This window comes from Nematostella vectensis, chromosome 1 (assembly GCF_932526225.1).
Source record: "Nematostella vectensis chromosome 1, jaNemVect1.1, whole genome shotgun sequence".
In the NCBI taxonomy this organism is placed as follows: Eukaryota; Metazoa; Cnidaria; class Anthozoa; order Actiniaria; family Edwardsiidae; genus Nematostella; species Nematostella vectensis.
In genome coordinates this window covers 8,299,969-8,759,864 of record NC_064034.1, presented here as the reverse complement: position 1 = coordinate 8,759,864, position 459,896 = coordinate 8,299,969, and the positions used below count along the sequence as shown (strand labels likewise).

Below are 459,896 nucleotides of genomic sequence, written 5' to 3'. Positions count from 1 at the left end.
TATATATATATATAAGCCTTCAACCATCATTTTATATATATATATATATATATATATATATATATATATATATATATATATATATATATATATATATATATATATATATATATATATAGAATGATGGTTGAAGGCTTTCATAGAAAGTGCTCAATACTCGAAAGTAGAGCGGTGTATAGTGCTGGTTTGAGAAAAATACAAACTACATAGGTTTCCCTACAGGTCTGTTTCGTGGTTGCCCACTCATCAGGGGATTTAATGAGAATATTCCTACCATCGTATATATACTATTAACATTGAAATTTACATAATAATAGACTGATAGTTTTAGCTAAAGCGGTAAGAGGAACAATAGCGAGTTACATTAAATATGCGGGGCGAAAACTAACAGTGCGGAACGTGTGAAAAATTGATAGCGCGAAAATTTAACGGTGACGGGATTAACAGTTCTAATTGTTTCGTAGCAGGGCTTTGTTTCTGTGGCGGCACGAGGACACGAGTTCATTGCGTTTATTTAGAGTTGATAGTTTGGGTTGGCAGATGATCGTCAGCTTTTCCTTGAGGCAGAGGTTGCAACGCTTAGTGGTACTGTTGTAGGCGGAGTGGGAAGAAAGAATGCGCCATGAAATAAAGTACTCAATCATGTTGTCCTTGAGAGTCCAGACGTGTTTGCTGAGTTCGGTGGAGTTTCTGTGTTTGGCGTGTCGGAATGATGCGGTGTGGTTTCTGTACCTGGTCTTGAAGCTGTTTTCAGTGAGTCCGACGTATGTTTCCGAGGTGTTGTTGTCTTTTCGAGTTACGGTAGCTTGGTAGATAACAGATGTCTGTAGGCAGTTTCCGTCTAGAGGGCAGGTGTCTTTCTGTCGGCAGTTGCATGTCTTGTTGTTGGTAGTGGTAGGGGCGGAGCTGGCGATCTCGGTAGCCGACGATGCGGTGATGATGCGCTTGTTGTGGTTGTCGATGATCTGTTTGGTGTTGTTCATGCAGCTGTAACTGATTTTGATGGTGTTTCTGTTGAAGATTTTACGGAGGTGGTTGTCTTTCGGGAAGTGCTTGTCTATCAGGGTGAGGAATCTGTGGCCGATGTTGGTGCTGGTGTTCTTGCTGAAGGGCGGGTTGTACCATAGGATGTTGTTGCGTTTGCGGGTTTTACGGTTGGTTACGGTGTTGGGTTCGTAGCGTAGCGTGTAGTTGTATCCGCTATCGTCGAGTGCTTTCTGGTAAGGTGGCGCGGTCTGGTCAAAGGAGGCTTGGTCTGAAGATAGGGCAGATAGGCGTTTGTTGATACCAGCAGGGATGTTCTTGGTGATGGAGGGCGGGTGGTTGCTCTCACGGTGGACATATTGTAGCGAGGAGTTCGGCTTTGTATAAGGCTGGTGTGCATTACGTTTTAGGTCGAGGGTGACGTCTAGGAAATTGACAACTTGTTTGTTTGCCTCAATGGTGATTCGGAGACCGTTGTTGTTGAAGATGCGGCATAGTTCCTTTTTTAGGTTTTCGGTGGCTCTGGGTGTGGCGTTGGTGATGGCTAGTCCGTCTTTGCGGTAGAGTCCTACGTTCATATTGAGGTCCTGAAGTTGGGAGAGGAGGAAGTTGCCTACAAGTTCACAGGTTTCTGCGCCATCGAAGCTCCCCATCGTAATATCAAATATCGTGTTGCCTTTCTTCTGCCAGGGTGTTTGGTTGTGGACCAGGAAGGAGCTCTTGGAGTGGGTTATGATCTCTTTTTCATCAGGGGTGATTTCGTCATAGTTGGAGGCGAAGTCGAGTGCTCTTGATAGTAGGTCTAACTAACTAACAGTCCGCACTGTTAGTTTTCGCCCCGCATATTTAATGTAACTCGCTATTGTTCCTCTTACCGCCTTAGCTAAAACTATCAGTCTATTATTATGTAAATTTCAATGTTAATAGTATATATACGATGGTAGGAATATTCTCATTAAATCCCCTGATGAGTGGGCAACCACGAAACAGACCTGTAGGGAAACCTATGTAGTTTGTATTTTTCTCAAACTAACACTATACACCGCTCTACTTTCGAGTATTGAGCACTTTCTATGAAAGCCTTCAACCATCATTTTATATATATATATATATCGTTACTTATTTAGAGCCACCTAGTGGATACACTGTGAATAAACCATTATTATTATTATTATTATCATTATTATCATTATTATTATCATTATTATTATTATTATTATTATTATTATTATTATTATTATTATTATTTTTTTTTTTTTTATTTTTTTTTTTTCTGGATTCGGTACATTCCAAGGGACGGGAATAACACATGGTGCTATTCGGGAGATTTTCGGCTCTACGGGACGGGAATGGCACATAATTTCGACGCGGTCACCCTTAAAAGTTCTTCCTCCTTCGAGCTCACGTATTCGGCATAAATGAAGTTGACCTCACATTGCTTTATCGCGTGTATGACTCATCTTCATCATCTACAATGATCATCATGATCACCATAACCATCATCTCCAATAATAATCATAAACATCATTATAATACTTTGGGCTCATTATGTCGATTCTGATTGGCTAAGAGCGCGCGCTTTTATTTTGATAATCACGCAATTTGAGGGTCTTCCCTAATCAGCTAGCTGATGATGACACAGAAAGGATCAAGGTTTTCAGGTGGAAGGGATTACTTAACCTTAGAGGGCCCTGGAGAAATCACGGCGCATCTCGGGCGAATAGCAATGCTAGCGAGGGTGTCACTGTGAAGGGGAGGATAGCAAATGTCAAGCGGACAAGATAAGGCAAAGGTATGTACTGGATACCCATTAGCGAAGGAAATCACTTCCTCGGCAGGTACCACTTCTGAGGTCATCCACAGGTATACCGACCGGTAGCTCATCCACAGGTATCCAAACCGGTCAAAAGGAGTTTCCTTCTAAACCAAGGAGCTTGCTGTTGCCAGGGCAAGTCCTAAATGGCGACCACTATTGCCGCACAGCTTATCAAGCAAAGCAACTCTAGTCACGTGGTTAAAGCAGACCAATCACAAGCTGTCCTGATAAAGAAAAGAAGAAGCGTGCGACAGGGCGCAAAGTGGCGCCTGTTGAAAAGGTCGCCTTTCAATGAGACCCTGCACTCTGTCGGGGCGGGGCATACGAGCTGAAGGACTGGGATTTATCGACTATTTATTTACATATGATTAGCGCACCGAATATAGGTGAATTTTACATGGTCAACTTATTATTTGCTGTGTTTATCGAGCTGCTGCATAACGCATCATTAGCATTAAGTGTCTGTCATAACAGGAATAGTGACGAGAAATTTAGACATTGTTGAGGGGGGAGGGGTGCGCTGTCATGGGCATCGTGTGGAAATAGTATTTATAGCAGGACAAGGAAAGGGGCGCGCGCAGCCTGTTCACTTCCCCCCCTGAATAAAAAAAAAAGAAGCAAGAGCTCCTCCTCATTTCACAACTTTATTAACGAGCCATAAAAAATAACCCAGAAGCAAAAAAATTCCCTAAATAATACCAAAACGCAGATTTACGTATCTCATTCAAGTTTTCGAATGAAAAATTGCCAAGTGTTTTGTTTAGATGTCGGAAGTATTTTAATACTTCTTATTATTTAAAAATAATCCAAAATGTTGGCTCGTAGTGGTTCTTTTTGCAAACCCCTAAAGATACCATTTTAATAGAAACACCCTAAAAATACGAGGCCCGACCAATTTTGAGCCCACAAAACGATGCTTAAAATTATCCCGGGCAAAGCGACCCCGCGCGCAAATTATAAATGTAATCTGAACTTCAAATACTACGACCTTCACAAGTACAGATGTCAGAGATGCTCGTATTGTAGAGGCACTTTAGCACTCATTTCCGATCGCTTCTAAGATTTTTCCTGTAAAAATATTTCTGGCATATCTATGATATGGCCCATCATCCCGGGTGAACACCACTGTGATTCAGGCAATACGCCATTGGTAAATATTCTTTCCACAAGTCAAGAATTAGACGTCATAGAGTCTCAAGTTTCGTGTTTGCCAACTCTTGGGAATTCCTGCCGATGATCTTTCATTCCTTGGCTCAGTAGCATCTCTGTTGGTAAATCATCCCAGGACGTGTACTGCTGGCTAAAAATACCCAATTCTCACTAGCTGTTCAGAAATATGACGAGTTGCTTCACTGCAATCTTGTTCCTTCTCCTCGGATGTGTCGCTGTTTCAGGTACGTCACCTAATAGTCGCGATGTCTGTCGCGATGTCGATAGCTGCTTGTATGCTTACAGATGATAAGAATGCGCATTTTGAAAAATGTACACTGCTCTGAGGGATGTAGAAGATTTCCTTTGAGTGACCCAAAGTGATCAAGTGATCCTATATCATGACACGGCATGATCATCGCTGACTAATTAATAATATTCGTATGGAAAAGTTAAAGTGCAAAACGTTTACGTGCAAAACGGGGGAACAGAACAACGTAACTCTCGAAATGCAAGCCCAATTGGCTTCAAACTTCACCCAGACCACATTTAAGACTCCACTGTCAGGTCAGAATATTTTTTAGAGTTTTACGATTTTGTTCCGTAGTAAAAGTGAACGGCTTATTTCAATCCCATATGTTTACTGTAAACGTGAACCACTATAATTTATTTATACACACAGTGAGCTTGGGGTACCTGTGATATCTGAAGGACATTAAAGATAATGACCCAAAAAAGGGGGGAGGGGGTGGTCCCCTGCGCAGCCGTCTCTAACTTTGGTCTCAAACTCTCTCAAACGTTCTTTGAAAGAGAGACCGGAAGGCTGTGCAGGGGGCATGAGGGATGCGACGTTACATGCATGTCGTAGCTTTTAGGATCTAAAATAAAGAAGCTATTATCTTACAGGATTCTGATCACAGTCATATTCGGTCAAATTATTTGAAACGTGGGGACACATTTGGTAAAACACTTATAGTTTTTCATTGCAAAACTAAAACTTTGTTTTATTGCTGTTTTTAGCCGATAACAGCAGGAAAAGCAATACAAATAAGAGCCAAAATTCTATGGTGTTGACATAGAACTGGTAAATATGAGATGGGTGGCCTTTGAAATACCTGAAGCAGAACGCGCCCTAGTTCTATGTATACCAAACATCCTGCTCAAGGTGTAATGTGTAAAAGCTACATCCTGTTTATTACAGTAACAGTGCATTTTTTTTCAAGTCACAGGACTCGACTGTTTCCAGTGTAAAAGCTACAAGTCATGGGAAGAATGCGAGTCTATCAGAAACAAGGTTTTCTGTCTAGGCGCTACCAAGGACTGTATCAAAGTTGAGGCAAAAGTACGGCAAAAAGACTCGGGCCGAATTGGTCAAGTTTTTCTCAAAGGATGCGCACGCACTTGTGATACCAAAGATGTGCCTATCTGCCGTGATGGGATAGATGTAGACGGGAACCCTGTGGTGTGTGATGCAGCGTGCTGCACGGGGGACTTTTGCAACGCGGGCTCAGGCGTTTTGATCAGTTGGATCAGTCTTTCAATGTGCGCTATTCTGGGCATTTTCACGTGCGCATAAACACGCAATTAAGAAGAATGTCAGTGGAAATTGTGACTGCTATGGTAACTCCTGTTAAATGATGTTTTTAAATGGTAGATAAAAACGCGGAAAAAAAGCACCGTTGTTGTAGGTTTGTTGTTGTCGAGAAAATCGAGCTAAAAAAGACTGAAAGTTCAAAACCTTGTATTCACCCTCTCTCAAAGAAACACACACTGTATATTACAAATAAGAGATTCTCCTCTACAGTAAGGCTGCAAGACTTGGAGTAACACTATGACCCTTTTGTAAAACACTAGTGCACTAAACGTTAAATAACTTAGCTCTATATTCAAGTAATTTTAAAGGGGTCCTGCTATCTGTAACCCTTATTTGCGCAAAGAATTTTACACGTAAAGAGTTGTGACTCTAGTATTATTTCAATATGCAATAATATGGTCTAATGGATTTGAATTGAGGCTACGGGTAGTCCCGCGGGCGAGCGGATTACAAAACATGCGCCCCATCGAGCATCCGACTCCCGTCCCGCTCCCGTCCCGAGCGCGGTATGCAGTATCTTCTTCATAAAGATCTACAGACACACTAAGAATAACCTTGTGAACACCATTTGTTGGGTCATCGTCAAATTATGTAGGGTACGATGTAGACATGCGCCCATCCTATGCGTGAGGCCCGAATTATCACAGCCCCTCTCTCTCCCAACAATTTCACGTTTACATGGCATAGCCGAAATGTAGGGGAGTCAGGGGGTGCTCCGTCGCAGTGTTACACATCGCAGTGTTACAGCTAGTTGACGCTAGTTCATTTTAGCTTCGGAAAGAATATCCCCGATTTTGTCTATCGCTTCTAACTGTTTACGTTTTCTCGAAAGCCCCCGAATCTCTGCGCAGTTTTTTCTGTTCCTCCAGTAGCTGCATCTGTGGAGCATGAAGTTTTGATTATTTTAGTTAAAAATATTTGCGAGCACTAAAAAGTACTCTGAAACATGCACGGGCAGTTTTTTATAAAAGAGGTAGCCAATGTTAGCTCAAAGAGGGTGTAATATTTTCTCCTCGGCTCTCAAAGGCACACATCTAAACGGTGCATAGATACTGGAATCGTCTGCAACAGATCGTAGTCTCGTGCAAACTTCCCTCGTGCTCGTACAAACAACCTCTCGTACAGACGAGAGGTACAGACGCAGCACATGCCTCGCATAGACCGTCTATTTTGTAAACTTCCCCCATCTGTCTGTTGTAAACAGCACATGTCTTATGCAGACATCCCCCTGTCTCGTGCAAACAGTGCAGACAGTGACAAGTGCTTACGCGATCACGTTGAAGCGCAGCTCTTTCCTCTTCTAGCTCCTCTTTCTTGGTTTGAATCCAATCCTCGTTTTCCGTTTTGTGTTTTTCTAAAAGTTCTTTTAATTCCTGAAAAAAGAATTAAAGAGGCCTATTTAACGAAAAAAAAAAGCGTTTCACAAGTAGGCCTCCCCTTCATAAATGCCTTTGCCTTGTTACCCAATCCTCCTCCGCTGCGTTTCCTTATTTTGCTATGACCGTCACCATGGCAATTTGATGCTCACCTTTTGTTGTTGCTCAAATTTCTGGATATTGATATTTTTCTCTTCTTCAAACGCCTCTACAGATTTCTTCAAAAGTTCTCGTTGTCTAGAAATGAAGTTATGCTGATAATTCAATGGCTAAGTAGCGAACGGTAATTCGCAAACATCATATGGGCTTGAACCAGTTGTTGCGTAACCAGCATTTCTAATATTGTGATTTCAGAAAGGATCCACAACCCCCCACCCCCCCCCCCCCCCCCACCCCTCAATACCCCGCCCCAAGTGATTTCCACTACCTGAAAGTGGCCAAAGTACAGTGTTTGTATGGAAATTAACGGCTTTTTTAAACCCGCAGATCGGCACTAAAAGACCCTACTCACTCCCTGGAATACCCAAATCCCTTTGTAGGGGATAGGGGATCTTTTATGGAATCACACGATACTGATAATAGAAATGCGACGAAATTCCGGGTCTCTTATTAAAGTTTCTTAGTACATACGTTTCTAGCTCTGTGTACTTGGCGGTCAAATCTCGGAATACATCCTCGATACGTTGTACGAATTCTGCCTTGGTATCGGATAAATCAGGGATCTGTATAGGCTGAAAAGAAAGAAAGAAAGGACCTTTACTTAATCCAATCCTCAGTCAGCTCTATCTTGATGACTGTCGATCCTAAGCACAGCCCCATAACACTAAAAGGGGTATGACCACGCCCTGAGATTGCAGGACGTCAAGGTGTGAGGATGTCTAAGTACAATCTGCTCTCGCTATTACAGACACACTTAGGACCGTAGCTTAGTGTCCGTAATAGCGAGGGTCCGAATAAAACGGCTATAAAACGAGATATCCTTTAAAGGATAAGGACTGTAAGGCAAGAATTAGTGTTTCACGCCGTTGGGTACCGTTTTACATGCTTTATCGCTTACAAAAGAGCCAGTTTACAGCTGACTGTGATTTATTCTCCCTGCTGACAATCAAAAAAAAAAAATGGTCAAATTCTCTTTTAAAAGTACCTTGTTGAGAGTTGGTGTTATCAGTTGGTATCGTGAGGGAATTGGAATATTTGTGTTGTAGCTATTTGACAGTGGCCCATCAATGCTATCAATGCTAAAAAAAAAACGAAACACCAAGGTTACAAAAACATCTTGAGTAGTTAACGTAAACGAATGGGGATACATTTATTTTCGTGCACAACCGTTAAAATCTTTGTTCATTTTACCTTTGTTCAGAAGAGGTCGACTCATTTAGGCCTGAGAAAAAAATACGGAATAATGTATCAATTCACAACGAATTACAGCTGCTATTGCATAGCACAGTTTTTTTTTAAATAGCTGATGCCATTGCAGCTGTTTTATTTCAGTAGAAGTGCCATAAGAAAAAGTGATAAAAACATTAGCTTTTGAGAAACAAGATCTAACATCTGAAAATACCCAACTATTTTGACTTATAAATTTCTTAATCATTTCTAATATCTTTTCTCATTCCCAATACAGGGGTCTAATCCGGCACATTTCTGATAGGGTTATCCTTGAAATATGACACATTTTGCACTTCACACTCCTTTGACCCACCTATGCGGAGCCCAAATTTGACGAGGGGGAGATGCAAAGTCATAAATAAGAAATTATAACTGTTTATATAATAATTATATGTTTGTTGGGGGGGGGGGGGGGGGTGGATACAACTACCCTGTCAACCCCCAGCTAAGCCCGAGTGTAAAATACTGAAAACTTACCTGTCATGGCTGGTGGTAACTGCTTAGCAGCAGCTCTGGTTTGTAGGATAACTACATCACTAAAATCCCTCTCGTCATTCATACCCCCAAATACAATCATCTGAAAAAAATCATGTTTACTTTTACAATCAAACACTGATTCTTAATCATAAAGACTTTTGTACTTTTTGTTTAACAGATTATAACGAAGTGTACATAATATAAGACAGTGTCACTAAAAAAAAGTGATAATAAAAGCTTATCTGAAAAGGCAAGTGTATAAAACAGCCATTGAAGAGGGTCCAGGATATCTGTTAATAAGCTAAAATCCAAACTAGCTGCAGCTCTCCTAGAGCATGATTAGCAAAGTGGAGGACTTACCTGGCCATAGATGATGATGGCACAATGCCCAAGGCGACTGTCTGGTGTAGGGCCTTCACAGTGAAGCTTTTTCCACTTTGACTTGGCTAAAAAAACCAGAAGTTACATAACTACACACAGGTGGATACTCAGCTACAAAGATGAATAAAACTTTTAAAAAAACCTTCCCAGAAGAATCATATAGCACATTATGACAAGACAGCACCTCATTATGAATCAAATAGACATGGTTCCAAACAAAATATCTTCTGCTTTTTGCAAATTTGTCTCTCTAATGCCGGGGAAATTGTCATGGCTGTATATACTTAGTGATCTTGGAAATTATTCTTGTGTTTGTGAGAGTTTAGCTCAGTAGCCCAAGTACTAATGGGGTTTTAAAGTATTTGTGCTCATTATCTGATTCCTAAGTGATTAATTATGGAAAGGAGTCTAATAGAGCTAATACTGTACTTACACAGGTTGAACTTGAAGACATCATTAAAAGGTGATCTTCCCTTAGCACTATCATTTGTACCTCCAAACAAATAAATGTCCTGTAATCAGAAAATAATAATGGTGAAAACCCTTACCCCTACATAACAAAGCTTTGCACACATTCTCAGTAAATCATCCTCAGCTATAACAAAATGGTTATGATACATTGTTGATGTATACATGCTACTTACTGTACCTTGTCATGGTAAGCACAAATGGTGTGAAGGCTTCGGGGAAATGGCAGATGTCCTTGGGCATTGATATAGTGCCAGATAAGAGTTACTACAAATAGAAACCATAAAGAAGTAAATTAACAAGGAAAAAACAGTGCCACCCTCCTTGCAGGTGAAATGTTGAATAACAAGGTTAGGGCACTGGTGCCTCAGGCAGCCACCGTATCACTCATCTGACTACATAACAGATATCATAAATGGGATGCAAAATAGTTTTAGTCAAAATGCTGTACCAGTATCAAAGCAGTACAGGTCATTAAACCAGGTCTTCTCTCCGCCACTTCCTCCGGATATGTAAAACTTTTCTCCTATCACTGTGCATGCATGGTCACATCTAGAATGGAGAATAGCAATTTCTTCATCCTTACAACAAGAAGGTTTCCAATTTGTATCACCGCAATATGCACAAAGCAAAGTAATTATACCATACCTTGGAGGTGGTATTTGTCCAGAAGTTACCAAAGGTGTCCATGTGAGGTTACCTGTTATCAGAAATGAAATAAATGGGCAAAGGATTCAAAGTGAACTTGCTTGGTATTTGCTCGTCACCTGTATTGAGCATGTATAGTTTATTGTTGGCTTCTCCACGATAAATACCACCAAACACATATAGTGTATCTCTGATAGCAACAGTCGTCTGTCCTAGCGTTTTTGGCTGCCGCCCTTGGGTGGGGCACAGTTCCCATGACAAAGTACCTGGAGAGACAGTGGACAGAATTAAAGAATGAAGAACAACAACAACTTTTCCTAAGAATTTGTTTGGGGCTTACAAGAAGCCTGCACACACAAATCTCTGTGTGTGCAGGTGTACTGTACCAAAAGAGGTGTTACTTTTTATTGAAGAATTATTGACAAAAGGTTGGAGTGCTATGTTATTAATGCCTCTGTAAAAACAAAGTAGTTGACATTTTGAGTTTTTGGTGACACAATGGACTGATGTTCAAAACTTCAGTGGAACTAAATAAAAGGTAAGACTCAAACATGTAACAATATACAATTCCTTAAAAAAATTGCACCCACTTTGGCCCCCAAAATGTCGGTCATTTTCTTATTGAAGGATCAGGAAAAAATATTGATACCTATGAATGTGCACCCCTTCAACCCTGGGTATGCGCCTGATCTCAATAGAGATTCCATGCACAGATTTTAACAATGTCATCCCTACAAGTAACAAAAGGTTAGTATTTACATACCTATATCATAAGCATACAGGTCATCAAGACAGTCTTCTGCTTCAGGGAAATTAGATCCTCCAAATAAGTACAACACTGATCCTACAGCACTAACAACAACAAGAATATTTAGTAATATATCTTAATAATGATATAATGATTGATGACAAAACAAAGAAATTACTTTAAGGAGTGACCATCTCTTCCACAAGGAACATCACCAAGTTGTCTCATGCGTTCCCAGGACACCTGAAGTCCAACTTAAAAAAAACAACAATAATAATAATCACAAGTTAATCGTAACACACAGTAAAATTGTTATCTGTCAGATTATCACCTTTTAGCAGGAATAAATCATTGAGGTAAACTGGATCAGAATTTTCAGTTTCTCCATATCCACTTCCACTGCTACCTCCAAAGACATAAGCATTCTTGCCAACAACAGCCACAGCATGTCCTTGCCTGTTAGAGATAATAGTAACACATTAGGCCTGATTCACATGTTGTGTTTCTGCTGTGCTGAATCTAATTGCCCAATTTGTAGTGACACGAATACATTGGTCTTTTGCACTAAAAGAGTTGCCCTTACTAGGCTGCGAGCAGTTTGACTTGGTGTGAAGTTTCTGTTGCACAAATAAAAAATAAATAAGGCATTTGATTTAGAACGACAAAAGCTCAACATATGAATCTGTGTCACTCTAACTAAAACTAAATTTTACCAAAATGAACTTAATTGATTCAGAAGCCAAACCATTCATGTGCCTAATCCAACAAAGTAGATTTGGCATGCCAGGAGCACAACATATGAATTGGTCCTTATCTTCCAGTGCAACAGCAGCTAGAATCCCAAGGCTCACCACAAAACTCTGAGCACCCCAACATAGAGTACAAACAGCTAGACTGAATAGGAAAATAGATAAAAATATTTAAAAAATAAAATAATAATGATAATAATAATAATAATTTAGAAATAAGAATTTAAATATGATAAACTGTGCACTCTGCATGACTTTTGAATTTTATTGAATTTTATTGTCATTGATATTGACAAGAAGCAGGCTATTTGGTGTTACTAAGTATACAGCTAGGAAACGCGCTCACCTCGACTGCTATCACCGTCAACAGACCACAATCAATACTAGCAATAATGAGTGCGTGCGGGCTTAATCATATTCTCCCGTGCACTTGCAAGATCAGATTTCAAAAGCATAATAAAAAGGAATTCTAGAACCGATAGTTCGGCCCCAAAATGTGTGATCTTTTCTAGAGACCTAGGCATTCATTTGCTTCACCTTGTGGCTGGAACTGGCCCGTGAACTTGACGTTTTACCCATGTACAAGACATCGTTCGATACACCTGTGACCACTGCACTTCACGCTACTGTTCCGCCATCTTTGTTTTGCTTCTCGTATCCTCACAACAGGACACCCGAAAAGCATGATGGTTAGGTTTTTAAGCGTGGGCTTCCTGTGGTAGTGTTATTGTTGCCATGTCGCATGTCTGATGCCTCCCACACTTATGCGTAGTGCACACTAGCAACATAACAACATAACGACATGGGCGCGCGCACTATGTTTAGCCCGACAACGACATGGACAAAAAAAAAAACTTTTTTTCTCTTATGTCGTTATTTCGAAGATAAGAGTTCGCGCTCACTAGTGTGCACTAGGCATTAAAGGGGATTTTTAGGCAATATGAGACTTGCGCTAAGAGATCACGATCCCTTTCTAAAATATTCGAACAAAAAAGCGGAGATGACTGCGCCCGTCACACCAGAGAACAACTTGAAAATAAAGTCTTAAAAGAAAAATAAACCTTTTCTGACAAAGAAAAATTCTTGCTGATTCGTAAGCGCTGAATTTTTGTTGCTGTTATTTTGCCGCTAGCCTGATCGCGCGCTAGTTTGCTACCCAAATAGTCACGTGATCTGTCACGTGATCTCCTAGCGCCCTTAGCGATTTAGACAGCACGGTTTAGTCTCACTACAACTTTCGTAGTCGAGCATCGTTAGCGGGGTCGTAAGCTGATTCACGTGTCGCATACCACTAAATCGTTCAGTCTAAATCAGTCTTTAGGCACAGCCACGCCTCTCCCTGCAGAGTCGTTAGTTAGTTTGTGGGAGTGTTGACCTTAAAAACGTCTGCGGGGAAAGCTAATTATGATTATGGAAGAACAACCTAATCCTTACAAAAAACTGTTCCCTTTCCAGGCTTTATGTCAATAGACGACTAGCCTATCGCTCACTTTCCGATTCATCACTTCTAGCCCGATTATCAAGTGATTTTATTTTTCTAAAGTGGGAGGAAAAATAGAACTTTATTTTTCATAGGGAACGAAAAAAGTGCCTGGCACGAGCCTTTAAGGCCTGATTCATACTAAAAAATGGATTCAACGCCTCAACTCTCAATACAAGCAAGTTCGAGAGAGTAATATAAACTAATTTCACCTATTGGATGGGGAGCGTGAGAACAAGCTGGGGAAAACCAGTAAAGAAGTAATACAACTCGACCAATGTATTGATGTTTATTTACAGTATGGCATATAGCACAACAAACACCGCCAAGATGTAGGACAAGCGATATCTAGAATCTACGCAATGGACCAAATCGCTTTGTCTAATTAATGACTTGCTTCTGTACGGTCAAATATTTTTAGCACTGTCACTCAAACCTCATTGACCAATCAACCGTTTCTCCTCTGCAGTAGAATTGGTTCCTGACTTGTTAGTGAGAACTCTTGGACAATTAATCATCTTGTTGCATGTATGCAGTATATTTCTAGTACAAGGAGTAAAACCATGCAGGTTAATTATTGGTCTAGACGGTGGTCAAGATTGGTTTGGACGGTGGTCTAGACCGTCAAGATATGTTTTGGACAATGGGTGACTACGCAAAATGAGGAAAGAATGCAGTTTGGGTATAAATTTATGGAAATAGGATGAACCCGGATTGAGTTGAACTGCATGGGATAGGAGGTTCAACGAAGGTCCCGTGTTGCCGCACATGGCTAAGCACAGTTATACCGCTGGCCAACCAGTTTGGGCCCTGCACTCAAAACACAGGAAGACCGATCAATCTGGACACGTGTTATTCGGGTGCTGGTTTGGGAGGAAGTTCCACTAAGGAGATACAAAATTTTACAGGAACAGGTTATTTTCCTTCTGTCAAGAGAGAAAAACGGAAAAGAAATGTCAATATCAAGTATTGTACAAGTTCTCTATCAAGAAGAAATCAAATTCAAATCACACTTACCTGGTCTGTTATATGTATAACTTCGCTTGTATCTAAATTTGTCGAACACGTCATCCTCTTCCACACCAATTCCCTTTAAAGGCAAGAGATAAAGTGGGTGGGATGGAATAAAGCAGTTTACTTCTACAAAAAGGTTGTAGTAGTTGAGAATGGAATCGTATTTTCTTCACACCCTCCTCTGTTGATAATGGTGATGATGATTGGTGGAGGAAGTGATGATGATGATGATGGCAGAGAAAGGAGATGATGGTGGACGATGAATAATGTTGGTGACGGAGGTGATATTGGTTATTGTATATAAAATTACTTGAATAACTGAATCGAGATGGAGATGGAGATGTACATAAAGGGCAATGGCATCATATTTTCCTCACACCTCCTCTTTTGCTAAAGGGTGATGATGATTGGTGGCATAGGTGTTGATGATGATGGTGGTGACGGAGGTTATGATGATTATAGCAGTGAAGGTGGAGGTGATGGTAAAGATGATGATGGTGGTGGTGGTGATGTGGAAGCGATGAAAATAATGATGCTGACAATGATGATAATGGATGATGGTAGTGGTGACAATTGGCATTTCAGTGGTTATGACGATGATGATGGTACCATACCTTGTACATGTTATGTCTCTCCCGTACTTCCCCAGCCTGGATAGGATTTTGAATTCCTCTCTCGTTCTTGCCAAGCCCAGCTCCCTCCCAGCCTGGGGTGAAAACAGGCACACACAAACAATAAACAAACGAAAGACAAATGTCCACGAGGGTTCTCTCAAATGGAAATGGCATGACAGGACCTTATGTCAACAATTCCACAAGACATGTGAGCTCGCATCCTTACCCATTTTCTTGAGCATTTGATGGCCAACGTTAGTCTCATCTAATCTTGTCTCTGTGGTTTTAGTGACAAACGGGCTGAAAAAAAAAACTAACATAAGCTTTCCAGTTCTTAACAAATGCTAATACCTGTGAACCAAGCTCTTTAAATGATGGAGACTTGACTTGAGGTGTCACTTTTTTTTTGAGCGTCAAGAGGGGCAATTCTGCTGTTGTCCTTGTTCAATTTGAAATTTATCAAGAGCCCAAGCTGTCATAGGTAGTTGCCAATGACATTAGTTGGATGCACATCTTCAAGAACATTTATCCTTAAGACTAATGCCTTATCTTGTTGAGTTAATTTTGTACTCATGAATATTTTGGTGTGTGGGAAGTTCTCATGGCCAGTACGGGCCGGTTGATGGGTCAACAGGATAATTAACCATCATCCTTATAACAACATCAACACTCTTACCTGAATGCAGGTGGACTTGGACTTTTTCTGTCAGATGAGCGAAACATGGGTGAAATGGAGCGAGACTTGGATCTAGACCGAGATCGGGAGCAGGACCTGAACCAAACACAGACACATATAGTCTAAAGTTATGTCTACATAGGTGACTTTTAGTTGGCAACTCCAATTTTGTATATACAAACACCAAACAGCTATTTGTATGTGGTGCACACACTTTATATATTTTTCTCCAAAAATAAAAAATAAAACTTTATATGAGGGAAACTATAGGGAAGCTCGGCCAATCAAGTGCAAGCCAGGAGAGAAGGACTATTTTCCCAAGAAATCTATACGTAACTGACTGTACCTTTGCCTCTGTGGTGAGCGGGACCGGGAGCGGCGCCTGTAGGGTGGGCTGACCGAGGGGGAATGTCGACGTCTTGGGGACCGGGATGTCGACCTATGTGACCGTGGAGACCTGGACCGAGACCTGTAAGATAAGGTGCTAGAGGTTCAAGTGGGAAAGTGTCGAATTGTTAGGAACCTTAAGCAACAACGATGGCAATATTTGTGACAAACAATTGAGCATAGTTTCATGTATAGATCACAACCCTCAATAAACTCATCTTTAATTGTAGAAAATGACTTTGTTTACCTGGATTGGTCAGGGGAAGTTTTCTTGGGAGGGGTACTTGGCGGCACAGGGCGGTCCTTCTTTGTAAGATCCCTCTGTTTTAAGAATGGCAACTTGGCCTTATAGAACTCAAACAGCCCACTCTGCTCCCATCCATCAGCGTTACGAGGGCTCTCATGGCTAGGGGGGCTATAGAAAGCCTCTACTGCTGCTAGCAGACGCTCACTGGGTGGCTGAGGTGCCGGTAAGCGGATATCAGCAGGGTTCAGTGGGACGTAGTCTACATCAGACAGCTAAAAAAAACATTAATGAATTAGGGAAGAACAATGCTGTTAAATAGTTAAGCTTGGTTGGCATTTCGAGGGAAGGATGTCACTCTGCTACAAAGTTATAAGGGGATCAAATGGCAAGAATAAATAGCTTCATGTGCTAAGATAATACTTATTTTCACTGTTCCCTTTATACCCTTGAAGCCAACCAAGCATGAAAGCAAGCTCACAATAGGATTTAAAAAAAAAAAAAAAGGATTAAAGATTTTAAGGTACATATAATAAACAGACACAATTTATAAGCACAAATTCTAAAGCTCACACAATATCACTCAACCCACCTTGACCATAGGTGCCATGAGGCCAGCAGGTAGCTCATAGTACATAGCCTCTGGTATAATAGGGCGTGGTGGCGGGGGCACAGGTGGGGGCCCAAACTCTTCTGGACCATAGCTGTCCGGTCCATAGTCATCTGGCCCATAGGCCTCATGACCAAAGTCATCATGTGGGGGTCGGCCATGGTTATAATCAATGGGCGGAGGTATATCCATGTTGGCACGGCCATGCTGGTAATCAAATTGCTGAGGCGGGGGCCTCACAAAGGGAGGTGGTCGGCCCTGGAAGGCTGGGTCATTGAAGTTTGGAGGGGGGCGGCTGAAGTCAGGGGGAGGAAAGTTTGGGGGTGGGAAGCCCCTGTAGTCTGGAGGCATGTGGGGTGGGGGACCCCATCGTGGAGGAAATCCTGGCAGCGCCTGATTGAAAGGTCCACCATGATAGGGATCACCCTGGTATCAAACAGAAAAAGTCAGTCACATTTAGATAAACATATGTAGTATTCTATCAAGTGTTTAATTTTGTTTATCTGAAGCTTACCAGCCTGGTAAAGTATAGCAGCAGGCATAAAAGATATATTTGGATTACAATAACAGCATATATCCTTTGTTTAAAAATGTTTAACAGACACCCATTGATAAAACAAACCAAAACACCCTAAACAATTTGTTCTGTGTAATGTTAGGTGCTCCATTACAACCAATCATTTTATTTGAATGAAATATGCTAATAGTACTAGAAATTCACTTATCATCTAAATCCCTAAGGCACAAAATTAAAAATTAAATTCTGAATAACTGATTTGATGTGATGTATTAATTAGTGAGAAACTTAGGAAACCTCACCTCGTGGTTACGCCTTTGGTCGGTTGGACCCCCTTTCTGGCCACACCCTTCGTTGGATGCCTGAGCATTCATACCATCACTTTGCTTTTGCTCATCTGGGGGTTCATCTGAAGCTTCACTGGACTCTTCTAATGAGGAATAAGTTTGATGAGTCAGAAATAACGTCATGGTGAATGTTTGCAATGGGATTAATTCAAGTACAGGAGGAGTAATTAAACCTAATGTAAATATATTTACTCAAATTATTATATGTACCAACTTTAAATTTGTTCAGAAATAGCTTTACTGTGGGTTTCAATATTCTGAGCTCTCAACAACAATTTCCGGCTTCTGTCATTCAAATTATGTAATTGGTTATACCAACAAGAAATATGTAGGGAGAAAAAAAAACATACAAAAAATGTTGAGAGCAAACTTTGTTTTCAACCATGTTCTTATGAAACAACTATTTTGTATATGTATTCTTATTACTTTTTATCGCTTTATGCTATAATTTTATCATTTTATGCTATAAGCAATGTAAAGTCATAACAAAAATCGGTACAAAAGAGTATTTCATGCATTTATCTTGTCATCCTCCAACCCAAATTTTAAAAGCACTAACCTGACAAGACCTGTTGTGGCCTTTCCTCCTTTGCCTGTGATTGTCCTTGCTGGTCATGTGATGCGTGGCCTACATTTTCCTCTTGTTGGTATCCTTGTGGCTGGCCAGGGACTGCCTGGCCTATACCAAAAGATGGAGGTGGCTGGTTAAACCCTGGTGGAGCAGTTGGGGGGAACTGTCCAGGGTTTTGCTGTTGGTACGGTGGATACTGGTGGTAGTATTGCTGGTACTGTTGTTGGTATTGCTGGTAATTTGGGTATTGCTGGAAAGCTTGTTTTGCTTGAAATTCATTTTGGATAGGGGAAGCTTGTTGTTGTTGGTAATTGGCGTTGCTGGAAAACTGACCTGAAAAGCAAAACCAACCAAGTGTCTATGACAGTGGTAGTAGAGCTGTCTCCTCACAGAAATAGGCACAAAAAAGGGGTGATTTTCTATTAACATTCTATTTTCTATTACATTCTATTAGCATATAAAAACATAGGGTTTTCAAGATCATGATGAATAGGTTGTTATAAATCTGGGTACCTTTTGACAACTCAGGCTGATATGGTTCTTAATTGGTTGTTATATTTTCAGTTACACCAGACAATAACAGTCTCTAGTCATAATGCTTGCTGACTATAACAGTCAATGCTGAATGCAACATATAAACCCATGCTGTATTTAATTAAAGTACTGAATGAAATGCACAAAACATTTATGAGAAGTATATTTTTGTTTTTGCTATCACCACACAGTCTTCACACCAGGGTTATGACAATCAATATTCAATCATTCCTATAAGAACCAATTCTTCATGGCCAGGATATTTATATGAGGTCACCGTATGCCATTTTAAGCAGAATTAGATATTTCAAATATTATTTATAACACATAATTAGGATTGACCACATATATATGAGGGAAAACAATGGAAAATAAATTAAATGAGATCAATCAACATGTGCTAGTGACATGATTTCAGAGCAAATAATTTTCCAGTGGAGAGGATTTCCTTAATTTTACTTACCTTGGCTTAACCTTTTCTGAACTTCTTCAACTTCTGCTTTAGCTGACTCTGGGTTTTTGAGTTTCTACAAAAGGTATATTTAACATGTTCATGAGTTAATCTTTATATACGGAACTACAAAAACAATTAAACTGACCAGCAAATCATTTACTGCACATCTGTTTCAAATAAGGATGCATTATGACTGGTGACTGGTGCACACAAGTGAAATAACATAGGCGTGCACGCCCTTATGTTCATATGTTCAATTGTGAATGGTTCGACATAATGACATGGACATAACCAAATATAACATGTTTTTCCCATTATGACATTATGTTGATGTCATTATGTATGTCAGGCTTAACATAAAAACACAAGAGTGTTCGTGCCTATGTTGTTACTGTATGTCACTAGTATGCACCAGGCATAAGAATCCAGATTGATCAACTCTTCCTCATGGTTATCAAATAAACAAGCAAACACTGTACAGCAATTAAATGGATTTATAGGTTTTCATAGCATGAAGCATATCACACCTGTAAAGTTGCTGCATCAAAGAAATCATTTGTTTCCCAGATTCCTAGTACTTTGGTGAGCTTCTGCATGCCTTCTCCAATGTCTCCTTGCCTCGCATAACAAAACACTGGTACAACAACCTCTTTGACTGCACTGTTAAGGTCAGTCAAGTTTTTTCGAGCAGCGTGATGCACAATGTCATTTATGATGTAGACCAGGTGCAGTTTGTTTGGGAAAGTAAGGCCTGGGGCAAAGCATCTGGCAGGGGAAACAGAACAGAAAAGCCTTTAAGAGAAAGTAATTTTATAGCATTCTTTTTATAGTGCAATGTGCCCTAACATAACCACCAAGAAAATGGTAAGAAAGTTAGGCAACTACTGCAGCATATACCGTATTGTAAGAATTGCAGTTTTAAATGGCACAAACTGCATAATGAGGATTCCATCATGTCTGATGTGCTTTGAGGTACTACTTTGCCACACTTGTTGGCTACTGAAGTTCATGTAAATCATGCAATTCTTTGAATGCTCAGCCTGTTTCATACTCTACAGATCAGAGTAACAATACCTCTAAAATATGGACCGTTTCTACACTGCAAACTAATTGCAGTTTGGCAATCAAAGATTGGCAATCAAATATTATTGACAGAAAGAAAAACGTGAAAAAAAAAGAACCAAAATTATTTATTTTATGTTTCTAATTTAGGATACCTCAAGAAGTAGGAGGCTGGGCTATGCTTTCAATGTATGCTTTAAGTCTTTTCTACTTTGATTGAGTTAGAGTTACATATCTGACGTCCAGGAACAGGTATAAGCTTTCATGAAAAAGCTACCGAATTTACTCATGTATAATGTGTACTTTTTACATTTTAAATGACCTTTACAATCGGGGTGCTTGTGAGGGTGATTGTTTGAGAGGTCGAAAATTTGCATAATCATAAAAACAATAGAAAGCCAATGATTTGCTGTTTTATGTTTAAAAAATGCTGCAATTTTGATCAGAATTTCAATCCTAATTTCAATCAACAATTCTCACAGAGTTGTTGAAGCAGTTCAAGCCATTTGATGGACGGTAATGGAATGAAAACCTGGAATGAAAAAGTATGGAGAGTGTGTTGTGGAGGACTCGGACAAGACAAAGCCTGCTTCTATACGGAGTCTTCGAGGCGCATTTTGAACAATCTAGACAGCAGGGAAGACGATCTTGTCTATCAGGTCATGGATCTCGATGACACTGTAGATAACGACGCATTTGCACAAGAACTTTTTGCCTCTGACTCTGATTCAGAGTTCGAGGGATTCAACATCTGAACACTAACGGTATGAACACTCGGAGAGAGAACATTAAAAAACATAACTTCAAACATTTTAGAGTTAGTTTTTTTCAAAGAAACATAAAAAAAAACATCAATGTAAATATGTCATTAGAAATGATGAATAGATGGAATGTTAATAGATTTTTATTATTGGTACTCTTGAAAAACTAAATTATGCTGTAACTTCATACTACGTAAACTTACGCAATGTAAATAAAAAACACATTCAGAGACCTTGTCCTTGTTTTTACTTCTAAAAATGCTTGCAGTGCTCGTGTTTTATTTGACTTTTTACATGTTTTTCGTGCCCCTTTCAACATATTTTTAACCTTAGATTTTTGTCAAAATTTAGGTAATTTTTATTTTTTTGGAAAATGACCTCGAAAATCAGGTTGTGCATTATACACAAGTGTTCCTTATACATGAGTAAATACAGTAAGCAAAACTTAATATCCATCTCACTTTTTTAGGATATACTCCATGATGTGGTGGCAGTGTTGAGGCGACTTGGCATTATTTAAGACCCAGCCACGCCCAGTCTGTTGATAGAACAAAAATATGTCTTGTTAGTATTGTTGAGAAGTGGAGGGTTGTTGATAAAACGAAAAACTATTCCAAAATCTTGAGACTAAGCTTGAAGCCTTGATCTTGATTATCAGAACTAGGACTTTACAGGCAAAGTTCTCATCATAAGGTTTACTTACAGAAATAGCATCTTTAGTACATGAATCCATTAGCTTCTGTAACATGCCATCAAACTCTTGAAAATCTAAGTCACTAGGGGGCTGAGGAGCATTCTGGTAAACAGTGGGTGGAGGAGCGGCATATTGAGCTGGTGGTGGCACAGCTGTCACAACCTGTCAATCAAAACAACCAAATTTATGTTGGTCATTATTGCTACACATACAGCCACTATGAATGTGTTATATTACATGTGCAGCCACAAGGTGTAATATTACATTGTACAGCCACTAGATGTCTTGTCTTAGCACTTCACCATACAGCACAGAAACTTTGATCATTTATATTGATCCCAATACCTGGAACCCCTATTACAGCACAGAAACTTTGATCATTTATATTGATCCCAATACCTGGAACCCCTATTACAGCACAGAAACTTTGATCATTTATATTGATCCCAATACCTGGAACCCCTATTACTATAAGTAAAATGATTGCTATAATGCTTAGTAGGGTTCTACTATTCTTCTACATCATGCATGACACAATAACCCTGATTCACCTCAAACTGGCTACAGCCTTCCAATACGTTACAACCAACAACAAATACATCAACAACAGTGGCGTAGCCAGGATTTTTAACAGGAGGGGGCCCAAAAGGCCTTTCAAGGCATTTTCTCCTGTATTTTGGATAATGTCTCAAACATTTACTGTAAATTTGGTTGCTAGGAGCCACCCTCCTGACTATGCCCCTGAACAACTCTAGTGAAAACAATACTCATACCTGTTGAGGGGGAGTTTGCTGTTGCTGTTGTTGCCAGGGTGCTGAGTTGATTGATTGTTGGACCAAAGCCTGCTGTACGAGGGCTGAGCTCTGAGGTTTGTTGTATTGACTGTTTGCTACCATTTGTGTTTGCTGCTGATGCTGCTGGGTTTGATTTGATGCTAGAAAATGCAATGTTCCTCACTATTGTGTATGATATACATTGGCCTATACAAAGACATGACTAAGAGGATGCCAAGACAGATTTTTGAACTAGAAAGCACAAAGTTACTTCTCATGGCATTATGCTTTATTTACCCCCCCCCCCCCCCTTCTATCCTTGGAAGAGTTCCTAGACTGAATATGATATTCTACTGGACACCTGCTTTTCTTATTCAACCAAGAAATAATCTGGAGTTACAAGGTACTCACCAATTTCCACAGAAACTCTCCATCTGTAATAGTTATGATAATTCTGACCACTATAAAGGAAACTGAACTTTGGGTTGTTCTTTTGTTTTTCCTTGGTCATGTCCTCAAACTTGCTGCCATTCCTCGCAACAAAGTTAGCTAACTTGTCAATGATGTTCTTAAGCTCTTGGTCTGATTAATAGAACATATTATTAGAGATCAACATGAGATTATTTGATTATAACAGCTTGTTGTGACATGCTTGTTGCCGTCGTCAAACTCTACTTGATCCCTTTAGAAAGGATCAAAACCTTCCAATTCTGTAGAGATTCAATGTGATATAACTGAGGTAGAATTTACTTTGTTGAGCTTGTCTGACTTTATCTAGTTAAGCAATAAATAAATGAAAAATAGCCTTTTAAACGTCTGAATTATGATCAAATGATGGCATTTAGAAAGAGTGACAAAATGGTCAATAGAAACTTTATAGTGGAAGTAAGAACTTTGTATAGTTTGATTTACTTCATATGTTAATCCAAGAAGTTACATTCAGAAGTGTGGTAATTAATTCATACCGTCAGGCGGAGGGAACGGTGGTTTCTGTTGAGCTACGCTCGCCATCTTGTATTTGTAGTCAGTTCGATCGCGTGTATTACATCAATCCAACATCGAAATCATAAATCCACAAGACAATTAATAGTTCTCAAAAAGATTTCCTCTCGGCATATTTCTATATTTTTACATCTTTGTCTTGACGATCTAACAGAGAATAACTTTTCCGATCTACATGAGAACAGAAGTTTGCACAATATTTTTTTTCGCAGAACTTGGACGAAGCAGAACGCATAGAACGCATGCACAAAATGGCGGCAATCAAGGTCGCGCGGGACTGGGGGTTTTTACATTAGTGTCTCGCTCACCAAAATTATTGCGAAATCGGGTAAAAAACATCTAAAAGGTAAGTCCAAAGAAAAGCAGTTTCTTCACTTTCATTTTGAATTATCTTTTTTCATCTTAGTATGTTTTCTATTCTATATTCATTTACAAAGTTGTCAATTTCCAGTATTATTGCATGGTATTCCTGTTACTATTTATGACCGCTGGTATCTTGCGGGCTCAAAATTTAAGTCGAATCGTAAAAAAGTGTCACATTTCTCAACGAAGATGGCGATCCGAATGTTCCGTGGGGTTATCCGCCCGCTGGTATCAGCGAAACCGTCTCCAGCGCTTCTGTATCGTGTGCAGTCGACTCAAGCATCCCAACAAGATTGTATCCATTAACAAAATGCATGGGAATTGCTATCTTCTTCGAAATCCATGCACCGTTTGGCTCTTGGTTGTTATGCAACGTTTTTCTTGTCACCACTCATAATAACACGAAACTCTTTTGTACGACAAATATAATTTCTTTAACCAGGGATGTTCGTTTGCAATGTTTTGTAGTAAATATTGGACACAATACTATATTTGTGAAACAGTCTTCACGTCTTGGAAAGCAAAATATAAGTTATAATGTAAGTACAGTACTTTGTAAACCTGTTTGTAGCCTTTGCTAGTACCTGCAACACGTACCTTACATTTGTAAAGTAGTTCTCGCTTCCTGCATGGGTTTATACTATAAATTTCCTGTATCTGACCGTTGTTAGGACTTTTTCACCTTAACGACTGTACAGCTGTTCAAGAGAAAAAAAGGTCAAGCTTTGGTGAGTATTCAAATGAACACTAGGTTTAACAAATAGTTAAACCTAAAGTTATATCTTATTTTTTGTGAATTGGTCCTCTAAAAATCCATGGTTTACATCACAGTGTGTCACATAAAATTAATAACCAGACCCTGATTGCATATTATTAATGAGACATATACTTTGCTTCTGTTTAAAGCAAAATTCAACTACCAGGACCCATTAAATCTTGACTGTCGGCTCACTGAGGAGGAAATCATGGTTAGGTGTGTATGAAGATTTTCTTCGTATTCTGGGAAAGAACTGACCATTTTGCATATTTGTTGCTGTTTTCTGAATCTTAAATATTTAGTGTATTGTAGGTAAAACTACATTTCAGTAAAAAATGGTTGTATTCCTTCTCAACCTGTGGCTACAGTAAGACCTGATCCCTTAAAAAAAAACAATGCACCTAGCTCACCAAGCGTCTTTTCTACTAGTGTCATGAATAATTTATTTCTTGGGTAGCAAAGATGGTCCACATTGGAGAGTATGAGGCCATTCACTAGAAAATCCCTTTCTCACTGGGTGAAGCCCAAACAAGGAATTATCCCATTGAATCAACCTCAGCCTGCAAATATCCATAAGCACAGCATTAATTATGCCCAAATAGACTTCATGATGTCCTAAGGCACTCTCCAGATGTGAAAAAGCTGTAATTTTTTAAGCAAATTACAAGCAAAACTGTTGTATGCAACAGGCTGTAGCAGTGCCATCGCTAGAAAGAAAAGGCACTGCAGTGCATTGTTGGAAACATTGGGGGGGGGGGGGGGGGGGGGGAAGAGGTTTTGGTTTTCAGTCTGTTTTACTCAAAAGTACCCAGGAGTAAAAGGGTTATACTGAACATTTTTTTTTATATTTCATTATCAAATGTGCTACTACTGAACATTTTGCACATTTTTCTCATTGTCTGTTATAATACTACTCTTATTCAAATTTTATTAAACATCAATTTTCTGAACATACTTCCAAGACTTGATTATCATGATCTATTTATAAAATTATTTAATAATTGTTTATTGTACAGGGACCAGTTTAGGGACTATTGCCAAGAGAAACTGATGCCCCGGATCTTGATGGGCAATAGGAATGAAGGTCTGTGCTCCTTGCTTGCAAACAGGGCTCAAAGATAGTGACCTGACAGTTTCATTTTAAACAACATACATTTTTTGATGTCTCAGATCCTGTTGGGAATATGAATGAAGGTCTGTGCCAAAGCAAGCAACCTACTGTTCACATTTGAACCCCAACTCAAATCAACCTCAAACTGACATTAAGCTACCCCTGTTCTGGTATTAGCATGTATTCTTGTACTATACCTTAAATTCGGATTGTGTTTTACATCTGTCTGTTCATTTTACATTAGATTATTTGCTATATTTTGGATTTCAGTCTTTGAGAGAGAAATTTTCCCAGAGATGGGTGAGCTTGGTGTTCTTGGAGCAACCATTGACGGTAAGAGTCTCTAATTTAGATGGGTGTACAGTTGTAACCAATACTAAATAATGGTATCTATTATATTTGTTCATTTTATGTTATTTTGGTTTATTACTGATTAGGTTATGGCTGTGTAACCAATACTAAATAATGGTATCTATTATATTTTTTTCATTTTATGCATTTTTGGTTTATTACTGATTAGGTTATGGCTGTGCTGGTGTCTCATCGGTTGCTTATGGCCTCATAGCTAGGGAGGTGGAAAGGTTGGTTGTGATCATGTTCATTTTACACATAATATGATGTGTACCTGAATTAAAAAAAAAGGGGAAAGCTTATTGATTCTTATCGTATAGTACCTAATAAAATATTTTGTTCATTATTATTTGTCAGGGTTGACAGTGCTTACCGTTCAGCCATGAGTGTCCAGTCCTCTCTTGTAATGCACCCTATTCATGTGTTTGGTACAGAGGAGCAGCGACAGAAGTATCTTCCTAGACTAGGTACTTTGCTTTAAGGGGGCAGGGTATGGAAACTACTTATCATGACAGAACAATGCTAAAAGACATCAAGTTTTGTCTTGCAAAATCCACCCAAGGCCTGGGTAGCCTTTAGCCAGCATTTCATGCTTCAATGTTTGTTTCAATTGGAGTAAAAAAATGACCCATTTGAAAAAGAAGAGTTTGTCTTCAGGATTTGAATACTGCCTCGTCTATCTTTACAAATTGAGTTTCCTTATAATATTCTCAAAAGCTGAGTAGGTTTAATACAAACAACTAAAGCATATCAGGTGCTAAAAGGGAATCATAAAATTGAAAATCCTTTTTTGCCATTGATAAGCTATGCCTTACCTTTTCTTAATTAATCAGCTCCTAGCAACAGAGCTGCTAACATACCAATGCAATATCATAATATCAGACATTGATATTCATACTATCGCAACAGGACGTGGTGAAATAGTTGGCTCATTTGGTCTGACTGAACCAAACCATGGTAGTGACCCAGGCAGTATGGAAACCAAGGCAAAGTACAACAAGTCAAGCAACACATACATACTGAATGGTGCCAAGACATGGTACGATCTTTTTTATTAAAAATATACAAATACAAATACTGTACATATGTAACATTTGGTTGGTGAAAAAAAAATATTCTTCTTGCTCAATACAGCTGCAGTAGATGTTTTTTGTGCCATTATGTTTGTAAAGATATGATGTCTCACATGCAGTGTACAGTATGTTCAGGTTTTAACAGCCTAAAGAAAGGAAGGTTATTGAGTTATTGAGATCCACCTAATGTCTCATGGTGTTATTTTTTTAGGATTACTAACTCTCCGATTGCTGATATATTTGTTGTTTGGGCCAAGTGTGAGGACAACATTATAAGAGGATTCATTCTAGAAAAGGTGAATTGAAATGTGTTCAGTATGTACTTGTCTGGTGTCACTACCTCAATCCAAGATAAAATGTATATCCAATGTGAGCAATAATTAAATAATTGAAGGCTAAATGTCTCTACTTTATGCAGACTGAGGTTTTTTGTCTTTCCCAACTCCCCAGAATTGTTTCCCATTTCAGAGATCCCCTTCCCTGCAGAATTGCATGCTCTACTAAATGATTGATATTAAACCAAAGTTGATGAGAGATGTGAATGTACTTTGTTACACTATTTTATGTGTTTTGTGCACCTGTAGGGCATGGCTGGTCTGTCAGCACCCAAGATCGATGGCAAATTCTCTCTACGTGCATCAGCCACAGGAATGATCGTAATGGAGGATGTGGAGGTACCAGCTGAGAACCTCCTTCCAAACGTTGAAGGGCTTAAGGTATGTTTCACATATTTTATATAAGCTTTGCCTATAAAGTACAGTACTTATACAGAAAAAAAGTATGCTTTACAAAAAATAATGACATAAATAATAATGAAGAAATAAGCCCTTTTTTTAGAATACCTGTATATCCAATATAATGATGATTTTGCCAATCAGGTGAACAGATTTGTTAGCAAGGATGGGCTTTTATACCATAGACACTACAGTGCACATAAGATTATTTGAGCAATAAGTCTGATTTTATTCATTTGTTCAGTTATTGAATGGTATATCAATGAATAAAATATAAATTTGTGAAGCTATTCACATTGGAATGATAAATTATGAGAGCCCAGATTCAGGTAGTCGAGTTGAAGGCAAAGGAAGGCTCCTCAGGCAACTATCATGCAACTCATGTCTGACAATGGATCACAGCTTAGGTAGAAATTGTTGGTTTTGTGAAAAAGGTTGAACCAGATAACCCGGAGAAAAACTATCTGAAAAAAGGCAAGACCAACTAAATCACCTCATGTCAAAACCAGGAATCCCATCCAAAACACAGCGGTGAGAGGCACAGCCAACTCCCCTATTGATTTATCAAACATATACATTAGTTCACCATTAAAATAAGACTGTTATGTTACAACAGCTGAGATACAGTATCTTCAATAATTTCATGGTTGCATATGTAATGTTGGCTATGAATGTTATTCACCAGGGTCCATTCAGTTGCCTTAATAGTGCACGATATGGAATAGCATGGGGTGCGCTTGGAGCTGCAGAATTCTGTTATGAGACAGCAAGGCAATATGTGCTGGATAGGTGAGCATTTTTGGCCCATTAAATACTCTGATAGTCCAATTTACATTCAGCTAGCTGCTTGATACAGTAGGTGTACTTAGGGTGCACAAATACATATGTAATTTCAACACAAATATTTCATGCATACCAAAAAGAGTGTTACTATTTTGCCCATTGCGGCATTATGAAGACTTATCAACTTGGATTTTGCATTGTTTTTAACATGCCCATTCCATAACATACATATAATATATAGTCAACTATAGAATACAGAAATGAGCATTAGTTACATATATCATATAAATTGAAATATGCGAAATACAATTAGTTTACTTTCAATCGTCTGCTGTTAGTCCTTTTTTGCACTGCTGATCTAACTCGATTTATTCGAACTAAGCTTTATCTAGCACTGCGGACGTTTGTTATTTTTGTATTTTATTGTAATTACGTAATCCTATCAATTACAAATTCTTTTTTTTTGTTTTGTTTACATTTCTTAGATAGTTCATTTACTTACTTAGATAGTGATTGTTTCTTGCCAAATATGCTTCAACATTGTTTTTGTGTTGGAATGTGCAGAACAGTAACATTCAAATTTTTGGATCTTCATGATGTTTCTGGTGTTCTATGGAAAAAGGTTCAAAACTGGAGTATTGTCTGCAAATTCTCAAGTACTTTACTCCTTTAGGGTACAGTTTGGGCGACCACTGGCATCCAACCAGCTTATCCAGAAGAAACTCGCAGACATGGCAACAGAGGTTAGAAGTACTTATGGTACTTTCTTATTTGAAATAACTAATGCCTGATTAGCAATGTCTTTATTTTAGATATCCATAGGACTGCAAGCTTGCCTGCAAGTCGGCCGTTTGAAAGACGAAGGAAGGTGTGGTAACATTGTGAACATGGTTCTCAACAAATGTTTGCCTGACAGGGCTTACAGAAGATTTTAATTCCTGAAGGGATTTGAATCACTATTCAAACAGCTTTTATGCTTTACAGCATTGAAAGGTGGCTTTGTATTAGTGGTCACGGTAACAGTATAAGGATTAAGGCTGATAGATTTTGGTAGGTATATATGTCATAAATTTATTGACCCAATGTAATTTTTTTTTTCAGACATTGTCCTGATATGGTATCGATGATCAAGAGGAACAGCTGTGGAAAAGCACTTGATATTGCTCGTCAATCAAGGGATATGCTGGGAGGTACATTACATTAATCAACATCACTTCTACCATCATCAACTTGGCATTTACCGTCACCACTAACATCCACATTATCATCATCAACATTACTTTTACCATCATCAACGTCATCATCATTAACACTACTTTTATCCACTCCACTATCATCATCACCATCTCCGACATCGTCAAATTGGCTTTTACCAGCATCAACGTCATTATCATTAACAGTAGTTTTACCCACTCCACGATTATCATCATCATCTCCAACATCGTTAAATTGGCTTTTACCATCACCACTAACATTTACACTATGATTATCATTACTTTTACCATCTCCACTATCATCATCACCATCTCCGACATCGTCAAATTGGCTTTTACCTTCACCGCTATCAACAGCATCATCATCATTAACATAATTTTAACCATCTCCACTATCACCATCTCCAACATCTTCAATTTGGCTTTTACCATCATCAACGTCATCATCATTAACAGTACTTTTATCCACTCCACTATCATCATCTTTATCTCCAACATCGTCAATCCGACTTTGCCAGCATCACTATCATCAAGATGTCGTCATTATCATTATTCTCATCTTAAAATACCTCCACCAACACCACTTATGTCAACATTATCTATTTATTGAAGCACTCGATTAAAATCCTTGTCATATTTCAGGTAATGGCATATGTGATGAGTATCACATCATTCGGCACGTCATGAACTTGGAGTCTGTAAATACTTATGAAGGTAAAAGAATTTAACACTTCGGTAACATTTCCAATCTCGGTATAAATTCTAACTTTCGCTTGTACCTGTTCCTAGGCACACACGACATTCACGGTCTAATCCTGGGCCGAGCTATTACTGGGATCCAGGCCTTCTCTAGATAATCGACTGAACGTCCCAGCGGTCTTTGCATCCCCAAAAGGTCTCTACCGCAGAAAAATAAGTTTTCCCTGCGCGGCGTTTTCGTTGACGAGGAAAGAAAGTGCTCGATCCCAAATTATTTTGCGCACGAGGATGAATACGTTTGTCAGGTCGCCCCCGTCAAAATTTTATAGAAAACTGTAAATATTCAGGTAACAAGGTTTTCTCGAAAAGGTAAAGTGCGTTGGACGTCGTTCTTGCTGTTAAGATGAAATAGGTTAGATAGTTGGGGCCCTAAATACCAAGGGTTTCGCTTGGGGGCTTGATACTGCATGGAGTTCTTTTTAAAGAGGTGACTAAACAGTAGGACTTATTGGTAAATAAGGGTGTAGAAAATAATGACGATATTTGCCAGGCCATGATGATTGGCAAACTTGAAATCTACCCCCAGATACCCTGCATATCGGAGTGCAGGCTTTGACACCGGCGTTGGGGATACCTTCAATTTAGAAAATACGGATTGTGTTCAATTTAGACAATACGGAATGTGTATTTATTGCGTGTACCTTAAATTAACAATTTTAACGTCACATGTAGTGGTCTCGGTATTGTATTGACCTATAAGGTAGATAATTAGTCAGGCCATTTCTTCTAAACATGTTTACAAAAGTTTATACCGTGTTAAACAACATTTTTCATAAGAATCCTTCGGAGCATAAGGGCTCTTGTATGTACAGGGTCGTAGCCAGGGGGGTGGCCCAGGGGCCCGGGCCCCCTCTTCTAGCAGCCAAAAATACAGTAAATGTATGAGACATTATCTAAAATACAGGAGAAAATGGCTTGAAAGGGCCTTTTGGGCCCCCTCCTGTTAAAAATCCTGGCTACGCCGTTGATGTACTCCATATAAGGCCCATGTTTGTTTTCATCAAAAATTCCAATTTTGTAGCTTTTAACAAAATAATGTAATAATGCATTGTTGTCTTTCTCGGCTGAAAGCTAAATTGTTTACATGGCCAGCCTGTCAGTACACTACCGATACCGTGGGTCTAGCATGTAAATTTTATAAACAGTAAAACCAAATGACCACAAACATGTTTATTCATCTCCCCTACTCACAGGATCTAGGGGGAGGGGGGTCAATACCGTTTTACCGGACGCTTTTGTTCACCAGTCCCGCCTTCCTGCTCGCTGTTTACCCCCAAATCCCGTTATTGGGAGCTAGAATGCCGTCCCTGGAAGTTTAAATCCCATGATCGCCAAAATCATCAACACCATCTCGAACATCATGTAATTGGCTTTTACCTTCGATTAATATCATCATTGTAAACATTACTTCCACCCTCCAATCATCAACACCATCTCCAACATCGTTAAATTGGCTTTTACCATCACCACTAACATCAACATCATCATCATTAACATAATTTTTACCATCTCCACTAACATCATCCCCAACATCGTTTCTCCGACTGACATCACTATCATCAAGACCACCATGTCGTCATTAAAATCATTCTCATCTTAAGGTAATTCCCTTGAATTGTACTGCGCACCCCATTAGCGCATAGTGGCGCGCGCTGTTCGAATTTTCCGGTATTAAATGCGCGAGCGCGCCACAGTTGTACAAGAAAACACAGCAAAAGGCGCGCGTTTTTTACTTAAAATCGCTTCGACAGAAAAACGGTTACCCCCATTTTTTATTTGCTCAAATAGTTAAATATATACGGAAAAATGATATACTGAAAGAAGAAAAAAAAGTTAGGTTGTAGAAGTTTTGTTATTTCTCTTAAAAGCCGTACAAATACTTCAAAATTGCGCTTTTTACCGTATGAATAGTGGCGAAAACAATGTCTTTTAGTGCGATCTCTTAAAATGTGATTTGTTTTGAACATTAGCTACTACGGGTTATTGTTTAGGAGATCGGATTTTGGCAGCTCGACAAACAAAACTTAATTTTCTAAAGACTATAGGCACTCTTTTTGAAAACTAAGAGTTGGAATTTTTCCTTGCGCGATCAGTTAAAACGCGGTAACTCTACTCCCCTCTGTTGTGAAAACGAGGTCGGTACCCCAATTTTTTTATTACATTTTTTGAAAGCCCTTAACTTCAATATTGTTTAATGCCAAGTTTTAAAAAATTCTGGGTTGTAGAACTATTTCAAGGGAATTACCTTAAATCAACTATTAAAATTCCGTTTCTGAGAGTTAAAGTGCATCTGAAGGAATAAAACCGATATCCTACAAAACGGCTCATTCATCGATATCTAATATCTCCTATATGCTAGAAGAATCTTTATTACCAAAAATCCCGATTTCCCATAATCCACGATTTGCCCTTTGAATATACCAGTCTGTAAAACACCTTTGTCGCTGACCGACAAACGTATTGCGGGCGCGTGGCGCGGAAATCAAACTTGTCAGCTCGCGCGCGCAGTCTGCATCTTCATTCACGAAAATGAGCGCTTCTCCATGTAAAACAACAAACTGCCGAGTGAGAAAGCGATGCCAGTGACATCGAGCCAGAGAAAGCGACTCAACAACGCTACAGAAACGTATTTTTGCCATACCAAGACGAGTCATTTGAAGACAAATGATATATGGCTGGCGAAATACCAAAAAATACAGGAAGCGAAAAGGGAACTGGAGAAGAAGCTTGTCAGCCGTCTAAATGGTTTGACAACAGTAGAATCGTGAGTGTGATATCTGTAGATACGAACAAAAGGAATTATATCTTACATCTTACAAGTTTATTGTTGTCTTACTTCATGGTTATATCACGCGAGTACAACTGCTCGCTACATATTTTGTTGTTTTTGAAAAATTTTTACTTTAAATTACTCCATCGCTTCTGTCTTCGATTCTACGCTACTTTTGTTTGAACACGCAAGTTTTACATTCAGACACTGTCTCTAAAACGGCTGGATATACGACCCTGAAATAAAATAAAATTAAACGATTTACCTGTTTGCCGTTTTCGTACTCATGTTGACATGAGTATTTTGAAATGCAAGCACTTATAAGATGTTTTCATGAGCACTTAATTACATAAAAAATAAAAAAATTAAAAGCAAATCGCATTTGTGCGAAAAAATGTTGGTTCTTTAGCTTTTCATCTAGGTTTTGAGGATCGTATATCATTGAAATTATCAGTGATCTATACAAATACATAAATGACCCCACTTTGAAAAAAAAACAGGCATTTTGTGCGAGTTGAAATTGCCGAAATCATCAACAAATTTGTGCCGACTTTTTGTGGGTAAAGCAAATGCTATGAGAATGGCAACAAAAATACTCAAACCATCCCGATTGAGAATATGGTACCCTTGGAAAGGCTACTATATCACATACATACTGTATATAACAAATGCTTTAATGCATTATTTAATCAAAAGGTGTACTCAAGAAAATTTATTTAGCAAATGTTTACATTTTAAAAGGCAGAGAGAGCACGTCTCACAAGATATACGATCCTACACGAGACGAAAATATGATAAAAAATAATGTTTGTGCGAAAAAATGTGGGTCCTTTAGCATTTCATCTAGGTTTTGAGGGTCGAGTATCATTGAAATTATGTGTGATCTATACGAAAACCTAAAGGACCACCCAACTTTGAGCAAGATATCAAGCATTTTGTGCGAGGTAGAATTGCTGTTACCCACACCAAAATGGCGCCGTGTTTTTTGTAACGCAGTACGATTAGATGAAATGGTTAAAAAAAATAAAACAGCTTAAAGGGTCTTCATTTTTATCTACGACTAGTCTAAAAGGTAGAGCACTGAGAAGACAAAGAAGACAAAAAGGATTTGACCTGTCGGCTGCGTTTGACACTATAGAACACTCGGCTCTGTTGTCGCGTATGCAACATCGTTATGGAATTAATGAGATAGCACTCCAGTGGTTCAAATCATATCTAACTGGCAGAACTCAACAAGTCCTTATAGACGGTGTTCTATCCTCCAGCCAACCACTGCGTTATGGCGTTCCTCAGAGTTCTGTACTCGGCCCGTTGTTGTTCTCTTTGTTTTTCGCGCCTATCGAAGATGTTGTTCGTGCACATGGTCTTGGTGCGATGATGTATGCTGATGACACGCAGTTATATGTGTCCATTTGCCCGTCTGAAGATCGGTCTTCAGTTCTATCAAGGCTTGAAGTCTGTGTCAAGGATATCCTCATCTGGTGTACGTCAAATGGCCTCGCTTGTAACCCCGATAAAACGGAAATTGTACATATCTCATCTCGATTCACGTCAACCAACATAATTCCTGAAATCGACGTTGATGGACATTTCATCAAACCAGCCCAGGCAGCACGCGACCTCGGAGTAATCATCGATTCGAGTTTATCTATGACAAAACATGTCAACAGCATCTGCAAATCAGCCTACCATTCTATAAGGAACATTGGCAGAATACGGAAATACCTTGACCGCAATAACTGTGAGCAGCTCATTCATGCTTTCATAACTTCAAAACTAGATGCCTGTAATAGTCTTCTGTCTGGACTCCAAGAAAAAGAAATAGCCAAACTACAGCGTGTTCAGAACTCTGCCGCAAGACTAATCGTTGGTGCTAAGAAGAGGGACGCCATTACACCCATTCTTAAGGAACTTCACTGGCTACCTGTTGCTTCTAGAATAGACTTTAAAATTCTTACAATCACACATAAAGCTCTCCACAACCAGGCTCCTGAATATATCACTGAACTCTTAACACCGTATACGCCATCTCGATCCCTTAGATCTGCTAACAAGAACCTTCTCGTCATTCCTAAATCACGAACAAAAACTTATGGGGACAGATCTTTTTCAAACTTTGCAGCTAAATTATGGAACTCCCTCCCCCTACACATTAGAAACACCGACTGTCTCAGCAAATTTAAATCGTCTTTAAAGACGTACTTATTTTGTAAGCACTACAACAATTGATTAGTTTTTAACCATTAGAAATATAAGTAGAATAGAGTAGGATGTTTGTAAAGCATTGAGATTTTTATAATGCTATATCAAATTATTATTATTATTATTATTATTACATCTCTAGTGAGACGGAACAAAATATGTTTACATACACAGCAAAAATGTGAAAGCAAATTATATCACTTTTTGTGCAAAAAAATGTGGGTCCTTTAGCATTTCATCCATGTTTTAGGGGTAATACATCATTTGAATTATATGTAAGCTATATCAATATCTAAAGGACCCATCTTTTAGCGAGATAATCAGCATTTCGTACTAACTACTTTGGTAAACTATGATAACTGCAATGGTACCATGTTGGGTCAGTAAAGCAAAGTAAATGCTTTCAAAATTGCAAAATCATTTGAATAATCAATAAGTGGCTACTTTAAGTGCAAGCAAGATATACGTTTTATATTTGTATAAGGTTATATTTACATTATAAGCCCTCTAACAAGAGGAAAAGCACTTTATTTCCACGTCGAATAAAGTTGCAAGGTAAAGACGCCGCATGCAGCCAAAATTGTTTACTCCTTATTTGGTGTTTATTTCGCGCCAACTGGCGCTTTACCCGTGAGGGGACTGGGCAAGAAGGTGTTTTACAGACTGGTATATTCAAAGGGCTGTAAAAAAAACTCGGGGTTTATGGGAAATCGGTGATTTTTGGAAATAAAGATTCTTCTAGTATTGATGATATTATATTTGATGAATCCTCCGTTTTGGAGGATATTGCTTTTATTCCTTCAGATGCACTTTAAAATCCCGTTCCTGGAAGTAAAAATCCCGTTACCGTTCCTAAAAGCTGAAATTCCGTCCTTTATAGCCTACTTGTAGGCGTCGGAGTTTTTTATTCGGTGAAAACCCGGATTTCGCAATTTGGGAAAATACGGACGTATGGGTGGCTCGCCTTTCGCCCCAAGCCTACGAAGTAAGCGTTTCCGTTTCTCTCAGGCAATGCCACGACCTGTAAACTTATTCCCTTCGCTCTTGCCCCGAGTGAAAGCGAGACGGTGAAAGTCTCTATTATCTTAGTTGTGGCACTCGCTCTAAATAAAAAAAAAACGCAACGAGAGAGCCTCTAGGTACCTAGGCTCGGTATCCAGCCGTGGTGGTTTCGGTGCGCCCGCGATCCTCCCCATTCCACGGTGGAGGAGAGCGCGACGAAACCACGGCTGGAAACCGAGCCTACTTGTTACCCAAGGCAACATGCCTGCAACGTTATCATGATCAAAAGCACCTCTAGTCTCGAGGTCGTCATTGTAGTGATATGTATCCTAAACAAGGCAAAAGACGAAATAGATAGAGCTTACCGGTCAATATCCTTGTCCTTTATCATTTACCTCCTCGAAATCACTCACCGGGACTTTCAGTGACGTCAGACCCTCATGCAAACATGGTATTTGTTTCTATTTTAATAATAATCAATCAGCACAACCGATGTCTTATACCGAAACGAAAAGAACTAGTACACTATATCGCACAGCACTTTCTTAAAAACGCCTATGAACAGAATATTTCGCAATCAAATGGAAAACGATGCGCTTTGACTAAGAGGTGGAAAGGGCGAAAAGAGGGAAAAGCCCCTTGGGGACAGTAAAAATGTGCTTGACAATTATCCAAAAGCTGAGCTGGCAGTTTCGATTTCGAAGCTGTGACTATTCATGTTCAGAAACCCGAGGTATCTGTCGCTTTACTGCTGTTTTTAATGCACGCTGGCTGCTGATCCTAAGATTAAAACCACCCTCTGGTGTTTGTATCTAATGTGTGATAGACTACCAGCAGAGTAAATTGGCAATAAGCTATTTTAGAGTTTATTTTAGGCGTCCATCTGTTAGCGAGGAAGCGCGTTAGCACAACGATTTGTATTTAATTGGCTTTGCAACGCGGAAACTTGATAAAATGGTTGGTGGGGAAAGTGGGAAAATATGCTAGCAGGAATAAAACTACGACTACTCGAAATTTAATTTTTTTCGCGCACATCGATACATTATAATGTTTTTATATCTTTAACGTGCGTCATATATAAAAACATGCCAAGGGAATGAATTGCCTTATTTCATTGATGTTCTTTCTGACATGGATTTATTGTTCTCAAGGAGCGTTCCTTTATTTCCTTTACTTGTAAAATTGCTTTTATTAGCCCTATCCAATTTGTTTTGAGTCTTATCGATAAGTTAAAGGCTGATGGCAATTCCCATTCGCGAAATAAAATTTACACTCGAGGGTCTCTCTTCGTTCTCTAATATGAATTTAAGACTAAACTTATAAATAATCTCTTCTTCGGTGCACTAAAAACAAAATAAATAACGTTTGCTAAACTGGGAAATATTTGGGCAATTTTGAATTTTAGAGTGCACACTATTGATCTTATGGTCTTGAAGACTTTTATCTAAAACATTTCTAGGATTGAGGAATGACCATCTCTTTGAAATATCTGTTCATTATTGAAAGTTCTCAATATGAGTATTGTCAAGGTTCTGGATTTCACCTTTCTATCATTCCACCGTGTTGAAAGCGGAATTAAAAAACGTTTCTTCTTTTATTTTATCAACTCAATGTGAACGTTATTCCTCTTTTTCTTTTAGAAAGCCATCGATTCTCATAGCTATTTTAATCGTCAGAAATTTTCTTTTCGAGAAAAGATAACCACATAGGCGCCATTTGGCGATCAGCGCCCCTCAGAAGCGCTCTTTGTCGGAATCTGGAATGGATTGCACCGCTCAAGTGGAAGCGATAGACAAGTCAATAAGTGTATGTCTCCAAGAAGGGTTGGCTGTAGTCGTGGAGCTTCGCCTTATTTCTTCGAACGTACAGCTACCGCGGTTGGAGCTAGAAAGTCTTCGTCGGCATTTTTGGAGGACCTCTTTCGCTGACGCTAACTTTTCGCTGTAAAAGCTACTGCTAACGCTATCCACAGATTTAGGTATTTCCGGGTCATTCCCTCCGATCCAAGAGCGGTCCATTACAAGTGACATAGCTTTGGCTTGTAGAATCTGAGCCAGCCATTCATTTCTTTCCTCCTCCGAGAAACAAGAAAGTAATAAAGACCGCGATGTTGAGCTAGAGCGCTTAACCAGTCTTAAACAGTATTTAGTTTTAGGTTGCTTTTCGGAGATTTCTTCGATGTAAAGAGACATATCGTTAAAGTATATGACCTCTCTTGGAGTCTCTATCTCTGAATCTTTTTCTGTTCTATAATAACACAGGCACTCTTTCGTGAGCACAAAGTATCGTAAGTGCCATTGTAGTTTTATCATATCCCCTTGCTTTAATAAGTAACCATTTTTGAGAACCGGTCCGTTGTTTTGCTTGATTATTCCCATCTCTGTCTGAATATGACGCTTCAGCGCTTTCTCCACAAAAAAACTTGCAAGCTGCAGTACGAGCGGCAGCAATGATTCGATCACCCAAAACAATTTTCTTCTCTGTGTGAACTTTATAGTTTGGACTCGAGCACAGCTTCAGAGTAATCCTTTGAAAACTAAACCTTTTGCTTGTAAAGCTTGACTGCCCTCCTTGATGCGCTAGTTTCGTGCTTTTACGGCCTAAACGAGTGCAATTTTCTCCGGAAATACAGTTTCAAGGAAATGATCTCAGCGCCCACTTCAGCGGTTTCTACAAAAGGCTTTCTCCGCAAACCAAAGTGAGTTATGCCTCATTTGACCGCCCGTCATCCCTATATTTATACGACAGTCACTTAGCTTTAGACCAATCAGAACACAGAAAAATGCTTAACTTGCGCATTAGGTTTTCATCACAAATGATGACATTCTTTATCGATTCGGTAATCCTATATTACGAGAGCTCACATTGAGTGAGAAGGTCATAAGTCTTACATGTGAATGAAGGCTCAATTTCTTGGTATTCGCTGATCAGGACATTTTGACTATGTACTCTGTATAGCTTTTATTATTTATCAAGCATATGGTATTTTTTATTACCCACGTAGGCATTAAAAACGGAAACAAACTAAAAGCACAAATCATAACAAAGTATTTTTCACTTTAATTACAAAGTTCGACAAAAAAAGACTTATCGAAAAGGAGATTGCTTGTGTGAATTGGCAGATGTTTCAATGTTTTTCAGGAGCCGTTATTTTTTTTCTGCATGTGGGCCTAGGCAGTTTTTGAGGATATCTAACCAAGAAATCGTCAGTCAGAAAATGGGCGTAGTCGAACTAATTTCTTTCGATGCCAGGGTCAAATCTTAAGAGCTTTTGGATTGACATGAAACACAAACTGAAAACGCCTTTTCCTCCGTCAGCCAATGCCGGAAAGAAGCTTTGAATCTTATATGTCGAATTATTTAAAAAAAGGTTATCACGAGAGAGCGTCGTGCTTGCAAATTGTACTGATAAACCATGCTGGTATTGCAAAGGTTTTTCTTCCAAAAATGGAAACACGCAAATGTTCCCTGTGCGCGGTTTGTTTACTATACTGTCTAACGTTTTACTGCATGTTAAAATTCATTGGTGGTTGGTTTCCTTGTCATATAATATACCCACTCAAATACGTAGATGGGGTATTTGTTACGTAACAAGACTTGAATTCTATATGTATATATATGTATATATATATATATATATATATATATATATATATATATATATATATATATATATATATATATATATATATATATATATATAAACAAAAGAAAGAAACAAGAAAATGAATCTAATAAAAAATGCAGTTCTCTCACATAGTTTAGGCTTTCAAGGCTTGAGGGGTTTGTTTTGGATTTTTGTCTCATGTTTATGTAGAGGGCATGACGTCTATCACGTTTCTTGTGGCGCCGACTGAACCACGAAACGGGCCAAACCACTCAATAACGACCCCTAAAAACCTCAACATACAAATGAGATAAAAGCATAATCCTAAGGGCCAAGGGTAGCTTGTCTAAAGCATTTGAATGCCCAATTGTCAGGATGGATTTTACCCTTTTTATTCTTCTCCAAGAATTCGTGTTACATGCCGACCTTCCCTAGCTACTCAAAACGGTCACAAATCACAGGAAATGTCGTAGTTTGTTACGCTGACGTGCATGATAAGCTTTTTTTTTTTTACTACAATAACGGTTTTAGACCTTTGCCTAAAGCATATGCTATCACACTGACTGTTTCGTGTGGTGCAATTAAAATAAAATATTTCATTTTTATTGTTTTTATCACAAGATTACACCTTTCGCCCTTAGTATAATTATTATGAAAATGCAAGAGAGATAAAAACTAAGTTCCGTTATTACGAAACAAGCTGAAAGGTCTTCGGTATCAATCTATGGTTGTTTTCTAACTGTTTCAGTGTTTTCACAGAATATAGTCGAGCCCGAATTTATCCTCGATAGTACGATGTGACATCACAGAAAAAATTGTATCGTTCTTTCGAAAAACGTTAATTTGGTATTATTTCCATTAAAGGTTGATAATCATACCAAGATGATCGTTATCGCCCACTAGCTTTCAAGCAAGGTCCCCAAGGTAAAGAACGATGGAAATAAAGTATATTGTTTTAAGTTATTCATAGATCAGGAAATTCCTTATTTAACGCCCCCTGTCTGGCAGAGAAGACTGGCCCAGACGAAGTCGCATGAGAAATGCGGTGGTGCCTGCATATGTCCAAGAGATTACAAGGCAGGAGCTTTTGTCACGAGATGCTATTTCTGCGCACGTTTTGCCAAGATCATGAGGGAAACAGAGGGCAAGACGTATCTACAGTAGAACGTGGAACGGTTCGATAGCGACACTATCGATACTGATTTCTGGTCCCAAAAACCATAAAATATTTGGAAAATCGTCTCGATGTAACGATATTGTCGATATGCCAATGCTATTTCTCGGTCCCTTGCCATACCTTTATATCGAGGATTCAATTTAGTGAAATTTGGAACACGCGGTGTAAATTATTTTCGGTGACCTTTACCGCCGAAGACCAGCAGGGAGGTTTTTAACTGCTTATGTACGTGATGTCTGTTTTCCATATGTTTGAAGACACGTTGTGAATACTAAAAATAGTTTATCATTTTATTGTAATACATATAGCGTCCTACCAAAAAGAACTCATACATTTTCAAAAGGACTGTGGGGAATGCTGTAAGAGCCCTCAGAACATGCACAAAACTACTTGTTCCTTTTTGGCTTAGAATACAGGGTGTCAAATACGGCATATCTGCATGCAGCCGCATTCTGGAATAAAGTCAGATCCGACTACGTTTTTTAACTGCAGCACTTATCTGTACAAAAAAAATATTTTGTACTATTTTAGAATCCATTCTGAAAATAAAACTGTGATATCCGGTAATATGTAATTCCTATGTGAGGCTGTAAAAACAAGTTTTTTGGGATCGATTAGAACTTCTTACAGAAAGTCAAAAGAAAACTAAAAAATATGCTAGTCTTCAGAGAAAACATAATCTCCCAAGATAGGTTGTCCTGCGCCGCATGACAAACTGCATGCTCAGCACGATGCACCATTGTCTGCAGCACAAAAGGATGTTTCACAAGTACTTTTTTTATAAAAGATCTTTCCATCGGGTCATGCCCTCAAACAAACACTCCTAACAAATGTCTAATGCATTTTACGGCAAGTATAGGCCGGCTCCTACATCGTTATAGACTGGTAATTATGTATTTAAGACGAAGAAGTTAAACCTAGATTTCCAGGGGAAATGGAAAAGGGAGGTGGAACTAAAACATTTGGCGATATGAATAATCCCCATTCCCTTCCTTGTTTAAATAAAAGATTGCCACGAAATGAGTTTCAAATCTAAATGCTTCTTCGCATCTTCTTCAATGCATTAATTAGTGATAGGTTCTAGCCAAATGGTATTCTGAAGTAATTTTATTACAATTAGTGAACTGATTAAATCAATACCATTCTTTATTCTTCGTGAGCTTTTAGGATGGAGTGATTCGGTTTTGTTCGGGGACGTCTCGGTACTGTTCGTGAGAGTCTCGGATCCGGTCTCTCGTGTAGGTGCCTTATTTCCTCTCATCAACGCTTTTGTAATTTTGTGATAGGTTAGGCGCTGTTACATTTTACCACCTTTCTTGATCAGCAAACTGTAGAGGGGGGGGGGGGGGGGGGGGTGAATAGGGGTATGTAAATCCGCCGATCCGCTACATTTTTGGGGCAAATCCGTGGATCCGCATAATTTTTTTAGATCAGCATGGTTTGGCAGATAAACAAATAGCATCGATTGAAATTTATTTAAAATCCGAAATTCGACCGTCGAAGCAGTCAAAATCCGAAATCCGCGCTCGAATCGTGAAGAGATCCGTGATCTGCCGTACTTCCAAAATCCCCCAAAATAATAATCAAAATCCGTAATCCGTGAGCATTTCGGGGCAGAATCCGCGAACCTATTTACCCCCCCCCCCCCCCCCCCCCACCCTAAAAGCATACACGAGAATGGAAATTGTTCTTATCCTTCGGAAAGCCGATTTAAAGGTCACGTGAGAAAACCACAAAGCTGAAGACTGTGGTCAACACCCTTCAGATCAGCGCTGTGATAGTAGCAGTACCAGTTGAAATCTTGAGACATATACAGGTAGATACTAGCATTTTAGCGGAAAGTGAGCATAAGCCTTGGAATGATTGCTTCAACATGTTGCGCAAAATGCATGTCTAGTTCACGTGACTACACACTTTGCAGTCTGCTCTAAGGACTTTACAAATCCCATCTAATCTCTTTCATTATCTCCACGACAGTGGTATGAGGAAAGGAGCAAAGTTCGGCTTGCCACGCGCTTTTCCATACACGGAAAACCACAAAGGGATTCAATCCATGGGAATAATTACGCGTGGTTATATAACAGCGGTAAGACAAAAGAGAAAGCCTCTTAAAATCCAAATATTTTTGGGAAACTTACTCCGGCCCACGTCTGTCGATTACCTTATTAAGCCACACAGACACCGCTCCAAAACGTGCCTGTACTAAACGAGAATACGTAAACGTTCACCAAAACGCGCCAGCGTGGAAATGGATTAGATATGTTTTGATATGTACATTGATTGGCTGAACTTGCTTGTGACTGACAGCTAACAGATCATACAGGATAATATAGTTATGTTGCAACAGAACAACATTCCGAAACATTTTTATGTTCTTTTTCTGGGATGAAATTTAAAATTATCACTCAAGAATGAAATTAAATAGCGATAAAAATTAAAGTTCTCGTATGTGGGAAACGTTCGAATGATTAGGATTTTGTCTTATCAGAGAAACAAGAAAACTCGGCCCATTGTTTAGACGTCATCGTCTTGTGACGTCATGCAAACAGACAAGTTTAGGAAATGCTCAAAGGCAAACCAATAAATTATTTCTAGAGTGCTTTAAATAAAACGTACACTTGGTACTAATGAAACTGATGAAAATTATTTGATGGGAAGTAAACTTTTTATTTTTGCGCTAAAGATAGTGTGCAATGAAAAAAATGAGAAACAATGCTTACTATCTATCGAAACACATATAAAAAATGAGACAAAAACACACAGTACTGGTGCCAAGAAGTGTTTGTCTCCATCAAGCCATTGTTTAAGCTACTGGTGCATAAAATCCATTCGTGAACTCTATTTTAGCTGTTGTTCTAGCTCTATAATAAATTGCTCTTCTTGTAAATAAGTACACCATAGGTGACAACCATTTTTTTTTTTGAAAGACCAGCTGGTAACGTTTGTGTATTTTGTTTGAGTGTGATTTATATAACAAGATCTGAGAACTGACATCTCTTTAATGGTAATGCACGAGCTACAGTAAAACCCTGTTAGGGCACCTTCAGGAACCTACAATACCATCCTCCATAACGAAATTCCTTATTAAGGGGTAAACATTTAAAGAAAATGTATTTAAAATGTCATTGGGACTTGAAAAATGAGGCGTCATCATTCAGTGGTTGTCCTAAGCCAGGATTCCACTGTATGACTTTGCAAACCATTTCAACAACAGGTAGAACACTACCTTTAGGCTGCAGAGTATGAATAAGCAACCAGAGGGAATTGTTGACTAGAAGAGCCCATTCTTGTAACCAGCCACCTGAAGTCATTACTACTTTTCTTTTACCTTGTGACAGGCACTTATAATAGCTTTACTGACTGTACTATCTGCACTTCACCTGACTCACCCCTCTATACCAGTACTGGGTCCGCAAGTGTCCTATAGATAGTACAAAGCCCAGTGGCAGTTCTAAGTGTATGATAAAAGACGTGTGATAGCCTTTAGGTAGTTATATTTAGGTACACTTGCTTTGGTGGTAGTTCTTTCTTGGTGATTAGCTGGATTTGGTATCTTCCAAAGGTGGACCAAACTCCTGGATAGTCTTTGTAACAAGAATCAAATGATCCATGAAGGAGTTAGCTGATACCCTAAGAGTTCTTGCTTCTTTAGCAGTCAAGGATCTGGCAAATTCAGTAAAAAAGTCCATGTTAACAAATATGAAAGAAATAAAAAGAGTGAATTCAATTACTGTTTCATTATTTATTGTCACAATTGATCATACATTAACAACAAATGTCTTAATGTAAAAACTTGAATCTGCTCAAACCCAAATTGGATAACTTGAATTCCTTGATAACTCATACTGAGTTTGTTTTTCCCTTGAATTTAAACCTAATTCATAGTCATTTACACTTGAATGACTCTAAACAAAAATAACTCGAAATATGTGCTTATTTGAACTATCCTTCATGACACATTCAATTATCTTGCACCTATCCATAGCTTTAAAAAAACATGAGAAAATACAGTGAATGTATCAGAAGTACCAGATAGCTATTACGGGAGAATACAGCAAATGTATGGATATTTTCAAGAAAATTAGATTGAGAAAAAGTTCAAAATCTTGTTTTAACATTGGCACATACGGATAGATACTTTTTTGTCCTGTTATACATGAAACAATGGTCAGATAATATATAATAAATTATATTTTTAAGTAGATTAGAATGGAAATAAGTTATTCCATTCACCCCTGCACTAGAACATGCTGGTTCTGCTTTCTTCAGCCTTCTTCTTGTAGCAATATTTCATTATTACTGATAAACACTTACACATTGAGGATGTTACCAGCGACAGATATCTCCTTCTTGACACATCCTCGTTTCGGTTCAGGATCCACAGAAAGCGACCTACACGCGATCAAAGCTTCTTCCGAACAGCCAAACGGCACAGAAAGATCTCTGGAGTCTCGTTCAGAATAAAACATGACAAGACAGAAATTATAACTAAACACGCTAGATCATTGCTAAAGAATTTGCAATCTCTATAAAAAATATAATAGAATAGAAATCAGGGTGCATTGGGCTCAAGCAAAGAAGAAAAAGGATACAATTTAAGGTCATCCGCCATGTTGGACGAGAAGAGAAATGAAGGGTTTGGTGAAGAATCAACCACAGGAGCCCCACATGTGGAGAAAGCCAGACACAAAGTCGGGAATGTAACTCTTTTTTTGTTCCCTGCAAACAAGCGTCGTATGTTTTCTTAGCTAAAGTCACTGATTGGAAGCTTGAACTTTTTAAGTATGTATGTTCTAACCCAAAGAAACCCATACCACTATCTCATGCTGTGTTATGCCTTTTTCAAGGTGTTATTTTCATATCAAAAAAGAAATCATAATCCGGGATCTGTTACAATCCCCGTTGATTCGATTGAATGGCTCTGGGTTCAGTGGCGGGTCTTGGGGAGGGAATGAGGGCTGGTTGTACGGCAAAGAATGTAGCCAAGAAAGGAAAGAGATATGCTTTATACCATAAGATAGACATACCTTGGAGTAGAAAGCTATTGGTTATAAGTACCAAACTTCCCGATACCTCAAATGCTGACAGCACCTTCTCACTCCCTTTCCTATGAGGGCCCCTGTTTCTGATAAGATGAAAAAAGACTCGGATCAAACCCTGCGTTATAGTAAAGTCTACAAGGTCTGCTATGAAACATTAACTTATACTATTTTTAATTCTTTATGGCGAACGTGCATGCCGTACCTTAACATCGGGAGTTCTAGATACCTTGCTAATTAGGGTCACACGTGCAAATAATTCTTAGATGGCAGTTACGTAACGAATGTATTGCTAGAAGCTTCACAGCCTAACCAATGTATTATCAGAATGAAGGCGCTGACCCTAGCACCACTAGAATCTATTTAGCATGGGTCACTTGCACGTGTACCACATACAACGCAAAAGCGGTTATGCAATAGGAGAAAGTCTGTTTTTTGGCGAAAGCGGAGAATACAGCCGAAAGGGTTTTACTACACCTGAAGGACGGGCAATCTGTAATAGTTTAATCCAGGCAAGCCACCAAGATTTACAGTGTATCAGCGCTTAAGTGTGTCAAATGGGTTTATAAAGCAGAGGAGCGTAGCCACAGCCCCCCCCCCCCCTTTCTAGCAGCCAAAAATACAGTAAATGTATGAAACATCTAAAATACAGAAGAAAATGCCTTGAAAGTCCCTTTTGTGCCCCCTCCTGTTAAAAAACCTGGCTACGCCGCTGTAAAGCCATCGTGTACTGTACATAAAAAGAGCGCATTGTACAACCTGGTGACCTTAAATCTCGCTCGGCCAATCTCTTGGAGGCCTGGGTCTAAGGGCTTTTCAAGACTTGTGTGATAAAGATTTGACCAAGCGATAAAGTTTTTCTTGACACATTTTTGCCTCGAGTCTCAAATTGAAAGGAATCAGCATTTTTCACCATGTTTTATGGAGATCAGGGAGCGGGTAAACTTTAGCTCTTCTAAATATGGGCATCAATGCCCATATAAGGCAATGCATACGAAGGACACTATCCGTGGGGAATATGTTTGATATGCTGTACATAAAAAGAGCGCATTGTACAACCGCAAACGCTACTTCAGGGGCTGATCCAGGAGTTGCAAAAAGGGGGGGGGGGGGGGCGAAGCAAGGGCTTCAGGAAAGGGGGCCGGATTCATTGTTCTTTCGTGGATTTCCTTGTATTTCTTGTTATTTCTAAGCCAAATGTCTGAAAATAGGGGGGGAGGGGGCGGCCCATCCTTAGGTTCCGCCCCTGCACCTGAGACTGCTCGTAAGAGCTGTACTGGACAAAAAAACGAAACAATCAAATATGTCATTTGTAATCGACTCTAAAGAGCTTTAATGAGACAATGGGAGGAATAGGGCTGGAGGGATTGTGGCTTCTTTTGGCAAAGAGTTCCGCTAAAATCAATACAAGCAGTATTAAAAATGTATAACATCGTATTTTATCAAGCAATCAATTTATACATGTACTACACATATTAAGGTACATAAACGCGCATTCATGTAAAATCCCATATCCGCTCAGAAAAGTGGTGTGTATGTGTGTGTGTGTGTGTGTGGGGGGGGGGGGATGGGGGGAGGGAGAGGGTAACTTTCATTACAAGATTAAAAGAAAGGGAAAGAACGTAATGGGCTGACGAAATCGAGGTCAAAATATGGCGCCCAATACACGACATTAATATAAAAGAATAATAATTTCTTTATTATCTCATTCCAATTCTAATGATACATAGGTTCAATTTTTCATCATCTGAAAAACAAGATTTGTCTGTCAATATTGTCCATATTTGAAGTCAGGAGCATAAAGAGTAGGGTAAAGTATGGCGGCTCGTGATCAGGCATTCTGATTTTCCTTTACAGTTCGGTACACACTTTTATGAGCTTGTAAGTCTATTTATAAACATCTTTACATATCACTATTTTGATAAGTTTATGATGACATCTTTACATTATATCATCTTTACATCTCTATTCCCATAAACTGATGACGAGCTACTAAGAGTTCAAAATCTGCTTATTAATATATTTGATTTTAATCTATTACTTAAATATCAAAAGTTCGATATACGATTGCGAGTATCATTGCCTTAATGTTCATCGGAATTGGCCTTCTTGCCCCAAGCCCCAGAACTTCGCATCTTTGATGCGTGTCATGCAAAAACTTTGATTAGCATAATACTGAGATTCCAGGCAGTGTTCGCGCATTGCGGGCTCGGTGTGTAGGCCAATCAGTCCAGCGGTCATCATCCCGAGCGACTCCGCTAGGCCTGCGATGGTCAGGATAAACTGCGCATGCTCCGCAAGGGTACGGTTAGCGATGGCATGGTAGGAGTTAGACGCTTGGATCCCAGAACACACCCCTTGCATGAAACATACAACGAACATAACCCAGATCCTTGAAATCCAAGAGAACCATACGGAGAGGATAAACAATACGGCCAAGAACACAGCAATGATTCCGAACACTGACGGAAGCTTGTAGTTAACCCCTGGGGTCTTGGAACGTAGGAGGGACAAGAAGGACCTTCCGAGGAACTCTCCAAGTATGGTGCTCAGAACGTAGTGCTGAAAGTCCTCCCTGGGCCCAAAGTCCTTGGCTTGAGAGAACACTTTTGTCGTGAGGACGCCACAGAGGGAGAGGTAGACTGCGAAGTAGACAAGGAACAGCATTATAAAATCATGTAGGGATTTCCACATTTGCATGAGGCGTTCCTGATAAAACGGGACCCAGATTTCCTGTGATTCGTACTGATAGATTTCCTGGCGAATGCGTGAGTCTCCTTTAAGTTCGGCAGTGAGTTTCTTAGTTTTCATCACGGCAAAGATGAGCAAGTGTAGAGACGGCCAGAAAACTGGTACTAATGCGGCGGTGCGAGGGTTTATGGAGCTCCAGCTGGTCATTCCTGGGAGAATATGCAGCAAAGTACATAAGTACATAAGCGAAATTTTTGGGCGAAATAAAGATATCAATTAAAAATGGGATTCTTGCGAAATGGATGGATATTTAAATGGTTATGACGTTAAGATTATATTTCTTATTATGATGATGATGACAAAACTTATAGTAAAATATGATAGTGGTGATTATATGATAACAAGTCATGGTGATAATGGTGACAAAAACGCGGTAAATGATGATAACAATATGATGATGAGAATATCAACGGCGACGATAGCACTGTGGTGACCATGATATGCCATGAAACTAACCCCAAGCAATACAATAGGGGCAAAAAAATACAAAATTATAGCAGAGAATAAGATAGTCTCAGATAACATCAATCGAAATATTAGGGCCGGAGGTGATCACTTCCACCACTAATAATGGTATGATATTGCTAGCAATATTAAAATTCTAGAGCCGATTATTTCGGGGTACTCATTGAAGCCACTTTATTAAAGAATTGAAGACATACCAGTTTGCTATTAACTTAACATACACGGAAGATGGACTTACCGACATAAGGTAGAACACTTAGCACGCCTCCTGTAGCTGTACCAGCAATGTACGCACTCAGAGCGACTTCTTGAAACTTGGTGGCAGCGTAAACCAGCAGCGTCATCTCCCCCAGTCCTGTCGCAGCGGATATAAAGCACACTCCTATAAGGCGAATATCAAGTCTTGTCACGGAGAAAGCCAAGAATAACAGTCCCGTTATCATAAATATGAACATCCCTAACGTCTTAGTGACGAGGGAGAGGTTTGTTAGACACGACGAGCAAAGGAATGTGATCTTCATAAGGCAAGATTGCGCTGCCGCTGCGACTAGCACCCAGCCAGTCGCGTAGACCGTGCCCGACAAGATATCTTCTGCGGCGCAGATTGTAAGCGCTAAAGGTGCAGTCAGTGTGGCACCGAGGAAGAAGAACGAACAGCCGTATTTAGACATATTCTGCATTTTTCTTTGAGTCTTCTCCTTGCGTTTTTGTTCGGGGCTGGAATGCAGCGGAGACCACTCATCCTCAGATTCCCTGAAATCGTCATTGCTGCTGGAGTACTCCAACATCTCCCGCATTTTATCGCGGTTGGACGGCGATTTTTCCATCTTTTTGCTCACTTCGACACTCTACTCTCTACATTTTTGTGGATGCCTTTTTCAGCTTTTGATCAAGTTTTCGTAGATTTGAATAAGACGCTTCATTGCGTTTTTTTTCTAAAGCCTTGTGTTGTTTCGCACTATTCGGGCGTGCAGAGTTGTGATGCGACTCCATTTTTACGCGTTGCTGGACACATTGTACTAACGCTTTGTTTGAATTTATTAGTTTTATAGATATGTTTTTTTTTTAAGCTGCTGCCCATTCCTTTCATTTATTGATGTACATTTTCTTAAGTAAGCCTAAATACTATTTAAGGTCAATTTGCACGTGGTCTCAAATCACGCTTTCTTTTTTGTATTTTGTCCAATCCAATCAACACTCGGGCCAAGCTTTTGACAAGATGAACCTTTACCTCACCCGCCACGCAGGTGCACCAGTCCAACCTTTCAAACTTTCTTCCCTAGAATCTCAATTTTTAAGTTTAGAGCAATATAAGTTTGTAGATCTTCTTTTGAGTCAATTATTATTATTGTCAATTATTATTAAGTCAAGTATATTTGAACATTAGAGAGATGAAATAAGAATTTAAAGATCATGTTTGAAAATGCGAATTTCCATCCAAAGTCAGTGTGTGATTTGAATGCCTTTTACCATTTTAATTATCATATGTGTGGATGAATAAAGAGGGTACAAGAACACATACTGGTGCATCAGAAAATGTCCACCAGCGCTCTTACTCACCAATAGTATTTGCCACATGATAATTACCCGTGGTTATATAACAGCGGTAAGACAAAAGAGAAAGCCTCTTGAAATCAAAATATTTTTGGGAACCTTACTCCGGCCCACGTCTGTCGATTACCTTATTAAGCCACACCCACACCGCTCCAAAACGTGCCTGTACTAAACGAGAATACGTAAACGTTCACCAAAACGCGTCAGCGTAGAAATGGATTAGATATGTTTTGATATGTACATTGATTGGCTGAACTTGCTTCTGACTGACAGCTAACAGATCATAAAGGATAATATAATTATGTTGCAACAGAACAACATTCAGAAACATATTTATGTCCCTTTCTGGGATGAAATTTAAAATTATCACTCAATAATGAAATTAAATAGCGATAAAAATTAAAGTTCTCGTATGTGGGAACTGTTCGAATGATTAGGATTTTGTCTTATCAGAGAAACAAGAAAACTCGGCCCATTGTTTAGACGTCATCGTCTTGTGACGTCATGCAAACAGACAAGTTTAGGAAATGCTCAAAGGCAAACCAATAAATTATTTCTAAAGTGCTTTAAATAACACGTACACTTGGTACTAATGAAACTGATGAAAATTATTTGATGGGTAGTAAACTTGTTATTTTTGCGCTAAAGATTTGTGCAATGAAAAAAATGAGAAACTATGCTTTCTATCTATCAAAACACATATAAAAAATGAGACAAAAACACACAGTACTGGTGCCAAGAAGTGTTTGTCTCCATCAAGCCATTGTTTGAGCTACTGGTGCATAAAATCCATTCGTGAACTCTATTTTAGCTGTTGTTCTAGCTCTATAATAAATTGCTCTTCTTGTAAATAAGTACACCATAGGTGACCACAACCATTTTTTTTTTTTGAAAGACCAGCTGGTAACGTTTGTGTATTTTGTTTGAGTGTGATTTATATAACAAGTGAACTGACATCTCTTTAATGGTAATGCACGAGCTACAGTAAAACCGTGTTAGGGCACCTTCAGGAACCTACAATACCATCCTCCATAACGAAATTCCTTATTAAGGGGTAAACATTTAAAGAAAATGTATTTAATGTCATTGGGACTTGAAAAATGAGGCGTCATCATTCAGTGGTTGTCCTAAGCCAGGATTCCGCTGTATGACTTTGCAAACCATTTCAACAACAGGTAGAACACTAACTTTAGGCTGCAGAGTATGAATAAGCAACCAGAGGGAATTGTTGACTAGAAGAGCCCATTCTTGTAACCAGCCACCTGAAGTCATTACTACTTTTCTTTTACCTTGTGACAGGCACTTATAATAGCTTTATTGACTGTACTATCTGCACTTCACCTGACTCACCCCTCTATCCAAGTACTGGGTCCGCAAGTGTCCTATAGATAGTACAAAGCCCAGTGGCAGTTCTAAGTGTATGATAAAAGACGTGTGATAGCCTTTAGGTAGTTATATTTAGGTACACTTGCTTTGGTGGTAGTTCTTTCTTGTGATTAGCTGGATTTGGTATCTTCCAAAGGTGGACCAAACTCCTGGATAGTCTTTGTAACAAGAATCAAATGATCCATGAAGGAGTTAGCTGATACCCTAAGAGTTCTTGCTTCTTTAGCAGTCAAGGATCTGGCAAATTCAGTAAAAAAGTCCACGTTAACAAATATGAAAGAAATAAATAGAGAGAATTCAATTACTGTTTCATTATTTATTGTCACAATTGATCATACATTAACAACAAATGTCTTAATGTAAAAACTTGAATCCGCTCAAACTCAAATTGGATAACTTGAATTCCTTGATAACTCATACTGAGTTTGTTTTTCCCTTGAATTTAAACCTAATTCATAGTCATTTACACTTGAATGACTCTAAACAAAAATAACTCGAAATATGTGCTTATTTGAACTATCCTTCATGACACATTCAAATATCTTGCACCTATCCATAGCTTTAAAAAAACATGAGAAAATACAGTGAATGTATCAGAAGTACCAGATAGCTAATACGGGAGAATACAGTAAATGTATTGGATATTTTCAAGAAAATTAGATTGAGAAAAAGTTCAAAATCTTGTTTTAACATTGGCACATACGGATAGATACTTTTTTGTTCTGTTATACATGAAACAATGGTCAGATAATATATAATAAATTATATTTTTAAGTAGATTAGAATGGAAATAAGTTATTCCATTCACCCCTGCACTAGAACATGCTGGTTCTGCTTTCTTCAGCCTTCTTCTTGTAGCAATATTTCATTATTACTGATAAACACTTAAACATTGAGGATGTTACCAGCGACAGATATCTCCTTCTTGACACATCCTCGTTTCGGTTCAGGATCCACAGAAAGCGACCTACACGCGATCAAAGCTTCTTCCGAACAGCCAAACGGCACAGAAAGATCTCTGGAGTCTCGTTCAGAATAAAACATGACAAGACAGAAATTATAACTAAACACGCTAGATCATTGCTAAAGAATTTGCAATCTCTATAAAAATATAATAGAATAGAAATCAGGGTGCATTGGGCTCAAGCAAAGAAGATAAAGGATACAATTTAAGGTCATCCGCCATGTTGGACGAGAAAAAAAATGAAGGGCTTGGTGAAGAATCAACCACAGGAGCCCCACATGTGGAGAAAGCCAGACACAAAGTCGGGAATGTAACTCTTTTTTTGTTCCCTGCTAACAAGCGTCGTATGTTTTCTTAGCTAAAGTCACTGATTGGAAGCTTGAGATTTTTAAGTATGTTTGTTCTAACCCAAAGAAACCCATACCACTATCTCATGCTGTGTTATGCCTTTTTCAAGGGGGGGGGGGGGGGGGGGGGACTGGATGGGGACTTTCAGTGAAACGAGTGGGAGGCGCGAATCGCCCCTCCGGGCCTCCCAGCCCCGTCTTAGGCCTGGGAGGGGCCCAGCGCCCCTCCGACCCCCCAACCCCATTCCAGGCTGGGGACTTTCAGTGACACCGAAACGCGTTTCGCGTAGATTAATCATCGCTGGTTATTAATCTACGTCGGGACCACTTCGCGTAGATGGATACTTAGCAGAGGTAAGTCTACGCAAAACACACTCCGCGTAGATGAGTGATTAGCAGTGATTAGCAATCATTAATCCGCTGTCTATCGACAGCAGCGGGACTGGGGCCTTTCATAGAAACGAGTGGGAACCTTGCAATTAGACCTCTGTCTGTCCTGTGGTATACCGAGCGTTCGAAGGATGAAGTGCGGAAAAGATTACTGCGGGTGGCTAAAGGTCGGCCATGCAAACACGTCCGGCCAGAGGTGCATGGACACATACTGCAAGGTGCACCTCCAAAGGCTCCGTAAGGGCAGCCCCCTCCCCATGCCGTGCAGGGTCTCCGACATAGGGACGCAGTCGGAGACGCGGTTGTGCCGCCCCTGCGGAGCGAATCGTGAAGGGCAGAGGATGCGCGGCATCGAGAGGCGCGCTCGGAAATGGTTCCCACTCGTCCTGTCTGACATCGCAGCCCGCGATACGGGCAAGAGACTGGGTGGCACAAGACGTACCCAAACACTCGTCCTGTCCGACATCGCAGCCCGCGATGCGGGCAATTAGAGACTGGGTGGCACAAGACATACCCAAACACTCGTCCTGTCTGGCATCGCAGCCCGCGATACGGGCAATTAGAGACTGGGTGGCACAAGGCATACCCAAACACTCGCCCCGCCGGCTGTGATACGGGCAATTAGAGGCTGGGTGGCACAAGGCGTACCCAAACACTCGTCCCACCGGCTGTGATACGGGCAATTAGAGACTGGGTGGCACAAGGCATACCCAAACACTCGTCCTGTCTGGCATCGCAGCCCGCGATACGGGCAATTAGAGACTGGGTGGCACAAGGTATACCCAAACATGGACGCTTATATAGAGGAGATTCTCAATAGCATGCCTGACAAAGAGGCGCCCGCCGTACTGGCAGGGCTGGTCCAGAACATCCTGGACGAGGGCATCCCCGAGGATGCCAAGCGCAAGCTGCTTAAGCCACTCATGCCGGCGAGCTCGCGACCAGAGGAAGTCTGGCGCGAGTTCGACCCATTGCTGCTGGAACGGCGGCAAAGCGGCCCAGAGGGCTTAGGCCCCGATGAGTACTATTCTCTCTTCGTCGGCGGCGCCCATCTTCGGTTCCCAAGCGTGGATGCCACTCTTCGGGGCCAAGACGTAAGCGCCGGTGTTTACCAGGTGATGCGAGATCTTGGTGGAGCAGGTGTCATTGCTCTAAAGCCGGTTATGCGGGGGCCTGATATTAATGACGACGGCTCGGTGTGGTGGGTCTCGCACGAGCGAGAGTCTCTGAGGGCGAACGCAGTGCTGCCGCTGGTGCTCGAGATGGTAGACCCCGACCGGCGTTACGGACTCTTCACGGTCGTTGGTAAGGCCTCCGCAGAGCCATTGGCGCCAATCACGGGGGAGGAAGGGCGCTCGGAGCACAAGATTGGTGGGTCGTTAGTCAAAAGGGGGGACCAAATCGCAGTCGGCGCCCTGGAAGGCATCGATGCGGGTATTTGGGGGAAAGGGCGAGAGTACCTCGTCTACGTGAGATACGAGCTTCGCCCTTTACCTGAGCAAAATGGGGAGCCTGGGCCAAGTTTGAGCGGGAGGGGAGTGACGCCTTCGCTAACTGTGTTGTGAGCTATGTTGCCGACTTCTTGAGGAACCGCGGCACCTCGCGCTCCCTTGGTCTAACCAAGACACGAGGCAAGATCCTCGAGCGATGTGACAAGAAGCTGGCCACTACGGGATGCACCAAAGAAGACCTCTTTGAGATGAAAAAGAAGCTCGAGATAAAGCTGGTAGCCGTGGACGCCCTGGGCAACGTTATGTGGGACTCGGGGAAGTACAAGAGGGGGTACACACAAATCCGCATCCCTTGCCACAATAACCACGCCTGGGCGGAGCTTCCGACTGAACCACCTGCGATCGCGAGCGTCCACGGCCTAGACTTCGAGGCTGAGAGGGAGCTTCGTTCGTTATGTCAGGAGAAGGCATCGCTTCGCGCTACCAGTGCCGCCACAAAAACGCGCGAGGCAAAGGTGCGAGAGATGCTCATTCGCTTTATAAACAGAGCGATCCCCAGAAGCACGAGGATCTGGCTGTGTGGGCGTGTTATAGTCACGCACGAAGGCAAACTGTACCGATCGGGACAGGACGGAGGAGCTATCGACAGGGCGTTTACAGACGAGACAGGATATGATCATCAATGGACCCAGCCTACCAAGAGTACACCGAAGCTACGCACTCGATGGGCGGTGCAATAGGGTATCGCTTCAAGAAGTGGACCCAAAGAGAGAACATCAGGCCAACGCCTCTTAAATACAGGGACGTCTGGCGAGCGGCGCAGGTTGAGTCCAAAGTGTGGAATAGCAAGGAAAACTTAGGGGCGCAGCCTCATGCGCACATCGACATGCGTGCAGCGTACCTAGGATGCGAGGACAGTGTCTTCGGCGGCGCCTCGGACGCCATCGATTTGGTACGGAAATACGGCTTCCCTACGAACGTGTATCGTATCGCGAATGTTGTGGGACGGCCATTGAGCGAGGTTCTTCAACTAACCGGGGCCATTCAGCTGACCGAGTGGGGGTTCTCTGAGGCCTGCCACCCCTTCACTTCTGGGAGGGTGGGGCAGAACTTGGAGCAAAACGAGGGCTGGATCACCACGCCAGAGCTGAAGGACCTGTTAGAGTCGGGTGACCTCGTCATGGCCATGGCGAGGGAGGTGTTGTATAGCGTCGGAAAAAAGGACTCCATTAAGTTCCCCCACTCCATCGCGTGCCGCCCCGGCGGCGGAGACTCGCAGTATCCTGAGGGTCGAGATCTCGCTGTCCGTTTCGTAGGCAAGTGCGCTTGCCATGGCGACGAGTCCTCGATCGTAGTCCGCGACCGTGAAGAAGCCGCGTATCTGACAAACCTCCTTGCGGGCACCGACCACTTACTCAACTTCGAGCATGCCGACGGGGCTCATCTGATCCATTACAAAGACGGTGTCCGGCGATCACAATGGTACCATATCAGGGCCTTCGTCTTGACGTACACAAACATAGCGTTGCGACGCATGTTGAGGCGGATCCCTCGCGAAGACGTCCTCCGAGTGTGCACAGATGCCATATACGCAAAGGCGGTGCCCAGTGGTGTAAAGCTCGTGGAGCGAAATCCGAGGATGAAGAGTGGCGCCACAAGAAGCCTGGGTACGAGTGGCGACCCGAAGCGGCTTGGGGTCCGAAAAAGTCGGGGAGCTTGGCTAGGGAGCCGAGCACTGCGCCGAGTCTGCCGTGCGATCTAGTGGCCGCAACCTCTGCAAAGATGTATCTAGCCGGCCAAGGAGGATCGGGGAAGACCGAGTGGGCGGTGAGCATGTTCCGCGGCCGCAACGTTGTGGTGCTCACCCCCGAGAACGACCTCGCCCACGACCATCGCAACAACCCGCACCTCGCGGTGAAGGCTCAAACCTACCACCACTACCTCTGCATACCAGCGGAGAAGCCGATAGAGGAGTGGAGACCTTCCGAGCTGGGGCACAAACTCGACCGTCTCGCAGAAGTAATCATCATTGACGAGTGCTGTAAGGTACAGACTAAAGTGCTACGCGCCATCCTAGGGTATCTCACCACGCGGCCGTGTCAGGTAGTGTGTTGTGGCGACTATGGGCAAGTCCCGCCCTGGGGAGATAAAGAGGGGCCTCACGATATGCTCAAGGAGTGGGCACAAGGGAACATCCGCTGGTTCGAGTCCGACTACCGCTGCCTGTGTGAAGACTGCGGAAAGCCGTACAGTACATGCGACTGCGGCTCTGCCGCGCCCTCCTCCAGGCTCCACGACATAAAGGGCCGGATTTGGTGTCAGCCAGATTCCCAACAGTTTGAGGTGTTTCGAGAGGAGTGGGATGGGGTGGCGTTCGACGCGGCGATCGAGCAGGCCCACCCAAGCGATATGTGGGTGTGCTCCACCAACAAGATGGGGGCTCTTGTTCAGCAGCGATTGGTAGAGCACCACAGGAAAAACTACCCCCGATTGCCAGCAACCATCCGCTTTGACCGCGATCCTAGCGTCGCGCATCGTTATCGCAAGCAAGGGCGGCCTGTGCCCATGCCAGGCAAAAGGGGTGGGAAGGTCGACGCGTACAAAGGCACGGTAGTCGAGGTTTCTCTCGACGCGGTCCTTAACGGGCTCCCCCTCGAGTGGAAATACGCGGGCTGGGGGACAGTCCACCGGGTGCAGGGCAAGACTATCCAGACTCCAAGACGTTTGTTTATCATAGACCACAGCTTAGAGGGCTGGATTACGAATGCTGTATACACCGGCATCTCCCGCGTGCGGCGAGCCGACAAGATAATCCGCGTGATCCCCCCCGATAACACCCCCGGTGCCTTGGTTCCCACAGGACTGCAGGCTACGCCCAGTGAAGAGCTTATTATAGCGCGAATCAAGCGATACGCTATAGACGACAGGCGAAAGGGTCGCACAAAGTACACGGGACCGCACCACGTTCTGACGGTAGACCACGTACTCGGCATGATTGCTAACGCGGAAAAGAAGTGCACGGTCTGTGGCACTCAGCTTCTGCTTCAGGGATAAACCAAGAGTCATCCCCAATGCTTCAGTATCGACCGGCTAGACGACAGTCAGGGTCACTACAAATGTCAGACTCACGTGCCTTAGCTGCAATAGAAGGCACAAGCGCTGATCACGCTAGCGTCACGCTACGCAAATGCGAACGCGTGAAGCCGTGCTTAGAGAACGCCGTGTAATACAACACTGGCTGTCCGGGCTCCATGACCCTCTTTAGTATTGGGTATGCCTTGCTTGTCCACCACGGGTCCGTCGCTCGCCGTCGGCCCTTGTCCTGAAGGTCTTCCTCGTTTACGGCGATGTACACCTCCGTTCGTACCTCTAAGGGGACCTCTTAGGGGGGCTTTTCGGCTTTGAGAGGCACGCGCCTCAGCTTTATGGCGTCTTTAGGCGCAAGGCCAGTCATGCGAGTCTTTGTTGCGTTTATGTCCGAGATGACGATTGGCAAAGCAGTAACCCACTCGCGGTTTGTCTCGCCGGATGCAAGCTCCTTCGAGTACTGCGCACGAAATAGGCGCTGTGCCAGCCAGCGATGGAAAGACTCGGCGAAAGCTTGGCTCCTGTGGTGCCCTGGCTCAGCCCGTCGGACCTCCACCCCGTGGTCTGTTAGGAGCTTTGTGGTAGCACCCTTCAACTCCGTGCCGTCATCAACCATGAGGACTTTAGGCCATGTGAGAGGTCCCTCTGCATAGATGCCAGCGAGTTCGCGGGAGACGACGGCCGCGCTCTTAGTCTTCAGTGGGCGGGCGGCTTTATATCGTGAAGCAACGTCAACGACAGTCAGGGCATACTTGTACCCGCGGTCGGTTGGCAAGAATAGCAGGTCCGACTGGTGGATACGGTTTGGTGTCTGCTCCGAAAAGTGGGCGTAGGTAGTCGGAGGAGGGGGTGTCTGTGTGTAGCCCCCGACGGGCTGCGAGCTTACCCACTTGCGCAGTCGATCTATGAAGGCTGAGCCCTTGGGAAGTTTGGCATGCAGAGCGGTCACTCCCTGGAAGCCACCTCTGGCGTAGTATATAGGACGAAGGAACGCATCGAGTCCTTCGTCGGACATGCGCTTCGCCGCCATTACGTGTCGGCAATAATGTATCGCGATACATTGCAACAGGTGTATCAGTCTCCAACAGGCGGTTGCCGTCTGCTCGGGTAGTGCCGAGGCGGTCTTTCTGAGGTCGGTAGGCCCCCGGAGAACGGCATTGGCGAACCTCTTAGCGCACTCCCTGTCTGCGCGCCACAGCTCGAGGCTTCGGTTAGCAATGTCACCAAAGCTACGACACTTTCGGTGTCACCCACCCATCGACCGCACTTTCGGTATCACTCGCTTAGCAGCGGCTGCTGCCTCGTGCATAGCACTCTACAGCTGGTCTGCAATCATCTTATACGTATACGCGCAGTATGGAAAAAAGGCCGCCTAGACGCAGCGCTGGAACGGCAGCTGCATCACAGCAAGCGGCTAGCTGTGTAGCCGATGGCGAGAGCGCCGGCGCCAATGTACGCCAACTCGGCGATTTTCTGCGTTTTGCTGGGGGTGTAGTAGTCGGACAGCTCAGGAGCCCGCATCGACTCCAGGGATTGTTTTGGCCGGGTCTGGTTGTAGAGTTTGAGCACGTAGTCAGTGTCGGTGAAGTTTTGCTTTGCGAGGGCCCCTCTCTCGCGACTTTGAGCTTGCCAATCGAGGATTTTCTGCCGCCGCTGTTGGTAGCGTCCATAGTCTTGTTGGTATTTCTCTAGGGCCTTGCCGTGCCTCTCCTTCTCAGCTAAGGAAGGGCTCTCATCGTTCGACAGGAACTTTGCGAGGTAGTTGCCACCAACGAATGCAGTCGCGTTTAGGACGGCGCCGCCAACCAAAATCGCGATGGAGGCAATCGAGTAGTGTGTGATGCTGTGTGTACGCGTTCTAACATGAACACGAGTCTAATACGTGGCCTACACATGTAGTAGTGTGCCACAGTACACTACTACATGGGCAGGATCTTCTGGTCTTCAAGGTAACCCTTCAAAGCGACAGCACCTGCAACGGCGGCAGTCATTTTTGCGTAGTTTATGGCGTTCGCGGAAAGGTCTTTGGTGAAGTCTTCTCCCAGCCGATACCGGCGACGAGGCCGGTTATGACTGCGGCGTCGGTGATAGTCTTTGTAATCTTGCTTTGCTGCGTCGTCGACATTGCGATGCACGGACGTGCGGATATGGGTGGGGCCCTTGTGTTTAAATATATGCTTACTCCATGGCTAACAGTCGAGATTTGCACTGTCCGGGAGCGCGAAGCGCTGTCGCCGGAACGGCAAGCGGTTGATCCTTGGTCTGCTGTGCGGCCGCCAGCGGCGGCCTTGCGGGCGGAGTCACGTCGTCGGTACCTTCGGTGGCAAGTGGATCGGTAGCTCGCTGGTTAACAGCTGGTGTACGAGTGAACGCGGCAGCTAGCTCCCGCCTGCGTGTGTAGAGGCCGATCGATGACACTAGAAGACCAGCGACCCCGATAACCGAGCTAGCCGACCAAGCAGAGTTGCTTTCCGGGACTGGTGTGTGTATGCCTTCAGCGCGCGCGCGCAAGCCCTCGCGTCCCTGCGGCTCGCTAGCGGCCGGCGACCCAACGTGTTGCACGACACGAAATGTCTCTTTCTTCGCTCTTTTAAGTCGGTTCCACTCTGCCAAGCGCCTACCAGCTTTGACTCGCCCAGGGTGTTTAGGTCGGGTCGCGGGTGGTTCGAGGCTCGTGATTCTCTCCGCCAACGCCAAAGGCGTACATGCAGGTCCATAAGCAGCTTGTTCCGCAGCTTGTTTGTCAGGTTCCGCGAGATGCTGGGCACTAGTACTTTCTTGAGGTTCCTCCATTTGTGATGCAACTACTTGGTTGCTGAAGAAGTGGCAAGCTTTCAAATGAACGTCTGCTCTGGGATGGCAGACTCGCCACTGTGCGTTTGCGGGCAAACCACTGGTGAGTCCGCGACTGCTAACTCGTGTTGACACCGCGTGTCAGCGCTTGCCGTTCCGGCGGTGTTCACATGACGTGCTACGTGTAACGCCCCGACGGCTAAAGACATCAAACGACCGCAGCGTAGAGACAGGCGGAGCTCGTTGTTGATGATGTAGTCGGACACTAGGTCATTGTGAAGACCGACCACACTGTCTATCGGCAGCGCCATGCCTACTAGCTTGGTCGTAAGCTTCAGAAAGCTGTCTGCCAGGGCGTCTGTAGTCCGGCTGGCTAGAGCGGTCTCGTATCGCTTCTCGTACTTCCTCACCTCCTCGGCGCTCATGCGTTTGACGTCGTCGTGAGTCAGGGCCTTGCCTACCATTTCTCTCGACTTCCCCGAGGCTACGAGAATCGCGAGTTTCTCCCTCGCGTCTGCTACCTCAGTTTGCTCACCTCCGGTTGCCGTCCCGGCAGGGTGCGTCGAGCAGTCCAACGATTCGACGGCCGGGAGGCCGGCGGCGCCCCCCTCAAGAAGACTCCCAAAGTATTCATCGCTCATCATGCACCCCCCTGCCGTGGCTAAGGTGCAACACGTGTGATCAATGCGTTATGCCCTAGGGCATACGTGGGCGGTGGTTTACTGCGCTTACCGTTCAACTAGGGCGATGGTATAAGGGTGACGCAAGCAAAACTCTAACTTCGAAAACTTTTTCGTCTTGAGGGCCTTCATGTACTCTTTCATCTTCTCTTTTGAGAGCTCCGCGCCGTAGTCATGCAGGATAGCTTTCATGTCCGCCTTGCTCGGGGTATAGAAGACCATCAAGGCCGCGATGTTCTCACGGAACGGCTTAGTGATGCTGGTGAGCTGCTGCGTGATCACCCACACGCTAATACCCACGTGGCGCGCGCTGAACGCCAAGTTGACGAGCTGGTCAGAGCGCCTCTTTACGTCTTTCGAGGCCGCACAGTCGTCGAGTATGATTAGCGTATTAGTGCCTTCGAAGAGAGCGGAGACAAACCTCAGCAGTATGTCGATCTGAGCCGCCTCAGGTGTGATGACAAACAGACGATTGTCGCCCTCGCCGAAGCCGTCGTATGTTTTGTTGTAGACAAAGGTAGGGCACATGAGTACGATGTAGTCAAACTTGCCCCGGAAAGGGCCGCGCAGCCGGTCCACTATGAATCGGGTCTTCACGCATGACGTCGGGCCCACGATGAGAGCGTTAAATGGGATGTTTTTCGGGTCCATACCGCGCTGCCGCAGCGCTTCGCGCACTTCGTGTCTGTGCTCAGTATTGTATGGACTCTAGCTGTCCGTTCATAAGGTTCATTTGGGCGTCGGCCACCACAAACACATGACAGTTTACGGTACCCTTGCCGCTTGCCGTGTGTTTTATCACGAGGTGCACACCGTCGCGGGTATTGACCAATCGGAGACCCCCATGGATAGCACTGTCGTCCGTCGTTCGAAGGTCGATCCACAGAGCAAACTTGTTATCGCCATAGAACGACTCGGGGCCGATTGCCGGGGCGGCAGGCGCTCCGCTGTACCCCCCCGGGAGGGGCGGACGAACCGCCTTTTCGCCTCCCTCCAGAAATCCGTGGGGCGCAGCCCCTGGCTGAAGACCTTGTTTGGCATGCCGTCGATTGTAACGCGAACGCTCTTGATGTCGGGGTACACAAACTTCTCAGAGTCGCGAGCCCCTGCCGTGTATGGCTCCACAAAGAGGAGCAACAGACCACTCATAGACCTTCGCGGCAGGTTGACACTCTCGTTGATTATGTTGTCCGTCCCTTTGCTAATCACGAAGGTCTTGTGAAGGTTCACTTGCTCTTAGAAGAACGTTGTGCCGTTTTGGTAGGCGGCGGCTGCAGACCGGGCGAGGTTGTCGTCCCTCAGGCTTTCGTTTTCCAGCTCTAGATTTTTGACGCCATAGGATGATTTGGTAGCATCGCTTCCGACTACTACCTGGTCAACCGTTGCGAGCGTGATCTCGAAGAGCAGCGCCTCGGAGAGAGCCCTTGGGTACAGTACGCCGTGGTCCGTCAGCAGAGAATGGTCTAGCGGGACGGTGTACCTCGCCCCGTGGGCGGCGTTTAGAGCGTTCTCCTTGGCGTTACTAGTCGCTTTATCACCAGCCTTTGAGCGAAGCTTGCGCATGTTTTCTGACTGTATGCGCTGCTCCAGGCGGTCCTCTCTCTCGACCTTGGACAGGTAAAGCTCCTCATACGTCTTGAAGACGTCGTAGCGGTTGGTGTCCTTAAGCGTTTCTCCTGAAAACGTGATTTTCAGGCGGCTTACGAGATTTTGGCCGACGTTGTTCACGACGGTATTATTTGCTTGGCCTGAGATGGAGAGATCGGAACCGACCCTAAAGGAGCCAGGCACAAGCTTTGGGACCACCACATATAGCGTCTCGCCTGGGGAGGCCGTCGACGGGTTGAGAGTGACCCGGGAAACAGTTCTCTCGGCTTTCAACCCCAGAGGAGTTCTGGGTGTTCGTTGGGGGTCAAGTTTATCGCTGACTGACATCCCTATTACGTATATTATATATCGTATACGTATATGTACATAAAGTACGAAGCCGCGTGGCTATGGTGCGGTCTGTTAGACATGTCTAATATAGCATAGCACGAGTTATGCGCACGCATCTTGGGTGATGTTGACGTTGACATTGACGATGCCTTGCCGGGTGCGTCCGACGATCGCGGAGCGGGGGACGACGAGGCGACGCCCCTTATCCCGTTTGACCCCGACGATGGGGAGTCGATCCCAATGACGAGCACGTCATCGCGTATGCATGCTGCGCATAGCATGGCTACGCTAAGCGCAACGCAAACGACCGCCGAAACCTCGTTTACCACAGAGGGTGCAGCGACAAGACTCGGTCTCCAGTCCCTCAGGGATGAATACCCTGACCTTAACGAGAGTCTGATACGGTTCCAGTCAGACAGGAGGGGAAAGACGCTAATACAGCTTCGCAACCTCTGCAAAGGAGGTTGGACTAAACCAAGACAGCTGTTCAATGAGGACGGGAGCGTTCGACAGGACGTTGCAAAGCTGAAAGGCTTCAAGCTGGCGATGGGGTCCGTGGCAGAGATAGACGCGGTCATTTAGGAGAACACAGAACCAGTCCAAGAGCTGCAAGGGGTGGTGGCCACAGACAGGGAGACCATCGACGACCCTAACACGTCAGAGAGTCGCCGCCAAGAGGCCCGTGAGCGCAACGAGGAGAGGCTATCCGAGATTGACGAACGAGAACGCGAAAACCGAGAGCTCGAGAACCAAAAGCCGCTAAGAGAGCGCATCAAAGCCATCTTCAAAAAGTACGGCTTTACCGTCACCGCTATCGGGTTGGCCGTAGCGACGACGATCGCGGCTATTGTGACGTCGCTCGGCAAGTCGCTCTCCTCCGTGGCCAGAGGGGTCGGTAACGGGCTTAAGGCTATCGGGAAAAAGCTAGGCGAGCTTCTCCCTGGGCTAGTAGGCAGCATCGCGAACTTCGTGTTTAAGGCTGCAGGAGAAGCGGTGAAATTCCTTGGCGAAAATGCGTGGCTGCTCATTCTAGCCGTAGCCGCGTTCTTGGTTCGTCGAATGCAAAGCAATGAGAAATAATAGTGCGCAAAGCTCGGCATTCAGGAACGCAACGCCATTGGGCATGAGCGCGATCTTCCCGGTGAGGCAAGCATCGGCAGCGACGTACAAAGCTTCCGACTCCAGAAAATATGACACTATTATGACAACGAGATAACGCATCATCGGCAGGTGCGGAAAAAGTATAAGCGCGCCCTTGCCGTTACCCATGCTGTGTCTGTGACATCCGGCATCGCTGCAGGGGCGCTTTCCAGCGCCGGGGTGGGGGTCTCTTTGAGTGGGATAGGGGTTCTGCGGTTCGGCGGTCCGCTGGCAGAGGTCGCTGGGCTGGTCGGTGTCGTGGGCGTGGGCGTGGTGGTAGCCTCTAGGGGTCTTACGAGCAAGGTGGCTAAACACGAAGACACGATGGTTTTAGCGGAGAGTAAGAAAAACTCGATTAGCGAGCTGGTCTTTAAGGCTCTGCAAGACGGGCATATCTCAGACGAAGAGTTTCGGCTAATACTTCAGGAACAAGAGAGATACTACGCGCTCAAGGCCGCTATCAGAGCTCGACACGACCTCGCATCGCGTGAGAAAAAAAAGCAAGAAAGGGCACCCCCCTGGAAACACGCGAAAAGATGAAAAAGAGGCTACGAGAAATTCGCGAGGAGTTCGGGAGCGATTTGTTCGAGTAAAGCTCAGGTTTAAACGCCACGCCAGCGGCTTTGAATTCACTCCCGAAAAACGGTCATTCCGCGGTCAGTAGGGTGGCGGCCCACCCCAACGCTATGCACATGCTATATACACATATACGTATACCACAGGACAGACGGAGGTCTAATTGCAAGGTTCCCACTCGTTTCTATGAAAGTCCCCAGTCCCGCTGCTGTCGATAGACAGCGGATTAATGATTGCTCACACTGCTAATCACTCATCTACGCGGAGTGTGTTTTGCGTAGACTTACCTCTGCTAAGTATCCATCTACGCGAAGTGTTCCCGACGTAGATTAATAACCAGCGATTATTAATCTACGCGAAACGCGTTTCGGTGTCACTGGAAGTCCCCAGCCTGGAATGGGGCTGGGGGGTCGGAGGGGCGCTGGGCCCCTCCAGGCCTAAGACGGGGCTGGGAGGCCCGGAGGGGCGATTCGCGCCTCCCACTCGTTTCACTGAAAGTCCCCAGTCCCCCCCTCAAGGTGTTATTTTCATATAAAGAGAGAAATCATAATCCGGGATCTGTTACAATCCCCGTTGATTCGATTGAATGGCTCTGGATAGATAGATAGACAGATCCATGCTCGTTACTAATTACGCCTCCAGTAATTACAGATCGAAAGGGTTCTAGCTCCTTATCGGAGGTCATGAGACTGATACACAGCTCGCGACTGCGGTCAGCAAGTCTTTGGAGCCCGCTGGCGTCCAAGGCCTCCTTGTATCGTAGATGGGGTAAAACGATACGGAGGGCCGTCTTTTGGATGCCCCCAACAATCCCGACAAGGAACCCTGGTATATTAGCCCATACTGGACATGCGTACTCCACAACAGATCTAATGAGTACACAATAGATGGCAACAAGGTAGGCCCTTTCATCAGTGGCGGGTCTTGGGGAGGGAATGAGGGCTGGTTGTACGGCAAAGAATGTAGCCAAGAAAGGAAAGAGATAAGCTTCATACCATAAGATAGACATACCTTGGAGTAGAAAGCTATTGGTTATAAGTACCAAACTTCCCGATACCTCAAATGCTGACAGCACCTTCTCACTCCCTTTCCTATGAGGGCCCCTGTTTCTGATAAGATGAAAAAGACCCGGATCAAACCCTGCGTTATAGTAAAGTCTACAAGGTCTGCTATGGAACATTAACTTATACTATTTTATGCTTTATGGCGAACGTGCATGCCGTACCTTAACATCGGGAGTTCTAGATACCTTGCTAATTAGGGTCACACGTGCAAATAATTATTAGATGGCAGTTACGTAACGAATGTATTGCTAGAAGCTTCACAGCCCAACCAATGTATTATCAGAATGAAGGCGCTGACCCTAGCACCACTATTTAGCATGGGTCACTTGCACATGTACCACATACAACGCAGAAGCGGTTATGCAATAGGAGAAAGTCTGTTTTTTATCGAAAGCGGAGAATTAAAGCAATACAGCCAGAAGTGTTTTCCTACACCTGAAGGACGGGCAATCTGTAATAGTTTAATCCAGGCAAGCCACCAAGATTCACAGTGTATCAGCTCTTAAGTGTGTCGAATGGGTTTATAAAGCAGAGGGGCGTAGCCGCAGCCCCCCCCCTCTTTCTAGCAGCCAAAAATACAGTAAATGTATGAAACATCTAAAATACAGAAGAAAATGCCTTGAAAGGGCCTTTTGTGCCCCCTCCTGTTAAAAAACCCTGGCCACGCCGCTGTAAAGCCATCGTGTACATATAAATATTTGGGTGACCTTAAATCTCGCTCGGCCAATCTCTTGGAGGCCTGGGTCTAAGGGCTTTTCAAGACTTGTGTGATAAAGATTTGACCAAGCGATAAAGTTTTTTTTGACACATTTTTGCCTCGAGTCTCAAATTGAAAGGAATCAGCATTTTTCACCATGTTTTATGGAGATCAGGGAGCGGGTAAACTTTAGCTCTTCTAAATATGGGCATCAATGCCCATATAAGGCAATGCATACGAAGGACACTATCCGTGGGGAATATGTTTGATATGCTGTACATAAAAAGAGCGCATTGTACAACCGCAAACGCTACTTCAGGGGCTGATCCAGGAGTTGCAAAAAGGGGGGGGGGGCGAAGCAAGGGCTTCAGGAAAAGGGGGCCGGATTCATTGTTCTTTCGTGGATTTCCTTGTATTTCTTGTTATTTCTAAGCCAAATGTCTGAAAATAGGGGGGGAGGGGGCGGCCCATCCTTAGGTTCCGCCCCTGCACCTGAGACTGCTCGTAAGAGCTGTACTGGACAAAAAAACGAAACAATCAAATATGTCATTTGTAATCGACTCTAAATAGCTTTAACGAGACAGTGAGAGGAATAGGGCTGGAGGGATTGTGGTTTCTTTTGGCAAAGAGTTCCGCTAAAATCAATACAAGCAGTATTAAAAATGTATAACATCGTATTTTATCAAGCAATCAATTTATACATGTAATACTGTATATACTGTCTATAATTTTTACATATCTTTTGTATATGACATATGATATTAATATTGGATTTTTTTTCTTATTATCTTGAAAACTCCTGGGCCAAGGACCAACCACAGGCTTGCCATCTATAAGTACCATTTTTCCCTCTCCTGCTCAAAGACAGTTAGTAGGCAGCTATATTGGACATAGACCAATGGCACCGGTTTGGATACCAGAATTTTTTTGTAGAGCAAGGTGTCCATGTACCACCTCCAACAAAATAAAACTTTTTTTGCCTTTATGATAGCATGTTTTTTTGTTCTTTTTGGGGTAATCAACTTTTCTGAAAATGCAGAAAATGGCATTTATAGAGCTTGAAATTTCAAATTTTCTTGGGGAGCATGCCCCCAAACACCCCTATTGTTGGTGTTTCGGTGGAAACTACTCACTCAAAAACCTGGATCCACCCCTGATACACATATTAAGGCACATAAACGCGCATTCATGTAAAAACGTAGGAAGAAACCACCAGACAGCCTCTATCTGCTGGTGTGCGTCGGACCTTGTGGACAGTTGATTAATTAATAAAACCTTTAAAAGAAAAAGTCGACAACAACGCAGATTTATGTTTTTTAGAACGATATTTCGGCAGGCCAAAAAAAAAAAAAAAAAGAAATAACCGCGACTCCATCCGCAAAGCAAGAGAAGCCACACTGATAGCTCGCGCTGGCACTCTTGAACCCGGTGGCCTCAACCGGCGTGAAGAAACCGTTTAGCTACTTAGTAATCCACACCACCCTATTTACCATCTTCCATAAGTCACTCAATTACTATTTTTACCTTTTGTTAGTTAATCATCAATGAACTTTGTACTTTGTCACTCAATTACTATTTTTACCTTTTGTTAGTTAATCATCAATGAACTTTGTATATATACTAGCTATAACATGCCATTGTAACTCATTTATAACCTGAAGAAGGCAGGTATTGGTCTGCCGAAATATCGTTTTGGAAAACATAAATCTGCGTTGTTGTCGACTTTTTCTTTTAAAGGTTTTATTCATGTAAAATCACATATCCGCTCAGAAAAGTGGTGTGTGTGTGGGGGGGGGGGGGGGGGGGGGGGGATGGGCGAGGGAGAGGGTAACTTTCATTACAAGATTAAAAGAAAGAGAAAGAACGTAATGGGCTGACGGAACCGAGGTCAAAATATGGCGCCCAATACACGACATTAATATAAAAGAATAATATTTTTTTTATTATCTCATTCTAATGATACATAGGTTCAATTTCTCATCATCTGAAAAACAAGATTTGCCTGTCAATATCGTCCATATTTGAAGTCAGGAGCATACAGAGTAGGGTAAAGTATGGTGGCTCGTGATCAGGCATTCTTATTTTCCTTTACAGTTCGGTACACACTTTTATGAGCTTGATAAGTTTATGATTACATCTTTACATTATACCATCTTTACGTTTATCTCTATTCCCATAAACTGATGACGAGCTACTAAGAGTTCTAAATCTGCTTATTAATATATTTGATTTTAATCTATTACTTAAATATCAAAAGTTCGATATACGATTGCGAGTATCATTGCCTTAATATTCATCGGAATTGGCCTTCTCGCCCCAAGCCCCAGAACTTCGCATCTTTGATGCGGGTCATGCAAAAATTTTGATTAGCATAATACTGAGATTCCAGGCAGTGTTCGCGCATTGCGGGCTCGGTGTGTAGGCCAATCAGTCCAGCGGTCATCATCCCGAGCGACTCCGCTAGGCCTGCGATGGTCAGGATAAACTGCGCATGCTCCGCATGGGTACGGTTAGCGATGGCATGGTAGGAGTTAGACGCTTGGATCCCAGAACACACCCCTTGCATGAAACATACAACGAACATAACCCAGATCCTTGAAATCCAAGAGAACCATACGGAGAGGATAAACAATACGGCCAAGAACACAGCAATGATTCCGAACACTGACGGAAGCTTGTAGTTAACCCCTGGGGTCTTGGAACGTAGGAGGGACATGAAGGACCTTCCGAGGAACTCTCCAAGTATGGTGCTCAGAACGTAGTGCTGAAAGTCCTCCCTGGGCCCAAAGTCCTTGGCTTGAGAGAACACTTTTGTCGTGAGGACGCCACAGAGGGAGAAGTAGACTGCGAAGTAGACAAGGAACAGCATTATAAAATCATGTAGTGATTTCCACATTTGCATGAGGCGTTCCTGATAAAACGGGACGCAGATTTCCTGTGATTCGTACTGATAGATTTCCTGGCGAATGCGTGAGTCTCCTTTAAGTTCGGCGGTGAGTTTCTTAGTTTTCATCACGGCAAAGATGAGCAAGTGTAGAGACCAGAAAACTGGTACTAATGCGGCGGTGCGAGGTTTTATGGAGCTCCAGCTGGTCATTCCTGGGAGAATATGCAGCAAAGTACATAAGTACATAAGCGAAATTTTTGAGCGAAATAAAGATATCAATTAAAAATGGGATTCTGGCGAAATGGGTGGATATTTAAATGGTTATGACGTTATGATTATATTTCTTATTATGATGATGATGACAAAACTTATAGTAAAATATGATAGTGGTTATTATATGATAACAAGTCATGGTGATAATGGTGACAAAAACGCGGTAAATGATGATAACAATATGATGATGAGAATATCAACGGCGACGATAGCACTGTGGTGACCATGATATGCCACGAAACTAACTCGCAGCAATACAATAGGGGCAAAAAAATACAAAATTATAGCAGAGAATAAGATAGTCTCAGAAAACATCAATCGAAATATTAGGGCCGGAGGTGATCCCTTCCACCACTAATAATGGTATGATATTGCTAGCAATATTAAAATTCTAGAGCCGATTATTTCGGGGTACTCATTGAAGCCACTTTATTAAAAAATTGAAGACATACCAGTTTGCTATTAACTTAACATACACGGAAGATGGACTTACCGACATAAGGTAGAACACTTAGCACGCCTCCTGTAGCTGTACCAGCAATGTACGCACTCAGAGCGACTTCTTGAAACTTGGTGGCAGCGTAAACCAGCAGCGTTATCTCCCCCAGTCCTGTCGCAGCGGATATAAAGCACACTCCTATAAGGCGAATATCAAGTCTTGTCACGGAGAAAGCCAAGAATAACAGTCCCGTTATCATAAATATGAACATCCCTAACGTCTTAGTGACGAGGGAGAGGTTTGTTAGACACGACGAGCAAAGGAATGTGATCTTCATAAGGCAAGATGGCGCTGCCGCTGCGACTAGCACCCAGCCAGTCGCGTAGACCGTGCCCGACAAGATATCTTCTGCGGCGCAGATTGTAAGCGCTAAAGAAGCAGTCAGTGTGGCACCGAGGAAGAAGAACGAACAGCCGTATTTAGACATATTCTGCATTTTTCTTTGAGTCTTCTCCTTGCGTTTTTGTTCGGGGCTGGAATGCAGCGGAGACCACTCATCCTCAGATTCCCTGAAATAGTCATCGCTGCTGGAGTACTCCAACATCTCCCGCATTTTATCGCGGTTGGACGGCGATTTTTCCATCTTTTTGCTCACTTCGACACTCTACTCTCTACATTTCTGTGGATGCCTTTTTCAGCTTTTGATCAAGTTTTCGTAGATTTGAATAAGACGCTTCATTGCGGTTTTTTTCTAAAGCCTTGTGTTGTTTCGCACTATTCGGGCGTGCAGAGTTGTGATGCGACTCCATTTTAACGCGTTGCTGGACACATTGTACTAACGCTTTGTTTGAATTCATTAGTTTTATAGATATGTTTTTTTAAAGCTGCTGCCCATTCCTTTCATTTATTGATGTACATTTTCTTAAGTAAGCGGTTTGCATTTTTATGAACAAGAAGTTAAAAAAGGATGATCAGTTTTGCATGTCTGATTCTTTGGAAAAAGCCTCAATACTATCTAAGATCAATTTGCACGTGGTCTCAAATCACGCTTTCTTTTTTGTATTTTGTCCAATCCAATCAACACTCGGGCCAAGCTTTTGACAAGATGAACCTTCACCTCACCCGCCACGCAGGTGCACCAGTCCAACCTTTCAAACTTTCTTCCCTAGAATCTCAATTTTTAAGTTTAGAGCAATATAAGTTTGTAGATTATTATTATTATTATTGTCAATTATTATTAAGTCAAGTATATTTGAACATTAGAGAGATGAAATAACAATTTAAAGATCATGTTTGAAAATGCGAATTTCCATCCAAAGTCAGTGAGCAAAAACCTAAAAATACTCTAGAATGAGCAATTCAAAGGAGTAAATTTGGTTACTTTTAGTATTGCCATTCAGGTCTTTTTTGCACCATGCATACCATATATTAGAGAAACAAAACAATCAAAATTTCAATATATTTTTAAGGAGTGTCTATAATTAAACTGTGATATGTTTGAATGAAGCAAGCTAACTTTTTATTTACACAAATATTCAAATTCATCCAAAGTTTTTTTGATATCCTTAATCTGTGCTGCCATTCTGTACAACTGCGTCATACTTGCGTCGAGCTGTTCACATTTAGCGATAAGAGTATACATACTCTTGACTGATGAGTCCACCGCCTCTCCCATGTGGTCCACAGTGGCACTATAAGCATCAACTGACCTAACGCCTGTCTCTGACATAGTCTTGAGGGTGTTTGCAAGTACTCCTAGCATGTGATCCAAGTTCCCGGCAACATCATTGGCTCTTCTTTCCAAGTCATGGACTGCTCCAGGATCAATTGGAGGAATTTCAGACAGGCATGATTTCTGAACACTCTCCCATTCTTCAAGGTGCTGCATTTCATGCTTTGAAATGACATCGTAGGCGTCAATCATCTTATTAGATGGTACCTCTTTAAGGACCTCATTTTTTGGTAAGGCTAGGGGATCCTCAGCAACTTCTACAGGCACATCATCAGTCTGGTCAGGAGGGCTATCTACATTGGGTTGCAAGGATGACCTTTCTTCTGTCACATGTGATGAGTTTTCTTGCTCTTTCTCAAGGTTTTCCATCTGAGACAGCAAATGCTTCTCAGAACTTACACTTTCTGGTTCATTCTTCTGATCATTTGAATGATTCCTGGAGGCTTCATTTCCTGAAATCTGAATATTAAAAGGTTAACTTTATAGTTTCTACAGTCAACTGGTGCCTTTAAGATACCCTGTGATTGCTGACACATGGATATTACCAACAAAAGTAAACCCCCCTGAGAAATTTCCCATATTTTCCCATGGTACATATTTACTCCTATATACCACAATATTCATCAACTCATGGTCAAAATGTTGTGAAGCCAGAGCATACTGGCAAAAATTGAAAATTTTACCTTCAAAACACTACAATTTCTAATTACTATACCTTCTATACTACACTATACCTAACTTACTATAGCACACACTGTTTGATTTCTCAATGACAATTTTTGTTCTTGTTTCTGTAGAGAATTGTCTCCAAACACTTTCCCGAATATGCCTGATAGTTCTTTAACAATTTATTGTACTTTGAAGTTGTCGTAGTTTGGTGTAAGGCTTTACTTTTTGCTATGTTTTCTTCTGGCTGTTTTAGAGGTCCGCACTTAATGAAGTTTAGTTGTGAGTGAGGACTTGCACGAGAGCTTGCAAAAAAGGGGGCGGAGCTATCCCTTTTATAGCGCGCGTTCGTGTTTAAAAAATAAAATTCAAAACAACAGAGTGCGCATGCTCATTTGAAATGGTTTCATTCAGGTGGGCGCACAAACAAACATCAAATTTCCAAAATTTATCACTTCAAAACCTATCTAATCCCTTGTTTTTTGTTTTGTTATAACAAAAGGCTAATAAATAGACTGTGTTTAATTCAATGGTGTGTTTTCGACCAATCTTGAGCTTTATTATAGCTTTCTGGCCTCTCTCTACGGACTCTCTCTGCACTGCAGTTAAATGACGAATGACAGCTTGCCTAAGACAAGTCCCTTTTATAGTGGGTATATCATGCTTACTTGGGATTCGTTAATGCAGTCTTGGTTCCAAGAGACTGTTTCTTCAGTTTGACAGGATTGAATACGATCGGTACGGACATCGGCTGACGAGTCTTCTTCGCTTGCCCTCTCAAAAGTTCCATCCATGCACCCCTCTGCCATACTTATCTTTTGAAGGTCAAAACATTTTCTTATATTATTATTACTTATAAACAGCTAATGGAAATGTTTCAGCTGACGTTTCAACTGACCGAGGGTTACAACATCGAAGGCTCAAGAATGGAATCTGGCGCGCGCGCATGGTAAAACTAGCGTTAGCCGCTGACTGGTGATGTGTCATAGCCACAAAACATTAAAAAGTCCCAACAAGACATTTTAGCCGGCTTTTCTTATTTTATCCAACAGTATATAATGTTATTGTGTTCATGGATATGAAGAACAATCTCGACGCTATGGGTTTAAAACCGCGCCGTGTTGTTTTATTCGTTGTCGCATTGGTTGTGCTGTTTGTTTGGTTTTTGAGTTCTCCGCGCGGATATTCGAGATCCAAACCTGACTTTGGCGGGACAGACGCTGTACATCGCTTCTCTGAATCCAGCGAACAGCGAATTGCAAAACAGACTACAAGCGAGAGGGCCATTCACATGAAAGCGTTCGATAACAAATTAGGTTTTTCCCAGGTAAGTCGCCGCCATGAGACGGGTTCAAATAGAGGCTTCCGTAAACACTTTTAATGACTCTCTTTTCTTTCCGTTGATGTCCATTTCCCGCGCTTTAATATTTTAGCGTTTAATAAGTGGTCCAAATCTTTAGTTGACTAGTCTTATATGTAGAATAACAGCTATAGCAAAACTCCTCCGAACTCCCCTGGAACCTAAGACCACAACCCCCACGCCATTTGGTAGCAAGTGCAAATGGTAGAGATGGATGCATATCCTGTTTTTACTGTGGCTTACATTATTGAAATGATCCAATAAATGCCCCCTATCTTAAGAACGCCTCTTATCTAATGAATGCCCCCCCCCCTAAGCTCTAATAATTGCCCCCCTCTATTTAAGCCCCCCCTACCTTCCCTCCCAGCTTAAAAACAAACAGCATAGTAGGTTGGCTTCTACTGGGTGAGACTTGCTTAATGTCAAGAAATGCTTGCTACGCAGGCTTAGTAATCTTGACTGCGACTAGAACTCCACTGCACTTATTATCATCGTTTGTAAAGAACTCCCCTCTCTAATTAACGCCTCCTATCTATTGAACGCCCCCCTCGGGCTGTCGAAATTGAATAAGCGCCCTTGGTGATCATTAGATCATTTACAGTACTGTATGCTGCGTCAAGGCAACGTTGGCAGGATATTTTGTATCACAATGAAGGGGGCTGAATTACAAGGAATGTAAACATCTGCGTGTGAGTGAGATTTGGTAAAAAGTCCCCAGCCATATGCACAGCCAATGGACAAGGAAAACCCTTTTTTAAATGTGAAAATTCAGCTTCATGAGTTACGATTATAAATTGGTTCATTTGAGAATGCAAGATAAATTCTAGCATCAGAATATGATTTCATTCGCATTTTTCTTCTTTTTTTGTGCATTTTTTCGACATTATTCACTATTATACTATTTTATTCTGAATGTCTTGTTCTTAGGTATGGTTTTCAAATCAATGTCTGAAAATGCCTACCAAATCCTTAAGAATCGACAACATAGCCTTGATAGCAGAAAAGTGGGGCAAAGCTGAGGAAAGTAATTGCAGGTAAGAGCAGTTTAGCCTCATGGCTGCGTACACTGTTTTGTGTCCTGATACCTTGGCGTAAACACCAAGAAAATGTTGCATTTGATTAAAAATTTATCCACTAAATTCAACTTTGGACTCTCCACGCATTGCTCAGTGACCCATAACATATGTTATATAGAGAAATATAGTATACTATATCACATGTTATCATATGGCATTGACAGTACGCATGCTCTGTACGCTGAGCAGACGAGATTTCCTTGTAATGCCCATGGGCTCTTTCTTCCAGACTGGATACTGTCAGTGCAAGCGACTACAAAAACATAGAACACAACATCTTTTCACAGTGTTTTTTAATTATTGGAAGCTCGGTTTTGTATTTACAACAGTTAAGAAATGATGAATAGCGACGAAGAAAGCGAAAGCAAGTTCTACTACCCAGAGGAAGAATTTTCCGGCGAAAGTGGAAGCAACAATAACAACAACAGTGAAATGTTTTAAACGAAGAGGAGATGCCTCACAGCCAGGAGGAACCGGGACAATTTATACAAAGGCAGAAAAGCAGAAACACAATTCCAAAGGCGTCAAGTGATTTGAATGCCTTTTACCATTTTAATTATCATATGTGTGGATGAAAAAACAGGGTACAAGAACACATACTGGTGCATCAGAAAATGTCCACCAGCACTCTTACTCACCAATAGTATTTGCCACATGCACCGAAAGATGTCCAGTTCATTTCTACGAGATATTCAAGTCACACAGGCCTAAAGAAATGAATCTAGGGGAGTCTCTGTTTTTCCTTGCTGTATGACAGCAGCACCGTGAAAATCCACATATATAGTATATGAAATCCCCTCTTGGAAAGAATGAAATCGGGAAGTTCTTAAGGAAGCTGCCACTCAAGCCCGTCTGCAGAGAAGGGTCTATAGTGTCTAACCACAGTGTAAAAAAAAAAAACAAGCATTGGAAGATTCCTAGATGGCCACACCTCAGAAACATTTGTGGCTCAGTGGAGCGGGCTTAAGAATCTCCAGAGGCTTTAGTCTTATAAATCGGCGAAAGACACCAGCGACAGATGTCCAATATTTTGAGCCGATCAGTCCCAGACCAGCCCCATCCGATAACAGCTCCTCTAGCTGGGCAGTTACTCAGTTACTTTCCGCCCTTCCAGTTCCAGTCAAGGGAGCACGGCAGAATGTGTTTCTAGTTAACGTGCGTTTGACATTATTACAAAAGTAAACCACTTTGTTATACAACACCTCATGTGTGTTTGTTTTGTGGGAGTCATCAATTGCGCTGTTGGATGTTTGTCAACAGGTCTTTGTTTGTATCATCAGCCCCAAGATAACTCTCTATCCTCGAAAAGGATTCGGGCAATATACGAACAAAGACCCTGTCGACAAACATAATCCACTTCATAATCCGAGGCCTTCACCGCCAACAGCACGACTGATATCTCTCCTTACAAAACAAACACATATATTGCGCGATAAATAGGAATACATTTTGCTGTGCTCCCTTGTTCCAGTGTGTCTACAACAGAAGATAAATTTCCTTGCAGTTAATAAAAAAAAGGAAAAAGTTGAGAACAGTTTCGTGTTTGTCGTTATAACACTTTCACCAAAAGTTGTGCGTGCAATCAAAAGTTTTTCCCATTTCATTTTTTAGTTGTTATTCGCTTTTTGTCTACTAAGATAAATGCCATAAAATGAATAACTTATTAACCTCTTCTGTTCAGTCATTACCAGGAAATCTCAGACCGAGGTCCGTACAAAAGACTGAGGTCTGAGATTTTCTGGTAAAAACCTCACTCTTATTTAATAAGTAGTATTTATTTACAGGCCAACAACCAGGGCTTTAAATGATTAGCTGAAATTTTAATGTTTTTTTTTTCTGTTTCAGAGATTTATATGATATTTTTAAAACCATTTATTCATTAAAAACAAGAACAAGTGAAGTGAAGATAGGCAATGAATTTTCTAAAAAGGTAAGATAATCCTTTACAGTTACAACTATTTTTCCTACAGTGTTTAGATAACTATTTTGATTTTTTTTAGGTTTTGAAATGGTTTAATAATAACAAAGACCTTTTGGAGGAGACAATGCATCAGGTACTCTTTGTTTCTACTTACAGTAACTTTCCTTCTTTGAATTGTCTTATGAGCATGAACATTTGCTCTTTTAGCAAGTGACGTCAGTCCAGAATCTCTATACACAAGAGAGCACAGTATTTAATCCATTGCGAGCCAAGAGACCGGGTGCTGGTGGGGGTGGGGGTCCTGAGGTCAAGATTGCGTAAGTTAATAAATATATACATATTTTATCCCTCAGCACAGGTAAAACTTGAGACAATTTTTTTTGTATACTTTTCAATGCAATTAAGTTCTTTCTTACACATAGATTGTGACTGAGCAAAGGGGTTCTGGAAACTCCCCCCCCCCCCCCATAGACATACAAAATGCATCACTCGTTACTCAAGTGTAACCAATAGCCAATCAGAGGTCTTCTTATATCCCAACTGTCAGCTGTCAAAATGAGCGTTGAACAGGCTAGTTTATAACAATGTCAAGAAACACAGTACAGTAGATCGACTCAATCTTTGCAAAAGCGAAATATAAAATTATGATTAGAAAACAGGAATCCCACAAGGATATGGAAAAATTTCAGGGGTTCCATGTTGGTTAAAATAAGTATGAAGCCAGGAAAGCGGTTGCTAAACTATGCGATGCTGAATTAAGGAAAAATATGGCAAAGCTTGGAAAAGTGTGAAAAATCAATGTTATAAAATTATTTGTCATTGGGAAGTTTGCATGGCAAACCCAGTGAACCAAGCATCTAAAATGCAAAACTATTGTTCCCTGACATAAAAGACTGATTTCAGTCGGTGATTTGTATTTGGGTTTGGTTGTTCTTTTTAATGTACGTGCATCCATAAACTAAAACTACATTAAAAAAACGCACGCAACGCTGTTAAGTTTCTTCCAGGCTGTACTGTACTGTTAGTAAAGTAGTAAAATTGATCCATGCTATCCACCACTTGTCAAGGGCCTTTCCTTTTTGTCTTATGAGAGCTCCTCACATCTCTGTATGGTTGTATATTAATTTAGTGATAAACAAGTGTGTGGGCCAAAGTAATTAACAGAGCTGTTGTGTATGGATGATGATGCATTCCTCCAAATCTCCTACTGAGGTAGTCTGTCCATCCTAAACATCGCTTTTAGGCCAGCTACACAACTTGCCAGCTCTACTTAAAATGTTTCTCATAATTTCCTTCCCATTTATTTAGAGTTGACAAAATGGTGAATGAGTCCAGTGCAGATTGTGATTTCTGCAATTACAAAAAGTAAGTGAAGCTGACCATGTGAATGTATAGTATAGTCTAAAAGATCGGGTAAAAAGTTTTGGTCGAGATAACATAAGTTGTATTCATCACCAAAATAATTTTTTTTAATAAACTTTTCATTCTCTTTGAATTTTTTCTACAAATACCAATTTGGTGTCCTTTAGGTAGTAAAGGTATTTTGTAAAATATTCCTTAAAAAAAAAATCCCAGCCAGATTTGTCTTGTGTCAGTGTTTGTCTTGTGCACATGCATATATTATTCAGGCTTGTTGTTTGCAAAAATTTTTGCTAAATAAAAGCAAAGCTCTTTACATGTTCTTGATAAAACTTACACTAAAATTACAACTTACCTTGGTGGCACCCACATTTCCCCAACAGCCACTACTTTATAATCAATGGTATATTGTGTTCCTGTAGAATGACAGCTCAGGACCCATTTGGTAGAGTTGAGTCCAAGTATGCTGTCTCAGGTAACAACAATCACTGTCCGTCACGGGAACTGAGTGATCACTAACAGGTGTTGTTCTCCAATGTAGCACTTTTTAGTGCTTATTTTAGAAATTCCATCATTTTAAATAGTGGGGTACAGTAGGTTTCCACCTATAAAGTTTTAATGTTACTGTACAATCACTATCAATCATAGTTTAACATTTTCTTTAATTATGGCACTAAAATGATAATCAAATTTCTTCTTATATTTAAGATTTGTTTTAACTTTTTTTTTCAGTGGCTAACACATTCAAGATTGAGCGATTTCATGGATTGATTCTTCTTCGACATCATGATCCGCTGAAGTTCACAGAGGAAGAGGTAGGCTTTGATATTCACTAAGTTTTAGTGTGCTTAGTATCCTCGTAATTTTTTTTGTAGGCAATCCTCATAATTTTTATAGGCAATGTTATTGTGTGCAATAACAATAATAATATTGATAAATGGACTTGTTGATAAAATGACTTGATAAATGGACTTGTTGATAAAATGACTTGATAATTTGACTTGACCATTGGTAATTTCACTTCGATATATTAAAATGACCAGGTGTACAATAGTCGAGGAATGCATATGGCTCAAATTGATACTGTAGGTTTGTAAACTTCAAAGTTCTATTAATGAAATAGTACCACTTTATTTGTGGCCATGACTGTGCATGTTAACATACATACAGTACATACACACATGCTTTATTTAGACACGGGAAGTCCAATCAATTTAAATTAGTTTGTATGGAATCTGTGTTACATAACATACATCTATAAAATAGACAGATATATTTTTAGACTTTTATAATAATATATAGGTATAAATAACTATAGATATTACTGTATGTACTAAAATGAAGAAGGGACAGAACCAGAGCATAACCGTTTCTTCAATTGACCAAGGTTGCTAATCCTCCTGATTTCTTCTGGAAGACTGCTCCATCCCATTACGCACCTAAAACTGAAACTACGCCTACTAAGTTCTGTTCAGGCTAGGGGAGGAGAACCCTTGTGTATCTGCCCCTGAGATTATAGCTATAGCTGTGTTTCATTGTGTATTGTGGGGCATGGGGGTGGGGCACTGGGAGCATGTCCCCCCCCCCCCCAATAGTGTAAACAAATGATCAGGTTGGGGCGTGGTTGTGCCTCTTCCTCGTATCCCTTCAAGCCTCTCCCTCATATCCCTACAAGCCTCTTCCTCGTATCCCTTCAAGCCTCTCCCTCGTATCCCTACAAGCCTCTCCCTCGTATCCCTACAAGCCCGTCCCTCGTATCCCTACAAGCCTCTCCCTCGTATCCCTACAAGCCTCTCCCTCGTATCCCTACAAGCCCGTCCCTCGTATCCCTACAAGCCTCTCCCTCATATCCCTACAAGCCTCTCCCTCATATCCCTACAAGCCTCTTCCTCGTATCCCTACAAGCCTCTCCCTCGTATTCCTACAAGCCTCTCCCTCGTATCCCTACAAGCCTCTCCCTCATATCCCTACAAGCCTCTCCCTCGTATCCCTACAAGCCTCTTTCTCGTATCCCTACAAGCCCCCCCTTGTATCCCTTCAAGCCTCTTCCTCGTATCCCTACAAGCCTCTTCCTCGTATCACTACAAGCCTCTTCCTCGTATTACTACAAGCCTCTTCCTCATATCACTACAAGCCTCTTCCTCGTATCCCTACAAGCCTCTCCCTTGTATCCCTACAACCCTCTTCCTCGTATCACTACAAGCCTCTTCCTCGTATCCCTGCAAGCCTCTTCCTTGTATCCCTACAAGCCTCTCCCTCCTATCCCTACAAGCCTCTTCCTCGTATCCCTACAAGCTTCTCCCTCGTATCCCTACAAGCCTCTCCCTCGTATCCCTACAAGCCTCTTCCTCGTATCCCTACAAGCCTCTCCCTCGTATCACTACAAGCCTCTTCCTCGTATTCCTACAAGCCCCCCCTTGCATCCCTACAAGCCTCTCCCTTGTATCCCAACAAGCCCCCCCTTGTATCCCTACAAGCCTCTCCCTCGTATCCCTACAAGCCTCTCCCTCGTATCCCTACAAGCCTCTCCCTCGAATCCCTACAAGCCTCTCCCTCGAATCCCAACAAGCCTTTCCCTCGTATCCCAACAAGCCTTTCCCTCGTATCCCTACAAGCCTCTCCCTCAAATCCCTACAAGCCCCTCCCTTGTACACCTACAAGCCTCTCCCTCGAATCCCTACAAGCCTCTCCCTCGAATCCCAACAAGCCTTTCCCTCGTATCCCGACAAGCCTTTCCCTCGTATCCCTACAAGCCTCTCCCTCGAATCCCTACAAGCCTTTCCCTCGTATCCCTACAAGCCCCTCCCTTGTACACCTACAAGCCTCTTCCTCGTATCCCTACAAGCCTCTTCCTCGTATCACTACAAGCCTCTTCCTCGTATCCCTACAAGCCTCTCCCTCGTATCCCTACAATCCCCTCCCTCGTATCCCTACAAGCCTCTCCCTCGTATCCCTACAAGCCCCTCCCTTGTACACCTACAAGCCTCTCCCTCGTATCTCTACAAGCCTCTCCCTCGTATCCCTACAAGCCTCTCCCTCGTATCCCTACAAGCCTCTCCCTCGTATCCCTTCTGACCTCTCCCTCGTATCCCTACAAGCCCCTCCCTCGTATCCTTACAAGCTTCTCCCTCGTATCCCTACAAGCCCCTCCCTAGTATCCCTACAAGCCTCTTCCTCATATCCCTTCAAGCCTACCGAACATAAAAACCTACTCAACTGAAACTCTTTGTAAAACTATGAGAGTATGATGTGAAATTATTTTTCCTACCATTTATGAAAAATATCGACAATTCAAGCGAAATAAGGTGTTATTATTCACTTTTCTTTAACTGGCTGTTTCGAAAGCATTCTGCAAATGGCGGCGGGTGCGACATGACTAAGGTCACTTCAAATTCGATTTTCTACATAAAAGCTACCATTCCACATGGCCGCCAAGATATTTTTGAAAACCTGAATAAACAAGCTTTTAATTGTGCCTAAGCCCGCTTGTTCTCGTAAAATGAGTACTCGGACACATTTTTGTGCTCTTAGGTGATGGACTAATATATCAGCAAAGTGTTTTTTATTACATAGTAATTTATTTATTTTTATTTGCTGTTTTCTCATCCCACGTAAGTTAAATATATATATATCCGCATTTTCAACTTCTTATTCATTATTAATGTGACATTAATCCCGATTACATTTGCTAGAAGTTTTGTGGGTAGATTGTAACACTATATTAACAGGGAGGCGAATACTAGCCGCATTATCTTGTCGACCTCCGTTCACTCTGTTCCTCGACACGGACGGCTGCGACGTCTGGATTTCCGTGATCTTATCTCACGATTAACGCCTCTTTATGCTTAACTCAGAAAATATCTAACGAAGATAGTCATTGACAGCTTTAGCGTTTTTTTTTTTTTCACGTATATCACGCGCATTATTCGTCTGACCGTTTAAGTTATCCTCATTTTAAGGCCCAAGCCTTTTAAGCTTTGTATTAATAGCTTGCCACAGGATTACTCTCAATCTGGGAGATAGACATCTTCTCAAAATGTACGTAAAAGAACTACGATACCCTAAAGGTCTTAATGTTTTCTAGACTCTTGTAGCATGCTAGCGCTTGCTGGGTTTGGGGGAGGTGGAAACCTTCATAAATCTCAAAAATATGTATTATTTTGTTAAGCTGTGTAAAATTTTGATTTTACCAACCAGACAAAATTGAAGCGTGTGTTATACGTTTGGCGCTGAGCGTTTCCGGGTTGACTTTGATGCCTATCGCGGGTGTTTTGCTATTTCGTAACGTAAAAAAAGTATTTATTAATCTTACTGAAAATCTCTTTATGCGACTTTTTGGCATAGGTTAAAAATTAAGACTTATCGTAGCAACATGAAAACTCGTGTCCATTTCGACTGTGACCTTCAAAAAAACTTTGTTTGTAAGCAAAGCGGCGATTAACATACATTAATCGTTCATTAGAATTCTCTTGATATTAGGCTGCAACTTTCCCATGAAAATATTTTACAATCGAACCAAGCATTTTCGACTTCGCATGCGAATTTATTATCATTTCACTTTGCTGTCTTTTTGGGGTATGGCTTATTTATCGCAATTTAAAGCTTCGTGGTCGCCTTCCCCTTTCCCATATAATTATAAGGGCCAAATAGACGGATCTCGCGCCGCTTAGACCTTGTTGTCTAAGCGGTCCATTAATGAGTAAAAAGTGTAAGTATAAGATCTTATCAGAAAGCAATTAATCGGAACGCAAAACGATTGTCTAAGCTGGAATTATTTTATGAGGATTTTCCCCCTTTTAAGCTTATATGGCCCGCTTTGGCGAGCAAAAGTGATATTAGTTTTTTGAATACCTTTTCTTGCTAACTGTAGTCTAGTCGTTATGGATAAAACTAACATTCTTTTCCTCCCTTATGGAATACCCTTTAAATTTTACTAGCCTAAAATTGTGCATATTATTTTTATAGTCAGACCCTGAAAGTTAAATAAGTCTCACTTTTCAGTAAAACTAAACAAAAGAGATTCTGTGTTCCAAATCTTGGTAAAGTGAACAGCTATTTTGAACATGATTTCTTTTAAGTACATATAAGAGGTGTTCCTGTCCAGCGTCTTTACCCGGTGACTCCTCGTGGCCGACCGAGCGTAGCGCGGGATGCCAGCGTCTTTACCCGGTGACTCCTCGTGGTCGACCGAGCGTAGCGCGCGATGCCAGCGTCTTTACCCGGTGACTCCTAGCGCGGGATGCCAGCGTCTTTACCCGGTGACTCCTCGTGGTCGACCGAGCGTAGCGCGCGATGCCAGCGTCTTTACCCGGTGACTCCTCGTGGTCGGCCGAGCGTAGCGCGCGATGCCAGCGTCTTTACCCGGTGACTCCTCGTGGTCGACCGAGCGTAGCGCGCGATGCCAGTTTCTTTACCCGGTGACACCTCGTGTTCGACCGAGCGTAGCGCGCGATGCCAGCGTCTTTACCCGGTGACTCCTCGTGGCCGACCGAGCGTAGCGCGGGATGCCAGCGTCTTTACCCGGTGACTCCTCGTGGTCGACCGAGCGTAGCGCGCGATGCCAGCGTCTTTACCCGGTGACTCCTAGCGCGGGATGCCAGCGTCGTTACCCGGTGACTCCTCGTGGTCGACCGAGCGTAGCGCGCGATGCCAGCGTCTTTACCCGGTGACTCCTCGTGGCCGACCGGGCGTAGCGCGGGATGCCAGCGTCTTTACCCTGTGACTCCTCGTGGTCGACTGAGCGTAGCGCGCGATGCCAGCGTCTTTACCCGGTGACTCGTAGCGCGGGATGCCAGCGTCTTTACTCGGTGACTTCTCGTGGTCGACCGAGCGTAGCGCACGATGCCATCGTCTTTACCCGGTAACTCCCCTTGGTCGACCGAGCGTAGCGCGCGATGCCAGCGTCTTTACCCGGTGACTCCTCGTGGCCGACCGAGCGTAGCGCGGGATGCCAGCGTCTTTACCCGGTGACTCCTCGTGGTCGACCGAGCGTAGCGCGCGATGCCAGCGTCTTTACCCGGTGATTCCTAGCGCGGGATGCCAGCGTCTTTACCCGGTGACTCTTCGTGGTCGACCGAGCGTAGCGCGCGATGCCAGCGTCTTTACCCGGTGACTCCTCGTGGTCGACCGAGCGTAGCGCGCGATGCCAGCGTCTTTACCCGGTGACACCTCGTGTTTGACCGAGCGTAGCGCGCGATGCCAGCGTCTTTACCCGGTGACTCCTCGTGGCCGACCGAGCGTAGCGCGGGATGCCAGCGTCTTTACCCGGTGACTCCTCGTGGTCGACCGAGCGTAGCGCGCGATGCCAGCGTCTTTACCCGGTGACTCCTAGCGCGGGATGCCAGCGTCTTTACCCGGTGGCTCCTCGTGGTCGACCGAGCGTAGCGCGCGATGCCAGCGTCTTTACCCGGTGACTCCTCGTGGTCGACCGAGCGTAGCGCGCGATGCCAGCGTCTTTACCCGGTGACACCTCGTGTTCGACCGAGCGTAGCGCGGGATGCCAGCGTCTTTACCTGGTGACTTCTCGTGGTCGACCGAGCGTAGCGCGGGATGCCAGCTTCTTTACCCGGTGACTCCTCGTGGTCGACCGAGCGTAGCGTGGGATGCCAGCGTCTTTACCCGGTGACTCCTCGTGGTCGACCGAGGTAGCGTGGGATGCCAGCGTCTTTACCCGGTGACTTGTCATTCTCAAGTCTTGTACATAATATACGTTTTTGTATTATATACAGGCTGCCATGGAAACGGATGGGGAAACTGTCTAACGGCTTTAGCTCAAGACATTGGTTTTACTTGCCCTGGCAGATATCTGTTGACTTATAATTCTATTTGTTTACGCCTCTTATTGATTTCCCTAAGTGCGGCTTTTTATAGCCAATGTTTTTATTGTTGATAGAATACACCCTTAGTCTAGAAGTCTAATTTTCATCCTGGACTGTTTTTGTTTTTATAGCTATCTCAGGCTAGAAAGTTGTCTTGTTATTATTTTTCCTTACCCCAAACAATGTATGTATGTATGTATTTGAGGTTAGTGTTGAGCCTTAGTTTCCGCTGCTTGGTAACTGGATTTACACTAAATGGTTCTTCTCTAAAAATGTGTCGTTTATTGTCATATCCAGTGTGTTGTTTTTAGTAAATCTTATCATAGTTAACTATGGACATATCCAGTTTTTTTTTAATAAGACGGGATATATGTTCTTGGAATGTTCTTAAACGTCAAGGAATTGCCAGGCTTGAAACGTTGCTATGAAAAATGATTCTTATAGGATAAAAGAGATTCTGTGGAAAAGACACCCTTGTTTATCGGGTGTTTTTTATTTTTTCGTACTCTTTTGTATCACTTGTCTTTTCGCTTTTCTTGTTTTGACTATTTTCAGCCCCCCTGGCTGGCTTTTAGCCTGCTGTGGAGTAAAATGAATAGATTTCAGATATATTTTTGGCATTCAAAATTCATGCTTATACATCTTTCCATTTATTAGAGAAAATAAAAAAACACGAGATATTTGGAATATTTTAGTTAAAAAGATTAAACATTTTCTTCCTTACCTAGTTTTTGTAAAATGTTTGAAAAAAAAAACAAACATATTTTTAAAGCAACCTGAAAAAACCTATCAGTTTATCTATGTTTTATTTTTCTTATTCTAGCAAGAAACCATTTATTTCATAGTTTCTGTTGTTGCTTTTTATTTTTAACCCAAATCCTTTTCTTAGCGACAGCTTAGCAACAACGATTTTATCTTTCATTGTTGAAAATGTTTTCTTTATTGATACTTTGGCGTTTTGTATATTTTACATGGTCAACACGTACGGCCGTTCGGAGAAAATAAATCTCAGTTTTTACAATCAATAATTTTCGATCCACAAACTTACGGTCCTCAGAGCAAATCACCTTTGTCTAGCAACACACGAGTAACTCTAGCCCAATTACATATGTTTCAAGTGGTGTCTTATAAATTGAATTTCCGTCAAACATTCTGCCATGGATATCACTAGTGACATATTATATGGCATTTAGGGCTCTGTGTGTGGACTGAAAGGCATGCTAATATATGCTGCTCTCTTCAGCCGCAGGGGCCGTGTTTATTCTTATTATGACATGTTTGTGGTCTGTGCTATTTATTTTGCCCCCATTTTGTACATCACTTTCTCACCTTTAAATCTCCCTAGAATCTCTGATAAATAACACAGTTTATGCAATTCGGATTAAAACTCATTTAATAATTAAATTTAAAGTGTTCCCCATTTTTGTAACAGAACCATTAAAAAATATCAATGTATTACTCACGTCTGAGTGATTTCTGGAATTCATTCATATTAACATTACATATTTTTCTCTGCTTTTGTGAAGCAACGAGCCCCAAAACCGCCAACTGTGATAACAACGAGGGTATACAATAGCTTTGACGGAGAAGAAGTCTTTTAAAAAGACTAAATGAATAGGGTTTTTTTTCTTGTGACTAAAAGGGTACTAATCGGCGCGATAACATTAGCTCCTAATAACTTCAATCACTATACAGTAATCCCCTGACATCTAGCATATTACTCTGCTTGAACCCATTCGCCAAATTTTTAATGTCCTCCTTTAGCTCTCCATGGGAAGTCTGCGAAAAAATTATCAGCACAATTTTGCCTCCACATTGCGAGAGTACTGTGAGTTTTGTAGTCTATGCTGATGCGTTTAAAATATTACCTCTACTTTACGCTGTTACTCTAGTAATGATATATTTATCAATTACTGTGCCGCAATTTATAGAAAGCATCTATAAAGGTAAAAGCTACGTTAAGCAGGAAAGAACTTGAGATAAGAAAAGTTTAACCCTAATGCGGATTATGAAAAAGTCACTGGATGTGCGTATAATCCGCGTTCTTTCTTTCCGTGACCTTCTGTGGAAACCTCTGAGGGACTCCAGTGTCCGTTTAATGTTATCGATTTTGTGGGTTTACGTGCGAAGCACACGTCCTGTTCTTTATCTGGCGATAATCGTTTGAACAGCGCTGTGAAGAGATCGTGCTGAAAATGCTTTCTCAGGATTTCTATCTCAGTGATGTCGTCGCCCGTCGCATTGGCGTGACCGGTGGTTTATCCCCTTCGAGGGCTGACTCGCAAACCAATGGGTCACCCTCGAATCACTTTCGCATCATACTCATCGAGCTTTTCAAGGCTTTACGATATTTCGGCAGTCTCCAAGCATAGACTACCGGGTCTAGCATGAACTTGAGCCACAGGGCGTTGTCGACGATAATTCGAACTAGGAACAGTTTAGGATGATTTCTGAGGTTCTCGTTGAATAGATATATGTACCATACAATAGTGTTAGGCACTGCGCAGAATAAAAGAAGAAGCACCAAGAGGAGGTTGATCCGCACAAAGCGTCTCTCCGTATCCAGGTGCTTACTCTGTCTGCGCGCACCCTCGGTATTTGCGTCGTGCTGCATACTGCTCTCGGCACGAAGTATGTACCCTCGCTTGCATTTCCGGCTAAAGGCGCGATGGAGAAGCATGTAGAAGACAACCATCATAACAAGCACGGTGGTTGAATGCAAGAACAAGTCTAGCAACTCTACCAGCTCCTTGCGCACTCCAATCTCCCTAAGCATCGCAAACAGCACTGTGTAAGCCCAGATGAGCACTATACAGAATACGCTGCGCTGTATAGTGATCACGCGCGACTTGAGAGGCCAAGACACCGCCAAGTACTGTACCACGGTGAACGCTAACACGATTAGAAACGAGGAATTGTTCACGGCGATGGAGAGTATGCCAATCTTCTGCCAAATCTCTGGGCACATTGACTGCCAGTGAGGATGCTTGTAGTAGCCGAAGAAATAGCAAGTTAACGCAAGGGGCTCCAATACGAGCCCTGTTAGCAGATCCGTAAGCGCTAAACCGACTAGAAACACAGCCGAAGGTGAATGGAATGTCTTGAAAGGGTCCCGGAATATTGTTAACAACAGTAAGCTGTTCAATACTATGGTCACTGGGGATATGATCGCCAGAGCGATCCCGCTCCCGAGAAAAGCCGGTCCGTAATCAAACTGTGGTCCAGGTGGGAAGGTTGAGTTTGTGAAATTGGAAATGTTCACGCTCGTCATGATGCGGCTGACTCTCTCCGCTCCACTAGAGGCTGTTGTAGTGTAATATCGATAGCGGAGTGCTAAGGTCAGCCTTATATACCGTGGTGGTGCTTTCATGTAATTGTCTCGCTATCTCGAACCCAAATAAACTGCCAATCAAAAGCCTCGTAAACCACCCTGGTGCGCGTGTCGTGATTAACTGTTCCACGCACTGATTGACAACATTGATTAATAGTTCGATGCAAACGAGAGAACTCTTTGAAAGGCAGCAAAAATTTGCGAGTCCATATCCCAACAATCAAGCTTGATTGACTCATCATTACGGCTTGCGTTGACGAGTATTATTTTTGCGCTCAAATGTCAACGAGTTCAGCAAGACAGGAAAACCGCTTTGTGGATGACGCGCCGTTGAGCGATCCATCGCAGCCTTATTAGCCTACGCGTTATTCCTGAGTGGAGGTTATCATCTCTTTAAGGCGTTATGTTATTTTTTCACCTTATTAGATCCTGAAAAGTGGTTCCTTTATTAAAATCACGTTATTCGCGCCGCCAGGCAGCGCTAATTATCCGCGAATTAAGAGGACAAATCGAGCGCGGAAGACATCCATGTCCCTCGGTTTCTCTGACGACCGCAGAGCACAGTCAAAAACTTCCCACGTTTATGTACGTTTACCTTTTTCAATATCTAATTGTGATTTGTTTGTTTATGCTCTGCGTAATGCCAACACTGCCGTTATTGGATTAGCTCAACGGGTTTCTGGACGTGCTACACGCACGCTCTTTACGGCCTTTCCTAATAACGACAGTTTGAGAGTAGCTCTTAGGGAAGTCGATTACCTTTATCCTTGGAGACTGTCATTAGTGTGGACCCGAGGTTTTCCCTTCAGCTTTGCTCTCTTAGAGGCTTTATAGGGCATGTGTAATAAGTGAGATCATATGCTAACTCTAGATGATCAATTAGCCCACGGCTAAGCGCAACACAACAACCATTGCTTTAAATTGGTACCTTGTTTTCATTAAAGGGTTTCTAAATGAAAAACAAGGAGGTCTTAAGATATGGTTACAATGTAACAATTTGTAACAACACGCAGGTTAAATTAGTGAAAAAATATCTTTTGTCTTTCATTTTTTTTTTTTTAATGCTGGTTGCTTCTTAAAATAGAGATGAGTGCTTCCTAAAATAGAGATGAGTGACTTTCGATTGAAACATTATTTTATGAATTGCCGTTTTTGTAACAACCTGATTTCTGCTTTGTTCTTTCATCGTATACGGTCTTATTTATGAGGAGCACATATGACTGATTTACAGTATCTTGTTTTTCCCATGTTCCCGTCTTCGTTCATTATATCTAAATCCGAAAAGCCGTTGCCTTAGGCAAGAAAGAGGGGAAGATGACGGTATATTAGTCTTGTGGGGATTTTATGTTCGCACGGCACCCGTTTAAAGATTATATCTGCGGTTGAAAGCCCTAAAAGCTCCTATCTAAATCACCTCTGTGATTCAGAATATAAAAAGTAATGAGTTCATTGGCCGCTCTTTTTATTACTACAAAAGAAAAAAATAGGAAATCTGTTATTTTATTCATAAAATGGTTAGCTTGCTAATATCTGCAACACCTTTTTGCCAATATTAATGTTATTAATCAAAACTTTTCTGCCGAAACTTGTATAACATAATCGTAAAGTAAACATTTTTAACAATTAAATCAATTTTCGTGGCATCGTGGCAAACACGGTAAATTAAGCACCCGTTTTGCATCTTTTTCTTCACTCCGAGGGACTCGAACCAGTTCGCCTTAAATATATTTCCTAAGAAAAAAAAACAATATTTCAATAAACTATATTTGCCACTTCATCCTCATTGACGGTTTAAGATAGAACGAAGGATGAGGAAAATGGTTTAGAGGATGGTTTGATTGATTAGAAACCATTACAATTTCCTCAGCAAACCATATATTCCACTTTTGTTGCTGTTAGCACAAATCAATTTCACGCTGAGAGTTTTGATAAGGAAGTCGTTATATTAAATTTTGCTCACTAGGGTTTGAATTTAGATCTTCGTTTAAATTTGGGACCGATAGAAGAGGCCTTTTATTTAGCCATGTTTCAAAAAGTTGTTGGCTTTGCGATAGATAAAAACATACAATATTCTCATTTCTGCCCTTCCTCTTTCGGCCATTATGAAAGCACCATGAAGCCGGTGACCAATATATATTTCTCGTCGTAAACCTGCCGTCTCTATCATATTACTCCACTTTTTAAGTTCGAAAGCCGAAATTGCTTTTTTGGAGCTATAAATACAGGAGACTCGATATTCATACTTGTTGAGTTGACCTTTCTGATCGCTTCCCAAAATGGTAAACATCTACTGTAGAGCATGTTTCACCACCCCTAGCCGGTAAATGATTAGAGTTGTATCACGTATCTACGTACTTGATGATAGGAGAACGAGTCTCGGTATCCTGCTAGAAGCCGGATAGACAGTCTGACGTCACGAAATACTCACTAAGCACGTAATATGGCCTTAGGAAGAACAGCTTTGGTAGCCAAAACACCTCGAACAAAAAATAAGATGGAAAAATACTGAAAAATAATGAACTTGGACATGAATTACTATAGACCATCAACGTATCACTGCTCAAACGCCCCATATTACTACCGTTGACCGTGTTGCCCCGCGTGTTGTATTAAATGTATATTAAGGTTAGGTAACCAGAAGGCTTTTGTTGTAACTTCATAAATTGCAATAAAGCAATGTTGCATAAAGGCAATATGAAATGTATGAAATAGAGTCAATCAAACGAGCTTATAATAGATTAAAATCATCAAATTGATGGATCTACCGAGACGTCCACTATTGGTTTAATTAACGTACATATATAGAAATATAGTTTATAAAATTGGATAGGAAATTTACGAGACAAGGCTTGAGGTATATCCATGCTTCTTCGCTATTTTTTTAATGGCTTGCTTTTTCCACTGCCCCGCCACAGTCAGCCAAGTCCAAATTAGAACAGCCAAATCCATTTTATCATTCCCACCTAACAACCCTTCCCTACTAACATTTATCTATGATTTACAGTAACCTTTTTACATACATGATTTTGTTTTGTTTCAGTTTCTTGATCTGATGGATGTTGCGCAAAAATGGTAAATATTTTATCAACTTTCTTTGGTTCCTTCATATCAGATTTGCATATTTTGTAAACGAAATTCACCCGCTTCCAAGAACGTTGTCCTTTAGTCCTACACAGGTTTCCATCGACCCACGCAAGTAACTGAGATATTATTTTTAATCAAATGTCGTCAATTAACCATCATTCTTGCAATTAAACGTTGTATTTCAAAATGTTAACAATAAGAAGAATGGTTGATCAACATTTTTTAATTTCGTTCCAATGCTAATTGTGCTGCATTTAAAGAAGGCCAATCACGCCGCCATTTTATGCTCCCGCTCAATGCGGAGCAACACAAAGCATCCATGTCTACCATTTCGGCTAATTCAAGGGAGTAATCAACATATTTTTCATCAAATATCGTCAATAACATGCCAGACTTAATTCGTAGATTGCTATTCTGGAGTTTCCTTGCAAATAAACTGTTACATTTACAATGATAAACAATAACTAAGGAGTGGTTGATCGACATTCTTTAATTTTCTCAGGTTCGCTAAAGCGCACATTGTGGATATTTCATACGCCAACCCGCATATCTACTGGGATGTGCTCCCTAAAGCAAGTGCCAGTCAGGTGCATCCTCACCTCCATGTGAACCTCGCGTCTGGACAGTACTATGGTGCGTATCACTTATGCCTGATTCACACTACAACAACATAAGCGCACGTGCACACATAGTGGACGTATAACCCCCACTTTGACAGTACTATGGTGCGCATCACTAATGCCTGATTCACACTACAACAACATAAGCGCATGTGCGCACGTAGTGGACGTATAACCCCCATTTCGACAGTACTATGGTGCGTATCACTTATGCCTGATTCACACTACAACAACATAAGCGCATGTGCGCACGAAGTGGACGTATAACCCCCATTTCGACAGTACTATGCTGCGTATCACTAGAGCCTGATATACACTAGAACCAAAATAACTGAAGCGCACGTGCACATGTAGTGGAGATATAATTCCCACCTTGACAGTACTATGCTGCGTATCACTAGAGCCTGATATACACTAGAACCAAAATAACTGAAGCGCACGTGCACATGTAGTGAAGGTATAATTCCCACCTTGACAGTACTATGGTGTGTATCACTAGAGCCTGATATACACTAGAACCAAAATAACTGAAGCGCACGTGCACATGTAGTGAAGGTATAATTCCCACCTTGACAGTACTATGGTGTGTATCACTAGAGCCTGATATACACTAGAACCAAAACAACTGAAGCGCACGTGCACATGTAGTGGAGGTATAATTCTCACCTTGACAGTACTATGGTGCGTATCACTAGAGCTTGATTCACACTAGAATCATAATAACATAATAGCCCGTGCACGCACCCCAAATGTAGAAGTAGTGGACGTGTTACACACACCTCCGTGTCAACATTTAGTCTGGACAACACTCAAACTGGTGCACAGAAGCAACCCACAGTAATTTTAATTAAAACAAATAGATCACTTTTGGGTACGTTTGTCCATCCAAGATGAACGCACAGCATGTGACAGGCTCTCAAAAGAATGAGATCTATATTTGTTTTATACAACAACAAAAGTGATTTTAGTAAACAGCGCGCGCAATTGCTTCAAACGTGCGTGGGTGCTTTACTGAAACCAATCAGAAGCGCTTTACTAGCGTTGATGTATGATATATTCTGGACGTATCCAAGATGAATGAAATGCCAATGAATGTAATAGTCACGTTACAGTACCCACTTTCTTTAACATGTCACGCTATCGTCACGTGTCACATTCCGTTGTATTGCAATGCGTGAAATACACTATTTAGGAATCCCTTAGTATTTGGTAGACTCGGGAGCGACCTGACGTGTTTTTTTATTGTTAGCAAAATGGGCGAGACTCCATGCTGCCTCTCTCCAATACTCTAAGGATCGAGAAGGAGAAAACTATTTTACTGACTTGGTCAAGGTACGTAGTAATCTAACTCCCTATAGGCCTTGATTAAACTCCGCTCTTCAAAACAAGTGTGGTAGTGTTTACCCTTTATGGACCCACAAATTCTCATGCCTTCAGAAATATCAATACCGACAATAGAAAGAACTCTTAAAACTTTGTCTCTCAAACTTTTAAACTTTCTAAACTTAACCCTTAACTTATAAATTATCCGCTTGGTTTTTTCAATCAATATTAGATATAATACTGCAACATTTTGCACTTTCACTTAAAAAAGCTGCGCTATTTATGGCGAAGTGTTGGCCAAAGGTTTTACGTCAATCAAACTCGCCAACGTGAGCCTCCCAAAATAGTGTTCAAACAGCGCCAACATTGCTGGGCCAACGCCTCACTGTTTGTAGGGGGCTTAATGCCCTCACAATACTTGCTTTTTTTTGTGGAGCTATTCTCCAAGTGACTTGTCTGTTTTCAGGTGCATAGCGCGTTGGGTCTAACCGCCAGTCTTGGAAAGGCAACCGTGATGGCATATCTTGTAAGTTCTCAGGTGAACGCCAAGAGACAGGTGACCATGAAGGGCCTCCACTAAGTCAGCCTTAGGACATATTGGAGAAATATGTGTCTGCCCACTCCCCCTAGCAAATACAAGTAATGACTTAGCCTTACCCCGTCCTCTACCCCACAACAAAATCGTATGCGGCTAAACAAGGGTCATGCCGACGTCAGAAAGTGTAAAATGATGTGGTATGCTTTTTATTTTAGACACCACAGGCTTCCCACGAGTTGGTGTTTATAAGTAGCTCTGTATGTGAAGACATCTTCAGACTGCTGTTTTTCGCAATGAGAGGTGAGTTTTGATGAGTTCTTCGAGGTGAAATCATATTGGACCGTATTTGGTTTGTCCCAAACCAATAAATGTAGAAGATTTGAATTTACGTAAATCTTGCTGAATTTATTACAATAAATGTAGAAGATTTGAATTTACGTAAATCTTGCTGCATTTGTTCCAATAAATGTAGAAGATTTGAATTTACGTAAATCTTGCGGCATTTGTTCCAATAAATGTAGAAGATTTGAATTTACGTAAATCTTGCGGCATTTGTTCCAATAAATGTAGAAGATTTGAATTTACGTAAATCTTGCTGCATTTGTTTCAATAAATGTAATATTTGAATTTACGTAAATCCTGCGGCATTTCTTCCAATAAATGTAGAAGATTTGAATTTACTTAAATGTATTGTGTATGTATTGTATTGTATGTATTGGTTTTGTCCCGACCCAGGCCTGACCCGGGTTTCTAAGACCGTTGTTCCTTTTTCAGCCTATATAGACGACATGGGATTGTACGCGTACAGCGCCGGCATGGTCTTCCCAAAACTGGTAGGAAATTAAATAAGTCACGTTTTATTTAAATAGATTAGTAGCGTGTTGTGTTATAGAGAATAGCGGTAAGACAGTCCTTTTGGCCGAGATAAGTGTCGCTTATTTAGAGGCTTTGAAAGTTTTGACTTTGAATTTGATTTTAGGATTTTTTGAAAGTATGTGTCATTGGGAGGTCCGTTTAATGGTGGTCAATATTGTGTTAGATATACGATAGCGAAGTTAGCCCTGAGATTCAGCATTCCTTTCATGAAAATCGACATTTTTTGATTGACCAATTATGTTTAAGCAGGGTTTAAGTGAAAAAATTGTGAAATTTTTGTAACATAAGGTGACTTTTCATATTATCTTTATTCTCAAGATGTTATCCTTATAATCAATTTTCTATTGTAGGTTGCACCACAGAGCGGGGACTTACCGATGATTATGCGGCTTGTATTCAGAGGAGCGGTCACCTCGTAAGTGTTACTACGATTGTGTGAGCTATTTATCATCCACGCGCGGGGCACCGATTCACCAAAGGTCTCTACCAAACAAAATGTGATTTGTTCGCGACTAAAGAAAGAGAGACTATGCTCATCATCAAGTTATTCGCAAAAAAGAGCACAGTTCTTGGTTCCAGTGTCCTAGGCTGGAAAGTAGATTTTTTTATCATATTAATGTGTAAATTTTTGTATTGTTGTTGTTTCGCACACTTGAACATTTTGTGTCAAAATTTAAATATTTTCTATCACTTTGCATGGGAATTTCCACTTTACAGTATGAATAGTTGAGATAACGAAGTCAGTCCCCCTATTGCATTGTCTTCACAATCACAAACATTGCGTGACTGACACTAAGAACTGCTGCTTAGCATACTGTCATGCAACGTTTTTTTTCCCCCACACTGAAACGTTACATGACAGACTCTAAGAGAGGCTGCTTAGCAGGCTGTCACACAACGTTTCCCTCCCATCAGTCTGAAACGCTGACCCCAAGAGCGGCTGCTAAGCGGACTAGCAAATGTGCGTTTTACGTCATATCTCGTAACTTGTAGTTGTCTTTTATTCTAGAACGCGTGCTGATATAAGTTCCATTGAGCTGTTTGGAGTAAGTAGCAAAACATGAGCCGTTAAAAATCAGGAAGATCTTTAAGGTTGGTTCTTATTAGGACGCAAGCGCAAGCGTAAGCGCAAACGGAAGCGCAACTCAAGTGAGAATCGGTCAAACACAAGCGCAAGCGCAAGAAAATCAAGCAGTTTCGTTCTATTACGCTTGCGTTCCAGTGAGAATCGGGAAATTACGTGAAATTGCGCTTGCGCTTACGTCCTTTCAATGGCCTTTGACGATCTTCCGTGGGCGACGACTGATCACCTACATTCTTGAAAAATTTGTCGGTGTATTGGTCAAACCCACCTTACTAGTTCATTACTCTGACAAATGTATGAATGGCATTGTTCTCTTACATTGTTTTACCTCACTAATACGCGCCCAGTGGCCTCGAATGTTTTAGAGAATGCCAAGCATAAAATTTGTCGGTGTATTGGACAACAAACACCTCCCCCATTTCTACGGGAAATGTTGCATTTGATTAGCAATGCTAAATAAAAAATAATTAACAACATTGTTGTCAGGCTCAAGTCTTCAAAATAAAAGTGCATTTGATTTGGTTCCAAAAGAAAACCTTAGTGAAACGTTACCCAGCAATGGGGAAAGGGAGGAGTACTTGGGAGCAGAATAAGGTCTGGAGAATTTGTTGCGCAGACGAAGAGAAGGGGCATTCAATACATAGCAATACATTGAAAGAGATTGATTTTTGTTTTTGTTTTATTCTTCAGACGCCGAACGTGAACGTAGATCCATACAAACTGATCAATTCCATACGAAAAACTATGTTCCATCACGGAGCAAAACCCGACACACTTGGCGACGCGTCATGACGTCACGGCACTCACAATCTTCTCTACAATTTGAGCGTAAGGAATGGCATGAAAGGTACATTTGTACATGCTGATGGTGTCCCCGGTCAGCAGTGACTTGGCCATTTCTGGGCGGGAACACATCGCATATCATACATGGAGCACCGCCGTAACACCTGCTAATATGCCTATGACCGATGCCTATCTGGGGACATAACTTTATGTATGCTTTTTTTACTGTCCCTGACTCATATTGGTGAATGGGGTTCATATATGGATATCTATACTGTCTTCACCCGTACGTTGTCTTGTATGCTATTAAGATGCTCAAGTAATATAGTAGTGGAGGTTTAGTGAATATAATTTTTTATTAGGCCTTCTTATTAGGGATTTACACATTAAATTTTATTTATATTCTAAAGACGCTTTAGAAGGGGGGGGGGACTTTCAGTCAGTAGGATTGATGGTTAATGGGGTTGTGAAAAAAATCCACTTTGCATCGCAATGCTTCTCAGACAAAGAACAGTGTCTGCAGCGTGGCAGTGATAAAACTTTAAATTAATCTGGCTATTCTTTCAAATTGATTCTTCGACAGATTCGACAATGAGACTTAATGAATACGCCAAAGCGTAACAATGAGCACCACTTTGGTGTCGGATATTTTGGTTTTTGAGTCTCAATTAACCCGCAATGTACATTGTTTATATTAACCTTGCCGCTGGCATTTATCTCTCATTTGTTTTAATGGTGGGAAGTATCCCGATAATGATTTTTTTTTAGTTCCCGCCATTATGGAAACTAGGCTCGCAAAGAAACGTGGGATAGGTCTTCTTGACGCACTATCAGGATTCTTATTTTGGTTGCTTTTTTTTTGCTATTTCACGTGTTCCGTTCATCACTAATACCCTTTACTTAAGTCTTCTCTTTTAAGAGCTATTATTGTTATATTGATATTTTGAAAATAATTTTGAATCAATAAATATCATTCATAATCTTATGGTGGATTTGGTGCCTTTGAGGTACCGGTATCTCTTATTCAAGCAAATATCAATCACATGGCATCACTATTGGATAGGTTAAATAAACATTAAGCATAAATATACCGCCTTTTCCGTAAAGACTTTATTCGTACTTTATTTAATTATTATGCGGCTCGAGCAATTCCCTTTTTAACATATTTTTACTAGAAATTTATTCACTTGTTTGGACATATTGTTACGACGCAAAATGTAATAACTAACGCAAAATGTAATCTTAACGCGAAATTTAATAATTTTCAACGCAAAATGTAATACATGTTTAACGCGAAATGTAATAATTTTAACGCAAAATGTTATAATTGATTTAACGCGTAATGTAATAACGCAAAATGTAATAACATCAAATGACTATAAACCAATAGATAAAAGCTGTACTAAGAAAATAGACAGGACGGCACCAGTTGTAGTAATCCATCTCGAATCGACGGTTGGTCTCGGTCTCTCCAAATACTTGGCAGTGGTTCTGTCAGCAACCTGAGATGGCGAATCCCCCCTAGATCATGGTCTATAAAGCTGCGATACTGTGAGATTTTAGTTATATTTAGTATATGAAATGGAAATTGCAGAGGAGGCCACTATCATTGAATCAGGCAAATTCTAGACACAACGCGCAACATGACTGCAAAACCATTATAACCTCAGTGGTAATTTTTATATCATGACTTTTTTTCATTGATTTCTTATATTTTTCATTAGACCTGTTCCGAATTTATATACACCCTGGACTTTGTCATAAAATCGGGAATAATGTCACACCATACCAACAATACCCCTGGAAGCCAAGGCAAAAACAATGCACGTTTATGTCGCACTGCCTTTCTCTGACTAAACGATTCCTTCCGTTTGTCTCTACGTGTTAACATTTCATTTTTTTCCTAATATTATTAGAACATTTAACTATTAGTCAATAGATAAAGTTATTACATTTTGAATTATTACATTTCGCGTTAAATATTTTATTACATTTCGCGTTAAGATTACATTTTGCGTTAGTTGTTACATTTTGCTTAAAACATATTCCTTGATCAACCATCTTTTTTATCCGTTTCTTTTGTTTGATTACATTTTGTACAAACGCCAACCATTCCCTGTTTCTGCAAATAAATAATGTAATTTCAGCGCCAAGTTTATTATATTTAGCACTATCTATTTCTTTTTCGTTTGGACAACGATATTTGCCTTGGCATTTGCTTTGAACAACTAGCTTTTTGAGATCCATTCCCGGGCTATTTTGGGGCTCTTCTATTCCCTCGGTTTAAATTAAGAGTCGTGTACTTGTCATAATGCATGACTTACCCTTCACCGAACATCTGTCTGTTTGAACATCCGGGCTCTTCCAAATGTCACCTCTAGGTCTTCCTCCGCTTATGAAGATACCTGCTGTAGATCGACTGAGCTTGTTATTCAAGCGCCGCAGGCTTCGCTTGTTATAATAGAATTATGCACTATTTCACTTATATTTTACCTCTCTTTGTGCTTTCTGAGATTTGTTTTTCTCGTTTCAATGCATTATTTAAGAAGGTTAAGCGCGCAACTGTTGCCAAATTGATTATTTTCGAAGGAACAAATGTTGTTTTCTTACTGTTACGTAAATAACACTCTGTTGTATTGTTACATTACCAAGAGCTAGAGTAGGGAAATGTGTTTATTCATCTTTTAATAAATCAATAATTTAATTTAAAAAAACGCGTTTTTATCATTATGTGGTACTCCTTGTACTTGGTTTCTGTGAAATAAATGTTTTGCTCAATCGATTTTTATTACAGCCATCAAAGCAATATCTGTTCCAGGGAAATTCAATTTCCCAGGGCTCCAATGATCAAAGAACACCCCAATCATTGTTTGATTGAAGTTTTTTTTTTTTAATAATTTATGTTGTAAAACACAGTTCTGTCATAGAGGCGTCGGCCTTCTTGGTTTGATATTAATTCTCATTCAATTTTGATGTGGTTTCAATAATTCTTGAGGAATTCAATTTGGTGTCAGTTCGGGGATATTTGCATAGTGTGTTTGCACAACCCTGAAGCCACATCGCACAACGGGAAACCAGCACTCGGAACTAAACGAGAGCACGGAAACGTGCACACATCTCATTTGACTGCAAGGTCGATGTCTCTCATTCGGAATCGCCATCGGGACGCGGTACTTTGAATGGAGAAATCTGTTGAATGGATAAACCCGAAACACATTGTGCTGAGATCGTCTGATAGGAGCGTGAAAGGCCCACTTGGCATGGCAACACTCACGTTGCGAAACACTCCATTTTACAGTAACACCCTCAAATCAATATTTGCTCTGCTGCACTGTCGCTTGGCTTCCTTGCACTTTTATGTCGAGTGAATAATTTAGTCCACAGCGCTGTTACTTACAAAGAAGAAAGCATATTAAATATCTTCGGGACAAAGGGAAGCCAAGTGAATTGGTCTGAATGAGTGATTGTTAACCTTGTCTGGGAGTTCACCTGTTTCGTTTGTACTAGCAAGTTTGGGTGGCGCTGCACTTCCATCAATCTCTCCTCTCAAATTTCACCAACACAAACAGTAAAAGCCTAATTAAGAGGCAAATACGGAAGAGAATACGTGAGCTCAGCGAAATCCTTGGTTTTAATTGTTTTCACCTTCTGCTTGTCCTCTTTTAATCGTCGGAGCAGAGTCCTATTAGCAACGCAAATATCGCAAGTCCGCTGCATAATGGTTTTCGGATGAGAGGAGGATTTTCTCATTGAGCGTGGGAATCGGTCTAATCAAGATAACAAGCGAGACAAAACCCCCAGGTATTCTGTGGATCCGGTTAACTACTTATACGTAACTTAAAGTGTAGATATTTCTTGACGTGCCTTTGAGGAGGACACTTTGGTCGTCGACCCCCTACCTAGAGCCTGGTGTATTTTTATGAAGTCATAATAAGACCGGTTTACCGCGGTTTTCCGATCGAAGGAACACGCTATGGACGTCTTAGTTAACTCAACGGCCTTGGAATCAAAACAATGCTTGTTCTTGACGTACTACATGGCCAAGCCGGTCACCCTTAGTTACGTGGTAACCGTGGTAACCTGCATTTTGACAGGCATCTTATCAGTGAGTGGAGTCTTGGCAAACAGCCTGGTTTGCGCGGCAATTGTTAAAAATCGCTCCTTGCGCGTCCATTCTAATATTTTACTTCAAGCTCTCTCCCTGAACGACCTCATGATAGGCCTTGTTACCGAGCCTCTCTATATCATCCGCAGGAGCCTGGAGACTAGCGAGGTGTACCTGTGCTGGTTGACGCTCGCGTATCGCACCACGTGGAATATCTCTATAGGGATGTCATTCATTCTGATAACCCTTGTCTCCTGCGAGCGCTTTCTCGCCCTTTTTTTCCCATTTCGCTATAACCAGCACGTGACTGTGCGTAAACTGGTGTGCTCCGCGGCACTATGCGCCGGCACGTGGATGCTCCTGCCCATCTCCAGATTCGCGGGGCTCGACACGCGCTCGTTTTACTACATCTCCTCGGCCCTTATCGTCTCGGTCATCGCGATCATCGTGGTTTCCCAGGTGAAGATTTTCAAGCTCGCCCGTCATCATCATGTTCAAATCTCTCTCACGTCTGTATCAAGCGCTGGTAGCGAACTCCGCAACAAAAAGCGCACAGGAAGGCTCGGGTACTCCTCCAGGGAGGCCAAGATTGCGCGCAACACCGCCTTCATTGTGGGGTCCGTGCTTCTTTGCTACCTGCCTCTTGTCGGCTCCACTATGGCTATGATCCTAATCGACGGAGAGTACGTGTTTTATTATAACGTTTTCCCGTGGACTGATTTGTTAGTGTTTACCAACTCCTTGCTGAGTCCGTTAATATACTGTTGGCGTAACCGTGAGCTTCGAGCCACGATGTACAGTATGTTGAGGTGTAGGAAGGCACAGAACCATGACTTTGATGCTCTTAGCGGACGAGAATTGAGCGTGCAGTATGCTGCCACTAGTATCAAGGAAACCTCGTAGATTTCTCACTTTTCTTGTGCTCGTGGATCTTCATAGACCCACAAAGACCTCACTCTACCTTCGAACTGAATTGCCCTGTAATTTAGAAAAGTTCTAAATGTAATCATTGTAAACAAATAGGCACAAAGGCATAACAGGCGTGAAAGAGTAATTGTGATGGTCGATAATGTTAAAACATCATTGTTATTATTTGATTATTTTAGTTTTATTCATTTTATTTTTGTATGAATTAATACAAGTATGTACTCGTGAAACATTCACGTTAAGCATAACAGTTAGACGTTTTTCATCCTCTCAAAGTTTTTTATCGCCTCACCCGTTGCTGTTACACTCTCCCCGACTCCCCAACACACCTCTTGTCCGTTTGTTGTTGTTGTTGTTGTTGTTTTTTTTTGGGGGGGGGGGGGGGGGTTGTGTGGCTGCTTTCCCGTCCCTGAGAATCCCCGAAAATGCACAGATGCACTTAGCCTCCTCCGCTAGTGTCGCACAATATACACAGACTATTGACTGGTTTATACTAATGACGCACAATATATACAGGCTACTGACCGGTCTATACTAATAATGCACAATATACACATACTATGGACTGGTTTATACTAGTGATGCACAATATACACAGACTATGGACTGGTTTATACTAATGACGCACAATATACAAAGACTATGGATTGGTTTATACTAGTGACGCACAATATACGCAGACTATGGACTGGTTTATACTAGTGACGCACAATATATACAGGCTACGGACCGGTCTATACTAATAATGCACAATATACACAGACTATGGACTGGTTTATACTAATGACGCACAATATATACAGGCTACGGACCGGTCTATACTAATAATGCACAATATACACAGAGTACGGACTAGTTTATACTTAGGGCGTAAAATTTACACAGAGTACGGACTGGTTTATACTAGTGGCGCACAATACACACAGACTACATACTAGTTTATACTAATGACGCACAATATACACAGACTACGGACTGGTTTCTACTAATGACGCACAATATATACAGGCTACGGACCAGTCTATACTAAAAAAGCACAATATACACAGAGTACGGACTGGTTTATACTAGTGGCGCACAATATACACAGTCTATTGACTGGTTTATACCAATGACGCACAATATACACAGACTACATACTAGTTTATACTAATGACGCACAATATGCGCAGACTATGGATTGGTTTATACTAAGGGCGCACAATATACACAGACTATGGACTGGTCTAAACTAATGACGCACAATATACACATACTATGGACTGGTTTATACTAGTGACGCACAATATACACAGACTATGGATTGGTTTATACTAGTGATGCACAATATACACAGACTATGGACTGGTTTATACTAGTGATGCACAATATACACAGACTATGGACTGGTTTATACTAATGACGCACAATATACAAAGACTATGGATTGGTTTATGATAAGGGCGCACAGACTATGGACTGTCTGTCCTGATGACGCACTATATACACAGACTACGGACGGGTTTATACTAGTTGCGCACAATATACACAGACTATGGACTGGTCTGTACTGATGACGCACTATATACACAGACTACGGACTGGTTTATACTAGTGGCGCTAAATATGCACAGACTATGGACTGGTCTATAATAATGGCGCACAATATGCACAGACCATGGACGGTCGGACTATGGACCGGTCTATGCTAATTATGCACAGTATAAACAGACTATGGACTGTTTTACACAGAGTACGGACTGGTTTATACTAGTGGCGCACAATATACACAGACTACATACTAGTTTCTACTAATTACGCACAATATACACAGACTACGGACTGGTTTATACTAATGACGCACAATATATACAGGCTACGGACCGGTTTATACTAATAATGCACAATATACACAGAGTATGGACTGGTTTATACTAATGACGCACAATATACACAGACTATTGACTGGTTTATACTAATGACGCACAATATACACAGACTACTGACTGGTCTAAACTAATGACGCACAATATACACAGACTACATACTAGTTTATACTAATGACTCACAATATACACAGACTACGGACTGGTTTATACTAATGACGCACAATATGCGCAGACTATGGATTGGTTTATACTAAGGGCGCACAATATACACAGACTATGGACTGGTTTATACTAGTGACGCACAATATACACAGACTATGGACTGGTTTATACTAGTGATGCACAATATACACAGACTATGGACCGGTCTAAACTAATGATGCACAATATACACATACTATGGACTGGTTTATACTAGTGACGCACAATATACACAGACTATGGACTGGTTTATACTAGTGATGCACAATATACACAGACCATGGACTGGTTTATACGAATGACGCACAATATACACAGACTATGGATTGGTTTATACTAGTGATGCACAATATACACAGACTACATACTAGTTTATACTAATGACGCACAATATACACAGACTACGGACTGGTTTATACTAATGACGCACAATATATACAGACTACGGACTGGTTTATACTAATGACGCACAATATATACAGGCTACGGACCAGTCTATACTAAAAAAGCACAATATACACAGAGTACAGACTGGTTTATACTAGTGGCGCACAATATACACAGTCTATGGACTGGTTTATACTAATGACGCACAATATACACAGACTACGGACTGGTTTATACTAATGACGCATAATATATACAGGCTACGGACCGGTCTATACTAATAATGCACAAAATACACAGAGTACGGACTGGTTTATACTAAGGGCATACAATTTACACAGAGTACGGACTGGTTTATACTAGTGGCGCACAATATACACAGACTACATACTAGTTTATACTATTGACGCACAATATACACAGACTACGGACTGGTTTATACTAATGACGCACAATATGCGCAGACTATGGATTGTTTTATACTAAGGGCGCACAATATACACAGACTATGGACTGGTTTATACTAGTGACGCACAATATACACAGACTATGGACTGGCTTATACTAGTGATGCACAATATACACAGACCATGGACTGGTTTATACGAATGACGCACAATATACACAGACTATGGATTGGTTTATACTAGTGATGCACAATATACACAGACCATGGACTGGTTTATACGAATGACGCACAATATACACAGACTACGGATTGGTTTATACTAGTGGCACACAATATACACAGTCTATGAACTGGTTTAAACTAATGACGCACAATATACACAGACTATGGATTGGTTTATAATAAGGGCGCACAATATACACAGACTATGGACTGGTTTATACTAATGACGCACAATATACACAGATTATGGACTGGTTTATACTAATGACGCACAATATACGCAGACTATGGATTGGTTTATACTAGTGGCACACAATATATACAGGCTACGGACCGGTTTATACTAATAATGCACAATATACACAGACTATGGACTGGTTTATACTAGTGACGCACAATATACGCAGACTATGGATTGGTTTATACTAGTGGCGCACAATATACACAGACTATGGATTGGTTTATACTAATGACGCACAATATACACAGACTATGGATTGGTTTATACTAGTGGCGCACAATATATACAGGCTACGGACCGGTTTATACTAATAATGCACAATATACACAGACTATGGACTGGTTTATATTAGTGATGCACAATATACACAGACTATGGACTGGTTTATACTAATGACGCACAATATACACAGACTACTGACTGGTCTAAACTAATGACGCACAATATACACATACTATGGACTGGTTTATACTAGTGACGCACAATATACACAGACTATGGACTGTTTTATACTAGTGATGCACAATATACACAGACCATGGACTGGTTTATACGAATGACGCACAATATACACAGACTATGGATTGGTTTATACTAATGACGCACAATATATACAGACTATGGACATGTTTATACTAATGACGCACAATATACACAGACTACGGACCGGTTTACACTAGTGGCGCACAATATGCACAGACTATGGACTGGTTTATGCTAGTGGCGAACTATGCTGACTGGTGTATAATAATGTTGCGCAATGTACAGAACACGGTCGGTTTATGTATGTTAGTGACGCTAGACTGGTAGTCTACACTATATTTTAGTGACACGCGAATATACACAGTTTAAGAACCATTATAGTGGCATACAATTATATAGACTTACTATGATTCTGGATTGAAAGAAGATTTCACTGAAAAAAAATCCTGAATTTATCTTGTGGTCAGGCTCAATAAAACTTTTCTCATGTTTGTTTTTCCCCAAGCTAAATTTCGTCCTGTGGCACGTTCGAGACGTTGATAGATTGAAGGAAAATTATTTAGTCGTCAGTACTCTAATTTGTAATATACAGAAAGTAAACACAGTGGGTGTCTCGAATAATTGAAGGCAGCCACTCCTGTTGTTTACAATAACAAATTGGATTTTTCGATTGTCCTTACCACACAAACACAATGATTTCGATTTTTTATTTAGAAAATTTATATAATTTTAACGAAAAACTACCACATTTATATAATTATTTTCCAAATATTACTGCAAGCGTAAACGTTCGTTTGACCATCTTTTCTTCTTATCACGCCAATAAGCGGAGTGGGAGGAGGGAAGCGGTAATTACTGATAATTGTATCGTAAATGGTTTCTCCATTTTTCATTAAAACCGACTTATTATGGCAATACTGCTGTGCGTCGAGTTGATTAAATTCTCACAATCGAGACCACAATAATAGCTCGAACCTTAGATTGTCAGTGTTTTGCTCACACTTGTATTAACCACCACTCTAGCTCAAGTCGATGATCATCCATGTTGCAGATTCTCTCCCGTACAGGTAATGCTATGTCGTAATTAGGGCGCGCTGTTATTCTTGTGCACGAATCAAACATCAGACTCTTGTGACTTTATGATAAGAGCATCTCAAGGAGAGATACGTGAATAGTTATTTCCAATCTCAAAAAATGTATGAGTACTCTGACAAAAGACTCGGCCTTCTCTATTTTGACCGAGGACGGTTTTACTGACAGTACAAAATCTCGCTAATGCTTGGGAACCCCCTACAGTCTTTGTGCGCACAAAAAAATTGATCGAATTCGAACAGCATATTTAAAAAAATAATTCTCACATGATTTCGTTTTTTTTTTTTCATTTTTTTGGTTGATTTGACTTAGAATAAGTACTTTAGGATCACCCCTAAATGCACTTATATGGAAGTCAGATGTGTGGTTTTTGTTTTCAGAATTTGAAGGGCCGTATGCGAAATTGTTTGGAGAAACAATAAGGGACGAGAAATTAGATATATGAGGTTGAGGGGTGGGGAGGCAAGATGTTTGTTTAGGATTTTTTTCAACCAGAACTATCCTACAGCAACAACAAAACAACTGAAAATACAGAAGTTACACAAAGTAATGCAAAAAAAATTCAGTAAATTTATTTTAATACATATTAAGATAAAATTTATATGATTTGATATTCCCTATATTATACCAATAATACATATATATTTTTCGTTTTCTTTTATTTTGTGTATCAATTGCATTTTGTTCGTTTAGGTCTTTACCTAGCAATCGGGTTACCTGTGGTTAACCGTTAGGGGCTGGGAAAGATTCCTTTGACTTCACAGAAAACTCCAGAGTCTAGGTTGAATCATTGTTTATGAGTTTTGCGATTCAATACCCATGACATACTTTAATGTCCATTTCTCTGTTATTTGTGTTGCAGTATATGTTATTTTTAGGCTCTGTAGGATTTAGTGGGTAGGGGGAAGTTTTGCCAGTCCCTATTCTCTGTGCATTAACACAACAGGAACATACTGTTGCTATAGGGAAATGCGGATTGATTGAATAATAGAATTATGCCAAACAAGAAGGAGATATGCAACATTTATTTGCATGTCCTGTTCATCTATGCTTGTTACAATAGAGACATGTCGGGGACCCGAAGTTTTGAAATAAGCACCTCTCCATGTGAATTCTCCCTTTCCAATAATCTAATCCCGCATCCCCACCGGGGACTTTTAAGAGCTCTACGGTAATCCTGATAACTTGCTTATAACATCTCTCATGAGGTTCATGGTTATGGGTACCTGCAGACTCGTACCCAGTCGTTATTTGATGTTGCGGGGACATCCACGGGAAACCTGACGCGGAGACGGAAAAAAAATGACAAGCGAATTCCGAACCCCGAAACCGCATCCTGGCCGTCATGCACCGTGCGCTAAAATTCATTCTCCCCAAAATGCATCGCGCGGCGTCTGGGTACGAGGTTACTGGGGCACCTGGGTAACTTGTTAAGAGGCAGGTTGCAGGCACACTGTTGGTGTGCCTTCCTGAAAACAAACAAACAAACAAAAAAAAAACTATAAAACACGCATTTACCCCTCTCCCCCTATTCTCCCCTTGATTTAATTTGCTGTTGCTGCCTCTGATTCCGGGTGCTTTGCTTTTAGAAGACTCTTTCTGGAATGACTTGACAAAATGATATTCTGATATGATATTTTTTCCCTGAAACTTAAGCATTCAGACACCGGCTAGGAGGCCTTCAAACTAAAAATAGTGTATTATTTGTAATTCAATACCAGACTTGCTATCAGACTAGTTAGGCTTGTTCATCATAAGGGGCGGACCGAACGGATACGAAAAGGAGGTGCGTTTAAGCGATAATAATCAAAAGTGTATTGATTACAAATTCCATAAAAGCTAGTACTTCTAAATAACGGAGCTTTGCACCAGGCAGTACCGACTCACACAAAAATCATTTCGCTCATCAACTGTCATTTACGATTATTAATTACTTTAAAGTTTAATTACCACATGGAGAATTTTAATAATTTTTGAATATAATACTTTTTAGTATAATGTATAATATATAATTTCTTTAGAATAGTACAAATCGATAGGTAAAAGCAGAATGGAAAGACTTTGTACTTCAAAGAACAAATGCCGGCTCATGTAAGCTAATTATTACCTTTGTCATTTGCCGCCTAGATTATATGGTAGTATTACTTTCTTTCATAAACCACGAAATAGCAATTTGCTACGCAATCCTACCGAAATATGGTGGCATTAATTACCTTCAACCTCTATTATGAAAACATGATTATTTGTATTCCTATTTATTTTAAATCACAAAAGAAAATAACGAAGAGCTCCTACCAAAACTGCCGGACTGATCTTTAAATGTTACAACGAACTAATGGAAGTATGCTAACTTTGGGTGCCATTAACAACCTGTTATAGTGATTTATTTCCTTACTAGAAAATGCGATAGACGCATCTAGTAGTGGGAGCTCGCTGTAAAGTAGTTACTTCAGGGGAGTATTTTACCACGACCCGCATGTCTTAAAGAGTCTTCGTCCGCCGGCGTTTTGTCATCCTAGCAATGTACCAAGTGTGAGAAAGCATCCATTTTCATCGGCCGATTTGAGAAGAAGCTCGATTGCGATATTTTCGATTGAATTTGGTAAATGGAATATAAAACTATTTAGACAGCCTATTTTGAATTTGACTTCTAAACTTGAATTAAGACAATAACAAAGGTGTGGTTGACTCGGGCTCTATTGAAAGACAGGTATAGCTGCAGTAAGATTTGTATTCATGTTAAAGAACTTTTAACCGTAGGATAAGATCTGTGGTGAGGGTTTAAGCGAAGTGGTCGATCAATATTCGATCTAAAGCGGTCATCTGATACCCATCAACCCTATTGTAAAACGTTTAAAATGGAGCCCATAGCAAAGTGTTATTTCTCAAATGATGTACGGGAAGGGACAAATTTAAAAACATATAGACTAAACATGATCACATCAGGAGAATTCATCGTTGTCGAAATAAAATAAATCCCTTTCTTGTCGAAATAAAATAAATCCCTTTCTTGTCGAAATAAAATAAATCCCTTTCTTGTCTAAAAGCAGCTTTTACGATTTCTACCTGTGATTTCTTGTGAGAATTCTTTTGGTGCAAGTAGGTGAAAATCCATTTGAGGTCAGAGAATAATCATCTAATTTCCACTCTAATCTAGAAGCTTTCCAAGTGTTAGTCAAAATATTGATTTTCTTTCTCACTTTCAATTTATTTCTTATCGCAGGATATGAGTAAAGAGACTTAACCTAAATATAATATATGTTCAATTGCCCTTTTGGCAATTTTTTATTCTTTTTATTTTGCCCTCTACTAGTTTGCGTTTCCTCTTCTTTCTGAAAATCCTGCATGAAATTGTTTGATCAAACGACATTTTTCCTACCGTTTTCTTCTTTTGTGGTACTTTGTTGACATCGAAAATAAAACATCTGCTTAACTGTTTCGGTGTGCATTAGGCTCGCTCACTAACTTTTAAAAGCCATGTCGCTAAACAACCCGTCATTTTACTTCCACTTTTCAGCAACAATAATCAATTATTTTTTCTCTTAAACTTTTATGAATCATTCATGTTGTCGGCTTTATTATTTTCTGGTTCGAGCATAACTCTTTCTGGAACACAGCCCTTTGTATTTTGTCTCGAGGGTAGGGCATTTTCTTTTTCTTAGATGGTTTTAAACGTGTTTTTTTTAAGTATCTTTTTTGCGTTTGACTTTATATGATATCTCTAGAGAAAGATTAGGGGCAAACTAAACAAGTCATGTGATTCCGTACATTTTACACTAAACTCGTTAATGTGGGTTGTGTTTATCTTCGTGTTAGTCTCTTGGCCCTGCCAACAATTCCCCTCAATCCCTTACATTAAAAAACAGAGTTTCACTCATTGTTGCATCATTTTCTCCTAGGTAAAATTTTGACTAAGCTCATTTTTTAATCAGATTACTATTACATATATGCAGTTTCCTCTGTAGCTAGAGACCGTTATTGACACGCCACGAGCGCTTTTACATGTTTCCCGGCAAATGCTTAGAAGAGGTTGTTCGAAAAACTGTACGTGTCACCTGTAAATGCTTTAAAACCGCTTTATTGTGTTTTGTTGTATTAAGATTATCCCCCTCAAGAACCACAGAGTTGTAATCATTTGAATATTGAACAACCTCAAGAAGATGTCTACAATAAAAACGAACCAAACATCGCCTCCATTGAATTATTAAGCTTTGCTTTAATCAATAATCCAATTCAAGTGCATACTCAAAAATGGATGTTGGTTCACCAAAAGTGGTCATTTTAGGGGAAAATGTAACATTGGCTCATTTTTCAGTTATTTTACTAATTGGTTAGTTGGAAAAATAAAACTGATGTAAAAAATATTACATTGTTTTAAAGCTTGGCTCCTACAAAACAGAATTGATGAAAATGCAACTTAGTGCATGGGAAACATTCATAAGTCGGTTTCTCGATCGCGGAAAACATCTCTTTGCGATAACCCTCATAGAGTCAAGATTTTCTTGACTCTCGTAGGATGTGTCATTCTCCCAGTAGACAGACAGATACCAGCATTTGCATATCCGACGAGTCCCTATAAGTAGTGTTACAAGATGAGCCGCTGGATCATACGAAACCTCCGAATCGAACCGACAACATCTCTCCTTACAACAATCATGGAGTATGAGGATCATCATAATGGAAACCTTACTAATGTTACTGGCCTTTTTGATGACATGCATCGCATTGCATGGTTCCAGCCCTCTACTGACGTTCCTATGCTCATTGTAGGCGGCCTAGCGGTCGTTTTCAACGCGTTTATCATCTATATTGTGCAATCACGACGCACTTTGCAGACTTCGAGTAACACTATACTCGTTAGTCTCTGCGCCTCAGATCTTCTTTACGGTCTGGTGACGGTCCCGATGCAAGTCGCCTGCGCCGTTTTCATGGTCAACGACTTGTGTATCGTCACGGACACTCTGGTCAAGTTCATCTCGGTCTCGACCATCATTCACATTCTTCTTATCACAGTCGACCGGTACATATTCATAGTGTACGCGTTAAGGTACTACGCCATTGTGCGCAAAAGACGAGTTGTAGGTACCTTACTAGGAGTATGGAGCGTTAACGCTGTAATTACACTGGTGCGTCTTCACTGGGCTTTACGCGTGGATGTGTCCGATGACGAAGGAGACGACGTCCATAGGCAAGAGTTCATTTACATTGTCTTCCGCCTCGCTACGTTCTTTTGTCTTCTGCTAACCGTTGTCCTTGTGCTGGATATTCATATGCTGATCGTTCTCGGGAGACAAGTGAGGAAAATCGTGCGGCAGAATCTACCGAGGGAGTGTCTGCTTCAGGAGAAGCGCTTGAAGTACCAACAGCGCCGCGCCATCCTCATGTGCATCTTTATGTTCCTGATCAACTTTGCGTTCTGGTTGCCGTACTTCACCTACGATCTCTGGCAGACTCACGATGGCTTTGGCATCATTGGGGAGTACGCTATACTCATAGCGCGTATTCTTACATCGGTGCTTAACCCTATCATTAACACGATTGGTCGACAAAGCCTTCGGGACGAAGTACTGAAAAAACTCCCATGTCGCTGTCGCACAACCCCAGACTTGCGGACAGAAGACACGCCGCTTAACGAATTCTAAAGAAAGCAAACGAAAAAATTTAGCTCTCTGATACAGGAGCTTTTAGTAGACATATATTTGCAGAAGAAAAGGATCCCCTTTGTAAATAGAAAGATCTCCTAGACGCACAGTCGAGGGGTTCCAATGAGGCGCCTCAGAAAATAGGTTTTTAGTGCTTCACCAAAGTGGATTAGAATTCGCAAGTTGAAAGTACATGATAGAATGTTCTCAAGTATGCACTAACACTAAAAGTACCTTAAAGGGGAACTGAGGGTGGAATTTAAGTAAATTGGATTTCTAAAGTACGGCGAGGTGGTGCGAGATTTCCACCTTTATGCCTATAATGTTATTTAGTTTTTTTTTTCTGTCTTATCTGATATGCTGCCGTTTGTTTTGTTTGAAAAACCGTTCTGTCCGGGGCAGGCGTACACGAACATAAAAACGATAGATATCAAGCGCCATGAAGTTAATTTTGTAGACTGTTCTTCAGAGGTCGCCAGCTATTCGGTAAATACCGAAGTGGCGAAACAAAAGTCTGTTACTTGAGGGAACTGAATAATAAACAGACGGAAAATTTTCCACAGATACTGTGTTATTATGTTCCTCGCTGATTGGTATGCAAATACTGGGATTTCCCCTCCTCATCGTTCGGCGCACTGGCATTAGCGCAGATAAAACAAGCTATTAAGATCTTCAGGACGATGCAATTTTAGCTAGTTGTAGGCGTTTATTCTTCCAGATAATGTACAATAATATTGTTAATAAAGACATGGCCGATTATATCGCTCATGTAATGGACACGATGATCGCGGCAAAATCGCCTTTGAAATGCACAATGATATTCTAAGTTTTAAATTCTGAATTGACATCGAGTTTTACTTGGATATCATGTTAACTTGGGTTTGTTCAGTTTTCTAGGGTAGTTTTTGTTAGTGAGGGAATACAATTATTAGCTGCTTTTGCAACACCTATTATCAAATAGCAGTTATGATTCCCCCCTAGTGGGAACCAATTTGTCAGTTGTGCTTATCTCGTGCCGTCTGGAAAAAGCGGGTCTTTCAGACCATGAACTCCCGCGATGATTCTCGCTTATCGCACCCTTCCCGTTTTGTCAAAAGTGTTTTTTTTATCATGCAATTTAAGTGTCATCTATTTAAGATTTTTTTGCCGAAAATTAGCTTGGGGGTTTTTTGCTTTGCCTTTTAGTTAGTCGTAGAAAAATCGACAAATTCTAAGGCATTTATTTTATTTTTATGTCTAATAACTGCTATCGTGATGGCTTGTGTTGTCTTATTTCGTGTGAACCATTCATTGTTTTCAATTTAAATATTACTTCCTAAAGGGTTGGTTAAACCTTCTCGCTCAAAGCAAGAAGAATAACCAACCATCCCCAAGAAAATTGATTTAATCTTGCTATTTGAAATATTGGTCCTTTAAAGTGAAAAGGCAGTCAATTTTCATTTTTATTTTAAATCATTTATGTCCTAGCCATCTTAAGTCACAGAGTCTCCAGTTTCGTAAAATTCAAAACAGTAGTAAAAAACATTAGCTTCCATGTGTGTATCCAAAATAATTTATGCACCAGCCATCTGACAAAACTATAACCAGAAAGTGCTTTTTAATCTTGCTTGAAATAATGTTCTCGAAATAACCAAACCCATTTTGAAATAGTAGAGCTTGTGGAGAAAACAATCGATAAGTACTCATGAAAATGGGAAATAACATAGCTCACTCTTTTGTTGTCACAGACGCCTGACCGGAAGATTGTGGAGGGTGCACACTTTTGCATTTTGCAAAAGTAAAACTTGTCTATGGTTACTCTATTTTTTAAAAATTTCTCTACCTATCACGCTGCAGGCGATGTTATTTTGAGTAAGACATGAAACGTAATTCGGTTATCAATAGGAAGTAAAATTTTCAGTCAGCGTGTTTGATAAAATCCCCCAAACTTCTAAGAACGCAGTGTTTTGTTTCTTCGTATGTGTATCTTCTATGAACGCAGTGTTTTTTTTGTGGCATCAGACAATTGCGTGACTTAAGATATTTTATAGGAAAAATAACAGCTTTAAAGGGGTCCTTTAGATACAAGTGTCATTAAGGAGGTTATGGAGCACATTACAAAAAAGACCTTTCGCTAGGTTTTTGCATTTGACAACGAGCGTAGATTTTTAAAGTTTCATTTTAAACACTTGTGCTGCTTTTGTGAATTTCAGAAGAAATGTATTTCATTATGATTAATTTCTTGTAAAGAAACGATGACTGCAAAGCAGGTTTGTAAAATTCGGATTTGGTGAATTATAAATCGCTACACCAGCACCAAAAATGCAGATCACAAGTGCAAAACGAACGTGGAAAGCAGCAAGCATATAAACTTTTTCTTATCAAACTCATTATAAGCGCAACTGCTTGGGTGGTGTGGTTTGTATGGCATACAAAGAACGTTTATAGAATTTATGAATATTATATGGTCACCCACCACCGTATTAGCATATTGATATATGATAAACACATATTTCATAGCCATAAACTCGGATTCGTTCAAGCGATATTCCAAACGCAAGACCATAGCAATTGACTAAAAACGTATTCATAAAGAAAAGTAATATCAATGCAATGAAATGAAAACGAGCGATATCCAGGCAATATCCAACGTTGCGTTTAGTTTGTGAAATAGTATCTGCCTCTAAAGGGTTACTTTAATTCATAGTCATCATTAGTGATTCAGATATTTTTGCGATCAGTGGATATGAAACTCTTAAAACATCTAAAATGTAGAAATTTTCCCATGATTTTTGTTCTAGTTTAAACAAGCTGTAAGGGAACTATTACTTTTATTTATAAAAGTCATCAGCGATATTTATGTGTTTATTGTCTGTGTTTAGTTTTTTTTTCTAACAGCAGTCTGTCGAATTCTTCCTAGTTTGTGTTTTTGGTTAAAACAAACTTTTAAGAATCCCCACAGGCAAATTAGTGCTTTTCTTCTCCATTCTTTTGTCTCACTTAAAAGTGTCCATTTTTATTGTCATCTTGCTCCTAAGTGCCTTCCATGCCACTATTCCCCTATTAAGTGTATATTTGTTGGCTTTTTCTTAGTTCGCGACTAATAATATATTTTAATGGGATAGCCTTTATGCTATCATTTCGAGTAGGAGGAAATAAACTGACAATCTTTATATCCGATACTCTCAACATTCGAAAGACATCTACTCGTGGAGAAATCCGGTAATAGACAATGCATACGATGCTGTCACGAGGGCGTTGCGCTGTCGGTGAAAGTAATATTTCTATTACCTCGGTAATCTATGTATCTATATTGTGGCTTGTGCGAAAAGGTATAGCTTTTTTGATTCAATACACCGGTATTCGTCTCAAGTTTTCGTCTTTATTAAGACCTTTTTTAGGCGCAGCATTTTTTACGATGGTAATCCAGCACTTTCAGCCAATTGCATCATTAAAAGAAACATAACCAAAATGATGTCTACTTTTGTACCCCACCTAAAAGGTACTTTAAGATGTTAAAACATCTTCCTTCGGTTGTTAGAGATCACAAAAAAGCATGTTCTCTGCTCCTGGTCATTTTTTTAAATATAACTATGCTAGTACAGACAGTTCTTCGGACTTGATACCAAAGCAGCTTATGATAAAATTGTCGATAGGATCCTAAGACTTAATTATTTTGTCATTGGATACCAGATAACAATATCCTTTTATTAAAAGGGATTTGAAAATCAACAGAATTGCAACCTAGTAAATCCCCGCTTGACATGTTTAGCACGACTTTCTGTATTGTGTCTATGATTTTATTTTATTAAATTGCTTTTACTCATTTTTTAGCGCCCCTTGGTTCTGCTTTAAGATATATTTGAATGGATGTAGCTTGAAAACGCGGAATCGCTCTCTTTTTTTGTTGTTATCATGGGGAGTTTTTAAGAAGCTTACTCCCAAATTTCGGAGGCGATGTTGATAGATGTCGTCGCGGCTGGACTCAAAGACGATTGTACTTCCCGCAAGCGACCCTTTGACGGGGATTTTTCTCGTTATCTCCTCCAAGAACGATCACGTCTTCAAAAATTCTTAATTGATAGATCCTAACTGAAGGGCTATTAATACCTAGAAACTACCGGAGTTTGTGACAGGCTAACTTGGATTAATCGTGCGCGCGCTAAGAGTGATACGTGCGCATTAGGATGTCTTTTTGTAATGTTTCAATATTATAATGTTAGGGCTATCTGTACGCAGTATGGCTAACTGCATTGTTGTATTACTTGCTCTGTTCGATATACTATGTAGGGGGAGGAGGGCTGGAGGCCCAGGAACTACTACTAACGTTTTCGGAAAGATATGCGACCCCGCTATATCGAATTCTGGCGGGAGAGAAAAATTAAGTTGCATATGTTCGAGTTCGCGTTGATTGGGAGGGGGGGGGGGGGTGGGTGAATTCGACTTCTAGTATAAATGACTTAATGGAAGGACCAAGTTCAAGGAATCGTAATCACGAGATTACGATGAATTAAAGTTATCTGAGTTTGAGTAAGCGGGTTTCTGTTTATTTATTCTATAATCAGGGTTCCCTATGAGAAACTGTGGGTTACACCACGTAAAGTTGTCCCTTATTTTTCGAATGCCATAACCGGCTTTGTCGTCGGTGACGCCCTAAAAATCTAGCATTTCGATTTGTGTTTAGTTCCCTATGTATTAATATTTTGTTTAATTCTTCAGTCAATGTGCAATGATCTTACATCGATGTCTATCAGTCGAAATCCATCATGCAAAAAGGTTTGCCGATCAAAAAAAATCGATGACAAGTTGCGTCTCTTATAATTTCTCTAAGCGTCTAAATAATTTATTTATTCAGGTTTCGTTGTTTAGGGAGGGGCCCCGTCATGTTTTCTGCATGAAAAAAGTAAAAGACTGCGAGATTAAACTTTGATGATTTTTGCACGGGGGAGGTGGGAGGTGGTGGTGGTGGGGGGGGGGTGATGGGGAGACAAAACCCCGCTGTCAGTCACACGTCAAAGCCAATCATCAACATTTAAAAAAACATTTGAATTGTCCATCAACCTCAGAAGATATCTGATCCCAAATGTTACAAGCGCATAAGAGTTGATTGTTTCTTGGAGCAACAAGATTTTACATGAGATTCTAGACGATGGACTCCCGAGATTTGTACAACATTTTCTACTATATATTCGGTAAGGTGTCCTTTGTCGAAGTGTTATATTGGAAATTTGTGAAAAAGATTTTCATGTTTTTAATGCTTAAAATGCTATATTATATGGTATGTTCTTAAAAGGCAGGAGTGTATACCATACCAATCTTTAGAAGATAAAAGCGACCCTTTATGACTGTGAACTCTTATATCTAACGTACGCACTGACTTGATACCTTGTCAGGTCAATCAGGGTTCACACTTTATCAAACTACATTATCAATAGCCTATCTGCTCACAGAAGTAATGATATTTAAAGAAGTAAGGCCTATCAGAGATTTCCTTCCTGTATCTTTCATCAAAGCACAAGACCATTCGTTGGCTAGGACTTTTTGAAGCAAACCCAAGAAGGTTTTATCAGAGACAAGGCCTATCAGATTTTTTCCTTAGCTGTAACTTTTGCTAACTTATTTATAAATCCTCTTGAAGTAAAAGTTATATGATAATTAAAAAACAAGCCTTTATTTCAGTATTAAGTTGATCTACTTCAATATAATAAGTAGTGATCAATTGAAATTGAGAAAGAGGGATTAACTCAATAACCTCAATAAAACATAAAACTTCTTTAGTAACATTTTCGCGTTTTCCAATTAATATCATTTACTCACTCACTCACTCCCTCACTCACTCACTCACTCACTCACTCACTCACTCACTCACTCACTCACTCACTCACTCACTCACTCACTCACTCACTCACTCACTCACTCACTCACTCACTCACTCACTCACTCACTCACTCACTCACTCACTCACTCACTCACTCACTCACACACACACATTTACTTATTTATTTATTATTTTGTTTTGTTTTCCTTGTTTCTACTTCGTTATCAAAATCTCAAGCCTTGAAGTGGAATTGGAAATAATATGAGACTCCAAATGAAGGAAATAACCTCTCTAAGTACACTGGTCGAATGTCCTGCTTGGGGCTACATTTCCCATACGGTACACTATGCACGTAAAATTATCTAATTCAGCTAACTGCATCAGCACGGTTTCCCTTGAAAAGTCCGGATAAGAACCAAATATTCTATGATTGATTCAGCCTGAGGCTTGACTTCTAGACAAAGTCGGCCTTCCGTCATTTCCTTTTAAATTCCTTAGCGTTCGTGCAGGAAATAATTTCACTTGCAACCGAACATCAAATCATACCGTCGAACCATGATTATGTTGTGATACCAGTTCCACGACAAATTTTCTAGAAGTTTCAAACTCCCGTGTGAGGTGCACATTTTATTGATTGAAATCTAATAAAAAGTGGTTTTAGTAAACAGCGCGCACAATGACGTCAAACGAGAGCGTGTACTCTAATCACGTGTACTCTTCTCGACCAATCAGAGCTAGCGTTTCACTATTATTGTCGCACAAAAGCTATTATACTTGTAAACGCAAATGTTTGTCATGAATACCGTATGGATCGTATGATGTTTGTTTTCGCATCTTCGCATGGACGGTCAAATTTATTTGAGCTGTAGGGGATCCAAAAAAGCGGGGCCAGCTTTTTTGCTTGGTTTGTGTCCGCTTTTTGTTTTAAAGAGCAATTCCAATTTTAGCATAAATAAAGCTTTTCTTCTTTGATTTTGCTTGGAAACAGCTTAATGAGAATAGTAGTGCAGATCCTCGACAATTCGCTAAAAAAGTTTGCCGGCTTTGTAGCATTTTCCTTTATTTTAAATCAACCACCGCACCAGGTGAATAAGGGTTTTACGACTCGAGCCGATATTCGCTTGGAAGTACAAAGCAGTTCTTTAGACAGATGTATCCTTCTAATTCTCAATTTTAAACAGCTAATCACTCGCATTTTTTGTCAATTCTTCCCTACCATCTTATGTTTGGGTCAGTTCGCAGCTCTTACAAGCTGCAATTTGATTGGGCAAATAAACAATATCTCGACACAAAGAACGAGAAGAATGGAGACAAAAGAACTCCTTTGTAGAACAAAGATAATAGGAGACAAAGCAGCTGCGTACTTACTCCTATGTTTCTTTGATCGCCCCCCCCCCCCCCCCCCCCTCCGGTTCTTGTTGGAACCAGTCTCTCATTGGTTTAGAGTGATACGCTGTCTAGCTTGCCTGGTCTCAAGCTTGTCACGTCAGTGGTACAGACAGCGAGCAGCGTGTGACATGACGTCATTGACCAAACATTTTTAGTCGCCTAGTTTCTAACCGATTTCTTTATCTTGGAGCTCCGCGCGTGGCCGCTTAAAAAATTCCTATGGTGCACCGCACACGTGATGCGGTGTACAATTGGAAAATCATCAAGGCTTGACTAACAATTATCAAATTAATATAGCTTACTGCTTGTTATAACCGAGTGCATTCTGCCTTGCGCAGGATTTAAGTTTTTTTTATTTTTTATTTTTTATTTTTTAAGCATTTGTACATGAGTAATGAGATGCTCTAGTGAAAAAAAACCTCTTATATCAAAAAGATAATAATTCCTAAGCTAATATCAACCAGGATATAGGATAATACTATAAACATGAGAAAGTACCGGTGAGATTCGTTTGCTGAAACGTTGTTGCGCTGCACAGGGAAATGTAGATGTGCTGCACAGGGAAATGTAGCCCGTCTTGCTCGACTAGTTATAACCCTTGTTTTTTTAATATTTAATTGTATCTTATTTCACATGGAAGACGGGATCGCGCTCTTGGCAGAGCGTTCATTTGTGGATATTAATAAACCTACTTTAAAAAAACATGAGACTCGCCATATTATAGTACCACAAGCAGGTATCAGTTTCAGGAGTACCATTTGCCATACGCACTGACATCAGTTTTTGTAATAGTAGGTGTACAAATATATCTAATAAACTGTGTTCCTCGATCGGTATGTTCACTTCTCGCAATAATCCAGCTGGCAAGAAGGGCGATAATAGCGTCCCAAATGATAATGAGTATCGCGTTAGGCGCATCAGCAACCCTCTAATTGATACCTTAATGGTAGCTTTATCATAGAGAGAGAGTTTTTAATCAAGTACCAACATTTGTATACCCTTTCAAATCAACACACCATTGCACACCTCCCTCTTGGTTGATTAGCATTTCTATCCAGCATATAAATAAGGAATGATGTGAGCACTGACCTTTTTCTACTCTCTGTCTTTCTTATTTTTTAACTCTACTCTATTTACGATAAAATACGTCTTTTTTGGAAATCGAATTCAAATTACCGTCTACTGCAAATTGTACATCACAAATACTATCATTTCAATTATCGAAGTCATTAGTGGCAGAAATCTCTTATCAACGCGTTAATGGTAGTTCCTTTACTCGTATTGACTGGAAATTACTCTAATATTGTACCACTTTAATCGTCAAATGTCAAATGGTACTTAAATGGTGATTGACACTCGTGGCCGTTTAAAGCTTGCTTGAAGAGGCAACCACAGTGGGCGGTGCACAATTTATGCCACCCAATTTCTCACTACAATAAGGCGTCTCACACGGCTTGTGTTTGCCTATTATAGCCTCCTAAAATGAAACGCGTGTCAAGTGGACAAGGCTCTTTTGTGCGAGCACTTGTCTCGTTTTTAACTTACCACAATAACCATATTGAAGGGGCGGCCCCTTAAGTAAAAACACTGTTTGCTGTGTGCCATAACGCTACATTTGTATTCCGATGCTGGTTGTTCTGTTCGTTGTCATCAAGGTATAACATCCTGTGCAAACCTCTAGTGGTATGACACCAAGTAACAGTGTAGGATTACCCTCGTCTACGTCTAACGGCCTGACCTTCATCGTGAGTTTGCAGGTATTGAAATTGCGTTTTAAACGTTTATAGAATGTCAGCATGGGCGAGAATGATGACTAGGAGGACTAGACCAAAACATTCTAAACTAGCTCTGATAAAGATAACTGGACTTGCTTTTCCAAACAACTCAAAAACGTTAACCAATGACCTTATTTTTCATGTTATTGCGCCGACTCAGAGAAAGTTGCAGTTACAGCGCTTGGGTTCCTCTCTTCGATAGGCCGTTAAACATCGTGTTTTGGCGAAAAACGGCTGGAATGTATCAGGCAGTATCATCCATTCGCGTGCTGTCATTGAATTTTCGAATCAATCACATTTTTGTCGCGTCTTCGGTGCCTTCGTCGTTGCTAACATTCAGTTATTAATACTTCTGGCACAATAAGCGCCTATCTTTCTCTCTATAACTGAACATTTCTGAGTGCTGGTATTGCACTCAAAATGAAGGCGTTATTAGACTTGTATGAAATAGCTTCGTGAAACAAGGACTTTAATTATAGTGTTCATTGCGCCGCGAACCCTAATATTGAAAGGGGGAGGCGTTCTATTCTCTAATGCCTTTTTAAGGCAAGGAAGTGCAAAGTTGAACTTTCAATTTCATGAATAATATTTTGGTTGGCGGACCGCAGCACCAGCGCCAAACATTGCTGCTTTTTCTCTAAAACAGTGATGCTCTAGATCATAGATCTTAATGCCTTCTCTCCCGTTAAGCCCATAATGATTATTATGAGCTCGCTTGGCACTCTTTATTATATTATCGTTTGTTGATACTCTAGAGGTTGCTTCAAGTGTAATAGCTGACCGGTGATTGGTTCGAGCGTTAACGCCTCTTATGCGCATGATTGACAGGTGAAGAGGTCATCCAAGAAAGAAACTCCTCTTTTAATTCTCTCAGAAGAGGTTTTAGTATATAAATACTTTGCATGTCGAATGTTTCCAGTCCTTCATTCTTATTTTCCCCTTGTTTATTTTGTTGCTTGTGATCCATTTCAAGTGACCGATCCACTGACTTTGACAATAACCATTTTCTAGTCATAACTCAAATTGTAAAATTCCAAAGACAAGTCCAGGAGCTCCTTCGTACCCTAAAAAGTGTTTGCACAGAACGCACAAATAGCAGCCAGTTAATTTTACGAAATTAACTGTGCGAATTTTTGTACGATAAGCCGTCTTTTTATCAAAAACGTACTAAGAAACCACCGGACAGCTTCTATCTGCTGGTGTGCGTCGGACCTTGTGGTCTGCGTCGACAGTTGATTAATTAATCGAAACTGACCTCTTCTCCAAACCTACTGCCAAACACCAACACCTTTTTTTATCTTGCCACCCTCATCACACCAAAAAGGCTATCTTCTATAGCCTCGCCCTCCGTATTCGCCGCATTTATTCTACAGAAGAAAGCTTTAATAACCGCTGCAATGAACTCACCAACTACCTCCTCAAGCGTGGCTATAAACCCGCTTTTCTCAAGAGACAAATCCTACGCGCTGCTAACATTTCCCGCATTGACGCCCTACGCCCTAATAATAACAACCACGAAAAGTCCCGTCGCATCCCCTTTGTCCCTACACTACCTAACATCAACGACATAATCCGAAGAAATTACAACCTCCTACTTTCGTCTAAGCGATGCCATAAGGTTTTCACTGAGCTCCCTCTTGTCGCCTTTCGCCGCTCACCTAACCTCCGCGACATCCTCATTAAAGCTACGCTACCTTCCGACCGCTCTAACACCAACCAACCTCCCGGTGCTTTCTGTTGCGGAAAAAACTGCCTAACCTGCCCAACCACACATTTTTCTCAACAGGTGAAAACGACTTATAGCCTCTCACATAACCTGCAATTCTAGAAACGTGATTTATATGATTCAATGTAACCGTTGTAACCTTCAATATATTGGGGAAACTAAACGCAAATTAAAAGAACGCTTTAATGACCACCGCAGAACTGTTGACTCCCAGTCCCGATCCATACCAACCCCCGCCGCTGAACACTTCCTAAAACCTAACCACTCCGCTTCTGACATAGAGCTCATATCTATTGAAAAAATAAGAAATAACCGCGACTCTATCCGTAAAGCAATAGAAGCCACACTGATAGCTCGCTCTGGCACTCTTGAACCCGGTTGCCTCAACCGGCGTGAAGAAACCGTTTAGCTGTTTAGTAATCCACACCACCCTATTTACCATCTTCCATAAGTTACTCCTTACTCAATTACTATTTTTACCTGCCATTGTAACTCATTTATAACCTGAAGAAGGCAGGTATTGGCCTGCCGAAATATCATTCTAAAAAACATAAATCTGCGTTGTTGTCGACTTTTCCTTCAAAAGGTCTTTTTATCGTCCGATATGAGCCTGGAGTTCCCGTGCAAACGATACGAATTTTTCGCTCCCCAAGAGGCAATTTGTAAGTTCCTTGGGTGGGGCTGTACTTAATTGACGATTTCCAGCGGGTTAAAAAACTAATAAACAAACCTTTCGGTATCTACGTATGAATGGTCTAGAATGGTAATCAGCTGTTTCTAGAATTCGAGCAGTACCTTGTAACAACTTGTAAACCAGTAACCTTTTTTGATGGGCTTATACTTGAGATAAAGCCCAAATGGCAATATTTAATATGCATTTATTCGGTCTATTTGACGTTCAGATCTTTAAGCGTGGTACTACTAGTTTGTTGACTCTGAATCTATCTTTAAGCTCTGTCTGTCACCTTCTCTTTCGTTATTGTTTATAATTGAAAATGCAACGGTCTATTTGCAAGTAAAGGTCAAAATAACCACCCAAGATGGAAGAGTGATACTTTATCAATGATATTTGATTGAAAGTTTCTCAGTTACTTGCTTGAATAAGCCGATGAAAATGGATTCTTTGTGTGACTCAACATTGAGCGGGAGCGTAAAATGACGGCGTGACCGGCCTTCTTTAGCCCAAGAGCTTCGTGATGGACAAAGCTATATTTCATATCCAAATTAAATAATTCGGCGATCAAAACATGGTTTAGCTTGCTAGCGAATTATCAGATATATATTTTAGTTGTGTTCTCGTTTTTTTTTATCCTTTATAAATGACATGATTTTTGGTTTGCCACAGGAGTCCCAGAAAACGTGTTATCGCTACGATAAAATGATGAGAGCCCGTTGGTACAAGAAATATTGCGCAATACGCATGCGCAATATCCACTACTTCCCTCTCTGTTAACTTCTTAATTTGAATTAAGAATTAAAATTTCAGTTAACTAGCAAACATGTATGGCGACCAAAACTGAGTGATTGAGGATTTTACTCAATCAACCTACCCATCACTCCTTCCCCGGGCCCGTTGGTAAAACAAAAATACGCGACTGTACTTGATCGAGCGACTAATTATCAAATGTCTGCTAACTATCAAATTCAAAACGTGAATTTATTTACCAAAACCAAGCAATCGTCGATTTTACTCAAAGTGCGAGGCGGCGTGTGACGCTAAACTGCTTTTCTAACGTGACAGGTGCACAGAAATGAGATGAGTCAATTTTTTGCTCATCATCATTATGAATCCGGTCGTCGCGCATTCATCTCTCAACTATACAGAGTGTCAAATAACAGCCCTATTCCCTTACACATAAAAGATGAAAAAAAAAAAAGGAAAGAAAGATCCATTAAAAGTCGGTGCTCGCGACTTATTCATTAAATTATGATTGGACTTACCACGTAAATTTATTTCCGATAATGCCAGAGGTAATAACGCGTATTGTCCCAAAAATCATTTAAAACTATTGAATTTTCAAGCCCCTAGAACAGAATTAGGAGAATATTTTAATCAATCAGACCAAAAGATACGGAAGTGCTTTAAAATTAAAGGCTCTTGTTCCTGGTTTCGAACTCAAACGCAGCAGTTTGTATGCTCTTAGTGTTCACTCAAGTCAACAATAACTACACTAATTTTGTCTATTCTTTGGCTTTAAAATGTAGAATAGTATGGACTATGCATAAAATTCTGTATAAGATTAGAATAAAGATAACCTTCGGTTTATTATCCAGCGAATCATTTCTTGGGGTAGGTGACAGCTGGCTCTCGGCGCCAAAAAGTTTCTGCAAGGTAATCACAGAATGAGTTTATTTTTAGACGGGAGCATATTGCAAAAAAAAAGCTGAGAACATTCGTTTGGCACAGCGCGAGTGACGAAATGGCTGCTTTTGTCTTGGTGGCTACTCCGTGAATTCTGTTAAAGCACTGATTGTCCCTGGCTTAAGGTATGTTGGGCAAATTTTGGAGATTATTTACCATTTACAGACACCTCCAGATTTAACAGATCTTGGATCTACAATACCCTGCCCAAATATGTTTATTTTATTTTTGTATCCGCACAAATATTGCAGTTGAAGGGACGCCTTGTTTTGTGTCTGCTCTGTCAGAACTCTTGAAAATCGCACAGAATACTTCATCGTCTCTTCTTATTGATAAAAAGGCTGTTATTACATAGCAAGAATGCTTTTAGTCCCGAAATGTTGACTGTATTCGATATTATATCATCTTTTTTTAGAAAGAGCGGATCTTCAAACCACAACATGTAAATCAGTGATTAAAATAGAAAAATTATATAAAAATTTAATATGAAAAAATAAAGTAAAATGTTTACAACAACAAAAATATTGGACTGGCTGGTTCGCAACCCAGTTATTTCCTGGCATAGCCAGTGTTTGAAGTAATTATTCGCGTTTTCCAGACCCTTTTATAGCATTTATCCAATCCAAGTTGCCAATATCTACTTCCAAAACTTTATCACTCGATCAAACTGAATATCTTGAGGAAGATTGGATGTCTGTAACATCCTTGAAAGGGGTAAGAGTGCTTTCCAAATGAAACATATAAGACAAATAAGGATTCGTGGTCAAAACAGTGCCACGCCATATAAACCAAACATATTTCCAATAACAATTGTGTTGGTATCAGTTTCAAGAAAAATGTGTGTGAGATTGAGAGTGTATTCTATCCAAATTCTTAATTGAAAACCCCTTGAAAAAGAGTATTTGATTAGTGTGCCCCTATACTTTGTGTTTGGAAATAAGATATTAGAACCTTGCCCTTTTTAAGAACAAAATATCTTCAACCCTTCAATCATCGACATAAAAAACCAGCGTCCCATTACAAGTTTGGCACTAAACAACGCTTACATAAAATTGTTGCGATAGAACTTTCAGACGTTATTTTAAATTCAAGTATATAGTTTAAAAAGAGATTGCTAGACATCGGCATTTTAAATTTCTTAATTTTCTATACAATTATTTTATTCATTATGGTTTTGAAAAAATCTAGACTAGATATTCTTCGCTCTCACTTTATTCAAAAAGCATTTGAAAATCAATGGTATATATATTTGAATTGATATTGCCTCCTGGACGCCTCTGCTGATACATAGCGCAACAATTAACGTTAAACTCGCTACGGATAAAATTCTATGCATTTCGTGACGCGCTCCACAAAATATTACAGGTTTCCCCGCCTTTTTTGATCGGTAATCTCTCCCACTAACACACGAACTGTTACTAGAATGGCACAATGACGGGAAAGATATCATGCTGTTATTTGCGTTACTTAGGCATCCTGCGCTCTACGTGAACATAATATGATGCGTAAAGTCCGGAGCTCTTAACTTTATGACGCTCAGTCTGGCGCTTGTGTCGATTTAAGCTTCTGATAACGTTTAAGTTTATATTCCCTTCTTTTCATGTTAATCAATTCAGTGTAGAAGAAACCGTGTTAAATGCGTTGTGATCGCGAGGTGGATTTACAAGAGAGGGCTGGTTGATTTTTTGGGAAACTGTTTCAATGTACGCTGGAGGAAAATGAAAATTCCTCGAGATTCAAAGGTACTCTCTATGTGTGAATTTGGTGTGTAAAGGACTATTTGACGAACTTTGATACTGTTTTCATGTTATCTTTAGAGCATCAAATTAATTGAATAAAGAAATGACCTCTTGATCCGTAGAAAGAAATCCTCAAACTTCCTCCAAAGAAAACATAGGTACGTTTGATTGTATACTGTCTTGAAAAAAAGGGACAATGTATATAAGTTTAAAAGCCTTTAAATTAAAGAGCTCAAACATTTTGTTTTATTGAATATTAAAATACAAATCATGAAAAGAAAATTCGATTCGAAATAATCATTATTCGTATTATACTTTATTTATACTTTTATCTTTTTGACCAAATTCAATCGAAAATATATAAGCTTCTCCAAATAAGCCGAGGGGAATGTGGATGCTGCCAGGGATGTTGTAAACACATTATTGTGTTTTTCTTGAAGATTGAAAAACTCAATTTGTTTCCGCCTGGTGTTTGGCACCATAGTCATTGTGTTATCTTATCCGGTCTGTCTTAGTGCATTTCTGTAATCCTTTAAGATAATCGGGTTAGGGAGAGGTAGAGAAGGCTTAGCAAATGCTCGGGTTCTTCCTGACCTCAATCCAGCCTTTGCACGTGCTAGTTCACATAAGACAAACAGCAGAATGTTTACACATCCGCCCTTGTCGTGTTAGGTTTTTTAATAGATAGCAACAAGTTTAGAGCATGTACGACATGTACTCAGGCTATTGCGATCACAGTAAATAAAAGGGAAGGTAAGAAATAAAAAAAAGGATGACGAAAGAAGTTCGATGTAAGGTGATTAATCAAATAGACTATAAACATAACGGGTTACGGGTTTGTAGGTGACGGTATTAATGAAGTTTCATAGTTCAATATAAGAAATGGAAGAACCAAGCAAATATAAGAAGGATACAGATAGAGTAGAACGTATAATAATTATGTATTTAAACAGATCCCGTCATGGGCCAGTTAACATCATTAAAATAAACCCTCAAATTCATTATATCTTCCAAATCTAGTGTTATCATCTTTTACATAGTTTGTAATAATATTTTATAACCTTGCAAAGCTTGATTTAACCAAGGCATGATGTAGCTTATTCACGCCTAGAAAACGCCAAATTTATAATCCCATAGAAATATCTCTTAAGATGTATCTCAGACAAGGTAGTTGTCTACAGACAATATCATTTGTGATCCGATGAATAAAGCTGTGGTGTCTAGCATACTCTAAAATATGGACTCGAGTGGAATAAGAAAACGTGGACTGGAATAACACGGACTGGAATAAAACTCTTCGATATTGTTTCTTCCTGTCCAAGCTTAATTAGTGATTCAATTACTTTATCGAGCTGTTCATTTGTGCTGTTTCGATAAACGTCCGAGGTCGTAAATTGTCATATAGTCTTATAGTTGTGATCATCATTTTTATCTCTAACGTTTTAGCCTTGTAACTGGCTATTCTACCGTTATATGTTCATATTTTCAGATCATTTAGTTGGTTAAGACATTTTTTATTGAGAGTGACACCTAATATTAATACAGATAATATACATGTGGCTCTCAGAAAATTATTAAATTATTACAAATATACATAATGATAATATAGCGATAACAAATATACATAATGTTTTACAATGGTGTTAGAAAAACAATTTTCAGTGTGAACAGTTTTTAAATGTTTGCCTATAAAGCCTTTAGTACAGCACTGAAGGGATTTGCTTTCCCTAGGGTCTATATTCTCAAGCCCAATTGAAATCTGTTTTGTGTCTTGTTTGCTTTGTGTAAATACAATTTGAAATATATGTATATTTAAAACAGTCAAATACGAAAAAAGAAAAATTGGGTAAACCTTCTGTCAGCGGATTTCAGGTATTCTAGGCTTTGCGGCATGCGGTTTTCTTTTGAGTGTTCTTTTTGGGTAAAGGCACATCACGTAATTGCCGTGAACGCGGGCCCTTGTTGACTTGATCAACCTTAAGTCAACTGAGTTGGACTCAATTAGCCAGACAGTCTGCCGCTCTTTTGCCAATAATATAGTCTGTGCCTAACCTGTCTAGAACTAGGCGTATACCTTTCGCATGAGATCATTTTGTTTCTTTATTTCTCAGTTATAGTTTTACATAAACATGCCTATATATAATTTTAACAGCTCAAAAAGCTATATCTTAATCCGTCTGTTTCTCTTTTTATCAAGACTTAAAGCAAAATATCCGGATAAATCCATTATACAAGGTTTGGAGAAACGATAACTATTCATATGACAAAATTTATTGTCATGACAACGTAATTTTTGCATCTTAGGACCAATCGTATCACAGCTTGAAAAGCGCCGCACTGCTAGCGTTTATTTAGCGGGAAAATGTGTTCGCTGGCTTTTAGTGACTTAACGCGGCACAGTGCATGCCTCGAAAACACGGTTAAACACGGTAAGGTGCTAGTTTAGCATATTTTTAATACCTTTTTGAGCAAAATATATCATAGCCCTGCTTATAACATGAACGCTTTATTCTCGTCGATGTTAGAAAAAGGTGAGATTTCTTTTTCCGCCTATTCAAATTTAGCCATTTTAATTTTTTTTATTGAGAATTTTTGTGCCAGTGAAGACATTCATTTTTTATTCGCCGTTTGATATAATTTCTGACAATCTAAAAACACCCGGTCCAGTTTGTCAAATACATTTATGCCTTTTTTCGTTGTATGATCGAAAGATAACTTCACAACTAATTCCACTTTTTTTTTAATGTTATCTTTTTAATCCGTAAAAAGCTCGGTGCAAAGTTCCTTGAAGCGGCTGTTTCGTTTACCAAATACTCATTTATGGAGAACGCAAAGGAATTAGAAGAAAATCAAGAAATTCCATTGTTGTTACGTTTTTTTTTTCAAGATAATTCGTTTCTGAGGTAGATAAAGTGAAATTCCTTGAAACAGTTCTTGACTAGAGGACTGAATACTCATATTTGTACATTTGTGGTTCTAATTTACTTTTCAAGGTACAAAATTACTGCGTTTGTGTCCAACGTTGACAATACTGTCACGGTAAAACCTCTGATATTTTTTGTGGTCGGAGAACTTCCATTTGCGGTTATTGTCTAATGCCATATAATATGAATAACACTGATTGCGCTTGTTAGAAAAGAGAGTACGATATGGAACGGTTGATAACTTTTGATGAAAATTGAAAAAAGCCAATTTGTGGAAAATGTTTTGGAAGTAGTGTATATCATCCGCATTGAATATGAAAGAACTAATACTTTTATTGCTTTTACAATTTGCTACCATTTACCGTCCTTTAAAAGCCTTTTGAAAATAGCCTACTCTATTCTATCGCTAGTGCATCTGCATAAGAGAATAGGGTTGAAGGCCTCCTACAAAGTGCCCTTTTAAAGGTACTTAAAAAGACTTTCTTAGCGGCCAGCACAAGGACGACTTCGTCATTTTTCGGAATACAGAAAGATGTAAAATGCGAGCCTAATTATTCATCTAGAGATAAAAAGTAATGAGAAATATTATTTTTAAAGCAGCCCGCGAAGGCGGCTATTTGATGTTGGGGTTTGCGTTTGAAGGGCGATGTGATGTTTTGACTGATAATCCAAGAGGAGCATCGCGGTGTGGACCAGAGGCGGCTGAAGCAAATTTTCAATTGGGGGCGAACTTGCAAGCCGAAAATGTTCCACTGCTAAAAGCGGGGTGTATGTTAAACCCCAATCTTAAACTACAAAATTAGAATCCATTTCCATACATTTACTGAAACACATGGCAATACTTTTCGTGGACTCTAACTCTCCTCCTTGTGTCACTGCCCCTGCAGACCACAACGTATTCTAATCTAAATTAACAGTCGAATTGGGGGGGGGGGGGGGGGGGAGAACATTATCATGTCCACTGTGATTGACTAGATAATAAAAAATTAAAAACTTGATCGAGTTCAATTATGAATTCGATCAAGTCAAAATGGAAACCCGTCGAAATATTGTCATATGCCATTTTTTTGACTCGCTGAACATAGTTTCAGTGCATTGCAAAACGAATCGACTTTTTCTTCTGCTCCTTCAATGTTTATTGAAAAGGAAAGAACACCGTGCCTGCCAAAAAAACATATTTTTCCCACTACGTAATACGCTTTATTAAGCTGCGAGCAGGGGCATATCTTGTAGCAATACAACCTTCTTAAACATCAGATTAATAATAATAATAAAAATTATTATTATTATTATTATTATTATTATTATTATTATTATTATTATTATTATTATTATTATTATTATTATTATTATTATTATTATTATTATTATTATTATTATTATTATTATTATAGTATTTATGACGATATCAAAGGCGTCAGTGGTGGTAATGATGATAGCGGTGGTTGTGGTGTTGCCGTTGATGATTATAATGTGACGATGATGATGACAATAATGACAACGAAAAGAGCAGGATGATTATAAGGTAGCCGTAGTGATGTACCGTATTCACAGGAAGACAAAACACGAGGCATAAGCCCACTTAGGGCTCAATAACAACATCACATTTTTATTTACAATCTACATATGTACCGGACTATCCCGTTAAGACGGGGTCTATGATACAATTCAATCAATTAACAATCAATTCAGGTCTATGACCTTTTTTTCAACATAAAAATAATTTTTAATTCAACGATTTTCCTGGCGTTTTTCTATCTATGTAGCTCTCCCCGAAGGCTCAAGGCTATGGAAACTCACACTGCGATCATGTGTGTTCATATGAAAACGTTTGGATCTTGAGTTGAATTCTATAGTAAAAGCCATGATATTACCGAAATATAGCAAAAGTAAACGAAAATATAACTTAGGACCTTATATCTTAAAAGCAAACATAGTTTGAAATGTATCAGAAAACATTTTCACGTGCTACTATTGTATTTACGATCTGATTATCTAAAAGACTTGTGCGGTCGTCTTCCACGTTGTCGTCGTTGTTGGCCCTTAATTAAAAAACGCAACACCATCCTTCCCACTCGCAGTAAAATAAACACGATGCTGTCAACCAATCACTGTCTACAACACATGGAAAATAGAAGGGTTTCCCATCCTTTCAAAGGTCCTCCTAATTGTCCACGAGGTAGCTAGCGGTAAGAGCGGAAGCGCCCAGTGACAAACAAACGCTCAGTTCGTTACCGAATTGCTTCAAATCTCTCAGTGTTTGCTCGTCCTTTCTTCGGAAGAAAGTGTTTCCCGCGAGGGTGACGTGACACTTTCGAGATGTCGCACCACCCCGTAAATAAATATCATTTACCGGAACTGAGAATGTTTAAACTCTTTCCCAAATAGTTCGAAATTGTGCTTAAGAATTTCTTTGATCGTTCCGCAGTTGTGACAACTTGTGAATTCTCCTTGGTATTCATTCTGATGGGGTTCCTCGTTTACATAAACCGCTATTTGAATTCTATCAAAACATTTTACCGCTAGAATTGATAAATATTTAAATGTTTTTCTTTCCCAAAATAGCACTTTTGGTGAATATGTATTGCGATTCGCCTCTTTTGAATATTGGTGTAGAGTTTTTTCGTTTTGATTTTCGATAACAACCCCGGGATGTCTGCTTCAAAGAGTGTATGTTGTGGATCATGCATACGCGAAGGCGAGGATACAGCACTTGCAATATCGACAAGAAAGATATATATTCAAAGTTTGCACTACAATAACAGGAAAACTCTAAAACCAACAAAGTAACATGCTCTTTTGTTTTTTTCCGCAGACATTAAAGATTCATGAGCGGCAGAGAACGCGAGTTTTACAAGTGGGCTGTCTTGCTTGTGCCTCCCATTCACTCACGCTTGTCGCGGGCTAGTTTCTAAGAGACAAATTCCTTGAAAACTCTGACAACTTAACGTTCAAGAGCCGATATCTTTTGAATCACTTTTATTACAGACACCCCACCGCAAAACAAAAAACTGCAAATTTCGGCAGCTCATAATTAAGGGCTTAAAACAGGGGGGAAGTTCTACTGTCAGATAAATATTGGATACTTTAAGTGGCGGATTTATCTGGTTTACATTATTCTGAGCATTTATTTATCAAGGAGAAATAGACTGATTTGTGTAATTGCTACGTGTTATTACCACAAGAAGCGTTTTGTGAAGAGGCCAACAGTGAAAACACAATCGAGTCGAACAAACCTCTACATCTATTGGAAACGACATTCAAGGGTGAAACGAGAACCTAGTGGCTGTATATTGGACCTCAGTGCGGTCTTCTGTAATCATGGGATTCAATTGTACTTTAATGAGAAACAGTATCTTCATTGGACAGGATGAATTCGGCGGTTTTCATGCCGCGACCGATGTCATCTTCATCGTGGCTGCTTTTTTGATCCTGGTTGTCAATGTCTTTATTGGAATACTAATCTCTACAAGACGGGACTTGCGAACGTCAAGCAACATCATTCTAGTAAGTCTAGCCATGTCCGACGGACTCACTGGTTTAGTTGCTGTGCCTCTCCTATTGACATGTTCCATAACGGGGCTAAACGAAGTCTGTATCACGAGCGCTGTATCCCTGAAGTTTGTATCCATTGTCTCGGCCCTGCACATTTTGCTGATGACTGTAGACCGTTACTTATTCATAGTCTACGCGCACAAGTACTACGAGATGGTGCGAAAAGGTCGAGTATGCTGCGTGCTGTTGTTGGTGTGGTTGATGGGTATCGGGGTGTCCTTGACGCGTCTCCAATGGGTCATCGGTATGAACGTCTGGGAGAACAAGGACGCCAACTGCGACCACCAGAAAATCCTAGAAGAAGATCGAAAAGAGAAAATATTTAACTGGTTTTGCCTGATCACGTTCTTTTTCGTGCCTCTTCTTTTCACTATCATCCTAGACGCTAAACTACTCTCGGTTCTGAGAACACAAATTCGTAAAATCGTCCAGGACAATTTACTCCACATACGCAAAAAGCAAATCATTCGGACGAAGAATCGTGAACGTCGTGCTGTGTGCGTGTACTTGGTCGTTGTGACTACGTTCATTCTCTGCTGGCTGCCTTATTTCTTATACGACTTATGGCAACAATGGATTGTTCTTCCTGTGGTCCTAGAGTACCTGATTATTAACATAAGGTTCCTGACGTCTCTGAGTAACCCAGTGATGTACATCATGAGCCAGAGAAGCCTCAGACGAGCGGTAGTAACGACTATATACAAACTATTGCGTGCTAAGAACTATAAGCGAAGTCACGAAGATCAGGTTATTGGCCTCACAACTTTGATCAACAGAACAGACACAACTCAAGTGTAGCTAAGTAAGGACGAGGAGAATTGGAGACATTACGCCGAGTGTTGTTGTTTTTATCGTAGAAAGAAAGCTTATATTTTTGGTAGAGTTAAGGGCATTGTGGCAAAATTTGTTTCCTCTACAAAAAGAGCTAATCTTGAGAAGAGTAAAAGACCAAAGTGTTTTTCTTTATCGTGTAAAGAAAGCTTATCTTGTTTTTAGAACTGAGGACCATTGCGTTAAGAGTTGGTTAAATTAATCTTTGCGGTTTCGGGTTTGCGTTAGGCAGGTAAACTTCCGCGACATGGCGGTGTCTATAGCATTCGCCTGATAAGAGAAAAGGTAACCGACAATCACCGTAAAAATGGGGATAATCATTATGGCCCAGAAATGATGGAGCCGCACTTTTTAGGTATGGCTAAAAAAGAGGCAATCGCATCATTGAAGAAACTTGATCTTTGGAAAATTCTAAAAAATAGATGAAACGATGATGACGCAGCATAAAATGTGGTATTCTGAAAGCTTCTTTTTTCATTTGAAGCTTTCTATAAAAACAATTTCTTCAAAAGATAAGAAATCCTATTTTGTCAAATGGTTAGTGTGAGTCATTGTGATAAAGATTTAAAGAACTTCAAAATGACTTATTTATTTGAACGTAATTTAAAATGTTAGATGAATCATAATTAGGAAATCGTCGCAAGATAGTACATAGTAAAGTGGTCTAAATTGAGTATGCACAATCTAATATGAATTATTAACGCTTGAAAATGACATAATTAGGTAGGAGCAAGGAGGTCTATTGCAGGGCAATCAATCAATTATAAGATTTATTATTGTATGATAGGGGAATTATCTGTTAAGCCATGTCCAAGACAACATAATTGAAAACTGTTTTTGTGAAACAGCAAATAAGTGTCTGTTACGACTTGGTGGAATGTAGTCATAACATATTGATAAGTGTGTCGCGTATTTATGCAAAAGGCGATTAGAATTCGTCGAGATGAGAACAAAGTGGAGAAGAGAGATTTCTTTAGAAGAAGCACATGTTTTTATTGATGGTGTTTTTCTCTCTCATAAATTTTTGTTGTGTCATGTCATTTTCTTGCTTTTGCGACGTCCGAGGCCCTCATCTACCTAATGTTTCCCCAAGTAGCGATGGAGTTGCACAATTGAGAACTTGGTCGTTGCTGACTTTGATGGAGTTGAGTCCAAAGCTGTGTGTAGAACCCTCTTAGTCAGGCGCATAGACAGAATTCGTAAACGAAACATAGTCAGGCGCATAGACAGAATTCGTAAACGAAACATAGTCAGGCGCATAGACAGAATTCGTAATCGAAACATAGTCAGGCGCATAGACAGAATTCGTAAACGAAACATAGTCAGGCGCATAGACAGAATTCGCAAACGAAACATAGTCAGGCGCATAGACAGAATTCGCCCACGTAGGCGAGTGTGTAACGCGGAATGTGTAGGCCCGCCCGATCCATACGTCGCGCTCCTGCGTGCCATACTAATGTTCTATTTGTATCGAAACAAATACATTGTGTTCAATGTTGATTCAGAAGTCACACTAAAAAGTCGCGCTCAATAGCTTGCGAGAAATATAAGTTGAATTACTTGAATGTGGAGTTTCTGTTGTAAATATAACAAACATATGGTATGTTGTTAAGGCAAATCAAAAGCTCGACGTTTGAATCGCTGTCCGTGCTTTAGCCGTGCAGAACGACAGGTACAGCCATGTTTAGTGTGGTGCCGAATTTAAGAATGAGATTCGACACGGCAGGAGTGCGACATATAAATCAGGCCTAGGACTTGGTCATTCTTCAATAGGCAGTCGAGGGAGGGGATGTGTGAACGACCCCTAAGCGCCGTACGTAACTCGGTGTGCGCCACTCGTTAAAGTTAACCTTATACTGGCCATCCTGTCGTTCAGTTTTTAAATGTTTTTAAACACCCAAAGCAGAAACAAACTACCTTTCTACGCTTTTTTTCATTTGTAAGTAAACCTCAATTGTATTGTACATGACTATTAGTAATAAGGAACTATCGAACTTTATGTCAACCTAAAAGCAGAGAAGCTGACGGAAACTTTGAGAAACAAAAAAATCTTTTGGAATGGAAATGTCCCAACTCCCCTTTTTCCAATAACATTACCGGCGCATTAGGCGAACTGTGACTTCCATCCAGGGTAGAGCTGTAACAGTCATTTGATAGCATTCTTGCCTCCAGAATCAACCTAGGACGTAAAAGTGATACAGAGGTTTGAATTTCTTATTTTGCCTTTAGGGCCGTCTTTATGTGATCACCCATGACCCTATTCAAAACAAGAAAAACAGGCAATCCATAGCCACCCGTAAAACTAGAATACGGTGATACTATGATGAACAGCAACACATCTATTATTATTCGATAAGGTAACCTACTGTTACGTGCTCTGGATAAACTCCGTCAGAATGTTTTCCTTTTTTCAATCTAAATACACATATACTGTGTGGACACTTTATTGTACTCGTATTGTGTCATCGCAAATGTTGCCATTTTTTAAAGAATTTATGCACCTTTCGCATTTACAATAAAAGCATTAGGATTGCATTAAGCATATAAAAGCTTCAATGGCGCTTATCGAGAATTTAGCTTCTTATTTTGTAAATAAACAGTGACGACTACTTCAGGATAAAAAATGCATTTGTTGTTTTTGATCTGTATTTTTTATTTTAAAAAAATAACAAAAAAATACGTGATTTTGTTAGCCCTTATTTTGGGTTATTGTGCTTAAATGGAAAACACACAAGTTTTACCTGTGTTACCTGACCCTTTACTGATTATACTTACCGACATAATGCCCAGGTAATTACGTACCGACCGAAGTCTCTGTTCAGCATCTTCAGAATTACCTGGAGTGCCAGAGGCTTAAGCCTCACTCGTTTTCTTTAATTTAAACCAAAGCAACAACGAATGATCGACAACGATTGAGCGAAAGCAACTGAGTTGATTAGTTTCGCTTATATTCGTTGTCGCTGTTTCGCTGCTGTTTGACTTATAGTGGTAGAGTGAGGCTTTGAGCCTCTGGTACCCAGGATATAAGAACATAAAAGCATACAAATGAGGGTAACACCTCCACTAATAATGAAGGTGCCGTCGAGACATTTACTCTTTCTATAATGGAACCCTTAATCCAGATGAGTAAGGTTAAGGTTGTAATCTGTTCAGCCGATTCCTAATGAAAATAGCATAAAGAAGCTAGTTTTTTTTTTAACTTAAAGTTATGCATAGAAAAAAAAACACAGCTTCTTAGACAAGCCAAAAGGCTACTTCGCAGAATTTCTAGTTCGCGAACTAGAAGTTCTTGACTCCTTGAGAGGCAAGGGGTTGATAGACAAAATTTTATTAACCCACTAACCATTAGTCAATGTTTTTTTACTCGTGAATGCTTGCAAAGCATTTACGAGTTATGGAAGGGACTTCTATGTCACTCGATCGTCGGATGTTCGGATACTCGGATGAATCATCCGTAAATTTTTTGTGTTTTTTCTGTGCTTTAGCAACACAGCAATCCTTAAATCATATATATACTTCCGGTTTAAAGCCTAGTCCTTTAATACGGCTATATCATCGACCTGTGACCGCTAAACTCTATATAAGCTATTTTCTTCATGTGCGCATGCGCCTTCGACACTGATGTCAATCGGTCTTAAAAAAAAGCCTCTGTTAGAAGGACAAAATAGAAGAGGATAGATTTCTACAAATTAATTTTTCACAATTCTTTCCCAATCAGCTAAAAAAAATTCGTACAAACACATAGCCCTCGCTTATTCATCGAATAACGATTTTGCGCCTTTCTAGAATGTTAACATGAATAAAGCACTTTATATGACAGTAACGCGATCAATTATTGCGGGTATTTTATTTTGTTTCCGGAAAGAATATGTTAAAATTTGACATGCTAGCAAAAACTTTTCGAACGGTACGATACCAATAGTATTGAAAGTAATTTTAGTTACAAGTCGACTTAGCAATTGCACGTTAGCCGTGCAGACACTTTGCTCCGACCGCAGCGACACGGGTTCGATTCCCACTGATAGCGCTATTTTTTATTTTTTTTTACTTTTTATAATAATTATAATAATAATTAATTATACTGTTCTTGGTGTGTCATGACATCGAAAGAAGAAAAGGAATAAGGACATTTTTATGTACTCTCAGCATCTTGGATGTGTTCATAATGTGTTCTATATCCTGTATATCTTTTATGCACACAAGAAAATAACCAGAAAAATACATTTGCATTCACGAGTTGGCTCACAGAGCCTTTGATTTGTATTCCGTTCGTGTTTCGCTTGGTGATTTCTTTTACCATTCGGCTGCAACATTAGAACGCATTGTACACTCGCTTCTCGCAAAAGGTAATTATATTATCTTCTTCTCAAATGCCCAGTTTTCTCCATATAAAAACGTCCTTTTTACGTACCAGATTTATCAAAAGAATTGAAAGAGCTAATCAATCTTTGCACCGACGAACTCTCTTTTGTTTTGTAATTGTTTTTTTTTTCTCAAAATACGTTTCCAAATATTGTAATTTTGCTCCTTTTCTTTGCGCTCTTAAGACCTTTTTGGTAGTGCTTTCTCTAAATCAAACAGAAGAGTTAAGCAATGTTGGCCAAAACAAAGGTTAAAAATAGTGTGCGAATAAAAAAATAATGATCAACATTGGGTATAAGTTTTATGTCGTCTATTATCTTTGCACACCTTTGGAGCGTAGCGCACGGCTGTCGATCTGTTATAACGATATTTTCAAAGTCAAAAGAATTTATAAGAAGACTAAAGGAACGCTGTTTTAAATTAGAAATATGATAAAGTCTTAGATGGATGGCTTTTGTCGTCTAAATTTCTCGTTAAGACGTTCAAAACACGAAATTATTTCTTATAATCTATCTCTATACAAGAAAGGCTTAGCTTTAATTCTATTTCGATCTCGAATTCCCTATTTTGATGTTTCGATGAAAGATTTCTCTTACTCAAGAAGTAAAGGCTGTGTTTCAGGTATACCGCAACGATTTCGATTTTAATGTCGCCGTGCAAACAAAAAGACCTAGCGATCTAGTCCATGTTTCCATGGCAACACGTTTCATTCGATCAATAACATGAGACACAAAATAAGTTCTTTTGTAAACAAATCTTTTGGCGCACAACCCAAATCAATATACACCTATTTCAAATAAGGTTGCAATCGGAGAATCTGTGTATCGTAACCCGCAGTGCTTCATGGGTATCAAGTAAATAAGCAAATAAGCGTAAATAAATACAATATGCGGCGAAAAATTCACTTTAATCCGAAGCTACACTTAACCAAAAGTCAATTCATGTCAAAACTCAAGCTATCTTCTACTCTAGCCATCTGAAGGGCCTTCGATCGATTCAACTAAAGCCTGCTATTAACAAATCTGTAATATGCATAATCATAGTCGATAACAATACTTCCGACTTTCAGGCTCTCGATTTACGATTCTTGAAGGGAAAGGGCACACCTTTTAAACCTTTTTTTGTCGTGCTTACGGAATTTCTTTCTGTGCTCACGAAATTTCTTTCTGGAATTTCTTGGAATTTCTTTCCATGCCAACGGAATTTCTTTCTGTGCTCATGGAATTTCTTTCGGCGTGCGCACGAAATCTTAAAACCATAGTGTACGGTCACGGCACAAAGAGTTATAAAGAAATACGGATCGTACTCGATATTTACCATTTTGCTTTTCTCACCTTTCCTGTTCTCACAGTACGTCCCGTAGTAACTTGATGGGCACATGCAGCCAGACTCGGTGCACACACCGCCATGTTGACAAGGGTTCGGTTCACAGAGATCTCAAAATAAAAGTTTATATCCATAAAAAATAGCCAAGCAAGGGTTTGGATGTGAAGGAGCTGATGGTACCTGACAGAAATGTATCCAAACCAGCCACTCTAACTCATACAAATAGATCATGATTGAATTATTATATTTTTTTAACTAGTTTCCTACTTTACTTGCAGTAGAACCGAAAGATTCGACCATTCTTACAAAGAGTCAAATGTGCACTATGTAAAATTCAATTCTAATTTTGTAACCCTACAGTCAGTCAAGGGGTCAGGCTCACCAACTGTGCAATTCTTTCCAGTATATCCGACAGGGCAAGTGCAAGTGAAGTTGGAACCAAAAGAGATTCGGCTGCACGTTCCACCGTTTGCACACGGGTTGGGTTCGCATCCATCAGACACTGTAATACAAAACGAATCTATCTGATTAGGAACATTAAAAAAACATTTTATTCGACGCAAAACTCATATTTTTATTTAAAAAAATCGGTATTTAGAATAAAATAATGCATGATGCAGGTCAAAATTAACTTTGACCGGAAACTAATGTTTACTTACATGATATATACTACTACACATGCAACCAGTGAACACACCGCCATGTGAACAAGGATTCGAATCACGAGGATTTGGAATGAGAAATGTCACGATAAAAGTAATAACTTAAGTATTTACCAGCCCTAGCACTATCAGCACGAATCGAGTTGCTCAATTTACGCAACTATTATTTAAATTGTACGAGTTTAAAAAAAATACCACAAAATTTTATTATACTATTCTTTTAATCATTTCACCCCTTAAATTAGTTATCAGTTATTATATTTACCATACACTCAAGTGATGCAGTATCGTATCCTGATTGGCCTAAAAGTGAGCGTCCTGTAAAACTTATATGCTTGATTAGTGCACCTTTAACCACGCACAGGTTATGTACCTAAATTGTAATTTCGTATCGTTTATCGCATTGCTCAGGACAAAGGAGACCATGCAGGAAAGTTAGAGGTTGTCAAACATAAAAACAAGCTAAAAATACGTTTTAAGAGTGTTTACGCCATATAACAGATAAGTGAGTCTTACACCAGCTACTCCTACTCCTATTTATTTTATTAGTTATTGATCTTAAAAGTAAACACACTGGCTCACATAAACTATTAATCATCCACATTTTTTTCAACCCTTAAAACTCGTTAGACGTATAGATATCCCCCCCACTATTCAAGTAAATAAAACTTGATGAATAAATATATATTTACCTAATGACAATTTTTTTAATAAGATACTCACTAGCAAGTAATGATATTCCCCCATCATACAGAATACTTTCAACCGCCATCGGGACATCAGACGGTGGCTTGGTAAGCAACGGATCCGTTAACTTGGGAGCGTCAAGGGCCGCTTCAGGAGAGAGAGGCATAGACAGTAGTGTTATATCGTCCTTCTTAAGACCGCCTGATACAAGCATGAGGTCCGCTTCAGAATCAGACGTGGTACTGTCCCACATCAAAACACACAGCTTTTTAGCATCAGCAGGCGCACCGGATTCTTTAAATCGTTTGCGAACTTTATCGAGGGCCGATTTAATCGAGGGTTCTCCAGTTGGTAGAAGTATAGAATCTACGGCTTTCAACAGTTCTTCTTCGCTTAAGTCGGAGTCAAAGCTTATTACCTCTGAGGCTTTGTCTCCGAACACGATGACATTGATTTTCATATTGTCGGTGCCGCCGTGACGGCTAATTGTTTTCTTGATGACGTCTTTGATGAAATTCAAGGTCTTAGTGGCATTGATTCCAGCAGCAGACACAGCAAATGTCACATAGGATGGCTTGAGATCGTCTGAAAAACAGAAAAAAAATACCATCAACATATTGAAACTCTTCGATAAGAAAGACTAAAGCTTTAGCTGTATAATCCAATGCTGCTGGTGTTTAACTCGAAAGCAATAATAATCAATATAATACAATACATCTGAAACCTTATGCAATGACAAAACTCCGCAGAGTGGCATACCGTATTATCTCGAATAAGCGCTGCCCGCCACAGCGACGATTATAAATGTTATTACCAGCCTCAAACAAGCAATTCACCCATATGACAACAATTTCATACTAAATACGGCATGGAAAGAGATGCTAGTCGAATTTTCAACATTAACACATCTCACCATTTAGAATGACCTTCATGACTTCGTCCATAGTGTCCATTGGGCTGTCTGTTGCGTTTGCCTGAATAACTGCGCGCTTCGACTCGGTGTACGCTACAAGTTCCGTCTTATTTGCTTTTTGAATGCCAACAGCAATTGTTATGATATTCTTTTCATCAAAAGGCTTCAGCGCAATCCGTATATCAGGTTCGGCGACATTCAATGGGCGATCTACAATAATGACATTGCACTTCTTTGCTGTTGGTCTTGAAGAAGACTCGTTGAAAACTTTGTAAACTTCTTCTAATGCTTTTGGAATGTCTGGAGAACCTGAAATCCTGGAAATCTTTTCGATTTCATTTTTAAAGGATTCCTTGTCAGGGAGTGAGTCTGAAAAGTCAAATACCCTGGTCGGAGATGATCCGGCGTTGACGACACCAACTCGAAATTTAGATGTTCCAAATTTAGTAGTAAACGATTTTATGATTTCCTTCATAAGAACATAGATCTGTTCCGGAGTCGCGCTGTCTGCAGAAAGGGTGAACGTCAAATCAAGCTCAGGAACTGGAATAAAATGGTAACAAAATCAAATTTTGGATAATATTTTTTTTTAATTCTAAGCAATACCATTGGAATTCATAAAATGCCATCAAGGGAAAGAAAATAGAAAACACAACGCAATTGAGGACAACATAGATTGCAGTCACAAAATGACTTACTTCTTGTGATCTTTTCAATGATCTTCTCGGCCAAGTCCCATGAAATACCACCATCTTTAGAGTAGATAGTATTTCCTCTGTACGGACAATAGTCATATATCTTGCTGGAGTCAACCGTGCTTCCCAGCGCAACAGTAATGATAGTGACACCCAAATCTCCGAGACGCTTCCTGGCTAATTTTAGTTTTTCCTGGTCATCCACGGTCAACCTGTCAATCATTATCACCAGGACTTTTCTAGAGTTCTTTCGGGTAGTCGAGGTTGTGAAAATCTTATATGCTTCTTCAATGGCTAGTGTGACGTTTGCTGCGCTGTCATCGACTTTAGCGAGACCATTCACAGCGTCAAGGAATGACTTGTCATCCGAGTAAGCACTGTCGAAGTCGAATGCGGTCGAAGCTGTTTGACCAAACACGATGGAACCATAGTGGATTCTGTAAATTCCGTACCGCCGTATTAGCATCTGTATGATGGTCTTCATGAGCATAGTGTGAGGACTTGTTGATGAGAGTGTCATAGCAAACACTATGTCCATTTCTTCGGTGCCATCTGATAAGAAAAAACAAAACATATATAGGTATGTATGACTTATTATAATGATCCAAACGATCAAACTATTACGTTTTTATTTTTTTTATTACAGCGGGGCGCCGCCTAACCATTGCAACATAGGCATTAAAAATGCAATAAAAATGCAATAAATATAAAGTCATCACATTGTAAAACGTCAAACTACTCTCGTGTTTTATTGTATGTAGCCAAGGTATATAGCATATAACGTAATGTTTTATAACCTTACAGAATGTCGATCAACTTTTGTTATGGGTATGCCATTGAAAATAGCAAAACGATATTTTATTTCAAGTATTTCAGGCACTTGCTTATATTCCAAACGGACCATTAGAAAAGTGGGAAGGGTGGGTAAGGAACAAAATAAAATTGATACACGATGAAAAGCCTGGAAAAAATGCATGCAGCCCAAACCAGACAGACCAAAACAAAAATAAATACAGCGATTAAAAAAATCGTACATGAGACAAGAAAAAAAAAAACATGCACGACTGAAACCTCCCTTCTTTTTTTTTCTAATGGTCCGCCTCTCAAAAGATTGAAATGGATCCTGAGTGAGTCGGTATTGTGCGTGAGCGTAAGATGGTGGTGTAAGTGAGTGAGTAAGCGGAAATCACACCTGTCGATTACGTAACAATATCTGAACACCTGGGCTCCTTGAAATCAAAACTTTTAAAAAAGAGTATTTCAAACTTGTGAAAGCAGTGTGTCAATTGTAAGTTTCTTCGGCCTGTTAAACAGCACGAATTCCAATAGATCCCCTTTTCGGTTAAAGTTACCGTCGGTCAAAAATTGTTACGCAATCAACCGGAAGAAAACTGGTGCGATTGTCGCTTTAACTTTAAAAGTGATTAGAGTGATAAGACGCCTCATATACTAGCTGATAAATACTCCTTTCACCGACAAGTACCTTTTAATATACGTCGTACAATGTGATCCCCAAGAGGTCCAGGCTGATAAGTGTCGTTCACATGAGTCGCGTCGTTTCTTCTCGATGTCATCGCACGAGCCTCTTCTTTAGTGACTTCGGGGCCCACGCCGGACGCGACCACTATGATACCCTCATCGTGCAAGGGTCTTGACGCCGACTGGAGCTGCTGAACCGTCTTACCCGTGGCTTTGTCGAAAATCACGGCGACTCCCCGTCCGACGTTCGACCGAGCACTTGCATCGTTCAAAACTGTTCTGGCAAGGGAGAGAGCCTCCGTGATGGCCGATGAACCATTCTCTTTAACAAGGTTATTGGATTCTTCGATAAGCGCTTCGCGATAAGGGAAAGCGGTATTGAAGTCAAATGTCTTGACACTACTAGAGCCATAGAGAATGACTGAATAATGGAAGGTGTAGACACCAAATTTGCTTCCGATCTTCAGGATGCAGTTCTGCATGAGGGAAAAGGTTGTTGAGGATTTCATGGAGCTTGCACTGAGAACGAAAACGATGTCAATCTGTGGAACTGATAAAAACAACCCAACGCAATTTAGACTCGCATTATTGAACATGTAGTTTATTTTTAACTTACTTTAACCAGATGTAAAAACCAGTTAATGTGATGTGAAAGAATACTCTTGTAATGTCAATACTGAAACAAATTCACAACCCTTTCACGGGGAGGGGGGGAGCTTCCTAGCTATATTACCTCATTTGTTCCATAAAACCCCGTATTTTAAAATCTTCCGAGAGCCAAAATGTTCTCTGGGCTTGAGGACCACTATGGGTATGATAAAGAACTGCACAATACTCACAGTGCACCACACGATTCATAATCATCTCTCCAGTGGCTACGAAGCTCTGATTAATCGCTGGCAGCATGACGTTGTCTCTAAAAGCGGAGATATAATAACACTCCAATGCGTCGATATACCTCCCGAGAGCAACAGGAATAATTAGCACTCCCAGATTCTGTAGAGGGGCCGATAAGCTCTTCAGCTTAGCCTCACTCAACCCTGATCTCTTGTCCATCATTGTCACCAAGATCTTCCACGACTCTAAGCGAGCCAGGCTTGCATTGGCGTAGATCGCCCGCGCTTGCTCAAATGCTTGGTCCATGCCTGACCCACCAGTGGCCTTTTTTATCCTCGAGACTGCCCGAAGGAGTATCTCTTTGTTGGGAAAAATTGTGTCAAAGCTGTAGTAAGTAGCAGGAACGTCCCCGTAGAGGATGAAGGTGTAGCGAAGACTTCCGAAGGAATACTGGTGGATGATGGAGCGCATCGTGTTGTACATGTACTTATAGAGCGTATCCGCCTGAATTGATGCGGCGTTGAGCATAAAGCAAAGGTCGATTTCTTGTACGTACACTAGAAAATAAGCAAAGCTCAAGCATAAATTTCATATTATTAAATGATGTTCAATGTTTCAACTTTACGATGTTACAAAATTATTCTCACTGGCTAGAGATAAAACCTGGCTCATACCTTGGTCGGCTCATCATATATTAGGCTAATTGTGCGTGGGCCTTATTTCTGAGTTTTTGAGGAGACACGTACTGTTTATAGTAAAAAAAGATGTAGGTTCTGCTTTTCTCGTTACTTACATCGATACACTTTGTCCATAGTTCTTTCATGGAGTTTTTCTGGGGTGGCGTTTCTCGGAACAGCCTCATAGATGACGTCATACCAGTTGGTAGCGATCGTCAGTAGTTGTCTCCTCGTCACTCCTGGGCCAATTCCAACCGGAATTATACGCAGTCCTGATGTCTCCATCGGATCAGCAATGTTTCGACTAGTCATGTCATCGATGTTAGTGTCTTTATCCATCATAATAACAACGTCCTTTTCAGCGCACGACCGAACTTTAGCGTCGTCAAAAGTTATCTTACACTTGCGCAATGCGTCGTCAACAGGCACATCGCCAGATCCGCCCAACTCGAAGGTGTTATAAACCAATGTCTTGAAGGTGGTTGCATTGTACTGTAAGAACTCGGTGTATGAATACCTAATGACTGAGTTGTTGACTCCCGGGCCATACACTACGATGCTGTAATGGACGGTATCCACTCCATATTTATCGACAATGGCTCCTATAGACATACGCATCGCCTCAAACAATTCAAACGTAGTGGCTCCGATAGCAAAAGTCACGTCGAATTCTAAAGAAAAATAGAATCATTATTTTTTATTAGCAGTATTTTTCCATCGGTATCATAAATTGGGCTAAGCAAAAAAGGATATATATGAGAGTAAAGATTACGGAAAGTCTTTCGTTTCTGCGCTTCCAGCACGTATTAAAGATGAATTAAAGGATTATAAATATTTTTTTCCCTATCAGCTTCTTGATAATATACAACAATTAAACCCTGGAAATAGCTTGATGTAATTGCTAGCTAGATAATATCAAACAGTAACACTTACCTTTTAGAGCTCTTGTCATGATTCCAATACACATGTGCTTAGCGTTAGCAGTAGGCGGCCTTAACATTACGTAATAGCTGTTAAGGGTGATCCAGCCCAAGTCTGGAACAGGCATCATTAGTCCGACTATGATACCCTCATCGTGCAAGGGTCTTGACGCCGACTGGAGCTGCTGAACCGTCTTACCCGTGGCTTTGTCGAAAATCACGGCGACTCCCCGTCCGACGTTCGACCGAGCACTTGCATCGTTCAAAACTGTTCTGGCAAGGGAGAGAGCCTCCGTGATGGCCGATGAACCATTCTCTTTAACAAGGTTATTGGATTCTTCGATAAGCGCTTCGCGATAAGGGAAAGCGGTATTGAAGTCAAATGTCTTGACACTACTAGAGCCATAGAGAATGACTGAATAATGGAAGGTGTAGACACCAAATTTGCTTCCGATCTTCAGGATGCAGTTCTGCATGAGGGAAAAGGTTGTTGAGGATTTCATGGAGCTTGCACTGAGAACGAAAACGATGTCAATCTGTGGAACTGATAAAAACAACCCAACGCAATTTAGACTCGCATTATTGAACATGTAGTTTATTTTTAACTTACTTTAACCAGATGTAAAAACCAGTTAATGTGATGTGAAAGAATACTCTTGTAATGTCAATACTGAAACAAATTCACAACCCTTTCACGGGGAGGGGGGGAGCTTCCTAGCTATATTACCTCATTTGTTCCATAAAACCCCGTATTTTAAAATCTTCCGAGAGCCAAAATGTTCTCTGGGCTTGAGGACCACTATGGGTATGATAAAGAACTGCACAATACTCACAGTGCACCACACGATTCATAATCATCTCTCCAGTGGCTACGAAGCTCTGATTAATCGCTGGCAGCATGACGTTGTCTCTAAAAGCGGAGATATAATAACACTCCAATGCGTCGATATACCTCCCGAGAGCAACAGGAATAATTAGCACTCCCAGATTCTGTAGAGGGGCCGATAAGCTCTTCAGCTTAGCCTCACTCAACCCTGATCTCTTGTCCATCATTGTCACCAAGATCTTCCACGACTCTAAGCGAGCCAGGCTTGCATTGGCGTAGATCGCCCGCGCTTGCTCAAATGCTTGGTCCATGCCTGACCCACCAGTGGCCTTTTTTATCCTCGAGACTGCCCGAAGGAGTATCTCTTTGTTGGGAAAAATTGTGTCAAAGCTGTAGTAAGTAGCAGGAACGTCCCCGTAGAGGATGAAGGTGTAGCGAAGACTTCCGAAGGAATACTGGTGGATGATGGAGCGCATCGTGTTGTACATGTACTTATAGAGCGTATCCGCCTGAATTGATGCGGCGTTGAGCATAAAGCAAAGGTCGATTTCTTGTACGTACACTAGAAAATAAGCAAAGCTCAAGCATAAATTTCATATTATTAAATGATGTTCAATGTTTCAACTTTACGATGTTACAAAATTATTCTCACTGGCTAGAGATAAAACCTGGCTCATACCTTGGTCGGCTCATCATATATTAGGCTAATTGTGCGTGGGCCTTATTTCTGAGTTTTTGAGGAGACACGTACTGTTTATAGTAAAAAAAGATGTAGGTTCTGCTTTTCTCGTTACTTACATCGATACACTTTGTCCATAGTTCTTTCATGGAGTTTTTCTGGGGTGGCGTTTCTCGGAACAGCCTCATAGATGACGTCATACCAGTTGGTAGCGATCGTCAGTAGTTGTCTCCTCGTCACTCCTGGGCCAATTCCAACCGGAATTATACGCAGTCCTGATGTCTCCATCGGATCAGCAATGTTTCGACTAGTCATGTCATCGATGTTAGTGTCTTTATCCATCATAATAACAACGTCCTTTTCAGCGCACGACCGAACTTTAGCGTCGTCAAAAGTTATCTTACACTTGCGCAATGCGTCGTCAACAGGCACATCGCCAGATCCGCCCAACTCGAAGGTGTTATAAACCAATGTCTTGAAGGTGGTTGCATTGTACTGTAAGAACTCGGTGTATGAATACCTAATGACTGAGTTGTTGACTCCCGGGCCATACACTACGATGCTGTAATGGACGGTATCCACTCCATATTTATCGACAATGGCTCCTATAGACATACGCATCGCCTCAAACAATTCAAACGTAGTGGCTCCGATAGCAAAAGTCACGTCGAATTCTAAAGAAAAATAGAATCATTATTTTTTATTAGCAGTATTTTTCCATCGGTATCATAAATTGGGCTAAGCAAAAAAGGATATATATGAGAGTAAAGATTACGGAAAGTCTTTCGTTTCTGCGCTTCCAGCACGTATTAAAGATGAATTAAAGGATTATAAATATTTTTTTCCCTATCAGCTTCTTGATAATATACAACAATTAAACCCTGGAAATAGCTTGATGTAATTGCTAGCTAGATAATATCAAACAGTAACACTTACCTTTTAGAGCTCTTGTCATGATTCCAATACACATGTGCTTAGCGTTAGCAGTAGGCGGCCTCAACATTACGTAATAGCTGTTAAGGGTGATCCAGCCCAAGTCTGGAACAGGCATCATTAGTCCGACTCCTACACCGACAACCATCGCCCCAGCACGTCTCAATAGCACTGCCTCGGCCTTGCATTTTATTTCGCTTGCACTAGATGACCTATCCATCATCACGATTAGGATTCGCCTCGCTCCTTCACGAGGAGAGTTCTCAAATACAGCCTTCGACTGCTGCAGGGCTTTTACTAAATCAGGAATCCCATTCTCCCTGACTGCACCATCAATAGCCGTGTGTGCATCAGCTTTTGTCGTGAAGTTCGTCAGGTTAAAGACTGTCACGACTTTGGTGCCGAACACGATGGTCGCGTGTCGTATTGTACGTATTCCATATAAGGTAACGATTTCTTTGCATGTGTTTTTCATTGTGGTGAAGATTTGATCTGCTGAGGCTGATGTCGCACTTATGGCGAATATGATATCAATGGCGGGAACAACTGTGACAGAAATTCAATTTTTGATTAAAGCTTACTTTAGCCAACATATGGGATACATTACAAAAGAATATTAATGTATTAGTATATTTTTAAATTGTCGAATATATATCTTTTAGAGTTCGCAATTATGGCAAGGATGATATGAATGGGGAAAACCGCTATTACATGAAATTGATTAGTCTGAAGCTGAGTTCACAGTTATGGTTCAGATGTATGAAATGCGGAGACTACTGTAACCTGAAGTTTTATGTGGCGGGTTTTTTTATCCATAGCACACCAAACGTCTTTAACATAGCGTTAAGCTGTCAAATATTTTTCGAAAGACGCGTTATCATAAAATCATATACAGTCAGACCTGGTGTACATCCGTAGAATTCCACTCGAAGAGCGGACTCAGAGCCGTTGTTTGCCAATGTGGGTGCAGGTTCAATAGGATCGATCTTGATATAGCGAGCACTCAGCGCCGGCACGATGTCATAGGTACTGACATGTGCACCAGATAACGAATCCGGGGGAGTAGCACTTTGCCAGTCCTGTATACATAAATGTTAGTTAAACATCGATTACGTTGGTCTTTCAAACTCAACATGCCTATGTAATGAGATGTGTTATTGAAAACAGTTTCAATTTTCTCAGACAGATTGACTCCCAAATCACTCCCATGGGACTGTAGTAGCTTGCTAGTCTTGTAGACATAGATTGTAGTTATAGGTCGCTTTAGGTACGCCTTTGAAACTATATATGGTCCACTCAATATGCTAGAATGATTATGAAAGGAAATGTGTATCGAAGACAGTTTCTATTTTCTCAGAAAGATTGACTAAGATTGGTAGTTGACCGGTAGTATTCTACGCCCTGAATATTACAATGACTTAATCGTGTTTTATACCTTACAGGACCCAAGTGGTTTCTTGAAGCATGTGAAATTCACGCCGTCGTCGCTATAGTACAGTATGATGTTGGTGGGAGCAGGTGAAGGTACAGTCTCGTATCCATCTCCACCAAATGAAAATTTCGATATTTCCATCTTTTGACCTGTTGAACCGTAAATACAAAAACATCTAACCAACTCTTAAATTCAATTGCAATTCTACAATTTCACAACCAGAGAATAGATGGCGTTAAAAATGTCGTATGCATTGTCAAATCCATTGTAGTCGTACAACCTACAACGTTAAACATACAATAGCTCACAAATAGACTTCAACTTCTAACCTTAACCTGCTCTTTCTCAATCTAAATGAGATAAGAGTTCTCAAGCGAGAAAGAGACCTAGAAAGAGTGCCCTAGGATATCATTAAGTCTATCAGGGTATAATTAATGCTGCGCTTATGTATGTAGAGGTTGATCTCGGTTTGGGTTTCACCGAGTGAGAAAATAATTTTCTAGTGAATGGCCTCATACTCTCCAAAGATGAACATTTTTGCCACCCAACCTTATTCAAAAATCTTTTTCAGGTTTATTTTGGGTTCCCTGAACCTGATAATGTTTTGTTTGGCTTTGGGCAAGCAGACTGCTATGAGAATAGGGGAGGAGTTTGCCCGCCTCTTTTTCAATGTGTTTCTCAGACTCCAATGATGCAGTGCAGCCATGTAAAGGGGCCGAAAATGGCAGTTTGCTTGAAATGGAGATGTTAGCGTTAATGATTATGGATGAAGGCTGTAAAAAAGAGCGCAATTAAGGTATCAACGTGTGACTTAATCCGCATTAGCTTGTCTTACCCGTAGTTCGGTATTTTGTGTCTTTTTTGAAATAAATGTTTGGTCAGAAACATTGGTTTGATATTTTGACAACGGGGCCAATTCTATTACTACATTGATTAGATGCACTTTTAAAGGTCGTCTTTGCCTTGGATGAATTCTTGACTATCCAGGTCTGGTGATGTTTAGTTTGCATTCCTGTCGTTCTGGAATTGGGTGTATATTTTACCGGTTTTCAACGCGCTATATGAGTGAATGTGTTAACTGGCAGCCAGTGTAGTTCCAAAGTACTCAAAACCCGAGAATACGAAGCACAAGCATGAAGGAATGTTTTTATTTTTATCCGTTGTCTTGATCAGAATATAAAGCGGCATAAAACAAGACTATTAAAATAATGCAAATGATTCTTCGCAGTGCCACTTACCAAGATCTATTGTTAGCGATTGATCGACGCTCATAACCGTCGGTTTCCATGCGATACCTTTCAGTGAAGGTATCCCAGTGTGCCCCGAGGTCGCAGTAAAGGACTTCTCGGTAATACCTAGAAGGTAGTTGTCGACAAAAGGACCACATCCAACTACGAAAACAGAAACAATAGATTTTTCTATTACTTTTGATCCTATTTTTAATTTAGTTTTTGTAGAAAGAATTAGTGAATAGAGGTTCAATTAGAATCCAGTATGGGTATCATGTCTTATTAAGCAATCATGCTTAGATTATTTTGTGATTCTTTTTCTCCAAGACGCCTTGAGACCGAAAGAGAATACAGTGGATCCTTGTTACAACGTGGCATGAATATGAGGCGTTGCCAAAAACTCGATTTGAGGTGGAATATTTTTTATGTGTGATCTAATTATAGAGGTTGGTTTAAAGAAGGAAGCAAGCCATATTCGTGCTAATGTTAAGAAATTATTTTCATAACTTTTTAAGAGCTTGTAGAAACACTCTCTGGTACATCCGCCATGTTGTTTTATGTCCGAAGAGTAAAAAAAAACTTGCTGATCTTCATGAATATTTTTACTTTATACATTGGAGTTATACCCTGTAGTAAATTAATTGAGAACTGAAAATGCATCCTGGGGGAGTTGTGGCTGTTTTTGGAAAATGTCGCGATATAAGTAGTCGTTTGATGTAAGTAGGTATTGTTACTCGGTCAATTGCGATACTTGATGTGTAAAGTGAAACCATCCAGTTGAAAGATTTAAGACAAAGAAACCCTTCAACGCGTTGTTATTGATTTCTGTTAAATACTAGTAAATTCCATCGAACTCATCATCTGAAGGTTTTCGCACTACGAATAATGTACATAACATTTGTATGTATATGATAAATGTTGTTTTAATGAAAAATTACAAAAGTGAAAAGTTACGATTTTAGTTGATAATTTCAGGTATTTAAAATATTTGGTTATTAATGTTCCTATTTGCTTGCAACATACTATTTATAAAAAAAAAGATAAGACAGATCCACAGATAGATATAGAGAAAGTTCTTCTGCAATGAAAATACTCGAGAGATTAGATGTACACTCACCATCTCCAAGATCTACGTGTCCATTGCACAGCCAGATACACACCACGAGAAATAGGAAAACAATGGTATTTTTACTGAACGTCATCGTCTGCTTTAACATCCAAACCACAGAAATCTTTCTTCGAGTTACAGACCGTTGGGTGTACACAAAATCCAATGTTTTTATCACCCACTGTACTTTGCGGTCACTCTTGGTAAACAGAAGAGAGAAAGTTCTGGAACCTCCCGCTTAGCTGCTTATTACTGGTGTGTGTGGGGTTTTTTTGTAGAAACGCCTGGAAGATTTCTGTTATACCGAGAGCAATTTCGATCATAAAAAGGCGTTTAGCGCCGTTACAGCTAAATTCGTTGTTGCGCTACCTCGGCGGATCCAAAATCCTTGTCTCGTTTGGGAATGGCGCGTAGTTCGTCGAGTCGAACATTTTAGGTTAGAACAGGATAAAAATTTCCGAGCAAGACATTTTTAATGTCTTGGAATGGTCAAAATAAAGACTTTATTTATTTATGAGCTCATGTAATTATGTAGCGCCAGTGGAAGAGGAAGCAAGAGCCCAACGCCAGATAGGTAAAAGTGGGTGATTTTAATCGGGTACATTAGTGTAAGGTCGTGGCTAGATGGAATCCTTCAGACGTAGGAGACCGAGAGGGACTGAGACTGCATCGAACTCGGACTCGTATAGCGGAGATTCTGTTTATCAAATCTCCACACAAAAGCTGTTGCAATGAGGACTTGTGACTCGTACATCAGAAAAAATTGTAACATGTGGAGTACTGGTGCTAGTGGTACTTCCTGCCCGTGGAGTACTGGTACTTGTGGCGGGAGTTGTGATACTGGTATGGGGTTGGTGGTACTGGTACTGGTGGTGATGTTACTGGTACTGGGGTCACTGTTGGTGGTAGTACTTCCTGCCCGTGGAGTACTGGTACTGGTGGTGGGAGTTGTGGTACTGGTATGGGGTTGGTGGTTCTGGTACTGGTGGTGGTGGTGGTGAAACTGGGGTTGGTGGTTCTGGTACTGGTGGTGATGTTACTGGTACTGGGGTCACTGTTGGTGGTAGTACTTCCTGCCCGTGGAGTACTGGTAGTAATGGGTGTGGTTGTCATGGCACTGGTGGTACTGGTCCTGAGGCTGATGGTACTTCCTGTCCGTGGAGTACTGGTACTGGGGGCTCTGGTGGTGGAATTACTGGTGGTACTGGTACTGATGGTAATGGAGGTAGGGGTACTTCCTGCCCGTAGGTTCAACTATTCTGTTTGCTTTAAAAAAAACCTTTAAGAAGAACACTACGCCTGAGGGATTCCATCACAAAAACATAAGTCCAACCCTACGCCCGAGGGATTCCATCATTTCACTTTCCTACGTGTAAAGGATTCCGAGCGTATTTTTCATCGTTTTTATACGCTCGAAAATCATTGGTGAAAAATAAATGCTAAAACTATTTAGATCAGGTCTTCTATTGTTCCATGTTACATTTTTTTCTGATGTACGAGTTACAAGTCCTCATTGCAACAGCTTTCGTGTCGAGATCTGCTAAACAGAATCTCCGCCATACGAGTCCGAGTTCGATGCAGTCTCAGTCCGTCTCGGTTACCTACGTCTGAAGGATTCCATCTAGCCACGACCTTTTTGTGTAATAACAGGCTGGTAAAGGGGGTATGGATCACGTTTCACGGACCGGGCAAAATGAATTTCACGTTTCGCGGACCGAAAATGCCCTTTTAAATCACGTTTCACCGACGTCGAAATGGACGATTTCACGTAGGGTGAAAAATGGCCAAATCTCGTTTCACAAAAATACCCTTTACCACCCTGTAATAACCCAAACGGGAACAAAATGGCGGTCGCGAGACGAATGTCTGGGTTATCACACAGGGTTACCGTTTTGATCCCGGTAGTAGGACCGGATACAATAACATTGTGTAGGATGTAAATGCTTGCCAAAAGTTGTAACTTGTACAGGCAGGGATCTGCCTTCATCTGATTCTTTCACCTATTCCCTTACATATTTTTCCATTTTTCGCTGCCGATTTCCAGGAGATAAAAAAACTTTTTATACTTTTTATGCTTATCGTATGTGATGGAATTATATTATAGTAATATCAATGGCCACTTGCATTTTTAAAATATTAACATTTAGTTAAAATGATCGCCATGATCAAGTTTTGCCGTAAATTATTTTTAAATGGAGATACAAGAAAATATTTCTTTGCCCTCACTTCGCACTTCAGCCTTTGCCTACGTAGCTATCGATGCCTCACACTTTCTGGAAAAAAATCTTTCCAGGACGAAATGCGATAGAACTCATCCTGTGCGTACATGACGGGGGTCCTTCCAGGGTACTAGAACACTCGCTGACAACATCACTGCCAAATATGTGATATATCGCTGCTAAGACCGTCAATCATGGATAAGTGGCATGTGAACTTACGTTCCTGCTTTGACCCCTTTACTCATTTGTGAATCATAAACGTCCGTGTGCAGACGCTTGGCCTGCGCCCCCTAAAACATATTTAAGCGCTTTACAGAAACAAGGCCTGCTGTAAAACCAACTACAGATTGCAGTACTTTGAAGTGGAATGTTGCACGATGGCGTGCAATAAAAGGACATTTGTGTGTCTATTTCTCTTGCTTTGCATTTGGCTGCATTTTGCAGATGGGCAAGTAGATCTGGATCTCGAAGACGGTGAGTGTAATACATCCTTTTTCTTTTCATTGATACAAGAGAAGCGGGGTTTTGTTAGTGTTAGGGGGAAGATACAATTCATTTTTTTACTAATATCCTTTCCTAAATGTGAAAATTTGTTCAACTCTATGATTTTAAACCAAAATGTTTCATTACATTTTTTAAAACTTAAATAACCTCAATAAATATGTCTTTTATTTGTATTTTTATCAATCAAGTACTAAACAATAGGCGTTAGAACGGGGCATTATTTACTTAACAGGTTGAACTAGAATAAGTAGAGAAAAACTAAGATAAAACAATCGCCATAGAACTTCCTTTCTTGACATCCTTCGAGATCTTACCCTCCCAAATAACACTGATTTTTTATCAAACTAAGTTTCTACCTACTTAATATGATTCAAATAAACAATACAAATTGCAGAAGTATATTGTCAACAATAGTAGTAATTAATAATGCCATTGACAAGGGTAATTGTCAAAGCTTCTCAACTGGATCGTTGTACTTTATACCATAAGCACGTAATCGACTCGCATATTTGTCTACCTCCATCATATAATGCAACGATTTCATATAGTGCATCGTAGCTACTAATCGTATATTCATGCAATGAAATTGTTTACTAATTATATATAATAGTATAACTATGTTAATCACACCGGAAACATTGAAATTTTTTTCGGATCTTTCTCATGTTTTAAAGTGTTGAGGATAGCTATAATGTTTTTTTTTTTAATTTCTGTATATTTGTTTTTCGTTATTCCTTTTTAAAACTGTTGGTGCGGATACGCTATATCTTTAGACAATAAGATTCATGTAAAAGCTCTTAAGCCAAGTCTGACTTCTAGAGCTCAATGGATTTCATTGAACCCAGACTTGAGCTAATATCGATATGCATACCAAAACTGATGGATAGTTACTCCTATACTGAAATGCGTTTGAGCAGCAATACAAAAAACTAACTTATATCCCGTTTGTTTTCTTATTTCATTGCCTTTCTAAATGCTTTTCCCACGAGTTTGATTGGCGCGTGAAGTGAGACTAATGATTATAGACAATAGCAGAACAGAGAGCCATCCATAACTGTCAAGTGCGCTAAGTACCCTTCTAGATCATGCAATTCGTACCAGATTATTCGTGCAAAATGATTGTGTTTACAAACTCGCGTAATCGACTTAGAATAAACCAATCAGCGATCAGAAATATACAAAGACGACGTCATTCTTTCGTGGGAAAGTTGCAGCGCCGATTCACGATATGCGGTGCGTTGGGAAGTGATTACACAACAATTTTCCCAGGCTTGCATCGGGATGGGGACACGAAACAAAGTGTTGGCCTATATCTTATATTTAGTTATCTTAATCGTATTCGTAAGACAAAATGGTGCTTCAGTTGACTTAACGGACAGTAAGTATGAATACTATTTTTGCAATATTTTTGCAATTAGGCTGTCATTGCCTAAATTTCAATTGTTATAAACATTCTGAGGCTGATCCAGTGTTAGGATAGAATAGATAAACGAATTAATTTAAATTTGTCGACATTGAAATAAAATAGATAATAAAAATGATTATTGATATTGTATCATAATCCTGATTAAGTTTCCCATCCATAACCAATAAGGATGTCATTGTAGCCCGCTAACATTCTTGTGCTTGTTTTTTTCGTAGTTGGATGTGGTCCTTTTGTCGACAACTACCTCCTGGGTATCACCGAGAAGTCTTTTACTGCGACCTCGGGGCACACTGGGATACCTTCACTGAAAGGTATCGCATGGAAACCGACGGTTATGAGCGTCGATCAATCGCTAACAATAGATCTTGGTAAGTGGCACTGCGAAGAATCATTTGCATTATTTTAATAGTCTTGTTTTATGCCGCTTTATATTCTGATCAAGACAACGGATAAAAATAAAAACATTCCTTCATGCTTGTGCTTCGTATTCTCGAGTTTTGAGTACTTTGGAACTACACTGGCTGCCAGTTAACACGTTCACTCATATAGCGCCGTTGAAAACCGGTAAAATATACACCCAATTCCAGAACGTCAGAAATGCAAACTAAACAGCACCAGACCTGGATAGTCAAGAATTCATCCAAGGCAAAGACGACCTTTAAAAGCGCATCTAATCAATGTAGTAATAGAATTGACTCCGTTGTCAAAATATCAAACCAATGTTTCTGACCAAACATTTATTTCAAAAGAGACACAAAATACCGAACTACGGGTAAGACAAGCTAATGCGGATTAAGTCACACGTTGATACCTTTATTGCGCTCTTTCTTACAGCCTTCATCCATAATCATTAACGCTAACATCTCCATTTCAAGCAAACTGCCATTTTCGGCCCCTTTACATGGCTGCACTGCATCATTGGAGTCTGAGAAACACATTGAAAAAGAGGCGGGCAAACTCCTCCCCCATTCTCATAGCAGTCTGCTTGCCCAAAGCCAAACAAAACATTATCAGGTTCAGGGAACCCAAAATAAACCTGAAAAAGATTTTTGAATAAGGTTGGGCTGCCATTCACTAGAAAATTATTTTCTCACTCGGTGAAACCCAAACCGAGATCAACCTCTACATACATTAATTATACCCCGATATACTTTATGATATCCTAGGGCACTCTTTCTAGGTCTCTTTCTCGCTGGAAAACTCTTATCTCGTTTAGATCAAGGAAGAGAAGGTTAAGGTTAGAAGTTGAAGTCTATTTGTGAGCTATTGTATGTTTAAAGTCGTAGGTTGTACGACTACAATGGATTTGACAATGCATACGACATTTTTAACGCCATCTATTCTCTGGTTGTGAAATTGTAGAATTGCAATTGAATTTAAGAGTTGCTTAGATGTTTTTTTTATTTACGGTTCAACAGGTCAAAAGATGGAAATATCGAAATTTTCGTTTGGTGGAGATGGAAACGAGACTGTACCTTCACCTGCTCCCACCAACATCGTACTGCACTTTAGCGATGACGGCGTGAATTTCAAATGCCTCAAGAAACCACTTGGATCCTGTAAGGTATAAAACACGATTAAATCATTGTAATATTCAGGGCGTAGAATACTACCGATCAACTACCAATCTTAGTCAATCTTCCTGAGAAAATAGAAACTGTCTTCGATACACATTTCCTTTCATAATCATTCTAGCATATTGAGTGGACCATATATAGTTTTAAAGGCGTACCTAAAGCGACCTATAACTACAGTCTATGTCTACGAGACTAGTAAGCTACTACAGTCCCATGGGAGTGATTTGGGAGTCAATTTGTCTAAGAAAATCGAAACTGTTTTTAATAACACATCTCCTTACATAGGCATGTTGACCAACATAATCGATATTTAACTAACATTTATGTATACAGGACTGGCAAAGTGCTGATCCCCCGTGGTTGTTAACTGGCGCAACTGTCAGTACCCATGACATCGTGCCGACGCAGAGTGCTCGCTATATCAAGATCGATCCTATTGAACCTGCACCCACATTGGCAAACAACGGCTCTGAGTTCGCTCTTCGAGTGGAGTTCTACGGATGTACACCAGGTCTGACTGTATATGATCTTATAATAACGCGCCTTTCGGAAAATATTTAAAGATTGACAGGTTAACGCTATGTTAAAGACGTTTGGTGTGCTATGGATAAAAAACTCACAACATAAAACTTCAGGTTACAGTAGCCTCCGCATTTCATACATCTGAACCATAACTGTGAACTCAGCTTCAGACTAATCAATTTCATGTAATAGCGGTTTTCCCCATTCATATCATCCTTGCCATAATTGCAAACTCTAAAAGATATATATTCGACAATTTAAAAATATACTAATACATTAATATTCTTTTGTAATGTATCCCATATGTTGGCTAAAGTAAGCTTTAATCAAAAATTGAATTTCTGCCACAGTTGTTCCCGCCATTGATATCATATTCGCCATCAGTGCGACATCAGCCTCAGCAGATCAAATCTTCACCACAATGAAAAACACATGCAAAGAAATCGTTACCTTATATGGAATACGTACAATACGACACGCGACCATCGTGTTCGGAAACAGCGTCGTGACAGTCTTCAACTTGACGAGAAACTTCACGACAAAAGCTGAAGTACACACGGCTATTGATGGTGCAGTCAGAGAGAATGGGACCCCTGATTTAGTAAAAGCCCTGCAGCAGTCAAAGACTGTATTTGAGAACTCTCCTCGTGAAGGAGCGAGGCGAATCCTAATCGTGATGATGGATAGGTCATCTAGTGCAAGCGAAGTAAAATGCAAGGCCGAGGCAGTGCTATTGAGACGTGCTGGGGCGATGGTTGTCGGTGTAGGAGTCGGACGAATGATGCCTGTTCCAGACTTGGGCTGGATCACTCTTAACAGCTATTACGTAATGTTGAGGCCGCCTACGGCTAACGTCAAGCACATGTGTATTGGAATCATGACAAGAGCTCTAAAAGGTATGTGTTACTGTTGAATATTATCTAGCTAGCAACTACATCATGCTATTTCCAGGGTTTAATTGTTGTATATTATCAAGAAGCTGATTGGGAAAAAAATATTTATAATCCTTTAATTTATCTTTAATACGTGCTGGAAGCGCAGAAACGAAAGACTTTCCGTAATCTTTACTCTCATATATATCCTTTTTTGCTTAGCCCAATTCATAATACCGATGGAAAAATAATGCTAATAAAAAATAATAATTCTATTTTCTTTAGAATTCGACGTGACTTTTGCTATCGGAGCCACTGTGTTTGAATCGTTTGAGGCGATGCGTATGTCTATAGGAGCCATTGTCGATAAATATGGAGTGGATACCGTACATTACAGCATCGTGGTGTATGGCCCGGGAGTCAACAACTCAGTCATCAGGTATTCATACACCGAGTTCTTACAGTACAATGCAACCACCTTCAAGAAATTGGTTGATAACACCTCCGAGTTGGGCGGATCTGGCGATCTGCCTGTTGACGACGCATTGCGCAAGTGTAAGATAACTTTTGACGACGCTAAAGTTCGGTCGGGCGCTGAAAAGGACGTTGTTATTATGATGGATAAAGACACTAACATCGATGCCATGACTATTCGAAACATTGCTGATTCGATGGTGACATCAGGACTGCGTATAATTCCTGTTGGGATTGGTCCAGGAGTGACGAGGAGACAACTACTGACGATCGCTACCAACTGGTATGACGTCATCTATGAGGCTGTTCCGAGAAACGCCACCCCAGAAAAACTCCAGGAAAGAACTATGGACAAAGTGTATCGATGTAAGTAACGAGAAAAGCAGAACCTACATCTTTTTTTACTATAAACAGTACGGGTCTCCTCAAAAACTCAGAAATAAGGCCCACGCACAATTAGCCTAATATAATATGATGAGCCGACCAAGGTATGAGCCAGTTTTTATCTCTAGCCAGTGAGAATAATTTCGTAGCATCGCAAATTTTAAACATTGAACATCATTTAATAATATGACATTTATGCTTGAGCTGTGCTTATTTTCTAGTGTACGTACAAGAAATCGACCTTTGCTTTATGCTCAACGCCGCATCAATTCAGGCGGATACGCTCTATACGTACATGTACAACACGATGCGCTCCATCATCCACCAGTATTCCTTCGGAAGGCTTCGCTACTCCTTTATCCTCTACGGGTACGTCCCTGCTACTTACTACAGCTTTGACACAATTTTTCCCAACAAAGAGATACTCCTTCGAGCAGTCTCGATGATAAAGAAGGCCACTGGTGGGTCAGGCATGGACCAAGCATTTGAGCATGCGCGGACGATCTACGCTAATGCAAGTCTGGCTCGCTCAGAGTCGTGGAAGATATTGGTGACCATGATGGACAAGAGATCAGGGTTGAGTGAGGCTAAGCTGAAGAGCTTATCGGCCCCTCTACAGGATCTGGGAGTGCTAATTATTCCTGTTGCTCTCGGGAGATATATCGACGCATTGGAGTGTTATTATATCTCCGCTTTTAGAGACAACGTCATGCTTCCAGTGATTAATCAGAGCTTCGTAGCCACTGGAGAGATGATTATGAATCGTGTGGTGCACTGTGAGTATTGTGCAGTTCTTTATCATACCCATAGTGGTCCCCAAGCCCAGAGAACATTTTGGCTCTCGGAAGATTTTAAAATACGGGATTTTATGGAACAAATGAGGTAATATATCTAGAAAGCTTCCCCCCCCCCTCCCCGTGAAAGGGTTGTGAATTTGTTTTAGTATTGACATTACAAGAGTATTCTTTCACATCACATTAACTGATTTTTACATCTGCTTAAGTAAGTTAAAAATAAACTACATGTTTAATAATGCGAGTCTGAATTGCGTTGGGTTGTTTTTATCAGTTCCACAGATTGACATCGTTTTCGTACTCAGTGCAAGCTCCATGAGATCCTCAACAACCTTTTCCCTCATGCAGAACTGCATCCTGAAGATCGGAAGCAAATTTGGTGTCTACACCTTCCATTATTCAGTCATTCTCTATGGCTCTAGTAGTGTCAAGACATTTGACTTCAATACCGCTTTCCCTTATCGCGAAGCGCTTATCGAAGAATCCAATAACCTTGTTAAAGAGAATGGTTCATCGGCCATCACGGAGGCTCTCTCCTTTGCCAGAACAGTTTTGAACGATGCAAGTGCTCGGCCGAACGTCAGACGGGGAGTTACCGTGATCTTCGACAAAGCCACGGGTAAGACGGTTCAGCAGCTCCAGTCTGCGGCAAGACCCTTGCACGATGAGGGTGTCATAGTGGTCGCGTCCGGCGTGGGCCCCGAAGTCACTAAAGAAGAGGCTCGTGCGATGACATCCAGAAGAAACGACGCGACTCATGTGAATGACACTTATCAGCCTGGACCTCTTGGGGACCACATTGTACGACGTATATTAAAAGGTACTTGTCGGTGAAAGGAGTATTTATCAGCTAGTATATGAGGCGTCTTATCACTATAATCATTAGAGTTAAGGTAATTCCCGTGAAATAGTTCTACAACCCAGAATTTTTTAAACTTGGCATAAACAATATTGAAGTTAATGGCTTTCAAAAAATGTAATAAAAAATGGGGGTACCGACCTTGTTTTTACAACAGAGGGGCGTAGATTTACCGCGTTTTTACTGATCGCGCAAGGAAAAATCCCAACTCTTAGTTTTCAAAAAGAGTACCTATAGTCTTTAGAAAATTAAGTTCTGTTTGTCGAGCTGCCAAAATCCGATCTCCTAAACAATAACCCGTAGTAGCTAATGCTCAAAACAAATCACATTTTAAGAGAACGCACTGAAAGACATTGTTTTCGCCACTATTCATACGTTAAAGAGCGCCATTTTGAAGTATTTTTACGGCTTTTAAGAGAAATAACAAAACCTCTACAACCCAACTTTTTTTCTTCTTTCAGTATATCATTTTTCCGTATATATTAAACTATTTGAGCAAATAAAAAATGGGGGTAACCGACTTCGTTTTTCTGTCAAAGCGATTTTAAGTAAAAAACGCGCGCCTTTTGCTTTGTTTTCTTGTACAACTGTGGCGCGCGCGCACTTAATACCGGAAAATTCAAACAAACAGCGCGCGCCACTATGCGCAGAAGGGGTGCGTAGTGCAATTCAAGGGAATTACCTTAAAGTGACAATCGCACCAGTTTTCTTCCGGTTGATGGCGTAACAATTTATGACTGACGGTAACTTTAACCGACAAAAGAATCTATTGGAATTAGTAGTATTTAACAGGCCGAAGAAACTTCCAATTGTTACACTGTTTTCACGAGTTTGAAATACTCTTCTTAAAAAGTTTTGATTTCAAGGAGCCCAGGTGCTCGGATATTATCAAATCGACAGGTGTGATTTCCGCTTACTCACTCAATCACACCACCATCTTACGCTCTCGCACAATACCGACTCACTCAAAGGATCCATTTCAATCTACTGAGGGGCCAACCATTATAAAAAAGAGGGGGGAAGGTTTCAGTCGTGCATGTTTTTTTTTTCTTGTATCGTGCATGATTTTTTTTAATCCTTGTATGCATTTTTTGTTTTGGTCTGTCTGGTTTGGGCTGCATGCATTTTTTCCAGGCTTTTCATCGTGTATAACTTTTATTTCGTTCCTTGCCCACCCCCCCCCCCCCCTTCACTTTTCTAATGGTCCGGTTGGAATACAAGCAAGTGCCTGAAATACTTGAAATAAAATATCGTTTTGCCTTTTTTTTTTCGAAATAAACCGATGTATTTTCAATGGCAAACCCATAAGAAAAGAAGTGGCTGATCGACATTATATAAGATAATAAAACATTACGTTATATGCTACATACTTTGGCTACATACAATAAAACACGAGAGTAGTTTGACGTTTTACAATGTGATGAGTTTATATTTATTCCATTTATATCGCATTTTATATCGATCACATTGTTGTAATGAGCAAGGAGAGCTTCAATTATTTCCCCTATTAGGCGGAACTGAAGAAATGCCTATGTTGCAATGGTTACGCGGCACCCCGATGTAATAAAAGTAATAAAAACGCAACGCAATCGTTTGGATCATTATAATAAGTCATACATACCTATATATGTTTTGTTTTTCTTATCAGATGGCACCGAGGAAATGGACATAGTGTTTGCTATGACACTCTCATCAACAAGTCCTCACACTATGCTCATGAAGACCATCATACAGATGCTTATCCGTCGGTACGGAATTTACAGAATCCACTATGGTGCCATCGTGTTTGGTCAAACAGCTTCAACCGCATTCGACTTCGACAGCGCCTACTCGGATGACAAGTCATTCCTTGACGCTGTGAATGGTCTCGCTAAAGTCGATGACAGCGCAGCAAACGTCACACTAGCCATGGAAGAAGCATATAAGATTTTCACAACCTCGACTACCCGAAAGGAGTCTAGAAAAGTCCTGGTGATAATGATTGACAGGTTGACCGTGGATGACCAGGAAAAACTAAAATTAGCCAGGAAGCGTCTCGGAGATTTGGGTGTCACTATCATTACTGTTGCGCTGGGAAGCACGGTTGACTCCAGTAAGATATATGACTATTGTCCGTACAGAGGAAATACTATCTACTCTAAAGATGGTGGTATTTCATGGGACTTGGCCGAGAAGATCATTGAAAAGATCACAAGAAGTAAGTCATTTTGTGACTGCAATCTATGTTGTCCTCAATTGCGTTGTGTTTTCTATTTTCTTTCCCTTGATAGCATTTTATGAATTGCAATGATATTGCTTAGAATTAAAAAAAAATATTATCAAATATTTGATTTTGTTACCATTTTATTCCAGTTCCTGAGCTTGATTTGACGTTCACGCTTTCTGCAGACAGCGCGACTCCGGAACAGATCTATGTTCTTATGAAGGAAATCATAAAATCGTTTACTACTAAATTTGGAACATCTAAATTTCGAGTCGGTGTCGTCAACGCCGGATCATCTCCGACCAGGGTATTTGACTTTTCAGACTCACTCCCTGACAAGGAATCCTTTAAAAATGAAATCGAAAAGATTTCCAGGATTCCAGGTTCTCCAGACATTCCAAAAGCATTAGAAGAAGTTTACAAAGTTTTCAATGAGTCTTCTTCAAGACCAACAGCAAAGAAGTACAATGTCATTATTGTAGATCGCCCATTGAATGTCGCCGAACCTGATATACGGACTGCGCTGAAGCCTTTTGATGAAAAGAATATCATAACAATTGCTGTTGGTATTCAAAAAGCAAATAAGACGGAACTTGTAGCGTACACCGAGTCGAAGCGCGCAGTCATTCAGGCAAACGCAACAGACAGCCCAATGGACACTATGGACGAAGTCATGAAGGTTATTCTGAATGGTGAGATGTGTTAATGTTGAAAAGTCGACTAGCATCTCTTTCCATGCAGTATTTAATATGGAATTGTTGTCATATGGGTGAATTGCTTGTTTGAGGTTGGTTATAACATTTATTATCGTCGCTGTGGCGGGCAGCGCTTATTCGAGATAATACGGTATGCCACTCTGCGGAGTTTTGTCATTGCATAAGGTTTCAGATGTATTGTATTATATTGATTATTATTGCTTTCGAGTTAAACACCGGCATCATTGGATTATACAGCTAAAGCTTTAGTCCTACTTATCGAAGAGTTTCAATATATTGATGGTATATTTGTTGCTGTTTTTCAGATGATCTCAAGCCATCCTATGTGACATTTGCTGTGTCTGCTGCTGGAATCAATGCCACCAAGACCTTGAATTTCATCAAAGACGTCATCAAGAAAACAATTAGCCGTCACGGCGGCACCGACAATATGAACATCAATGTCATCGTGTTCGGAGACAAAGCCTCAGAGGTAATAAGCTTTGACTCCGACTTAAGCGAAGAGGAACTGTTGAAAGCCGTAGATTCTATACCTCTACCAACTGGAGAACCCTCGATTAAAGCAGCCCTCGATGAAGTTCGCAAACGATTCAACGAATCCGGTGCGCCTGCTGATGCTAAAAAGCTGTGTGTTTTAATGTGGGACAATACTACGTCTGATTCTGAAGCGGACCTAAAGCTTGTATCAGACGGTCTTAGGGAGGACAATATAACACTGCTGTCTATGCCTCTCTCTCCTGAAGCGGCCCTTGACACTCCCAAGTTCACGGAGCCGTTGCTTACCAAGCCACCGTCTGATGTCCCGATGGCGGTTGAGATCATTCTGCATGATGGGGGGATATCATTACTTGCTAGTGAGTTACCATAAAATGTGTCATTAGGTAAATATATATTCATTCTTGAAATTCTATTCACTTGATTATTGGTGGGAAGGGAAGTAATGTCTGTACGTCTAGTGACCTTTAAGGGAATGTGAATGTAAACAAATGATAGTTTATGCCAGTCAATTTGCTGAATTTTATTTAAATGAATTTACCAATTTAATTTAATTTAATTAATTTGATTAGGAGTCACTTCTTCTTTTCATTTCATCAGGTCCTTGTGAACCGAACCCGTGTCAACATGGCGGTGTGTGCACCGAGTCTGGCTGCATGTGCCCATCAAGTTACTACGGGACGTACTGTGAGAACAGGAAAGGAGATGAAAGTGAGTTGATTAAAATTAAGTCCGTTGACAGTGGCATATAAGCGCAATAATAATAAACATCTTTGTAATTCATTAATTATTCAACGATTTATAAAACGAGTCCATAGGAAAAGCCAAACGTGGAAATTGGGAAGAAAATTATAGTAATGATGTAAAATGGCGTATTTTTCAGCATGTTTTTTTTTATGTTTGACAACCGTTAACCTTTCCTGCATGGCGTGCTTTGGCCTGAGCAATGCGATAAACGATACGAATTTACAATTTAGGTACATAACCTGTTTGAGGTTAAAGTTGCACTCATCAAGCCTTTTTTTTTAACAAGATAGTCGCTTTTGTCACTTGGCTTTTAAAAAAACGAACTGAGCAATGATAATGTAGTTGAATTGTTTTGTCTTATAGTTGGTTGTGGTTCCCTGTTGGATGGATATCTGTTGAGCATCTCCAACTCCGCCTTCTCGGCATCCTCTGGCACACCAACCAACCCTGTGTTATCGGGCTCTGCGTGGACTCCAACTGTCGCCGACAAAAATCAGTACTTGACCATAGATCTCGGTAAAAAAAATCACCAGCCCTATTACACGTATCATAACATTTTATCATTCAGCACAACAATTCAATGCTTATTCAACAACTCAATATTTTGTGCTGAAATATTGTCACTTCTGCTAATTAGGAAACAAGGTTCACCGGTTTCCCTAACTCCTGCGAAACCCCAAACTATTGATGAAAGCTGTGTTCTTTGGTACACACTGAGTCGTTAGATGGCTGCATTGTTATGACTTCAAATTGACCGCGTAAATTTAGACCTTCCAACGGAAGAATTACTTATGTTCATCTCAGGGGCGTAGGCAGGGGGGTGGCCAAGGGGGCCCGTCCCCCTTCTAGCAGCCAAAAATACAGTAAATGTATGAGACATTATCTAAAATACAGGAGACAATGCCTTGAAAGGGCCTTTTGAGCCCCCTCCTGTTAAAAATCCTGGCTACGCCGCTGTATATTAATAATTTAAATTTGTAGGTGTCGAAGTCAAACTCTCCGGCATAGCATTTGGCGGGAAACCCGGAATAAATGAAAGCCAGCCATTGGTCAGGGTCTCTTACAGTACAGATGGAAGTAATTACGCCTTCGTCAAAGACGATGGCAAATCATTTCCAAAGGTACGGTCTTACATTATCTAGATTTATTACATTGTAAGATTGAACTGTTACACCATTTATAATTTTGGTAATTTGGCTTGAATATAAAAGTGCTATAACTTTCTGCTTTTTAAATCCCACCTGGTATTTTTACTTAATACAGGACTTTAAATCTTCCGTTCCTCCGCCCGTCCCGGGGCACCACATCACTTACGCGGGACTACCACGAGATGTCGATGCACGATACGTCAGGTTCCACCCGAGTGAGCCTGTCACACCAGTTGATGCATTGTCCCTGAGGGTCGAGGTGTATGGATGTGTTAGTGGTATGTACCAACAAAAACTATGAACTTTCTTAATATAAATTGTTATTTCTTAATATAAATTTTGGACATTAATCTCGTCATGTTTGATTGTCATTTCAGGGCATTATACTCCTGATCTTCATATGATGTTTGCTATTTCTGCTACATCAACCATACCAGCATCCACGTTCAGTCTGATGTCCACAGCTGCTCAAAACATCATCAACCTATATGGCATCAGGACAATCAAATATTCTGCCTTCACATTTGGTAACATCACACAAAACGTAGTCAATTTTGAAGAAAACCTCACAAAAACCAAAATCATCGAAAGGTTGAAATCTTCGAGCCCTATCCCGGGCGGACCAAACTTACAAGAAGCTCTAGTTTACGCCAATAAACGGTTTGTTAACTACAGTCGGCCAAATGCGAGACGAGTGCTGGTAGTCTTCATGGACAAAGGTTCAGGGGTACCTGAAGCATCCTTGTCTTCTGATATTAACAACCTACGGGATAATGAGGTGCTTACAGTAGGGGTAGGAGTAGGCCGCGAGGACAGTATTCCTGATGTTGAATGGTTGGCGCTAAACCGCTTCTACGTCATGAGGAGAAGTCCAATTGAGGACCCAATGCATCTGGGAAGAGATATCATGACAAGAGTGCTCAAGGGTAAGTGTCAACTACTGTGATTTAGAGAGAATTGATATTTATCATTGTCCTTTACAAATACTGTTTTCATAAGTAATTTTAATTACATAAAAGTAAAGCTGCATTCCCACCAAAACCATGTTTAGTTTAAGAAGGTTTTGCTTTGCCTAATAACTTGCCAAGTATATCATTGTGCTGAATTCTTACTAGCTGAATTATCACATGTACAGCACAGTCTATTCAGTTTTGTTTTTGGTTCTGTCCACTCTTTTGAGATTGAGAATTTTAAACTATTTTAATTAAACCACCTTCAAATAAGTTTAAGTGCTTGGTGTGAATGCGGTATAAGATCAGAGTATAGTAGGTTACTCGTTTGAGCTAGTAGCCAGTTTCTTGTTAAACGAGGAAAAATTCTAGCGCCATTAAATTATTTGCGTTGTCGTAAAGATGGCACTAGATCATCAAACTGTGTGATGTTAAAATAACACTGGTGTTACTCTCTTTTAGTGTTTGACGTGACCTTCGTCATCAGTGCCAGTACTAACAAGAACTTCGATTTGATAAAAAGCACTCTACAATCTATTTTCGCCAAATATGGAATAAAGACCATCCACTACAGCATCTTGAGGTATGGAAGCACAACCGCTGACCAGCTTTATAGCTTCACATCGTCTTCTTCCTTCAACAAAAATGGCTTGAATACGAAAGTAAGTGAAATTGCATTTGGTGATGGATCTACCAGTGCTATCGAACAAGCTTTGGCTTTATCAAAAGCAAGTTTCACTGATTTGTTGGTAAGAATCAGCGCTGATCATATTGTAGTCGTTATCACGGATAAAGATTCTGGTGCAGATGTGACGAAGATCAAGACCGCAGCGGACTCTCTTGAGAATGAAGGGATTCGGATCATTCCCGTTGGTATTGGTAACAACGTCAAAGGAAAAGAAGCGTCTATTTTAACGTCAAACAACAAAGATGTTATCAAAATGGCTGATAGTACAAGCGAGACGAAACTTCAAGAGGAAATCATGAAAAATATCTATAGACGTGAGTGTTTTCTTATGTTTCTTGTTTTGGATTAATTTTCTAAGACGTCATCGCTTTTGAAAACATAAATAATGTGAGGCCCAAATGCACATACCCAGATTTTGGATTTTTAAGATAATTTTTCCTTGATTATCCTTGCGCTTTGTATGGGCTGAGGGACGAAAAACCCTACAATTTAATGAAACTACAAAAAGTCGCATCATTTTTAAAGAAAAAATTGCATTTGATATTTTGTTTTATATTACTCAATAAGTAATTAGGGGAATTTCCGTCTTATTTGATGTGAAATGAGCTTAATATCGGAAACGTCAAGTCATGTTTTTCCGTCATATGTCTTCTGTGCTAGATTTCCGGTTCCGTTGTGAATTAATAGTTGGTTCCTCGCTTTGCTCCGAGTTTCTTTCTCCTGGTTCTTCGGTTCTCCACAAAAACAAAGTTGTGTTTCATAGTCAAATAATGGTCGTATACGACGGCTCTTCTTGACGCCTTCTACGTCATCGACTCTGCTACGTTGTATCTTCCTTAATCCGGTATTTCAGCTGCAACGAGATTGATTAGCTTCCTAAAACAATATTTTAATTCTATAAATGTAACTATATTTTATTTAAATTTGGAAGATGCGATAAGTTTCGAGGTGATAATGTTGTGTCCTTTAATATTGCATTCTGTTGCCACAATATTTGAATGAAGGTCTTTTACTGAATGTTACGTGTTTTGATTTGCAGTGTACATGCCAGACATTGATCTGATTTTCATCATGAACGCAGCATCCGCTGATTCCGAAAACACTTACACTTACATGCAGAATATCGTCAAGTCTATCATTCAGCGTTATAACTATGGCCGAATTCACTACACCTTTATCATACACGGTGATACGCCTATCTTTAAGTACAGCTTTGGTGAGCAATTTCCCAGCAAGGACGCAGTTCTGAAGGCAGTTTCAAAGCTTCCGCGTACCACTAAGGGGTCATCACTGGATAAAGCTCTACTGTTGGCAAGAGACCTATTCATCAAGGAGGACGTGCGCAGGAATTCTTGGAAGATCATTGTACCTATCATGGATATCCGGACGGGATTATCAAGCGAAAAACTTCGTAACGTATCGTCTATGTTGCATGAAATCGGTGTACGCGTGGTACCAGTCGGAGTTGGAGAGCAAGCGAGCCCCCGGGAACTTGATGATATCACTGCCTATGAAGACCATGTCGTCTTGATCCCAAAAGACACAAGCTATGTCGAGACAGGAGAGGAGGCAATGAATCGAGTTTTACAAAGTAAGAAATAATTTATTTCTGTTATCTTCACTATTTTCATGAAAGGGTGTTTCAATTCCCGTCCATATTACGATCAACACCTCTTACAAAGAGACAAGTTCTGCAATCAAGTAGCAATTACATGTAGTGTTTAGGATCTCGATTGGGAGATCATCTCTAATATGATTTCTTACGTAATCCACGAATTGTCGAATGGCTATGTTGAATGATAGAACATGTGAAAACCCGGGATTCCGCAAACATTTGAAAATATTTCCATATATGTAACGCTGTATCCGTGTTGCCATGTCGCTGTCCCTTGTCATAATACTTGTTTTTTATTGTTCAATTTATCTCTCTGATGATTAAAGTTTAATGCCTTCCGGTTGTCTACTTATAGTTGCTGATGTGGATGTGGTGTATGCGCTCAGCACCTCCTCAAACAGCACCTTCAAGACGATGACTGATTCTATCAAAAAGGTCGGCGATAAGTTTGGGACTGATCGATTCCACTACAGTATTGTCGTTTACGGAAATAGCATTAAAAACGTCTGCAGCTTTGATACGATTATTCCATATGAAGAGGCACTTGAGGAAGAAGTAAACAAAGCTATCAAGCAATCAATATCTGGGAATTCGAACCTTGAAGAAGCACTTACTAATGCTAAAAAAATACTTAACACCCCCAACACAAGAAAAGGTTCTAGAAAAGCCGTGGTCATTATTACGGACAATACGTCTGGAAAGACTCCAACTGTTCTTAAAGACACAGCAAAGCCTCTACACGAGCAAGGTATCATTGTTGTTTCTTCTGGTATTGGAGATGTCCCAAAATACGACGAGCTCAGATCAATGACACTCAGGAAGGAAGACGTGGTTAAGGTTAAACCTGAAGATACAAGTGGATACCTTGGTGACAGAATCGTGGCCAGAATTCTTAAAGGTAATGAGGCCTTAAATTATCCACTATTTAAGGGTTTTTACTTCGTCGATACATTACACTCATATTCTGTCTCTTTTTAGATGGTATTCCTGAGATTGATTTGGTCTTCGCGATTAGTCCATCAATAGATAGGAAAAACTTATCAGCCATAATGAAAGACATTCTCAAGTCAATTATCCAGCGTTATGGAGACGATAAGATCACTTACAGCGTTATAACTTACGGGAGTGACTCCTCCAGTGAGATTGCTTTATCGGATCAGTTCCCGAATCTAGAATCTCTCATCAACGCAGTAGATTCCGTCGGAGCTAAACCGAGCTACGATGCACCAAATCTGGAGAAAGCGATGGATGAGGCAAAACTATTGTTCGAAGAGGCACCAATTCGGCCTAATGCGCGAAAGGTGTTTGTTCCAATTCTGGACAGAAATACAGAAAACCCCGAGCAGGTACTAAAGGCAGCGACTAAATCATTGCAGGATTTAGGTGCAACAATCGTCCCAGTAGGTATTGGTGATGATGTAAGCAAAGAGGAGCTGGACCGGGTCACGATCTTCAAAGATAACGTTATCAAGCCTGCGTCTGATGTGCCATTTTACGACACTGGCGAGGAAATAATTTCCAAAATCATTGGAGGTAATTATCGTATGACTTATTTATACATCAAAATATAATTCAATTCATTTGTTAATTTGCTTATTGCAGTTCCTGAAGTCTTTGTTACATTTGCTGTGACGCCTAACAAAAACAGCACTGACAAGGTCTATAAATTGATGAAGGACACTATCAGCTCCCTCACCAAGAAATACGGAAAGAAAATCCGACCAAGTGTCGTCACTTTTGACGAACCACCTAAAGTGCTCTTCGATTTTGAGGATACCCTTCCGACTGAGGAAGCTCTGAAAAGGAAACTGGACAGACTTCCCAAAAGGGAGGGTCTGCTTGACTTCACAAATACACTTAAAAAGGTAGAGGACATATTCAACAGTACGGAATTGAAACCCACATCCAAGAAGGCTTTGGTGGTTCTTACAGACCAGAAGTTTGCTAAAAGTGGTCCATCTATACTGGAATCGATGAGGCCTTTAGACGAGAAGGCCATTCGACCAATCGTTGTTCGATTGGGTGATGATATTAACGAGGAAGAACTGCTTGGGATAACACGAACAAAGCGCAAAATCATCAAACCTTCAGATACTGACGGAGGAATGCAACTTGGAGATGAGATCATAAAAGCTATTTTAAATGGTATGTTGATTGAATGTCACGATTCATGACGAACGGCTAAAATATGTGTGAAACATGTATGCTGTTAAATCGTAAATAAATCGTTTAATGAGTTAGTCCATTCATTATTTTCCCTGTTTCTGCCCTTTGCCCCTGAGCCAACATAATTTTATGTTGTTGTATGTGTGTGTGTTCTAAGCGTATTTTACGTCTTCAAATATTCCAGATGGTCTACCGGAGCTTGACATCACCTTCGCAATCAGTGCAACGACACAAAATGCAACAAAGACAATAGAACAAGCCAAGCTAATCATCCAATCTGTCGAGAAGTACTATGGCACCGACAAAGTACACTACAGTGTCGTCATATTTGGCGATAACGCAACAACACCAATTCAATTTAACGACGGCCCTCTCAATGAAGGAGAACTTCTAAAGGCATTGGAAAATCTGAAAAACTCTTCAGGACAGCCTAACTTCAAAAGGGCAATCGATGAAGTGAAAAACAACCTTAATACTAGTAGCGGTGTTCGTCCTGATGCAGTCAAAGTGGTTGTTCCCATCTTCGACGCACCTTTGTTTCCTGAAGAGCCTCTTCTAGACACAGCTCAGAAGCTTAAAGAAGAGAGTCTCATTGTAGTACCAGTCCCAGTTCAACCTCTGGCAGATAATTCTCAAGCAGAGCTTCTAACGCCGGATAAGGACAATGTTAGACCCACAGTATTCGGAGACGACCCGATGCTTATTGGCGAAGGGATCATTGACATAGCCTTAAAAGGTATTTAAGATGGCAGTTATTTCTTCAGCTTCAGTATCAAGTTGGATTTCTCAACAAGATTCTTGGGACTTGTTATTATAGATGTTCAGTTGGCACATAGCATTTTGTTCTTTTCTTTCCCATTAAATATTTATTTGTTTTCAGAATCCTGCTCGAAAAGCCCTTGTCTGAACGGAGGGACCTGCGTTAAGAACGGCGCCACCTATTCATGCTTATGCTTCATGGGATATAGCGGAAAGAACTGCGAAATTGGTAATGCATCTCTAATTTTTTTTTAATTTATACATATTTTTAAGTAATTGTAAACTGGTAATGTATTTCTAGGGTGCGGTCACATGGAGCTTGGCGTGATGGTATACAGGAATGATGGTAACAAGCATCGTCGAGTCTCCGACGAAGACATAACAGCCTCGTCATCCCTAGATAAATACCCGCCGCATAGAGGTCGCTTGTATATGGATCCCATTGGGTCATATGGCAGTGGTTGGTGTGCTTCCCCTATTGACGCTACTCCTTACCTTCAAATACACTTCGGTATGTCGCTACTTGTAGAATGTCTCATATCATCGGAGATACTTGAGAATTTTATAAATGAATTTAACGTCACAGTTTGTTTGTTTTTCCAGTTTGCATGTTTCCCTTTTATCTTTTTGTGATAGGTAAATGATGACCTAGGGTAGCGTGTGAAATATTCAGTGACTCTCTATCGACGAAATTCATAAAATATTTCTTGAATATTTGTTTCATCTGAATTTATGAATAAAATTATAAATCAAGAGGATTTTTTTTACTATTGAGACTATATTATGACACATACATTTCCCTTCCATTTTTCAAGGTCTCCCGATGATGATAACAACGATTACTACAAGGGGTATCCTTGACGGTCCAAATGGTACTGCTTTTGTAAAGTCGTATTACATCAGCTACACGAATGACACAGAAGCAAGGTGGTACAACTATACCGAGCCAGGTCAAGCACAACCATATGTGGTAAATAATTATATTAGGAACTTTAAATTGAAAGGGAAGACTCCAGTAAATATTTGTCTTTTTCCGAGCGGGTTTTGGTGATTGCTTTATGAAGTCGGTGTGGGAGGAGCGCAAACGACACTAGACGGTGACTCAATTTAACACACTTTGTCTTCTCTCAAAGGGAGGGCGGAGTCGCAATCCCCAAAGCTCCTCTCCTTTATCCGATATTATAAGGAATCTCCCTCACATTATTTTATAGCGATAATAATAGAAGATCAATAACTAAAAATATTTGCTTTTTATCGCTTTCTCTCTGGGTTGTAAATTTACAAATTGATATATTTATATAGTGACGAATTGGAGGTAACCATTGATTTTCTTGTTGTTTAAACGTCCCTCAGACTTATTCAAACAATTTCATCTTCCAGTTTAAGAGTGCTTTCACTGCAGTCCCTAATAATGTGTCTTCCATGGTACTTGCCAAGTTCCTCCGGATATATCCTCTTAAAGGGGAAACGAGCTTCTGTATGCAGGCTGCTGTCCATGGTTGCGATCCACGTAAGTATCGACCTTTTAATTTTGTGAAACAGCTAAAAAAGATGTTTCGCAAGACTAAGTAGATAAGAAAAAAAACCTGAAGTATTTTTTTTCTTAATTGTTCACTAAACCATTTTTATTTTTATTTGATAAGAGTTGCATTTTTATCATAAGAACAAAAATACTAAAGTACCAAACTTATATGTGATGTTAGAAAAGTTGTTAAGTCACAAATGATTCTTGGCTCTTTTTTTTTAGTTGCTAAAGTACCTGCGGTAGACCAGAGACCAGAGAAATGGGATGTAGACGTAACCAAGGACGGCGAGTCATATGTTTGGAGTAAGTTTACCGGAAGAGCTGGTCGACCACTATTCACAAAAAACAAGATTTAGACTCTACGAAAAAAAATGATAATATTTCAATAATTATGATTTAACAGCTACATCTCGGCCAAAGTATATTTATCTCAAAAATAGTAAAATAAAAATAATAGCGAATTAATAAAATGTTTTGGTTGCAGTCATTCCACTAGCCCTGATTCCAATTCTGATGTTTACCACGGCAATACCGATGCTCCTGCGTTTCGGACCCGGGGGAAGGTATGAGCACTTTAACTCTTAACTTTATTAGGGTATGGCAGAAGATGTGTATGGTGCTAAGGTGTATGCTTTTTCTCCCTTCACTACTTGCTTTTATTTCTGGAAATGCTATTATAAATTACATACATAACATTGTAGTTCAGGAAGCTTTGAAAATATTAAAATGGCGACAGGTTAGATAAAATTCCAGTTGTAACAACACAAGTAAGAAATAAACGAACTGAAAGAACTGAACTGGAATATCCTTGTGGACTTCAAACATATTTATCTAATTTCTATCAGCTGGAGCTCTTCAAGTACCTCGAGTTTCCTGAAGAACTTAAAATTCCCACCGACATATAATCAGAAATCTGAAATCCAAACGGTACTTCTGGAGTTTGGCGACGAGGATGGAGCCGGAGAAGGAGGAGGGGGAGGAGGAGAAAGTCTTGCTATGACGGTCACAGGGCTGTGAGTAGTAATTTTTATATTACCAGATGGCTGGGGCGATGGAAAATCTTCGTTAATCTTTTGCTCCCAGGTTTTTAGGTTACGATTGATCGATACATTTGGTTACTGGCTTCGACCCTGCCGTGACGTTATAACTATAAATGCATCATTAACGCGTTAAAGTGTTTGTTAAGGCTTTACTTGATGGCCTTCTGCTAAATAGCTGCTCTTTCTTACTAAGGAATCACTAATTACTGTCTACTTGCCCTTTCAGGGAGGCGGGTGGCTATAGCGCTGGTGGCGGTGGTGGTGGTGCAGGTGGTGCTGCGTATGCTGAGATGACGACCACTACCTACACCGAGTCCTACGCGGCATACTCCACAGTTAGTGGCACAGGAGCCTCGGGATCAGGAGCTGCAGCAGGTAAGGTTATATTGCACCTGGAGAATGCCAATGTACCCTGCCTCTTTTGACACTATTTAACAAAGTTAATTTCTATAAGTTAATATATCTATTCGATCTGCCTAAAAATATAGTGGAGCCTAGATATAATGGTACTCAATAATTAGAACATTTATAACTAAAACGGTTTTTATTTCCGCAACAGTGAAATTTAAATGAAAAATCATCCCGAGTTTACGATTTTTGTATCAATATGACGACCCAATTCCCAGCAGTTTCAGTCGGTAGTCGGTAATCCGTCGTATAAAAAATGCTCAGCCCCCCCCCCCCCCCCCCCCCCAACACACACGCACACCCCCTCCAGATAGCATCTTATCTCTTTCATATGTTAAACTTAAACTTGTTTCAACACAGCGGCCGGATCTGCGTCCGCAGGCGGCGCTGGCGGAGCAGGAGGGGCTAGCGCCTACATGATGTCCGCTTCAGGAGGGGGGGCTGCTGGTAGTTCTGGAAGTATTGGGGCAGGAGCGGCAGGAGGCGCTGGAGCTGTGGCTGCAGTAGCGGTATCAGGGGGAGGCGGTGGAGGTGGTTACGCAAAGTTTGAGAGCAACTCCCATTCTATAAGCCAGCAACAACAATTTGAAGCGGAGATGGGCGAGATTGATATTATGTAAGTGATGCTTTTGTCTCGAATTATTGATGTCATTATTATTGTAGTGCATTCATTATTTGATAATGATCGTTATGATCTGGGTCCAGAATATACACGATGTTGTATGCACGAGTGCAAGGAAATCTGCTTTAATTTAACTGCTTTAAAATTTGATTTCTACCGATGATGAAATTGGACCATTTCTTAGGTTTGACATGGAGGGGTACAGCTCTGTATCGATGAACGGAGGATCAGGAGCAGCCGCTGCCACCAGCAACACCTACGAAAGCATCTCCACCCTTCAACAATTAGGAATGTCTGCAAGTGGCTCGTCTGGTGTCGGCAATGCTGGGGTGGCCGCTGCATCAGCAGATTCCAGTGCCGTGGCATCTGGCAACACCCACCAAAATATGAACTCTTTCGGACAATCTAGAATGGCAACAAGTAGTGGAAATGGATCGTACGGTGTAGGCAATGCTTGGATGCCCGCAAGTTCAGGAGAGTCAAGCGCATTGATACAAGAGGAGGGAACAGCTGAAGCCTCTACGGAGAATTTATCTGCTGGGTCAGGCATGAACAGAGCCCAAGGAATGGCTTCGAGTTATTTGGCTGACGCAGGAAAACCAGGAATGGATACAGTGAATGCCGCTGGGGAAGACCACCAGTATGATTATGTGTACAGTCCTGATGACCAGGGAATGACGAGCCTTCCCCCAGAATCTGATGCGGAACATTTCGCGGATAATCTTTTCAACAAACACAATAAAGTGAGTAGGCTACATAGACTTACTGGTAAGGCTTGATTACAGTAGAAAAACCCTCCACTATACCTCATTAATTAGAAAATCCCTCCACCTCCATTATAGAGAAAACGCTATCTAGTTAAGAAAAAAAAAATTTTCGTTGCAATTATTACGAAGAACACGTATATCCTGATAACTTGTTTGGGTTATCCGATACGAAATAGTTGGTAGAGGGAAACGTTCTGGAAGAAAAATATATTATATATCATATATATTACAAAAAAATAGCTATAGTAAGGTTCGATTTTGATCGATTCTACTCAAAATATTTTGAATCATTTCCTATGCTGCTTATTAGAAAATGTATGTTGCTTATAGGGTAGATATCAGTTGCCTTATTGCTCAGGGATGAATTTGTAACTTTTGTTTTGTGTTTCAGATTTTTTCATTTGACCGGCAGTACCTCCCATCAAGTAAAGCCTGATCGCTGCTAATAAAAATGAACATGTAAGACATAGATTTAAAGGATAGTGTATAATATACCACCAGTGACAGACAGTGCCTTCAAAGTAGAATTAAAATTGACAACTACAGCTGTCTTTTAAGCATCACTCCGGCCAAGGTCATGGAACCGTTCATGTCGAAAATAACTTCCAAATTTAGAAATACAAAGAACAACTGCACCGAGCACATGTATTAAATCGTCAAGAAATAGAAAAGGAAAAATTCCTGAAGTACTAACTACATTATATATGTACGTTTATTTAATTTCCCTCATTGCTTAACGACCTTTGATAATTATTAGCTTGTGTTTAGAAAGTATAGAATTAGATCACAGGTAAAACACTAAGACTGGTTACATTTTGACTTTGAAGTAGTTAAAAACTTTGTCTGATGACTCCTTTACTGTAGAGGGGAGGGACGATTTTCGTTTAGCTAAGATGTAGCTAACTACTAGCATGTATGATATTTTGACCAATAAAAAGAAGTAGACATCTTCAATGTTTTATTGAAAAATCTAACACACATAAATAGACATGCAAATGATGAAAAGCATTTGACAGTAATTTTGTATTTTATTGCGAATTACTATACAATTCTTTTTGCTAATTTGTGTGTTATAAGTCTCGAAAAGTTCAGGATAAGTTGATTACTTCATTTTGTGGTAATGTGATTTTGAAGAATCTGCAGACAAAAGTAATAACTCCTTCACTTTCTCATAAACCAAACACTCAGCCACCATAGCCACAACTAGTACTACCACCAACACTACCACTACCACCATAAACATGACCACAACACAACCACAAAAACCCTTGGCACCATTAACACCATTCTCACCACCACAACAACTACTTCCTGTACCACTCCTACCTCTACAGCCTTCACCGCCATTACTAGCTTCACCATTACCTCTATCACCACTCCGACAATCACCGCCATTACTAGCTTCACCATTACCTCTATCACCACTCCGACAATCACCGCCATTACTAGCTTCACCATTACCTCTATCACCACTCCGACAATCACCGCCATTACTAGCTTCACCATTACCTCTATCACCACTCCGACAATCACCGCCATTAGTAGCTTCACCATTACCTCTATCACCACTCCGACAATCACCGCCATTACTAGCTTCACCATTACCTCTATCACCACTCCGACAATCACCGCCATTACTAGCTTCACCATTACCTCTATCACCACTCCGACAATCACCGCCATTACTAGCTTCACCATTACCTCTATCACCACTCCGACAATCACCGCCATTACTAGCTTCACCATTACCTCTATCACCACTCCGACAATCACCGCTGCCATCCAGTAGCAGTACCATCGTTCTACCATCACTACAGCTGCAACTCTCATAAGCCTAATTACCATCCTCACTACCGCTGCCAAAACAACCTCTATAAACCCTCACCAACATTAAACCTTCACCTTTACCGTTTTCACTATTTTCGTCCACATATCCTCATCACCGTAAACACTACCCCCACAACCACAACTGCCATCACTAACACTAACGTCTCAATCACTTTCACAATTACTACTATCGCTCGTCCAATCATCACCTACACTATTATCGATCCAACTACCTCCACCTAATTTAGGGTCGCGTTGTATTGTGGACAGTAGTAGTACGTATGCAGTAGTAGTAATATGACAGTAGTAGTAGTATGTAGTACGTACTATAAGGGTTTGAATGGGAATTGAAAGGGGAGGCAGATCGGATGGACTGCTACCTAAACAAAAAACTAAGCACCATTTTTATATCTACCGCCTTCACAATTACCGCTATTATCTAGTACTACCATTACAAACTCCACTACAAACATAACCATCACCACCAACACCATCATCACTATCACACCAGTACCATCGTCACGCCCGGCCAGCATCACCAATACCATCACTAAAACTACCAAATCCACCATCACCTAAGAGCTGCCACCATCAACACTAACATCATCGCCGCTACCGGTTTCAGCAATACCACCATCATCACCCGGTACTACCACTATTACCAACACCATCACTTCACCAATACCACCATGATCACTCTACCACCATGCCGTCACTACCGTCACCGCCACTGCCACAATCACCACTACTGCATTCACCCACCAGTGTTACAGCTACCATCGCCCAATTACCCCACACACCCACAGAACACATTATATCACAATTAGACTACGAGTTCGGGTTTTCTATTAGTCAATAGATAATCAACGAGGCGCGTAGCACCTATTGACTCATTTTGACTCATAGAAAACGAGTAGTTAAGGGCGCGCTTTTTTAGTCGTGATTCCGGAATGAGAATGATTAGAATAAAAAAATCGCGCGTTCCAATTCTGAACATTCTCTACCCACCATTCCCATTCCAGAATGATAGGGAAAAAAACGCGCCCTAATTGTTTTAGTATAAATCCACTCACGCATACTACCTTCAAATAAATAACGATTTTGATAATTCTCAGTAATAAATAACGTGAAAACGCCGGCTTTTTCGCTACTCGCTATCTATGGCTCAATACGGGAGATTCGTGATAGTATGTGAGTGGATATATACTAAATACATACACCTATTTCAATAAACTTTGTCAGTGCAAACGGCAAATGGCGTTGTCAAATGTTAGCTAATCTTTTAAAAAATACCATGGAACTTGTCAAATTTCTACTGAATATAGGAAAATGTGGATAATTTCCACGATTAAATTACTCATCATTTTTATTCCTACAAACAATTATACCCATAAGCAGTGATTGGTCTTAAAACTGCCATTTGCCAATTGTCATTCTCCATTTGCACTGGCAACGTTAGTTGAAATAGGTGTATATATATTATTGCCACTGTAACCGTCATTTTCATGGCATGGTAATGGTCAATTGTCATTTTCATTGTTATTGTTGTCACCACCAGAAGTTCCACCGCCAGAAGATGTTTAGCAGGGCCTTTCACTAATGGGGAGGAGGGGGGGCTGGCTCAGTGAAAAAGGGGTAGGGGGTATTTTTTTGGTACATATGGCTTTCTTGCATCACAAAGGGGGGGGGGGGGGGGACCCTCGTAAACCCTCCCTCTAGATCCGCTACTGTTTGGTACATTTTTCTCAACATGCAATGTAGGAATAGTATGAAAATACTATTGAACCGTGTTAGAAGTATTCTGTTATAAATGTTGAAAATAAAAATGTAACAAATACGCGCGGTTTCTAGAAGAAAATATCATATTCAGTATCACGGCGTTACCTTTCAGAAGCTGGATGTAGTACCTTTACAAGCGGAGGACGACGCAGAATCGTCAAAAGAGCCGTAGAATCTGGCCGTCAATTATGCAGCCACACTGGTTCGTCAGTTTCCAACCCCAATCCACACTTGTAGGGGACGACACAGATCTACTCGTCTTGCTGTGCTATCACACCCAAACAGACACCGCCATGACTTATACTTCCGGCCTGAGCACAAAAGCAATTCGAGTGGAAGTAAAGTGTGGAGCATGAGACACGTGAGGGCAGAGCAGGCCCGTACCCAGTATTTTTTGCAAAATCCGAAAAAGTGGTCCTAATTTTTTGCGGGGGGGGGGGGGGGGGGGGGGAGGGGGCCACCCCCTCAAAAAACAAAACGGTTTTTTTTATGCCTTTGCAGTAGCTCCACGGGACGTTTATTGTCGGATTTAGGTACATACCAGAGTGATCTATGCTTTATAGTTTGTCTACAAATAGCGCACGTCTATTGAGAACCGAAAGTGGACCTTTGGCCGTATTGGGGGGCCTGCAGAGCTTGGTCGGGAGATATGTAGAGACAAACTTTTCCTTCATGCATTTTAAGGTTGCGACACCACGTCTCGACCTTTCGGCATCGGGAGGGAAATCCACGCCGTGTTCAAGAAGTATTGAATCGCCTTACTTTTAAAGCCAAACTAAAGGATTTGACAAGGATGTGTCTGGCTGAGGTGTCGATAGCAGGAGAGAATGCGCTGTGGCACTCTATGGTGGAAAACAAGGAGAACGTCTGGACAGCCTCTTGTACCGACTCTACGCAGTGGCCAAGCAGTGGGCCAAGCAGAGGTGATTGAAGCAGTGGCAGTGCAAAGAATTGGGAATGTCGATCGAGGATTGGAGTTGGAAACTGACGAACGGCCAGGTACTCACCATGCTAACAGATCTACAACAGACATCCCAGGATTTGCTGAAGATGATTAGGTGCAACTGTGGGAGTGATTGCTCTACTGCACGTTGTAGTTGCCGGAAGCACGGTCTTCACTCATTCACTGCTCACCGGCTTGCGGCCAGTGCCGCGGTAGCGCATGCACTAACATCAGCAAGCAGCCCGAGGATAGCGACGATGATAACTAATTAGCCGATGGATTAAAGCGGATGTGAACGACAGATACAGCGCTGCAGTGTTATTCGCGCGACAAGAATAGCAATTATTTTTGGCTCCCTTTTAAAACAGTTACACAAAGAGCCGTTAATGGGAAAATAAATCACTTACAGGATCAAGCAACTTGTGTTGAATCATTTTTATTTTTACTTTCCCTTACGCTAGCAAGAATGCAAGGAAAATAGCACTTCCGGTTTCAGCCTCGTTTCCATGCTGCAGGAAATTAGCTCTTTCACGTTTTCCTAAATTTCAGGTTGTTGCCGTGCTTGGATTCTTTGGGACTTTTAATATGTTCATGAGTACATCAAACCTAAAAGGTTTTTGAAGAGATAGCTACTGTTGCTATGTATTCCGGGTCAAACTACATGGACTATTTTGAAAACGCGGGCTTAGGGTCGTTTCGGTGTCCCGGATGTAATTTTGAAAAAAATGCGCGAACCAGAAAGAGAGAAGTGGAGAGAGAGATTGAGAAGCCAAGAAGCCTTTCCTTTTCTCCCTTTGGGATGGTCTAGGAAGAAGGGGTTAAGCTATGGATACCGTAAGGAGATATAGGTAAGCATTCTTTCTTGATAAATAATCGCGTTGTTTCCATTGCATTCACTGTCTGTAAATTCTCCGCTAAAAAAAATAAGCTTTTATAGGAGTCCTAGGACACGAGGACGAAGTTTACTTATAAACTTTACCTACCCAAATTCATTAAGACATGGAATGCTTTGTTTTACTTAGAGTAAGACGAGACTTTAAAGTCTTCATGGTATCTTCGTGAACTCTGATTTGAAGGTATGATTCTTTTTATTTTATTTTAACATTTATCCCCCCCGCGGAGGGACTCTCCACATCTTTTTAGGGTGAAAATTCTACTAACGGCTATCCTTTACGGGGTGTTCAAGATTTCCGCTTCTGCTATCCCGCCTTAGGGGTCTCACAATAATGTTTTTTATCCTTATTGTGACAACCTAAATGTAGTCAGATAAGAGATGTGTTCAGGAAAACTGAAAATGTGTTTGTTTTAACGTTTATAACTTGTTTTTAGCTTAAATAGCGTTAGAAATTGATTAAGCTACACTAATGTGCTATCGATTAGGGGGAAAGAGTTGTAGTTCACCTCACCTAGAGTGCTATCCCTTATGATTAAAATTGATTTTGCTGATGACCATCCCCATGAGTTATTTATTCTCAGCAAATTGGTTTTTAGAACTGTCTCTGTCAGTTTGAAATCAGGACTGATGCTTACATAAACTGCACTAATTATTATTATTGAGGCATGTACTCATATTGTTATAGAGGGGAAAGGGTTATAAATGCATGCCTAGCAAATGCATGCTGGCATGTGAAATATTCAGCCTAGTCCCAGGTGTTCTCATCGGGTTTCCTGTGGTTGGGTTCCCTGTGGATGGTAAGAGTTGTGACATCACAGGAAACCAGCTCGTCCCAGCCCCCAGGCTACCTCACGGTTTATCTCTGAGCACAGGAAACCCGGTAAGAACGCCTGGGACTAGGCTGTGAAATATTTATTAGTAACTACTTGACATTCGACTGACCAAAATAAAAATAGCATGAGTTTCAATTAAAGCTAATTTTTTACCATGAAGCTTTTAACCATGAATTATTCTGCAAACAATAAAACCCAAATATATCACTCTTAACCTATTGTCCTACATCCATAACCAATGTGATAGCAACTACATACTCTACAGCCAAAAATAGATTGGGTTCTTAGACAAAATTTAAATTGGACTTGGAAGAACAGCAGAATTCACCGTATTAACAAAACACCAAAAAAAGGCTGATACTCCATATCCATTTCCATGACCTCTAAACACAATGCTCACTCCTTGAAAGCTTCTGAAACCCATAACACATCAGGCCATCAATACAGCAATAATATTGCAAAGCATATGATATACCCTTGCACATGGGCACAAGTTGAACACGGAACTCACCTCTTCAGTTGGAGAGATTCTTATAAAATCTTTTCTACCAAAAGCCAAATAAATCAATTCCAGGTCATGCAGACCCAGAATACAAGTGAAAACAATTATAGAATCAATTGGTTCCAGAAAAGATAGCATTTAGGAGAGTATTGGTGATTCATTAAAAAAAAATCCCCTTCCAGTGAAAGCCAACAAGTTAAATTTCCCATGAATCCATCTGTAAGCACAGGACTGAATCATGCTGCAGTATGTAGATCTATTAATGTTCTAGGGCACTCTCCTTATATGCAAATAGCTGTATGTTTTATGAAAGATACAAGCAACCATCAACTTGCTAACATTATAATCACAATGAGGGATAGGAGTAGATAGGACCACAAAGGTCTGTTGGAAACTTCACTTTAACAAGCTTTAAAAAACTTAAAATATTAGTGGGGGTATCTGTTTTTTGGCTTTTTTTTTCTTTTGTGTAAAAAAATTCTGCACCTGCCAATAGGTGGACTCTGACGTTAAATGGATAGTGAGTGAGTAAGTGAGTGTGAAAAGTCAGCTATAAAATAGCCAGGGTTCAATGTGATAGCATTAAAAATCTACATCCATACTTTGTTATTGCCTTAGGTTGCCTAGATAGTGAGTAACAAACCAATCAGGTTCCATAGAAATCATGATATTGTATGTGAGTGCATTTTACTAAATACAGTTATAGCGGAGCTGCGTAGCCCCATAGGCATAGAAATATGGTATAGGTATGCGACTTGGTTTTTGTGGTCATCGCGCGGGTACCCTGTGGTGTCACTCGCCAGCCAGCCAGCCAGCCAGTCAGTCAGCCGCGCGACTCCCAGGCCCCACTCGGCCCCGAAATGGCGACTAAATATAAATAGAAGCACGGAGCAAGGGAAAAAGTTCTTGTCGATTTTGCGATGATTATTTATTTTGCCTCAAATTTTGTGACTTAAGGATAAAGTCAACTAGAGGAGATCTACTAACATTCATTCACGCCAAGATTTATTTGGTTTTAGCTAGTAAATTTAAGCAAGTAACAGTTCACATTAAAAAGCGAACAGAACCACAAGAAAGCGACCACAAAAACAATGCAAGGTGAGTTTCGGACGACGATTTGTATTGTCTATTGAGGATATGACAGTTATTAGGCTTTTTGTTGTCCTTTTTGTATGCTTTGAGAATGCGAGTACTTAACTTAGTAATCAAATTATTTGAGCATAACAGGTTTTGTTTGACATTTTTCGTTTTATCTATATTCTTGATTGTGTTGAATAAAATACAATACAACAAAAACTGGAATTCGTCTTTAATAAGACTTCTTCAGGGCAGATTGATTGTGTTGTGATATTTCATAAAGGCTAACCAATATCGTGTTGCATTTGCCAAATACTGCTAAAGAAGACCGTTCTTGTCTTTATATACTGTGCTCTTAGTCCTAAGAAGATACATATCCTTAGAAGATACAGCAGCTTTTTAAACTTACAAGAAAAATATTCCTTACCGAGGATAAAAAAACCCCTATTTTCAATATGTATTGTTGTTATTGTCTGCATCTTGCATCTCATGTGTTTATTTTTTTTCAAATAGTTGTGGAAAATTAGTTAGATTATAAATTGATTGATAAAAAGATTGTTTTGAAAGAAATAATAAATAATTGTTTTCACTCTTTTATGAACCAGGAACTACCTGAGGGCCAAGATGAATGCTAAAGACTGAAAGACATGAGAATTAAAAATCATGTCTTTAAGAGAACAGTAGGATGTTCTTATTCACTAGTCATTTGATACCCCCACACCCATGGTCCCAGGGAAGGGTGGGGGATTAAACTTTAATAAAAGCCTGTTTTCAAGTTAAGAGTCAAAAACAGTCAATACCACCACCCCTCTTGACATATTCTGGTTAAAAAGTGGTCTAAAACCCCACATTAACCCCTGACTTCTGCAGGACCATAAGGGAGGGGGCACAAATGACTAGTTCATTACTATGTGATTCAGCACTACACACTCATAGGTTTTTTTTAGAACAAGATACTTATATAATATAAAACTAAAAACAAACTTTTGCTTTTTAAATAATAAATCTGTAAAGAAAACAGTTTTCTATCAACCTAAAGATAATGGGAAAGGGGATATTTTAGAAAAGTACTGAATATAATTATCACATTGTTATTATATTTTCTTTTCAAACATTTAAGGAAGAGTCATATTTCTTCCTTTTTCTTCTCCCTGTTGACTATTTTTATGCAATTGATGCTCTTTGCTATTTCCCCTCTACACCAAAAATAAATTAATGAACAGATTTGATTTTTAAATTAGAAATTTTCATTTATTACTTTCACTTATATTTTCTTTTTAGGATTTTCTTTCCAAGTCTCTTTCCCATTACGTTTATTTTAGATGTTTAGATTTATTTCATTTGAATAGTTAGATCCAGGGTTTCTCAAAACACTAAAATATAATGCATTACTGGATGTATATTTGTAGATATTAATTCCCATGGGGATGGAAAATCACCACTTAAAATGGTACATTAAATCTTCAGCATTGCATCTTATTTAAAATTGTGTCTGACACTATATTCCATCTTTGAAATCCTGTTTCATCCATTGTTTTTCGCAAGAACAAAGCTTGTCAGAATGTAGCTTTACAAATGTACATTAATGAACTTTTATTAAGGAGAAGGGTTTTTTAGGGCAAGATATTTAAACTTTATAACACTAGCAACAACCTTGTTCTTTTTCAATAATAGAATTCTGTTCACATAACCCTTTCACCACCACAGGCCTAAGAGGCCATGTCTTTGCTATCCAAGCTAAGATAACGGGAAAGGGGAAATGTCAAGAAATGCTCAATCAAATTATTTTCATTACTGTTATATTTTTTTCACCAAACCTTTCAAGTTGAGTCAATTCATTTTATATCTCCTCTCCCGTCGATTATTTTTTAGTCAATTGATATTCTTTGATTCCTCTCTACCCCAAACATAGATCAATGAAAGGGTTTGGTTTGAAATTAGAAGTTAGCATTTTCAATCTGTTTTTTCTTCTTTGCATTCATTTGGGAGTAGGCCACCAACAACAATGCCACTATATGGTAAAGTGGGGTGCACCAATATGTAATGCATGAAAGAAGATATATTTTTGGATTTTAATTTCCAGACATTTTTCTGAATATTCGGTCCAATAAAGGAGATAATCGCCACTAAATCAACACATAAAAATCACAGTATGGCATCTAAACAGTCTAAATATATTATTTTCAATCTTTGGAATGCTGTTACATCCATGACATTTTCTGCACAAGGGCAAAGCTTGTGGGAGTATTGTTTTTATTAAAAAAAAGATATTCATAATGGAACTTCTATGATGGGACATAAGAATTTACCATTAGACTCTTGACAACTTTGACAGCCATATTCACACCAGGAATTGTGTTTGTTAACTTTGATGTACTGCATAATTTAAATTATTGAATAAGGCCTGGATCCATTTGGTTGGTACAATAAATAAATCTCAGTAAATAGCAGGATCCTAGATCCCCCAAAAATACCTCGGTCAGTCAACACAAAAGGTGTTCAATGCTGGCTCCGCTTTTAGGCAGTGCCTAAATCTATATATTATGTGAGATAATAATCCACATTTCTTGCTTTGGCGATTACTCAATCTAACACATGAACTGAATGTAAAATTTGTCTTATAACCCAGAAGGCATGTTCTGCAAAGGAGGGAGGGAGCTGAGAAAAGGGTGTTGCACATGCACAGACTACGAACTGTATTGTATATGAAACTCACATTCAAAGACCATGGCAACTTGGTTGCTATGTTAACATAGAGAGTGAGTAGAAGGAAGAGGGTTTATGATAATTCGGCGAAAACATAAATTGTCCAGTTGACTGATTGACACGATAAGATGATAATAGTAAGTAAACAAAAAGAAATAGACAAAACACCAGAGAGCACCAAGACATGTGGCTACCCTCAGATATCAGATGTATGTTGTTTAAGTATGCATAGACCAAGTAGATATGTACATGTACATGAATTAAATTGTGGAAGGGGCAAGGGGAGTTACACACATAAGTTCGTAAACAAAAAAAATGTATGATATAACCCATGCGCACACCGTCATGAGGGAAATGTTGAGAAATGTTGTCCACACATTCATAGACTGCAAACTCTAACCTAGCAGGAGTATGCCCACAGAGAAGAGGGAGGGTGCATTGCCTCAACTATAAATTTGAGTCATAACTTAGTAGGCTTGTGCTCTTATAGTAGTAGTATGACCCAGTCTCAAAGTCGTAGTAAAGAAGTGGAGGTGGACATACCGGCATAAGCTACTCAGTGTTTTATAATGAAGTTGTCATGTCCTTGTAGAGGGGCAGAAGGGCAGTGTGTATTGGCAACTTAGAAATGGTTGTGTTCATAAAGTTAAAGAAAGCATGGGTGGCCAGTGTGCTAGCATGTCGGCCTCTTAATGCTGTGGCCAAGTTTCGAATCCTGGCTCAAACTGGTGATTTTTTCTGGGTTCCTGCCTTGATTGAGTTGAAGTTATTCTCCTGTGTTGCCAAGCCTTTTCTGTTGTGCCTTCGACACCAGTATAACTGTTGGAAATTCAATAAATAAATGAATGAATGAATGAATAAATTTTAAAATATTAAAAATGTTTTACAGGGTTAAAAATAAAATGTTTTACCGTTAATACGCTGAAAGGTTTTACAGTGGATTACAAGCAAAGTAAGGTATCTTAGTTGACATCCCTTTGGTGGAGCATTCCAAGATTTAGCCACAAATTTTCTAATTGTCAGCAATATTTGATTATTTTACTATTCATGTACACCACACAGACTGGTTGTAAGTTATAATATATGTGCAATTTGCAGACAAAACTATAAAGCATAAGCGAATTAGATAACCAGATCACTCTGGTATATTATAAATCTATAAAAACTATAAAGAAATCTAACTTTTATCGTAGCCAAATGCAATAATAAACGTCTCGCGGAGATACTGCAATGGCATAAAAAAATGCAATTTTTCTTTTCAGATTCAAACTCACCAACTCCAAGAAAAATCCTGGGTACTGACCTGCCGCTTCTAGGATGTCTCTAAATGTTTTTCTGGCCTCATTTCACCCCTCCCCCACAAACGGAAAAACAGAAGTAAAATAGCAGTACGAATTTTTAAATATGTTTATAGTTAACTATTTTTGTAAACTGAATTTTACAAAATGTATGCTAATGATAAGTATAGTATAATAGTCTAAAACGTTTGTCTTTTGGCGCGTATGATTTTTTACTATAAAAGTTTACTATAAATTTATATAATAGTAATATCATGCCGCTGTCTTTAAATTTCTTTACTTGAATGTTTATATAACATCAGTTAATATCAACATCAGTGATATCAACATTAATGATATCACATAAATTATCCAAACTGCCAAATTGCATTTCTACGCCCGAAAGGTACCATGGATATAAATAAATTTCTTACAAATAATGCAGAACAAAATATTTATTAATCGTACGATTATCCAAAGGCTATCAATGAATGGAGGTGGCATCGTTCAGATGTTTCTTATTACCTTTATTCTTACGAATCATTAGTGAGTTAGCACCTTTTAATGTAGAACTGCCATTTTACATTACACCCACCGCACTTGCAACGTTTTTTTTAAATACGAGTATTTGTTTTCTGATGCGCAAACGAATACACATTTTGCCATATTGAATAGCAAATGGTGTTTCTAGACGCAAGAAACTAAACGAATAAGAAAAGAAGAAGACGAGTTCCTAAATATATACATCCAACAGATATTTCTGCGATGTACCGTTGCACTGGATAGCTAATTAATTCAAAAGATGAGATTTCAGGTATCATCGTTTCATCGGATTTGTCCTTTTCGGTTGATCGATTGGTTAATTCATGGGGATGAAAGTGTCATATAATGAGAATGTAATGAGCAAAGACTTACCCACCCACCACAAAAGCATCTAATGTTATTTGGAAACGATCAGCGTTATGTTTTATGCTCATCGATGTGATGAACTAGGTTAACCCGCTCTTAAGACGTCAATAAATCAAAACAGGATCTAGAAGTTTTTATGTTGTGTGCGTCCTTGAAAACATAACTGTATAGATCTCAAAAAGAGGCTGAAGCTCGAAACGTGAGTGGAAATAACTCTTTCTTGGAGAGGCCTACAACATCTAAATTCAATAGATCATTTTTTGAAATCTCCCTGTTTTCACAACGCCTGCGCAGTCTGCGCATCTAGTGTTTTCTTCAACTTGATTGTTTTTTTCTTCTTCTATTTATAACGCATTTCCTCAAGTCTAGTAAAAACTCTCACATATCGTCGAAAATCCTTAAACATCTCAAACTTTTTATGAATTCTGATACTAGCTTAACCCCAAAAATAGACGAATTGCTATGTTTTTGCCTGTTGATGGTTGTTTCTAGAATAATTACTTTACATGTGCGTCATACCAATTTATAATGATACATATTTTTTTACGCAGCACTTTTTTAGAACAACGTTATCTTTCCGGGTGGACCTCGAGTTAGAAATCTTTTTAACAATATTTTGATAAAGGATTTAACTTTTCAGTATGGGATATGTGCGTTCGATTAAACACGATGAGAAGTTTCATTTGCAGCGAACGGGGCAAAATAAATATAAAACTACCACTTCACAATGCCAACCTAGACCTTTTGGTAGTCAGCATATTTGCCCTCTTGTTGTAGTACTTCACATAATTATTTGTTTTGACATTTTCTTGGCAGGGGGCATATCAGTTATCAACAACACCTTTCCTTTCTTCTTGGAACAGATAGTTGTAATATAATATTTCCTTTAACAGTAAGTTTCATAGTACAGTCTTGTTTTCATTCTACCTTATGCGCTTTTTATTTATCAGCGATATCACTAACCTACATTTCGATTGCGGGCTAGTCTAGTAAATTTGTGATTTGTTTTTTCGGAAACTTCGAGAATTGTAATTATCGTTCTTATGTTCTATTAGAGTCGTGCAGCATTCTGAGTCTGTTAATGGGACCCATAAATCAGCACAATAAAAACGAACTGGCAGTTCTGGTATCGTATTGGCAGCAGATATACTAAATGATAACTTGAGCTTACTTAAGCAACCACCCATGCTTGACCCTCTGGAACGCAACTTGGAGTACTCACACATTCCTTTACACTGTGAAAGAGAAATCGTATTGAGAGGAGTAAGAAAATAAGAGTCAATGGATTCTAGATAATTTTTAAAGAGTTTCTTATGAAAAACATTTGCAGTCATGGACTACAACATACGACTTCAGCAAATTCTCTGTTTCTCTATAGTAGCGCTAGTTTGCATTAGAGGTAAGTTTCAATTGAAATAAGATTCTGATCTTTTTAGGCCATTTTTTCACTTTAATATTACGTGTATGGTGTCTCAAGCCAAGAAGGGGTTTTCAAAATCATTGGTTGTAAGTATGTTCTATTTTACAACATAACAACATAAGATAAAAAAATGAATATATCAGAAAAAGACGGTTTGGGTTTCAAGTATTAATTGTAGTCTTTGTATTCTGTTGTTTTGCTGATAACAAGATCGGAATCTTCTCCTGCAGTATACTCTTAGGACCTAATCCAGAAAATGTTAGTTTGCATCCAAAACCTAATTTCAAATTGTGCGGAGTTGCATAGCATGGGATCTACCATTCAATTAAGCCATTTTTTCAGCATTTATGTCTGTATGCAGTCTTTCTAACCACAAAAAGCTTCATCCATGGTATTGTAAAAGAAAGCCTAAAAATACAGAATGTAGTTTGGAAGTGTTTGAAAACGCCCTAACAATTAATTTTTATGATATAATAGCTTTTTGTTCTTCGCGCAGTTGATTCACGACAAATGAGTAAATATTGGTATACTTATACTCAATGAATTTCGTTGTTATTTGTCATCAAATTTCTGATTGTCTTTGAAGTTTTTCTTTAATCCTTTTAACTATTCCCCTATCCGTTTTTTCTTCGTGCTAGAAAACACGACATGATTTTTAGGTGTTATGTAAGCTATTGACAGGTAAAAGAAGGATTTTGAACGAGAAGTGGATATTTTAATGCCTTTTTTCAAGTGAGGTTTTTGATTGACGTGTATTGCGTTAAACTAAGTGCATAATTACTATAGGCTATTATGTCTATTGTGTCTAATGACATTGGTAATATATTCATTGCACGGCTAATATACTCCCAAATTTTTTCTCTGAAGTCAGCATTTATGTCTGTATGCAGTCTTTATAACCACAAAAAGCTTCATCCATGGTATTGTAAAAGAAAGCCTAAAAATACAGAATGTAGTTTGGAAGTGTTTGAAAACGCCCTAGCAATTAATTTTTTTTGATATAATAGCTTTTTGTTCTTCGCGCAGTTGATTCACGACAAATGAGTAAATATTGGTATACTTATACTCAATGAATTTCGTTGTTATTTGTCATCAAATTTCTGATTGTCTTTGAAATTTTTCTTTAATCCTTTTAACTATTCCCCTATCCGTTTTTTCTTCGTGCTAGAAACACGACATGATTTTTAGGTGTTATGTAAGCTATTGACAGATAAAAGAAGGATTTTGACCGAGAAGTGGATATTTTATTGCTCTTTTCTAGTGAGGTTTTGATTGAGGTGTATTGCGTTAAACTAAGTGCATAATTACTATAGGCTATTATGTCTATTGTTTCTAATGACCTTGATAATATATTCATTGCACGGCTAATATACTCCCAAATGAAGTAGCCATTGAAACATTTAGAGATATTGCTGATCGTTTAGGGGCTTGATAGCTTGTTATTCGACAAAAGATTCAAGTTCACGCAAATGTTTATGGCCTTTTTTAAAACTCAATGCGAAATTGTCCGTTTTCAAAAAAACAAAGGTTCAAAGTTTACGAAGACTACGAGTTCGAGTTTTCTATGAGTCAATATCGTTTGAAATGGCGTGTTTCTAGTGCGTGGGCGAGCGCATGCAACCGGTGTTTGCAGCGCGCGCAAATAAACGAAAATTGAAAACTTTAGCTTCAAAACCCTATAGTCTTCGTAACTTATAGTGTCCTTTTGTAAGGATGGAAATTATATTTACTAGAAAAGATTCTGACCAAATTTCTCGCATTTGAATCAAGGTTTTTCGCCTCATTCGCTTCAAGTGGCTCTTTCGCTACTCACTGTGTATGGCTCAATAGATAGTGAGTACGGGAGCCAATCAAATTGCAAGATTCGTGATAGTATGTGAGTGGATTTATACTAAATGCTGATTTGATATTTTTAATTTAACGCAACATTTTTTCTGATTGACTCAAGTCAAAATTATATCCCACTAATTCGGCATGTTTTAAAGCGGCAATCGCACCGGTTTACTTCCGTCGGCTCGACGGAAACCTCAACCGATAAAAGACAAAAGAATCTACTAGAAACAGGCCGTTTAGCGTCTTCCGTTAAAATTCATCGGAAGTTTTTACGTAATTGAACAATAGAAAACTGGTGATGTTGCCGCTTTAAAACATGCCGAATGAGTTAGTTGCATTAAATGTATATAAATTATATTTTTCAAAGTTTAAGATGTGAAAGTACCAAAAAACAAAAAAACTTGTCCATAAGAAGGCTAGTTGTCAGAGTTGTTGTAATTTTCTTGTAATTTATCGTGTGTTTTATATTGAAGTGCTGATATGTGATATATACTGATATGATATTATTTATTTAACGCAACATTTTTTTCTGATTGACACAAGTAAAACTTATATCCCAGTTTGCGTTTATCCCGATTGCGTGGCAAATTTAAAAAAATCCCGTCTCAAAAGATTTTCCAGAGTAAGAGTTAATTACCAAGAGCCGAGGCAATAAGCGATATACATCCCGAGACAGCAGGCCTCTTGTCGTACCTGACAAGAGTGGGCAGAAGAGAGGAATTAGAACCAGAGCTGTGGCGGCAGGATCGGATAGTTTCGATAGTAGGCGTTCGATTGTAGGGTTGAGAGAGTAATGAGAGAGGATGTTTGTAAGGTTGATAAAGTCATCAAGAGCCAGGGCGAAAGTGACAATAAACCCCTTAAAAGACCTGCAGATGTAAGAAATTAATGTTTGAAGTTTGTCATGTTTATGGTCCAATAGATTTTGGAAAATTGTAAAGTTAAGTGCCAAATGGTTGGGTTTTGATATTCAGCATGGAAGAGTGCAGGTAGTGAATTGATTTAATTGCTCATTATAAATGGAAGGGATGTATACGAGCTTCCCCGGGATGTATCTATATACATCCCTTGCATTTGCAATAAGCAATCTAATTCAATTCATCAGCCCCGCCCTTCCCTGCTGAATATCAAAACCCTCCCGGCTCTCAGCTACTTGCCTATTAAATGAGGTTTGTACGTGAAATAAAGCCCTACAGAAAACAATGGAAACCGTGTCAATCATGTAATAATCGCAATAGTTCACAAGCGATCTCTTCTTTGTTATAAGCGATTAAGACATATCGGAGGACGGTACATGCGTGCACCTACTCACTGTTTAATTTGTTAGGACATAAAGGACAATCTTTGTTTGGCTGACTCTTAGCCATGCAGTACTATTGCGTAGAGATTTTTTCATTTTTGATAATGTTATGAATACAGTAAAAACCTGCTTGTAAGAACCTATATTTTTTCAAGTCTGGCAAAAAAGACTCTTATATTTTGGGGGTTCTTAATAGGTTACTAATGTTTTTCCTAGTTGCTAAATCAACAGTAGGATTCGTAATTATCGAAGTGTGACCTAATACATAGCCACTTTGATATGGAAATGTTATATCTGTAATCTTTTCTTTATGGAACAACAAAATGTTTAGCAAATTTATATTTTAAAGCCCCATTTTTTGTTTCATTGTATTTGTAATCAATCATATAAGAATCTTTTGATTTTTTTGGCGTAGTAGGTTCTTTATTTTTTGGTGTATCACTAATATGAGTTTTTATTGTATCTTATTCTGTGTTACTTCTTTTTATACCCATTTCAAATTTTAAAATTGCGCAATAGCTTAGTAGTTTAGAAAAACAGACTTTTAATACGAATAATTTAACAGAATTTTTAATTTTGTATTGCAAAAACACTTCAAGGCAGTTGAACAATTTTTCTGTTTGTAATGTTTTTCTTAAATGGAGGAAATTAATGTAAACTACTACTACCTTGAATCATTCTTACACTTATTTTCTTTATATTAGTTGTTAATGCAGATTGCTCTAGCGCTCCCTGTCAAAATGGCGGAACTTGCACAGTTGTTTCCGGTGGGTACAGCTGCGCATGTCTGCCAGGATTTACCGGTAACGACTGTGAAAACGGTAAGCACTCGATTTCAAAAATAAAAACATGCTGCTTCTAAATTTATGATTTCTTACAACTAACGTCTTTCCTTTATCTTTTAGGACAATATTTTGAATATGAAAGACTAGGATGCTATAAAGATGCGGCTCTCGCAGCCATAGATACCCTTGAGGGGCTAGACCCGATTTTAGACGGCTCCCCAAGTGTTCGGACTCACGCCATACGCAAATGCGCCTTAGTCGCTGTAAACAGAGGCTACACAGTATTCGCTGTACAGGACGGCGGAAAGTGTATGTCTGCGGACGACGCGCATTTGACCTACTTCAAGTACGGCACATCATCATCATGCGTGGATGGCAAGGGTGGAGTCCTGGCCAACGATGTCTACGTCCTGGGTGGTAAGTCAGTAGATTGTTAATAATAACCCTTATAGCACGTAATTGATACGGCAGATGATACTTCACTTACTTTGACACTGAGTGCACATGCACAGCCATTATTATGGAGATTGGAAAATAGAGGTCTTTTAAATAAACTATTCAGAGCATATGTGTAGCTTAACTGATATGTAGTTCTTTGTGCAATTATAATAGTCAATCTTGATCATTTTAGTTAAGTAAAATTCGGACTCACTACTTTATATATGAATGCCATTTGTAATAATGTATCCTTAGAAAATCTGTCTTGGCCATCTGGATAATTGCTTGAAACAACTACTGCATTTCTCATCTTTCATCCTCTTTCCAGCGAAATGTGGGAATTTCATCCAGAACGATATTATGCGCAAGTCATCAAACTTATTCCAAGCCTCTTCGTTCAAGGATGGCTTACGGGGTATACCTGTTGTGGGTCAGAGTTTTGCTTGGTGTCCTACAAGTGGTGATTCTAATCCTTACCTGCAAATCGATGCTGGTAAGCTTCTTTAATCTCTTGCTCTAGAACACTTCCGAAACAGGAAGCTGGCTCTAAATCAGCTACAGTAGTTGAGTTACGGAACCAGATGTGCGAGCAATTATAATAGAAATACCTTGGATCAAAACTTAACCTAGTGTTTTTTTTATATAGGCAAAAAGATATATCTTACGTCAGTCACGATCCAAGGCAAGGTCGGAGGATCAACCGACTCCTTCCCATCACAAGTCTGCATGCAGACATTTGAGTCGGGGGCGTACAAGGATGTCAATAGAAATTATACTTCTAGCTTGGTAACGAATTTGTTTTGCAGATATATGATTTAGATAGATGTGACAGAACTGTACAGAGACATGGACAGAAGTGTAATAAGAATTGTTGCGGTTTATCCAAGTGCTGAAGATTTAAGGGATGGTGTGGGTGGATAGGAAACAACTAGTATTTGCCCCACATTATAAAAGCAATGGCATATCGTTTTATTTAGTTATATGGGGGCCTCCTGTAGAGGCTACTTATTGGGGATGTTATAGCTTTCTTTATAGAGTAGTACTTTTTAATTCTAGTACAAAGCTGCGCCCCCAGCATATCTTGGTGGGACACCTGACACAGTAACCACGATAGAGCTTGCAAGCTCTGTCAGTAGCCAAACGCTAAAGATCTCGCCACGGGGAACCCTCGGCACTACCAGTACGGGCTTGTGCTTTCGCGTAGAAGCTTATTCCTGCAGTAGTCCTAGCAGTAAGTTGATAACCAATTGTAGATAACCAATATTGCGGGTTACTGAATGCTCAGTTATTAATTTTTAGGTTTATGTGTTAATGTACTTTCATGAATGCTTCTTTTGATTGAAAACTCTATTTTTCTCGCTTTAATTAGGGAAGGACTTCAGAAAGAACTGTACTTAATATTTCAAAATACGTCCAAGCAAGATTAAATAATAGAGGAACTGAAATCATCGTATTGTAGTGTTCTAATTTATCGTTTCTTGCAGATTGTGTCCCACTAATCAACGCCTCACCAACTCCTCTTACTGTATCTGCATTTTCGGCAAGCTCAACACTTTCTGGATCATTAACTACTCCACCATTTTTGAACGGAGGTTCAGCCTGGTGTCCGAGATTCCACAGAACGTGGGAAGAATGGTTGCAAGTAGATTTCGGTAATATTTGGCTCTATTCCCATGCTTAACCTTTTCATTGAACTAAAAAGGCAACTGCTATGAGGAACTGCACACATTAACTGTTAACCCTTGTTTAATGGACTCATTTACTTTACGTTTCTTACTTGTTGAATTGACTCAGTTGCAGTACTTTGGTCAAAGGTAGTAAACCTTTGTAATAATAATAGTAAAATAACAAACTATTTAGAATGTTATTGTAAAAAGCGATTAAAACGTCAAGTGTGAATGGGGTATTTTATTTATAAGGTTTTAGGGTGTGTTAAGAAGTCAGCATTGTATGTGTGTGTGTGTGGGGGGGGGGGGGGGGGGAGGGGGTTGATGGCGGTTATTTATACCTTTTTCCTCTAGGTTCTGCCGTAAGCATATCTAAGGTAGCCATCCAAGGGAAACCTTCCGCTACCGAGTGGCCGTTTGCTGTTGGGCTTGAATCAGCGGCCGGAGTTATTTCCCGACCTGCGTCAGTATGTGAGGTGAGAATTAGAAAGTTTTAGTAATATTCGGCAAAGTAATTATGTTCTGGTTGTATCCCATGTTATGCTGATGTTGAGGTTTTTTAAATCAAGTCTGAAAATCAAGTAATTTAGGCAAACGGAACTAGTGTGAAAGGAATTTGGTAAGGGATTTTATATCCAGGATAAACGGGCTACACACAGAATGTCTTGTTTGTAGTTTTTTTTTCACCTGAAGTAAACTCATCAAGTCGTGCCCATTACAGTGAGGACACAGAAAGCGGGCCATGCTGAACAACTTTGAACAATCACATTCGGCTTGAATACCGTAAACATTTTGAAAAAAAAAGTTCAGCCAATGAGAAACGCCGGACGTTGTTTATTTGACCGGCCCGTGCGGGTCTTATCGGATAGCTCTTTTGGGCAATATTGCTTTAGAGTTTTGTCTATTTTTAATTCACATTACACAGAAATATACCTGAGTTCAGCCGGATAATTCATAGCACAGCGTGTATATTAAAAGTAGCTCCCCCCACGATGTTGCTTTTCTATTTTCGTCTGTCGATTAAGCGTGGGAACACCCTAACTTGATTGGCTGGATTTTTGTTTTAAATTGTTTACGGTGTTCTGGCCGATTGATTGGTCAAAGTTGTTCAGCATGGCCCGCTTTCTGTGTCCTCACTGTAAGAGCAAATTATTAACCGTTCTGTTAGTATCCTATCTAAATTGGGAAAAGTAGTAGTAGTGAATGGTTGTTCTATGTTTTCACTATCAGCTGCTCCCACCCATCCGCTTTGACACTGAGACAAATTCAAACAGATCGCGAGTGTTCTCCAACGCTGAGTTTTCTGGTGATGCCGCGTTCATCCAGTCCCAAAATGCAATAAGGCTCATCCCTAAGGAGCCATTCAGGCAGGCAGACGGTGGAGAGCTTTGCATAAGAGCAGAGTTAACAGGCTGTTTAGCTACCGTAGCGGGCGGGGAGAACATTACTTCAGGTAAACATAGTATGCACCAAACTCTGCATTCCAGTATTTTTTTTCAATTGTAACCGCACAGTTTAAAAGCGTGGGGCGCATCCCGGTATACCCTCAGGTCAAATAGTCTTATCTTTTTATATCTTTCAACAGGTTGCATCAAAACAGTACACGGCAAATGCTGCATATTCCCGTTCGTGTATAACGCAACGTCACAATACTCCGCCCCAAAGGTTGATCACAACAAAGCTTGGTGTAGTACAACCGACAATTACGATCGCGATGGTCTCTGGGACTCTGTCCCAGGTAATGCGGGATTTTTTACGCTTTTAAATGAATAACGTTTTTCACCACTATTATGTGTATTGGATATGACTACTGTAACAAAGAAACACGTGACGTAAGTTATAGGCTAAGTAAGCCTATAACTCAAGAGCCTCAAATTTGTCTAATAGCTAGACAGATTATTACTCGCTTGTTTACCTTAAATGATCTAATAAACACCCTCTATCTAAAGAGCGCCTCCTATCTAATAAACGCCCCCTGAGCTTACAAATTTGTAATGAACGCTACTCTCTATTAAATGCCCCCCTCTATTTAAGGCCTCCCCTCCCCTCCCTCCCAGCTTAAAAACAATTTCGGTAATATAAATCAATTTTAATTAATCTGAGTTTGGCTTTTACTGGGTGAGACTTGCTTAATGTCCAGAGACGATTAACAAACGCCCCGGGCGTTTATTAGATCATTTACGGTACTTAGTATTTTTGTACTACTAACTAGATGGTTTTATCTCGAATAGATTCATTCAAGCCTTGTGACAGCCGGCCTTGCGGTGACCACAGTTCCTCTTGTGATCAAGATACTGTAGCCTGGATGTACACGTGCACTTGCACTGGGGATTACTATGGACCAAACTGTCGGCGTGAGTATTTGTATTTCGTATGTTGGGTTTATCTTTAAAGCAGTTTAATCACGTCGCCATTTTTCGCTTTCGCACAATACACTGTCAGACAGCATTTCCCGCTTATTCTAATGGAAAAATTGCAATAAAGATTCTTAGAATATTGTTTAAAGTTGTTCCTTGATTCTTTAAACTGCACTTAGTGGCTCGTTAGGCATTATATTCATAAGTTGTTTTTTACTATCATTTCGCAAGTTCCCAGCCACTGTACTATACTTTGGGGGGTAGCAACCACGACAAATTCAAATGATCACTTTTTAATACTTAGAATTGAGAGACGTTGCAAAGCCTTGTACCACAAATATTTGCGAGAATGGTGGAACATGCGCTCAATATCTCGGTGGAGCTAACTGCACCTGCCCTGCTGGATGGAACGGCACTCGGTGTGAGATCGGTATGTATCTAGCTAGCGTTCCCGTATAATGTAGCAGAAGACATTAAGGTTAGATACTAACAACAAAATCAAAAGCAATAACAACACTTAAGCCCATTACTACAAATTTTATTAAAAGCTAAATAAACAGCGGAAGATAACTAAAAAATCCACTAAAATGATAATTTAAGAGACTTTGAAAAAAAGAACAACCAAATATCAGTTGCGATGTAACAACACATAACAATATTACAATTCTACATTATTCTGTGCCATACTGTATGTAAACCATTCCCAAGCCGTGCGAATGTTAGCAATACATTCATAGAGACCATCAAAACATTGTTTAACGCATATCTAACCAAGCATTTGGTCAGCACTCGCCCCCTTTTAGAAAAAGGGCATTGTTACCTTTCAAGATGGGCAGGTAACTATAGAATGGATTGTTGCTAAACAAGAATGTGAACACCCAAGTTGTTCTGTTAAAGATATTAATGAGTGCGCTGCTGTGGATGCTTGCCCATCCGGTCGATCTTGTGCTAACTACCATGGAGGATTTAGTTGCATCTGTCTGGAAGGGTTTTATGGCATTAACTGCACAAACAGTAAGTTACTGTACCTACTGTGTCTTCTCGATTGATTAGGCCCATTACTATTTGACAATTTTTAGGCTAAAACGTATGCAATCATAGTTCTTCTAATCAACGCAGTCAACGGAGAACACTGATTAAAGACAGCAAAGCGAGTAGTACATGATACCACGGTTAGCTGCTGTAACCGTGCTATGATGTATTCACCTTTACTCACTGTTTTTATCTGTGTATGTTTTGATGAATCGATTAATAATTCATTTATTTTCCTAGAAAACCCTGGAATGCTGGATTTTGTCATTTTCATGGACGCATCCCAGGCCGTCGGCCTAAAAAATTTCAAGAAAAATCTCGACTTCGCCAAATTGCTGATAGACGGATACGCGATTGCACCAGATAAAACACGTGTCGCAGTCGTTGTCTTCGCTTCCAATTCAAAAATAACGTTTCACTTTTCTGAATCCTTTAACAAAACAATAGTAAAAGAAGGACTCAGTAATAGTGAATTCCTCAACGGTTCAGACTCCAACCTTGGATCAGCTTTAGAGTTAGCAAGGCTACAGATTTTTAGCCTTGCACGGCCAGATGCACACAAATTCGGAGTCATGATCACTTCAAGAGCGTCGTCTGACAGCGCTTCTGTGCCCGCTTCGGGTGTTCGTGACTTAGGGGTGAACCTGGCTGCTGCTGGAGTCGGCGCCGGTGTTTCTCTTGTTGAATTGAAAGACTTAACCGGCGTAGACTCGAATGTTTTCACAACAACGACCTACGACGGGCTCAATTCATTGGTTGAAAGTATTAGAAATGCCGTTGGAAATGGTAAGATGAAGTACATATGTTTTAAAGGAGTGTATCTGATCATTTTGAAACTTGCCAAACAATTATTCTGTGTTTGTTGAACCTAATTATTATTTTAGTTTAGCTTTTGTATTTTATCGGGCTTTAAGTTCAGCGAAGGCGATGGCCCCGACGGGACTTAAAACAGATAAAATGCTAAAGCAAGTTTATTTAAGTACTTCTCAAACTCAATGATTACCAATAGCCATTTTGTCCAACCGCTGTAAAACAAAAGCCCAAAAACTCTCGTGTGCCCGTGCTGAGTCTAAAAATTGACTTTTAAATATAGTGCATTTGGTATGGGATTCTATTCGACAGCACACGTAGGGATACCGTCTTTACTTTTCGTTTTTTGCCTTACTGTTTCACAGTTCTGGAAGTCACATTCTGGAAGTTGCATTTCAAATCTCTAAGTTTCTTTTGTATAAAAGCCCATCTCCGTTCACCCGATGGCGAAATGGCTTTGGAATTAATGATTAATCTCTGAATCTTATTTCACACACAGTTCTTGGACACTATTCTTGATTATCGAATCATTTGTACACAGCTCCCTTGAAAGTGGTGTGTAACGCTAATGCATGTAAAAACGGTGGTACCTGCAATGTCTATGGTGTCGGATTCAACTGTACATGTCCTATCCAATGGACTGGTGCTGACTGCAGTGTTGGTAAGAGCTATGTGGAAAAACAATACAAAAATGGTCGTTTGCAAAACAAAAATAGTCGTTTGCTTTACCCTATTTTTAGTTGGAACAAGCCGTGCTTTTTCTTGATAATACTTGGTGCTTATTGACCTTATGAATCCTTACTAGATTAAGTCCTTACTAGTCCTTTTAAGGACTTTAGGCACTAGATAGATATATTTAGGCACTGCTTTACGCTTTGCACTTATTAAAACTCGTATATAAAAGTCCAACTAATAGTCGGTTAAAGAAGTCGGTTAGATATCCAAAAGCTGTTATAGAATATGTAAAAACAACACAATATGCTATTTATCTGAAACATCAAAGATATTTTAGTAAACCTAGATAGTTATTTTAATTATTCTAAATTATTTTGCCTGTTTTTGAGATAATAGCACTAAGCTTACCCCTCACCGTGTAAAGCGCCCCTTTAATTTTGATTTTTATTCTAAAAGTGCTTACTAACGTGCTTCCTTTGTTGTTAGACGTCGATGAGTGCGCATCGAGTCCCTGCTTGGGAGGAAAGGTCTGTTCGAACTATGATGGAGGTTACCGATGCAACTGCCCGCCTGGATACTTTGGAGAAAACTGCGATCAAAGTAAGTCTCTAGATGCATACGATAGAATCCTTCTGCCAACGAGAACTTTTTGATTTAGAATTTGGAGTCAAGTTATTTTTCCACCATATCGGTACAGACACTTTTTACCCGTCTAAATGGACTTTGTTATATTTAAGCGGAACACTACTGGCCTTAAGATACTATTTCCATGAATATTCTTACTTATTTTGTTCGATTTGCCTACTTTGGAAAATACTCTACGTTGATGTGTATGCTTTCTTCTAATCAATATCTTTATTTTTGTCTATCAGCAATCACCGAGAAGTTGGATGTAGCATTCATAATCGAGTCATCTAGTCGTGTTGACTCCAGTAATTTTAAAGATGTTCTAGCCTTTGCTAAAACTGTTGCGAAAGGTTATCCCATCTCTTCCACCGATACACGATTTGCACTTATCACATACGCCTCAAATACAAATGTCCACCTAAACTTCACTGGGTCCTCCGATCAAGCCGCTGTGCTGGCAGCTCTGGATAGCTGCCCCTATCTCGGAGAACCCATACCAAAGAGAGGGAATGCCCTTGAACACGCACGAACTGAAGTGTTCAAAGATGCCCGTTCAGTAGCCACTAAAATTGCCATTGTATTCACCTGGGGCATGTCTAGTGATGACGTGGAGGGGGCAGCAGCGAGGCTTCGGAGCGTGCCTGCCTACATCTTCGGGTTTGGACTCGGTGATAAGGTGTCACTTCCTGAACTACGCGTGATGGCGTCAACTCCTGATTCGCAGTTTATAATCGCAGATAAGAACATCAATGTTCTGGGCTCTTATGTGGATCGCCTAAGAAACGGAATCGGAGGAGGTTTGTCTTTTTTCATCCATAGTCTTCTTTATTAATCAACAGCATCAAATGAGAAACACTTCTACTTGCGTTACCAGTCTCTACAAAGTGTCTTATTAATTGAGCATGACCTTTTTGGTATTTTACAGTCACGAACCCATGTAGCAGCAGTCCATGTTTGAACGGTGGAAGTTGTGTAAAAACCTCGAACAGTTACAACTGCACTTGTCGAGCAGCATACAATGGAGACAGATGTGAAAACGGTACGTTTCCTTTTTATTTCATTTTTTTAATTAGAATTGTTGGATAGAAATAAGCAATTTAAATCTAATAAAAAAGCGAACAAGCCATTCGATACAGGACATGTTTGGCTATTTTATCAAACCTCGTTCTAGTTTTTAGAACTATTCGAGCTAATCAATGTTATTTACATATTATTTACCGTAAAACGAAAATGTTATTGTACGTTATCCTGTAACGTGTATATATGATTTTCTACCACAGGAATCTCGTACACATACTCAAGATTAGGATGCTTCGCCGATAACGCCACGCGTCTGATCCAGAGCCTTGAAGGCAGTGACCCAGTAATTCTGGATGGCTCATATAGTACAAGAACTGATGCGCTGCTTAAATGCGCCCTCAAGGCTGTCATGCTAGGACATAGCGTGTTCGCATTACAAGATGGCGGAATGTGTATGTCAGACGCAACTGCGCACCAGAACTACTTCAAGTACGGTGTCTCAGGCAGTTGTACCAACGGCACAGGAGGAAAGGATGCTAATGATGTTTATCTTGTCGGAGGTGAGAAAGTCTTTTCAAAAGGAAAAGTCAAAAGTCGTAAATGCATTTCCTGGTAAACGGTTTAAAAAATACGGAAGACTATGGTTATAATTGTCCAATGAAAATGATGTTCCTTTGTGTTCAAGCAAAATACGGTCAGTTGATGAAGGGCTCAATCCTCCTCTCGCATGCATCGGTGCTCGGCTCATCATATTACAACGGGTCACGTGGGTTCCCTTTTATTGGTGAAAGCTATTCATGGTGCCCCAGTTCCAGCGACAAGGATCCCTACTTGCAGATAGATTTTCGTAAGTAAAATGAACTATATCGACAGGAGCAAAAAATGGCAAAATTAAAATTGTAAGGTTGTGTAAGCTTATATTTTGTTGATATTTTGTCTAGAGGTTCCTTGCAAAATATAAAACAAAATAAGCTTTAGTATTTTTTGGTAGATGATCCGTTCTTGAGATTTGATTGAGCAGTTGCCATAAATCATGAAAAAAGTAGCAATTTCGCCCAAATTGAGCAAATTCGAACAAATCAAGAGCCTTACAATTAATTGCAATATCCCAAGAACGGATTATCTACCAAAAAATTACTAAATCTTATTTAGCTTTATATTAGACAAGGAACATCTATGCTAAAAATTAAGCGAATATAACCTAACACGACCTTACAATTTGAGCTTTGCCATTTTTATCTCCTGTCAGCTATATCACGATAACATGTATATGTTTTTTTTTAGTAATTTTGATTTGCGTTTGGTCTTTAGCCCAGAAGATTTACATTACATCGCTGTCCCTGCAAGGCCAGTCGGGACCTCCGGAGGCATCTTACCCTGACAACGCATGCGTTAAGTTTATGAAGAAACCTGATGATACAGAGTATACGGAGCTGACACGCTCAACGACTTCATGCCTGGTATGTTTGTCAGTGGCGTTAATACATGATTGTCAATGCAAAGACTGACAGATAGTTCCACTAGTTTTTTTCCTGTTAATTTCACAAGTTCTATTATGTCACGTAGCGTCCTTTTTGAATCCCCGAAAATTATAGTAGTAGCAGAAGAGTAAGCATAATGATAAGAAAAGCTGGAAAAAAAAATAACAACAGGAAGTAGTACCTAAAAGTTATTATAAGTAAAATAGTAAACTTTAGGAACTCTGTTCTTAATGTTTAGTTTGTCGCAGGTTATTTGTCGTTAATAAGCCGCCATCCTAGGGCTCTGGTCACTGTGAAAAGTAACCGAAGTTTTTGAGGCTAGTGGCATAATAGAGTTAAATTTGCGTTAAACATTACGTCTTTTTTAGTACACTGGTGCCCTTCCTCCTCATCGCGGTGGTACAGCAGATCAAATCGCTAAGATTGCTTTGCCAGAGCCCGTCCTCACGCGATATCTGCGGATCATACCCAAAGGACCTCTAGATCCGGCTTCAGGAACGAGTGATGGTCTGTGTCTCCGGGTCGAGGCTTATTCTTGCACAGGAGGAAGTAAGTATCCACTATAAAAATTAGTCTAAAAGGGGTATTTCCTGAATAAAGAAGGATTGCACAGAAATAGCTCATCATCTATTTTCCTATCTTTATAAGTGATGGCTGTAAAATGGCAATAAGTGGTGGTAGTAAATTTGGGATACGATTTGATGAAAATGTCACTATGGATTTCAATCCTTTCTAGGGAAAATTGGGCTATCAACCCTAATCCTTAGCGGATATTGAGCAATGTGTATGGTATTTCCTTTCAGACTGTACTGCTCTTATCAAGGGTGTCCTCACAACAGCTGCTTTTAGTGCATCAACCATCAGAGGTGGTTCCATCTCTAGTCCCCCTGTTCTTGATGGTGTGTACGCCTGGTGTCCATTAGAAGCAAAGAACTTAGAAGAATATATAGAAATCGACTTTGGTGAGTTAGAAGTCACGGTTGTCAAAATATCAAAATATTATTGTTTGTGTATAGGGGTTATACTTTAACAATGTAATGAAATGCAAGTCGCTCACAGCATCATAAATGTCGAAGCAAATATTTAAAACCTAAAATAAGTGAAAATGTGTAGGAAGTGATAGCACTGAAATTTGATACTTAAACATCCCCCCGGGGACTCTCCAGAAAAGTAGAGAGCCGCTAGTCATTTACGGTTATAATGTAACCCTCTATAAATGAAAATGTTATTGTTTTGTATCCTATCTTTTAGAGTATGAAATCTCGACCAACTGCTATCTCTTAGGGTGTGTTGAAGTATTTTTCCGATTCTGCTATCTGCTAGGGTTTAAATTACGAGGGAACGCTATTATATGGGGTGTTAAACGTTTTTTTCCCTCTGATTCTGCTATCCCATAGGTTTGAAATTACTTCGACAACACCCAATTTGTTATACAATTTCTGTTGAAAACACTCCAAGTGCTATCCCTTGAGGTTAAAATTTTGCCGGTGATCACCCCAGTTTTATATATAAGTACAATATAAGTATAAGTATATATATAAGTATAACTTATATATAAGTCAATAAGTACGCTTATTGGTTTGTAAGCTTATTGGTTTTAACTGGCCACCTCCTATTCAGCGATCAATTCACCTCTTCTCAAAATATCAATTTCTTACAAAAGTGTTTGACTTCAAGCGGTACCACTTAAGTGACAATGTATTTGCAAACATATTTCCAAGAAAAAAATGGCTAATACATCTTGGTGTGATTCCAGGCAAGAATGTGGACATCTCTGTGGTAGACATCCAGGGCAAAGCAAACGCCAGTGAATGGCCCTACCGTGTATGTCTCCAGAGCAAACCGGATGGTGTGAACTTGGCGAACATCTCAAACAGCCAGGATCAGTGTGATGTAAGTCTACAAACCGGGTCATGGCATAATTCACAAAGCGTGCCGTAACATGTGCTGAATGTCGTGCATAATTATGCAATACATTTCGATATTTTATGAAAAGGCATGATGGCTGTCTGTCTTATTTTTTCAAACCCGTCTGGCAATATATTTAGTTTGCTTCTGTATAGGTGTATTGGTATCACGAAAATTTGTTCTTTGACAGCTATAGGTACCTCTGATTCGGCCAAGAATGTTCTCCTCATTTTTTAGGTCTTTTGTGCAAAATAAAAAAAGAGTAAAAAAGATGAGAAAACAGGGTGAAAAGAGAAACCTCTTTATCAAATTCAAAACAATCAGTCAAGTTCAACAACCGCTGCCCAAGAAAAGATGGCTTAAAAATTTCCAATATTACATTGCGGCTACCCCTTGACCTAGTTAGAATAATCTTCGTAATGAATGACCCCAATGAAACTCTCCTCTGTGTTCCTGTTGACAAGGTATTCGTATTCTGCCTTTTAGCTTCTACCGCCCTTAGAGGCCAACCACAACCCTGATATGATTCGCACGGCAGACCTTTCTGATGCGTATATCCTTGGAGCTCAGGCCTCTCTCGAGGCTACAAAGTCCATCCGTATATATCCTAAAGAGCCGAGTCGTGTGGGTCACGAGGGCCTCTGCATGAGGATCGGCATTCAAGCTATGCTTGCTTCAAATGCTGGCGGTGAAAAGCTAATCAACGGTAAGCAGGGACGGAAAATAGTGTTCAAACTGCATTGGATTTCGTGAATTTGAATGTTTTACTGAGGCATTGTTACACACTTGTTTTTTTCTGTTATAGGGTGTGTTAAAACAATCAGTAGCAAATGTTGTCAGTTCCCGTTTCGCTACAAGGGAAATATGCATTACACTGCCACCAAAATGGACCACAACCAACCATGGTGTGCTACTACTGATGACTTTGATCGAGATCATTTATGGGATAACCTTCCAGGTAGGCTGTCTTTAAATACTGCTGTAATAGTGATTTCAATTGAATTTGTTTCGTTTTTTTTTTCCGTGAATGATATGAGGCGTTTTAAAGTGGTATTAGCACGTAATTCGACATCAAATTCTACACAGGAACTAGATATCCTCATCTTCAGCTAGGAACTGAACATCCTCGTTCATTTCGCCATATGTTGAAAGGAAACTAGATTTACAATAATTATGCTTATTCAATACCCTGCGCGCCTTGTCACCTGACAGTACAGGTAATCTAATGACTTGCTTCAAAATTAGAGTTTGGGTACTTTATTGAAGGAAACTTGTTTTCTTGATATTTCAGTTAGATTATGTACTTCAAATCTGCGAATGACCGTTGACTTCTTGTATGAGATAGTTTTCTCGATCTTGTAATTTTCTTGCAGTTTCATTTGAACCATGTGACAGTAAGCCATGCGGGGCGGGCGCGACGTGCACGCACAATCTCGTGGCCTGGAACTACACATGCGCCTGCAAGCCTGGCTACTACGGAGACAACTGTGCAGGTACATTATCATATCGTAAAAAAACCAGAGAATCGTATGCATGACTCGCTACATATTAGAGGTAATCAAAATGATGGATGTTTTAGACAAGAAAATCGTTGCTTTTGATTTTACTGTAATGTATTTTGCTTTCTTTTCGTGAATTTTACTGCACAATAATTGGTTTGTTTATTACTAATAAATATTTCTTTTTTTTTCTAGATATTGACGAATGCACGAATAAGCCATGTTTGAATGGAGGATCCTGTACAAACCTACAAGGCGACTACAGATGCTCTTGTGTCAGCGGATACTGCGGAAAATACTGCCAAAGTAGTAAGTAATGCAGTAGAAAGTCAACAGAAAGTAGTAAGTAATGCAGTAGAAAGTCAACAGAGGTTATAGCGTGTCTAAGTTTGACCATTATTTATCACGTTCGTAGCTCTCTTTGTAGGTTCTAATATTAAATCAGTTGAAAGGAATGAGCTCTGGCATCATGGCCAGGCTGATTAAATACTTCTTTACTAGTTTGCTTCAAAACAGAAGTGTGCTATCTACTGCAAAATCACACCTACCGAACGTAATGCGGAATACTTGATCGGTTTTCATTCGTTGATCTACGGTGTTAACCTTTTTCAGGATGTAACAATTACAAACTCAACCTCGTTTTTGCCATCGATGGCTCATCGACCGTGAACCGCTTTGTCCCCGAGAACTTCAATCTACTGAAGGACTTTGTGAAGCAAATAGCTTCCAAGGTGTCTCTTTCCGCGGTGGATGCACATCTTGGACTTGTGGTTTACTCCGACTCGGCTGAGACTGAGATAAACCTGGGGCAACACACAAACTATGCGGATTTTGCTGCTGCTACTGACGCTGCAGTCTACCCAGGAGCTGGATCTAACACAGGTACAATCATTCTACTTGAGGTGTCCAATATAAGTAGTAATTTTTTTGAAGACGTTTTCGAATCTCAGTAAACAGCTTTTTATATTTCTAAAAACTCTACTAGAGAAAAGGTGCGTTTTAGTGTATTCATTAACTGATCAATATCACTACATTCCTTGTAACAGCCGCTGCATTAAACAAAACACTGGAAATGTTCCTGTCTGGTCGGCAAGACGTTCGCAACTTCATGATTCTCGTGACCGATGGGATGTTGCTAGATGATGCTCGGTACTATGCTGATCAGCTGCGGGTTAAAAATGCAACCCTGCTCGCATACGGCTTAGGTAGTAACCTCGACAAGGCGCGACTAGAGTACCTCTCAGCAACACCAGCTAAAGATTATACATTCTACGAAAACTTCCCAAACGTTCTTAACCAGATCGAGATGATCAAGCAGCGTATTTTCATGGGTATGTCTTGTTTGAAAATAGTCTTTTTCCATCTGAATAAAGAAATATTGAAACTATTTCCATAATGGCATGATGTTAACTTTTCTTGTAGCGTTTGACGGCTGCACGTCCGTTCCATGTGGGATCGGAGGAAACTGTACGTCTCTTGACAATTATGGACTTTATAGTTGTCAATGTTTGGCAGGATATACTGGCCAGCACTGTGAATCAGGTATGTCGAAAAACATGCTTTAATGATATTCTACACCTATCTTCGAAATAGCGTCCTTGTTGAAGCGTAAAATATTATTCGGCACAAAATTATTTCGGCCAAAACAAAATATCCGTAAATTTGTCCGCATTTAGTGACAGTCCGGCATTTGGAATATTAATATGTCGCGGCAAATGCGTCCATCATCATCTTCAAACTGCTTAGGGCCCAATAAGGCTTATTCTTTGGCACTACTACAAATTTACTCTGTACCATTTCTTCCTCTTTATTTTCCATAATTCGCGGAGTTAAGGTTACGAAGAAGCGGTAGATACCGTTTAACTCTCATCGTCAATAGCATATCTCACTCACGCGGTGAACCCATTTAACCCTAAACTGGCCAGTGCCGCCTGTGAGAACTAGGCAGGAGCCATAAAATCAAAACTGTAAAATAAACACAACAATCAAGATCAAATATAAGATAAGTACCGACTGTCTAATTATCGATCGCCCTTAGGACCCCACAAATAATACACAATCACCATTTGCTGGCATTTGCTGTATTTATATTTTATGGCGTTTCAAATCATCGTATTCACAGATGTAGATGAATGTCTTGTTCCCGGTGTTTGTTCAAGTCCAAAGGAATGTATCAACTCAATCGATGGTTACGGATGTCTCTGTCCTGGAATGAAGTTTAATGCCAACTGTACTAGTGGTAAGGATAATATATTAATGTATCATCACTAGCCTGTTTAAGGTCTAATGTGTGTTGTTTGAATTTCAGAGGGGAAAACGAACTTCGATATTGTCTTTCTGGTGGATGGTTCAGCCTACGTTAGAGAATACAACTTCAAGTTAATGCTGGACTTCATAAAACGGTCATTTGGTCAGTACGGTGTTTCTTTAGACGGAAACCATGTGGCTGTTGTGACTTATGCCAAAACAGCAAGTGTCGCTTTCCAACTGAATTCACACTACACACAAGCTGCCATCGAGACTGCAATTGATGCCATTACTTACCCGAACGAGAAGGAGTCACTGATGGGGAAAGGTATGTTTTTTTCTTTGATATTGAACAGTATTTATTAACATGTTTGTACAGCGTGACGTCAAATATTACAATTCGTGTTGTACTTCCTTCCTTAACTCAAACGAAAAAACGGTAATCGATTACTTAATATTAAAATCTGCGCTTTCATCTTTAGGTCTTGCTGCTGTGAACAGCGTTTTCAAGACTTCCGGTCGCGCCGGAATTCCTCAACTTCTCGTGAAACTAGTAAGGTCAACCTCTCTGGATGACTTCAAGCCGGAGTCGGAAAAGCTCGAAGCTAAAGGGGTCAAGAAGTTTGCAGTAGGCATGGGCGATGGATACAATCTTGAAGATCTCAAGGCTTTTGTTACTTTACCGGAAGAGGACCATCTGCTGTCGCATCCATTCAGAAATTTGATCAATTTTGTCGATACGCTGAAAGAGAAATTGGCTCTAGGTAGTTACCCAAGTCTTAAGAAATTAATTCAAGTGTTTTGAACACTGAAATCCTAACTGACAAAACCAACATTTCATTGGCGATCCGTTTTCTTTTTCCATTTAGCTTTTTATGCCTGTTTTTAAACTTTGAATCTTCACATAATCCACTGATGATGTTGTCAAGTCGGAGCTTGCATGACCCTTATACTAGTAATCTTCTTTTCTTTAGAGTCTGATTCCTGTACCAAGCAGCCTTGTAAGAATGGAGCAACTTGCACAAGTCAACCAGATGGCGGATACAAGTGCACTTGTACCTCGCGCTATAAAGACGAGAACTGCACAACATGTAAGATTTTTTTAAAGAAGCCACATAAGAGTGTTCTCTATGACTTACCTAGTGTTTGCGACTTGTTATTGTTGTCTTTTACTGAAGCATGCGAGCAACAACAACCATCCTTAAACACAAACACATGTTTGAATTAAGGGATTTAAAATGAGGTTTACGCGTTTTTATCTTCCAGTGCGTACCGCATGTACTGATGATAAACCATGTATCAAGGGCGCGTGCAACATGACTGACATTATACTGAACACGTACATATGCACCTGCTTCCCTGGATACACCGGAGTCAAATGCAGTATAGGTAACACTTGTTTGCTCGTTTTGATCTATTTACCCATGTCGACATACACATGGAAAGAATATATTTTTTTATTTTTTAGTCGTATTATTTGGATTTTTATCGAGAGATTAGTAAAGATCAACTAACCATTTTATAAAATTTGATAAAAGACCCCCTTGGTTTTAAACAGATATCAACGAGTGTGCCAACAGTAGTGCATGTCCTGCTGATAGAGTGTGTATCAACTATAGCGGAGGGTACCTTTGTGGGTGTCCTGCTGGTTTTTACGGTCCCAACTGCACTAAAGGTACACAGAATGCATCATTCAAATGCATCATTTCATATCAGGAATAGCTGGTTTTGCCTAATGCATTTTTCCGACACTAATTATTCTTTCTTATGCAGAAAACCCTCCGATGCTTGATTTAGCATTTCTGATTGACTCATCGAAAGCTGTTGGATTAGACAACTTCAAGCGCAGTCTCACCTACGCCAAACAGCTAGTCGAAGGATACAACATCGGACCTAACACGACCCGCGTTACTATTGCCGTTTACGCCAGTACCATAAGTATTCGGCATTCATTCTTGTCAACTCAAACTCTTCCAGTTATACAAAGCCGTATCGATACATCTCCGTTTCTCAACCAGGATGCCGCAAATATTGGTTCTGTGTTGAACACAGCAAAGACAAACCAAAATCTATTCTACAACGCACGCCCTGATGCCAAGAAAGTTGCGATCCTAGTTAGCGGTCGCAACTCCACAGATAACTTTGCCTCACAAGCTGTGAGTCTGCGTGACTTTGGTGTCAATATATTGAGTATCGGTGCAGGAGATGCCTACTCTCTTGATGAACTGCGTACTATTAGCAACAATGACACTCACGTGTTCACTGTCCCGGAGCACGAGAAGCTGCTCTCACTTTACAACAACTTCACTACATTGATCGGAGAAGGTATATGTCTAGTGCGAACCAATTGAACGTATTGAGAATTGTTCTTGCCTGTCTTTCAACCTTTCTGAACTTTTAGCGCATTTCTAAAGAATTAATCTGTCTGACGATTTTAACTATTTTCTGTAAAATTAGGAAAGCTTATGTCTTTATTTGATTTAATTCACAGCACCCCTTGTCGTGGTATGTGTCCCTCCAGTCTGTAAGAATGGGGGTACTTGTAATGCCTATCCAACTGCATATAACTGCTCTTGTACACCTTTCTGGCAAGGAAGACACTGTACAATAGGTATGTATCACACACGGTAGTAGTTAAGTCCTGTGACGGTTTCACAGTTGCTTCCACGTGGTTTGGACCGTGGGAAAATGTGCGCCTCATGAAAACATTAACGAAAAAATCATTCAATAATTGTTTATATTATTGAATAGAATGACGAAACTTTTGCAGATCTTTTAGTCCAAAGAAGTGTACCCTCTCAGTCCGGTGTTGGAATGTTTTATTTTCTAGGGTTGATCTTTTGTATTCATGGATAACCATGGATATATCATATCTTACCTTATCATATCAAGTATTAGAACATGTGCTCTCTGTTATGTGCAGATGTTGACGAATGTCTATCCAATACAACGTGCATCGATGGCAAACTGTGTGTTAACTTTGAAGGAGGGTTTCACTGTAATTGCCCACCTGGCTTTTATGGAGCTGACTGCACAGAAGGTATTTATACATATCCACAGTGGCTATGAAAACCCCATAAAATTGAAATGAAAATCTTTTGTATTACTTTTCTAGAAATCGCCAAAGTGGACGTCGGGTTCATCATTGAGTCTTCAAGAACCGTAGGCCTGGACAACTTCAAAACCGTGTCAACCTTTGTCAAGGATATTGTTAAGGGCTACGTTATCTCTCAAAACGATAGCCGCTTTGGTATAATAATCGTGTCATCTACCTTGAAAATGCAGCTAAGGCTGACCGAGTCTTACAATCAAACAGTCGTCTTTAACGCTATCGACACTTCTCCGTTCTTCGATGAGTCAGTCGTAAAAATCGGTTCTGCCGTCAAGCTTGCCCGCTCAGAGGTCTTCAAAGATGCAAGACCCGATGCCACCAAAGTACTGATTCCTATTATTTGGAGCAAGTCTGCTGATGATTTTGAAGGCGCGGCTTACGAGCTCAAGAATTCTTCAGTGTTTATAATCGCTCTCGCTCTCTCGAACGGTGTTGACGCGATCGAACTCAGAACGCTCCCGTCTTCTCCGTCATCAGATTACGTTATCAAGGAAACAAGTATGGTTATGCTTGGAAGAAAAGTAAGAGATGTCAGGCAGGCGATAGCTGACGGTAAGGCATTATATTGTTAGGAGAGAAAATGACATTTCCTTTTTTCATGAAGTTGTTATGGAATAAGAAAGTATCTCTAAGCAATATCATTATGATTATACGTGAAGGACAGGAGGTTTCGTAATGTTCCCAAAATAAATGTTCACGAAGTTGCATCTAAAATTTATGTTTCAACTTTTGTTTCAACTTTTAACCATGTTGATTTAATCATGTATGTTTCTTTTAGAAAATGTACAAATATAGTTTGCCTACCGGCCTGTTTCGTGGGTAGCCCCCACTCTTGAGTATTATTTATCCATTTTTATATCCAACTTTTCTGCATTTTAGATGTGCAGTCTTATTGTCACTATATTTTTTTTAGCTGGCACACCTTGCTCAAGCAACCCTTGTCAAAATGGCGGAACATGTACAGAGGCTGCTGCTGGTCGATATTCGTGTGCTTGTCCTGTTAGATTTTCGGGAGAACACTGTGAAAATGGTAAATCATGGATCTATGTTTTTTTTTTCTATTTTCTTCTATTTCACTTATACTTTCATATTTTAAAAGAAAGTAATACCTTCCACAAGTTTTGACACGTGTTTTGTTTGACAGGTGTTACGTTTGAGTACAAAAGATTAGGATGCTTCGCCGATAACGCCACGCGTCTGATCCAGAGCCTTGAAGGCAGCGACCCACTAATCCTGGATGGCTCATATAGTACAAGAACTGATGCGCTGCTTAAATGCGCCCTCAAGGCTGTCATGCTAGGACATAGCGTGTTCGCATTACAAGATGGCGGAATGTGTATGTCAGACGCAACTGCGCACCAGAACTACTTCAAGTACGGTGTCTCAGGCAGTTGTACCAACGGCACAGGAGGAAAGGATGCTAATGATGTTTATCTTGTCGGAGGTGAGATAGTCGGTTGCTTATCACCAGAGGTTAATAACGTCTTCTTTGGATGTACTTGAGTTTAATGTATTGGTCGACATTTACTTGTTGTTTCTGTTATATTTATTTATGTGAGTTTTGTTTTAGCTAATTACGGTGATCTGCTCAGTAACGGGCTCATGCATATGACCCCTGAGTGGTTCTCTGGGTCCTCTTACGTGGATGCATCTAGAGGTCTTCCTCAACTTAGTGGTGGCTACGCCTGGTGTCCTAGCACAAGTGACAAAGATCCCTTTCTCAAGATAGATTTCCGTGAGTGTACCAGTTAATCAGTGATCACATATTCCTCCTAACACACCGGTGTTTGATTGACAGAGCTACTTATTTAAATTTTTTATTTGAGATATTTATATATCGATGTGTACAAATATATTTGTTTAAATAAGGTTTCACTAACAAAAACTATATAAGGTAAAAATAAGGAAAAGATTATAATCTTTGGTCTATTCAGGTAATAAGGTCTACATGACCAGCCTATCAATCCAGGGTAAAAGCGGAGCAACATCAGATCCCTATCCAGACAACGTTTGCGTCAGTTACCTATCCGGTGCTAGTGATACGTACACTCAGATCAACAGGACCGACACATCTTGCCTTGTAAGTCTTGAAACAGCCATTTAGACAAAAAATGCTTTCGAATACGGATTATTATCACATGTGAAAAAATAATATCTAAACTGCTTGTAGTATACTGGCTCCCTTCCTCCCCACCGTGGTGGAACTGCAGACCAAATCGCTAAGATTGAGCTTCCAGAGCCCGTCTCCACGCGATATCTGCGAATTGTACCAAAAGGACCGCTAGACCCGGCTTCAGGAACGAGTGATGGTCTGTGTCTCCGGGTAGAGGCTTATGCTTGTCCAGGAGGAGGTAATGTGATCATAAAATAGTCGAACATGAATCTTTTTAGATTAGAATTTCACAATCACGGTTTGCTGTTTTATTTTGTAACTTTTTGAGCTCCATTGCGATAACCAAAATTTAACTCAAGGCGGTTCCAGGAAAAGATCAAGAGAATATTATAAAAAGTGTAAGATGGTCTGAATGTGGGTAAAACACAATGATCCCCCTGTTAGGCATCACGTCAACCATAACGTGAATTTCATATCTGTTTTTAAGGCTTGGTGGTTTAACATACCATTTATTTTATTATATTATTTTTAGTATGTACTGCACTCGTGAATGGAACCCTCACTGGGAGCGCATTTACTGCGTCAAGTAACAGAGACGGGTCCTTCCCAAGCCCTCCAGTTATCGGTGGCTCATATGCCTGGTGTCCATCGGCTGCCACAGGCTGGAACGAATACCTGGAGATCGATTTCGGTGAGTTCACGCCCTCATTTAGCCAAATACCAACATTTACACCTTTTTGCCGCGTTGTGTTAAAATTGCGATTTCGTAAATCATTTAATATTGATCTTATAGTTTCGAATTTTGCTAAGGTTCGGACAAGAGTATATCTGTCATCGATATTCAAGGGAAATCTGGCTCCAGCGAATGGCCTTACGCTGTTTGCCTCCAAAAAGCGTCTGCCGCTGATATACTGCATACTAAATCCGAATGTAACGTGAGTAAATCAAATTAAGGCAAGGCCTAGGTCGGCTTCTTTCAAACATAATCATTTTAACATAATAGTCATTTCATTTTAACATATTAATTTATGCATAATCCATAAGATGCATGCTTCATACTTACGAAACGCTTTTATTCATGCTCGGGCCAAAAATCACATCTCATTGTTCCTGTTCGAACGGTTAAATAAAGGGTTGGCACTGCCCTACCTGTTCTATGTTTAGAATTTTAGTTTGACTCTTATGAATTGATAGCTGCCTTTTTGTTATTTTTTTTTATATTTATGGCTATTCTATTTAAAGCATCATATTATTTGAATTGTTGTGCAATGGCTGCATGTTTCTATTCCTTATGTCTAGTGACAAATCCTTTTTCTCTCAAGCTTTTCTCCCTGTTCGAAGGAGGTGGATCTCCACTTAAAATCCGCAAAGCGACATTTGCATCGTCGCAGTTTGACGGGAATAAAGGTCTCTACGAGAGCTTGCAGTCTATTCAGATCCGCCCAAGGCACCCAGCGCGTCTTGGTCCAGGTGGACTATGCATCAGAGCAGAAATAGAAGGTCTTGTTGCCACAATCAAAGGAGGAGAAAAGATATTCCCCGGTAAATTATAACCCTTCTCTGTAATTATATTACACTGTCCCCAATGGATATGTTTTATTTAAGAAGAAATATGTTTATCAAGTGGTCAAACCTAGTCCCAAAATGTCAAATTATATGATTCGGTCGCCTTTTACTGTTCCGATATTCTGCGCTAACTGTAGCGTAGCTCAGTTGTAATGCACACGAGCACCTCAGATAAAGGCAAATATTGTTTGAAATTTTCTTTAGGTTGTATTAAGACGGAGCGGAATAAATGCTGCAAGTTCCCGTTTCGCTACAAGGGGAATTTGCATTACACTGCCACAAAACTGGACCACAACAAGCCATGGTGTGCTACTACTGATGACTTTGATCGAGATCGTTTGTGGGATAACATGAAAGGTAAGACTTGATACTTGTGTTAAAAAATGAATGAATGGAAGAGTTCAATACTTTATTCAGTGAAAACTTATCAGTGACTCACAGTGCATGTTTACATTAACTTGCACCGGATAATTCTTTTAGATCTTCAAGCGATCTGACGTTAAAACTGATACGACTTACCTTTTTCCATTACAGTCGACTTCAAGCCATGCGATGCTAGTCCATGTAGGGGTAATGGTGCGTGTAGCCAGGTCACCCCAGCATTTACGTACACTTGTTACTGTGCAAACAAGGGCTTTTATAGCGACAAGTGTATAGGTATGTACATTTTAATCAAAGCAAAAAAAGAGGAAAATTTGTTGCGAAAGAAATATTTTATATTGCTCTTACTTGTCAGACTTTGATGAGTGCCTCAACAAGCCATGTCTGAATGGTGGGTCGTGCTTCAACATGGACGGCGAGTACAGATGCAAATGTGCGAAAGGCTTCTGTGGCAAGAACTGCAATTCAAGTGAGTTTTTTTTAGTCGATTAATATTTTCATTTTAGGTAACATTTAGCGGCCACAGCCTCTCTTTTAAGTTACCAAATTGTACAGTATTATAGCTTATCAAAGCACCCCTTTTTATTAAAGAACCCTTGCAGATGTGTCAATAGATTAAAAACCCGAACTTTATAATATTTTGTACATCTTTATTTATCATTGATCAGACCCAAGAGAGCATTAGATAAGAGAGGGACACTTTGGTATTACCCGCGCGCCATGTCGAATCTGGCTATTTTTAGTAACCACCACCCCTCCACTGCGCGTGAGGATTTGCTCCTTTTATTTTGTCCTACACCCCCGCGGGTTGCGTGTTGTTGTTTTGCCAGCTCGATAGGAATGAAAAGAGATAATGAAAAATAACTCGAAAAAAGAAAACAAGTCTAACTTCAGTAAGCAAGATATACTCACAGAAAGCTTAATCCCTTAATAGTTTGACTGTTTTTGTTTGTCTGAGCAGCGAAGTCAAGTCAAGAAGAAAGAAAACACCGACGAGCGATAAAATAGTTGTGATACCGCGTTTGATTAAAATCCCAACTCCAGCTTGTATATTATACTTAATAGTTATAGAAATGTCTAAAAACAACATCAAAGAAGTACAGTAATATCTCCCTCAGTATTTTCTAGCTATTAGAAAAGCTCAGATACTTCAGCTTGCTGGCTTTGATCATCACAACAACGCATTCCCTCGCTACAAGGATAGTTTTATGAAATGTATTTTCTTGGATTCCTTCTCAATTCACCGGAATATTCACAAAATCAATATAATATCCAATGTCTAACTTACAGATGTCGCTTGACCATTAGGAAGATAATGAATGTTGAAAAACCACGAAGAAGCAGCAAGTTAGAGCGGAAGCGGTGTTTGAAGCACGAGGTTTTCCGCTCTTGAAGAAAGTCTCTCTTTTTTTAAACGTTTTCGAAATCTTGAAATCCTCGAAGTACTACCTAATATACCGCAACTGCCTGTATCCTTAATGCTAGAATGAAATTTTCGACGGTATTTGTGCAAATAGGGTGTTTTTTTTTCGGTTTCAAGTCACAAAACAGCGGTAAACACTAAGATGTAAATGCCAAAGCGCGGGGGTAGGGTAAGTAAAAATGCTCACGCGCAGTGGTGGGGTGGTGGTTACTAAAAATAGATTCGGAATCGACATGGCGCGCGGGTAATACCAAAGTGTCCCTCTCTTATCTTATGCTCTCTTGTCAGACCTAAAAAAAGTTGTTAAAAGGAATAGGGGATGTTTTATTCGTTGTAAAACCCAACTTGTTATATGTGTTAAAGTATATCGGTGCCAACTTGTTCCATTTTTTTCAGAATGTGATATCTATAACATCAACCTCGTGTTCGTGATCGATGGCTCTAACAGTGTTGTTCAACTCGGAGAAGACACTTTCCTCTTGATCAAAGACTTTGTGAAAGGAATAGCATCATCATTTACCGTCTCGCCCGCCGACACACACCTGGGACTTCTTATCTACGCAGACAGTCCCAATATTGAAGCTGGTTTGGGCGAGCACTCTTCGTACCAAGGCTTTGCTAATGCTACTGATAAAGCAATCTTCCCTGGCGGAGGAACGGATACTGGTACATAATTTATACCTTCCATCAAATTGCTGATATCACCTTCAGCTTATGATTATTACGAACATTTTAAAAGTCCTTTCCTTATCTACTTTAATAATAAACGTATAAATTATTTTGTACTTCAGCTGCTGCTCTAAACGCTACCTTAGCCATGTTTGATGCTGGAAGGAAGGGTGTGAAAGATTTTGTAGTGCTAGTTACAGACGGAGGATTGTACAACGACGCCCAGTCATTCGCTGATCAGCTGCGTGCAAATGACGTTTACGTGATTGCCTATGGCATGGGAAGTAACATCGACGATGGCCGCTTAAGTAATCTGGCCTCCCATGCTTTCTTTGGGGAGTACTCCACCATTCTCTATCAGTCAGAGATGATCAAAGAAAAAATATATAGTAGTAAGTGTCCTTTAATCTGAATTTGACTTGATTTTGGTAGTGAATCAGATTTTTGTTTAGAGTTTAGTAATCCTGTTAGACAGCATCTAACTGTTTCTTAACGATGTATATTCTTATTTGTCTCAGCATTTTATGGCTGTTACAACAATCCATGCGGAATTGCCGGGAACTGCTCCAGCTCAGGACTCAGCTACACTTGCAGCTGTGCCCTTATAAGAACCGGAAGTAAATGCGAAAAAGGTGGGAACTGATTTGGAATACTAGTTGGTGAATGTGTTGAAAATTGATTGTATTTATTGTAGTGTTCCCCATTATGTTTTTCAGATATAAATGAGTGTTTGACTCCCTCCATCTGCCCAAGCACGTCTCCTTGCATCAATTCTATTAATGGATATGACTGTGTCTGTCCTGATATGAAATTTGACTTTCCCTCTTGTACCAGAGGTGAGACGGGTGTTTCCTTTTGAAATACTGCTGGTATTAATTATTATTGCTTTTAAAATCAAAATATAATTTTTAGTTTAGTATTTGTTCGTTGAATCCAATATTTAACTTTGAAGCAACGTATTTCTAACTCGATTAAGACAACGCAAGAAAAGCCCAGCCTCGAAGGAACATGCTTATGCTTTTGTTTTGATATATTTCAGACTGCTTGTCTCATTTCGACATCATGTTCTTATTGGACAGCTCCATGTTTGTTGGAAAAGACAACTTCGATCTGATGGTGGACTTCGTTAAGAGATTTGTGGATGCATTTCCATTTGCATTTGAAAAAAATCACTTTGGCTTGATTGTATTTGGTGAGACTACACAAAAAGTGCGTTTCTTCAACTCTTTTGATGTCGGTACCATCAAATACTATATCGATCAGACCCAATATCTAGGACAGCGACAAACTCTTTTACAAAAAGGTAAGAGTTTTATTTGAAATTTGTAAACATGAATAGTTCAACGATTTTGGAGGACCAAAAGACCGAAACAAGTTAAATTCTTCCGTTTTGAGATCCTCATATTATTTGGGAAATGAATACTTCAGAATTCATATACACAGCTATTTGTTTTTTAAACAATAAATTGTAAATGTTTTCATTATTCCTAGGTTTATCGGAGGTGAAATCTGTTTTCCAAACGTATGGCAGGACTTCATTCCCCCGTATTCTTTTCACAATGTTGAGCTCGCACGCACTTGACGATTTCGCCACTGTGGCTGCTGACCTGAGAAAATCAGGCGTTATGGTTTATGCGGTTGGTGTCGAGAAGGGCTATAACTCTGCCCAGCTGAGTGAGATAGCTAACAATCCGGACAGCAAATACGTCCTGAATACCACCTTCAGAGATATGTCCAAGTTCCTCAACACAATGAAGAACAAAATATGCTTGGGTAAGTAATCAAGATTCAATTATGCATTTATTTATGAAAAAACACCTATTTATTCTTAAGAGTGTTTTGCCTTATGCGTAGTGCACACTAGCAACATAACAACATAACGACATGGGCGCGCGCACTATGTTTAGCCCGACATAACGACATGGACATAATGACATAAAAGAAAAAACAGTAATAAACGACTCAGTTCATCCAGGTAAATTAGTTTAATACAGTTCTGTTTCGTGGACCAACCGTAAGGTTGTTCCACTCCTCAGTTAAACCTTTTTACATTACTGATCTACATAAGCTCCTGCTAAGTCGAGCACTATTTTGGCTCAAGGTGAAAACTTCTACTGGATTAAAAGAAAAAAACATGTTTTTTTCTCATATGTCGTTGTGTCCATGTCGTTATGTCGAAGATAAGAGTGCGCGCGCCCATGTCGTTATGTTGTTATGCCGCTAGTGTGCACTAGGCATCACCACTGGCATATATGAACTCGAGTCGTGCCCAAAGTTGTACCATAAAAACTCTTAGAAACCTCTTTTAATAGATTTATCTCAGCTCTGTTATTGATATCCAATGTTTTCCCACCTTGAACATTGTCATTTGTAAAATGGTATCACTGATTTTTTAAAGGATTTAGCAAATGCGTCCTGAAGCCTTGTCAGAATGGCGGTACTTGTAACCCTCTTGATAACACCGAATACAACTGCACATGTACCCCTAGATATCGCGGATTCAACTGCACCATACGTGAGTGTTTTACTTGGTAGTTGACCGTTACCTTCTCCATCTTCGTTTCCATACCTTCAGTTCTATACCTTTTCCATTTTTTATTACTTAATTTAACTGCTTTTGGATATTTTCAGTTCGAACCGTATGTACAGACGTTCAACCTTGCGACAAAGGCAACTGCAGTATGATTTCTATACCAGATGGCACTTACAAATGCACTTGCATCCCTGGTTATAAGGGCGTCAACTGTACTGAGGGTACGTAATAGGCCGCAATACTTCCGATAAGCTAAAGCTTACATTGGTTTCTACTTTACTGCTTTGTGTAGCCCCCAATCGTTTGTTAATATATTGGATGTTATCATTATTACTTTTTACAGACGTTGACGAGTGCCTTCAGACTGCCATCTGCAAGAACGGGGGTACTTGCATTAATAGTATTGGAAGCTATTCCTGCAGCTGCTCAAAAAATTTTACTGGATACAACTGTGAAATAGGTATATACCTTATATCACATGAAAACTCTCTAATTGTCTACCTGTTCTCCTAGTTACATTTGATTTTACTGGAGCAGTCTCCAGCCTTAACTTCGTTAGATGCTCACCTTCATGTACTCTTTAATCCATATTAATCACACATCTCTTCAGTCTCTCAGAATATGTTTTATTTTTATTTGATAGCGTGCAAAACACAGATTTTAGATTTGGCCTTCCTCGTCGATGGATCTGGTAACATTGGAGATGTAGAGAAATCCAAATTCGATCAGCTGAAAGATTTTGTTAGCACTCTGGCTAAAACTTTTATCGTATCTGAAAACGACGCGCACATTGGTGTTGTGTTATACTCCAACAAATCTGAAATAGTTCACCAGTTCAACCAATCGTACACTCCCGCCGCTGTGGAAACAGCCATTCAGGGTATGGTTTATCCTGGCTTTCCTGCATACACTGGACAGGCTTTACAACTGGTACGCAATGGGCTATATAAAGCGCCGAGTGCTAGGACAAATGTTGTCAAGGTTCTTGTAGTGTTGACGTCGTCGACATCGCTTGACAATGTAACAATCCCAGCGCAGCTTTTGCGGGATGATGATGTCATGATTGTCGTGTTGGGAATCGGTGAAAACAACGACTTGACGCAGCTAAAAGCTATCGCTACCGATCCAGACAGTTCGCACTTAATTATGACGACGGAACTTGGGAATGCGACTACTCTGCAGAGGCTTTTACGGGAAAAAGTTTGTGAAGGTAACGTTGCTAATCATTTTTACGGCAATAATGCACCGCCAATGTAGTCTTACACATCACCTTACGAGTAAATACATTTGTGAAAGTTCTTTAATGATTCATTGTACTGGTGATCGTGATGCTATTTCTAAGGTTGTTGCTTTGGCTTTAAATCAGACAATACCAATACCAGATCTAAAATAATTGTTTTCCAAATTCACATTCCCATGTTACAACTATGCTATATTATCTGCCCCAATGTTTGAATATGTTTTTAACCTTTGCATTGCTAAGAATATTTCTTTTTCTTCTTTACGTGTCTTAAGCGTCCGACATGTGCGCCGTTTTCCCGTGTCTTCATGGTGCTACTTGTAGCAGTGATCTCAAGACATATACTTGTACTTGTACTCACTTCTGGAAGGGGACAAACTGCAGCATAGGTAATGTTCTACATTTGTTTGGCTCAAAAGCGCGTGATAATTACTTAATTAAATGATATTTCCTTTCAGATGTGGATGAATGCTTCAATGACCCTTGTACAAACGGTGGAGCCTGTATAAACCTCCCAGGAGATTATGAGTGTGACTGCCCCAATAAATACACTGGAAAGAACTGTGAGAAAAGTATGTGAATATTGTTTAATAAAAAATTGAAAATAGTATATTTATTAGTGGAAATCATTTTGACGTTGGTGATAAGAATAATACAATTGGAATTCTCCATGAATTGTTTTAAATCGTCGTGTTATACCGTCTCCTTTGTACACTAATTTGCACGCTGTGCTATCCTCACATTCTAGTTATTGTACGGTTTACAGTTATCATTGACTCTCTGCTTATACCTAGTTCTGTCAGGGTTTGTTTAAGAGTTATTACATAAGAATGAAAAATTTTACATAACTATTGTTTATGTTTTTTTATGTATGTTATTTTGTAACAACTCCTGCTTTTTATATTTTCAGGAACTCCTGAACGCCCCTTTGACTTGGTTCTTTTGCTAGAGGGCACTAAGAAAGTCACGAGCGATGGATTTACTAAGTTAAAGGCGTTCGCTGCTAAGGTTGTGGATGCATTTACTATTGGTCCTTCAAATACCCTAGTCGCAATGGGTGTTTACGGAGAAACTGCAATAGTAGTGTTCAACCTTGGAGACTTCACTGATAAAAGTAAAACAAAGCAGAAAATCAAAGACGCTGCATATCCAAATGAAGACGCTAATAACGTTGGAGAGGCTCTAAAGCTGGTCAATCAGACCATCCTAACCAAGAGCAGGCCCGACTCCCCTAACGTGGTGGTTGTATTGACAAGCGAGGTGTCTAATGACAATGTTTCTGGTCCGGCTGGAGACTTAAAGGACAGCGGTGCTATTATTGTCGCCGTTGGATACAACGATAAGAATAACGTGCCACAGCTTGGAGAAATCACAGGCAAACCCGAGCTTGTTTTTATCAAGGGCATTGATGACCTCAGCGGGTTCGCGCACGCTTTGTCAGGAGAGCTCAGTGCTGTTGTTGATAAGTGCACAAGCTTTCCTTGTCAGAATAGTGGAAAGTGTACCCCTACCGACTCCGATTATTACTGCACGTGCACTAGCGGATTCAATGGCACCAACTGTGAGAAGGGTATGTGTAGCACATAAATCCGGGAAGATACTTGTTAGGAATCCCTCTTCTTAAATGCTGGTTATTTGTATATACTAAAAGCTCTCTTAGCTCTTTTAATAAATATACCGCAATAACGACGAACTACATTTCTTTGATGATGACGATAAAAACGGTATGACTCCCTTTTTCTTTATTTTATTATACAGACATCGATGAGTGTGCTACAGGAAACCCATGCACAGGGGTTGCCAATGTATGCCACAACACGTATGGCAGCTATGAGTGCATGTGTGAAACAGAAATGTATGGCCCTTACTGCAATTACAGTAAGTATTAGCAGCAGCACCATTTGGTCGTCAGGCATTTATAAATGATAATATCCCTCTTTGAATCTCTTTTCAGCCTGCGAATCGTCAATCGATGTAGTGTTTGCCCTGGATGGTACAAGCTTTACCAAACCGATTGAATTCTACCAAACAATACAATATGTCAGAGCTACAGTCAATTCCCTCAATGTGTCAAGTGATGGGACTTACGTCGGTGTTACGGTCTACGCAAAAATCGGAGAACGTATTATTGACCTGAAGCAGTACTATGATAAGGCAACCCTTCTCTCGGCCATTGAAAATATTGCGCAGCCTAATTTGAACGTGAGAAATCTCAACCAAGGTCTGAACAACACAAAATTCCAACAGTTTGGACAATCTGGCCGTTTAACTAAACAAATACTGCTAGTGCTTAATGGCGGGAAAGCTGCGGATGATCCTTCAGAATCGGCTTGGTATCTGCGAAAGGAACAAGTGGAGATTTTCACTGTTGGTTTGGGAGATCAGAATTCGAGGGCTCAACTTCTTGAGATTGCTTCGCAGCCAGTAGATAATCATGTCTTCATTATGCCTTACAGCAAACTCGCCTCTTTTGTGAAGCGGACCAAATTAGAAATATGCCAGGGTAGGTGCATCGGTTTAGTTTCCTGGTGTTTATTGTAAAAGCTTTCAAAATTTTTAATTTGATCGTTTTTTCATCTTAACTTGATCGTTTTGTATATTCAATAGTTGCTGACCAGTGCTCTAGTTATCCTTGTAAAAATGGAGGCTCCTGCGCGAATTCCGGATCATCATATATCTGTACCTGTACTAGCGAGTTTACCGGAAAAAACTGCGAGATTGGTAAGTGAATCTCCATTTCATATTGAGTTTACGCCTTTTATTTAAATTATGGTTAATACACGAATTGCTGTGCTTTTCTTTGTTGTTTCCAGTAAGAGACGCATGTAATCCAACGCCGTGTGGTAATGGTGCTACGTGTAACATCCTCAGTGCTGTAAACTATACATGCATCTGTGCAGTCGGCTACACTGGGAAAAACTGTACACAGAGTAAGTAATCGACTCACGCAAACCGTGATTTGTAATTCGATGTGCCATGGTGTGTAACTTTATGTGCATTCTCTGTGTATAATTCTTAATTTAATTCTTAATTTTTCTATGCTTAATTTTAGATGTGAACGAGTGTGATGACCCAGCGCGTTGTCAAAACGGTGGTACATGCCAGGATCTGCATGGTAGCTACAACTGCAAGTGCTCGCCATTACATGCCGGCCGTGACTGCCAGTGGGGTAAGTAGTAAATACCAGGAAAAGCTTGGTATCATTTTAAAATATGTGTACTCTATGGCCTTGAAATTTCTCGCACACGGAAAGAAAATCCGTGGGAACGGGAAAAAAAATAGTGGGGAAAGGTTTATAAGGTGTGCTCTTTCCCTTCAAATCCCGTGCCCTGTTCCGTGCACGAGAATCGTAAATAGAGAGCCAGAAAGCCGTGAGTATTGATATTGACTATAATTATGTATATAACAGATGTTCATTAGCAGGCATTAGTTGAATCGAGAGAACGGCTCCTCAGATGGCTGGGTCGCTTTTAGTTTTGACATGAATTAACTCGTGATTAACTCCACCTTAAATTAAATTTTTCACCGCATTTTTGTGATGCAAACATAAAAGAAAATCTGAATCTAAGATTCTTGTTAACAATAAAAGTTAGCATTCTCACCATGTTAAATTTGCTTGAGAGAAGGTATTAAACAAACAAACAATAAAGGTAGACTTTCCTATTTATTATGAGCACAAAGTAGGTGTTTTTTCAATCTTCACGATGCTCCATGCAGCTTTGTGTCTATTTTCTCTGTTCACGTCACTTTTTTGTTCTGTCAAGAAATTTTCACGCAGTTTACCTCTTTTGTTAATTAATGTTTATATCGGCAAATCAGCGGACAACAGGTCAAACGATCTTCGAATTATCTTTTTGCACTTCTAGATTTTGGCAAGTATAATGGAAACGGTTTTGTCTTCTATTGAATTATTGCAGGCCCGTACCCAGGTACTATTTGTAGAAAAAAAACTATACAGTATAAGCGAATAAAATAACAAATTTTAGATATGCAGGCATTCTAGATCACTAAAGGTATGTCATAAATCTAAAAGTCAAGTAGAATCCGATAATTAACATCCCATCCCCCGGAAAAATAAGGTAGTTTTTTCGGAATTCGCAGCCCCTCAAGAAAAATCCTGGGTACGGGCCTGTATTGCGCATCAGTAAGACTCAGAAAATAATTATCTTTATATGCGAGCTTCAATTTGGTATAAATATCAGAAAAAAACTCGCGATGTGTGATTTCTGACATTTACCCCAAGTAACTAGTATCAAATAAAAGCGGGACTTAAATAGTTCTTTAGATTTATTGATTTGGGTTGTGGCGCCAAAAGATTTGTATACAAAAGAATTCAGTTTGTGTCTCATGTTATCGATCGAATGAAACGTATTGCTATGTAAATATAAGCTAAATTGCTAGGTTTGTTTGTTTGCACTGCGACACTAAAATCCTAAAGATTGTTATAACAGCTGTGCGCTGTCGCACGAAACGACGATCGACGATAATCGAAATAACGTGTGATAAAAGTACTCAAGATGTGCGCACGGAATAAAATTCCACGATCACAGAATGAAATTCCGTGCGTTAGGCGTGTATTTTTTGGGCCTTCGCAAGGAAAAACATAGTGTATGTTTTTCCATGGAGGGTCACGCTATGAAGGTCCTGCGGTGAATCATGTGAGGGGTCATCAGTTTGTACACCTGGGAATTTCGACGTACTTTTGCATTCTGAACTTAAAAAAAAAATCTGGAAAAAGCTTGCTCCACTGATCTTTCTAATTCTTCCAAAACAAAAACGCTTCGGTTTCAAAACGCAAAAAGAAAAAAAAAAATATTTTATGCTATTTTATGCTTTAATTAGTCATTACAACGTTATCAACTTGACATAAATTTGACTAAAAGCTATGAATTTGTGCTGTCTAAAGAGCCTTCGTACGGAAAAGAAATTATTATTATCCCACTTAGGATGCCACAATCTCGTGGATTCGAATGACTACACCAACGGGGTGGAGTACACACTAAACATCATTTTCCTTTCCACATAAAAGTTACACGATTCTCTTTTGAGTAGACCTATCTTGGATTCCCACTAGTTGACCGTCTCTACCATGCTGTGTTTCTTAACTCTTACTTCTAAACTCCACTAAAACCCGACTTCTCTAAGCAGAACTGAACTCTGTATCTTGCGTGCGAACTCCTTATATAACCTTAAAGGTTTCTGGATTACCGAAGGTCTGGCTAAACTAGCGACATGTCGAGCGCCACGTGTAGCGTGCGACATGTCCCCTAAGTGTTTGTTAGTTTAACCACCGACAAAAACGTACTATCCGAGAAACATTTCTTTGTCGCTGCTACAAGATTTGCCGCTCGCTACAATGTCTCTCTGGGTGGCTAAACTAGGAGACATGCAGGCGACATGTCGCGCTCGACACTGGTAGAATGTGATGAAAGCACCTACGACAAAAGCATTACATTGTTATCTATTCTATTACAGGCTGTCTTGATCAAAAAGCGAATATTGCGTTTGTTGTGGATGGCTCTTCAAGTATAGAACGAGCTGGAGCAGGCAACTACGAGAGAATTAAAACATTCATCAAGAGTGTCGTATCGGCTTTGCGTGTTGGCCCGGACAACGTCCATGTAGGATTGGTGAAGTATTCTACATTCTCAGATGTTGCGTTTCCGATCGCTTCTCGGACCCAAAATGAAACTCTAGATGCTATTGATTTGATTGCGTATCGCGGAGGCTGGACATATACCGGCGAGGCGGTCGACTTGGCGCGAACTGATCTCTTTGGTAGCGCCCCGAGGAAAGACGTTTTTAACGTACTCGTTGTTCTGACGGACGGCCAAGCACAGGATTCTGTGGGACCACCTGCTCAGAGAGTCCGCGATAGTGGCGTATCTCTGTACTCCATTGGTGTTGGATGTTGTTATTCACAAGGAGAGCTCATAGAGATGGCTGGTAGCTCGTCAAATGTCTTCACGGCGAGCTTTGAAAAGCTTGGCGAAGTCGTCCAGGCTATACGTGACAGGATATGTTTAGGTATCACATATCAGGCTTTTTATTCCGCATACCTCCTAGCTACCTCTGCCATTGCTGTCTGTCTGTTTTGTGTTTTTTTTGTATTATGAAGCGAAGGGTGAATGTTGGACAATACGTTTGTCAACAATAAAGCTTTATTTTATTAATTGTTTTATTAAGCCATTGCTTAATATTATGTTGATTTGTTACGATGAAAATTAGAAAGAATTATAAAAAAGTAAAAAAAAAAATTAAACTAAAAAATTGTTTTTCTTACCATTTGATATATATGTTTTGTTGATATCATAATCATGCTTGTCCTAGCCATGAACTCCTGTTCTCTTGGACATTGCAAGAACGGCGCATCCTGTATTAGTATTATTCCTGACCAGTATAACTGCACATGTACTGACAACTTCAAGGGACCTAATTGCACTGAGGGTACGTGTGTAAGTTTCTTTTTGTTGGGCTACCTGCGGGCTCAATGATTCGTCCGTATTTGTTAGCTTCGAGCATATAATTCACAAAATCACAAGCAAATAATTCACAAAATACCAAGAGAAACTACGCCGAATCTTAAAAAAACAAAAAAAATCTACTATTGACAAGCTCATTACGTTAAGTATAGAAAGACGCGCTATAAGTACTTGCGCTGGTAAGGGTAATAGGCGATTAGATTAGTGTTATGAAAACATGAGGCAAAAGAACGGCTTTTTTTATTGTCATTCTCATTCGTATTAAACTCTTTTTAGATGTTAATGAGTGTGATGCCTCCCCGGGACCATGCGTGCATGGTGAATGCTCCAACAACTACGGCTCGTTCAAGTGCATTTGCGACAAAGGCTACAAGGGCGAGCTCTGTGAAATAGGTACATAGGATAAAGGTTGCTACTTAATGGAATCTAGATTTACGTCCTGGTCCCAGTTTCCATACCATAATCATCTCAGTCTAAGACCTTTGTTTACATTTTCTTTTCCTTTGCGTTTAAAACAATGATATATTGGACCGTTGATAAGACAAAAGTCTCCAAACAAAACTAATCCCAATCATGCTCGTGCATGGAAGCCATGTTTTGCTCAAGTTCTCTATGTTAAAATTTATTTAAAAAAATGATAAATTGTTATAATTTTTGAGTGAATAATGCCATTTTTTGTTATTCTGTAAATGTACTGAATTGTTTTTTTCTCGGTGCTTCATAGAAATCAATGAGTGTCTTTACGTTCCCTGCAAGCAAAAGGCTGTATGTACCAATGTGCCTGGAGACTACTATTGCGACTGCACCTTTCCCTTCATCGGGAAGAAGTGCGAACAAGGTGTCTATAATCGTTAACTACAAATAGTTTAACATATTCACTATGATCCTAGCAAAGTCATCATTTATCTTTCAATAAATAATTATATCGATTTTTACTCAACCTTATTGTATTCTCAGTATTTACCGACCCGCCAATTGATATACTGTTCCTGTTGGACGGATCGAGTGAGGTCGGATCTGAAAACTTCACCAAGTTCATCAACTTTGCACAGAAGTTTGTTGACCCCTTCACGATAGCTCCAAATAAGACAAATGTTGCCGCGGGAGTGTTCTCTGACGTAGGGAAAATAATATTTGGATTCAAAGAGCACCTTGATAATGTCAGCGTAGCCAACGCCATTGGAAGTATCGTTTATCCAAACAAAAACGCACGCGATATCAAAGACGCCTTGGTCAAGGCACAAGACGAAGCACTAACAACAGATAGGGATTCTGCACCGGACACCATCATTATTTTGACTGATAAGATTTCCGAAAACATATCAGTACCTGCTCAGGCTCTGAAGTCAGATGGAGTCAAGGTTTTTGTGATTGCAATTGGAGAAAATAGGAAAGTGCCTATACTGAGGGAGGTACCATCTGAGGATATTGAGGATCATCTTTTCACTCCAAGAAACTTCGATAATTTAAAGCCGCTACTACCTGAAGTACTTGGAAGTGTTATTGCGGGTACGTATGTCATGTTATCAATGGCTACTTTATTTCGCTATTGATATCACCTAAATTTATGAATGAATACTACTATTTTCAGATTACGATCCATGTTCGAAGAGTCCGTGCCTTAACGGTGGAACATGCACAATAGTAGGCGAGGACTACAACTGCACCTGTCGTCCAGGACTTATTGGAAAACAGTGCGAGATAGGTGTGTTGAATAATGCTGTAGCACTGATTTAAATTATTCGCCTTGCTGAATTTATTCCACTTATTTAAAAGAATACTGTAATAGAGCTAAAGACACATTATTTAAATTTGCTAAGCTACATGGCGAATAGAGCTTATCAGGATATATGCACTACATCCAATAACTCTATCGTTATGTAAATGGTATACATACATTTCGCTTCATCTTGCATTTCTATGTTAACACAACAACATCACTGCTTCCCTCTAGATATCGACGAGTGTAAAAACTCCAGTACTTGTGACTCTGGGAAAGTCTGCATTAATACATACGGCAGCCATGCGTGTGTCTGCAACGGCGACAAATACGGTCCACACTGCAATTATAGTAAGTATTACTGTTTGTAAGGTTCTAGACTTTGGAGGGGTTATTTTCCCCTGCTAATTTTGCGTTGTTGCTATTTTGCTCTATTATTATCATTTCTTTTACGTATAACTATTTCTCTACCTTTTTTGTTTCTATTATGCTAGTATGTGTTACCAGTATGGAAGATAGGCTGATCACAAGATGTTTTTCCTTTAGCCTGCAAGTCTGATATCGATCTGGTATTTGCCATCGACGGATCATCTTTTGTATCTCTCAACAACTTCCGAAAGACTATGGACTACGTAAGAGCAGTGTCACAGTCGCTTAAGATTGCTGACAATGCAACGCACGTTGGGGTCACGGTCTACTCAAAGGATGGGCAAAACGTAATCGATCTCAAAAAACATTACAACAAAGATGACCTGATCTCTTCCATTGAAAACATATCATATCCTAATCTTAGTTACCGGAACCTTGGTAAAGCTCTTGCGTCAATCAAAACTGATGTGTTTGCGAATTCTGGTCGTGTCTCTACCCAAATACTGATGGTACTAAATGGTGGAAAGTCAGAAGATGATCCATCTGATCCTGCCTTTATGCTACACCAAATTAATGTTGTTGTATTCGCGTATGGTCTTGGCGAGAATGATGCCTCGGGCCAAATGAAAGCCATCGCTACAGATCCAGATAGCAAGCACATGTTTACTATGGGTTATGATCAACTGGCGTTTCTTGTGAAGCAAACTAAAATGGAGTTGTGTCAAGGTATGTGAGTAGCACAAAAGACTTTTAATATCTTTTTCTTATTGCTGTTATCATAATAAACCTCAGGTAGAAAAGAAAAAAACACCTTTTCTCCTTGCTAATTTGATTTATCGATTGTGTTTTGAAATGAAAATTATCAAAATTAATTTGTTTGGTATCTTTTTGTATATATATTTTTTTGCATTTTAGTTGCGGATCAGTGTTCTAGTTATCCTTGCAAAAACGGCGGTACTTGCACAAACTCAGGACAGAGCTACACCTGCAATTGCACAAGTGATTATATCGGAGAACATTGCGAAGAAAGTAAGTACAGAAGCTCAGCAATGGGGCTGGTTTTATTTTGTAACCTAATAATGAAATGTTGCCTGTTAGAAATTGATCCATGCAATCCAACCCCTTGTCAAAATGGTGGAACTTGTGCGTCGCCTTCGTCATCAAACTATACTTGCACGTGTGCTCCTGGTTACACGGGAGAAAACTGCACAAACAGTAAGTGGCCTAGTTTAGAATGTTTTTCATGAATCATAATGCGAGCCTCGAAATTCCAAATCCGAATATTTTCAGATGTGAACGAGTGTAATGATCCAGACCTTTGTAAGAATGGAGGGGTATGTAAAGATTCCTTTGGCAGCTATTCCTGTAATTGCTCATCGGCATATTCTGGAAAACACTGCGAGTTTGGTGAGTGAATAATCGTCCTTATGTTTAAATCGAAGGATAATTTATTCTTTTGATAATTTTAACTGATATTACGTTAAGTTCTTATTTTTGGGCAAATAGGGCTCTACCAATTTACACTGATTTGCATTTTTAACTTTTTTCTTTTATACTATAGGCTGTAATATTAAGAAAGTCAACCTTGCCTTCGTCGTTGATGCATCAACAAGTGTAAATCAGGATGACCCAGGAAACTACCAAAGAATGAAGAACCTGGTCAACAATGTGATTTCCACTTACAAGATATCTGAAAACGATATCAGTGTGGCAGTTCTTGTCTTTTCTAACACCTTCAAAGTGGAGATTCGATTTGGCGACTACTCCAGCCTTTCCCGTGTCAGCAGCGCCATTGATTCCTTGACCTACCTCAATGGTTCGACCTACACTGGCGCAGCGCTGGACAAAGCAAAAACAGAATTATTTGATATGGCACCAAGAAGAAATGTATCAAATTGTTTGGTGTTACTCACAGACGGTCAGTCCCAAGACCTCGTCTTCACTGCAGCTAAGCGACTTCGTGATGCTGGTGTAACAATAGTCAGCGTTGGTGTGGGCTGTTGTTACTCAAAGTCAGAGCTAGAGGATATAGCATCTGGATCTGACTATGTGTTTACGTCAACGTTTGGTGACCTGGAAGCTAATGCCTACAAAATAAGAGAGCGAATCTGCACATGTAAGAAAGTGTATTGCGACATTAACATTATTTCCTAAATGATTTAAAATATTTTGATTTTCTGTCTCATCCACAAAAATGACAAGGCCTTTAATATTAAGATGCAATGGTGTTGTGTAAGCATTTGATAATTCTAAATACTGACTTTTAGCTGTCGATAAATGCGCGAAGGACCCTTGCAAGAATGGAGCTACGTGTCATAACGGTCCACGGGATTTTACCTGTACTTGCGTAAATGGCTTTACAGGAAAAGACTGTTCACAAGGTAAAATTATATCACCATCTTCCTGGACAATCGTTTGAATTCCTCTCTAAAGGAATACTGATTTTTTTCGTGCAGATGTAAACGAGTGTGAGTCTACACCGTGTAACGAGAACCAGAACTGTATCAACGCATTCGGATCATTCTCATGTGTTTGTAAAGATGGTTTCAAAGACGTTGCATGTCAGATAGGTAAGCCTTTAACAGGGGGGAGTATACTGATTAGTTTTGAATAAACTCTTCCCTTTGTTGTTGTTTTCTCGTTATCAGTACAGACAGAACTAACCAACCCCAATAAAAATCTTTTCTTCCTCGTTTGTACAATAGGGCCGATCAAAATCTACACAAGGTCTTTAGATTTAAACCAACGAGTCAATTGACAAACTCAATGAAGCGGGATTAAGAAGCTTTCTTCCATAACCTTCTAAATCACATTTGACTTCTACATGTTATAATTTTTTCCACTGTTTTAATATTTACACAAGATATCGACGAGTGTCTAAACTTGCCATGCAAACACGGAGGCACATGCAACAACAAAGGCGGGTCCTACTCTTGTGAATGCTCAACTGGTTATGTCGGCAAAAATTGTAAACAAAGTAAGTTCAGCTAATTTGTAATTTCTTATGTTGTAAACGAATTCTCACTCCTAATAATGATTGTTTTCTCATTAAGATTTCACAGATCCTACACTGGACGTTTTGTTTCTGTTGGATGGCTCAAGTGAGGTCGGAGCTGAAACTTTCCTAAAATTCATTAACTTCACCAAAAAGTTTATCGAGCCATTCACGATTTCGGAAAACAAAACAAACGTTGCAGCGGGTGTGTTTGCCGATGTTGGCAAGATGGAGTTCCTGTTCACAGAGAATTACGACAAACCATTGGTGTTGGCTGCTCTAGATGGCATTGCTTATCCCAACAAGAATGCCAGAAAACTGTCTGATGCACTGATAAAGGCTAAGGATGAGGCATTCACGAAAGATCGTGATTCTGCACCGGATATTGTGGTCATTCTGACGGACAAGATAACAGAAAACGTGACGTTCCCCGCCAAAGCGTTGAAGGATGATGGAGTCAGAGTGTTTGTTATAGCTATAGGCGAAGACAAGAACGATCCATTACTGAGAGACGTACCATCTGACCCGAAGGAAGATCACCTGTTTACTCCTTTAATTGAAGACCTTGAGCCGATGCTGCCAGAGATCCTTGGTGAAGTTCTTGCAGGTTAATACTTATAACGAGCTTGTGTTTTCTTGTATTTAAAAATCGGAATGGAGGATTTTATTCCGGTCTTTAATTATTTGGATTTCTCTTTTTCAGATATTGAACCTTGTACGAAAAATCCTTGTCTAAATGGAGGAACATGCATCCCCTCCGGACCTAGTGTCTACACTTGTACTTGTACCCCTGGTGTAACCGGCGCTAATTGTGAAACCGGTAAAAAAAGATTTCTAGACAGTCAAAGTGGTGCTTTCATTTGTATATGTTTGGAAGCTGTTTATGGTCTGCCTCGTGTGATTTGTAGACACTGTATTTATTTGCCATTGGTTTTACAGATGTCGACGAATGCAGTAATTCCAGTCTGTGTGGAGCCGATAGAATGTGTGTCAACACTTATGGGAGCTTCCTTTGTCTTTGTACAGAAGATAAATACGGGCCACACTGCAATTACAGTGAGTAGCCTCCTTTCTCGTTTCGCAAGACCCACCGTTAGTTTGCTTTTATCCTTTCGATTCTCATGACTTTTCTGTTTCAGCCTGCAAATCTGGCATTGATTTGGTATTTGCTGTTGACGGATCTACTTTTGTTGGATCGAGCAATTTCCGTAAATCGTTGGAATACGCAAGAGCTGTGACTAGTTCCCTTAATATTTCTGAATCTGCAACTCACGTTGGTGTCACAGTCTATGGGAAGGTTGGACAAGCGGCGGTCTCCCTCAAGCAGTATTATGACAAAATTAGTCTGACAAAAGCCATCTCCAACGTATCCTATCCTAACGGGTTTGCAAGACATCTTGGAGAGGGCTTGAATCGTTCGAAAACGCACCAGTTTGACGTGTCAGGCCGTTCTACTAAGCAAGTCCTGATAGTGTTGATTGGTGGGAAGTCAGATGACGATCCAACAGTTGCTGCCTACGAGCTCTTGAATTCTGGCACTGAAGTGTTTGTTCTAGGATTGGGAAGCACCAACTCCTTATCACAATTAAATCAAGTTGCATCTGACCCGGACAGTAAGCACGTTATTCTTAAGGAATACGAGGGTCTTGCCGCCTATGTAAGACAAACAAAGATGGAAGTTTGCCAGGGTAAGTGTTGACTACACTTTGGCTAAACGTATAACGATTAAGCAGTCGGCAGTTTTCATCAGGTACGTTTTGCTTGCAGTTGCGAATCAGTGTTCCAGTAATCCATGTCAGAACAATGCGGAGTGCAAACACGCTGGATCAACATTCACCTGCTCTTGCACGGCTGGATTTACAGGAGATCTATGTGACAAGGGTGAGTGTCAATAAATGGATAAAGTTTTACTGGTCAATCTTCTCGCGTATTAATCAATTTATTTGTTTTCCCTTAACAGAAGTAGATCCATGCAACCCAACTCCATGTCAGAACGGAGGGACTTGTAGTTTGACTTCTAACGGAACGGACTACTCGTGTACCTGTGCACCGAGTTTTACTGGAAAGAACTGTACAACTGGTAGGTTTTTATGTCTTGGTCCGTATGTAAGACCTATTGTTGATACCTTTTTTTTTCATATCAGACATCGATGAATGTTCCGACCCGAAATTATGCAAAAACGGTGGTTTGTGCCAGAATAAAGAAGGGGGATACACGTGCAATTGCACCTCCTCCTTCTCAGGAAAGAATTGCGAATTTGGTAAGACTGTTATTCAATCTACTTAAACCAGGTTGTATAGGCTTCTTATTTGTTTTTGTTTTTTTTTCATCTGATTAGCTTGTAGCTACCAGAAAGTGAACCTCGCATTTGTCGTCGATGGATCAGCTAGTGTTGAATTACAGGGAGCTGGTAACTTCGGCAAGCTGAAAGAGTTTGTCAAGAGACTCGTTGGCTCATTCAAGATAAGCACCGACGATGCACACATTGCGCTAGTGATGTACTCAACAACCGCCAAGGCAGAGTTTACTTTAAACAAGTTCTCCAGCGTTTCAGATGTGCTTGCGGCGATAGATGCGTTGACATACCCATCAGGGTCTTCTTATACTGGCAAAGCGCTTGAGATGACCAAGACTGAGATCTTTGACAAAGCCCCAAGGAAAGATGCACTGAATACTGTGATTGTGATAACTGATGGTGAATCGCAAGACTCAGTGTCAAGTACAGCTAAAGTTTTACGCGATTCTGGTGTAACGGTTATAAGTGTCGGTGTGGGCTGCTGTTCGCCTAAGAAAACACTTGAAGAAATGGCGTCTAGTCCAGAATATGTGTTTACAAGTGCGTTTGATGATCTAGCTTTGATTGAAGAGAACATCAGGGAGAAGATATGTTTGGGTAAGTTCATAGGTCTTTCTTTGAGCCCTTACTAGTACCTTTTATCTCAAGATGTACCATGCTTTATGTTTTGATATTTCTTCTTCAAGGAAAATCTTGTCCAAATAGATTATGTTTAGTTTGATATCGTGAGGACATCACTAGAATTGTAAAGGAACAAGATGTTTAAAGTCGAGAATAAGTGGTTGATTTTTTAAGATGCAAGTGGTGGGTAATACAGCGCCCATTTATGTTTGTTGCCGGTATATATTACTCAGAAAATTATATCCACATTTTCTTTTCTTTCAGTTGTTGACAAGTGTGCTACCAATCCTTGCAAGAACAGTGGGACTTGTACTAGCGTCTACTCAGACTTCAATTGTACTTGTTCGAGTGGCTTTCAAGGGAAAGACTGCTCTCTTGGTAAGTGATGACAAAAGAAATGAGTTGGATTTTTCATTCAAATGTAAATTACAACTGTTAGAAGTTTAGAACGACATTTTGACCACTTTACCGACATTAGGATTATTTTGTTATTAAAACTCTATGCCACGGATAATATTAAATCACCTTTGAATGAATTTTATCACAGCCAGAATAGAAAACCAGGAAAAACTGAATGTTTAAGAGCCCAGAATATTAAAGAGTGAATTTTGAGTTTTCGTACAGAGATCACCCATTTTATCTCTCTTGTTGATTGCTACATTGATATTTTTAAACTGTAGATGTAGATGAATGTAAATCTTCACCATGCAACAAAAACCAGAACTGCATCAACTCGTTCGGATCATTCACCTGTGTCTGTAAAGACGGCTTCAAAGGAGACAACTGCGAAACAGGTAGTCTAGTTATAAAATGAAGATATTTGGCAATATACACACAAAACATCATTGATATCTCAGTGTACCCATGTTTGATTGTGTTATTTGTCAAACAAAGATATCGACGAGTGTCTAAACTTGCCTTGCAAACACGGAGGCACATGCAACAACAAAGGCGGGTCCTACTCCTGTGAATGCTCAACTGGTTATGTCGGCAAAAATTGTAAACAAAGTAAGTTCAGCTAATTTGTAATTTCTTATGTTGTAAACGAATTCTCACTCCTAATAATGATTGTTTTCTCATTAAGATTTCACCGATCCTACACTGGACGTTTTGTTTCTGTTGGATGGCGCAAGTGAGGTCGGAGCTGACACTTTCTTAAAATTCATTAACTTCACCAAAAAGTTTATCGAGCCATTCACGATTTCGGAAAACAAAACAAACGTTGCAGCGGGTGTGTTTGCCGATGTTGGCAAGATAGAGTTCCTGTTCACAGAGAATTACGATAAACCATCGGTGTTGGCTGCTCTAGATGGCATTGCTTATCCCAACAAGAATGCTAGAAATCTGTCTGACGCAATGATAAAGGCTAAGGATGAGGCATTCACGAAAGATCGTGATTCTGCACCGGATATTGTGGTCATTCTGACGGACAAAATAACAGAAAACGTGACGTTCCCCGCCAAAGCGCTGAAGGATGATGGAGTCAGAGTGTTTGTTATAGCTATAGGCGAAGACAAGAACGATCCATTACTGAGAGACATACCATCTGACCCGAAGGAAGATCACCTGTTTACTCCTTTAATTGAAGACCTTGAGCCGATGCTGCCAGAGATCCTTGGTGAAGTTCTTGCAGGTTAATACTTATAACGAGCTTGTGTTTTCTTGTATTTAAAAATCGGCATGGAGGATTTTATTCCGGTCTTTAATTATTTGGATTTCTCTTTTTCAGATATTGAACCTTGTACGAAAAATCCTTGTCAAAATGGAGGAACGTGCATCCCCTCCGGACCTAGTGTCTACACTTGTACTTGTACCCCTGGTGTAACCGGCGCTAATTGTGAAACCGGTAAAAAAAGATTTCTAGACAGTCAAAGTGGTGCTTTCATTTGTGTATGTTTGGAAGCTGTTTATGGTCTGCCTCGTGTGATTTGTAGACACTGTATTTATTTGCCATTGGTTTTACAGATGTCGACGAATGCAGTAATTCCAGTCTGTGTGGAGCCGATAGAATGTGTGTCAACACTTATGGGAGCTTCCTTTGTCTTTGTACAGAAGATAAATACGGGCCACACTGCAATTACAGTGAGTAGCCTCCTTTCTCGTTTCGCAAGACCCAGCGTTAGTTTGCTTTTATCCTTTCGATTCTCATGACTTTTCTGTTTCAGCCTGCGAGTCTGGCATTGATTTGGTATTTGCTGTTGACGGATCTACTTTTGTTGGATCGAGCAATTTCCGCAAATCGTTGGAATACGCAAGAGCTGTGACTAGTTCCCTTAATATTTCTGAATCTGCAACTCACGTTGGTGTCACAGTCTATGGGAAGGTTGGACAAGCGGCGGTCTCCCTCAAGCAGTATTATGACAAAAGTAGTCTAACAAAAGCCATCTCCAACGTATCCTATCCTAACGGGTTTGCAAGACATCTTGGAGAGGGCTTGAATCGTTCGAAAACGCACCAGTTTGACGTGTCAGGCCGTTCTACTAAGCAAGTCCTGATAGTGTTGATTGGTGGGAAGTCAGATGACGATCCGACAGTTGCTGCCTACGAGCTCTTGAATTCTGGCACTGAAGTGTTTGTTCTAGGATTGGGAAGCACCAACTCCTTATCACAATTAAATCAAGTTGCATCTGACCCGGACAGTAAGCACGTTATTCTTAAGGAATACGAGGGTCTTGCCGCCTATGTAAGACAAACAAAGATGGAAGTTTGCCAGGGTAAGTGTTGACTACACTTTGGCTAAACGTATAACGATTAAGCAGTCGGCAGTTTTCATCAGGTACGTTTTGCTTGCAGTTGCGAATCAGTGTTCCAGTAATCCATGTCAGAACAATGCGGAGTGCAAACACGCTGGATCAACATTCACCTGCTCTTGCACGGCTGGATTTACAGGAGATCTATGTGACAAGGGTGAGTGTCAATAAATGGATAAAGTTTTACTGGTCAATCTTCTCGCGTATTAATCAATTTATTTGTTTTCCCTTAACAGAAGTAGATCCATGCAACCCAACTCCATGTCAGAACGGAGGGACTTGTAGTTTGACTTCTAACGGAACGGACTACTCGTGTACCTGTGCACCGAGTTTTACTGGAAAGAACTGTACAACTGGTAGGTTTTTATGTCTTGGTCCGTATGTAAGACCTATTGTTGATACCTTTTTTTTTCATATCAGACATCGATGAATGTTCCGACCCGAAATTATGCAAAAACGGTGGTTTGTGCCAGAATAAAGAAGGGGGATACACGTGCAATTGCACCTCCTCCTTCTCAGGAAAGAATTGCGAATTTGGTAAGACTGTTATTCAATCTACTTAAACCAGGTTGTATAGGCTTCTTATTTGTTTTTGTTTTTACATCTGATTAGCTTGTAGCTACCAGAAAGTGAACCTCGCATTTGTCGTCGATGGATCAGCTAGTGTTGAATTACAGGGAGCTGGTAACTTCGGCAAGCTGAAAGAGTTTGTCAAGAGACTCGTTGGCTCATTCAAGATAAGCACCGACGATGCACACATTGCGCTAGTGATGTACTCAACAACCGCCAAGGCAGAGTTTACTTTAAACAAGTTCTCCAGCGTTTCAGATGTGCTTGCGGCGATAGATGCGTTGACATACCCATCAGGGTCTTCTTATACTGGCAAAGCGCTTGAGATGACCAAGACTGAGATCTTTGACAAAGCCCCAAGGAAAGATGCACTGAATACTGTGATTGTGATAACTGATGGTGAATCGCAAGACTCAGTGTCAAGTACAGCTAAAGTTTTACGCGATTCTGGTGTAACGGTTATAAGTGTCGGTGTGGGCTGCTGTTCGCCTAAGAAAACACTTGAAGAAATGGCGTCTAGTCCAGAATATGTGTTTACAAGTGCGTTTGATGATCTAGCTTTGATTGAAGAGAACATCAGGGAGAAGATATGTTTGGGTAAGTTCATAGGTCTTTCTTTGAGCCCTTACTAGTACCTTTTATCTCAAGATGTACCATGCTTTATGTTTTGATATTTCTTCTTCAAGGAAAATCTTGTCCAAATAGATTATGTTTAGTTTGATATCGTGAGGACATCACTAGAATTGTAAAGGAACAAGATGTTTAAAGTCGAGAATAAGTGGTTGATTTTTTAAGATGCAAGTGGTGGGTAATACAGCGCCCATTTATGTTTGTTGCCGGTATATATTACTCAGAAAATTATATCCACATTTTCTTTTCTTTCAGTTGTTGACAAGTGTGCTACCAATCCTTGCAAGAACAGTGGGACTTGTACTAGCGTCTACTCAGACTTCAATTGTACTTGTTCGAGTGGCTTTCAAGGGAAAGACTGCTCTCTTGGTAAGTGATGACAAAAGAAATGAGTTGGATTTTTCATTCAAATGTAAATTACAACTGTTAGAAGTTTAGAACGACATTTTGACCACTTTACCGACATTAGGATTATTTTGTTATTAAAACTCTATGCCACGGATAATATTAAATCACCTTTGAATGAATTTTATCACAGCCAGAATAGAAAACCAGGAAAAACTGAATGTTTAAGAGCCCAGAATATTAAAGAGTGAATTTTGAGTTTTCGTACAGAGATCACCCATTTTATCTCTGTTGTTGATTGCTACATTGATATTTTTAAACTGTAGATGTAGATGAATGTAAATCTTCACCATGCAACAAAAACCAGAACTGCATCAACTCGTTCGGATCATTCACCTGTGTCTGTAAAGACGGCTTCAAAGGAGACAACTGCGAAACAGGTAGTCTAGTTATAAAATGAAGATATTTGGCAATATACACACAAAACATCATTGATATCTCAGTGTACCCATGTTTGATTGTGTTATTTGTCAAACAAAGATATCGACGAGTGTCTAAACTTGCCTTGCAAACACGGAGGCACATGCAACAACAAAGGCGGGTCCTACTCCTGTGAATGCTCAACTGGTTATGTCGGCAAAAATTGTAAACAAAGTAAGTTCAGCTAATTTGTAATTTCTTATGTTGTAAACGAATTCTCACTCCTAATAATGATTGTTTTCTCATTAAGATTTCACCGATCCTACACTGGACGTTTTGTTTCTGTTGGATGGCGCAAGTGAGGTCGGAGCTGACACTTTCTTAAAATTCATTAACTTCACCAAAAAGTTTATCGAGCCATTCACGATTTCGGAAAACAAAACAAACGTTGCAGCGGGTGTGTTTGCCGATGTTGGCAAGATAGAGTTCCTGTTCACAGAGAATTACGATAAACCATCGGTGTTGGCTGCTCTAGATGGCATTGCTTATCCCAACAAGAATGCTAGAAATCTGTCTGACGCAATGATAAAGGCTAAGGATGAGGCATTCACGAAAGATCGTGATTCTGCACCGGATATTGTGGTCATTCTGACGGACAAAATAACAGAAAACGTGACGTTCCCCGCCAAAGCGCTGAAGGATGATGGAGTCAGAGTGTTTGTTATAGCTATAGGCGAAGACAAGAACGATCCATTACTGAGAGACATACCATCTGACCCGAAGGAAGATCACCTGTTTACTCCTTTAATTGAAGACCTTGAGCCGATGCTGCCAGAGATCCTTGGTGAAGTTCTTGCAGGTTAATACTTATAACGAGCTTGTGTTTTCTTGTATTTAAAAATCGGCATGGAGGATTTTATTCCGGTCTTTAATTATTTGGATTTCTCTTTTTCAGATATTGAACCTTGTACGAAAAATCCTTGTCAAAATGGAGGAACGTGCATCCCCTCCGGACCTAGTGTCTACACTTGTACTTGTACCCCTGGTGTAACCGGCGCTAATTGTGAAACCGGTAAAAAAAGATTTCTAGACAGTCAAAGTGGTGCTTTCATTTGTGTATGTTTGGAAGCTGTTTATGGTCTGCCTCGTGTGATTTGTAGACACTGTATTTATTTGCCATTGGTTTTACAGATGTCGACGAATGCAGTAATTCCAGTCTGTGTGGAGCCGATAGAATGTGTGTCAACACTTATGGGAGCTTCCTTTGTCTTTGTACAGAAGATAAATACGGGCCACACTGCAATTACAGTGAGTAGCCTCCTTTCTCGTTTCGCAAGACCCAGCGTTAGTTTGCTTTTATCCTTTCGATTCTCATGACTTTTCTGTTTCAGCCTGCGAGTCTGGCATTGATTTGGTATTTGCTGTTGACGGATCTACTTTTGTTGGATCGAGCAATTTCCGCAAATCGTTGGAATACGCAAGAGCTGTGACTAGTTCCCTGAATATTTCTGAATCTGCAACTCACGTTGGTGTCACAGTCTATGGGAAGGTTGGACAAGCGGCGGTCTCCCTCAAGCAGTATTATGACAAAAGTAGTCTAACAAAAGCCATCTCCAACGTATCCTATCCTAACGGGTTTGCAAGACATCTTGGAGAGGGCTTGAATCGTTCGAAAACGCACCAGTTTGACGTGTCAGGCCGTTCTACTAAGCAAGTCCTGATAGTGTTGATTGGTGGGAAGTCAGATGACGATCCAACAGTTGCTGCCTACGAGCTCTTGAATTCTGGCACTGAAGTGTTTGTTCTAGGATTGGGAAGCACCAACTCCTTATCACAATTAAATCAAGTTGCATCTGACCCGGACAGTAAGCACGTTATTCTTAAGGAATACGAGGGTCTTGCCGCCTATGTAAGACAAACAAAGATGGAAGTTTGCCAGGGTAAGTGTTGACTACACTTTGGCTAAACGTATAACGATTAAGCAGTCGGCAGTTTTCATCAGGTACGTTTTGCTTGCAGTTGCGAATCAGTGTTCCAGTAATCCATGTCAGAACAATGCGGAGTGCAAACACGCTGGATCAACATTCACCTGCTCTTGCACGGCTGGATTTACAGGAGATCTATGTGACAAGGGTGAGTGTCAATAAATGGATAAAGTTTTACTGGTCAATCTTCTCGCGTATTAATCAATTTATTTGTTTTCCCTTAACAGAAGTAGATCCATGCAACCCAACTCCATGTCAGAACGGAGGGACTTGTAGTTTGACTTCTAACGGAACGGACTACTCGTGTACCTGTGCACCGAGTTTTACTGGAAAGAACTGTACAACTGGTAGGTTTTTATGTCTTGGTCCGTATGTAAGACCTATTGTTGATACCTTTTTTTTTCATATCAGACATCGATGAATGTTCCGACCCGAAATTATGCAAAAACGGTGGTTTGTGCCAGAATAAAGAAGGGGGATACACGTGCAATTGCACCTCCTCCTTCTCAGGAAAGAATTGCGAATTTGGTAAGACTGTTATTCAATCTACTTAAACCAGGTTGTATAGGCTTCTTATTTGTTTTTGTTTTTTTTTTCATCTGATTAGCTTGTAGCTACCAGAAAGTGAACCTCGCATTTGTCGTCGATGGATCAGCTAGTGTTGAATTACAGGGAGCTGGTAACTTCGGCAAGCTGAAAGAGTTTGTCAAGAGACTCGTTGGCTCATTCAAGATAAGCACCGACGATGCACACATTGCGCTAGTGATGTACTCAACAACCGCCAAGGCAGAGTTTACTTTAAACAAGTTCTCCAGCGTTTCAGATGTGCTTGCGGCGATAGACGCGTTGACATACCCATCAGGGTCTTCTTATACTGGCAAAGCGCTTGAGATGACCAAGACTGAGATCTTTGACAAAGCCCCAAGGAAAGATGCACTGAATACTGTGATTGTGATAACTGATGGTGAATCGCAAGACTCAGTGTCAAGTACAGCTAAAGTTTTACGCGATTCTGGTGTAACGGTTATAAGTGTCGGTGTGGGCTGCTGTTCGCCTAAGAAAACACTTGAAGAAATGGCGTCTAGTCCAGAATATGTGTTTACAAGTGCGTTTGATGATCTAGCTTTGATTGAAGAGAACATCAGGGAGAAGATATGTTTGGGTAAGTTCATAGGTCTTTCTTTGAGCCCTTACTAGTACCTTTTATCTCAAGATGTACCATGCTTTATGTTTTGATATTTCTTCTTCAAGGAAAATCTTGTCCAAATAGATTATGTTTAGTTTGATATCGTGAGGACATCACTAGAATTGTAAAGGAACAAGATGTTTAAAGTCGAGAATAAGTGGTTGATTTTTTAAGATGCAAGTGGTGGGTAATACAGCGCCCATTTATGTTTGTTGCCGGTATATATTACTCAGAAAATTATATCCACATTTTCTTTTCTTTCAGTTGTTGACAAGTGTGCTACCAATCCTTGCAAGAACAGTGGGACTTGTACTAGCGTCTACTCAGACTTCAATTGTACTTGTTCGAGTGGCTTTCAAGGGAAAGACTGCTCTCTTGGTAAGTGATGACAAAAGAAATGAGTTGGATTTTTCATTCAAATGTAAATTACAACTGTTAGAAGTTTAGAACGACATTTTGACCACTTTACCGACATTAGGATTATTTTGTTATTAAAACTCTATGCCACGGATAATATTAAATCACCTTTGAATGAATTTTATCACAGCCAGAATAGAAAACCAGGAAAAACTGAATGTTTAAGAGCCCAGAATATTAAAGAGTGAATTTTGAGTTTTCGTACAGAGATCACCCATTTTATCTCTCTTGTTGATTGCTACATTGATATTTTTAAACTGTAGATGTAGATGAATGTAAATCTTCACCATGCAACAAAAACCAGAACTGCATCAACTCGTTCGGATCATTCACCTGTGTCTGTAAAGACGGCTTCAAAGGAGACAACTGCGAAACAGGTAGTCTAGTTATAAAATGAAGATATTTGGCAATATACACACAAAACATCATTGATATCTCAGTGTACCCATGTTTGATTGTGTTATTTGTCAAACAAAGATATCGACGAGTGTCTAAACTTGCCTTGCAAACACGGAGGCACATGCAACAACAAAGGCGGGTCCTACTCCTGTGAATGCTCAACTGGTTATGTCGGCAAAAATTGTAAACAAAGTAAGTTCAGCTAATTTGTAATTTCTTATGTTGTAAACGAATTCTCACTCCTAATAATGATTGTTTTCTCATTAAGATTTCACCGATCCTACACTGGACGTTTTGTTTCTGTTGGATGGCGCAAGTGAGGTCGGAGCTGACACTTTCTTAAAATTCATTAACTTCACCAAAAAGTTTATCGAGCCATTCACGATTTCGGAAAACAAAACAAACGTTGCAGCGGGTGTGTTTGCCGATGTTGGCAAGATAGAGTTCCTGTTCACAGAGAATTACGATAAACCATCGGTGTTGGCTGCTCTAGATGGCATTGCTTATCCCAACAAGAATGCTAGAAATCTGTCTGACGCAATGATAAAGGCTAAGGATGAGGCATTCACGAAAGATCGTGATTCTGCACCGGATATTGTGGTCATTCTGACGGACAAAATAACAGAAAACGTGACGTTCCCCGCCAAAGCGCTGAAGGATGATGGAGTCAGAGTGTTTGTTATAGCTATAGGCGAAGACAAGAACGATCCATTACTGAGAGACATACCATCTGACCCGAAGGAAGATCACCTGTTTACTCCTTTAATTGAAGACCTTGAGCCGATGCTGCCAGAGATCCTTGGTGAAGTTCTTGCAGGTTAATACTTATAACGAGCTTGTGTTTTCTTGTATTTAAAAATCGGCATGGAGGATTTTATTCCGGTCTTTAATTATTTGGATTTCTCTTTTTCAGATATTGAACCTTGTACGAAAAATCCTTGTCAAAATGGAGGAACGTGCATCCCCTCCGGACCTAGTGTCTACACTTGTACTTGTACCCCTGGTGTAACCGGCGCTAATTGTGAAACCGGTAAAAAAAGATTTCTAGACAGTCAAAGTGGTGCTTTCATTTGTATATGTTTGGAAGCTGTTTATGGTCTGCCTCGTGTGATTTGTAGACACTGTATTTATTTGCCATTGGTTTTACAGATGTCGACGAATGCAGTAATTCCAGTCTGTGTGGAGCCGATAGAATGTGTGTCAACACTTATGGGAGCTTCCTTTGTCTTTGTACAGAAGATAAATACGGGCCACACTGCAATTACAGTGAGTAGCCTCCTTTCTCGTTTCGCAAGACCCAGCGTTAGTTTGCTTTTATCCTTTCGATTCTCATGACTTTTCTGTTTCAGCCTGCGAGTCTGGCATTGATTTGGTATTTGCTGTTGACGGATCTACTTTTGTTGGATCGAGCAATTTCCGCAAATCGTTGGAATACGCAAGAGCTGTGACTAGTTCCCTGAATATTTCTGAATCTGCAACTCACGTTGGTGTCACAGTCTATGGGAAGGTTGGACAAGCGGCGGTCTCCCTCAAGCAGTATTATGACAAAAGTAGTCTAACAAAAGCCATCTCCAACGTATCCTATCCTAACGGGTTTGCAAGACATCTTGGAGAGGGCTTGAATCGTTCGAAAACGCACCAGTTTGACGTGTCAGGCCGTTCTACTAAGCAAGTCCTGATAGTGTTGATTGGTGGGAAGTCAGATGACGATCCGACAGTTGCTGCCTACGAGCTCTTGAATTCTGGCACTGAAGTGTTTGTTCTAGGATTGGGAAGCACCAACTCCTTATCACAATTAAATCAAGTTGCATCTGACCCGGACAGTAAGCACGTTATTCTTAAGGAATACGAGGGTCTTGCCGCCTATGTAAGACAAACAAAGATGGAAGTTTGCCAGGGTAAGTGTTGACTACACTTTGGCTAAACGTATAACGATTAAGCAGTCGGCAGTTTTCATCAGGTACGTTTTGCTTGCAGTTGCGAATCAGTGTTCCAGTAATCCATGTCAGAACAATGCGGAGTGCAAACACGCTGGATCAACATTCACCTGCTCTTGCACGGCTGGATTTACAGGAGATCTATGTGACAAGGGTGAGTGTCAATAAATGGATAAAGTTTTACTGGTCAATCTTCTCGCGTATTAATCAATTTATTTGTTTTCCCTTAACAGAAGTAGATCCATGCAACCCAACTCCATGTCAGAACGGAGGGACTTGTAGTTTGACTTCTAACGGAACGGACTACTCGTGTACCTGTGCACCGAGTTTTACTGGAAAGAACTGTACAACTGGTAGGTTTTTATGTCTTGGTCCGTATGTAAGACCTATTGTTGATACCTTTTTTTTTCATATCAGACATCGATGAATGTTCCGACCCGAAATTATGCAAAAACGGTGGTTTGTGCCAGAATAAAGAAGGGGGATACACGTGCAATTGCACCTCCTCCTTCTCAGGAAAGAATTGCGAATTTGGTAAGACTGTTATTCAATCTACTTAAACCAGGTTGTATAGGCTTCTTATTTGTTTTTGTTTTTTTTTTCATCTGATTAGCTTGTAGCTACCAGAAAGTGAACCTCGCATTTGTCGTCGATGGATCAGCTAGTGTTGAATTACAGGGAGCTGGTAACTTCGGCAAGCTGAAAGAGTTTGTCAAGAGACTCGTTGGCTCATTCAAGATAAGCACCGACGATGCACACATTGCGCTAGTGATGTACTCAACAACCGCCAAGGCAGAGTTTACTTTAAACAAGTTCTCCAGCGTTTCAGATGTGCTTGCGGCGATAGACGCGTTGACATACCCATCAGGGTCTTCTTATACTGGCAAAGCGCTTGAGATGACCAAGACTGAGATCTTTGACAAAGCCCCAAGGAAAGATGCACTGAATACTGTGATTGTGATAACTGATGGTGAATCGCAAGACTCAGTGTCAAGTACAGCTAAAGTTTTACGCGATTCTGGTGTAACGGTTATAAGTGTCGGTGTGGGCTGCTGTTCGCCTAAGAAAACACTTGAAGAAATGGCGTCTAGTCCAGAATATGTGTTTACAAGTGCGTTTGATGATCTAGCTTTGATTGAAGAGAACATCAGGGAGAAGATATGTTTGGGTAAGTTCATAGGTCTTTCTTTGAGCCCTTACTAGTACCTTTTATCTCAAGATGTACCATGCTTTATGTTTTGATATTTCTTCTTCAAGGAAAATCTTGTCCAAATAGATTATGTTTAGTTTGATATCGTGAGGACATCACTAGAATTGTAAAGGAACAAGATGTTTAAAGTCGAGAATAAGTGGTTGATTTTTTAAGATGCAAGTGGTGGGTAATACAGCGCCCATTTATGTTTGTTGCCGGTATATATTACTCAGAAAATTATATCCACATTTTCTTTTCTTTCAGTTGTTGACAAGTGTGCTACCAATCCTTGCAAGAACAGTGGGACTTGTACTAGCGTCTACTCAGACTTCAATTGTACTTGTTCGAGTGGCTTTCAAGGGAAAGACTGCTCTCTTGGTAAGTGATGACAAAAGAAATGAGTTGGATTTTTCATTCAAATGTAAATTACAACTGTTAGAAGTTTAGAACGACATTTTGACCACTTTACCGACATTAGGATTATTTTGTTATTAAAACTCTATGCCACGGATAATATTAAATCACCTTTGAATGAATTTTATCACAGCCAGAATAGAAAACCAGGAAAAACTGAATGTTTAAGAGCCCAGAATATTAAAGAGTGAATTTTGAGTTTTCGTACAGAGATCACCCATTTTATCTCTCTTGTTGATTGCTACATTGATATTTTTAAACTGTAGATGTAGATGAATGTAAATCTTCACCATGCAACAAAAACCAGAACTGCATCAACTCGTTCGGATCATTCACCTGTGTCTGTAAAGACGGCTTCAAAGGAGACAACTGCGAAACAGGTAGTCTAGTTATAAAATGAAGATATTTGGCAATATACACACAAAACATCATTGATATCTCAGTGTACCCATGTTTGATTGTGTTATTTGTCAAACAAAGATATCGACGAGTGTCTAAACTTGCCTTGCAAACACGGAGGCACATGCAACAACAAAGGCGGGTCCTACTCCTGTGAATGCTCAACTGGTTATGTCGGCAAAAATTGTAAACAAAGTAAGTTCAGCTAATTTGTAATTTCTTATGTTGTAAACGAATTCTCACTCCTAATAATGATTGTTTTCTCATTAAGATTTCACCGATCCTACACTGGACGTTTTGTTTCTGTTGGATGGCGCAAGTGAGGTCGGAGCTGACACTTTCTTAAAATTCATTAACTTCACCAAAAAGTTTATCGAGCCATTCACGATTTCGGAAAACAAAACAAACGTTGCAGCGGGTGTGTTTGCCGATGTTGGCAAGATAGAGTTCCTGTTCACAGAGAATTACGATAAACCATCGGTGTTGGCTGCTCTAGATGGCATTGCTTATCCCAACAAGAATGCTAGAAATCTGTCTGACGCAATGATAAAGGCTAAGGATGAGGCATTCACGAAAGATCGTGATTCTGCACCGGATATTGTGGTCATTCTGACGGACAAAATAACAGAAAACGTGACGTTCCCCGCCAAAGCGCTGAAGGATGATGGAGTCAGAGTGTTTGTTATAGCTATAGGCGAAGACAAGAACGATCCATTACTGAGAGACATACCATCTGACCCGAAGGAAGATCACCTGTTTACTCCTTTAATTGAAGACCTTGAGCCGATGCTGCCAGAGATCCTTGGTGAAGTTCTTGCAGGTTAATACTTATAACGAGCTTGTGTTTTCTTGTATTTAAAAATCGGCATGGAGGATTTTATTCCGGTCTTTAATTATTTGGATTTCTCTTTTTCAGATATTGAACCTTGTACGAAAAATCCTTGTCAAAATGGAGGAACGTGCATCCCCTCCGGACCTAGTGTCTACACTTGTACTTGTACCCCTGGTGTAACCGGCGCTAATTGTGAAACCGGTAAAAAAAGATTTCTAGACAGTCAAAGTGGTGCTTTCATTTGTATATGTTTGGAAGCTGTTTATGGTCTGCCTCGTGTGATTTGTAGACACTGTATTTATTTGCCATTGGTTTTACAGATGTCGACGAATGCAGTAATTCCAGTCTGTGTGGAGCCGATAGAATGTGTGTCAACACTTATGGGAGCTTCCTTTGTCTTTGTACAGAAGATAAATACGGGCCACACTGCAATTACAGTGAGTAGCCTCCTTTCTCGTTTCGCAAGACCCAGCGTTAGTTTGCTTTTATCCTTTCGATTCTCATGACTTTTCTGTTTCAGCCTGCGAGTCTGGCATTGATTTGGTATTTGCTGTTGACGGATCTACTTTTGTTGGATCGAGCAATTTCCGCAAATCGTTGGAATACGCAAGAGCTGTGACTAGTTCCCTGAATATTTCTGAATCTGCAACTCACGTTGGTGTCACAGTCTATGGGAAGGTTGGACAAGCGGCGGTCTCCCTCAAGCAGTATTATGACAAAAGTAGTCTAACAAAAGCCATCTCCAACGTATCCTATCCTAACGGGTTTGCAAGACATCTTGGAGAGGGCTTGAATCGTTCGAAAACGCACCAGTTTGACGTGTCAGGCCGTTCTACTAAGCAAGTCCTGATAGTGTTGATTGGTGGGAAGTCAGATGACGATCCGACAGTTGCTGCCTACGAGCTCTTGAATTCTGGCACTGAAGTGTTTGTTCTAGGATTGGGAAGCACCAACTCCTTATCACAATTAAATCAAGTTGCATCTGACCCGGACAGTAAGCACGTTATTCTTAAGGAATACGAGGGTCTTGCCGCCTATGTAAGACAAACAAAGATGGAAGTTTGCCAGGGTAAGTGTTGACTACACTTTGGCTAAACGTATAACGATTAAGCAGTCGGCAGTTTTCATCAGGTACGTTTTGCTTGCAGTTGCGAATCAGTGTTCCAGTAATCCATGTCAGAACAATGCGGAGTGCAAACACGCTGGATCAACATTCACCTGCTCTTGCACGGCTGGATTTACAGGAGATCTATGTGACAAGGGTGAGTGTCAATAAATGGATAAAGTTTTACTGGTCAATCTTCTCGCGTATTAATCAATTTATTTGTTTTCCCTTAACAGAAGTAGATCCATGCAACCCAACTCCATGTCAGAACGGAGGGACTTGTAGTTTGACTTCTAACGGAACGGACTACTCGTGTACCTGTGCACCGAGTTTTACTGGAAAGAACTGTACAACTGGTAGGTTTTTATGTCTTGGTCCGTATGTAAGACCTATTGTTGATACCTTTTTTTTTCATATCAGACATCGATGAATGTTCCGACCCGAAATTATGCAAAAACGGTGGTTTGTGCCAGAATAAAGAAGGGGGATACACGTGCAATTGCACCTCCTCCTTCTCAGGAAAGAATTGCGAATTTGGTAAGACTGTTATTCAATCTACTTAAACCAGGTTGTATAAGCTTCTTATTTGTTTTTGTTTTTACATCTGATTAGCTTGTAGCTACCAGAAAGTGAACCTCGCATTTGTCGTCGATGGATCAGCTAGTGTTGAATTACAGGGAGCTGGTAACTTCGGCAAGCTGAAAGAGTTTGTCAAGAGACTCGTTGGCTCATTCAAGATAAGCACCGACGATGCACACATTGCGCTAGTGATGTACTCAACAACCGCCAAGGCAGAGTTTACTTTAAACAAGTTCTCCAGCGTTTCAGATGTGCTTGCGGCGATAGATGCGTTGACATACCCATCAGGGTCTTCTTATACTGGCAAAGCGCTTGAGATGACCAAGACTGAGATCTTTGACAAAGCCCCAAGGAAAGATGCACTGAATACTGTGATTGTGATAACTGATGGTGAATCGCAAGACTCAGTGTCAAGTACAGCTAAAGTTTTACGCGATTCTGGTGTAACGGTTATAAGTGTCGGTGTGGGCTGCTGTTCGCCTAAGAAAACACTTGAAGAAATGGCGTCTAGTCCAGAATATGTGTTTACAAGTGCGTTTGATGATCTAGCTTTGATTGAAGAGAACATCAGGGAGAAGATATGTTTGGGTAAGTTCATAGGTCTTTCTTTGAGCCCTTACTAGTACCTTTTATCTCAAGATGTACCATGCTTTATGTTTTGATATTTCTTCTTCAAGGAAAATCTTGTCCAAATAGATTATGTTTAGTTTGATATCGTGAGGACATCACTAGAATTGTAAAGGAACAAGATGTTTAAAGTCGAGAATAAGTGGTTGATTTTTTAAGATGCAAGTGGTGGGTAATACAGCGCCCATTTATGTTTGTTGCCGGTATATATTACTCAGAAAATTATATCCACATTTTCTTTTCTTTCAGTTGTTGACAAGTGTGCTACCAATCCTTGCAAGAACAGTGGGACTTGTACTAGCGTCTACTCAGACTTCAATTGTACTTGTTCGAGTGGCTTTCAAGGGAAAGACTGCTCTCTTGGTAAGTGATGACAAAAGAAATGAGTTGGATTTTTCATTCAAATGTAAATTACAACTGTTAGAAGTTTAGAACGACATTTTGACCACTTTACCGACATTAGGATTATTTTGTTATTAAAACTCTATGCCACGGATAATATTAAATCACCTTTGAATGAATTTTATCACAGCCAGAATAGAAAACCAGGAAAAACTGAATGTTTAAGAGCCCAGAATATTAAAGAGTGAATTTTGAGTTTTCGTACAGAGATCACCCATTTTATCTCTGTTGTTGATTGCTACATTGATATTTTTAAACTGTAGATGTAGATGAATGTAAATCTTCACCATGCAACAAAAACCAGAACTGCATCAACTCGTTCGGATCATTCACCTGTGTCTGTAAAGACGGCTTCAAAGGAGACAACTGCGAAACAGGTAGTCTAGTTATAAAATGAAGATATTTGGCAATATACACACAAAACATCATTGATATCTCAGTGTACCCATGTTTGATTGTGTTATTTGTCAAACAAAGATATCGACGAGTGTCTAAACTTGCCTTGCAAACACGGAGGCACATGCAACAACAAAGGCGGGTCCTACTCCTGTGAATGCTCAACTGGTTATGTCGGCAAAAATTGTAAACAAAGTAAGTTCAGCTAATTTGTAATTTCTTATGTTGTAAACGAATTCTCACTCCTAATAATGATTGTTTTCTCATTAAGATTTCACCGATCCTACACTGGACGTTTTGTTTCTGTTGGATGGCGCAAGTGAGGTCGGAGCTGACACTTTCTTAAAATTCATTAACTTCACCAAAAAGTTTATCGAGCCATTCACGATTTCGGAAAACAAAACAAACGTTGCAGCGGGTGTGTTTGCCGATGTTGGCAAGATAGAGTTCCTGTTCACAGAGAATTACGATAAACCATCGGTGTTGGCTGCTCTAGATGGCATTGCTTATCCCAACAAGAATGCTAGAAATCTGTCTGACGCAATGATAAAGGCTAAGGATGAGGCATTCACGAAAGATCGTGATTCTGCACCGGATATTGTGGTCATTCTGACGGACAAAATAACAGAAAACATGACGTTCCCCGCCAAAGCGCTGAAGGATGATGGAGTCAGAGTGTTTGTTATAGCTATAGGCGAAGACAAGAACGATCCATTACTGAGAGACATACCATCTGACCCGAAGGAAGATCACCTGTTTACTCCTTTAATTGAAGACCTTGAGCCGATGCTGCCAGAGATCCTTGGTGAAGTTCTTGCAGGTTAATACTTATAACGAGCTTGTGTTTTCTTGTATTTAAAAATCGGCATGGAGGATTTTATTCCGGTCTTTAATTATTTGGATTTCTCTTTTTCAGATATTGAACCTTGTACGAAAAATCCTTGTCAAAATGGAGGAACGTGCATCCCCTCCGGACCTAGTGTCTACACTTGTACTTGTACCCCTGGTGTAACCGGCGCTAATTGTGAAACCGGTAAAAAAAGATTTCTAGACAGTCAAAGTGGTGCTTTCATTTGTATATGTTTGGAAGCTGTTTATGGTCTGCCTCGTGTGATTTGTAGACACTGTATTTATTTGCCATTGGTTTTACAGATGTCGACGAATGCAGTAATTCCAGTCTGTGTGGAGCCGATAGAATGTGTGTCAACACTTATGGGAGCTTCCTTTGTCTTTGTACAGAAGATAAATACGGGCCACACTGCAATTACAGTGAGTAGCCTCCTTTCTCGTTTCGCAAGACCCAGCGTTAGTTTGCTTTTATCCTTTCGATTCTCATGACTTTTCTGTTTCAGCCTGCGAGTCTGGCATTGATTTGGTATTTGCTGTTGACGGATCTACTTTTGTTGGATCGAGCAATTTCCGCAAATCGTTGGAATACGCAAGAGCTGTGACTAGTTCCCTGAATATTTCTGAATCTGCAACTCACGTTGGTGTCACAGTCTATGGGAAGGTTGGACAAGCGGCGGTCTCCCTCAAGCAGTATTATGACAAAAGTAGTCTGACAAAAGCCATCTCCAACGTATCCTATCCTAACGGGTTTGCAAGACATCTTGGAGAGGGCTTGAATCGTTCGAAAACGCACCAGTTTGACGTGTCAGGCCGTTCTACTAAGCAAGTCCTGATAGTGTTGATTGGTGGGAAGTCAGATGACGATCCGACAGTTGCTGCCTACGAGCTCTTGAATTCTGGCACTGAAGTGTTTGTTCTAGGATTGGGAAGCACCAACTCCTTGTCACAATTAAATCAAGTTGCATCTGACCCGGACAGTAAGCACGTTATTCTTAAGGAATACGAGGGTCTTGCCGCCTATGTAAGACAAACAAAGATGGAAGTTTGCCAGGGTAAGTGTTGACTACACTTTGGCTAAACGTATAACGATTAAGCAGTCGGCAGTTTTCATCAGGTACGTTTTGCTTGCAGTTGCGGATCAGTGTTCCAGTAATCCATGTCAGAACAATGCGGAGTGCAAAAAAGCTGGATCAACATTCAACTGCTCTTGCACGGCTGGATTTACAGGAGATCTATGTGACAAGGGTGAGTGTCAATAAATGGATAAAGTTTTACTGGTCAATCTTCTCGCGTATTAATCAATTTATTTGTTTTCCCTTAACAGAAGTAGATCCATGCAACCCAACTCCATGTCAGAACGGAGGGACTTGTATTTTGACTTCTAACGGAACGGACTACTCGTGTACCTGTGCACCGAGTTTTACTGGAAAGAACTGTACAACTGGTAGGTTTTTATGTCTTGGTCCGTATGTAAGACCTATTGTTGATACCTTTTTTTTTCATATCAGACATCGATGAATGTTCCGACCCGAAATTATGCAAAAACGGTGGTTTGTGCCAGAATAAAGAAGGGGGATACACGTGCAATTGCACCTCCTCCTTCTCAGGAAAGAATTGCGAATTTGGTAAGACTGTTATTCAATCTACTTAAACCAGGTTGTATAGGCTTCTTATTTGTTTTTGTTTTTTTTCATCTGATTAGCTTGTAGCTACCAGAAAGTGAACCTCGCATTTGTCGTCGATGGATCAGCTAGTGTTGAATTACAGGGAGCTGGTAACTTCGGCAAGCTGAAAGAGTTTGTCAAGAGACTCGTTGGCTCATTCAAGATAAGCACCGACGATGCACACATTGCGCTAGTGATGTACTCAACAACCGCCAAGGCAGAGTTTACTTTAAACAAGTTCTCCAGCGTTTCAGATGTGCTTGCGGCGATAGATGCGTTGACATACCCATCAGGGTCTTCTTATACTGGCAAAGCGCTTGAGATGACCAAGACTGAGATCTTTGACAAAGCCCCAAGGAAAGATGCACTGAATACTGTGATTGTGATAACTGATGGTGAATCGCAAGACTCAGTGTCAAGTACAGCTAAAGTTTTACGCGATTCTGGTGTAACGGTTATAAGTGTCGGTGTGGGCTGCTGTTCGCCTAAGAAAACACTTGAAGAAATGGCGTCTAGTCCAGAATATGTGTTTACAAGTGCGTTTGATGATCTAGCTTTGATTGAAGAGAACATCAGGGAGAAGATATGTTTGGGTAAGTTCATAGGTCTTTCTTTGAGCCCTTACTAGTACCTTTTATCTCAAGATGTACCATGCTTTATGTTTTGATATTTCTTCTTCAAGGAAAATCTTGTCCAAATAGATTATGTTTAGTTTGATATCGTGAGGACATCACTAGAATTGTAAAGGAACAAGATGTTTAAAGTCGAGAATAAGTGGTTGATTTTTTAAGATGCAAGTGGTGGGTAATACAGCGCCCATTTATGTTTGTTGCCGGTATATATTACTCAGAAAATTATATCCACATTTTCTTTTCTTTCAGTTGTTGACAAGTGTGCTACCAATCCTTGCAAGAACAGTGGGACTTGTACTAGCGTCTACTCAGACTTCAATTGTACTTGTTCGAGTGGCTTTCAAGGGAAAGACTGCTCTCTTGGTAAGTGATGACAAAAGAAATGAGTTGGATTTTTCATTCAAATGTAAATTACAACTGTTAGAAGTTTAGAACGACATTTTGACCACTTTACCGACATTAGGATTATTTTGTTATTAAAACTCTATGCCACGGATAATATTAAATCACCTTTGAATGAATTTTATCACAGCCAGAATAGAAAACCAGGAAAAACTGAATGTTTAAGAGCCCAGAATATTAAAGAGTGAATTTTGAGTTTTCGTACAGAGATCACCCATTTTATCTCTCTTGTTGATTGCTACATTGATATTTTTAAACTGTAGATGTAGATGAATGTAAATCTTCACCATGCAACAAAAACCAGAACTGCATCAACTCGTTCGGATCATTCACCTGTGTCTGTAAAGACGGCTTCAAAGGAGACAACTGCGAAACAGGTAGTCTAGTTATAAAATGAAGATATTTGGCAATATACACACAAAACATCATTGATATCTCAGTGTACCCATGTTTGATTGTGTTATTTGTCAAACAAAGATATCGACGAGTGTCTAAACTTGCCTTGCAAACACGGAGGCACATGCAACAACAAAGGCGGGTCCTACTCCTGTGAATGCTCAACTGGTTATGTCGGCAAAAATTGTAAACAAAGTAAGTTCAGCTAATTTGTAATTTCTTATGTTGTAAACGAATTCTCACTCCTAATAATGATTGTTTTCTCATTAAGATTTCACCGATCCTACACTGGACGTTTTGTTTCTGTTGGATGGCGCAAGTGAGGTCGGAGCTGACACTTTCTTAAAATTCATTAACTTCACCAAAAAGTTTATCGAGCCATTCACGATTTCGGAAAACAAAACAAACGTTGCAGCGGGTGTGTTTGCCGATGTTGGCAAGATAGAGTTCCTGTTCACAGAGAATTACGATAAACCATCGGTGTTGGCTGCTCTAGATGGCATTGCTTATCCCAACAAGAATGCTAGAAATCTGTCTGACGCAATGATAAAGGCTAAGGATGAGGCATTCACGAAAGATCGTGATTCTGCACCGGATATTGTGGTCATTCTGACGGACAAAATAACAGAAAACGTGACGTTCCCCGCCAAAGCGCTGAAGGATGATGGAGTCAGAGTGTTTGTTATAGCTATAGGCGAAGACAAGAACGATCCATTACTGAGAGACATACCATCTGACCCGAAGGAAGATCACCTGTTTACTCCTTTAATTGAAGACCTTGAGCCGATGCTGCCAGAGATCCTTGGTGAAGTTCTTGCAGGTTAATACTTATAACGAGCTTGTGTTTTCTTGTATTTAAAAATCGGCATGGAGGATTTTATTCCGGTCTTTAATTATTTGGATTTCTCTTTTTCAGATATTGAACCTTGTACGAAAAATCCTTGTCAAAATGGAGGAACGTGCATCCCCTCCGGACCTAGTGTCTACACTTGTACTTGTACCCCTGGTGTAACCGGCGCTAATTGTGAAACCGGTAAAAAAAGATTTCTAGACAGTCAAAGTGGTGCTTTCATTTGTATATGTTTGGAAGCTGTTTATGGTCTGCCTCGTGTGATTTGTAGACACTGTATTTATTTGCCATTGGTTTTACAGATGTCGACGAATGCAGTAATTCCAGTCTGTGTGGAGCCGATAGAATGTGTGTCAACACTTATGGGAGCTTCCTTTGTCTTTGTACAGAAGATAAATACGGGCCACACTGCAATTACAGTGAGTAGCCTCCTTTCTCGTTTCGCAAGACCCAGCGTTAGTTTGCTTTTATCCTTTCGATTCTCATGACTTTTCTGTTTCAGCCTGCGAGTCTGGCATTGATTTGGTATTTGCTGTTGACGGATCTACTTTTGTTGGATCGAGCAATTTCCGCAAATCGTTGGAATACGCAAGAGCTGTGACTAGTTCCCTGAATATTTCTGAATCTGCAACTCACGTTGGTGTCACAGTCTATGGGAAGGTTGGACAAGCGGCGGTCTCCCTCAAGCAGTATTATGACAAAAGTAGTCTAACAAAAGCCATCTCCAACGTATCCTATCCTAACGGGTTTGCAAGACATCTTGGAGAGGGCTTGAATCGTTCGAAAACGCACCAGTTTGACGTGTCAGGCCGTTCTACTAAGCAAGTCCTGATAGTGTTGATTGGTGGGAAGTCAGATGACGATCCGACAGTTGCTGCCTACGAGCTCTTGAATTCTGGCACTGAAGTGTTTGTTCTAGGATTGGGAAGCACCAACTCCTTATCACAATTAAATCAAGTTGCATCTGACCCGGACAGTAAGCACGTTATTCTTAAGGAATACGAGGGTCTTGCCGCCTATGTAAGACAAACAAAGATGGAAGTTTGCCAGGGTAAGTGTTGACTACACTTTGGCTAAACGTATAACGATTAAGCAGTCGGCAGTTTTCATCAGGTACGTTTTGCTTGCAGTTGCGAATCAGTGTTCCAGTAATCCATGTCAGAACAATGCGGAGTGCAAACACGCTGGATCAACATTCACCTGCTCTTGCACGGCTGGATTTACAGGAGATCTATGTGACAAGGGTGAGTGTCAATAAATGGATAAAGTTTTACTGGCCAATCTTCTCGCGTATTAATCGATTTATTTGTTTCCCTTAACAGAGGTAGATCCATGCAACCCAACTCCATGTCAGAACGGAGGGACTTGTAGTTTGACTTCTAACGGAACGGACTACTCGTGTACCTGTGCACCGAGTTTTACTGGAAAGAACTGTACAACTGGTAGGTTTTTATGTCTTGGTCCGTATGTAAGACCTATTGTTGATACTTTTTTTTTTATTTCAGACATCGATGAATGTTCCGACCCGAAATTATGCAAAAACGGTGGTTTGTGCCAGAATAAAGAAGGGGGATACACGTGCAATTGCACCTCCTCCTTCTCAGGAAAGAATTGCGAATTTGGTAAGACTGTTATTCAATCTACTTAAACCAGGTTGTATAGGCTTCTTATTTGTTTTTTTTTTTATCTGATTAGCTTGTAGCTACCAGAAAGTGAACCTCGCATTTGTCGTCGATGGATCAGCTAGTGTTGAATTACAGGGAGCTGGTAACTTCGGCAAGCTGAAAGAGTTTGTCAAGAGACTCGTTGGCTCATTCAAGATAAGCACCGACGATGCACACATTGCGCTAGTGATGTACTCAACAACCGCCAAGGCAGAGTTTACTTTAAACAAGTTCTCCAGCGTTTCAGATGTGCTTGCGGCGATAGATGCGTTGACATACCCATCAGGGTCTTCTTATACTGGCAAAGCGCTTGAGATGACCAAGACTGAGATCTTTGACAAAGCCCCAAGGAAAGATGCACTGAATACTGTGATTGTGATAACTGATGGTGAATCGCAAGACTCAGTGTCAAGTACAGCTAAAGTTTTACGCGATTCTGGTGTAACGGTTATAAGTGTCGGTGTGGGCTGCTGTTCGCCTAAGAAAACACTTGAAGAAATGGCGTCTAGTCCAGAATATGTGTTTACAAGTGCGTTTGATGATCTAGCTTTGATTGAAGAGAACATCAGGGAGAAGATATGTTTGGGTAAGTTCATAGGTCTTTCTTTGAGCCCTTACTAGTACCTTTCATCTCAAGATGTACCATGCTTTATGTTTTGATATTTCTTCTTCAAGGAAAATCTTGTCCAAATAGATTATGTTTAGTTTGATATCGTGAGGACATCACTAGAATTGTAAAGGAACAAGATGTTTAAAGTCGAGAATAAGTGGTTGATTTTTTAAGATGCAAGTGGTGGGTAATACAGCGCCCATTTATGTTTGTTGCCGGTATATATTACTCAGAAAATTATATCCACATTTTCTTTTCTTTCAGTTGTTGACAAGTGTGCTACCAATCCTTGCAAGAACAGTGGGACTTGTACTAGCGTCTACTCAGACTTCAATTGTACTTGTTCGAGTGGCTTTCAAGGGAAAGACTGCTCTCTTGGTAAGTGATGACAAAAGAAATGAGTTGGATTTTTCATTCAAATGTAAATTACAACTGTTAGAAGTTTAGAACGACATTTTGACCACTTTACCGACATTAGGATTATTTTGTTATTAAAACTCTATGCCACGGATAATATTAAATCACCTTTGAATGAATTTTATCACAGCCAGAATAGAAAACCAGGAAAAACTGAATGTTTAAGAGCCCAGAATATTAAAGAGTGAATTTTGAGTTTTCGTACAGAGATCACCCATTTTATCTCTGTTGTTGATTGCTACATTGATATTTTTAAACTGTAGATGTAGATGAATGTAAATCTTCACCATGCAACAAAAACCAGAACTGCATCAACTCGTTCGGATCATTCACCTGTGTCTGTAAAGACGGCTTCAAAGGAGACAACTGCGAAACAGGTAGTCTAGTTATAAAATGAAGATATTTGGCAATATACACACAAAACATCATTGATATCTCAGTGTACCCATGTTTGATTGTGTTATTTGTCAAACAAAGATATCGACGAGTGTCTAAACTTGCCTTGCAAACACGGAGGCACATGCAACAACAAAGGCGGGTCCTACTCCTGTGAATGCTCAACTGGTTATGTCGGCAAAAATTGTAAACAAAGTAAGTTCAGCTAATTTGTAATTTCTTATGTTGTAAACGAATTCTCACTCCTAATAATGATTGTTTTCTCATTAAGATTTCACCGATCCTACACTGGACGTTTTGTTTCTGTTGGATGGCGCAAGTGAGGTCGGAGCTGACACTTTCTTAAAATTCATTAACTTCACCAAAAAGTTTATCGAGCCATTCACGATTTCGGAAAACAAAACAAACGTTGCAGCGGGTGTGTTTGCCGATGTTGGCAAGATAGAGTTCCTGTTCACAGAGAATTACGATAAACCATCGGTGTTGGCTGCTCTAGATGGCATTGCTTATCCCAACAAGAATGCTAGAAATCTGTCTGACGCAATGATAAAGGCTAAGGATGAGGCATTCACGAAAGATCGTGATTCTGCACCGGATATTGTGGTCATTCTGACGGACAAAATAACAGAAAACGTGACGTTCCCCGCCAAAGCGCTGAAGGATGATGGAGTCAGAGTGTTTGTTATAGCTATAGGCGAAGACAAGAACGATCCATTACTGAGAGACATACCATCTGACCCGAAGGAAGATCACCTGTTTACTCCTTTAATTGAAGACCTTGAGCCGATGCTGCCAGAGATCCTTGGTGAAGTTCTTGCAGGTTAATACTTATAACGAGCTTGTGTTTTCTTGTATTTAAAAATCGGAATGGAGGATTTTATTCCGGTCTTTAATTATTTGGATTTCTCTTTTTCAGATATTGAACCTTGTACGAAAAATCCTTGTCAAAATGGAGGAACGTGCATCCCCTCCGGACCTAGTGTCTACACTTGTACTTGTACCCCTGGTGTAACCGGCGCTAATTGTGAAACCGGTAAAAAAAGATTTCTAGACAGTCAAAGTGGTGCTTTCATTTGTATATGTTTGGAAGCTGTTTATGGTCTGCCTCGTGTGATTTGTAGACACTGTATTTATTTGCCATTGGTTTTACAGATGTCGACGAATGCAGTAATTCCAGTCTGTGTGGAGCCGATAGAATGTGTGTCAACACTTATGGGAGCTTCCTTTGTCTTTGTACAGAAGATAAATACGGGCCACACTGCAATTACAGTGAGTAGCCTCCTTTCTCGTTTCGCAAGACCCAGCGTTAGTTTGCTTTTATCCTTTCGATTCTCATGACTTTTCTGTTTCAGCCTGCGAGTCTGGCATTGATTTGGTATTTGCTGTTGACGGATCTACTTTTGTTGGATCGAGCAATTTCCGCAAATCGTTGGAATACGCAAGAGCTGTGACTAGTTCCCTGAATATTTCTGAATCTGCAACTCACGTTGGTGTCACAGTCTATGGGAAGGTTGGACAAGCGGCGGTCTCCCTCAAGCAGTATTATGACAAAAGTAGTCTGACAAAAGCCATCTCCAACGTATCCTATCCTAACGGGTTTGCAAGACATCTTGGAGAGGGCTTGAATCGTTCGAAAACGCACCAGTTTGACGTGTCAGGCCGTTCTACTAAGCAAGTCCTGATAGTGTTGATTGGTGGGAAGTCAGATGACGATCCAACAGTTGCTGCCTACGAGCTCTTGAATTCTGGCACTGAAGTGTTTGTTCTAGGATTGGGAAGCACCAACTCCTTGTCACAATTAAATCAAGTTGCATCTGACCCGGACAGTAAGCACGTTATTCTTAAGGAATACGAGGGTCTTGCCGCCTATGTAAGACAAACAAAGATGGAAGTTTGCCAGGGTAAGTGTTGACTACACTTTGGCTAAACGTATAACGATTAAGCAGTCGGCAGTTTTCATCAGGTACGTTTTGCTTGCAGTTGCGGATCAGTGTTCCAGTAATCCATGTCAGAACAATGCGGAGTGCAAAAACGCTGGATCAACATTCAACTGCTCTTGCACGGCTGGATTTACAGGAGATCTATGTGACAAGGGTGAGTGTCTATCAATGGATAAAGTTTTACTGGCCAATCTTCTCGCGTATTAATCGATTTATTTGTTTCCCTTAACAGAGGTAGATCCATGCAACCCAACTCCATGTCAGAACGGAGGGACTTGTAGTTTGACTTCTAACGGAACGGACTACTCGTGTACCTGTGCACCGAGTTTTACTGGAAAGAACTGTACAACTGGTAGGTTTTTATGTCTTGGTCCGTATGTAAGACCTATTGTTGATACCTTTTTTTTTCATATCAGACATCGATGAATGTTCCGACCCGAAATTATGCAAAAACGGTGGTTTGTGCCAGAATAAAGAAGGGGGATACACGTGCAATTGCACCTCCTCCTTCTCAGGAAAGAATTGCGAATTTGGTAAGACTGTTATTCAATCTACTTAAACCAGGTTGTATAGGCTTCTTATTTGTTTTTGTTTTTTTTCATCTGATTAGCTTGTAGCTACCAGAAAGTGAACCTCGCATTTGTCGTCGATGGATCAGCTAGTGTTGAATTACAGGGAGCTGGTAACTTCGGCAAGCTGAAAGAGTTTGTCAAGAGACTCGTTGGCTCATTCAAGATAAGCACCGACGATGCACACATTGCGCTAGTGATGTACTCAACAACCGCCAAGGCAGAGTTTACTTTAAACAAGTTCTCCAGCGTTTCAGATGTGCTTGCGGCGATAGATGCGTTGACATACCCATCAGGGTCTTCTTATACTGGCAAAGCGCTTGAGATGACCAAGACTGAGATCTTTGACAAAGCCCTAAGGAAAGATGCACTGAAGACTGTGATTGTGATAACTGATGGTGAATCGCAAGACTCAGTGTCAAGTACAGCTAAAGTTTTACGCGATTCTGGTGTAACGGTTATAAGTGTCGGTGTGGGCTGCTGTTCGCCTAAGAAAACACTTGAAGAAATGGCGTCTAGTCCAGAATATGTGTTTACAAGTGCGTTTGATGATCTAGCTTTGATTGAAGAGAACATCAGGGAGAAGATATGTTTGGGTAAGTTCATAGGTCTTTCTTTGAGTTCTTACTAGTACCTTTTATCTCAAAATGTACCATGCTTTATGTTTTGATATTTCTTCTTCAAGGAAATTCTTGTCCAAATAGATTATGTTTAGTTTGATATCGTGAGGACATCACTAGAATTGTAAAGGAACAAAATGTTTAAAGACGAGAATAAGTGGTTGATTTTTCAAGATGCAAGTGGTGGGTAATACAGCGCCCATTTATGTTTGTTGCCGGTATATATTACTCAGAAAATTATATCCACATTTTCTTTTCTTTCAGTTGTTGACAAGTGTGCTACCAATCCTTGCAAGAACAGTGGGACTTGTACTAGCGTCTACTCAGACTTCAATTGTACTTGTTCGAGTGGCTTTCAAGGGAAAGACTGCTCTCTTGGTAAGTGATGACAAAAGAAATGAATTGGATTTTTCATTCAAATGTAAATTACAACTGTTAGAAGTTTAGAACGACATTTTGACCACTTTACCGACATTAGGATTATTTTGTTATTAAAACTCTATGCCACGGATAATATTAAATCACCTTTGAATGAATTTTATCACAGCCAGAATAGAAAACCAGGAAAAACTAAATGTTTAAGAGCCCAGAATATTAAAGAGTGAATTTTGAGTTTTCGTACAGAGATCACCCATTTTATCTCTCTTGTTGATTGCTACATTGATATTTTTAAACTGTAGATGTAGATGAATGTAAATCGTCACCATGCAACAAAAACCAGAACTGCATCAACTCGTTCGGATCATTCACCTGTGTCTGTAAAGACGGCTTCAAAGGAGACAACTGCGAAACAGGTAGTCTAGTTATAAAATGAAGATATTTGGCAATATACACACAAAACATCATTGATATCTCAGTGTACCCATGTTTGATTGTGTTATTTGTCAAACAAAGATATCGACGAGTGTCTAAACTTGCCTTGCAAACACGGAAGCACATGCAACAACAAAGGCGGGTCCTACTCCTGTGAATGCTCAACTGGTTATGTCGGCAAAAATTGTAAACAAAGTAAGTTCAGCTAATTTGTAATTTCTTATGTTGTAAACGAATTCTCACTCCTGATAATGATTGTTTTCTCATTAAGATTTCACCGATCCTACACTGGACGTTTTGTTTCTGTTGGATGGCGCAAGTGAGGTCGGAGCTGACACTTTCTTAAAATTCATTAACTTCACCAAAAAGTTTATCGAGCCATTCACGATTTCGGAAAACAAAACAAACGTTGCAGCGGGTGTGTTTGCCGATGTTGGCAAGATAGAGTTCCTGTTCACAGAGAATTACGATAAACCATCGGTGTTGGCTGCTCTAGATGGCATTGCTTATCCCAACAAGAATGCGAGAAATCTGTCTGACGCAATGATAAAGGCTAAGGATGAGGCATTCACGAAAGATCGTGATTCTGCACCGGATATTGTGGTCATTCTGACGGACAAGATAACAGAAAACGTGACGTTCCCCGCCAAAGCGCTGAAGGATGATGGAGTCAGAGTGTTTGTTATAGCTATAGGCGAAGACAAGAACGATCCATTACTGAGAGACATACCATCTGACCCGAAGGAAGATCACCTGTTTACTCCTTTAATTGAAGACCTTGAGCCGATGCTGCCAGAGATCCTTGGTGAAGTTCTTGCAGGTTAATACTTATAACGAGCTTGTGTTTTCTTGTATTTAAAAATCGGAATGGAGGATTTTATTCCGGTCTTTAATTATTTGGATTTTTCTTTTTTAGATATTGAACCTTGTACGAAAAATCCTTGTCAAAATGGAGGAACGTGCATCCCCTCCGGACCTAGTGTCTACACTTGTACTTGTACCCCTGGTGTAACCGGCGCTAATTGTGAAACCGGTAAAAAAAGATTTCTAGACAGTCAAAGTGGTGCTTTCATTTGTATATGTTTGGAAGCTGTTTATGGTCTGCCTCGTGTGATTTGTAGACACTGTATTTATTTGCCATTGGTTTTACAGATGTCGACGAATGCAGTAATTCCAGTCTGTGTGGAGCCGATAGAATGTGTGTCAACACTTATGGGAGCTTCCTTTGTCTTTGTACAGAAGATAAATACGGGCCACACTGCAATTACAGTGAGTAGCCTCCTTTCTCGTTTCGCAAGACCCAGCGTTAGTTTGCTTTTATCCTTTCGATTCTCATGACTTTTCTGTTTCAGCCTGCAAGTCTGGCATTGATTTGGTATTTGCTGTTGACGGATCTACTTTTGTTGGATCGAGCAATTTCCGCAAATCGTTGGAATACGCAAGAGCTGTGACTAGTTCCCTTAATATTTCTGAATCTGCAACTCACGTTGGTGTCACAGTCTATGGGAAGGTTGGACAAGCGGCGGTCTCCCTCAAGCAGTACTATGACAAAATTAGTCTGACAAAAGCCATCTCCAACGTATCCTATCCTAACGGGTTTGCAAGACATCTTGGAGAGGGCTTGAATCGTTCGAAAACGCACCAGTTTGACGTGTCAGGCCGTTCTACTAAGCAAGTCCTGATAGTGTTGATTGGTGGGAAGTCAGATGACGATCCAACAGTTGCTGCCTACGAGCTCTTGAATTCTGGCACTGAAGTGTTTGTTCTAGGATTGGGAAGCACCAACTCCTTATCACAATTAAATCAAGTTGCATCTGACCCGGACAGTAAGCACGTTATTCTTAAGGAATACGAGGGTCTTGCCGCCTATGTAAGACAAACAAAGATGGAAGTTTGCCAGGGTAAGTGTTGACTACACTTTGGCTAAACGTATAACGATTAAGCAGTCCGCAGTTTTCATCAGGTACGTTTTGCTTGCAGTTGCGGATCAGTGTTCCAGTAATCCATGTCAGAACAATGCGGAGTGCAAAAACGCTGGATCAACATTCAACTGCTCTTGCACGGCTGGATTTACAGGAGATCTATGTGACAAGGGTGAGTGTCAATAAATGGATAAAGTTTTACTGGTCAATCTTCTTGCGTATTAATCAATTTATTTGTTTTCCCTTAACAGAAATAGATCCATGCAACCCAACTCCATGTCAGAACGGAGGGACTTGTAGTTTGACTTCTAACGGAACGGACTACTCGTGTACCTGTGCACCGAGTTTTACTGGAAAGAACTGTACAACTGGTAGGTTTTTATGTCTTGGTCCGTATGTAAGACCTATTGTTGATACCTTTTGTTTTTCATATCAGACATCGATGAATGTTCCGACCCGGAATTATGCAAAAACGGTGGTTTGTGCCAGAATAAAGAAGGGGGATACACGTGCAATTGCACCTCCTCCTTCTCAGGAAAGAATTGCGAATTTGGTAAGACTGTTATTCAATCTACTTAAACCAGGTTGCATACGCTTCTTATTTGTTTTTTGTTTTTACATCTGATTAGCTTGTAGCTACCAGAAAGTGAACCTCGCATTTGTCGTCGATGGATCAGCTAGTGTTGAATTACAGGGAGCTGGTAACTTCGGCAAGCTGAAAGAGTTTGTCAAGAGACTCGTTGGCTCATTCAAGATAAGCACCGACGATGCACACATTGCGCTAGTGATGTACTCAACAACCGCCAAGACAGAGTTTACTTTGAACAAGTTCTCCAGCGTTTCAGATGTGCTTGCGGCGATAGATGCGTTGACATACCCATCAGGGTCTTCTTATACTGGCAAAGCGCTTGAGATCACCAAGACTGAGATCTTTGACAAAGCCCCAAGGAAAGATGCACTGAATACTGTGATTGTGATAACTGATGGTGAATCGCAAGACTCAGTGTCAAGTACAGCTAAAGTTTTACGCGATTCTGGTGTAACGGTTATAAGTGTCGGTGTGGGCTGCTGTTCGCCTAAGAAAACACTTGAAGAAATGGCGTCTAGTCCAGAATATGTGTTTACAAGTGCGTTTGATGATCTAGCTTTGATTGAAGAGAACATCAGGGAGAAGATATGTTTGGGTAAGTTCATAGGTCTTTCTTTGAGCCCTTACTAGTACCTTTTATCTCAAAATGTACCATGCTTTATGTTTTGATATTTCTTCTTCAAGGAAATTCTTGTCCAAATAGATTATGTTTAGTTTGATATCGTGAGGACATCACTACAATTGTAAAGAAAAAAGATGTTTAAAGTCGAGAATAAGTGGTTGATTTTTGTGACGAAAGGCCTTATGGGGCCTCTCGTCCCTATGCCATCGGTTTGAGTGAGTGAAAGAAAGAGTTGTAAACAATAGAATTTCACTTGAAGCAGGCGTTCCTAGCGGTCATTCATCGAACACGTGATCGTCGTCGTAGATGTCGCTGGCGAAGAGGGATCGGATTGATTTCGGATTACGACGTTGTTTTGAATTATAGTCCAGGAGCAAAAAATGATTGGAGTCAAACATGTGCTTTCTCTTCGCACTTCTCGTTTGATTTCACGAGCTCTTGTGAAGGTGAGTTGATTTAATACTTCTTTTACAATGTATTCTATCCCTTTTGTGTTTAGTACTAGGCACAACCTTTTATGCATTTGTCATGTTGGTATTTCTAAAGAATATTTCAGATTTTGGGGTGCTTTATGTGGTTTGTTTGCCAACAAAAGCTCGATTGCATCGCTTGCCTTATTACACAAGACCAGTCCTTATGGCCGTATGGTGTCCTTCAATTCCCTTCGGGGAACCAATAAACCCAGAAATGGGGCTCAAAATCTCCTTCGGGAGAGCATAGAATTCCTTCGGGAAGCAAACAAACCCAGAAATGGGGCTCAAAATGTGCTTCGGCACACTGAATATTCCCTTCGGGGAACTAGTAATCACAGCAATGTGATCTTAACTGTGCTTCGGCACACTGAAAATTTCCTTCGGGAAACTAATAATCACAGCAATGTGACTGAAAGGCACTATAATGGCAAATATTGTGGAAACCAATTTGTGAACAAAAGTATTTTCGGGATACCTGTGTACATGTTGCTGTATTTGTCGGATAAAACAGGGCAAACAAATCACATTTTTAGCACTGTATATAATGATCGAAGTAATCTTGTTGACGAATTCACCTCAAAAACTAGTAATAACAGTATAACAAATGCATTTGAGAAAACTATGCCTAGTATTGAAAACAAACATGATAATAATAAACATGCATCTTGTCCATCTATCAAGATCTCCAAGTGTATAGAAAATCATAGACATTCTCGAATATGTTCAAAGCAACTAAATCACAAATGTAGAGATAGAGAACCATCTAGAATATCCCTAAAAAAAGTTATGAGATTGCTCAGATATAGAAAGTTAAGAAAAAGACACAAAAAGATGATTATTAAGGGCACACCTGTTTCATCTGTTTTTTACAGAATTGCTACAAACTATAACTATTGGAAATTGAAATACATTAACAGACTTAATAGTTTCTATAGCTCCTTTTTTAGAGCAACTTGTAAAACATCAGTGAGGTATAATGGATGTAAACAAACTCTTTTATTGTCTGGGGACATTGAATTGAATCCTGGTCCTGTAACTGATAATAATAATATTGAAGATATATGTTTATATAGTAATGGTGACTTTACGTTAAGATACCGAATGCTTCGACATGGTTTAACACCACTAGATGTTGGTGGAGGAGGTGATTGCTTTTTCAAATCAGTATCACATCAGCTATATGGTAATTCAAATAAACATGCAGAAATTAGAGCTTTAGGAGTGAGATATTTAAAGGACAATCCTGAACGATTTATTGAAAGTATCATAGATTCATCTTGGTCACAGTATTTAACTAATATGTCTCTACAAGAAACATGGGCCAATCATATTATAATACATGCTGTTGCTGATGCAATGAGTTTAAAGATTCATATTATAGAATCAGATTCAAATATTAGGGAAGTCACATTAGTTGAGCCAGCAAATACAATAATAAATAATATTAGAACAATATACATAGGACATATTGGTCAAGTGCACTACGTATCAACATGTTCTGTTTCACATCAACAAAGTTCGAACAATATTGACAGGGAAAATACAATTTCGAGTCGTCCAGAAAAAAGAAAGCAAGCAAGTACAAGCAAAAGTTCTAATTCAAATGAAACAAAAAAGCAAGACAGGGCTACCTACATTAGGCAATACATGAATGAATACAGGCAATCCAAACAAAATAATACTTCACCAGAAAAAAAATCAGAGAAATGAATACCAAAGAAATTATAGAGAAATGAATGCATCACCAGAAAAGAAATTAAAGTGTAATGAATACCTAAGAAAATATAGAGAAATTAATTCATCACTAGAAAAGAAATTAAAGTGTAATGAATACTCAAGAAAATATAGAGAAATGAATGCATCACCAGAAAAAAAATCAAAGAGAAATGAATACCAAAGAAAAAATAGAGAAATGAATGCATCACCGGAAAGGAAATCAAAGCGTAATGAATACCAAAAAAAATATAGAGCTAACTCATCCATTGAATTTGCAATAAAGCGGTACCATGAAATAGTAAACCAAGGCCCTCTGTATATTTGTATATGTTGTGATCAACTATGGTATAAACATAGTGTGAGTAGTACTACTAAGCTGAGACAATCAAATCCTGATGTTGTGAAATATCTATCAAATAAGATAAGTGTTGGTAACAAAGAATGGGTTTGTAGAACATGCTCTAATTATTTGCAAAAAAATAAAGTCCCACCATGTGCTGTAGCGAATGGTATGGCATTTCCAGATAAACCAGATTTCTTTGATCTCAATGAACTAGAATGTAGATTATTAGCTCCAAGAATTGCATTTCAAAAAATAATGCAGGCACCTAGGGGGAGACAGCTTAAGATACATGTAAATATTGTTAATGTACCTGCTGATGTAACTAATACAGTTAATATATTACCACGATTGCAAAATCAAACTGCTACAATTAAAGTTAATTTAAAGCGGATGCTGAAATATAAGAGTTCTGCACTGTCACTAAATGTAAGACCATATAAAGTACTTCAAGCAGCAAATTGGCTTATAACACATAGTAGTTTATATAGAGATGAAGGTATAGTACTGAATAATGACTGGATCAATCAATACAACAGAGCTGATAATGATGAAATTAATGAGAAGGTACAGTCAGATACAATAGATGAAACCGATGACAATGATATTGATTCTGAAGGGCTAGACCAAAATGAATCACATGAAGATGAAGCAGAAACAATTGCTGGTGTTACTGATACTATGTTTACAGCAACTGACTTTTTAGAAGATAATGAAAGGCAAAACATATTAGATATTGCTCCAGGTGAAGAGAATAGACCATTAAGTGTTTTTAGAGACAAATATTGTGAAGAGTTAGCATACCCTGGAATATTTCTTGGACAACCACGAATTGACAATAAACAAAGATTAGTCAATATTAACTATAGTGATATATGTAAATCAGAGTTGAGACGGTCTGACAGACGAGCTGCAGTGTGCATTGAAAATATATTTTACAAAACAAAAAAGTTGCAAATGAAAATTCTCTTAGGAAAATCACATATAGCTCTGAGAAAATGTAAGGGAAACAACAAAAATATTACTGCTGGACAACTTAAACAGCAAGGATCAATAGACAGATTGATTCGTCATGATGATGGATACAAATTTTTAAATGCATTGAGAGGTTCACCTCCATACTTTGAAAAAGCTAAAAAAGATCTGTTTGCAATGATTAGGCAGTTAGGTCCTGCTACATTATTTTGTAGTTTCTCATCAGCTGAATCACAATGGATGCACCTATTTAGAATACTTGGTCAGCTTGTAGACAATAAGGAATAGACTGATGAACAAATAGACAATTTTAATTGGGATGACAGGTGTCGCTTAATTCAGAGTGACCCTGTGACATGTGCAAGACACTTTGATTATCAAGTTAATCAATTTTTAACAAACTTCTTGTTCAGTTCTGCTCAACCTTTAGGTAAAATATCTGACTGGTTTTACCGTGTAGAATATCAGCAAAGAGGGTCTCCTCATATACATATGCTGATGTGGCTTGAAGATGCACCACAATTTCAAATAGATAGTGATGAAGATGTCACATCATTTATTGATAAGATAATAACTTGCCAAAAGCCAGTAGACAATGCTGATTTACTAGTCTTGGTTAATAGACAGGTACATAGACATTCGCATACATGCCGTAAAAATACAAGTAGCAAATGTAGATTTAACTATCCACAGCCACCAATGAAGCAAACTATGATAATATATCCTCTAGATGAGGATACACCCGAAAAGGAAATAAAAATATATAGAGATAATTGGAAGGCAATTCAAGTGTATCTAGATGAAAGCAAAGAAGGTGAAGATATTACATTTGACCAGTTACTCGTGGACCTTAATATCACTAAACAAAACTATTTACTTGCTGTAAGTTCATCGATTAACACACCTACTGTGTTTCTGAAAAGAAATCCCAATGAATTACGCATAAATCATTGCAACCCTGATTGTCTCTCTGCATGGGGAGCTAACATGGATATACAGTTTGTCTTAGATGTCTATGCATGTGCTGTGTACATAGTGAATTATATATCAAAAGGCCAGAAAGGCATGAGTGAACTTTTAAGAGAGGCATGTACTGAAGCTAGGCAAGGTAATAAAACAATAAAACAACAAGTAAGGGATATTGGAAGTAAGTTCCTCAATAATGTTGAGATAAGTGCACAAGAAGCAGTGTACATTGTGTTACAGCTTCCAATGAGAAAATCATCTAGACAGATAATATTTATAAATACATCACCACCTAATGAAAGAGTTGACCTATTAAAACCAATGGATAATATTAATGAAATGGATGATGACTCTGAGGAAATCTATACCAGTGGTTTACTCAAAAGATATTCAAAGCGCCCTCTAAAACTAGGAAATATCACACTTGCAGACTGGGCAGCATGGTATGATTGTGCTGGAAAGCCTTATGTAAAACAAACTAATCAAGTTGATGTTGATGGTCTTCCGTTAGAGAATTTTGTTGATGATAATCTAAATGATGATGATGATACAGAAGCTCAGAAAACACCACGTAGCAAAACTAAAAAACGAGCAAAGGCTAGGATAATTAGAAGTGTGTGGTTTAATAAGGAAGCTGAGCCGGAAAAACATTATCGTGAACTTCTAATGCTATTTACTCCATGGCGAAATGAAGAAACTGATATTCTTGGTACATTTTCATCTTATGAAGAACGCTATATGTTACTTGCCAATGTCATCAATGAACAAATGAAACAATATGCAGTTTGCAATGAGGACTTAAATGAAATACAACAAGACATGAATAGATTAGAGGATAGATTTGATGAGATAGCACCTTGTACTCAAAATCTTGAACAACAAGACCTAGCTGAAGGTGATCAAGACTTACATCCTGACTTCACTGGAAACTATAATCTGTCAGATGATTTAGGAATACCATCAGTTGATAATACTGAAACACTTATTATGAATGAACTGCCAGATGATGAATATAGATGTATGGTACAGACGTTGAATAAAGAGCAAAAAGAATTTTTCTATCATGTACTACATTTAATAAAAACTTCTGGTGAGGCATTTTACTGCTTTCTAAGTGGTGGTGCAGGTGTGGGTAAATCACATGTCACTAAAGCCTTATACCAAGCTGCTTTGAAATATTATAACACCAGACCTGGCGTTAATTTTGCTGAAACAAAAATACTTATGTTAGCACCCACAGGGAAAGCAGCATATAATATAAAGGGCAATACCATTCATAGTGCTTTAGCAGTACCAGCCTGTCAGTCATTAAAGAACTATAAGAAACTTAATTCAAGTAGGCTTAATACATTAAGATGTCAAATAGGTGGACTTAAGTTGATATTTGTAGATGAAATATCTATGGTTGGTAATACTATGTTTAATGTCCAATTCAATAATACACTTAAAGACATCAAAGGCAGCTCGCTACCATTTGGCGGTGTTAGTATTGTTGCTATAGGAGATTTGTTTCAATTACAACCTGTAATGGATGGTTATATATTTAAAGACATGGATAATGATGAATATGGTGTTCTTGCACCTAATGTATGGCAAGAACTTTTCAAAATGTTTGAACTTAAAGAAATCATGCGACAGAGGGAAAGCAAAGACTTTGCTGAATTATTGAATAGATTAAGAGAGGGAAATCATACTAAAGAGGATATAATCAAATTAAAGGAAAGAATTCTTAACCACACTAGTGCTCAGTATCCCAAAGATGCACCTCATTTATTTATTCAAAATGCTAAAGTCAATGACTTCAACTATAAAGCTCATAATGCTCTTCAGGGTCCAAAATACTCTATTAAAGCACATGACACTGTCATTGGAACAGATTCGGAAGAACTTAGAGACAAAATATTAAAGCAAATACCTAAAGATCCTAGAAAAACAAAACAACTGCATTCTGTTTTGCATTTGGCAATTGGTGAAAGAACAGAGATATCACTAAACACTAGAAATGATGATGGTATGACCAATGGTGCTGGTAGTGTCATAAAATTTATGCAAATACATAAAACAGACAAACCATCAGGTATTATATGGGTACAGTTTGATCATGCTGATGTTGGTCAAAAAACCAGGCATGATAATAGACAGCTATATGTCAATGATATTGAACCAACATGGACACCAATCAAACCTATTAGCACTCAATTTGCTGTAGGTAGAACAAGATCTGTACACGTGATGAGAAAACAATTTCCACTTAGACCTGCTGCTGCTAAAACAATACATAGATCACAGGGTGATACTGAAAGTAGAATTGTAGTAAATTTTGAAACCAAAAGAGCCATTCCTCATATACATTATGTAGGATTAAGTAGAGTAACAACTATAGATGGTCTATATATAACTGACTTATGTGAAAGCAAAATAGCTGTTAATACTGACGTCCAAACTGAAATGCATCGATTGAGAACTGAAGGAAAACTGTCACTTTCTGTTAGTCCCATATATGAAGCACCTCAAGCTAGTATTAAAATCTGTTTTCTCAATGCAAGATCATTGCACAAGCATATAGATGACATACGTCATGACTTAAATTACTCAAGCACTGATGTAAATATTTTTTCAGAAACAAGATTTTTTCAGCATGAAAATGATGATTCATATCTATTAGATGATAAAAACTATACATTGTTCAGAAATGATGGTACACCAAGACAAAATGTAAGGCCATATGGAGGTACAGCAGTGTATAGCCAGCTTGACTATTACTCAGGATATCCATTTTGTAGTAATATACATGGTGTAGAAATAACTATTTTGAGGTTTATGATCATACCTCATATTACAATAGTGGGAGTATACAGCTCACCAACAGTATCAATAACAGAATTATGTAATGCTATGAAAGAGACACTAGACTCTCTACCAACACAAATTAACATTTTTATTGGTGATTTCAATGTGAACTGGTTCAGTGAATCACGCCGTGCATCACTTTATAACTTTTTTATAACACAAAATTGTTATAGACAGCTAGTTTCATGTAGTACAACAGACAGTAAAACCTGTATTGACCACATCTACACTAATTTACCTGAAGTGCAAACAAGCTTTCAGATTTTGGAGACATATTTTTCTGATCATAAAGCCATTTGTGTATTGATAAACAGCTTCATTAACTAAAGGCAAAAATTGATAATGGAGTCTATAAATACAGTGCATACAATTTACATTACACACTAGTTTATTTAACATTAGCACATACTGATTATGTTCTTATAAGACTACCGGTATTCTGAATAATTAGGTACTTATTATAAATATTATGTATTAGAAACACAGTTAAATACACTCAATAGTGCAATTGTTTAGATACACTTTATTTCATTACAGAATACCAACATGAGCACTCCTACAACAAACCCGTAAGTACTTGTATCTTAATTTCATTTCTATTTTTCGTTTCCATCTTATCTTTGTACTCTTTGCTAATATTATTACATAACATCTCCTTTTAATTGCAGACAACAACAACTCAACAAAGCTGACGACTCACCAGGTAAGATATATATTTCTTTGTTGTGTAAAGCATAATAAACAATGTGTTTGCAATGACTAAAATAAGTTCTATTCTTTCAGATGTTCAACTAGAGGGTTTTGTTCATAGCCTAAGTCCTGTTAAGCATGCGAAAAAAAAAAACAGAAAACCATACTTTGACTGTCTTGTCCAAACTGGAGAAGATGAAAAGGTCCGTGCCGTGTGCTATGACCCACAGCTAAGAAAAAATCTCCTTGAACCATACCAAAATAAATCACCAATAAAAATCACAGCCACCAAAAGAATGGCTAGCACCAGTACCTCTGAAGAGTTCAGAATGACGAAAAAATCAAAGATAACATCAGCAGCGCCAGAATTCTCATATAACTCCCAAGTTGTCTCATCTATTGTGATGGTGCAAGAAGCGTTATCAGCGCCAGAATACAAGGCAGTTGACATTGTTGCTAAGGTGGTAACAAAGAATCACGAAAATCAATTGATCATTAAACAAGGTCAACAGCTAAAGAAATCAGACTGTATCATTGGTGATGAGCATAGCACAATAAAACTCACTCTCTGGGAAGACCTCATTGACAGAGTAGAATGTGGGAAAACGTACACATTTAAGAATGTTAGAATCAGAGTATTTGATAACGTTAAATATCTATCTACAAATACTTCAACATCAATTGAACCAGCTGATCGACAAATCCATGACATAAACTTAACATCTGAGCAATTTGCTGAAAATATTATCGAGGGACGGTTTATCGGTGCCAATGTGAAAGCAGCAAACTCTTGTGTTGTATGCAACACCACGCTAAATCAAGATGATAGTGAAGATGACATGATAACATGTCCCCTGCCAACTTGCCAAACAACTATGCTCTTTTCAGAATGCCAAACAAAACTGGTTTGCAACTTAACTGTCAAGAAAACTGATGGCAAAATGCAGATGTACACATGCTTTAATGATGGCCTGCAAAGTTTTCTCATCTCCATCAACAAAGGCGACACTAGAATAGATGACTTATCACCTAAAGAACTGAACAAGCTTTTCTTAACTGCTGGAACTAAGCAACTTATTGTGGATAATTCAACCTCTGTCATTCATCAGGTTCTCTTTTAGACCTCAAAACACGTCGAAGGTATAAACACTACAGAAAAACATTTATTTGCATATTTTGAGTTTTTGTTGAACTACAGGCATAATGTCTGATATTCTCTGCTTTTCTTGTATAATACAGAGAAATTCATTCAAAAAAGTTAAATTTAGAGTTCGTTTAGTTGTAAAACTGGAACCAGCATTATTGTTCTTGTTCATATTGTATCTAGATGACTGTGTACAATGGTCTTGCTGATATTCAACTCATATTGATCATATTGTATAAGCCAAAATCTAGTTATTGGTCAACCAAGACCATCCATGATATATTGTTTCTAATCAACAAACATTTCACAATTATATTACAAAATAGAGTGAAAGTACAGACAAATATTATTTTAAAGGGATTTTATTGAATATATTTTTATATAAGATGTTACTGTTCATATTATAACTATATCAATATTTTTGAAAAGCCACAAAAATTGTATTCACGTTATATATTTATATTGAAGTGGAAATAAAATGTTTATATTTTGCAAAATTGAACATTTTTAAGGTGTTTAGCCACACAACCTAATTTTTCACATCTTTCTGTTTCTTATGCTTACACTGTAAATTCTAACTTCTTCAGAAACAATTCACTATGCTAAGACCTACACTAAAGTCTCTACTCTTTACGTTTCTTATGCATTATACCTTGAGTCACATGCAGTCTTTGACTGCCTATTTTTTTAAGATGCAAGTGGTGGGTAATACAGCGCCCATTTATTTTTGTTGCCGGTATATATTACTCAGAAAATTATATCCACATTTTCTTTTCTTTCAGTTGTTGACAAGTGTGCTACCAATCCTTGCAAGAACAGTGGGACTTGTACTAGCGTCTACTCAGACTTCAATTGTACTTGTTCGAGTGGCTTTCAAGGGAAAGACTGCTCTCTTGGTAAGTGATGACAAAAGAAATGAGTTGGATTTTTCATTCAAATGTAAATTACAATTGTTAGAAGTTTAGAACGACATTTTGACCACTTTACCGACATTAGGATTATTTTGTTATTAAAACTCAATGCCACGGATAATATTAAATCACCTTTGAATGAATTTTATCACAGCCAGAATAGAAAACCAGGAAAAACTAAATGTTTAAGAGCCCAGAATATTAAAGAGTGAATTTTGAGTTTTCGTACAGAGATCACCCATTTTATCTCTCTTGTTGATTGCTACATTGATATTTTTAAACTGTAGATGTAGATAAATGTAAATCTTCACCATGCAACAAAAACCAGAACTGCATCAACTCGTTCGGATCATTCACCTGTGTCTGTAAAGACGGCTTCAAAGGAGACAACTGCGAAACAGGTAGTCTAGTTATAAAATGAAGATATTTGGCAATATACACACAAAACATCATTGATATCTCAGTGTAACCATGTTTGATTGTGTTATTTGTCAAACAAAGGTATCGACGAGTGTCTAAACTTGCCTTGCAAACACGGAGGCACATGCAACAACAAAGGCGGGTCCTACTCCTGTGAATGCTCAACTGGTTATGTCGGCAAAAACTGTAAACAAAGTAAGTTCAGCTAATTTGTAATTTCTTATGTTGTAAACGAATTCTCACTCCTAATAATGATTGTTTTCTCATTAAGATTTCACCGATCCTACACTGGACGTTTTGTTTCTGTTGGATGGCGCAAGTGAGGTCGGAGCTGATACTTTCTTAAAATTCATTAACTTCACCAAAAAGTTTATCGAGCCATTCACGATTTCGGAAAACAAAACAAACGTTGCAGCGGGTGTGTTTGCCGATGTTGGCAATATAGAGTTCCTGTTCACAGAGAATTACGATAAACCATCGGTGTTGGCTGCTCTAGATGGCATTGCTTATCCCAACAAGAATGCTAGAAATCTGTCTGATGCACTGATAAAGGCTAAGGATGAGGCATTCACGAAAGATCGTGATTCTGCACCGGATATTGTGGTCATTCTGACGGACAAAATAACAGAAAACGTGACGTTCCACGCCAAAGCGCTAAAGGATGATGGAGTCAGAGTGTTTGTTATAGCTATAGGCGAAGACAAGAACGATCCATTACTAAGAGACGTACCATCTGACTCGAAGGAAGATCACCTGTTTACTCCTTTAATTGAAGACCTTGAGCCGATGCTGCCAGAGATCCTTGGTGAAGTTCTTGCAGGTCAATACTTATAACGAGCTTGTGTTTTTTTGTATTTAAAAATCGGAATGGAGGATTTTATTCCGGTCTTTAATTGTTTGGATTTCTCTTTTTCAGATATTGAACCTTGTACGAAAAATCCTTGTCAAAATGGAGGAACGTGCATCCCCTCCGGACCTAGTGTCTACACTTGTACTTGTACCCCTGGTGTAACCGGCGCTAATTGTGAAACCGGTAAAAAAAGATTTCTAGACAGTCAAAGTGGTGCTTTCATTTGTATATGTTTGGAAGCTCTTTATGGTCTGCCTAGTGTGATTTGTAGACACTGTATTTATTTGCCATTGGTTTTATAGATGTCGACGAATGCAGTAATTCCAGTCTGTGTGGAGCCGATAGAATGTGTGTCAACACTTATGGGAGCTTCCTTTGTCTTTGTACAGAAGATAAATACGGGCCACACTGCAATTACAGTGAGTAGCCTCCTTTCTCGTTTCGCAAGACCCAGCGTTAGTTTGCTTTTATCCTTTCGATTCTCATGACTTTTCTGTTTCAGCCTGCAAGTCTGGTATTGATTTGGTATTTGCTGTTGACGGATCTACTTTTGTTGGATCAAGCAATTTTCGCAAATCGTTGGAATACGCAAGAGCTGTGACTAGTTCCCTTAATATTTCTGAATCTGCAACTCACGTTGGTGTCACAGTCTATGGGAAGGTTGGACAAGCGGCGGTCTCCCTCAAGCAGTACTATGACAAAATTAGTCTGACAAAAGCCATCTCCAACGTATCCTATCCTAACGGGTTTGCAAGACATCTTGGAGAGGGCTTGAATCGTTCGAAAACGCACCAGTTTGACGTGTCAGGCCGTTCTACTAAGCAAGTCCTGATAGTGTTGATTGGTGGGAAGTCAGATGACGATCCAACAGTTGCTGCCTACGAGCTCTTGAATTCTGGCACTGAAGTGTTTGTTCTAGGATTGGGAAGCACCAACTCCTTATCACAATTAAATCAAGTTGCATCTGACCCGGACAGTAAGCACGTTATTCTTAAGGAATACGAGGGTCTTGCCGCCTATGTAAGACAAACAAAGATGGAAGTTTGCAAGGGTAAGTGTTGACTACACTTTGGCTAAACGTATAACGATTAAGCAGTCGGCAGTTTTCATCAGGTACGTTTTGCTTGCAGTTGCGGATCAGTGTTCCAGTAATCCATGTCAGAACAATGCGGAGTGCAAAACCGCTGGATCAACATTCACCTGCTCTTGCACGGCTGGATTTACAGGAGATCTATGTGACAAGGGTGAGTGTCAATAAATGGATAAAGTTTTACTGGTCAATCTTCTCGCTTATTAATCAATTTATTTGTTTTCCCTTAACAGAAGTAGATCCATGCAGCCCAACCCCATGTCAGAACGGAGGGACTTGTAGTTTGACTTCTAACGGAACGGACTACTCGTGTACCTGTGCACCGAGTTTTACTGGAAAGAACTGTACAACTGGTAGGTTTTTATGTCTCTTGGTCCGTATGTAAGACCTATTGTTGATACCTTTTGTTTTTCATATCAGACATCGATGAATGTTCCGACCCGGAATTATGCAAAAACGGTGGTTTGTGCCAGAATAAAGAAGGGGGATACACGTGCAATTGCACCTCCTCCTTCTCAGGAAAGAATTGCGAACTTGGTAAGACTGTTATTCAATCTACTTAAACCAGGTTGCATAGGCTTCTTATTTGTTTTTTGTTTTTACATCTGATTAGCTTGTAGCTACCAGAAAGTGAACCTCGCATTTGTCGTCGATGGATCAGCTAGTGTTGAATTACAGGGAGCTGGTAACTTCGGCAAGCTGAAAGAGTTTGTCAAGAGACTCGTTGGCTCATTCAAGATAAGCACCGACGATGCACACATTGCGCTAGTGATGTACTCAACAACCGCCAAGACAGAGTTTACTTTGAACAAGTTCTCCAGCGTTTCAGATGTGCTTGCGGCGATAGATGCGTTGACATACCCATCAGGGTCTTCTTATACTGGCAAAGCGCTTGAGATGACCAAGACTGAGATCTTTGACAAAGCCCCAAGGAAAGATGCACTGAATACTGTGATTGTGATAACTGATGGTGAATCGCAAGACTCAGTGTCAAGTACAGCTAAAGTTTTACGCGATTCTGGTGTAACGGTTATAAGTGTCGGTGTGGGCTGCTGTTCGCCTAAGAAAACACTTGAAGAAATGGCGTCTAGTCCAGAATATGTGTTTACAAGTGCGTTTGATGATCTAGCTTTGATTGAAGAGAACATCAGGGAGAAGATATGTTTGGGTAAGTTCATAGGTCTTTCTTTGAGCCCTTACTAGTACCTTTTATCTCAAAATGTACCATGCTTTATGTTTTGATATTTCTTCTTCAAGGAAATTCTTGTCCAAATAGATTATGTTTAGTTTAATATCGTGAGGACATCACTAGAATTGTAAAGAAAAAAGATGTTTAAAGTGAGAATAAGTGGTTGATTTTTTTAAGATGCAAGTGGTGGGTAATACAGCGCCCATTTATGTTTGTTGCCGGTATATATTACTCAGAAAATTATATCCACATTTTCTTTTCTTTCAGTTGTTGACAAGTGTGCTACCAATCCTTGCAAGAACAGTGGGACTTGTACTAGCGTCTACTCAGACTTCAATTGTACTTGTTCGAGTGGCTTTCAAGGGAAAGACTGCTCTCTTGGTAAGTGATGACAAAAGAAATGAGTTGGATTTTTCATTCAAATGTAAATTACAATTGTTAGAAGTTTAGAACGACATTTTGACCACTTTACCGACATTAGGATTATTTTGTTATTAAAACTCAATGCCACGGATAATATTAAATCACCTTTGAATGAATTTTATCACAGCCAGAATAGAAAACCAGGAAAAACTAAATGTTTAAGTGCACCAGTCCCTTATTTTCAACTGAGGAGTTCCAAATAAGAAATTTCAAAATCGCTCAAAATTGGTTTAAAGTTAGCCCCTGGTTCTCTTATCATGGTTAAAAAGTTTGAGTTACATACAATAAATATTTTTCGAGAAATTCCGAATTTACGATTTTGCCTATAAAATCGCCGATTTGGGGGCATTTTTCACTATGCGTAAAAAATCGCAAAATATTTTTTAAATATACGCGGAATTAGAAATAGCGATACAGATCCTTAGAAAGGAGTTGATAAGGTATAAATCGAGTGGTTTCTTTACTTTTTCCGGCAAAAAAGTATATTTTATTGCTGTCTAAACATGTCAATGAAAAAAAAATGTCGACTTGAATAATAGTCTAAATTATGTCCATGTACCGATGGTACATGGATTTTTGCAGAAATTTTGCACTTTGAGCAAAGATTGGTGTTATTTCTTTTGATTCAGCAAATAAAAAATTGAGGGAATCAAATTCCCAAATTATAATGAGGCCGAGCGCAACCCCATGTCGAGCTCAAATAACACGCGATTTTCTTGACAGCCGTCTTTATTAGATACACATACCTGTTTGTACGGAAGACAAATCACAGAAAATAAACTCTATCCTTGCTGTATACTAATCTCAGATGCTGTATAATTGTCTTGGTTCATCCTTGGAAGTTACTGGAAGTCAATAAAGACACTACAATGAAAAATATTTGCTATTTTGTACATATTTTAGTTAAGAACGCCTCCCGGAATGGCAAACTTTGAAGGATTTGTTTGGGTTTTAAAGTTTCTTTACGCTCCATTGAAGTAAAAGATATTCAAGAACGTAAGTTCTTACCTTCTGCCAAGATGTTTCTGGGAAAAAGGCCGATTTGTAAGAGTAATTTCAATGCAAAGGTCAAGTACTTGAACACGAGTCTGGTTTCAGATGACAACAACTGATCAGCGGTCTACCAGATGAGAATGCGTGAATTTCCAAAGGAAACCCGATATAAAGAACAGTTCAACTAGTCGGCTTGCAGTTTTTATTTTAGATTGTTTCTTATTTTATGTTCTTCATTCTAAAAAAAAACATATTAATGATGCCAAAATTATTTTAAAAATTAATATGGGATATGTATATGCGTATGCGATACTTGACATTATCATGTGACTCACAGCAGGCAAGAGACCGTGATGTATCATGGTCTCATACTTTTGGGTGATGTCCTGCTGCAAGAGACCATGATGTATCATGGTCTCTTGCAGCAGGACATCACCATCATGGTCTCTTGCAGCAGGACATCACCATCATGGTCTCTTGCAGCAGGACATCACCCGAAAGTATGAGATATCTCTTCTCGGCTGGCTCTCCTATGTTGTGAAAGCGTAATTCTAGCTAGGAAACACCAATCGAAGAATAAAACACAAATACCACAAGCAAACATGCTTCGTTGACATAAGGGCATAAGCTGGAAGAATTGTCACACTCCCTCTAAGCGGCATCCTGTTACAGTAACACCTCCGTTAGCCACAAAAGGCTTTAGGGCAACACAAAGAGATCACATTAATCTGCTTCTTATAAAATCAGGCAAGCTAGAATTGCAAATTAGATGATGCTTGATATTTTTCTTGATCATGACTACCTGTGATTACGCTGTTTGCGTGGGTGGTCCTTGTGGCCCTAGTGTCGATTGTTCGGGCAATTCAAAGTGTGTTCTTCTGAAAGACTGTAACAAGGATATTCATGGACACAAGAAGCTGCTTCACATATCAGACAAGTCTCTTCAAACTGAGTTTGAACTTCTTCTTGCTAGAGCTGGTAAGTGAATCATGATTTAACGACCGGAGTATTTGTTAAGCGCGCGCGTAGGTGACAAATGTAATCACAGGTAGCCCAGGCAATGGTTGCTTGTTCGTAGCTCGGAATTCGGCTGTTCTGAGAGGGGACTAGTAAAGTGACGACGAGTAAAATGAGTTCTCTAATAAAAATCTGACTACCCCCGAAAGAACAAAGAGGGATTTTTTTATGCCTTTGCAGTATCTTCACGGGACTTTTGTCGTCGGATTTGGCTACGTACCAGGGTAATTTAGCTTATGCTTTATAGTTTTGTCTACAAATAGCACTTCCATTGGGAACTGAAAGACCTTCGGCCGTTGTTGGGGGATGCGTTCGCACCCCCAGCATCCCCCTCCCTCCCCCCCTGGGTACGGGACTGCATTTTGCTTGTTCTCTGAACATATTTTGGGGAGTCCCTATTTCAACTCAACTCCCGTTCGGTAGACTCGACTTCTTTATCACGCACCTCTGCTTTCCTTATATTAGTTTATGTGCGTGCCGATGTTGTGTGTGTGTGTGTGTGGGGGGGGGGGGGGATATGGAACGGAGATTTATTTTTCATTACGGACTTTGCGCAAAAGTACAGACTTGCTCACAGGCTAAAACATCCCTCGCATTAAAACAATGTCAATTAGCATTATATCTTTCGTTTAGAGAAAGTATTATTTTACCCCTCAAACATGGGGATAGACATGTTCATTCAATCTGTCGCAAGCTCCAACTGATTTTGTAGCCCTTTTCCAGGCAATCTTGTTGGCATTGCACAGTTGTTGGTCTTGTTATTTCAAGCAAAGTAGCCAATAACAAGTTACTGTTCTCACGGCAATCTACGATTGTGTTTGTGCAGAGCGGCTTTTGTTTTTTTCTTAATACAATGCAGGGAAGTAGCCAATAGAGGGTTACTGTTCTAACGGCAATCAACAGTTTCCTTTGAGTTAACTGACAGCTCAATGTTTGGACAGAGTGATATTTGTTTTCTCTTGCTACAAATTAGCGAAGCAGCCCATTTAAAGTCACTATTCTCACGGTAGTTGCCGATTTTCCAGCTACCGATTTTTAAACTACTTCAGTCACCTGGAGCAAGTCGGTAATTTTGCGCAAAGTCCGTAATGAAAAAGAAACTCTGTCCCACCTGCGCTCCGCAACAACGGCACACTTGCCCTAAGGACTCCCACTCAAAATGTAAGCAAGCTTTTTTCTTTGACGACAATTTTTTTATTTTACCTATATGTTTGTGTATTTAAAAAAAAAATAAAAAAAACCGGTCCGCCGAGGTCCGGTCTGCGTAGGTCTGTGAAGGTCCGGTCTGCATTTTACAGAGACCCGCTCCCATTATTGATAAAATTTCAGCAGTAATCAAGCTGTGCTCATGAGCACACAACTAATATGCAGATAAACGTAAATACGTATACAATTTTTACCCTTACGCCTAAGTTCTTTACCAAATCATCAGATGTTTTTGAAAATAGACAAACAAGACATGATATCGACTTTTTATCAAATATGGTTTTCTAATAAAGAAAGACTAAGACTCTAAACTGTCTGTTCTTATGGGGATTAGGATACCTGTGGAAAGTCACGCATTCTCATCTGGCAGACCGCTGATCAGTTGTTGTCAATTGAAACCGAACTCGTGTTCAAGTACTTGACCTTTGCATTGAAATTAATCTTACAAATCGGCCTTTTCCCTAGAAACCTCTTGGCAGAAGGTAAGAACTGATGTGCTTGAATATCTTTTACTTCAATGAAGCGTAAAGAAACTTTAAAACCCAAACAAATCCTTCAAAGTTTGCCATTCCGGCAGGCGTTCTGAACTGAAGTATGTACAAAATAGCAAATATTTTTCATTGTAATGTCTTTATTGACTTCCAGTAGCTTCCAAGGATGAACCAAGACTATTATACAGCATCTAAAATAAGTATACAGCAAGGATAGAGTTTATTTTCTGTGATTTGTCTTCCGTACAAACAGGTATGTGTATCTAATAAAGACGGCTGTCAAGAAAATCGCGTGTTATTTGAGCTCGACATGGGGTTGCGCTCGGCCTCATTATAATTTGGAAATTTGATTCCCTCAATTTTTTATTTGCTGAATCGAAAGAAATAACACCAATCTTTGCTCAAAGTGCAAAATTTATGCGAAAATCCACGTACCATTGGATTTATAAGCCCCTAATTTAGACTAATATTTAAGTCGACGTTTTTTGTTGACATGTTTGGACAGCAATATATTTTTTCTTGTTGGAAAAAGTAAAGAAACCACTCGATTTATACCTTATCCACTCCTTTCTAAGGATCTGTAGCGCTTGTTTAAATTCCGCCCATATTTAGATAGAATTTTACGATTTTGTTTGAAAGGTGAAAAATGCCCCCAAATCGGCGATTTTATAGGCAAAATCGTAAATTCGGTTTTTCTCGAAAAATATTTATTGTTTGTAACTCAAACTTTTTTACCATGATAAGAGAACCAGGGCTAACTTTAATCCAATTTTGGGCGATTTTGAAATTTCGTTTTTGGAACTCCTCAGTTGAATCTAAGGGACTGGTGCACTTAAGAGCCCAGAATATTAAAAAGTGAATTTTGAGTTTTCGTACAGAGATCACCCATTTTATCCCTCTTGTTGATTGCTACATTGATATTTTTAAACTGTAGATGTAGATGAATGTAAATCTTCACCATGCAACAAAAACCAGAACTGCATCAACTCGTTCGGATCATTCACCTGTGTCTGTAAAGCCGGCTTCAAAGGAGACAACTGCGAAACAGGTAGTCTAGTTATAAAATGAAGATATTTGGTAATATACACACAAAACATCATTGATATCTCAGTGTAACCATGTTTGATTGTGTTATGTGTCAAACAAAGATATCGACGAGTGTCTAAACTTGCCTTGCAAACACGGAGGCACATGCAACAACAAAGGCGGGTCCTACTCCTGTGAATGCTCAACTGCTTATGTCGGCAAAAATTGTAAACAAAGTAAGTTCAGCTAATTTGTAATTTCTTATGTTGTAAACGAATTCTCACTCCTGATAATGATTGTTTTCTCATTAAGATTTCACCGATCCTACACTGGACGTTTTGTTTCTGTTGGATGGCGCAAGTGAGGTCGGAGCTGACACTTTCTTAAAATTCATTAACTTCACCAAAAAGTTTATCGAGCCATTCACGATTTCGGAAAACAAAACAAACGTTGCAGCGGGTGTGTTTGCCGATGTTGGCAAGATAGAGTTCCTGTTCACAGAGAATTACGATAAACCATCGGTGTTGGCTGCTCTAGATGGCATTGCTTATCCCAACAAGAATGCTAGAAATCTGTCTGATGCACTGATTAAGGCTAAGGATGAGGCATTCACGAAAGATCGTGATTCTGCACCGGATATTGTGGTCATTCTGACGGACAAGATAACAGAAAACGTGACGTTCCCCGCCAAAGCGCTAAAGGATGATGGAGTCAGAGTGTTTGTTATAGCTATAGGCGAAGACAAGAACGATCCATTACTGAGAGACGTACCATCTGACCCGAAGGAAGATCACCTGTTTACTCCTTTAATTGAAGACCTTGAGCCGATGCTGCCAGAGATCCTTGGTGAAGTTCTTGCAGGTTAATACTTATAACGAGCTTGTGTTTTTTTGTATTTAAAAATCGGAATGGAGGATTTTATTCCGGTCTTTAATTATTTGGATTTCTCTTTTTCAGATATTGAACCCTGTACGAAAAATCCTTGTCTGAATGGAGGAACATGCATCCCCTCCGGACCTAGTGTCTACACTTGTACTTGTACCCCTGGTATAACCGGCGCTAATTGTGAAACCGGTAAAAAAAGATTTCTAGACAGTCAAAGTGGTGCTTTCATTTGTATATGTTTGGAAGCTGTTTATGGTCTGCCTCGTGTGATTTGTAGACAGTGTATTTATTTGCCATTGGTTTTACAGATGTCGACGAATGCAGTAATTCCAGTCTGTGTGGAGCCGATAGAATGTGTGTCAACACTTATGGGAGCTTCCTTTGTCTTTGTACAGAAGATAAATACGGGCCACACTGCAATTACAGTGAGTAGCCTCCTTTCTCGTTTCGCAAGACCCAGCGTTAGTTTGCTTTTATCCTTTCGATTCTCATGACTTTTCTGTTTCAGCCTGCAAGTCTGGCATTGATTTGGTATTTGCTGTTGACGGATCTACTTTTGTTGGATCGAGCAATTTCCGCAAATCGTTGGAATACGCAAGAGCTGTGACTAGTTCCCTGAATATTTCTGAATCTGCAACTCACGTTGGTGTCACAGTCTATGGGAAGGTTGGACAAGCGGCGGTCTCCCTCAAGCAGTACTATGACAAAATTAGTCTGACAAAAGCCATCTCCAACGTATCCTATCCTAACGGGTTTGCAAGACATCTTGGAGAGGGCTTGAATCGTTCGAAAACGCACCAGTTTGACGTGTCAGGCCGTTCTACTAAGCAAGTCCTGATAGTGTTGATTGGTGGGAAGTCAGATGACGATCCAACAGTTGCTGCCTACGAGCTCTTGAATTCTGGCACTGAAGTGTTTGTTCTAGGATTGGGAAGCACCAACTCCTTGTCACAATTAAATCAAGTTGCATCTGACCCGGACAGTAAGCACGTTATTCTTAAGGAATACCAGGGTCTTGCCGCCTATGTAAGACAAACAAAGATGGAAGTTTGCCAGGGTAAGTGTTGACTACACTTTGGCTAAACGTATAACGATTAAGCAGTCGGCAGTTTTCAACAGGTACGTTTTGCTTGCAGTTGCGGATCAGTGTTCCAGTAATCCATGTCAGAACAATGCGGAGTGCAAAACCGCTGGATCAACATTCACCTGCTCTTGCACGGCTGGATTTACAGGAGATCTATGTGACAAGGGTGAGTGTCAATAAATGGATAAAGTTTTACTGGTCAATCTTCTCGCGTATTAATCGATTTATTTGTTTTCCCTTAACAGAGGTAGATCCATGCAACCCAACTCCATGTCAGAACGGAGGGACTTGTAGTTTGATTTCTAACGGAACGGACTTCTCGTGTACCTGTGCACTGAGTTTTACTGGAAAGAACTGTACAACTGGTAGGTTTTTATGTCTTGGTCCGTATGTAAGACCTATTGTTGATACCTTTTGTTTTTCATATCAGACATCGATGAATGTTCCGACCCGGAATTATGCAAAAACGGTGGTTTGTGCCAGAATAAAGAAGGGGGATACACGTGCAATTGCACCTCCTCCTTCTCAGGAAAGAATTGCGAATTTGGTAAGACTGTTATTCAATCTACTTAAACCAGGTTGTATAGGCTTCTTATTTGTTTTTTTTTTCATCTGATTAGCTTGTAGCTACCAGAAAGTGAACCTCGCATTTGTCGTCGATGGATCAGCTAGTGTTGAATTACAGGGAGCTGGTAACTTCGGCAAGCTGAAAGAGTTTGTCAAGAGACTCGTTGGCTCATTCAAGATAAGCACCGACGATGCACACATTGCGCTAGTGATGTACTCAACAACCGCCAAGGCAGAGTTTACTTTGAACAAGTTCTCCAGCGTTTCAGATGTGCTTGCGGCGATAGATGCGTTGACATACCCATCAGGGTCTTCTTATACTGGCAAAGCGCTTGAGATCACCAAGACTGAGATCTTTGACAAAGCCCCAAGGAAAGATGCACTGAATACTGTGATTGTGATAACTGATGGTGAATCGCAAGACTCAGTGTCAAGTACAGCTAAAGTTTTACGCGATTCTGGTGTAACGGTTATAAGTGTTGGTGTGGGCTGCTGTTCGCCTAAGAAAACACTTGAAGAAATGGCGTCTAGTCCAGAATATGTGTTTACAAGTGCGTTTGATGATCTAGCTTTGATTGAAGAGAACATCAGGGAGAAGATATGTTTGGGTAAGTTCATAGGTCTTTCTTTGAGCCCTTACTAGTACCTTATATCTCAAAATGTGGTAATGGCGTCTACTCCATAATATGTGTTTTCGAGTGCGTTTGATGATCTAGCTTTGATTGAAGAGATCACGAGGGAGAAGATGTGTCTTGGTATGGGATTTATAAGTGAAATAGTTCTGAGACAATATACTGCAGGGAAATTCAACTTTTGACCTATGGGCTCCACGGTAAATTACGCGAAAAGTGATTGTCCAAGAGTCAACTGTTGGATTTTTCTTGTATTCCATATTGACAAAATCAGCCGATTATTATTTTGAGAATTATTTAAGTTCCTTCGCACCACTTTGAATCGATCAATTAATAACGTACTTTTTAATCAAATAGTGGATTAAAATCTACAATCTGATTCTGCCTTTTTCATAATTAATAACTGTAACATATTCCAATTTTCCAGTCCATTTTTTTCTAGAGGGACTTTGTTATGCAGCAGTTGTAAATTTGAACTAAATTTTAAATTATATCATTAATTTGACCTGTATGGCTTCTTATGCGAATTAAATGCCTGAAAAATAGGAAGAGGGTTGTGATTTTTTTGTAATGTTCGAGTTGATGTATGAGAAACTCTCATTCTTTGTGAGAATTTTTATTTAAAAAAATTGACGTCATATAGCATGTTTCAAACCGTCCTAAGGTTACTTAAGCTAAGTTCAAACGTCGTATTATCCATAAGCCATATTCAATACAAATACACTCATATCAATCAAGTTGATTTTTACATCTTCATTTGCATGCATTTGCATAATTGTCATCTTTAATACGACGTTTGAGGTTAGCCTTGTTTTTGAAGATCTCAAAAAGTGTTTGATGCTATAGTAGCGACTCAAACTGTGAGGGGTGTAAAATACTGTAAAACTAGCTAGAAAGGAGAGAAAATACTACTTTAACAACAACCTATTCTTTTTTTATCCCCAGAACTGCAGCCCTGCGTTCCATCCCCTTGTGGAAATGGGGGAACGTGCAGGGTAATCAACAATGGTACTGACTACTTTTGTACTTGTGCTCCTGGGTACACTGGAGCTAACTGTACACTTGGTGAGTTTTATATAATATGAATAAATACTTGAGTTTTATGCACATTTTAAACAAATTTGAAAATAAGGTTATTCTTCAGATTTAATTAAAAGCACCGATGGTTTAAATTTATTCGGAATACTTTCATGACCCCCATCCTACAGAAACTCCGCTGAGTTTACCACTTTCGCGTACGCCCTTGCATGGGAAATCAACTACAAATAAATTGTACATATTTTTTTTACATTTGGACAAAGTTACGTTAGCATTTGTTGTACAGAGAGAGCGTTCATTTGAAATATATATCTTTCCATCTAAAATACCACACCAATAGAAGATTTCTTTATAGAAACTTCTTATGTCGTATTCTTACTGAAAATTAATGGGACGGTTCTAGAGAAATAAAAACAAGCCCGCACCTCCACTGAATTCACTGGGTTGAACATGCGCATAACAAGTCAAACAATCAGATCGCTCATGAAAACAATAATTATAGAATATATTCTACATAAAAGTTTGGACCTCATTCCATTCAGAAAGGTATTTAATAACCAGTAATAATCAGTACTAGAATACAAATAATTGATTGCTTTTTCTGATGATTGATTTGTATTCATTGAAAGAACCAAACAATAAAAACACTACCATTTACATATTTATACTTAAATTCCAACTTATAGTAGCCGGTGAAATTATCCCACAACGAAGCAATAGCTCGAGGGATGTAAAAATGCGAGAAAACAGCAGAGAAGGCAAGATTGATAAGGCCTGCTTAACTTCTATCGGCAGTTGTGTGGACAAGATCAAGATGCATAACTCTATATAAATTTTCCCCGCCTCTTTAAGTACCTGTAAGTTTTTCAAGACCAATTTATACATCCTTTTTATGACTTAAAGCGATGAAAATTAAACTTTAGGCATAGATTCTCACTTTCCTTCGAGGTTTGAATATTGTTCCCGATCGCCTGACGTGGCCATATTCCGTCTGACAGATTTTCTGTTTTTAAAACAAATAAATAGTTACATCGTCCCAAAGACTTTTCATTTTAAGATAAATTTACCGTCTGGTTCTGGTTCAATCTTTCAATTTCAAAATTTCTGATAACCCAAAATTATAAGTTTATCGTAGATCGATGTATGAAATAAAAGTGTTAAGTAATAGAAATAGTTGCATCGATGATGTGTTATTTGACCGTTCATACCCACATCAATTACTATAAAAGTTGTGGCTGCATATTCTATTATTGCATGTCAAAGACATCCGAGAATTAGAAACGTAATTTTTGGCACTTTTAAGTGCTTGTAAGTAGTAGATAAAATAAAGGCGAGCTATTTAATTGTGAAATTAATCCAATAAATTGTATGCTTCTTATTGTTGAACAATCTATAAATGGTTTGCTTTCCGAAATGCAGTGGGTCCCTAAAGAGAAGAAAGTGGATAAACAAAAAACAACACATCGAATGTAGATTATTGTTAAGCGATTTCGGAGTGGAGGCCAAAATGCGAATTAATTGTAGTCATGGGCAAACTGTCGAGATGGAAACAGCTCATTTCTGTATGGCAAAAACTGAAGAAGATGAGACTTCCTTGCTATCAGAGAAGTAGATAGAGTCATAAACTTCAAGAAAGGTATCCGAAGATTTCTAACCAGACTTTGATTTCGATTTGTCTGATGTCGTGTTGGCCTCTATTCCGATGCCGGAAAGTACAATTGACAGTAATGCGAACTCGTTTTGTACAAATTTAAGTGTTTAACAACTGTTCAATTGCTTTAAATAAGAAGTAAGTATTCACTTGTCGAGCGTTGAAATTAACCGAAGTATACTGCTGCAAACGTTTACTAATTGTTAAATGAAAGTTAATGCATTGACGAAAATATGTCGTTGTGTTTTCTATGCTATCAGTAGATATCTATATCAAAATTAGTGCATAATTATTTACCCAATAACTCATAAACCCAATCTTTTCCCTGCTATCTATTCAAGCCTTCCTCGTAAGCACCCCTTAAGCACAGGAGAATTGTATTTGAGTTTACAGCTATGTACATTTGATTTGAATACAGTGCTGTAATTGGTTTTCATCCGTGCGTAAATGATGAAATTTACCAGTGCTTTTAGAAATTTCATTGATTCTGTTCATTTAGACGTGGACGAGTGCAGCAGTTCTCCTTGTCAGAACGGCGCTAGCTGCATCAAAAAAGTTGGCCGATACTTCTGTGAATGCTCTACCGCTCATGTCGGCAAAAACTGTCACAAAAGTAAGTTCTTTTGATACTTTAAATGTTGTTCGTTTTGTTTGGGATTGGTGCTGAGTAACACTTTTAAAAAGAACTATATATATTGTGCGAGTTTTTGATAAAACAGGGTTAATGGTTGAAAGTTCTGATCATGGTCAATTTGTTTGATCTAGATTTCACTGACCCTGCACTTGACATATTGTTCCTGTTGGATGGCTCAAATGAAGTCGGAGTGGACAACTTCCCAAAATTCATTAACTTCACCAAAAAGTTCATCGAGCCATTCACGATTTCGGAAAACAATACAAACGTTGCAGCGGGTGTGTTTGCCGATGTTGGCAAGTTAGAGTTCCTGTTCACTGAGAATTACGACAAGCCATCGCTGTTGGCTGCTCTAAATGGCATCGCTTATCCCAACAAGAATGCAAGAAATCTGTCTGATGCACTGATAAAGGCTAAGGATGACGCATTCACGAAGGACCGTGATTCTGCTCCAGACATTGTGGTCATTCTGACGGACAAGATAACCGATAACGTGACGATTCCTGCCAAAGCGCTGAAGGATGATGGAGTAAGAGTGTTTGTAATTGCTATAGGCGAGGACAGAAACGATCCATTGGTGAGAGACGTAGCATCTGATCCGAAGGAAGATCACTTGTTTACTCCTTCCCTTGAAGACCTCGAACCTTCGCTCCCCGAGATCCTTGAAGGAGTCATTGCTGGTGAGAAAAGAAGTAATTTGTTTGTGTTCACTTGCAAGTTTAAGGCAACAACAATTGATTGATGTAAGGGCAGTCTTGACACATACAAGAAAACCACCTCGACTTACATTTTGTATTTCCGTCATTTGCAGACTGTCACGTTTTTGTTTCGGTTTATTTTTTATATCGTCTCATTGTCGTGTGTGACCCGGCCAAACTTGTTTGCTTGTATTATAGAGCCGGATCCATGCCTCTCCAAACCATGTGCGAACGGTGGAACATGCAGTCCAATTTCGTCTGGTTCGGACTATACTTGTGCCTGTGCTGCCGGATATACTGGAAAGAACTGCACAGCTGGTAAGCCACGTGACGTTTGTTGAGAGGGCGTATTTTGCGAGAGCTCACTTAGTGAGAATTGGAAACGTTCCCCTTGCCACATCTAAGTAGTTGTAAGTGGTTTTAGAAACCGACTGTTTTTCATTGATTCTGTGAATTTATAGACGTGGACGAGTGCAGCAGTTCTCCTTGTCAGAACGGCGCTAGCTGCATCAAAAAAGTTGGCCGATACTTCTGTGAATGCTCTACCGCTCATGTCGGCAAAAACTGTCACAAAAGTAAGTTCTTTTGATACTTAAAATGTTGTTCGTTTTGTTTGGGATTGGTGCTGAGTAACACTTTTAAAAAGAACTATATATATTGTGCGAGTTTTTGATAAAACAGGGTTAATGGTTGAAAGTTCTGATCATGGTCAATTTGTTTGATCTAGATTTCACTGACCCTGCACTTGACATATTGTTCCTGTTGGATGGCTCAAATGAAGTCGGAGTGGACAACTTCCCGAAATTCATTAACTTCACCAAAAAGTTCATCGAGCCATTCACGATTTCGGAAAACAAGACAAACGTTGCAGCGGGTGTGTTTGCCGATGTTGGCAAGTTAGAGTTCCTGTTCACTGAGAATTACGACAAGCCATCGCTGTTGGCTGCTCTAAATGGCATCGCTTATCCCAACAAGAATGCTAGAAATCTGTCTGATGCACTGATAAAGGCTAAGGATGACGCATTCACGAAGGACCGTGATTCTGCTCCAGACATTGTGGTCATTCTGACGGACAAGATAACCGATAACGTGACGATTCCTGCCAAAGCGCTGAAGGATGATGGAGTAAGAGTGTTTGTAATTGCTATAGGCGAGGACAGAAACGATCCATTGGTGAGAGACGTAGCATCTGATCCAAAGGAAGATCACTTGTTTACTCCTTCCCTTGAAGACCTCGAACCTTCGCTCCCCGAGATCCTTGAAGGAGTCATTGCTGGTGAGAAAAGAAGTAATTTGTTTGTGTTCACTTGCAAGTTTTAGGCAACAACAATTGATTGATGTAAGGGCAGTCTTGACACATACAAGAAAACCACCTCGACTTACATTTTGTATTTCCGTCATTTGCAGACTGTCACGTTTTTGTTTCGGTTTATTTTTTATATCGTCTCATTGTCGTGTGTGACCCGGCCAAACTTGTTTGCTTGTATTATAGAGCCGGATCCATGCCTCTCCAAACCATGTGCGAACGGTGGAACATGCAGTCCAATTTCGTCTGGTTCGGACTATACTTGTGCCTGTGCTGCCGGATATACTGGAAAGAACTGCACAGCTGGTAAGCCACGTGACGTTTGTTGAGAGGGCGTATTTTGCGAGAGCTCACTTAGTGAGAATTGGAAACGTTCCTCTTGCCACATCTAAGTAGTTGTAAGTGGTTTTAGAAACCGACTGTTTTTCATTGATTCTGTAAATTTATAGACGTGGACGAGTGCAGCAGTTCTCCTTGTCAGAACGGCGCTAGCTGCATCAAAAAAGTTGGCCGATACTTCTGTGAATGCTCTACCGCTCATGTCGGCAAAAACTGTCACAAAAGTAAGTTCTTTTGATACTTAAAATGTTGTTCGTTTTGTTTGGGATTGGTGCTGAGTAACACTTTTAAAAAGAACTATATATATTGTGCGAGTTTTTGATAAAACAGGGTTAATGGTTGAAAGTTCTGATCATGGTCAATTTGTTTGATCTAGATTTCACTGACCCTGCACTTGACATATTGTTCCTGTTGGATGGCTCAAATGAAGTCGGAGTGGACAACTTCCCGAAATTCATTAACTTCACCAAAAAGTTCATCGAGCCATTCACGATTTCGGAAAACAAGACAAACGTTGCAGCGGGTGTGTTTGCCGATGTTGGCAAGTTAGAGTTCCTGTTCACTGAGAATTACGACAAGCCATCGCTGTTGGCTGCTCTAAATGGCATCGCTTATCCCAACAAGAATGCTAGAAATCTGTCTGATGCACTGATAAAGGCTAAGGATGACGCATTCACGAAGGACCGTGATTCTGCTTCAGACATTGTGGTCATTCTGACGGACAAGATAACCGATAACGTGACGATTCCTGCCAAAGCGCTGAAGGATGATGGAGTAAGAGTGTTTGTAATTGCTATAGGCGATGACAGAAACGATCCATTGGTGAGAGACGTAGCATCTGATCCGAAGGAAGATCACTTGTTTACTCCTTCCCTTGAAGACCTCGAACCTTCGCTCCCCGAGATCCTTGAAGGAGTCATTGCTGGTGAGAAAAGAAGTAATTTGTTTGTGTTCACTTGCAAGTTTTAGGCAACAACAATTGATTGATGTAAGGGCAGTCTTGACACATACAAGAAAACCACCTCGACTTACATTTTGTATTTCCGTCATTTGCAGACTGTCACGTTTTTGTTTCGGTTTATTTTTTATATCGTCTCATTGTCGTGTGTGACCCGGCCAAACTTGTTTGCTTGTATTATAGAGCCGGATCCATGCCTCTCCAAACCATGTGCGAACGGTGGAACATGCAGTCCAATTTCGTCTGGTTCGGACTATACTTGTGCCTGTGCTGCCGGATATACTGGAAAGAACTGCACAGCTGGTAAGCCACGTGACGTTTGTTGAGAGGGCGTATTTTGCGAGAGCTCACTTAGTGAGAATTGGAAACGTTCCTCTTGCCACATCTAAGTAGTTGTAAGTGGTTTTAGAAACCGACTGTTTTTCATTGATTCTGTAAATTTATAGACGTGGACGAGTGCAGCAGTTCTCCTTGTCAGAACGGCGCTAGCTGCATCAAAAAAGTTGGCCGATACTTCTGTGAATGCTCTACCGCTCATGTCGGCAAAAACTGTCACAAAAGTAAGTTCTTTTGATACTTAAAATGTTGTTCGTTTTGTTTGGGATTGGTGCTGAGTAACACTTTTAAAAAGAACTATATATATTGTGCGAGTTTTTGATAAAACAGGGTTAATGGTTGAAAGTTCTGATCATGGTCAATTTGTTTGATCTAGATTTCACTGACCCTGCACTTGACATATTGTTCCTGTTGGATGGCTCAAATGAAGTCGGAGTGGACAACTTCCCGAAATTCATTAACTTCACCAAAAAGTTCATCGAGCCATTCACGATTTCGGAAAACAAGACAAACGTTGCAGCGGGTGTGTTTGCCGATGTTGGCAAGTTAGAGTTCCTGTTCACTGAGAATTACGACAAGCCATCGCTGTTGGCTGCTCTAAATGGCATCGCTTATCCCAACAAGAATGCTAGAAATCTGTCTGATGCACTGATAAAGGCTAAGGATGACGCATTCACGAAGGACCGTGATTCTGCTTCAGACATTGTGGTCATTCTGACGGACAAGATAACCGATAACGTGACGATTCCTGCCAAAGCGCTGAAGGATGATGGAGTAAGAGTGTTTGTAATTGCTATAGGCGATGACAGAAACGATCCATTGGTGAGAGACGTAGCATCTGATCCGAAGGAAGATCACTTGTTTACTCCTTCCCTTGAAGACCTCGAACCTTCGCTCCCCGAGATCCTTGAAGGAGTCATTGCTGGTGAGAAAAGAAGTAATTTGTTTGTGTTCACTTGCAAGTTTTAGGCAACAACAATTGATTGATGTAAGGGCAGTCTTGACACATACAAGAAAACCACCTCGACTTACATTTTGTATTTCCGTCATTTGCAGACTGTCACGTTTTTGTTTCGGTTTATTTTTTATATCGTCTCATTGTCGTGTGTGACCCGGCCAAACTTGTTTGCTTGTATTATAGAGCCGGATCCATGCCTCTCCAAACCATGTGCGAACGGTGGAACATGCAGTCCAATTTCGTCTGGTTCGGACTATACTTGTGCCTGTGCTGCCGGATATACTGGAAAGAACTGCACAGCTGGTAAGCCACGTGACGTTTGTTGAGAGGGCGTATTTTGCGAGAGCTCACTTAGTGAGAATTGGAAACGTTCCTCTTGCCACATCTAAGTAGTTGTAAGTGGTTTTAGAAACCGACTGTTTTTCATTGATTCTGTAAATTTATAGACGTGGACGAGTGCAGCAGTTCTCCTTGTCAGAACGGCGCTAGCTGCATCAAAAAAGTTGGCCGATACTTCTGTGAATGCTCTACCGCTCATGTCGGCAAAAACTGTCACAAAAGTAAGTTCTTTTGATACTTAAAATGTTGTTCGTTTTGTTTGGGATTGGTGCTGAGTAACACTTTTAAAAAGAACTATATATATTGTGCGAGTTTTTGATAAAACAGGGTTAATGGTTGAAAGTTCTGATCATGGTCAATTTGTTTGATCTAGATTTCACTGACCCTGCACTTGACATATTGTTCCTGTTGGATGGCTCAAATGAAGTCGGAGTGGACAACTTCCCGAAATTCATTAACTTCACCAAAAAGTTCATCGAGCCATTCACGATTTCGGAAAACAAGACAAACGTTGCAGCGGGTGTGTTTGCCGATGTTGGCAAGTTAGAGTTCCTGTTCACTGAGAATTACGACAAGCCATCGCTGTTGGCTGCTCTAAATGGCATCGCTTATCCCAACAAGAATGCTAGAAATCTGTCTGATGCACTGATAAAGGCTAAGGATGACGCATTCACGAAGGACCGTGATTCTGCTCCAGACATTGTGGTCATTCTGACGGACAAGATAACCGATAACGTGACGATTCCTGCCAAAGCGCTGAAGGATGATGGAGTAAGAGTGTTTGTAATTGCTATAGGCGAGGACAGAAACGATCCATTGGTGAGAGACGTAGCATCTGATCCGAAGGAAGATCACTTGTTTACTCCTTCCCTTGAAGACCTCGAACCTTCGCTCCCCGAGATCCTTGAAGGAGTCATTGCTGGTGAGAAAAGAAGTAATTTGTTTGTGTTCACTTGCAAGTTTTAGGCAACAACAATTGATTGATGTAAGGGCAGTCTTGACACATACAAGAAAACCACCTCGACTTACATTTTGTATTTCCGTCATTTGCAGACTGTCACGTTTTTGTTTCGGTTTATTTTTTATATCGTCTCATTGTCGTGTGTGACCCGGCCAAACTTGTTTGCTTGTATTATAGAGCCGGATCCATGCCTCTCCAAACCATGTGCGAACGGTGGAACATGCAGTCCAATTTCGTCTGGTTCGGACTATACTTGTGCCTGTGCTGCCGGATATACTGGAAAGAACTGCACAGCTGGTAAGCCACGTGACGTTTGTTGAGAGGGCGTATTTTGCGAGAGCTCACTTAGTGAGAATTGGAAACGTTCCTCTTGCCACATCTAAGTAGTTGTAAGTGGTTTTAGAAACCGACTGTTTTTCATTGATTCTGTAAATTTATAGACGTGGACGAGTGCAGCAGTTCTCCTTGTCAGAACGGCGCTAGCTGCATCAAAAAAGTTGGCCGATACTTCTGTGAATGCTCTACCGCTCATGTCGGCAAAAACTGTCACAAAAGTAAGTTCTTTTGATACTTAAAATGTTGTTCGTTTTGTTTGGGATTGGTGCTGAGTAACACTTTTAAAAAGAACTATATATATTGTGCGAGTTTTTGATAAAACAGGGTTAATGGTTGAAAGTTCTGATCATGGTCAATTTGTTTGATCTAGATTTCACTGACCCTGCACTTGACATATTGTTCCTGTTGGATGGCTCAAATGAAGTCGGAGTGGACAACTTCCCGAAATTCATTAACTTCACCAAAAAGTTCATCGAGCCATTCACGATTTCGGAAAACAAGACAAACGTTGCAGCGGGTGTGTTTGCCGATGTTGGCAAGTTAGAGTTCCTGTTCACTGAGAATTACGACAAGCCATCGCTGTTGGCTGCTCTAAATGGCATCGCTTATCCCAACAAGAATGCTAGAAATCTGTCTGATGCACTGATAAAGGCTAAGGATGACGCATTCACGAAGGACCGTGATTCTGCTCCAGACATTGTGGTCATTCTGACGGACAAGATAACCGATAACGTGACGATTCCTGCCAAAGCGCTGAAGGATGATGGAGTAAGAGTGTTTGTAATTGCTATAGGCGAGGACAGAAACGATCCATTGGTGAGAGACGTAGCATCTGATCCGAAGGAAGATCACTTGTTTACTCCTTCCCTTGAAGACCTCGAACCTTCGCTCCCCGAGATCCTTGAAGGAGTCATTGCTGGTGAGAAAAGAAGTAATTTGTTTGTGTTCACTTGCAAGTTTTAGGCAACAACAATTGATTGATGTAAGGGCAGTCTTGACACATACAAGAAAACCACCTCGACTTACATTTTGTATTTCCGTCATTTGCAGACTGTCACGTTTTTGTTTCGGTTTATTTTTTATATCGTCTCATTGTCGTGTGTGACCCGGCCAAACTTGTTTGCTTGTATTATAGAGCCGGATCCATGCCTCTCCAAACCATGTGCGAACGGTGGAACATGCAGTCCAATTTCGTCTGGTTCGGACTATACTTGTGCCTGTGCTGCCGGATATACTGGAAAGAACTGCACAGCTGGTAAGCCACGTGACGTTTGTTGAGAGGGCGTATTTTGCGAGAGCTCACTTAGTGAGAATTGGAAACGTTCCTCTTGCCACATCTAAGTAGTTGTAAGTGGTTTTAGAAACCGACTGTTTTTCATTGATTCTGTAAATTTATAGACGTGGACGAGTGCAGCAGTTCTCCTTGTCAGAACGGCGCTAGCTGCATCAAAAAAGTTGGCCGATACTTCTGTGAATGCTCTACCGCTCATGTCGGCAAAAACTGTCACAAAAGTAAGTTCTTTTGATACTTAAAATGTTGTTCGTTTTGTTTGGGATTGGTGCTGAGTAACACTTTTAAAAAGAACTATATATATTGTGCGAGTTTTTGATAAAACAGGGTTAATGGTTGAAAGTTCTGATCATGGTCAATTTGTTTGATCTAGATTTCACTGACCCTGCACTTGACATATTGTTCCTGTTGGATGGCTCAAATGAAGTCGGAGTGGACAACTTCCCGAAATTCATTAACTTCACCAAAAAGTTCATCGAGCCATTCACGATTTCGGAAAACAAGACAAACGTTGCAGCGGGTGTGTTTGCCGATGTTGGCAAGTTAGAGTTCCTGTTCACTGAGAATTACGACAAGCCATCGCTGTTGGCTGCTCTAAATGGCATCGCTTATCCCAACAAGAATGCTAGAAATCTGTCTGATGCACTGATAAAGGCTAAGGATGACGCATTCACGAAGGACCGTGATTCTGCTCCAGACATTGTGGTCATTCTGACGGACAAGATAACCGATAACGTGACGATTCCTGCCAAAGCGCTGAAGGATGATGGAGTAAGAGTGTTTGTAATTGCTATAGGCGAGGACAGAAACGATCCATTGGTGAGAGACGTAGCATCTGATCCGAAGAAAGATCACTTGTTTACTCCTTCCCTTGAAGACCTCGAACCTTCGCTCCCCGAGATCCTTGAAGGAGTCATTGCTGGTGAGAAAAGAAGTAATTTGTTTGTGTTCACTTGCAAGTTTTAGGCAACAACAATTGATTGATGTAAGGGCAGTCTTGACACATACAAGAAAACCACCTCGACTTACATTTTGTATTTCCGTCATTTGCAGACTGTCACGTTTTTGTTTCGGTTTATTTTTTATATCGTCTCATTGTCGTGTGTGACCCGGCCAAACTTGTTTGCTTGTATTATAGAGCCGGATCCATGCCTCTCCAAACCATGTGCGAACGGTGGAACATGCAGTCCGATTTCGTCTGGTTCGGACTATACTTGTGCCTGTGCTGCCGGATATACTGGAAAGAACTGCACAGCTGGTAAGCCACGTGACGTTTGTTGAGAGGGCGTATTTTGCGAGAGCTCACTTAGTGAGAATTGGAAACGTTCCTCTTGCCACATCTAAGTAGTTGTAAGTGGTTTTAGAAACCGACTGTTTTTCATTGATTCTGTAAATTTATAGACGTGGACGAGTGCAGCAGTTCTCCTTGTCAGAACGGCGCTAGCTGCATCAAAAAAGTTGGCCGATACTTCTGTGAATGCTCTACCGCTCATGTCGGCAAAAACTGTCACAAAAGTAAGTTCTTTTGATACTTAAAATGTTGTTCGTTTTGTTTGGGATTGGTGCTGAGTAACACTATTAAAAAGAACTATATTTATAGTGCGAGTTTTTGATAAAACAGGGTTAATGGTTGAAAGTTCTGATCATGGTCAATTTGTTTGATCTAGATTTCACTGACCCTGCACTTGACATATTGTTCCTGTTGGATGGCTCAAATGAAGTCGGAGTGGACAACTTCCCGAAATTCATTAACTTCACCAAAAAGTTCATCGAACCATTCACGATTTCGGAAAACAAGACAAACGTTGCAGCGGGTGTGTTTGCCGATGTTGGCAAGTTAGAGTTCCTGTTCACTGAGAATTACGACAAGCCATCGCTGTTGGCTGCTCTAAATGGCATCGCTTATCCCAACAAGAATGCTAGAAATCTGTCTGATGCACTGATAAAGGCTAAGGATGACGCATTCACGAAGGACCGTGATTCTGCTCCAGACATTGTGGTCATTCTGACGGACAAGATAACCGATAACGTGACGATTCCTGCCAAAGCGCTGAAGGATGATGGAGTAAGAGTGTTTGTAATTGCTATAGGCGAGGACAGAAACGATCCATTGGTGAGAGACGTAGCATCTGATCCGAAGGAAGATCACTTGTTTACTCCTTCCCTTGAAGACCTCGAACCTTCGCTCCCCGAGATCCTTGAAGGAGTCATTGCTGGTGAGAAAAGAAGTAATTTGTTTGTGTTCACTTGCAAGTTTTAGGCAACAACAATTGATTGATGTAAGGGCAGTCTTGACACATACAAGAAAACCACCTCGACTTACATTTTGTATTTCCGTCATTTGCAGACTGTCACGTTTTTGTTTCGGTTTATTTTTTATATCGTCTCATTGTCGTGTGTGACCCGGCCAAACTTGTTTGCTTGTATTATAGAGCCGGATCCATGCCTCTCCAAACCATGTGCGAACGGTGGAACATGCAGTCCAATTTCGTCTGGTTCGGACTATACTTGTGCCTGTGCTGCCGGATATACTGGAAAGAACTGCACAGCTGGTAAGCCACGTGACGTTGTTTGACTGATATGACTGTCTTGACACATATGAGAAGGACTACTCGACGTAGAATTGGTAGAATGTGTTCAAATCGAAATTATTGTTATCGAAATTCTCCCTGACTCATGGTTTATATAGAATAACTGCCTTTTTTTATTGATTTGTTGAATCGTGTTTATCCTTTTCAGATATTGATGAATGTTTAGACTCTAGAATTTGTGCAGTAGAAAGAATGTGTGTGAACACATACGGTAGCTACCAATGTGTTTGTACGATGGATAAATATGGACCTTCATGCATTTACGGTAAGCCGCTGTATTCATAGTAATGTCTATCATTGAGGACTGTTTTTCTTAAGGATTCCTTTATACTTCCCCTTTTGTAGGACCCTATGCCTATATAGACATATTTAATTTATCTGTATAGAAGGGTAAATTATGATTATTGATTATTATTTTCTTTTATTTTTGAACAACAGACTGCAAATCTGGTGTTGATCTGGTCTTCGTTGTTGACGGTTCTAGCTTTGTGACGTTACAGAATTTCCGTAAGACCTTGGAATATGCTAGATCGGTAACAAGCACTTTGAAAATATCGAGTGCCGAAACGCATGTAGGTGTTACGGTTTACGCTACCCAGGGAAAAAATGTGGTGGACTTGAACCAACATTACAACAAAACAGAGCTTTTATCCGCCATAGGAAATATCAGCTATCCTAATGGCATTGCTCGAAATCTTGGAAAGGGCTTAAACAGCACGAGAATAGCCCTTGCCCAATATGGCCGATCAACAAAACAGATAGCTATTATACTTAATGGAGGAAAGAGTACTGACGATGCCTCAGATGCAGCCTACGAATTACGAAATGAAGGTGTAGAACTTTTTGTTGTTGGACTTGGTGATGAAAACTCCGAGGCACAATTACGTGAGATAGCGTCAGTGCCAGTGATTGACCACGTCTTTATGAAGTCTTACGACCAACTTTCTGAATTTGTCAATCAAACAAAGATGGAGATATGCCAAGGTAAAACCAAATGAAATAATCATGATACAATTTTTATTCACTTTATTATTGCTTCTTAAGCATGATTTATCTTTTACCTTTTTGTTTTTTGTGCAAGCAGCATTACTGGGAATTATGATCTCTTTGCTTTTATTTTTCCGATTTTTATTTGACTTATATTCATTTAAGTCACATCCATTTTACCTGGAAGTAAATTTTGGGATTGTTTTTTTTTAATGTAATCTTTGAAATTGATTATATAAAAAATCCTATTACAGCATCAGATCACTGCTCCAGCAAACCTTGTCTGAACGGAGGATCGTGTACGTCTGCAAACAACAGCTACATCTGCACTTGTGCATTATTGCACACTGGAAGAAACTGTGAAATACGTATGTACCTTGTTATAGTTAGTTCACCTGTGGCGAGTTCAGGTATAGTGGTTATGAATTCTCGCTTGCAGATGATCTCGCTAATTACTAGCATCTACAAATGAATGTCCCCTTCGATTTGATATAAAGAAAAAATACTTAGATTAATAAGCACGTTGTCTAGTTGTGGTATTTTGTGTGTGGTATATCCTACTTTGAGTGGGTGGAAAGTTCATGTTTATTATTTTTAAACTTAAAATTACATCATGCTTGCTAAAAGACGCCATTGCCAAGACCTGTCTATTTCATTCATTATTTGTTTGTCAGTGATATTGCCCTCCTCGCCTTTTTAAACTCGCTCTTTTTCTGGCAATGGATTTAACTATTAGATTTGTGAATGGCAATGGGAATATCATATTTGAAATACAGAAAAGCGTACAGGCTTATGGCCGAATTCGTTGTTGCACGACCGCCAAGAACTTCAAATTCATTTCTCGTTTGGGAATAGCGCGTAGTCAATCATACCGCCGTGACCAATCAGTTCCCTTACTGTGTGAAGTCAAATGGTTTATGACGCGACAGTGAAAACATGAAAGCCATCGATTGCTTTAGACGGTTGATTGACTAATCAGTTCACTTACTGTGTGCGTCAAAGGGTTTATGACGGGAAGTGAAAAAATAAAAGCCATCGATTGGTTGATTTACTACGCGCTATCCCCGTACGAACAAGGACTTTGGATTCGCCGAGGTCGTGTAACAACGAATTCGGCTATAATATCAAAGTACGTTACCTTTTAGTGAAGGACGTTTGTGACCCGACTCCATGTGCAAACGGCGCTACCTGTAACATCGTATCTGGTAAAGCAATATGCACGTGTTCCTCTGGATACACAGGAGCAAATTGCTCGCAAGGTAAGCTATTCAAGTAACAGTAATATCTATTCAGAAGATTTTATGTATTTTAAGATTTTTATCATGTTGTATATAATGTCAGTTTGGAAGCGCTCCCTCTATATGTGTGGAGAAGTCATGTCCATTGGCATCCTGACAAATAAGTCTTTCAAAATTTTACTTTGTTTTATATCTTTGTCTAGACGTCGATGAGTGCAGCAGTTCGGCTGAGAGATGCCAATACGGCGGTACTTGTCAGAATCTAGATGGTGGTTACTCATGCAAATGTGTCGCGGGCTATGTCGGCAGCAGCTGTGAAATAGGTATTGTATCCTTTATGAATGTGTAATGTATCTTTTTAAGTGTGTTTTTTTTTTTAAATAAGCGCCACCTTTTCTTTATAGGTTGCAACTTCAATGAAGCGAACCTTGTATTCGTGGTGGACGGTTCGTCAAGTATAAATCGCGCAGATTCCAACAACTTCGAGCGGGTCAAGTCATTTATCAAGACCATTATAACTTACTTTAAGATTGGATCTTCTGATGCCAGTGTTGGTGTAGTGTTATATTCTACTTACGCCAACGTGCAGTTTAAACTTGGCGATTACACTAGTAAGAACCAAGTTTATGACGCGATAGACAGGATTCAGTTCCCAAGGGGATGGACTTACACTGGCGAAGCTCTCGACTTGGCAAGAACAGATATTATTGACGTAGCACCTAGAAAGAATATAGCCACTGTAGTGTTTGTGCTAACGGACGGTGAAGCTCAGGACTCAGTCGGAATACCTGCTAAGACCCTGAAAGACAATGGAGTAATCATCTTCAGTATTGGAATAGGAAAATACTTTTCAAAACCCGAACTTGATGAGATGGCTTCCTCTTCAAATCTCGTCTTCTCCGCCGATTTCGATAATCTGGACTCAATATCAGCCAGTATACGGGATCAAATATGTCTTGGTGGGTTTGGTTAAAATAAATAACGTCTTTGTTTGTGAAATCGAAAAAAATATTGATGTATTTTTTTTTAAATCTGCTGTCATTACTTTTGTCAGCTGTGGACAAGTGTTCAAGGTTCCCTTGTGAGAATGGTGGCACATGCTCTAACAGAGGTGGAGACTTTTTCTGTCAGTGCCCTCCAACATACACAGGAAAGAATTGCTCTCAGGGTAAGTGTTATAGCACAGTTGCAGTTCAACATTTTCCTCCTTGCTGGATTGAAAAGAAGGTCGTAGCTTTATCAATGAAGATTGATGTCTATTTCTACGCCCATCTTCAGCTATCCTCCGTCTCTCCTTTAATGTTAGCTTGTTGAGTAGACTTTGACTTAGCCACGCGACAAGGAGGCTAATATACTACTCATTTTATCATCAGACGTGGATGAGTGTACAACCCTATTTCCTTGTCTTCACGGGGGCTCCTGTGAAAATGTCGCAGGCTCTTACAGATGTTCTTGTACGGCTAATTACCAAGGAAGCAACTGTGAGACCGGTAAGTTCTTTTATTTAAAAATTGTATTGTAGTGTGTTTTGTTGTTTTCGTGGTTTCATCTACTTGTAGGCTATATTAATCGAATTACTTATTTGCAGCCATCGAGAAAGTGAATATAGCATTTTTGGTTGACGGATCCATACAGATGGGCTCATCCAACTTTAAGGTGGCACTTCTTCAGGCCATGTTATACAGTGGCAAATTTGTCATATCCAGGGAGCAAGCTAACGTCGCACTTGGGGTCTTTGGTCAAACTTCGAGAACGGTTTTTGATTTCAAAAAATACTTCACTGTAAAAGAAGTGCATGATGCGATGAACGCAACAGCCTATCCTGGAGACGCAGTGCTGAATACTGGCAGTGCCCTCAAGTACGCCAAGGAGAATATCTTCAAGACTGCTAGGGAAAACACACGTAACATCCTTGTGGTATTTAGTAGTAACATGTCTTCAGATTCAGTGGCAGAACCATCAGAAGCTTTAAAAAGGGATGGCGTAATTGTTTATACAGCCGGTGTCGGAGAGGCCTTCTATATTCCAGAGCTAAATCTCATAGCTTCCGATCCTGACGACAAGTTTGTGTTCTTGCTGAGGAATTACAACGACTCCGGTGTGGCTGCAAACGCGTTCCAAGACTCCGTCATAGAAGGTAAACATTTTTTTTAAAAGTTTGCTTTCATTTGATAGCCTGTTTTTATTGAGTATGTACAACGTTTGCATTGAAAAATAAACGCCCCTTAAATATATTTTATTTTCTTGTGAAATATTTCAGAAAGCAAAAATATGCATCTATCTTTGTTTTTGTTCATTTATATTTTAGCACTCAATTCATGTTACATCAACCCTTGCAAGAATGGTGGAACTTGTTCTACAAGTGCTAGCAAACTTATATGTGCATGCAAGCCCACCTTTACCGGAAGCCTTTGCGAGACTGGTAAGGGTTACATAACCGTCTGCACATGGGGGATTCTAGTTACTGAATGTATTTTAAGAATATATTGTATCTGTTTGTGGTCATATGTACCGTGATTGGTTCCAAATGGTATTGCATTTTACTATTGCAGACATAAACGAGTGCTTAAGCTCCTATGACAACAGTTGTAAATCGCCAAAAATATGCCAGAACAATTATGGTGGATATATGTGTGTGTGTCCAGAAGGATCATTTGGGGCCAATTGTGAATTCGGTGAGTATCAATTTTAAGAAGAATTCCAGTAAATGGAACACGTAGTACATCTGATTCTGTTATCCTAAAATCATCGTAATACCTTTATAGAATGCAATATCCCAATGGATGTGATATATCTCATCGACAATACTGAAGATGTGACTCAAGCGAACTTCAACAAACAGATTAGCTTTGTGAAACAGTTTATCGGCACCTCCCGGGTCTCTTACAACGTTACCCACGTTGGTGTAATCACATATGCAATGGATGCACATAAAGGTTTCGGCCTGAAGGATTACTACACACAGAGCCAGATTGAAGCGAAGATTGATAAGATTTCCTATCCAAGACAAACCAGGAGACATCTTGGCAAGGCTATTATTTTGGCTGATGAAATCTTTAGAAACGAGGTAAGCGAACTAATCTATTGTTATTTTTAAAGCATTATTATTATTATCATTATCGTTATCGTTATTGTTATTGTACTTTTAAAGGGGTTATTATTTTCACCCCTCCCTCAGAGAAAGTGGATGTGTTTCCACTACAAAGAGCAATCATCATTGTACACATGGATATCCATCTGCTAATAAATGTGATGGAAATATTTTAATTTCATATACATTGCAAAGATACAAAAGCGTTCTGTAATCTTTTATTGTTTTTAAAGCCAAATTCGTTGTTTCGCTACCGCCGGGAAGTCAAATCTATTTTCGCTTGGCAATAGCGCGTAGTCAATTATACCATCGTGTGCAGTAATTTAAGACATCGGTTTATACGTTGGATTGACTAAGCGCTATTCCAAACGAGACAAGGATTTTCAATTCGCCGAGGTCGCGCAACATCGAATTTGGCTATAATGGACTACGTATAAGGCGGCAGGTTAGACTGGCTAATTTTCCGTTTTGTATTGTTTGCAATATTAACATTACACTACGTATTGGTTCATTGTATTTAAATATAGTCGAGAAGTGGAGTACCTGGTATACTGGTCGTTCTTTCTCACGGAACTTCCCATGACGATGCAGCCGTGCCCGGGTATCTCTTGAAGGAAAGAGGGAAAAAAATCATGTCCTTTGGACTTGGCAAAGAGTACAATGAAGCGCAGCTGAAAGAGATTGCTTCCGAACCAAGAAAACAAAACCTGTACAGCATCCCATACGCAGAGTTGGAAACTTATTTGGCTGAAAAGAAGTTATCCATCTGCTTTGGTAAGTTCTAACAATTAGAAGTGATAAAGCGGCTCGTAAAAAAGAGGTACTATTAGGGGTTAATCTGTACACTTTGATTAAAAATAATATTTCCTGATTAAAATAAAAATATTTCCTTAGCGGCAACTCCGTGCTCCTCATCACCTTGCGTCAGAGGAAATTGCAGTGACACTAGCAATAGCTATACCTGCCAATGTCCAAGCGGCTTTACCGGCCAAAACTGCCAATTGGGTAAGTGAAACAAAGGCAATCAATCAAAATCACACATTCAAGATATTGGGAAAGCCTGAAAATTTATTGAACTAATATTTTCGTCTTTTGGCAGACTAAATCGTTTCACCAATATAATTGTAATTATAGATAATAGACAACTGCAGAATTAGAAGAAAATGGAAACGCTAGCAGTATATGCTATGCTTTTGAAGAACAATATCTTCAGCGATATGTACATTTGGTTCTTCGAAGTTTAAAGCAAATAAGCGAGTGCCTACGCCCAAGCTTATATTTTTTTCATATATTCCTTGAACTATATCGTGTCAGTAATCTAGTTGAAAAAATCTAGTCTGGGATTCCTTGAATTATATTTTTATCATTTGTTCGCCCTATAACTTTATTATTGTCAATCTGTTAAATATTACTAAAAAAACCTAAGCTGTGTTCCGTGGTCAGACATCGTCACATGGAGGCGCGCTCTAGTAATTCAGCATTCCAGCTGTAAGGGAGGTTGATTACCTTCCCCAATTAGTCATTTATTCTATTTATTGTTTTTACTTACATATGATTCATAATTAATTATTTGTTCTAGTTGATCGCTCTCCTATGTACGACGTTGTCATACTGTTCGACGGATCAAGCTCAGTTGGCTTAGAAAACTTCCAGCGAATGTTGCTCTTTGCTCAAAACTTCTCCAAACAGTTTTATATCTCCGAAAATAGCTCTAACATCGCCGCTGGAGTTTACTCTAGCAAAACTACCATCGAGTTCAATTTTACGCAGTATTACGACATTAACAACGTCTTGGCTGCGATAAAGAATATTGATTTCCATAACATCAGCACCGTAAATATAGGCCAAGCATTACAAGAAGCCAACAGGACGATATTTCAGCAAGACCGAGATGATGTTCCAGACGTGTTACTTCTTTTGACTAACAAGAAATCTCAAGATGATGCAAAGCCAATGGCAGATGCTTTAAATCAAGAGGGTATAAGGATTATTCTTGTTGGTCTCGGAGACGACGTCAAAGAAGACGACCTCTTACCATTGGCTAGTTCTCCTAGTAAACAAAACACTTTCATCACACCCTGGGAGGAACTCCTATTCTTGACTCCACAAGTCATAGAGCTACTAGGTAAGATTGTCTCAATGACAATTATATTTTTGTGAACTGTCGTTTGTCTTGGTTTTACTGCAAGCAGAATTTTTTTTGCATTTAGGAATGGATAGTTGTTCGGCCAAGCCTTGTAAGAACGGCGCTACTTGTGAACCAGCTGGAGCTACGTTCTCTTGCCAGTGCGCTGTTGGGTATACAGGACGATACTGCGAAAATGGTTAGTCTACGTGTCATTACTTAACATGTAGTTCTATGGATTTAATTTTTTTTACTGATAGAACTGTTTAAAACAGGGTTTCTAAGAGTTTTGATTTATAGGTCAATTTATTTTTTCCCGCTTAATACTTTCTCCATCTCAGAATCTTTCAATCATAATATTAGTTGTTATCAGGGTGTATTAATCGATTGATTGCAGATATTGATGAATGCCAACCAAGTAACCCTTGCTACAACGGTGGAACATGTGTGAACGAGGAAGGTGCTTACAGCTGCCAGTGCTCTGATGGCTTTACAGGAAAACACTGTGATCTCGGTAAGAATGATTAATATCATCCCACAGTTCTTTATTATCCTTTCCTTTTGCAAATTATGATGAATGTTTAAACTACAAAAATGCTAACCGATTTAATTTTGACGAATATATAAAATAATACGTATTTTGTTAACCCTTCAGTTATTTTAGGTGCCAGTACACCTTTAATTTTTACTTTGTATCCTAAAAAGAATGTATGTAAGCTTAGGGGAAAAAAAGGTTGTTGTTGTTGTTATTTCTTATTTATGATGGATGATCTTGTTCCAGGTTACCATATTCCTAAGTTAAACATCGTGTTCCTTTTGGATGGATCAGGCAGCATTGAAAAGGCAAATCCTGGTGGCTTTGATAAGATGAAAAACTTCATCAAATCCATCGCCACGTCCTACAATATTGGACCAGACAACACGAACATCGGCATTGTCACATTTTCAGAGTCCCCTAGACTAGACATCAGGTTTAACCAATCAACCAGCAGCTCTGATATTCAATCCGTCATTGACGCTATCAGCTATCCGAATAGCTCTACGATGACTGGTATTGCCTTAAATTTCACTCGGACCGAATTATTTGGCAAAGGAAGATCAGATGTTCGCAACGTGCTAGTGGTTTTGACTGATGGCAAGTCAAACGATGATGTGACGCAAAGTGCAAAGATGCTGCACGATGAAGGGGTGAATGTCATCACTGTTGGTGTAGGCTGTTGCTATGATCCAAAGGAGCTGAAGGTCATTGCATCGTCTGCTGATCACGTATTCAACGCGGAATTTGATGAACTTGGCAGTTTGTTTAATTCACTCCGTGTCAGGATTTGGCAAGGTAAGGAGCGGCTAAAACAATACAGTATCAACAGTTAGTTTATATTTTTTTTGTTAGCTCGTCCAAACTTGAAAATATGTTAAATGAATTTATTGTTTCCAGTTGCTTTCTAACCGTTGAAAACCCTTATTCCATATCTGGTTGCCCTTTTTTCTGGGATAATTACCTCAAGTCGTCGCTAACTCAGCAAACTCGGCAAATTCAGCCGCCATTTACCCGAGCATTTTGCTACTCACCGTCTATCACTAATAGATTATTATTATAATATGATTTATGTTGTATAACTTGCTGTAATATTTCACATTGTAGATGTTGACCACTGCTGGGCCCTGCCTTGTCTCAATGGCGGTACATGCAAAAGTTCTCTGTTTAACTACACATGTGCCTGTCCTGACAACTTCAGCGGTATTAATTGTCATTTGGGTGAGAACGAAGTTTTGTTTTTGATCCGATGTTAGTTTGTCTTGGCGAATATATTTAACAATTAAACTACGAGTTTATTGACTCTATGAGTCAATATCGTTTGAAATGGCGTGTTTTCTAGTGCGTGCGCGAGCGCATGCAACCGGTGTTTGCAGCGCGCGCAAATAAACGAAAATTGAAAACTTCAGCTTCAAAACCCTGCAGTTGAGTTACTTTGTGTCCTTTTGTAAGAAAGGAAAATACATTTACTAGAAAAGATTGTGAACCAAATTTCTCGGTTTGTCGTCTCTTTCGCTTTAAGTGGCTTTTTTTGCCGGCTTTTTCGCTACTCACTATTTATGGCTCAATAGAAAGTGAGTATGGGAACCAATCAAATTGCGGGATTCGTGATAGTATACTAAAATATATAATAATATAATAAAATTTGTTCTGACAAATGTGTTCTCTTGTGTAAAGACTGTGATGTTCGTGCTAGTATTGTTAATTTTAAAGGAAATAATATTCATATATTGTTACGTTTGTTTATTTGTTTCTCCACAGATGTCGATGAATGCAAGTCAAACAACAGCTGTAGCGCCGACCAGATGTGTGTCAACACTTATGGTGGTTATAAATGCTCCTGCAAGACCGGGTACTACGGCGAAAATTGCACTTTGGGTAAGGCACTTTTGGAAAGGTAATTTCCAAACACATAACGCGGGCTATACCGAACGTACAAAGTATTGGAGTTAAAGCACACACCTATTGCAAAACACGTCGTCAGTCTAAGATGGCAATAAATTATCACATCAATTCAATTATCAGATTGTAATTCTTGCAAATTATTCTACCTCAAATGATGTAGTTGGGCTTGGAATTCAATTAAGGTTCACTATACGAAAATGACACTGGTTAGATAGAACAAGTCTTGTATCTGTTTATAACATTCAGTCCCATTCAGTGCAGCTATTAAGCTTCCAGACCAATGTAGTGAATGAACGCATTTTTAATACAAGAAAATACACAGTAAAAGTCAAAAGCTGACACATTTTCTTATAGTCAAACCTAGATCGAATAGGTGGGTAATAGGCGTATGCCATTTAAGTTTTAGGGTCTTACTCATATAATTCATAAATAAAAGACTGAAGACCAAAATATTTTCATTGTATGCAAATATTGGTCCGAGAATGGGTCTCTTGATTTTTGAAATAATTGAATTACACACACCTCACTCGTATCCAATCCAAAGAATTGCAAGGTTTTTTGTCTTATATTTCCAACAGCTTGCTCAACGGAAGTCGACATAGGATTCCTATTTGATGGAACAAAAGATGTCGATATGTCATACAAGGGTAACTTCCAGCAGAGCCTGTCCCTGGCCACAACACTCAGCCAGCTGTTTGACATTTCTAACGCATCCGCCAGGATTGCAGTCGCTGTCTACTCCAATTACACGGACAGCTCTTTTAGCTTTGATTCTCATCTTACGCATGCGAGCCTTAGAAACGCGGTAGAGAAGATCGTGTACCCTAATGGTGACCCGAGAAATATAGGAGCAGCCCTAAACAACTCCATGTGGCAGCTGTACAACAAACCAAGATCAGGAGTGCCTCGTATCCTCATCACAACTGCGCATGATCGGTCAAGTGATGGCGTCTACGTTGCTTCTGACATGCTGCGGAACACAGGCGTTACCATATTTGGAATTGCAACTGGAGGTAGCACCGCTATAGCACAACTAAATACGATCGCAACTGACCCGGATAGTACTTACGTATTTACCAAGACGTACAGAGATTTGTCTGGAATTGCGCTTGCTGAGGAGATACGAGATTCTATTTGTAAAGGTAAAGATTTGTTTATTTACGAACGAGGTGATGTAGCAAAATAACTATTTGGTCAACGCTTTAAAGATACCTTACAGTATGTTCCACCACTTCAAGTTCCGTAACTTTGATGAATTTATTGTCACTCAGTTATTATATTTTAATTCAAATTTAAATTCCTTATGTGACACCAGCACGAGGTGGACAGGTAACAGTTATTGAATTATCAATAAAAGCCAAAATGTAGCTCAACTGTTTATTTGTTTCTAAATTTTCCAGCTATTGTGAAATGTGCTACCATGCCTTGTTCGAATGGCGGTACTTGCAGTGACTTGCCAGGCGGTGGGATTACTTGCACATGCAGCCCTGCATACACAGGGCCCAGATGTGAGATTGGTGAGTAGCATTCTCGAATGTTTATTCTTACACTTATTGATCACAGCGAAATCCCCACTTTAAATCGCCGGCAAACAAAATCACTTTAGACTCTCTACTCCTATCGTCTCCATCAAACACAACTGATGCCGGAGATGTCATCATCAATGGCGTTGAGATTATGACAATTATCATCATCATCTTGAAGGATGGTAATAGCCAACAACAAGGGGAAAATTATTGAGTATCAAGTCATCATCCAAACAAATAAGAAATATTTATTTATTTATTTAAATGTCTGCTTTTAAATCATTTTTACTTCAGCTAATGCGCCGTGTGTTGGAGTCCCCTGCAAGAATGGTGGGATATGCACTGAGAATGGCGACCTTTACAACTGTGATTGTGCAAGCACTGGATTTACTGGACCTACATGCCAAGAACGTAAGGCGATCATTGTATGACCTAGAAGCTTTTTACCAGACTTTTACTAATATAGTTTTTTTTTATTTCAGCGCTCTCCACGTGTGACAGCTCGCCTTGCTTGAATGGAGGGTTCTGTAGTAATACCGAAATTGGATTCAGTTGCGTCTGCCCTGTTGGATTTGCTGGGAAAACGTGTGGAAAATGTGGGTGTTGTTTCTAATTTTTTTTGACATGCCAAAAAAATCCCATCACTATTATGATTGACTACATCGGAAGCCATGTTTCCAACTCTTCCATAATCGTGCTTAACCCCGCCTCCCTCTTCCTCCTGTGTTAAACTTTTAGAAGGGGTGTATTGTTGCAAGCCCATGTTTCCAACTCTTCCATAATCGTGCTTAACCCCGCCTCCCTCTTCCTCCTGTGTTAAACTTTTAGGGTGGGTATTAATGGGGTGTATTGTTGCAAGCCCACGAAATCACCGCTATCAATCTCCTGATCCTAACGATGTTACAGTAGTGTTACAATAGTATTACAAAAGCTCGTTCCTCCTTTCTCAAAATCATAATGACGAATGACCAAAGACCCTTGGAATCGGCAGGCAGAAACACACACGTAAATATTTCAATGGGACATACATGCACCTTAAGTGCCAAAATCTCGAGACATGAAAAAGCAAAAAAAAAAAAAAAACGCTTATAAAAAAAATGAATGGACAGAGAAAACATTTCACTAGCTTATTTATTTGTAGAAACTATGAAGCTGAGTTCTATGCATTCAAATAAGAGAAACGATATTTTAGGACGCAGAGTAGATATGACTGAAATAATCAATGGTGAGATTTTTTTAGAATTCAAGGTAAAATGTGATTAGCGTATGACTACCTTCTAAGCAATAGCGATATTTTATTATAGCGATAAGTTTTAAAAATAAAGCGATCATCATATATTAACAGAGTTGTTAGATTTTTGTGTGATAGCGCTTATTCACATCTTGAAATCTTTATGGCAATATCTTTAATTCATTTTGTTTCTTTGCAGCATGTTCGTTTCAGAAACTCGATTTGGCGTTTGTGATAGATGCCTCCAGTAGTATTGAACACGCAGCGAGCGGAAACTTCCAGAAAGTTCGAGATTATATCATGGCTGTAGTTTCATTGTTCAACGTCTCTCAAGAGATGACACATGTTGGTATTGTGGTTTACTCTTCCTTTACCAAGACCGTGTTCTCTTTGGATTCATATTATGACAAAGGCGACGTCCTTAAAGAGATTGACCGGATTCCTTACCTGCGTGGTTGGACATACACAGGAGAAGCACTTAACCAGGCAAGGGCAGACCTCTTCGCTAAGAGCAAACGGAGCAACGTCGCAAAGGCCCTTATTATGATTACCGATGGATACTCTAATGACGCAGTCGATGTTCCTTCCAAGAAGTTGCGTGACATAGGCGTGACTGTGTTAAGCGTTGGCGTAGGAAAGCATGTCTCCATCAAACAGCTTAATACCATTGCCACCGATCCTGACTCCGAGAATGTGTTCTCTGTCGATTTCAACACTCTTCCAACGATCATAAACACCATGAAAGACAAGATTTGTGTCGGTACGTTGCCAGAAAGCAAACTATTATGTGGTTAAAAAACTCTGGATCCCACTTGAGGGCAAATCTTTAATTCCAGTCTATTTTTACACGACGTTCAGGTTTATGTTGCGATAAATCAGTTCATAAAAAAATGGCAATCAATGATATTATATAATGATGCCTGATGACCGTCGTTTTATATCTATAGTCTATTATGGCTCAGATGATAGCGTTTTATTGCTATGTTTTTCAGCATTTGATGCATGCTACGACATGCCTTGTCAGAACGGAGGAACCTGTACAAGTACCTTGTATAGAACTTACACTTGTTCATGTAGGGAAGGTTTTGCTGGAAAACACTGTGAGATTGGTAGGTATACCGATATACGACCTTGAATCTATTTGTCGCAGTACTTACAATATTACTAAATTCTTTTTTCAACAGTACTCAATCTTTGCAACAATCTGCCAAGTCCTTGTGGCGTGGGCACGAACAAGGACTGCATTCCTTTCCCTGGGACGTTCAAATGTGTCTGTAAATATGGTTTCTATGAGCTACCAAGCAAGGAATGTGCGCCTGGTATGACGCTACTTTTGATGGTGTAACAAACTCGTAAATGTTACATGATCGATTGGCTGTTCAAATATGACCCTGTATCTCAGAATTAGCTATGCCGCATGGTCATGGTACAAGATTGACTACAATCCCAGTTAAATGCAAATAGTTGTAGTCTGATCAATTACTATATGCTGACTAATGATTATATTGGTCGTATCAATATATAGCAATATATAGCAACCAAGACAAGTTTTGGTTTAATTATTTACATTATAACCCAGTTTTCGATTTGTTTCAGTTCCTGGCGCATTTGCTAGCAGACGATTAAATCTTGGAATGCTCATGGTATCCTCTGATGGCGTCCAGCTAGCTGGATTCTTAAGAGAAAAATATTTTGTTATTGGCATCTCAAAGGTATTTTTTGAATATGCATTACATTTAGTTCCATTATTCATTTCACCCCATGCTTATTAAATAAGTGCCTAAATAATCTAGTGACAGGTAATTTGTCAAAAACATGTTAAAGTGATAAATGGTTCGCTTTCTGTTTAAAGTCTTTCGAGATATCCGCCAACAAAACCCGCATTGGCGTTGCAAGCTACTCGTCAAGTGCAAACATTCACTTCAATTTCAATACCTACAACACTGGGTATGATGTTGAGAATGCCATCAATGCTATATCCTTCTCTGGCGGAGCAAAACGCAATCTCGCTAGGGGACTAGACGCGACTTTTGAAGGACTTTTCAACTTCACGGACATCCAGCCAAGTGATATCAATGCACTAATTGTGTTAACGGATGGACGAGCTACTGATGAGATCGATATGGCTGCTCAGAGACTTGTCAACGAAAAGAATGTCACTATTATTGCGGTTGGAGCTGGTTCACATGTTCGTCTTGCAGAGCTGCGCCGACTAGCGGGTCTAGCTAGTGAAAGTCCACTGATCACACGAAGAATAATACAAGCTGACAGCATGGAAGAACTTATTAATTTCATACCTACAATAAAGGAGTCTGTTCTTTCAAGTAAGTTAATTTTGTTTACTACATAACTTATTGTTATGCATTTTCTTATTGTTAGTTACATATTTTCCTATATTTGATTATTTATTGTTCCTTATTTAATTCCCTATATTTGATAATAAGGAAGGTTCTCTATAATATTTTTTTATCATTATAGTCGCTGACCCTTGCTTGTTGAGTTTGTGCAAGAATGGATCAAAATGTACGTTATCGGGCTCTGGATTCCGATGTGAATGTGCTTCTGGATACAACGGTTTGCTGTGTCAAAATGGTAAGTTGATGTGCCGAGCCTTGTATTTCTCTCTGTCCGGATTTATTTTTAAATTATAATATATTATGATTTTTAGCGATCACTGTCTGCAACCCAAATCCCTGTCAGAATGGCGGCAGTTGCTCTATCAGGAATGGTGGATACACATGTGCTTGTCCAACGGGATATAAAGGGATCACATGTCAGCTGGGTCAGTAACAAACATCAGTAACAAACAACTTACCGTAGTAAAAAAAAAACCTCTTACAATTGTGAAATCATAGCAGTTTTGGTTTTCGTTCGCCTGACTCTAAAACTTCTTTTTAAACTGTTGTTTATTTTTTTCTTAATCGTAGAAAGTTTAGAAGAAATACAGTAAACACCAGCGTATGATAACCTAAAAAAATGAATATCAGCCTGTATAGGTTTTTATAAATCGGAGTATCTTTTGAAAAATCAGGCTGTTACACCAGGCAATAACAGTCACTAGTCAAAATGCTTGCTGTATTGCTGAATGTGTATTGCTGAAAGGTATATTTTATTTCTTGCTATCAACTATAAATCTTACCTGAAGAGGTGATGTTTGTCCTCTTTTTCCTATTCATAAAGTAGGCTATCGTTAGTAACGCTTTCATTTCTCACAGATGTCGACGAGTGTGCAGTAAACCCTTGCTTCAACAATGTTACGTGTACAAACAAGATAGGATCACACTCCTGCAGTTGTCCTATTACCAGAGGCGGCAGGAATTGCCAGAACCGTAAGTAGAGGCCTGCTTGGCGGGTGGGAGGGGTGAGGATTTGATTTGCGAAAAGCAGATAAGTGACAGAAAAAAACGCCTCTTTGGTAATCTATTTTCTTTTTGTGTTATACAGTATGTAGACAATACTTTGACCTCTCCTTCCTTGTCGATGGCTCTTCAAGCATCAACTCTACCAACTTCCAGCGGGCTCTTGACTTTATACCTTTACTTGCGAAACAATTCAGCATCTCAAATAACACTGTCAACCTCGGAGTAGTCACTTATTCTGTCAGCCAGCAAGAAATCATCGCGCTTCCTTATTATAACAATGTTTCGGATGTAGAAAAGCTTGTATCTAACGTGTCATATCTTGGTGAGAATACACTTACCGGCGCAGCTCTGAACTACTTGCGCTGGGAGCATTTGCCGCAGGGCCGACAAGATGCTCGTGACATAGTCGTCGTGATTACGGATGGTGTGTCCCAGGATTTCGTTACTACTCCAGCTCGCAGACTTCAGGAAAACGGCACGGCTGTTATAGTGATCGCTGTAGGAGAAACTTATGACAGTGATGAACTAAAAGCCATGGCGACTGATCCTGACGATGCTCACGTCTTAACTGTCAATGTCAAAGATATGTCGAGCATCGTCGATAAACTACGAGATCAAATCTGCATAGGTAGGGTAAAATTTATTGTTTTTGTATGTTTTGGTGCTTTTTAATACGAAAAAAAGACGAAATGACTTGCCTATAAAAAAAACTATTGGCTGTATTTTAATTTCTTATATCATTATTTTGTATTCAGCATCCCATCCTTGTGCTCTGAGTCCATGTAAGAACGGCGGTTTCTGCTTGGGTGATTTAAGTGGCTACACGTGCACGTGCGCATTCGGATGGACGGGTGTCAACTGTGAGAGTAAGTACAAAGGCTGGGAATACAGGCTCACAAATTGTGTAATGCCTGGTGCACATTAGTAACATAACGACATGGGCGCACGCACTCTGTTTAGCCCGACATAACGACATGGACATAATGACATAAAAGAAAAAACATGTTTTATCTTATTTCGTTATGTCCATGTCGTTATGTCAGGCTTATGTCAAAATGTCAAACCATTCACACTTGAACATACGAAGATAAGAGTGCACGCGCCCATGTCGTTATGTCACTAGTGTGCACCAGGCATGAGTTGAAACGTATGACAGACAAAACTTTCTTTTGTGCTGTAGACAAACTCATTTAACAGATCATCGAGGCAAATTCAAATTCGTATTATCACCACCGTTAATTTTATTTTTAAAAGCTGTCACTGAAACTTTGTATTCTCAACAGTAAACAACAAAAGAAAAAGAAAAAAAGCGCGCGCTCTGATTAAATGACAAAAACTGAAAATTTACGTTTTGCTGATAATTCTGGATAATTTTCAAATTATTACTGGGGTTAGCTTAGTAGATTTTCAAAAATTGTGATACACCAGTGCTCATGCCCCTAAATTGTCCTCATTATTCCAACAGTCCGTGATTTCTGTGCACTCGCTTCCGTCAATGGCCCCGCGTGCTTCAATGGCGGCGTCTGCACTAACACGCCTACCTCGTACACTTGCACGTGCGCTAGAGGATTCCATGGACGGCGATGCGAAGGAGGTGATATTTTTATCCGATAAGTTCTAAAAAGGAATACCATTAATAACATAATCATACAAAGAAAGTAAGAAAGAAGTGCAATGCCATTCATAACAAAGTTTGTTTAAAAAAAGCCGATAACGGTATTATTTACGGTAGCTTCGAATATGGCGAGACATTATTTTTATTTATTGACTCTCCGAGGCTGCATAATATCAAGTTTGTTACAGACTGTTAGAGTGGTCTGCTTGAGAAGATAAACAATGCAGCAATTATCTCTAGGAAAACGAGGATATCATGAGTTACGTGCCATTTACAAAACCTCTTGAAGATCAGCTTTATAGGAAATAAACAAATGAAAATTGAAGTGGTTTACGATTGACAAAAGCATCGGGGTTTTTTTCTCTTAGGAAACCATGATGATTAGAAATGTTATTGTAACCTGCCATATAACTGTAAATTCAGAGCAATTCAGCAAATTGCAGCAATTCCTCATGTTTTCATAATATATTTTGTTTCAGGTTGTGGTTTCCGCGAGCTTGGGATACGCGTTCCTAATGAGTATCGCGTGCCGGATATACACATGTCATCCTCCTCACACAGGGACAGGAACCATGCTGCCTTCCGAGCTAGGATAGGGATGCAGGAGGTCGGACGCTGGAAGTCGGCCTGGTGTGCCAAGAGTGACGATAATAACACCTATATACAGATCTTCTTCGGTACATTAATTACAACTTTTACCATTTAAAGCCGCATTGTCATCAGTTTACTTCCGGAGGTCCGTCGGAAACCTCAACCGTTAAAGGACAAAAAAATCATCCGCTCTAAATTATCAATCACATCCTCAAAGAATCTTCCAATATTTTGAAATATTTTTCGCGTTTTCCGTTAAAAATCATCGGATATTGTCACGTGATCGACCGGAAGTAAACTGGTGACAATGCGGCTTTAAGCATTTGCAGAAAATTTATAAACTGTTTTGCATTTATTTACCTAGAGATCCAACTTGTGTGCCGAATCTTTTATGAGTGCCTAAAAAAAAATCAAAACAAGAATAAAATGCATTAGTAGCGTGCTATAAAATATTACTGTCTTGGTATCATAGAACAAAAATGAATGTGTTTCATGGTTGTGGTTGCTAACGTCTCTTTTGTCATTCCAGACATGCTGACTAACGTCTCCCAGGTGGAAATGGAAGGACATATCGATAATGGAAAACCAGTTGGGGTTCATAAGTTCTTTATCTCAGTCAGCAACGACTCCAAGACCTGGCAGGACTATAAAGATGGTCAAAGGTTTGAGGTAAGTCACTCGCTATCAAAGTTATCATTGATATCAATAGCGTCCGTGCATATGGCAAATAGCGGTTCTAAGACCCAAAGGTGCTTTTAGGCATTTTTATTTATAAAAATGAAATGAAAAAGACTTTTATCAATGATCGGAACTATGGGTAATTAAATATATTGAGATCCAATGTTCCTCTCGGTCGTAGAGCTGCCATTTATTGCCAGCTATTCACCGTTTGCCTGCTAGCTCTTATTCTTACTTACCGTTTGCCTGCTGGCTCTTATTCGGGCTTATCTGCCTTTTTCGAGTATCGACCAACTGACCGCGTTATGACCTAAACAAAGTGTGAGCTGTCAAAAATCTAACCAATGACGCTCTGCGAAAGTAAACAAGATTATGGCAGGTTTTCTGGTGTGAGCTAGGAATAAGACCACAATAAACCGAGTTTTACAATACTTGAATTCCGCTATGTCGACGACAATTTCGGAGGCTTGCCGTGAAAATTTCAAGAGGGGTCTTTACCGCCGGCGCTGATTTTTTCGCCCAAGCACACCTCGGTCACCTGCGCGCGTAACAGGATTCCCAAACAAAGCATTTTCGAAAAATTCCCGAATGAGAACAGGCTTCCTGCTGCAGGCTGCCTTATGAACAAAATACAACCAGGCTACCCCCTCCCCTAAGAACTTGCCAAGACAGCAGTTACGTTTCTGGTGATGATCGCTTGTTTTTGATTTACAGTTTGACATGGGTGATACCTTCACTGCTAATCGCTCCATTCCTTACGGTTTGCTTGGATTTTACTTCCGGTTCTATGTGACTGAGTGGAATACCACAAAAAACGGATCAAGATGCATGCGAATGGCACTCTACGGTTGCAGCTATAGTAAGTATCAAGCAGACGTAACTGGATGGTGACGATAATATAATAGTCCAATCATAATAATTTGAAATCTATTGATTATTTCATTTTTTTCTGCTTTTCAATGCTTTTGTGGTAAGCTAATTACCTTTGTCTTTTAAAGATGTATCGATTGGAGGTGGACAAGAAAAAACAGTTTTTTTTACACCTGCATCGCTTGACCCAAGAGTGGCAGGTATAGACTACATCCTTGCTATGGAATTTTGGGGGGTTGGAAAATTCCAAGTAACCACATCCACAATTCTTGTTCCATCTATTTCGTTTTACAAAGCAATCCACGGGGGTGGATTGGGTAACTACTGACTCTTTGGTACACTCCATGTTTGTTTTGTTTTTTAATCTGCTTGTTAAGCTAATCATGTTATTTTTCTACCATAGGCTTGATGATAGCAACATTTATAGCATGCCTGATCATATCTATAGTCTTTTTACTTGTGCCCAACCAGTAAGTAAACTATTATATGCTTGACATTTTTGTACTCTTAAAACTAGAGCTGAAACAAACATTTCCCTGTCTTGTTTTTCTAAACATAAAATAGGTTTGTGCTTTTCTCTTCCACTTTATTGCTCGCTTTGTTTTTTTTTATTTGATTATGTTTTCTTTTAGCTTTCATATTATTTCAAACTTTACGCTGTGCATAAAATAGCAAATATATATAAAATATTCAATAAACAGGAGTAACTGGCTAAATTTTTCAACAGGTCGTATGCTCAACCGTTAACGCGCGCCGACGGAAACCTGAAGTACATTCATGAACATTCGCAATACCAATACGAAATAACGCCGTTCTCCCCGCCGCCCGCTTACGAACAACAAACGGTGATCATGTCACTTGGACCTGAGCACATCCATCAAAACCTTGAAGCAGACACCTTTGGAACTGAAAACCCGGAATTGTTCAAAGAAGAATATAAGGTGGGAAACGCCAATACGCATTATGATCACTTTTTGGTTTATTCTTTCACCCATGTTTTGTTTGTTTGTATGCTTGTTTTTGTTTGTTTGTTTGCTTGCTTTTTGCTTTTATGTTTCTTTTTGTTTCTTTGTTTGTATGTATGTGTATTTGTTTGTTTGTTTGCTTATATGTATGTTTGTGTTTTGTTTTAGCTCCCTTGAGTTGTAGTACCGTCTTCATATCAAACACGACAAAGAACAATGTGTGTTTAATTTATTTAGGAATATGTTTAAAAAAAATTTGTGTTTTTTTTTTAGATCTTTGCGTTTAACAGGGAAATGCATCCGAAAGGGTCGAAAAGCTTTGATACTCATTTGTAGAAGAATGAAAAGCATCGTTAAAAGACGCATCAGCCGAAAAACATTCCAAATAGTCATTATTATACGGTTCATTATCATGGAAGAAAGTTCTGCACATTGCATAACCATATGACGTAGACAAAATAAAATGCTAACAATGTTAATTACCTCCTGCCTTTGTCTCATAATTAAGATAAATGTTTTATGGAAAAATAAGGTTAATAGTTATATTATGTCATATAATTTAGACTGATTCAACGAAATGTAATAAATACGAGATCCCTTCATTGTTAGGTGTGTGTTGTTGTGATTGTTTGATTCCCTTGTTTTGTTTGTTTTGTTTTGTTTAACACGAAAATGTCCTCGCTAGATTACTCCCCAATTAACAACATAGAAAAACAAGATGTGATAATTATACATTCTAGAATAGTTGAATTTTGAAACGTTTCGTGTTAGTAGCCAAAACAAAACAAGCCCAAAGGCCGTTGCCCAAAGGCTAGACTGATAAGCACTCGTATGCTTTCAGATTTATGACTGTTTATCAAATGCGATATAGAGATTAGCACATTCATTATCTCTTTACAAAAACAAGCTAAGTGCACCTCCCATGCATGAATGCATTCGAAGGCCGTGACGTTACTATTGAAGAAATGGTTCATTAAGAACTAGACTAAAACTGCCAAAAAATGCAATGCTAAGGGTAGAACAAAGAAGAGGCTAGTGTTTGTTTTTCGAGCAAACTGAATCACCTAAACCTGTTGATACTATGGAATCGCTCAAAACAGTCAATATCGCTTAATTCTTACTCTTGAAATATCTAATATGATTTTATTATGTCCCTCAATTGTTTATTTATTCTATAATTAGGAGAAAAATGGAGTAAAAGTGCTGTTTTGTGTTACATCAGCATCGACCGGTATGAGTTCGTAACGACAACTAGACAAAGGATATGTGAGTGATCTACTTGCAGCATCTCCCAACAGGTGTACACATTACACCAGTGTTGCTAGCTGTTTTAGCTGTTTTCTCGTGGACCTATGTTATAGCACGTACTCATCAGTGTATATCAAGATATTACAAGTACAAATTTGGTACTACTAGCTTCGTGACAACTGTCCCTTTATTATAGCTCTCAATAAAAATGTTCCCTGTTTTTATTTGATTCAAATTTTTACTGTTTATGAAAAATAGAAGTTATTTTAAACAGTTCTTGCATGAACGATTTCGAACTATGAATATTTTATAAAATGATAGCTTTTTTTGATTGGATGATCGGCGATTAACGCACGGTGTGAGCTAGAATCATCTGAGCTATTTGATCTCAAGTGGGCCAATATTGGTCGTGAAGCCGTTTCACGATATGAAGAAGTGGCTATACAAAGGAACTTGCTAGTTAACTTTGTCTTCAGAGCAAGATGAAACCCAGGGAGGTTTTGTCTATTTGTTTTGGATTGCTGATACTTCTATATGGGATTAAAGGTAAGACTTCCTAGCTTGGCCAATATTTACCGCCAATATTCAAGTATTCCTATTAAGGTATCATAACGACTTTTATAGACCGAACAGGTTATGGTTTTATCAAAGTGGTCAGTAAAAATTAATAAAGTACCTTATACACTCATTATTACTTATCATAAAGTAACTTATAATCTTAAGTATGTGTAAATGTTGAGGCAAAAATCACAAAAGTGATTAAAAAAAAGCAGAATAGCTTTGAATCAACCTATATACACACAAACCCTGAAAGAATGAGTTGCTATAGAATAAGCAGTGTGAAAATCTCAATTCTAATTGAAAAGAAGACTCCTGGTGTGAATATTGCATTTTTTTTGTTCTTTCAATCATGATAACTCTTACAAGTGCGTTGTATATAAGGGGAGCCTTAAAATGGATCGAGACACGTGTACGCAAAAGTGTTAACTTGATGGGTAAACGTAGCTAAACTAATCGAGTTTTCGTGACGCCATTATGCAATTGCATGATGTCACAGAATTTTGTATAAAGTCACAGAATGCTTATTAATGTTATAATCAAGAGGACCATACAGCAAAATAAAAGGACACAATTTCTTGTACTAAAACTTTAAAAGATTTAAAAAATCGACTAATCAAGTTGATCAAAATGTCCAGAAAAACTGAACTTTGCACCAAAAATTATGATTTGGGGTGAATGAAAATGTTTTTAAACCCAGTAAAAGTAAGCTGTTTGATCTATTATTTCTATGTTTTTTTTATTTTATTTTTATTCTAAGGAATGTGCCGTGCATATTTTTAAAATATCATTATACTAATTTTATTTTAAAAATAATAGTTATAACATATTGTCAAAATAAATATCGTAAGTATCGTGTCGTAAGGTTTGCTCGATTTGCTTCGTTGAAGCCTTTTTATTATATTGATCGTCTGGGAATTGTGGTTGTTGCTTGAAACAGGCTTTAAGGGGTTTGTCACAAATATTTAAACGCCAAAACAAAGAACACATTTTAATTAACGAGAGCTAAACCTTTGATTTCACAATAACATTTCTAATAATTAGCGGTAAATTAGTATCGCAACAAGACAGTCCTTCCCCAAAATTTCTTGATATGATATTGATTGGGTACATCGCTTAATCCTGCGCCATATTCTAGAGTGTGCCATTAGCTAGTGTTCGCTTGATTTTTATTCTAGTAACAAATGGAAGCGACAAAAGTCAGCTTACTAAATGACCATAGTCGGAAGCCATCAGAAAGTTTTATAGAATATAGGGAACCCATGTAATTTATTCATATGTTATCTATTTTCCGTGATTTAACACGATCGTTGTTCTTCACTGTTCTAAGCCTGTGACTTTGTATAGGTTTCAGTAGCGGATCTAGGTGGAGGATTTAGCGGTTTGAACCCCCCTTCCCTTTGGGCTGCCTGTAAGCAATATGTAACAAACAAATACCCATTACTCTATTTAAAAGATAACAGGGGTCAATGAGTAAATTTATTTTTATCTAACAAATGAATTGATGTACTCTACTCTGACACATCGAAAAGAGCGACGAAAAGCACGTTTATTGCTTAGGGCTGGGAAGAAGAAAAAATCAAAAAAGATTACAGAGTAGTTTCAGTTGAACTTCGTTAGACCCTTTGCAAACGGTCGTACTAAGACAAACATTGGGCGTGATAGTAAAATGATTTCCGTATTTTGAGTTGATTCCAGAGATCCAAAGCTCTGTCCGAGAGTCAGGTAGCAAAATAAAATGAGCCAAAATTTACGGAGGATTTTCGAATTTTTGTTTCGAATAACATAAAGGTTTCTTTTTTGTCTTCAGCGCAATCGAGCTGCCCACTTGGTTACCAAGGATACAGTTGCGGCGAAGGTAAGTATTTGTTTGGTGTACTAATTTAAACTGGAACTCGTCTGTAACAGTCTGATGGACTAAAAAACGGCTTGATTACTTTTTCACCTTTTCAGATGTTGACGAGTGTTATCATATGTTATGCAAGAATGACGCACTTTGCATCAATACTCTCGGCTCGTTCAAGTGCGATTGCAAAGAGGGGTATACGGGCCTTACCTGCGAAATACGTAAGATAATTGGCACTATGGTCATATAAATCATAGACAGTTGGGCATTTTGATAGATAATAGATAGATGTGTTTATTGAAAACCTTTGGCAGTTCATTTACAACAAACTGAATAAGAGGCATCAGTAAAAAACACTTATTACTAACAAGTTACACGTTACATATATAAATTCATAAATTAGAAGTACAAAAATCGCTTAGTCATAGTCTTAGTTTGGGGGGAGGACGGTTTTTAAAAGTATGTAAAAATATATATAGTTTGAAAGGTACTTCCCTCTTTAACTGTATATCAAGACACTGGCCCTCCTCATTTTGGAAGGCTAGTGCCAACCTGTTCCCTCGTAAATCATCTGTCTTCCTTATACACTAATTTCTTTTCTTTTTCTTATTTACTTGTAGTAGACAATGTCAGGAAATATGACATAGTCTTCTTGGCAGACTCCTGTAAGTCCATTGGAACTGAAAAGTTCACCGGCAGCCTTAATCTGGTTAAGGAATTTGTAAAAGGATCTGCTATTTCAGAAGATGGTATCAATGTTGGCCTTGTTACTTATTCTGAAACCGCTAAGACTGTATTTAACACAAGTCGCTACTTTGATAAAAGCTCCATCATAACAGCAATTGATACGATAACGTTCGATAATCTCTTTACTTGTAACATCGGAAAAGGTCTTACAGAAGTGAGAAAATTCATCATGACTCGAGAAGTGCAAACGTTTCTGGTAGTGTTTACCAGCCAGTGGTCAAGTGATGAGTTCAGACTCGATTTGCAAGCTATCAAACACTTGGGTGTGAAGGTATTTGCGATAAGAGTTGGAGCAAGTGGCGATGATGCAGCTGTTATTGCCTCAGATGCAGATCACCTGCTTACATTTCCTGAATCAAGACTCAAAGAGGGAAATCCGGCAGAATTGAAGGGACACATTGCTCAAGGTACAAGAATTCTGAATAATATTAAAAAAATAATGATGTGATGGTTCTCTATACTAAATTAAGAACAAAAAAAACAATCTCAAATAATGCTGAAAACATAAGTTTATTATTATTCTAGAAATATTAACAATTTTAACACACAAATGTATAGCATAGGGATTCACCGCTGTATGCTTTTTCAGATTTGGATCCATGCGCCAGTAGCCCTTGCCAGAATGGAGGTACTTGTTCCAAGTTGTCTTCTGGTTATGTTTGCAAATGCACCCCACAATTCAACGGAAGTAGATGTGAAATAGGTAAGCTCCTCCAAATGTATTTTTATCATTATTATACCTTGCTATATGGTTAGTCGGTTAAATAATTCTCTATATTTTAGATATCGACGAGTGTGCAAAAAATGTGTCTTCCTGTCCAGGGGAAAGCTGTTACAATCTGTATGGAGGGTCTGATTGCATTTGCCTGCCAAAAACATACGGACAATATTGCAATTACAGTGAGTGGCCAATAAATTGAGGATATTACATATTCACGCGCGGATACGAAATTTGTTTTTGAGCGTTGAAATCTCGAATATTTTTTGTCTTTATTTTGGCTTTTTTTTGTCCACAGCTTGCAATAATCTCATCGACTTCGGGTTCTTACTTGATGGATCGAGATTCGTGACGTCTACTAGCTTTGAGAAATCTCTTAAATTTTTGCAATCATTGTTTGGGCTCTTTTCCATTTCTGCTAGCGAGGCTCGAATTTGCGGAGCCCTCTATGACAGAAACGTGACAACATTATTTGAGCCAGATACTTACAATACAAAAGAAGGAGTTCTTGGAGCTGTTAAACAAGTCTCTTATCCAAACAAATTCCAGGAGCGAAGAATTGGTAATGGAATAGAGAGTATCCAAGGAATGTTTGATAAGCATCTCAGGCTTAACGCAACCAGAATTTTACTGATAATGTCAAGTGGTCGCTCAAGTGATGACCCTTATAATGAGGCACGGCTGTTTAAAGGTGGTCCTCGCACCAAAATTTTGACCATAGGCCCGAAGGAAACTAACTCCCAAGGACAGCTGCGAGAGGTGGCAAGCTCTCCCTATGAGAGGTATATATACTTTAGAGAATATGACATCGTCGGAGATCGAGATGAATCTGTGAAAGCCGTCTACGACAGAATTTGTCAAGGTAAAATGTCATTCATTTGGTGGCAATATTTGTTGTAATTGATTAATTTTATTTGATGTATCAGATTTAGTTTTATTTGAATTTGTCTATCATGGTTAACACAAGTTTTCTTTGATCTTAAGCGTCAGATCCCTGTTCCAGCTTTCCTTGCTTCAACAATGGAACGTGTGAAATAACCAACAGCCCAGATCGAGAATATTTATGCACATGTTTATCAGGATATACGGGAACAAACTGTGAAATCAGTAAGTATGGAACGGTTCTTACTAATCCCCTAAAGCATATGTTTATTTGCTAGAACCTGTACTTATTTTATTCACATGAACAGATTAATTGAAAGATCCCAAGTTTCTTGTACTTTGACAAGCGAAATCATTGGCAATGAATAAATCCTAAATCTTATTTCTGAATTATTTAATTTAGAGATCAATATATGCACAAACAACCCCTGTGCTAATGGTGGCAATTGCACAGTAGACGACGGGGAGCCTTTGGGATACCAATGCAGTTGTGCTAAAGGGTATACAGGAACGAATTGCACACAAGGTATTATGGATATCTTATAATAATACAATTATGTTGATTGATTCTGTACTTTGTCTTCAAAGGCTGGTGACTCAACTACCGTCTATTTCATTGTTTATACATTTCTCTTTATATTTGTGACTCTGCTGTTCTTGATAACGCGGATGATCAACCCTTCCTATATATGAAACATTGCTCGGATAACATTTCCTATCTTAGAACCCTATAGAAATAAGAACCGATATAAGTTTAGTCAACACCTACAGTTTAAAAATACAAATAAAATTTATAGTTACAAAATTTATTTTCTAGCAGTCGACCTGTGTGACAATAGTCCCTGCAAAAATGGAGGAACCTGCGCCTATTCTGCAGGCGATTATACTTGCAAATGTATTGACGGATACGAGGGAAAGAGCTGCGAACTGAGTAAGTCATTATAAGAAAAATACATTGTAGAGCAATAAAGAAATGTGAACGAGGGGGAGGGGGGCGTTCAATAGATGTGAGGCGTTTATTAGAGAGAGGCGTTCATTTTAAACTATAAGATAAAAACAAACCCAAGTGCAGTGGGATTCTAGTCAGGATCAAGTTTAACCATATCCTGCATAGCAAGCGTTTCTTGACATTGAGGAAGTCCACCCAGTAAAAGCCAAGCTTAGAATGAGCAAGAAGGCAATTAAAATTGATTTATATTACCGAAATTCCTTTGTCGTTTATTCTTAAGCCGGGAGGGAGGGGAGGGCGTTTAATAGAGAGGGGTTTCTGTTAGATCATTTTCGGTAAATGGCTTTAAAAAATATCATTAAAATATCACTCAAACGACGCTTCAGCAAGAAAAGCATTTTGACATGCATGATATTTTTTCTGGATGCAGGTCGCAACCCGGATGAATAACAACAGTCATGCAAATTCTTTTCAGGTTGCAAGATCAAGGAATCTAACGTAGTCATCGTACTTGACGGTTCTTCGAGCATCCAAGATAATGACTTTATCAAGTGCAAGACTTTCCTCATGTCTCTCGTTGATTTGCTTGGTGTTTCATCGGATAGAACTCACATTGGTCTTGTCCAGTTCAATGATACTGCAAAAATTGAATTTAGTTTAGACCAATATTCAACCCCTGAGAGGACAAAAGGCGTGATTGAAAATGTGAAACAAATGCGAGGCACAACCTATACTGGCAAAGCACTAATCCTAGCGAGAACGGATGTATTACAAGCATCTAAACGGAAAAATGTCACAACCATTGTTATTGTCATAACCGATGGTCTTTCCCAGGATAGCGTGACTGATCCTGCTAAGAAGTTGCGTGACGATGGGGTGCATATTATCAGCGTTGGTGTTGGCAGTTTTGTTTCTTTACAGCAATTAAAGGATATGGCTTCAGATCCGGCTCATGTTTTTCACGTAGAATATTCCGGTCTGAATTTAATTGCGTATGCAATCAGAGACCGGATCTGCATTGGTAAGCGTTTAAATAACCTATATCCGATCTTAATTTTTGCATCATGTTGCATTCATTATCTATGGAAGTGTCTCATGATGATGTGACTGTATTTCTAGTAAAAGACCATTGCGCTCTTGCTCCATGCAAGAATGGAGGTACATGTACAAGCTTGTCGAATGGATACACGTGCACTTGTCCTAATACATTCTCTGGGATAAACTGTACCTACGGTATGTATTAATTAGACCTAGTCAAAGACTTACCAGGACTAACTACATGACACTCTTTCAGGGGCGGTTCTAGGATTTCTGTGATTTCTATGAATTTGCGATTTTCCCTAAAATCCTTAAATTGCTATCCAAATGAGGTTGAAGTAGGAGGTGTTAGGGCAATCCAGCAATCCATATTATCTGCCTATATTGTCTGTCAACAGTCCCCGCTTGATTCACCATGCCCATATCCATTACTCTGGTTTATGAACGTGTGACTATTGGGTATTTTGATTGACCCGATAGAATATAGGTCTGAAGGTAGACGGCTGCAATCCAACCAACTTCAGAGGAATGCAATCACTTTTTTAGTTTTGCAGTTCTTTTTTGGTACATTAGACCTTTCTTACGAGAGTTGAGTAAAGCCTGATCATTATCTCATTACCGTGACATTTTTATTTAATCCAGATCGTGATGAGTGTATAGGGAATCCTTGTTTTAATGGAGCCAAGTGCGTTAATACAGCCAGCGGCTTTACGTGTATGTGTGCACCAGGCTTTTACGGGCAGTACTGCACAGGTAAAGACTAAACTATTATCATTAGCTTTCATGGCATACTATCTGTTTCCTTAAGTCTGATTAATTAATCTTGTGTTATGCTTCGCTATGTCTTTTGCCATATTTTATCATCACTGTTTATTGCTCATAAGTCCCAATTTTTGTTTATACATCTTTTAGTAATGTGCTGCTTTGTTCATTAACAAGCTTATTTGCAATTTCAGAATTTAAGTCATTCTAAAAAGTATTTTGGCGAGATTAAGCTTGCATTGCCCACCCATCTGCGATCGAAGATTGCGTCATTTAGCGCGCGCATGTAAAATTACATGCTCTAAGCCCTATCTACACTAACTATTTTTAGTTGACAACTATTTTTGTTGGCATCTACACTAGCAATTTTTCATGTCTGACAATTTTTAATTGCGGAGAAAAAAGCAAACCTGCTAGCTTTTGAGCAACTGTAGTTGCCACAAAAAAAATACCGACTTTGCTACATCTACACTAGCAAATAAAAATTGTCACATAAAAATTGTTAACTAAAAATTGTTAGTGTAGATGGGGCTTTACTTACAAATTGAAGAAAATATTGCATTTGTATTTGATTTTGCGCTTATACCGATCTAGGTACCCCCTTTTTTGTTTCAAAATAGTGTTAATTTCTCAAAAGATTCTGATCATAACTTCTTTATAAATTTCGATTAAAAGCTTTGAGTTTGACAATTTCATTTCCAATTTAGCCCTAGTTACCGGCACTATTTATCAGTTTCCAAATATTTACTAGCAATAAGCCAGGTAATCGATAATCAGTTTGCTATTAACTCTTGAAATCGCAATCTTCATATAATAGCCGTATTTTGTGATTGGCCACCGACAGCACAAAAACGAGGTTTGGTACCCGTTGGTAACATTCGGTATCTTATTCTTAAAATATTTAAAAAAATTCACACATAATATTCAGAGCAAAAACCTTTTAAGGTTTTAAAAAAACTTTTTTATTAACAGGTAAAACAAATATGTAATTCCATTTTTGTGACAATTCAATATGTTATTGTTCAATAACACCCCTAAATTTTTCACACCCGGTCGTTCCCCCCTTAAATATTAAATTTGATCCTATGCAACCTTAACTTATTACAAATACAATTTTACAAATATGATAGCGATGAGTTGCATTTGTCTGATTCTTTTTGGTATTCAATAGATATTCAATCGAAGTTAAAGCTCGACCTGGCATTCCTGGTGGAGTCATCTTCGGTAATGGGTGCTACCAACTTCAATACTTCAATTGAGTTTAGTAAAAGCATCGTAAACAGCGTTTTGGTTAGTAATGATACAGTCAACGTTGCGATGGTACAGTTTTCCTACAACACTACCGTTGTATTTGGCTTTAAAACGTATTCCAGCAACAATGGAGTGCTTGAAGGACTATCATTAGCTAAATATGATGGAAGACCGGATGTTAATTTGGAAGAAGCGCTGAAATACATAAACAATAGCTTGTTTCCAGCTGCACGTGACAACACCGCTAAAATGCTAGTTCTCATAACATCAGGGAATTCTACTAGCGAAACTATCACCGCGGTTGCTGAAGACCTGAAACGCCAAAGAATCGACATTCTTGTCTTAACACTCAAAAATGCTAATGAAATTTACTGGTTAGCCATCGCCAAACAGCCATCGTACTACCACACTTTCGGGTCAGGGCAAAGCATTTCAGGTGTAATGATAACAAGTAAGTGTAACATCTACAACCCCCACAAAAGACCCTGTGCTTTCGTGACTCAACAATCTATTATTAACGTGCAAATATGCTTCAATTTATGACATGTCGGTAATAAACAAGCTACGGGCCATCTTCAGTACAAACGGTAAAAAGAAAACGGGAAAACTGGAATACAATTTTATACTTTCCCTATAACTAAACATTAAATGTCCGTTAATAGTTGGGTTTTGTAATAGTTAATTATTTTTTCATGATCAATATTCTAAAAAAGTGACTTGGTTTATTAAGGCGTAGATAAATGCACCCCAAATCCATGCAACAATAATGGGACGTGTACGACGTCGAATGGATCCACTACATGCACGTGTCCGACTGGCTTTACAGGAAGCTTTTGCGAAAACGGTAAGCTGTAGATAAATATGCTCTTTTTCATACACAAAACAGCACATGAAAATTATTACTATTGTCTTCATTTTACAGGTGTAAACGAGTGTAACGATGCAAACAGTTTCAACTGCTCCTCTGGTTTGGAATGTATTGATACCTATGGAAGCTACGCGTGTATGTGCCCAATCGAAAAATGGGGAGATAACTGCAACTACAGTAAGTGTAGACAATGAGAAATCATACCCTTTGGGTAAACATTCATATTGATTAAGACTTTATCGGGATGTCTTCATCGGTGGCGAAACAGCGTTGTGCTATCGTTGGGTATAGCGAAATGAGTCTCCCGTTGGCCAGGATTTACTGAACAATCAGCCTTTTAAGAAAAGAGAAACGATCGAAAACTGGATCATTTTTACTTTAAAACCTTTGAAATTTGTGTCTTCTTTTCTCAGAAAATAATTTAAAAAGACGATATTTTTAGATCTTGTTAGAGTCTGATCCTATTCTTTTATGTTTTGTAACGGAGCTCTGCAATTGACGAGGTCTAGGGGTAATGGCGACTTACCCTAGGCAAGTCCCTTTTATAGCGCGCGTCCGTATTTAAACAGGCAAGCGCAAACTCGATCCAAAACTAATAATGTAGCTTCATAAAGGAGGTATTATAGGGCTGATGGCGGAACCAATATTATCTAGTGCTCAATTATTTTTTTATACTTTTGTTTCAGCCTGCAAGAAAGATAATGACGTTGGGATCTTGATAGATACTTCAAGTTTTATCGCAAAAGAAGATTTTCAACACGTGGTCCAGTGGGCGATTGCCTTTACCAACTCGTTCAATGTGTCCCTTAATAACACTCGTTTAGGTATTGTTAAATTTGCTGAAATGGGAAAAATCTATTTCAATTTCACAAGTTCGTATAACAAATCAGTCGTTGTTGATTCTATCGAGAAACTCGCTTTACAATCGAATGAGTTTATCCGAAATATGGGAAGCGGCTTACAAGCAGTGTTAGATCTGTTTTCTATCGGGGGTCAAAGCGGAAAAGGAAAGGTTCTCTTTGTTCTAACTGGAGGAAGATCAAGTGACGACGTATTCCTACCAGCGCAGAAACTTCAAGCAGCAGGTGTACAGATTGTTCCGATTGGTTTGGGTGACGATGTGGTGGTATCACAATTGAAGGAACTAGTGCAATATAACGTTCAACGAGAAGTAAATGCAAGTCAGTACATGGAATTATCTCAAAGTGTACGATGGTCAAAGCAAGTGGTGTGTCAAGGTGAGGCTAATATTCGATACCAGTAAACAAGTTGATAATGATATTAGGATACGTTGCCCTGGGTAAGAACAAATTTGTGTGACATACCTTTTTGGGTTTAACTTTGAACGTTATTATGAAAATGGGAGTATTGTTGTTGTTGTTTTGCACCTAACGGACGGACACCAACGACTATAAAATTAGAAATGACAACAGAATAGGAGTTACCAACATTATGTACTTATTTCTACTTTGCAGCTGCGGATCCATGTTCCAGCTCGCCTTGTAGAAATAGCGGCACCTGTATGAACAACTTGACGCAGTCTCTAGGCTACCAGTGTACCTGCCCTTCTAGTTATTCTGGAAAAAATTGCGAAAATGGTAAATTGTTTATTGTCAACATCTGAAATTTGCTTCATATAACATGTCACAGCTCATTTACCTACCGTATTTTATTTTCTTGTAGAGTTTTAACCAATAAAACATTGTATTTTTAGAATCAAATTTATGCTTCTTGGACCCCTGCGGAAAGTTTGGAAAATGTAACCCCAGTCCGGATGGATACAATTGCAGTTGCAGTGTGGGCTTTACCGGGCAAAACTGCACTGAAGGTGATGTTATATACAACGTCTCATTATTATCAATTCGAATAGAGCTTTACCCCTCAAAGCCTCGATAGGTTTTCATAGATTTGCTGTTTTTGAAAATAAATATTGCAGTGTAAAGCCCTTTCCGATATTTTTTTTCTTGTTTCAGACGTCAATGAGTGCTTGGATAATCCATGTAAGAATGGAGCAGTATGTAAAAATACTGAAGGTAGCTACATATGCGCTTGTCCTATTGGAGTAAAAGGAGTCAACTGTGAAATAGGTAAGTCTTCCACCTCGCTCTAGCATGTCTCACTGGACATTTAACAAGCATTTAAAAACATCCTGACAAGTATTGATTTTGTTTTTCTAGTTTGTATAGCTTTCGTGTTTTTGATAGAAATTGGATTGAGTTTAGATAGATGCCCTTTGACATTCTGACCTGTTTAAGTAATTGAATGGATGAAATTTGTAACGTTTTTGTAAACGTGAACTTATTGTAAAGAGCTTACCAACGTGGGGTTGTGATAACGGTTATTTAGCTATACTAAAGCAAACCAAGGTAACTTGGAACCCCCGTAAAAAGGATGCGAGAAGGTTTTGTGATTTTGACTAGTAAATGTTTTTTCTCTTCCAAGCTTGCTCCATTCAGCAATTCAATCTCGCATTTGTGGTCGATGGTTCTGGGAGCATAAATGGCGCGGATCCAAACAACTATGGTCGTTTCAAGAATTTCATTAAAACCCTGACGAAATCATTTCAGGTTTCGGAATCCAACACGCAAGTTGCGCTAGTTGTTTACTCCACAACTCCCGAATTGATATTCAATTTTGGACAATACAACGATATCAATGACATTAGTAAAGCAGTGGACAATATGCCTTATCCCGGCTATACCACATACACTGGGAGAGCTTTGACTTTTACATTGGAAGAGGTGTACCAAAAAGCCCCACGAAAGGGAGTAAAGAATGTTCTTATTGTGCTTACGGATGGCGCTGCGAATGATCATGTTAGCGAGCCTGCGGCTGCACTGAAAAGTTTCGGAGTACAGATATTTGCTGTGGGAATTGGACCTCTATCTGATGAAGCCGAACTAAAGGAAATTTCTTCGGATCCAGATAAGGACCACGTTTTTAACGTGGACTTTGTACAAATGAACTCCATTACAGAGAATTTGGGAGGTCAAATATGCACAGGTAAACTTATTCAAATATCGTTCCAAAATCTAAGTACTGTACTGTTTAAACATCGTTTAAACATCGTCAGCCATATAGCGTAGCCTTCTGAAGACACGGTCCACCACCTTAAAGCCAAAATAGAGTACATGCATGGGACATTTATTTAAGATACTAAAGAAAACGTCTAATGTCTATTAGGGATCCCGACTACGCCCCTGAATTGTTGCAGTGGATGATTTTAGCGATGATTATAGTGAGATATATGACAGATGTTTTTTTTAGTAGGACGTTTACCACGGACTCTCTACGTAAAAACTTAAGTTCCCGGATAATCGCGTCGCCTGACATACCGGTATTCTAATAATTTTGTCTCTAGCTGTGGATCAGTGCGCCCTCTTTCCCTGCAAAAACAATGGAGTTTGCACAAGCACCGATGGCGGCTTTAAATGTGAATGCCCCGATAACTACCAAGGGAACACATGCACAGAGGGTATGTTATAAAGTAATTATTTAATGACGCTTTCTAAACGTTTCACACGCGATTGCAACTGTTTTATTGCTAGATTTCAATTTGTCCTTTACTCTGCTTTCTTTCCAGACTTTGACGAGTGCACAAAGCCAGGGTGGTGTCAAAATGGCGGAACTTGTCAAAATACAAACGGCAGCTTCATATGCTATTGCACACCAGAGTACGAAGGGCCTAATTGTGAATATGGTGAGACCAGCGATAAAATAGCGCTGTTGTATGTTGTTGTATGTTATACCATAGCTGATTTGATTCATATGCCTTTTTGGTATCAATCCATGTTTGTTTCTCCCGCTGTTGTTGTTCTTCTCTAGAATTTCTGGTCTAGCCGTGTAGCTTTAGGCAATGACTCTATATGAATCTTAAATGCTTGTATTTTTTATATATTATTTTAGATAGAGACGAGTGTATTGGTAACCCATGTAGCAATGGAGGAACCTGCGTCAACCTGAAAGGAGGATTTGATTGCATTTGCCCTGCTAATTACATCGGCTTGCATTGTCTACAAGGTACCTTCTTATTTGAATATGCTGTTGATGATAACCTCAGGCACGGGATAAAGTAAGGTTTATGGAGGTAGCCATGATGCTTTCTTTATGCGCTTTCTAAGTCGAAGGGTCATTGGTCTATAATCCGGGCAAGGGCTGCTTGCAGATTCATGATAAGCACTGGGAAATGTAAAGCAGGAAACTTGTCTTCCACTGGTACTACACTAACCAGTTTCAAGGACATAAAATAAGCACCGGGAATACCTATTGACAAATGGTTTTGCTTTACTGTAAAATCTCGTTAAAATGGGAATAGTAACTGACAAAATTGTACTATTGATATTTTCTCAAGAATAATTTTAGTTGCTGGTTATGATGTTAATGATGTAAATGAATAAAATTGACCAAATAAACCCCTTTTTCGCATTTTACGGAATCAGCCAACCTTTTTCGCATTTTATGGAATCAGCCTACCATACCAATTCAATCTCATATATCTATAAAATATGCAAAGCACAGATCTGTGGTAGTATAATATATTTTGTATCATTCCTGAGTATCGGAAACTAATTGCTTTCTCTTTCAATAGTGTTAAATCCGTCACTCAAATTGGACCTGGTTTTCCTCATTGAGTCATCTTCCGCGATGGGTCAGGAAAACTTCAACCTATCCTTGGAATTTTTAAAAAATATAGCCAATGTTTTCAACATCAGTAAAGAGACTGTGCATGTAGGCTTGGCCAAGTTCTCGACCAACACATCAACAGTGTTTGATCTAGGCCAGTACTATACAAAGCCCAATGTTCTCAATGGGATCTCATCGGCGCAATATGAAGGTCAAGCAGATATCAATCTTGGTGATGCACTCAAGTACCTAAACGATTCTCTGTTCCTTAAAGCCCGCAGCGAAGTTTCTCGGGCTCTGGTGATTGTTACATCTGGGAATGCCTCAACTGATAACATCACAGGCCTCGCTGCAGATCTTAAGATTTCACATAATGTTGAAACATTTATTGGGGGTTTCTACAATAGGAGTTGGAGTCAGTGGATAGATATTGCAAGTGAGCCAGATGGAAACCACATCTTTCTCTTCAAGTCTAGTCCACTGATTACTCTGGCTAAAGGTATCAGCACAAGAATTATCCAATGTGAGTATAGTACGCTGCAATGCAGCGTTAACACAATGATGTGTGCTAACATTGGCCAAAATATTCCTAAATAAATTGTTACTCTTGTTCTATAAGATTTATTTTAAAAATGTGATAAGACTGCCCGTCCGTCCGTTAGTCCGTCCGTCTGTCTGTCTTTCTGTTTATTTATTGCGATTAAATGGGTATCGTGTGCTTGATACATATATATGTATATATCAAAGTCGCAAAGTCACCAGTCTACTTCCGATAGATTACGTAAAAATCTCCGATGATTTTTAACGGAAAACGCCAAAAAATATTTTAAAATTGTGAAAGAAGTGGGTCTATTGGGAGTGTACTTGAGGATGTGACTGATGACTTAGGGCGGATGGCCTGTGAAATAACGTGGATTCTAATAGATTATTTTGTCTTTTGTTGGTTGAGGTTTTCGTCGGCCTTCCGGAAGTACACTGGTGACAATGCCGCTTTAACTATTATGACCGAGAATTATGAATTTAACAGAAAGGATAGTCTATGATTTAAAGCGAGTATCACATACTGATATAATGTAGGCATTTTACTTTTAAAATAAGAAAATTATTAGACGATAACAAGTTACTAAACAAATTTATAGTACACAAAGAAACAAGTAGCCCCAAAACCTTATACAGATAATAATAAGGGTTGAATTGGATAAGTGAAAATAAATTGCTTTGACTATAAAGAGGATCTATGTAGTTTTTTTCTAAACCCCTGCTGAATTTTTCCTTACATTCGAAGGCCCCTCTATTCCATCTAAAGTAGCATACAGCAAATTCCTTCTTTTTACTTTTAAAATCAGCCGTTGACCCCTGCAGTAGCAGTCCATGCTTCAATGGAGGGCTTTGCAATGGTTCGTCTAGTGGATATACCTGCACTTGCATTGGAGGATTTACAGGAATCGACTGTTCTACAGGTCAGAGGCAATATAAAGATGTAGTTCCATGTCTGCTTTATCAATCAAAATTGAAAATGTTTATCCCATTTAGTTTTGATGTGTGTGAAATTTTGATGTTTTTTATTATAGATTTAGACGAATGCAATAATAGTAGCTTATGTGCAGATGGCCTGGTGTGTCACAATACATATGGGAGTTATCAGTGTCTTTGTCCAGTTGGCAAATATGGAAAGAACTGCACCTATAGTAAGTTTTGAAAATAGCATAGTAGAGCAGTGCCTTTGAATTCCGAAAAAAGGCTTATTCATGGGCTTTTTTTAGGGGAACTTAACAAAAGGTATTTTGCATTCTTAAAATTTAAAGATGTTTTAACCCTATTCAGACTGGGGGGGAGCTCTTTAAGCCCCCCCCCCCCCCCTATAGCTTCTGGACCATAGCGCCTAAAATCTTAGGTTTCCCAAAATTCATAGGTTTCCCAAAAACTTTATGCCTCTCATGACTTTATAAGTTTGTTGAGGTGACAAGTTTTACAACAGCGCTAGAATTTTTTTACCTCGGATATTTGGGGGAGGGGTGGGAAAATGTTGCTCTCTCAAAGCTGTTGTTAAAAATGTCACTAGATTTACTAGATGACACTTTAAAAGCTAATATTATGCATTTATCATTACTATGAGCAGTAATAAATGCATGCAAATACTTTTTTCTGTAATAATTCCAGATTTTTTTTTGCAAAAAAATCATAAGAATCCAAGATGGCGGACCTAAGATGGCGGAAATTCTTTCAAAAAAATTGATTATAAACGTTTTTTATGGCCTTTTTGCATTATTAAGCCGTTAAAAGGTTGATTTTGATATATCTGAATAATACAAAATGATTTCAAACCGATATCTGATAATTTAGGCAATTTGTGAAAGAATAGCTAGACATTGTATTTATGACGTCATTGTGACGTAATAATTGATCCGACCACACCCAAAATAGGGCGTAAAGATGCCCATTGTGGTGCTGGTGCTCATTGTCTGTAAGTTTGATGGTCATAGTCTAAGTAGTTTTTGAAATACGAAGGGGGGCCTTTCAGCCCCCCCCCCTTCCCACCCAGTCACAGACAGCTCAAAAAAGCCCAGTCTGAATAGGGTTAATAAGAATATAGTAGATCCATTAAACGACCTTTTTAGATAATTTGTTCAATATATATTTCATCCTCATCCTTTAAGACAATTGTGAAAGAAGGCTAGAGTTTAGCCTTCACTTTCAATTTTATATAGCTAAAAGTGAATAGATCAAAGTTTAACATACAGTCGAAAGGTAAATTGCTCCAAAATATACTTAATATGCCTCCAAAAAGCTATTTTGCTTTGAGAATTCCGAGCGACAAACCATATCACAGGCTATCTGGATCGAGGAAATTCAATATTAAAATCACAGAATCAAGTAGCTAGATAGATAGGAATGGCATCTTAACAATGAGCTTCAGGCTATATCAGGCCGGCATTTGTTTCATTGCCATGTTTTTTTCTCCACAGCCTGCAAGAGTGATTTAGACGTGGGGCTGCTCATTGATTCGTCAGGTTTTGTTTCAGGACAAGAGTTTCAAAGTGTGCTCAAGTGGGCGATCAGTTTGTCCTCTGCAATGAACGTATCTTCTGTAGATACACGCTTCGGGTTGGTAACATTTGCTCAAGGCGGAAACAAGCAAGTCAGTTTTGACCAATCATACAACTCCTCTGTTCTTGAATATGCTATTCAAAGCGTCATTAAAAGTGGTACAGAGTATGAACGAAATATTGGAAAAGGAATCGAAGTGACCTATTCTCAGCTCTTCAATCAGAGTTTACGACTTGTTGGATCTAAACGCATCTTAATAGTACTAACTGGAGGGATATCAAATGACGACGCATCAGTGGCCGCTCGTAAAATTGAATCTAATGATGTAGAAATAATTGCTGTTGGAATTGGAAGTTATTTTTCATCCGCTGATCTTGGAGCAGTTGCTTCAAGCACATCCAGCTCACATGTAACATCTATGCTTTATTCTAACATGCACAACGAAACAAGGCGTTTTAAGGAGCTTATCTGCCAAGGTAAGTCAGCAACCATAACAAAGCTACTAAGTTACTTTTCAGTTAAACTTTTGTTTGTTTAGTGATTAAGCCCTTTGACTGAACTCTAATATCATGACTCTTGTAAGTTGTAATGACTGTTGTGAGTCTCTCCTTTTATATCTAGCTGCTGACCCATGCTCAAGTTCCCCGTGCAACAACAATGGAAACTGTACAAACAAAGTTGCAATTCCGGGTGACTATTCGTGTGCCTGCCATACTGGATTCACTGGAAAAGATTGCGAGATAGGTACGCTATCAGCGTGCAAAAAGTGGCAATTTATTTATTATCATTCTGGTTACAGTGTTTTCATGATCTCAATTATCGTTGTTCTTATTATTAACATGAAAGTAGTAATTTAAATGGCATGTATGTCGTTTCTTAATTTCTTTTTCCACAGTTAAGGATTCATGTAACTGTCAAAATGGAGGCACGTGTAATTCAACTAGCGGAAACTGTACCTGCCCAGCTATGTTTACCGGTTCTAACTGCAGCCTAGGTAAGCTGAAACGTGAATTTTTTTTCTCATAAGTATGATTGTTTGTATTCTATTATTTTATATTATATTCAAATATATGGGGCACATCATGTTTTATGTTATTCTGGTAATTATTACCGCCGGTGAAACTGTTTATTACAAAGTATCCAACGCACTTTAAATTGATAAGATTCTTTCAAGAAATTAAAAATATATATATTCTTCAGATGTCAACGAGTGTTTATCAAATCCATGTAAAAATAGAGGAGGCTGTACAGACATTAATGGAGGCTATTTATGTACTTGTATTACTGGATACAAAGGCGCTGACTGCGAAATAGGTGAGTGATGATGTACATTCCTTTTATATTTGTTTACGTCTGTGAGCTCCCCAAGTTTTGCATATTAAACGAGTACTGTGCCAATAGAAATTTCCATTTTATGCACACGTCGCGTAATACAGTGATATATTATATACCAAATGACGAACTGTTTTGATATTTTCCAAAAAAAAATTTATTGTAATTAATTGTGTGTTTAAGAAGATGACGATGTTTAGTACGAATGACAAAATTGTAACAAATTCGTGGTTGAAAGAATAAAAATATACAGAACAGTCAAACCCTATTTGAAGCAACAATAAGTTTGGAATCAAAACAAACCTTTTTCCTAAAATACTTTTAAATCTCCAAGCACATACTAAAAGTGTAAACGGAGCCAGCAAATTTTGTTTCGTAGTATTCTTCATATTGTGTATGTATTTCTCAAAGTTGTTCTTAAAGCTGGTTTTGATATCTCGAAACCATAATTCTAGTAGCAACTTGTCTTCCCGTCTGTTTGACAAGTTCTACAAAGCTTTTTGCTGCTGACAGAGATCAATGAGTAATGGTTTTGTAATTTTTCTACAGTTTGTGAGACGCAGAAGTTTAATCTTGCATTTCTGGTGGATGGTTCAGGCAGCATTAACGCGAAAGATCCAGAAAATTTTCAAAGATGTAGGAATTTTATCAAGAATGTGACTTCCTCCTTTAAGATCTCCACGTTCGATACGCAAGTGGCTTTAGTGGTATTCTCCTCAAAACCTCAAACCATCTTTACCTTCGGAAAATACAATAACAAAAAGGACGTTCTAGAGGCCGTTGACAAAATGCCTTATCCTAAAGGGTCGACATATACTGGAAGAGCACTGCAATACATGAACGATGAGATCTACAGGAAAGCAACACGAGTGGGAGTGCCTAACATCCTTATTGTTTTGACTGATGGGAAAGCGCACGATAGCGTAGCAGAGCCCGCGAAGGCACTACGTGATATTGGCATCGAGATCTACAGTATCGGAGTAGGGGAGTCTTATGATAAGGCAGAGCTTGATGCTATCGCGACGGATCCTGATGCTAGCCATGTCTTCTCGGTTGACTTCAAAAACATGAATTCAATTCTGTCTACCCTTGATGCCCGGATATGTGCAGGTACTAGGACATAATTAAATTATCTTGTACCTTTTTAAAATGAGCAAAGAAAGGGTAAATATATTGTCGAGGGATGTCCGACGATTGTATCATTCAAGATAGTCGACCTTCAACTATTTCTGACTTACCCCGCAAATGTTAATTACAAATTGTGTATAGTAATGACTACATTTTCCTTGTATTGTTTGAACTCTGGTTTTATTTATTAATTTTTTTACTAGTGATTGCAGTTACCTCGAATAAAAAGAATTGTTTTAAGGTGGGAGTGAACTGAAGGAGGAGCGGGGGGATGGGAGCTTAGTCATTGTTTTGAAGGTGGACAATCTACAGCGTTATTCTTTATCCCTGTGCCAGGTACACCTTAACAATTTTATTTTCAGTTGTCGACTTATGTGCGTTATCACCGTGCAAGAATGGAGCGACCTGTTTTCGCCAAAACAACGACTACACATGTAAATGCCCCATTACTTACACCGGAAGAAACTGTACCACTGGTAAGCGCTGGCCCCAAATCATAACTTGACAGTAGATGACCTAGGTGCTCGTTTCTCTATCCACCCTTAAAACTATATTTCTTGTTCGCATTCACATTTGCATGCTCATTTTTTTGTATTTGTTTTTGTTGTTTTAACCCTTTGATATTTTATTTTACTACATTTAACAAAATAAATAATCTTATGTGTAACTTATGATTGATCGGTACACCCATGAAAAAGTTTACGCCTTTCATAGTTTTTCATGCATCTTTGAAGCTTTGCTATTTGCCGGGCACTTTGTTAACATAGTAGTTTCGACTTTACTTTTTTTGCCTAGATGTCAACGAATGTCTGGTTCAAGATTGGTGTAATAATGGAACTTGTGAAAATTCTGACGGTGGATTTACCTGCAAATGTCCACAAGGCATCAAGGGAGACCGATGCCAATACAGTAAGTGACAAAATATAATCGTATTATTTCAAACTGATATTACAAAAAGAGAGCGTCCACTACAAAAAAGGCTAGACTTCTAGTAACTATTTTGTTTCTGGCCTGCCTTTAGTAGTGGATAAATAAAATGGTCATAAAAGCTTTAAAGCATTTTTTGCTATATGGTTGGAAGAAGTATTCGCTATGTAAATTATTACCTTTAATATAATAACGGAATTTTTTCTTTATTTTCAGATATGGGCGAGACCAAATTTGATTTGGTTATCATGATCGATGGATCAACCTCCATTACCGAAGACGGCTTCCGAAATGCAGTCGACTTTGCCACAAATTTCACTTCCCTTTTTACAGTTGCAGAAAATAAAACAAATGTAGCTTTTGGCGTGTTCTCCGAAAATGTTTATACAATTTTCAGTCTTACAACATACTATGACTTTATCCCCATAAAAATTGCTATGGACACAGCACTGTATCCGAATGTAAGCAAGCTCAATACTAGCAAGGCACTGAAAGAAGTACAAACAATCTTCAATAAATCACGTCCCTTGGTTCCCAAAGTACTACTGATGATTACAAGTAGGGCGTCCGATGACAGTGTAGATATTCCTGCACAAGATCTTCGTAAAAGCGGTGTCGTTATATTTAGCGGTGGGATTGGTGACAATTATTATCTACCGGAACTCAAGTTAACCGCAACAGACCCAGACGAGGATCATGTCTTTATCATTAATGCAACCTTTAATGTTGTCATAGATGGAATCATCAATGTAGTTCTCCCAGGTACGTAGTGGCAGGTCAACAACTATCAAAACTAACTATCTAGCAATCTTTCCCATAGATATGACTAGGATATTCCCTCTAGGGTTCTCATTTCGTGTTTGAATGGAAGAATACATTCTTATATATCTTTACTTTTTTTCTTTTTTTTTAATAACTCATTTAATGTTCACCTTCTTTATTATGATTAGTTTCACAAGCATCCACACGATTGTTCTATGGAGAGCTTTCCTATGTAAAATTATAATTACTTTACAGTTAATTAATATAAGCTACGCAACTCCCCCCTCCCTCTAGAGAAATGTGTTTTTGTTTGTGTATGTATTGATAAAAGGAGCGCATTTTTATATTCATTTTTACACATCATTAAAGCTAACGAGCAGTCCATATTGGTTGCAGGTGGTCACACCTCATAAAAAATTTACGCAAATGTTTGTCTTAATTGCAGCCATAGAGCCATGTGCGATTGAACCTTGTCAAAATGGAGGCACGTGTATGAATGAGGGCCTTGACTTCAAGTGCAGTTGCTCTGCTTATTTCACTGGTCTGTACTGTGATGAAGGTAAACTATTTTTATACAGAAATTAATTTGTTGGGCATTTCGTAATTTTGTTATGAAAGGTTTTAAACTCGTTCTGAATATATAGTATAATACTTTATCTGGAGTTATGATGGATAAAATTCCATCAGTTAATAGTTCTATTGGAGACGACGACGATGATAATGGGGTGATGCTAGTAATGGTGATGATAACAATGAGAATGGTATAGCAGCGATGGTGATGGTTGCGGTGGTAATGTTGATAATATAATCATTATAACAGTGACAGATACTATTTTTGTATCACAGATGTAGATGAGTGCTCTATCGTTCCATCAAAGTGCGGAGACATCCCAAACAAGAATTGTGTCAATGTTTATGGTGGATTCGAATGTGTTTGTGTCAATGACACTTTTGGTGAAAACTGCGAGTACAGTAAGTATCGTATTGTTGCCTTTCCCTTATATGTACTTTAGTACATTGCAAGTGGCATACGTTAATTATTATTTTTTTTTTCTCTCCATAGGTTGCAACAACACAGTAGACATAGCCTTCCTAGTTGACGGCTCAAGGGCAGTTAAGTTAAACGACTTTAGACTGCTGTTAACCTTTGTGAAAGATGTTACTGGGCTATTAGATATCTCACCCTCGAAGACTCATGTAGCTGTGGCTGTTTTTTCTCTTGATACTTCTGTTGAAGTCAATTTTGATTCTTACATGGATAAAACTTCGTTCATGAGGGAGATGGACTCGATAGCCTATCCGGGGGATACAAAGAAATTCATTGGAAAAGGGATCGCAACTGTCCGGGATGTATTTCAAAATAAATCCAGAGCTGGAGTCACTAAGATCCTTGTTGTCCTAGCTAAAGGGAGATCTCAAGATGACCCGGCTGTTCCTGGATACGATATAAAGGCCGACGGTGTAATTGTGTATGCGATCGGGTTCGGATCATCTTCTTCCAACGCTCAGATGAAAGAGATTGCCTCACCAGTGAGGATGGACCACATGAACATCACTGCCAGGGCCTCACAGATTGGTCAACTCGTTACAACTCTTAAGACGGCAATATGTCGAGGTATTTTACAGACACAGAAGCATTAACTTCGAGACTTTGTGCTCACTTGGTGCTAAACATAACAGTAGTAAGAGTTCATTGATGTTCATAACTCCAAACTTTGTTTTTGTCCTAGCCTTGAATCCCTGCTCAGTTTCACCATGTCTCAATGGAGGCACGTGCTCAACTAATGGGAAGTTGGCTGTCTGCAACTGCCCTGGCGATTTCACGGGAGTGCACTGTGAAACAAGTACGCTTAACACTACGCACACTTCAGAATATATTCAGGTCACTTGGCCTCATAGTTTAGCTTGTAATTCAGTTACAGAAAGCCTGTTTTAGGCGATTGTATTTTGCAACTTTATATGTCCCGTATGAATGATATTGTATTTGTGAGATCTGATGTATGATAATATTCGGTATACTATGGTTTTTGGGGCATTTATAATTTTATCGATAAACTTGGTTGGTTTTACCCGAATACTAAAATAATTTTGCGGAAGTGTAACAGTCTTCTTTATGTGTAGAAATTGGTTTCTGCGTTAGAGAACAGCCCTGTCAAAATGGTGGAACGTGCAAAGAGTCTGCTGGGAAGTACTACTGTCTATGCAAAGAAGGATTTAAAGGAATCAATTGCACAGAAGGTACTGTATGGAAAACAGTGGCCTGCTTTTCCTTATAAAGGATGGCGAAGTCTAGAAAAAAAATATTCCAGCGAAATTTTAAATCAGAACATCAACTTCCAAAATCTTAACAAAACCTTTTCACTTTCAACGTGGATATTAGAAATGGATATAACCTTAAGATTAAACTCTCTTCAAAGATGCAATATGCTACTTTTCACAACGCAATATCAATGCATTAATATGTTATAAAAATGTGGTTAATTTTATCTAGATAAAGACGAATGCAATGAAGCCATGCCATGTCGAAATGGGGGTTCATGCTATAACAGCATTGGTTCCTTCAATTGTACATGTACTAACCAGTATGTTGGAAAGTTATGTGAAGTCGGTAAGTTTGTATTTGTTTACACGGCCATAGCAAATAGTGCCATCAGATATTTATCTTGTTAGTCTTATTCTATGGTTTTCAGGTTGTGACTTCAATAAGTTAAACCTTGGCTTTCTTCTTGACGAATCTGGAAGTATAGAGAGGGCAGGCGCTGGTAACTTCAATAAAACTAAAGAGTTCATGATCAAGGTTGCGCTTTCGTTTAACATCAGCAAGGAAGAAACGCACATTGGCGTGGTGGCGTTTGGAGATGCTCCACGTATGATTTTCGGACTTGGAAATTTGACAACCCCACAAAATGTTGAGTCAGCTATGCGCAGTATCGGTTACCATAAAGGTATAGAGAATATACATTATAAATATTTTTATTTTCTTGGTGTGTTGTATTTTGTAGCTCCCTAAGATGCACAAGGAAAGCTGATATATGTGTTAGTTAATAATAATAATAATGATAATGTAATGATAATGATAATGATAATGATAATGATAATGATAATGATAATGATAATGATAATGATAATGATAATGATAATGATAATGATAATGATAATGATAATGATAATGATAATGATAATGATAATGATAATGATAATGATAATGATAATGATAATGATAATGATAATGATAATGATAATGATAATGATAATGATAATGATAATGATAATGATAATGATAATGATAATGATAATGATAATGATAATGATAATAATAATAATAATATCAGCATTTATATAGCGCCTCATCAATAATTGCCCTAGGCACTTTACAATTATATATCAATTAAATAAACATTACACAATTAAAAATTAAAAATCACCCTGACAATACATTGTGTCTAATATGAAATGTTACATTTATAAAAATCGATATTATAATTATATATATATATATATATATATATATATATATATATATATATATATATATATATATATATATATATATATATATATATATATATATATATATATATATATATATATATATATGATAATGATATATATATATATATATATATATGTATGTAATGTATAATTAACAGTGATATTAAAAAAATGAATTTTAAACTAATTATAAATTAAATGCTTCCTTGAAAAGGTGAGTCTTAAGGCATTGCTTGAAAGTATTTAGATTACGTATTAAGACTACGTATTAAATATTACGTATTAAGACTACGTATACACGGTTTTTGTTCCGTTATATGACAGTTGTCGGTGTTCATATTTTGTGATGGATCTGTAAACACTAGGTCTTGGCATTTGAATAGCTTCCTACCTTCCCATGCAATGATTCGTTGACACTGGGTTTTTTTTTTCAAAACAGCTCGTGCTTGTTTGAAATAACGCTATCTGTAGAGCCGAAAAACAAACAAGAACTTTCTGTCTATTTATGTATTTATTATTCATGAATTCCGTTGTTCAACTTATGCAGCCAGACTACCAAAAGGCCTTGTTGATTAAGAAATGTTCATGAAACAATTTATACTTGTATGAAGCATGTTTCTTGTTATATTTAGATGTTAAGTTTTGTTGTTGTTGTTCTTGTTCTTTAAGGTGCTACAAGGACTGGTTCGGCGCTGAAATTTACCCGCACAGAGCTCTTCCAAAAAGCTCGTGAATCAGTTCCAAACGTCCTGGTCGTATTAACTGATGGCAAGTCACTAGACGATGTCTTGCCAGAAGCAACTAAACTGCACAATATTGGCGTGAAAGTCATAGCTGTTGGCTTGGGATGCTGCTATTCAGTCAAAGACCTGGCCTCTTTAGTAAACGATAAGTCCCAAGATCGCCAGATAACAACGGAATTTGATAATCTTGACACAGTGGTGAGCACTCTAAAAGAGCGAATATGCCGAGGTAGGTTTAACGGTCGGCTACATAATAAAGTAAATGTATATTGAATCTGGCATCAGCATGACAATGATGTTTATATGGATTATGTTATTGTTTTTTTTTTCTAGACATCGATCCTTGTATAACTATGCCCTGCCGAAACGGAGGCACCTGCCGTAACTTTCTATCTGGGTACAACTGCACCTGCCCTATAGGATTCACTGGGAAACTGTGCCAAAATGGTAGGCATTAAGAAAACATAAATTCAATGTCGAACAAACCAAAAAAATTGATAAATAAAGGTAGTAATAAGTAATTGGACGATAAATGTCAATATATCTTTAGTTTTATCGTTTTAATGATGTTTGTTTTTGGGATTCTAGATATCGACGAATGTCTTACTAGCTCTCCGAATTGTACAGAAAAAGAGGTTTGCATTGATCTTCCTGGGGGATTCAAGTGTGCGTGCAAGCCTGAATATTACGGAGAAAACTGTACTAAAGGTAAATGATTTCTATGATCAAAATAGACCTGCATGACACGCGTTGCCTACGTTCCTGCAGAGTTTAAGAGCCCGTTTTCTAAGGTGAAATGTAAGTCTAACAATGATTTCCCTTATTTTGTTTTCAGCATGCAAAAAGGAAGTAGATCTTGGCTTTGTAATTGACGGAACAAAAGATACTGACAGAATCGGGCGCGCAAACTTCGACAAAAGTATCAACTTCGTCAAGATTGTGACACAGATGTTCAACATCTCCAGAGAGGAAGCTCATGCTTCTCTTGTCGTGTATGCCGATACGCCTTACGTGATCTTCAGTCTGACGCAATACTTTAGCTATGCAAAAATCAAGGAAGCTCTAACGGACGTGTTATACCCGGACAATTCCACTCGGAATCTTGGCCTTGCCCTGAATAGAACAAAGACCGAGGTGTTGGAGAAACGCGGCAGGTCCTTGCCAGCATTTGCGTTTGTCACCGCCCATGCTCAATCAAGCGACGATGTATCAATCGTGTCTGGGGAGTTGAAAAAGCTTGCGACTGTATATGGCATCAGCACAGACACTGCTAAAGCCGAATCAGACCTGAAGATAATTGCGAGCAAGCTTTCTTTTTTCGAATATGTTGAATACGACAAGCTCGCCATGGTGGAATATGCAAATAAAGTCAAGAATACTATCTGTCAAGGTATCTTTTCATATTTCCGTTCCAATCAATGAAATGACCTAACTATATATCCGTAATTTTACATACCAATTTTCTTTTCATAGTAATGGCCCCCTGCTCAAGTACCCCATGTCGCAACGGAGGAACCTGTAATGACATTGTAGATGGGTATAAATGTACGTGCCCAGAAGGAAAAACGGGTCGAAACTGCGAGTTCGGTGAGCATTAGCAGCAACCGTATATGATATATAAAATGTAATTGCTTATAGCAATTTATACTTGTGTAAAGGTCACAACTATTTTTTCATTGTGATAATATAGCAAAAAATGTGATTCGCTAAAACTAGTTACGTTGCAGATGACAGTCCTTGCGCAAGTTCCCCTTGTAAAAACGGCGGAAATTGCACGAAAGTTGATGATGTCAAGTATGAGTGCGCTTGTGCCCTTGGATTTAGAGGCATCAATTGTGAAGACGGTGCGTATGGTTTATATTTCGCAGAAAGGGCCCGGGCCCTATATGGGCCAATACTGTATGTTGTACATTTATATTTGTCGAAAGTCTATTTTTATGTCTAAGTGTTTTCTGTGTATAATTTTGGTTATATATCCAGCATTTACTTTTGCAGCTACCTCTACGTGTGATAGTGCACCATGCCAGAATGGTGCAACCTGTACTCCGACAAATACCAGTTTCCAGTGTACCTGTCTAGTAGAGTATGCCGGAAACACGTGCGAAAAACGTAAGTGCTTGAGTAAGACGGGCCCTATAAGGACGAGAGAACAAGCTTTTTCCCAATTATGCTTAGCGTCTGTATCAATTCACTGCTACACTGCATATAACATCTCATTTGTATTTTTTGTATTTTTATTTTGTTTTTGTTTTTTGTTGGGGGAGGCATGACAGTAAAACCTCTCCACACAAGTAGGGGCACATTTTTAATTCGCCAATCCCAAATTGAGTTCAACAAAAGGCTTGAAGTTGTTGTTAACGTATATATTTGCTTATTTCGCCCAGTCTGCGGCCAACAGAGGATCAACGTGGTGTTCGTCATCGATGCCTCCAGCAGCATCAAAGAGCAAGCGCCTAACAACTTCGATATCGTTAAAGGTTACGTCAAGACGATAGTTGGTTTCTTCAACGTGTCTGAATCACAGGCCCACATCGCAGCCGTTCTGTATGATCATGATGTATATCCCCAATTTTATCTGGACACACATTTGACTAACAAAGCCGTTCTCGAAGCTGTAGACAAGATTCCGTACACTGGAGGGTGGACTAATACGGGCAAGGCCCTCACCTTCGTACTAGACAATGTTTTAAAAACCGTGCGAACAAACACAAAGAACTTTGTCATTATCATCACTGACGGTTTATCACAAGATGACGTGCAGACCCCTTCGCAGGCACTTCGTGATGTCGGAGTCACTGTATTCAGTATCGGCGTTGGCTCTTTGATCAACAAGGAGCAGTTACTTATTATGGCAGGGGCTGAAGAAAGAAGATTGGTCGTACCGTTTGATGAGTTGTTGAGCATAAGTACCCCTTTGAGAGATGCCATCTGCAGAGGTTCGTTAACAAAATGTTTATGTGTGTGAGGGGGAGGGGACATTTCTTAGTAATACATGTTTTTTAAAAAAACTAAGTTCTACTAAAAATGAATGTAGTCATTTTTTTATTTATCATCTTAATTTTTACCATCTTTATTTTACGAATAATCAGTAGAATAGGCAACGGTCAGTCTTTCTTAATTTGCCATTTGCACTTTTTTTCTCAACAATGCAGAATTCCATAGTATCCCTGTACGAAGATGTATTTTTGGATTATTTTTGACGGTTATTGTAAATTTGCTCAAATGTATGTCTAATTATTAACTCTCAGTTTAGTTTTGTTTTCTATTTTTTATATATTTCTTAATTTTTGAGAAACGTTGTAGTTGTATCTACGGTTACTATTTATTTGTGGTCCACGGTAAAGCCTTCGCCTGTACTTTTTCTGTACTATTATGGTTTTATTACCACAAACTAATTGCAGCTGCTTGTTGCCCGTTCTGTTGTTTTAGAGTCTGACTCATGCTACAGCCTCCCATGCCTAAACGGAGGGACATGCACCAACATTGGCGGCCGCTTTAACTGTACCTGCCTTTCGGCATTTGTAGGAGACATGTGTGAACGAGGTCAGTCATTACAGCTTTAAAAGCAATCGTCGACTTTCACTTGTGATATTTTGGGTGGCAAACTCGCGTCTTTTAAAGAAGTCACCTAACGAAAGATAAACCTCTAGTTCCTCTATTTTTGTTATCTGGTTAGCCGCACGCTGACATGTTTTCTTATTTTGCCGCCAAGTCTTTCCTCACTGCAGAGATTGTACCCTCTCACGACGCCAGAGGTTTCTTTACTCGCTAGCGCGCGAGAAAGTGTTGAGCTTTTTCTAGCAGGCTGCTAAATCCCGGCACACTGCACACAACAACGTGGACTTGCGCGTGCGCCAGAAGCTCACGTGGTTGCCTAGTGTGTAATTCGCCTTATTTGCCCGCCTTCGTAAAACCTAATGCAATGTTTATCATTTTTGTCAGCGCGCGACTTTTGCCTTGAAAATAACCCATGTCAGGCAAATGACAGTACATCAGAGTGCGTAAATGCTGGTGGTAAGGCCGAATGTGTTTGTGGAACAGGATATTATGGCGTTCCTCCAAGCTGCACAAGTAAGTATAATGACCTCGTGTGACTGGTTCAATGGAATGGTGTGGAGTGTATAAAAATTAGACATTACCTCTAACGGAACTTATGACGGATAATCGAAATCTATAATAAGATTAAATACAATTTTTAAGGATAGAAAAAAACATATCAAATGAAGAGTATGCTGGAGAGCAATAGCACACTGTTGAAGTGTGATGTAATATTGTATTAAATGTATTAGAATACATTAATGGTTTTTATTTTTATTTTTAGGTTTTCCGGTTAAACTAAATGTTGGAATTCTCATTGTGAACGCAACGACCATGTCTGATATTCAAGCTTTTGAAAAGCAAAAAACGTTTATTACGAAACTCACAGAAGTAAGGCCTATATTCAATACTCAACCTTATACAAATTCAGACAAAAACAAAGGGTTATTGTATTTACATTAATTGCATGTGCCTGTTTTGGTGAATGATGTTACTGTAATGTATTAAAAAGTAATTCAGACCCACTGTATTAAAAGCATTAGACTAGTACTAGTCAGGGGCGTAGCCAGAGGGTGGCCTAGCCCCCCCCCCCCCTTTTAACAGCCAAAAATACAGTAAATGTATGAGACATTATCTAAAATACAGGAGAAAATGCCTTGAAAGTCCCTTTTGGGCCAACTCCTGTTAAAAATTCTGGCTACGCCGCTGCTAGTGCTTTTAACTAAGTCAAGTGTCATATTTATTTCATTGTTTTGGTTGTTTGTTTTTATTAGGTTCTTGGGCTTACCTCTGGTAATGTTAGTGTTGCTGTAACCACATACTGCTCAGTCACTGAAGTGAACATTCCGTTCCAAAAATACACGAATGCATCTACCTTCGAGAAAGACGTCTCCATGATCACATGCACAGGAAGCGACAAAAGGGACATAGGATACGCTCTGAACACTAGCTTCTACGACATGTTCAACTTTACTAAGAAATCAGACGAAAACAACATTCTCCTTTTACTGGCTGACGGTCGGTCTACGGATGAAGTTTTCAGAGCTGAATACATTCAAGCAGCCCAGGAAAAGAACTTGACTATTATAGCTATCCCGATAGGCGAAAAAGTGCGACAGATAGAGATGGAACGTATTGTTAGTGAACCGACTGACCGATACATTATCAAGGCGAACGATTTTAACGATCTGACTAGCAAGATCCCTGCGATAAAAGATGCAATTCTGTTCTGTAAGTAGCCAAGAATTATAGAAAAAATTGTATCAAAGAAAAAATAAGTTACTATTTTTCTATCAAAAGCACAATTCGGGTATCAGGGAGAATACTAACTATACCCCAACAAAGAGCAATTCCATTGTTTCAAATATTTCTATTTAGATTATTGATTTCTTGTTTGATTTATCAGCTGCTAGTTATTTTCTTGTACATTCTGTTTATTGCATTTAAATTAACTCTCTTCTTGGTATAAAATAGGATGTTTTCTACTTTTCAGCCGCTAAACCGTGCTTTGAAAGTCCTTGCAAAAACAACGCTACTTGTATAGTATCAGGAAGCTACTACAGATGCAATTGTTCAGAGGGATTTACAGGGACAAACTGCGAGATTGGTACATGACTTCTTTGACTTTTGCTTACACGCCCTTCAAAGCTAACTGTAGTTATGTTTTGCTACAGCTGCTACCCCCTGTTCATCTAGTCCTTGCAAGAATGGCGGAAATTGTACTGTTCATAATGAATCCTACAATTGTAGCTGTCCGCATGGATATTCAGGAGTTAATTGTGAATATGGTATGGCTGTTAATATTAAGATTTTGTAACGACGTTGTAACCTTGACGCAGTCGTCACTCAATAGAGTGGCACCCCTGAACAACAGACGTAGGCTAAGAGTTACCATAACTTGTTTAATTTGTTGACTTTTTTAAAATGAAAGTCTATCTTTGTAATCAACCATTTATGCTATTCAGCTATATTTCATGGTATTCAACAGGTAATGGGTCCCCTGAATAGAAGTTTTAAATCGGTTTATTATAAGTTATAGCATGGCACAAGGGTAATTTAGAGATTAAATGTCCCCACAACAAAGGGATGATTTGTTGAAACCCCGACGCCGAGAGGGGAACACCATAATCACCGCGGAAACATACTCGAAATTACTGGTAACTTTAGCTTGGATAAGCGAACACTGTTTAATAAATTGGCGACTTTGTATACATCGTGTTTTTTTACCTATCTAGAGACCACCCTATTTAAATGCACAAACAATCTGAAGTGAAATATTTAGAAAATAAATCTCCCTCATCATTTATGCAAGAGGGAAATTTAGAACCATCTATTGTTTTCGAGAGAATTTCGCTAGTAATCGTCCGAGATGATCATGGTATTATTGTTTTTAAGCTGTTCGTGTCGATAGCTGCATCGACAAGACCTGTTCTAATGGCGGAAGGTGCATTAACACCACCTATTCCTACTCTTGCGAGTGTCCGTTAGTCTATTCCGGGAAGCACTGCGACGATCGTAAGTACCATCTTAAGCTAAATACTAAAGTTAACGCCGGAAAGATAAAAGCTAAGAGAATCAATAATTACTATTGATAGAGACGTTGAGACTAGCGCTTCTAGACTAATTTAACGCTTTTAATTCACATCCAACAGCATGCAGACAGTTATTTGATGTTATCTTCCTTGTCGACGGTTCCGCAAGTGTTAACAGCAAGGATTCTTCTGCGTTTTCTACGGCACTCCAACTGGTCAGGGAAATGTCTAAGGGCTTCAATGTCTCGGATGCCGGGGTCAGGATTGCTCTCACTATCTACTCTTTGACGCAACAGACTGCAATAGAACTAGAGGCAAACAACACCCAGTCTGACATTACATCTATCACATCGGGGCTGTCACCCCATAGCGGCGACTCACGCACTGGCGAGGCACTTAACTATGTAAGGGCCTACTTCCTTCCGAAATCACGCGATGAAGTTCCTACAGTCGTTATCGTGGTAACAGACGGAGTGTCTCAAGATTACGTTGACACTCCAGCCAATAAGCTTCGCGCGCAGAATGTGACTATAATCTCGGTGCATATCGGTGAAAAGGGAGACGAAAAAGAGTTAAACAGCATTGCTGATGATCCTGACGGTGAACACCGTTTTGAGATTGGCAGCAGTGTTAACTTATCTTCTATTATTCCTCAACTACGGGACCGGATTTGCGCTGGTGAGTAAAAACTCAACGTCTCTTGAGATACTTAAATGTAATAAATTATGGATCCAAATATTGTAAAATAAACTAAGATGGGCTTGATTCCAATATTGGCGTCCTTTTTTTTTCTAATTTACACAGCTCGAACAAGACTCATTGCAATTTGTCTGGCGGAGAACATGCCATCATCCCATCCCATCCTTTTTATTGATATGAATAAATCCCTCTATCAACAGTGACAAGACCTTGCAGCAAGAACAACAACAAATGTCTACGAGGAAAATGTGTTCCTAAACTGGACAACTTCGTTTGCGTTTGCCCAGAGGGCTGGGTAGGAGAGCTATGCCGTAAGTGTTTGGATAACTATTAGCGCATTAATGACATAATAACAATGTTTTCATGTGAAATAAGCAACAAAACAAAGATTAAACCGTTAAAGAATGCGCCCTCTGTAATAAATCGGCTGTATCCTAAATGATACAGGTATTCAGAAGGTTTTAATGTTTTACGGGTTAAGGATCATGATACACGGTTCCGCGTTTTTTGAGATTTCAACGTTTATCATTTTAATGATAAAAAATAACGATAAAAAATAGGACAAAATATGAGTGTGCAATAAAAGATGGTCCAGGCAACTTCAACAAAGTAACTATTCTATTATCTGTATTTGCTTAGAAACACCTTTGCGACTGAACGTCGGTATTCTTCTTGTGAGGGCGAAATCTGTTACCGAACAAATGTTCAAGCAAGAGAAGGAATTTGCCAAACGTATTGCTGAGGTATGTTAGCGTGCTTTTCTTACTCAGAGCTCGAAAATTTCTTTAAATAATATTTGTAGAATATTTTTATGACTGACTGTTTATATCCCTTATCTTTTTAACATTTATCAAATTTAATCGAGATATACACCTATTTCAAAAAAGGTTCTCAGTGCAAATGGCGAATGGCAAATGGTAAATGGAAGTTCTAAGCCCGAACGGTGCTTCTGGGTACTAATCATTCGTAAAATTAAAGGTGTTAAATAAAGTCTAGCAATGTCAGAGACATACATTAATGATCTTTAATGGATAATTGTTTGATTTATCCATATTCTTCAGCATTTAGTAGAAATTTAATGAGACCCATGGTTCCTTTCGGTCCTAGAACTAATTGGCTAACTTTTCTTCTTGAAGCTTTCTTTGTGGACACGGTCGCGCATATGCTTCGGAATATGAAGATGGCATTTTTAAAGCCGATTGGTCTCAGATTCGCCTGAATTCAACTGATGCTATAATGTATGTTTATTGCCTTACAGGCTCTTAGCGGGCTTCCTAGAGAGATTCGTCTTTCCGTTGCTCCATACAGCAACGTAGCTGATATCAGTATACCATTCACCACTTTCACACAAGAACCCAAGAATGTGCTTCGGGAAAACATTGATAAAATTACATTCCTTGGAAGTGACAAGCGAAATATAGGCAGCGCCCTTAACACCAGCTTCTATGAGATGTTCAACTTTACTAAAAATCCTGGAGACCAAAACATCCTAATTGTATTGGTAGACGGACCGTCGACAGACGAGGTTCTTACGGCAGAACTAGTCAAAGCAGCTGCAGAGAAAAACGTCACTATCATAGCTATTGCAATTGGTAATGAAACGCGAACAATGGAGATCAATCGTTTTGTCAGCTCTCCTAAAGACAATCATAAAATTATCTCAAGAAACTTCAGTGAACTTCCAAACGAAAATGTCATTAGTAAAGCCAATCAAACCGTATGGAGTGGTATGTAATGTTGATCTATTCTTTTTCTCTTTTCTTTTCTTTTCTTCTCTTTTCTTTTGTCTTCATATATGCTCCACCCATGCGTTTCTTTCAGTTGTGAAGCCTTGTGAGTCGAATCCTTGCATGAATGAGGCTAAGTGTACGGAGATGATCCGGGACTTTCAATGCGAATGTAGTGCTGAGTTCACTGGAAAGAACTGCGAATTACGTGAGTGTACACACGTTATTAGATCATCATTCAGCCCATAATCACAATCTATCCCCTCATCTCGAAATAGAAACATATTTTGATTTATGTATTTAGTTGTGAGTAGTTTTAGTACATTCAGTATCTTTAGTATTTATTTTTTTTTAACTCCCTGAAATGTGATAATTTACGTGATCTTCATGATCACGTAAATTATCACATTTCATTTTATTAGATCATCATTCAGCCCATAATCACAATCTATCCCCTCATCTCGAAATAGAAACATATTTTGATTTATGTATTTAGTTGTGAGTAGTTTTAGTACATTCAGTATCTTTAGTATTTATTTTGTTTTTTTTTAACTCCCTGAAATGTGATAATTTACGTGATCTTCATGAGAACTTGTTGTGATACTTCGCAATACCGAATTGATGCGCAGTTCTTTCGCGTGAGACAAGAGAAAGTAGTAAACCAGAAAAATAATCATGTCGAAAAGCAGGGACATGCGTCAGGCATGAACGAAATTTTGAATACTCGTGATATGAATATCAGGCAGTCAAAACATTTCGTGACTTGAATATTACAAAACTTGATTTCGTGTTCACATATCCGTCTTTATTTGCTGCTTTATCCATTTTGTTGTGTATGTGTTTGTATGTAAACTTTTTTGCTCTATAAACTTTCTTATCCGCCAAGATTTAGTTTTGCACTTACAGTACCGCTCTCGAACATGTGGACATATGTTCGCGAAATTGTTCGCGAAATTCGCGAACACCGTTCGCGAAATTCCCGAACAACGTTCGCGAAATTCGCGAACAATGTTCGCGAAATTCGCGAACACTGTTCGCGAACAGCTGATGTTCGCGAACACAGTGTTCGCGAACAGACCGGGACAAACCGTTTGACAAACGGGAACTCGTACCTCGTAACCGAAGACTTACAGTACTGATACTCACTTAAAATACATACAGGAGTTCTGCAAGCGATTCAAATAAATTGTTCGTGTAAAAGTCAGCTGAGAGCTATGGTTATCGTTAAAATCAGAAACAACAAATTCAGTTATAGTCTGATATGCCTGGATTTACGAGGGCAGACACAGGCACAAAAGTTAGTTAGTTTATTCTCAAAAGCTTGCCTCGAAGAGGGAAGAAATGTCGATCCCTTGATATGCTTCAAAGATTGTCGAATGTGACAACTGCTAGCGAATACTTTTCAACAGCGGGAAGCCATTTATTTAACAAATACTTGTATTACACACAGGATAATTAATTTGGGGAAGGAATGCCGATCGCTTGATATTCTTCGATGATTTTCGAATGTGTAAAAACTGCTAAGCGAAGAATTTTGAAATTCTATTTGACATATACTTGTAATAAACACGGGAGAATGAATGCCGACCGCTTGATATCCTTCGAAGATTTCCGAATGTGTGAAACTGCTAGCGAAGAATTTTGTAATTCTATTTGACAAATACTCGTAATAAACACGGGAGAAGGAATGCCGATCGCTTGATATTCTTCGATGATTTTCGAATGTGCGAAAACTGCTAGCGAAGAATTTTGAACCGCGGGAATCCATTTATTTGACAAAGCAAAGACTTGTACTAAACACGGGAGAATAAGTTTGAGGTGGGAATGCCGATCGCTTGATATTCTACAAAACCCGAAAAGAAAACATTTATAGTAGAGCATGTTGTCGCTGACTCATGTATTCGAACACAAACGACTACTACTCACAGTTTTCACACATCCGAAAATCTTCGAAGAATATCAAGCGATCGGCATTCCCTCCTCAAACTAATTCTCCCGTGTTTAGTACAAGTCTTTGCTTTGTCAAATAAATGGCTTCCCGCTTTTCTAAGTATTCGCTAGAAGTTAACACACATTCGACAATCTTCGAAGAATATCAAGCGATCGGCATTCCCTCCTCAAACTAATTCTCCCGTGTTTAGTACAAGTCTTTGCTTTGTCAAATAAATGGCTTCCCGCTGTTTAAAAGTATTCGCTAGCAGTTAACACACATTCGAAAATCTTCAAGGAATATCAAGCGATCGGCATTCATTCCCCAAACTTATATTCTGTCTAATACAAGTCTTTGTCAAATAAATGGCTTCTCGCTGTTCCAGCTGTTATTTTGCCCTGGATCACACGTTACCGTCCGTCAAACCGTTTATTTTGCATCTGTTCGCGAACAGTCTATATGTTCGCGAATTTCGCGAACGTCGTTCGCGAATTTCGCGAACGTTGTTCGCGAAAGTTTCGCGAACAGTGTCCCTATGTTCGTGAGCGGTACTGTAGAGGTTATGTAATCTATAAAAGCTTCCAGTTTGGCTTTTTGGAGAAGACGATCGCCTATTTCTCACTCTGAATATGTCATACAGGAAAAACCAACTGCTCATCAAATCCCTGTCAAAACGGTGGAACATGTAACGTCACTGATACCGGCTACAAATGCGAATGTTTTGTTGGATATATTGGTAAAGAATGCGAAAACGGTAAGTACGAATTCAATAAGAATGGTAATGGTATGGTGTTAAAACTGGCATTTTCCAAATTGCATGGGAAACCTTCTCTTTTTTATCTCTAGCTATATACTTTAATTTGATATTTAATTATACGCCCAGACGCTCTTACAATTTTACATTGTGTTCTTTGGTCTGTGTTGTTTCATATGTGTATGATTATTTACCAATATTTTTGGTCTAGTGTCATCCGTGGATAACTGTGGAAATCAGACATGTTCAGGTCGCGGAAATTGCATTAGTCAAGTTTCATCGTATCTATGCAACTGCACCACCGACTATTCAGGGAAAGACTGCCTACAATGTAAGTACGAGGACACTTGGTTATGGACCTCCGTTTCGGGAATTTTTAGCCACCTTTTATTGCGTTATGTAACGGCGGACATGGCGTCCCTCATCTGCTCTACTGGTCCTCCCCTTTGGACTGAATAATTAAAAAAATGAAAGAAAGCTAAAAACCGCAGATTTGACTCCCGACACAATATTTGTGTATTTTTGCCCCTCCCCCTCCCAGTGGTCCAGCATCATTATACAGATCCATGTAATATTAGACAGATTACAGATTCAACCGAAACTGTAAAACTACCTTATCTTATGCTCAATACCAGGCCTGTAACCAGGGTTTTTTTGGAAGGGTGTGAAATACTAAGAAGTGGACCTGATTTTCCTGGGTGGGGGGGGGGGGGGGGGGGGGGAGTTCTCTGATAAAAATCTGACCGCCAAAGAAAACATCAAAAATAGATTTATTTTTATGCCTTTGCAGTATCTCCACGGGACGTTTATTGTCGGATTTGGCTACATACCAGAGTGATCTAGCTTTAATATAGTTTTGTCTACAAATAGCACGTCTATTGAGAACCGAAAGTGGAGCCCCCTGAACCCTTCCCCCCTACGGGTCTGAATACCTACTAAACCTTTGAATAATCTTGTTCTCGTAGTGTGCCGACAGTACTTTGATATCATCTTCCTCGTGGACGGATCCTCTAGTATTGTCAGCAAGGACTCCTCTACCTTTTCAAAAGGTTTTAGTCTGGCCAAACAGCTCTCAAGTACCTTTACTGTATCCGATGAAGCTGTCAGAGTTGGTATTGCGGTGTACTCCTCGAATATCTTGTCCGTAATACCACTTCATTCGAATAACACGGTTGCGGAGATAGCCTCTGTAAATCCTGATGTGCCATTTGGAAACACGTACTCGGGAGGGGCACTGAATTTTACACGTGATGTCTTCACTACAAAGACACGTGAATTTATTCCAAAGGTGGTTGTTTTGGTAACGGATGGTGTGTCTCATGATAATTATAAGGCACCGGCTAAAGCGTTGCATGACCTCAATGCGACTGTGATCACTGTCCATATAGGCGAGGAGGGAGATGAAGAGGAACTGAATGCAATTTCTAGTGATCCGGATAAGGAACACAAATTCAGCATCGGCAAAAACAGCGACGTGTCGACTATTTTGCCTTCGTTGCGTGACAAGATCTGCAATGGTAAATTCACCGTCTGTCTGTCCGTCCGTCCGTCTGTCTGTTTGTCCGTCTGTCTGTCTGTCCGTCCGTCCGTCTGTTATTTATGTTAGTGAGGTACCAATTGTTTTTTTTTTCACAGTCACTAGCCCGTGTGCTACGAATTATTGCGAGCGAGGCATTTGTGAAGCTAGCCTGAAGGGTTTTACATGTGTGTGTCCTGAAGGTTGGAGGGGAAAACTTTGCCGTAAGTAGCCTGAAAAATGACATTTTGTGGCAATAGTCGTCGATTGGTTAGTCCTACTTTGTATAATATCATTTTGAAACAAACATTTATTGACTGTTTCTTGTTCTAGGTATCCCGATTAGACTTAATGTTGGTATCCTAATTATTGATGCTGCACAGAAAGTTGATACGGATAAGGAAAAGGAATTCATCAAAGAACTCGCCCAGGTACGGGTTTCGCTGATCTTTATGAATACGATTTGGGTAGGAACACAAGAACCGTTAGTCCTCCCTTTAGTCCTCCCTTTAGCACCCCTTTCTTGCGGCTCCAGAACAGTTGGACCCGGTTACTCGTAACTCGATCACTGATAACTCGAACTGACCCCCTGATAACTCGAAGTCCCCCGAAAACTATTTATGCCAGCCTCCTACAATAACCAACAGATGTCCCATTGCTGCGCATGCGGTATGTGTTCTTTGTAATTGGTTATAGCAGATTCCAGTACAATTACCCTACAGTCTGATCTGCGTGTCGTTATATCGCGCTTGGTAATGTTTAGCAATTTAATACGATTATTGTTTTTCTCTCTTCGGAAAAATATATATCAGGTCAAATCATCATGTTCACAATAACAGAGCCCCAACGTAGCAGCGGATAATTCTACATAATTCGGAATTCGGTTTCAAACTCATAGCTAGAGTTTGGTGCAGAAGCTGCGCGTCTCCTTCCCTCTTCGCCACCCAAATTGGATCATGTGTTATTGAAGGATCCTCAAATATTATCTTTCTCATATGATATATTTTACTGCGCACCCCTCCCCCAATTCTCGGTACGCGCCTGCTGCGCCCCTGGCCACTGCAAATCCTGGCAACGCACCTGTCGTTTACACTTTTTTCTGTCTACAGACCCTTGATGAGCTCCCCAGACAACTCCGTATTGCTGTGGCTTCATACAGCAAAGATATCGGGACGCCATACATACCGTTTACAGTATACGACAACAAGACTAGACAGATATTTGATGACATTGATAACATAATATTTGAAAGAAGAGAAGAGAGAAATATCGGCAATGCGTTGAATTTTAGTTTCTATCAGATGTTCAACTTTACAGAGGAACCTGGAGACCACAACGTGTTGATTGTATTAGTAGACGGAAAATCAACAGACAAGATTCCAACAACAGCGAAAGCGAACCTTACCATTATAGCCCTCAATATTGGCAGCGGATCGCCATTGGAGGATATCATACACTTCGCCAGTGCACCGAGCGAGGAGTTCATTGTCAACTCAACACATTTCAAGGATCTTGTAAACGAAACTCTTATCGCCATAATAAACGAGACGATCTGGAAAGGTAAGGATGAACTACCCTCCTTCAGGTCCAACTGACCAGAAGCAGTTTCAAATTATCATTTCCTAAAGACAGGAATGAGACAAAGCGAAGGTCGCTCTCTTTCAGGAAAGTAAAATAATTATATTAAATTGAAAACCCTCGTCTTTTGATGCCTTCACAGAAGCGGTTAAAAGTATTTTAATAGAAAATGAATAAGCTATAATTTAACTAGCACAACATCAAGAAAGATATTTTCTCGATATCACTGTTTCAGTTGTGAAGCCCTGTGATTTGAGTCCTTGTAAGAATGGAGGGACATGCGGAGAACAGAACACAGACTATGTGTGCACGTGTCCTGTAGGGTTCAAAGGCAAGAACTGTGAAGGTGAGAAACAATAATCTAAATACGATTGAGATAAGGATTTAAAAGGTGTGTGTGACGTACCCCTCCTAAGCCGACGCTGCTGCCGCATTCTCTACTACACAGGTTAAAGGGAATTTGGTCTCTCATGTAATGAGTAGATGAATCAACTTATTCATTTTAAGCGTTCATTCATTCATGCGTTCATTCAGTCATTAATTCGTTCGAAGCCAGGAGCGATCAAGCGTTGTTCGGAACATTTATAGGTAATAAGAAATAAAATAACACTTGTCTGATTTTTTCATTATTAGATATCAATAAGTGTAAGTCTTCTCCATGTGAGAATGGTGGAACCTGTATCGACAGAGCCAACCGGTACTACTGCAAGTGCCCAGTTTCTCATGTTGGCAAACACTGTGAGACGAGTAAGTTCTGTCAAATTGATTGAAAATAAATACACCAAGGATAACTTTTATACTCTGTGTTTGATAACACTACCGCGAGTGCTTCAAGAGAAGGCTCAAAACACTTAACATATCTAATGTTGTTTTTGTGGTCTTTTCCAGATTTCACTGATCCCGGAATTGACGTTCTCTTCCTGTTGGATGGCTCAACTAATGTCGGGACGGAGAACTTTGGAAAGTTCATTAACTTTACCGTACAGTTTATTCAGCCATTCACAGTATCCGAAAATATGACAAACGTTGCAGCGGGCGTGTTCTCTGATGTGGGCGAAATAGTTTTTCCCTTTAATTCGAGTTACAACAAAGCTTCGGTAATTGTTGCTCTGGAGAAGATTCCTTATCCCAACAAAACTTCCAGTAACCTGAATGATGCACTAACAAAAGCTAAGGATGTTGCCTTTATGAGTGACCGTGATTCTGCTCCAGACGTCGTGGTCATTCTGACCGACAAGATAACGGAAAACGTAACGGTACCCGCCCAAGCGCTGAAGGATGATGGAGTAAAGGTGTATCTGATTGTGATAGGCGAGGGCAGAAACGAAACTTTGCTAAGAAACGTACCATCTGAACCAGAGAAAGATCATTTGTTCACTCCCCCGTCCTTTGATGAGCTCGACTTGATGTTGCCAGAGATCCTCATTGAAATAATTGCTGGTAAGGGTATTGATTTTGCGTCACCGGCTAATTAATTTACTAATTATTTGAATTATACAGTTTTTAATGACCGTTACATAAAATTATTACGGAAAACAGCAATGAAATTATACAACGCGCGTACAATGCCATCTTTTAAAAGGTTTTTTTCTCAACAGTTTCACGTGATGAAAAAGACGTGGTTTCGAGATTGTAATTTGTATTTATCTATTTCTTATCTAAGCATAATTTTCAAATGTTTTCCCTAGAATATTCCTGATTAAATATATTTGTTTGTATTACAGTGTCTGATGCATGCGAACCCAACCCGTGTGCAAACGGTGGAACGTGCAGCCGAATCTCTTCTGGTTCCAACTACACTTGCACTTGCCCTGTCGGATATACTGGGAGAAATTGCACTGTTGGTAATGTCCCGTTCATTGACTGTAGGGTCTTTTGTTTTTGTCAATGACCTGATACAATTCTGTATATGACATACGTGACTAAAATTATGCTGTATTTGTTTATTATTAGACATCGATAAGTGTACCCCTAATCCATGTAAGAATGGTGGAACCTGTATCGACAGAGGCTACCGAAACTACTGCAAGTGCCCAGTTTCTCATGTTGGCAAAAGCTGTGACACAAGTAAGTTTTGTGAAATTGATTGAAAATAAATACACCAAGGATAACTTTAATACTCTGTGTTCGATATGCTTTGAAAACACTACGGCGAGTGCTTCAAGAGAATGCTCCGGGAAAACACTTAACATATCTAATGTTGCTTTTTGTGGTCTTTTTCAGATTTCATTGATCCCGGAATTGACGTTCTCTTCCTGTTGGATGGCTCAACTAATGTCGGGAAGGAGAACTTTGGAAAGTTCATTAACTTTACCGTACAGTTTATTCAGCCATTCACAGTATCCGAAAATATGACAAACGTTGCAGCGGGCGTGTTCTCTGATGTGGGCGAAATTGTTTTTCCCTTTAATTCGAGTTACAACAAAGCCTCGGTAATTGTTGCTCTGGAGAAGATTCTTTATCCCAACAAAACTTCCAGTAACCTGACTGATGCACTTACAAAAGCTAAGGATGTTGCCTTTATGAGTGACCGTGATTCTGCTCCGGACGTCGTGGTCATTCTGACCGACAAGATAACGGAAAACGTAACGGTACCCGCCCAAGCGCTGAAGGATGATGGAGTAAAGGTTTATCTGATTGCGATAGGCGAGGGCAGAAACGAAACTTTGCTAAGAAACGTACCATCTGAACCAGAGAAAGATCATTTGTTCACTCCCCCGTCCTTTGATGAGCTCGACTTGATGTTGCCAGAGATCCTCATTGAAATAATTGCTGGTAAGGGTATTGATTTTGCGTCACCGGCTAATTAATTTACTAATTATTTGAATTATACAGTTTTTAATGACCGTTACATAAAATTATTACGGAAAACAGCAATGAAATTATACAACGCGCGTACAATGCCATCTTTTAAAAGATTTTTTCTCAACAGTTTCACGTGATGAAAAAGACGTGGTTTCGAGATTGTAATTTGTATTTATCTATTTCTTATCTAAGCATAATTTTCAAATGTTTTCCCTAGAATATTCCTGATTAAATATATTTGTTTGTATTACAGTGTCTGATGCATGCGAACCCAACCCGTGTGCAAACGGTGGAACGTGCAGCCGAATCTCTTCTGGTTCCAACTACACTTGCACTTGCCCTGTCGGATATAGTGGGAGAAATTGCACTGTTGGTAATGTCCCGTTCATTGACTGTAGGGTCTTTTGTTTTTGTCAATGACCTGATACAATTCTGTATATGACATACGTGACTAAAATTATGCTGTATTTGTTTATTATTAGACATCGATAAGTGTACCCCTAATCCATGTAAGAATGGTGGAACCTGTATCGACAGAGGCTACCGAAACTACTGCAAGTGCCCAGTTTCTCATGTTGGCAAAAGCTGTGACACAAGTAAGTTTTGTGAAATTGATTGAAAATAAATACACCAAGGATAACTTTTATACTCTGTGTTCGATATGCTTTGAAAACACTACGGCGAGTGCTTCAAGAGAAGGCTCCGGGAAAACACTTAACATATCTAATGTTGCTTTTTGTGGTCTTTTTCAGATTTCATTGATCCCGGAATTGACGTTCTCTTCCTGTTGGATGGCTCAACTAATGTCGGGAAGGAGAACTTTGGAAAGTTCATTAACTTTACCGTACAGTTTATTCAGCCATTCACAGTATCCGAAAATATGACAAACGTTGCAGCGGGCGTGTTCTCTGATGTGGGCGAAATAGTTTTTCCCTTTAATTCGAGTTACAACAAAGCTTCGGTAATTGTTGCTCTGGAGAAGATTCTTTATCCCAACAAAACTTCCAGTAACCTGACTGATGCACTAACAAAAGCTAAGGATGTAGCCTTCATGGGTGACCGTGATTCTGCTCCGGACGTCGTGGTCATTCTGACCGACAAGATAACGGAAAACGTAACGGTACCCGCCCAAGCGCTGAAGGATGATGGAGTAAAGGTGTATCTGATTGCGATAGGCGAGGGCAGAAACGAAACTTTGCTAAGAAACGTACCATCTGAACCAGAGAAAGATCATTTGTTCACTCCCCCGTCCTTTGATGAGCTCGACTTGATGTTGCCAGAGATCCTCATTGAAATAATTGCTGGTAAGGGTATTGATTTTGCGTCACCGGCTAATTAATTTACTAATTATTTGAATTATAAAATTATTACGGAAAACAGCAATGAAATTATACAACGCGCGTACAATGCCATCTTTTAAAAGATTTTTTCTCAACAGTTTCACGTGATGAAAAAGACGTGGTTTCGAGATTGTTATTTGTATTTATCTATTTCTTATTTAAGCATAATTTTCAAATGTTTTCCCTAGAATATTCCTGATTAAATATATTTGTTTGTATTACAGTGTCTGATGCATGCGAACCCAACCCGTGTGCAAACGGTGGAACGTGCAGCCGAATCTCTTCTGGTTCCAACTACACTTGCACTTGCCCTGTCAGATATAGTGGGAGAAATTGCACTGTTGGTAATGTCCCGTTCATTGACTGTAGGGTCTTTTGTTTTTGTCAATGACCTGATACAATTCTGTATATGACATACGTGACTAAAATTATGCTGTATTTGTTTATTATTAGACATCGATAAGTGTACCCCTAATCCATGTAAGAATGGTGGAACCTGTATCGACAGAGGCTACCGAAACTACTGCAAGTGCCCAGTTTCTCATGTTGGCAAAAGCTGTGACACAAGTAAGTTTTGTGAAATTGATTGAAAATAAATACACCAAGGATAACTTTTATACTCTGTGTTCGATATGCTTTGAAAACACTACGGCGAGTGCTTCAAGAGAAGGCTCCGGGAAAACACTTAACATATCTAATGTTGCTTTTTGTGGTCTTTTTCAGATTTCATTGATCCCGGAATTGACGTTCTCTTCCTGTTGGATGGCTCAACTAATGTCGGGAAGGAGAACTTTGGAAAGTTCATTAACTTTACCGTACAGTTTATTCAGCCATTCACAGTATCCGAAAATATGACAAACGTTGCAGCGGGCGTGTTCTCTGATGTGGGCGAAATAGTTTTTCCCTTTAATTCGAGTTACAACAAAGCTTCGGTAATTGTTGCTCTGGAGAAGATTCTTTATCCCAACAAAACTTCCAGTAACCTGACTGATGCACTAACAAAAGCTAAGGATGTAGCCTTCATGGGTGACCGTGATTCTGCTCCGGACGTCGTGGTCATTCTGACCGACAAGATAACGGAAAACGTAACGGTACCCGCCCAAGCGCTGAAGGATGATGGAGTAAAGGTGTATCTGATTGCGATAGGCGAGGGCAGAAACGAAACTTTGCTAAGAAACGTACCATCTGAACCAGAGAAAGATCATTTGGTCACTCCCCCGTCCTTTGATGAGCTCGACTTGATGTTGCCAGAGATCCTCATTGAAATAATTGCTGGTAAGGGTATTGATTTTGCGTCACCGGCTAATTAATTTACTAATTATTTGAATTATACAGTTTTAAATGACCGTTACATAAAATTATTACGGAAAACAGCAATGAAATTATACAACGCGCGTACAATGCCATCTTTTAAAAGGTTTTTTCTCAACAGTTTCACGTGATGAAAAAGACGTGGTTTCGAGATTGTAATTTGTATTTATCTATTTCTTATCTAAGCATAATTTTCAAATGTTTTCCCTAGAATATTCCTGATTAAATATATTTGTTTGTATTACAGTGTCTGATGCATGCGAACCCAACCCGTGTGCAAACGGTGGAACGTGCAGCCGAATCTCTTCTGGTTCCAACTACACTTGCACTTGCCCTGTCGGATATACTGGGAGAAATTGCACTGTTGGTAATGTCCCGTTCATTGACTGTAGGGTCTTTTGTTTTTGTCAATGACCTGATACAATTCTGTATATGACATACGTGACTAAAATTATGCTGTATTTGTTTATTATTAGACATCGATAAGTGTACCCCTAATCCATGTAAGAATGGTGGAACCTGTATCGACAGAGGCTACCGAAACTACTGCAAGTGCCCAGTTTCTCATGTTGGCAAAAGCTGTGACACAAGTAAGTTTTGTGAAATTGATTGAAAATAAATACACCAAGGATAACTTTTATACTCTGTGTTCGATATGCTTTGAAAACACTACGGCGAGTGCTTCAAGAGAATGCTCCGGGAAAACACTTAACATATCTAATGTTGCTTTTTGTGGGCTTTTTCAGCTTTCATTGATCCCGGAATTGACGTTCTCTTCCTGTTGGATGGCTCAACTAATGTCGGGAAGGAGAACTTTGGAAAGTTCATTAACTTTACCGTACAGTTTATTCAGCCATTCACAGTATCCGAAAATATGACAAACGTTGCAGCGGGCGTGTTCTCTGATGTGGGCGAAATTGTTTTTCCCTTTAATTCGAGTTACAACAAAGCTTCGGTAATTGTTGCTCTGGAGAAGATTCTTTATCCCAACAAAACTTCCAGTAACCTGACTGATGCACTTACAAAAGCTAAGGATGTTGCCTTTATGAGTGACCGTGATTCTGCTCCGGACGTCGTGGTCATTCTGACCGACAAGATAACGGAAAACGTAACGGTACCCGCCCAAGCGCTGAAGGATGATGGAGTAAAGGTGTATCTGATTGCGATAGGCGAGGGCAGAAACGAAACTTTGCTAAGAAACGTACCATCTGAACCAGAGAAAGATCATTTGTTCACTCCCCCGTCCTTTGATGAGCTCGACTTGATGTTGCCAGAGATCCTCATTGAAATAATTGCTGGTAAGGGTATTGACTTTGCGTCACCGGCTAATTAATTTACTAATTATTTGAATTATACAGTTTTAAATGACCGTTACATAAAATTATTACGGAAAACAGCAATGAAATTATACAACGCGCGTACAATGCCATCTTTTAAAAGGTTTTTTCTAAACAGTTTCACGTGATGAAAAAGACGTGGTTTCGAGATTGTAATTTGTATTTATCTATTTCTTATCTAAGCATAATTTTCAAATGTTTTCCCTAGAATATTCCTGATTAAATATATTTGTTTGTATTACAGTGTCTGATGCATGCGAACCCAACCCGTGTGCAAACGGTGGAACGTGCAGCCGAATCTCTTCTGGTTCCAACTACACTTGCACTTGCCCTGTCGGATATAGTGGGAGAAATTGCACTGTTGGTAATGTCCCGTTCATTGACTGTAGGGTCTTTTGTTTTTGTCAATGACCTGATACAATTCTGTATATGACATACGTGACTAAAATTATGCTGTATTTGTTTATTATTAGACATCGATAAGTGTACCCCTAATCCATGTAAGAATGGTGGAACCTGTATCGACAGAGGCTACCGAAACTACTGCAAGTGCCCAGTTTCTCATGTTGGCAAAAGCTGTGACACAAGTAAGTTTTGTGAAATTGATTGAAAATAAATACACCAAGGATAACTTTTATACTCTGTGTTCGATATGCTTTGAAAACACTACGGCGAGTGCTTCAAGAGAAGGCTCCGGGAAAACACTTAACATATCTAATGTTGCTTTTTGTGGTCTTTTTCAGATTTCATTGATCCCGGAATTGACGTTCTCTTCCTGTTGGATGGCTCAACTAATGTCGGGAAGGAGAACTTTGGAAAGTTCATTAACTTTACCGTACAGTTTATTCAGCCATTCACAGTATCCGAAAATATGACAAACGTTGCAGCGGGCGTGTTCTCTGATGTGGGCGAAATAGTTTTTCCCTTTAATTCGAGTTACAACAAAGCTTCGGTAATTGTTGCTCTGGAGAAGATTCTTTATCCCAACAAAACTTCCAGTAACCTGACTGATGCACTAACAAAAGCTAAGGATGTAGCCTTCATGGGTGACCGTGATTCTGCTCCGGACGTCGTGGTCATTCTGACCGACAAGATAACGGAAAACGTAACGGTACCCGCCCAAGCGCTGAAGGATGATGGAGTAAAGGTGTTTCTGATTGCGATAGGCGAGGGCAGAAACGAAACTTTGCTAAGAAACGTACCATCTGAACCAGAGAAAGATCATTTGTTCACTCCCCCGTCCTTTGATGAGCTCGACTTGATGTTGCCAGAGATCCTCATTGAAATAATTGCTGGTAAGGGTTTTGATTTTGCGTCACCGGCTAATTAATTTACTAATTATTTGAATTATACAGTTTTAAATGACCGTTACATAAAATTATTACGGAAAACAGCAATGAAATTATACAACGCGCGTACAATGCCATCTTTTAAAAGGTTTTTTCTCAACAGTTTCACGTGATGAAAAAGACGTGGTTTCGAGATTGTAATTTGTATTTATCTATTTCTTATCTAAGCATAATTTTCAAATGTTTTCCCTAGAATATTCCTGATTAAATATATTTGTTTGTATTACAGTGTCTGATGCATGCGAACCCAACCCGTGTGCAAACGGTGGAACGTGCAGCCGAATCTCTTCTGGTTCCAACTACACTTGCACTTGCCCTGTCGGATATAGTGGGAGAAATTGCACTGTTGGTAATGTCCCGTTCATTGACTGTAGGGTCTTTTGTTTTTGTCAATGACCTGATACAATTCTGTATATGACATACGTGACTAAAATTATGCTGTATTTGTTTATTATTAGACATCGATAAGTGTACCCCTAATCCATGTAAGAATGGTGGAACCTGTATCGACAGAGGCTACCGAAACTACTGCAAGTGCCCATTTTCTCATGTTGGCAAAAGCTGTGACACAAGTAAGTTTTGTGAAATTGATTGAAAATAAATACACCAAGGATAACTATTATACTCTGTGTTCGATATGCTTTGAAAACACTACGGCGAGTGCTTCAAGAGAAGGCTCCGGGAAAACACTTAACATATCTAATGTTGCTTTTTGTGGTCTTTTTCAGATTTCATTGATCCCGGAATTGACGTTCTCTTCCTGTTGGATGGCTCAACTAATGTCGGGAAGGAGAACTTTGGAAAGTTCATTAACTTTACCGTACAGTTTATTCAGCCATTCACAGTATCCGAAAATATGACAAACGTTGCAGCGGGCGTGTTCTCTGATGTGGGCGAAATAGTTTTTCCCTTTAATTCGAGTTACAACAAAGCTTCGGTAATTGTTGCTCTGGAGAAGATTCTTTATCCCAACAAAACTTCCAGTAACCTGACTGATGCACTAACAAAAGCTAAGGATGTAGCCTTCATGGGTGACCGTGATTCTGCTCCGGACGTCGTGGTCATTCTGACCGACAAGATAACGGAAAACGTAACGGTACCCGCCCAAGCGCTGAAGGATGATGGAGTAAAGGTGTATCTGATTGCGATAGGCGAGGGCAGAAACGAAACTTTGCTAAGAAATGTACCATCTGAACCAGAGAAAGATCATTTGTTCACTCCCCCGTCCTTTGATGAGCTCGACTTGATGTTGCCAGAGATCCTCATTGAAATAATTGCTGGTAAGGGTTTTGATTTTGCGTCACCGGCTAATTAATTTACTAATTATTTGAATTATACAGTTTTAAATGACCGTTACATAAAATTATTACGGAAAACAGCAATGAAATTATACAACGCGCGTACAATGCCATCTTTTAAAAGGTTTTTTCTCAACAGTTTCACGTGATGAAAAAGACGTGGTTTCGAGATTGTAATTTGTATTTATCTATTTCTTATCTAAGCATAATTTTCAAATGTTTTCCCTAGAATATTCCTGATTAAATATATTTGTTTGTATTACAGTGTCTGATGCATGCGAACCCAACCCGTGTGCAAACGGTGGAACGTGCAGCCGAATCTCTTCTGGTTCCAACTACACTTGCACTTGCCCTGTCGGATATAGTGGGAGAAATTGCACTGTTGGTAATGTCCCGTTCATTGACTGTAGGGTCTTTTGTTTTTGTCAATGACCTGATACAATTCTGTATATGACATACGTGACTAAAATTATGCTGTATTTGTTTATTATTAGACATCGATAAGTGTACCCCTAATCCATGTAAGAATGGTGGAACCTGTATCGACAGAGGCTACCGAAACTACTGCAAGTGCCCATTTTCTCATGTTGGCAAAAGCTGTGACACAAGTAAGTTTTGTGAAATTGATTGAAAATAAATACACCAAGGATAACTATTATACTCTGTGTTCGATATGCTTTGAAAACACTACGGCGAGTGCTTCAAGAGAATGCTCCGGGAAAACACTTAACATATCTAATGTTGCTTTTTGTGGGCTTTTTCAGCTTTCATTGATCCCGGAATTGACGTTCTCTTCCTGTTGGATGGCTCAACTAATGTCGGGAAGGAGAACTTTGGAAAGTTCATTAACTTTACCGTACAGTTTATTCAGCCATTCACAGTATCCGAAAATATGACAAACGTTGCAGCGGGCGTGTTCTCTGATGTGGGCGAAATTGTTTTTCCCTTTAATTCGAGTTACAACAAAGCTTCGGTAATTGTTGCTCTGGAGAAGATTCTTTATCCCAACAAAACTTCCAGTAACCTGACTGATGCACTTACAAAAGCTAAGGATGTTGCCTTTATGAGTGACCGTGATTCTGCTCCGGACGTCGTGGTCATTCTGACCGACAAGATAACGGAAAACGTAACGGTACCCGCCCAAGCGCTGAAGGATGATGGAGTAAAGGTGTATCTGATTGCGATAGGCGAGGGCAGAAACGAAACTTTGCTAAGAAACGTACCATCTGAACCAGAGAAAGATCATTTGTTCACTCCCCCGTCCTTTGATGAGCTCGACTTGATGTTGCCAGAGATCCTCATTGAAATAATTGCTGGTAAGGGTATTGACTTTGCGTCACCGGCTAATTAATTTACTAATTATTTGAATTATACAGTTTTAAATGACCGTTACATAAAATTATTACGGAAAACAGCAATGAAATTATACAACGCGCGTACAATGCCATCTTTTAAAAGGTTTTTTCTAAACAGTTTCACGTGATGAAAAAGACGTGGTTTCGAGATTGTAATTTGTATTTATCTATTTCTTATCTAAGCATAATTTTCAAATGTTTTCCCTAGAATATTCCTGATTAAATATATTTGTTTGTATTACAGTGTCTGATGCATGCGAACCCAACCCGTGTGCAAACGGTGGAACGTGCAGCCGAATCTCTTCTGGTTCCAACTACACTTGCACTTGCCCTGTCGGATATAGTGGGAGAAATTGCACTGTTGGTAATGTCCCGTTCATTGACTGTAGGGTCTTTTGTTTTTGTCAATGACCTGATACAATTCTGTATATGACATACGTGACTAAAATTATGCTGTATTTGTTTATTATTAGACATCGATAAGTGTACCCCTAATCCATGTAAGAATGGTGGAACCTGTATCGACAGAGGCTACCGAAACTACTGCAAGTGCCCAGTTTCTCATGTTGGCAAAAGCTGTGACACAAGTAAGTTTTGTGAAATTGATTGAAAATAAATACACCAAGGATAACTTTTATACTCTGTGTTCGATATGCTTTGAAAACACTACGGCGAGTGCTTCAAGAGAAGGCTCCGGGAAAACACTTAACATATCTAATGTTGCTTTTTGTGGTCTTTTTCAGATTTCATTGATCCCGGAATTGACGTTCTCTTCCTGTTGGATGGCTCAACTAATGTCGGGAAGGAGAACTTTGGAAAGTTCATTAACTTTACCGTACAGTTTATTCAGCCATTCACAGTATCCGAAAATATGACAAACGTTGCAGCGGGCGTGTTCTCTGATGTGGGCGAAATAGTTTTTCCCTTTAATTCGAGTTACAACAAAGCTTCGGTAATTGTTGCTCTGGAGAAGATTCTTTATCCCAACAAAACTTCCAGTAACCTGACTGATGCACTAACAAAAGCTAAGGATGTAGCCTTCATGGGTGACCGTGATTCTGCTCCGGACGTCGTGGTCATTCTGACCGACAAGATAACGGAAAACGTAACGGTACCCGCCCAAGCGCTGAAGGATGATGGAGTAAAGGTGTATCTGATTGCGATAGGCGAGGGCAGAAACGAAACTTTGCTAAGAAACGTACCATCTGAACCAGAGAAAGATCATTTGTTCACTCCCCCGTCCTTTGATGAGCTCGACTTGATGTTGCCAGAGATCCTCATTGAAATAATTGCTGGTAAGGGTATTGATTTTGCGTCACCGGCTAATTAATTTACTAATTATTTGAATTATACAGTTTTAAATGACCGTTACATAAAATTATTACGGAAAACAGCAATGAAATTATACAACGCGCGTACAATGCCATCTTTTAAAAGGTTTTTTCTCAACAGTTTCACGTGATGAAAAAGACGTGGTTTCGAGATTGTAATTTGTATTTATCTATTTCTTACCTAAGCATAATTTTCAAATGTTTTCCCTAGAATATTCCTGATTAAATATATTTGTTTGTATTACAGTGTCTGATGCATGCGAACCCAACCCGTGTGCAAACGGTGGAACGTGCAGCCGAATCTCTTCTGGTTCCAACTACACTTGCACTTGCCCTGTCGGATATAGTGGGAGAAATTGCACTGTTGGTAATGTCCCGTTCATTGACTGTAGGGTCTTTTGTTTTTGTCAATGACCTGATACAATTCTGTATATGACATACGTGACTAAAATTATGCTGTATTTGTTTATTATTAGACATCGATAAGTGTACCCCTAATCCATGTAAGAATGGTGGAACCTGTATCGACAGAGGCTACCGAAACTACTGCAAGTGCCCAGTTTCTCATGTTGGCAAAAGCTGTGACACAAGTAAGTTTTGTGAAATTGATTGAAAATAAATACACCAAGGATAACTTTTATACTCTGTGTTCGATATGCTTTGAAAACACTACGGCGAGTGCTTCAAGAGAAGGCTCCGGGAAAACACTTAACATATCTAATGTTGCTTTTTGTGGTCTTTTTCAGATTTCATTGATCCCGGAATTGACGTTCTCTTCCTGTTGGATGGCTCAACTAATGTCGGGAAGAAGAACTTTGGAAAGTTCATTAACTTTACCGTACAGTTTATTCAGCCATTCACAGTATCCGAAAATATGACAAACGTTGCAGCGGGCGTGTTCTCTGATGTGGGCGAAATAGTTTTTCCCTTTAATTCGAGTTACAACAAAGCTTCGGTAATTGTTGCTCTGGAGAAGATTCTTTATCCCAACAAAACTTCCAGTAACCTGACTGATGCACTAACAAAAGCTAAGGATGTAGCCTTCATGGGTGACCGTGATTCTGCTCCGGACGTCGTGGTCATTCTGACCGACAAGATAACGGAAAACGTAACGGTACCCGCCCAAGCGCTGAAGGATGATGGAGTAAAGGTGTATCTGATTGCGATAGGCGAGGGCAGAAACGAAACTTTGCTAAGAAACGTACCATCTGAACCAGAGAAAGATCATTTGTTCACTCCCCCGTCCTTTGATGAGCTCGACTTGATGTTGCCAGAGATCCTCATTGAAATAATTGCTGGTAAGGGTATTGATTTTGCGTCACCGGCTAATTAATTTACTAATTATTTGAATTATACAGTTTTAAATGACCGTTACATAAAATTATTACGGAAAACAGCAATGAAATTATACAAAGCGCGTACAATGCCATCTTTTAAAAGGTTTTTTCTCAACAGTTTCACGTGATGAAAAAGACGTGGTTTCGAGATTGTAATTTGTATTTATCTATTTCTTATCTAAGCATAATTTTCAAATGTTTTCCCTAGAATATTCCTGATTAAATATATTTGTTTGTATTACAGTGTCTGATGCATGCGAACCCAACCCGTGTGCAAACGGTGGAACGTGCACCCGAATCTCTTCTGGTTCCAACTACACTTGCACTTGCCCTGTCGGATATAGTGGGAGAAATTGCACTGTTGGTAATGTCCCGTTCATTGACTGTAGGGTCTTTTGTTTTTGTCAATGACCTGATACAATTCTGTATATGACATACGTGACTAAAATTATGCTGTATTTGTTTATTATTAGACATCGATAAGTGTACCCCTAATCCATGTAAGAATGGTGGAACCTGTATCGACAGAGGCTACCGAAACTACTGCAAGTGCCCATTTTCTCATGTTGGCAAAAGCTGTGACACAAGTAAGTTTTGTGAAATTGATTGAAAATAAATACACCAAGGATAACTATTATACTCTGTGTTCGATATGCTTTGAAAACACTACGGCGAGTGCTTCAAGAGAATGCTCCGGGAAAACACTTAACATATCTAATGTTGCTTTTTGTGGTCTTTTTCAGCTTTCATTGATCCCGGAATTGACGTTCTCTTCCTGTTGGATGGCTCAACTAATGTCGGGAAGGAGAACTTTGGAAAGTTCATTAACTTTACCGTACAGTTTATTCAGCCATTCACAGTATCCGAAAATATGACAAACGTTGCAGCGGGCGTGTTCTCTGATGTGGGCGAAATTGTTTTTCCCTTTAATTCGAGTTACAACAAAGCTTCGGTAATTGTTGCTCTGGAGAAGATTCTTTATCCCAACAAAACTTCCAGTAACCTGACTGATGCACTTAAAAAAGCTAAGGATGTTGCCTTTATGAGTGACCGTGATTCTGCTCCGGACGTCGTGGTCATTCTGACCGACAAGATAACGGAAAACGTAACGGTACCCGCCCAAGCGCTGAAGGATGATGGAGTAAAGGTGTATCTGATTGCGATAGGCGAGGGCAGAAACGAAACTTTGCTAAGAAACGTACCATCTGAACCAGAGAAAGATCATTTGTTCACTCCCCCGTCCTTTGATGAGCTCGACTTGATGTTGCCAGAGATCCTCATTGAAATAATTGCTGGTAAGGGTATTGATTTTGCGTCACCGGCTAATTAATTTACTAATTATTTGAATTATACAGTTTTAAATGACCGTTACATAAAATTATTACGGAAAACAGCAATGAAATTATACAACGCGCGTACAATGCCATCTTTTAAAAGGTTTTTTCTCAACAGTTTCACGTGATGAAAAAGACGTGGTTTCGAGATTGTAATTTGTATTTATCTATTTCTTATCTAAGCATAATTTTCAAATGTTTTCCCTAGAATATTCCTGATTAAATATATTTGTTTGTATTACAGTGTCTGATGCATGCGAACCCAACCCGTGTGCAAACGGTGGAACGTGCAGCCGAATCTCTTCTGGTTCCAACTACACTTGCACTTGCCCTGTCGGATATAGTGGGAGAAATTGCACTGTTGGTAATGTCCCGTTCATTGACTGTAGGGTCTTTTGTTTTTGTCAATGACCTGATACAATTCTGTATATGACATACGTGACTAAAATTATGCTGTATTTGTTTATTATTAGACATCGATAAGTGTACCCCTAATCCATGTAAGAATGGTGGAACCTGTATCGACAGAGGCTACCGAAACTACTGCAAGTGCCCAGTTTCTCATGTTGGCAAAAGCTGTGACACAAGTAAGTTTTGTGAAATTGATTGAAAATAAATACACCAAGGATAACTTTTATACTCTGTGTTCGATATGCTTTGAAAACACTACGGCGAGTGCTTCAAGAGAATGCTCCGGGAAAACACTTAACATATCTAATGTTGCTTTTTGTGGTCTTTTTCAGCTTTCATTGATCCCGGAATTGACGTTCTCTTCCTGTTGGATGGCTCAACTAATGTCGGGAAGGAGAACTTTGGAAAGTTCATTAACTTTACCGTACAGTTTATTCAGCCATTCACAGTATCCGAAAATATGACAAACGTTGCAGCGGGCGTGTTCTCTGATGTGGGCGAAATTGTTTTTCCCTTTAATTCGAGTTACAACAAAGCCTCGGTAATTGTTGCTCTGGAGAAGATTCTTTATCCCAACAAAACTTCCAGTAACCTGACTGATGCACTTACAAAAGCTAAGGATGTTGCCTTTATGAGTGACCGTGATTCTGCTCCGGACGTCGTGGTCATTCTGACCGACAAGATAACGGAAAACGTAACGGTACCCGCCCAAGCGCTGAAGGATGATGGAGTAAAGGTTTATCTGATTGCGATAGGCGAGGGCAGAAACGAAACTTTGCTAAGAAACGTACCATCTGAACCAGAGAAAGATCATTTGTTCACTCCCCCGTCCTTTGATGAGCTCGACTTGATGTTGCCAGAGATCCTCATTGAAATAATTGCTGGTAAGGGTATTGATTTTGCGTCACCGGCTAATTAATTTACTAATTATTTGAATTATACAGTTTTTAATGACCGTTACATAAAATTATTACGGAAAACAGCAATGAAATTATACAACGCGCGTACAATGCCATCTTTTAAAAGGTTTTTTCTCAACAGTTTCACGTGATGAAAAAGACGTGGTTTCGAGATTGTAATTTGTATTTATCTATTTCTTATCTAAGCATAATTTTCAAATGTTTTCCCTAGAATATTCCTGATTAAATATATTTGTTTCTATTACAGTGTCTGATGCATGCGAACCCAACCCGTGTGCAAACGGTGGAACGTGCAGCCGAATCTCTTCTGGTTCCAACTACACTTGCACTTGCCCTGTCGGATATAGTGGGAGAAATTGCACTGTTGGTAATGTCCCGTTCATTGACTGTAGGGTCTTTTGTTTTTGTCAATGACCTGATACAATTCTGTATATGACATACGTGACTAAAATTATGCTGTATTTGTTTATTATTAGACATCGATAAGTGTACCCCTAATCCATGTAAGAATGGTGGAACCTGTATCGACAGAGGCTACCGAAACTACTGCAAGTGCCCAGTTTCTCATGTTGGCAAAAGCTGTGACACAAGTAAGTTTTGTGAAATTGATTGAAAATAAATACACCAAGGATAACTTTTATACTCTGTGTTCGATATGCTTTGAAAACACTACGGCGAGTGCTTCAAGAGAATGCTCCGGGAAAACACTTAACATATCTAATGTTGCTTTTTGTGGTCTTTTTCAGATTTCATTGATCCCGGAATTGACGTTCTCTTCCTGTTGGATGGCTCAACTAATGTCGGGAAGGAGAACTTTGGAAAGTTCATTAACTTTACCGTACAGTTTATTCAGCCATTCACAGTATCCGAAAATATGACAAACGTTGCAGCGGGCGTGTTCTCTGATGTGGGCGAAATAGTTTTTCCCTTTAATTCGAGTTACAACAAAGCTTCGGTAATTGTTGCTCTGGAGAAGATTCTTTATCCCAACAAAACTTCCAGTAACCTGACTGATGCACTAACAAAAGCTAAGGATGTAGCCTTCATGGGTGACCGTGATTCTGCTCCGGACGTCGTGGTCATTCTGACCGACAAGATAACGGAAAACGTAACGGTACCCGCCCAAGCGCTGAAGGATGATGGAGTAAAGGTGTATCTGATTGCGATAGGCGAGGGCAGAAACGAAACTTTGCTAAGAAACGTACCATCTGAACCAGAGAAAGATCATTTGTTCACTCCCCCGTCCTTTGATGAGCTCGACTTGATGTTGCCAGAGATCCTCATTGAAATAATTGCTGGTAAGTGGTTTGATTTCGCGTCACCGGCTAATTAATTTACTAATTATTTGAATTATACAGTTTTTAATGACCGTTACATAAAATTATTACGGAAAATAGCATTGAAAATATACAACGCGCGTTCAATGCCATTTTTACTATTTTTTTACGTGATGCAAAAAACTAGGGTTCGAGATTGTAATCTGAATTGATCTAATTCGTATCTAAGCATAATTTTTATATGTTTTCTCTAGAATATTCCTGATAAGATAGGTTCATTTTGTATTACAGTGTCTGATGCATGCGAACCGAACCCGTGTGCAAATGGTGGAACGTGCAGCCGAATCTCTTCTGGTTCCAACTACACTTGCACTTGCCCTGTCGGATATACTGGGAGAAATTGCACAGTTGGTAAGCCATGTCCCAATGTAATTGGTAATTATCTTAATTCGTATGTAAGTATTATTATTCCTGAACAGATGGAAATGATTTGTATTACAGTGTCTGATCCATGCCAACCCACGCCGTGTGCGAACGGTGGAACGTGCAGCCGAATATCGTCGGGTTCCAACTACACTTGCACTTGCTATGCTGGATACACTGGAAAGAATTGCACAGATGGTAAGCCATGTCCCATTGATTGACCGAAGGGTAAAAAAAATAAATAAAAATTATGTTTTTTTTATTTAGGTATTGCTTACTACGAAAGCGTTCTATTTGTGGTTACTTAAAACCGGACAATGGTCAAAGAATGACGATTGAATTTGAGTAAAAAGTGTTCCACGCTAATATGTTGCATAGCTTTTAAGAAGCCCCTCTTAATATCGTTTTCTTATGTCCAGATGTGGATGAATGCAAGTCAAACAACAGCTGTAGCGCTGAACAGATGTGTGTCAACATTTATGGTGGTTATAATTGCTCCTGCAAAACCGGCTACTACGGCGAGAATTGCACTTTGGGTAAGCTGTCTTTTTCATCGCTTAGTGGGAATTACTGTGTTCGTCTACAGCTGTCTACGGTCTTTGGGTTGCGTGTCAAATGTAGATATATAACAAAGTTATCCCATCTGGTGCTTAGAATACGGTACAAAAGATTATCATATTTACGTGAGTAAATATTAAGTAATTTATTTCAGGTGATCTCAATTGTTTTTTCATCCCTGAAAAAGAATAATAAATTCATTCTTAGATCCTCCAATAAGATATTTCTTAATCGGATAGAAGTAATGAAAATTTTTTGCACTACTTCCTTTCCTGCTCCTCCACTATTTCATCCTGGCTTGGTATTCTACAATACAGTGGTTCGAATTTCCCTAAGACAATGATTATTTTATTTCTTTCAAATTATCCCTTTCTTGCGGGAAATTTAGAAAAAGACAAAATATTCCATTGTCCTCGAAATTTCACTCAAGTTAATATATGAGGAAAAATTTGAATGATCTATACCCTGCTAGCAGAGCTTTTTCCTGTTTGTTTCTATCAGTTTACTTAGCCGTGTCGCGTCTCTGTTCTTCAGCAGGAAAAGGCTGATATGACTTCTATAGACTTGTTTTGCAAATCATTCTTTTTTTTATGGTATTAGTTGTGAGCATTCTAGTCAATGGTTGTGGAAATATGATCGCATTTACACAGGTCATCAAAACATGACCTGTGTAAATCGCTAAAAGCTGTCACATGTCTCGATAAAAACATGCCCGTAACCGGTTTTCAATCGGTTAGACCATGTGACCTCCTCCAAAAACTTGCAGGTGACTAATGCGCATGCTCCACGGGATTCGATAGCGGCTGTCGGGAGAGCCTTCTGCGGACACATGCAAACGAGAACGCGAAAGAACAGAGACGCGACAAGGATATGTTAACAGATAGAAACAAATTGGAAAACCTCTATTAGTAGGGTAAATGATCTATTGTTTCCGAAGGAATTTCGTTAGTATGCTTCCCTCAAAATCCGAGTTGATCATGGCATTACTTATTTTAATACTAATGCTCAGATGCTGTAAAAGTAACAGTTGTTCAAACATTATCTTACAATTCCAGCAGAATGCTCCAAGAAGGTCGACATAGGATTCCTATTTGATGGAACAAAAGATGTCGATATGTCATACAAGGGTAACTTCCAGCAGAGCCTGTCCCTGGCCACAACACTCAGCCAGCTGTTTGACATTTCTAACGCATCCGCCAGGATTGCAGTCGCTGTCTACTCCAATTACACGGACAGCTCTTTTAGCTTTGATTCCCATCTTACGCATGCGAGCCTTAGAAACGCGATAGAGAAGATCGTGTACCCTAATGGTGACCCGAGAAATATAGGAGCAGCCCTAAACAACTCCATGCGGCAGCTCTACAACGAACCCCGACCACGGGTACCACGTGTTCTTATCGTCACTGCACATGATCGCTCAAGTGATGGCGTCTACGTTGCTTCTGATATGATGCGAAGAAATGGCGTTATCATATATGGAATTTCAACTGGTGGTGGTTCCGATAAAAAGCATCTGGAAACGATTGCGTCGGATCCGGATAATGCTCACGTGTTCAAAAAAACGTACAAAGAGTTGTCTGGAGTTGCATTTGCCGAGATGTTAAGAGATTCTATTTGTGAAGGTAATCCGTTTTGTTTTCTACTTTAAACATCTGGCTCTGATATAGAAAGAATAAAGCCATACCTTGCATACATTTCATTTATACCATTTATTGCCACGAGTAACATTGTCTGTTAAACTTTTGACTTTAGTGCCTTTAATAAGCAGTTTTTGTAGAACAGAACATACAAAGTTTGATTTGATGTGGCCATGAGTTTGTAAGGAGAAAAACATCGTTGCCTAATATATTTTCAATAATTATTATTCTTCAGCGATTGTGACATGTGCATCTGTCCAGTGTTTGAATGGCGGTACTTGCAGTGACTTGCCAGGCGGTGGGATTACATGCACGTGTAGCCGTGCATACACAGGGCCCAGATGTGAGATTGGTAAGGACATTTCTTTTCCCACTATGGCTTTGTACAACGTATCCCTCTGTCTATTCATTTTTTTTTTCAGAAAGGATTCAATACAATGAGATTTATAGAATTTAGTTAGATTATTTTCTCTTCTCTTCAGCAAAAGCCCCATGTTCTGGAGCCCCCTGCAAGAATGGTGGAATATGCACCGAGAATGGCGACCTCTTCAACTGTAATTGCACAAGTACTGGATTTACGGGACCGACATGCGAAGAACGTAAGATAATTCTTGTATAACCTATGAATGTTTTTTTTTGCAAGTTCTTAAATGATTTTAAAATTTTCAGCGCTCTCCACGTGTGACAGCTCGCCTTGCTTGAATGGAGGGGTCTGTAGTAATACCGAAACTGGATTCAGTTGCGTCTGTCCCGTTGGATTTGCTGGCAAAACGTGTGAAAAATGTACGTTTTGGTTGTATTTCTTTTGTTTGTTTGAGTTGTTTTAACAACCCAATTAACGTTTAATAGTAATTTGTTTTTAATTTGAAAATTATTAAATGCTCTGCCATATAAAACACACTTTCTTATTACTATTAAGCTTCATAAGTTCAACGTCTGATACTTTTTTCCTTTTCTCCATGTAGCCTGCTCATTCCAAAGACTTGATTTGGTATTTGTGATAGATGCCTCCAGCAGTATTGAGAATGCCGCGATCGGAAATTTCCAGAAAGTTCGAAATTACGTCAAGGGAGTAATATCATTGTTTAACATTTCTCAAGAGATGACACATGTCGGTGTGGTAGTTTACTCTACTGATATCGAGACGGTATTAAGACTGGACTCATCTTACGACAAAGACACTCTTCTAAAAAAGATTGACGACTTGCCATACCTGCGAGGTTGGACGTACACCGGAAAAGCACTTGACCAAGCAAGGACAGATGTCTTTGCCAAAAGCAACCGGAGTGACGCTACAAAAGCCCTCATCATAACAACTGATGGATTATCTAATGACGTAGTCGATGTTCCTTCCAAGAAGTTGCGTGACATAGGCGTGACTATGCTTAGTGTTGGCGTAGGAAATCATTTCTCCATCGACGAGCTGAACACCATTGCTACTGATCCTGACTCTGAACACGTGTTTTCTGTCGAATTTGACACTCTTCCCAGGATAATCAACACCTTGAAAGACAAGATTTGTGTCGGTAAGTTGCGAAAGCTGACACTTCTGGATGGACTGAATATCGAGGTTATTTTCTCATCGTGCCTTCTGGATCCCAAGACCCCAAGAGCAATGTTTCGAATTGAAATGCTAATGACTTACTGGTCGCCTAGACTGCGCATGCGTAACTGCTGAAAATGTCCCTTTAACGTAGTGTGAATTTGGTTTTGATAAATGTTTTGTTCAGATCGTGAAATAGTGTTATTCTTTATTTATTTATTTCAGCATCGGACGCATGTTCTGAAATGCCTTGCCAGAACGGAGGCACCTGCACCAGTATTTTTTACAAAAATTATACTTGCACATGCAGGAGTGGGTTTACTGGAAAACACTGCGAAACTGGTAAGTATGCTTATGCTTTAAAGCACTTTGCTATTGGGGCCAAGATATATATTTCTAAACTAAATACAATTCTAACTAAAGGACTGATTAAGCCCTAGCTTCAGTTGTTCGAGTATACTGCATCAGAATAAAAAATAATATATAGCTTTAGGCACTGCCTAAAGGCGGAGCCAGCTTTCTATTACCATATTTTCATATGAAGAATCCTTGGGCTGTTAAGGTAGATGACCCCCCTAAATTTCTTTTGATAGTTAAAAAGAGATTCATAATATCTCACATTCACCTTTATATGCTGTAGAAAGACTCAAGTGTTGTATATCAAAGTGCTGTATACTGCATACCCCACCCCACCTCCAACCCTGAAATGCATGGTCCAAGCTTTATTGATATTAGCTATTTCTCCACCTTAATGAAATGCTGGACCCATTCCCAATCCCCCACACCCAAAATTTTGGTGATATTACAATTATTTATTAATAGTGCCCAGGACATTATTTACTAATAGCACAAAAGGTTATGAGCCCTAAGTGTGTAGCTTCATTTGATAGACAAGTGATACTGTTCAGATATTTACTATTGTACATTTCTAAAATAAAAAAATCAGACCTAACATAAATGTGCCTGGCCATGTATTACTCCAGTTCTTTTGTACAGCTTTGAAGATCAAAAAACTTTACCAGATGTTTGCAGCAAGAGCCCAACATTTTGTACCCAAAAATACCAATGATGAAAATTTTAAGCCATTTTTTAATACTTTTACTGAAGTTCAAGTACTAAGTTGTTGGAAGATGCAACTATACAAAACTTTGGGAAAACAAATATTTTAATTCACTATCCTTCTACTACTTCAGTCTAACAGCACAGTTATTATTTTTAAACTGTGAAATCTCCCAGTTAAAACCCCAGACAAAGTTTTAATCACCAAAAATTAGCTGTCATAAATGTAACTACAGCATAGATAAGAATAGAGAAATCACATTTGACAGTATTCATTCAGGAGGGGGAGGGGGCTCCTTATTAAATAATCAGACAGGGTTTATTGTCCTATCTTTAGTGCATGGAATGCTACTAACTGCTATCCCTTAGGGGGTGTTCAAAATGTTTCTGCTTCTGCTAGCCCTCAGGGGTCTAACACTGAAAGTGGATCAACCCCACCAATTAATAACTGGACATGAATGTAGTAAGAAATAAGGATGGGGACGGTGGTGATGTGTTAATTTTAGTGCTCAAAGAAAGAAATTGCTTCGACCACACCTAATATACTATCTTTTAGTGGTAAGAATTACTGTTGACCATACCCAAGGTGTTATCCCTTAGGGTTAGAATTAATTTTGCTGACGATCAACCATTTCTGTTTTTATGGCAGTCACCCTCTCGAAAATTGGCATGGTAAACAGCAATTTTACGATAAGAGATAGCCGATATGGCGTAGATCCAGAAATGTAGGTTCTGATTAGACTTGAACATATCTATTTTATAATAATCTTAAATGCACAAAGGATGTTTAATAGTGAAGCAACTTATTGCCCCCATAATTAGCTTGAGACCTAAAAAATAGAAAAAGGCATTGCACTTGGGCCCCCCCTCCCCCTCCCCCTTAAAAGGAAAACGAAATTACAGTTTTGGTCATTATAATCGTCAATTCTGATTTTTGGAACAATAACAACCAAACAGGAAAATATCTTTACCTATGGGAAGAATGCAGATTGATTGCAAATGATAATCAAATTAAAAAGGGAAGAAAAGGAAACAAAATATCTTGCTAAATACTGTATGTTGTTCATCATCCATGCCTTCATCCGTCTCACATCATGGCTTTTGGTTAAACTAATAGTTCACTAGCAATGTCATACCTTTTCTAATTTTCTAAAATCATGAAAAAATACATAGAGGAAAACAAAGATGATTAGATTCTAGTATCACTAGTATTCCTTAGCAAAAGAAAAGACACAACAAATCAATATTGACTTTTATATGGAAAAGAAACAGAGACATTCTGACGTTTTTGTATCTTAAAAATAGAATTCGGGATAATAAAATAACAAACACAGGTGAGACGAAAAGACTTTGCAAGGGTGAGTTACGCACATTTGCCAGCAAATAAGTAACAAACAATTTTCAATTGAATAAGCTAAACGATACATAGTTTAACTAACACAACTGTGTATACATGAGTCGTCAAGGTCGTTTTTACCTTAGCTAGATAAGCATTGATATGTAGATGTATTTTATTTGAGGAAAAAATTATTTACGATAGAACTGCATAAGATAAGCATTGATATGTAGATGTATTTTATTTGAGGAAAAAATTATTTACGATAGAACTGGGAAGCCATTACTTATATGCGCGCCACAATAGCATCCAATCAGAATTCAGGAATTTGACAGTGGAAGCAAGATGATTGAATGCGGCAAAATCAGAGAAGTTGGGTTATTTTCAGAAATATTTGCAAACTAAAAGCATTACATATAAAGGAAAAAGGACGGAAATTACGTTTTGATTGATATATTCTATTCACACTATTTTGATTTGAAATTTTAGTCCGAACTTACCTTGACTGTCCTTGTTGTTGGCTTGGTTTGTGTTCGTTTGTTGTTTTGGCGATCAGTTCCGTAATTTATTATTTTATCATAAATTAAAGCTTTTCTTCTTTGATTTTACTCCGTAACATCTTAATGTGAATAGTAGTGCAGAGCCTCGACAATTCCTTGATAAATGCTGCCGGTATTTTAGCCTTTTCCTTCATCTATCAACCACCGCACCAGGTGAAAACGGTTTTTACGAACACTTGAGCCGATATTGCCAGCTTGTAAGTACAAAGCAATTCCTTAGACAGATATATCCTTCAAATTCTCTTTTTCAAACAGTTATTTGACTGGCTAATCAGTTTCATTTTTTTCTATTAAACACTTTTCTTGTCAATTCTTCAACAACTGTTGATCGTTTTATGTAAAAAGTCAAAATAGGCTTAGCAGCACCCCTCGTCTTTTCCAGAGCCCCCCCCCCCCCCCCCCCCGGTTCTTGTTGGAACTAGTTTGTGCGCCATGAACAAAATAGAGGCAATCAAAGCGAGAGAGACACACAGTTCAGTAGAATGGTATGGAGAGAGAGTGTAGCACAAAAAATACCCACACTAATTAGATGGTCACGATTCTTTACTGCGCTCAAGCTTCCAAAATGTGTCAGATATAAACGAAGCCACAAAGAGATTTACGGACGTAGTCATTCAGTAAAGCGAAGAGGCTGGTTTAAAATACAAATCGAAAATGGCGGCACCTGTAAACGGTGACGAATTGTGTTTGAGAATGAATAGGATAGTCTAAAATTGTTAGGACGCCATATGTGCAATGCCCCGATTCGCAAGCCATCAGAACAGAATTCTTTAAACAAAAAAAAAAAAAAAAACTTTAAGAAACTCTGTGCGAAAAAAAGGAAAGTTTCTATAATGGTAAAATTCGCCAACTAGATTTTAATGACCCAAATGCGACCTGGGGACAAATCATTCTGATTTTCGACGTGGGATCCGGAAAACAGAAGCGCAAAACACGGGTATCGTTGCAGGATTTCTATGAACATTTTGAAAAATTGAATACTACCTCAACCAATGCTGCCAGAGGGGCGCATGCGGATAGGCCTGGCCCCTCAAATGGTCACCTTGACTATGAGATATCAGAAGAATAGTTAGACGAGGCTTTGGCTAAATTAAAGTGCGGAAAATCCCCACGAAAAGATAACATTCTACATGAGGTACTAAAAAACGGTCGTGAATTACTACGCCCATATCTGAAGGCTCTATTTAATAGGATTTTATTATCTGGTCAATATCCCCGGGAATGGAGCTATGGCCTCATGGTCCCCATCTATAAGAAAGGTAAAACAAGCGACCCAGATAATTACAGAGGGATCACGCTTCTATCAGCACTCTCTAAAGTATTCACCTCTATCCTGAATAAGAGACTTTACAATTATCTAGTGTGCCACGGAATACGAAGTAAGAGCAAGGGGGATTATGTAAAAACGTGGGAACCACGGAGAGTATTTTTATACTTCAGTCAGTTATTGACAAGTATGTAAAGAGTAAGCAAAACAAAACAATAAACCGAATGTATTCCCTGTTCGTCGATTACTCAAAAGCCTTCGATAGCGTCCCTAAGGATATAATATTTAGGAAATAGAAAGATGCGGGTATCGATGGAAAGTTCTTTGCAATTATTGAGTCTATGTATATGCACGATCGAGCGGCAGTGAAAATTGATAATCTTATATCTAAAGAATTTCCCTGCAAAGAAGTGGTTCGTCAGGGATGCATGTGTGACAATAACGATGTACAAGTGTACCAAACGTCTTTGTCAGTTGTACGGGGGCAAAGAGACCACACCAAACTGTTGTGGAACCACTGCTTTACTATTGAAGAACTTTGAATGCCTCTGGACTATAGAAGACTCTATTGAAGAACTTTGGAGACCCCTGGACTATAGAAGACTCTATTGAAGAACTTTGAATGCCTCTGGACTATAGAAGACTCCGAAATGTAGAACTAAATACAATTTTACGGTTGCTCCTTTTTATAGGCAGGGCGCATCTGCGTGTGTATGCCTGCAGGGACTCATGGGCTTTGTGTAACATTACATCATAAATAAAGAAGTTGATTGGTTTTCCAGATTTTCTTGGTACACACAGCGGTTACACACCTTAAGGTCTTTGAAGTTGCTACTGCCAATCAACTGAACATGTTTCTGTTATATAATATCACACCTAAGGGTCTTTGAAGTTAGGGCCGCCAATCAACTTAACATAATTCTCTTATTAAACATGCATCCCCAATTTGAATCCCATCGAGATAACACAACATCAAAGGCCCGCGTACAAGTTGTAAGGCTTAGGCTTGTTAATTTGTACTGTATTGTACACAAAAGGATTTAGCAAAGTAATAGATCGTTATTACATACACACACTTCCAATATGCCGTGCTAATATAGTGCTTATTTTAGATGTTTAAGGTGCCGAATATAATATTTAACTTGTAGCCAATAAATAAATATAAAAAACTTATCATCATATCACTCTTATGACACTCTTTAATCTTTTTCTAAGAGACTGAATATCTGGGCCAAGCGAACGTTAACCAGAATAACAGATTTACAGTTTCTGGAAAATGCGTCGATACTCTTCTTTACGCGGACGACTAAGTGCTTATGTTTAAATCGGCAAACGGTCCACAGACACTAATCAATTCACTTAGCGAATATTGCAGCGAGGACTATCTTGAAATGAATATCTCAAAGACAAAGGCACTTATCTTTAATAACTCCGGTGTTAGAATGAATGGAACGAAACTTCAATATCGAGACAGTGTAATCGAAAATGTCCGTATGTATAAATACCTTGGGCTAACATTTTCTGCATTTGAGAATTTCACAATTGAAGCAAGAGCTTGAAAAAACTTCGCTTAAAGCAATGCATAAACTCCGAGCGGACATGGGCAAGCACTATAGGGATAACCCACGATTCTCCATAAAGTTATTTAATTCGTTAATCCAACCTATCTTGCTATACAGCAGTGAATTTTGGGGCATAGATATGTGCATGAAGCGCAATGAGAAAGACCCAATTGAGGCAGTTTTGACCAAAGTGGCTTTTGGGCGTGAGCAAAACGGCAGCAAACTACGCATGTCGATCCGAGCTTGGTATTTTACCCATAAGATCCAATGCTACCATGAGAGCTATACATCTCTGGCTAAAAATTAGCACGCCTGAATGTTCGAATAGTCTTGCAGCAGAGATGTTTTGGGAAGCAAAATACAATAGTTCACTCACGTACTCGTCATGGGTATCCAAACTAAAGGAGGTGGTTTCCCGGATAGGATTGGTACTTGTTGGACTATGAAATCACATCAGGAGAGAATAAGAAAACTCAAAACTACTTAAAACTATGTAGATAGAGTGTTGAGGACATTGAATTGCAACTTTGGCAGAATGAAGTTTTTGAAGTTTTTTGAACGATCAATGACAACAAACCACGCAACGCAATAAGCTTAGAACATATCGAGAACATAAGGATAACTATGAACTAGAGAGCTACCTTGAGATTCCAAACCAAAACCACCAAAGGTGCCTAACCAAATTGCGCATTAGCAACCATGACGAAAATAGAGAAGGGGAGGTATCACAGACATTATAAACAAGTTCTTGAACGGACATGCCAATTCTGTCCGGACACGGTAGAGGACAAGTTCCACTTTGTTGTGCATTGCAGAAATATACGTAGTTAAGAACCAACTTTTTTGAAAAAATTAGTAGATCCTGGGGATTTGATCTCGCTAAGAATTCGGAGAGGCAGATTTTCTCTCTAGTGTTTAACCCTCCGAAGAAAATAGCAAAGGAGGCGGCAAAGTATGTCTTCTTATGCTTCCAATTAGAAAACGACAAATAGAAGGGGAATGTTGCTGGAGTCTTTGACTTTATAATTCACTTTCAGACAAGCCTATATACTAAATCTGTATACGGTGAAGTGAATAAATTGTATTGTACTAGTCTGCCATTGGTTTAATGCGATCAAATAATTAGCTGGCCAGGTGGCATGTGCTGGTCACGTAAGTGGTACAAAAAAGTGTGACATGACGTCATTGACCACAAATTTTGAGTCGCCTAGTTTACCAATTTCTATGAATGGAGCTCCGCGCGCGGGCTCCGCTAAAATGAAAAAAATGGAAAAATGACAATATGAGATTCTTTTGTATTGTCGCTCATGTCATTGTGTAGGTAGCGTGCGCTAAGGTTATGCAAGTGAGATGCTTTCTAATCACAATCCTAATTGCACTATATTTTATTTCTTTACAGTCCAGGACCTTTGCGAGAATGCAATAAATAATTGTGGCGCGAACAAAGATTGTATTTCTTTCCCTGGAACTTTCAAATGCGTCTGTAAGTCTGGTTACTATGAGCTCCCAAGCAAGGACTGTAAGCAAGGTATGGCCTCAAAATATCTGACATACATAGATAGATCTATATCCACTGACTATTTAGTTATGTACATCTTATTCTCCATTCTTATTTTCCTTTTTCCTTTCCTAGTTCCGGTTGCTATCGAAAGCCGACGATTAAATCTTGGAGTGCTTCTTGTATCCTCTGACAGTGTAAAAACAGCTGGTTTCTTGAGAGAGAAATCGTTTGTTATCGGGGTATCTAAGGTAGGTGATGTGTCCATAATTGTGTGTTGATGTTGCAGCTTGTCCAATCATTTTATCGTTTTTATAGTCTTTCGATGTATCACCCAACAAAACCCGCATTGGCGTGGTAAGCTACTCATCTGATGCACATATCCACTTCAATTTCAAGAAACATAGTAATGTGTCGTATGTTGAAGAAGCCATTAATGATATATCCTTCTCTGGCGGAGCAAAACGCAATCTCGCTAGGGGACTAGACGCGACTTTTGAAGGACTTTTCAACTTCACGGACATCCAGCCAAGTGATATCAATGCACTAATTGTGTTAACGGATGGACGAGCTACTGATGAGATCGATATGGCTGCTCAGAGACTTGTCAACGAAAAGAATGTCACTATTATTGCTGTTGGAGCTGGTCCTCAAATTCGTCTAGCAGAGCTGCGCCGACTAGCGGGTCTAGCTAGTGAAAGTCCACTTCTCACTCGAAGAATAATACAAGCTGACAGCATGGAAGAACTAGCCAGTTTTATACCTGCAATAAAGGAGTCTTTGCTAACAAGTAAGTTGATAATCTTACCTTATTTAGTCTTTTTATTATTCATTTACATAGATTTGTAGTTTTTTGTATGTTGTTTTATAATCTTCAATTTTCTTTATTTTGTAGTAAGCGATCCTTGTCTTTTGAGCATGTGTAAAAGTGGTTCTACTTGCTTAAAGTCTGGTTCTGACTTCCGATGTCAGTGTCCTTCCGGATATACTGGTGCACTGTGTAATGATGGTATGTCAGTGTCTTTTTTTTATTAGAAAATAGTGTTTTTCATATTTTTACTTCACGTAATGTTTTATAGCTGTTACGCTCTGCAATCCAAATCCATGTCAAAATGGCGGCAGTTGCTCTATCGCAGATGGTGGATACACGTGCGCCTGTCCCGTAGAATATATTGGAAGCAAATGTGAAACAGGTCAGTAAGAAAATTCTATTATTTAAAAAAAAGCGTCGATCCAGAAAACCTGTATCATGATTATTATATTGTATTTTGTTTTATATTTTTGGGACACATTTTGCATAAAAAGAAATAACGGTATTGGATACATTCGCGCGAAAACAATGTAGATGTTTCCACACCTTTTGAAGCGTAAAATTATTCTTCGAGTTAATTTTGTAATTGCTAACGCATATATTCCTAAGATTGCGACGGATTACCCTCAAGTTATCAACTTCTCTTATAGTTGAGGACGGTACCGGGCAATATTATATACGGCTTTCTTTACGCGTCATACTTTGTTTGATAGAGTTAAAACCAATTTTTTTTATCCTGTTATTCTTTAACCAAGCAAAACAAGTTATATGGAAGCGCGCAGCACACATTTATTTGTGAGTTCAATAGACCACAACAGAAAGCTTAAAAACGCATTGTTCTGATCTTTTAAGTTAAAACTGTTTTCGTTTGAGCCGGAATGATTAGTGATCAAAAAGTATGACGACAATGTTATTATCTGTACTTATTTTAACGATAAATGGATTGTGATGATAAGGTAAACGGTAAAAACGCGATGCAAAGTTTATTAGTAATGTAGGTCGATCAAAGGATCCAACAAGCATTGTTTGTGGAATCTCGATTACAGAAAAGGCTTTTTGTTAAAAAAAGGCATCTCTTTGTTGTACCCGATTCCAAATTTCTCATGTTTTTTCTCTCAGATGTCAACGAGTGTGCAAGAAACCCTTGCTTCAACAATGTTACATGTTCCAACCAGATAGGATCACACTCCTGCAGTTGTCCTATTACCAGAGGCGGCAGGAATTGCCAGAACCGTAAGTAAAGGCTTGTGTGCTACTTCACTCTTGCCCTGTAATTACAAGCAATCGCGCGTAGAGGTTGACTTTGTTTTCTACAGTTTGCAGGCAATACTTCGACCTGACCTTCCTTGTGGACGGCTCCTCAAGCATCAACTCTAAAGACTCAGGGAACTTCCAGCGCGCTCTTGACTTCATACCTTCACTAGTAAAGCAATTCAACATCTCGAATGACACTGTCAACGTAGGAGTAGTCACTTATTCTGCGAGCCAGCAAGAAATCATTGCGCTTCCGTCTTATAACAACTTTTCGGATGTAGAAAAGCTTGTATCTAAAGTACCATATCTCGGCGGTAATACACTTTCCGGCGCAGCTCTAAACTACCTGCGCTGGGAGCATTTGCCGCAGGGCCGACAAGATGCTCGTGACATAGTCGTCGTGATTACGGATGGTGTGTCCCAGGATTTCGTTACTACTCCAGCACGCAGACTTCAGGAAAATGGCACGGCTGTTATAGTGATCGCTGTGGGAGAAAATTATGACAATGATGAACTGAAAGCCATGGCTAGTGACCCTGACGATACTCACGTCTTTACTGTCAATGTCAAAGATATGTCGAGCATCGTCGACAAGCTGCGAGATCAAATTTGCATTGGTAGAGGAGAATTTTGTTTTTTGTATATTTTAAGTTCTTTTTTATATGAAGAAGAAATTACTCGCCTTATTAAAATTATTGGCTGTATTTTAATTTCTTATATCATTATGTTGTATTCAGCATCCCATCCTTGTGCTCTGAGTCCATGTAAGAACGGCGGTTCCTGTTCGGGAGATTTAAGTGGCTACACGTGCACGTGCGCATTCGGATGGACGGGTGTCAACTGCGAGAGTAAGTACAAATACTAGGATTAGGATTTTTTTAATAAATGTACACCAAAGACTCGCGTAGAAGAACTTAAAATTTTTGAGCTATGCTTCCAAGGTTCTTAAATGAAAAGTGATCGGTGCCAGGTACTCAAAACATGTTCTTAATTTGTATTAGATATACAGAAAGCATAGATCAACATATTGACATAGATCAACATATTTTCCTCCATGTTATTTTGCGGTCTTTTTGTTTAGTGATCGCCATTTTTTCAAAACAGAATTTTTTCTAATTATAGCCTTGAGTAGTCCTGAGAGAATAACCAACTTCTCTAGCCTTACATATTCTTATAGGTTTAGATAGATTCCTAATATTTTGTGTTCATAAAAACGAGCAGCAACAAACACACCGATAAAGTCTAACAACATTATAGTTATATTCTAACAATTATATTCTAATTTCATAAAAAAATGAACAACATTGAAATCTCATCTACTTCTCAAACAAGATATTTTCAAGATGTACATTTGTCTTGTACATTTTCTTTTCCATCGACTTAGGCTACCCCAAATTGCTCCAACTAAATTTCTTCAAAATTTATCTCAACAGTCCGTGATTTCTGTGCACTCGCTTCCGTCAATGGCCCTGCGTGCTTCAATGGCGGCGTCTGCACTAACACGCCTACCTCGTACACTTGCACGTGCGCTAGAGGATTCCATGGACTACGATGCGAAGGAGGTGATGTATTTTAAACCTTATAGCTTCTATAGCAGAGAAATCACACAGAATAAAAATTGAGATGCATATTATTACATATAGTACATACAGAAAAAAGTATTTAAATTTTGTTAAATTTTGTTTAATTTTTTTTGTTTAAATTAAATTTTGTTTCAGTCAATCTGAATACAAATAAGCTGCTTTGTTTTTAAAATAAATTCAAATTAACACTTGAAAATTATTATCATACTCTCTGATTGTTTTTTGTCAGTTTTGCCCTCAAACGCCTTTTAATCTTGTTTAATCTCACATCATGCATGTGTTAATGTATTGTTTCAGGTTGTGGTTTCCGCGAGCTTGGGATACGCGTTCCTAATGAGTATCGCGTGCCGGATATACACATGTCATCCTCCTCACACAGAGACAGGAACCATGCTGCCTTCCGAGCTAGGATAGGGATGCAGGAGGTCGGACGCTGGAAGTCGGCCTGGTGTGCCAGGCAAAACGATACCAATGCCTACATACAAGTATTTTTTGGTATGGATGTACCTGTAAGGGAATAAGAGGGGACAATTGATTACCTTCGGATTCATACGACAGTACATATGTATAGCGTAAAGCAGGGGAGTGGAAAGTAACATTGCGAGTATGATAAAATGAGCTTCCTCAGTATTTGACATAAGAAAAGTGTGACGTCAGACAATGAATTTACTTATGTCTCGTCATTTCATTGGCTCAAATTTTTCTTCTATGCAGACTGGTATTATCTCCATCCCAGACATGCTGACTCACGTATCTCACGGTTTCTATAACAGACGGGTCTTATCTCCATTCCAGACATGCTGACTTACGTATCTCACGGTTTCTATAACAGACTGGTATTATCTCCATTCCAGACATACTGACTCACGTATCTCACGGTTTCTATAACAGACTGGTATTATCTCCATTCCAGACATGCTGACTCACGTACCCCACGGTTTCTATAACAGACTGGTATTATCTCCATTTCAGACATACTGACTAACGTATCCCAGGTGGAAATGGAAGGGCATATTGATAATGGAGTGCCAGTTGGGGTCCAAAAGTTCTATATCTCAGTCAGCAACGACTCCAAGACGTGGCAGGACTACAACGATAAAGCAGAGGTCGGTACCTCAATATATGAATGTTTGGTGTGCATCTTGAAAAATATGGTTTCATTACAACATTGGCTCAGATTTGGTGCCCACGATTCAACTAACATATAAAATAAGACTCAATACACAAGTCACCTTTGCGTCTTTTTTACAGTAACTCTTAATGATTTTGATTATGATAAGGAGATTGACGACAACGATGATGATGATGATCGCTTGTTTTTGCTTTCAGTTTGACATGGGTGATACATTCCGTGCTAATCGCTCCATTCCTTACGGTTTGCTTGGATTTTACTTCCGGTTCTATGTGACTGAGTGGAATACCATAAACAAAGGCTCAAGATGCATGCGAATGGCACTCTACGGTTGCAGCTATAGTAAGTATCAAGCAGACGTAATGTAGTGTGAAAGAAAGCAAGTGAATTCTACCGCCCGGGATAATGATTAAGAGGCGGTTCACGTTATGCTGATTCTTATCTTGGCTTTAAAAATGGTAATCCTGTGGTGCGCAAATGGTTCACATGGACATTATACACAAGCACTCTCGGTCCCAGTAATCCTCGGCCTTCGCGCGAAAACAAAACATTTTCGACTATTCTAAGATAGCTGGCATGTAGGCTAGATAATTACCCCATTTTCAATAGTCTCATTGACCTGGCGGTGCTAACAATGGCGTGAATAAATCCTGAAAGGGAAGGGTGGGGCGGGGCCAAAAGAAGCGCCGCCAGGTTGAGCAAAATCCATCACAGGCGACTTGTAGAGAATACAACCAGCCTGTGTGCAATCCTGGAGATACCCGTCCCATCACGGGCGACTTGTAGAGATTACAACCAGCCTGTACGCAATCCTTGAGACACCCGTCCCATCACGGGCGACTTGTAGAGAATACAACCAGCCTGTACGCAACCCTTGAAACAACCGTCCCATCACGGGCGACTTGTAGAGAATACAACCAGCCTGTACGCAATCCTGGAGACAACCGTCCCATCACGGGCGACTTGTAGAGAATACAACCAGCCTGTACGTAATCCTGGAGACACCCGTCCCATCACGGGCGACTTGTAGAGAATACAAGCAGCCTGTACGCAATCCTGGAGACACCCGTCCCATCACGGGCGACTTGTAGAGAATACAAGCAGCCTGTACGCAAACCTGGAGACACCCGTCCCATCACGGGCGACTTGTAGTGAATACAACCAGCCTGTACGCAAACCTGGAGACACCCGTCCCATCACGGGCGACTTGTAGAGAATACAACCAGCCTGTGTAGAAATCCTGGAGACACCCGTTCCAACACGGGCGACTTGTAGAGAATACAACCAGCCTGTACGTAATCCTGGAGACACCCGTCCCATCACGGGCGACTTGTAGAGAATACAACCAGCCTGTACGCAATCCTGGACACACCCGTCCCATCACAGGCGACTTGTAGAGAATACAACCAGCCTGTACGCAATCCTGGACACACCCGTCCCATCACGGGCGACTTGTAGAGAATACAACCAGCCTGTACGCAATCCTGGAGATACCCGTCCCATCACAGGCGACTTGTAGAGATTACAACCAGCCTGTACGCAATCCTGTTGACACCCGTCCCATCACGGGCGACTTATAGAGACTGGTGATGTTATGCTAATAACTTGCCCATAATCTGTTAACTTAGCTCTTCTGTGAAAAAAGTATCCAGATATTCTGCGATTATTTAAATGTAATGCGTTTGCTTTTGAAGCTAATTTAGTGTTTTTTTTTCTTTTTAGATGTATCGATAACGACTGATACCGGAGCGATAGAAACGATTACTGTCTTCACGCCTGATTCGGTGAACCCGAATGCTGCAGGTTCGTATTTTTTAAACGATTTCTGGTGCCCGTCTTGTTACATTATAACATCAGGTTATTGCATCATTGGTTTGAACAATAACCAACTTTGTTTCCTTGCATAGGTCTGATGATAGCTTCATTCCTAGCGTCCCTGATTATATCCGTTATCTTCTTGTTTGTGCCTAGCCAGTAAGTATGCGATGGCCCTTCAGTTGTTCGCAATAATAGATCGGGCTAAATATGTCATGAAAGAGCACAGAGACGAGTCTCTTGCGTGAATGTTCAGCCATTTTATTTATATTATATGCTTATTCAAATCGTTCGCAGTTTGCACTGAACTACGAGAAGTACCTACACACACAACTAGTCCTTTAGATTTCTTAATGCATTACAGAAGAAAACACAGGTCCAGGAGCTTATTCTGTCGTTTACTTGAAAATCTAAGGCTAAAAAAGCTTTGCAACAGAGACCTTCTTCCGCCATGTCTTTGTTCCCGATAGAGACTTGTCTCCAGGCATCCCATTACCCGCTTGAAGCTGTTTAATTGTGTGTTATCAGGAAAACCCAACAAACGTGCGCTTTTGGCAGCCATCTTTTGATCACCCACTCTCCTAATCGAGTAGATTACTGCCAGTATCGCTTGTTGGCCGGGTTTTCTCCAGAGTTGTTATATATTCTCATTCTTTTTGTGAATATATATCGCAAGCTGAAAAAAATGGTTTCGGTAAAATGCTAGAAGTTTGCATACATCCTGATTGAAGTTTTGTTCTTCTTAGGCCTCCTGCTCCGCTATCACCACCGCCAGCGTCCCATGCCAACGGCAAAGTGAGCTTCGTTAATATGAATTCCTCATCCGAAAACCAGTACGCATCGATACCAACCGATGTACCAGGTTTCGAACAGCAAACGGTGGTCATGGAACTTGGTCCTGAATTCACCAAAATCAAGTCAGAAGTCGAGTCCTCGTTGCAAGTAGAATCCTTAGGGCCAGAAGACCCGGGACTTTTCCAAGAAGAAAACAAGGTAGGATTACAAATGCATCCAGCTGTCTTTTTATCTGTGTGTTTGTCGGACTTTCCGTCCGTCTGTCAGCTTAGGAAATTCTGGTAAATTCTGGTAAATTCGGGGTAAATTCTGGTGATGACCTTTTGTGTATAGAAATACCTTTTACGGTGCCTACTCTAAGCTACACCCTGTATATGATTTTTTTTTTGTATTTCTGATAACTAATCTGACACTAATCTTCTTTGTATGTTTCCTCTATTTCAGATCTTCTCATTTAACAGAGTGATTCAAATAGAGAATGAAACCTATGAGACTTATTTGTAGTTGAATATGGAGTAAAGGAATGTGAAACCTCTTTTTTAATGTAGGAATCTCTCTTTTGAAAAGGGAAAGCTGTGGTATTTCATAGTTGTTTCCCAAAAATGCGTGAAATTCGACAAAAATACCCTTTGAGTGTGTGCAAAGTTAAGTTTTATATGGTATTTTACGAGTTTTTGGAAACCCTTCTATTGATAAGTAAGTAATGGTTTATTCTTTGTAGCTAGCTACAGATAATGTCGAAATTACAAACAACGATCGGTTAGAATTAATGCTTTTTATGATAATGATCAACCGAATCTAAATAGTTGTAGCTTGTTGTAATGATTTAGCTAGGTTTATGACACTAAAAAAAAAACAATAAAACTGTATAACTTTATAGTTTCTTTCCTTTTTTTAAATCGCGAAATATTGTAGCACTTTTCAAATTAGATGGATACGGGCCTAATATTCCACATTATGTTAGCGCCGTCGCTGAGACTGGTTCTAGTCCCGGTCGAGACATGAATATTATATTTTTTAGTTTTCGGACCCAAATTTGACTTGTAAAACGTACATTTGAGCTTACTACAAGCTTGTGCTTCTCAGCTGCAGGATAGGTCATTCTTAAAACGGTGGTCCCAGTAATTTCAGAACGACTGGTTTCCCTAAAAAATCACACATTTTCAAAGCGCTCCCATACAGTAATTATTTGCGCGATTTCTCTAATTCTTTCAAATTCTTATATGAAAGAAACATTCTAGATTCGAAGTTTATTGCAATGCTAGGCTAACTCTTACCGATAGCAAAAAAATTGAGTGGTTAGTACACCAGACCAGTCCTTTTTAATTGACGCGGGTCACCTTAAAATGTGAACGCGTAGAACATGATTGATACTGTATAAGCACTATATAAATTGAATACTTCATTTTTTCATGACAATGGAAAACAGTCATAGCTCCATAGTGTCCGCTGTATTTAGCTTGCATTCTACAGGTCTTGCGTTCAATCAAACGATATCATAAATACAAGGCTGCTGCTCTATTGCTTGATAAGACTTTGTCGAGACCCGAAATGTCCGCAGTCATAGCATGGTAGCACTCTCGTACAAACTGAAAGAAAACTGACTAAATTTAATTAGACAGTTTTAAGATAACGCCTTCATCCCGAATTCTCTTGTAGTTACATCATATCAACAAACCAGTGACCTCTTCATCAAATATCGAATGTCCAGGCTCTTATCTGTTGTAAGAGTTGACTACGTATTTTCTGCGGTGATGTCGAACTGTCATTCGGTGTCTCTGCTTTTTCTTGAGACGCAGTTGAATCCGACTACTTGTTCGAGAAGCTTTTATGTAGAGCCAAGGATTCAAGCTGGAATTCAATAGAATTAATAAACTTGATACGCCCCAAAGCAGCTCGCGATACTTAAAGTCTATTTTCAGTACAAAAATTAGGAAAAGCATGACATTAAACGGTGTCCAGAGAATAAATAAAAGAAGAGCTAATGTTACAAGCAACTTAAAGGCTCTCTTTCTATAATTGTTCACCATGTTTGGTATGTTTCGATCGCGTAGATGCGTGGAGATACGCACGTAGGCAGTGCACATACACGCAAGGGGGGCGCAGTACATCAGTACTATCACAAGCGCGTAGTACACCGATATAAAGTCGTTGTTGAACATCTTCTGTTCACAGTGACCATTGTGTAGACGCACATCGCTTTTCACGGAATAGATATGCCACAGAGGGGCGTACGGTAAGAGGGCTAATACCCACACCCCACCCACACGCTTGGCCACGCCTTGGGACTGTGTGTATGCCTTTAACGGTCTGGTGACCGCCATGTAACGGGAGTACGTTAACAACAACAAGTTCAACACTGAGGCTCCATGGCTAGTATTTATAATGTAATAAAACATCTTGCAGCTAAAATGTTCGAATAGCCTGTTCGGTAGAATTGTATTCAAAACGTAGAACAGCGTTGCAATTGTAAAGATTAGATCGGCTATCGCTAAACTGCAGAAATAGAATGGTTTCATCCCCAGGAGTTGGTTTCTACGGGCAAATCGTAAGCACACTAACGTGTTCCCTATGATCGAAACCAAAAACAGCACACCCCATAATCCCACCAGAGGATATAAATAAATATCCCCGAGGGCCTTCATTGCTTGACAGTAGTTTTATAGCCTTTGTTCACAGTGTTCCACAATAGATATTTCTCGCTCGACCCACAAGACGCTCCCGAAAAACAACCAAGCTGTGTTTTTTTTATCTGGTTTGCTATAACTTTCTTGCATTAAGTTCAGTGACAACTTTAACTCTTATTTCTCTCGACTTTAACTCTTACTTTAACTCTCGATTGAGATTTTCAAAAACGAGCGTCTTCATTGCTCTGACAGTAGTTTTATAGTGCTTGTCCACAGTGTTTCGGAATCAGCTTCGCTCGTCCCGCCAGATGCACAGATGCCCCAAATTTTGCTTCTACTTTTTGTGTTCAGTAAATGCTGTCAACTCCTAGCTCGTCTATTTGCAGTATTTCTGAGACTCTTAACAGTTAGTAATGTGTCTTGGCAAATACGCATTTTGCTCAGTCCAGCTGTCTTTATCAATTCGTAGATTTTCATATCGTCATGTACAGCTCTCAGCTTGTTGTGTTTCTTGTTCCAATTTGCACCTATGCGTTACGTCAATCCGTAATGGTTGCCACGGATTGAAATACTTTATTTTACTTCTTATCGTCTTCGATGTGGGTTAAATCCGACCGGTGACATCATTGGGCCTACCCTGTGCTGTTATCGCTGTAAAATCCCATCAACGTTTTGTTGAAAAAAAGCAATACAGTTTCAAGAGATAAGACAAATCTGTTTAGAATGCCCATCAGTTATCGTATCATAGAACATCTGCCTTGACGGTTTGTTTCCGCAGTTGCTCTCTCGTCAATTATCACTGTCTTTTCATTATGTAAACCGGAGATAGAAGGATCCTTATTACAGTAAGAAAGAAAGCAAATTGGGATCTTCTATTTAACCAATAGCAGCGGAAGCTAAGAAAGCAAACGAAAGAGTTATGCCATTTAAAGTAATGATATTTAAAGTACTGGAAATACGAAGCAAAACATAAATTTTTACCTTCGCAGAAACAACCGAATCAATGTTTTTTTTTTTCGCGTCTTTAGTGGCGTTTGGGGTCCCTGTGTTCATGTCCGCTTTTGGTACTGCGGGCGCGGTTCCAATATGGCGGACGAAGAAGTAGAAACGAATAACGGAACATTGCCTCCTTCAGAGCTCGGAACCAAGCAATAGTACATATTCAAATTGTGATTTCGTGAATCCTCTTTCTATCATGTATATAAGAGAATCAGAATTATTGTCTCTTTACCTAGCTTTTGCTATTTGTTTCCCTCTATTTTAGTTGGGATTCTGCCTACGAGACAGAACTCTCCAATTTTGATGATCACGGTGACGTGGGAGAAATCTGGTACATCGCTGTTATTTGATACTTCTGATAACAAACGCAGACGCTAGCTTTACACTGCAATTTGTCTCTGATGTTGTTTTCCTTCACGCTCCACCACGTGTGATAGGAAAACAGGCAGACATGCAGTTTTTTAATCTATGATTAAGTTACATATTTGTTTGTTACCTTTTTGCTTTTGAAGGTTTGGTGAAGGTTGTTTGAACCGAATGATCAAGTGGATAAAGAAATGCCCGAGAATAACCAAGAACTCATCTATACTTGATGTTGGATGTGGGAATGGTATGCTTTTAGTTCCCCTGGTAGGTTCGACTGTTTATTATTGTTTTTACAGAACAAGAGTAACAGAAATGATTATAAAATAATAAAGAGAGAAGTTAAGAGAAACCACAAGGGGGTTGTGCAAGCCGAGCTTCCTCAGAATAATAACAATAAAATAAAGTTAACTGATTGACTGTGATTCAATATATTCTAATACAAAAAAAAAAGAAAACAAAACAACATGATCTGCATATTGAGAATGGAAAAATTTACTATGTTCATTTTTTAAATCTTAATATATTGTATTGCAGTTTTTAAAGAAGATTATAAAGAGTTGAATAGTTTGGACTTTTAAATCTTGACTTTTAAGACTTGATAATTGTTGTATGGTTCACATACAATCTACTGTAGGAGTCCAAAGGAAAACCATAGCTATGTACATAATATCTGATTATTTTATAAATTAGAAACATTGTGCAACCAGACATAAACACAAGAGTCGGGAATACCCAGGCATGATACTGTAACTTAACACATTCAGAAATAGAATGTTATCAACACAATAAAGATATTCCGTTGTTGTGTTCAGTAATTACAGAATCAAATGCTAATAGTTATTTTCAAATAAATTTGGTAATAATTTATAATCCTACTTACCCATAATATTTTTCAATTCTACATATCATAAATGTTTGAATGAGCGCCGTGCAGCTTATTTGAATTTTCATACAGTATCTCAGGTGAGATGCTTTTTCAAGCAATTATGGTTATCAAACTTTTAGTTCATAATGATCACTAAAACAAATCAAAATACATTTAATATTAGTATTTTACTGAGTTTGGCTTTGATAGATAAGAAGTACTTGAGGTTTTAAACATTACTTCCAACTTAGATATGATGTAATACATGACATATAACACTATTATATACATACCGAGAAATACTCACTGAAAAGATATTTAGTAAATTTCCGCGCGGCTGATGTTTTTTTCACCATGAAGAAAAGTCATTCGTGGTTCTGATTGGAAAAACAATATTTTTTCACTGCACTTGAATGGCTTCAATCCCACGCAGGGAGATGGGTACAGTAGCTTTGCATGTCACTTTTGTTATTGAGCTTCATTGAGTAAGAAAATGAAATTTTACTGTGAAAATTGAATACAAAGCATTTAAAATGGAAGACAATAGATTTGCTACTCTCTATGACACTTGTAGAGGATTATGTAGAAAGTCTTGAAAACAAGAATACAGAGGGAAAAACCGAGTGAGATGTAAGGCTGTAAAACGCTATCTTAAACCACAGTCTCGTGCGTGACATTAGCGAGACAGATTCATTTCAATGTAAGTTTTTGTCTGTCTTCAAATGAACCGTCGAACAGCACAAACCTTGGAGCCTCTGCAGACAAGTCTAATAAAATGTTATGTAATAAGCTAATTATAAATTTATCAGTATGTACATAATAAACAAAATACAGCATGGAAAGTGCTTTGTACAGTTTTTATTCACTCGTTTGTATAAAAAAACGTGAAGAAAAAAAAAACGTACGCGCACAATTTCCATGTAATATTCTCTAATCTTTATTTAGGTTGAGCATTTTTTATAGCACTGGTATTACAGCACTTGCAATCTTCAAAAAGCAAAATTCAAACTCTTTGTTTTTAGGCACAAGATAACTACAAGGACTTACTTGGCATAGATTACTCTGCTGCTGCTATAAAGCTTGCTATTTCAGTTGCTGAGCAAGAAAGTGTGAACATAAAATTTATGGTATGTGTTGTGTCATTTTAAACCCACTTATAAAATAAATCCACCCTGATCTTCTAACTTTTAAGACAAGCTTAATATAATATTGTGTATTCACAGTCAGCTTTTTAAAAATGACATTTTCATATCAGAAACCAGCCCCTGAATTAGATTAAATTACAGAGTATTCACATAAATTAGTAAATGTTGTATATGTAAACGTTATTTCTAAAAAGCTGGCAATGACAAAATTACTCTTTATGCCAAGAATATTGTGTGATTAAAAAAAAACAATATTGGATGTGATCATAAACGGGGTATTTTGCCTATTTAATGATAGAGATAATATCATGGAATATGTATTCTATTCATATTTCTGCTATAGGAATGTGACATTCTGGAGTTGAGAGGTGGTCCTCTGGAGGAAAAAACATTTGATATGTGTTTGGATAAAGGGACATATGATGCTATTAGTTTGAATCCTGATGACTCACTAGCCTGCCGTCAGAAGTACATCAAGTCTGTGTCAGAGTTATTGAGACCCCATGCTTTACTAGTTATCACGTCTTGCAACTGGACAAAATCTGAGCTTATAAAACAATTCCAAAATGGTAAGGATAAGTTGATTAAATTTGGGAAACTTATCACATAACGTATATCTTCTTGTAGGGACTGATTAACTATGGAAAATAGAACATGGCCTTTGAAACATTTATTATTGCGGTACGAGTTTGCAACTTCTGTATAAAGCGAAAGCCAATTATTTATACAGTGGCTAGATAGATAACATGTCTATCAGACACTCCTTTCCCTCAAAGAAATGGTGGACTTTATAAAGATGTTTGTTTAAAAAAAAATATTTTTTTTCGTTCTTGTTTCCGATCATTGCTGATAAAACTATCCCGTCTTGAGAAGGACGTTTATCTATTGACTATCTAAATTGCAGTATTATCTAACTCTGTTCAATAATTTTCAGAGTTTCATTTCTTGGAGGAGATACCTGCGCCCACGTTTTCTTTTGGCGGCGGTCAAGGGCATACAGCAACTTCTGTGGTATTTGAAAAACAAAGACGAGACTAGTTAGAAGAACATTTTGTAAATATTTCAAATAAAAAAAAAATGAGTGGTTGATCTGCTAATACTTGACCTGGTTATTGATTGGCACAAATAACCAACAAAACTTAAACAGTGGTCAACTCTCCCCCGTTTTGCGGCGACATCATTAATAGCAGCCCCCCCCCCCTCCCCGAAAAAAAAGGAAAGAAAAAACAAATTTTCGAAATTTTCGCGGATAAGAGCCATCACGGGTTCTTATAGCGATAAATTTTTGTTTAAATTTTCAACTGATATGATCTCGTCCAAATATAAGTCGTTGAGGTTATAACCCCGTGACCCTGGCGCGCGAAGATGTGAAACCTCATAAACAAAAATCCCGTGCGCGCGCAGGCATTCGATAAATGACCTGACCTAACAAACGCCATTCGAATTCACACCACGTGTTTCAAATACTTGAAGTATTAGCACAAATATATGAAAGAGGGCAACCATGGGTTGAACACGATATGGCTTTGCTGTTGCCAAGTCTCTCTAAAGGAGGAAGGCAAAACTTGCTTACATGGCAGAAAAGACGGGTAAGTACGTGCTATGTCAGACCTGCTATAGTTGATTGCGGTGGAAAGCGTAAAGTGTACTGCTAACAAAGATCACGCCGGCTATTTTGCGACTTTTTTGTACGCCCAATAGAGGTTGCCTACTTAATTGGTAACCACATATAGTAAGATAAGGGGTCCGCCCCAAGTTTGGTCAATTGCTCAAGAGTTTCAATCTGTGACTATAATGATCTAGGGGAAAAAATGAATCATGAAATAGACCCAACTTTGCCCCTGCTATTTTAATGATAATGATTTGCAATTTTTGAGAGGTCTCAAGTATGTATCTATGGCATTGTGGCTTCCTTGTAGTCGTCCATTGCTCCTGTCGGGAAGCTGTTTCGCCGCCCTCCCCAAGATATCCCAGAGGAGCAGTTTGACGTAACTGCTGTCGGCTTGTCTGAGCGCAGTAGAACAGCGCTCGTGGAGCAATCAACTTTGCCAGAACTCCCAAGAGTAGAACCAGACACTCCCGCGAGGTACTCCGTACAGGAGGGAAAAACACCAGATTTGGAGAGAGAAGAAATATGTACTACTCCTGTGGTAAGTAATATTGATTTATTAATGGTCGGCGTAGATCTGAAAAATCCCAATTTGCATAAATAAAAAATTGGTGGTTTGTTAAAATTTTGTCAAACAAACTCTCTAAAGCAAGCATATATTTATGCGGTAATGTTTTATGTGAGCTCCCTACAGATTCCTGAATTATTAGTTTGGGGATGTCGAAAGGCAATTAATTTTGACGTAAACTAATTAAAGCTACCAATTTTTTATTCTTGGAGTGTAGACCAAGCCTTTTAAATTCTATTGTTTAGCTGCCGGGACTCCCTAGTCTTCCAAGTGACCGTCGCCATGGCAACTTGCGTCCTCGGCAGCCTGTCGCGCTCGACTTCACCCTGAAAGGGCACCAGGCTCACAGCAAACAGAATCTGAAGAGTCTCAGCAATACTCCGGGTGGGACCGCGCTCAAGGTATACATGTCTTTGAATCTCAGCAATACTCCGGGTGGACCGCGCTCAAGGTATACATGTCTTTGAGTCTCAGCAATACTCCGTGTGGACCGCGCTCAAGGTATACATGTCTTTGAATCTCAGCAATACTCCGGGTGGGACCGCGCTCAAGGTATACATGTTTTGAATCTCAGCAATACTCCGGGTGGACCGCGCTCAAGGTATACATGTCTTTGAATCTCAGCAATACTCCGGGTGGGACCGCGCTCAAGGTATACATGTCTTTGAATATCAGCAATACTCCGGGTGGGACCGCGCTCAAGGTATACATGTCTTTGAGTCTCAGCAATACTCCGTGTGGACCGCGCTCAAGGTATACATGTCTTTGAATCTCAGCAATACTCCGGGTGGGACCGCGCTCAAGGTATACATGTCTTTGAATCTCAGCAATACTCCGGGTGGGACCGCGCTCAAGGTATACATGTCTTTGAGTCTCAGCAATACTCCGGGTGGACCGCGCTCAAGGTATACATGTCTTTGAATCTCAGCAATACTCCGGGTGGGACCGCGGTCAAGGTATACATGTCTTTGAATCTCAGCAATACTCCGGCTGGACCGCGCTCAAGCTATACATGTCTTTGAGTCTCAGCAATACTCCTGGTGGACCGCGCTCAAGGTATACATGTCTTTGAATCTCAGCAATACTCCGGGTGGGACCGCGCTCAAGGTATAAACGTCTTTGAGTCGGTTTGGTGTTTGAATAACAAAGTATGTAAGAAACCAAGCCAGGAGACTAGTTTATACCCTGGCTTTTAATACTTTTAATACCTTACTGGGCCGTTTTCAGCTTTATGCCCAATAATCAAATTTTGATATGGTAATACACAGTTATTTCGGGCGCTTTCCGGTTGACCTTTAAGTGTCCTGTAAAGAAATTTTCCAAATGTGTGGTTAAGCCCCGACTTAAAGGTAATTACGCCCCTGAAATTGGACAGCAAACAAGGCATACCATATCATGCCACGCGCCATAAAACGACAACACGCCATGTCTTTACACTAAGCATAGCATGGCACGGCACGGCAGGGCATAAAACAATTCATAATATGATTATAATCATATGAATGTCATTTCATTTCTCAGAAAATCTGCTCCCAGCTAGAGCCATTCCTGGATAACCTCTACGCTGAGATACCAGATTTCGTGGAGGAGGAAGGAAAGAGAGTGCTGTTTATCAAAAAGATGCGCATTTATCTTGAGGTCAGTCAGCTGCTCACCCAACCAACAAAACTTCCCTTTCCCCCTGCCACTTGTAACATGCAGATCGGACCTGTCGAGTCCGTCATGTTCATTGACGATTGAATTTTATCTTACAGATCAGTAGAAAACTTAACGGACCTGACGTGTTGTGCGTGCCCATCTTCCACTGCCCCAGATGTTTGCAGCTGTGGACTCTAACTGGTGTCACACCAGTCGAGTGCCCCAACAAGTCAGAGCCCACCAGGGGTCCGGAGGTACTTATGAGGGAGCGGAGGGCGAGGTTCGTCTCCATGTCGCGCGGCATGAATCATCCCGACATGAAGCTTGGGTAAGATAGAAACACCCATTAAAAAAAGGTTCAGGGGCGGATACCGGGGGTGGGGTGGATTGGGTGGATATCCACCCCCCCCCCCCTTTTTTTTGAATGGAAAAATTGGAAAACGGCGAATGGCAATTGCCGAATGGCAGTTACACGACCAAAAGGTGCTTCTGGGTAGTAATGATTTGTAAAAATGAAGGTGTTAAATAAACTCAACTGTCTCAGAACCATATATTCACTGTACTTAGTGGATAGGCGTATGTTTTGGTTTCGTATGTTTAATTTATTTTTTTCTGAGTTTGGAACAAAATTTTAGGATCCATGGGTTTTTTTGATCGTAGAACTGCCATTTGTGAACCACCTTTTGCCGTTTGCATTGACAATGGTTTTTGAAATAGTTGTTTATGGTTTCGAGCTCGATATGAAAATGATGATTTTACAGCACTGCACCTCAGTGTTCATAACGAGAAAGAAGTCTAATTTGTGCAATGTGTAATTTAACGTATTGTGTTTTTACTGTTTAACTTAGTCCAATTATTTAATTTTAATTGTTTGTTTTAGTAATTTTACGATTTAAGTTCAAGGCAGCCAAGAAAGCATACGTAGCTTCATTCTATTGCTAAAGCATAAGAGCATAAGATAATCTATGGATAATGATATTCCCCAAAATGATAAATAAAAATAGGCAAATAAGTCGTGTTCGTGAACCAGATGAATGAATACAAAAAATTCGACTCTGCCAAATTTTCGTCTTTAATAAGACTTCTTCAGGGCCCTGAAGAAGACGAAAATTTGGCAGAGTCCAATCCCCAAAATGATAAGATATTTTATTTTTCAATATAAACCCGAGACAAAGGTGTCACTCAAGTCGGATCCAGAGTGTTTAACATTTTTTTTCTAACCATTTCTCACTAGCGTTCTTAAAACTAGAGGGCAGTTGTTGACCCCCCTTGAAGACTCGTATTCTACCCATACAAGACGAGAGCAAGACGAGCACGAAGCCTTCATCAATACCTCCTACGATAACGAACACGACAGACGCGAAGACACCGAAAGTGTTGCCAGAGGCTTAGAAGCCACGCTTTCAGGTCACGTGGCCTTGACTGGATTTCCCGGTGGGAGCATCAAGATCGATAGAGACGCGCTGATTGATCTAGACCTGGACCATCTCACAGACGAGCAGGCGCTGGAGGTGCTATTAGAGAAAGGTGCCATAAAAAATGCATTCATCGAGGAGCTTCAAGAAAAGAAAAAACACGAAGCCCTGAGAGTGGCTCAATTATACATGTCACGTGACGAGCAATACGATGAATATGCACGTGTCATGCCAACGGGCCCCAATGTGTTCTCATCCGTCACAAAAATATGTGTTAGCGAAAGTCGCGCGACGAAAAGTGCAGATAGATCCTTGGAAGCGATTAGCAGCAACACTAAGACCACGCATGATCAAGACCTGGTGAATTCGTCCAGTTCTGAGCTAGGAACATCTCGTGTTGGAGGTGGTATCCCACATCGAGAGGAAAAGAAACGTGACGTAGAAAGTGACGTACAATTGATGGAGTTTGCAGAGTATTCTCCGTCTCTGCGTAGCTCGACAGGCTCAACTAGTGATGAGGAAAGCGATGCCTACAGCGGAGTTTCCAGTGCAAGCCCCAAGTCGAGGCTATCTTTCAGTGATTTGCAGGAGGTAGTGTTCGATTGATGCGTCTACTTTCAAAAGAGCTATTTTCCGTACTTTACGGCGACCTACGGTTTGAGACAACTCCTTACAACTGACCTGGTGAAACCCTACCTGGTGGATTTGTTTTTCCTACCAGAGTTTTAAAAATCACTTCCCCTCTTGGTAGGAAATTTCCCCCGAAAGAAAAAAACATTAAAAATTAAAAAAAACTTCCGACGACCTGGTAAAAAATTTTCCAACCTGCTGAGCTTTACTGGCCAGGTTTGTTGCAGAGAGGTGTTTTGAAAACCAAGGCTTGGCTGATCCCAAAACTCCGACGTCTCTAAGGCTAAGTTCAAACGTCGTATTATCCATGAGCCGTATTCAATGCAAATGAATCGAGTCGATTGTTTCATCTTCATTTGCATGCATTTGCATTGAATACGGCTCATGGATAATACGATGTTTTAACTTAGCTTAAGGTGTTCTTTTGCCAGTAGGGTCCATTTACCCATCATAGGCTGACGCAGTCATTAAGGGAAATTGTTTCGAATAAGCTCGTTTAAGAGAAATGCGAGACACACGGCCATTGTACAAAATCGAGGCTTGTTTAGTATCTCTTTGCAGTGCGTAAACGCGAGGTTTTACCGTTATGTCGCCGACGCCACTCTTTGCTCGTTATACAGTATTCCCCACAATTTCTTATACATTTACAGGCCCGTACCGTGGGGGGGGGGGGGGGGGGGGTTAGGGGGTTTGAACGCACCCCCCACAAAAGCCAAAAGACAAAACTATAAAGCATAAGCTAGATCACTCTGGTACGTAGCCAAATCCGACAATAAACGTCCCGTGGAAATACTGCTTAAGGCATAAAAAAAACCCTTTTTGTTCTTTCGGGGATGGTCATATTTTTATCATCGAATTTATTCCCCCATTTGTCCCCAACGTTTTAGTATCAATGTTTCTTTTTAATTAGATTTAAGTTTTAGATTTAGGTTTAAGTTTAAATTTTTTGTGCGTTTCAGGTTCTACGTTTGCCTGTCAGTAACGCTTTCACTTTCTCCTTCTTCGATCTGCCTAAGCAGCACCGCGCGTTCAACAGCAAGATCAAGCAGACAGTCGACCGCATTGGTAACAAAAACAAACGGAAAAGCATCAGAAAGAAAATATAATAACAAGCCTAGTTATTTTACTTTATACAAATAACAAATCTGTCCGATGTTAGTCAATAAAGACGGCAAGTTTGGTAAATTGTTTGTGGCTTCAATGCGTTGTGCAGTAACTGTCCTAACTGGGATATGAAAATCATGGTTCAATAGTCAGGGCGGCGTCCCTAAATTTAAAGAAAGGGTGCATTTGAAATAATGAGGCGAAAAAGAGCAATCACCAACGATTAACGAATATTATTTCTATGGCGACGTTCCTGGGGAAGAGTCGTGCTCTTTAAGAACATCTCTGGCGTTTTCATCAGTGTAGTAAAGGTATTGCATTATTCACAAATGTCATATGAGAACACCCCCGTTTCTTAAAAATAACAGAATAACAAAATAAAGCTGTACAAAAGTAAGCATTCTAAAACCTCATCTCCGTTCGTGAAAAGAGTTTAATTTATTCATTGTCAATATTATTGTTTTGGTCTTAGCTTAATTTATTTTGTAATTGGTGTAACTAAAACTTTTTATTCGTTTATCTAACTAAAAGACAAGCATTGCCTACTTCAAATAAATAAAGGGATGATAGATTAGTAAACTAAAAACAGAGCGCGTGAACGAAAGTGCTGCGTTATCAAGTATACCTCTAAGCTAAGAATTGTCGGGATTTCAGCCTGATCCCGCGAGCACCTGTTTCGGCGTGCAGAATGGCACAGGTGGTATGGCTTCGTCTCTTCACATCAAAACCAAAACAAGCAGGTCACACTGGGTTGTTCAGCTGAGATCAACGTTCGAAAAGAGAAGAAAAATGTACTTGCTCCTGACTGAGTTCCTGGGATGTTGCTAGTGTGCTACCTCATTTTCGTGTGGGTGGCATGGTTGGCAGCCCAAGTCTCTAGTATCTGCGGTAATGTAATATTTTATTTCCTATCTTTAGAAATTCTATTTTTTGTGTCCACAAAGCCTTGAGATGTTTATCAATTTGTATGTAAAAAAGTAAACGGAAACGTTTAGTGTGGTAACATGAAGCGGTAGTGTGAGGAAGTCGAATATATAAATGTCTTTTGGCGCTTTTATATTATTAACCTGTTCGTTGTATGCTTATTTCTCTGTCTGCTTCTCTGGACGTTCCAAAAGCTTTGGCGAACTGCGAACTAAGCCACCCGCAAAGGTAGTGTCGGGTGTATGGGGGGCTGCGGTTACTCACTTTCAGCCCAAAAAAGGCAATCGCCAAACTCTATATTACATGGTGTCTATGACCAAATCCGTGCCTGATGGGCTGGCCAAAGTGTTTGGACTAATTTCAGTGTCTTCAACTGACCCCAGGTGCACAAGAGTCACCGCACCTGAGGAGTCCTACTCTCTTTATCGGACGCTTGATGATAAAAGCTTGACAGTTTACTTTTTCTCCCTCAGATGGTAACAAAACGGTTACTTCATCAGATAAACGCGTAGCAACTGTTGCCAAAGCCATCAAAGACAGCTACCTACGTCTTTCCTATCCTTCACACCAGTACTCAAACAGGGCCAGTCACGACACAGGCCGAGCACCCAAAATAGATATTATAATAGCGCTAGACAGTGGCGTTTCTCCGAAAACGTTTGAAGATGAACGCCAGCTATGTGCGGGGCTGTTAGAGGGCTTTAGCCTCGCTCCCAATACAGGCCGGGCAACGGTAGTCTCATGCTCATCCAACTGGTCGCATATTAATTTTGGATTTGACAAGTTCGTAAATAAAGAAGCTGTCATAGGCTTTCTGCCAACGCTAAGGTAAGGAGTGAAATGATTACTGTTACTACCCCTGCGATTAAGTTTTTGTCATGGTTACAGGTAGTCAGAACAATTCTATATGTGATGATGTTTCAGGTCATACTTTGTAAGGTAAGGAAGCTTTGCATAAGAACCCAGAACGGTCACGAGATATCAAAATGCAGGGCCTAAGTTCTTGGTACAAGCCCTAGATTCTTTGGTACAGGGCCTATATACCTCGGTACATGGCTTGGATACCTCGGTACATGGCTTGGATACCTCGGTACATGGCTTGGATACCTCGGTACATGGCTTGGATACCTCGGTACATGGCTTGGATACCTCGGTACATGGCTTGGATACCTCGGTACATGGCTTGGATACCTCGGTACATGGCTTGGATACCTCGGTACATGGCTTGGATACCTCGGTACATGGCTTGGATACCTCGGTACATGGCTTGGATACCTCGGTACATGGCTTGGATACCTCGGTACATGGCTTGGATACCTCGGTACATGGCTTGGATACCTCGGTACATGGCTTGGATACCTCGGTACATGGCTTGGATACCTCGGTACATGGCTTGGATACCTCGGAACAGGGCCTAGATACCTCGGTATACCTTATTATAGGAAATTAACGTTGGTAGATATTAACGTGTATTAAATGTACGCGTACCAAATTAACGTGAATTTTTTGGCAACTTATGTCAAAACATATGAAATTAACGCGAATTTGGGCCTAATCAAGAGAGCATAAGATAAGACAGGGACACTTTGCTATTACCCGCGCGCCATGTCGATTCCGAATCTAGCTATTTTTAGTAACCATCACCCCACCACTGCGCGTGAGGGTGTTTTTTTTTTCGGTTTCAAGTCACAAAACAGCGGCAAACAACAAGATGTACTAATAGATAGATTTAGGCACTGCCTAAAACGGAGCCAGCATTGAACACCTTCTGTGTTGACTGAGGTATTTTGGGGGGATCTAGGATCCTGCTCTTTACTGAGATTTATTTATTGTACCAACCAAATGGATCCAGGCCTTATTCAATAATTTAAATTATGCAGTACATCAAAGTTAACAAACACAATTCCTGGTGTCAAGTGTCAAGAGTCTAATTGCAAATTCTTATGTCCCATCATAGAAGTTCCATTATGAATATTTTTTTAATCAAAACAATACTCCGACAAGCTTTGCCCTTGTGCAGAATATGTCATGGATGTAACAGCATTCCAAAGATTTGAAATAATATATAAGGCTGTTTAGATGCACTGTAATTTTTATGTATTGATTTAGTGGCGATTCTCTCCTTTATTAGACCGAATATTGCAGAAAAATGTCTGGAAATTAAAATCGAATATATCTCCTTTCATGCATTACATATTGGTGCACCCACCCTTTACCATATAGTGGCCTTGTTGTTGGTTACTTCTAATTTCAAACCAAAGCCTTTCATTGATCTATGTTTGGGGTAGAGAGGAAGCAAAGAATATCGATTAACTAAAAACTAGTTGACGGGAGAGGAGATATAAAGTGAATTGACTCAACTTTTTGGTTCAAGGTTTGGTGAAAAAAATATAACAGTAATGAAAATAATTTGATTGAGCATTTCTTGACATTTCCCCTTTCCCAATATCTTAACCCTTTCACCACCACAGGCCTCTAAAGAGGCCATGTCTTTGCTATCCAAGCTATGTGAACATAATTCTATTATTCAAAAAGAACAAGGTTGTTGCTAGTGTTATAAAGTTTAAGTATCTTGCCCTAAAAAACCCTTCCCCTTAATCAAAGTTCCATTAATGTACATTTATAAAGCTACATTCTGACAAGCTTTGTGCTATTATTTGGCTTAAGAGTAGATGCCAACACCTTGGTTGGATGCATATCTGCAAGACCATTTATCCCTTAGACTGATGCCTAAGTATCTTCATCGTGTTGTGTTTATTTTGCATTTATGAATTTTTTGGGTTGTGGGTACTTCCCAAAGCCGGTACAGGCCGGTTGAGGGGTCAATGTGTTTTCCAACACACCCTAAAAAATCATGCTTGCCTCACTGCCTGAGAACAATGCCAGGGTGCATACAACAGTGTAAGCAAGTTCTGCTTGATAGACAAACAAGCCTCCATTTAGTTATGGCTGATATTCTAACATATAATTTTTTATGTTAAAACCATTGGGGAAACCACAGGGAGCCCAAATTCTATAAAGTATTTGCCTTTATAAATTCAAAGCAGCAGTGTCAACCCACTTTTGATATTTTTCCTGTATATTCACCGTCAAGGTAATCTTATCACAAAACCTTGCCTGAATCTGATGTTTTCTTGGGCATTTTTTTCTAAAAAAAGCTATGCATATCATCCCTATCAATGAGTCCAGTCATGTACAAGTAAAAAAAAAATTATTTTCTAGGTTAAAGATATTCACTTGCTAGAAATGGCATATATGTGATCCAGTCCACTGGTGTATCTCACAGCCTAAAAAAGTCTAAAAAGGCCTAGTTATTTTGATTAAAATCTAGGGGTGGTGGGTTAACCCATTGACTCCTGGCTATTTTTGAGCTGAATTTACAAAAAACAGACTGAATACAGATACCTCCCCCCCTATTCTGAGTTTTATACAGCCCGTCAAAGTCAAACACAGCTGCACCTAGTCAGCGGTATCCAAGCTTTCCAATTTTAATCCCTCGTCGTTGTGCTGAAGCCAGCACAAGTTGATGGTTGCTTGTATTTTTCATCAAAAATACATGCAGCTATGAGCATATTAGGAGAGTGTCTCAGGACATCATGAAGTCTTTTGGGGCATAATTGAGTGCTTTGCTTATGGATATTTGCAAGCAGAGGTGGATTTATGATGATTTTTTCTTGTTTGGCTTTGCCTGGATGAGAAAATAATTTTCTAATGAATCACCACAGCTCTCCTAAATGCTGTCTTTTCTGAAACCAAATTGATTGCAAAATTGTTTACACTGCTATTCTGGGTCTGTATGACCTTGAATTGATTTGTTTGGCTTCGGGGTGAAAAGACTTATAAAAAACCATCTGACTTTGGGTAGAGGAGTGTTGACTGGCCTTTCCCTCGTGAATTTTCCCCTGGATCTCCCAAAACCAAGTCTCATAGTTATACCATATTTCTATACCTATGGAGCTCCGCGCTGGCTCCGCTATTATCATCAAGCATGCAAGCTTTACGGCTAGAGAGAACAACGACCGAATAGATAAATTACCTAACGTGATCAAAGAAGACAACTAAATATGTGGAACTCTTTATTAATAAACAAAGTATGGTTTTAAAATTCGTTGAATTTTGTATTTGATCTTTCATAAAATTCAGTATAAACTAAGGTACACAGGGCGTTATTTCAAGTGTCTCTTTGTTAATTTGACGGGTACCTTGGTACAGAGTCTAGATACCTCGGCACAGGGCCGGAATACTCGGTATATACAGGGCGTTATTTCAAGTGTCTCTTTGTTAATTTGACGGGTACCTTGGTACAGAGTCTAGATACCTCGGCACAGGGCCGAAATACTCGGTATATACAGGGCGTTATTTCAAGTGTCTCTTTGTTAATTTGACGGGTACCTTGGTACAGAGTCTAGATACCTCGGTACAGGGCCGAAATACTCGGTATATACAGGGCGTTATTTAAAGTGTCTCTTTGTTAATTTGACAGATACCTGGGCACAGGGAGCAGTCTAACTCGGTGTCTGCAATCCATCTACTATCAAATATTTGTTAAATCGGATGTCATACGTAAAAAGGCGAAAAAGGTGATGTTTATAATCACAGCAGGTCCCCCTGAAGGGGACACAGACGTAGCCAATATTGCGCTATTGAGAAAAAAGTTTGGTGCGAAAGGTGTAGAGATATTCGGCCTCGGGTGAGTTTTATTAGTAAGTTTTATTGTGCTTGTTATTGTGCGTGTTGTTAGTCGGCGTTATTAGTCGGCGTAAAAAGCAATAACATAACGTTGTCTGAAAGGTTAACCTGCACGAATTTTGTAATAGAGCTTTTGTATTGCTCTATTTAGAATTTCTGGAGAGATTCTGATTTCGATCTAGTTTTTTAATTTTTGTGACAACTTTTTTTCTACCATTTTTTCTCCTCCTCTTGTAAAATATCAAATGGTCGATCCCTTGTTATATTTGATGAAGATGTACCAGCGTGAAATTGTTTTTCTGTGTGTTTTCAGCATAGAGCCAGACAGCCCCGCTTACCCGGAAGTCTCCAAGGTCGTCAGTTCGCCTGTCGCTGACCACGCCTTTCGCCTTCACTCCAGCCATGAAATGAAGTCTCTTTATCGCAAACTACGCGGCAGAGGTACTAAAGATGATATAAGAAAAACCCAAACAATTTCAAGAAAATTAGTCCTTTTAAAAAAAAATGGGGTTGCAAGGATCCGCTAGTAAATCAGGCTCCGCCTTTCCCTCTCTCGTGGCGTCATAGTATAGCGTATAGTCTACATCCATGACACACTTTGACGTCATCAGTCATCTTTTAGAGCAAATACACACGCAAACATGAAATGCATTTGTTGTTTAATAGAAAGCTTACGAAATGTTGATACCTGATATGTTTTTTCAGGGATCAGCTAGTAAACCAGACTCCCCCCACCCTTCCCTCTGTTATCAGGGATCTGCTAGTAAACCAGATTCTCCCGCTCTCTTCTCCCTGTTTGCAGGGATCCGCTAGTAAACCAGACTCCCCCACCCTTCCCCCTGTTTACAGGGATCCGCTAGTAAATCAGACTCCCCCACCCTTCCCCCTGTTTACAGGGATCCGCTAGTAAACCAGATTCTCCCGCTCTCTTCTCCCTGTTTGCAGGGATCCGCTAGTAAACCAGACTCCCCCACCCTTCCCCCTGTTTACAGGGATCCGCTAGTAAATCAGACTCCCCCACCCTTCCCCCTGTTTACAGGGATCCGCTAGTAAACCAGACTCCCCCACCCTTCCCCCTGTTTGCAGGGATCCGCTAGTAAATCAGACTCCCCCACCCTTCCCCCTGTTTGCAGGGATCCGCTAGTAAACGAGACCCCCCCACCCTTCCCCCTGTTGGCAGCGATCCGCAAGTAAATCAGACTCCTCCACCCTTCCCCCTGATTGCAGGGATCCGCTAGTAAACCAGACTCCCCCCACCCTCCCCCCTGTTGGCAGGGATCCGCTAGTAAACCAGACCCCCCTCCCCACCCTTCCCCCTGTTGGCAGCGATCCGCAAGTAAATCAGACTCCCCCACTCTTCCCCCTGTTTGCAAGGGTCCGCTAGTAAACCAGACTTCCCCCACCCTTCCAACTGTTTGCAGGGATCCGCTAGTAAATCAGACTCCCCCCTACCCCTTCCCCCTGTTGGCAGGGATCCGCTAGTAAATCAGACTCCCCCCACCCTTCCCCCTGTTTGCAGGGATCCGCTAGTAAATCAGACTCCCCCCACCCTTCCCCCTGTTTGCAGGGATCCGCTAGTTAATCAGACTCTCCCACCCTTCCCTCTGTTTTCAGGGATCCGCTAGTAAATAAGACTCCCCCCACCCTTCCCCCTGTTTGCAGGTATCCGCTAGTAAACCAGACTCCCCCCACCCTTCCCCCTGTTGGCAGCGATCCGCAAGTAAACCAGACTCCCCCCACCCTTCCCCCTGATTGCAGGGATCCGCTAGTAAACCAGACTCCCCCACCCTTCCCCCTGTTTGCAGGGATCCGCTAGTAAACCAGACTCCCCCCACCCTTCCCCCTGTTTGCAGGGATCCGCTAGTAAACCAGACTCCCCCTCCCTTCCCCCTGTTTGCAAGGGTCCGCTAGTAAACCAGACTCCCCCCACCCTTCCCCCTGATTGCAGGGATCAGCTAGTAAACCAGACTCCCCCACCCTTCCCCCTGTTTGCAGGGATCCGCTAGTAAATCAGACTCCCCCACCCTTCCCCCTGTTTGCAGGGATCCGCTAGTAAACGAGACCCCCCCCCCCCACCCTTCCTCCTGTTGGCAGCGATCCGCAAGTAAATCAGACTCCTCCACCCTTCCCCCTGATTGCAGGGATCCGCTAGTAAACCAGACTCCCCCCCCACCCTTCCCCCTGTTGGCAGGGATCCGCTAGTAAACCAGACTCCCCCCCCCCCCACCCTTCCCCCTGTTTGCAGGGATCTGCTAGTAAACCAGATTCTCCTCCACCCTTCCCCCTGATTGCAGGGATCCGCTAGTAAACCAGACCTCCCCCCCCCCCACCCTTCCCCCTGTTGGCAGGGATCCGCTAGTAAACCAGACTCCCCCCCCCCCCCCACCCTTCCCTCTGTTATCAGGGATCTGCTAGTAAACCAGATTCTCCCGCTCTCTTCTCCCTGTTTGCAGGGATCCGCTAGTAAACCAGACTCCCCCACCCTTCCCCCTGTTTACATGGATCCGCTAGTAAATCAGACTCCCCCACCCTTCCCCCTGTTTACAGGGATCCGCTAGTAAACCAGACTCCCCCACCCTTCCCCCTGTTTGCAGGGATCCGCTAGTAAACCAGACCCCCCTCCCCACCCTTCCCCCTGTTGGCAGCGATCCGCAAGTAAATCAGACTCCCCCACTCTTCCCCCTGTTTGCAAGGGTCCGCTAGTAAACCAGACTTCCCCCACCCTTCCAACTGTTTGCAGGGATCCGCTAGTAAATCAGACTCCCCCCTACCCCTTCCCCCTGTTTGCAGGGATCCGCTAGTAAATCAGACTCCTTCCACCCTTCCCCCTGTTTGCAGGGATCCGCTAGTTAATCAGACTCCCCCACCCTTCCCTCTGTTTTCAGGGATCCGCTAGTAAATAAGACTCCCCCCACCCTTCCCCCTGTTTGCAGGTATCCGCTAGTAAACCAGACTCCCCCACCCTTCCCCCTGTTGGCAGCGATCCGCAAGTAAACCAGACTCCCCCCACCCTTCCCCCTGATTGCAGGGATCCGCTAGTAAACCAGACTCCCCCACCCTTCCCCCTGTTTGCAGGGATCCGCTAGTAAACCAGACTCCCCCCACCCTTCCCCCTGTTTGCAGGGATCCGCTAGTAAACCAGACTCCCCCTCCCTTCCCCCTGTTTGCAAGGGTCCGCTAGTAAACCAGACTCCCCCCACCCTTCCCCCTGATTGCAGGGATCCGCTAGTAAACCAGACTCCCCCACCCTTCCCCCTGTTTGCAGGGATCCGCAAGTAAATCAGACTCCTCCACCCTTCCCCCTGATTGCAGGGATCCGCTAGTAAACCAGACTCCCCCCCCCCACCCTTCCCCCTGTTGGCAGGGATCCGCTAGTAAACCAGACTCCCCCCCCCCCACCCTTCCCCCTGTTTGCAGGTATCCGCTAGTAAATCAGACTCCCCCACCCTTCCCCCTGTTTGCAGGGATCCGCTATTAAATCAGACTCCCCCACCCTACCCCCTGTTTGCAGGTATCCGCTAGTAAACCAGACTCCCCCCCCCACCCTTCCCCCTGTTTGCAGGGATCCGCTAGTAAACCAGACTCCCCCCCCACCCTTCCCCCTGTTGGCAGCGATCCGCAAGTAAATCAGACTCCCCCCCCCCACCCTTCCCCCTGTTGGCAGCGATCCGCAAGTTAATCAGACTTCCCTTCCCCCCACCCTTCCCCCTGTGGGCAGGCCCATAATGGCCCATAAAAATGGAAACAATAAAAATTGAGGCCCATAAAAATGGAAACAATAAGCCACAAAAGCGTTTGTTGTCATTGCGACATGCCTTTTAATAGGTTCACAGAAGACTTCACAGGGGGCCTTAAACAGTCACACAATTCTACTCTTTTTTGCTGCGTAGTCTACATTCATGACACACTGTGACGTCACCGGCCATTTATTAAAGCACACGCAAAAATTAAATACACTTGTTGTTCAATAGAATGCTTCCGAAATGATACCTGATACCTGATATGTGTGTGGATAGGTGCATATTCCTGGACATGCGCAAAAAGAAAGGTCAGTGTCACGCACGATGAGTGTAAGCGTCGATGTCAATGTCACGCAGGCCGCGTGACAAACTGCACTCGGGTACGTAAGGACTTCATATGGATGCCGCTGGGCGACCGCAGACGCTTCATCGCAGCCTTTAAAAAACTAACCAAAGATAAACGCTACAAGAAGGAGTATGATACCATCGTACGAGTTCACAGAGAGCATAGGACCATGATTCACAGCGCGAGATACTTTTTGCCCTGGCATCGCCAATTTTTACTAAATTTAGAAAATCAAATGAGGAAAATAGACTGTCGATTGACTATTCCATACTGGGACTGGACATTGACTTCTAACAATCCATGGAACGACGGTGAGTTTGGTTTATGGAGTCCACAGGATTATGGTATTGGAGGTAATGGCCGCGGTCTACACATGCACGTACTTGACGGTCCGTTCAGAGAAGGAAGCTGGACATTTGGAAAGGGTGGTAAGGTTTTAACGCGTAATTTTTCCGGTGTATTACCAAATAAGGTCACAGTGCAAAGGGCGCTCCAGTTACCACACAAACGCTTTACAGACTTTGAAAAACAATTACGGATTTTTCACCATTTTGTAAGATGTGCCATTGGTGGAACAGCATGTTCTCTGGATAGCGCACGAAGTCCTGAATTTCTATTGATAACCGCATACATCGACAAGCTATGGGGGGACTGGCAGGCTCGAAAGGCAGACCATTGGCCTGTTGGATTCCCTGTGGTGTCAGATTTGTTGCCTGGTTACAAAACGTACACAGGGGAAGTGCTTGAGCTTAGAAGCCTTCCAGGAGTTGTGAAGGTGGCGTATGAACGATCGGACAGAAAGCCATAGCCTAGAGACAATAGCTAGCAATCTGGAAAACGATAAGAGGGTAACAAACACATAGCTAGAGTGCGGAGCTAGGATGGATGACTGCGTAACTTTCATGAAAAAGTGAATATCTTGCATGAAAATATGCAGCTTGCAAGAAAGCGACCAGGCAAATGCAAAGTGGAAGGAGAGTGTGACAGATTGAGATGAGCGATGAGGGATTGAGATTATTGGGGGAAGACAAGGGAGTGCGATAGTGCGAGTAAGAGGAGGGTAGATAACAACAATGAAAAGAGTAGGGAATAATGGATGATTTTAATATTACATTCTATACTTTATCACTAATTGGGCTGGCTCTTATGTAGAATGTTTAGTAGTTGATTATTCCCAGTTCTAATTTCAAACTGCTTATGCTAACAAAAACATTTACGAGCCAAAAGAAGACAAAGAATGCCCTTTTTATCCTTATATACTTATATCCTTATATATATATATGTTTCTTTGAAAATTTTATTTACGTTGAAATGTGCAGATTTTTATTTTTGAAAGTGAAGATATATTGCATAAAACAATGTGCAAATAGTAGAAAAAATTAAGACACGGTTAATAATCATCATATATCAACCAAGATGTGTTTGGCTATTCCCACATCACTTCTTTTGGCAGTAGTGGATGTCTACTTGGTACGGAATTCCTGTGAATTCTATGCCTTTTGCAGTAAAATGCTCGTGCATGACCTGGCGAAAGCCTTCCTCAAAGTTTCGTCTGACCTGGAAGGAAAAACAAAAGAGAAGGTTAATACGCAACCATTCTATGTACCCGCGCAATACCGAGGCACACAAAGCATCTAGTTTCATCGTCTGATTTAAACGAGTAACTGAGAGAAACTTTTAATCAAATATTATTATCATATCTTTAGTAGGGACCTTGCGCTCGATTAACAAGTAATTCTGGTAACAGTTTTCTTTCAAATAGACCGATCTATTTTTTTATGTAACCAATAATAAAAGAGTGGCTTAGAGAGAATATTTCTTTGTCATTTGAGATTAAAAATAGGACGAGAACAACGAAAAAATCTTATAATATCCATTCCCGGCAAGAAAACTTCACAACCGAAGCAGTTTCGAGAGCTCTGTATTTCATTAGTTGGAGCTTTCTCGACTGTGACAATTAAAGTAGAGAAGCAGTGCTAGATTTGGTGCTGAATTTATGTTAAAATTGTGCCCGCATCTCAATACAAAGCATAGTATAAACTTAAATGGAACCCTTTCTTTTGAACAAATGTAAAAAAATATGCTCTAATTCCTTATTTCACCTTTTTATCTCGTTAGCACAAACAAAAATCCTCAATTTTGTAACAAAGATAACATTCCTATTAAGACACTCCTTTCGACCTATCTTGTCACGCTAACGTAATGTCACACTTATTGCGTCACAAGGGCTTACCTCGTCCGAACCTGCCTGGACCATGCTGTAAGAGGTGAATGAGTTGATGCAAGTCTCCATATCACACTCCTCAAAATTAGTCTTTGTGTAGTCATCCACCTACAACGAGCAAGACGCGTGAGAACGAGTAATCATACATTTTTAATGAGTCAAACGGAAATTTTCTCAGAGCCCGACCTCCCCCGGAATAAGAATTATCGACGGTCCAACTACGTCCTTGACGACGTGAAAAGGTGGCGAGAGTAGATAGAACGTCGAGAACGGCGCGCGCGCAAATCCAAAGTCCGCGGCGTTCTACGTTTTGGCGTGCTTAAGGTTCCTAATATACCATATCCAAGGAGTTGCCAAAGTATTGAACAAATGGGGGCATGGACCTTTATAAAAGCACCTATAAATGTGTAATAAACAGACATTAAATTTAGCCTGTGTAGTAAAAAGAACAGCAAATTTCGCGCGGTCAAAATCTTCTTTCAGGCTCATTAGCGGGAACACTAGTTCGAGTCATGCCTTACCACATCCGTAAAGAGGCCACTTTTTTTCATCTCGTTTCTCCACAAGTCGGCGCGCTCGGATGACACATTGGAGTGTTTGTAAGCCTCCCACAGTAACTTCCACAACTCCTGGCACCAAACGGGCCCGCTGAACTCATTCGGTAGATTCGTGATGTACCCTATCTTTCCATGTGGAACCAACACACGCGCAATCTCGCGATACGCCTCCTGATTCGCGAACCAATGGTAGCTCGCGCCGGCCACAATCAGGTCTATACTCTCATCCGGAAACGCTGCTCAGAAAAACGATTGAAGAATCTCAGTTAGTCACTTCTGTCATTATGATTATTGAAAATAGAAAGGGTATATTGTCAAACGAAAGAAGTTGTTGATTGATGATCTTATGCCGTAACCTTTTCTCGACACTCAGTAATCAACAATAAGATGGATCAAGAGAGCATAAGATAAGAGAGGGACACTTTGGTATTACCCGCGCGCCATGTCGATTCCGAATCCGGCTATTTTTAGTAACCACCACCCCACCACTGCGCGTGAGGATTTGCTACTTTTATTTTGTCCTACTACCTCCCGGGTTGCGTGTTGTTGTTTTGCCATTCGAAAGGAATGAAAAGAGATCATGTAAAATAACTCGGAAGAAGAAAACAAGTCTAACTTAAGTTACCAAGATTGGCAAATATACTCACAGAAAGCTAAATCCTTGAATAGTTTGACTGTTTTGTTTGTCCGAGAGGCGAAGTCAAGTGAGAAAGAAAAAAACTGACGAGCGATAAAATGGCTGTGATTACTGCGTTTGATTCAAATCCCGACTCCGGCTTGTATAATAACAACATAATCATATAACATATAATATTAACAACATCAAAGAAGTACAGCAATATCTCCCTCTTTATTTTCTCACTTTTACAAAAGCTCAGATACTTCAGCTTGCTGGCTTTGATCATCACAAAAATGCATTCCCTCGCTACAAGGATAGTTTTATGAAATGTATTTTTCTTGGATTCCTTCTCAATTCACCGAAATATTCACAAAAATCAATATTATATCTAATTTCTAACTTACAGATTTCGTTTGACCATTAGGAAGATAATGAATGTGAGAAACCACGAAGAAGCAGCAAGTTAGAGCAAAAACGGGGATTGAAGCACGAGGTTTTCCGCTCTTGATTTTGAATGAAGTCTCGTTTTGGAAATCTTGCAATCCTCGAAGTACTACATCCCCTTATTAAACTGCAACTGCCCGTATCCTTGATGCTAGAATGACATTTTCGATGGTATTTGTTCAAAAAGGGTGTTTTTTTTTCGGTTTCATGTCACAAAATAGCGGCAAACAACAAGATGTGAATGCCAAAGCGCGGGGGTAGGGTGAGTAAAAATGCTCACGCGCAGTGGTGGGGTGGTGGTTACTAAAAATAGCCGGATTCGGGATCGACATGGCGCGCGGTTAATACCAAAGTGTCCCTCTCTTATATTATGCTCTCTTGGATGGATGGATTGGAATAATATCTAGAAAGCATGATAACTTTTCGGCTGAAAAGCTGTTATTTCGGTGATAAAAGTTGTAAAATTAAACAGATGAGCGCTTCTAGTGGCTTAAATCGCTCGTTGTGCGACTATTCACAACATCTCATAAATTAATATTCTAGAAATCCTAGTTCGCTCACCGGTTTCAATATTGACCTTTTATCACCTTTTCACCTTTCATTCTGAATACTAAGTATGCAGCTGCTAGTCATACAGGTCATGCGCAGTGTGACCTATGCCTTAACCAGCGACCACTTCCTTTTTGAATTTTGTACCTCTTTTTAAGGTAACAGCACCAAGAGGGATTTCTTATTGGAGGTATCAATAATTTGGAACGCCTATCCATCTGCTTAAAGCGGCATTGTTACCAATTTTTTTCCGGAGGGCCGACGGAAACCTCAACCGACAAAATAATTTGTTAGAATCCATGTTATTTAACAGGCCGTCCGCTCTAAATCACTCACATTTATCAGTCAAATCCCCAAAGAAACTTCCAATAGACACACTGCTTTTACAATTTTGAAGTATTTTTCGCGTTTTCCCTTAAAATCATCGGAGACTGTTACATAATCGACCGGAAGTTAACTGGTGACATGCGACCCCCCTCCCCCCGCCTTCCCCCTCGGTTTACTCTTTCTCCCACTTACGCAGTTTCTCGGCGACGCAGGCATGGAACTCGAGCTTTGGGCTGGAGCTGTTGTTCATGAACTCCTTGAAGTTTTTTCTGAAACACTTCGCGCATGCTCTCAAGCGGATCCGCTGCCATGATTTTGACATTATCTGCGCCCTTGAGTACCTTGGTCAGCGTGTCCGTGAGAAGTCCCGTGCCGCATCCGATCTCAAGGATGGTCAGCGGTTTGTTGGATGCGACCTTGTGGTCAGATGTGAGGATTCCTGTCAGTTGCAGTAAGTATTCCGTCGCCTCGGGTGTGTACTTTGGCCGAATCAGATGGTAGCTATCTGCCTTCTTGAATGCCCGCACTGCCTTGTTATGTAGCTCTCGATGTACAGGAAGCACGACTTGAGATCCTTTCACCATTGTTATTTGCCTTAGAATAGTGAAAGGACAGTGCGTTAGGGACGGTAGATATAATTAAAAACAAATCAAGCACAGCTTTCAGGGGGCAGGCGGCCTCCTCGCCTCACTCTCAGGTCCGCCTATGTGGAAAATAATGCATGCTACAACACGGTTAGCAGCCTCTTCCGCAAGCAGAGCTGGGCTTTACTGGAATACTCTAAGTAAAAATAACTAGTCATTTAAATTTAAGTTTTTCGATCCTTGTGTTCCGTGGCGTAGTGCGCGCATAAGGCGACCGTTGACCACGTTGTACCAGTACCCTCGTAATATACAGCTAAAAAAAGGAAAAACTTCCTAAATTTATTTTCTAATCCAAACAGCCATAAGTGATTTTGCTTTCTGGTGCGTCCTCGGGGACCCAGGGCGTAGCGGAGATCGGGCACACAGGGAGCGCGGCGCGAGAAAGAAACAGGCCCGTGACGTCACGTAAAACTACAAGAGACTGTCAATAAACTATCGTGACATGACCTGCGTCACAAAAGTCAGATGAAAACAATACTTCCTTTAACAAAAATGTCCTAATTTTTATACGAATGCTTAGAAGAAAGAATATCTGTTAATGTGTATGGGTTTTTTTCTGACTTGATGCGATTTTTTCGATTTACAGCATTTAGTTTTTCGTGCTCCCCGGAGGACGTGGCGGGAATAGTTCCGGAATAGTTCGGGAATCCAGACTATACTAACGGGGATATGGGCAAAATGAGCTCAGTATCTATGCTATAAAATTCCAAACAATAGAACAAAAGGCACAGGATTGAGATTGGCAAATCAACACATTTTGGAGACCAGGTACACTAGCATGATCGCTTTTTAGGCTAAGTAAAAAAATAAAATAGGCAGCATGCTGCCCCCCTCCCCCTGTTTCATCAGCTAAAACTGTATATAATCAGTAAAGGTGCGGTGTTAAAAGTACAAATCGGGATGTCCTAAGTTATAAACTGATCTTTTTTTCACACCACGCAAAAAAGTGCGATTATGAGAGTGCCTTATTATGAGAGACAATAAGCAATGTTCTGAAGCAAATTGTCCCATGTCGTGACGCTGAGTCAGATGTTGTTGGCGATTTGCATAAAGTGCCATGACGTAAGCCAAAACATCCAATGGTGTGTGACAAATAGTCACATGTCGTTGTGCAAAAAGTCCAATATGTAACGCGAAAAGTGCAATCTCGTAAAGCACAAAGTGCGTTTGCAAAAAGTGAGTTTTTGATTCTACATAGACCAACATGCTTTGCGAATAGGCTAGAAACTCAATTGTGAAATCCTGAGCTTAAACTAAGATATAAGTTAATATCAATTTTAAATCAAGATTATTAACCTAAAGTTCATTGAAATAAATGGCATTGTTGATAAGACAAAGTAAAAAGTTCAGCATTGCGACCCATTGTGAGTCGTTCCCTAAGATATTATCGAATGCTGTAAATGATTGTCAAAAAAGTTAAATATTTTTAGCATTAATGCGATTAGCCGCAAATAATATAAACAAAGTCAAATGCCGTGATTTATCGTAGAATTATCTCAAATTCTTGTTTAAATGAGCCCGCACAGTTTGAAGGAGAGGCTTCCGATGTAGTTATCATTTGGGCCGTTTTTTGTCCCGCAAGGAGAGCTAGAGGTACCTGCATCTGTAGAACACTAAATAAAGCTCAAGCGAGCAGATGCATCAACCAATTCAGCCTTTGATCCCGTATCGCTAAGTTTCCTTTTCCTCAACCTATCATGTTTTTATTGGTCCATGTAGGGAGCTCACAGGTCGTCCTGCCATTCGGAAGTAATCCACGCTGAATTTTAGATAACTCTCTTCAAATTGTGAAATGAAGTTCTAAAGCACAAAGTTAAATATTTTATGCAATAGACACAAACTGAAATGATTTGCGCATTCGGCAAATCGTGATATTTTTTAAGACACAAAGTCCCATGTTATGAAGCACAAGGTTAAATATTTTATGTAATAGACAAATAGTGCAATGTTATAAGCACAAAGTTGAACGTCGTGAACAATATACTAAAATGTTTTAAGTAAAGGGCAAAATGATGAGTTTTTTAAGACACAAAGTGCAATGTTTTGAGACACAAAGTGCGAAATCGTGAAACTAAAACTGCAATGTTTTAAGCGATAATCAAATAGTACTTTGTCGTGACACTCAAAGTATGTTGTCGTAACGCAAGTTCAAAGTCGTGACCGAAAGGTGAGATGTTGTTAAAGAAAACCTTAAGTGGCCCTCAAGGCATTCCGTAGCAAACAAACAGTATCACGCGAGCCTAAAAATCGCAGATAAGTGCTATAAAAAGCGGTGTTTGAATGCGGGAATCCCGATACAGTAGAAGGCATTTGTTTTTAATTAGGGTCAATGATGCTCTTTTCGATGAATGCAATCATTTTTGCCAAATCCACATCTCGTCGGCGATATTCACGAGTTCGAATTATCTGTATTCCATTCTTGAATTACTCACCTCAACCAACCCTTCAAACACTGTGAAGAAAAGTAATGCGATGGAAAAAAAATCAAATTCTAAATGGGGGTGTTTTGTTAAGATTGGCTTTATGCTTCCCTGAAATCTTAATGTGTTTTGGATGGAAATTGCACGCAATACAAGAATTTATTGCAGCAGTGAGTAAATTTACTTGATTGACAGCCCTGAGGAGGTGGCAGGAGCTTGGGCAAATTCTTGAGAAGGCCTAACTGGATTGGCTGGATAACGTTATTGTTGTATTGTATTCCTGCTATATTGTTTTTTAGTATAAATCCACTCACATACTATCACGAATCTCTCAATTTGATTGCTGTCGTACTCACGATCTATTAGGCCATAGATAGTGAGCAACGAAAAAGGCGGCGTCTTAGCGCCAAAAGCGGTTACAGTTCGATGACCAGTTCCGTAGCAGTCCTAGTTCCGTATCACTCAGCATTTGTTTTTATCTTTTTGCCTCGAATATTGTAGATTTGAACAATCCAAAACTACCTAAATGAAACAAAACTATTAACCTTTCTTGAGATATAAATCGAGCTTATTTTATCCTATGGTTTGTTCAGAAAGTATCATTATTTCGAAGCGATTTTCATAATTGTTGCTAAAATGAGCGGCGTTTACTGCACAGTGAACTGACCTGTCTTGATTTTCTAGGTAATATTTATTAGAAACAACAACGTAGTTTACAAGGTCCGAGCTGTGTCAGCCATGCTTTCATGAGTGCCTCTATTCTAAGTGACGTCACGTAAAACTACAAGAGACTGTCAACCAACTATCGTGACATCTCCCCCAAAAAAAGGAGATACTGCTTATCAAACGTAATATGAACTTCACAGTCTTAATATTAGTCCTTAGAACTCTTCAATGTATCTCATTGGCTTTTTAACAGTTCTACCACTACGGGTTTTGAGCTCCCTGGTATTAGCATCATCAAACTGCTTAGCTCCTTTAAGTCATTAACATCTTGAGTGTCATCGCTCTTGACATCCTCTTCTTCCGGTAGCTCGTAGGGAATAATATCTTGATCTATCCCAGCTGAAGGACGTAAATGACGACGATTTCGCTCCAGAAGACTCAAGTTAGACGTTTCTACGATGTACGATCAGTTACAAGTGTCTGCTGCAACAATTCCACCTTGCGTTTTCCATCCTTTTTCATTATCAAGTTTGACTCAATACTTGATCTCCTTCTTCGAGTACAGGTAGTGATCTAACGCCGTGACGATCATCGAATGACTTCTTGTATCTCTGCTTGGTTTTCTCGTCGGCTTTTCTCACCTCTTTGTGATTTGGCGTCTTTGGATGTAAATTATCAGTTAGTGTAGGCAATCTTGTGCGTATTTCGCGACCCATTATAAGCTTACAAGGACTTTCCTTTGTGGCTTGTGTCGGTGTTGCTCTATAAGTCAGCAATGCTAAGAAAGGACCAGAGTGAGGTTAGTTTCTTATTCGCAGTTCCTTTTTCGTCTGTTTCCTCATTCGCTCAGTTCCTTATTCAAATCGTGGGGGGGGGGTGGGTACTTTCATGATACCTTTTAATTCGAGTTGAAACAGTATTTAGGCATAACAGTTTATTCAGAACAAGTCCAATAGCATTTTCGTCGGGTAAATTTGGATGCTTTAACGTGCTCGCTGCTAAGCGGAGCTGTGAACATGAGACTCTATCTGCTACAAAAGGTCAAATTACGCTATGCGTGCAATCGCTTTCACAAATGAATCTAGCAAAAGAGAGGAAATCTACCTCTCATCTAATAAATGTATTTGTATCTTGGGCTTTCTTTCCAAACGCATTAATATATTTAGAGGAGAAATATTCACGCTATACTTGACTACGTACGCGTGTAGAAGGAAGTTGACCTTGCTAACAAAACCACAATTTGACAGATAGTGCTTGTTGTCAATTAACACCTTGGCTACCAGATAAGGCTCTGACAAAACAAATAGATTAGTGCAGTGACACGAATAGGGAACTGTTCCTTATTCAAGTTAGTTTTCGCGAATAAGGAAATGAAATCTCCCAACGTCCGCTTTCGTTTTACGACTTATCCGAATAAGGAATAGACTATGAAGAGGGTTGTCAGTGTTTGCTCATCATTTCTCAATAAAGGAAAGGAAATATCATAACGCCCGATTTCGCTTTAACGACTCCTTTCGAAAGAGTTCTCGAAAAAGGAAATGGTATTACATAACTCCCGATCTCGTTTTAACTACTTATCCGAATAAGGAATAGACTTAAAAGAGGGTCGTTTATGTTTTCTAAACATTTCTCGAATAAGGAAATGGTATTTCATAACGCCTGATTTCGTTTTACCTACTTATCCGAAAAAGGAATAGACTAAAAAGAGGGTTCTTTAGTATTTTCTAAACATTTCTCGAAAAAGGAAATGGTATTTAATAACGCTTGATTTCTTTTTAAATATTTATTCGAATAAGGAATCTACTTTAAAGAGGATTGTAAGTATTTTCTCACAATTTGTTTAGAGGAGTATATTCGCGCTTTACTTGACTACGTACGTATGTCGTGTGAATTTGACCTTGCTAACAAAACCACCGTTTGACAGATAGTGCTTGTTGTCAATTAACACCTTGGCTACCAGATAAGGCTCTGACAAAACAAATAGATTAGTGCAGTGACACGAATAGGGAACTGTTCCTTATTCAAGTTAGTTTTCGCGAATAAGGAAATGGAATCTCCCAACGTCCGATTTCGTTTTACGACTTATCCAAATAAGGAATAGACTATGAAGAGGATTGTCAGTGTTTGCTCATCATTTTTCACTAAAGGAAATGAAATTTCATAACGCCCGATTTCGCTTTAAGGACTCCTTTCGAAAGAGTTCTCGAAAAAGGAAATGGTATTTCATAACTCCCGATCTCGTTTTAACTACTTATCCGAATAAAGAATAGACTAAAAAGAGGGTATTTTATATTTTCTAAACATTTCTCGAATAAGTAAATGGAATTTCCCAACGTCCGCTTTCGTTTTACGACTTATCCGAATAAGGAATAGACTAAAAAGAGGGTTCTTTAGTATTTTCTAAACATTTCTTTAATAAGGAAATGGTATTTTATAACGCCTGATTTCGTTTTAACTACTTATCCGAATAGTCGTTAGTGTTTTTCTTAACATTTCTCGAATAAGGAAATTTTATCTCAAAATGCCCGATTTCTTTTTTACCTAAATGTGGACTTTAAAAGCACACTAGCATACACACATTGGCACCAGTCGGGCCAAGACGGGACGCTAGCACAGTCTATTACCCGTGCAGTTCGGCAACCATGGACAGCTGTTTCGTCCTTATTAGGACTCGTCAGCATGGCATAGCCGGTTTGCCTCAGTTAAACTTCATCGGCAAAAAAACTGCAGGGCGACTTCGACTCGAACGAAGTGCTTTAAATCACAGCTTAGATCCATGTGGGATCTAGAGCTGCGACCGAGCGTGATGCCAATTGTGCGGATCACGCATGCGACCTTTGCTAGTCTAAAACTCCGTCGGATAGCCAAACTATCCTTGCGAGTATGTATACATAAATGTGGACTTTAAAAGCACACAAGCATACACACATTGGCACCAGTCGGGCCAAGACGGGACGCTAGCACAGTCTATTACCCGTGCAGTTCGGCAACCATGGACAGCTGTTTCGTCCTTATTAGGATCCCAGGGTATTAGGGTATTATGCAAATGGTTTGTGGTTATTTGAAAAAATTTTAATTAAATTTGAAAATCTATTACTCGCACATTTGGTTGAAAATATTACACAATGAATAAATTGATTTGAAATAATTTTATTTACATTTATAATTGACTCTACACAGGATTGTTTCGTTTGAGCGTGATACACTATGGAAAAGGAAAGCGGTATCATAACAATTGGATTATGTTTGTCCCATTTATTGTTCTGAAAAAGATATTGGATTTCCTGAAGGACGATTTTGCACGATATGTTATGATATAAACATCTGCAGGAGTTGATTGATTGGAGTCGTAAAAGGGTTTCTTCCACAAGTCTAACAGACAGCCAAGCGTACAGGTTGCCTGTCTTGTCCTAGGACATGAAACAGTGGTCTCGGTCAAACAGACCATATGTTGCCTCAAGATAGGCACATCTCTCTGAAATAATATTTTTTTTTTTTACATTTAGGCAAAACTCTATGTAAGTAAAAACAATTTGGACTCTACTAAAATATTATCTTACCTGCTCAAAAGCGAAATCGGGAGTTATGAAATTTCATTTCCTTTATTGAGAAATGATGAGCAAACACTGACAATCTTTTTCATAGTTGATTCCTTATCCGGATAAGTAGTTGAGACGAAATCAGGCGTTATGAAATATCATTTCCTTATTCGAGAAATGTTTAGAAAACACAAACGACCCTCTTTTTAGTCTATTCCTTATTCGGATAAGTAGTTAAAACGAAATCAGGCGTTATTGTAGTGATGTGTGCGTGATGTAGCGGAACAGATTAAGAGGTTAAGTTGATGATTGTATGACAGTTAGGTCGCTAGTAATACGATGCTGGGTGTATCAGATTTAGACTTGAACCCGATGTCGAAAGCGAGTGAATTATATTGTTAAACGTCCCAACTTCATTGTAATTCTTTGTCTCTGGGCCACCAAACCCTATCCTGACCGAGCTATTACATTATGAAATACCATTTCCTTATTCGAGAAATGTTTAGAAAGTACTAAAGAACCCTCTCTTTAGTCTATTCCTTATTCGGATAAGTCTTAAAACGAGATCGGACGTTGGGAGATTCCATTTACTTATTCGAGAAATGTTTAGAAAATATAAAAACCCTCTTTTTAGTCTATTCCTTATTCGGATAAGTAGTTAAAACGAGATCGGGAGTTATGTAATACCATTTCCTTTTTCGAGAACTCTTTCGAAAGGAGTCGTTAAAGCGAAATCGGGCGTTATGAAATTTCCTTTATTGAGAAATGATGAGCAAACACTGACAATCCTCTTCATAGTCTATTCCTTATTCGGATAAGTCGTAAAACGAGATCGGACGTTGGGAGATTCCATTTCCTTATTCGCGAAAACTAACTTGAATAAGGAACAGTTCCCTATCCGTGTCACTGCACTAATCTATTTGTTTTGACAGAGCCTTATCTGGTAGCCAAGGTGTTAATTGACAACAAGCACTATCTGTCAAATTGTGGTTTTGTTAGCAAGGTCAAATTCCTTCTACACGCGTACGTAGTCAAGTAAAGCGTGAATATTTCTCCTCTAAATATATTAATGCGTTATGAAAGAAAGCCCAAGATACAAATACATTTATTAGATGAGAGGAAGATTTCCTCTCTTTTGCTAGATTCATTTGTGAAAGCGATTGCACGCATAGCGTAATTTGACCTTTTGTAGCAGATAGAGTCTCATGTTCACAGCTCCGCTTAACAGCGAGCACGTTAAAGCATCCAAATTTACCCGACGAAAATGCTGTTGGATTTGTTCTGAATAAACTGTTATGCCTAAATACTGTTTCAACTCGAATTAAAAGGTATCGTGTAAGTACCCCCCCCGGATTTGAATAAGGAACTGAGCGAATAAGGAAACAGACGAAAAAGGAACTGCGAATAAGGAACCAACTTCACTCTGGTTAAGAAAGGATCCTCTTGTTTCAGAATCCTCTTCGCAATTCGTACTCCACTTTCCGCTTCACCATTTCCTTGAGGGAAATGTGGGGTCGATGGATCGTGCGTAAAACCATACTCGTTACTGAACTCCTCGAACTCCTTAGATGTGAACTGAGGTCCCCCATCACTCTTTACTAGTTCGGGTATTCCCCATCTCGCAAACATGTTCTTAAGTTTACCAATCACTCGTTTGGAGGTAGTATGAGGTGACTTTGTAGTGTGTGCGATTTCAATATACCTTGAATAGGAGTCTGTGACGATAAGATAATCTTGACCATCCGACATTGCAAGATCTGCTGCAATCAGCTGCCATGGTCTATTTGTTAGGGGTGTGTCTTAGAGGTTCCTCCCTCTGCGTAGGCTGGTTGACTAAACAGAATTCACATGACGCAACCTTCTGTGCGATACTTCTGCTTAAACCAGGCCACCAGACGGAGAGACGTGCTCTCTCGCGGCACTTGGTTACACCCTGGTGTCCATCATGGATTCTGTCCAAGACGTAACCGCGCATCGATTCTGGGATCACAATACGACTCCCAAACACGAGCTTGCCATTGACTTCTGATAGTTCGTTACGAATTCCAAAATACTCTCGTATTTCTTCGGGAACCTGTTTTGGATGCATCGGCCATCCATTTCTAACGTATTCCAATACTAACTTAAGCTTGGAATCTTCTTGAGTTTCTTGCTCTATCTCTCGAAGTTTATCTTTCGCAATTCTAGTGTTCACTACTGAGTCTACGTATGCTTTAACATTTTCGCTGTCTGACACATTTGACTTAAGTGGGTCCTGCTCAGTGTGTCTGCTATTATAAGTTCCTTACCAGGTATGTGCACTGCTTTCGCATTAAACATCATCAGGCGCATTAGCAGGCGTTGACATCTCACAGGTGTCTTATCCAAATCCTTACAGTTAATCAGCGGTACTAGCGGTTTGTGATCTGTAAGAAGTGTGAAAGATTCTAGACCAATCAGATAACGTGAAAATCTCTCACAAGTCCACACGGATGCCAAACATTCCTTCTCGATCTGCGAGTATCTGGTCTCTGCTGGTGTTAGTGTTCGCGAGCAGAATGCTACTGGACGCAATGTCCCTTTGTCTTCCTGAAGTAGAACTCCTCCGATTCCGTAGCTACTAGCGTCTGCGCTAACAGTGATCGCCTTGTTTGGATCGTAAAATGTTAGAACTGGCGTTGTGGATACCATCTCTTTGACCTTATCAAAGGCTTCTTGTTGTACTTCGGTCCACTGCCAGACTGTATCTGACTTAAGCAAGTCGTTCATTGGAGCCATGACTGTGGATAAGTTGGGTAGGAATTTGCCAAGGTAGTTAATCATGCCTGTCACTTGGCGTAACTCACTGACATTCTCTGGCGCTGCGAGTGCTTGGATAGCTCTCACTTTCTCGGGGTTTGGACTAATGCCTTGCTGGTTAATCACATGTCCGAAATAAGAGATTTCTTTCTTTCGGAACTCACACTTTTCTTTGTTCAGCTTCAAACCCTATTCTTCAATGATCTTCAAAGTCTCGCGTAATCTTTTGTCGTGTTCTTCCGGGGTTTTCCCGACGATAATGACGTCATCCATTATCGCGTATGCTCCTTCTTGGTTCTTCAACAAATCTGTCATGCATCGCTGGAATATCTTGGGTGCAGAGGTTATACCAAACGGCAACGGCGAATAGGCTAGAAACTCAATTGTGAAATCCTGAGCTTAAACTAAGATATAAGTTAATATCAATATTAAATCAAGATTATTAACCATAAAGTTCATTGAAATAAATGGCATTGTTGATAAGACAAAGTAAAAAGTTCAGCATTGCGACCCATTGTGAGTCGTTCCCTAAGATATTATCGGATGCTGTAAATGATTGTCAAAAAAGTTAAATATTTTTAGCATTAATGCGATTAGCCGCAAATAATATAAACAAAGTCAAATGCCGTGATTTATCGTAGAATTATCTCAAATTCTTGTTTAAATGAGCCCGCACAGTTTGGAGGAGAGGCTTCCGATGTAGTTATCATTTGGGCCGTTTTTTGTCCCGCAAGGAGAGCTAGAGGTACCTGCATCTGTAGAACACTAAATAAAGCTCAAGCGAGCAGATGCATCAACCAGTTCAGCCTTTGATGCCGTATCGCTAAGTTTCCTTTTCCTCAACCTATCATGTTTTTATTAGTCCATGTAGGGAGCTCACAGGTCGTCCTGCCATTCGGAAGTAATCCACGCTGAATTTTAGATAACTCTCTTCAAATTGTGAAATGAAGTTCTAAAGCACAAAGTTAAATATTTTATGCAATAGACAAAAACTGAAATGATTTGCGCATTCGGCAAATCGTGATATTTTTTAAGACACAAAATCCCATGTTATGAAGCACAAGGTTAAATATTTTATATAATAGACAAATAGTGCTATGTTATAAGCACAAAGTTGAATGTCGTGAACAATATACTGAAATGTTTTAAGCAAAGCGCAAAAAAGAGTTTTTTAAGACGCAAAGTGCAATGTTTTGAGACACAAAGTTCGAAATCGTGAAACTAAAACTGCAATGTTTTAAGCGATAATCAAATAGTACTTTGTCGTGACACTCAAAGTATGTTGTCGTAACGCAAGTTCAAAGTCGTGACCGAAAGGTGAGATGTTGTTAACGAAAACCTGGTTAACGAAAAGTGGCCCTCAAGGGCTTCCGTGGTAAATTGAGACCAGTAGAGTCAAAAGAGCACACGAGGAGATCGCAAGTTTAGAGCAGAGCTAAGTTAAGTCAAGACCGCTCAGGGATCCACCCTTCAGGTACCATGATCAAGTTATATTAGCTTTATAGCACATGATATGTTTTGTGTGGTAGTAATTATTGATTCAAGTGTATGTTCCATTGCTTGTAAGTTTAATTCCGTAAATCTCTATCGCTTCACAACTATGATCGGAATGTGTAGGAATATGCCCGAGATCTAGCCTAAATGCTGTAATTATTGATCTATTCCAGAATGTTTTAATATAATAAATATTGGAAGAAATCCTTGAGGCCGGTCTTAAATCGCTTCGTAGCCGGAGTCTACTACATACAGTCGTTTGACAAAAGGTTGTCATCAACCGGCTTTGCGACTACGCAACAAGCCCGCATGTAATCATGGGTAAAAACCACTGAAGCGCCTAGCTGCATATATTAGCCACCGCTACACCGTCTAAGTCTGAAGTTATGCGGTGGCTAATATATGCAGCTAAGCGCTTCAGTGGTTTTTACCAGTCCTCGCCAAGATGAATGGCCGAAACGAATAATCTACCAGCCCTCTAAGTTTAAGACTATCAGAAAATGTAGTAAACATAGCCGACTTTCCGAAGACCTGTAAAACAAGTTGGGTGAACTCGGGATAAGAAAGCCCCCCCGATCAAGACGTAAACGTAAGAAGTGCCATGGGAGTGAACGCGTTCTTGGATCAAAACAAACTGACGAGCCAATCGATCGGCCAGGACAAAATTTGGCTGGCTGTTTGTCCCGGCCAGACAAACTTTGTCCTCCTTGCGATAGGCCATAAGTGTGACGTTGTCGTAGGAGACTTTACAAGGCAAGAAAGAGAACTAATGGTTTAGGTTATTTCTGAGCTCCTTTTACTGTTTTAATCTGTGTGCTCCTACACCTCGGACTCCGGGTCCTATTATAATATTGTTAATCTATAAATTGTTAATCTATGCAAAAGTCGTTTCCGACACGTCAGATATTTACTTTCACTTTCCATTCGACATTTCACTTATTTGCTTTACGTGGATCTCTTCATTGTTTGACTAAGCATGCGAAGTTAGTGTTTAGCAAAACAGGTTTTATATTTGCCAGGCTTAAAATAACAGTTTAACGATTACCTTTATCCTTAATCTTAAAGCTGTTACATTACTTAATTTTGCATATTACTATAGTCAAACTCTTCCTTTCATACTGCTCTTGCTATTTTTATTGAAAGAATTTATTCTAAGTCATTTATTATTTCATCGTTGATTTTCTTCCCAAAGTCAACTCCCGATCTTCTATTCTTACATTATCCTTAAAACCAGTTTGACCAGTTTATTAATGAGATTAGTATAAATTGAGCAGCATAGTAACTAGCTCTAAGATTGTGCTGTAACTGTTGCGAGGACACTACACGGCAGTGCCCTAGGTTGGTTTAGTCAGGACTAAAGTTGGCTTCGTCAACTTTCCGGGAAAGAGATGTTCCTTCACTACCTTCCGAAAGCACTTGCCTTCTTACAGCCAACCTCCCGCTAGCCAGTGGTAGCTCTAACATTTGTAAACACTCAAGCGGTGCAATAAAGAACAAAGAAGACGGTCAACCCTTGCTCAGCGTGTACGATCCCCGGCTACCTCCAATACCATAAAAGAACCACCCAAAACCTCGTAACAATATGATCAGCTTAATCACACAACTAATCACGCAATCAATGGGAATAGTATTACAATTAACGTCACTTATAAGCCTGAATATGTTCTTAAATTTTAGTGTATATAAAATTTACTCTCCTTAAACAACCCTCATAAACACTAATACCGGCCTCGGTACTTAGAAAATGCAGCTTTCGGGCTGGATACTGTGAATAAAAGTAATGTGATACAAAAAAAATCAAAGTTTGAAATGGGTCTCCCCTTCCCCCTTGAGCCGCTACGCAGGCTAGTGTCGTCTTGACTTTACGCTTTACTGGAATCTTACCTGTGTATCTTATGGGATGGATGGATTATACGCCGCACCAAACGCGGCACGACAATTTATTGCAGTAGTGAGTAAAATTACTTGATTGACAGCCCGCAGCAGGAACAACTCTCCTGGGAAAACCACTCACCCATAACGTGATATTTAGATCTGCAAAGGGTTTTAATAGTTTTTCTTACTAGACCAAGGGAGCACGGCAAAATGTATTCATCCCTCGGCCTGCGGCTTCGGGATGTATATGGCTTATTGCCTCGGCTCTCGTAGCCTGCTAGCCGGCTCTCATTTTGTGTTATTCGGAAATGTTTTATTTTCGAATATTGATGATCGACTTTTGTTTTGTCTGTTTTCCCTTAACTTGTTATAAAACAACAAACGAATATATATGCCGTCAAAGAAATCACATATCTTAGCCGCTTTGCAGAAATCTCTTGGAAATAACTACGAGATCCTTAGTTTATATACTTCAGGGACATACTCTGTGTACGTTACGGACGGTGTTTGTTATGAATTAAGTAATAAACGCGTACATTTGTGCCGAACTCTTCTCGATTCAAGACTTCTTTTTGTTGAGTAAATGCAGTCAAATCTCGGTCTATTATTGTTCTGCAGAAGTTTAAAAATGATCGGATTACTCTTTTTTATTTGGGCCAAATTTGTTTTATCGGGATGGTTTGTTGGTGGCGAGTTGACTATTAGAGATTGAGTTTAAAAAAAGCCCTATTTATATCAAGCATGCGAAACAGTGAAATAAAATCCGGATGAAATTATCATACTTTGCACACTCGCAAAAAGGGGACAAAACGACGCGTTTGAAGTATGAAAACATTACAAAGGAACTAGCAAGTGCCTGGACTCAAAAGCAACTCAAAAGAATATTTATCGAGATGGCGGGGGTACTAAATAGCGCTTACTAGCACGTTAGAGCACGACAAATTCGTCACGACACACAAACAAATCAGACATTGAAAAAGGCTATGGAGGTTAAAGATTTTATCGCATTTGTTTTTGGTGGTCTTTATACGCTGATAGAATCATGAGAGGGTTGGATGCGGGGGGGGGGGGGGGGGGGGGTGATCACTGTATATTGGCCAACGCCTCTAGTCGTACATAATTTTCGATTTCATATAATATTCTTGCAAAAACAACAACCACAGCTACTGCAAACGTTACAGCGAAAAAAAAAAATGCAGCATAACAGTTTGATCGTTTATAAAACATCACTTATTTGTTACCAGGTCTTAAAATTACCGACCGAGCCCGAGGACCTAATACGGCTGTTCGCGGTGCGGATCGTAAGATCCGCACCGAGAGATAATCAGAGCGCGCAATGAGATGGATATCGACCCCGAAAAAGAATCACAAACACAAACTTTTATTTCCAACCAATAGCTGTAATGCAAGCCCGTTCAATCGGGCTATGAGTACACCTGCTCATCTTTCCACTATACAAGGAAATAAATGTCTATGTAATATGGATATTTTAACTCAGGGCAGCATTAGCATCTCAGGCACATCGAACAAAATGCGGCTAAGCGCAATGTAACGAAGTCCTCAGCACGATACAGCTCATCACCGCATTTGGGCTTTGTGCTTGGATAAAGCTGTAAAAAGAAAACAAAATGCCTTAAAATTACAATGCACTCTCATTCAACTACCAATGTGAATGAGATAATATAAGAAGGGTTAATGCAACAGTGCACACTCCAACGGCACGTCTGGATGTATTGCTAGTAAAGTGAATGAGATGTTATAATAAGAAGGGTTAATGAAAAAGTGCACACTCCGACGACACGTCTGGATGCACTTCTACTAAAGTGAATAAGATATTATAAAAAGGGTTAATGGAACAGTGCACACTCCAACAGCACGTCTGGAGGTACTGCTACTAAAGAGGATAAGATGATATATAGATTTAGGCACTGCCTAAAAGCGGAGCCAGCATTGAACGTATTTTGTGTTGACTGATCGAGGTATTTTTGGGGGATCTAGGATCCTGCTCTTTACTGAGATTTATTTATGGTACCAACCAAATGGATCCAGGCCTTATTCAATAATTTAAATTATGCAGTACATCAAAGTTAACAAACACAATTCCTGGTGTGAATATGGCTTTCAAAGTTGTCAAGAGTCTAATGGTAAATTCTTATGTCCCATCATAGAAGTTCCATTATGAATATTGTTTTAATCAAAACAATACTCTGACAAGCTTTGCCCTTGTGCAGAAAATGTCAGGGATGTAACAGCATTCCAATGATTCAAAATAATATATTTAGACTGTTTAGATGCCATACTGTAATTTTTATATATTGATTTAGAGGCGATTCTCTCCTTCATTGGACCGAATATTCAAAAAAATGTCTGGAAATTAAAATCCAAAAATATATCTCCTTTCATGCATTACATATTGGTGCACCAATATGTACCAATATGCACCAATATGTACCAATATGCACCAATATCCACTACCATATAGTGGCCTTGTTGTTGGTGGCCTACTCCCAAATGAATGCAATGAAGAAAAAAACAGATTAATTTTGGAAGCAAATCCTAAAAAAAACATCCAAGGCATCACTGACAGTGCTAAAATGCTAACTTCTAATTTCAAACCAAACCCTTTCATTGATCTATGTTTGGGGTAGAGAAGAAGCAAAGAATATCAATTGACTAAAAAATAGTCGACGGGAGAGGAGTTATAAAGTAAATTGACTCAACTTGAAAGGTTTGGTGAAAAAAATATAACAGTAATGAAAATAATTTGATTGAGCATTTCTTGACATTTCCCCTTTCCCATTATCTTAACCCTTTCACCACCACAGGCCTCTAAAGAGGCCATGTCTATGCTATCCAAGCTATGTGAACAGAATTCTATTATTGAAAAAGAACAAGGTTGTTGCTAGTGTTATAAAGTTTGAGTATCTTGCCTTAAAAACCCTTCCCCTTAATAAAAGTCCCATTAATGTACATTCTGACAAGCTTTGTCCTTGCGAGGAACAATGGATGAAACAGGATTTCAAAGATGGAGTATAGTGTCATACAAAATTTTAGATAAGATGCAATACTGAAGTTTTAATGTACCATTTTAAGTGGTGATTTTCCATCCCCATGGGAATTAATATCTACAAATATACATCCAGTAATGCATTATATTTTGTTTTTTTTGAGAAACCCTGGATCCAACTATTCCAATGAAATAAATCTAAACCTCTAAAATAAATGTAATGGGAAAGAGACTTCCTAAGAAAGAAAATCCTAAAAAGAAGATATAAGTGAGAGTACTAAATGAAAATTACTAATTTAAAAATCAAATCTGTTCATTAATTTATTTTTGGTGTAGAGGGGAAATAGCAAAGAGCATCAATTGCATAAAAATAGTCAACAGGGAGAAAAAAAGGAAGAAATATGACTCTTCTTTAAATGTTTGAAAAGAAAATATAATAACAATAATGTGATAATTATATTCAGTACTTTTCTAAAATATCCCCTTTCCCATTATCTTTAGGTTGATAGAAAACTGTTTTCTTTACAGATTTATTATTTAAAAAGCAAAAGTTTGTTTTTAGTTTTATATTATATAAGTATCTTGTTCTAAAAAAATCTATTGAGTGTGTACTGCTGAATCACATAGTAATGCCCTAGTCATTTGCGCCCCCTCCCTTATGGTCCCGCAGAAGTCAGGGGTTAATGTGGGGTTTTAGACCACTTTTTAACCAGAATATGACAAGAGGGGTGGTGGTATTGACTGTTTTTGACTCTTAACATGAAAACAGGCTTTTATTAAAGTTTAATCCCCCACCCTTACCTGGGACCATGGGTGTGGGGTATCAAATGACTAGTGAATAAGAACATCCTACTGTTCTCTTCAAGACATGGTTTTTAATTCGCATGTCTTCCAGTCTTTAGCATTCATCTTGGCCCTCAGGTAGTTCCTGGTTTATAAAAGAGTGAAAACAATTATTTATTATTTCTTTCAAAACAATCTTTTCATCAAGCCATTTATAATCTAACTAATTTTCCACAACTATTTGAAAAAAATAAACACATGAGATGCAAGATGCAGACAATACATATTGAAAATAGGGGTTGAAACAAAACTAAAACTGGACTTTCAAAAACTAAGACTGGACTGCGAAAAAAGCTAAGACTGGACTGTCGAAAAACTAAGACTGGACTGTCGAAAACTAAGACTGGACTGTCGAAAACTAAGACTGGACTGTCGAAACTGTCGAAAAATAAGACTGGACTGTGAGCCTTCTCGGCCATCGTAGTAATCCGAGTCTCACACCCCCCACAGCGCAACTGATAACTCCCCTTACAAAACAAACACACATGACGTGTTGATTTTAAATATCAATCGCGCGTTAAATAGGAATACATTTTGCCGTGCTCCCTTGACTAGACTCAAAACGTTTTTTACCACTGGTGACAAACACTCGTCACAACCACTCGTGACAACCATTCGTGACAACCACTCGTGACAACCACTCGTGAAAAAACCACTGGTGACAACCACTTGTGACAAAACCGCTGGTGACAACCACTGGTGACAACCACTCGTGACAAAACCACTGGTGACAACCATTCATGACAACCACTGGTGACAACCACTCCTGACAACCACTGGTGACAACCACTCATGACAACCACTCGTGACGACCACTCGTGACAAAACCACTGGTGAAAACCACTCATGACAATCACTAGTGACAAAACCACGGTGATAACCACTGGTGACAACCATTCGTGATAACCACTCGTGACAAAACCACTCGTGACAGCTACTCATTACGACCACAGGCGTTTTGAAGACCGTTCGTGAAAATGATTTAATTCCATTACACATAGGCTTTTTTCTCAATCGCTTATTAGTTACAAGCGTACAATTTAACTCAATACTTTAGCACTATAAAAAAAGCGTAATTATTAATTTGCTTCATTGTTTAACAATTATAAGTTTGTTGTCGGCATTTAGCAGCAGCTTAGATTCTTCGAAGCAAGAAAGAAATGTCATACCATAAACATGAAAAGTATTTGTGTAATGAAAAATCAAATCCTTCGTGTTCAATTCTATATTCTGAGAAAAATGAAAGTAAATGTTCATTTCAAACTATTTCATCCCGGTTACCTTAATCACTGAGAAACATGAAAAAAAGAAATCTGAGAAACATGAAAGTAAATGTTCATTTCAAACTATTTCATCCCGGTTACCTTAATCACTTGGTAACGAGGTTTGAGACCTCAAGGGGAAATAAAAAATACTAAAAATAGTAATAGTAATGTTTTTTTGGAAAAAAAATAAATTTGGCTATAAGGCCATTTTCAATTCACTTATGAGAAAAATACGTGCAATTTAACTCAACGCTTGGTAAGATCTTTCCTCCCCGTAGATTACATTGAGATCGCACCATTTTCCAGGAAATAATTAAAAGAATACCACTCGTGCCAATTGGCTTTTATTCGATAGCAAATGATTCGAATCAAACCAAACTCATACATAGGGTCTTAGTAAGATCTTTCACCCTCGTTCATTACATTGATATCGCAATAATTTCCAGGAAGAAATTAACAGAATACCACTCCTGACAATTGGCTTTAATTCGATGGCAATTGATCCGAAAACTTGAGCAATGCTCTTCCGAGAACCTTCCGCAACGATTTTTTCACTGAACGCACAATGCGCTCCCAGAAACCTGCCCGCCATGGGGTGCGCTCGGTAATGAACTTCCACTTGACCCCTCGACCAGCAAAATGAGCCGTAACCTTGCCGGTATCAATAATTCCTTTACCAAACATAATCTCTAGCTCACGATCCGCAGCTTGAAATGACTTAGCATTGTCGGACCACACGGTGTCACAAACACCTCTCCTGTTTACCATGCGACTTAACACTTGAAGAAATTCGTCTGTTGACATATCGTTAGTGAGCCCCAAATGTTCCATACGTGAAGCGGCGAATGTGACAATACAAACGTAGGCTTTCTCAGCCCTCTGCGCCGAACTCCCACGAACAAACAACGGTCCCGCAAAGTCGATACCTAAACGGTGGGGAAAACGACACTCTTTCTTGCGGCAAAGGACCCATCGTCTGCGATGAAGAACCAACACGTTGGCGCTGACACGTAACGCATCTAGCAATCACTCTCTTGACTTCGCGTCTTCCTAGAGTCAACCAAATCCTCTCACGTAAAACAGCCAATGTCGTCTCAGGGCCAGCGTGAAGTAATCGCTTGTGTGCAAGTGTTACAAAATCTTCTCGGTAAGAAAATGTCCATGCGAGATTATCACCGGGTGCTTCGTTTCTTCTTGTAACTCTGAGTTCTGCAATCGTCCTCCGACTCTAATGACGCGATCATTCTTGTAAAAGAATGGGCCAAGCTTCAAGATACGACTGTTCTTGGGCAGCGGCAGTTGAGACAACAATGTTGTATACTCTTCCGCGTAGACTTCCCTTTTAACTTCGGGGTACCACTTTTCATAACGGGTAGAATCGATAACAGGCTCAGGCTCAGGTGAGACAGCCGCAAAGCAGCTCTTGATTGGTTTCTCTTTTCTATTTACTCTTGTCGCTATGATCTCGTCTTCATTTCGGGTTTGACTCGGCCAAGACGCAGGTGAAGCTGACAGCAACTTCGGACCCTTCCACCACAACTCGCTCTCCGTGAGACTACTCGATGACATACCGCGAGTGAGTAGGTCTGCAAGATTATCTACTCCGGGAAAATGTCTCCAACATTCGGGATCAAATGAGACGAAGACTGTATTTCCGCGACCCGATTGGCTACAAACGTCTTTCACGCACATTAGAACCTCGGATCCAGTGCAAAGCAACTTCACTGTCTTACCAGCAAACGACACGCTGAATGTCATGCAATGCAGAAAGTGAATCGATCACAAACTTCAGTAGTCTGCAATTCACAACAGCAGCAAGAAGATCTAATCTTGGGAGTGATACGACTTTGGTAGGAGCTCCTTTACTCTTCGACATGAGAATGTGGGTGTGTACTTGATCGTCTTCATATGCTACTCTAGCGTAGATGGCAGCGCCGTAAACCTTGGGTTAAGCATCACCAAAGCCATTAATCTTGATTCTCGCGCTAGCTTTGCCACCGTTCATGAAACATCGGGGAATAAGAACGCTGTTTAGACACAAGGATGTAACAATAACTTTTTTCAGTTTTTTGCATTTGAATAGCCCTGCTATTTCTCTACTTAAGAGCTACTACGTCCTGTGACGTCATGGGCTTGAGTTTTAGGAATAAAGGAGACTCGCACCTACAACAGTTATCTGATTATTAGGGCTTTGATGCAACTAAGATTGACATTCTGTTGGCACAAGTCTATCAACAATTACCTCCAGGTGAGTTAATATATTTTTTTCCAGATTTTAATTCTTGTTTTTGAAATATTATCCATGTGGAGAATTTTGTCCCATTGTTTTCACCTTTATTGTACTTATTGCTGATAAAATAAAATGACTCAAGAAGTTTAGTTGTCAGAAAGTATTTTTTCGTAATAACTTGTGATTTTAAGAATATATAGTTTCTCTTTTAGAAATGTTACACATGTTTATAGAATATGTAGGCTGGGCGGAAAAATGGACAGTGGAGACTCCCCATGCCCCCCCCCCATTTTAATTTTTTGATAAGCAGGGGCGTACGCAGGATTGCAGTCAAAGCATTCAGAAGCTGAATGAGGGCATGGCCCCGCATCCCCGTGAAGATTTCATAGCTCCCGCTTTTGGGTTTGAAATTGGCGTCAATGCGTCAGACTTTTGAGAACATTACACGATCCTTTGTCATCCTCGATCTGAAATAGTACTTCAGTCATAGCGTGGCACTGAACGACATAACAATATGTTTGGAAATCATCTGTGGACTACTATGATTAAGAAAATAATAGTTTTTATCCTCATCTATATATATAACTACGTACATAAAAATTAATGAGTAAACATTTGATTTTTTCACTTCGTTATGCAAATAAGATCACCAAATTTTTTGCAGTCCAGTGACTGCAGGCCTATAGGCTGCGTACGTCCCTGAAAGTATTATTAAAAAATATGCAACTCAAAAATACCTTATAAGGCTAAGTGGAAATGTGGCTCATATTGACTACACTACTGTATAATTATTTGCAATTTTAAAGGGAAGCCTTAAAAAAGCACCCCTGCTCTGAATCTGGCCTACAGGCCTCAGGCGCGTACCAAAGATCAGTGATTAGCCTAGCGGGCTGCGCAGTCATAGGAATCATATGAAAAAAGCAAAGTATTTAAATATTCCTTGAAAATAAAAATGACCCACTTTTTGGCCACCAAGAAGGGGGGATGCGCGCGCACCCAGTGTACCCCCCTGTGTAGGCGCTTAGGCCTGATATATTGCAAGTAAATAGTGATAAGATTTTATGAATGATTTGATTTTCACTCTCCAGGTGTTGGATAACTAATTGGTGAAAAACTTCTTGAAGATGATAAGTCTGGTCCATTGTTAGGTAATATTAGTATTCTAGCAATGCTGGTCGCTGGCAATAAGGGAGCCCGTGAACGCTCTGGACTGGAGTATCAGCATTTCCTTCAGCAACAGGGTTTCACTAAAATACAGTACAAGCAAAGAGGAGGCACATTATAAGATGCAATTTTTGCCTGTAAAAGGTAAGTTTCTACAGTGCTAATTATAAGACCTAAGTGATATACAGCCTAAAATCCAATGCTGCATCATGGACTGGGGACGCAATAAACCCTCTGGCAGTGACCACCCCGGTGACAGTGCTTACTAACCGAGGGCCATACATACATTAGGGTTCATGTAAAAAATAAAGGTGCTGTGTACCCTCGCCAAGGGCTACTTATTTGATTTGTGCTTTTTGTTGTGCATGAAGTAATTATCCCTTAATTATTCAATTAGATTTTTTTTATTTCTTTTTTTATCATTTTGTCTTCCTTTCTTTACAGGAACCACAGTACTAAGTAACAATGAAGTTCAAGCAACTCTAGCTTTCTGCACGGAGACATTACGTAACTGGATTTACCATAGTATAAATTGGAATAATATTCTGGACATTGTGAAATAATGTCATGAAGTTGAAGAATTATTAACAGCAGTGATGAAAGTGGATTCAAGAGTGTGAACAGATAAATGCTGAAACATTAACTTTAATAGAAATCTTAGTGGATAATCGCAATTACAGTTCAAGCTATTTTGTACTACTTGTTCCTTGTATAATCCATCCCTAACAAGTTAATAAATTGCAAATTAAACAATCCCTTTTATCGCGAGAAGTCACTGAGGTAAACATGAAAGAATTTCCTTTACTGTGACAGCAAAGAGGCTGGCCAGAAACCTGGAGAGACGGGAAGTCAACTGCGGTAATCGCGAAAGTTTATTCCTTGACTGAACCTCCCAGCACAGCTTAATTGAATTTCGTGGACGAAAACCATTTTGTTTTTACCTGAGGTACCAAATTTAATTGTTGTTGCGTGTTTTCATCGGTGTTTTGCGGGCGGAAGTCGATCTATCCGTAAAATTTTTTACCGGGCCGTATTCATACCAAACGCGGTCGAAAGGTAAAACAATAAGTGTGTAACAGATGAATGTGGTCGGTTTTCCCATATCTTGTAAAACGACTTTGTAGGAAGGATTTTTCTCCAAGACCGCGACACAAACTCTTCTGCAAAATCGCTCATTTGGTCCGATTTGATCGATTAGACCCAGTCTCCCCGCGTCTTTTCTTAAACTTTGAATTGGCTTATAGCGGAGCCAGCGCGGCCGTAGGTATAGAAAAATGGTCTAAGGCCACTCAGTTTTTGTGGTCAATGACTTCATTGTCACAAGCTGCCAGCCAGCCGCGATCTGCCTCGGCACAGGCCTCCAGAGCGCGCAAAACAATATGGCGGATGAGTATTTCTGCCCCTCTCAAAAACACACGAAAGCTGACTGCAGAAAAGCCAAGAATTGTCGAAAAAGAAGTGCTTGAATAAAATCATTTGTGGGAATGCTAACTACGGATATGAACTTGTCTAATTATGTGCAAAAGACTGTGTAAAAGCATGGTTAAAAGTTTTGAAAAGTCAAGTCTTGTGCTCGAGTCAAGGTGAGCTGAAATGTCAGAGTAAGCCACAAAATAAAGAAAAAAAAAAACAAGCTAATTTTATGGACACCTTCTCCGACAAGTGCTCCTATGTATTTGTTCTTGCACTGGCAGACGTAGGTTAGTTAGCGTATTGTATTAAAGTACTTAGCGGAACGATCTTTCGGAGTTGTTTTGTTTTCAAACTTTGAACACCTTTTTCATTGTTGAATTTGATTTACTTTAAGTACTTACCTCAGGGAATAAATATTCTAGGCTGTATTTATCAAATTCGATCTCTAAATCTGCCATTCACCGTTTATCATAGGAAAATTATAAATACTATTCATGAATGAATTGAATATAAGTTACCAGAGCTGTCAACTCTGTCACAAGATTTTGGACCTCATCATAAACCTAATTTTTGGGAGAATGTTAATACATTATCTGTGTTCATCCGCATTGGCTCTCTTGCTTTTTTTCCACATATTTGCTTTGTTTAATCCGATTTCACAAGATTTCTGCCCAAGTTTGGTTGACAGCTATGATATACTAGAAATAAAACCAAAAGTAATTTTTAATTCATTTCAATGAATGATTGGTCAAATTCTTATAAGATAAACTCCAGCTTTCTTTGGAGAAAGAAATAGAGAACTGGTTTCCTAAAACCTTAAAGAAGTTGAGAGCTGGTCACCTAAAACCCTAAGTATTAGTAATTTGTGAAAAACATCATCTATTTGATAAACACTTGAAATTTAAATCGACTATTCTGGAATTAATTTTTGGTTAATTGTTGGTATTCAATGTAGGTCACCAAAAATAAACACATATAAAGTAACAAAAAGAAAGATAATATTTTAATGGAAAAATTGTTCTAAAAAAATGAACCAGAGTTCATTCTTCTAAAAGTAGAAAAACCTAGTTAGCCTGACAGCTTCTTGTATAATGTGTGGTTAGTGACATTAAGGCTATTTAGGTTCATAAATAGTCTCTTGCTATTACAATGACTTATGGTAAAGTAATTGAGGTAGTAAGTTAATCATAAAAAACAAAAACAGGTCTCCTATATGATCCCTATAGATCATATTCAAAACTATTTAGAAATCAATTTTCCTATTTCAACCTATTTCAAATTATAGGCTAAATAGATGCTTATAAAAAAGATTCTTATTTGTATAGGAATTTGATATGTGTTTGTTTATTGTTTTAAATTTTGAAGAGAATAAAATAGCACCCAGTTTTTTGTGAGGAACTTTAATTGATCCTCATTTTAAAATAAATATGACCTGACCTGAAAGCCTTTCCTGTTAATCAATCATGCTGTTAATCAGCATAAATTTATTTTGCTAATTTTGCTGTATCAGTTGTCTATCAAGTATAGTTTACTTAATGATATCCTTAGTAATGTCAATAAATACTTTTTTTTACCTAGAACAAAAACATATTTGTTCTAGGTATTCCCTAGGAGGATTGGGAGGACACCTTTTAATAATAATTGCAGTATTTATAGAACATGCAATCTTTATATGTTTTACATATGGTGCCTTTTTGTGGGTGGTGGAAAATGATTCATAATGAAAGTGCAGAGAAGGGGGGTTCTACACAAGTTTATGCTGAAAAAGGTCCTGCTGGCTCCGCTTTTAGGCAGTGCCTAAATCTATATATTATCTTTGTCTCGTTTGGGAATAGCGCGTAGTCAATCAGACTTTGGGGGCGGGTCTATGTAAATCATTATCATTCGTGAAACTGTAAACTCACAGTAGCGTCGCGATCGCAAAACTACACCGCGGTGATCCTAGATACTCATCCCTCACATTCTAATCAGATACTTAAAACGGTCAGGAGTGGGGGTACGTCAAAAAAAAATAATAAAAATAGCTATTTACCGAGTAAAATCAGCTAGAATCGATGGAAAGGCATTATAACTATGGTTTCTCAAATTATTTACAGCAACTTCTGTAATTTGTGTGAAAGAAAAAATGTTCCTACATAGCTGCTATTTATTCCTACCTTCTTTGTGGAATTACTGCACAACTAAGGCGAAGTGAAACACGCAATCGCGCAAAATCATACTAATGTTCTAGAAGTTCGTCGATTTTTTTCACGCATTGTATGCAGAATTAAACTTCCAAAGTCACCTAGCTAATAAACTGGGCCCGGGGGATATGTTATCTGCAGAACCTGCTAAACTCAGCTGCTATTTATTCCTACCTAATAGCTATTTATACGAACAAATCCAAATTCGTTCTCCCTTTTTTT

At 39.8% G+C, this 459,896-nt stretch overlaps 31 protein-coding genes and 2 long non-coding RNA genes across 45 annotated transcripts; 18 read left to right on the top strand and 15 right to left on the bottom strand.

The window, feature by feature from the left end:
- Positions 1–3,766: 3,766 nt before the first annotated feature.
- LOC116603775 lies at positions 3,767–5,903 on the top strand. Of its 2 annotated transcripts, none has more exons than XM_048728402.1 (2): positions 3,767–4,194; positions 5,179–5,903. In XM_048728402.1, the coding sequence occupies exons 1-2, from the start codon at positions 4,137–4,139 to the stop codon at positions 5,523–5,525; spliced, it is 405 nt and encodes a 134-aa protein (XP_048584359.1). In that variant the 5' UTR covers positions 3,767–4,136; the 3' UTR covers positions 5,526–5,903. The 2 variants fall into 2 exon arrangements, with proteins under 2 accessions (XP_048584359.1, XP_048584358.1); XM_048728401.1 differs by having other exon boundaries at positions 3,772–4,194; positions 5,173–5,903.
- LOC5520376 (kelch domain-containing protein 3) lies at positions 5,674–12,455 on the bottom strand. 4 transcript variants are annotated; one of them, XM_048728398.1, is made up of 18 exons: positions 12,317–12,429; positions 11,882–11,924; positions 11,362–11,486; positions 11,209–11,284; positions 11,046–11,134; positions 10,402–10,548; positions 10,283–10,334; positions 10,086–10,186; positions 9,816–9,901; positions 9,600–9,678; positions 9,146–9,231; positions 8,786–8,885; positions 8,270–8,300; positions 8,064–8,157; positions 7,550–7,650; positions 7,072–7,156; positions 6,812–6,916; positions 5,674–6,421 (listed from the first exon to the last, which is right to left on the bottom strand). In XM_048728398.1, the coding sequence occupies exons 4-18, from the start codon at positions 11,256–11,258 to the stop codon at positions 6,359–6,361; spliced, it is 1,269 nt and encodes a 422-aa protein (XP_048584355.1). In that variant the 5' UTR covers positions 11,259–11,284; positions 11,362–11,486; positions 11,882–11,924; positions 12,317–12,429; the 3' UTR covers positions 5,674–6,358. The 4 variants fall into 4 exon arrangements, with proteins under 4 accessions (XP_048584355.1, XP_048584354.1, XP_032221374.2 ...); XM_048728397.1 differs by lacking the exon at positions 11,882–11,924 and having other exon boundaries at positions 12,317–12,455; XM_032365483.2 differs by lacking the exon at positions 11,882–11,924 and having other exon boundaries at positions 8,064–8,148; positions 12,317–12,455.
- A 1,078-nt stretch (positions 12,456–13,533) lies between these two features.
- On the bottom strand, positions 13,534–23,804 carry LOC5520377 (calcium homeostasis endoplasmic reticulum protein). Of its 2 annotated transcripts, none has more exons than XM_048727841.1 (17): positions 23,483–23,804; positions 22,929–23,099; positions 22,518–22,678; positions 21,754–21,906; positions 21,512–21,588; positions 19,755–19,992; positions 19,237–19,300; positions 18,228–18,572; positions 17,624–17,751; positions 16,787–17,230; positions 16,198–16,469; positions 15,910–16,032; positions 15,564–15,659; positions 15,114–15,187; positions 14,888–14,979; positions 14,277–14,349; positions 13,534–14,185 (listed from the first exon to the last, which is right to left on the bottom strand). In XM_048727841.1, exons 1-17 carry the CDS (start codon positions 23,526–23,528, stop codon positions 14,175–14,177), a joined length of 2,568 nt encoding a protein of 855 aa, XP_048583798.1. In that variant the 5' UTR covers positions 23,529–23,804; the 3' UTR covers positions 13,534–14,174. The 2 variants fall into 2 exon arrangements, with proteins under 2 accessions (XP_048583798.1, XP_048583795.1); XM_048727838.1 differs by having other exon boundaries at positions 13,534–14,143; positions 23,483–23,803.
- Positions 23,805–24,020: 216 nt separating this feature from the next.
- LOC5520378 (glutaryl-CoA dehydrogenase, mitochondrial) lies at positions 24,021–31,829 on the top strand. Of its 2 annotated transcripts, XM_032365375.2 has the most exons (16): positions 24,189–24,421; positions 24,554–24,610; positions 24,789–24,855; positions 25,656–25,723; positions 26,021–26,083; positions 26,271–26,331; positions 26,459–26,568; positions 27,011–27,140; positions 27,386–27,470; positions 27,759–27,890; positions 28,594–28,697; positions 29,365–29,434; positions 29,504–29,559; positions 29,793–29,881; positions 30,548–30,619; positions 30,695–31,829. In XM_032365375.2, the coding sequence occupies exons 3-16, from the start codon at positions 24,848–24,850 to the stop codon at positions 30,760–30,762; spliced, it is 1,116 nt and encodes a 371-aa protein (XP_032221266.2). In that variant the 5' UTR covers positions 24,189–24,421; positions 24,554–24,610; positions 24,789–24,847; the 3' UTR covers positions 30,763–31,829. The 2 variants fall into 2 exon arrangements, with proteins under 2 accessions (XP_032221265.2, XP_032221266.2); XM_032365374.2 differs by lacking the exons at positions 24,189–24,421; positions 30,695–31,829 and adding an exon at positions 24,021–24,177 and having other exon boundaries at positions 24,581–24,610; positions 30,548–30,633.
- A 5,927-nt stretch (positions 31,830–37,756) lies between these two features.
- Positions 37,757–39,368, bottom strand: LOC5520448 (pleckstrin homology domain-containing family A member 2). Its single transcript, XM_001640236.3, has one exon. The coding sequence runs from the start codon at positions 39,014–39,016 to the stop codon at positions 38,414–38,416; it is 603 nt and encodes a 200-aa protein (XP_001640286.1). The 5' UTR covers positions 39,017–39,368; the 3' UTR covers positions 37,757–38,413.
- Positions 39,369–44,403: 5,035 nt separating this feature from the next.
- LOC5520449 lies at positions 44,404–46,543 on the bottom strand. Its single transcript, XM_048724248.1, has 4 exons — positions 46,450–46,543; positions 46,015–46,141; positions 45,737–45,865; positions 44,404–45,085 (listed from the first exon to the last, which is right to left on the bottom strand). The coding sequence occupies exons 2-4, from the start codon at positions 46,032–46,034 to the stop codon at positions 44,959–44,961; spliced, it is 276 nt and encodes a 91-aa protein (XP_048580205.1). The 5' UTR covers positions 46,035–46,141; positions 46,450–46,543; the 3' UTR covers positions 44,404–44,958.
- A 1,596-nt stretch (positions 46,544–48,139) lies between these two features.
- LOC5499582 lies at positions 48,140–67,092 on the bottom strand. The gene is made up of 5 exons (XM_048724249.1): positions 66,995–67,092; positions 53,784–53,910; positions 53,507–53,635; positions 49,916–52,854; positions 48,140–49,361 (listed from the first exon to the last, which is right to left on the bottom strand). The coding sequence occupies exons 2-4, from the start codon at positions 53,801–53,803 to the stop codon at positions 52,728–52,730; spliced, it is 276 nt and encodes a 91-aa protein (XP_048580206.1). The 5' UTR covers positions 53,804–53,910; positions 66,995–67,092; the 3' UTR covers positions 48,140–49,361; positions 49,916–52,727.
- LOC125556669 (battenin-like) lies at positions 48,553–50,504 on the bottom strand. The gene is made up of 2 exons (XM_048732376.1): positions 49,916–50,504; positions 48,553–49,361 (listed from the first exon to the last, which is right to left on the bottom strand). The coding sequence occupies exons 1-2, from the start codon at positions 50,502–50,504 to the stop codon at positions 48,553–48,555; spliced, it is 1,398 nt and encodes a 465-aa protein (XP_048588333.1).
- Positions 67,093–69,665: 2,573 nt separating the features above from the next.
- On the bottom strand, positions 69,666–72,431 carry LOC5520450 (battenin). The gene is made up of 2 exons (XM_001640238.3): positions 71,398–72,431; positions 69,666–70,843 (listed from the first exon to the last, which is right to left on the bottom strand). The coding sequence occupies exons 1-2, from the start codon at positions 71,984–71,986 to the stop codon at positions 70,038–70,040; spliced, it is 1,395 nt and encodes a 464-aa protein (XP_001640288.2). The 5' UTR covers positions 71,987–72,431; the 3' UTR covers positions 69,666–70,037.
- Positions 72,432–72,839: 408 nt separating this feature from the next.
- Positions 72,840–74,668, bottom strand: LOC125561075. The gene is made up of 2 exons (XM_048724241.1): positions 74,410–74,668; positions 72,840–73,534 (listed from the first exon to the last, which is right to left on the bottom strand). The coding sequence occupies exons 1-2, from the start codon at positions 74,548–74,550 to the stop codon at positions 72,863–72,865; spliced, it is 813 nt and encodes a 270-aa protein (XP_048580198.1). The 5' UTR covers positions 74,551–74,668; the 3' UTR covers positions 72,840–72,862.
- A 41-nt stretch (positions 74,669–74,709) lies between these two features.
- LOC5520452 lies at positions 74,710–99,020 on the top strand. Its single transcript, XM_032365326.2, has 17 exons — positions 74,710–75,068; positions 76,029–76,135; positions 78,023–78,107; positions 78,178–78,231; positions 78,306–78,415; positions 79,407–79,463; positions 79,880–79,932; positions 80,190–80,272; positions 92,647–92,678; positions 93,193–93,323; positions 94,560–94,642; positions 95,100–95,159; positions 95,387–95,471; positions 95,946–96,004; positions 96,398–96,462; positions 97,057–97,093; positions 97,822–99,020. The coding sequence occupies exons 1-17, from the start codon at positions 74,814–74,816 to the stop codon at positions 97,921–97,923; spliced, it is 1,458 nt and encodes a 485-aa protein (XP_032221217.2). The 5' UTR covers positions 74,710–74,813; the 3' UTR covers positions 97,924–99,020.
- LOC5520380 (rhodopsin, GQ-coupled) lies at positions 87,504–90,717 on the bottom strand. The gene has a single exon (XM_032365328.2). The coding sequence runs from the start codon at positions 89,643–89,645 to the stop codon at positions 88,581–88,583; it is 1,065 nt and encodes a 354-aa protein (XP_032221219.2). The 5' UTR covers positions 89,646–90,717; the 3' UTR covers positions 87,504–88,580.
- A 1,839-nt stretch (positions 99,021–100,859) lies between the features above and the next one.
- Positions 100,860–103,215, top strand: LOC116603713 (adrenocorticotropic hormone receptor). Its single transcript, XM_032365330.2, has one exon. It carries the CDS (start codon positions 101,888–101,890, stop codon positions 102,920–102,922), a length of 1,035 nt encoding a protein of 344 aa, XP_032221221.2. The 5' UTR covers positions 100,860–101,887; the 3' UTR covers positions 102,923–103,215.
- A 4,476-nt stretch (positions 103,216–107,691) lies between these two features.
- On the top strand, positions 107,692–136,624 carry LOC116603714 (histamine H2 receptor). 5 transcript variants are annotated; one of them, XM_032365332.2, is made up of 3 exons: positions 129,827–130,708; positions 132,598–132,728; positions 134,019–136,624. In XM_032365332.2, the coding sequence occupies exon 3, from the start codon at positions 134,525–134,527 to the stop codon at positions 135,554–135,556; it is 1,032 nt and encodes a 343-aa protein (XP_032221223.1). In that variant the 5' UTR covers positions 129,827–130,708; positions 132,598–132,728; positions 134,019–134,524; the 3' UTR covers positions 135,557–136,624. The 5 variants fall into 5 exon arrangements, with proteins under 5 accessions (XP_032221224.1, XP_032221225.1, XP_048580193.1 ...); XM_032365333.2 differs by lacking the exons at positions 129,827–130,708; positions 132,598–132,728 and adding an exon at positions 107,692–107,824; XM_032365334.2 differs by lacking the exons at positions 129,827–130,708; positions 132,598–132,728 and adding an exon at positions 121,938–122,434.
- LOC116603712 (melanocyte-stimulating hormone receptor) lies at positions 108,434–114,993 on the top strand. Its single transcript, XM_032365329.2, has one exon. The coding sequence runs from the start codon at positions 112,442–112,444 to the stop codon at positions 113,489–113,491; it is 1,050 nt and encodes a 349-aa protein (XP_032221220.1). The 5' UTR covers positions 108,434–112,441; the 3' UTR covers positions 113,492–114,993.
- Positions 134,971–154,448, bottom strand: LOC125572190. The gene is made up of 17 exons (XM_048732317.1): positions 154,364–154,448; positions 153,256–153,408; positions 152,021–152,166; positions 151,487–151,664; positions 150,589–151,131; positions 149,772–150,326; positions 148,981–149,535; positions 148,161–148,691; positions 147,344–147,898; positions 146,553–147,107; positions 145,718–146,263; positions 144,238–144,786; positions 143,540–144,082; positions 142,663–143,211; positions 141,286–141,387; positions 137,687–137,768; positions 134,971–135,052 (listed from the first exon to the last, which is right to left on the bottom strand). The coding sequence occupies exons 1-16, from the start codon at positions 154,446–154,448 to the stop codon at positions 137,764–137,766; spliced, it is 6,150 nt and encodes a 2,049-aa protein (XP_048588274.1). The 3' UTR covers positions 134,971–135,052; positions 137,687–137,763.
- A 3,794-nt stretch (positions 154,449–158,242) lies between these two features.
- LOC125561072 lies at positions 158,243–160,088 on the top strand. Its single transcript, XM_048724199.1, has 3 exons — positions 158,243–158,455; positions 158,719–158,871; positions 159,922–160,088. Exons 1-3 carry the CDS (start codon positions 158,359–158,361, stop codon positions 160,071–160,073), a joined length of 402 nt encoding a protein of 133 aa, XP_048580156.1. The 5' UTR covers positions 158,243–158,358; the 3' UTR covers positions 160,074–160,088.
- Positions 160,089–160,260: 172 nt separating this feature from the next.
- Positions 160,261–169,288, top strand: LOC116612482. Its single transcript, XM_048731936.1, has 12 exons — positions 160,261–160,275; positions 160,414–160,591; positions 160,953–161,498; positions 161,760–162,314; positions 162,554–163,108; positions 163,401–163,946; positions 165,634–166,182; positions 166,338–166,880; positions 167,210–167,758; positions 168,000–168,110; positions 168,510–168,662; positions 169,128–169,288. The coding sequence occupies exons 1-12, from the start codon at positions 160,261–160,263 to the stop codon at positions 169,286–169,288; spliced, it is 4,461 nt and encodes a 1,486-aa protein (XP_048587893.1).
- Positions 169,289–169,322: 34 nt separating this feature from the next.
- LOC5520454 lies at positions 169,323–180,783 on the top strand. Its single transcript, XM_048724184.1, has 19 exons — positions 169,323–169,572; positions 169,672–170,220; positions 170,707–171,246; positions 171,972–172,523; positions 172,903–173,445; positions 173,526–174,080; positions 174,150–174,692; positions 174,898–175,449; positions 175,594–175,701; positions 175,774–175,983; positions 176,288–176,442; positions 176,853–176,982; positions 177,220–177,300; positions 177,482–177,560; positions 177,843–178,010; positions 178,264–178,412; positions 178,806–179,061; positions 179,252–179,810; positions 180,226–180,783. The coding sequence occupies exons 2-19, from the start codon at positions 169,695–169,697 to the stop codon at positions 180,268–180,270; spliced, it is 5,751 nt and encodes a 1,916-aa protein (XP_048580141.1). The 5' UTR covers positions 169,323–169,572; positions 169,672–169,694; the 3' UTR covers positions 180,271–180,783.
- An 11,317-nt stretch (positions 180,784–192,100) lies between these two features.
- On the top strand, positions 192,101–247,899 carry LOC5520382. The gene is made up of 100 exons (XM_048724181.1): positions 192,101–193,981; positions 197,840–197,956; positions 198,041–198,337; positions 198,687–198,851; positions 199,005–199,144; positions 199,415–199,589; positions 199,843–200,010; positions 200,380–200,501; positions 201,256–201,478; positions 201,611–201,763; positions 202,257–202,379; positions 202,687–202,812; positions 203,280–203,396; positions 203,655–204,200; positions 204,766–204,885; positions 205,386–205,499; positions 205,772–206,323; positions 206,452–206,565; positions 206,807–207,106; positions 207,232–207,393; positions 207,858–208,006; positions 208,396–208,576; positions 208,831–208,989; positions 209,784–209,920; positions 210,422–210,641; positions 210,741–210,893; positions 211,309–211,428; positions 211,630–211,743; positions 212,047–212,316; positions 212,481–212,765; positions 212,857–212,976; positions 213,557–213,673; positions 213,743–214,009; positions 214,164–214,445; positions 214,656–214,772; positions 214,948–215,070; positions 215,240–215,356; positions 215,455–216,006; positions 216,173–216,292; positions 216,605–216,721; positions 216,797–217,345; positions 217,707–217,823; positions 217,938–218,237; positions 218,364–218,528; positions 218,728–218,873; positions 218,964–219,144; positions 219,439–219,597; positions 219,717–219,841; positions 220,229–220,448; positions 220,677–220,829; positions 221,007–221,129; positions 221,209–221,322; positions 222,673–222,942; positions 223,068–223,337; positions 223,464–223,577; positions 223,662–223,781; positions 223,985–224,248; positions 224,437–224,718; positions 225,344–225,460; positions 225,577–225,699; positions 225,822–225,938; positions 226,122–226,688; positions 226,994–227,107; positions 227,177–227,290; positions 227,629–228,288; positions 228,477–228,596; positions 228,673–229,221; positions 229,326–229,439; positions 229,532–229,648; positions 229,771–229,887; positions 232,194–232,745; positions 233,049–233,165; positions 233,477–233,593; positions 233,925–234,038; positions 234,158–234,709; positions 234,792–234,905; positions 235,155–235,271; positions 235,467–236,015; positions 236,205–236,318; positions 236,388–236,504; positions 236,580–236,696; positions 236,851–237,405; positions 237,557–237,670; positions 237,746–237,859; positions 238,153–238,266; positions 242,287–242,835; positions 242,932–243,048; positions 243,168–243,284; positions 243,368–243,916; positions 243,996–244,109; positions 244,189–244,308; positions 244,373–244,489; positions 244,565–245,119; positions 245,408–245,521; positions 245,824–245,937; positions 246,038–246,151; positions 246,228–246,776; positions 246,873–246,989; positions 247,109–247,225; positions 247,309–247,899. The coding sequence occupies exons 1-100, from the start codon at positions 193,915–193,917 to the stop codon at positions 247,866–247,868; spliced, it is 21,522 nt and encodes a 7,173-aa protein (XP_048580138.1). The 5' UTR covers positions 192,101–193,914; the 3' UTR covers positions 247,869–247,899.
- A 73-nt stretch (positions 247,900–247,972) lies between these two features.
- Positions 247,973–253,044, top strand: LOC125571645 (fibropellin-1-like). The gene is made up of 15 exons (XM_048731933.1): positions 247,973–248,050; positions 248,162–248,249; positions 248,314–248,430; positions 248,510–249,098; positions 249,285–249,466; positions 249,769–249,882; positions 249,983–250,096; positions 250,173–250,721; positions 250,818–250,934; positions 251,054–251,170; positions 251,254–251,802; positions 251,882–251,995; positions 252,075–252,194; positions 252,259–252,375; positions 252,455–253,044. Exons 1-15 carry the CDS (start codon positions 247,973–247,975, stop codon positions 253,042–253,044), a joined length of 3,555 nt encoding a protein of 1,184 aa, XP_048587890.1.
- A 76-nt stretch (positions 253,045–253,120) lies between these two features.
- LOC125571495 (fibropellin-1-like) lies at positions 253,121–259,910 on the top strand. The gene is made up of 20 exons (XM_048731928.1): positions 253,121–253,137; positions 253,230–253,411; positions 253,714–253,827; positions 253,928–254,041; positions 254,118–254,666; positions 254,763–254,879; positions 254,999–255,115; positions 255,199–255,747; positions 255,827–255,940; positions 256,020–256,139; positions 256,204–256,320; positions 256,396–256,950; positions 257,239–257,352; positions 257,655–257,768; positions 257,869–257,982; positions 258,059–258,607; positions 258,704–258,820; positions 258,940–259,056; positions 259,140–259,688; positions 259,768–259,910. The coding sequence occupies exons 1-20, from the start codon at positions 253,121–253,123 to the stop codon at positions 259,893–259,895; spliced, it is 4,467 nt and encodes a 1,488-aa protein (XP_048587885.1). The 3' UTR covers positions 259,896–259,910.
- A 46-nt stretch (positions 259,911–259,956) lies between these two features.
- Positions 259,957–285,730, top strand: LOC116603716 (the record flags this gene model as incomplete). The annotated part of the gene is made up of 46 exons (XM_048731924.1): positions 259,957–260,080; positions 260,145–260,261; positions 260,339–260,893; positions 261,182–261,295; positions 261,598–261,711; positions 261,812–261,925; positions 262,002–262,550; positions 262,647–262,763; positions 262,883–262,999; positions 263,083–263,631; positions 263,711–263,824; positions 263,903–264,022; positions 264,086–264,202; positions 264,276–264,830; positions 265,119–265,232; positions 265,535–265,648; positions 265,749–265,862; positions 265,939–266,487; positions 266,584–266,700; positions 266,820–266,936; positions 267,020–267,568; positions 267,648–267,761; positions 267,840–267,959; positions 268,024–268,140; positions 268,218–268,772; positions 269,061–269,174; positions 269,477–269,590; positions 269,691–269,804; positions 269,881–270,429; positions 270,526–270,642; positions 270,762–270,878; positions 270,962–271,510; positions 271,590–271,703; positions 271,783–271,902; positions 271,968–272,084; positions 272,161–272,715; positions 282,679–282,792; positions 283,095–283,208; positions 283,309–283,422; positions 283,499–284,047; positions 284,144–284,260; positions 284,380–284,496; positions 284,580–285,128; positions 285,208–285,321; positions 285,401–285,520; positions 285,588–285,730. Coding segments are annotated over 46 exons (10,587 nt in total), but the record flags the coding sequence as incomplete, so codon positions are not given.
- Positions 272,929–282,393, top strand: LOC116605201. 2 transcript variants are annotated; one of them, XM_048724188.1, is made up of 4 exons: positions 272,929–273,188; positions 280,600–280,631; positions 280,731–280,765; positions 280,846–282,393. In XM_048724188.1, the coding sequence occupies exons 1-4, from the start codon at positions 273,123–273,125 to the stop codon at positions 281,871–281,873; spliced, it is 1,161 nt and encodes a 386-aa protein (XP_048580145.1). In that variant the 5' UTR covers positions 272,929–273,122; the 3' UTR covers positions 281,874–282,393. The 2 variants fall into 2 exon arrangements, with proteins under 2 accessions (XP_048580145.1, XP_048580147.1); XM_048724190.1 differs by lacking the exon at positions 280,600–280,631 and having other exon boundaries at positions 273,127–273,188; positions 280,731–282,393.
- A 58-nt stretch (positions 285,731–285,788) lies between the features above and the next one.
- On the top strand, positions 285,789–407,645 carry LOC5520461. The gene is made up of 210 exons (XM_048731779.1): positions 285,789–286,335; positions 286,624–286,737; positions 291,421–291,534; positions 291,635–291,748; positions 291,825–292,373; positions 292,470–292,586; positions 292,706–292,822; positions 292,906–293,454; positions 293,534–293,647; positions 293,727–293,846; positions 293,912–294,028; positions 294,102–294,656; positions 295,626–295,745; positions 297,869–297,982; positions 298,135–298,683; positions 298,900–299,019; positions 299,163–299,276; positions 299,429–299,977; positions 300,194–300,313; positions 300,457–300,570; positions 300,723–301,271; positions 301,488–301,607; positions 301,751–301,864; positions 302,017–302,565; positions 302,782–302,901; positions 303,045–303,158; positions 303,311–303,859; positions 304,076–304,195; positions 304,339–304,452; positions 304,605–305,153; positions 305,370–305,489; positions 305,633–305,746; positions 305,899–306,447; positions 306,664–306,783; positions 306,927–307,040; positions 307,193–307,741; positions 307,958–308,077; positions 308,265–308,381; positions 308,555–309,100; positions 309,358–309,471; positions 310,249–310,362; positions 310,545–310,664; positions 310,746–311,300; positions 311,396–311,509; positions 311,715–311,831; positions 311,930–312,478; positions 312,650–312,763; positions 312,894–313,016; positions 313,107–313,408; positions 313,960–314,206; positions 314,327–314,437; positions 315,012–315,557; positions 315,643–315,756; positions 315,955–316,071; positions 316,339–316,890; positions 317,200–317,313; positions 317,854–317,970; positions 318,576–319,139; positions 319,398–319,514; positions 319,818–319,934; positions 320,006–320,119; positions 320,954–321,514; positions 321,747–321,863; positions 321,939–322,073; positions 322,351–322,466; positions 322,607–323,078; positions 323,233–323,346; positions 323,423–323,536; positions 323,970–324,083; positions 324,199–324,744; positions 324,872–324,982; positions 325,582–325,710; positions 326,211–326,408; positions 326,852–326,991; positions 327,715–327,859; positions 327,999–328,070; positions 328,274–328,340; positions 328,598–328,811; positions 329,109–329,168; positions 332,379–332,499; positions 332,595–332,708; positions 333,108–333,641; positions 333,824–333,937; positions 334,018–334,134; positions 334,251–334,814; positions 334,937–335,059; positions 335,238–335,360; positions 335,652–335,765; positions 336,259–336,804; positions 336,903–337,016; positions 337,464–337,574; positions 338,755–339,285; positions 339,565–339,678; positions 339,757–339,879; positions 340,389–340,940; positions 341,178–341,300; positions 341,417–341,530; positions 341,676–341,789; positions 342,145–342,705; positions 343,064–343,177; positions 343,286–343,402; positions 343,609–343,722; positions 344,291–344,848; positions 345,672–345,785; positions 345,897–346,013; positions 347,292–347,849; positions 347,995–348,117; positions 348,269–348,367; positions 348,574–348,687; positions 349,255–349,815; positions 350,196–350,309; positions 350,629–350,742; positions 350,977–351,522; positions 351,968–352,081; positions 352,369–352,494; positions 352,586–353,137; positions 353,253–353,366; positions 353,644–353,760; positions 354,014–354,130; positions 354,213–354,467; positions 355,684–355,986; positions 356,091–356,204; positions 356,346–356,465; positions 356,593–357,147; positions 357,231–357,344; positions 357,485–357,601; positions 357,753–357,866; positions 358,142–358,693; positions 359,187–359,300; positions 359,700–359,828; positions 360,079–360,185; positions 360,569–361,025; positions 361,288–361,401; positions 361,469–361,582; positions 362,190–362,309; positions 362,447–363,004; positions 363,226–363,336; positions 363,665–363,768; positions 364,284–364,752; positions 364,847–364,960; positions 367,323–367,436; positions 367,648–367,767; positions 368,402–368,953; positions 369,072–369,176; positions 369,286–369,383; positions 370,062–370,512; positions 370,766–370,876; positions 371,164–371,277; positions 371,419–371,970; positions 372,255–372,374; positions 372,484–372,597; positions 372,754–373,305; positions 373,589–373,708; positions 373,818–373,931; positions 374,088–374,639; positions 374,900–375,019; positions 375,129–375,242; positions 375,399–375,950; positions 376,234–376,353; positions 376,463–376,576; positions 376,733–377,284; positions 377,568–377,687; positions 377,797–377,910; positions 378,067–378,618; positions 378,902–379,021; positions 379,131–379,244; positions 379,401–379,952; positions 380,236–380,355; positions 380,465–380,578; positions 380,735–381,286; positions 381,570–381,689; positions 381,799–381,912; positions 382,069–382,620; positions 382,904–383,023; positions 383,133–383,246; positions 383,403–383,954; positions 384,238–384,357; positions 384,467–384,580; positions 384,737–385,288; positions 385,572–385,691; positions 385,801–385,914; positions 386,071–386,622; positions 386,906–387,025; positions 387,135–387,248; positions 387,405–387,956; positions 388,227–388,346; positions 388,437–388,556; positions 388,778–388,894; positions 389,975–390,538; positions 390,789–390,905; positions 391,036–391,152; positions 391,223–391,336; positions 391,519–392,079; positions 392,322–392,438; positions 399,280–399,408; positions 399,514–399,629; positions 399,697–400,168; positions 400,274–400,387; positions 400,458–400,571; positions 401,309–401,422; positions 401,506–402,060; positions 402,181–402,291; positions 402,877–403,005; positions 403,324–403,521; positions 403,999–404,132; positions 404,356–404,500; positions 405,881–405,961; positions 406,066–406,132; positions 406,720–406,966; positions 407,213–407,645. Exons 1-210 carry the CDS (start codon positions 285,939–285,941, stop codon positions 407,270–407,272), a joined length of 49,068 nt encoding a protein of 16,355 aa, XP_048587736.1. The 5' UTR covers positions 285,789–285,938; the 3' UTR covers positions 407,273–407,645.
- LOC125561071 lies at positions 287,491–287,890 on the bottom strand. Its single transcript, XR_007307089.1, has 2 exons — positions 287,788–287,890; positions 287,491–287,624 (listed from the first exon to the last, which is right to left on the bottom strand). It is a non-coding gene; the product is annotated as an uncharacterized LOC125561071 (long non-coding RNA).
- Positions 407,646–408,059: 414 nt separating the features above from the next.
- LOC5520386 (QRFP-like peptide receptor) lies at positions 408,060–410,152 on the bottom strand. The gene has a single exon (XM_001640242.3). The coding sequence runs from the start codon at positions 409,411–409,413 to the stop codon at positions 408,484–408,486; it is 930 nt and encodes a 309-aa protein (XP_001640292.2). The 5' UTR covers positions 409,414–410,152; the 3' UTR covers positions 408,060–408,483.
- A 264-nt stretch (positions 410,153–410,416) lies between these two features.
- Positions 410,417–413,867, top strand: LOC5520462 (EEF1A lysine methyltransferase 2). Of its 2 annotated transcripts, XM_001640168.3 has the most exons (6): positions 410,417–410,549; positions 410,660–410,725; positions 410,907–411,024; positions 412,648–412,752; positions 413,114–413,339; positions 413,705–413,867. In XM_001640168.3, the coding sequence occupies exons 1-6, from the start codon at positions 410,482–410,484 to the stop codon at positions 413,806–413,808; spliced, it is 687 nt and encodes a 228-aa protein (XP_001640218.2). In that variant the 5' UTR covers positions 410,417–410,481; the 3' UTR covers positions 413,809–413,867. The 2 variants fall into 2 exon arrangements, with proteins under 2 accessions (XP_001640218.2, XP_032221343.2); XM_032365452.2 differs by lacking the exon at positions 412,648–412,752.
- Positions 413,868–413,981: 114 nt separating this feature from the next.
- On the top strand, positions 413,982–419,815 carry LOC116603761. The gene is made up of 7 exons (XM_032365451.2): positions 413,982–414,359; positions 414,690–414,920; positions 415,193–415,348; positions 416,469–416,585; positions 416,702–416,913; positions 417,820–418,591; positions 419,590–419,815. The coding sequence occupies exons 1-7, from the start codon at positions 414,291–414,293 to the stop codon at positions 419,734–419,736; spliced, it is 1,704 nt and encodes a 567-aa protein (XP_032221342.2). The 5' UTR covers positions 413,982–414,290; the 3' UTR covers positions 419,737–419,815.
- Positions 419,816–420,385: 570 nt separating this feature from the next.
- LOC5520464 lies at positions 420,386–430,419 on the top strand. Its single transcript, XM_001640169.3, has 5 exons — positions 420,386–420,622; positions 421,132–421,486; positions 425,142–425,348; positions 425,661–425,788; positions 429,364–430,419. Exons 1-5 carry the CDS (start codon positions 420,553–420,555, stop codon positions 430,239–430,241), a joined length of 1,638 nt encoding a protein of 545 aa, XP_001640219.3. The 5' UTR covers positions 420,386–420,552; the 3' UTR covers positions 430,242–430,419.
- Positions 430,420–430,516: 97 nt separating this feature from the next.
- Positions 430,517–437,377, bottom strand: LOC5520465 (uncharacterized methyltransferase C25B8.09). The gene is made up of 6 exons (XM_048731735.1): positions 437,230–437,377; positions 434,346–434,747; positions 434,163–434,188; positions 432,179–432,450; positions 431,667–431,765; positions 430,517–430,990 (listed from the first exon to the last, which is right to left on the bottom strand). The coding sequence occupies exons 2-6, from the start codon at positions 434,735–434,737 to the stop codon at positions 430,871–430,873; spliced, it is 909 nt and encodes a 302-aa protein (XP_048587692.1). The 5' UTR covers positions 434,738–434,747; positions 437,230–437,377; the 3' UTR covers positions 430,517–430,870.
- An 11,557-nt stretch (positions 437,378–448,934) lies between these two features.
- LOC125563684 lies at positions 448,935–451,437 on the bottom strand. Its single transcript, XR_007308708.1, has 2 exons — positions 451,378–451,437; positions 448,935–449,179 (listed from the first exon to the last, which is right to left on the bottom strand). It is a non-coding gene; the product is annotated as an uncharacterized LOC125563684 (long non-coding RNA).
- A 1,730-nt stretch (positions 451,438–453,167) lies between these two features.
- LOC125570241 lies at positions 453,168–454,442 on the bottom strand. The gene is made up of 2 exons (XM_048731682.1): positions 453,820–454,442; positions 453,168–453,660 (listed from the first exon to the last, which is right to left on the bottom strand). The coding sequence occupies exons 1-2, from the start codon at positions 454,440–454,442 to the stop codon at positions 453,168–453,170; spliced, it is 1,116 nt and encodes a 371-aa protein (XP_048587639.1).
- Positions 454,443–459,896: the final 5,454 nt, after the last annotated feature.

Coding starts and splice junctions, on each gene's coding strand:
- LOC116603775 (XM_048728401.1), top strand. CDS start 4,137: ATGACGAGTTGCTTCACTGCAATCTTGTTCCTTCTCCTCGGATGTGTC. Junction 4,195..5,172: donor CGGATGTGTCGCTGTTTCAG/GTACGTCACCTA, acceptor TTTTTTTTCAAG/TCACAGGACTCGACTGTTTC.
- LOC5520376 (XM_048728397.1), bottom strand. CDS start 12,369: ATGTCTTGTACATGGGTAAAACGTCAAGTTCACGGGCCAGTTCCAGCC. Junction 10,187..10,282: donor GGACAAATACCACCTCCAAG/GTATGGTATAAT, acceptor TCTCCATTCTAG/ATGTGACCATGCATGCACAG. Junction 9,679..9,815: donor TTTGTGCTTACCATGACAAG/GTACAGTAAGTA, acceptor TTCTGATTACAG/GACATTTATTTGTTTGGAGG.
- LOC5520377 (XM_048727838.1), bottom strand. CDS start 23,528: ATGGCGAGCGTAGCTCAACAGAAACCACCGTTCCCTCCGCCTGACG. Junction 18,573..19,236: donor TCAGAAAAGGTTAAGCCAAG/GTAAGTAAAATT, acceptor TTTGCTTTTCAG/GTCAGTTTTCCAGCAACGCC. Junction 16,033..16,197: donor ACTTCCCCTGACCAATCCAG/GTAAACAAAGTC, acceptor CTTATCTTACAG/GTCTCGGTCCAGGTCTCCAC.
- LOC5520378 (XM_032365374.2), top strand. CDS start 24,072: ATGGCGATCCGAATGTTCCGTGGGGTTATCCGCCCGCTGGTATCAGCG. Junction 26,084..26,270: donor TCTTGGAGCAACCATTGACG/GTAAGAGTCTCT, acceptor ATTACTGATTAG/GTTATGGCTGTGCTGGTGTC. Junction 28,698..29,364: donor AGGCAATATGTGCTGGATAG/GTGAGCATTTTT, acceptor TTACTCCTTTAG/GGTACAGTTTGGGCGACCAC.
- LOC5520448 (XM_001640236.3), bottom strand. CDS start 39,016: ATGGGAATAATCAAGCAAAACAACGGACCGGTTCTCAAAAATGGTTAC.
- LOC5520449 (XM_048724248.1), bottom strand. CDS start 46,034: ATGGCGGATGACCTTAAATT. Junction 45,866..46,014: donor ATGGCGGATGACCTTAAATT/GTATCCTTTTTC, acceptor ACGAGACTCCAG/AGATCTTTCTGTGCCGTTTG. Junction 45,086..45,736: donor GCTGGTAACATCCTCAATGT/GTAAGTGTTTAT, acceptor TGAATTTGCCAG/ATCCTTGACTGCTAAAGAAG.
- LOC125556669 (XM_048732376.1), bottom strand. CDS start 50,504: ATGGAAAAATCGCCGTCCAACCGCGATAAAATGCGGGAGATGTTGGAG. Junction 49,362..49,915: donor AAGTGTTCTACCTTATGTCG/GTAAGTCCATCT, acceptor ATATTCTCCCAG/GAATGACCAGCTGGAGCTCC.
- LOC5499582 (XM_048724249.1), bottom strand. CDS start 53,803: ATGGCGGATGACCTTAAATT. Junction 53,636..53,783: donor ATGGCGGATGACCTTAAATT/GTATCCTTTATC, acceptor ACGAGACTCCAG/AGATCTTTCTGTGCCGTTTG. Junction 52,855..53,506: donor GCTGGTAACATCCTCAATGT/TTAAGTGTTTAT, acceptor TGAATTTGCCAG/ATCCTTGACTGCTAAAGAAG.
- LOC5520450 (XM_001640238.3), bottom strand. CDS start 71,986: ATGGAAAAATCGCCGTCCAACCGCGATAAAATGCGGGAGATGTTGGAG. Junction 70,844..71,397: donor AAGTGTTCTACCTTATGTCG/GTAAGTCCATCT, acceptor ATATTCTCCCAG/GAATGACCAGCTGGAGCTCC.
- LOC125561075 (XM_048724241.1), bottom strand. CDS start 74,550: ATGGCAGAGGGGTGCATGGATGGAACTTTTGAGAGGGCAAGCGAAGAA. Junction 73,535..74,409: donor ACTGCATTAACGAATCCCAA/GTAAGCATGATA, acceptor TTTAATATTCAG/ATTTCAGGAAATGAAGCCTC.
- LOC5520452 (XM_032365326.2), top strand. CDS start 74,814: ATGGATATGAAGAACAATCTCGACGCTATGGGTTTAAAACCGCGCCGT. Junction 75,069..76,028: donor ACAAATTAGGTTTTTCCCAG/GTAAGTCGCCGC, acceptor TCTTGTTCTTAG/GTATGGTTTTCAAATCAATG. Junction 94,643..95,099: donor ATTTTACTGACTTGGTCAAG/GTACGTAGTAAT, acceptor GTCTGTTTTCAG/GTGCATAGCGCGTTGGGTCT.
- LOC5520380 (XM_032365328.2), bottom strand. CDS start 89,645: ATGAAAGCACCACCACGGTATATAAGGCTGACCTTAGCACTCCGCTAT.
- LOC116603713 (XM_032365330.2), top strand. CDS start 101,888: ATGGACGTCTTAGTTAACTCAACGGCCTTGGAATCAAAACAATGCTTG.
- LOC116603712 (XM_032365329.2), top strand. CDS start 112,442: ATGAGCCGCTGGATCATACGAAACCTCCGAATCGAACCGACAACATCT.
- LOC116603714 (XM_032365333.2), top strand. CDS start 134,525: ATGGGATTCAATTGTACTTTAATGAGAAACAGTATCTTCATTGGACAG.
- LOC125572190 (XM_048732317.1), bottom strand. CDS start 154,448: ATGACGTTCAGTAAAAATACCATTGTTTTCCTATTTCTCGTGGTGTGT. Junction 150,327..150,588: donor CATGACAAGAGCTCTAAAAG/GTAAGTGTTACT, acceptor ATTTTTCTTTAG/AATTCGACGTGACTTTTGCT. Junction 148,692..148,980: donor TATGAATCGTGTGGTGCACT/GTGAGTATTGTG, acceptor TGTTTTTATCAG/TTCCACAGATTGACATCGTT.
- LOC125561072 (XM_048724199.1), top strand. CDS start 158,359: ATGGGGACACGAAACAAAGTGTTGGCCTATATCTTATATTTAGTTATC. Junction 158,456..158,718: donor TTCAGTTGACTTAACGGACA/GTAAGTATGAAT, acceptor TTTTTTTCGTAG/TTGGATGTGGTCCTTTTGTC. Junction 158,872..159,921: donor ATCGCTAACAATAGATCTTG/GTAAGTGGCACT, acceptor ACGGTTCAACAG/GTCAAAAGATGGAAATATCG.
- LOC116612482 (XM_048731936.1), top strand. Junction 163,109..163,400: donor TATGAATCGTGTGGTGCACT/GTGAGTATTGTG, acceptor TGTTTTTATCAG/TTCCACAGATTGACATCGTT. Junction 167,759..167,999: donor GGGGATATCATTACTTGCTA/GTGAGTTACCAT, acceptor TCATTTCATCAG/GTCCTTGTGAACCGAACCCG.
- LOC5520454 (XM_048724184.1), top strand. CDS start 169,695: ATGATGTTTGCTATTTCTGCTACATCAACCATACCAGCATCCACGTTC. Junction 174,081..174,149: donor AATTTCCAAAATCATTGGAG/GTAATTATCGTA, acceptor TGCTTATTGCAG/TTCCTGAAGTCTTTGTTACA. Junction 175,450..175,593: donor CATTGACATAGCCTTAAAAG/GTATTTAAGATG, acceptor ATTTGTTTTCAG/AATCCTGCTCGAAAAGCCCT.
- LOC5520382 (XM_048724181.1), top strand. CDS start 193,915: ATGGACTACAACATACGACTTCAGCAAATTCTCTGTTTCTCTATAGTA. Junction 206,324..206,451: donor AAGAAACGGAATCGGAGGAG/GTTTGTCTTTTT, acceptor GGTATTTTACAG/TCACGAACCCATGTAGCAGC. Junction 212,977..213,556: donor TGGCCAGCACTGTGAATCAG/GTATGTCGAAAA, acceptor TCGTATTCACAG/ATGTAGATGAATGTCTTGTT.
- LOC125571645 (XM_048731933.1), top strand. CDS start 247,973: ATGCGGAGTGCAAACACGCTGGATCAACATTCACCTGCTCTTGCACGG. Junction 248,051..248,161: donor AGGAGATCTATGTGACAAGG/GTGAGTGTCAAT, acceptor ACTCCATGTCAG/AACGGAGGGACTTGTAGTTT. Junction 251,803..251,881: donor AAAGATGGAAGTTTGCCAGG/GTAAGTGTTGAC, acceptor TTTTGCTTGCAG/TTGCGAATCAGTGTTCCAGT.
- LOC125571495 (XM_048731928.1), top strand. Junction 256,951..257,238: donor CAGGGAGAAGATATGTTTGG/GTAAGTTCATAG, acceptor CTTTTCTTTCAG/TTGTTGACAAGTGTGCTACC. Junction 257,769..257,868: donor AGGAGACAACTGCGAAACAG/GTAGTCTAGTTA, acceptor TGTCAAACAAAG/ATATCGACGAGTGTCTAAAC.
- LOC116605201 (XM_048724188.1), top strand. CDS start 273,123: ATGATTGGAGTCAAACATGTGCTTTCTCTTCGCACTTCTCGTTTGATT. Junction 273,189..280,599: donor TTTCACGAGCTCTTGTGAAG/GTGAGTTGATTT, acceptor ATTTCATTACAG/AATACCAACATGAGCACTCC. Junction 280,766..280,845: donor CAAAGCTGACGACTCACCAG/GTAAGATATATA, acceptor CTATTCTTTCAG/ATGTTCAACTAGAGGGTTTT.
- LOC5520461 (XM_048731779.1), top strand. CDS start 285,939: ATGTACTCAACAACCGCCAAGACAGAGTTTACTTTGAACAAGTTCTCC. Junction 387,957..388,226: donor CCTCATTGAAATAATTGCTG/GTAAGTGGTTTG, acceptor TTTGTATTACAG/TGTCTGATGCATGCGAACCG. Junction 392,080..392,321: donor GAAAGACAAGATTTGTGTCG/GTAAGTTGCGAA, acceptor TATTTATTTCAG/CATCGGACGCATGTTCTGAA.
- LOC5520386 (XM_001640242.3), bottom strand. CDS start 409,413: ATGAAGGCCCTCGGGGATATTTATTTATATCCTCTGGTGGGATTATGG.
- LOC5520462 (XM_001640168.3), top strand. CDS start 410,482: ATGGCGGACGAAGAAGTAGAAACGAATAACGGAACATTGCCTCCTTCA. Junction 410,726..410,906: donor GGTGACGTGGGAGAAATCTG/GTACATCGCTGT, acceptor TTGCTTTTGAAG/GTTTGGTGAAGGTTGTTTGA. Junction 411,025..412,647: donor GTATGCTTTTAGTTCCCCTG/GTAGGTTCGACT, acceptor CTTTGTTTTTAG/GCACAAGATAACTACAAGGA.
- LOC116603761 (XM_032365451.2), top strand. CDS start 414,291: ATGGCTTTGCTGTTGCCAAGTCTCTCTAAAGGAGGAAGGCAAAACTTG. Junction 414,360..414,689: donor TTACATGGCAGAAAAGACGG/GTAAGTACGTGC, acceptor GCTTCCTTGTAG/TCGTCCATTGCTCCTGTCGG. Junction 414,921..415,192: donor AAATATGTACTACTCCTGTG/GTAAGTAATATT, acceptor TCTATTGTTTAG/CTGCCGGGACTCCCTAGTCT.
- LOC5520464 (XM_001640169.3), top strand. CDS start 420,553: ATGTTGCTAGTGTGCTACCTCATTTTCGTGTGGGTGGCATGGTTGGCA. Junction 421,487..425,141: donor GGCTTTCTGCCAACGCTAAG/GTAAGGAGTGAA, acceptor TTAATTTGACAG/ATACCTGGGCACAGGGAGCA. Junction 425,349..425,660: donor GTAGAGATATTCGGCCTCGG/GTGAGTTTTATT, acceptor GTGTGTTTTCAG/CATAGAGCCAGACAGCCCCG.
- LOC5520465 (XM_048731735.1), bottom strand. CDS start 434,737: ATGGTGAAAGGATCTCAAGTCGTGCTTCCTGTACATCGAGAGCTACAT. Junction 432,451..434,162: donor TGGGGATTTGACTGATAAAT/GTGAGTGATTTA, acceptor TTTTCTGAGCAG/CGTTTCCGGATGAGAGTATA. Junction 430,991..431,666: donor TCCAGGCAGGTTCGGACGAG/GTAAGCCCTTGT, acceptor TTTTCCTTCCAG/GTCAGACGAAACTTTGAGGA.
- LOC125570241 (XM_048731682.1), bottom strand. CDS start 454,442: ATGACATTCAGCGTGTCGTTTGCTGGTAAGACAGTGAAGTTGCTTTGC. Junction 453,661..453,819: donor TTTCTTACCGAGAAGATTTT/GTAACACTTGCA, acceptor TCTTCATCGCAG/ACGATGGGTCCTTTGCCGCA.